Source organism: Ranitomeya variabilis, chromosome 7 (assembly GCF_051348905.1).
Source record: "Ranitomeya variabilis isolate aRanVar5 chromosome 7, aRanVar5.hap1, whole genome shotgun sequence".
Lineage (NCBI taxonomy): Eukaryota > Metazoa > Chordata > Amphibia > Anura > Dendrobatidae > Ranitomeya > Ranitomeya variabilis.
Window position 1 is genome coordinate 223,175,429 of NC_135238.1, and position 576,716 is coordinate 223,752,144.

The following is a 576,716-nucleotide window of genomic DNA, read 5'->3' on the forward strand; positions in this document are numbered from 1 at the left end:
CAGCTGTCAATTCGCCTCCAACACTTTTCCTTTCACTTTTTCCCCATTATGTAGATAGGGGCAAATTTGCTTGGTGAATTGGAAAGCGCGGGGTTAAAATTTCACCTCACAACATAGCCTATGACACTCTCGGGGTCCAGACGTGTGACTGTGCAAAATGTTGTGGCTGTAGCTGCGACGGTGCAGATGCCAATCCCGGACATACACACACACATTCAGCTTTATATATTAGATCTCACTGATATGATACACCAGTATATAGTAAACTCTTAAGCTCCCCCTAGTGGTGGCCGTGAACAGATACAATTTATCACATAATGTTAAATATCTGTCTGGGATTTAAAGCTTATTTAAAGATCATATCAGGAAATAGAGATCTGACTGCTAAAATCATAGCATAGTTTTAAGGGTTTTTTTTCTTAAATTTATTACATTACCCGCCCTCCCCTAATATTTCTTACATTTAGGCAAGTAGCAGATACATTATTGCTATTTAATTTTTCTTTTGTTGGAGTTTTTCAATCCAGACGAGGGATTTGTTTCATCCACAGGGGGAGAGATGTAAAGTAGGCTAATTTAATGAGATCCAGTCTAAACTTTCTATTCAAGTAATGTATGTCGGAACAACACATTTACCTTTTAACTCCTGACTTGTGAAGAAAGAAGGTATTTTAAACACAAACACATCTCAGTCCCTTCTCACTGAACTATGGCACATGCTGTGTCATTTGGGGATTTGGGCTTTTTTTTTATGTCTAAGCTCCACAGGTTCTAGTAAAATGAACCGAAAAAAATGCTAAGTTCCGATTTGCATTATAAATATTATACAAATATATATTTTTAAACCTTTTTGGTTGATCTTTTATATCAAAGCTTCTTTTTTTTTTGAAAGCTGGTTTCAGTAATGAAAATGCAAAGGAATGAAAGAATTGACTTGAAAGTCATAGGGAAGGAGAGAAATCTTATCTTTTATGACTGCTTTGCCCTTATTTTAGAGATTTTTAATGTAAATTATGCTGGACTGGAAATAATGGTAAAGCGGTAGACTTGGCTATGGCTGGATGTACTTTGTCATATATTATTATTTAAAGGCCTTCAGCTCGTTCTTGAGCCATTTTGACTTGTTGGGTGAGAAGATCGGCCTTGTGTCAGTCTAGATAGGTCCACCAGGGTCTTCTCCGCCATGATCTTGATAGTATCAAGCCAACCGGTTGCTGATGTTCCTCTTCGTTTTGTTACTTCTGTTCGTCCGACCATGGTGTCCTCCATTGATTGCTCTTTTTATATGATGGGTCCAAAGCAGGCAAGTCATACCTTGGTGATCTGTGCTTCAAGTGACATGTCTTGCTTAATTTGTTCCAGAATTGCTTTGTTTGTTCTTCTTGCCATCTATCAAGGAATGGACACCAGAGGGGTCACTCAGAAACCCACTACTGCCACCAATTTGTCAAGATATCGCAGCCCGGGAAGTTCACGCAGAACCACCCGCTGTGATCTTTCTGTCAAATACCTACAGTATCTGCTGCCCCCATTGTTCAGACAATTACTCGATTGACCGGCGATCAACGGAGGAGGCCGCAGGCTACTTCCACTAATAGGTGCGTTATTGGGGAACTAACAGTGAGCGTATGGTATATACACCTCCGATTCAACGCATGAAATATATGTATACACCTCCAATACAGTCACTGCAAACTCCACAATAACCCAAGAAAGATTATTAGCTGCCACCACCAGTCGTTTTTTTAAATATGTTGGCCGACTGGACACCTGATAGGTAGCAAATGGATTTGAGCCATGATTTACTTAACAAAAGGAGCAGAACTATTAAATTTTATATAGACAGTATTTATAAAGAAAAACGTACAAAAGAGTTTACAAAGGGGACAAAACAATATGGCATATACAATTACAAAAAATAAAAAGGGATTAACAAAAGACTTACTGCACTGATCACAGAGATGATTCAGCCAGCGGGCGGAAGCCATCCCATTGAAAACATCTGGTTAACAAGAACAAGCCTACTCTGACATGTATCTTCCTTAGCATTGAACACAGATTATAATTTGTCTTGAGTTGACCTTTTATCAATGCCTTAGCAGCACCCACACACCCCCTGAGATGACCTGGCATAAGCTGGGTTGTGAGTTGTTCTAAGCCCCTCAGGATTTTACAAAGTTCTCAACTTATGCGATAACTTCACTCCTGATGATCGCAGAAGTTCGAGATCGCCACCATATTTTTTATTGAGATTTTACCTTTACTCAGAGATTAAACAGGACACGGCTGTTGTCAGTTATCTGGCCACTATGGATTTGGGGCTTATAGGCAGGGGTTACAGTTATCAAAAAACATGCATCTTCTTCCCCAATTAGCCCTGATGCTAAAAATGTATGTCCCATCAGCATCGGATTTAACCAGCCCCACCCCCATTCATAATTTTCTAATGGTGTCCCAGCCATCTGGAAAAGATTTTTTGGATGAAAGGAATGTTCACCTGTGAAGAATAATATTTATCTCCAAAGGGTCTGAGATATTTCTGTCTCTGTGAGGCTTTTTCTGTCTTAACTAATTGTCCAATCAGTAGCTCTTTCTCCACGCGCAATGGACAACTCCTTATCATAAATTTGGCATTGTTTGGACTATCTTATAGTTGGAAAATTAGATCTGCATCTGATATAGGTCTCAATTTTGCAAGTATGAGTTCTATCTATGTTTTTCATGGCTAGAACTCATAGTTTTTATTTAGCTTATGGGTGTTTAGGCTGAACTGGTAAGGCAGATTCTCTACGCCTCAAGTTTGGGTGCGCACATGAACCCCGGGCACTGGTCCAGTAAAAAGGAAATCACATAGAAAGTGAGGACTTGGCACACTCAGGAATCTTGGAGGCAGAACGATGGCTCAGTGGAACCCAGCAGGGTTGGAAGCAAGTAAAGCACAGTATGTAAAGAAGGTGAAGCACACCAAACAAAAGTCTTGAGACTCATTCCTAAGAAACAGGCCTGTGTCCTAATGGGCATTACATAGGTTTAGAGAGACGATGTCACCGAGACAAGCTTGGAAACCTGAGAAACCTGACGTGGAGCACAACAGAGGTCCAAAGACCTAGGTGACGGATGCTGACTCCGAGATACAGTGGGGCTGTTTACATGTCCGAGCATTTTGCGGACCGAGTGATCTACACAACATTACACTGACACTGACCAAACTCTGGTCAAAATCTAATCCAAAACACTGAAGAAACTCAGACTATTTTTTGCAATTGAGAAAGACAATGAGGTCTGAATGAGTCACATAGGCTGCTAAAAAATAATGCCTATCAACATTTTTAACTTTTATTTTTGTTTCAGTTTAAGTAAAACCTGGCATAAACTCATTAATAACATTGTTTATGGAACCTTAATGGAAGACCTAGTTAAAGTAGTCTCCAGCAATGAATCAGCACCTCATCCTGGACATATTATAAGACCTTGCTAACTGGAATAATATGATTATGCTTGGCATAGATACAAAGAAAGAAGAAGAAGGATGAACATCAGAAACATGGACAGAAGTGACATACTGAGAAGACAATAGAAACCAAGAAGACACCAGGTGTTCACCTGTAAGCCAGAAGCCAATCACATAATACATGATAGGTCCCTACTGGTTACATAGGTAATCTGTCCTATTTGCACCCTGCTTAAATAAACTTTAAGAGATCACTTGTGCCTTTTTAGTCACTTAGATCAAACCAGTGGCAGAGCCCCTTGGGCCACATGCAGTTTATCATTCACATCCGTCCCTTAATTTTTACCATACACTCTGTCTGGCATATTCTATATTAGGAATGTCTGCGCTGCCTTTGAGCAAACATCTGTGGGTTACAGATATATTGACCAGGTGCAAACCAGTCTTACTACCTGAATTACTACATTTTGATTTTGAGATATAATGTCCACAAAAAGCCAGATATAGGATTGCCAGGTCAGCAAGTCCAAGAAAGCAAATTCAGCCATGACTAAGAGATTGTTTTATTGTACATCCCCTGAAATTTATAACCAACGTTTAACTAGGCAATCTTTACCTCTCCTTCTCAACATCTGTTCAAGGACGACGGTGGTAAGATTAATACCACCAGTCAGAGAGCTGCGGTTCCCAATCTGTCAGATGACAGTTTGCGCCCACAGCTGTGACCGAAGGTAAAAAGTTTACCTCTGGTCACTGGCGTCGGCTGATGGGACTACAACTCCAATCAGCCTATGCCTGGGAGTATTCATCAGTCAGTGCCTGTGCTCTAAAAAAAAAAATGTAAAAAAAAACAGCGTGGGTTCCCCTGTATTTTTCATAACCAGCCAGGCAAAACTGACAGCTGCAGGCTGCAACTCCCAGCTGCCAGCGTTAGCAAGGTTGATTATCAAGAATAAAGGGGCCCACACACTGTTTTTTTTAATTAATTAAATCATTTAAAAAACTGCGTGTGGTCCCACACATTTTTGACAACCAGTCAAGCTAAAGCTAAAGCAGACAGCTGGGTCTGGTATTCACAGGCTGAAAATTGGTCATGGATATTGTTCCCTCTCAGCCAAAAAATAGCAGCCCCCAGCCACCCAGAAAAGGCATATCTATTTGATGCACCAATTCTGGCACTTTGCCTGGCTCTTCTCACTTGCCCTGTAGCAGTGGTAAGTGGGGTTCATATTTGTGGGGTTCATGTCACCTTTATATTGTCAGGTGACATCAAGCCATGGCTTAGTAATGGAGAGGTACCTATAACACACCCATCATTTACTAATTCTATAGTTGTGTTGTAAACAAATACACAGCCAGAATAATGACTTTTATTTGAAATAAAAAAACACACTTTTACTTTTTTAGTTAAAAATAACAAACACTTATACTCACATAACACCCATGCTATTGAAGCCATGGTCTCTTGTAAAAAAAATAAATAAATAAAAAGCAACCTTATCCCTCACCTGTTCATCATTCTGTCCCATGCCTTACTCTATGTCTGGAGATAAATAATTTTCAACCTGGATGGTGCCAAGGTGCGACCGTCCAGACTGAGAACCAATGAAGAATGAGCTGCTGCGAGCACAGCCTCATCGAGGTTACTGCAGGTCAGTGAGGCTGTGTTCCCAGTTTGGCCCCTGAACTACAGTGACCTTGGTGAGATCACCGCTAGCACAGTGAGAAAAAGTGTTACGGTGAAGCGGTGAGTTCACTGCAGTTCACTGGGAGAAATTTCCATCATGGCCCAAAATTAAGTTATCTTTGTCCAAAAGTCAGCCAAAAGTTTTTCGTTCACAAATGATTTTTGGTTTAAACAATATTTTCAGAAAGATTTTTCATCCATCTCCTGATTTTATTGAACATGACTGGCCAAGATAAATGACTGGAATGGCCAATATGGATTTAAAAAGTGTCTGACTGTGTTGGCGTAGCAATCGTTCACAAGATGGTTATTCAACCATCAATCTACTTTTATCCAGTTGTATATGGCCTCCGCTCTGTAACTCATCTGAAAAAGCTCTAAATAAATGCTAAAAAGAGTGAACATATGCATTGAACTGTAAAAACAACTGTGCAGATTTTCTGTCTTTTGAGCTTCTATTAACTGTTTCAGAAAGACTGGACACAAACAGAAGGTCCCTTACCTTAGAGGTCCCTGTGTGACTGCACGAGTGGCATTGATGCTATGTCCGCCCCCTGCATTTCAGGTTTACAAAGATGCAAAGAAACTAAAAAGAAGTGACTTGATTACTCTTCACACTAGGTTATACTATGCAAGTGAAAAAAAAAAAAAAAACGCTAGTTGCAAAGATGTAACAATAAAAGACCAAAAAGATGTAAGGTTCTAGCAGGAACGCGGGATGCAGTAAGGTGCGGGAGGCAGAGCAAGGGTTAACAGGTTTATTTACAGGGGTAACATTCCACGCAGGGAGGTAAAGGGTTAAAGAGTGTAAGTGGCAAAACTGAAGTACCACGGTACAAATAACGACTATACGGTAGCAAGGGTTACAGGAAGTCCAAACACTGCAGCTCCTGCTGCATACTCTATAGTGCCGGCAACGACGGGTGCGAGGTCCTTACTAATGGGGTTCAGCACGCAACAATACCCCATCTTCTGGTGACAATGGTCGGTCTCCGGTACCTTCCACTGCCCCTAGTCCATATTCTGTGGTGGCTAACTAACGGTGAAAGCCACAGCCCTGTACGAGCCCAGTGCGGCTCTGCTAACATACGCTGGCAAGGTTAGGTCACAAGTGTCTGGGCCGATAGTCACTAGCACAGTCGGGATGTAAATAACGGTCATGCTCCCGGTCTCTTTCAGGTTAGCACGAGCACGATACTCACAATCCTGAAACGACTGGCACCTGGCTTTATGCCGGTCACCGGGTACACACTGCCCGTCTGTCTCTCTTTGGTCCCCGCTGTCGATGGCGGGAGACAGCGGTCGCTGGTCTGTGTGGCGCTTGTGCTGCCTGGATGGAGCACTCCTCCCTTTGGCTGCTGCAGCACCAGGCTTGGCTCTGCTCTGCTAGCACGGCTCCGCACAACTCTGCTCTGCATGACTCTGCTCCACAGGTGACGGGGGCTCTTTCTATATGGCCCATCGCCACACTGGTACCCTCTGGTGGGGGAAGCAGAGCGCGCCGCTCACTGTTCTGCGCACTGCACTCTGCCAGCGCCAAACTGCCCTGCTTCGCGCGCTTTTTCCTCTTATCCTTCCGATACTGCGCAGGCTTTTCAGGTTCTCCCTGCCCTCCTGAGACAGCAGGAAACTCCGTCTCACTAGAGCTTCCCCCAGGCTGCAGGGGAAGGTCCGCCTCCGCAAAGCTTTTCCCCGGGATCACAGGATGCAGCCCTTTTAGTTCCAGACCCAGAATGCAGGTACCCATGGTCCGGTGAACCTCCTTACAAAGACACAAGAAAAGATGCTTCGGGAATCGCCAGTGTTTTCTTGAAGCACTTTCTACTTGAAAAACTGGATGAGAACTTCAGCGGCTAATAAATGTCTTGTGGACATACCCTTTTGGCTCATTCAGACATCCGTTTTTTGTATGAGTGCTATCCGTGTGAATGGGGTCATTCACATGTTCGAAGAAACTTTTCTCGGATCGAGAGGCCCCTGCAAAATCGCGGAGATATGTCCAATTTTGATCCAAGCTTCGAATCAAAATCAGCAATGCAAGTCTATGGGTCCATGGGCAAATCTTACAGCATTCGGACGTCATCACATGCAACAAAATCTGATGAAACTCTGAAGAAACTGACCGAAATCAGTGAAGAAGCTTGGTCAGATTTCTCAGATGTGAATGAGACTCTATTTATGTTCCTGCCACCACCAGAGCTCTCTGACCCCAGACCTACCCCGAGGACATCAATTACCAACATGTGTAACCCAATTAATAGATTAGGCACATATCCTTGCTAACACAGCTCGTCTACTTAATTTCCAGCGTGATTCAGTGTAACCTTGGGTTGTAACAGTGTAACACTCCATGTTCTCAAAGTCTCCACTCACTGAACTGTATTTTTAAGCTTTTGCTTTCCCCCTTCTTCAGCTCCTTTAGAGAAATGAATCCTTCAAGCAAACCACAATAGTATGGACAGCAGCCAGACCACCTGGGAATCGAACTAGGTTAAGTGTCTATCCCATAATTTAAAGGGAAGAAATGTTAAATTGCTATCACATGCATTTTTCTCTCCTTTGGCCCATTTGTGTAATATGTGGCAATTCAAAAGTGAATGTTCCCTGCCAGTGCCTATAAAATGTAAGACAAAGTTCTCTCCCTCGTGTTGTTCTCCGACACAAACTGAAGTGTAAAAGCGGCCGGGGTCCCTTTGATCTGTTATATTTTCATGATGTCGGCTTATACGCTGTGAATAACACCTCGTAACCTTCCTCCGATGTATCTGCGCTGCTAACCTTTACCATAGCGTCAGGCCAAGCAGCGATGAAAAGTTACAAAAGTCTCTCCTTTGATGCCCGATGTACACCAAGTGCCAAATAGCCTCCGAGGGGCGCCGATATTACTATAAACCCTAGCACTTCCACTGAGGTGTGAAATTACATGTCCTAAAGACTGCAGGCAAATTAGAAATTACTTAAAAAATATCTCATTTGGCCTCGCAATGTCATTGCTAACATTCATCTGTGCCATAGGTCAGCGCAGCAGTCCAGATCATTCCACTGATTTCTGCAGAGATTTCCACACTGCTACAAAAATACAGACAGTCGTGAAATCACATGCTCCCTGTGCGCACACAAAAGACTGTGTCTTATTTCCCATAAGTGTTGAAACAAACACATGCACTTGGGACCTTTAGAGATCTTGTAAAGGATTGGAAAGACACCTCTGTTTTCTTCCAGAAATAGCGCCACTTCTGTGCTCAGGTTGGATCTGGAATTGCAGTTCAGATCTATTGAAGTCAGTGGGGCTGAGATGTAATACCATACCCCACCTGTTGTCAGATGTGGTGCTGTTTCTGGAGGAAAGAAGCTATTTTTCTTATCCTTTATAGCAACTTTGAAGAATACTTCCAATAGGGGTTGTGATTAAGCCCCATAATCAAGGGGCCTACTGTCCCCATTATTAGCTGGAATGAGTGTGTCACATCCATTGGTGATCATCAAGGTCAACATCCACCCTGTTGCTCCCCCACCACAGTACATTGGTATATCATACCCATGTTCCTGTGAGTGCTGCCCATGGATGACTCCAAAAAAAGTAGACATGACCAATGTTGGAGGAGCAGCAAGGAGGCTCTAGGTATGGCATATGCTTACCCCAATATTGAACATGGCGCCTTTGTCTACATGCTACTTTGGCAACCTCATACCATAGCATCCAACAGACTATGGTGGGTCAAAGAAAGCCCCAGATCCTGCTGGTTGCCATAAAGAAAGGTACTTAATGCACTGGAGAGCAGCGGGCCTGGTAAGAGCAGAGAAAAGGAGTAAAATCAGCAGTCTGTGGGGCTGGAGGAGGGTAAAAGTTTGCTCTCAATGTTGTTTCATTAGGGGCTGTGGTAAATTCTGGGGGTCTCCAACAGACTATGGTGGGTCCAAGATAGCCCCACATCCTGTTGGTTGCCATAAAGAAAAGTGCTTAATGCACTGGAGAGCAGCAGGCCTGGTAAGAGAAGAGCAAAGGACTAAAATCAACAGTTTGTGGGGCTGGAGTAGGGTAAAAATTTGCTTCCAATGTTGTTTCATTAGGGGCTGTGGTAAATTCTGGGGGTCTCTGTACTTTCTATTGTGGTCTGTATGGGGGGTATTAACAAGAATAGGGTGTGCAGAGGAAGCAGCCACACTCGGGTATTTGAGTATGAAGTTGCCTACAGGTCCTTCTGCTACATTGTAACAGCAGCATCATACAGTAAATGGCACATGTTGGGTCACTGGGCCATTGCAGGATTTCCTTTGAGGCCCAGAAGCATCAAGGTGGTGCTTAGTAATTGAAAATCTCAGGAATATTGTCAGATTTTAGCTCTAATGCCTATAAACTTGAGAAGCAATTCTGAACTATAAGGCATTGTGCACAAGTTGAGTATTTGCAGCAGTATATGAATGAATGAGCTCTCACAATGCACTGGATTCTTATTAGTAAAGAAAAAAGATTCAGACTTTATCATTGGATGTGAATAAGGTGGAATCATCCAGTTTGAGCTCTGTGCAAGATAAGCAATTCCCTTGTGGTGTAGTGGCCCTTTAACTATCCATGCATAGGCCTAACATTCCAACAATCAGCCCTGTCCTGCATAGGAAATATCATCCATGTTGTTGGTATATAGCGCTGATGACTTGCAATGTATTCTGACCAGTTACAGTATTTTGTATATCTTACAATCTTCAATTGAAGCATAAATTGCCCTTGCTTGAAAAGGATGCAGTGGCCAAGTATCGGTGGGAGATAGAACAGCCTGAGAGACAGCCCAACAGATGTCAACAGCACAGCCCGGGGAAATAGGAACAGATGGTGTAGAAGGCACTGAAGAGAAAAGATGAATGAGAGGTTGCATGTTAAGATGAAATGTTGATTTATATCTACAAAAATTAAGAATTAACCTGCATCACATCAACGTCCTCAAACATGTAAATCACAGCCTCCATAGAAAGCTGCCTCTGCTGGCTCGTCAGGTTACCAGTCTTAGTTACGAATAGCAAGCTGTTTTCCTTATGACTGAAGTATAAGTTATATCTATAATACAGCAGGGAGCAGGAAAACTAACTTGGAGTCTTCTCCTTTATAGGTTAGAGTCCTTACTGGGGACTGTCCTTAAGAAGTTCATCAATAATTGACAGGAACCATCTTGATGCCACCTGGACGCTCCCAAGTCCAAGAAAAATCTCTTTTTTTGTGTTCCAAAGGAACTTCCAGTTCCCTGGTTATAATTAGGAGCGTTGAATAATAAAAAGAACATGAGAAATTAGAACCTTTCTCTTTCTATAGGGGGCAGTATGATGAGGTGGCTGGATCGTCATTGTTCTAGGAGGATCTTGACTGTGTCTTCCCTTTCAAGCAACTTTATTGTCTACAAGAAGAATATTCAGTCTTTATGAAAAAAAACAAGAGTCCAAGAAATGAGGTCCTTAAAATAGTCAAATGTTGGACTCCCTGAATAGCATATACCAGAGTATGAATCGGATACAACAGGAGTGGGTTAGGGATAAGTTAGTTATGGGTAGCTCCAAACAAAAGTCAATATTGGAATGTTTCGGTTAGTGTAGAATGACAAGCATGTGGCATGTTTCAGCCATTGGTTGTAATGAAGGACAAGCACAACTGGTTATGTGGTTCTATATAACAGACAGGAGAGAATATGAACAAGCCAATTGTCCACTTGTGAGATCAGCCAGAACCAGGAAGCAGTTCTGTGGAGTCGATGTAGATGTGGTCAAGGCAAGCCGAGGGCCAGGTCGAGCTAAGATGCAACACTATACAGAAGATGTAAATGTTCTCAAAACGAGCCAAGGATCAGGTAACAAGTCCAAGTAGAACCAGGATGCACTGCCATGGGGAAGTGAATGTTGTCAAAACAAGTCAAGTGTCAGGTAACAAAATCAGGTACAACTAGGATGCTGTCCCATGAAGAAGATGTAAATGTGGTGAAGGGGAGCAAATGTATTAAATTAACCAGAATATGGTACCATGGAGCAGATTTAAAAGTGGTCAATACAAGACAAGCGTCAAGTAGTTGAGATCAGTTAGAACCATAAGGCAGTACCATGGAGAAGACATAAATGTGGTCCAGAAAAGCCAAGGGTCAGATAACAAAGTCAGGTGTAACCTGGATGCTGTACCATGAATAAAACCTAAATGTGGCCAAAACAAGCCAAGGATCAAGTAATAAAGTCAGGTGGAACCAGGAGGAATTACCATGGTGTAAATGGAAATGTGGTAAAAACAATGCAAGGGTCAGATAATGAGGTCAGGTAGAACTAGGATGAAGTTACATGAAGTAGATGTAAATGTGGCAAAGACAAGGTTTGGGTAATGGGGATGAAGTAGAACTAGGAGTATGATAATTACCAGAAACTGAGATTCATTGTTTGGTCAGAAAGGGTAAAAATACATTTACATCTGTATTAAACATTTCATGTCTTTGCCATCTGAGCAGAAAACTAAAAATGATTGGATCCGTTTAGGTGAAGAGCAATAGCCATAACAACCACCATGACAGCTGCTATGGGCCTGTAATTGCAGAGGTGCCCGGAATAATGGGTAGGCAAGAAAAACAAATGCATACACAGCCAGAAACATATGCAAAGCGACCTTTTCAGTGCACAAATTTGCCATCTTACTTCTAACCCCCAATTCTCTGGCTTGATTAATAATGTTATTTTTTTTCAATAATAAAGCTCTCACAGTGCCCCCTCCACTTAATAATGACCCTAGAGTGTCCCCTCCAGTAATATTTGATCCATTAGTCCCACCTTCAGCAATAATGCTACAGGAGTGCCTCATCAGAGGAGTATGCATGCCCCTCTTTAAATATTTGGTCCATTAGTAATAATTAGTGATGAGCGAATATACTCGTTACTCGAGATTTCTCGAGCACGCTCGGGGGTCCTCTGAGTATTTTTTAGTGCTCGGAGATTTCGTTTTTCTTGCCGCAGCTGAATGATTTATGTTAGCCAGCATAAGTACATGTGCGGATTCCCTAGCAACCAGGCAACCCCCCATGTACTTATGCTGGCTAACAGATGTAAATCATTCAGCTGCGGCAATAAAAACTAAATTTCAGAGCACTAAAAAATACTCGGAGGACCCCCGAGCGTGCTCGGGAAATCTCGAGTAACGAGTATATTCGCTCATCACTAGTAATAATAATCTCAGAGTTCTTCAACCCCACAAAAAATAATGTTTATACTTCTTCCCCTCGATGTCTACAGCACCGAGTCCTCTTCTACAATTGAAAGAAAGATCAGACGTCGCAATGCAGTGACATCCTTGCACCACCTGTGCACCGAGATGCACAGGTGGTGCACAGGCCGTAGGTGTACAAAACAGTGAGTGCTGTGATGGAATCTCACTGTATGAGGATCCAGCTGCTGTCCCAAGGATGTGTCCACCCCAGACTGCAGCTGGATCCTCATTGTCACTGTTCCTCACAGGTAATTAACCCTTTCCCCTCACGGTACTTTAGTAGATGATGAGCATTTTTCTCATCTTATTAATGATATTCAATGATATTGGTACTGTATTATAGGTCAATTGTTTACACCCAATTTAGGGTATAATATTTGCACATGCATTTCATTACCTATTCTATCCGATGATCACTTTTCATCCCCATTCCCTTCAATTCACTTTTTATGTTTTTTACGTTGAGCATCCACATTGCCCATTTAACACAATGATATGGTGGTATTAAAACCAGTGGATTCATATTAATATCAAACTTTAACTTCTTTTGTGCTGCTATGATTTTCATCATAACATAACCTCATTCAGTTCCCATTGTATTGCGTCCTCTTCTTAGTCCCTGTGTATTTTTTTCCACCCTCACCCAATAATACATTTTTAATTTTTTATACTTTGTATCAATAAAGTATATATCTTTTAACAAATAGGCTGCAAATTCGGTTATTTTCCTTCGTTTTTTATTTATGGATAGAGTAGATTCTTTTATTCCTTCGAAGGCATCATGACGATCAGTTGATGCTACATTTGCTTTCTTAGAAAACACAGATGCAAAATAGGAATTTAAAAGTTCGGCCTTTTCAACATCATTTTTGACCACTTCACCCTTTTCATCCTGTAAAAATCCAATAGCCTCTTTGACTTTTCTTTTGCTTTTGACATACCCCCAAAGTCCTTTTTTGGCGATTTTGGTCTCCCTTGCAAGCCTCATTTCATTACTGGCTTTAGCTCTTCTAACGCTTGCCCTGCCCTCCCTGCAGACAGCATTATATTCTTCTTTGGATATGCCCCCCTCTTTCCATTTGATATACGGTACATTCCTTTTTTCCTTTTTAACAAGTAATTAAGTTCTGTGTTCATCCACCCTGGTCTCTTTAAATCCTTCCAATTCTTCCTTCTTTTCGGCATTGTTACCGATTGTGCGGTGAGAATTTAATTTAGCAAAATCTCTCAATCTTCTTGGACATTTCTGTCCTTTAGAACATTCGGCCATTGGACCTTTCCTACTCTCTTTTTGAGTCCATTAAAATCTGCCTTTTTGAAGACCAACCTCAAAGTCTGAGTCCTCGCTGGTCTTTCTCTTCTTGTCATCCAAAATTCGAGGATAGCATGATCGCTGCCTCCTAAATTCCCAACCACCTTTACTTCCTCAACCATTTCCTCCCTGTTGGTAAGAATTAGGTCCAAGCTTGCAGATTCTTTTGTTCCCTCTTCAACTTTTTGAAAGATAAAGTTGTCAGAAAGAGAAGATAAGAATTTTCTGGACCAAGTACTTTTGCCTGATAGAGACTCCCAACAAATATCTGAATAGTTAATATCTCCGATGATCACTATGTCATACCTTTTTGACAACAGAGACATCTGATGTAAAAATATCCAGGGCGCCAAGACAGAAGTGAGCAATTATTAAAATCGCCATAGGCTCATGGGTAGAGTGCTCGGTCAAAAAGCCTGTGTATACAGTACAAATATCAAAGACTGACCATCACTTGCAAGCATACTATGGTGGTTTTTATCACAGCTCAATCCTATCTACCCATATAATTGTAGGCTATCAGCCCAGGAGAGGTTTCATATTAGGTTAGGCTCCCGTCATAGAATGTCCCTTGTCAATTGCCCTAAATATCTTCATTTTACCTTTTTTCCTATAGCGTTACAGAGTGCAGCTTTAATCTATATATATAATTGTTTAAGGTCAACTTCCGTCTGTTTGTCTGTCTGTAATGGAAATCCCACGTCGCTGATTGGTCGCAGCCGGCTGGGCGTGACCAATCAGCAACAGGCATAGTCCGGCTGCAAATTGGGCCCTCCCTACTCCCCTCCAGTCACTGCCCCCTCCATACTCCTTTCCAGTCACTGCCCCCTCCATACTCTCCTCCACTCAGCGCCCACAGAGCTTTTTAGCAGTCTGTTAAGCGGCATAACGCGGTGAAACGCAGTCCGTTAACACTGCCATTAACCCTGTAAGTGTGACCAACTTTTTACTATTGATGCTGCCTATGCAGCATCAACAGTAAAAACATATAATGTTAAAAATAATTTCAAAAATCATTATATTCTCACCTTCTGGTGTCCGCGGCAGCCTTTCCCGCTCCTGGCGACGCTCCGGTCCCAAGAATACATTGCAGCAATGACCCCAGATGACGTAGCGGTTTCGCGAGACCTGTTATGGTTCTCAATGGCAAGAGAACATAGCCCAGCAAACATAAGTACTAGCTCTTGGAAGGATGGAAACTAAACTGACCATGAACTAAACCTGCCGCACAACTAACAGTAGCCGGGTAGCGTTGCCTACGTTTTTATCCCTAGACGCCCAGCGCCGGCCGGAGGACTAACTAATCCTGGCAGAGGAAAATATAGTCCTGGCTCACCTCTAGAGAAATTTCCCCGATAGGCAGACAGAGGCCCCCACATATATTGGCGGTGATTTTAGATGAAATGACAAACGTAGTATGAAAATAGGTTTAGCAAAATTGAGGTCCGCTTACTAGATAGCAGGAAGACAGAAAGGGCACTTTCATGGTCAGCTGAAAACCCTATCAAAATACCATCCTGAAATTACTTTAAGACTCTAGTATTAACTCATAACATCAGAGTGGCAATTTCAGATCACAAGAGCTTTCCAGACACAGAAACGAAACTACAGCTGTGAACTGGAACAAAATGCAAAAACAAACGAGGACTAAAGTCCAACTTAGCTGGGAGTTGTCTAGCAGCAGGAACATGCACAGTAAGGCTTCTGATTACAATGTTGACCGGCATGGAAGTGACAGAGGAGCAAGGTTAAATAGCGACTCCCACATCCTGATGGAAACAGGTGAACAGAGGGGATGATGCACACCAGTTCAATTCCACCAGTGGCCACCGGGGGAGCCCAAAATCCAATTTCACAACAGTACCCCCCCCTCAAGGAGGGGGCACCGAACCCTCACCAGAACCACCAGGGCGATCAGGATGAGCCCTATGAAAGGCACGGACCAGATCGGAGGCATGAACATCAGAGGCAGTCACCCAAGAATTATCCTCCTGACCGTATCCCTTCCATTTGACCAGATACTGGAGTTTCCGTCTGGAAACACGGGAGTCCAAGATTTTTTCCACAACGTACTCCAACTCGCCCTCAACCAACACCGGAGCAGGAGGCTCAACGGAAGGCACAACCGGTACCTCATACCTGCGCAACAATGACCGATGAAAAACATTATGAATAGAAAAAGATGCAGGGAGGTCCAAACGGGAGGACACAGGGTTAAGAATCTCCAATATCTTGTACGGGCCGATGAACCGAGGCTTAAACTTAGGAGAAGAAACTCTCATAGGGACAAAACGAGAAGACAACCACACCAAGTCCCCAACACAAAGCCGAGGACCAACCCGACGCCGGCGGTTGGCAAAAAGCTGAGTCTTCTCCTGGGACAACTTCAAATTGTCCACTACCTGCCCCCAAATCTGATGCAACCTCTCCACCACAGCATCCACTCCAGGACAATCCGAAGATTCCACCTGACCAGAAGAAAATCGAGGATGAAACCCCGAATTACAGAAAAAAGGAGACACCAAGGTGGCAGAGCTGGCCCGATTATTGAGGGCAAACTCCGCTAAAGGCAAAAAAGCAACCCAATCATCCTGATCTGCAGACACAAAACACCTCAAATATGTCTCCAAGGTCTGATTCGTCCGCTCGGTCAGGCCATTTGTCTGAGGATGGAAAGCAGACGAGAAAGACAAATCTATGCCCATCCTAGCACAGAATGCTCGCCAAAATCTAGACACGAATTGGGTTCCTCTGTCAGAAACGATATTCTCCGGAATACCATGCAAACGGACCACATTTTGAAAAAACAGAGGAACCAACTCGGAAGAAGAAGGCAACTTAGGCAGGGGAACCAAATGGACCATCTTAGAGAAACGGTCACACACCACCCAGATGACAGACATCTTCTGAGAAACAGGAAGATCCGAAATAAAATCCATCGAGATGTGCGTCCAGGGCCTCTTCGGGATAGGCAAGGGCAACAACAATCCACTAGCCCGAGAACAACAAGGCTTGGCCCGAGCACAAACGTCACAAGACTGCACAAAGCCTCGCACATCTCGAGACAGGGAAGGCCACCAGAAGGACCTTGCCACCAAATCCCTGGTACCAAAGATTCCAGGATGACCTGTCAACGCAGAAGAATGAACCTCAGAAATGACTTTACTGGTCCAATCATCAGGAACAAACAGTCTACCAGGTGGGCAACGATCAGGTCTATCCGCCTGAAACTCCTGCAAGGCCCGCCGCAGGTCTGGAGAAACGGCAGACAATATCACTCCATCCTTAAGGATACCTGTAGGTTCAGAGTTACCAGGGGAGTCAGGCTCAAAACTCCTAAAAAGGGCATCCGCCTTAACATTCTTAGAACCCGGCAGGTAGGACACCACAAAATTAAACCGAGAGAAAAACAACGACCAGCGCGCCTGTCTAGGATTCAGGCGTCTGGCGGACTCAAGATAAATTAGATTTTTGTGGTCAGTCAATACCACCACCTGATGTCTAGCCCCCTCAAGCCAATGACGCCACTCCTCAAAAGCCCACTTCATGGCCAAAAGCTCCCGATTCCCAACATCATAATTCCGCTCGGTGGGCGAAAATTTACGCGAGAAAAAGGCACAAGGTCTCATCACGGAACAATCGGAACTTCTCTGCGACAAAACTGCCCCAGCTCCGATTTCAGAAGCGTCGACCTCAACCTGAAAAGGAAGAGCAACATCAGGCTGACGCAACACAGGGGCGGAAGAAAAGCGGCGCTTAAGCTCCCGAAAGGCCTCCACAGCAGCAGGGGACCAATCAGCAACATCAGCACCCTTCTTAGTCAAATCAGTCAATGGCTTAACAACATCAGAAAAACCAGCAATAAATCGACGATAAAAGTTAGCAAAGCCCAAAAATTTCTGAAGACTTTTAAGAGAAGAGGGTTGCGTCCAATCACAAATAGCCTGAACCTTGACAGGATCCATCTCGATGGAAGAGGGGGAAAAAATATATCCCAGAAAGGAAATCTTTTGAACCCCAAAAACGCACTTAGAACCCTTCACACACAAGGAATTAGACCGCAAAACCTGAAAAACCCTCCGGACCTGCTGGACATGAGAGTCCCAGTCATCAGAAAAAATCAAAATATCATCCAGATACACAATCATAAATTTATCCAAATAATCACGAAAAATGTCATGCATAAAGGACTGAAAGACTGAAGGGGCATTTGAAAGACCAAAAGGCATCACCAAATACTCAAAGTGGCCCTCGGGCGTATTAAATGCGGTCTTCCACTCATCCCCCTGCTTAATTCGCACCAAATTATACGCCCCACGGAGATCTATCTTAGAGAACCACTTGGCCCCCTTTATGCGAGCAAACAAATCAGTCAGCAGTGGCAACGGATATTGATATTTAACCGTGATTTTATTCAAAAGCCGATAATCAATACACGGTCTCAAAGAGCCATCTTTCTTAGCCACAAAGAAAAAACCGGCTCCTAAGGGAGATGACGAAGGACGAATATGTCCCTTTTCCAAGGACTCCTTTATATATTCTCGCATAGCAGCATGTTCAGGCACAGACAGATTAAATAAACGACCCTTAGGGTATTTACTACCCGGAATCAAATCTATGGCACAATCGCACTCCCGGTGCGGAGGTAATGAACCAAGCTTAGGTTCTTCAAAAACGTCACGATATTCAGTCAAGAATTCAGGAATCTCAGAGGGAATAGATGATGAAATGGAAACCACAGGTACGTCCCCATGCGTCCCCTTACATCCCCAGCTTAACACAGACATAGCTTTCCAGTCAAGGACTGGGTTATGAGATTGCAGCCATGGCAATCCAAGCACCAACACATCATGTAGGTTATACAGCACAAGAAAGCGAATAATCTCCTGATGATCCGGATTAATCCGCATAGTTACTTGTGTCCAGTATTGTGGTTTATTACTAGCCAATGGGGTGGAGTCAATCCCCTTCAGGGGTATAGGAGTTTCAAGAGGCTCCAAATCATACCCACAGCGTTTGGCAAAGGACCAATCCATAAGACTCAAAGCGGCGCCAGAGTCGACATAGGCATCCGCGGTAATAGATGATAAAGAACAAATCAGGGTCACAGATAGAATAAACTTAGACTGTAAAGTGCCAATTGAAACAGACTTATCAAGCTTCTTAGTACGCTTAGAGCATGCTGATATAACATGAGTTGAATCACCGCAATAGAAGCACAACCTTTCATCTTAAATTCTGCCGTTCACTTCTGGACAGAATTCTATCACATTGCATATTCTCTGGCGTCTTCCCAGTAGACACCGCCAAATGGTGCACAGGTTTGCGCTCCCGCAGACGCCTATCGATCTGGATAGCCATTGTCATGGACTCATTCAGACCCGCAGGCACAGGGAACCCCACCATAACATCCTTAATGGCATCAGAGAGACCCTCTCTGAAATTCGCCGCCAGGGCGCACTCATTCCACTGAGTAAGCACAGCCCATTTACGGAATTTCTGGCAGTATATTTCAGCTTCGTCTTGCCCCTGAGATAGGGACATCAAGGCCTTTTCCGCCTGAAGCTCTAACTGAGGTTCCTCATAAAGCAACCCCAAGGCCAGAAAAAACACATCCACATTGAGCAACGCAGGATCCCCTGGAGCCAATGCAAAAGCCCAATCCTGAGGGTCGCCCCGGAGCAAGGAAATCACAATCCTGACCTGCTGAGCAGGATCTCCAGCAGAGCGAGATTTCAGGGACAAAAACAACTTGCAATTATTTTTGAAATTTTGAAAGCAAGATCTATTCCCCGAGAAAAATTCAGGCAAAGGAATTCTAGGTTCAGATATAGGAACATGAACAACAAAATCTTGTAAATTTTGAACTTTCGTGGTGAGATTATTCAAACCTGCAGCTAAACTCTGAATATCCATTTTAAACAGGTGAACACAGAGCCATTCCAGGATTAGAAGGAGAGAGAGAGAGAGAAAGGCTGCAATATAGGCAGACTTGCAAGAGATTCAATTACAAGCACACTCAAAACTGAAGGGAAGGGAAAAAAAAAAAAATCTTCAGCAGACTTCTCTTTTCTCTCCTTTCTCTGTCAATTAATTTAACCCTTTATGGCCGGTCAAACTGTTATGGTTCTCAATGGCAAGAGAACATAGCCCAGCAAACATAAGTACTAGCTCTTGGAAGGATGGAAACTAAACTGACCATGAACTAAACCTGCCGCACAACTAACAGTAGCCGGGTAGCGTTGCCTACGTTTTTATCCCTAGACGCCCAGCGCCGGCCGGAGGACTAACTAATCCTGGCAGAGGAAAATATAGTCCTGGCTCACCTCTAGAGAAATTTCCCCGATAGGCAGACAGAGGCCCCCACATATATTGGCGGTGATTTTAGATGAAATGACAAACGTAGTATGAAAATAGGTTTAGCAAAATTGAGGTCCGCTTACTAGATAGCAGGAAGACAGAAAGGGCACTTTCATGGTCAGCTGAAAACCCTATCAAAATACCATCCTGAAATTACTTTAAGACTCTAGTATTAACTCATAACATCAGAGTGGCAATTTCAGATCACAAGAGCTTTCCAGACACAGAAACGAAACTACAGCTGTGAACTGGAACAAAATGCAAAAACAAACGAGGACTAAAGTCCAACTTAGCTGGGAGTTGTCTAGCAGCAGGAACATGCACAGAAAGGCTTCTGATTACAATGTTGACCGGCATGGAAGTGACAGAGGAGCAAGGTTAAATAGCGACTCCCACATCCTGATGGAAACAGGTGAACAGAGGGGATGATGCACACCAGTTCAATTCCACCAGTGGCCACCGGGGGAGCCCAAAATCCAATTTCACAACAGAGACCGCTACATCATCACGGGTTATTGCTGCAAGGCATTACTGGGAACGGAGCATCTCGAGGAGCATCGCTAAAGGCCTGGGCTGGATCCGGGGGGGAAGGTGAGAATATAACTATTTTTTATTTTAATTCTTTTTTTAACTGGGATTTAGAGCCCACATTGCTATATACTACGAGGGTTGTGTTATATAGTACGTGGGCTGTGTTATATACTGCGTGGGCTGTGTTATATACTGTGTGGGCAGTGTTATATACTACGTCGCTGTGCTATATACTACGTGGGCTGTGCTATATACTATGTGGCTGTGCAATATACTACGTGGGCTGTGCTATATACTACGTGGCTTGTTGTGAATTTGGATTCTGGGCTCCCCCGGTGGCCGCTTGTGGAATTGGACTTGTCATCCTCTTTCCTGTTTCACCTGATTCCATCAGTAGTGGGTGTCGCTATTTAAGCTCATTTCTCTGGTGGTTTCTTGCCGGTCAACAATGTTATCTGATGCCTCTCAGTGCTTGTTCCTGCTTCTAGACAACTACTGATAAGTTGGACTTTTGTCCATGTTTTGTTTTGCCTATTTGTTCCAGTTCGCAGCTGAAGTTTTGTTACTGTGTCTGGAAAGCTCTCGTCGATCAGGGATTGCTACTCTGGCGTTATGAGTTAATGCCAGAGTTTAAGGTAATCTCTGGATGGTGTTTTGTTAGTATTTTTCTGCTGACCATGAAAGTATACTATCTGTCTTCTGCTATCTAGTAAGCGGACCTCAAATTTGCTAAGACTATTTTCCTGCTGCGTTTGTTGTTTCATCTGAACTCACCGTCATTATATGTGGGGGGCTACTGTCTTCTTTGGAATATTTCTCTAGAGGTGAGCCAGGTCTTATATTTCCCTCTGCTAGCTATTTAGGTCTTAGGCCAGAGCTGGGCATCTAGCGATAAATAGGAAATGCTACCTGGCTATTTCTAGTTGCGCGGCAGGCTTAGTTCATGGTCAGTATAGTTCCATCTTCCGAGAGCTTGTCCCTCTATAGGCTTGCTATGATCTCTGCCTGCAGAGATCATGACAGTTTGACCGGCCCATAAAGTGTTAAAGACCCAGGTTGAGAAAGGAGAGTTATAAGAAGTCTGCTGGAATTTTTTTTTTTTCCTCCAGTCTGCCTTGCTGCAGTCTTTTTTCTCTCTCTCCTCCTAATCTCTGTATGCTCTGTGTGCACCTGACAATAATGGATCTCCAGAGTGTAACTGCGGGTTTGAATAATCTCATCACGAAAGTACAAAATTTACAAGATTTTGTGGTACATGCTCCGGTATCTGAGCCGAGAATTCCTTTGCCGGAGTTCTTCACAGGGAATAGAGCTAGCTTCCAGAATTTCCGAAATAATTGTAAGCTTTATTTGTCCCTGAAGTCTCGTTCAGCTGGAGACCCTGCTCAGCAGGTTAGGATTGTGATTTCCTTGCTCAGGGGTGACCCTCAAGATTGGGCCTTCTCATTGCCAGCAGGGGATCCTGCGTTACGCGATGTGGATGCGTTTTTTCTGGCCTTGGGCTTGCTTTATGAGGAACCTCATTTGGAACTTCAGGCAGAAAAAACTTTGATGGCACTATCTCAGGGGCAAGACGAAGCTGAAGTTTTCTGCCAAAAATTCCGTAAATGGTCTGTGCTTACTCAGTGGAATGAGTGCGCCTTGGCGGCAACTTTCAGAGAAGGTCTCTCTGATGCCGTTAAGGATGTTATGGTGGGGTTCCCTTTGCCTGCAGGTCTGAATGAGTCCATGACAATGGCTATTCAGATTGATAGGCGTCTGCGGGAGCGCAAACCGATGCACCATCTGGCGGTGTCTATGGAAAAGACGCCAGAAAGTATGCAGTGTGATAGAATTCTGTCCAGGAGCGAGCGACAGAATTTTAGACGGAAGAATGGATTGTGTTTCTATTGTGGGGATTCTACTCATGTTATATCGGCATGCTCTAGGCGTACAAAGAAGCTTGATAAGTCTGTTTCCATTGGCACCATTCAGTCTAAGTTTATTTTGTCTGTAACCCTGATTTGCTCTTTGTCATCCATTGCCACGGACGCCTATGTTGACTCTGGCGCCGCTCTGAGTCTTATGGATTGGTCCTTTGCCAATCGTTGTGGTTTTGATTTAGAGCCTTTGGAGACTCTTATTCCTCTGAAGGGGATTGACTCCACCCCATTGGCTAATAATAAACCACAATACTGGACACAAGTAACCATGCGTATCAATCCGGATCACCAGGAGATTATTCGTTTCCTGGTGCTGTATAATTTACATGACGATTTGGTACTGGGATTGCCATGGTTGCAGTCTCACAACCCAGTCTTGGACTGGAGAGCTATGTCTGTGTTGAGCTGGGGATGTAAGGGTATTCATGGGGACGTACCTTTGGTTTCTATTTCGTCGTCCATTCCCTCTGAAGTCCCTGAGTTCCTCTCTGATTATCAAGACGTCTTTGACGAACCCAAGCTTGGGTCGTTACCTCCGCACCGTGAGTGCGATTGTGCCATAGATTTGATACCGGGTTGTAAATATCCAAAGGGTCGTTTGTTTAATTTGTCTGTGCCGGAACATGCTGCTATGCGGGAATATATAAAGGAGTCTTTGGAAAAGGGACATATTCGTCCATCTTCTTCTCCCTTGGGAGCTGGGTTTTTCTTTGTCTCAAAAAAAGACGGCTCTTTGAGACCATGTATTGATTATCGGCTTCTGAATAAGATCACTGTTAAGTATCAATACCCATTGCCATTGCTTACTGATTTGTTTGCTCGTATAGAGGGTGCTAAGTGGTTCTCTAAAATTGATCTTCGTGGGGCGTATAATTTGGTGCGGATCAGGCAGGGGGATGAGTGGAAGACCGCATTTAATACGCCCGAGGGCCACTTTGAGTATTTGGTCATGCCTTTTGGTCTTTCTAATGCCCCTTCAGTTTTCCAGTCTTTTATGCACGGTATTCCTGAGAATATTGTTTCTGACAGAGGTACCCAATTTGTGTCTAGATTTTGGCGGGCATTCTGTGCTAGGATGGGCATAGATTTGTCTTTTTCATCTGCTTTTCACCCTCAGACTAATGGCCAGACCGAGCGGACTAATCAGACCCTTGAGACATATCTGAGGTGTTTTGTCTCTGCTGACCAGGATGATTGGGTTGCTTTTTTGCCATTGGCAGAGTTCGCCCTCAATAATCGGGCCAGTTCTTCCACCTTGGTGTCCCCGTTTTTCTGTAATTCGGGGTTTCACCCTCGATTTTCCTCCGGTCAGGTGGAATCCTCGGATTGTCCTGGAGTGGATGCGGTGGTGGAGAGATTGCATCACATCTGGGGGCAGGTTATGGACAATTTGAAGTTGTCCCAGGAGAAGACTCAGCGTTTTGCCAACCGTCATCGTCGTGTTGGTTCTCGGCTTTGTGTTGGAGATTTAGTGTGGTTGTCTTCTCGTTTTGTCCCTATGAGGGTCTCTTCTCCTAAGTTTAAACCTCGGTTCATCGGCCCTTATAGAATATTGGAGATTCTTAATCCTGTTTCTTTCCGTTTGGACCTCCCTGCGTCCTTTTCCATTCATAACGTTTTTCATCGGTCGTTATTGCGCAGGTATGAGGTACCTGTTGTACCTTCTGTTGAGCCTCCTGCTCCGGTGTTGGTTGAGGGTGAGTTGGAGTACGTTGTGGAGAAAATTTTGGACTCTCGTGTTTCCAGACGGAAACTCCAGTATCTGGTCAACTGGAAGGGTTACGGCCAGGAGGATAATTCTTGGGTCAATGCATCTGATGTTCATGCTTCTGATCTTGTTCGTGCCTTCCATAGGGCTCATCCTGGTCGCCCTGGTGGATCTGGTGAGGGTTCGGTGCCCCCTCCTTGAGGGGGGGGTACTGTTGTGAATTTGGATTCTGGGCTCCCCCGGTGGCCGCTTGTGGAATTGGACTTGTCATCCTCTTTCCTGTTTCACCTGATTCCATCAGTAGTGGGTGTCGCTATTTAAGCTCATTTCTCTGGTGGTTTCTTGCCGGTCAACAATGTTATCTGATGCCTCTCAGTGCTTGTTCCTGCTTCTAGACAACTACTGATAAGTTGGACTTTTGTCCATGTTTTGTTTTGCCTATTTGTTCCAGTTCGCAGCTGAAGTTTTGTTACTGTGTCTGGAAAGCTCTCGTCGATCAGGGATTGCTACTCTGGCGTTATGAGTTAATGCCAGAGTTTAAGGTAATCTCTGGATGGTGTTTTGTTAGTATTTTTCTGCTGACCATGAAAGTATACTATCTGTCTTCTGCTATCTAGTAAGCGGACCTCAAATTTGCTAAGACTATTTTCCTGCTGCGTTTGTTGTTTCATCTGAACTCACCGTCATTATATGTGGGGGGCTACTGTCTTCTTTGGAATATTTCTCTAGAGGTGAGCCAGGTCTTATATTTCCCTCTGCTAGCTATTTAGGTCTTAGGCCAGAGCTGGGCATCTAGCGATAAATAGGAAATGCTACCTGGCTATTTCTAGTTGCGCGGCAGGCTTAGTTCATGGTCAGTATAGTTCCATCTTCCGAGAGCTTGTCCCTCTATAGGCTTGCTATGATCTCTGCCTGCAGAGATCATGACAGTGGCTGTGCAATATACTACGTGGCTGTGCTATATACTACATGGCTGTGTTATATACTACGTAGCTGTGCTATATACTACGTAGCTGTGCTATATACTATGTGGGCTGTGTTATATGCTACATGGGCTGTGAGACTCTTTCGCCCGGGACCCTCAAAAACCTGGAGATTGCCCTGGCTTCACTGATTGGTCGTGCCCGGCCGGCCACGAACAATCAGCGACAGACGCAGTCCGGCCGCGAATTGGCGCGTGATTTGAACCACGTTTCGCTAATTGGTCGTGCCCGGCCGGCCGAATCCTGTGTATTCATTGCATTATTCTGAAATCTTCATAAATAAACTACATACATATTCTATAATACCCGATGTGTTAGAATCGGGCCACCATCTAATTTGTTATAAATAGTATGTGATATGTCTTTATGCTCACATCATTCATAAAATCTGAACGCTTGGGTCCTGACCCACGGAAGCACGATCTACCATGCCACTGTTAAACTATGGTGCCGGTTAAACCTTGAGTTGTATGAAAAGGCTTAAATGACACAGTAAAAAGGCCTTTTGGTTATCAGTGAAGAGTTACATCATTGCTAATGTTGCAGTTATACAGAGACACTGATTATACCATTAATATCGATTTAAGTTAATGTCCTTTTTCATGTTTTTTTTTTTCTGTCCGCTTGTCCTTCCCTTGCATATCTGCCTTGAAAAAAAGTAATGTCAAATGTTTGCATCGTTTGAAGTGTGGTGAAAATGATGTTTTCGGTAACAGATTGCAGTTTACACGTCGTCAGCTGTGTTCCTTTCTGAGCGGCTGTGTGCAAGCTACTCCTTTCTTAACTAATTAGCCATCTAATGTCAGGTATCTTTATGAAACCCGACTGAAATATACATTAAATCCTGAAAGCTGAATGGGATCCCCCATACAAAACCTGTCATCTACACAGAGCACTGGAATTATGCACATGAGTAAGTGATCTTTGCATTTGATATTTTAATGGCCCTACATCAAAGTACTTTCTCCACAGTTTCCATGTCCATAAACGTATTCATCTTTTCCCTAAAGTTCATAATCTGAAGTTCTGTTCAGGTTACTCGCTGCAATAAACTCCAACAGCTTTTAGCAGGAATATTGAAAATTTTGAGTTTTTATAGTTAAGCATTAATAACTGTGAATGTCAAGGAGTCGATGTTTTAGATGGTTACATAATTAAAATGAAGCCTAATAAACTTAGGGATGGGAAAAAGCACTGGTGGTGAGTATAATGAGGCCATGAAAAATGGGCAGAAGTAAAAGAAATAGTGCACCGAGCTATCAGGCAAAGGAAACTATGGGTCTTAGGCCTCGAAAACGTGCTTTACTAAAAATAAAACTAACATTCATAACTTTCAACAATCCCAGAATGTCCTGGAGTCTCCTGGAAAAGGGAAGTTGTTCCAAATTGCCAAAAGAGTTAACAAATCTCTTGAGACCACCAAAACCTTCCTAAAATCTTCAGCTCTTCCAGAAGCTTTATGGCAAGTGATGCCTTTGGTGCTCTGATGAGTGAGGAGTAGGGTTCCTAACCGTCCAGAAATCCCGGGACAGTCCGTAAAAGTAGAGCACTTTTTTACCCAGTCTATAAGAAGAGTTTAAGGCATCAGTGATTTTTTCAAGCTTATACAGATTATTTTAAATGCAGCTGATGTTTTCATATCAGAATTATGGGATGTAAACATGTATCACTTATAATCGTAATGATTTGTTATGGTTTTCCAATGTGTCCATAAAAAATATTGTCTGTCTGTGATTTTTTGATGAGCTGTCCAGAAAAAAATAAAAAGTCAAGTTGGAAACCCTAGCCCAGTTTCCAAAAATGTATTTTCACATAAGCATTTTGGCTAAAGGCAAACACTTTCGGCATCCTAAAAAAACCCCTACTCATTAGTAGTGTTGAGCGATACCTTCCGATATTTGAAAGTATCGGTATCGGATTGTATCGGCCGATATCTGAAAAATATCGGATATCGCCGATACCGATACCCGATACCAATACAAGTCAATGGGACACAAATATCGGAAGTGATCCTGGATGGTTCCCAGGGTCTGAAGGAGAGGAAACTCTCCTTCAGGCCCTGGGATCCATATTCATGTGTAAAATAAAGAATACCGAGTTCCGATTAATTTTGCGATATCGGGAATCGGGATCGGGATGCATATTCATGTGTAAAATAAAGAATAAAAATAAAAAATAGGGATATACTCACCCCTCTGACGCGCCCTGGTTGTAACCGCTGCAACCGGCAGCCTCCGTTCCTAAGAATGAGCGAGTGCAGGACCTTTGATGACGTCGCGGCTTGTGATTGGTTGCGTGAGCGGTCACGTGAGCGGTTACGCGACCAATCACAAGACCGCGACGTCATCACAGGTCCTTCACTCGCTCATTCTTAGGAACGGAGGCTGCCAGTGGCAGCGGTTACAACCAGGGCGCGTCAGAGGGTGAGTATATCCCTATTTTTTATTTTTATTCTTTATTTTACACATGAATATGCATACCGATCCCGATTCCCGATATCGCAAAAATATCGGAACTCGGTATCGGAATTCCGATACCGCAAATATCGGCCGATACCCGATACTTGCGGTATCGGAATGCTCAACACTACTCATTAGATGAAAAGTGTCCGAACCAAAGGATTTTTGCTTCATTGGCCATTGGCCAAGCAACCAATCAACCATGATTAAGATCGGGCAGTTGGAATTGAATAACTTGTGATCAGAAGATTTTGGTGGCGACTTGATTCAATCTTCCTATAGAGAACACAGGAATGCTTGGCTTTACACAGGGAAGTTGTCAGAGATAGATGTCATCCAAGCAATCATTCTGCCAAAATATCCTGCATGACCAGCTTTTGAATTCACAACATTTACCTATGACTAAAGTTTTTAACATATACCCATAAAATAGGGGAAAAATAACACAATGTTAAAAAAGGTATACCTGCAGTATGCTTTACAGTGCATTACCTATACATTAGAAGAATAAAGCATAAGGAGAAATATGAGGACGACATAAGCCAAAAAGGCTCTCTGGTCTGAAAAATGGAACCATATGCCTGACCTACTTCCTAAAGAGTAGATCTATCAAGAGTGAATCAGTAGATGCCCATACACATTAGATGCCCAGTATAAATTTGTGAGCTCATCCAAACTTTCCCTAAATAGTATAGGGAATTACTTTTTTCTGTCTACATCCTAATATGTTGTATTCAGGATGTTGTATTTAGCTACAAGATATTACTTATCCCCCTGAGGAAGTGGCACTGGTGGCCACGAAACGTGCGTTGGGGACCATCGCCCGACCGCCCCCTCCTACCTCTGTGTAGTGGTAAGTGCTAGCACCCTCTTTCCACCACCATACTTAATGGCATTGCTATAGAATCCCACTGTTTTGGGGTGACCTTGGTTGGATAGTGTAGGTGCTTTTCCTTATGCATACCATTACAAGGGTATTTACATCTGGGGGAGTGGGGGGATGGGCGCTTTTCCAGCATTCCTGGGACATTCATCCGGTGCTCTAGTCATTAAATAATGTAATGTTTTGATATATATTTTTGTACTATTTATGGCAATTAAAGTTTGTTTTATAAATCATTGCTCTGAATTTTTCTCCTTTTGGCATGGTTTGTTTTGAGCTGATTTGGTGAGGTCGGGGTCTTTTGGCGTATCTACTGCCAGACCTCGTGTGCTCACAAAATGTATTTGGGAGTTTTGTATTCAAGATATTACATGGTGCCCGTTCAAATGAATGAAGGTGCAACCATGTAAAACAAGACAAGACCGAGTCCTCCAAAGCTAGGTATACTTTCTCTTAGGGGTTACTAACAAGTATGCCCCAACCCCATCTATGATTTACATAAAAAATAACTTTATAGGGCATATATACAGGGATCACCTTCGCAATGCAACCATTTTGAGCAGTGTAGTAGTTTACTCCATAAGTGTTAACCGGGATGGGATCTTTTGAGAAATATTGACTATTGTACCAAACGACACCAGGTTATTTCTGCCTTGGTCTCCACCACTCTTCTTTTCTGAAAAGTAAAGAAAAACTATAATCAGTGACATCTTTATGTCACAATGCAATGCATTCACAACCTTAAATAGTCATTGTACATACACAAAACTTGGTGACATGCAATAAGAAAGTCTTGTCTAACCTCCGAAAAATCACTCTAAGTATCGACACTAGGTGTGTCGATTCTATCTAACTTCCTATCAATGCAGACTGGGCAGTGTAATCCAATCTAGCAGCAGAGACAGATTACAGATGTTTTGGGGAGGGTTCTTCTCTATAGGAAGTGGTGGGTGGGTATTTGTTTTTCTAAAGGAAGTGGGGGCAGGTTATTTTCTTTCTACATGAAGTGGGCGTTGGTCTTTGTCTTTCTACAGGTAGTGAGGGCGGATCTTTATTTCTAAAGGAAGTGGGGACAGGTCTTTGTCTTTCTATTGGAAGTGAAGATACATTTTGTCTCTCCATAGGAAGTGGGGGTGAAAATTTGTCTTTCTACAGGAAGTGGGGGCGGGTCTTTTTTCCACAGAGGGGGTGTAGATCTTTTTCTTTCTACAGGAAGTGGGCATGGGTCTTTGTCTCTCCACAGGAAGTGATGTTGCGTCTTTGTCTTTCGACAGGTAGTGAAGGTGGATCTTTGTCTCTACAGGAAGTGGGGACAGGTCTTTGTCTTTCTATTGGAAGTGGCTATGGATTTTTGTCTCTCCATTGAAAGTGGGGGTGAGAATTTGTCTTTCTACAGGAAGCGGGGGCAGGTCTTCTTTTGTCCAGAAGGAGTAGGGGTGGGTCTTTGTCTCTCCACAGGAAGTTCAGGCAGGTCTTTGTCTTTCTACAGGGAGTGGGGTGGGTATTTACATTTTTACAGAGAGTGGGATGGGTCTTTGCCTCTCTACAGGGGATGGGAGCCGGTCTTTGACTCTACAGGAAGTTGATGCGGGTTTCTCTACTCCTGCACTCCTGCCTGTTAACTCGCAACACATCCATAACAAAGATGCAGACTTTAAGTTCAGCGAAGTCAAGCAACTGGACAATGCAGGTTTAATGCATGATGCGATGCGCAGGAAAATAAATTCCAACACTGATACTGCTGGGCAGAATGCTCATAAAAGGGAGCAGGATGGCAAGTTGTATCACATGAAAACCAGGACAGTTCTTGGATGTTTTAGACTGGTATGTGAACCAAAAGCAGTTTTAACTTTAGTGTAGGGTAATGAAAACAAGACTTTGCTTTTCTACAGGTTTGGTTTGAAAGGAGAGTTACACTTTAAAAATAGGTTCTAAGTATTACTGATTAGGTCTGTAAAATAAAGAACCTATATCAGTACATCTAATGTCTCTAGGAGGTCCTGCATGAAATATCTACATATAATTTGCATTCTTCCCATTTCAAGACACCAAGTCTTCATCCTTTGCCTCCTTTTGTTCTCCAACATCTCTTGCTCAAGAATTTCCATACCTGTGTTACTTTTCTCTCACCATCCAGGAATCTCAATGCCGTGTATTGGGCCATGTATAAAAACAATTATATTGTTTTCCTAAGTTAAGACTAGACATTAAATATTAATATATTAATTAAGACATTTATGCTTGAAATTAATTAATGCATTAAATCAAATTAGAAGCTAGTGCAAACAAGAATTGTAGCCCAAGAAATAACAACTCCTAAATATTATAAGCACATTAGTCATAGACTGACAGGAGGAGAGAGAGAAAGAGTCGTATAGCCGGAGATCCAAGTAATAATATAGATGTTAGAAACATATAAGGAAACAAATTGATTGATCTCTTCTTGGATATTGGCGGCTTGTCATATTCACAGTCAGAGATGGATAATTTATCATGTACATCACCTTACAGAACTATTTATAAGACAACTATGGCTAATGTTGGGAAAACATTTGGTAAGAAAAGTAAGGAACACATTGGGGCTATGGGTGACAGGGAATTTTAAGACATAGATGGAAATGATGGTCACCGACATTGGGACAACTGGCCCAGCGGACAAGAGAACCAAAGAATGAAATCGGTTTAATGAAAACCTCATTAGGCCTGAACTTAAATTGCAATGAGCTGTGTTCTATATAATATTGGGCACAACAGCCCCCATCATGCGGTAACCCAACCCCCCAAGGCTGTGTGCAGGCAAAACGTACATATGGCTTATTAAAAGTTTCACTGGACTTTTGATAGATTCCCAAGCCGCCTACTTTTTTCCAATTTTTTATTATTATTTTTTTAGGGCTATAATCAGTGGGGTTGCACCTATCCCTAACTCTGAAGCTGATGTTGTGTCAAGATATACAGTATATATCCCAGTTATGATACTTCCCATGCAATCGCTTCCCTGTGAGGGTCTACAAAGAGTGGATCTTACAGTTGGGTTACATGTATAATAGGGTAGACATTGTACAGACCAACCAATCAGAAAAGGGGTTTATTGATTAAAATTTCCGGCTGAGGATATAAAGCCTGGATTTTGCACAAAGCCCAAAATTGTCTATTTTTCTTTTTAACTGATTTTGTGATTTTGAGAATTTTTAAATAAGTCACATTTCATTAATCTCTCTAAAACATCTGGAAAAGCCACATTGATCTAAAAATCAGAAAACTAAACTTGTTGCAAGTCAAAAAGTCAGTAATTGAAGGGTACTCATGCCAAAAAATGGTGAAAATGCAGAGACGGGCAGCACGGTGGCTTAGTGGTTAGCACTGCAGCCTTGCAGCGCTGGAGTACTGGGTTCAAATCCCACCAAGGACAACATCTGCAAAGAATTTGTATGTTCTCTCTGTGTTTGCGTGGGTTTCCTCCGGGCACTCCAGTTTCCTCCCATATTCCAAAGACATACTGATAGGAAATTTAGATTGTGAGCCCCATCGGGGACAGCGATGATAATGTGTGCAAAACTGTAAAGCGCTGCGGAATATGTTAGCGCTATGTAAAAAAAAAAATAAAAGATGTTTCAAGGCCTATGGGAGGTGGAGCCACATATTCATCACTGTAATGAGCGGCACCACGTGACTGCTCACACAGGACAGGCTGCCGGAGCTGGGTGAGTATTTTAATGCAAGCGGGCGGGTGCACAGGGGGTGGGAGGCGGGAGGTGACCACAAACTTTATTTTAAACACACAAAAAAAACCCTTTGATTTTTCATCATAACTTCTTTCCAGCGAACGCTGCTGGGGAGAAGGAATGAATGCCGGCTTCAGCACCACACGCAGGGGAGACAGCGCTTACTGTAGCGCTGTTTCTCCTGCGGCGGTACGTGCACACGGAGGAGAGTGCACACTGTTCTCCGTGTGCACGTGTGCGGGACGCTTTGCAGACCATGCTGCCAGAGAAAAACGGACATGTCTCCGTGTTTTGCACACGGACACACGGTCCGTAAAAACAGGCTGACATGTGCAGAGACACATTGATTTTAATGTGTCTATGTGTGTCAGTGTCTCCGGTACATGAGGAAACTGACACCTCACGTACCGGAGCCACTGACATGTGAAACAGGCCTTACTCGTATACTCCACAAATCTGGACTTTACAGAATAGTACCAAGAAGAAAGCCTGATGTGGTTAAAAGACAAAATACAAAAGTGACAAAAGACAGAAAATCTATGCAAAACGAAGATTCGACATATTTATTCTTTTTGGTGTTTTCATGGCGCTTTTTTAGTGTTTTGTGCAGGAAATCAGAGGCAGATAGAGGAAGATCTAGAGCTCCATGTCTCATCTGTTACAGCTCCATGCGCTGTGAAGGATGTTTGGAGAGTAATATGGTTATGTGATTGAAACTTTCTAAAGGCCCAATCACAGTGATATCAAGAAGTTGTAGATCAGATCTTCTACACCAAAAAGCTCACAGATGATGACACGTAATGTGCCTTTAAAAGTACGAACAATTAATGAAGAATAAACTGGAAAGTCGCCCGACACTCAAAGTGATGACAGAAGAGTATTAGAATTAGATTCAGAAAATATTCTACATTCCTTACACATACGCATTATTTTTCCAAGACAATAGTTTCTTTCCTATTCATCAACTTGACTTTCTCTAGACTGCAAATAGAGCAATTATATAAAAGTTCTGCTTTGACGCTGTTAACACAGGCAAATAGCTACAGTGGATCAGCAGTCACAATCTCTGAGATAAAGAGCCGTAGAGGAGGAAAAGTATTATTAGCATGAATAATAGCAACATTAATAATAGTATCAATACTAATCACAACAATACTACTATTAATAATATGACACTAATATTATTAAAATAATAATATAAATATTTTAATAGCAATACTTCTACTAACATTACAATTATTATTATTCATTAATAATAACAATAATAATAATAATAATAGCAATGATAACACAATATTTAAAGCAGTTGCAATACTTTTTAATATATAAACATATATATATATAGTATTGTGTAAAACATTTTTGCTACATTTTAGCAATTAATAATATTCTAGCTATTATTGATTTCCTCACTATTCATTCTATTATTAGTAGTAATTTTACTTTTTTACCCACTTATATAGCGCCATTAATTCCTCAGTTCTTTACAAACATCATCATCACTGTCCCCATTGGGGCTCACAATCTAGATTCCTTATCAGTATGTTTGTGGAGTGTGGGAGGAAACCGGAGAACCCGGAGGAAACCCACGTAAACACAGGGAGAACATACAAACTCCTTGCAGATGTTGTCCTTGGTGGGATTTGAATCCAGGACCCCAGTGCTGCAAGTCTGCAGTTCTAACCATTGAGCCACCATACAGTGCTAACCACTATGCCACCATACAGTGCTAACTGGTGAGCCACCATACAGTGCTTACCACTTAGCCACCATACAATGCAAATCACTGAGCCACCATACATTGCTAACCACTGAGCCACCATATAGTGCTAACCACTGAGCCACCATACATTGCTAACCACTGAGCCACCATACAGTGCAAACCACTGAGCCACCATACAGTGCTAACCACTGAGCCAACATACAGTGCTAACCACTGAGCCAACATACAGTGCTAACCACTGAGCCACTATCCAGTGCTAATAACTGAGCCACCATACAGAGTTAACCACAGAGCCGGCACCATACAGTGCTAACCACTGAGCCACCATACAGTGCTAACCACTGAGCCACCGTTCATTCTACTATTATTATTATTGTACAATATGAAGAAAAATAAAAATACATTGAATGTGAAAAACATAAAATAATATATCCAATCCTAACTCAGCCTTATCCTCCGCCTCTCCGTGGTACTGTGTAAGCACATGAACGCTGCAGTCAATCACTAAGGCCGGAGACACACTGGTGCGAGAGACGGCCGAGTCTCGCTGGTTAAAAGCAAGCTGTGGCACCTGCATTCCGGAGCTGAGCGTGCAGCTCCATGTATTGCTATGGAGCCGCACGCTCCGCTCCAGAGTGCAGGTGCCACAGCTTGCTTTTAACCAGCGAGACTCGGCCGTATCTCGCACCAGTGTGTCTCCGGCCTAACAGTCAATCACGTAGCAGTCACTTACCTAGATATTGGTATCACCTCTGATGTCAGAGATTAACTCTCAAGAAAGAAAAAAAATAGACCAAAGACGCATCACTCGACAGTAACGTGGGCAATTGAAGGATTTTTTTAAATGCCTTTTTTTATTACATTATCGGCTGACAATTTTTTTGTGTTTTTTTTTCAACTTTTGACAGTTTTTCAAAGTTGCTCAATAAGAGATGGTGCTGAGTAATGAGCACTAAATAAATAAATGAATAGGTAATGGATAAAGAATAAAAAACAATGGCTTGTGCACAAATTGTATCACTAGTATAGGATAGGAAACTTTCAAGTTTTATTTATCCTGCTATTTTTAATGTTATTATTAATATCACTAGTATTACTGCTGCTGCTACTATTACTATTATTAATAATAGTAATCAAAAATAATATCAGAATGTGAATTATAGCTTACTGTATAAAAAAATTGCAGCAAAAAAAAAAATATTAAACCAAATGTGATCCCACAAGTTTGTTTTACCCAAATATTTACCACTTAATTTTCTTTTATGTTCCACCAGGACAATATTTAAATAAAAAGAGTTTTGGATAATTTTTTTGGCTTTTTTTTTCTAGTTTTTGAAGAGCCAGACAAGGAAATGGATGATCCCATTGAATTAATTATTTCATAATTTTGAGAGAAGAAAAACAACTCTTAGGGTATGTTTCCACGTTTAGGAAACGCTGCGTGTTTGATGCTGCATAGAGCCGCAGCGTCAAACATGCAGCGTCCAGATGTTACAGCATAGTGGAGGGGATTTCAGGAAATCCCATCTCCACTATGCGGTAAAACACGGAGGCGGCAGACCGGCGTAAACGGACATGCGGCGCGTCTTTTCAGAATGCAGCATGTTTGTTTACAAAGCGGCGACGCTCCGTCGCCGCGCCGTATATTTACCATAGACTATCATTAGATGCAATAAAATCGCATCTAATGATTAGTCACATGCGTAGAAACTGCGTACGTGCAGCTTACTAAGCATGTCCATGCCGGCTCACCTGTCCCGCTGCCGGAAGTCCCTCGTCCACTGCAGTTCTCGCTCTAACTTATGTTATCGCGAGAACTGCCGTGCACGTGACCGGGACTTATCTCCGGACACTAGTCTGGTTCTCGCAAACAGCTGATCAGCTTGCAACAACATGCGACATGCGACAACATGCAACAACATGCGACATGCAACAACATGCGACATGCAACATGTGACAACATGCGGCATGCAACAACATGCAACATGTGACAACATGCAACATGCGACATGCTGCAACATGCGACAACATGCGACATGCAACAATATGCGACATGCAACATGCAACACCATGCGACATGCAACAAAATGTGACATGCTGCAACATGCAACATGCGATGACATGCGACATGCGACGACATGCAACATGCGACATGCGACATGCAACAACTTGTGACATGCAACATGCAACATGTGACAACATGCGACATGCAACAACATGCAACATGCTGCAACATACGACATGCAACATGCGACAACATGCAACACGCAACAACATGCGACATGCTGCAACATGCGACATGTGGTGACTTGCGACAACATGTGACATGCAGCGACATGCAACATGCTGAAACATGCGACATGTGATGACATGCGACATGCGACATGCAACATGCAACAACATGCGACATGTGACATGCACCGTACGACATGCACCATACAACATGCAACATACACCATACAACTCATACATACAGTACATACATACAGACATACAGTACATATAACATAGAGTACATACTCACCATCACTTGTCACTTTGATCCCCGAAGACATTGTCACCTGTAAAAATATTAAAATAATAAACAAACAATATACTCCCTGATCCGCAGAAATCCAATTAAAATGAGTATCCCACGACGATCTCCCGTGGAGAGCAGGAGCATCAGCTGATGTGACCGCTCTCCAGGGGCTCCAGGAATACAATGATGGAAGGTATCCTTCCACAATATATTCCTCAGAATGTATTCCTACGCCCCTGTGAGAAAATAGTCCCTAGTCTCATGGACTGGTCACCGGAGCGTTGCGATGAGCCTTGAAAGGCCTCAGCTGGATCCAGGGGCTGACGGAGGGTGAGTATATAATGTTTTTTTTTTTTTAATTATTATTTTTAGCATTAGATCTTTTTACTATTGAAGCTGCATAGGCAGCATGAGTAGTAAAAAAGTTGGTCACACAGGGTTAATAGCAGCGTTAACGGAGTGCGTTACATCGCGGCATAGCGCGGTCCGTTAACGCTGCCATTAACCCTGTGTGAGCACTGACTGGAGGGGGCACTGACTGCAGGGGAGTAGGGAGCGGCCATTTCACCGCCGGACTGTGCCCATCGCTGATTCGTCGTGGCCGTTTTGCAGCGACCAATCAGCGACTTGGGATTTCCGTGACAGACAGACAGACAAACAGAATAAAGATACATAGATATACTAAACATCGGGCTTGGTATTATCTATCTATTATCTATCTATCATCTATCTATCTATTATCTACCTATAGATATATCTATCGAAAGATATATTTAAACATAGATAATAGATTCGATAGATAAATACGATAGATCTATCTGTTATCTATCATCTGTCTGTGTGTGCAAACATTATTCTTCAATGGAGTATGTAAATTAAGAGTTTATACAAGAAATGACATCACCCTTTTTTTTTGGTATATCTTTATTGAGCTGACAAAAACACACACAAATCCGCATGAAAAAACGCGTCGAAAAACGCATGAAAAACGCATCCAAAAACGCATGAAAAATGCAGGTGACCTGCCAGTGACCTCAGGTGCAGATTTGGTCAGGATTTTACCTGCATAAAATCCTGACCAAATCCTGATGCAATCCTGAACGTGGACACATACCCTTTAAGCTCATAGACAAAAGACGTTGAAATTCGTTAAGTGGATTTCTACAAAAACAAATTCAGAGCGAATTATTATATTTTTGTCTCTTACTAGATATATCAGATTTAATTAGGTGAGCCGTGTTCATGGGGTGCAACAAAAATAAACAAAAACAAGAAAAAATCACCATAAAAAAAGATTTAGGTCCCATATAGACGGCATTTATTCTCCCTGCGGCACGGACGGTAATTGAGCATTTTAAGGGCATGAAAATGGAAAAATAGAGACTGCAGCGCCTCAGACGAAAGCTTTCAACTAAAATTTATTTTGCTTTCCCACCAGGTGATTTTTTTTCTCCTAAAATCATGACAGATATAAAGAAACAATGAAAAGAAATCAGAGCGATAAAGAAAACAAAGCAGGCCGGCATTATTGCAGGCGATAATCAAATCTACTTAGTCAGGCTCCTTTTTTTTTTTTCAAGATAATCAATAGTTATACAACAAACAATATCTCTTCTGCAAGGAAAACCTTTTTTTGCCCAGCGTGAATCCTTAATTGCGCGGCTTAAAACCCAGATGACACTTTAGTGCTAAAGAAGAATTTATTTATTTTTTAAAAATGTTTCTACATTTTATTTTAATTAAAATAAAAAGATGATGAACATTCACGCAAAATAAGAGAAAATGGTGATGTGTTTTTGTGATTGAAAAATATTTTTAAAAAGTTTAATTTTTAATTTTGGAAATTTTTTGGATTTTTTTAAAATAATCCCATCTACAAGTAAAAGTTACAAATCTAAAAGCTACAATCAAGACCCCTACGTGCACGCATCCTTTTCAGTATAATTCCACGGGTTAGGATGGGTTAATCTCACCTGTCTTAAACTTTGTAGAGTTGAACAAGACTTAACAAAAAAATAAAATAATACAGATTACTAAATTTGACACTGAAAATATATTGTGGGAGTTAAGTCTGGAAAAAAATACAACTGCATGTTTCCAGATCTCTGGTTCTTAATGGTGCAAAGTGGTTAATGTCTCCTAGATAAAGCTTTCCTAAGCATATTCTACCCTGTTACCTGACTACTTTTCTGCTAGAATATCAATAGATGCCAAAGTAACCTTCACACGAAGCGACGCTGCAGCGATAGCGACAACGATGTCGATCGCTGCAGCGTCGCTGTTTGGTCGCTGGAGAGCTGTCACACAGACCGCTCTCCAGCGATCAACTATGCCGAGGTCCCCTGGTAACCAGGGTAAACATCGGGTAACTAAGCGCAGGGCCGCGCTTAGTAACCCGATGTTTACCCTGGTTACCAGCGTAAAATCTAAAAAAAACAAACAGCACATACTTACATTCACGTCCCCCGGCGTCCACTTCCTGACTGACTGAGCGCCGTACAGTGAGAGCAGAGCGGTGACGTCACCGCTGTGCTGCTTTCACTTTCACTTTGCGGCGCTGAGTCAGAGGAGGAAGCAGACTGCAGGGGACGCAATGTGAGTATGTGCTGTTTGTTTTTTTTACATTTTACGCTAGTAACCAGGGTAAACATCGGGTAACTAAGCGCGGCCCTGCGCTTAGTAACCCGATGTTTACCCTGGTTACCAGTGTAAAATATCGCTGGTATCGTTGCTTTTGCTTTCAAACACAACGATACACAGCGATCGGACGACCAAATAAAGTTCTGGACTTTATTCAGCGACCAGCGACATCACAGCAGGATCCTGATCGCTGCTGCGTGTCAAACGAAACGATATCGCTAGCGAGGACGCTGCAACGTCACGGATTGCTAGCGATATCGTTATAATGTCGTTTCGTGTGAAGGTACCTTAAGATGTGTGCAATTACATGTTAATTTATTCACACCTTCTAATTTTGGTTAAAGGGGTTATCCACTTTAGGCAATCCCCTTTAGTTAGAAACACCCACCTAACTGTAGGTTGTTTGCAGAGAGTTCCGCATCTGAAATCACTAATAATCAGTTTTGGAATCCTACAAGTGTTTGATTTGCCTACAGCTCCCCCACAGGTGGAATGAGGCATCACACAGTTTCCATTAAAATAAATGGGTTGCCTTATAAAAGTGTTTCTCAACTGCAGGCCTCAAGACCCACCAACAGGTCATGTTTTCAGGATTTCCTTAGTATTGAACAGGTGATTGAATGCTTGCCTGTCCAGGTGATACAATTATCACCTGGACAATACTAAGGAAATCCTGAAGTTGAGAAACACTGCCTTATAACATAAGGATGTTCTAGGTCCTCCAGGGAGGGTGACGATCTTTGCATCCAAAAGAAGAGAGGGAAGAATGGAGAAAACCTTTTTATTTTAACTACTAAATTCTATTATTGGTAAACTAGACAACACCATTAGCAGTTGTCCAATGACAGATATCTCATAGGTGTCTAAGGGGTAATGTTTCTCCTTATGGAGAGTGACATTCCTGACAGGTCAGGGTAAGGAGGCTTATAGACCATGCAATGCTCCTCTGAAGACATAATTTGCAGACATAACTCTTAGGACACACCAATGGTTTCTCAGTTAAAGACTACCCCCCTGTGCCTTTTCTAAGAAAACAGGAACATCAGTAGTTTGGGCTATTAGAAGTCTTTCTTCCTAAGCTTAAGGCCCACATGCACATTAGATTAAAGTTGACCCAGCATGGGTGGGATCAATCAACTAACTGATGTGTATGGGGACTTCCTATAACACTGATGAGTGTGGATTCACTGCACCTTGGGCCGGGCTTAACTTGGAGCCGCGTAACTAAGTGTCCACCAGGTATTCATGAGCGCTTCTGATGGTGAGGATAGGTTGGGCCGCCGGTAGACACCAGGTACCACTCCAGGCCAATCGACTGGACAGCAGCAAGTATACTAAGAACAGAAGGGTAACTATTGTAAAACAATGGGGAGACAAAGAGCGCAATAGGGTCTTATCCACGTTACACAGAGGAGAATATACACCAAATTTGCTCACCTGGTTAGGATGAGATTAGAGCATGTAGATAGCGGCTGCTGCAGATCCACAGGTCTTCACCGACCAGAGAAAATAATGTCTTCAAAGGGAGATTTGTAGTTAAAATTCTGCGCTGCCGCTAAGATGAATTTCAGGAGAGTATAGTTGATTCACAGTGGTTTTATTCAACGCGTTTCAGGGGTCTCATGCCCCCTTCATCAGGAAATACCACACAGAATACACAGGCATCACAGGTATAAATAGTTTTGCTAGTTTACAAAAAAAAGGGCGCAAACAGGTCAGATGACTCAGTGTCAAAGTTCAATGATAACACACAATTAACAATTCAAACGATTAGAGAGGTATATACAATGAAAAAAATACACTGACATCTTTTATATTTCTAGACAATAGTTCAAAATTTGCAGCATTTAGGAGGAGGAACAAAAAAAAAAGCAAAAAAACAAAAAAAGCAAAAAAAAAGGTCTCTACTTACTTACTGTAAGGCATTCGCTTCCGAACTGGAGAAATTCCTTTTCTTACAGGTTCTTGTCCATTTAAGTAGAGATCTTTTTTTTTTTTTTTTTCTTTGTTCCTCCTCCTAAATGCTGCAAATTTGTCAGTGTATTTTTTTCATTGTATATACCTCTCTAATCGTTTGAATTGTTAATTGTGTGTTATCGTTGAACTTTGACACTGAGTCATCTGACCTGTTTGCGCCCTTTTTTTTGTAACCTAGCAAAACTATTTATACCTGTGATGCCTGTATATTCTGTGTGGTATTTCCTGATGAAGGGGGCATGAGACCCCTGAAACGCGTTGAATAAAACCACTGTGAATCAACTATACTCTTCTGAAATTCATCTTAGCGGCAGCGCAGAATTTTAACTACAAATCTCCCTTTGAAGACGAGAACAGAAGGGGTGAGACAGAAGCGCAGTCAGACGGTCCGCGAGGCAGCATGAGTTCAGAATACTAAGCCGTGGTCAGGAGCAGAAACGTCAGATAGAACGAGTAAAGGAGCTGGGTCGGTAACAGGTAAGACGAGATGAAATAACACAAAACTGATTGCTGAAACTGACAAGAACCAGGTACCTAAGCTAAGGGAAAGGTGTGGAGGGTGGCGCTGCCTAATATAGCACCTGCTGGACGGTGATTGGCTGGGGAATCCAAACCCTGCAGGACACAGCATGGTTAAATTCCTGCAGAATGGTGCTGTGCTTCCCTATAGCCATGTGGAGACATCAGGGATATGCAGTAGAGTTGGAAGTGCTGCCTGGCCTAAGCACAGTGACCAAGCAAAGTGAATGCAAGGAGTAGCACGGCAGCGGGAAAGTATGCGAGTCACCACTGTCACACTTCCCAATAGATGATATCAATGTCAAGGTATGCCACCGCCAGAGGAGACTCTTTCTTTTTTGCCCATAGAAAGCAAGTCAACATTTATGCAGTCGGGGGAGATAGTTTTCGACTAAACAAGTGTTTGGCCAACAGGTAATACAAGTCCATGGCCAGGTATAGTATGGATCAAGATTGTACTATGGGGAATGCCTGAATGAAGACCCAAACTGTCCAATGTTCAGTATGTTTGCATATTGACATTACAGGTAAGCACGGTGGCTCAGTGGTTAGCACTACAGCCTTGCAGAGCTAGAGTCCTGGGTTGAAATCCCACCAAGGGCAACATCTGCAAGGAGTTTGTATGCATGGGTTTCCTCCGGGTTCTCCGGTTTCCTCCCCCATTCCAAAGACATACTGATAGGGAATTTAGATTATGAGCCCCATCGGGGACAGCAATGATAATGTGTGCAAACTGTAAAGCGCTGCGGAATATGTTAGTGCTATATAAAAATAAAGATTATTATTATTATTACTGTACATAGTGACATTTGTAACTGATGTACTAATATTCAATAGCAAAGCCTGTGAAATCGCTCATCTCTGACTATTAGGGCTCATGCGGTCAACCATACTTTCTATCCGACAAAACATTGGATCACACTCAGAGCAATGTTATTCTATGCAGTCTGATTTTTTCCACGGACAGGGTCTGTCCAAACAAAGAATCGCCGTATGCCCGAGTTTGATCTGATATTTGGAGCAAGTTAAAGAGTCTGTTGAAAAAATCTGGCTGAACTCAGATGACACCTGAGCGCGGTCCGATTTCCATGGACTCACAGAATGAAGACGATGGAGATTTTTTTTTCCATCTTCTCATGCAAGAAAATCGGATCACACTATGATGATCAAACTCTGATCATAGATTAATATTAATATTATCAGCCTGATTCTCTCTGATGAGAGAGAATACGCTGGTGTGACCCTAGCCTTAGTCATATTCTGTGATGTAATCCCTTACGAGTGAACGCTACTCTTTATAAACTGTTACATAGACATCCATGTCCCTTCGTTAGTATACTATCATTACTATATTATAATAATATACAATAATGAACATTTAAAATAACCTTGGGCAACTGTCCCCGGCTGCCTTTCCCATAGCCTGGCTGCTCTAAGCCCTATTTCAGGACGTGGTTAGAAAGTTGGTAACGCAAGGCACGGTCCGACAACGGTATTTACTGAGCAAACCTGTTATTCCCAGCATACGTATAATGAAATGATCAGGTTTCTGTGTGTTCAGTCAGAGTACAGCTATGTAAACCACACTTACACATCAACCGTATTTAGACCTTTTTCACATTTGCTTTCACTGTCAGTGGAGAAACCTGCATTTTTCATGAAGCCAAATCATTCTTCCTGCATTATGTATCCAAACTTAAAGGAAAACTTCAGTCCAAACTTTGTTTCATCCTTTCTCGCTCATGGTAAAGACTGTATGCATTCTATATTCCCTGCTGCAACATTGTAGCAATTCAACTCGACTCGTAATCATGTGTTAATTAAGAATCATCCAGACTGGGAAGGTTTTAGAAAGTTACTTGTAAAAAAAAGCATCAAGGATACAAGGTCAAGTGTAGAAAAACAATGTTTATGCATTTATATTCTTCTATATCAAAGCCCAAGACTCACAGCAGGGAAAGTGTCTAATGTATTATATGGTCAGTGGAAAGCTAGGACTGGCCAGAAGGAGAACAGGAGAATCCTCCGGTGGGCCACCACCCTCTTATATGAGAATTTGGCACAATATATACATGAATCACTGTACACAGACAATGGCGGCATCTTATTCATTTAACAATCTACCCAGTTCATTGCTATATAAATGTGTGATTGAGGGTAATGTCACATTTGCATGTGGCTGTAAAGTGAGGCCCTGGAGTTGGTCACTGGTGGGCACTTGGCACCCCAGTCCATTACCGCCACTTACATACCATAGAAGCAGAGATGGAAGGCGCATTCAGATCATGCAGACACACTCAGGACTGCCATCAGGGGCTAATGAGAACTAGATGGCAGGCCAAGATGTTTTTGACAGATGTGTCCCCAATGGGGACCCTTCATTTTTGTGAAATAGCCCCATCCCATGGGGCTGTGCTAGCTGATGGGGGTCTGGATCCATTTCATTTCTCAAGGATTTGGCTTGGGGTAAATGCAGACAAAGGGACTGAGTGTTCTTCACAGTTTACCCCCATAATGAGGTGAAGATGTTCCCACAGGGATTGGGTTGGACCAGGCAGAGTATTGTTGAAAGCTGGGGAGATACAGAGGTCAGGAAGGGCAGCTGGTGGGTAGATTCGGTCAAATATACACACTAGGTTCGTAACAATATCGTGGAAAAAAACATTTTAGCAGATGGCAGGCACTTTATTGCTCGGCACCAGATCCACAGGGAAGGGTCCCAAATAAAACTCAGAAAACTGGGCATTGGCTGAAGTCATTATTAACTTCTTATTGGCCCTTAAAGAGGTCAGGAAGACTGCCCAGGCTTTCTGATCAGGACTAAGCTGCCCATGCATGTGGACAGCACCGGACAGGGGCATGACCTATGGTTCTTAAGGGGGTAAGTTGGTTGAACTTGCTATAACCATTTGTTTACTCTGCACGGGGGGGGGCTCAGTCACGGTTGGTGTTATCCCCATTGAGTCTGGGTGGTGACAGCTGTAAGACTGGGTTTCATTTGGGCCATGAAAGATACAAATTCTGAGGACCCATCCTCTATTTGTACACAACGTGTCCACTTTTGATGACATTTTAATCTCTATTATCTTTGTGCACTGAGGATATCACAAATAAGGTCCAATAGGAGATGATCTCATAAGAAGTAGACCCGAGTAATTGCCTCCAAAGTCAACTTCAAATGATCTTCTGCTGGAGCATTGTTGTGTAAAGGTCCGTGTCAAGCCCTGGACCCTTCATTGGATTTTTTTCTGCTCTCTTGGGTCAATCTGGCAAGAAAATGTCCAGAACCTCTCGCATTGTTGGGAAATTATCCCTGGATTCATGAAAAGAGTGTAGAAGAAGGAACCAACATCATGCCCTTCTTTCTACATTTTTGGGTTACGTAACCCAATATGCAAGTGACCGGTCCCTGAAGTTCTTCTTTAGGTCATGCTTTTGGATAAACGTTGAAATATGTTTAGAACTGACAAATAATAAGGTCTTATGAAAACGATGTCAGGAAAGACTTGATGTGCCCGTATTTTCTATGTGTTGTTATTGCCTTGGCTGCGATATCCACATGGTCCCTGGTGCAGCGCTGTCTTGTACGGCACAATCCAGGACCTCTCAGCAACAGTAATTTAAACCTTTCCCTTTTTGTAACACACTAAACCGTCATAACCTGTCTTTTCCCATTTAGTTTAACCTACAACCACCACATACTGATTTGGCTGTGTGTGTGGCTCTCTCTGTAGCCATTTATTACTCTCCTCGACTCCTGAAATTCTGTTTGCAATTTAAGGCCACAAATTAGAAGCGCAAGTCATCTGTTTCATATAATCCCCTGTCAGGAATGAAAACACATTTTAGAGCTGTTCACCAAGCAGTCCCGTTCAGCCTCTCAAGTACGTTAACCAGTTCTCTGCTATTACAAGTGGAAGCGGCGCGTTCCTTCAAAACCTGCAAGAAAAATATTAAAATACATATAATTTCAAGTTTTGGTAACTGACACAGGACCTGCATTGGGGACCAGCAGCCAATGGAGGTGACCGGATCTGGGGGGTTCTGAGCTCACCTACCTCTGAACCTGCTCGTGTTGCATGGGGCCCTGTGGCATATTTTGTCATAATTCACCATTACCCTAATAGTCAATTAGCTATAACCAACCCCTAAAAAATGGTGACACTAACAATAAACCATAGAGTGTACATGAAGTCTCCTACCGAAGCCTGAAATAAAGCTCACCAGATATTCTACTAGCAGATATGTTACCTAGATTTATTTTTTAAATACATTTTTTTTATGTTATATTTTGTATTTCTTTTTTTCTTTATATATGGGATATGCCTTTCAACAGCCACATGGACCATAGGAAACAATAATCAAGAAATGTTCATTGACCTCTATGGAGAAGCATTGTGGATATACTCTGGGATCTGTGTACTGGTCACTGTGCAAGCAGAAGGAGGAAGAAGTGAGCTGTGACATCACCTATTGTGAATGGTGGATCCTGTGCTATCTACTGTATATAGACGTGTTATCAGTCATTGTACAGGAGGAGGAGGTGAGCTGTGACATCACCTATTGTGAATGGTGGATCCTGTGTTATTTACTGTATATAGAGGTGTTATCAGTCATTGTACAGGAGGAGGAGGTGAGCTGTGATATCACCTATAGTGAATGGTGGATCCTGTGTTATCTACTGTATATAGAGGTGTTATCAGTCATTGTACAGGAGGAGGAGGTGAGCTGTGATATCACCTATAGTGAATGGTGGATCCTGTGTTATCTACTGTATATAGAGGTGTTATCAGTCATTGTACAGGAGGAGGAGGTGAGCTGTGATATCACCTATAGTGAATGGTGGATCCTGTGTTATCTACTGTATATAGAGGTGTTATCAGTCATTGTACAGGAGGAGGAGGTGAGCTGTGATATCACCTATAGTGAATGGTGGATCCTGTGTTATCTGCTGTATATAGATGTGTTATCAGTCATTGTACAGGAGGAGGAGGTGAGCTGTGATATCACCTATAGTGAATGGTGGATCCTGTGTTATCTACTGTATATAGAGGTGTTATCAGTCATTGTACAGGAGGAGGAGGTGAGCTGTGATATCACCTATAGTGAATGGTGGATCCTGTGTTATCTACTGTATATAGAGGTGTTATCAGTCATTGTACAGGAGGAGGAGGTGAGCTGTGATATCACCTATAGTGAATGGTGGATCCTGTGTTATCTACTGTATATAGAGGTGTTATCAGTCATTGTACAGGAGGAGGTGAGCTGTGACATCACCTATTGTGAATGGTGGATCCTGTGTTATCTCCTGTATATAGAGGTGTTATCAGTCATTGTACAGGAGGAAGAGGAGGTGAGCTGTGACATCACCTATTGTGAATGGTGGATCCTGTGTTATCTACTGTATATAGAGGTGTTATCAGTCATTGTACAGGAGGAGGTGAGCTGTGACATCACCTATTGTGAATGGTGGATCCTGTGTTATCTCCTGTATATAGAGGTGTTATCAGTCATTGTACAGGAGGAAGAGGAGGTGAGCTGTGACATCACCTATTGTGAATGGTGGATCCTGTGTTATCTACTGTATATAGAGGTGTTATCAGTCATTGTACAGGAGGAGGAGGAGGTGAGCTGTGACATCACCTATTGTGAATGGTGGATCCTGTGTTATATACTGTATATAGAAGTGTTATCAGTCATTGTACAGGAGGAGGAGGTGAGCTGTGATATCACCTATAGTGAATGGTGGATCCTGTGTTATCTCCTGTATATAGAGGTGTTATCAGTGATTGTACAGGAGAAGGAGGTGAGCTGTGACGTCACCTATTGTGAATGGTGGATCCTGTGTAATCTACTGTATGTAGAGTGTTATCAGTCATTTTACAGGAGGAGGAGGTGAGCTGTGATATCACCTATTGTGAATGGTGAATTCTGTATTACCTATGCATAGGTGTTGTATTTCATAATCTTGTATGATTGCTGAGAATTGATCTCTGTAGAACACGCCAAACTCTGGCCTGCGGGCCAAATCTGGCCTGAATGGTGAGAATATTTGTCCCGAGACGCTGGGCAGGTCCCCTGAGTATATTTGGCCCACAATGGAGAGCGGGACCCCCACCTGGCATCGCACTTTCAACTGGAACACAGATACAATTGAAAGCAATGGTGACGCTGATGCTCCCTCTCCCATCATTCCCCCTCCCTATCCAACATCTCAGTGCAACAGGCACAATTACGTCTTTACAACGCACCCGCTGCACTGAGATGTGCACAGGTCTGAAGATACCATAAATAGACCGGAATAGTGGGGAAACAGTCAGAGGTGAGTATATATATATACATAATATATACATATATTTATATATATATATATATATATATATATATATATATATATATATATATATATATATTTTTTTTTTTTTAAATGTGGGGCCCATTATACTGTATGGAGGACTATGTAGAACCCACCATACTGTATGGAGGACTATGTGAGACCCATTATACTGTATGGAGGCCTATGTGGGACCAATTATACTGAATGGAGCACTATGTGGGGCCCATTATACTGTATGGATCAATATAAGGGGACATTATACTGTATGGAGTACTGTGTGAGACCATTATACTATATGGAGCACTATGTGGAGCCATTATACTGTATAGGGCCTGTACAGGGCCTATTATACTGTATGACCAATTAGGATGATAATAATTGCAATTGGCAATTTTTTTTTTTAACTTAAAATAGACCCTAGTCCAGCATTAAAACTCGGTGTGAAAATAAAAACTGTTCAACTCATCTTGGTCCTAAGGATTCTTTCTGAATGAGTTGTTCTGTGTTGGGTCCTTCATACTGTACGGAGCACTTTTTAAGGCCATGATACTATATAAAGCACTATGTGGGGCTATTATACTGTATGGAGTACTATGTGGGGCTATTATACTGTATGGAGTACTATGTGGGGCCATTATACTGTATGAAGCACTATGTAGGGCCCATTATACTGCACAAAGCACTTTTTCTTGGCTTTATACTGTATGGAGGACTATGTGAGACCATTATACTGTATGGAGGATTACAGTTGGAAAATCATGCTGTGATGAGGTCACCATTCTTTGTTGGGTGATTAAGGGAGGGTGGGTACGGAAGGATCACCACACCGAGCATGCGGAGGAATTCACTGTGGCGGTATCATGCTGTGTTTGGGGTCACTCTTGTTTGCATCATACCTTATTTTCTGTATTTTTCAAGGTTTTTTTATCCTTTGTTATTACATATTGGGCCATATGCTTTTTCTGCTCTTATATAACATATAATATTATTTCAATATTTTATTCTAAGATCTATTGATTAAAATGTACTTTGCTCGTGGGACAACGCCTTTAAGTTTCTTTCCATATGAAAAAGTTCATTGTTAGATTTTATCATAAGGAAAAACGTCCTCAATTGTAGACTTTTTTTTAGTAAATATCAAGGTTGGCCCACGTCTTTGACGCAGATTTTAATTTTGGCCCTCTGTGTATTTGAGTTTGACATCCCTGCAATAGAACAGGAACAGATCAGCCAGTGTTCGGAGTAAAAACTGCAAGATTTCATGAAAAATATCATTAAAAATTCTTAAAAAACATAAAAAAAAACCTTGAATAAACATTAGGTCATTATCTGATGACAACGTTATTTAACCAAACATGAGAAGTACCATGACCGGAGAGCAGAGCAAATTATTTCTGCTTTCTGTTCACTGCTCTTCCATTTAGACGAGTTGTCTTCACTTCTTTAATGAATAATATTGCTAAGTGTTTATGAAAACAAGCAACATTATTATTTCTTTTTTATTTAAACTCCTCTCCATACTCAAGAACAAAAGAATTTTTAATGTTATAATTTCTTTCTCGCTGCCACCACAAATGTCCATCAGAGGTGACCGGTTTCCTAAGAAAGGCACCCACGCTTGCAAGCGGCTTGCTATGCAATATATAAGTGCTGCTCTGAAGCTGGCCGGATCGCTGGTGCTATACGGTTCAGACCAGCATGGTGACCATGTGCTGTACGGTTCAGACCAGCAGGGTGACCATGTGTTGTATAGTTCAGACCAGCATGGTGACCATGTGCTGTATAGTTCAGACCAGCATGGTGACCATGTGCTGTACGGTTCAGACCAGCATGGTGACCATGTGCTGTACGGTTCAGACCAGCAGGGTGACCATGTGTTGTATAGTTCAGACCAGCATGGTGACCATGTGCTGTATAGTTCAGACCAGCATGGTGACCATGTGCTGTACGGTTCAGACCAGCATGGTGACCATGTGCTGTACGGTTCAGACCAGCAGGGTGACCATGTGCTGTACGGTTCAGACCAGCAGGGTGACCATGTGCTGTACGGTTCAGACCAGCAGGGTGACCATGTGCTGTACGGTTCAGACCAGCAGGGTGACCATGTGCTGTACGGTTCAGACCAGCATGGTGACCATGTGCTGTACGGTTCAGACCAGCAGGGTGACCATGTCCTGTACAGTTCAGACCAGCATGGTGACCATGTGCTGTATGGTTCAGACCAGCATGGTGACCATGTGCTGTATGGTTCAGACCAGCAGGGTGACCATGTGCTGTACGGTTCAGACCAGCAGGGTGACCATGTGCTATATGGTTCTGACCAGCATGGTGACCATGGTCTTGGTCCAAACTGTCAGTCTCCAGGAGAGCACCACATCTTTGCTAGCAGGAAGCTGGGGGGAAGAGGAGTGATAGAAGTGAAGCTATGGTTCCCTAGTATGAAAAACTGAGGGGGAGCTGTCGGCTGGTGCAATACAGTAAGGTGCCCAAAAATTACATAAAAATAACATTGCTATAAAGTATCAAAATAACAGTGGCCACTTAAGTGGGTTGTCCAGTAAAAACAAGTTATTACCTATCCACACCAAAGGTGATAACTTGCTGATCAGTGGGTGTCCGACTTTTGTGACCCACTGGAACCCGCGAACCCTATCAGATGTCCAGGCCATCAGTGCCGGTAGCCCTCCATTTCAAAGTGACAGCAATGCCAAGAAATGAGCTTCAATATATTGGATTTATCAGATGAACTTGGCAAAAAAAAGTGCATTCGAAAGCATCTCCTTCCACTGTGTGTAGAAGATGGCTGCAGTTTCCAGCCCGTTCCTCTCGTGCTATTCATAAAATGAATATAAAATGTGATTAAATCATTTCGCGAATCTCTTTGACTTCCGTTGAACCATTTTAACTTTGTCACTTTAAATCAATTAACCCGGTACTTGACTTTATATTGGAAAGGGCGATCTGCCTAGTAGAGCAAATGAGTTCCTGCAACGTGGAGGCCTCTGCCAAAAATAACATCTTAGCTTCATGGCTTGAATAGCGTTTTATGACTGTTACCTGTTCAGAGTCATATCTGCCAAGTGAAGTGAATCCTTTCTTGCGCGCAGTAACCCGCAGAGGATTATTGACTATGGAAAAGATAATATGAGCCAGAAGAAATATTACAATGCCGAATTGACCCCAGGTTTATAACGTGAGCTTTATATTGGATGATCAATACCTTTTGGCATTCAAGTCAATTTTACGTGTTAGCCAACGACTTGGGTCATATGACCGGCATGCTAAGCAGCCTAAATTGTATTACCCTTTTTATTAGGACTCACTTGTATTTTTTTAATGCCAAGCAATTAAAGTAGATCTGTCGCCGGATTTCACAATCCAAACTGTACATTAGTAAGAAGATCTCTGACACCTGATGGGACTGGTGTACTTTAGAGATAAGGGGAAAAAAATTGTATCAACTTTTTAGAAAGTCGCTAAAATCGAAAAATTTGAATTTACAATTTGATTTGTGCTAATTGCCAAAAAAAAGACATTTTACGCATTGCAGAAGATTGAGTCAGCCAGACATTTATTACATGATCTCATGCATGGCCGGCACACTTCCCCATAATGTCCTGCAGCTATTGCATCACATGGTATCACATTGCCAATCAAGAGGGACAATTATAGCCTGTATAAAGCAGAAGTAGGGAATGCAGCAGCCATTTTTAGGGTGAATCTGGATAAGGAGAAGACGTCACAACTTAGCAGTAGAGATACAGAGAGAAAGCAATAAAACACTGAATAAAGTGTAGAGGTAGTGTGTGGGAAAGCACCGAATCAAATTTTCTCGAAAAATTAGTCGAAACTGGTGAATCTGAGTTTCAAATGATACGCTCATCTCTCGTGTACTTACTTAGAAAATTCTTGTCCAAATGTATATGACTGTGTAAGAGGACCTTTCCTCAAAGTGTTCATGCTAAATTGGACACACAATGTAATAGTGGCTGCAGAGCGGAATAAAATGTTTTGTTCTGTTTTTTTTTACATTCTTTTTTCTGCGTTGAGGAGATGAAAGTATTTAGCATCTAATGAGTTAACTTTTGTTAAGTCAAAGTGGGTGTTATCAGATAAAGTGAACACCCCCCCTCCCCCTGGAAACTATCTTGGACTTAATTAAAGTTAACTAATTAAGTGCCAAATACTTTGCTAATATCTCTGCATTAACACAGAAAAAAAGGGGAAGCAGTATTCACATGCCCAGTTGTCAGAACTAATGCACTCTAGGGATGCAGCAATCCCCTGTAGTAAAGATGGCGGCAACAATACAGGTGCAAAATACTGATGAGACAGCCAATCACAGCCTACCAAATCATGGAGGGGGTGATTGCTTAGTATTAAATTGCAGAAAAGCGGCTTGTATAGGGTGCTGATCACACACAGTGTCTGGCTTACAGCCTATTAGTGGCGCCCATACTATTACATTAGGCGTCTAAGTGTACCCCATGAGAACAGACACCCTAATTTACAAGGCCAAAAGTGCTGGGCCTGGCTGCACCCTAAAAAATAAAGTGCATAAAAAAATATATAATATGTGAGTTATTGGTCAATATGTTGGCCAAGGGATGCAAGATCGAAACCTGCATCAAGGGTCCTCGCACTTACAAGTCCTGAAGCTAAAACACGACCAATTCTGAAAATGAGTGGCCAGAGGCGCCTTACCTACACAATAGCTCCACTCGCGAATACCCCGCTGCCCGTAATCCACCATCGGTGATCGGATACACTATTTACCGCCGCTACATAATGGAGATGTGAGATGAGCTGGTTCCAATGCGCTGAGGACCCTTCAATCAGCTGATCATTGGGGGTGCCAGGAGTCAGACCCTCACCATCTGATATTGACGATTGATGCTAATGCTAAGTCAACCAATTAAAGTTTAGAAAATAACCTTTATTTCGTTAAAAAGTTTTGTAACTTTGTAAATAAATTGCATGGGGAGCAGTTACTAGGTTAATCAATCCGAGGAGGAATTATAGGAGTTCAGAGAAGTCTTATAAAAATACAAAAGTAACATGACACAAATACTGATAAATCCCTGGAAGGATCCCATGACCCCTGATCTACAGAGCTGCATAGCCAATCGGTTTGCCCTTTACATTTTGGGAGTCATGTGTCAAAATATAATACATTAGTAGAATTTGTCCTACAACCTTGGATGTAGATTGATGAACTCAAGCCCAAGGACATGGCCATCAGTATCTCTCTGTAAGGTTGATCTAACCTCGTTTTCTGGTTCAGCCTTTTCATGGCTTTTCTATTAGCCCTTCATGTGAACGTTCACCTTTTAACATCATGTTATGTATCTATATATATAGATAAAGAAACCTGCATTGATAAAATTAATATAACTAAATAAATTAACTAATTAGTTAATAACGAAATTCAATTTATAACTTATATAATCTGTTTTCTGATGTACTGCTCCAAATATTATAAATGAAACAATTGATGTCTTCTGCCACCACTAGGGGGAGCTTATGAGCTTTCTGCATACAGTTTAAACGCTACTCAGCTCCCCCTAGTGGTGGATGGTAGCATTGAGAAGTTTATTACTTATTTGTAGGACTTTTTGAGGTTTGTATCAGTTCTAGCTGCATAAAGATATAGCAAAGGGTTATTCCCAACACTAAAAGTTTATAGGATAAGTGATAACTTGCTGGTCTGTGGGAATTCAACCAGTAAGACCCCACACTAATCCTGAAAATGGAGCTCTGAAATGTCTTCTGTAATGAATGGAGCATTGACACATATATATAGCCACCCCACTGTGTATTTCAGAGCTTCAATGTTTGGATTCGTAGTGGTCCCAGCAGTCATACTTTCTCTGATCAGCAACTTATCACCTATCTTATATTTCTAAATAACATTTATAATAAATTATGATAAAAATTTGAACTATACTAAATACAGCAATAATCAATGTGAATATTTACCCTTGAACACCATCTTTTTAATATTTACTGATATAGCGCTCCAAAACGTTCGCATATCAATAGAATAAAGTAACAATTTTGCCACCACCAGAGGGAGCTGTAGCGCTCACTACATAATGCATACACTGTATTCAGTAAGCTCCTGAGTGCCCTCTAGTGGTGGCATTAAACGCTGCATAATATACAAGAGATTTGCTGCTCTATAATAGAAAAACAGAACTGTAAAAAGCGAAAAAGAAAATGTAATAGGGAATCATTTAACGCAGTAATTAAAAATGACATAGTTGGCATTTTCTTGGGGTTCAAACACTAAGTGGGTCAAACTTGGATTTATATTGCAAATAGGAGGCTGTTTTATTTCACTATCTAAGCTTAAATCTTAAAATCTAAAATATCTGTTGACACTTCAGAAAGCGAGGCGGCTGCTTGTATGTAAAATAGAGCAAACTACCTTCTTGTGTTCGAGCTCTTGCAATATTGAAAGACTACCTGGAATCCCTTTCACTTCTCCCTTGTGGGTATCCTAATGTGTCAGGATTCCCTGCTGCATGAAGCTTTTAACCTTACTCCTACAACAGATCTTCTTTTCATCTTCCTTATTCTTTCAGGTTTTTTCTCATCTCCCCTCTAGGGATGATAATGAACTGCAAGCATCTACTGGAGAAAGCGGCGTCCTCAGACAGAGGTTGTGGCGCTTGTTAGATACCTGCACTAAATGGCAGCTTTTCATCTGTTCCTCGGATGTTGATTGTGCGCTTTACAACTGCCGCTCAGAACCGCCACCGCCGAGCTCTGTTCATTCATTTCATCAGCAAAAACTCAGTTTTTTATCTGTGGCTTATTATTGCCTAATCCGCGCATTGCAGAATGGCTTATTATTGAAAACTAATATTTAGATTTTTAGCAAAAGAATAAATTGCAGTTTTACTGTTTCTCCTAAGTTACTATACACCAAGGTTCTACTTAGTACTATTGTCTATAGCAGCAGCCCCAAATCTCTGTTTATTAGGGGTCTCCAGGTTTGTTATGTAGTGGAGGGGTAAAGTACGGGACCCCCAGTCTGATGTCAGCTATTGGGAGAAGGAGATGACTTTTATAAATAATTATATGTATCATAATAGTGTAGTGTTATAAGAATGTTATATAAGATAGAAAACTAACATTCTACATTTAAATAATATTTACAAATCTAAATATCTGCAAGACGAATTAGATATATAAATATATATATAGCTATAGACATTATCTAAGAGAGAGACAGAGAGAGAGAAAGAGACAGAGAGAGTGAGATAAAGAGAGAGACAGAGAGACACAGAGAAAGAGACAGAGAGAGATGAAGAGAGACACAGATATAGAGAGACACACAGAGAGACAGAGAGAGTGAGATGAAGTGAGAGACAGAGAGATAGAGAGACACACAGAGAAAGATAGCTGAAGAGAGAGACAGAGAGAAACACAGATATAGAAGACACACACAGAGAAAGAGACAGAGAGAGATGAAGAGAGAGACAGAGACATAGAGAAGGAGACAGAGAGAGAGAGATGAAGAGAGAGACAGAGAGAGACATAGAGAAGGAGACAGAGAGAGAGATGAAGAGAGAGACAAAGACATAGAGAAGGAGACAGAGAGAGAGAGATGAAGAGAGAGACAGAGAGAGAGACATAGAGAAGGAGACAGAGAGAGATGAAGAGAGAGACACAGAGATAGAGAGACACACAGAGAGACAGAGAGAGTGAGATAAAGAGAGAGACAGAAAAGCAATGAGAGAGACATAGAGAGAAAAAGAGTGATATAGAAAATGAGAGGGAGACAAAGAGAGACAGAGAGAGCGTAACAGAGAAAAAGAGGGAAACATAGAGAGAAAGAGAAAGGTAGAGAGAGATGCAAAGAGAAACAGAGGCAGAGGGAGGAAGAGAGAGACACACAGAGAAAGAGGCAGAAAAACATGTGGCGCCCCTGAGGGTTCAGTCGCCACAGAGGTACTACACCTCAGCAAGAGGTGTGGTAGCCCACTTTCAGGTAAGGACGGGGCACTACCCAGGACTCTAACACCAGCATCCAACACCTCACCACTCCAGTCAGGGCGGCATAGAGTGTGAATATTTACAGTAGTAACATTATAATATAATCTAACACAACTACAATGTGTTTGAGCGTGAGGACAGGAAGGGAAAAGTTCTCCTAAAAAGACGATCTCCGAGCTCCTCGGCCCAATGCATTTCTATACTTGTATGGTATTACTATTTTAATTATAGGAAAGATATATATCTTGGTACCGTGTTAGCCAATGGATAGAAATATATTTAGAATTGAGAGACCTCAGTGGTTGATACCTTTTAATGGCTAACTGAAAAGATGGTAACAAATTGCAGCTTTCGAGACTACACAGGTCTCTTCATCAGGTATAGACTAATACAATATCTGAAGAGTCACATATTTATACACAACACAGCACAGAAATAATGCCATAGATAAGACAGGTGACGTGAAGCAGAACTATCATTATGGGAGAGGGATAAACAGTTGTGGCCATAAATATTGCTTCATGGATAAGGAGTGTGAAAGTTTTATTGTTTTCTGATTGGGGTCTGGTTCTGTGTTGTTCTGTTCGAAGAGCCGTGGCGTATGTGCACTGCAGTACTCTACTCTGTCTTAGGGCAGAAAAGTACACCTGCACAGGAGCGCGATGCCGGGGAGACTGCGTGGATGATGCAGGGATGTGTCACCCACATGATGCACAGAAGGAGGACGGCATCGCAAGAAGATGGGAGGCACCGGATCAAGAAGAGCGACACCCATCGGACCGGACCGCCCCGCAGGTGAGTGTAATAGAAGCCCTTTTTCTTCTCTTACAGGTCGGGTTGGGGGCAGATGTACACATTATAGATTGCTGAATATCAGCCCTGAAAGATGATGACCGTATCTCATATCGGCCAAGCTTGGTGACAGGTTCCCTTTGAAGGTCTCCTCCACAAAGCAAACTCTGCACCTTCGCTCCTGTCCGCTATTTGGTCTATAATCCTGCGTCTTCTTCCACTGAGCAGAATTATTAGACAATGACTTAGACACCATCGAGGTGGAGGTGGGCACTGCTTTGGGCTAGAATTATTAAAGAGGAGCTCGTTGGACCTTTTCGGGTTGAAGATGTTCTCAAACTCATCTCCAACCTCCTGCCGGTGTTTAGAAGACAGCAGTGTTTCTTCCAGCAGTGAAACAGGAAAGAGTCTTTCAAGAAAACCCTGATTTTTCTGCAGAACAAAGGTTTATTAACCTTTTGGAATGACCGACAGCACTGGAGTTTTTTTAATCACAAAAAATTAATCATCAAAAATACGAATTGCCTAAAAATTGCACACACAATGTATATGAGAGGGGGATCTAGGGACCCCGTGACTTACCAGGTGTGACTGCAACATCTGCACCGGCTGCAGCAACACACATGACTGCAAAGGGCGATGGTAGCGGGAAATAATACAAGGCGCTGATTTGAGGGATATTTTGAACCTGGTGTCATATCTATAAAATCAATCTTCAGTGTAAGGCCGGTTAGTGGAACACGACTAGTTAATTGCATATGTAAATAAACCGAAATGTCATTCTAATTCATCATATGTCACTTTCTATACACAGACTTCGGCACATGCAAGAAGTGACAGCATTATCATTGTCAGCCTTCCTTCATACACATTTTGTAATTTTTCACATAATTAAAGAACTCTTTAAAAAAAAAGTTTTCCATAAAAACTATGCAATAAATCAATCATTCAGTGGCTACTTTGAGATTCTCAAGCATCACAGAAAAGAAAAAATGTTATCTAAAGCAAAAGTTGTCACTTGCCATAAATATCGTATATACTCGAGTATAAGTCGACCCGAGTATAAGCTGAGGCACCTAATTATTTTCACAAAAAACTGGGTAAACTTACTGATTCGAGTATAAGTCGGGTATGCATTGTCCCCTCATCCCTATCCTGGTATGCATGGTTCCCCATCCCATCCTTGCATGCATGGCTCCCCCGTGCCTGTCCTTGTATGCATAGCTCCCCATCCCTTTTCTTTAATGCATGGTTCCCCCGTCCCTGTTCTTGTATGCATGGTTCCTTATCCCCTATCCTTGTATGCATGACTTCCCGTCCCCGTCCTTGTACGCATGGTTCCTTATCCCCTATCCTTGTATGCATGGTTCCTATAAAAAAAAACGTCCTACTTACCTTCCCTGCACGTCCATGCTGCATCTATTTCTGGCACCAGCAGCTCCTTCGGCCGAACGATCACATGTCGCCACTCATTAAGGTAATGAATATTCACTCCACGACTATGGGAGTGGAGAGGTGTAAATATTCATTACCTTAATCTGCAGGGCCATGTGATAGCTTGGCAGGAAGAGCTGCTAGTGCCAGAACCAATGAGATGCAGCGAGGACGCGCAGGGAAGGTAAGTAGGATGTGTGCTGGAAGCCGGCAGCTGCAGCTGTAACTGTGAGCTATAAGAGAAATGAATATTCACTGCCAGTGCAGTGAATATTAATTTCTCTTTAACAGCGGGCACAGTTACAGCCGCAGCCGCCGGCTTCTGCCTCCTTGACCGCCGCTCCCCTCCCCCGCCGTCTTTCTGGGACAATGACTCTTGTATAAGCCGAGGGGGGCGTTTTCAGCACAAACCCAAAAAATGTGCTGAAAAACTCAGCTTATACACAAGTATATACGGTAGGTATTTTTTTAATCTTGTGTAAATGCCACCGCTCCCCAAAATCCAGCAAACTTTTTATTTTGTTCCTGTGTCTCTCTGTTCCTGAAATATGGCCAAATCTTCACTTCATATAAATCTGGGGGGCAGGGGGATTAGCTAAATGGGTTTGACACTCAACTCTTTTCTTGCAGCATTAACCAAAAAACCACGCCCAGTTGGCTAAAAGATTTACAGTAGGCCATATCTCTAGAATGAAGAAGCACAGGAAGAACAGAGAAACATCACCGGAATCAGAAGAACAGCGCCATTAACATCAGATTTTAAAAATACATATTTATGTCAAATGACAGGTGAACTTTAATGGAGGGAACAGTATGGTCGCTTCCGTCACCAAACAGCTCCACACCTAATCATAAGTTGTGCCTGGTATTGCTGCCTAGCGCCACTGAAGAAAAATTGCAGTGCCGCACACAACCTGTGGACATGTGTGGTGCTGTTTGTAGGGAAAAAGTCATTCGTTTCTATTCCTCAATATCCTTTTTAAACAAGTACTTGGCTACTGCAAAGCATTGGATGTCATAGGAGATCATTTGATTCTGCAAATTTGACTAAAGGGTGTAGAATTTGTTCAGATGTTCCTTTAATGCAGCCATTTTTTCGGGGGCCCCTTTTAAAAAAATGAAATGTGTACATACATGGGGGGACACAAGCAACAACTCTGGCCAGGGGCAGAACTGAAAAGTAGCAGCTCTGGGGCCATTGGAAAAAAATCCTTGGTTGTTCTTATACCTTTGGTTCTTGGGTGATAGGACTCTCCACTCTACAAGTATTTGAAAAAGATAAGCCAAGCCAAATCTGCAAGGATCGGGACAGCCGGGTTTGCAGGACAGCAGACAGACAAGCCAAGAGGCAGAGCCTGGAGAGTAGACATATACAGGAATAGTAGATGTATAGCCAGTCTAGGACTTACAGCAACCAATAGGTAACAGTCAGAGCTGTATGCTATAAACAAACAGATGGTCTTTGGCAGAAACTTAGGAGAGCAGTGATGACCAGGCAAACGGAATACTTGCTTATAGTGAAGATAAACCATGTTGCAGATGTGCTGTAGTGTGAACAGCACCAGAGAAGAGTTTGTTACGCTTACAGATGATGAAGGGTTAACTGCAGGTCTGAGCCAGGAAGTAAATGCAGAAAGCTGAGAAACAAACAGATGTTTATAGAGATTAATAGCCAGCTGGGAGAAATGGTTTGTGAGGAAAACTTCAGAACGTGGACAGCACGGTGGCTCAGTGGATAGCATTGCAGCGCTGGAGTCCTGGGTTCTATGCCCACCTTGGACAACATCTACAAGGAGTTTGCATGTTCTCCCCATGTTTGCGTGGGTTTCCTCCGGGTTCTCTGGTTTCCTCCCACATTCCAAAGACATACTGATAGGGAATTTAGATTGTGAGCCCCATCGGGGACAGCGATAATAATGTGTGCAAACTGTAAAGCGCTGCGGAATATGTTAGCGGTATATAAAAATAAAGATTATTATTATTATTATTAGAACGTGATATCTGAATACAAAGCTTCCTGAATACTCAGTCTGCACATGGCTATCTGAGTCAGCCTTAAAAGGCTTGATGATGATGTCACAGGAGTTTGCCCGGCTTCTTGAGAAATCCAGCTAAGAGAGGCTGCAGTAGGAGAAAGGAAGCAAGGTCCAGGTAATACCCAGTAGAAGGCAATTAGCCCAGGGGTCAATCACAAATTCCTTGAGTCCTCGTGATGGGGGCACATTTTGCTTTTTTTGCTATATAAACGGATATAACATAATTTCCCCTTAAAGTTTTAGACCACAGAATAAAGCTATTTGCTCTCAGGTTTTGCAGGGTGCATCTTCCCAGAGCTCCATTTATCAGAATGAAATATTTTAGTGTTTAATGGCCCATAAATACATTTTCAATAAGGATATCAAGAGCAAGGTTGTTTGTAATAAGTCACGGCCAAATCTCCGAGTCTTACACGTCGCTTTCCGAAACACATTTGCAAACCTAAATGAAAATGTTTTAATGCTCTTACGATTTTTCTTGCGGAGAAGACATAAAATATCCGGAAATGATTCTAGATTTCGTAGTAATTCTTCTTCTTTGGTGCAGAATATGAATTATGACCGACACAGACGCGTTCTGACTTTTTTTTTTTTTTTTTTTTTTTTTTTAACTTAAATGAACACAACGCTGAAGCCATTGTAAGCGTAAATTGACCTACAAGAAATCTGACAGCTTTATAGACTCATGCCTCTGATTGAAATGTGGAGAAATCTTTTGGCAATTTTCCCAGACATCCAGGTAGAACAGTGAGTTCACTGATTATGCTAACGAAAACAATCTGGCTTTACACAAACGCACCTCAGGCCTACCCAAGTGTGAAGACCCCATCAATGTGCCAGATGAAGAGAGAGACCTACTTACCGCCGAACAGCTAAGTGACAAGACTTCATGAGATACCGCAGCCATATTAATAAAGTGCGCCAACAAATCACTCTGCAAAGAGAACTGCATCGGGGGTATATATACTGTATATACTGTATATATATTTATTTAAGTTTATAATTAGGCAAAAGTCATTGTTATATCAGGAGGTGTAAAATATCAAGAGCAGGAGCTACTCAAATGTATCAAACCTTTCTATTACATTCCAATACATATCTATCTATCTATCTATCTATCTATCTATCTATCTATCTATCTATCTATCTATCTATCTATCTATTATTATCTATCAGATGTTATCTGCCCTTTATATTTGTAGCTTTTAGCCCAGGAGACGAGGCATGTTTGATAAATATTAGGTTTAGGGTCCCATCTGAGAAAGGTCGCCTTGTCATGGCTGGTGGGCTCTTATAAATTAGCTAATTTGTGAGATAAGTGCCTTCATTTTTATAAGTTCAATCTATAGAGCAGTAATGCACCCTAATGTCATATAATTAATGTTTGCACATCTCAGCGCTTACAGAAGCTGCTCTATTATTTTGTTAGTGTATTATGCAGTCATAGCAATTTACACCTGTTCACATTTGCTTTATTCCGTTCAGAGAGGTGCTGTGTAAGCAGGTCACCTTATGCAACACACAGACAAGGACAAGGCGGAAATATCAAGAATATGGGAGATACAATTTCATGAAAATCATTTGTATCCTGTCTGATATGGGATTATAAACCCACCTTCAGTGTGCAGCTGTATGAGAACACATAGCTCAGCATGGGAGTCAAGCCTCAAAAGGCTGTGAGTAATAGATCTCACACCTTGAGCCAGCCTGCTCAGAGCAGGACAAATGCTTGCTTGCAATATAGAGTCATGCAAAAGCTGCCAAAGAGCATTCTAGAAACATAATTCCTTCAGGCATTATGGAGATACTATATGTCTTAGCCATACCGTGTGTACATTTTTGAGATCTATCAAACAGACTGAACACTTCCCTGGGTCTCAATCTGTTCTAACAGGTCTTTGGAGCTTGACCAGTGGCAGATTCCCCTCATGCCCAGTGAGGTGAGGGATGGGCCCTGGCTTTTGATTGGTATCAATTGAGCTCCGGGTCTTGACTGGCACAGGTCTGGTATTCAGGCCTTGGCCAGAGTCGTCTGGGCTCTCGTCTGGGGCTGCCTAGGTTCTGCTTCCAGGCGGGCCACAACCAACTGTCTCACACTTATAGCCAGTCACCCTGGCCTCAGTGTCTTCTCCCACACATGTCCAGACTGCCCTTCATCTTGGCACCATGGTCCAAGGAAAAAAATCAAACACATGAACGGCCTCACTAAATAACATGGGCACGAGTGCTATCTGTTTTTTTCCCTAAATGCAGATCAAAAATTTCCAGAATCCAGAAATGTAAAACCAGCTTATGCTCCAGCTCATTTCTTTGTTTTGCTTTAGTTTCTTGTACTCTGTACAAACAGGGGTGTGGTCCTCTTTCTGAGCTAGTCATTTCATCTATATAGCTTCGCATGGATGGTATTCTCAACATGCGGGCCCCTGTCCTGCTCTGCCCCATCTACATTGAGGTCAGCTGACACATGGTAAGGTTTTAATACTAGAAGAAAGTACCGTCCCGATTGGGTCACCTTGTCGTGGTGGGATGGCTTTTGCCCATTTTATTAAATCAAAATAGTGTTAACTAAGTACCCTATGTTATTTACAAGTGTTATTACTGTTTACTTTCTTACTACAGGGTATATGCTCATTTTGTTTTTATCTTAGGTTTTATTTGTTAAATGTCCAAAGTGTGAACGTGTTCTTACACATTGCACGCATACCAACATATGCTCCGGCTCATTTATTTGGTTTTGATGTAGTTTCTTGTGCTATTACTACTTACTTTCTTACTACAGGATATATGCTCATTTTTTTATCGTAGGTTTTGAGTATTAAAATCTGTGACAAATTTATTTGCAGTAGAACAAAGTAAGGGCATCTGTTGTTCTTCTTTTAATAAGTCGGCCTGGAGCAATATCATATATATCTCGCTGCAACAATGAAATCCAAGGAAAAGCCACGGAATCAGCCTCCTGCACTCACTCTCCCATCCAGCGACCACAGACCCCTATTGTGGCCAATGGGTTTGGACGTGTGAATCGATTCGGACTAACTCTGATCTCAAGTGATAAGTTTAGATGTCGGGAGAAAAGTTTTAGCTTTATACAAGCATTAAAAACTACCAGCCATATTGAGAGTGTACAGGCAGGGACTTTCTTCCCTAAGCATCATGGACATGTAACGTTATATAACCAGTAGATAGGATGGATGTCCCTTTAAAACTGAAGGCGGGTTGGCGGTCCTACCAGCATCCATGAGAATATGTTCTGGAAACGCGCAGTCCTGACGACCGCACTGTAATTAGTTGCACATGTGGAATTGATTATTAACAAGTACATAAAACGGCGTCCAAGTGTGGAGCTTTAAATAAGATTTAATGGAATTTTCAGGACAAACGCTTTTCCTAAATATGACTCCTCTGTTATTGAATCCAGTCCATCACCATGTGGTACCTTACTGGGACTTATAGTTCCCCAGCAGCTGGCAAAGCTTAAAGGAGTACTGCATACACCATAATGTTGGGGATTCAACCTCGTGACCCCTACTAGCTGCAAAGAGACAGATTTTCACTCCACAACTCGTCAGGTAGCGTCAGCACAGTCACATTTGTTACTTTATATGGGGAAAAAACTGTTAAAGGCTACGTCTGAGATAAGAAATAGCATCTGTTTTGGCTTCTTAGTAGATGAGGACGATATCACGTAGAACAGGTTGCGCTGCGGTGAAAGAGAAGCGTTTTTCATTACAAAATGGTTCTATCTTTATTGTCCCAACGCGTTTCGGCACCGATAGGCGCCCTTTTCAAGGTAGAAAAACAAATATGCAAATGTTTGATTCTTGAAATAGCGCCACTCTTGTGTGTGGGCAAAGTCTGGTATTGCAACTCATTCACTTGAATGGGCCAATGAGTTGTACACTAATATGTGGAAGTGGTGGCTCCTGGAAAATAATAATCAGATCTGTTTTTTGCGCTCTTCAGACAACGCCTTTAAAGGGGCTTTCAGCTTTGCACAAACTCCACATTTATAAGGGTGCTGTGACAAAGACTTAATGTTCCCCATTTTTATCCCTAGTGATAATTTTTGGGGATATCTTGTAGTATTGGGTTTCCCTGCAGAGCCACCATAGGGAAAAATTAGGTATTACACAATGTCCTTTCACATTATGGGTTGTCTATGTAATGCTGGACAGGACACGTTCTCCAGAGCGAGAGACGCTCTTCGTCATTGCTCTACTCTTCAGCGGAAAGATGAGGAACCACAATTGGGAATGACAAAGTGAACTCGGAATTCAATAAAAGGCTATATGAAAATGGGTTTTCTCTTAACAAAAGCTAATGGAATATCTATCCCTAAGATATCAAGATTGTGGCAAAAATGGCAAAAATGACGGACAATAATTTAAGGAATGTCTAAATCCTAAAAGTCCATGAGTATTTAACATCAAAATTACCATTTAGGAATATGAAAAAGATTGGTGGCAATTTCTATAAAAAGTATAAAAAGTAGCTGTAGCCATCAACTCTCCCAAAAATATATCCAGCCAAATGCATTTTTTGTCTTGTGAGGGGTAGATGCCCTTTGGGGCTTCCTATCCTAATTATTCAACAATGTATAGTATATCAAATGTTTAATATAATCCCCATTGCATGAAATTTCCATTTGCAGGTAACCTGTCATTGTCGGACTCGAGGGGTTCCCTCCTTTGGTGGTCACTGGTGTAATGTGATATTGTGGGGGTTACACCAAACGCTAAATCGTCACTCACTCCGCATGTTGGAGAATTCTTTAAATTACCATGACATCAATTTCAGCGAATGCTTTAATTATTTCTCTTTGGAATGTTTTCAGATGTGACTCACTCCACCGTAGGGGTTTCATTGGAAAAATTGTAACACGGATGTTTTAAAAAGAGGCTGGGGTGGGGTGACGATCGGTTCTGAAGCGCTGCTATTAAACCAATTAAATGCAATGTTAGGGGGACGCTTTGCTTAGCAACTAACGCTGAAATCATCTCCAGCCAAGCATGGGTTAATGAGTCAGCATCCAGCTTTATAGGGGCAGGAAGTGATTTCATTTAGGACCAATACTACTGGGCTTCAGGATACATCCGCATGGAGGGTTGGGCTCCACCGCTTGCAAGTTTTTTGCATTATTATTTTGGCATGGTTACCAAACTAGTCATCAGTCGAAGGATTATGTCATGGACCCGAAATATCGTAATGTTATCGACACGTCCTCTTCGTAAACTGACCGCATGACATGGGTAATATTGTAGTGAGTCAAACTCGAGGCCATTCATGGCAGCAAACGCTTTTCATTAAGAAATGTCTGCTGATGGACTACAAAATGAAGAAATTGTGGGTCCGGTGGCCAAGTTTGCACATTTAGAAGGGGGATTCCAAAATGAAAGCTGGAATTCTTGTCCTCCTTCCCTTGGCAGCATTGCCCTATGGCTCCAGGTTTACACCAGCCCATGGGGGACTGACGACCAGTGGCCCCCGTTTCGCTCTTTGATCTCTCTTTACCTTGCAACAGCTGTAACTTTTTTTTATTTTTCTATCGATAGAGTTGGATAAAGGCTTGTTTTCTTGGTACTTAGTAAACCACTTTTTGGGAGGCAAAATTACCTAAAAAAAAGTGATTGTGACTTTTTGCTTTCCATAAAGCAGTGTTGGCCCCACATGTGCCACAGACCCCGAAACATGCCCAGGTTAACCAGGTGCTGATACTGGCTCTCCTTGATACACTTTATCGGCTTGATCTTTGTCTTGCTCCTCATATAATTCCTGACCGACCATTATCGTGCTGAAAGAGGTCACTGTCATTAATGATACAAGTGCCATGAAGGTGGGTATGTAAAGTGATGGCAGGCCATAGCCATGGCCGAGCTGCAGCTTCATATCACCCCGGCACTTTACAGGGAAATTGTGTACTAGTCCCAATGTGTTGTCAGGTGTGGGATGGATCACACTCAATTGTAGGCCGCAGGCCTTCACCTCCTCCAGGCCTCCATCTTCAGGAGCCACCGCACATACAGTAGATCAAAGGACACCTGGTTCGATTCAACACGTAAAAGTTTACTGGACGGTTCATATTCATCAGATTTATAACTCGCAGTATTGGGCACCACGCTTCCCATTCCTTGTTTCCTTAACACAGCACGTCCTCAGCATTGATATCTGTTCCTTCTGGACTATCCCCATGTTCACTGGCTCTCTCAGCCCCTGGGATTTCACGTCCAGTCCCGCAGTCAATCCGGGATCCTTCATCTTCCCTTTTCACAGTTCCACGTCCATCATCATCTTTACGCCAGAGGATAAGGCACTTTCCATAGTATCTTCACTGAGTATTGAGCTCCTGACGTTGCAGGAATGTCCGCCAGGGATTCTAATAAGGCCTCCTACTGCCATGCATGAAAGATACTTGCTGGTATTAGCAGCTCAATGCTCTTGAACTTGACTTTGGTTACTTCACTTCCCTTTCGGAGTCACTACCAGGAAACAATCCCTTTTTACTAAGACATGTCCCTCCAACTATGGGCTGGTCCCAACCTTTAACTATGTCTGTCTCGACAGTACGTAGCTGGCAGAACTTCCCCAACCATTATACACTAAATATGCTACACCTATAATGCTCACCCTATAGTTACTCTCTTATAACAGTATGTACTAACCCTATTGCCCTTATGTCCTAGATCCTAATCTATATCTCTACCCTATGCTGTACACTACCATATCACAGTCTATTCACAATATACACTAAGACCACATTACCTAGTTCACATTTCACACAACACAATATATGTATAAAACGCATGACATTATATACATGACGCGATTGGGGTCTCCAGGAGAAGGAACGTGCCAGTATAGTCCACCACTCTTACAGGTACTTGGCCTGCACAATGTTTTGGTAGGTGGTGCGTGTCACATCCACAAAATTCCAGGACCTGAGGTTTCCCAGAAGAACATTACCCAAAGTATCACATTGTCTCTTTGCATAATACATCCTGGTGTCATCGCTTTGCTTCTCCTGTAAATGACATAAGTACAAGATGGAACATAATTCATCAGACCAGGCCGCCTTCCTCCATTGCTCAAGGATCTAGTTCTGATGCTCACGTACCCATTGTGGGCACTTGGTGGTGGACAGTGGTCAATAAGGATACACTAAACACTGCATACCAGGACAAACGCATGAAAAAATGGGTGGGTCAGGGTCAGCCCTGGAGGAGTGGGCGAGGTAGGGAGTGGGACTTAAACATCCATGGAAATGTTGTCAACTATGCTCTTATCTAGTGGTTAATCATGTCTTACAAGAAATACTTAATTTCCCTACAGCACTCTATTAAGGATGGAATAATATATTTTTTTAGCGCCTCGAAATGTTTCACTCCTCTCTAGTCCATAGGTGGCTGATTGATTTCTTCAACATTTAAAGTCAAACTTACAATAAGGTATTGCTAGTCGAGCACTTCCCTAATCAAATATTTAAAGGGATATACACAGGTGATGGTAGGAGAGGTAGTTGGGTGTAGTTATATATATTTTTTTCTTGCCAGTGACTTTCCCAGTGATCGGCTCCTCTCTGAAGACTGACATTTCGCCTGCGCGGTGAAAGCTGCTTGCTCAACGTTGCATCTGCTCGCTGTTACGAGTGACAAGTAACAGAGGATGAGGCAGGGCTTTCATTGTGTTTTCAGATCCCTCTCCCCTATTTACTGGCTCACAGGCGGCTGTCAGCGAGCGCCGAGCCAAATAGGAGTTGTACGCTTCAAAAACTACTGGCAGCTGACAAAATCCTTGCTCAATTTCTGCACAGGAATGATCTGGCAGATTTGCTCAATGGGTAAGGAATGGAAAAACCAAGGCTACGGGCCAAACATTTGAAAAGGTTATATCGTTGCTTAATTGCTTTCTATCGCGTTCTACTTGGAAATCCGAGTTGTTCTCCTGTTCTATTTGCTACATACTTTGGTACATTGATATAATCACGTTTTACGTTTGCTTGGTCTCTAATAATTCACATGGTGCAGCACAGCATCAAACTCCTTCCCGTTCATCCTGTGCGCTCTGCTTCATGAATAGAATTCCAGAACTGCGGTGAAGACCGACACTTGAGCTTCATTACCACCAATTGAATGGCAAAGGTTTATGAAAATAGTTCCAAACTAGGTATCATTAAAGGATTTTGTTGTCATTCTTGGGTGTTGATTGAAATTATTGGGTAGACGGGGCGGAGGGTGAAGAATCTGTCAGTTCTGCCCTCAGTTAGATCAAAACTTCCCAGGCATTTTATACAGTATGACTATTTCACCGTATGATTGTGGTACATCATAGACCGACCACATGAAATCACATCTGTACCTGCTGTTTCAGGTGTATGATTAGGCGCAAGACACTTGCCAATCCTAAAAATAAGCTGTAGACAGATATGAGTCGCCCGCCAGGTCTGTGGGGTACTCGGTATGGGGTCCAGTACTGACAGGGGGATGTCATGGTGGCGGCGACCTGGTCCCTGGCCCTGGGCGCCCATGTTAAAGGGAAAGTTCTTAAAGGGATTTTGAATAAAGTTTGTGTTCGTGACGCCACCTATGGTATTCAGTCAGAGCGGTCCGACGCTGCTTAAAGGGGTCCACTGGGGTGATGTTATGGCAGCTAGATGGTATAACTTCCCACAGGTGAAGTATATCCCCAGGGCTCCCAGTGTGTAGGTGAAGATGGTGAATAGTGCAGTAAGGAACGAGGATGCAGGTTTGCAGTCTCTTTACCTGGTTTATTGGAGACTTCAGGTATCCACAGTCCAGGGCACCAGATCACAGGTACAGGCAGGGTCCGCCCGGCTTGGAGGCAAGTTAGGAGTCCCCTTTACCAGGTGGAGATGAAAGCCTTCCTCATAACGCGGTGGTAATGTAGTTCCTTACTGGCTATGGCTTCTGGCAAGGTCCTCACAGTTCTCTCTGTCCTCCATAAAGGTGGGACACAAACCCGTATGACAGGTGGCTCGAGCCTTTTAACAGGGTCTCTATCACGACCCGGGCTCTATGCGCCACTGTGTCTCCTGGGTATTAGGGCGGACAGGTTACGTGTAGTTCAGTTGTCCTGCCGATTTCTGCTGTAAGTCTGGGAGTCCCTTACAACCTCGGTCTTCCGGCTACCTGTATCTGCGCTTCACAGGGAGATAGCTCAATCGCAGCTGTCCTCCCCTGGTGTCACTTGCCTGTGCTTCGTTCTCCTTCACGCTCACTAAACGCTGTTCTTCCTTCCGTACTCTCTCAATCCTGGAGCTTCAGCACCTCAGGCTGCAAGGCCCCTCACACGTCTCTCTGCCTCAGAATGCTCCAGTCTGCTGTCTGCCACGAACTAACTCACTTTCCCTCCAGACCAGAATTTATATATAGGGGAGCCACCCATAGCAGGATCAGAGCTCCCCCTTCTGGCCTGGTGTGTGAACATGTTGTGTGCTTTGTGATTACCTGATAAAAAGAATCCTTCATCGCTTCCAGGCGTGACATCACTCTCCCCGTGAGGAAAGCAATGCCACTGTGACAACCAGGAACCTGGGGCGTCACAGACAGATAGATACATAGATAATAGATAGATAGAGAGATAGATAGATAGATAGATAATAGATAGAGAGATAGATAAATAATAGATAGATAGATAGATTGATTGATAGATAGATAGATAGATAGATAGATAGATATGGGATAGCTAGATAATTAGATATTATATATATTATATATATATTTATATATATTATTATTTAGATATAGATACATAGATTGCTAGAAGACACAGATACACATTACTGATAGATACAGCAGACTAGAAGATTGATATAGGCAACGATAAAATAAAAATAGCTTGATAGATAATAGATTATATTTTTTTGAACTAAAAATAATGACATTGTATCTATATTATACAGGACATGTATTTACTATATTAACGTGCTATTTATTAAATTTTAATTAAAAAAATAGTTTTCATTTTCGTGATAATGGAACAACACAATAAATAAAAATCCAATTGTTGCAATTTATGAGAAAACAGAGGCAGCACTCCAAAAATGCAAAGAAAAAGTGAACCTTAATTTGCTCATGTAGAAATGTTTCAGTTTACAGAACCGTTCTAAAGATACATAGACAGATTTTATTTTTATAATTAAAAATAATGACATTATATCTATATTATACAGGACATGAGTTTATTACATTAATATATTAATTATTAAATTTTAATAAAAATTGTTTGTTTTTTTCTTTTTGCAGTGGTGACATTATTATTAAAAATGTAGGTTATTCAATATATCGCCATCGATATGCCTGCAGGACATTGTACGCCTGGATGAAGACAACACCTTGTGTCAGTACACACTGCCGGAGCTGCGAGCTGCATTCTGTTGCCCTGAGCCTGAATTACCTGGCAGTGTGATCACAGAGGTGATCCCTGGCCTCGGGATCCGCCATTCTTGAATATTATGGTGGTAAATCGGAGCCCTGCGCGATATGTTAATGTAAATATGTGTAAATATCTCTCACCTGCCGGATAATAACCGCTCTCACATCCTCTCCATAATGGTGGAGGAATATTAATCACCGCTAATGACTGAAGTCTATATGCACTGAGGGAGTCATGTATAGGGAGGAATTAAAATAAATTATCGACTTCAATGTCATTTCTGTTCACAGTACGTTGAAACATTTTCCGGGACTCGCGTTAAACGTATTCACAATTGAAGTCTATTGTGAAAACTAGTGTAAAAGTTAAAAAAAAATGGTATTTATCAGGAAAAACCTGGATTGAAAGCGTGGATTTGTGGATCTATCACTGCATACTAGTGATAATAGAAGTAAAAAATTATTACAATTTTTGTGTTCTCCCTCAGTTATCTATACAGAATAATAATAAATAATAAATAATAATAATAGTAATCACTGGGGTGGATTTAGGAAAACTGTTTTACAGAAGAATTGCCCTTTTCTTATATATAACATCCAATCACAATGCAGCTTTTATATTTCTAGAGCAGGATAAGAAATGAAAGCTGCGCTGTGATTGGTTGCCATCGGCTGATATCCTCAGGCTTCTCATAATCCTCTCCTGGATGTCTGTATCAATAATATGGTTATCTATTTTTCGGGCATTTTTACTAAAATGGAAGGTCTGAAAATTGCCCAGCAGAACAGTGGTGTGTTTCTGTGAATGATCCCGTATGTATATTGGTGTTCAATATCACAATATGCCATGTTGGACTCACACACACAACACTGCCGCCCCCCGCAGAGGACCGCCTGACTGGCAGGGAAAGATATGATGGACCTAATTTATATCTTAAACTGTTCTGGTGAAATTAAAGCAGCACTCTGATTGGTTGCTATGGTAAAATAAAAACTGAGCTTTGATTGTTATGGTAAAATGAAAGCTGAGTTTTGGTTACTATGGTAAAATCAAAGCTGAGCCATGGTTGCTATGGTAAAATCAAAGCTGTGCTTTCGTTGCTATGGTAAAATGAAAGCTGAAACTTGGTTGCTAAGGTAAAATGAAAACTGTGCTTTGGTCTATGGTAAAATAAAAGCTGAGCTTTGGTTACTATGGTAAAATGAAAGCTGAGCTTTGGTTGCTATGGTAAAATGAAAACTGAGCTTTGGTTATATGGTAAAATGAAAGCTGTGCTTTGTTTGCTATTGTAAAATGAAAACTGAGCTTTGGTTGCTATGGTAAAATGAAAGCTGAGCTTTGGTTGCTATAGTAAAATGAAAGCTGAGTTTTGGTTGCTATGGTAAAATGAAAGCTGAGCTTTGGTTGCTATGGTAAAATGAAAGCTGAGCTGTAGTTGTTATGGTAAAATGAAAGCTGAGCTGTGGTTCCTATGGTAAAATGAAAGCTGAGCTTTGGTTGTTATGGTAAAATGAAAGCTTTGCTTTGGTCATTATGGTAAAATAAAGCTGCGCTTTGGTTGCTACGGTAAAAAGAATGAGCTTTGGTTGCTATGGTAAAATGAAAGCTGAGCTTTGGTTGCTATGGTAAAATGAAAGCTGAACTTTGGTTGTTATGGTAAAATGAAAGCTGAACTTTGGTTGTTATGGTAAAATGAAAGCTGAACTATGGTTGCTATGGTAAAATAAAAGCTGAGCTTTGGTTGTTATGGTAAAATGAAAGCTGAGCTATGGTTCCTATGGTAAAATAAAAGCTGAACTTTGGTTGTTATGGTAAAATGAAAGCTGAACTTCGGTTGTTATGGTAAAATGAAAGCTGAGCTTTGGTTGCTATGGTAAAATGAAAGCTGAGCTTTGGTTGCTATGGTAAAATGAAAGCTGAACTTTGGTTGTTATGGTAAAATGAAAGCTGAGCTTTGGTTGCTATGGTAAAATGAAAGCTGAGCTTTGGTTGCTATGGTAAAATGAAAGCTGAACTTTGGTTGTTATGGTAAAATGAAAGCTGAGCTTTGGGTGCTATGGTAAAATGAAAGCTGAGCTTTGGTTGCTATGGTAAAATGAAAGCTGAGCTTTGGTTGCTATGGTAAAATGAAAGCTGAACTTTGGTTGTTATGGTAAAATGAAAGCTGAGCTATGGTTCCTATGGTAAAATAAAAGCTGAACTTTGGTTGTTATGGTAAAATAAAATCTGAACTTTGGTTGTTATGATAAAATGAAAGCTTTGTTTTGGTTGCTATGGTAAAATGAAAGCTTTGTTTTGGTTGCTATGGTAAAATGAAGGCTTTGTTTTGGTTGCTATGGTAAAATGAAAGCTGAGCTTTGGTTGTTATGGTAAAATGAAAGCTGAGCTTTGGTTGCTATGGTAAACTAAAAGCCACTAAAGAAGTGTAAATCTTCCACAATTTGCTGAAATCAAACTGCAGATTCATCTTGTCGGAAATAAAATTTGTCCAGAAATCAAAAGTGCCCAGAAAAGACATTTATTGTCCTCTGATGTCTTAACAGGTGTCAGCAGACCCCAAAGCAATCAATGGAGGGAACACGTGACTACAAAAGGCCTAGTCAGTGGCGGAGGGAGCAGAAGACCGGACGAAGAGCCGGGGTGGCGCAACAGGTGAGGGGGAGACAAGAACACGTAAGAAGAGTCCATTATTATTTTAACCCCTTCCCTGCTCTTCAAAGAATTTAGACAAATGGCGGCCGTTTTTTGATGGAATTGTGAGAAATGAACCCCTCAAAATTTTAGAAAATGTTGGGAAATTTTGTAAAGCATTTGATCAGTTCAGTATTATGTTGCAGGTCTCTCTCGGCCACCCCTGCTCTCAGCACCATCGTCCTCTCGTGTGGCTGCTATAGGAGAGAAGAGCAGAATGGAAACTCAACAAGAAGGTCCTCATGAGAAGAGATCGTCGTCCAGATGGGACCTGACGGAGGGAAATGTTCTTTACATCGTAATTTATGGGATGTAATGTCGTAATCTGACGGCTCGATTTCCTAAATGTCTCCGATGTAAAAGTTTTGCAGCTAAATCTCTCCGGCGTGTATCAGCTATGAAAACATGATCTCCAGGTGCCTGACATATCTCAATACTCCGGTGAGGGAACCGGAATCTGCCGGCCGTCTCTTCTGCTCACCTTCTTGTTCCAGCATTCATGGAGCTCGGAGAACAGCTGGTTGTAATACAAATTACACACATTTATAAAGGTTAAACGTCAAGGTTATTCCCCCAAGAGTTTTCCCTGTGGTTACAGTATAGCCCCTAATACAGCCGGGCCGGGCTGAAACCTTGTAAATAGTAAGTCATTTCCTGATAGATTAATGGATATGAAGCTGACTATGGAGGCAAAGGGATTTATACCTATATTAAAGGGGGTGACCACTTTTGGGCATATATTTTTTAACGTAAATGCGTGTATTTGGTGCTAGATCATAATAAATGCTAAAACCATTTTTACAATTGAATTTTCCTAACATTTTGGCAGCATTTGCCTTCTATAGTCTGTGTCGCGCTGACTGCAGAATGAGTTAACGGAGGATCCATCAGTGAGCTCTTGCTGATAGTCTTACACCCTTTATCTGCCTTTTTTTCTGGGAAACTGCTGGTTTATGACCACAGACCACATCAAAGTTCAATGTGCAGGGAAACAAAGAGGCTGTAAAGGCCAAACAGTGCAACATTTTTAATCCAATTATGAATTTATTTATTTTTTAACCCTGTTTTTTCGCATTTTTTTCGCGTCTTTTCAAGATAAAAACACTATAAAAACTCATTAAAAACGCATGCATTATGCATTCTATCATTTAGAATGCATTCTGCATGTTTTGTGCACGTGGTGCGTTTTTTTCCGCAAAAAAAAACGCATCGCGATAAAAAAAGCAGCATGTTCATTAATTTTGCGGATTTTCCGTGTTTTTCACGACAATTCTATGCATTTGGAAAAAACGCATGAAAAAACGCACAAAAAACGAGTCAAAAACGTGTCAAAAAACGCGGAAAAAAACGCATGCGGATTTCTGGCAGAAATGTCCTTTTTTTGTCAGGAAAATTTCTGCTAGAATCCTGACGTGTGCACATAGCCTCAAATACATGTATTTAACTAAAACTAAGGGAACCAGAGGTGAACAACCCCTTTAAGTGCTCATCATTTTAATATAGGTGTACAGAGGTGGATCTTTTGTATAAGTCTCATGCAGTCAGCTGTATGCCCTCTACATTAAATCCAGCCAGTGTCGAACTGGGGTGCCAAGGGCCCACCAGTAGCCAACTCCAGGACCCCACTTTTCAGCTACATGCAAATGTGACATTTTCCTCAATCACAAATTTAGATAACAATGAACTGGGAAGATTGATAAATGAATAAGATGCTGCTTTTGTCTGTACATAGTGATTCATGTATATTGTGCCAAGTACTGCTCATATAAGAGGGTGCTGGCCCAACCCTGCACAGGGGCCCACCGGAGGGTTCTCCTGCTCTCCCGAGGGCCAGTCCAAGCCTGGATCCAGCTTTAACTCCAATATTGACTGTCAGCCTTGTCTCTTGTGCACATGGATTTCTCCAAGATCTCTGAATCTTTTGATAATATTATGTAATGTAAATGGTGGAATATTCAAAGTCTTTGTAATTTTACATTTTTGGGGAAATTGTTCCAAATTTTTAGACTCACAAATTGGTGTCCTCTAACCATCTTTGCTTTTGAGAGACTCTGCCTCTCTAACATGCTCTTTCTAGACACAGTCATGTGACTTAGTTGAAAATTGACCTTTCGGCTGATTTCCATTAGCACCACTTACTTTTTCAGCCTTTTGTCAACCCTGCCCCAACTTTTTTCAGTCTGTTGCTGTCATCAATTTCTAAATTAGTTTTTTTTTTTTTTTAAATCAAATGGGAAAATGTCTGTTGTGAATAAAATTGAGCTCTAAGAGATTTCCATATAATTCTTGTTTTATTTACATTTTACACACCCGCACTCCCTCCTCATTCTCCTGCTGCTGCTGCCCAGAGGCTTCACGTGGCTCACAGATCCCCGGGCACTATGCTTAGGGCACACGAGAGAATGGTCCTGCCCTCTTAAAGGGACAGCACACAGTCATAAAGTGACCCAGTCAATGTCTGGGAGACACTTATTATTTAAGGCACCTTCACCTGATGGGAGGTGCATGTGCAACGTTGTTAGTCTGTTTCTTAAAAACGCTTGCTAGTTCTCAGGTTCCAATGCTCGTATCTCAGCATACCTGTCTTATACATCAGCTGTGCCCGCCTGTCAGCCTGTTTATCAGCTGTGCCCACCTGCCTGTCTATAAACTATGCCACCTTGCCTATATATCAGTCTTGCCCACCACTACCTGCATGCCTGTGTACCTGTTCTGCCAGTCACTACACCAGTCGTGCCAGCCAATACTTGCTAAATCTACCATTCCTGGCCATCCCTGCCTCCTGACCCTTGGTTGTCAGCTGCCATCCACCAGAGGTCGCACCTGGTCTCTTCCCCCTCGTCCATTCTCGGATCACGGTACCGTCAGCCACCGGGCATCCGATGTCGGACTTGGTAAGGCACCTAGGCTCTCCTCGGATCACAGCACAGTGGTTCCACCACCCAGTCCCTTACAGCTCAACATCTTCTCATACAGTCTTTCCTTTGTTGGGTGGGAAATATCTAGAACAAGTCTGTGCGTCATTGAGAGGCAGTGTTTTGTGCAGCAGATAATGTTATACTTCCTGTGACTACATCTACTAAATTAGTCTCAGGTTAGCCTGATCTAAAGAATAAGACTAAATAGCATCATGTAAAGTCTTCTTTCTGTGAAGTGGGCAGAACCTAAAGAAGTCTGTGTATCATGGAGAGGTTGCCCAAAGCTTCAGGTGTCGAATACGTCCACGTCACCACTTTCAATTTTATCTAGATAATTGGTGTCGGGGTAACCTGGGAATTTTGCAGCTGCTTCGAGTCACAGGATGGTGACCACTGCCTTAGAAAGTGATTATGATGATATAAGACATAAGATTTTTAGCATACCGTATTAAAACAATTGCACTATCGGCGCTGCACAGTGTATCCGTGTGACGGATATCCTATAAAGCCGCCCTCCACATGAATATGCTTAGTTTATTACAATCAACAATCAATGATAAACTTCGGCAGACAAGAATATATTGTTGGTTAGCGAAACTCACCAAATGGAGATTTCACCTTTCTCCTCTATAATAAAAATGACACTTCTCGGAGAAGGAATTATTTTTACATTGCTGGGGATTTCAGCAGCTTCTGCCAGTAACAGTGATTTACTCCTTGGGTATTTTCCGCTTTTAACAAGCTTGAGATGCAAATATCTTCATTTTTGTCACTCATGAGACGCCTAAGCCTGAAAGTAAAGTGTTAGACTTATTAACCTGCGGGGGCTCCTGCACCTATAACACAATTACATTATTATAAAAAGAGTGGGCTGCAATGCCTGGATGGATGCACATCTGACATAAAAGTAAAATCGGCATGTAAAATATACACAAGCACTATGTAGCCCTATGGAATAGGAAAGCTGGTTGTATAGGCTGAGCAGCAATAGCATATAAATCAGGAAATATACTAAGAAAATAAGTAATTATGGACATATGTAAGGAGATGGACATATTGCTCACGTTCCCCTTTGAAGACACATGTATCGTTGCAGTGTGTTTTAATGTGTAGTGTGTATTTGTGACATGCATTATTAGTGATAGTGTTGTGTTCTGACAGACAGTAGGGAAAGTTACCATTAATATTTGAGACTTGCCCATAGTGGGGTGGGGGGCGAAGGTGAAGGGACAGGAACAGTTACTTGTCAGGAAGTCAGATAGGGCTCAGTGTGCAGTAGAAACTGACCTATTGTCTTGCTAGTGAGCAGAGCCACATGATGCCGGTGTCCCTCATGTGAGTGGAGACCAAGGCTGTGGATAGCGTGATCCTGAGTAGAAAAAGAGAAATGTGACGGAGGACAGGAGAGGAGTCCTGGGACACCTAGCTGGGTTTATAACTCAGAGAGATAGCTGCCCAAGATGACACAGAGAACGTGAGACGAGGAGAGCGCCCCAGGCGGGAGTTCCAAGGCATCAGAAGCAGAGGAGCTAAGTACTGGCCATGTTGGCAAATTAGTTCCCTCGAGAGGAAAGAGGATGAGGAACCGCAGGTTGGGAAAAGGACTCTCACTTACTGGACTGTAGTAATGTGTTGGGTAGTGGTGGAGAAATAGGACTTAGCGAGGCAGAACCGAGTCATTTTGAGACAGACACGGATAATGCATGTGAAGATGTTGAAGATGCTCCATGTGTTACAGGAAACGTTCCTGAAGTATTGAACCCGCTATCTACTGTACATAGTTCTCACCAAGTTGAACTTGAAAACACCTGAACACCTGGTCCTGGCCATCCAAAGTCATCGGCATCATACGGCCTGCAATGGCGTATCGCCCACATAGCACAAGTCCACACACCCAGCTAAGATGTCCACCTTCATGTAAAGTGCCAGGGCGTAAGAGACAAGTACTTCACCCATGGCTACTACACCATACCACATTACACATACATTCCAATCTTTACCTTCCACAGAGTTTTAATTTGCATTTTACTCCAGAGCTGCATTCACAATTCTGCTGTTTTTGGCTGGATACAGTTGACAAGCTTCTTAAGAAACCCGACCCTAAGTATCTGTGCTGCAGATTATATCGTTATGACAAAAAATATAGTTCTTCAATAGCACAGTAGACCCTGTGAAAGCCCAACAGATCCCATTATAAGGCAGTGGGATCCTAAGCACACCAATTTGTCCATTGTGTACCAGATCCATGATGTACAGTGTTCAGAAGTTAATAGTTAAAAGCGATATTTCCACCTTAAATATTTATGACATACTGTATATACGGGATATATCATAAATGTCTGATAGATGTACTGTAGGTCCCACCACTTGTTCCCTCAGTAATATCAAAAACTGGTATCCCAAACCCTCATATTGCCTGGTGGGATGATTGCTGTCCACCACATCCAGGCAGGAGAATAAATGGAGAGGTGGCCAGAATCACTCAGCTGTTTTTGTAAACTCCATAGAAGTTAATGTAGAGAGTTGCCAACACGCGCACCCACTTCTCATCTACATTCACTTACCCACCTACATGGATGCCTTGGCATGCAGTCATCCCACCAGATGGATCAGGGGACCCCTGTTGTGGAAATAGGTGCAGATCCCAAAAGGTGGAAGCAGCATTTATCAGCCATTTATGGCATATCCTATTCATTTGCCCTAAGTGCCCGAGGCTGAAAAAACCTCTGTAACTGAGCCCCCATAATGCAATGCAACCATATATCCTACATTAGATTGCTATACATTTCCAGGTATAAAGATGACAATGCAAATCACCACAGCCGGCTCAATCCCATCCATTTCTACGGAAAGTGACAGCCACTCCACCAGCGTGAGAGAAAGCCAAAGTGGTCGTCAAATGTCAACTCCTTCTTTATCCTGAGGAACAGCTAATAAGACATTACGTGGGGGTATGATCTCTGTATTCCAAAGCATTGCCAATATTATTATTGTTATTATTTATTTATATAGCACCATTGATTCTATGGTGATGTACATGAGAAGGGGTTACATACAAGTTACAGATATCACTTACAGTAAACAAACTAACAATGACAGACTGGTACAGAGGGGCGAGGACCCTGCCCTTGGGGGCTTACATTCTACAGGATAATGGGGAAGGAGACAGTAGGTTGCGGGTTGCAGGAGCTCCGGTGTTGGTGAGGCGGTAGCTCCAGTAGTGGGGAGGAGGCAGCAGGGTCAGTGCAGGCTGTAGGCTTTCCTGAAGAGATGGGTTCTCAGGTTCCATCTGAAGGATCCAAATGTGGTTGATAGTCCACGTGTTGGGGCAAAGGATGGGGGATATTCGTGAGAAGTCTTGGAGGCGGTTGGATGACGAGCGAATAAGTGTGGAGGAGAGAAGGAGGTCTTGGGAGGACCGGAGATTACGTGAGGGAAGATATCGGGAGATTAGTTCAGAGATATATGGAGGAGACAGGTTATGGATGGCTTTGTAGGTCAGTGTTAGTAGTTTGAACTGGATACGCTGAGGGAATGGGAGCCAGTGAAGAGATTTACAGAGGAGGGAAGCGGAGGAGTAGCAATAAGATAGATGAATTAGTCGGGCAGCAGAGTTAAGGATGGACTGGAGAGGTGCAAGGGTGTTAGCAGGGAGGCCGCAGAAAAGGATGTTGCAGTAGTCAAGGCGGGAGATGATGAGGGCATGCACAAGCATTTTAGTAGATTGAAGGTTGAGGAAAGGACGGATTCTGGAGATATTTTTGAGCTGGAGGCGACAGGAGGTGGAGAGAGCTCCAATAAGGGGGTCGCCAAACTCTAATCTTGACTACAGAGAAGGATGAACTGCATTTTAGCCTCCTTAGAAGTGAATGGAAACATCTCAAAAAGTCGAGTGAGCAGAGCACCCTTCGCTTTTGGAAAACTTTGGGTTTCTCAAAGGTCAGACCACTGCCTAACCCCTTTTATAACCCATCCAATTGATGGTTCAAAAACACTTGAGGATCCTTTTAACCAAGGTTCTCTAATAAGGGACAAAAATATATTGCAAGTTCATGAGCTTTTTACAAGAAAGACTTAGTGAGCTTCAGACTTTGGTAGGACATTGAAGGAGTCATCCTATAAACTACATACCTACTCACAGGATCTTCCCTCGCTCATGAATAAGGGGGTCCAAAAGTAGCATGGATATACAGTAATTTTACCGTAATGTGTATGTGCAATCTCACCTTAGTGAATGGAGCAATGGTCGCACATGCTCACTATTGCCCCAATTACACAAGGGGACTTTGAAGACCTTATTCTCTTGAACAGTGTGGCTTCCAGAAGTCAAACCCCCAATAATCATACATTTGTTGTTCATGGGGCAATCCTCTAAGGGTCCTACGGGGGTGCTGTGGAACTTGGGCCATTTTGTCTCAGGGGCACCAATTCTGCTATGGACGTAGACACTGGTATTCTCAATGGAATATAGTAGGTGAGGATTTTTGCATTGAGGCTCAGGAGCTTTTGGTTAACCCTCTGAGGACACTTAGATTGTCAGTGCCACCGGAGCAAAGACTGATGTGAGTGCAGCACCATCGTCAGTGCAGGGCTACAGGAAGGATTGATGCACCCTGCGGCAAGTACATTTACGTTTCCAAACAGTGACAAATCCAGACAATTAAGTGCCCATTCTAAACATTTTTATTGGAACCATGCACTCTTTAAATATTAGGATGTCCGCCATACTATGTGAGGACATAAGTGGGAACTGTTCTTTTAATACCTGATTACAATTCCAGTCCCAACAGATTTGGTTTTAATTTGTAAAATAGAAACCTCATGTTCGGCTTCACTTCCATCGCTTGGTTTCCCGCAGTGGATGAACAGGAATCATGAGATGTGCTTATGAGTCGGAGCTTTAACCCTTTCAGGACAGAGGTGACTACATCGTTTCGTGCCTTTTTTCCTAAAGCCGGGTTAGGACGGAGCCGACGAGGCCTGCCAAGTTCAATATGAAAAATGAAGTTTGCTGAAATAATAAACTAAAATCTGAAATTAAATGAAAGAAATAGAAATTGTGCTATTAAATTTTTTAAAGGGACTTTGTGATTTCCAAATTTCACATCTACGCAATTAAAGGGAAAGGCAGTTTAAATTGAAAATATATATTGGCACCATGTCAAAACTAACGAGCTCTTAAAGTACATGGTCAGTTGGTAAAGTATATTATCATAATTAGGTACCATAGGAGCATTGTATCTCATTCCCCAGCATATGGATTAAAGCCAAACTGCACCAATCAAGGTCCGGGTCTTAGTATCTTCTTCCTCTTGAATTATTTTTAAAATGGAAGTGTGGAGCGCCCCCGCACCGACGCAGGGCCGAGGGATACCCGGAGCCGGGCCTCTGAGTCTCAGTCCTGGGGTTGTCACGGTGGCTAGGCCCGGTCCGTGGCCCTGTCTGTCAGTGGGGGACGTCCGATGCAATAGGTGGGGTTAATGGTGGTGTAGCGGTGCAGGTCGCGGCGAATAACGAGGACACCAGGTTGCAGTCTCTTTACCTCTTTACTGGAGATCTCTGAGTCCTCAGTCCAGAATACGGTTCACCAGGCTGCGCAAGTCCGACCGGTCCAATGGCACCTCCAGAGTTCTCCTCACAGGTGGAAATCAGTGCCCTCCTTCTAGCGCTGTGTGTTGTAGTCCTTCCCTGCTGTGCTCACGGAAAGTACCCCACAACGGTTGTGTCTGTTTCTTAAGTTCCCTCACAACTCGATTACTTGATGTTCTTCTCGTATTCCATCCCACCCTGTTATTCAGGTTGGAACGGCACCCGTTTGTCAGGTAGGCCTGGAGTTCTTCCGGGACCCTAGAGACGCCCCTCTCCCGCAATTGCCCCCCAAGACTTCATAGGTGATATGTGTTAGACAGCCCGCCTTAAACTGACTGCCCTGCCGCTGTTTGGAGTATGGCTTGAAGCTGTATGCTATTCCACTCCCTCGGCGTTCCGGCTACCGGTAGTGCGCCTCAGTAGGATGTTGCTCCGGTCTTACAGCATGACCCCTACTGGTATTCTCCTTTCGCTTGATCTCGTTTCTCACTCAGCACAATCTATCTCGCTTCTAGTCCTTTCTTAGGGCACCGCCGCTATGCTGAGCAGGCACGGTCCCGTTACGTTCTTTCCAATGCCAAGCCTCTGTCAGGATCCCACCCCTGACAGAGGCCCTACTGTCTCTTCCTCCACAACACCCTCTGCCACAAGGTGTTGCTTCGCTCAATCCAGTCAGCTTTCTCCTCTAACTTCCTGCCTGACCCCCAGTTTACCCACTATGGTGGGGAGTGGCCTAATGAATAGAACCCTTAGCTCCCCCCGGAGGCCCAGCTGTGAAACATATTGGTGTCTGTGATACCTGCTCAGAGGAACTCCTTCAGTGCCATCGAACGCACCATGGCTCCCCATAGTGGCGGATCCACAGTACTGCAACGACCAGGACTCTGGGGCGCTGCACTCCCCCCTGGTTAAACACAGTACTCCGGGACTGGGAAGAAAACAACAATACAGGTTAGCAAAAAGACATACAATTTTGTTGAGTGCAAAACAATAAGTATACTTGAACAGGCTTCCCTTTATGGGAGGTGAGGACACTTTTAACGTTACAAACATAATTAAATATCATAGCAACAGGCTCCAATTAACTCTCATTACCCAACCGGGTATTCTACTAAGTGCAAATTTTGTGAACAATAATTTAACATTGCCTTTAAGGATTCACACTCTAAATCCACTAAAGACCTTCCTATAATCACATTATAAGGTATTCTAACTTTTCATTCGCCTTCTTTGGAATCTGCAGGACCGCCTGTCCTATCGGCGCCAGACCTACTGCCTCTCCTTTCTGTTACAGGACCGCCCCGTTCAGCCAGGGCCTACTGCCTTTTCAACTACTATACATAGTATAGAACATAACTTTACTTTCAATTTGAGAACACTGAGCCGGCTCTACTTGGCTCCTATAAGGACTCGCTCCCTAACCCCTACGGGTTCACTCTCTGTCCTTAGTAACGAACTAACTTTCTATGGGGACTCAGGGTTTACCTTCTATCCTCACCTTCGTCATTACTTCCTTTCTTTCAACTATGCAGGACTCTAATTCTTCCCCTACGGGTTCTCTGCATCTTTCCTTTTAAAGAACATTATCTAGGTTTCACATTTCAAACAGATTAAACACACATAACTTTTCTTTATGCATAACAGTTACATTTCTTCCAGAGCATCATCATATTACGGTTCTAAAACAGTATCACTTTCAAGTTTAGGTCACACATCCCCCTTAAGAGGGGATCAAGTCTTTCTGAGGTAGCTCGTCTTCTCAGCCTACCAGTCTTTGCTCAGCAAAGGTTCCAGAACGGTATCTTCGCAAAGAGTCTTTAAGTAAAACCAGTAGAAAGTGCCTTTAAGAAGGTGCAAACTATTTACACGAAGGTTTGGATCATGCACTGTTCATGATTTCTCAGTTTGTAAAACTTATGCAAAAACTGGTAGGAAAAACAAACAATAGGGATCCCGGGTCAACTAAGGGATCCATAAAGAGTTAACCCTGAACGGGTTTAGCAGCAAAACAGCAAGGAAATAAACAGTTAACTATTTACAGTTTCAGGTTTCCGAGGCTTAGTTGGATGGCTTCCAGGGCTGCACCTGGCACTTAACCCTTCTCGGCCTGGGAAAAGTGAGGTCCAGGGTTACACCCAGTGCTGGACAAACGCCGTTAATCCGTCTCTCATGTACGGTTAGGTCATGCACAGCGATGGAGGTCTGCGCAGCTTGAGTAGGGGCATTTGCGGCAGCAGAGGCAGCGGCTGCTGCAAGATCAGTCACTGGAACAGAGTCAGCAGCTGTGGCACCAGCAGTCACGGGAGTGGTGTCAGTCATCAGGGCAGGGTCGTTCTTCCTACCTGCTTCAGATGCGGTTCCTCCGGTGCCGGTCTGCTCCGTCTCCGCTGGGGTCTGGAACGCTGGCTGCGGGGCCTTGTGCTGCGACGCTGTCATCTCTGCTTGCAGCACCTCGCTTTCCGGCAGGGCCTTGCTTTCTGGCTTCGGAGCGCTGGAACTTCTTTCTTGCTCCGGACCAGATGAGGCTGCCGACAGATGTCCGGTGAGGCTCCTGATGATGGCCTTCTTCCACCCGGCCTCAGTGCTCAGCTGCGTCCGCCGGGGTCGGTCGCTGAGCTCGTCCACTCCGGCCTGCAGGAATTCAGCATCAGCGGTGGAGGCCTGGTTGCGGTGCCCCTCTGGGTGGCTGGGGAAGTCCTCTGCTCCGACCCCACGCTCCGGCTCCGGGCGGCTCGCCATGGCGTCCTCCATGTCGCTGAATTCTTCTTCCTGATCCTTTTCCCGCTCTCTCCTTCGTGGGCGGTTTCGTTTTCTCTGTCTCTGCCCACCATTAAGGATCAGGAGGCGGATCTCGGCTGCTGACGGACACGTCCTCAAGGGGCCGAGATATTTAGACTGGGCGGCCATTGTCTTTCGCGCTCTTCAGCTTGTTCACGCCCACTTCCACGCCCTTCTTCTTCTCCTGCGCTCTCCTTAGCGCTGTAATGGCGGCGGTTTTGGCGTGAACTTTTGGCGGCAAGTGACAATCCACAGTCTTTGCAATAAAGTACAGTCCAAGCACAATAAATCACAGTTCCAAGGCACACATGACCTGATTCTTCAGGCTTAAGTAGATCCTGTTCGTGACGCCAAGTTGTGGAGCGCCCCCGCACCGACGCAGGGCCGAGGGATACCCGGAGCCGGGCCTCTGAGTCTCAGTCCTGGGGTTGTCACGGTGGCTAGGCCCGGTCCGTGGCCCTGTCTGTCAGTGGGGGACGTCCGATGCAATAGGTGGGGTTAATGGTGGTGTAGCGGTGCAGGTCGCGGCGAATAACGAGGACACCAGGTTGCAGTCTCTTTACCTCTTTACTGGAGATCTCTGAGTCCTCAGTCCAGAATACGGTTCACCAGGCTGCGCAAGTCCGACCGGTCCAATGGCACCTCCAGAGTTCTCCTCACAGGTGGAAATCAGTGCCCTCCTTCTAGCGCTGTGTGTTGTAGTCCTTCCCTGCTGTGCTCACGGAAAGTACCCCACAACGGTTGTGTCTGTTTCTTAAGTTCCCTCACAACTCAATTACTTGATGTTCTTCTCGTATTCCATCCCACCCTGTTATTCAGGTTGGAACGGCACCCGTTTGTCAGGTAGGCCTGGAGTTCTTCCGGGACCCTAGAGACGCCCCTCTCCCGCAATTGCCCCCCAAGACTTCATAGGTGATATGTGTTAGACAGCCCGCCTTAAACTGACTGCCCTGCCGCTGTTTGGAGTATGGCTTGAAGCTGTATGCTATTCCACTCCCTCGGCGTTCCGGCCACCGGTAGTGCGCCTCAGTAGGATGTTGCTCCGGTCTTACAGCATGACCCCTACTGGTATTCTCCTTTCGCTTGATCTCGTTTCTCACTCAGCACAATCTATCTCGCTTCTAGTCCTTTCTTAGGGCACCGCCGCTATGCTGAGCAGGCACGGTCCCGTTACGTTCTTTCCAATGCCAAGCCTCTGTCAGGATCCCACCCCTGACAGAGGCCCTACTGTCTCTTCCTCCACAACACCCTCTGCCACAAGGTGTTGCTTCGCTCAATCCAGTCAGCTTTCTCCTCTAACTTCCTGCCTGACCCCCAGTTTACCCACTATGGTGGGGAGTGGCCTAATGAATAGAACCCTTAGCTCCCCCCGGAGGCCCAGCTGTGAAACATATTGGTGTCTGTGATACCTGCTCAGAGGAACTCCTTCAGTGCCATCGAACGCACCATGGCTCCCCATAGTGGCGGATCCACAGTACTGCAACGACCAGGACTCTGGGGCGCTGCAGAAGCAATTCTTTAAAATGTACCTATCGGTAAGACTTTCTGAATAAATCAGTAGCATATGATTATAATTACTTTTGCAATATATTCTTCATAGCCTATAAGCTGAAATCACCTTTTCTTGTTAATATTTTGAAATCTATTCACTCCCTAAACACAATATCTAGAGTAAAGGTGCAAATAATACATAGGATGCAAAGGGGAGAGGAGGGAGATGCAGCTTCATCTACTCTCTTGATGCCTAAGTCTCTAAGTGAGACTATATGCTGTGAGAGGGGAAAGGTGGAGACATAATAATCGACCCATATGTGTAAAGGAAAGGGGAGGACATGGGGGACATATGATTGATTCTGGTGAGTAGCCTTAATTCCCCCTTCCATGTTCCTAAACCTCCATAAGCAAGGTTTGAAGAAAGGTAAATGAAGCCCATGGGTGACTTCATTAGCTCTGGTCTGTAGCCCAAAATTAGCTTTTGTGAATACATGTTCTCTTTAAATATTCAGAAACCTACTCATGCCCCAAAAACATTATCCAAAGTAAAACATAAAGTTCCAGCCCAAGCAGAAATGGGAGAGCAGGGGAATATAGCTGTATATTCTCCCTTTAATATTTTACCTTGGAAAACGGTATTTACCTGCAGATATAGGGTTACTCTTTGGTAAAAATGGTGCCTGGCCATCATACTGAAAGTGCAGTTACAGGGAGAAAATGAACCTATTTCCTCCTTGGAGCTGCTGGCTTTCAGTCATGGGGTCGTGGACGGAGGGAATACAGTCACTGCTGACAGCACGACGGCTGTACTCGTACCCTGGCACTTTGATTGAAAGCTCACTCTGGAGAGCCAGTTGTCAATCAAAGTTCCAGGGATTGGTACAGCCACCGATTACAGTATAGTGAGTGGAGCTGTGAGCAGTGACTGTAGCCATTCTGTGCAGGACTCCATGACTGAAAGCCAGAGGATCCCAGGACGAAATAAGTTTATTTTCTCACATTCAGTGAGATTGTTGGGCAGCAATATAATGCGATTTACCTGCAGATTAACCATATCTCTGCAGCAAAATACCATTTCCCAAGGTGACGGGTTCTCTTTAAGTCCATCAGTGAGAGTTGATGCTGTGAGAGGGGAGAGGGAAGAGGTGTGATCATGTTGCAACCTCTCTGCGTTTGGAAAGGGAATGAGTGCACGTGGGTGACATTGGCTCTTGTCAGTAGCTAAATTTCCCCTTTTTGTGCCTGCAGGATCTTTGTAATTCTTCAGAAACCATTCCCTAAAAATATCTATATACAACAGCAGATATTAGACAGGACAGAGGGGGGAGGGATGTGATGAATCTGTATCCTCCTCCTTTAATATCTAAGTAATATTATATGTTTTGAGGGGGGTCGGTAGGAGCCATGAGTATGTTGAAGCCTCTCGGCATGTCTGTGGGAAGAGAGGGGTAGCACATGTATTTCGTCACATTGGGCTCAGACCACATAAAACTTTGACATCATACCAGTAAAAAAAGCAATTCAGAGGAAAAATAAAAAATGACATACTTCTACAGAAACTTGGCCTATTCAGTCATTAAGATATAATAATGCCTGTGTATATATAAAAAAAATCTAAAGATGCAACTGTATCAAAAAATGTAACCTAAGAGTTAAAGACTTTAGCAAGACAGAGGGAAGCGAACCGAAAACTTTCTGTGAATAGAACAACATATTACACATATCACAGAAAATGAGCATCTCGGCCAAATTATCTCACACACATGAAGACACGTTGTTATTTTCTAGAGACTCCGGGAGACATCTGTCTTTCTAAATCTAGAAAAAATTTACATTAAATTCTTTGCATAGTGGATTTTGTTTCAACGTCCCCACCACCCCTATCCCATCAACCCCTTGTAATCCAAATTCAAGACTTTGGTTTTCAGCCAAAGATTTGGTAAAAGTGCATTACACCACAAATGAGTTCTCTCTCTGTCCCCGCAACCTTTCTCCCACGTCTCAAAAGTTAAAACTGCTGCCCCATAATAACCTACATTCTCAGCGCAGCCCAATAATTGATGTCCCGTCCAAGGAAAATACATTTTGTCATACTTAGGGAATGCTACCTTTAACACAAGTGCGGTGTTTCAACTCAGCGGAGAACCTAAGTCAACATTATCTATTATTACACAATGTTAAGACCAGAGAGGAAGGTGGGTGGTGGATTTTAATAACAACTTTAGCTATTTTTGAAAAAAAAAAATAATAATAATAAAGAGGCGATCGAGAAGTATAAAACCAGAAGTTTTAATGTTTTTTTGTTTCGTTCTGCTGCATCAGCAACGTGAAAAACCGACACAAACACAAGACCATTTTACTTGTGACCCAGATATAGTTCTCCTTTCTGTTCTGGTAAATACTGTGTTGTGGTGGAGACACGTACAAATTGCTGTCCCAGCAAAGAGATGCTTCTCTGGCACATCATGTACTGCACCTGTGTGGAATAAGAGTGAGTTTCTGGGATCTGTAAAGTAAAGTGACAATTTTGTGGCTAAATTAATAATGTTCGGAATTTGGACTGCAGTTTTGGTAGGGACAGCTGACGTCCTGGAGAAATGGAAAGTGGTGCGGTCACAAAAAGTGGTACTGGTGGAAAATGGTATTGAAAACTGAGCATATACTTCTGCACTGTACCCAAGAATGGGCTTGGAGGAAATCTGTATCTAAGACCGGACTTGGAGGAGACTTATTTCCAAAATGTTCCCCCACCAACACGGCTGCTTGTGCTCCTTTGATCCCCTTCCCTACCCAACCATCATGAGAATCAATGATCACAAAAATGAGGTTTGCAAATTTCTTTGGTGGTGATGACATCACAAGGGTGTGAAGAGTGATATCATAATAGGGCACGAATTTCATAGGGTCATTTATGAGAAAAGTCATATCTGCACTCATAAAAGAGTAGCAAATATTAAAATGCCCTCACTACCGCCAGATCTTGGCATTTTTATCTTTCTTTTTTTGGTTCTTATGTCAGACCTTACTTTTGCTTGATAATGAGGTGTCTCTGTGGGGTCATTTGCTTTCTGAACAGCTTGGCATACACATGATCCCCCGCCTATCATGTGCCATTTATAATACTGGTGTCAACCTATGTCCCAGGAAGGTCTTTTGACCTATTTGGTGTTGGGACCCGGCTGTGATTGCTGCTTTTGCACCCATTTTAGTTTTCCCCTGCTACTTCTCCTTTTAGATGACTTATGTGGCCACCTCAATCTAATCGACAGGAAAGGGCTATATATAAGAGTTTTCTACTGATGGGACAGCCCATTTTTGTTGAATACCCAAATAGGTCCAAATGATTTTGGGAAGAGCCAGAAATTCAGGAAACTGTATGGCTTAAAGTAACCCATCACCCTGAAGAGAAAAGTGACTACACATTGCTCATTTTCAGTTGCCCAACCTGGTGGTCTTTATTTGTCTCCTGCTGCCACTTCTCTTAGATTTGTGTCCTGTTCAACCTGTTTCCAAGATGGCCAACACATCAGCACGGGGAGCGCATCGTTAAGTGTAGCCATTTGTAGGGATTTCACTCACTCAGGTACGATGGCTGACACTTCAGGAGGCACGTTCCTTTAAAAGTTCATAGGTTTATTACATCATAAACCACGTGGCAAAATAACAGCAAACAAACAGCCTTTAGTTCAGGAAAAGGAAAAACAAAGTGTCCAGTTTTTCAGTCTCAGACCTGGAACTTTAACACACTCTGGAGGCTAGCAGCTCCACACATATCTCCTGTGTTAAGCATTAGCCTGTCTTATATAGAGCTAACCACACCCAGTAACCCATCACATGATTAGCCATGTGGTCTGACATCACCACAGGTCCTGACAGACATATAGGTAGCTATGGTTACATCACAGCGGCAAGCCATCTATGTGACACATATCTCCCGTCGATTAGACACCCTTTAGCCACGCTACACATTAGAGATGAGCAAATACATTTTCAGGGCCCTAGATCAGCAGCCAGGTCAATGTTCTGTGGAAGCCGTGCAAACCATCTCTAACATGTCGGCAACCTGACTCCTTCATTAAGTAGCCATCTCGGTAATACGTCACTTATAGATCAAACCACAATAATGACTTTGTGCCAGATTGGCAAATCAAAATAGGCTACCGGCCACAAATATTAGGACAGTTATCTTGGAAGCAGAGGGAATGGAAAGTTGATCTTAGCAGAGGAGTCAAATGGAAGGCACCAAGGTAGGGTGACCATACATGAGAAATGTATAGTCACTTTTCAGCCATCTTTGCAGGAAGTAGTGACCTCACTGAGGCAAGAAAAAAAATCACGATTCATCTCACACTTCTCTAATTTTACCACTTTATTCGTAACCTGTAACACCTGTGAGTATACAGTATATACCAGCTTTGTATGAGCTCCTTGTGACAATATGTCAATGGCCATTGAGTGGGATGTATGCTGCTAGAGCTCCTTGTATGTCTGAATATGGTAATAAATGAAAAATAGGATTAAAAAAAGATCAAATCGCATAAGCATGAGTGCAAGGTCGAGTGTGTGCCAAGAACAAGAATAATGAAGCTATATAGTAGACCAAACCCTGGCACGTGCAATATAATGAAGTAATACTTCTAATTTTTTGAGGTTTTTCAAGACTTTTATATCCTTAGGAAAGGCCATCAATATTAGATCGATGAGGGACCAACTCCAGCATCGGATTGAAAGAGCTGCCAGAGTGGCACAGAGCTGTACATTGTGTACTGGTCGTGAATGGCCATCGTGTTTCAGAGAAAACTTGCAGTACCACTCACGGCCACTATACCACACATGGAGCTGTGGTATTTCAGGAGAGCTGCGTCTCCTCAATCGGCTGATCAATGAGAATTCCTAGGAGTTCTCGGATTCTAAGAATCAATTATCAGCAGAAAAAAAAAACCTTTGACGTAAGTTCCCATAACTTCGATAATATCTAACTATATATTGTAACAACATTAATACGATATGAAATATTGAAAAATGTAAGATTTAATGTAAATTAACGTAAATCAGGAAAGTTAACCACGCCACTCAGATCTGTGTTTTAATGTAAACAGCATGATGGTTGTCGGATGTGCTGGCAGATGGAGCCACGCTAGAAATGTCGGTCCATATGACTTTTCCATGTGTGTGTGTTTTTTTTTTTTCAACAATGCTCATTTCCAGGCCAAGTCTTGAAAGTCTAAATTATGGAGCGTGTTTCTCACCTGAACCAGCTGCCCATATAACCACACAGCAGGTCTCACCATCCATGCACACTGGCAGTATCGAGAAGAAATAATGAGGCTCAGATAGATGCCTACTGGAAAAGGCCAACAAATCCACATTTCCAATGAGAAGAGGCCACAATAGTCATTACAGTTAGTCCATAGATTTTGATTTTTTTTTAAATCTAAGGGTCGATTCTTTATTGCATTTGCCCCAATGTTTGTCTACTTTTTCCTGTTTTAAGGCTGTTTTTTTCTTTGTGACAAAATCTTTTTTTCGTAGTTGCACCTCTTTTTGAAGCTTGTTTTCTACCTGTTTGTCTTCTTTTTTCTCTGTTCAGGGCTATGAGCGTATTTTTGGCAATCCAGATATTTGCAGCCGATTCATTATAATTATTATTATTATTATTTATTGTTATAGCGCCATTTATTCCATGGTGCTTTACATGTGAGGAGGGGTATACATAATAAAAACAAGTACAATAAGCTTGAACAATACAAGTCATAACTGGTACAGTAGGAGAGAGGACCCTGCCCGCGAAGGCTCACAATCTACAAGGGATGGGTGAGGATACAGTAGGTGAGGATAGATACAGTAGGTGAGGATAGAACCATTATCTGCAAGTAATCTGCAAATAATTACGGTATCTACTAGTTCACAAAACGTCGCAAAATTTACTGACGTAAAATACTGAACAAATACTGAACGTGGCCTAAAAGTGACAAAAATAAAAATGCAAATGATGAATCAGACCCTAAGTGCAGTGGACGATTGCTACCAATTTTCTGAGATTATCAGGAAGGTTTTTTTTATCCCTAATCAATGATCAATGATCACAGCAGTAATAATACCGTGCAAATATTTTATATTTCTGGGGAAAAAAGGATGAGTCTCCTAATGGGTTTTTTTTTTGGGGGGATGGGGGTGAAGGTAGGAAATAAAAAAAAACTAACTATTTTACTTCTGCTCAAATACAGAAAAATGTAAGGTTTATATAATATGCCTAATTAATGGAAACAGTAATAGTCTATTCCCAAATAATATTGCCATGTAAATCTTACATGGAAACTTGTAGTGACCACATGAGAATGCCATGCAGGACCAAAGGGTGCAAATATCAGAATAACAGGATAGAGTGGGAAAAAACTGGTTTTTTAGTGCCTCTTATTGGAAGTAGCTACTCTATAAGACAACGTGTAACCCTTTAATGAGCCTTATCGCATGATTAAAGAGGTTGGCGGGACTTTAACATTGATGGGCTCTCCGTAGGATAGGTCATCAATTTCTGATCGGTGGTGGTACAACACCCGGCACCCCAACAATCAGCTGTTCTCGGTGTCGGTGGCGGCCAGAGCTGCTCAGGTACGGAGCTACACAGCACAGCTCCATCCACGGCATAGTGGCCGCGGCTGAGTACTCCACATCTGACCACTATTGATTTGAATAGGGGTGGATGTTTGGTACCTGGCCGTGGCCACTACACAGTTGACAATGCTGGGCACTTACCGTAACTGAGAAGTTCCCACCAACAATGACATTGGAAAAAGCTTTTCAGCAGGATGTTGTGTGTCATACCACCACCGATAAGACATTAATGACCTATCAAGGATAGACCATCAATGTAAAACTAGTGGACAACTTCTTTAAGGATATTTAGTCAAACTAGTGTCTTGAAAAGGAAACATCAGCCACAGACAACTGATTGGTGTTCTTGCCTCTAGTCTAAGCCAAATAGGGTGAGTGGCCTTTGATTGATGTTTAGAGGAGTACTCATGGACACCAATGGGTGGTATAGGGAGTATCATAGACTGGTCAATGCTCCCTGGGAAAAGGGTATGCAAATTAGCTCTCTAATAGGAGGAAGTTTCTAGTGCCACTTAATGGAAGTAGTCATCTATAAGTTAAAGGGAATCTATCACCACATATGACCTATCTAAACTATTAATATGGGCATACAGGTTCTAAAATGCTGAGGAGAGTGATGCCTGTCTGCCTCTTATCAGATGCATTGTTGCATACAAATCATCTTTTATCACTTTATATAAATGATTTCTTCCAGGCTCTGGGGAGGATGTTGCCCGGAAGATAACTCTGCCTCCAGAGCTTGTTTTATGTGAAGGGGGAGTTACCAGTGTGATGTGTAATGGCCGCTCTCTGCTCTCTTGATCTCACTGCAGAGCTGTGTGTGGTTATAACTGACACATCTGCAGGTTCCTCTCAGCTTCAGCTTCCAGCTCTCAGGCAGTCAGTGTTACAATATCGATGCAATACAGCAGAGCTCAAAGAGCTGCAAAAATGTGTTTGCAAGAAGACAAACTTCAATGTTCCTGTTTTGTGTTAGTTACTTGGCTCACACTGGTAACTCCCCCTTCACATAAAATAATCTCTGGAGGCAGAGTTATCTTCCAGGCAGTGCCCTCCCCAGAGCCTGAAAGAGGTCATTTACATAAATGGATAAAAGATGATTTCTCAACAACAAGGCGTGTGATATGAGGCATACAGGTAGGACGGTTTTCAGCAGTGTATAGCATGTGTACCTATATTAATAGTTTAGATAGCTCAAATGTGGTGACAGATTCCCTTTAATGTCCAATCCTTTAATGATCCTTGCAACACGACTAAGGTTGTAAGCAAAACTACTGTGTTCTCCAGAAGGAAATGTCCTCCATCTGTGAAGCTGAAAATATGCAAATTAGCTCTCACCCAGGAGGTAGAACATTGTCTCTTTAGTGCCACCTATTGAAGATAGTTTCCCAAAGTTAATATCTGACCCTTCCAACACGATGGGAGTTATTAATTACTAGGTCTTTGGTCTTTTTGACTAAGCTTTGATACAGCTGGGAGATGTCTCCTGTTAGAGTTCATCTCAGCGTGTATGGACGGCGTCACATAAATGGTTTGTAAGCATTTCGTAAGTCAACTGAGAACAAAAAAACAGATAAGTTTGAGGGTTAAGGTAAAAAAATAGAGTTCTCAGCACACGGTATCTTTGAACTTATTGGAATACAGAGCCTTGGACATTTTGTTTAGTCATAACTATGTCATATCAAATAGCATGTTTTGCTTGTAGATAGCAGAGGTGAACCACACAAAAGGAAACATTACTGAACCAGAAGTCAAGTTAATATAAATAATCCTCGCAGAAAATCTGCAGGAAGTGTCATTTAACTCGGTGGCGAAAGACACCACGTAGAAAAAATAGAGCCTTAACCCTCTGCACACCCCTGAATGTTGCTCTATGTACAGTATGGATGTCCTGCTGAGATGCAATACAGGAAGCAGAATGCTAGTCTGCCGAATTATTATTGGTTATAAGGCAGCAAAATGCCCAAAAGTACAGCCCAAATCTGAACCCCTATACAAAAATTCAAACCACAGCTCTGGTCTTAATTTAGCTGTAATGAGATGGACATATTACCCTCACTTCCTTCTTGAAGAACCTGTGTAATGTTGTAAAAGTATTTTGATGTGTAACGTGAACCGTGAAATGTGTTGTGTTAATGATGTGTGTTGTTTAACAATAGGAAAAGTAAAAGTAAGAGTTAATGGTTAGGACTAGCCCAGAGTGGGAGGGGTTAAGCTGAAGGGACATAGGTAGTTTCCTGTCAGGATGTTTGAAAGGGCCCAGAGTGCATAGAAAAAAGACCTAAGGTCTGAGGTGAGTGCAGCGCCCCAGAGTCCTGGTCGTTGCAGTACTGTGGCTCCGCCGCTAAGGGGGGCTATGGTACGTCTGATGGCACTGAAGGAGTTCATCTGACCAGGTACCACATACACCAATACATTTCACAGTCGGGCCTCCAGGGGGAGCTAAGGGTGCTATTTATTAGGCCACTCCTCACCACAGTGGGTAAACTGGGGGTCAGGCAGGAAGTTAGTCAGAAAGCTGACTGGGTTGGAACCAGGCAACACCTTGTGGCAGAGGGTGTTGTGGGGGGAAGATTCGGTAGGGTCCCTGTCAGGTTTGGGACCCTGACAGAGGCCTGGCAACAAGGAAGAGCGTCACGGGACCGTGCCTGCTCAGTATAGCGGCGGTGCCCTAAGAAAGGATCAGAAGCGAGATATATTGTGCTGAGTGAGAAACGAGATCAAAGCAAAAGGAGAAATACCAGTAGGAGTCGTGCTGTAAGACCGAGGCAACATCCTACTGAGGCGCACAACCGGCGGCCGGAACGCCGAGGAAGTATTTATATATCTAGCTTCAAGCAATACTTCAAACCACGGCAGGACAGTCAGTCTCAGGCGGACTGTCTAACATACATCACCTATGGAGACATGGGGGGCGCACTAGGAGAGGGGCGACTCTAGGGTCCCGGAAGAGCTCCGAGCCTACTCGTCATACGGGTGCCGTCCTAACCAGATCAGGGAGGGACGGAGGAGAAGAACATCATCCGAACGAGTTGTGAGGGAACATCAGAAACAGACACAACAGTTGTGGGGTACTATCCCGTAAGCACAGCAGGGGAGGACCACAACACATAGCGCTAGCGGGAAGGCACAGATTTCCACCTGCAAAGAGAACTCTGGAGGTGCCATTGGACCGGCCGGACTTGCGCGGCCTGGTGAACCGTATTCCGGACTGAGGACCCAGAGATCTTCAGTAAAGAGGTAAAGAGACTGCAACCTGGTGTCCTCGTTATTTACTGCGACCGGCACTGCACCGCACCACGACCACCATCCATATCTATCATTCACTGTACGCCCCTCAGCAGGGTCACGGACCGGGTCTAGCCACCGTGACAACCCCAGAGCAGAGACTCAGAGGCCCGGTACCGGGTACCCCTCGGCCCTGCGGCAGTGGGGGCGCTACATGAGCAGTGCCGCATGACGTGGGTGTCCGCAAGAGAGGAGACAGAGATAGAGGATAGCGAAATCCTAGCGGAAAGCAAGAGAAAGAAGTCACCGAAAGAGCAGAGTGATTGATCAGAGATGAGTCCTGGGTTAGGACGGCTAGTGGTGTGGCCCACAGTTTATAACTCACAGAGATAATGGGCCTATATGGGGCAGAGTACGTAAGACAAAGAAAGCGTCCCAGGAGGGAGTTCCAAAGTGTCAGAGACAGAGAAGATAAGTACCGACCATGCTGGCAATATATTTCCATAGAGGGGAAAGAAGATGCAGAGGGTTAAGTAATGGAATCTTGCGAGCTGCACTATCGTACTGAGCTGGGCTATGGTGAGCTAAAAAGGAAAGGTAAAGGTATAGAACAAGCGAGTAAAGAGGAAGGAATTTAAACTGTGTGGGAAAAGCTCCGTATTGTAAAGGAAACGTTCATCAAGATGTGTACCCGCTACCTACTGTGTATAATCCCATTCAAGTTATCCTTCAGTAAAAAGTTTATTTTTGACCGGTGGTCTCCCTCATTGAACTGTCAAACAACAGGTCCTGGCCAACCCAAATCATCGGTTGCATGTGACCTGCAAGAGTGTTGAACCTCTACAGCACAATTCCACACATCCAGCCAAGACCCCTGGATTCATGTAACATGCCGGCATAAGAGATGAATACCTAGCCCACAGCTACTGTTCCACATCGCGATACACTTGGCACAGTTGATAGGATTGAATCTTGCAGTTAGAAGAGTGATGCGGTGAAGACTCGAGTTATGTGGTGGATCTGGCTATTATTACACTGTCTAAGATGGTGTTGAGCATGAACTTCGTAATGGTGGTTAATGGCACAGAACAATGAAAAGGTCCTGCCCATCATGGGCGTGGAAGGAGCAAAAAGGTGTAAAGAGTTGTCCAGCCCTCCAGAGGTTACAGCTTCCAGAGGGAATAGCAGGACTGAAAGTGCCAGCCTACAGCGAGAAGTGGCCACTGCAGTAAAGTTAAATGAAAGGAAAAGGCCATCCCAGTAAGGTGTAACTCGAGAAAACAGGCAATGGAGATAAAGAAACAGGATGGTAAACAGAAGAGAACCCCACCCAGCAGGAGCCAGAGTAGTGACGTAAGATGCCGAGCAGCGAGAGAGATGACGCCATTAGTCTGTTGAAAGTGGAGGACAGTGAGGTACAGAACGGTGACTAAGACAAAGCTGATAATGGCGGAGCATAAGCTCATGTTGACATAAAGAGGCCTGGCACAGAGCAAGCCATTTGAGGATAGGATAGGCTGAGGACAGTTGCGCCAATTGATGGAGTGAATGGAGGAAAAGGTGAGGACAGGTGGTCTGATGGAGGAAACTGAAGCCGGACATGAGCAGGAGTCTGGGCCTCTGACTGCAGCCTGGTTCACGGCCAGCAGAAGGGTCAAGCATCTGAAAGCCTTATGGGACCAGACACCGGTGGGTTCCCCACCAACCCCAAAACAGCCCCAACCCCTGAACAAGTACCCCTACTACCAAAGCGCAGTGGATCGTGGATGTGTTTTGGGACAAGAAGAGAATGCAGGTATGGGTGCTGGCTCAGTTGGATGGCCCGGAAGGCAAGGATCTGGCCTAATGGTTGACATAGGGGATGGTGTTTTTTTTACTAAGAGTGAGGGTATGACTTATTGGAGGAAGACCAGTAAAGGGAAAGTGAGTGGAGTCGAAAGCAAGTCATGTTGTGCTCTTTGCACTCAGTAAATAGAACAGTTATAAATTCATGAAGTCCACAGTTCAGAGGGTCTAGGACGCAGATGTATCCGGGACTCTCCCATGTTAATGGCCACGAATGGTCGAAGTATGTTTTCCCCAGTTTGTTGCCCTCATTGCTGCTGGATTAAGAGACATTGCAGCCTCTAGAGGGTCCTACACCCTCAGCCAAGGACTGAATCTGATTTAGGATGGAGTTTGTCCCTAAGTGACTGTGTGTGTGTCTGTGAGGTGGACAGGAGTGGAGCTGAAGGACTGTGCCCCAGTCCTATGGACTGATGGTAGAAAATGGACTGTGCCCGTGATGAAAAGGGCTACCCTTAAAGGGAAGAACTGTGTTGTTGGCTTGAGGGCCCTTGTTCAAAGTGGCCATGATAACCCGAAGAACTTGTGTCAGGTTAGGCGGAAAATGAAAAGAACTCAGATGGTCATGGTTCCAGGGTCCTAACTGAGTAGGACCAACTTTCTGTCTCTCAATTAAAAAAAAGCACTCCAACTGGTCTGGTCTAAGTTATGTGCAGGAGGTTAACTTGTTTTATCTAAGTTATGTGCAGGAGTGTGCCGGTATTTAGCAGGTCCTGGATGGCCGAGGACAGCTGTCATTAAAGAAAGGGGGATGTACGGAGATGGACATATTGCCCACATTTTCCCCTTGAAGAGCCTGTGTATTATTGCAAAAGTATTTTAATGTGCAATGTCAATTGTGATTTGCGTTAAATGTGTTAATGATGTGTGTTGTTTGACAGCAGGAAAAGTAAGAGTTCATGTTTGGGACTAGCCCAGCGTGGGAGGGGCTAAGCTGAAGGGACATAAGTAGTTTCCTGTCAGGAAGTTAGAAAGAGTCCAGAAAGCATGGAAAGAAGACCTGAGTTCTGATGTGAGCAGTGCAGCATTATGTTGGTGTCCTTAACAAGAGAGAGAGAGATAGAGGATAGTGAAATCCTAGTGGAGAGCAAGAGAGAAGTCACCAAAAGGACAAAGTTATCGATCACAGACGAGTCCTGTGTCAGGACACTTAGCGGTACAGCCCAGAGTTTAAAACTCACAGAGGTAACGGGCCTAGATGAGACAAAGTGTGTAAGACGAAGAGAGTGCCCCCCGGGCGAGAGTTCCAGAGCATCAGAGACAGAGGAAACAAGTCCCGGCCATACTGGCAATATAGTTCCCTAGAGGGGAAAGAAGATGCAGAACTGCAGGTTAAGTAATGGACTCTTGCTAGCTTGACTGTAGTACTGAGCTGGGCTGTACTGAAGTAGAAAGGAATGGTAAAGGTATAAAACAAGCAAGTAAAGAGGAAGGAATTGAAACTGTGTGGAAAATGCTTCATATTGTAAAGGAAACGTTCATCAAGATGTGTTCCCGCTATCTACTGTATATAATCCTTTCAAGTTATCGTTGAGAAAAAAGTTTATTTTGCTTGGTTGTCTCCCTAACTGAACTGTCAAACACCTGGTCCTGGTCTACCCAAGTCATTCGTTACATGCGACCTGCAGGTGTGTAGAGCCTAGTGATGAGTGAGTAATATATGCTTGTTACTCGAGTTTCTCCAAGCATGCTCGCGTGTCCTCCAAGTATTTTGGCGTGCTCGGAAATTTAGCTTATGTCGACACCGCTGCATGATTGTGGCTGCTAGACAGCCTGAATACATGTGGGGGTTGCCTGTTTGCTAGGCAATCCCAACAGGTATTCAAGTTGTCTAGCAGCTGCAAATCATGCAGCTGCATCGACATAAACTAAATCTCTGAGCACACCGAAATACTCAGAGACCACCTGAGCATGCTCGGAAAAACTCGAGTAACGAGTATACTCGCTCATCACTAGTAGCGCCCCAACACCACAAGTCCAGACACACAGACAGAACCCCCACCTTCATGTAGCATACCAGGGCATAAGAGATGAGAACCTCTCCTATGGCTACCGCCCTGCACCACATTATAAAGTATTTATAGTATTAGTTTTGGACCGGTTATTCAAAAGGAGGTGCAGGCAACTACAATTTGTAGACCCCATAGCATCGAATCTTTCCCAGGAGAAGTAGAGCAAGGATAAAAATGAGTAGTCCTTCAGATGCAGCATGACACCAGCACACTACATACCAACTATCAAAGGAGGTTCTGTTGCCCTCATTCCATTTCCAAATTCCTTGTATGCGTTCATTGCAAACCCCATGGAGACTAATTTTGGTAATCCTTGTCTGGGAGAATTTTTTGCATAAGTCATAGCTTTTTTCGAGGGGCCATACCCCCCCCACCATACCCTCTTTCCTGTCTGATAAATGTGCATTCTGTCTAATAAATGGTGTATCCTGCCATTTCTTACAAGAAAACATCCAGAACTGATTTTTTCCTATCGATTTTGGGAGGGTTTGGCATGTCTTGGTAAATTTACTAATTCTTCAAATGATCCAGAGAGTCTCCGATTTTCCCCGAAGCCTCTCAGACTTTTGGGGAGCATTTGCAAGTATGCACTACATTTGCCAGGATTACAAGACCAGCCGGCAATTTTCTACATATGTCCAAAGTCCCTAAAGCAGGGGTGTCAAACTGCATTCCTCGAGGGCCTCAAACCATGCGTGTTTTCAAGATTTCCTTCTCATTGCACAAGGTGCTGGAATCATTCTGTGCAGGTGATTAAATGATCACCTGTGCAATACAAGGAAATCCTGAAAACATGACCTGTTTGCAGCCCTTGAGGAATGCAGTTTGACACCCCTGCCCTAAAGCGACTTTATGGACTTTAGATGCCCTAGTTTCAATGAGGCTTACTTAATCGGGGCAAAGACCAAGCTTATCCTTTTGGATCTATGCAAACATCTGCTGAAGGTCACTCAATTGCTCATACAGGGTAGTTTCCATAGGCTGCCAAAGAACCTTCACATATTATTCTGTGTAGGTTTCTGAGAAACCTATAGTAACTGCCCATCAGAAAGAAAGTGACATAAATGACTCCTGGAAAGTCCTTCAAGAAGACAACATGGGATCTTGCGTTGGACACAGACAGGGTGAGCATAATTGAGAGAGACGGGTCGTAGGGCTGGTAAACCCTTGTTATAAAAAGCTTAATTTACCTTTTTTCCCCTTGATTATTTTGGTTTAAAATTGTTTAATACATTGTTGGGACACATTAGAAGACAATGGCCACTTTTTGACCAAATTGTGTAGGAGATTATGCGGTGATGAGCGTATCTTGTTCCGCTGACATTTTTTAATGTGCCATTGACCTCTTCATCATACTATTTCCATGACCTTTCGAGCTCTGGTCCAGACCATGAGGGTCTCTGGTTGACAAGGTCCAGTGTCACAGCAAAGAAAACCTTGGGGCAGTGCTGGGAGGTTCCAAGAGGCTTCGGCTAAGATTTGCTAGCTCTTCCAAGAGTCCGTGAGATCTCTCCTTCTTCGGGGAGCCTTCCAGATGTTCCAGGAGAATTAGTAAGTATGTAGTAGTATTAGTAAGTAAGTATTATTTAGCTCTATTTCCTGAAAGAAGGGAACATGGATCTCGGTAATGCATCTATGGAATCCTAGTTAACTCATTCTGAAAATTTCAGTGTACAGTGTATATAGAATGTGCACAGCAAAATATTTTTAATGAATTCCAAAAATCATATTTTGTCCAAAAAACATGCATTCAAGTAACAAGACTAATTGCCCACACAGAACTCCATATCTTAACCTTTTGCATATCATGAAACACCCTTTAAATGTACAGATAAACCTGAATTTCCAAATTTTATCGCAAAAGTTTCTTTAATTTTTACCATGGAAAAATCCATAGTAATAATATAATAAACCATTAAATGAAGCATGTAAACAATTAAGGTGATTTGCACGGTCCTAGCAGCCTCAGGACATTAATAACACACCAGAACTTCCTAACTATAAGAAATAAGTCTAGTTTTGTCTTTAATGCAGCAGATAAACTTCTCCCACGTCATATGTCACAAGTGGTTTCCTCAAGAATTTCTCCCAGATAACATATCACGTCTGTCCAGGCGAAGCATCAAGCGGTGGGAGGTTGTGCAGGTAAACAGAGCGGTCACCCATTTGTACAATGTGGCGTGTAATAGATTACAGGAGGACGTGTGGGTTATTACAGGGGGATGGCGGTGGATATTTTACAGTAAAACCCACAGACATAAAATAAAATGCAACAGCTGGTAATAAAGTAAGAAAAAAATAAACTGATCGACAAGTCCAAAAATTCACCCCTTTCCTCACCCGTTATAATGCTATAATGTGTGATACTGCGCTGCGCCTCCAACTGTGATGTATTGTGTGACTTACAACTGTGTGGCGTGTCCTCCAAACTTGGAAAGACACAAAAAAAGAGACATGTAGTGTGGGACATGTCGTGCATTACAGCAAATCTTTTTTGGTAAGCCAAATCCCAATCTTCACGGAGCACTTTCTGTGCATCCACATATCCTTTTCATGGTTTCTATACAGTATGATGCCCCTATGAAGCCCCTCCACACAGACAAGCACGGTATTTTGCTACATAGTGCCGCCATAGGTGAACAGTGTGATGCCCAACTGTGCCCCACACACAAAGCATGGTTCCCCCGCATAAAGTTTGATGTCCTCCCAGTGCCCTTCAGACATATTATGATGCCCTCAAAATGTCCATCACGCATAGTATGCTACCCTCACAGTGCCCACCACACATAGTATGATGCCCTCACAGCACCCTCCACACATAGTATGATACCCTCACAGTGCTCACCACACATAGCATGACACCCTCACAGTGCCCACCACACATAGTATGATACCCTTACAGTGCCCACCACACATAGCATGACACCCTCACAGTGCCCACCACACATAGTATGATACCCTCACAGTGCCCACCACACATGGTATGATACCATCACAGTGCCCACCACACATAGTATGATACCCTCGCAGTGCCCACCACACATAGTATGATACCCTCACAGTGCCCTTCACACATAGTATGATGCCCTCTGAGTGCCCACCACACAGTATGATGTCCTCACACTGCCCACCACACATAGTATGATGCCCTCACAGTGTCCACCACACATAGTATGATGCCCTCACAGTGTCCACCACACATAGTATGATGCCCTCACAGTGTCCACCACATATAGTATCACACTTCACAGTGCCCACCACACATAGTATGAAGTCCTCACAATGTCCTTCACAGAGTATGATGCCCTCACCATGTCCACCACATATAGTATGATGCCCTCACCATGTCCACCACATATAGTATGATGCCCTCACATTGTCCACCACACATAGTATGATACCATCAAAGTGCCCACCACACATAGTATGATGTCCTCACAGTATCCACCACACATAGTATGATGCCCTCACAGTTCCCACCACACATAGTATGATGTCCTCACAGTGCCCTCCACATGTAATATAGTGCCCTCACAGTGCCCACCACCACCACACATAGTATGATGCCCTCACAGTACCCACCACACATAGTATGATGTCCTCACAGTGCCCTCCACATATAATATAGTGCCCTCACAGTGCCCACCACCACCACACATAGTATGATGCCCTCACAGTACCCACCACACATAGTATGATGCCCTCACAGTACCCACCACACATAGTATGATGTCCTCACAGTGCCCTCCACATATAATATAGTGCCCTCACAGTGCCCACCACCACCACACATAGTATGATGCCCTCACAGTACCCACCACACATACTATGATGTCCCCACAGATAGGCAGACACAGACATCTTTCAGCACGTTCTTCTGAAATGACAGTTACAATTTAAGTCTAAGGTATAATAAAAAGTGTAAGTGTTGTTTCAGTAGAACTTGCTGCAGGATGTCTGCGTCTGCCTCCAGCTCCTCACTCCTCCTCCTCCATAGAATTCTGTAAGCACCAACTGTCATCTCCTATCTCAGTAATGTGACCGCCAGGCTTTAGTGAAAGCAGATTTTACCACTGAATTTAGAGTTAAACATTAATCCAGAAGGATAAAAGCCGATTTCTCCTACAACAAATATTACAAGGTTGCTTATTTTCATGTGTACTGTTGAGCTATGAAATACAAGTTACATTTTAATGACTTACACCATACTTATGATGTGCTTTAGACGATTTTTATCTGACTGGGGAACATAGAAGCGCTAAAAATGGGTTTTCCATATTGGAAACAGAGACGTGCAACAAAGTGCGCCAAATAATGCACAAACATTGTGCCGCATATGTCTGAGTCAAAGCAAGTAAACTAATAGGAGTAAAGTAAGACATCCACAATAAGTGTTAGGCACAGTGACACATCTATTTAGAATGTTACAGCATTGTTACTTTTTATTCTGGTAGCACCTGGACCAGACCCAGATAATTGGGCATTGGCTTTAACAACAAACCTTTATGGCAGCTGACAATACGTGACGGCGTCTTCCTTCTTACACATAGGTCTTAGAGTTTGTGTTTTTGCCACGTAGATAAAATTACTGTAAAAATGACTTATTCAGTCTGATTGAATAGGAAACTTTGGTTCCTCAAATCAGAGGTCATTTGTGCAATGCACCTCCTGACCAGTCATCACCCACCTTCACTGTAGATTGCACAATAATGGAAACAACACAGCTGCCTATCTGCGGTGAGCACGGCTGACGAAACCGTAGGATTTAAGGGGAAATGCATGCTTCAGTGCAAAGACGTGCACAACCTCGGTGCACAGCATCCACACTTTCATTATTTTTACCTGTCTTTGCATTTTTTAGCCGATTAGTCATCTACAAGTTTGGAAAGGAAATGTTTTAGTCACCCTGTGAATGGAGTCTATTTTTCTTGGGTTCCCTTGGACCACCATTGCATTGCACCATGATGGTATTCATCAATAAGTCTCCCCCCATAAAACATGGGAAGATTGTTTTCTCCACTGGTCACTCGGACCCCGGGCCACCACTAAGATGGCAGTTTGCTCTTCAGCCATGTCATCGCAATCTCGGAAGGGAAGTAGACTTGCCATCTTTTACCCTGCTTGGCCTAGACATGGTAGCCATGTTAAAGAAGTTGTCCGCTACTTGGACAACTTCTTCTCATAGCCCTCGCTTGGCCCCCCTAAAATAAAAAAACTTATACTCGCCTCCGGTGTTGGTGCCATTCCCACGGTGTCGGCACTCTGTCTCCCCGGGCTCTCGTTCGGTTGTTATGACATGTGACGCCGGCGCCCAATCAGAGATGGCGTCACTGTCTCCGCCTTCGGACAAATCAAACATGAGGAGGAAGTCCCGGCTGCAACTGATCTCTCACTTCCTCTTCCTGCTCAATTCGACAGGAGGCGGGGACAGTGACACCAACACTGATTGGGCGCCGGTGTCACATGTCACAACGACCGCATGAAAGCCCCAGGAGACGGAGTGCTGACACCGCTGGAACGGCGCTGGCACAGGAGGGGAGTTTAGGCTTCATTATTTAATTGGCCCAAACCATTTTTATCAAGAAGGGGTCATCCTAGAAGTGGACAACCCTCTAAAAAGAACCTGTCACTTGCCATAAATAAGTATTATTTTTACTGCTGTTTTCCTGAATCTCGCGTTGTATGACCTTTCTTCCTGCGCCTCCCCATTCATAAGATATGGCCTCCTCTTCCTAGCATATAAATCTATTTTTATCCAAAAGGGCGTGGCACCCACCTCTTCTCTGTGTGTTTTTTTTCTTCAGGACCACGCCCAGTTGCTTAAAAGACTAGATTTATGTATAGTTCTTAATTCTGGCCTTCGGGTACAGTTTGTTTTTAAAAAAGTGATTCCCTCACTGTCCCCAGGTCCATTGCTAAATCTCCATTGCTGCTATAGACAGGTTGGCTCACTCAGAGCCTCGGAGTTCACTGATTGGCTGCTGTGTGACATCACTGCTGCAGCCAGTGTCAGATATTGGGAGCAGATCGGTGATTTAGGTGATGTGGCCGGTGAAAGAATCGAGGCTTTTTATAACCAGCTCCATCTGAGGATTGGGATTTTGTGGCACTGGACAAGGCCTTTAAGTTTCTTATAGGGTTAGCCCACGAATAACATGTATTACTTATCTAACGGATAGGTGATATACAAGTGCTTCCCACAAAATTAGAATATCATCAAAAAGTGAATTTATTTCAGTTCTTCAATACAAATAGTGAAACTCATATATTATATAGAGTCATTACAAACAATCTACTCCAAGTGTTTATTTCTGTTAATGTTGATGATTATGGCTTACAGCCAATGAAAACCCCAAAGTCATTATCTCAGTAAATTAGAATACTTTATAACACCAGCTTGAAAAATGATTTTAAAATCCGAAATGTTGGCCTGCTGAAATGTATGTTCAGTAAATGCACTCAATACTTGGTCGGGGCTCCTTTTGCATCAATTACTGCATCGATGCGGTGTGTGGAGGCGATCAGCCTGTGGCACTGCTGAGGGGTTATGGAAGCCCAGGTTGCTTTGATATCAGCCTTCAGCTCGTCTGCATTGCTGGGTCTGGTGTCTCTCTTCTTCCTCTTGACAATACTCTATAGATTCTCTATGGGATTAAGGTCAGGCGAGTTTGCTGCCAATCAAGCCCAGTGATACTGTTGTTTGTAAACCAGGTATTGGTACTTTTGGCAGTGTGGACAGGGGCCAAGTCCTGCTGGAGAATGACATTTCCATCTCCAAAAGGTTTGTCGGCAGAGGGAAGCATGAAGTGCTCTAAAATGTCCTGGTAGACGGCTGCGCTGACTTTGGTCTTAATAAAACACAGTGGACCTACACCAGCAGATGACATGGCTCCTAAACCATCACTGATTGTGGAATATTCACAGTAGACCTCAAGCAGCTTGGATTGTGGCCTCTCCACTCTTCCTCCAGACTCTGGGACCTTGATTTCCAAATAAAATGCAAAAATTACTTTCATCTGAAAACAACACCGTGGACCACTGACAACAGTCCTGTTCTTTTTCTCCTTGGCCCAGGTAAGAGGCTTCTGGCGTTGTCTATTGGTCATGAGTGGCTGACACAAGGAATGTGACACTTGTAGCCCATGTCCTGGATACGTCTGTGTGTGGTGGCTCTTGAAGCAATGACTCCAGCAGCAGTCCACTCCTTGTGAATCTCCCCCAAATGTTTGAGTGGCCTTTTCTTAATAATAATAATAATAATAATTTTATTTATATAGCGCCAACATATTCCGCAGCGCTTTACAACTTATAGAGGGGACTTATACAGACAACAGACATTACAGCATAACAGAAATCACAGTTCAAAACAGATACCAGGAGGAATGAGGGCCCTGCTGCTCGCAAGCTTACAATCTATGAGGAAAAGGGGAGACACAAGAGGTGGATGGTAACAATTGCTTTAGTTATTTGGACCAGCCATAGTGTAAGGCTCGGGTGTTCATGTAAAGCTGCATGAACCAGTTAACTGCCTAAGTATGTAACAGTACAGACACAGAGGCTATTAACTGCATAAAGTGTATGAGAACATGATGGAGGAACGTGATTATGTTGTTGTTTTTTATTAATAGGCCACACAGGGATAATTAGGTTAATGCGTTGAGGCGGTAGGCCAATCTGAACAAATGAGTTTTTAGTGCACGCTTAAAACTGTGGGGATTGGGGATTAATTGTATTAACCTAGGTAGTGCATTCCAAAGAATCGGCGCCGCACGTGTAAAGTCTTGGAGACGGGAGTGGGAGGTTCTGATTATTGAGGATGCTAACCTGATTTGATTGTTTTCTTAACAATCCTTTCCAGGCTGCAGTTATCCCGGTTGCTTGTGCACTTTCTTCTATCACACTTTTTCCTTCCACTCAACTTTCCATTAATATACTTGGATACAGCACTCTGTGAACAGCCTTTTGTGGCTTACCCTCCTTGTGGAGTGTGTCAGTGACTGCATTCTGGACATCTGTCAAGTCAGCAGTCCTCCCCATGATTGTGGAGCCTACTGAAACAGACCTTTTCTGGGTGGCTGCAGGCTGCTATTTTTAGGTTGGGGGGACAATATCCATGGCCCCTTACCAGCCTGAGAATATCTGCCCCAGCTGCCTGCTTTAGCAAAGCTGGTTTTCAAAAATGGGGAGGACCCCACAAAGTTTTTTTTTTAATTATTTATTTAAATAATTAAAAAATATGGTGTGGGGACCCCTCTATTCTTGATAACCAGCCTTGTTGAAGCTGACAGCTGAGGGTTGCATCCTCCAGCTGTGAGTTTTGCCTGGCTGGTTATCAAAAATACAGGGGAACCCACGCTGGGATTTTTTAAATTATTTAGTTGCAGCGCAGGAGGCGGCTAATGAATACTTCTATCAGCCGCTCCTGCTCTCCCTGTTATTAGCATCAGCAGGTGTCGGATGATGGGAGCAGTAGTCCCATCAGCTGACAACAGTGACCGGACTACTGTATACCTCCGATCACAGCTGAGCGCTCACGCTGTTTTTTGACAGTGTGGGAATTGCGGCTCTCTGACCGGCAGTGATGATTTCATCGCCGATCAGAAGCGGTGTTCGCCACGCTGTCATGCACATGACAGCGTGGCAAACACTGGATGTTCAGACCCCCCCATTCAAGTGAATGGTGTCTGTGTTCGGGTACTGTTCTGGTACCCGAACCCAAACTTTTTGTAGCTGTTCAGCCGAACCCGCCGGACCCAAACTTCCAGATGTCTGCCCATCTCTGCAAGCCATCAACGTTTAAGTAGTGGACAACCTCTTTAACAAGTTTTGATCCTGCATGCACACTAATGTAACCAAGTTTCAACAGAAGTGAATGGAGCGGGGATCACGCATGCACATTATCACTCCCATAGACCCATGGATCTGCGGTAACATGAGCACACAACTTCACCAGTCAAACGGGCGCATGAATCATGAATCGTGGAGGTCCAGCAGTCAGACCGGCAGCCATCATACATTTGTTACATGTCCTGTGGGATAATCCCTTTAAATATTCCAAGGTGTAATTACGTTTAATTAAAACAAAAACTCCATAAATCGGCATCAGGACCCAAAGTTTATCCCGAACCTCCCCATCTCCACAGGGCCAGCATGTTCATTTTGAAGATAAAAATAGATTTTTTTTTTCTTTTTCTTCTACCACTGTTTGTATTGTTACTTTTTTTTTTTTACTGAAAACCCGGTGACAAAAGGGGATTTTTGGTGAAGTTTCAACATTTTTCTTCCTGGTGTTCAGCAGCTGTTTTCTTTTCCCTCTAAGGAGACACCCTGGTCATATTTATCACTGCGACTGTGACTGAGAAAAAAACAGGAAGTTCTCATCAGCAGAGTCCTGCGCTGCCCAGGACAGATACAAAGGTAGGGGCAGAGAGGAAACAGAGACACTTCTGTAACCTATGATATCAGACAGATTAACACAGCCATGAAGGATAGCACACAAGGTCCTGGCGTTATGTGCTTTGTGGATTTAAAGGGCCACGAATTGCAGAATTTACTTCCTTGTTTTGCTTTTTATTTATTACTGTTAATTACATATTTAGTGGATTTAGAAGATGTTCGTCAGGATTGTTAGTGAGACAAAAAGGGCAAATGCTGAAAGACTTCCACCATCCTGGGGTCCCCACTACTTTCCTATGGAAGATTATTGCTCTATGACAATATTTGGAAAATTTTAACTGGGACCGTTTTTTGCTTAGCTTGTATTACCTCCCTATGAAAAAACGATGACATTTTAAGGACAACCACATACAATGCTGCAAAATTGCCAAGAGATGCCCATGAGATTCCGATATCTGCAAAAAGTTCAGCAATGCTGAAATAAAGGGATTGCTTTCTTAGCAGTTGCATGCATAGATAAGAGACTGCCCTACTCAAAATAGCTCCCCTTAGCCTGTCACACTGTGATGCCCTTTGGTTAGGAAGGTGGATCTCAAACTTTCTCTGGAACCGGGGGTACTCTTGAAGGTGGAGAGGCCTGAGTCTCCGATCTTAAACCGATGTTAAACCCTGATCTGTCCCCTCCCCGATCCCATTAGGCATGGGACAGAAATGTATGGTAAAGCAGACACAAAGACAGAACAGGGATAACAGAAAACTTCTATCATACAAAAGCACCAATCAACAATAGGGAGGAGGATAGGGACTGGGAGGAATAAACTAAATGGGAACAGGGACCAGCAAATAAACACACACGTACTACAGCAAACCACAGAACACTTCTACAACAACTCTACTCCAACCACTTAACTTTAGCACACAGCACAGGAAGACAAATCTTTCACCGGCAGGGACAAGAAGGTCTGGCCCGTTTTTATAGGAAAAGGCAATGACCAGACCAGAAGCAGCTGAAATGGAGCTGCATGTTTCTGACCATCATAGAAAGGGTCGTTAACCTCTTCAGCACCATAGGAAACCAAATCCATTTAATAATGGGACACAAATCACACCATTTCTAAAGAAAACCTGTGATTCATTACATGATCTGACTGTCTTCAAGTGGAAACTGACATCCTTGTGACATATTCCCACTGTGGTACTAGGTCTTGTCATCTAGAACAGAAGAGTCTAAAGTTTGCATCCTTCTCACCTTTCTTTCCATATCTTTGGGCCAATTCTTGAGGTGGTCCTGTACAGGGCGATTTTTTTTCTCGCACCCATAGGCTTTCACTGGCGAGTCACGGTGACAATCGCAGCAGTCTGCAATTTTACATACACGTGGAATACGCGGGAGGAAAAAATACAGTGATGTGAGCTGCCCCACAGATTAACAGTGGTCCGAGTGCTATGCGATGTTTACTCGCATAGCACTCGTCTGTATTCTATGGTAGTGTGACCCTGGCCTTAGAGGTGGAATTTTGCTGTAAGAAAACGAAGTTGAAGGTACAAGAAGTATACAGCAAAGGAGCTGCGTGCAACTTGTGAGCAGCGACAGAGAATCACCTAGTTAGAAACATCTGCGACTCTGTATCCCCGTCGCGGGATGTCGCAGGTCGCCCTGGCATTGGGCGAGGCGGAAGTGCCGCCCTATGTGGTGACATTCTCCTACCTACATATATTCTATAATCCATACTATACAGTATTTGGTAGGATTTTATTTGACCTATGTGCAGATAAACTGTCTGGCATAAAGCTAAGAAATATTTCACAAGGACACAAATAGCTTATAAATATTTCTAAATTAGAAACTGTAACAAATAAACAGAACGTCTCCAGATCCACCCTGAATTGCTCCAGTTTCCCCCATCACACCACACCCACGATCTAACAGACTACACCCTGGTCACTCTCACAGCGAGGAATCACATGAATGTCCTTGTAAAGTGATAGACAGCGTGGCATGCTCGCTCGTAAAGAAGTCGTCACCCTGAAGCGCTGCAATGTGTTGTTTAAATGGAACCTTTATGGCAACATTCGCACATCCACATCTATGTCTGCGTCCATGTGCGGAACGTTTTTTCGTCATGTGTCATCGGTTTGATTCAGTGTTGCACCCGTTTTTTTTTTCCTTACATTTTTAAAAGCTGAAGCCGGCAGACTGGACTGTTATTTATCCCTTGACTCTTGATGATCAGTTACAAACATAAGAAACAAAGATGGAGCACAGCAGTACCAAGTACGTCACAATGCTTCATCCGCTGTATGCGGATCCCCATAGACTTTACTGTCCGAGTCTGATCCGCAAACAGATGAGAACAGGAGACGCAGTAAGGTCACACCGACGTATTCTCTCTCATCCGGGTCGATGATGCTGATCACGCTCTGACCAGATTGTGATCATACTGTGATCCAATGCTCTCGGATGGGAGAAGATGGAGAAAAAAATGTGTCCGTCTTCTCCATTGTGTCAGTCCATGGATATTGAACCACGCTCAGATGTCATCCGAGTGCAGTCCGATGATTCACACACACACATTGACAACGCTCAGATCTCATCCGAGTGCAGTCCGATGATTCCCACGCACACATTGACAACGCTCAGACGTCATCCGAGTGCAGTCCGATGATTCACACGCACACATTGACAACGCTCAGATGTCATCCGAGTGCAGTCCGATGATTCACACGCACACATTGACAACACTCAGATGTCATCCGAGTGCAGTCCGATGATTCACACGCACACATTGACAACGCTCAGATGTCATCCGAGTGCAGTCCGATGATTCACACGCACACATTGACAACGCTCAGATGTCATCCGAGTGCAGTCCGATGATTCCCACGCACAGATTGACAACGCTCAGATGTCATCCGAGTGCAGTCCGATGATTCACACGCACACATTGACAGTGCCAAGTGCGATCCAAATATCGAATCAAACTGGGACAAGCTGCAATTTTTTCTTCGCACCAACTCAGTCCGACAAAAAATATCTGTCACGTGTCCATAGAATAACATGGGTCTGAGTATGATCCAATGTTTTGCTGGATCCTACTATTGGATTAATAATGGATAGGTGACATAATTGACGCCTCTCCATTATTAATCTGGCTTAATGTCACCTTACAATAGCAAGGTGGCATTAACCCTTCATTACCCCATATCCCACCGCTACAGGGAGTGGGAAGAGAGTGGCCAAGTGCCAGAATAGGCGCATCTTCCAGATGTGCCTCTTCTGGGGTGGCTGGGGGCAGATGTTTTTAGCCACGGGGGGGGGCCAATAACCATGGACCCTCTCCTGGCTATTAATATCTGCCCTCAGTCACTGGCTTTACCACTCTGGCGGAGAAAATTGCGCGGGAGCCCACGCCAATTTTTTCCGCGATTTAACCCTTTAATTTCATAGCTAGAGCCCTCAAATTTGACACACAGACACTTCTTACATTAGTGAAGAGGAATATGTAATAAAAGAAGGGATATGAGATGGTTTACTGTATGTAATCATGTCTCATATCCTGTCGGGTTTGTGAAGGAGAAATGAAAAGCCGGCAATTGAATTACCGTACCGGCTTTTATGCTATCTAGCGCTGCATTAAATATAAATATACATATATACCGTATTTTTCGGACTATAAGACGCACCGGACGATAAGACGCACCCCAAATTTTCATAATAAAAATAAGGAAAAAAAAAATGTTTCAAATGGGGGTACGTCTTACAGTCCGAATTCAGCTTACCAGTGAAGGGCTCGCCACAGGTGGAGAAGTGGTCACAGGGGCCTTTCGGTGGTCCAGGCTGGTGCGTTGGCATCCAGGAAATCCCATCCTAGGCTGGTGCTCTGTGCTTGGGCAAGGGTGGAGGCTCTGTGTCCGGGGCAGGGGCTGGGCTCTGGGGCACAAGCTGTGCTGCGGGCAGTGGCTGGGCTCTGGGGCACAGGCTGGGCTCTGGGGCACAGGCTGGGCTCTGGGGCACAGGCTGTGCTGCGGGGCTGTGGCAGCGGCTCTCTGGGCTCAGTGGGGGCTCCGACGGCATTTCTTCAAAGCCCGGAGGCCCCCTGCTCATCCGGCATGTTGCGGTGGCCTCCGAAAACATGGGCACCAGGAAAATGGCCGCCGGGCCGGCGCACGCTCAGATTCAGATCTAGTTGCCAAGATCTCGCCCCGAGATCTCGGGAGATGAGATCTCGTTGACGAGATTTGAATCTGAGCATGCGCCGGCCCGGCGGCCATTTTCCTGGTGCCCATGTTTTTGGAGGCCACCGCAACATGCCGGATGAGCAGGGGGCCTCCGGGCTTTGAAGAAATGCCGTCGGAGCCCCCACTGAGCCCAGAGAGCCGCTGCCACAGCCCCACAGCACAGCCCCTGCCTGCAGCACAGTCCCTGCCCGCAGCACAGCCACAGCTGCACCAGCATGGGAAGGGAGGCTGCATCGGGACCGCCGCCGCTGCCGCTGCCACATAATTTGTAAGTATATTCCGACTACGAGACGCACCCCCATTTTCCCCTTACATTTTTGGGGAAAAAAGTGCGTCTTGTAGTCCGAAAAATACGGTAGGTGTCTCACTGACATATACACTCACCGGCCACTTTATTAGGTACACCATGCTAGTAACGGGTTGGACCCCCTTTTGCCTTCAGAACTGCCTCAATTCTTCGTGGCATAGATTCAACAAGGTGCTGGAAGCATTCCTCAGAGATTTTGGTCCATATTGACATGATGGCATCACACAGTTGCCGCAGATTTGTCGGCTGCACATCCCAACGTTGCTCCATACAAGGCAGGATGGATCCATGCTTTCATGTTGTTTACGCCAAATTCTGACCCTACCATCCGAATGTTGCAGCAGAAATCGAGACTCATCAGACCAAGCAACGTTTTTCCAATCTTCTACTGTCCAATTTCGATGAGCTTGTACAAATTGTAGCCTCAGTTTCCTGTTCTTAGCTGAAAGGAGTGGTACCCGGTGTGGTCTTCTGCTGCTGTAGCCCATCTGCCTCAAAGTTCGACGCACTGTGCGTTCAGAGATGCTCTTAGGCCTACCTTGGTTGTAACGGGTGGCGATTTGAGTCACTGTTGCCTTTCTATCAGCTCGAACCAGTCTGCCCATTCTCCTCTGACCTCTGGCATCAACAAGGCATTTCCGCCCACAGAACTGCCGCTCACTGGATTTTTTTTCTTTTTCGGACCATTCTCTGTAAACCCTAGAGATGGTTGTGCGTGAAAATCCCAGTAGATCAGCAGTTTCTGAAATACTCAGACCAGCCCTTCTGGCACCAACAACCATGCCACGTTCAAAGGCACTCAAATCACCTTTCTTCCCCATACTGATGCTCGGTTTGAACTGCAGGAGATTGTCTTGACCATGTCTACATGCCTAAATGCACTGAGTTGCCGCCATGTGATTGGCTGATTAGAAATTAAGTGTTAACAAGAAGTTGGACAGGTGTACCTAATAAAGTGGCCAGTGAGTGTATATATATGTATATATACACATTCTATGTGTATATATCTATTCTATTCTAATCTGTCAGTGTGATTTTACTGTACACAGCACTGTTTTGCCGGCTTTTCAAAGGACAGCGGTGCGTAAAAATCAGACAGCAATACGGATGTCATACGGATGTTGCGATAAAAAATTGCATGACACTCGCATGATTTTCCTCCGTTTTTTCGGTCCGTAAATCGGACCGTTTTGTCTCTCACAAGTGGAAATGAGCCCTAAGGCTTCTTTCACACTAGCGTCGGGCTCGGCCTGTCGCAGTGCGTCGGGCCGAGGTTACGGATGCTAGCAGTGAATGCGCCGCACAACGGGGGCAGCGGATGCATTTTTCCAGCGCATCCGCTGCCCCATTGTGAGGTGCGGGGAGGTGGGGGCGGAGTTCCGGCCGCGCTTGCGCGGTCGGAAAAAGCGGACCGTCGGCAGCTCCCGGCGGACCGCCACAACACGGCGCAACCGTCTAACGATGGTTGCAACGTGTGTCAATGCGTTGCAAAGCGTCGCTAATGTTAGTCTATGGGGCAAAAACGCATCCTGCAGACAACTTTGCAGGATGCGTTTTTTCCCCTAAACGACGCATTGCGACGTATTGAAAAAAACGCTAGTGTGAAAGTAGCCTAAGTCTCATGGACTGAACACAGATACATTTTTCAAAAGAGTGTGTGTATAGATCAATTAAACGCTACAGGCCAGTGTACTGTCCGAGAAAAAACAGACGCCACATGGACATGAACAACTTACGTGTCACTGTAGGCTTAGAAAAACTTTTGAGCATGGTGGTTCAGTGGTTAGCACTGTATGGTGGCTCAGTGATTAGTGCTGTATGGTGTCTCAGTGGTTAGCACTGTATGATTACTCAGTGGCTAGCACAGTATGGTGGCTTAGTGGTTAGCACTGTATGAATGCTCAGTGGTTAGCATTGTATAGTGGCTCAGTGGTTAGCACTGCATGGTGGCTCAGTGATTAGCATGGTATGGTGGCTCAGTGATTAGCATTGTATGGTGGCTCAGTGGTTAGCACTGTATGGTGGCTCAGTGATTAGCACTTTTTGGTGGCTCAGTGGTTAGCACTGTATGATGACTGTGTTTAGTACAGTATGGTGGTTCAGTGGTTAGCACTGTATGAATGCTCAGTGGTTAGCACTGTATGGTGGCTCAGTGGTTAGCACAGTATGATGGCTCAGTGATTAGCGCAGTATGGTGGCTCAGTGGTTAGCACATTATGGTGGCTCAGTGGTTACTAATGTATGAATGCTCAGTGGTTAGCACTGTGTGGTGGCTCAGTGGTTAGCACTGTATGATGGCTTAGTGGTTAGCACTCTATGCATGCTCAGCGGATAGAATTCTATGATGGCTCAGTGGTTAGCATAGTATGGTGGTTTGATGGTTAGCATTGTATGAATGCTCAATGTTTAGCACTGAATGGTCAGTGGTTAGCACTGTATGAATGCTCAATTGTTAGCACTGTATGGTGGCTCAGTGGTTAGCACAGAATGATGGGTCAGTGGTTAGCACTGTATGAATGCTCGCTGGTTAGCACTGTATGGTGGCTTAGTGGTTAGCACTGTATGGTGGCTTAGTGGTTAGCACTGTATGAATGCTCAGTGCTTAGCACTGTATGAATTCTCAGTGATTAGCACTGTATGGTGGCTCAGTGGTTAGCTCTGTATGAATGATCAGTGGTTAGCACTGTATGGTGGCTCAGTGGTTAGCACTGTATGATGGCTTAGTGGTTATCACTTTATGAATGCTCAGCGGGTTGGCAATATATGGTGGCTCAGTGGTTAGCACTGTATGGTGGCTCAGTGGTTAGCACTGTTGCTTTGCAGCGCTGGGTTCCTGGATTCAAATCCAACCAAGGATAATATCTGCACAGAGTTTGTATGTTCTCCCTGTGTTTTTGAGGGTTTCCTCCGGTTTCCTCACACACTCCAAACACATACTGATAGGGAATGTAGATTGTGAGCCCCAATGGGGACAGCGATGATGTCTGTAAAGTGATGTGGAATTAATGGAACTATATAAGTGAGTAAAATAAATATGTCAGAGTGTCTGAGTGCTGAGGCCGCTACTGATCGCTAAAGTTAGGAGCACAGCTCTCCTCTGAGCATTTCTGCCTCTTTGTACTAGCGATTAGGGGGGAATTCAGCACCTTGACCCCAGTGATCAAAACTGGTAATATGTTTTTTAATAAGTTCCCTATGTATATGTCACACCCATGATACATAGCATATACATTTTGGAAAAGTTATGAAAGTAAATGTAATTAAGCAGAAAAACTCAAACTCCGATTCTTCAGTTTGATCAGAATTAAAATGCCGTAGTTCCAAAAAAGTTTGCGACTTTTGGTGTTTTTACTTTAGTTGCTTTTTGGTGTTTAGTAGTTGAGTACGGTCCAATGAATTAGCCATGATCTATCCTAGAGTACATTTCTTATGTTGGTGCATTAAGAGGCGTATGCCTCTTTATGAATCTGGCCCGTCTTAGGCTACTTTCACACTAGCGTTAACTGCAATACGTCGCAAATGCGTCGTTTTTGCGAAACGCCGCATCCAGCAAAAGTTTTTGCTGGATACGTTGTTTCGTCATAGAGTAACATTAGCGACGCATTTGCGACGCATTTGCGACGCATTTCCAAACGGTGAATCCGTTTTGCGACGCTTGGGCGTATGGTAGCGGACCGTCGGGAGAAAAAAACGCTACATGTAACGTTTTTTGCTCCCGACGGTCCGCTTTTTCCGACCGCGCATGCGCAGTCGGAACTCCGCCCCCACCTCCCCGCACTTCCCCGCACATCACAATGGGGCAGCGGATGCGTGGGAAATATGCATCCGCTGCCCCCGTTGTGCGGCGGAGACCACACTAGCGTCGGGAACGTCGGCCCGACGCGCAGCGACGGGTTGTTCCCGACGCTAGTGTGAAAGTAGCCTTACTCCATCGGACCTTTCATCAAGACCCGCATCCAGTTTTAAGCTTCCCCACCATTTTTAGGAAGATGCACAGCCTGAATTTAGATCGATACATTTTGACTACACTGATACATTGTAGCAAACTATCATAGCAGACAAGACTTTGTGTTTTTTTTTCAATGCATCAGTGTTGGTTAGAGCTCTCACCTTATAGTCTAAGATCAAAAGGAGATTTTTGATTTGCTCACAGAGGGTTGTCTGGACTGAAACACTGTAACAAACCCTCAGTTCCGATGTTGTAATCAAACCTCTGTCTATGGTATATAACATATTCTAGACATTTATCAGGTCAAAAGGAAATAAAATATGTTATTCCAGCCAGGAGAAGCTGTGGCACCTCTGTAGGTTGCAAATGACCTTTGAGAGCCAATTAATACATAAAAGAAAAAATCCTGACCCAACAACTGTCTGTGCAGGAAATTGTATGTTTTGTCTTCCCAGACTTCCTTCAGGTACTACTCACAACTCAAAGGGTCTAAGCATCTGCTTGTAATTACGGTACCAAATTTCTGGCCTTGAGAAACTATTATGAGACAAGGATGCGATAACGCATGGGAAGTTAAATGAAGTGGTTAATTGGGACAAGGCTAGGGATACCATCCTTCTTCTTCAGCTTTAATTTTATGTTGGAGAAGCAGTATATGAAAATTGTGACATGGAAATTGATAGAATGTTATGTAATACAAGCGGAAGGACATACTGACACTTGGGGTTCCCAAAAACTATATATTGGCACTTAAAGATCCAGAATAGTCAAGTAAAATCCCAGAACAATGGTTAGTTGGCACTTAGGTGTCCTGCAGCATTGTCCTGTTGGTTCTTGAGGTCACATAATAATGGTGTCTTTGCACTTGGTGTCCCATAACACTGGTCTGTTGACATTTGGGGTCCAACACCATTGGCTTGTTTTTACCTAGTGTCTCACCACATTCACCTTTTGACCAGTCAGGTCCTACACCATTGACCTCTTGACACTTGTGATCCAACAACAATGACCTCTTACCACTTTGGGTCCCACATCATTGGCCTCTTGACACTTGGGGCTCCACACCAATGGCCTCTTGACACCTAGGGTTCCACACCAATGGCCTCTTGACACCTAGGGTTCCACACCAATGGCCTCTTGACACCTAGGGTTCCACACCAATGGGCAAACGCTTCGGTTGTCACAACATTGGTTTGTTAATACTTGGGGACCCACAGCATTGTACTGTTGGCAACTGGGGTCCCGTAACATTCCCCACATGACACTTGGATTCCTACTCTTTTGATCTGTTGGCACTTCGGATCCTGCAACATTGGCCGGTTGACACTTGGGGTGCCACAAAATTAGAATATTGACACATCGAGTCTCCCTACATTGAGACTTGGGTTCCACAACATTGGCCAGTAAACGCTTTGGGTCCCACAACATTGACCTTTTGATACTTTGTGTCCCACAGCATTGCCTTTTTGACACTTTTGATCATTTAACATTGGCCAGTTGACATTTAGGATCCCATAACATTGTCCTGTTTACACTTGAGAATCGACAAAATTGGTCTGTGAACCCTTGGGATCACACAACATTGACCTATTGACACTTTGGGTCCCAAAACATTGACTTTTTGGCACTTGCGGTTTCACAACATTGACTTGTTCATACTTGAGATCAGCCTTTTGATACTTGGGACCCTACAATTTTTACCTATTGACATTTGGGATCCCGGAAAAATCACAAATGAACATTGAGTCCCAAAAGTTATATTGACAAATGGAGAACCAGGACAATGAAATTGTGACATTTGGCTGTCCAGAATAGCTTGGCACTTATGGTTCAGAAATCAGAACCTGTTGACACTTAGCTATCAAGAACAATGGTTTGTTGACTTCTGGGATCCAAAAATAATGGCACATTGATACCCTTGTTACCAGAGACAATAATACACACTTACATTCCAAGTCCTGAACAATAATATAACAACACTTTTCGTTCCAATTGAGCACTACACTAACTTTTTTGTATCCTACAATATATATTGACATATGTAACATATTGACCCTTGGAATCACAACATAAAGACAACATACACTTCAAGTGCAATGAACTGAATCAAGAGATACCAAAATAATTACATAATGACACTTGAGGTAATGAAGAAATCACATGATGATACTTAGGGCACCAGCAAAATGACATAATGATACTTTGGTTTCTACAACTAAAGCCACTTTGCGAATGAGTACAATGGTAGCTGATGGGATACAATGGAGAACAACGATGAACTGACCCTTGGTGTCCAGAGTATACAGTTCCTTGAGGCTTAGACACTCTTGAGAAACAAAACAAGGAAATATTGACACTTGGGAAGGCTCACTAATACTTAGGGTTTTTGAAAAATAGCACAACACCTATTAGGGTCCTACAAAAATGATACAATATCCATGTGGAAGAAGGTGGATAGGCACTCACCTTCCCATACAAAATAATCCTTTATTGTGGAAACATGAAAACCACAGCAGGCGGATAAAACAGCGGAACAAGTGTTAGACGAAAATCGTTTCGCGCTACATTGCGCTTCTACAGGTCAGATGACAGCTCCAAAACTCACCTGAAAGAGAGCTAACTAAAAGCTGAAAAGAATTATCATATCATTTATATATAAAAATGATGCAAGAGCTTCTTTTAACCTCTTGCGCCTACATTATGGTAATGTTTTAATACTGGAGGTTAGTAGGACCATCCCAAATAGCGTCACCGTGATGTGGTGGGATGGCTTTTACGTTTTTTTATCAAAATTTTGTTAACCAAGTAACTATATTATTTTCATGTACTATTGCTATTTATTCATTTACTGCAGGGTATTTGCCAATTTTGATTTTATCTTAGGTTTTTACTGTTTAGTGTCCAGTGTGAACATTCACCTACAGGCTGCATGCCAACCAACTTATACTCAAGTTCATTGCTGTTGTTTTTTATTTCAGGTTTTTGCACTCTGAGCAAATAAGGACATGGCCTTCCTTTTCTTTGAGCTGGAAATTACGTTTATATAACTCCCCATAGCTGGGTGTCCAGTAGACTTCAGTCCTTCTTGTCCTTTATTCACATTTATATCATTAGACACATGGTAAGGTTTTAATACTGGAGGTTAGGACCATCCCGAATAAGGTCACCGTGATGTGGTGGAATGGCTTTTATGTTTTAATCAAAATTATGTTAACCAAGTACCCTATGTTATTTTCATGCTCTATCGCTGTTTATTTACTACTAGATGGTGGCCTGATTCTAATGCATCGGTTATTCTAGAATATGTATGTAGTATATAGCACAACCCACGTACTATATTGCACAGCCACGTAGTATATAGCACAGCCCACGCAGTATATAACACAGCCCACGTAGTACATTGCACAGCCACATAGTATATAGCACAGCAACGTACTATATAACACAGCCCACACAGTATATAACACAGCCCACGTAGTATATAACACAGCCCACGTAGTATATAACACAGCCCACATAGTATATAGCAATGTGGGCACCATTTTCCTGTTAAAAAAAGAATTAAAATAAAAAATAGTTATATACTCACCTTCCGGCAGCCCCGGATCCAGGCCACGCCTTTACCGATGCTCGTTGCGACGCTTCATTCCCAGTAATGCCTTGCGGCAAGAACACGTGATGATGTAGCGGTCTCGCGAGACCCCTACGTCATGTCCGGTCATTGCCGCAATGCATTCTTGGGAACGGAGCATTGCGAGGACCCGGAAAGGCTGGCGCGGATGGTGGAAGGTGAGAATATAATGGTTTTTTTTATTATTATTATTTTTAACATTATGTTATGTTTTTACTATTGATGCTGCATAGGCAGCATCAATAGTAAAAAGTTGGGCACACTTACACGGTTAATGGCAGCGTTAACGGACTGCGTTACACAGCGTTATGCCGTGGTGTAACGCAGTCATAAAATGCTATTTGGGCGCTGACTGGAGGGGAGTATGGAGGGGGCACTGACTGGACGGAAGTAGGGAGGGGCCAATTCGCGGCCGGACTATGCTGGCCGCGACCAATCAGCGACCCGGGATTTCCATTACAGACAGACAGATGGAAGTACCCCTTAGACAATTATTTATGTAGATAGGGTATTTGCTCATTTTGTATTTATCTTAGGTTTTGTCTATTGAGGACGTTATTCTTAGGTCATTAGTGGAATGGAGGGCACGGATACGGTGATAGACTGAAATAGGAAGGTGATGTAGGGTGTTGCTGAACTGTGCAGAGATTATGGGTGAGAGTGATAAATTAATATTATATTTTATAGTGGATAGGCAACCAGTACAGTGACTGGCACAGGGTAGAGGCATCGGTGTAGCAGCTGGACAGGAATATGATCCTGGACGCCGCATTCAAGACAGATTAGAAAAGGGAAAGTTTTGGAAGAGGGAGACTGATCAGTAGAAAGTTGCAATATTCCAGACGAGAATGAATAAGAGCAACCATAACAATTTAGGTAAGAAAACTGCTAGTATTAGAAACAGAAATACAGGAAAGATTGAATCTTCCCTGCAGGTTTTGATCAAGTAAGAAAGAGTTTGTGCATTTTTTTGTAGCAAAGAATTATTGGCAAACTATTAACAACCTTAAAAAGGGAATCATTAATGGAAGATATTTTTTGAAAACCACAAATTAAAAAAAAAGCTATTAATTCTCAAATGTATGAATTCCTCCAAAATGATCAAAGCAAAAAACAAATTGACTAAATTGCTTCAAGAGTTTTCCTAACTAAATGGTAACTTTCTCAGAAAGCAAGAACAATGGGACGTCTTGAAGAAAAGCACTGGAAGTTTTGTGAAGTTCCAAGGTAGTTAGAGAATATCCTTTTTATTTTTCCTTTCAAAAGCAAGTATCACCTTATCGCTTCCTCAGGACTGCTAAATCGTGTTTCCTGAGTGGTATTTCGAGGTAAAAAAAAACCTGAGGTGGTGAAAAACTAGAGGCAGCTGAGACGTCCAATCTGTCAAGCTCCATTTTTCGAAGAAAGGAAAGACTCAGGAGTCAACGTATTTAACAGGAGCCGTTTCCTGCATTATTAGGAGGAGGGGAAGAAAAAAAAAAGAATGTTACTAAGTGTGTACATGAGGAGATCTGTGCTACTGTTATCGCTGACCTGCAGCTTAGCCCTTGTGTCTCAGCTGCCAAAAAGCTCCCATTCAACCTTAATGCTGAGTTCATCAGTGTTGCACATGTCAGGATTCTAACCGGCGAATACAGGACAGACAGTCATTCTATTCAACCGCCTGGGGACACCGTGACAACTGAAATCCCCTCGCAGACTGTCCCTATCAACCTATGACAGGTCACAACACATAACCCTTCTCGAACCACAAGGCTCCTTCCCCTGTTGTCAGGCCTGTCACTTAAACAGAACAGGGAGTCTTATCACAAAACCTGACGTGAGCCTGACAATTAAGATGAATTGCAAAATACTTCTGGTGCCATACATCGAACAATAACTTGGCAGAGGATCCCACCCGCAACCATTGGGTGGTATAGAAGAAAACTTCATCCCTGCTTAGACTATGAATTTGCATTTTTAGTCCAAATTCCTGAAAGATGCTCTTCTTATGAAATAGTTGGAGTTTTTTTTTCAAACTTTTTTTCTATTGTATACTGGTTATCAGCAAATTTTCTCTCCAATTACGTAATTCATATCTATATATAGTATGTGTATATATTTTTTATCAAAGTGAACAATTTTGGTCATTAGATGTCTAAGGTAGAAAGATGATTTAATACAATCGCATAAAACTTTAGGATTTAACCCATTTCCGACGTTGGGCGTAATAGTACTCCCACGTTGGACTCCCCCTGTATGATGCGGGCTACGGCGCTGAACCTGCACCTTTCCGGGCACATGTCAGCTGATCAAAAGGAATTTGTCATATTGTTTTTCCAATATAAACTATAACCCCCACATTTCAAATGTCTTTGGCAGCATTCCTGCAACCCCTCCATAAGTTCTCAGCACCCCAAATACTTAAGAAAATACCTTTTAGAATTATCCACTGCCGTATGCTAATCAGCACTGCCCAGTTGGTGAGCGTTTCCGGACTATGCTCGGCACCTCCTATGGCCCTGCAATTGCCATCATCATGCATTGAGTGAATGTAGCTGATGTCACCCATACAGCCTATTGCGCCTGCGCAGCACCTGTTTCCTACTGTGCAGGCACGAGAGTTGGACGCACTTTGTGTATGACATAGGGGACATTAGCCACGTCAATCAAGGCAGGGAGACAGCGATTGCAAGGACAGAGGAAACAACGAGCACAGATCAACAAAACCTACTCGCACCGGAAGTGCTGATTAGCATAAGGAGCGAGAATTATGAAAAATATTTTCTTAGGTTTGCAGCTGTGAACTTATGTACATGCAGGAGTGCTATTAAAGACATGGTGGTGGTTATTGCTTATGTAGGGAAATCTGGTGAAAGGTTCCCTTTAATTTATTATTATTATTACTTATTATTATAGCGCCATTTATTCCATGGCACTTTACATGTGAGGAGGGGTATACATAATAAAAACAAGTACAATAATCTTAAACAATACAAGTCACGACTGGTACAGGAAGGGAGAGGACCCTGCCAGCGAGGGCTCACAATCTACAAGGGATGGGTGAGGATACAGTAGGTGAGGATAGAGCTGGTTGTGCAGTGGTTTGGTCGATCGGTGGTTACTGCAGGTTGTAGGCTTGTCGGAAGATTAAGGTCTTCAGGTTCTTTTTGAAGGTTTTGATGGTAGGCGAGAGTCTGATATGTTGTGGTAGAGAGTTCCAGAGTGGGGGGGATGTGCGATTGTGGGAAGAGGAGATAAGAGGGGAGTAGAGAAGGAGATCTTGTGAGGACCGGAGGTTGCGTGCAGGTAAGTACCGGGAGACGAGGTCACAGATGTATGGAGGAGACAGGTTGTGGATGGCTTTGTATGTCATGGTTAGGGTTTTGTACTGGAGTCTCTGGGCAATGTGGAGCCAGTGAAGGGATTAACAGAGGGGAGAGGCTGGGAAATAGCGGGGGGACAGGTGGATTAGTTGGACAGCAGTTTAGAATAGATTGGAGGGGTGCGAGAGTGTTCGAGGGGAGGCCACAGAGCAGGAGGTTGCAGTAGTCAAGGCAGGAGATGATGAGGGCATGGACTAGGGTTTTTGCAGATTCTTGGTTTAAGAATGTACGGATCCGTGAAATATTTTTGAAGTCGGCAGGAAGTGGAAAGGGCTTGGATATGTGGTTTGAAGGAGAGATCAGTGTCAAGGATAACCCCGAGGCAGCAAGCCCTTCCAGTCATACATGATAAACCACAGTCAGGGTCTGCTTTATATATTGGATGGTTTCCAGTATAATACATTTTACTTGCATTAGAAATCTTCTGGAGATGAGAGAATCACTTCTAGGTGCTAGCAACTGAAATTTGTGCAATTCGATTCTCGCGAATCCAGCAAAATGATAGCTGAAGATGGAAAATGATGACAATGGTTCAGTGACTGTACCGAAGAACACAGCTGTGCTGCGGGACACATGAGGGCTTATTGAGCATAAGTTTTATATATTTTTTACCTATCTTTATTATGTTCTGGGGTCTGGAGAGATCTCAGAACATAATAATGTACATTCTCTTCACATCAGATAAAATTTATGCAAGTTGAAGTTTCTGGACAAATTTCTGGTCGAATTTCAGTCTTCGGATGTACAAATATTCACGGCTTACTGTGAACATCTGTACAAAAAGTATGGTGCCCTATTATATCCCTTTCATACCTGTACACAGAACCAGTACCAGTGCCATGCATTGTTTAAAGGGGTTGTCCACTACGTTCATATTGATGACCAATTCATAAGATAGGTCATCAGTATAATTAGCCACCTTAGACAATAAGGTGTCATGTAACCAATGTATCTGGTCCAAATGGCTGAGAGCATGCATTGTTTAAAGGGGTTGTCCACTACATTGATATTGATGACCAATTCATAAGATAGGTCATCAGTATAATTAGCCACCTTAGACAATAAGGTGTCATGTAACCCATGTATCTGGTCCAAATGGCTGAGAGAGTTAAAAACCATCTGACTATTTCTTAATGGAACAGTAATAGGGACTGTAGTACCCCCTAGTCTGATTAACACACCTGAATCACTACAATGAGAACCAGTATCATAAAATAATATTGTATCTAGGCAAGAAGGTGTCATGGGAGCTCTGTAACTGGTCTAAATGGATTAGAGAGTTAAAAAACAACTGACTATTTTTTATGGGACAGTAATGGGGACAGTGGTACCCCCTAGTCTGATTAACACACCTGAATCACTAAAAAGAGAATTAATGCCATAAAATAATATTGTAACTAGGCAAAAAGGTGTCATGTGAGCTCTGTAGCTGGTCTAAATTGGTTAGAGTGTTAAAAAACAACTATTTCTTTAAGGGACAGCAATGGGGACAGTACTACCCCCTAGTCTGATTAACACATCTGAATCACTACAATGAGAACCAGTACCATAAAATAATATTTTGTTTCTAATCAAGAAGGTGTCATGTAACCTCTGTAGCTGGTCTAAATGGGTTAAAGAGTTAAAAAAACAACTGACTATTTCTTTATGGGACAGTAATGGGGACTATGGTACCCCCTAGTCTGATTAACACCTCCTGAATCACTACTATGAGCATGAGTACCATGAAATACAATTCTATCTAGGCAATAAGGTGTCATGTGACCTCTGTAGCTGGTCTAAATGGGTGAGGGAGTTAAACAAAAAACTGACTATTTCTTTATGGAACAGTAATGGGGAAAATGGTGCCCCCCTAGTCTGATTGACACCTCCTGAATCACTACAATGAAAACCAGTACCATAAAATAATATTGTGTCTAGGCAAGAAGGTGTCATGTGACCCCTGCTGCTGGTCTGAATGGTTGAGAGAGTTTAAAAAAGCCTGACAATTTCTTAATAGAACAGTAATGGGGACAATGGTGCCCCCTAGTCTGATTAATACATGTATTTTTCTAAAATAATTTATACTCATACAATAATGTTTAATCTAAAAATATTTATATACAAAACTAAATTTCTAATAAAATGTGTAATGTTCTGAGATCTGTATATTATTTATAAATGTATACATTTATCTAAATGGTTAAACGTGGTTGATCCCTGCAGCCAACATCAGGTCAGAAGGTATGAAAAATAAAGTGACTTATCCTGAGCTGTTCTGCAGCTCTATCTCAGGGTTTTAGTTCTGGTTATGCTACAAATGTGTGTTTATAATCCCCTGTGAAAATAAAATATTCTCTGTGACAGCTAAGGCATTGTCCTCCGTGACATCTGTGTTTTTCTGTTGAGGATTTCCTGCCAAATGCAATAAGACAACTGCGTGACCCACCTTGAGAGATGGACAGGGCTAACTGATTATAGCACAGCAGGCCTAGGTACTTTTCTTAATAACGTCTCAAGATCCGCCAAACCTAGCCTTTCCTTTAAGTACATAAAAATTGTAATTTAGGTGAGAACTTTGAGAGCTCCTAGGAGATAGAGAATAAAAATAAAAATAAAGTCCTTCTTTATGGTACCAGCTGGATTAAGCCACCTGTCAACCTTGGCAACCGACTCGAAATGTTAAGTGTGACAAAAGAAAACAGGTGGACAGGTACTGGAAATGCAACCCCCTATCCCAGTTGAAATTTTTTTTCATTTTTTTTTTTAATTTTTTTTTTCCTTGTCCTTTATGGAGGAATGCATCGACAGGTGCAGAAGTTCATGTTACCGCGTGAAAACAGCAAATAAATACACGGCATTAGTGTCTGACGTGCTCTCCGAGCATGCAGGGATGTTAATAACTGGCAAGGTACACTAATCTCTGATTGCAACATTTGGTTTACCTTAATCTAGAGGGACAGATGTATTAAAGAGGGAATTACACTAATCAGTTCAAGGCCCTTGCATATAAAACTTCCCATTAGGCTTAAAGTACAACAGCTTACGCTTAGTCTCTACGAGCCTACATCTGGTTTCGAACAAGGCCAGCTCTCATTTGCAAGGTACAAAACTAAAAAACAAGGGAGGAGGAGGAGGAGGATTGGAGGAATGACAGTTGCTGGGCGAGGGCGATAAAACTAGCAACCTACTAATACGGTACAACCAGAGTGTAACTGTACAATAGTGTCTTGAAGGCATCTCAGAACTTGAAAGGAGCCTATTTCGTTATCAACCCCTGAGACATTTTTTTCCTGTTCCCGGAGGTGGATGACATGAAATAGAATTGATGATGTCAATCAAAAGGGCCCAGCTAAGTAGATGGATCTGCTCTGTTATCTCAAGGTATGATAGGACCAGAGCATATGTCTATACTCCTGTGATATCTCCAACCACCTACAGAAAATCTTCATCCTGTGATGACCTGACTATGATGACCTTATTCACCCCCCTTCCCGTACTCAGGTTGGGGCCGGCCTCGGGCATTCATTGCATGGTCTCTGCTGCACTATCCAAAAGGTTTATGTTGATTTTTTTTTTGGGGGGGGGGAGCTTTGCAAAGTATAAATCCAACTGATTACTCTGCACTCTTTTGCTTCACTGAGCCTTTACAATCAGACATCCCCGTTAACAATAAGCTCTTAATGAATCAAACATCTACAGAATTAGTTTCACCTAGCTGCCTCGTTCCCAGGCAGAACAAGTCTTTGTCAGACCTGGTTTGATGGGAAAAGCTAGTGACACATGGTGCACCTATTGATAAACAATTTCGTAATGAGGGACAGGACAAAAAATTACCTAAAACAACCTGATTAAAAATGACAGGCCCAACGCTAGGATGGCGCTCCGTGATTACCAGAATTGTTTCACTTAAAATTAAAAAAAATAATGAGGCAAAGTACCATTTGAATTTTACATTTTAGGTTTCGGAATCTAGTTTCTTTATTATTTCACATTTTTTAAATGTGATATTCATGGTAAACGTAATCCAACCTGATTCAAAAAAATATCTAAAAAAAAAAATTGAGGCCAGAGAACTTTTCTGACATTTTTCGTTGAAAGAGAATAAATACGACTTACACATGTGGATGACTTGTCAGGAGGCTCCTTTAAATCTATGAACAGATGTATTGTATCACCCGTCCTATGAAAGCATGGGAACCTGTAACTTGGAGTGACTGACCGCGTGTTTGTTTCTCGCTCTGAGGCTCCATAATTTGCGTGAAAACAGTAGACACTATTTAATGACATGAAGTGTAAAAAGAAAGAAATACGTAGAGTCATTATCTAATCCACTTACAAAAAAAAGAAATACAAAAGAATTTGATTAAATTACATTTATTTTTTTCAATTAAAATAAAATAATTGAAATTTTTGAAAAAAAAGTTGTAGAATCGTTGACTGTATGTGGTCACAAATTGTCCAGTATTGGGCACATGTGGTTTCATAGACTGGAGATGCTGATACATCTCTAATTTATCAATATTGAGGCAACCAAATATTTTCTTGTGGATTTTCAATCGTTACCTACATAAAAGTGACCAAAAATTCGCTACTTATCTCTACAAACAAAGAAACAAATGGTCCCTTCAATCAGCAACATAGGTATTATGAAAGAGTTTGATATATTTTGAACCAGCATTTTTGCACGACTGAGAATCACACAAATTTGTCCTGTAAAGTTTTGGACAGCTATTGACACAACACCTTACTCATCAATCTGCCAGTAGTTCACCAGTTTCTTGTTTTAAAATTCACCTGGTGAGATGGATTCACCACGACACAGGTCACATAGAATGAGAATCGAGAACCTGGATAATAGGCTATGCTAGATGGCAAGCAAACAAATGGAGCAAGACACATTGGAAGCTACAAAGCCAGGAATTTAGATAAACATGGTACAGCAGATTAAGGGTTAAATTTCAGATCTGAACCAGTATGTACATGCAGGTTGTAGAAAACACAGTTTTGCAGAGATGATTGCAGTGTAATGTGAACATTTTGTATTGCTTACACTAGACAATGGGTTAACCAACAGGTCTGAGTAGAATTAGATGCTGATTGTGCAGCGCCCCAGAGTCCTGGTCGTTGCAGTAGCATGGTTCAGCCACTAAGGGGGGCCATGCTGCGTTCGATGGCACGGAAGGAGTTCTCTGAGCAGGTATCACAGTCACCAATACATTTCACAGCTGGGCCTCCGGGGGGAGCTAAGGGTGCTATTCATTAGGCCACTCCCCACCATAGTGGGAAAACTGGGGGTCAGGCAGGAAGTTAGAGAGAACGCTGACGGGATTGAACGGAGCAACACCTGGTGGCAGAGGGTGTTGTGAAGGGAGAGACTGTAGGGTCTCTGCCAGGGGTGGGATCCTGGCAGAGGCTTGGCATGGAAAGAACGTAAAGGGACCGTGCCTGCTCAGCATAGCGGCGGTGCCCAAGGAAGGACTAAGAAGCGAGATAGATTGTGCTGAGTGAGAAACGAAATCAAGCGAAAGGAGATACCAGTGAGGGTTGTGCTGAAAGAGGCAGCACCTTACTGAGGCGCACTACCGGTGGCCGGAACGCCGAGGAGGTAAAGAGTTTCAAGCCATACCTCAGACCTACGGCAGGGCAGTTAGCTTGAGGCGGACTGTCTCACGCATCACCCAGGAAGGCAAAGGGGGGTACCAACAGGAGAGGGGCGCAGATAGAGTCCCGGAAGATCTCCGAGCCTCCCCGTCATACGGGTGCGTTCCTACCATAGTATCTGGAGGGATGAGGAAGATCATTGCGAATTAAGTTGTTGTGAGGGAACACGAGAAACAGACACAACAGTTGTGGGGTACTTTCCGTAAGCACAGCAGGGAAGGACTGCAACACATAGCGCTAGAAGGAAGGCACCGATTTCCACCTGCAAGGAGAGCTCTGGAAGTGCCATTGGACCGGCCGGACTTGCGCAGCCTGGTGAGCCGTATTCCGGACTGAGGACCCAGAGAGCTTCAGTAAAGAGGTAAAGAGACTGCAACCTGGTGTCCTCGTTATTTACCGCGACCTGCACCCCACAACTGCACCGCTACAACATCGCTTATTGCACCGGACGTCCCCCACTGACAGACAGGGCCACGGACCGGGTCTAGCCACCGTGACAACCCCAGGACTGAGACCTAGAGGCCCGGCTCCGGGTACCCCTCGGCCCTGCGGCGGTGTGGGGGCGCTCCAATTGCAGAAACTACAGGAGTTTGCAGAGATGATATCAGCATAATATGAATTCTCTAAATAGAAGTTCGTAATGCTTACAGGATATGATGCGTTAATAACTAGGTCTGTGGGAAAGTAGCATAATGTGAACCTTTTGTATTGCTTACACTAGACAATGGGTTAACCAACAGGTCTGAGTAAAATTAGATGCAGATTGCAGAAACTACAGGAGTTTGCAGAGATGATATCAGCATAATATGAATTCTCTAAATAGAAGTTTGTAATGCTTATAGCAGATGATGCATTAATAACTAGGTCTGTGGGATAGTAGCATAATGTGAACATTTTGTATTGCTTACACCAGAGAATGGGTTAATCAACAGATCTGAGTAGAATTGCATGCAGATTGCAGAAACAACAGGAGTTTGCAGAGATGATATCAGCATAATATGAATTCTCTAAATAGCAGTTTGCAATGCTTACAGAAGATTATGCGTTAATAACTAGGTCTGTGGGAAAGTAGCACAATGTGAACATTTTGTATTGCTTACACCAGACAATGGGTTAACCAACAGGTCTGAGTAAAATTAGATGCAGATTGCAGAAACTACAGGAGTTTGCAGAGATGATATCAGCATAATATGAATTCTCTAAATAGAAGTTTGTAATGCTTATAGCAGATGATGCGTTAATAAGCAGGTCTGTGAAAAGTAGGTGTAGTTGTAGAAACCACAAGAGTTTGCAAAGACGATTATGGCTGAAGAAACTGGATGGTGGTAAACTCCAAATAAATGGCAACTGAACACAACACTGACTGAATACTCACACACCATATTTGTGTCTACCTCGACCTAAAAGGCCTTTGTCGATGATGTCAGTGAGGTATGCATGGCAAATTGGGAAACCTAAAGTGGAACACAGCAAAAGGTGGTGACCATTGGGTAAAGGAGCAGGGCCCTCCCCTGGAGTCAAGATAGGTGTGTAACACTTGCTTTTATAATATCTTGTAATCCTCAACACGCTGGATAATTTGGATCTTGGTAAAGTGAGTTCTCAGTTTTTGCTACTATATAACTTCTGCTGTTTTGAAATGAAGATGCTTGTCCAAGCATTACTATTTTATCTGTAGGAGAATGATTGTCAGACTCCTCTGGCAACCATTTGCCTCCTCAAGAAATTGACTGGTGGCCATCAAAAATCGAACAATCCAGATTCTTCTCTCCCCAACATCATCTGTCCGAAGAGTCAGGAGGTCCTCATACACTTTAGACTGTTTCATTCTCTCCAATTTCCGCAATCAAATATTTTTACAAATTTTATGTAATGATCGACCAGCAATCTTAACTTTAATGCTTCATTTTCAGAGCAAAGGAAGAACTGGAGCCCACATTACAAATATAGTGAATATAATAGTCCATAAGCTCTGCCTCCCTCTCCACAGATCGTTCACTAATTTTCTGAAAGTTTACGGTCATTTGTTACATGAGTTTTACAAGAAGACAACAAAAACAAATGTCCATTGTTCTGGGCAGTTATAGATCTTGTGGTCTGAGCACTGACGGTGGATACATGACACTCCAGAGATTGGGCAGAAGGGGGGGAGTGTAAGAGAATAATGTGCCAAAAGTAAAACAAATTCTGCTTATTTCCGGAACCCGAAGAAGACTGCCAGTGCTTCCAATTCTTTTTTTGCAAATAAAATGTAACTTTTGAAACTTTTAAGGTAAGTTTACACAGCGAGTAAATTTGTCAAAAAAGGATACCTTCTCCTGACTCTGAGGGAAAAGAAACTTAGGTTTATGCTGTGGATTTGCATCTTAGATATCAACAGGTCCGCACACGGATTTGCTTCATTCAATCAGCCCATAAGTCACTTCATAAAATGTCCCTTTTTGGAGTTTTTGGTAAACTGGGTCATAAAAATAAAGTAGCTATATGAACAGCAACATAATAGAAAACATTTTGTCTGTGTTTCCTTTTCAGGTTTTGGCATGGAAAGGAAAAAAAAATCTGCATGAGAAAAACACTGTGTGGAACATACCCTTACTGAATTAAAGAACTTTAAAGGGGTTGTCCGGAACGTTAACACTGAAGACCTATCCTTAGGAAAGAGTTAGACGGCCGTATAACTTGTATGGGAATCGCAACACAATGCTCTCCAGATCCAAGCATGACAGCTCATACTTGGGTAGGAAAAGCAGACGGCCAGTTCGAGCATTGCGTTGTGAACCTCTTCCAAGTTATATGGCCATCTAACTCTTCCTTAGAAGCAGTCATCAATGTCTAATCAGAGAGGATGTGACACCCGTCACCCCTGCCTATCATCTGTTCCTGGGGTCTCAGTTACGGAGCTGCACAGCTCCGTCAACAGTATAATGGCCGCTGCCAGGTAGTGCATATCAACCCCTTATTCAAATCAAAAGGGGGTAGATATGCAGCACCCGACTGCAGCCACTATCCTGCAGACGAAGCTGTGCTGTGCAGCCCCACAACTGCCTCTGCCAACACTGCAAAAAGCTGATTGATTGGGATGCCGGGCGTCACAACCCCACCGATCAGACATTGATGACCTATCCTAAGGACAGGCCATCAATGTTAAAGTCCCGGACAACCCCTTTAACCAATTTAAAAAAAACACATCATCAAGGCCCCATGGCCCATCATCAAATTTGCACACACTCATAAAACAGATGAAAATCATGGAGTGACTAAATGGGTTCATTTAGTGGTTGCAGAGGTAGCAGAGTCCTGGTGTCTGAGGGGACCCAAAGACCTCCATGCCACATAAGAATACCTACGTATACAAATGGCCCATCGATCTGTAGATAACGAGCCCTGTTAAAAAATGTTCCCAGTGGCCCAGGATTATGAAATCACTCTTTAAGGGTCATTTCTTTCTGAAAATAATGGGATAGTGGTGACCGGACAAACCTGAACCCCATCAAGTGTGGTGGATGGAGCCGGGTCTACATGCCGTTCTTTGTATTCACTATATCCCCATTTTCAATATTAATTTTATATAAAATAATAAAATAAAAACTGCAAAAACGTTTTTTGAAAAATCCGTTCTATGAGGAACTGGTGAGAGTGGGTGAAGGGACATGATGACAACTACTCCGTGCACATTCCTGCGTTAAGAGAAGTTGTCGTACGTTTTCAAGTCCATTGTACATCAGGATGTGCAGAGGCTCTGACACCATTGGTAAAGTTGACGGCATCGAAACATGTGGAATAAAAACTGCTTCTTTATATCATTGGATCAATGATCTTTATTAAGGTAGAACAACCCAAAACCGTGAATTGTCTCTTCTTTTAAATCTTAAGAACAGGACATCCTGATAAACAATACTATTCGCTTCGAACCTAGTCAAGGTCATGGCTAAGAACCATAGATGTTTCTAGGTTCGAAACGCGTGGGAATTTTTTAAGCAGGATGTCCTGTTTTTAAACTTGTGTGTTGTTCGTATCTTTTTAATGGATAACTAAACCTTTTTTTTTTTTACTTGGAGATTAAATGTGAGTTTATACAGTTTTAGAAAAGTTTTGAAAAAATATTAATACAGTTTACACAAGTTATAAAAATGCACATTCATTTAAAAAACCTGATCTTTTGGCTATTTTTCTTTTCCTTTTTTCTCCCTTGGATTACGCAATACGGGTCACATGCGTGGAATGTTGCATTGCATATCTTATAGCACCGGGCGACAGAAAGGGGCAGCTTCACATGAATTCTAAATGCTTACCCTGCTCGGTCCGTGGCTGCATAATCTTTCCATTGTAGAGACATGAAAGGCAGGTCAACACCTGGTACACATCTGACCCTGTCTACAATCAGAGATTTGACACACATTTATAGTGTGAATAGACTATACACTGCATCCAAAATATTGGTCATTCATTTGATACGAAGTGTAACTATCCCATAGAAACCCACGGCTAAGGTGCCACTTTTTAGACTTCTTTTTAAAACGGAGCTATGTCTTTAAGACAGCTAAAATACAATTATTTTTTTACCCTTTAGATCATTTTTTTTTTTTTTTTTTTTTTTATCTTTGTTTAACTTATTTAACTCTATGGTATGTGCCAAATCTATTTCCATACAGAAAGTGTCAACAAGTAGGCTAACTGCTGTTGACAGATCTCAACTCATCTAAATAGTCTAAATAACATATTATTCCCCAGTTCATGCATTGACAATTCACTAATGAGCATGAAAAATTATTTCTCGCAGCAGTGAGAATCACAGCCTCAAACTTCTCACAATAGACAATGTTTTCGTAGTCAAAGTACTAAACGTCCAACCAACAGAAGCTTCTTGACAGTTTCCAAGTGTCAACATGAATTTTATGTATATTGTTATATATTATAACCCATTCACCTTGCTACAGTGCTTACTTTTCATTTCTACACATGACACTGAAACAAACCTCTCTAAGTACAGTCATCGCTGCTTTCCTTCCTTAAACCACGAGAGCAACAAAGTACTGCATGCCTGACTCTTCAAAGATAGTACTGCCTTCTCTTCTCGTCCTGTAAATCCTGTGAGTACAGATAGTACTGCCCTAGAAATGGTGCAAGCACAGTTAGTATGTTCTCCCTGTAAATGCTATTGGCACAGATAGTGTTGGCACCTCTTCTCAGCCTGCATTATGTTATAGGCACAGACAGTGCTGCCTTTCAGTACATTTTATAGGTATAGATAGAACTGCCTTCCTGAAAGTGCTATGGGCACAGAGAGCAGTGCTTTCTTGTAAATGTTATAGGTCCAGATAGTACTGGCTTCCTGCAAATGTTATAGGCACAGATAGAGCTGCCTTTCTGTAAATAGTATAGTCATAATGAGCACTGCTTTCCTGTAAGTGTTATAGGCACAGTTAGTACTGTCTTCCTGTAATTTTTATAGGCACAGATACTACTGCCTTCCTGTAAATGTTATATGGACAGAAAGAACTGCTTTCCTGTAAAGGTTATATGTCCAGATAGTACTGCCCTCCTGTAATTTTTATTGGCACAGATAGTACTGCCTTTCTGAAAATTTTAGAGGTATAGATAATGCTGCCTTCTTGTAATTCTTATAGGCACAGATAGAACTGCTTCCTTTAAATGTTATAGGCACAGATAGTACTGGCTTGCTGTAATTGTTATAAGCACAGATAGTACTGCCTTCCTGTAAATGTTATAGGTATAAATTGTATTAACTTCCTGTAGTTGTTATTGGCACAGATAGTACAGTCTTCCTGTAAATGTAATAGGTTTAGATAGTACTGCCTTCCGATAGTTTCCATAGGTGCAGATAGTACTGCTGTCCTGTAAATGTTATAGGCACAGATAGTACATTCTTCCTGCAAATGTAATAGATTTTGATAGTACTACCTTCCTGTAATTTCCATAGGCGCAGACAGTGCTACCTTTGTGTAAATGTTATAGGCACAGATAGTACTGCCTTTCTGTAAATGTTATAGGCACAGATAGTACAGTCTTCCTGCAAATGTAATAGATTTTGATAGTACTACCTTCCTGTAATTTCCATAGGCGCAGACAGTACTGCCTTTCTGTAAATGTTATAGGCACAGATAGTACTTCATTCCTATAAATGTTATAGGCATGGATAGTGCTGCCTTTCTATTTCCTCACACAGACAGCACAGTATCAATTCTTTCCCAGTAACTGTTGTAGGCCCAGATAGTACTGCCTCCTTCTCTCTTCCTACCCAGTTGTCATGTTGTGGTGTAGTCTTTCTCATACATTCACACACAAGAAAAGCAATTAATCAACAAACTAAAATCCTGATTTCAAAAAAGCGAATATTCCAGAAGATTTTCAACTTATTGCATGACATACAACTAAAACGAAGTATTGATGGATCTAGCTACACGGATACAAATTTCTGAAGTTTTATTAATTCATATTAAAAATTCCAGAAAGCATTCATAACAGTTCAGAAGCAAAACACCATCAGATCTTCATAAGTTGCTACTTTTGCTATCCTTTATATTAACAATTTTTTATATATTAAATTAAATAAAATATTTTTTTAAATATGACAATGACAAAATAAATTCCAAAAAACATAAAACAACCTTTTATTTTTATATCTTTATATTTCCAGATCTATCTTTAACTCTGATTTTGCATATACACGATGTGCACCAGCTTATTTGGGGGGTTTACTTCATGCTGCTGATTATCACTGACTGGTTACCATCTCAACAATAACCGAACATGAGATAACAGTTGTAAGGGGGTGATAAGGCTCCACGTTACCAACCGTCACTGCTATGTATAGCTCAGTTGTTAAAACTGATAACTTTTTGTAGAAAAATTCACGTATTTTAGAAGATTTTACAGATACTGAGCTTATCTCCAGATGCCTGAAGCGACACAAACAATTCTGACATCTTAGATATATAAAGTTAGGGCCAAAATCAGCACCAGGGCCCCAATCCTTAGTAGTCTACATTATCCCCTTTAAATTTTGCAGAGGCACCATAGTCACTGCTTTAGGTTTTTCTTTGATGGTATTTTTAAAATGTTAACATAACCTGTAAACATGACTCTACAGGTAAGGGCTCATATTCCTGGAAACTGGACGAGTGCAATCCAATAAAAAATCGGATTGCACTCTGACCATTGTTAATGTAGGGGGATGGTGCTGTTATGGACAGTAAGGAACACGTTGCCACTGTAAGAGACAGCACCTCCTTGTCTGTTGTGTTGGAATGTTCTGCTCCCCTCTGCAATAGACTGTGTGAATGATCTGCTCTGTGCTGAGGGGAGGGGTTGAGCCTTTAGAGCGTGTAAGCAAAAGCTGCTGCAGAGAACGTCTGTGCTTGTAGCTGTGAAAGAGGACCCACAGCCTGAGATGGAGTGGACTCGTGAAACTGGACAGACTCATCGAGTGCAGCAAGGGTGGCTGTCCTGTGCTAGTTTGAGAAGCCACGAAGATACCAAGAAAGGGATTTACAGTTTCCAGGAGCACCTCCAGGACCCAGAAGCAAGGAGAACCCAGAAGCAAGGAGAAGACCACATTTCACAGAGCTGACAGAGAGCCGTGCACACCACTGTACTAGACTGTTGTGGGCCCCTGGGACTGGATCTGAGTCCCCAACATCACAATGAGTTTGTTCCTGTTTTGTGCCCATGTCAGGGTCTAGTGTAAGCTTCAACAGACAGAACACGGCAGCCGTGTGTCCTGCTTAGAGAGGCCAGGGAGGCTATATGTAGAGTAGCATCACTTTTGTTTATTGTTTGCATTTGCTTGTGTACGTATATTGATTCTGTAATAGTTGGAGCACTGTGCTATTTGACGGCCCAGCTAAAGAATATTGACAAAGAAAGTGTGCACTTCTGGATGTTTTGAATTCACATATGATATAAGGGGTGCAGAGCCTAGTCCATATATATAGATATACATAACCAAGAGGAGAGGAAAGACTGGACTAGAAAGGGCCTGCACTGTGCAGGCCCATTCTAGTCCGGCCCAGCTAAAGAATACAACTCTTGTAAATTATCTTTTGCTATTGCATACCCCTGTTTGCACCTTCCACCTTCCACTTCATTTCTTGCCTTCTAATAAATTTACCCTTTGTTGTTTGCACCTCATCTTGTGTACGGTAGTCTCCCTGCACCGTGATGGTTCCCCGGCCATCACTTCAAGTGGCGCTGCGAGCAGGGTACTGTCACCAAGATGGAGGCAGCAGACAGCAATGGCGGGAATGCTAATGTTAATGGGGATTCTGTGGGCATTGGTTGAACCCCTGCAAAGATACTCTCTATGGGCACCATATTTAGTGTGCTACCAAAGTTTGACTGCAATAATATGCCACTGTCCGACTGGGTGTCCTGGCTGCAAAGCACCCTGAAGATTTATAACATCAGCCCAGACCTTGAAGTGGACATCCCTTTAACTGCCCTAGAGGGAGAAGCCCATACAAACATCTGCCTACAACTAGAACTCACACGTAGTACCCTGAAGGAGCTAGTGAAGTTCCTGGAAGAGATCTACGGTGAGACAGCTAGCACGGGACACCTTTGCGCCAAATGTTTCTCTATGCTGCAGCAGGAAGAAGAAGGAATTTCTCAGTATGCAACAGCACTGCAATAAGTGTTATCGGAGGTGCAGAGAAAGGAGTCGGATAGACTTGTCGCCATGGGCTCTAAAGACCGGATACTCTGGGAGCAATTCATTCTGGGACTGCACAGCACATCCTTGAGGCGAGCACTGCCAGAACGAGTCTAGGCAGATCCGGCTGTCACATTTCATCAAATCCTGGTGGAAACAGTGGCCCGAATTAAGGAAGAAAGCTATGCGTCTGGGGTGATGCGTGTCCAGGGCGCCAATACTAGAGGGGACCCAAACCATCAGGAGGTGCTGGTCCAGGTGGTGCAAGACTTGCAGCGGTCCCTTGTCAACGTGCAAGAGAAACTGACCCAGATGGAGCAAAGAGTGGGGGAACTATAACAGTCTGACCAATCGTACTTATGCAACTATTCTTTGGCCCGACTGATAAGGGATCAGTGGGAGCAAGCCTCCTCCCATCAGGCATCAGAGGCACGAGGACAGGCTCGAGGTGCCCCCGGCAAGGAGGGGGCATCCAATGCTGGGAATGTGGAGGATGGGGGCACCTTGCCAGAGACTGTCGGAATTACGCTCAAGGTCAGCAGAAGCCACCGTTAAACTACCAACCCCCGCAGTAGTGCGGCTTTCTGCAGGGGAGGCGCAGAGAGAGGCCGCTCCGTATCATAACAAACATGTGATTGCTGAGTGTCCCATCTTGCGTGCTGAATTCGAGGGTGTGCTAGTGGATTGCTTGATAGATACCGGGTCACAAGTGACGACGATGCCAGAAACGGATTTCAAGCAGTATTTCCAGGCCCTGGCCAAGCCAGAAAAAGAGACATTGATCCAGTTGTTTGCAGCCAACCAAACGGGGACCCGGATATTGGAAGAAGGCTGCTACACATAAGCCTACTCAAGAAGCCCTTCAATGACTGATCCGCGTCTGTGGGACGCAGAAGAGTGTGCCATCTTATCAGACAGTAGGGGTCATCAGGGCTCCTGGTAAAGAGCCTGTAATCCTGCCTCCCAAGCGAGAAACTATATTACACCTTCCAGTGGGGAATTATTGCAACCTTGACGGGTTGGAAGTGATTGTTCAGCCTGTGGTAGGTGGAGGAGTTGACCAAGAAGTCATGATAGCTCATACGATAGCTGTGGTCCAGTGAGGACATGTCCCCATAATAGCTTTGAATGTGGGCCACGGGGAGGTCACCTTACCATGAGGGACAGATCTGGCTCTGGTGTACCTACTTAAGGGTGAAGTGGTGAGTTAGAAGGAGATGTCTTTATCGCCGATAGAAGGTGCAGGGTGGACCCGAGCAGTTGCTGTGGGGGCTGAAGAGATGCCATCCCCGGAGTGGAGTGGATGGGTCATCCTTGATCTGGATTCAGAAGTATTGCAGAGTAGTCAGAGCCTTTGGGAAGCCCCGGTGGTGCTCGTCAAGAAAAAGGATGGGACCATCCGGTTCTGTGTAGATTACAGAAAACTCAATGCCTGCACTGTTGTGAATTTGGATTCTGGGCTCCCCCGGTGGCTACTGGTGGAATTGAACTGGTGTCTTCATCTTCTCTGTTCACCTGTTCCCATCAAGATGTGGGAGTCGCTATATAACCTTGCTGCTCTGTTAGTTGCTTGCCGGTCAACAATGTTATCAGAAGCCTCTCTGTGCTTGTTCCTGCTCCTAGACAACTACTAGATAAGTTGGACTCTTGTCCATGTTTGTTTTTGCATTTTGTTCCAGTTCACAGCTGTAGTTTCGTTACTGTGTCTGGAAAGCTCTTGTGAACGGGAATTGCCACTCTGGTGTTATGAGTTAATGCCAGAGTTTTAAAGTAATTTCTGGATGGTGTTTTTTGATAGGGTTTTCAGCTGACCATGAAAGTGTCCTTTCTGTCTTCTGCTATGTAGTAAGTGGACCTCAAATTTGCTAAACCTATTTTCATACTACGTTTGTTATTTCATCTCAACTCACCGCCAATACATGTGGGGGGCCTCTGTCTCCTTTCGGGGTATTTCTCTAGAGGTGAGCTAGGACTAATGTTTTCCTCTGCTAGCTTTATTTAGTCCTCCGGCTGGGCTGGGCATCTAGAATCAACGTAGGCATGCTACCTGGCCACTGCTAGTTGTGCGTTAGGTTTAGTTCATGGTCAGCTCAGTTCCCATCTTCCAAGAGCTAGTTCCTATATATGCTTATGCTATGTTCTCTTGCCATTGAGATCATGACAGTTTGACCGGCCCGCAAAGTGTTAATTGTTTGGGCTGAAGCAGGAGAAAAAGAAGTGTTGAAGGGAAATTTTTTTTTTTTTTTTTTTTTCCCCTCAGAGTTTTGCTGCCTAGCCCTTAATTGCTGTCTAGCTGCTTCTTACCTCCTCTTAACCCTTGAATGGCTCTGTGTCCACCTGTTTGTAATGGATCTTCAGAGTGTAACTGCAGGTTTGAATAATCTCGCCACGAAGGTACAAAATTTGCAAGATTTTGTTTGTCATGCACCTGTATCTGAGCCGAGAATTCCTTTGCCGGAATTTTTCTCGGGGAATAGATCCGGGTTTCAGAATTTTCGAAATAATTGCAAATTATTTTTGTCTCTGAAATCTCGCTCTGCCGGAGACCCTGCACAGCAGGTCAGGATTGTGATTTCCTTGCTCCGGGGCGACCCTCAAGACTGGGCTTTTTCATTGACACCAGGAGATCCTGCGTTGCTCAATGTGGATGCGTTTTTTCTGGCCTTGGGGTTGCTTTATGACGAACCTCATTTGGAGCTTCAGGCAGAAAAAACTTTGATGTCCCTATCTCAGGGGCAAGATGAAGCGGAAATTTACTGCCAAAGATTCCGTAAATGGTCTGTGCTTACTCAGTGGAATGAGTGCGCCCTGGCGGCGACTTTCAGAGAGGGTCTCTCTGATGCCATTAAGGATGTTATGGTGGGGTTCCCTGTGCCTGCGGGTCTGAATGAGTCCATGACAATGGCTATTCAGATCGATAGGCGTTTGCGGGAGCGCAAACCAGTGCACCATCTGGCGGTGTCCACTGAGAAGTCGCCAGAGAGTATGCAGTGTGATAGAATTCTGTCCCGAAGCGAGCGGCAGAATTTTAGACGGAAAAATGGGTTGTGTTTCTATTGTGGTGATTCTACTCATGTTATATCAGCATGCTCTAAGCGCACTAAAAAGCTTGGTAAATCTGTTTCCATTTGCACCTTACCGTCTAAATTTATTCTATCTGTGACCCTGATTTGCTCTTTGTCATCTATTACCACGGACGCCTATGTCGACTCTGGCGCCGCTTTGAGTCTTATGGATTGGTCCTTTGCCAAACGCTGTGGGTATGATTTAGAGCCTTTGGAGACTCCTATTCCTCTGAAGGGGATTGACTCCACCCCATTGGCTAATAATAAACCACAATACTGGACACAAGTAACTATGCGTATTAATCCGGATCACCAGGAGATTATTCGCTTTCTGGTGCTGTATAATCTACATGATGATTTGGTGCTAGGATTGCCTTGGCTGCAATCTCACAACCCAGTCCTCGACTGGAGAGCTATGTCTGTGTTGAGCTGGGGATGTAAGGGGGCTCATGGGGATGTACCTGTGGTTTCCATTTCATCATCCATTCCCTCTGAAATTCCTGAGTTCCTGTCTGACTATCGTGACGTCTTTGAAGAATCCAAGCTTGGTTCGTTACCTCCGCACCGAGAGTGCGATTGTGCCATAGATTTAATCCCGGGTAGTAAATACCCAAAGGGTCGTTTATTTAATCTGTCTGTGCCTGAACATGCTGCTATGCGAGAATATATAAAGGAGTCCTTGGAAAAGGGACATATTCGTCCATCGTCATCTCCCTTAGGAGCCGGTTTTTTCTTTGTGTCAAAAAAAGACGGCTCTTTGAGACCATGTATTGATTATCGGCTTTTGAATAAAATCACTGTTAAATATCAATACCCATTGCCGTTGCTGACTGATTTGTTTGCTCGCATAAAGGGGGCCAAGTGGTTCTCTAAGATTGACCTTCGTGGGGCGTATAATTTGGTGCGAATCAGGCAGGGGGATGAGTGGAAAACCGCATTTAATACGCCCGAGGGCCACTTTGAGTATTTAGTGATGCCTTTTGGTCTTTCTAATGCTCCGTCAGTTTTCCAGTCCTTTATGCATGATATTTTTCGCGATTATTTGGATAAATTTATGATTGTGTATCTGGATGATATTCTGATTTTTTCGGATGACTGGGACTCTCATGTCCAGCAAGTCAGGAGGGTTTTTCAGGTTTTGCGGTCTAATTCTTTGTGTGTGAAGGGTTCTAAGTGTGTTTTTGGGGTACAGAGGATTTCCTTTTTGGGATATATTTTTTCCCCCTCTTCCATTGAAATGGATCCTGTCAAGGTTCAAGCTATTTGTGATTGGACGCAGCCCTCTTCTCTTAAGAGTCTTCAGAAATTTTTGGGCTTTGCTAACTTTTATCGTCGATTTATTGCTGGTTTTTCGGATATTGCTAAGCCATTGACCGATTTGACTAAGAAGGGTGCTGATGTTGCTGATTGGTCCCCTGATGCTGTGGAGGCCTTTCGGGAGCTTAAGCGCCGTTTTTCCTCTGCCCCTGTGTTGCGTCAGCCTGATGTTGCTCTACCTTTTCAGGTTGAGGTCGACGCTTCTGAGATCGGAGCTGGGGCAGTGTTGTCGCAGAAAAGTTCTGACTGCTCCGTGATGAGGCCTTGTGCCTTCTTTTCCCGTAAATTTTCGCCCGCTGAGCGGAATTATGATGTTGGGAATCGGGAGCTTTTGGCCATGAAGTGGGCTTTTGAGGAGTGGCGCCATTGGCTTGAGGGGGCCAGACATCAGGTGGTGGTATTGACTGACCACAAAAATTTGATTTATCTTGAGACCGCCAGGCGCCTGAATCCTAGACAGGCGCGCTGGTCATTATTTTTCTCTCGGTTTAATTTTGTGGTGTCATACCTACCGGGTTCTAAGAATGTTAAGGCGGATGCCCTTTCTAGGAGTTTTGAGCCTGACTCACCTGGTAACTCTGAGCCCACAGGTATCCTTAAGGATGGAGTGGTATTGTCAGCCGTTTCTCCAGACCTGCGGCGGGCCTTGCAGGAGTTTCAGGCGGAGAGACCTGATCGTTGCCCACCTGATAAACTGTTTGTTCCTGATGATTGGACCAGTAGAGTCATCTCTGAGGTTCATTCTTCTGCGTTGGCAGGTCATCCTGGCATTTTTGGTACCAGGGATTTGGTGGCAAGGTCCTTCTGGTGGCCTTCCCTGTCACGAGATGTGCGAGGCTTTGTGCAGTCTTGTGACGTTTGTGCTCGGGCCAAGCCTTGTTGTTCTCGGGCTAGTGGATTATTGTTGCCCTTGCCTATTCCTAAGAGGCCTTGGACGCACATCTCGATGGATTTTATTTCAGATCTGCCTGTTTCTCAGAGGATGTCTGTCATCTGGGTGGTGTGTGACCGTTTTTCTAAGATGGTCCATTTGGTTCCTCTGCCCAAGTTACCTTCTTCTTCCGAGTTGGTTCCTCTGTTTTTTCAAAATGTTGTTCGTTTGCATGGTATTCCTGAGAATATCGTTTCTGACAGAGGGACCCAATTCGTGTCTAGATTTTGGCGGGCATTCTGTGCTAGGATGGGCATAGATTTATCTTTTTCGTCCGCTTTCCATCCTCAGACGAATGGCCAGACCGAGCGGATTAATCAGACCCTGGAGACATATCTGAGGTGTTTTGTGTCTGCTGACCAGGATGATTGGGTTGCTTTTTTGCCATTGGCGGAGTTCGCTCTCAATAATCGGGCCAGCTCTGCCACTTTGGTGTCCCCGTTTTTCTGTAATTCGGGGTTTCATCCTCGATTTTCCTCTGGTCAGGTGGAATCTTCGGATTGTCCTGGAGTGGATGCTGTGGTGGAGAGATTGCATCAGATCTGGGGGCAGGTGGTGGACAATTTGAGGTTGTCCCAGGAGAAGACTCAGCTTTTTGCCAACCGCCACCGTCGTGTTGGTCCTCGGCTTTCTGTTGGGGATTTGGTGTGGTTGTCTTCTCGTTTTGTCCCTATGAGGGTCTCTTCTCCTAAGTTTAAGCCTCGGTTTATCGGCCCGTATAAGATATTGGAGATTCTTAACCCTGTTTCCTTCCGTTTGGACCTCCCTGCATCCTTTTCTATTCATAACGTTTTTCATCGGTCATTATTGCGCAGGTATGAGGTACCGGTTGTGCCTTCCGTTGAGCCTCCTGCTCCGGTGTTGGTTGAGGGTGAGTTGGAGTACGTTGTGGAGAAAATCTTGGACTCTCGTGTTTCCAGACGGAGACTCCAGTATCTGGTCAAGTGGAAGGGATACGGCCAGGAGGATAATTCTTGGGTGAATGCATCTGATGTTCATGCCTCCGATCTGGTTCGTGCCTTTCATAGGGCCCATCCTGATCGCCCTGGTGGTTCTGGTGAGGGTTCGGTGCCCCCTCCTTGAGGGGGGGGTACTGTTGTGAATTTGGATTCTGGGCTCCCCCGGTGGCTACTGGTGGAATTGAACTGGTGTCTTCATCTTCTCTGTTCACCTGTTCCCATCAAGATGTGGGAGTCGCTATATAACCTTGCTGCTCTGTTAGTTGCTTGCCGGTCAACAATGTTATCAGAAGCCTCTCTGTGCTTGTTCCTGCTCCTAGACAACTACTAGATAAGTTGGACTCTTGTCCATGTTTGTTTTTGCATTTTGTTCCAGTTCACAGCTGTAGTTTCGTTACTGTGTCTGGAAAGCTCTTGTGAACGGGAATTGCCACTCTGGTGTTATGAGTTAATGCCAGAGTTTTAAAGTAATTTCTGGATGGTGTTTTTTGATAGGGTTTTCAGCTGACCATGAAAGTGTCCTTTCTGTCTTCTGCTATGTAGTAAGTGGACCTCAAATTTGCTAAACCTATTTTCATACTACGTTTGTTATTTCATCTCAACTCACCGCCAATACATGTGGGGGGCCTCTGTCTCCTTTCGGGGTATTTCTCTAGAGGTGAGCTAGGACTAATGTTTTCCTCTGCTAGCTTTATTTAGTCCTCCGGCTGGGCTGGGCATCTAGAATCAACGTAGGCATGCTACCCGGCCACTGCTAGTTGTGCGTTAGGTTTAGTTCATGGTCAGCTCAGTTCCCATCTTCCAAGAGCTAGTTCCTATATATGCTTATGCTATGTTCTCTTGCCATTGAGATCATGACACTGCACTGTTCGAGACTCGAATCCATTACCCCGCATCGAGGAATCCTTGACTGCATTGGGGAAAGCCAAGTACTTCTCCACCTTGGACCTAGCAAGTGGATACTGGCAAGTAGCCGTGGCAGAGAAAGACAAAGAAAAAAACGCCTTCTTCCTCCCTATGGAACAGCTTGAGTTTAACCGGATGCCCTTCGGACTCTCCAATGCTCCGGGCACGTTTCAACGACTGATGGAAAAGTGTTTGGGAGACTTAAATTTTGAGGCTACCCTGATCTATCTGGATGACATCATTGTGATTTCGGCCTTATTCGAAGACACCTCGCCCAGCTTGGACAGGTACTTGGAAGACTGCGGGCTCATAACCTGAAGGTGAAGCCAAAGAAGTGCCACCTTTTCAAGAGAGAGATCGAGTACCTGAGCCACATAGTGTCACAAGATGGAGTTCTACCCTCACCACAGAAAGTGTCTGCTATCCAGAAGTGGCCAGTCCCTCGAACAGTGAGAGAACTCCAGGCCTTTCTGGGGCTCGCCGGGTACTACCGCTGGTTTATCCAAGACTTCGTGAAAGTGGCTGGTCCTCTGAATAAGCTACTGAGAAGGACCGCCAGAGTGCCAAAGACCCAGTGCATCCCTTGAGCCCAGAGACAAGACGAGGCCTTCCAGGCTATAAAGAGTGCCCTTACTTCAGCCCCGATTTTGGCCTATGCAGATTTTGATCAACCATTCCTATTGCCCACAGACGGTAGCCTTCATGGACTCAGTGCAGTACTTTCTCAGATACAGGATGGACATGAGAGAGTCAGTGGGTATGCCACCAGGTCCCTGGGAGACAGCGAAAGAAACCCCCACAATTACAGCTCCTTCCGGTTAGCGCTCCTGGCCCTGGTGTGGGCCATGACAGAGAAGTTTGCAGGCTTCCTGACAGGTACAAAAATTCAAGTTCGAACAGACAATAATCCCCTGGCCCACCTTGAGAATGCTAAATTGGGGGCCTTAGAACAACGGTGGATGGCTCGCCTAGCCAAGTTCGACTTTACCATCCGTTATCGCTCTGCTACCGAAAACGCAAATGCGGATGGGCTGTCAAGAGTGCCTGTGGAGACTCCAGTGGGGGATCTTGATGAGCAACTCGAAGAGGAGGAAACCCCAGACTTTAATAAGTTTAAGCCCCCAATGGTTGTGGCCCAGTCAAGAAGGGATGAAGACTAAGGTCTGAGACAGATGAAATGGTGGGTAACTCAAAACTGGAAGCCTGGCAAACAAGAGAGAGATGATCTGGACGCTATAATGAAGAGTGTCTTACACCAGTGGGATAGATTGAAAGTGCGAGAATCAGTGTTATATCGTAAGAGACAACAGCCAAAAGATATGGAAGTAAGGTGGCAGGTGGTCATCCCAGGAAGAATGGCTCAAGAAGTAGCTAAAGAAGCCCACAAATTTGGAGCTCACTTCGGACCCACAAAGACCTACCAATGGTTACAGCAGTATGTGTATTGCCCCCGGTTGGAGTCTGTGGTGGAAGAGGTTTGCCAGCAATGTCGAGTATGCGACCTCTTTAAGAGTACCGAACAGAGGGCACCCATCCAGACCATACAAACTAAGGAACCGCTAGAAGTCTTGATGATCGACTATCTCCTCGTGAAACACTCGGGTCGGGGGCTACAGTACTGTTTAGTGATGACCGATCATTTCTCCAAGTTCGCAGTAGTCACCCCGGCTAGAGATCAGACTTCGGAGTTGGCGACGCAAGCCATCTGTCAAGACTTCATCCCGGTGTATGGGTGCCCAAAGCGCATCCTGTCATGATCTCTGCAGGCAGAGATCATAGCAAGCCTATAGAGGGACAAGCTCTCGGAAGATGGAACTATACTGACCATGAACTAAGCCTGCCGCGCAACTAGAAATAGCCAGGTAGCATTTCCTATTTATCGCTAGATGCCCAGCTCTGGCCTAAGACCTAAATAGCTAGCAGAGGGAAATATAAGACCTGGCTCACCTCTAGAGAAATATTCCAAAGAAGACAGTAGCCCCCCACATATAATGACGGTGAGTTCAGATGAAATAACAAACGCAGCAGGAAAATAGTCTTAGCAAATTTGAGGTCCGCTTACTAGATAGCAGAAGACAGATAGTATACTTTCATGGTCAGCAGAAAAATACTAACAAAACACCATCCAGAGATTACCTTAAACTCTGGCATTAACTCATAACGCCAGAGTAGCAATCCCTGATCGACGAGAGCTTTCCAGACACAGTAACAAAACTTCAGCTGCGAACTGGAACAAATAGGCAAACAAAACATGGACAAAAGTCCAACTTATCAGTAGTTGTCTAGAAGCAGGAACAAGCACTGAGAGGCATCAGATAACATTGTTGACCGGCAAGAAACCACCAGAGAAATGAGCTTAAATAGCGACACCCACTACTGATGGAATCAGGTGAAACAGGAAAGAGGATGACAAGTCCAATTCCACAAGCGGCCACCGGGGGAGCCCAGAATCCAAATTCACAACAGTACCCCCCCCTCAAGGAGGGGGCACCGAACCCTCACCAGATCCACCAGGGCGACCAGGATGAGCCCTATGGAAGGCACGAACAAGATCAGAAGCATGAACATCAGATGCATTGACCCAAGAATTATCCTCCTGGCCGTAACCCTTCCAGTTGACCAGATACTGGAGTTTCCGTCTGGAAACACGAGAGTCCAAAATTTTCTCCACAACGTACTCCAACTCACCCTCAACCAACACCGGAGCAGGAGGCTCAACAGAAGGTACAACAGGTACCTCATACCTGCGCAATAACGACCGATGAAAAACGTTATGAATGGAAAAGGACGCAGGGAGGTCCAAACGGAAAGAAACAGGATTAAGAATCTCCAATATTCTATAAGGGCCGATGAACCGAGGTTTAAACTTAGGAGAAGAGACCCTCATAGGGACAAAACGAGAAGACAACCACACTAAATCTCCAACACAAAGCCGAGAACCAACACGACGATGACGGTTGGCAAAACGCTGAGTCTTCTCCTGGGACAACTTCAAATTGTCCATAACCTGCCCCCAGATGTGATGCAATCTCTCCACCACCGCATCCACTCCAGGACAATCCGAGGATTCCACCTGACCGGAGGAAAATCGAGGGTGAAACCCCGAATTACAGAAAAACGGGGACACCAAGGTGGAAGAACTGGCCCGATTATTGAGGGCGAACTCTGCCAATGGCAAAAAAGCAACCCAATCATCCTGGTCAGCAGAGACAAAACACCTCAGATATGTCTCAAGGGTCTGATTAGTCCGCTCGGTCTGGCCATTAGTCTGAGGGTGAAAAGCAGATGAAAAAGACAAATCTATGCCCATCCTAGCACAGAATGCCCGCCAAAATCTAGACACAAATTGGGTACCTCTGTCAGAAACAATATTCTCAGGAATACCGTGCAATCGGACAACATTCTGAAAAAACAGAGGAACCAACTCAAAAGAAGAAGGAAACTTGGGCAGAGGAACCAAATGGACCATTTTAGAGAAACGGTCACAGACCACCCAGATGACAGACATCTTCTGGGAAACAGGCAGATCTGAAATAAAATCCATCGAGATGTGTGTCCAAGGCCTCTTAGGAATAGGCAAGGGCAACAGCAGTCCGCTAGCCCGAGAACTACAAGACTTGGCCCGAGCACAAACGTCACATGACTGCACAAAGACTCGCACATCTCGTGACAGAGAAGGCCACCAGAAGGATCTTGCCACCAAATCCCTGGTACCAAAAATTCCGGGATGACCTGCCAATGCAGAAGAATGTACCTCAGAGATGACTCTGCTGGTCCAATCATCCGGAACAAACAGTCTATCAGGCGGACAACGATCCGGTCTATCCGCCTGAAACTCTTGCAAGGACCGCCGCAGATCAGGAGAAACGGCCGACAAAATTACTCCCTCCCTAAGGATACCTGTGGGTTCAGAATTACCAGGAGAGTCCGGGTCAAAACTCCTAGAAAGGGCATCTGCCTTAACATTCTTAGAACCCGGTAGGTATGACACCACAAAATTAAAGCGAGAAAAAAATAAAGACCAGCGCGCCTGTCTAGGATTCAGGCGTCTGGCAGTCTCAAGATAAATCAAATTTTTGTGGTCAGTCAATACCACCACCTGATGCCTAGCCCCCTCGAGCCAATGGCGCCACTCCTCAAACGCCCACTTCATGGCCAAAAGCTCCCGATTCCCAACATCATAATTCCGCTCTGCGGGCGAAAATTTGCGAGAAAAGAAGGCACAAGGCCTAATGACGGAGCAGTCGGAACCTTTCTGCGACAACACTGCCCCAGCTCCGATCTCCGAAGCGTCAACCTCAACCTGAAAAGGCAGATTCACATCAGGCTGACGCAACACAGGGGCAGAGGCAAAACGGCGCTTAAGCTCCTGAAAGGCCTCTACAGCATGAGGGGACCAATTAGCAACATCAGCGCCTTGTCTGGTCAAATCAGTCAGTGGTTTAACGACATCCGAAAAACCAGCAATAAATCGGCGGTAAAAGTTGGCAAAGCCCAAAAATCTCTGAAGACCCTTAAGAGAGGAGGGCTGAGTCCAGTCACAAATAGCTTGCACCTTGACGGGATCCATCTCAATGGAAGAGGGAGAAAAAATATACCCCAAAAAGGAAATTTTCTGGACCCCAAAAACGCACTTAGACCCCTTCACACATAAAGAATTAGACCGCAGAACCTGAAAAACTCTCCTGACCTGCTGGACATGAGAGTCCCAGTCATCAGAAAAAATCAGAATATCATCCAGATATATTATCATAAATTTATCCAGAAAATCGCGGAAAATATCATGCATAAAAGACTGGAAAACTGAAGGGGCATTAGAAAGACCAAAAGGCATGACCAAATACTCAAAGTGGCCCTCGGGCGTATTAAATGCGGTCTTCCACTCATCCCCCTGCCTGATCCGCACCAAATTATACGCCCCACGAAGATCAATTTTAGAGAACCACTTAGCACCCTCTATACGAGCAAACAAATCAGTAAGCAATGGCAATGGGTATTGATACTTAACAGTGATCTTATTCAGAAGCCGATAATCAATACATGGTCTCAAAGAGCCGTCTTTTTTTGAGACAAAGAAAAACCCAGCTCCCAAGGGAGAAGAAGATGGACGAATAAGTCCCTTTTCCAAAGACTCCTTTATATATTCCCGCATAGCAGCATGTTCCGGCACAGACAAATTAAACAAACGACCCTTTGGATATTTACAACCCGGTATCAAATCTATGGCACAATCGCACTCACGGTGCGGAGGTAACGACCCAAGCTTGGGTTCGTCAAAGACGTCTTGATAATCAGAGAGGAACTCAGGGACTTCAGAGGGAATGGACGACGAAATAGAAACCAAAGGTACGTCCCCATGAATACCCTTACATCCCCAGCTCAACACAGACATAGCTCTCCAGTCCAAGACTGGGTTGTGAGACTGCAACCATGGCAATCCCAGTACCAAATCGTCATGTAAATTATACAGCACCAGGAAACGAATAATCTCCTGGTGATCCGGATTGATACGCATGGTTACTTGTGTCCAGTATTGTGGTTTATTATTAGCCAATGGGGTGGAGTCAATCCCCTTCAGAGGAATAAGAGTCTCCAAAGGCTCTAAATCAAAACCACAACGATTGGCAAAGGACCAATCCATAAGACTCAGAGCGGCGCCAGAGTCAACATAGGCGTCCGTGGCAATGGATGACAAAGAGCAAATCAGGGTTACAGACAAAATAAACTTAGACTGAATAGTGCCAATGGAAACAGACTTATCAAGCTTCTTTGTACGCCTAGAGCATGCCGATATAACATGAGTAGAATCCCCACAATAGAAACACAATCCATTCTTCCGTCTAAAATTCTGTCGCTCGCTCCTGGACAGAATTCTATCACACTGCATACTTTCTGGCGTCTTTTCCATAGACACCGCCAGATGGTGCATCGGTTTGCGCTCCCGCAGACGCCTATCAATCTGAATAGCCATTGTCATGGACTCATTCAGACCTGCAGGCAAAGGGAACCCCACCATAACATCCTTAACGGCATCAGAGAGACCTTCTCTGAAAGTTGCCGCCAAGGCGCACTCATTCCACTGAGTAAGCACAGACCATTTACGGAATTTTTGGCAGAAAACTTCAGCTTCGTCTTGCCCCTGAGATAGTGCCATCAAAGTTTTTTCTGCCTGAAGTTCCAAATGAGGTTCCTCATAAAGCAAGCCCAAGGCCAGAAAAAACGCATCCACATCGCGTAACGCAGGATCCCCTGCTGGCAATGAGAAGGCCCAATCTTGAGGGTCACCCCTGAGCAAGGAAATCACAATCCTAACCTGCTGAGCAGGGTCTCCAGCTGAACGAGACTTCAGGGACAAATAAAGCTTACAATTATTTCGGAAATTCTGGAAGCTATCTCTATTCCCTGTGAAGAACTCCGGCAAAGGAATTCTCGGCTCAGATACCGGAGCATGTACCACAAAATCTTGTAAATTTTGTACTTTCGTGATGAGATTATTCAAACCCGCAGTTACACTCTGGAGATCCATTATTGTCAGGTGCACACAGAGCATACAGAGATTAGGAGGAGAGAGAGAAAAAAGACTGCAGCAAGGCAGACTGGAGGAAAAAAAAAAAAAAAAAAAAAAATTCCAGCAGACTTCTTATAACTCTCCTTTCTCAACCTGGGTCTTTAACACTTTATTGGCCGGTCAAACTGTCATGATCTCTGCAGGCAGAGATCATAGCAAGCCTATAGAGGGACAAGCTCTCGGAAGATGGAACTATACTGACCATGAACTAAGCCTGCCGCGCAACTAGAAATAGCCAGGTAGCATTTCCTATTTATCGCTAGATGCCCAGCTCTGGCCTAAGACCTAAATAGCTAGCAGAGGGAAATATAAGACCTGGCTCACCTCTAGAGAAATATTCCAAAGAAGACAGTAGCCCCCCACATATAATGACGGTGAGTTCAGATGAAATAACAAACGCAGCAGGAAAATAGTCTTAGCAAATTTGAGGTCCGCTTACTAGATAGCAGAAGACAGATAGTATACTTTCATGGTCAGCAGAAAAATACTAACAAAACACCATCCAGAGATTACCTTAAACTCTGGCATTAACTCATAACGCCAGAGTAGCAATCCCTGATCGACGAGAGCTTTCCAGACACAGTAACAAAACTTCAGCTGCGAACTGGAACAAATAGGCAAACAAAACATGGACAAAAGTCCAACTTATCAGTAGTTGTCTAGAAGCAGGAACAAGCACTGAGAGGCATCAGATAACATTGTTGACCGGCAAGAAACCACCAGAGAAATGAGCTTAAATAGCGACACCCACTACTGATGGAATCAGGTGAAACAGGAAAGAGGATGACAAGTCCAATTCCACAAGCGGCCACCGGGGGAGCCCAGAATCCAAATTCACAACAGCATCCACTCCGACCAAGGTGCATGTTTCCAAGGCAAGGTGATGGAAGAATTGTATCGTATGTATGGCATCGAGCGGTCCCGGACCACCCCTTACCATCTTCAAGGCAACGGAGCATGTTATGGACAGTAAGGAACACGCTACTACTTAAAGAGACAGCACACCCTTGTCTGGTGTGATTGAATGTTCTGCTCCCCCCTGCAATAGACTGTGTAAATGAACTGCCCTGTGCAGAGGGGAGGGGTTGAGCCTTTAGAGCGTGTGAGCAAAAGCTGCTGCAGAGAACGTCTGTGCTTGTAGCTGTGAAAGAGGACCCACAGCCTGGGACGGAGTGGACTCGTGAAATTGGACTGACTCGTCGGGTGCAGCAAGGGTGGCTGTCCTGTGCTAGTTTAAGAAGCCACGAAGATACCGAGAAAGGGATTTACAGTTTCCAGAAGCACCTGCCAGACCCAAAAGCAAGGAGAACCCAGAAGCAAGGAGAAGACCACGTTTCACGGAGCTGGCAGAGAGCCATGCGCACCACCGTACTAGACTGTTGGGGGCCCCCTGGGACTGGATCTGAGTCCCCAACATCACAGTGAGTTTGTTCCTGTTTTATGCACATGTCAGGGCCTAGTGTAGGCTTCAACAGACAGAACATGGCAGCCATGTGTCCTGCTTAGAGAGGCCAGGGAGGCTATACGTAGAGTAGAATCATTTTTGTTTATTGTTTGCATTTGCTTGTGTACGTATATTGATTCTGTAATAGTTGGACCACCGTGCTATTTGACAGCCTAGCTAAAGAATACAACCCTTGTAAATTATCTTTTGCCATTGCATACCCCTGTTTGCACCTTCCTCTTCCACTTCATTCCTTGCCTTCCAATAAATTTACCCTTTGTTGTTTTCACCTCATCTTGTGTACGGTAGTCTCCCTGCACTGTTGTGGTTCCCCGACAGACGCTTTTTTAATCTATGAGACCCTGCTCATCTGCGATTACTAACCCCATAGTGATATTGCATAAAAAAACACACACCCAGAATAAAGTCCTGCATTTGAAATAATGGCACAAACACCTTTAATTAATCTAAATTAAACCAAACTAGCTATGCTCACGACAAAGCCCAATCCACTGAAGCCAATGTCTCCTGTTGACGTGGGAAAAGTTTGAACTGCACTCGCGCTGATGTCAGTGGCTTTAACTAAGTTAATTGGCTGTGAACTCTCAGGACCTTTCTGACAGCACAGCAAGCATGAGAACTTTCTTACTCTTGCAGTGATGTCAGTGAGGGTGAAAGGAGCTGTAGCAGAGCTAGACGTGTTACGGAACTAATGGATTATTATCTTCTTGGAGGACAGGTGAGGATTATTGTTGTTTATTATTTTAATTCTGTTACAGGAGACATTGGCTTCAGTGGATTAGGTGTTTTTTGTGAATGTAGATTTATTAAAGGAGTCTGTGTCATAATTTAAAATAAAGGACTATGGGGTTAGTAATGGGGGTGTCTTATAGATGCCCCTCCATTGCTAAACCCAGGGCTTGATGTCACCTAACAATACAAATGTGATATCAACCCCAATACTATCACCCCACTTGCCACCGCACCAGGACAAGTGGGAATAGTGAAGCTAAGTGCCAGAATTGGTGCATCTTATGGATGCGCCATTTCTAGGGCAGCTGAGAGCTGATTTTTTTTAGTCTAGGAGGGGGCAAAATATCCATGTCCTCTTCCTAGGCTATTAATATCAGTCCACAGCTGTCTGCCTAGCCTTTGCTGGTTATTAATTAAAGTGGGATCTTACATAATTTTTTGGGTTGGTTGTCACCCATTTTAATTACCAGGAAAGGCTAAGTATACAGCTGTGAGCTGATATTAATACCCTGGGAACCTCCATGGGTATTACCCCCTTCCTAGGCTATAAAGACCTGCCCACAGCTATCCACTTTCCCTCTGTTGGTTAATAAAATTTGGGGGGATCCCGAACCTTTTTTTCTGAAAGGAATTTATTTACTAAAAAAAACATGTACAGTAAACTACACACACACATAGCACTGATTACATATCTCACACACATATTTATATATATATATATATATATATATATATATATATATATATATATATATATATATCTTTTTGTACCTATCTATCTATCTATTGGTATATCTATCTAATCTCTCTCTATTTATATGTTGTGGTAGATTGGCTCACTCAGCTGTAAATGTAGGTAGACACAGGAATTCTGTGTCTTTAAGAATGTCCTTGGTTTATTAGATGTAGCATAAACCAAGCTGAAGCAAAAAAATAACACAGACCTCTGGGCAAAAACAGCAAAACAAAGCAGAATCCTTGTGGTAGCAGGGATCAGCCCGCTCAGGGTTAGCAAGTTCCATGGTTCAGGTTTTTAGCACAAACACAAACACTTCTCTGGAGTGTTCCTCTCCAGACACTGAACTCTGGCTGCCTCTGGAGGCCATCTATTTAAGCCCCACCCTGGGGTGGAGATAAGGTGGACAACCTCCCACCTACTCTATGGTTGTCCACAAAACTCAGCTCTTCAAAAAAATGGCCACTTAACCCCTTCCAACACTTAATATGCTGGAGGAAAATTTCTGGGTCTTTAAATCACTGATGTGACTTTGTCACAAAATATATATCTTGAAGAATATTTCCTTGGAAATCTATGTGTAAATTACATTGAGAATTGTTCTATGTAAAAGCTCATGTTAAAATCACATTGCAATGGTATCGTATTCGCATGTAAATCAGATGTGAATACTGTACCAGAGCCAACATCAGTACATAAATAATGCAACAGAAACACTATCAGTGCATGAATACACCACCAGAACCACCATCATTACATGAATACAGCACCTGAACTACCATCAGTACATAATGTACCAGAACCGTCAACAGTATATGAATACATCACCAGAACAATTATTAGATAAACACAACAACGTTAGTATTGTGATCAATTACAATGTTAGGTTAGGCTCCACCATATACATCTGTTTCGCCTGAAACTACAACTCCCAGTGCTAAGGAGACACAAGGAGTTGTTATTAGTCATCATCAGATTTTGCACCATAAAGTACTTATTAGATGCTGTAAGTACAAAAAAAAATAAACATTTACACCCAGGTGCCTTATAGTTGGCATCTTCTTTGATTGGAGATGTTCTGTTTCTTTTCTTCTCCATCTTGTCCAGACGCCATGATGGCTTTTAACAGCCATAGTTCAGCAAGCATCCCTCTTCTTCAGCCATTTGCAGCACATCCAACATGGTGCTCTTAGAAATTATAACGACCATTGTATGAAAATATCTGCCCATACTGAGCCCCTGAATAATTAGGTGCACCTTACTGTACACCTTGCACAAAATATGTCCCCCACACTGCTCCTCTAATGATACATTGCCTCTGCACTGTCCTCCTACAAAATATTGCCCTTACACTTTGCGCCTGTATGAGCTGTAACTGTCACACTGTCTTACCTTTTTGGCCCATTGCCTCCATACTGTATGATAGTATGAACTATATCTATCACAGTGACCGTCCTTATGAATTACGGCCTCCATACTGTAAGCTCTTATGAAGTATAACTATCACACTGTCTGTCCTTATGAACTATGAAATCCATACTGTCCTCCCTTATCAACTAAAGCCTCCACACTGTTCTCCCTTTTGGTCTATGTCCTCCATACTGTACGCTCTTATGAACTATAACTATCACACTGTCTGTCCTTATGAACTATGGCCTCCATACTGTCCTCCCTTATCAACTAAAGCCTCCACACTGTGCTCCCTTTTGGTCTATGTCCTCCATACTGTACGCTCTTATGAACTATAACTATCACACTGTCTGTCCTTATGAACTATGGCCTCCATACTTACAAACCTTATGTACTTTAGCTTTCACACTCTCTGCCCTTATAAACTATGGCCTCCACATTGTCCTCACTTCATGCTGTCACCTCTCCACTATTTTTTCTAATACAGTTTCCTATCCACAGTTTGCCTTCACATTGTCCCTACTTCCACACTCTCTCCCACACTGCCCCTCTTCACACTGCCCCTCTTCACACTGCCCCCTCTTCACGCTGTACCCCAAAATGCTACCACCTTTCCATATAATCTCCCCACATTCCAGTTCACCCACAGTACCCCCTAACCATACTGTTCCCCCTTTTCACACTGTCCCCTCCTGCCTTCCTTACTTTTACACTATCCCCCCTTATGCTGCCCCTCTCTATTTTGTCCTTTTCATACAGCCCCACACGCTGCTCCTCTTCCTACTGTGCCCCATTCTCCATGCTATCCCACCTTTCCCCTACCATAGTAGTTGCTTGTTCCTTAGGCTCCATGGAGCGCTTACCTTCCCACCATTTGCCCAGCAGTGAAGATTCTCAGTTGTCATTCCGCAGCTAGCAATGAGCAAGGAAATAAATAGCCTGTAAAAGCAAAATGGGGCAAAATTTTTACTCTAAGCCAATTGCAAAAAATATTTTTAACCCAAAATGCATTAATTTAAGCAATAATAATTGTCCCTATCCTTTAATCCCATCATTTAGGAAGTCCAATAATCCTACACTTGTTTCCAAGAGTGCCAGAAGAGGACTTCCGTAACATTTTTACAACTTTTTAAACTTTTTCTTAAGCCATTTTTCTGCTTTATTGCTGTCCTTCCAACAAGCAGGATGCCGGTTGTGCTGTATAGTAGTAAAATGCATTAATTGCTGACCCTGACCCTGAGGAGCGTGGTTTACAGGCCACGGTAAATAAAGTCAGCCATTGACTCCCAGATCCGTCAGTCACACTTCAGGCCTCTGTAGGCCCAAATTTAAACACCAGTAAGTGCTCACCGCTATCACATTACAGCATCACTGGAGAGTGAGCGGACGGGGAGCGCCATCTAATAGAAATGTACAATGCCTCAATTTGTCATTACCTGCTGATTAGGGAAAGTCCAGGTCTATGAGAACTCCAGGCGGCAGGGTGGGGTCACAGGGCCGGGAATGGAGAACGACATGGGTGCATCCTACATGTGTGGGAAAGGGGAAACAAATGATGAGTGTCCCCCAAACAATGCAAAAGAGGTGCGTTTTCAATGCGACGGGGCTAACCCGATGCCCTTCATAAAAGAATTTAGGCAAAAAGAAAAAGATAAAGGCTGATGAAGATTTCAGGGTAATAACTATGTGACATATTGCTAAACTTCACAAAAATCTTACAGAAAAGATTAACCTTGGTGCCGTCATTCCCCAAACTAAAGTAAAACTGCTCTTGGTCTACATACCAGTCTAATCCAAGAACAGTCTTCTTTGTCAACATTCTGCCAGCTCTATAGATACCGTACTATAGAACTATAAATTGTCAGCACTATATGTACTGGCTTTTTGTGTCACTTCCCAGCACTTTCTTGATAGAATAGTCTTGATGCCCTCATCCCCCATAATAAAGTAAAACTGCTCTTGGTCTACATACCAGTCTAATCCAAGAACAGTCTTCTTTGTCAACATTCTGCCAGTACTATAGGTACCGGACTACAGCACTATAAACTGCCAGCACTATATGTACTGGCTTTTTGTGTCACTTCTCAGCACTTTCTTGATAGAATAGTTTTGATGCCCTCATCCCCCAAAATAAAGTAAAACTGCTCTTGGTCTACATACCAGTCTAATATATCCAGTAACGGTCCTAATTCCCAACTTGTCGTTCAGTAGGCAGTTTCTCTATATCAACATTCTGCCAGCACTCTAGGTACAGGAACTAGCTTTTTTTTTGTTTCGTTTCCAATGACATACCTATGACGAACTGAAACCTTGTGGCTTATTGGATCCTTCTGGTCCACGTGCCTTCCCACCCATACAATTATTATTTCACCTACTGAGCAATATACTTGATGCCGACCTGTAGATGAGTCATTATCACAGCGCAGCAGTCGTCATATGTCTCATGTCCCAGGTGCCATCCAAAATGATCTTTCGCGAGCTAAATACCCATGAACCCTTGGGGTGCTGCTTATACGATAAGAGCATTATGTCATTTGCATTATAGTATAGATGCCAAAACTGCTTAACAAGGCTTAGCACGCAGATCACCGGCCATTCACACGGGTGGGGTGAAGACAAAAAAAAGTCAAAAACTAAATTCTAGTCACTTTTATTTTTGCTTCTTGTTTTGTTTTTTTACAATTTTTTTTTTTTTAACCATGAAATATTTCCCTAATAATTGTGACAGCGGCGAGGAGCGGCTCGTAGATCTCCTGCAACCACATTATTCCAGAATTTCTTTGCTAAACATTTTATGCTAATCCACGGAAAGGGATTGACTGATCTGATAAAGAAGACATTCCTTGGGCTAATCTGCGCATATTGGTCGTCTCCTCTGATTAATAGCAGACATTTTGCCTTTAAATGGCTCTTAGTATGTGTCGCGGATCCACACCTTCGCAGCCATCATGCTTTTATTGGGTGAAATATGCGCTTCATTTCGGTTTTTCGCCGTTTCTTATGGCGGCTGAAGACAAGACATTTACGCATAATTCTAGATTGAAAGAGCTTTGTATCCTATATTTAGAGCCTCCGATATTAAAAGTATAATTTTCTTTCAGATTCATAAACACTCCATCAGATCTCTCCATCAAAGCGAATGTTTGTTTCCGGGGAAGGCAAATATTCTGCAGCGTCTGCTACCTGCAAAAGAGACGAGAGAAGAATCGAATATTAGCCCCCCGGGAAGTGTCAACCTGGGAGAAATACATATACAGTATGTATTTGGGGAACTACAACACCCAGCATGCCCCGATCAGATGCTAGCGATATTGTCTTTTAGCCTCTTTAAAAAAGTTGTCCAAGAAATCGATGACTTGTGCTTTGACCCCAGAAATGCATCGTTTTTGTTTGCCATGCCTCCTTAAAAAGAAAAAAAACAAATGTTTTTGCACCCGAAAAATAATACTAATCGCATTAACTGTCTGTGCAAAAAAAAATCTCTCATCCAAGGCAAAAAGTTTTAATTGCAAAATGAATACCAAAAACACAAAAAACAGAGGCGGAATTGTGGGGGGTTTTCACCCTTTTACTGCACTTGGATTTTCCATTTCATTAAACATGTAGAATAAAATGAATGGTGGCCGTCGTATTGCAAAACGCAAACCCCCAAACAACTGTGACGTCAGGAAAAATAAAAAATATACAGTTACGTCTCTTGGAAGAAGGAAAGGAAAAATACAACAGAGGAAAAACAAACATTGGCTAAAGGTGGAGGAGGATAGTCCCTTAGGATCACGTGCTTTGGAGGGTCCGAGGAGCCCCCTGCTCCACTTGGGAAACTGTACCAGTAGGATTGCGGTGGAGAAGCGTTATAATGATCATTTATAGCCCGACCCTGGGATGCATGGGAGCGTACACTCCACCAATGGCCGGACGTAATGCCGCATAGCCGTCAACATGTGTGGCCAAATTGTGCAAATATCCCATTATTCAATTCTCCATCACGTCCCAGTCTCAGCCAGTGTGTTCCCAACTGCAGGAATGTAAGAAATCTCCATCACAATGTGCGGAAGGTCTGGAGAAAGGAGAACGCCGCTATGTAATGTGTGCGGGACCCCCCAAATATGAGGCTGGAGCTAACTGCAGTCACTTCTATCATCTATCTATTATCTATCTATCTATATATCTATCTGTCTTCTATCTATCTATCTATCTATATATCTATCTATCTATCTATCTATCTATCTATCTATTATCTATCTATCTATCTATCTATCTATCTATCTATCTATTTATCTATCTATCTATTATCTATTATCTATCTATTATATATCTATTATCTATCTATTATCTATTATTTATCTATCTATATATTATCTATCTATTGTCTATTATCTATCTATTAGATGGTGGCCCGATTCTAACACATCGGGTATTCTATAATATGCATGTCCACGTAGTATATAGCCCAGCCACATAGTACTGTATATAGCCCAGCCACATAGTATATAGCCCAGCCACATAGTATATAGCCCAGCCATGTAGTATATTGCCCAGTGACGTAGTATATTGCCCAGCCATGTAGTATACAGCACAGAGCCATGTAGTATATTGCCCAGCCACGTATGTCACAGGTTAAAAAATAAAAAATAAACATACTCACCTTCCGATCTGAAGGCCCCTTGTAGTTCTAACATACTCACCATACTTGTAGTTCTGTCGCCTGTGCGCGGTACAGGCGGCAGCTTCCGGTCCCAGGGTGTGATGACGTCGCGGTCACATGACCGTGACGTCATGGCAGGTCCTTCTGCCATACGATCCTTGCTACCGGAACCTGCTGCTTGCACAGAGCGGTTACCGGAGGGTGGTGAGGAGCGGGAAAGGCGGCGGAACATGAGTATATAATGATTTTTTATTTATTTTTTATTATTTTTAACATTAAATCCTTTTACTATTGACACTGCATAGGCAGCATGAATAGTAAAAACTTGGTCACACAGGGATAATAGCGGCGGTAACGGAGTGAGTTACCTGCGGCATTACGCGGTCCGTTACCGCTGGCATTAACCCTGTGTGAGGGGTGTATGGAGCAGGCGCCGGGCAGTGACTGCAGGGGAGTAGGGAGGGACTTATCGGACTGTGCCCGTCGCTGATTGGTCGCGGCAGCCATGACAGGCAGCTGGAGAGACCAATCAGCGAATGAATAATCGTGACGGAAGTTGCCGACAGAAGGACAGACAGAAAGACGGAAGTACCCCTTAGACAATTATATATATAGATTATCTATCTATTATCTATCTATCTATCTATCTATTATCTATCTATCTATCTATCTATCTATCTATCTATCTATCTATCTATTATCTATTATCTATCTATTATCTATATATTGTCTATTATCTATCTATCTATCTATCTATCTATCCATCTATCTATCTATTATCTATCTATTGTCTATTATCTATCTATCTATCTATCTATCTATCTCTCTCTATCTATTATCTATCTATCTATCTATCTATCTATTATCTATCTATCTATCTATCTATTATCTATTATCTATCTATTATCTATCTATCTATCTATCTATCATCTATCTATCATCTATCTATCATCAATCTATCATCTATCTATTATCTATGATAATGTGTGCAACCTGTAAAGCGCTGCGGAATATGTTAGCGCTATATAAAAAATAAAGATTATTATTATTATTATTATTATTATTATCTATCTATTAGCTATCGATTTGTATGAGTAGTAATGTATCCCAATCATAATTGTCCTCATTTCTTTCTGCTTTATTCTTAGTGCGTCAGTCTTCACTGCAGTAATGGCATTGTGTTTATGAACCAGAGAGCTCAGGATGAACGATGCTAGAGCTGTGAATTATGGGGGGGTCACATGATTGAATTGATTTTTATGCTTCACATTTCATTTCTTGTGCCCTCCAGGACTATTGAGCCCCCTTGATACGTGGGGTACGCGCTGCTTGTGGTACATGCTCCTTGTGGAAAGCTCAGCGCTGTAACAGTAGACTGCAGCGTATAATCCCCGCACCCCACTGAGCACATTCCGCCCTCTTCGAGGAGAGTTAACATATATCACGAGCCCAGGGGCCACCCATAACTACTGGCGTCTCACACTCTGGACGGGAACTGTCAGTCTGTTTTCATAGCATATTTAGTGACTGTTATATTATGGTGAGAGCTGGGGAAGGTGCTAGAGTAAAATTACCAACCCCACAATGCCTATAAAGTTATAAAGCAATTAAAAATCCCATTAGCAGCCATTACAAATCTCCAGAGAGCAGAAAGAGACAGAAAAACACGTCCTACCGATGCCGTACACCTCCTACTGGCACTCAAGGGGTTAAGAGATTCTGTAAAACCTAATCTCTGGCAAAAGCAAATTTACTGTCATGACATCAAGATCTATTATTCTCTTTGCGATTAAGGGATAGAACATACGATGCGCTACATTATAACTTTACAAAGTTCCACACCGTCGAATCTTCTTTCCGGAAGCATTGGACCCACCTATGGGGTATTAGGACCCTAATAAGTAGAGAAGTGGTACAATAAGTTAAAAAAAAACAGTCGGATCCTACAAATTACTCTACAAAATAATCCAGAATAAATACAGACCCCCATAACACCCCCCAAAAAACAAAATCAACTCTGACTCACACATAAATTCAGACCCCAAAAACTAATACAGATCCCATAACAGACTACAAAATTAACACGACCCCAGTCCAGGCCCCACCATAAACTCCCCTTAAGGGAAGACTCTAAAATAAATTCAGACCCCAAAATGAAATTTAAACCCCATACCAGACCCCAAATTATGCACAGTTTCCTCAGACTAGGCTCCAAAATAAATTTAGAAATCAAAATAAAAAATAGACCACCATATCATACCCAAAAATTAAAAAAGATCCCAAGTCCAGGCCCCATCCTAAATTGAGACCCCTCAGAGTAGACGCTAAAATAATTCAGACCCCAAGACAAATACAGACCCCATAACACACCACCAAAATCAAATCTGACACAGAAATAAATTCAGACCCTAACATTAATACTGTCCCCATGCCAGATTACAAAATGATCGAGACCCCAACTCAAACCATGTCGTATATTCAGATTACCTAAGAGGAGACTCCAAAAAATTACAGACCCCCCCATACCAAACCTCAAAATCTACAAAGACCTAAAAGTGATCTGAATGTATGATGGGGCCTGTGCGAAATTGGGGGTATGGTATGGTGGTCTGTTTTTATTCTGAGGTCTTAATTTATTTTGGACTGTAGTTTTGGGAAGTCTGAATCTTATTTTGAGGTATGGATTTGGGGTCAGTATATAATTTAGGGTCTTGTATGGGGTTTGTATTTATTTGGGGGTTTGAATTTATTATCCCTTTTTCATAAAATTGTTGTCTTACACTGAAACCTTAGGTCGGATGCACACGATCCGGAACTGGCAAATCGCTGCCGTCTATTAAACGGAGGTGAATCCGCATGTGTTCACTGAACCGTGCAGATTCACCATGTTCAATACATTCTATGGGCGAAATTGACATGCTGCAGTCTGGAGAGGCGCGCCGTATGTCTGTCTCTGCGGGGAAGCTGAAGGAGAATGTTTATGCATAGTGGGCAAGGGATTTCTCTAAACATCTGTAACATCTGGACGCTGCAGATTTGACGCTGCATAAGTACACAGTGTCAAACACGCAGTGATTACTGATCATGTACGCATACCCATACAGAGAATGTATATAGGTGGGAATTTGGGATATTAGCCCAAGGGCTTCTGGGTACCAGGGCCAGACATCAAGCAAGCCTACTGCAGAGGAGGCTGCAGATGCCCTGACAACCAGATTTATGATTTCCCTAAGTCCTAATATCAATAATATTGTAGCATTATTTGACAATATGTTGCACTATATATATATATTATATATATATATATATATATATATATATATATATATATATATATATATATATATATATATATATATATTATGTAATATTTGGCTACTATATGTTGGTATTATTTCAGCACTATATAGTGGTATTATGACAAGGCTAGCTAAATACAATATTTACAAAATATTACAATGTATTGTTACACTTTATAACCTTGTTGTTTAGTGAACTGTATGAAAGCATTGGTTGGGTAGCATACTGAATGTCGTCTGTGTATCGGCAGTAGAAAGCAAAGTTACACCAAGTGTGGAAAATTGGCAAAATAAGTTACCGCACGGGGTGCATTGAATATAATGCTGCATCCTATGGGGTACAGTGATTTTTGTGACTCTCTCTGCCATGTTTGGGAACACCATCCTGGGGTGTAGAAATCCACCGAGCAGATTAATAAGATATAATATTAATTAGATATTTTATGAACATTTTTCTCTCTCTCTTGGTTCAATATATTCATCATTTTTACAAGGCAAAGGGTTTCCTCAGATAGGAGCAATATCATAATGATGGTATAATAAATGGAAGGAGTAAGGTATGTAACAATGGAACAAGGGAGTTACCTCTGACAAGGTTCCATTTACAGACAGTCCCACTCATTCACTCTCTGACTGTAAAGCACCGTTTCTAGTGGACAATAGGCCCAGCAGTGGTCCTTTTATGATTCTGCTTTTCAGATGTTAATGGCAATTGGAACTCTTCTGCCAGGTTTTTTTTTCTTACCAAAACACAAAATTGTGGTTCACGAGATTCGAAGGAGAAAAAAAAATGTTTTTTTTCTATTGAGAGAACTGACATGTAAATTACGTTCTAAGTGCTGCATCATCTCCTAATTGTCACAGTCAATTGTAGCCAACAGACTCTTCAATCCTGAGCGCTTTGACAACAAGAGGGGGGATCAAAGCCAGATCAACTCTCTTCAATATCCTTGTGTTTAGGATGCTGCAAAATAATAATAAAAAATGAACACAGAAAGGTGTAAGGGCAGCGGAGACGAAATAGGACACAGCCTAGTTATATCATTAGGTTAGGGATTAAGTCATGGAAGGAAAACTAAATTAAATGTATCCAGGTCCCCAATGTACAACGTTATACCGTTTAGTGCAGATTACATCATCAAAGTTAGAAAACTTTTTGAAGTCATTAAAGAGCATGTCCTCTTTAAATCTTACAAATTCCAATTTCATCAAAACAAATTTGTCACTAAGATCAACTCTATTAAACTGTCTATATGGTCATAGAAAGTTGAATAAAATGGCACATTGATATCTGCGATCCAATGTCTTATTCCAGAAAAAATTCACATTTTTCTAAAGATCTATGGGCGGGGCACAGATCTCTGTGAGAATCTGCCTCCGGAGATTAACTTAAATGAAAGAGGGTGATACCAGTGTGAGACATATAGATCAGGAGAGCAGACTGTCAGTAATTACATCTTGTAGATAACTTGGCACTTAGGAAATGAAGAAGCTGTTTCTGTCATATAATGACCTTCATCAGTCAGACAGATTGCAGTGTGGAGCACATGCTTCTTATCCAGAGTGTTTGTCATTCCCTGTATCCTTGTGCACGCTGCCATCTGTCTGACTGACCGAAACGTCTTCTCTATTTTTGGATTGCCTACACACAATTAAATTACTTTCTTACAACACTTACCTGAGTGCCAAGTTTTCTACAAGATTTAAACGGGATAGAATCCTACTTGGGCACCATCCACAAGAGTACCATAATCACTATTCTCTTAGTCATTACATGTCTCACACTGGTAACGCCTCTTTTCATTTAATATTAGCTCTGGAGGCAGATTCTCCAGGACATCTATGTCCGGCCCATAGATCTTAGCAGCTCATTTACATAATAAGAAAAATGGGAATTTCTCTGGAATTAAATATCAGATCGCAGATATCAATGTATCATTTTATTCAGCTTCCCATGATCTACATGTTGATATATACGGCTTAGGAGGGTTGATATTTCTGACAGATTCTCTTTAAGGAGTGGTATACTTTATGGCCATGAGGAAGGAGCTTTTTTTGTCTTCTTTGACCCATTAAAGACGTTTTCTCATGTTCATAAATGGGTAAAATTGCAAAGTGCTTGTAAAAAACTGCAACTTTGCAACTTACCTCTTATCGAAAGTCCTCTCTATTCTAAAGAATGGGGGGATAATTCTATAGTTTACAGTTACCAGAGGGGAAGTATCTAGTGATGAGCGAGTGTACTCGAGTGTACTCGTTGCTCGGGTGACCTCCGAGTATTTATGACTGCTCGGAGATTTAGTTTTCATTGTGGCAGCTGAATGATTTACAGCTATTAGCCAGGCTGAGTACATGTGGGGGTTGCCTGGTTGCTAGTGAATCCCCACATGTACTCAGCCTGGCTAGTAGCTGTAAATCATTCAGCTGCCATGATGAAAACTAAATCTCTGAGCAGTCATAAATACTCGGAGGTCACCCTAGTGTGCTCTGGAAAACCCGAGCAATGAGTATACTCGCTCATCACTAGAAGTAACTCTAATAGGTGTAAAGGTTGTAATCGCACCTGCACTCTGGAACCTAGGGTTCAAACGGAGCCTTTGCCCCATATGAAAAGATCACTATCATTAAAGACTTGCAATAGTTAGAGGCTCTGTTGGAGCTTTTGAACGGTGGCCTATGATCTTCAAGTTACACGACTGGTTACTGACCACCTCTCCAGTCTCAGAGTAGCCAGTTGTGTAGTCATTGAGCCCAGCGATTGCAAGTTCGTTGCTTTAGAGCGGCAAGCACTGCTCTGAAGCTGAATAGATCTCTGTATAAGGCAGCTTCATTGTCTCTGCTCTTTTCCCACCATGCAGAGGTAATTACAACTGCCATACCACTGAGGCAAAAAGGGAGCAACGCTCAGTACAGACCAGTGGTACAACCATTCCGCTGGCCTGAGCTGTCAATCTTTAAGAGTGCACCATCAACTAGCAAGCAGGAAGCCAGTAGGCTGGGGACCGCTGCGCTCCTGAAGATAGAAAGTGTGGATTTCAGAGAGGTTTTGAAAGCACCTTGAAGATTTATAAACTCTTCCAAGAGTCCAGGTCTTCCATTGTTTAGTGAGAGTTCACAAGTATGATCATGGGTCATCAATATATGTTCCTGGAAAAACCCTTTTTGAGTCATTTCCACTGCAGTCTCTGAGTTGTTTATAACCTGTCCTCCAAATCGACACCGGATGTTCTCACGTTCCCTAAAAGTGGAATTCTGTAAACTTCTGTTAGTTATTTCTAAGAATTTAAATGCAAAAAAAATCAGTGCTGTGTTTTATAAACGTGTAATATTAATGTTCAGATTCTTGTCAACTTGGCAAAAACAAAAAAGTCAGTAAATTCTCATCGTAATTTTCGTTTTCCTTTTATAAGATTTCAAACAAGTGCTGTTTTCAGCAGAAGTGAACTGATCTAGCGCGAGGCAGGGACCCAATAGCATAATATTTCACTTTGGGAAAAGGTCAAATTCTGCCGCACAACTGGATGAGACACACCTAGGCTGCACAATAAAATCGTAAAAAGTCAGCGAGGATCCCATAAATAAGACGGTTTTGTTTCTTGCTCTGAAACTTCCCTTTCAGTCTCAACTTTGGTGGTAATGTTTTCAAAATCTTCCTGAACGAGAAAGAACAGAATATGAGAAACTCCAAAGACGATGGAATCTGGATCTTTTAGCATTATATCGTCATTAGGTCTAAAATTTAATTAATGGGTATTACACAGTTAAAAATTGTTAGATCTCTGTTGGATCCACCGGTGGTGGCGCATATTTCAGAATCTATGGCACTGATGAAGATAACCATGTATAGCGCTCATTAATCTTTTTATCCTCACTGTGATAGACTGGTTCTCCCCTGGTTTCATGACCAGCCATGGCCAGAGAAGAGTCATAATGGAGAACTTGTGACCCTAGTTCTCCTCTTACCATGGTAGATCTTGCAGCCAAGAAGTGCCAAAGTTTAGCTAAAGGTGGGTGACCCTAAATGTGATCATTTAGGTAGATGGAAAATACCCTTTTTATATATTTAAAGAGGTCAGAGATGATTCACAGCTCCAAATATCTTACTAAACTTATCACGTTGAATGTGTGCCTGAAGAAACAACCAAGAGACTGCAAGAGGCAAAACTTTGACCGCTACAGTCGGTTAGTGGACAATGATTGGCTGCAGCAGTCAACCATTGGTTTCCAATCCCAGGTAGCCAAGAAATGACGAGGGACATTGACAGCAGGATGGAGAAGTGATGGGGTTCGGTAGGTGATTATGTCTTGGGGGGAGATTAGCATTGATTGGCCCACATTTTTAAAAGTGGACAACCTCTTTAACTGCTTCCCACTGTGGCCAATTTTTCATTCTTACTCTTTTGTTTTTTCCTCCTCTTCTCCCAAAAGTGATAACTTTTTTAGTTTTCCATCAATGTAGCCGTATAAGGACATCATTTTTGCAGGACGAGTTGCAGTTTTCAATTGCGCCGTTCATTTTATCATACACTGTACTGATATAAAGGAAAACATAATAAAAAATGCAGTGAAAAAAACTTTTCCATAAATTTTAGGGTTTTATTTTATGGTATTCATTGTGCGGTAAAAATCACCCTGGCAACATGATTCTCCAGGTCAGTAGAATGATGGTGATACTAAACTCATAGAGATTTTTTTTATTTTAGTGGAGAAAATAAATTTACAAATGTAAAATAATAATTAGTTTGTGTAACCATTTTTTCAAACCTATTTTTTTTTTTTTTATGTCGATTGAGCTTTGTGATAGATTTTATTTTTCATCGTGAGCTGTAGTTTTATTGATACCATTTTGGGTACAGACAATGCTTTCGTTGCTTGGATGTGGAGATGTCGAAAAGATAAAAAACACAATTCTTGAATTTTTTTTTTCTTTTTTATTTATGGTATTCACCGTGAAAGTTAAAGAAGTTGTCCATTACTTGGGCAACATCTTCTCATACCTCTCGCTTGGACCCCATAAAATAATAAGCTTATACCACCTCCTGTACTGGCGCTATTCCCACGGTATCAGCACTCCGTCTCCCATGATGCTGTTGTTGTGATGCGTGATGCCGGCGCCTAATTAGGGCTGGCGTCATTGGCCCCACCTCCTGTCGAATTGAGCAGGAAGAAGTCCGAGATCAGCTGTAGCCCTGATTTCCTATTCATGTTCGATTTGTCCGATGGTGAAGACAATGACACCAGCCCTGATTGGGCGCTGGCATCATGTATCACAACAACAGCATCACGGGAGCCCCAGGACAGCGACTGCCGACACCACGGGAACAGTGCCGACACGGGAGGTGTGTACGGGCTTTATTTTGTTATCGGTGCAAAACATTTTGATCAAGAAGGGATTATTCTACTAGTGGACAACCCCTTTAAATGATTTTACAGATGTTAAAGGAGTACCAAAATGGCAGAGGGGGCTCAGGTGCATTCTGCAGGGCCCTGGAACATATAAACACCCAGGTTTCCACTTGTACATTTCCAGCATTAGTTTATATGTACCAAAGCCTATACATACATATATATTTATTTATATATATACAATATATATATATATATATATATATATATAGTATATATATACATAAATATATATGTATGTATATATATATATATATATATATATATATATATATATATATATATATATATATATATATGTCAATCCCTTCACTGGCTCCCCATTGCCCAGAGACTCCAGTACAAAACCCTAACCATGATGTACAAAGCCATCCACAACCTGTCTCCTCCATACATCTGTGACCTCGTCTCCTGGTACTTACCTACACGCAACCTCCGATCCTCACAAGACCTCCTTCTCTACTCCCCTCTTATCTCCTCTTCTCACAATCGCATACAAGATTTCTCTCGCGCATCCCCCCTACTCTGGAACCCTCTACCACAACATATCAGACTCTCACCTACCATCGAAACCTTCAAAAAGAACCTGAAGACCCACCTCTTCCGACAAGCCTACAACCTGCAGTAACCACCGATCCACCAAACCGCTGCACGACCAGCTCTATCCTCACCTACTGTATCCTCACCCATCCCTTGTAGATTGTGAGCCTTCGCGGGCAGGGTCCTCTCTCCTCCTGTACCAGTTATTGTTGTATTGTTTAAGATTATTGTACTTGTTTATTATGTATACCCCTCCTCACATGTAAAGCGCCATGGAATAAATGGCGCTATAACAATAAATAATAATAATAATAATAATAATATATATATATATATATATATATATATATATATATATCGGAGGAGAATTTTCTTTTGCAACCTTTATGGGGTCTAAAGCTGTGATAAAATGCCAAATGATCAACATTACCTACAGTATGAATAATGATAAACTCGGCTGTTTGCATTAAAGTGTTGCTAATGATTATGCTGTTTGGCTCCATTTTGGAGTAAGTAAGTTCATTATTTATGCATCTGACTGCAGCAAATTAATCTTTATGGGATGGGATAAGGCATGCCAATGTATAAAGAGAAATAAAGAATCAAATACAAAAGATCACATCACTCAAGTTGAAGCCCTTAAACTGTTAAGAATTAATAATGGCAGGCTTTTGTGGCAATTATACCGAACCATTAATTCCTGTCCCTCTATAATTAATGAAGACAAGCTTTTACTTGGGTCCTGATAAACATGTAGACAATTAAATGTCTAATACATGTGTATATTTGCTTTATGGCCTAAATGATCTATCCTGCATGAAGTTATGTGATGTTTGCAGTCGGTTAATTTACTAACAAGCCTTCCTCCTCGATCCGAGATGGGCCGGGTGCCAGGATGTACTTATATCATCAAAAAGCGCCGTGTGTGACTACTCAATGTCATCGTCGCTGTCTTCTCTATATCTCGCTAGCTTGTCACAATGGCTACAACTGAAGATACAATTTAGAAGAACTCTACAATGTGTCCTTCAAAAGTCGAAATGAGGGTAACTCTTGCCTATGCTACACCTAGAAGAGAATGGGGTCTCTAGTAGCACCTAGAGGAGGTAGTGGCCTATAAGTCATCCTATAAGTCTAGCCTTACCACATGAATTAGGGTGTGAAGCCAAATCAGAATCACTATTTACATTCAGCCGTTTCAGGTTCCTTGCCCTTCATCAGTGCAAAGCAAGAGACTAGTTGGCTGCTGATTCTAAAGAGTAAAGTTTCTTAAAGGATTATTGCTATCTTTATTAACAATAGCCTGGATGAATGGATAGAGCTTGGAAACACAACTAATTTAGCAATTTTCTGTTTATTAAATTTGTCAGCCGTTCTCAAGATATTAACACTTTTCTTTTATTTACAGCACGGTGCCTGAGAGGCCGACCACTGCTTCTAGTCAGCTGAACATTTGCAGTGCTTACAAGTAATGCCAAGATGTATATCCAGACCAGAATGATAATTTACATTTAGCTGTTTCAGGTTTCTTGCTCTTCATCAGGGCAAAGCAAGAGACTCATTGGCTGCTGATTCCACAAGGTAAAACTTGGATAAATGGGTTTTGTTGGATAGACCTGTCATGCATCTCGATTCAAACCCTTGAGCCTGTGCTTTGTGATTGACTTCTCCATCCGCTGAGCCACAGCAGATACACCTTTTCTTGAGGTGTTTAGTTCCTGATATCCTTCATTCTTTTCACGGTATCAGGTGTTTTCATTTACTCATTTGTTTGCCCTATCACCTTTCGGGTGCAGCTTTATACACTTTCCCCATGCTGGTATTTCCTGCTGGTGATAGTCTCATTTGGATGTTCAGCTCTACTGTTGTACAATAAGCCAGTTAGTGAAAGGCCAGCTAGGGTTTATCTCTCTGCTGTTTATGTTCTTTACCCTGCACCTATTTTCTGTTTCTTTTTAGGAAGTCGGCAGCATATTCTCTAACAGTACATACTTAATCCTTTATTTTGTATTTTGTGGTTTGTATTACTCACTCTGGGATCTCTTTCTATTTCAGCACACTTTCCCTTCTGTAGGTAATTCACACTCTGAACTGCCCACCGGTTCTTTAGGAGGAACAGGAAGCACTCGGCGGCCTTTCAGGCAGCATAGGTCCGAATTGCCATTGTCTAGTCTGTGGTTAGGACTATCTCAGCTCACATAGGAACCAATAGGGACTGTTGGGTCAGGATCTCTAGTCGGTACAGGAACCGGCAGAGTAAGTTGCCGTTTTTAGTGTGTTACCTATTTTCCTGAGTGAGTTGCTACAATATCATAACCAGAGCATAACAAGCAATTTACTGCTTATTAAATTTGTAAGCTATTCTCAAGATATTAAAACTTTCCTTTTGTTTACAACTCGTGGCCTGGGAGACCGACCACCCCTGCTAGGCATGAGAACATGTGCAGTGCTTACAAGCTCTTCTCTACTGAGTAAAGCCAGGATGTATGACCAGACTAGAATCACCATTTACATTCAGCTATTTCAGCTTATTTTTGCCCTTCATCAGTGCAAAGCAAGAGACTAGTTGGCTGCTGATTCTAAAGAGTAAAGTTTCTTAAAGGATTATTGCTATCTTTATTAACAATAGCTTGGATGAATGGATAGAGCTTGGAAATACAACTAATTTAGCAATTTACTGTTTATTAAATTTGTCAGCCGTTCTCAAGATATTAACACTTTTCTTTTATTTACAGCACGGTGCCTGAGAGGCCGACCACTGCTTCTAGTCAGCTGAACATTTGCAGTGCTTACAAGTAATGCCAAGATGTATATCCAGACCAGAATGATAATTTACATTTAGCTGTTTCAGGTTTCTTGCTCTTCATCAGGGCTAAGCAAGAGACTCATTGGCTGCTGATTCCACAAGGTAAAACTTGGATAAATGGGTTTTGTTGGATAGACCTGTCATGCATCTCGATTCAAACCCTTGAGCCTGTGCTTTGTGATTGACTTCTCCATCCGCTGAGCCACAGCAGATAAACCTTTTCTTGAGGTGTATAGTTCCTGATATCCTTCATTCTTTTCACGGTATCAGGTGTTTTCATTTACTCATTTGTTTGCCCTATCACCTTTCGGGTGCAGCTTTATCCACTTTCCCCATGCTGGTATTTCCTGCTGGTGATAGTCTCATTTGGATGTTCAGCTCTACTGTTATACAATAAGCCAGTTAGTGAAAGACCAGCTAGGGTTTATCTCTCTGCTGTTTATGTTCTTTACCCTGCACCTATTTTCTGTTTCTTTTTAGGAAGTCGGCAGCATATTCTCTAACAGTACATACTTAATCCTTTATTTTGTATTTTGTAGTTTGTTTTACTCACTCTGGAATCTCTTTCTATTTCAGTCCACTTTCCCTTCAATTCACACTCTGAACTGCCCACCGGTTCTTTAGGAGGAACAGGAAGCACTCAGCGGCCTTTCAGGCAGCATAGGTCCGAATTGCCATTGTCTAGTCTGTGGTTAGGACTATCTCAGCTCACACAGGAACCAATAGGGACTGTTGGGTCAGGATCTCTAGTCGGTACAGGAACCGGCAGAGTAACTTGCCGTTTTTAATGTGTTACTTATTTTCCTTAGTGAGTTGCTACAATATCATAACAAGAGCATAACAAGCAATTTACTGCTTATTAAATTTGTAAGCTATTCTCAAGGTATTAAAACTTTCCATTTGTTTACAACTCGTGGCCTGGGAGACCGACCACCCCTGCTAGGCATGAGAACATGTGCAGTGCTTACAAGCTCTTCTCTACTGAGTAAAGCCAGGATGTATGACCAGACTAGAATCACCATTTACATTCAGCTATTTCAGCTTATTTTTGCCCTTCATCAGTGCAAAGCAAAAGACTAGTTGTCTGGTGATTCCTAGACATAAAGTTTCTCCATAAAGGATTATTGCTATCTTGATAAATTGGTTTCGTTGTATAGAGCTTGGACATGCAAGCAATTTTGTAATTTACTGGTTATTACATTTTTCAGCCCTTCTCAAGATATTAACACTTGTCTATTGTTTACAGCTCGTGGCCTGGGAGACCGACCACCCCTGCTAGACAGCAGAAGATGTGCAGTGCTTACAAGCTCTTTTCTACTGAGCTCTTAAGCACTGTTTTAAAGCTTGCTAAGATCATTGAAGTACAGTTACCTCCTTCCAACTTCAGAAAAGCACTTACAGGCTACGCAGCCGCCATGGTCAGTAAATGAGGGGGAAGTAATGTGTTAATTTGATAAAACAGCTGCAAGTTTAACCACTCACTTATCTAGTGAAAAGGATTTTTTTTTAGAAAATATTCCGATTAAGTATAATGCATATGTGTCTCTTTATTTTAGCAAATCAGAAGTAGATCATTGGATCTGACTGATCCTCAGGGGCGGAGTTAGAGTAGCCGATAGAGCATTTGACTAAGCGTGCGGCTAATAGGAGAGATGCTAACAACTCACTCTGCCTTTGCCTGAATATTTAGCCATAGGGATAGGACAGTGGACTGACTTTGTTTTTTCTTGGTGAAGGCAAGATTAGCCATGAATCCATCTTTAGAGCATGAGGGTCATAATGTTCCCTACTACAAGGGGTGTGATGGTATGTACCAGTGTAAACAAAAGTCGGTCTGCTGTTAGTAACATGTCGTGAGGACAAAATAATAGTTGATGTAATTTTTATCAGAATGCGTCATCAGAAAATATTATTGTTTAAATCAGATTTTTGGGTTAAATATACTTTTTTTAATTATTTTAACAATTTGTACTAAAATAACAATAAAAATCTAGCAATTCTCACAGCGGCCACAAGGGCTTTTTTTAGACTCGAATTTCCTGTTGTTTCAGGAAATCAATACGTACAGTGCCTACAAGTAGTATTCAACCCCCTGCAGATTTAGCAGGTTTACACATTTGGAATTAACTTGGCATTGTGACATTTGGACTGTAGATCAGCCTGGAAGTGTGAAATGCACTGCAGCAAAAAAGAATGTTATTTCTTTGTTTATTTTTTTTTTAAATTGGGAAAAGTTTTTTCAGAGGGTTATTTATTATTCAACCCCTCAACCCACCAGAATTCTGTTTGGTTCCCCTAAAGTATTAAGAAGTAGTTCAGGCACAAAGAACAATGAGCTTCACATGTTTGGATTAATTATCTCTTTTTCCAGCCTTTTCTGACTATTTAAGACCCTCCCCAAACTTGTGAACAGCACTCATACATGGTCAACATGGGAAAGACAAAGGAGCATTCCAAGGCCATCAGAGACAAGATCGTGGAGGGTCACAAGGCTGGCAAGGGGTACAAAACCCTTTCCAAGGAGTTGGGCCTACCTGTCTCCACTGTTGGGAGCATCATCCGGAAGTGGAAGGCTTATGGAACTACTGTTAGCCTTCCACGGCCTGGACAGCCTTTGAAAGTTTCCTCCCGTGCCGAGGCCAGGCTTGTCCGAAGAGTCAAGGCTAACCCAAGGACAACAAGGAAGGAGCTCCGGGAAGATCTCATGGCAGTGGGGACATTGGTTTCAGTCAATACCATAAGTAACGTACTCCACCGCAATGGTCTCCGTTCCAGACGAGCCCGTAAGGTACCTTTACTTTCAAAGCGTCATGTCAAGGCTCGTCTACAGTTTGCTCATGATCACTTGGAGTGTTGTGAATTAGACTTTTTTGGCTCCCTCTAGTGGTTACTAGTGATATGACTCTGGGATTTCCTTCCCTCTGTCTGCACCCAGCTGGGTCGTTACTTCAGGGGTGTTGCTATATAAACCTCCTGGAACCTTAGTCCAGTGCCTGGCATCGGTGTTATCAGACACATTCTGTTTGCTCCTGTTTGCTGGTCCTGGTTCGCGTTAAATTAAGCTAAGTCTTGCTTCTTTGTTTTTTGGGTTATTTGTTTGCTATCATTTTTGTCCAGCTTGTACTAAATGTGATTCCTGTCCTTGCTGGAAGCTCTAGGGGCTGGTGTTCTCCCCCCGGGCCGTTAGACGGTTCGGGGGTTCTTGAATTTCCAGTGTGGATATTTTTGATAGGATTTTTTTGCTGACCATATAAGTTATCTTTCTATATTCTGCTATTAGCTAGTGGGCCTCTCTTTGCTAAATTCCTAGCTCATTCTTATGTTTGTCTTTTCCTCTTACCTCACCGTTATTATTTGTGGGGGGCTTCTATCCAACTTTTTGGGGTATTTCCTCTGGAGGCAAGAAAGGTCTTTCTTTTCCCTTCTAGGGGTAGTTAGCTCTCCGGCTGGCGCGAGACGTCTAGGATCAACGTAGGAACGTTCCCTGGCTGCTGGTCTTTGTGGTGCTAGGATTAGTTATATGGTCAGCCTAGTTACCACTGCCCTATGAGCTGGTTTTCTGTATTTACTGACTTAGCATTATTCCTGAGACCCTCTGCCATTGGGGTCATAACAGTATGCCAGGCCAATATTGAATGTTTAAAGCATTGCAGAAGTGGGATAATAAGAAAGGAAATTCTGAGGTTTTTTTTTTTCCTTCCTTCTCTTCCTCCCCTTTACCTTTGAGTGGCGTGTGCTTGCTGCAGACATGAATGTGCAGACCTTGATTACAAGTGTTGACCAGCTGGCAGCTCGTGTGCAGGGTATACAAGATTTTGTTACCAGTAGTCCTATGTCTGAACCTAAAATACCTATTCCGGAATTGTTTTCTGGAGATCGATTTAGGTTTAGGAATTTCAAGAATAATTGTAAATTGTTTCTTTCTCTGAGACCCCGTTCATCTGGAGATTCTGCTCAGCAAGTTAAAATTGTTATTTCTTTTTTACGGGGCGACCCTCAGGATTGGGCTTTCTCGCTAGCGCCAGGAGATCCGGCATTGGCGAATATTGATGCATTTTTTCTGGCGCTCGGATTGCTTTACGAGGAACCCAATCTTGAAATTCAGGCAGAAAAAGCCTTGCTGGCTATTTCTCAGGGTCAGGATGAAGCTGAAGTGTATTGCCAAAAATTTCGGAAATGGTCCGTGCTTACTCAGTGGAATGAGTGTGCTCTGGCCGCAAATTTCAGAAATGGCCTTTCTGAAGCCATTAAGAATGTGATGGTGGGTTTCCCCATTCCTACAAGTCTGAATGATTCTATGGCGCTTGCTATTCAAATTGACCGGCGTTTGCGAGAGCGCAAAACCGCTAATCCTCTGGTGGTGTTGTCTGAACAAACACCTGATTTAATGCAATGTGATAGAATTCAGACTAGAAATGAACGGAAAAATCATAGACGTCAGAATGGGTTGTGTTTTTACTGTGGTGATTCTACACATGTTATATCAGCATGCTCTAAACGCCTAACAAGGGTTGTTAGTCCTGTCGCCATTGGTAATTTGCAACCTAAATTTATTTTGTCTGTGACTTTAATTTGCTCTTTGTCTTCTTACCCTGTTATGGCGTTTGTGGATTCAGGTGCCGCCCTGAGTCTTATGGATCTGTCATTTGCCAAGCGCTGTGGTTTTGTTCTTGAACCGTTGGTAAATCCTATTCCTCTTAGAGGTATTGATGCTACGCCATTGGCGGAAAATAAACCGCAGTTTTGGACGCAGGTGACCATGTGCATGACTCCTGAACATCGGGAGGTGATTCGTTTTCTTGTTCTGCATAAAATGCATGATTTGGTCGTTTTGGGTCTGCCATGGTTACAGACCCACAATCCAGTCCTGGATTGGAAGGCAATGTCTGTGTCAAGTTGGGGCTGTCAGGGAATTCATGCTGATTCCCCGCCGGTGTCTATTGCTTCCTCTACTCCTTCGGAAGTTCCTGAGTATTTGTCTGATTATCAGGATGTATTCAGTGAGTCCAGATCCAGTGCTCTGCCTCCTCATAGGGACTGTGACTGCGCCATAGATTTGATTCCAGGTAGTAAATTTCCTAAGGGAAGATTATTTAATCTGTCAGTACCTGAGCATGCCGCAATGCGTTCATATATCAAGGAGTCTCTGGAGAAGGGGCATATCCGTCCATCCTCTTCCCCTCTTGGTGCGGGATTCTTTTTTGTGGCTAAGAAGGACGGATCTTTGAGACCTTGTATTGACTATCGGCTACTGAATAAAATCACTGTAAAATTTCAGTATCCTTTGCCTCTCTTGTCGGACTTGTTTGCCCGGATTAAGGGTGCCAAGTGGTTCACCAAGATAGATCTTCGTGGTGCATACAACCTTGTGCGCATTAAGCAAGGTGATGAATGGAAGACTGCATTTAATACGCCCGAAGGTCATTTTGAGTACTTGGTGATGCCTTTCGGGCTTTCTAATGCTCCCTCAGTATTTCAGTCCATTATGCATGATATTTTCCGGAAGTATCTGGATAAATTTATGATTGTTTATCTGGACGATATTCTGGTTTTCTCTGAAGATTGGGACTCACATGTGGAGCAGGTCAGGATGGTGTTTCAGGTTTTGCGTGAGAATGCCTTGTTTGTTAAAGGCTCAAAGTGTCTCTTTGGAGTACAGAAAGTTCCCTTTTTGGGGTTTATTTTTTCCCCTTCTGCTGTGGAGATGGACTCAGTCAAGGTCCGAGCTATTCATGAGTGGACTCAACCCACGTCAGTTAAGAGTCTTCAGAAGTTCTTGGGTTTTGCTAACTTCTACCGTCGTTTTATCGCTAATTTTTCTAGCGTTGTTAAACCTTTGACGGATATGACCAAGAAAGATTCTGATGTTGCTAACTGGGCTCCTGCAGCCGTGGAGGCGTTCCAGGAGTTGAAGCGCCGGTTTACTTCGGCGCCTGTTTTGTGCCAGCCTGATGTCTCACTTCCCTTTCAGGTCGAGGTGGATGCTTCTGAGATTGGGGCAGGGGCCGTTTTGTCACAGAGAGGCCCTGGTTGCTCGGTAATGAGACCATGTGCTTTCTTCTCTAGGAAGTTTTCGCCTGCTGAGCGGAATTATGATGTGGGCAATCGGGAATTACTGGCCATGAAGTGGGCATTTGAGGAGTGGCGTCATTGGCTCGAGGGTGCTAAGCATCGTGTGGTGGTCTTGACTGATCACAAAAATTTGATGTATCTCGAGTCTGCTAAACGCTTGAATCCTAGACAGGCCCGCTGGTCATTGTTTTTCTCCCGTTTTGACTTTGTGGTCTCGTATTTACCAGGTTCAAAGAATGTGAAAGCTGATGCTCTTTCAAGGAGCTTTGTGCCTGACTCTCCTGGAGTCACAGAACCTGTTGGTATTCTTAAAGAAGGAGTTATTTTGTCAGCCATTTCTCCTGATTTGCGACGTGTGTTGCAGAGATTTCAAGCTGGTAGACCTGACTCTTGTCCACCTGACAGACTGTTTGTTCCTGATAAGTGGACCAGCAGAGTCATTTCCGAGGTTCATTCCTCGGTGTTGGCAGGTCATCCGGGAATTTTTGGCACCAGAGATCTGGTGGCTAGGTCATTTTGGTGGCCTTCCTTGTCACGGGATGTACGGTCATTTGTGCAGTCCTGTGGGACTTGTGCTCGAGCTAAGCCTTGCTGTTCCCGTGCCAGTGGGTTGCTCTTGCCCTTGCCTGTCCCGAAGAGGCCTTGGACACATATTTCCATGGATTTCATTTCTGATCTCCCAGTGTCTCGGGGTATGTCTGTCATCTGGGTGGTATGTGATCGCTTTTCAAAAATGGTCCATTTGGTGCCTTTGCCTAAGCTGCCTTCCTCTTCCGATCTGGTTCCTGTGTTCCTTCAGAATGTGGTTCGTTTACACGGCATTCCTGAGAATATTGTGTCTGACAGAGGATCCCAGTTTGTTTCCAGGTTCTGGCGATCCTTTTGTGCTAGGATGGGCATTGATTTATCGTTCTCGTCTGCCTTTCATCCTCAGACTAATGGACAAACTGAGCGAACTAATCAGACTCTGGAAGCTTACTTGAGGTGTTTTGTTTCGGCAGATCAGGATGATTGGGTGACCTTCTTGCCGTTGGCTGAGTTTGCCCTAAATAATCGGGCTAGTTCCGCTACTTTGGTTTCGCCATTTTTCTGCAACTCTGGTTTCCATCCTCGTTTTTCCTCGGGACATGTGGAGCCTTCTGACTGTCCTGGAGTAGATTCTGTGGTGGATAGGTTGCAGCAGATCTGGAATCATGTGATGGACAACTTGAAGTTGTCACAGGAGAAGGCTCAGCGTTTTGCCAACCGCCGCCGCGGTGTGGGTCCCCGACTTCGTGTTGGGGATTTGGTGTGGCTGTCTTCTCGATTTGTTCCTATGAAGGTCTCCTCTCCTAAATTTAAGCCTCACTTCATCGGTCCTTACAAGATATTGGAAATCCTTAATCCTGTGTCCTTTCGCTTGGATCTTCCGGTTTCGTTTGCCATTCACAACGTGTTCCATAGGTCTTTGTTACGACGCTACGTTGTGCCTGTGGTTCCTTCTGCTGAGCCTCTTGCTCCGGTGTTGGTTGAGGGCGAGTTGGAGTACGTGGTGGAGAAGATCTTGGATTCTCGTCTCTCCAGGCGGAGGCTTCAGTATTTGGTCAAGTGGAAGGGTTATGGTCAGGAGGATAATTCCTGGGTGGTTGCCTCTGATGTGCATGCGGCCGATTTGGTTCGTGCCTTTCACGCTGCTCATCCTGATCGCCCTGGTGGTCTTGGTGAGGGTTCGGTGACCCCTCCTTAAGGGGGGGGTACTGTTGTGAATTAGACTTTTTTGGCTCCCTCTAGTGGTTACTAGTGATATGACTCTGGGATTTCCTTCCCTCTGTCTGCACCCAGCTGGGTCGTTACTTCAGGGGTGTTGCTATATAAACCTCCTGGAACCTTAGTCCAGTGCCTGGCATCGGTGTTATCAGACACATTCTGTTTGCTCCTGTTTGCTGGTCCTGGTTCATGTTAAATTAAGCTAAGTCTTGCTTCTTTGTTTTTTGGGTTATTTGTTTGCTATCATTTTTGTCCAGCTTGTACTAAATGTGATTCCTGTCCTTGCTGGAAGCTCTAGGGGGCTGGTGTTCTCCCCCCGGGCCGTTAGACGGTTCGGGGGTTCTTGAATTTCCAGTGTGGATATTTTTGATAGGATTTTTTTGCTGACCATATAAGTTATCTTTCTATATTCTGCTATTAGCTAGTGGGCCTCTCTTTGCTAAATTCCTAGCTCATTCTTATGTTTGTCTTTTCCTCTTACCTCACCGTTATTATTTGTGGGGGGCTTCTATCCAACTTTTTGGGGTATTTCCTCTGGAGGCAAGAAAGCTCTTTCTTTTCCCTTCTAGGGGTAGTTAGCTCTCCGGCTGGCGCGAGACGTCTAGGATCAACGTAGGAACGTTCCCTGGCTGCTGGTATTTGTGGTGCTAGGATTAGTTATATGGTCAGCCTAGTTACCACTGCCCTATGAGCTGGTTTTCTGTATTTACTGACTTAGCATTATTCCTGAGACCCTCTGCCATTGGGGTCATAACATTGGAGGACTCTGAGACTGACTGGTTCAAGGTTCTCTGGTCTGATGAGACCAAGATCGAGATCTTTGGTGCCAACCACACACGTGACATTTGGAGACTGGATGGCACTGCATACGACCCCAATAATACCATCCCCACAGTCAAGCATGGTGGTGGCAGCATCATGCTGTGGGGCTGTTTCTCAGCCAAGGGGCCTGGCCATCTGGTCCGCATCCATGGGAAGATGGATAGCACGGCCTACCTGGAGATTTTGGCCAAGAACCTCCGCTCCTCCATCAAGGATCTTAAGATGGGTCATCATTTCATCTTCCAACAAGACAACGACCCAAAGCACACAGCCAAGAAAACCAAGGCCTGGTTCAAGAGGCAAAAAATCAAGGTGTTGCAGTGGCCTAGTCAGTCTCCTGACCTTAACCCAATTGAAAACTTGTGGAAAGAGCTCAAGATTAAAGTCCACATGAGACACCCAAAGAACCTAGATAACTTGGAGAAGATCTGCATGGAGGAGTGGGCCAAGATAACTCCAGAGACCTGTGCCGGCCTGATCAGGTCTTATAAAAGACGATTATTAGCTGTAATTGCAAACAAAGGTTATTCCACAAAATATTAAACCTAGGGGTTGAATAATAATTGACCAACACTTTTATGTTTAAAATTTATAAAAATTTAACTGAGCAACAAAACTTTTTGGTTTGTAAGATTTATGCATCTGTTAATAAATCCTGCTCTTGTTTGAAGTTTGAAGGCTCTAACTTATTTGCATCTTATTAAACCTGCTAAATCTGCAGGGAGTTGAATACTACTTTTAGGCACTGTACATTAGCAGCAATGAACAGACTCTAAACGTATCCTTTTATATTAAATGAGCAGCCAATGAGCATGTGAAAGGGTCATTGTGCAGGAAGGGGAGGAGGTGAGCTGTGACATCATCTGTTGTGATTTCTTGTGTTATCAGCTGTCAGCTGTGTATAGAGGTTTTATTAGTCATTACAATCTTGTCTCTGACATAAGGAGCCTGCTGAAAACTGTTCCTGAAATGACAAGAAGCATGAGTCTAAAAAAGCCATTGTGGCCAGTGTCAAAAATGGCAAAATTACTAAATTTTTTTTTTTGCCAAATTTTTTTACAAAATACATGTAACACGAAAAGCTGATTTTAACAATTTAACTCATTTTCTGATATCACATCCCCTTTAAAAGCACAATAAAGTCAATGTTGAATACCCAACGTAAATGGGATGTAGAATTTTCTATGCATTCATGTAGTTGTCCCGGCAAAGTCCCGTTGAACAACTTGTTAACATTCCTCTATATTTATAGAATACAAATATTTCATGTGTGGGGCCAAACAAATACTATATTGTAAAAGATGAAAGAGAAAAATTTACTAATGATTGTTTTCGCAAAACTTTCTTTTTTTTTGCTCGTTGTAATTTTTGCTGTATTTTATGCAAGGCAGAGAATTTGGTATTTGGCACCAAAAGTGCACATGAAACTAACGGCTTTACAAAACCACACACTTGGAAACACAATTATTTCCCTGAAACATAGTTTTGGTTTTCAAACTTACAAAGAGCTTGGAAATGGCTGTTTGATTTGTACGTTGCCAGCACTTCAATCATATTAAGCACATTTTTGGACGCCGAGCACAGGCCAAATAGTAAAAAGTAAGGTTACAAATCTAAACGCATAAGAATATTAGAAATGTGGCCGTTGTTCTTTGCAGGATAATTGCGCTTTCTGAAAAGTTTTCGCACAGGTTTAAGTTCATATTAAAGTTTTCATGGATATTATCAAATACAGTAAATTCATTTTTCATGTTTAAACCCAAGAAGACCAGGAATAAAGGACCTAGAAAATAAACCTCAACTTAAAATGTTTTGTTTCTCTGCATTCTGGAGGTCATAACTTCTATTGAGTTGAGCAAAAAGATTTTCAAGACCCTGGACCAGTGGCCACATCAGGGGTCCGTGGCTGTCTAACCAAAGTCCTTCCCCCACCTGCCAGTATTTTGTGTACCTTCATCTCGCAACAATATGTCACGATGAGTCTGATAATCAGGGGGTGCCAACAGGTAGTATGAGGTTCACGTACAGTGGGAAAATAAGTATTTCGTACTCTGCCGATTTTGCAAGGTTTCCTACCTACAAGAATGGAGAGGTCTGTAATTTTTATCGTAGGTGCACTTCAACTGTGAGAGACAGAATCTTAAAAAAAATCCAGCAAATCACATTGTTTTACATCATTAATTTACATTTTATTGCATGAACTAAGTATTTGATACAATAGAAAAACAGAACGTAATATTTGGTCCAGAAACTGGTCAGATGTTTTCTGTATTTCTTCACCAAGCTTGCACACACTGCAGCAGGGATTGTGGCCCTCTCCTACATACAGATCTTCTTCAGATCTTTAAGGACTCTGGGCTGTCACTGGACAACATAGAGTTTCAGCTCCTTCAAAAGATTTTCTATTGGGTTCAGGTCTGGAGACTGGCAAGGCCACTCCATGACCTTGAAATGCTTCTTACGGTGCACTCCTTAGCTGCCCTGGCTGTGTTTTTTGGGTTATTGTTATGCTGGAAGACCCAGCCACAACCCATCTTCAATGCTCTTAATGAGGGAAGGAGGTTGCTGGCCAAAATCTTGCGATACAAGACCCCATCTATCCTCCTTTCAATACGGTGCTGTCAACCTCTCCCCTTTGCAGAAAAGTACGAAGTTTCCCCCACCATGCTTCACTGTTGGGACGGTGTTCTTGGGGTTGTTCTCATCCTTCTTCTTCCTCCAAACACGGCGAGTGGAGTTGGTACCAAAGAGTTCTATTTTGGTCTCATCTGACCACATGACTTTCTCCCATGCCTCCTCTGGATCATCCAGATGGCCACTGGCAAACTTCAAATGGGCCTAGACATGTGCTGGCATGAGCAGAGGATCCTTGCATGCCCTGCAGGATTTTACTGCATGATAGCATAGTGTGTTACTAGCAGTAATTTCTGAGACTGTGGTCCCAGTGCTCTTCAGGTCATTGACCAGGTCCTCCCATGTTGTATTGCGCTGATTCCTGACCTTTCTCAGAATCATTCTTACCCCACGAGGTGAGATTTTGCATGGAGCCCCCAACCGAGGAAGATTGACAGTCATCTCGTGTTTCTTCCATTTTCTAATAATTGTGCCAACAGTTGTTGCCTTCTCACCAAGCTGCTTGCCTATTGTCCTGTAGCCCATCCCAGGCTTGTGCAGGTCTACAATCTTTGTCCCCATTGTCCTTAGACAGCTCTTTGGTCTTGGCCATGGTGGAGAGGTTGGAGTGTGATTGATTGTGTGGACAGGTGTCTTTTATACAGGTAATGAGTTCAAACAGATGCAATTAATACAGGTAATGAGTGCAGAGTCTGAGGGTTTCTTAAAGAAAAACTAACAGGTCTGTGAAAGCCAGAATTTTTCCTGGTTAGTAGTTGATCAAATGCTTATTTCAGGCAATAAAATGCAAATTAATTACAAATAAAAAATAATAAAAATTACAGACCTCTCCATTCTTTGTAGATGGGAAAACTTGCAGAATCTGCAGTGTATCAAATACTTATTTTCTCCACTGTAGCTCTGGTCCAGCTGCCTTGGACTTCCAACCTGACTATAGGACCAGGAAAGTGTGATTCTTTTTGCACATCTCTAAAAAAAGAGTGATTTTTGTATACTTTTTTAATTTACCTTGAAAAACCTGTTGCAGTGTCTTTCAGTGTTCTGGACATGCCTGATCCTTTATTCCCCCAGCATCATCTGTCGGGAGTGATTTGGGGGCTCGCTATATATATTAGACTGGCTGTCAAACCTGTCGATATCGGCGGGTTCGGCCAACATTAGTCTAATGTGTATGGCGCCCTTTTCTCGGGGGAAAGGCTCGGTCTCGGAGCTAGAGCGGTGTATACTTTGGCATAGAATAAATCAATATTTTTTCACTGTTTAAGAAACATGGTTAAAAAAAAAGTCTCACCGCATGGATATCCACCTGTGGCAGATGAACGGATCTCCGTCCTGATTAGACGTAAGAAACGATGGAAATCTGAGCCTTGGATTAAGAGCACAGGAACACGATCGAAACGCGTCTGGTTTTTTCTTCGATGTTGGCTTTTTTCATATGAATGTACATAAAATTTTAATGCGGACTTCTTTTTACAATTTTTTTCAATGTGACCATTCGGAAGCGCTGCCTGATTTTTTTTTATATAGATAGATATGAGATACTGTATCTAGATATAGATGGATGGATTTATTTAGCTGAACATTAAATTTATCAACATAATAATAACAAAGAAGTCTGATCTGTCGCTATATAAATATATACGTATATATAATCTTGTAGGCGAGGTAAGCTCTATTTAAGAACAGTGTTAATTAGGCTTCATGAAACCTGCAGCTCTCGCTTTTCTCGGCAGGTTATGTCAAACTTTAGTCAACACATTGTTATTAGAGAAAAGCCTGAAATGCACAAAAACACGATAATTGGAGGCGATATTTGAAAGGCCACAGAAATCATTTGAGCTCAATAAACAGGTGTCAGGGCTCTCGGTGTTCACAAAAGCAGCCTGGACTCCCGGACGTTGCAGACCGAGTACAAGCATTCATCAAGTCATTCAATTGTTTAATTGGATTTACTTTTAAATGTAATCAAATTTTAGGGTCGATGTAAAATAAATATTTTAATTCGTATAAAAAGATGGCGGTGAAAATGCTCTTTCACGTTCAGAAAGTGCACGGTGAATAGCAGAGCCGAGTAGCATTGAAACACGATCACAACTGTGAGCGGTATTATGGAAAAGTAGAAGCGGTGACCATGTAACATTGCTGAACGGGGTCACCGAGTGCTGAGGAGCAGAGGGCAGAGAAGTCGCATCACGGTCTCCGATGGGGCTCATAATCTAGGTTCCCTATCAGTATGTCTTTGGAGTGTGGGAGGAAACCGGAGAACCCGGAGGAAACCGACGCAAACACAAGGAGAACATGCAAACTCCTTGCAGATGTTGTCCTCGATGAGATTTGAACCCAGAACCCCAAAGCAACAGTGCTAACCACTGAACCACCGTGCTGCCCAGCCAGAATTGGGGACAGTTGGGTAACAACCCCCGATGGAGTTGTACTGGATTTCCTGTGGATCCTTAGGTGACTCTGTTTTCTCACAGCTCTGGACGCTCTCATTGTCTGACAACACCCTAAAGACCTTGTTTATCAGAATAAGAAGAAAAGAAGTCACAAGGCGATGTGTCATGATACAGGCTATTCTGACTCTTTCCGAATGAGAATCTGCATCCACATGACCGTCTTACATAACTCTGCAGATAACAGGTCTCTTTCATTCCACTCAGTGTTGGATTTGTAGCCGCTGACTTTCACAGATCTGATTTACAGGTTTACGATGTACGTCCACTGACCGATAACTGACACCGGAGACTAAGGCTACAGGACAAAGGCGAGTGGCCACTGCACAATTCACTACAGTGGCCACATTAATCTAGTGCTAAGTGGACGAGTAAGAGGAAACCTCTCATATCACATGTATGACTTATAGACATTCAGCATGCTCGGAAATTATTATCAGGATTGGCATGTGTTTCATATTGGAAAAAGGCCAAGCTGGGCACCATCAGGATGAAGCATAAATGTTCTCCTGGTTTATACTGAAAGTGTACCTGTCCTTCCAGGTGATGTTTCAGAATAAGCTATACATGAGGAATAACATTATTACTGGTCACTATACGACTTCTATCCTGCATTTTTAATCACTTTTACCCTTTGTGTGCTATATTTCTAATTTTCAGTTCTCCTTGTGCTAGTGGGTGGAAACTAGCGGCAATTAAGTCTCCCATTCACTGCAAACAAAGACATGAAGATGCCATGATTTTCTATATAACAAGGTTTAGAAGCACCAACAGCATGAAAGATGTTATACAAAAGGTACTGAGCAGTGTAGCTGTTATAACAGCTCTGGATTAAAATAAACATTTATGCTTGTTTGACTAAGTGGAAGCATTTTTCCCTGTGGCGAGTTCCAAGTCAGCCTAAGCAGGCTTATAGGCTATGTAGTGCTCCTCTGATCATTTAAATATGCAAATAGCCTCTTTACAGAGGAAGAGGACTTAATGTCTAATGCCTAACTGAACCTGTCAAAAACAGAACTCTTTGTGTTTCCTCCCTCTACTAACCTACTTTTGCCCGACATTGCCATTTCCGTGTGCGGTTCCACCATTACTCCCAAGCAACATGCCCGCTGCCTTGGGGTCATCCTTGATTCCGAGCTTTCATTCACCCCCCACATCCGATCACTGGCTCGCTCTTCTAATCTGCACCTCAAAAACATTTCTAGAATTCGCCCCTTTCTTACTTTCGACTCTGCAAAAACTCTTACTGTCTCACTTATTCATTCTCATCTGGACTATTGTAACTCTCTACTAATCGGCCTCCCTCTTACCAAACTCTCCCCGCTCCAATCTGTCCTGAATGCTGCAGCCAGGATCATACCATCGCCAACCGTTACACCGATGCCTCTACCTTGTGCCAGTCATTACACTGGCTACCCATCCACTCCAGAATCCAGCACAAAACTACTACCCTCATCCACAAAGCACTCCATGGCTCAGCACCACCCTACATCTCCTCTCTGGTCTCAGTCTACCACCCTACCCGTGCTCTCCGTTCTGCTAATGACCTCCGGTTAGCATCCTCAATACTCAGAACCTCCCACTCCCATCTCTAAGACTTCTCACATGCTGCACAAATTCCTTGGAATGCACTACCTAGGTTAATACGATTAATCCCCAAGCCCCACAGTTTTAAGCGTGGCCTAAAAGTCATTTGTTCAGACTGGCCTACCACCTCAACGCATTAACCTAACTATCCCTGTATGACCATTAAAAAAACTTAAACCATAATCAGGTTCCTCCATCATGTTCTCATACACTTAATGCAGTTAATAGCACTCTGTGTCTGTACTACTACATACTTAGGCTGATAACTGGTTCATGCAGCTTTACATGAACACCCGAGCCTTACACTATGGCTGGTCCAAATAACTAAAGCAATTGTTACCATCCACCTCTCGTGTCTCCCCTTTTCCTCATAGTTTGTAAGCTTGCGAGCAGGGCCCTCATTCCTCCTGGTATCTGTTTTGAACTGTGATTTCTGTTATGCTGTAATGTCTATTGTCTGTACAAGTCCCCTCTATAATTGTAAAGTGCTGCGGAATATGTTGGCGCTATATAAATAAAAATTTATGATTATTATTTATTATTAATAATAACTATTGGAAATTGCAAAACTAAAAGTCATTATTGAGCCTTGACACACAACTTAGGATAAAAGCCAAACCAGATACTCAATTATAAAATACATTATCTACATAAATACAACACTGTCCAAATGTTTTAGGCAGGTGTGGAAGAAATGCTGTAAAGTGCCCTGTAGGTTTGGATTTCTTTTTCCCTTAATAATAACGAACTTCATTTATAAACTGCATTTTGTCATTGCTTGTGTTCTCTTTGTCTGATATTTAAATTTGTTTGCTGATCTGAAACATTTAAGTGTGACGAACATGCAAAAGAACAGGAAATCAGGAAGGGGGCAAACAGTTTTTTACACCACTGTAAGTATAGCTGGGTCAAACTGTTTTCTGCCAGTTCTGAGCTGATGGCACTGCTAAACTTCTACCAATTATGTGTCTTTCATCTGTTGCAATAAGTTTCCTTGGCTGATCACTTTGTCTATAGTCTATACTCATTTCAACATGAAAAAAGCTTGAAACGCACATCTTAAAACCCAGTCTGCAGTGAAATCCTTGCTTGGGAGAGACCTTGCTGATGCTGTATAACTACCTTCTGTCTTGCTGCTCCTTTCAGTCTTACCAACATATATGAGTGTTGACATGAAACTGTCTTCCACAACCTCACCTCTGTAGCACATTTTGGCTGTTCCTCACCCAGTTTTAAGCCTCTTACGTGGCTGTTCCTGTTTCAATCAATGACTATGTTTCAACCTACATATGGAAAATGATGACCATTATTATCACCTGTCTGGTATAACTAGCTACTCATACACTTGACTTTAATCTTGTGCAAGTGTGCCTAGAAGAAACTTTCACAATGGAGAAGAGAGACATTCTTACATGGATTTTCAAAGTAAGTACATCGGCCTCATCAGGTCTAAGAGATGCATACGCTGTAATACTTTCTCCATTTTGTATTGGGAAATCTGGTAACAGATCCGCTTTAACATTGTTGGAAGATTTCTAGGGAAAAAAAATATTTAAAAAATCCACAATTGTCATTTTCCAGCACTGTCACAACATTGCCCGCACGCCTACCTCGCCTGCTGCGCAGATCAGCTATTCAGCATGCAGGAAATAAGTGGCTCACATCACATATGCTCCGTGTGAGATGCACTTCACAATATATCAATATCTACTTGTCTATGGATACTTGTAACAGAGCCGGATTCTTCACACCAATTCTACGGTCAGAGAAAGGAGAAGCTACTGATCATCCACTTAAAGGGACACTAACCCAAAAGTCTTTCCATTTACTTTGCAGTTCAATGCAATCAATTGTTCCCTGATTTCAGGCATTTTCGTGTGGGGAGAGGCTGACCGTCTCTGTCCATGGAGCTTCATGAAATTAACTTTTTAAATAGCTCTCAGGATCTTCGGACATTTATAGCTGTTTTGCTGGGAAACGCGTTTTAGAAGAAAAAAGCAAAGCAACTCAATACAAAGTCCAGCCATTGTACTACAGATGTCCCAATAATCACAATCAGATCGTGGAAAAAAGTATCATTTCTTCATTCTGTAATGTTTATTCATTCATTCTGCAACGTTCTCTCATTTATTTATTTGTGTTGCTACATTAAATTAAACATAATGTTGCTATAAAAAAAGGTTAGTGTTACAATATTTGCTGAAAATGTATTATTATTATTATTATTATATAGTCATTCTGAACTATTTACAGTGCCTTGCGAAAGTATTCAGCTCCCTGGAACTTTTCAACCTTTTCCCACATATCATGCTTCAAACATAAAGATACCAAATGTAAATTTTTGGTGAAGAATCAACAACAAGAGGAACACAATTGTGAAGTTGAACGAAATTTATTGGTTATTTTAAATTTTTGTGGAAATTCAAAAACTGAAAAGTGGGGCGTGCAATATTATTCGGCCCCTTTACTTTCAGTGCAGCAAACTCCCTCCAGAAGTTCATTGTGGATCTCTGAATGATCCAGTGTTGTCCTAAATGCCTAATGATGATAAATATAATCCACCTGTGTGTAATCAAGTCTCCGTATAAATGCACCTGCTCTGTGATAGTCTCAGGGTTCTGTTTGAAGCACCGAGAGCATCATGAAGACCAAAGAACACAACAGGCAGGACCGTGATACTGTGGTGGAGAAGTTTAAAGCCGGATTTGGATACAAAATGATTTCCAAAACTTTAAACATCCCAAGGAGCACTGTGCAAGCAATCATATAGAAAGGGAAGGAGTATCATACCACTGCAAATCTACCAAGACCCAACCGTCCCTCTAAACTTCCATCTCAAACAAGGAGAAGACTGATCAGAGATGCAGCCAAGAGGCCCATGATCACTGTGGATGAACTGCAGAGATCTATAGCTGAGGTGGGACAGTCTGTCCATAGGACAACAATCAGTCGTACACTGCACAAATCTGGCCTTTATGGAAGAGTGGCAAGAAGAAAGCCATTTCTCAAAGATATCCATAAAAAGTGTTGTTTGAAGTTTGCAACAAGCCACCTGGGAGACACCAAACATGTGGAAGAAGGTGCTCTGGTCAGATGAAACCAAAATCGGAATTTTTGGCAACAATGCCAAACGATATGTTTGGTGTAAAGGCAACACAGCTCATCTCGCTGAACACACCATCCCCACTGTCAAACATGGTGGTGGCAGCATCATGGTTTGGTCCTGCTTTTCTTCAGCAGGGACAGAGAAGATGGTTAAAATTGATGGGAAGATGGATGGAGCCAAATACAGGACCATTCTTGAAGAAAACCTGTTGGAGTCTGCAAAAGACCTGAGACTGGGACGGAGATTTGTCTTCCAACAAGACAATGATCCCAAACATAAAGCAAAATCTACTATGGAATGGTTCACAAATAAACGTATCCAGATGTTAGAATGGCCAAGTCAGAGTCCAGACCTCAATCCAACCGAGAATCTGTGGAAAGAGCTGAAAACTGCTGTTCACAAACGATCTCCATCAAACCTCACTGAGCTCGAGCTGTTTGCCAAGGAAGAACGGGCAAGAATTTCAGTCTCTCGATGTACAAAAAAAATAGAGACATACCCCAAGTGACTTACAGCTGTAATCGCAGCAAAAGGGGGCGCAACAAAGTATTAAGTTACAGGGGCCGAATAATATTGCACGCCCCACTCTTCAGTTTTTGAATTTCCACAAAAATTTAAAATAACCAATAAATTTCGTTCAACTTCACAATTGTGTTCCACTTGTTGTTGATTTTTCATCAAAAATTTACATTTGGTATATTCATGTTTGAAGAATGATATGTGGGAAAAGGTTGAAAAGTTCCAGGGGGCCGAATACTTTCGCAAGGCAATGTACTTCCTCTTATTCTACAGAAAAATAGAAATGCATTTCTATGAATTAAAAAAAGGAAAAAAGGGAAAAAAATATTCATATTGTAGAATGAATAACGGAATAAATTGTGCTGAATGAACGAGTAGACAAAAGGAATTAACCAATTCATGTTTTAAAATGTAAGAGGGAAGGACCCGTGCACATGTTGCAGATTTGTCACGTTTTTGTTGTGTTTTTTTACTGCAGGGTTTCCTGATCCCATGAGAATCTTCAAGTCTCGTGCACTTGTTGCTTATTTTTCACTTGCAGATTTAATTCTGCAGCATGTCAATTCTTTCAGCGTTTTTGCTGCAGATTTCACCAATACTAATGAATGGGGAAAATTCTGCAACAAAAACACATGTAAAAAAAAAAGCATCAAAACGCTGTGTTTTTACCATCAAGAGAGGCAGAAATTTCTGCAACAAATACATAACTTGTGCACGTGCCCTTAAGGGTTAAAAGGTTCCGAATAAATGAGTAAATGAATGAATTTTGCAGAATGAATGAGGCCCCTGCACATGTATCCAGCACTGGGTTGTAGACTCCATCCCGTGTCAGATAGAAACTGATCCTATTGTTTGCAATGGGATCGCTCCTAGTTGTCCGGGATGTTAGTTCTTCCTTTGGGCAGGGGCGGGTGCCGGTTTGGGGCGTTGGATGAACTGCTGCAACACCTGGGAGAATAGGGAAAGCCTGATGACACCTGATGCATTTTTCTATCAGTCAATTGCATCATGATTTAAAATAAATAAAAAAAAAAAAAAAAAACCTGATCCTGAGGCCATGTTCACACCTTCAGTATTTGGTCAGTATTTTACATCAGTATTTGTAATCCAGAATCGGGAGTGGAACAATCAGAGGAAAAGTCTAATAGAAACATCTGCACCACTTCTGTATTTACCACCCACTCCTGATGTAAAATACTGACCAAATACTGAACGTGTGGACGTGGCCTGATGGAGAGGATAAACCCAGCTTTCAAGAATGAATTTTGTAAAAAATATATGTTAAAAAAAAACATGAAAGTTGCATATTGAATAAAGAAATAAATGACAAATATATAAGAGAAAAGAAAAAGATTAAAAAAGATAAAAGAATAAAGGAAACATAAAAAAATAAAAAGAAAGAAAGAAATGACTGGATGACCAAATAAATTAACGAAAATGTTTTTATGTAAATTGAATAAATACGTAAGTTAACATGTAGACGTTTTTAATAAATCTGCCCAGTCTGTTTTTTTTATGTTTTGTTTCATGGTGTTGCTGCATTTCTTGGGGAAGAGGGGTCAAAATCCTGCCACGTGGTGAAACAGAGCGGTGAAGTGCCGGGGCAGTGATTGCACGCTGATCTCTGCTTTCCGCTCTCAGGTGAGGAAGAGGAAGGTGAAGGCTCGGTGTGGTTGTAGGGGTGGTTTGGTGTTTACTATGTATTCTGCCTCATTCCGTGCACAGGAGATCAGTGGTTACATTACGGCCTTTGAAGTGGGTAGACGTGGTGCAGACATTGCTCCAATCTCAGTGTCAGTCGTCTCGCAGCTCACAGCAGGTAAACCAAATACACCATGGTATCTTCACTACAGCTTGTCTTCTTCATTGTTTTATTTACATAAGCAGTAATAATATAAAATAAAAATACTGACTTTAAAACTTTTTAAAAAAATCCAAAACTTTTTGTACTGTTGACATTTTTTAAAAATCTTTATAGCATCGTTTAATTCTTTTTCTCTCACTGTTTTCTGTCATTTTGGACTACAAATTGGACATCGCTTTGATGAATAGAAGGTGAAGGAGGGAGGGGAATAATGTTTGTCGCTCCCTTTAAGGACCTCGCTGTGTAATTCCTTCAATCCCGTCCATTAAGTTTGGAATGTGTATTAAAAATAATTACAAGCGGAACTTAGGAAAAGTTTGGGGAATATTATTGACTTTATGTTTTTTTCCTAGGAGAATGGAACTAAAGTAATCATATATTAGATATGCAAATAGATCTTAAGATCACAGATAGAGAAATTATTCCAAAAGATTAATTATTCATCATAAAAAAAAATAACTCATTAATAATTCCGGGAGATAATGGCCCTTTTCTGCGTGCGTTCGTATGCAAAATTAGCTTTAATACTTACGATCAATTAACATATAGCATATTTCAAAACAGATGGCAAACAAATAGAAGTGTATATGCGTTTACAGCTTTTATGTACTTTGTATTATTGTGTGGTTTATTGTGTAATAACACCTTCATATTCTCATTCGTACAAGGCTGGCCAAACAGGCTGCATGTTACACACCTGTCCTTGGTTTCCAGGGCTTCGCTCCCTTCTCCTGGGTCTCCTGCCCTCCGTTGTGCTACACGTCTGTCTTTTCAGGTTGACTCGTATCAATCAATAACATCATCTCCCTAGACCTATTTAAGGCCCATTGACACACATACACCTGAATCTTGGGATTTAGGTTGTAGACCTCTTTGGTTGGTTCCTCCACCGTTTCCATCCCTGCTGGGTTACACCTCATCCATTATGCTGTCTTGAGATTCCTGAGTGTGTCAAGCCCTCGCTGCCCACGTGCCTTCCTGCTCTCTGCATCAACACCTGGGATCTGTTTTCCCACCCGGACTGGGGGCTTAGAGAATCCTCCTCACCGGATCAGTCTTGACAGTGCAAACCCATCAGGGTCCTATTGCGTTAGCCAGAGAAATTGTCCATCCCCTACTGGGCCATGAATGGACCACCAAGCATGATGAATTTTTGGGTCAGGTATCATCCAATATGGTGGAACCCAATCAAAGCTTTGCTTCTTATCCATTGACCTCCTTTGGTAAGCTGTTCTTGCTCGAATCACGGAAAAGTTTCATCTAGTTTCTGTTTTTTAAACCCTAGAGTTACCTTTTCCAGCGTTTACTATGAAAAATGGAATTTGGTGTGACAGAGTCGAGCCAACAATGGATTTATCGACTATGTCAATTCCCCACTAATGGACAAGGGTGAAGGGGCAAAGCTTTCTCCTGTCCTACCCCATCCTTTGCAGTTGGATTGGTATGGTCCAATACTGGTGGAGATAGCAGAGTATAGGGCTTGATTATCTCTTGCATTCCATAAAGAATGAATGGAGCAGCCGCCACTCTGTTAAAATGGGGGACAAAAGTTCCCCATTCTGGTGATTGGTGGGGGTCTCAGCGGTCAGACTTCCCTTGATCTGGAAGTGGTCACCTTCATTGTGGATAGGTGATAACTTCTTACTCCAACAAGTGGCATTATTTTCCAGACACACAATGCATGAATCAGTCCATGGATGAGTCCCATGCACATGAAAAGGACTGAACTGTAGAGATCAGTTGTACCACATGGTGGCCACGACCAAATGTACAAAACAGTGCCTGGTAGACAATAAAGGGGAGGCATAGCTTCCCAGAGCGCAATGGCCTCTTCAGTCAGTTGATCGATGGTGATGGTAGAAGTTGGCCTCTAGCAATTTTAATATTGATTGCTTACCCTAACGCTAGGAAAAACTTTAAAGATCTGACCCCAGTGGGGTTGCACCAGACACATTACTGAATATACCCCTGACCTTGACACTACCAGCCCTTTTTGCCCAACTTGGTGTCTGAACCTATGGAAATGCAATAGAAAAGGTGTGCCCTCAATATATATGGGGGTGCTGGCGGGACTGGAGAACTCCAAATCTTTAAATGCAAGGTAATCACCTGCACTCACAGAAGATTGCAAATGATGTGTGTTTATTTCAATACAGCATAGTAGTTCACCACAGTGCTTGATAAAATCTGTAGGAAAAGCGATAGGTTATGTTTTGACCCAACCTGAGTCTTTTTCAAATATTGCTATTGAATCGCCCCCACGTGTAGGGCAATGGGGTACTCGGTACCGGGTCTATATCTCTCTCGGTTCTGGGGATGTCACGGTGGCCCGACCCGGTCCCTGGCCCTTCTGAGGGGCGTCCAATTACAAGTGGATAGTTTGTACGGTGTTCGTGACGCCACCTGTGGTATTCGGTCAGGGTGACCGACGCTGCTAGGGGTCCGCTGGGGTGATGGAATGGCAGCTAGATGGTATACCTTCCCACAGGTGAAGTATGTCCCCAGGGCTTCCCAGATGTGTAGGTGGTGATGGTGGATGTCGTTAGATGCAATGAATAACGAGGACACAAAGGTTGCAGTCTCTTTACCTTTTTACTGAAGACTTCAGGGTCCACAGTCCAGAGTACCGTTCACAGGGCACGCAGAGTCCGGCCGGTCCGAAGGCACATCCAGAGTTCCCTCATCCAGGTGGAAATCAGTAGCCTTCCTACTAGCACCTGTGTGTTGTAGTACCTCCCTGCTGAGCACCACGGGATAATCCTCACAACTTTCGTGGATGTTTCTGATGTTCTCTCTCTCTCTGTCCCCCAGATGATATGGCTAGGACGACCCGTATGACGGGGTAGGCCTGGATCTATTTTATAGGGACCCTAGTGACGCCCCTCTCCCACAATTTGCCTCTGTGTCTTCATAGGTATTAAGGTCGGGCAGCCAACTTGGAATCAACTGTCCTGCCAGTCTCTGAAGTAATGCGTAGAGCCTATTACTCCCTCGGTGTTCCGGCCACCGGCTACGTGCCTCAGAAGGAGGCTGCCGATCTTGGGGCAGAACTCTTCCCGGTATTATCTCCTTGTGCTGTAACTTCGTTTCTCACTCTCCACAATATACTTCGCTTTGTGTGCTTTCTTGGGATGCTGCCGCAATGGATGCAGGCACAGCTCCGTAACGTTCTATCTCGTGCTTGGTCTCTGTCAGGATCCCACCCCTGACAGGGACCCTCTGTCTGCAGCTCAGATGTTCCTCATTCTCCCCCTGTCTGCCTGACATGTCCTCTCTGGGGCAAACCCAGGGAGCTTCTCACTGACTTCCTATCCAACTCACCAGTTTTACCTGTGTGTGAGGAGTGCCCTAATAGATAGAAGCAAGGCTCCCCCTGGTGGACTGGAGTGTGAAGTGTAGTGTGTGACTTGTGATACCCGGTCAGGTGAACTCCTTTAGTACCATCAGATGTAATATCACTCCCCCTGGAGGAAGAGCGACATTACTGCAATGACCAGGACTCTGGGGCGCTTCACTATATCCAGGATTGCCCATGTAAAGATGGCTGCAAAGAATGTAATTCAAACTATGGCTGTACCTACTAGCAAGAGCTTTGCTGGACACCTCTATTTTGAGCCATAATTACTTGGTAATACTTAAGCTGAGTTTACAGCAGCAGAATTAGTCCTTCTACATGGGTCTAGTGCAATTTATAAGGGAAAAAGTTTGTCTAAATTTCAGGACGTATAAAAGGGCATTTAAAGTGTCTATCCTGGACTGAGATATTGATGATCTATCCAACTCATATCAGAGGCGACATATGGCACCTCCACCATTACCGGATTACCGCAGCTCCATAGTCTAGGAAGTGGTTCCCATCACACAATGCATGAAGCTTCTTCTGTGGCTCCAGGACATGATCCATGAAGGTGTTGGTTTTCAGACCCCTAAACATCTGATATGGATGAGCTGTTCTATGCTCAAATCATCAATATCTGAAGGCCTCTATATATACATTAAATGACTCTTGTTTGGCCAACAGCCAACTTAGCTTTCTGTCCCATACACAAGAGTGATCCTTTGGTCGAGCACTCCTGTGTTCCCTATGAGAATGCCATCAACCGAGATCTTTGCCAGTAGCTTATCTTCTGGAGTACAAAGTTGGACATACCTGATCGACATCTTCCTTGACAACCAGTTGGCCGCCCCCCACGTTAAACATTATAGAGTCAGCTGAACATTTTTCTAATGTGTATGGGGGGCTTTAGTCTTGGACAACCCCTTGAACCCAATAGATGCCCACACCTTATGTACTACTTGTGCATGGTAATGTCTTAAATATCCATTGGAAACGATCGCCTCATCAGTCTATAGATGATACAATGTATAGTCAGGTGTAAGCGGTATGAGCTTTTTCTCTTCACGCTTTTCCTAAATGTAACGTTGTTCTTAATTCTAGAGATGTGAAAACAAACAAGTAAACCTCCGGCTTCCAGAAGTGAGCATTATCAAGGGGAACAAAAACCTCTTGTGTAATAGACTTTTCTTTGAAGACTGCTGAGTCAGAAGTGTGAATCGAGGAAACACACCTTATCTTGTTTCTCAATGATGCTAAGAAAACGTTATTGTCAGCTCTCCGAGGTCACTCGCATTGTGCCTCCGTTCTTCCATTCATTCCGCGGTAATAACGGCTCGGGGCTGTCAAAATATATTCCAACAAGAAGATATGATATATAACATGGACAAAAGACATTTACAGTGAAATGTACAAAGGGATGAAAACAATCTGCAGGGAAGAAAGAGCGAAGAAATGAAAATTAGAGGGTTTCTAATGTCCCATTAGGAGGAGGAATCTTTATGTAGAATGGAGTTCACATCTGCGTTTAAAGTCATAATTACACCGCATTAAAGGATATTACGAGCAGATAACTAGATAAGAAAATAGCAGCGAAAAACGTCCCAGATATACAGTATATACAAAATGACAAAAAGGAGGCAGCTTTCCAAAAATTACCATGCAAGCAAACTGGACTTGTATTGGCCCATGTGGCAATTTTTTGCTTTCAGGACTGAACGTTTTTCAATCAAATAGGTTTATAAATGTTTAGTTCTGGAACCAAAATGTCTCCATGTGGGAGGAAGGGAGGGAGGGGAGAAGGGAAGAGAGGAGGGGAAGGGCAGGAAGAGAAGGAAGGAAGGGAGGAAGGGAGAGGGAGGGAAGGAAAGGAAGGGAAGGAAGGAAAGGAAGGAGGGTGGGGGAGAATAGAAGGAAGGAAGGGAGAGAAGGGGTGAGGGAGGGGAAGGAAGGTAAGGAAGGAAAGGAGGTAAAGAAGGAAATGAAGGAGGGAGAAGAAGAAAAGAAGGAAGGAAGGTAGGGAGGAAAGGAGAGAAGGAAGGAAGGGACAGGAAGGTAAGGGAGGGAGGGAATGGAAGGGAAGAAAGGAAAGGAAAGGAAGGGAGGGAAGCAAAGAGAAGGAAGTAAGGGAGGGAAGGAAGGAAGGAAGGAAGGGAGAGAAGGAAGGGTCAAGAAGGTGTGGAAGGGAGGGGAAGGAAGGGAGGGAAGGAAGGAAGGAAGGAAGGAAGAAAGGAAGGAAGGGGAAGAAGGGAGGGAAAGAAGGGAAGAAAGGAAGGAAGGGAAGGAAATGGAAAGAAGGGCAAGGAAAGAAAGGAAAGGGAGGGAGGAAGGAATAAAGGAAGGAAGGAAGGGAAATAAAGGGAAACTATATATAAAATAGATGCTTTAAAGGTAAATTGTCACCATATTTCACAGTGCAAACTGCAGACATTATTAAACAGTGAATTTAGATTGTGAGCTCCAGTGCTTGCTATATAACATGGTGGATATCTGACTCCGACATCTTCTCACACCCTCATAAGAAACAGGGGAGCTTTGAAGTATTGTTATACACACTAGTGATATATGGAATATTAGATAGATAAAATGTGAGCTCATGCCATAGACTTTGAGAAAGAGAACTATGATGTGCCATGGACTTCCATAGCCCCCACCCTGGATGTGCCCCATCCATCATTTCCACAGTCCTTATCCCTACTCCCTATTGTACACGTGCTTTGGCAAAACTAATGTGTGTTTAGAATATATGCAAAGAAAAAGAAAAAAGAGATCACCTCCGCACAGCTGCAGCCAAGCTAACCACCTAGCATAACAAACAAAAATAATGCTGAGAGTCCCACACGGCAGCTCCAGTGGTGCAGTATCCAAGGAAAAAAAGACGATAAATATCCAAATGTATAAGAAGAGAGGAACGCACTCACCGGGCAGGTAAAATCCAATCCTTTATTGAAGCATGGATAAACTTAGCAGGGAGGGGAGTGGAGGGTGACGGACGACGGCCGTTTCACGCTGACGAGCGCTTCTACGGGTCCTGTGTGTTTAGTCCTGAAAAGAAAACTTATAAGGTCTCAGTCATTAGAGAATCATATGGGGACCTTGTATATTAACAATAAACTTTATTTAGATCACCTTTAAAAATGTCATGCACTGACAAACAGCACAGAATTGTGCACAAAGTGCAAAAAGTCATTTAAAATGTGATGTTGTATATGTTGTATATGTGTACCCTGATACACCCTCTACAGGCCCTGTGCTGAACCTCTGCCTAATGGCAGAGGTTGGCACCTTAGGGGGTAACAATGTGGTGCCCTCGCTCCTCAGTGGATATCCCTAAAGAGATAGTTTATTTTTTATATACTAAGTCCCCATATGTTTCCCATGTATTTGGTCCTGACTAGGGTTGAGCGAAACGGGTCGTTCATTTTCATAAGTCGCCGACTTTTGGCAAAGTCGGCGTCTCATGAAACCCGACCCGATCCCTGTGTGGGGTCGGCCATGCGGTACGCGATCTTGGCGCCAAAGTCGCGTTTCGTATGACGCGTTTAGCGCCATTTTTTCAGCCAATGAATGAGCGTGGGCAGAGTGATGACATAGGTCTTAGGGGAGTGAACGCCTATCGTCATGTTATCGCTTGTGCGCAGTAGGGATTTGGAATGTGCAGTACGAAATTTTCTGTGCTGGGACGGAGAGAGAGAGAGAAAGAGAGAGAGAGAGAGAAAAAAAATATGTTTCCTTCATTGGGTTTCGTGTTTCGGCCGAAACCCGATTTTTCACGGTGGTCGGCCGATTTCACTTGACTCGACTTTTAAGACAGTCGGGTTTCACAAAACCCAACTCGACCCTAAAAAACTAAAGGTCGCTCAACCCTAGTCCTGACATTAAAGCGTGTTTGAATTAGATAGATGATAGATACATAAATAGATAGATAATAGATAGATAGATAGATAGATAGATAGATAGATAGATAGATAGATAATAGATGGCTAATAGATAATAAATTGATAAATATATAGATAATAGATAGATAGATAGATAGATAGATAGATAGATAGATAGATAGATAGATAGATAGATAATAGATAGATAAATAGATAGATAGATAGATGATAGATAGATAATAGATCGATAGATGATAAATAGATAGATAGATAGATAGATAGATAGATAGATAGATAATAGATACATAAATAGATAGATAGATAGATAGATAGATAGATAGATAATAGATAGATGATAGATAGATAGATAGATAGATAGATAGATAGATAGATAGATAGATAAATAGATAGATGATAGATACATAAATAGATAGATAGATAATAGATAGATGATAGATAGATAGATAGATAGATAGATAGATAGATCGATAATAGATAGATAGATAGATGATAGATAAATAGATAGATGATAGATACATAAATAGATAGATAGATAATAGATAGAGGATAGATAGATAGATAGATAGATAGATGATAGATACATAGATAGATAGATAATAAATAGGTAGATATTTCTTCCATAGGCCCATGCATATTTATAATAGTAAGCACACAATGGCTGACATAACTTTATTAAAAGGGTTAAATATAATTGAGTAATTAGGGTGAGATGTTCATAGTTTTATAAAGACCCCAGAGATTGTTCCCCTATGGGGGTATTTTATCTGCACTCCCATGCTTGTTCCCCGGCCCCCAGACCCTATAGACGCTGCATTACCACCTATGTATGGACATGTTATCAGGGTTGCAGCACGGACCCCTGACATGTAACCAGATATTAGCCTTTATCTCTCTGTGACATGGGGGCTGGCAGGTAATTGCCTGGTTGGGGGCAGCACTGAGGGTGAGGAGGTGTCTGTGCCCAGGAGTGAGAATCCTGCATGGAGGGAACATAGGCAGAGCCCAGAGATGGGGGCACTATGGGGAGCAGCAGCTCAGGCTGAATGCTGGAGATCAGGGAGTCCCATCATATGTACTAAGGTTTGGGGTGCACACAATGAGCGCAGATAGTAATAGATTCATGGAGGCTGAGCAGAGAGAGGGGAAGACTACAATGATCCTGGATTCATAGGTGATTCACAGGCAGGAAAACAACAGCTGCTTTCAGTCTCCTTCTGCCAGGTCAAGGTGCAGTAATAAATTTACCAAGGGCCAGACATGAGGACACAGACTTCATTAGGGAGCAATTCCACCCAAATGTGTTTTTTTTTACAATCAGCATCTAATACACCCATAGGGGGATCAGGAAAAATAAAGAAAAAATGTCCTAAAAACTCATCTTGGACCCATAGTAATCTGAAAACTTACAGGTCTTTGACAATTCTTCTTCATGGATAAAAGATTCCCTTTTCCTTTGACCTCAAGTTAATGTTTTGGCTTGTTGTGTGTTTTCATGGATGGTTTGAAGCTGTGTTATAGCTCACCAGGTGGAGAGGGTTCTCAAAGGTCTGAATGTGCAACACAGACTGAAGGCGTTGGTGTCAAGAGGAACAGCAGAGCTGGGTATGCAGGATGACACTTTGAATACGGACTGAAGCACCTTGGAACAGCAGAGCAGGGTATGTAGGATAGCACCTTTGATGTGGACTGAAGCACCTTGAAACAGCAGAGCTGGGTACGCAGGTTGGCACTTTGGATGTGGACTGAAGCACCTTGGAACAGCAGAGCTGGGTACGCAGGTTGGCACTTTGGATGTGGACTGAAGCACCTTGGAACAGCAGAGCTGGGTACGCAGGTTGGCACTTTGGATGTGGACTGAAGCACCTTGGAACAGCAGAGCTGGGTATGCAGGATGACACTTTGAATATGGACTGAAGCACCTTGGAACAGCAGAGCTGGGTACGCAGGTTGGCACTTTGGATGTGGACTGAAGCACCTTGGAACAGCAGAGCTGGGTACACAGGATGGCACCTTGGATGTGGACTTAAGCACCTTGGAACAGTAGAGCTGTGTATGTAGGATAGCACTTTGGTTGTGGACTGAAGCACCTTGGAACAGCAGAGCAGGGTATGTAGGATAGCACCTCGGATGTGGACTGAAGCACCTTGGAACAACAGAGCTGGGTATGAAGGATGGCACCTTGGATGTGGACTGAAGCACCTTGGAACAGCAGAGCTGGGTACACCAGATGGCACTTTGGATGTGGACTGAAGCAACTTGGAACAGTAGAGCTGGTATGTAGGATAGCACTTTGGATGTGGACTGAAGCACCTTGGAACAGAAGAGATGGGTATGTAGGATAGCACCTTGGATGTGGACTGAAGCACCTTGGAACACCATAGATGAGTATATAAACAGGTATTTAGAACAACAAAAGTGAGTATTCAAGTAGGCATATTGGAACAGCATGGCCTAGTGTTATAGCAGAGCCAGTTTAATCAGGAGAAACACTTGAAGCTTTATGTAGCTGAGCCCAACAGAGAGGTATAACTGTGTTAGTCAGGAGACATACCTAGGTTTGCTACTTTTATGCAAGTGATCGTCTTTAGAATTTCATTTAGATATGTGTTGCTGGCATTATATTGGCATAAACCAAGTCCGGAGAGTGAGGTGTAGCAGGGCCCAGAACTAAGGTATCAGTAATCTAAACTACCTGAATACTCAGGCGACTTGCCACCATCTGAGCCAGACTAATAAGGCCTAGGGATGTGACATCAGATGTGTATGCCGGAATTATTATAATAACCTAATGTGCACAGGAGCCATCAGGGAAGCAAGACGCAAAGCCCAGCACTGGAGCCAGGACATGTCTAAGTTACATGGTACTACAATATAAATACCTAAACCCCAATGTACAATCTGTGGGAGGACCACACACCTACCATGTATATGTCTGAAGGCAGGACTTGGATAGAACCAGCTTTTATGTGTATAGAGATCTTTAACATTTTTAAAAGGGGGGTTATCAGGTACGTTATATTTCAGTAGTCCTAATTTTAGAGATGGGTGACACTTTTCGCTGGCTAGAGGTGCTGTAGTGCTAGGGAGGATATCACAAAGTGTCATTCCTCCAGAAAAGATGTCTGCCAGCTGCTGACTCCACTGTCCCCATTAAAGGCACATGCATGCTTATCTGAACCCCGTGGCTTTCGGACATCAGCTTTCTAAGGTGTATGGGCACCTTTACATACATATATACTCTTATGTGGCAGAGGTGCCTGTGTGCCCACCTCTGGATTTGACCTTTATGTTGAGCTACTCCCACATTCACCATTATCTTCCCATCATTATGTCGGCGGTCTTACTTGAAGTTCGTGGTCCCCAATGCACAAGGTCAAGTCTTTAATAGTAATGGTGGTCTTTTCACATGGGCCAAAGTGACCTTTTGGGCCTCCCTAAGTTCTAGGGTCCCAGCACTTATTATAGTTACGCCCCTGACTCTAATCTCTGCTGATAGTACAACTCTGCCTTCAATGAAGTCACATCTGATTTGAGGTATGAAAAATTGAGAAAGTTTAGCCCATAAATTGGCCAATTCATGTGTACCTGGTAGCCACGATAAGGCATTTCTCGTATACCAGGGCCTAGCAATGTCTTTCCTCACTTAGAATAAAGTCTTCATCTGTATGGGAACATGAATCCTCTGTTAGACTAAAATCTATATCTCTGTGGAGGGGTAGTGGTCCTAAAGATATAGATTTTAGTCTAACAGAGGATTTATGTTCCCATACAGATGAAGACTTTATTCTAAGTGAGGAAAGGCATTGCTAGGCTCTGGTATACGAGAAATGCCTTATCGTGGCTACCAGGTACACATGAATTGGCCAATTTATGCCATAAACTTTCTCAATTTTTCATATTTCTAGTGCAGTAATGTTTGAGTGTACATGAGTTGGTGTCTCTAGGTTCAGCACCTGTTCACACTTAAGGTACCGTCACATTAAGTGACGCTGCAGCGATATAGACAACGATGCCGATCGCTGCAGCGTCGCTGTTTCATCGTTGTGTGGTCGCTGGAGAGCTGTCACAATGACAGCTCTCCAGCGACCAACGATGCCGAAGTCCCCGGGTAACCAGGGTAAACATCGGGTTACTAAGCGCAGGGCCGCGCTTAGTAACCCGATGTTTACCCTGGTTACCAGTGTAAATGCAAAAAAAACCAAACAGTACATACTTACATTTTGGTGCCTGTCGCGTCCCCCGGCGTCCGCTTCCCTACACTGTGTAAGCGCCGGCCCTAAAGCAGAGCGGTGACGTCACCGCTGTGCTCTGCTTTACGGCCGGCACTGACACAGTCAGTGCAGGAAGCTCTGAGCAGCAGCGCGGACGCCAGGGGACGTGACAGACATCAGAAGGTGAGTATGTAGTGTTTTTTTTTTTACTTTTACAATGGTAACCAGGGTAAATATCGGGTTACTAAGCGCGGCCCTGCACTTAGTAACCCGATATTTACCCTGGTTACCATTGTAAAACATCGCTGACATCGTTGCTTTTGCTGTCAAACACAACGATACACGCCGGTCTGACGACCAAATAAAGTTCTGAACTTTAATCAACGACCAACGATATCACAGCGGGATCCAGATCGCTGCTGCGTGTCAAACACAACGATATCGCTATCCAGGACGCTGCAACGTCACAGATCGCTATCGTTATCGTTGGAAAGTTGGTCAGTGTGAAGGTACCTTAAGTCTATGTTTGGATGTGACGGTCAGTTTTTTTAAATTTACAAATCTGATTTGAGACCCCAAATTATTTTCCCAATTTTCAGAATGCCAATGATTTCTCTTGCTCCCTGACACTAATAAAGTAGCATTAAGCCTCTTTCTCACTATTGTTATGGTGATCGCAGAAAATTCTATCGAAATCTGGATCTAAACGTTATAGAAAAACGAACTGTTTTTCGTTCAATAAAACAGCGCCACCCTTATCTACAGGCCATGCGTGGTATTGCAGCTTAGCCGTTTTGTCTTGACATGGACAGATGCTGTTCCTGAGAGTTTTCTTTCTTTCCTGGCACCCTCCCCTGAGCATAGGGAGCAGCGCAGGCGGGTCTATAGAGGCTGAATATACCAAGTGTAGATATTAATCAGATAATTGTGGCCAGGGAGGGGGCTGGCTGCTGCAGCAGGGAGTGTGTGGTGGGAGAGTATTAGGCTTGCAATGATGACTGGGCACAGGGGGGCACACAGGACTATATAGGAGGGGACGGCTGCAGGACTGAGAACACAGAGTTGGGGGCTTGTGTGGAATGACCTGGGATTCCCAAGTGAGTCACAAGCAGAGGAAGCAACAGCTGCTCCCAGGCACCTTCTGTCAGGTCTGACATGTACTCAGCAGACACCACACTCAGTCCCTGTATAGTAACCAGTGCATCCATACTGCCCACCCTGTCTCATAATAGGGCAGGGGGGGCTGTCTGCAAACCAAGGAGGAGAATGGATGAGTCCAGACCCGGCTATTGATCCCAGCATATGCTCAGGGTTTCTTATTCCTGGTGCTCTCAGACATTTCTGAGCACGGGTTTTATATTAGAACATTTCCTCTGTCTTAATTCACATGTCATTGTGCCTGGTGCATTTGGAGAAGTGGAAAAGCTGACAATTGTCTTTTTTTTAACCATCACACAAGAGAATAACTTCCTTTTCACCATGATACAGCTAACATGTTTATATATATATATATATATATATATATATATATATATATATATATATATATAGGGTGGGTGGTGGGGGGGTCACCCAGGTCCATCAGGACCAAATTAGGCTCCATAGACCCAGCCTAGTCCTGTGCTAGCACTAATGTGAGCTCACTTCATTACAGGAGAGGTGCCTGCACTCCATGCCACAGCACCCCCCACCACCCCCAGCTCTGGATCCTGCGCATGGAGGGGACGCCAAACACAACACTGACCCCCCTTCATCTGGAATTAGTCATTATTCCAGTGTTTGCCCAGAAGATATGATTGTATTTCACAGAAGATCATATTTCTCCTATCTTTCAACTTTGGAGTCATCCATGAGGATTAGCAAAACCAAACTAGTCCCAGAATTTGGGATAATTAGCCCTAAGAAGCTGGAAACAGGCATTAGTTCAACAGGAGGGGAAAAAAAGAGCAGCCCTGAGAATAATTGACCCTTCCTGTGTCACTAATCTGCTATATATAGAGGAAAGGAAGGAAGCAGAGAGAGGGAGAGAGGAAGGAAGGATAGAGAGGAAGAGATGAAGGAAGGATAGAGAGGGAGAGAGGAAGGAAGGATAGAGAGGGAGAGATGAAGGAAGGATAGAGAGGGAGAGAGGAAGGAAGGATAGAGAGGGAGAGAGGAAGGAAGGATAGAGAGGGAGAAAGGAAGGATAGAGAGGGAGAAAGGAAGGAAGGGTAGAGAGTGAGAGAGGAAGGAAGGATAGAGAGGGAGAGATGAAGGAAGGGTAGAGAGGGAGAGATGAAGGAAGGATAGAGAGGGGGAAGGAAGGATAGAAAGGGAGAAAGGAAGGATAGAAAGGGAGAAAGGAAGGATAGAAAGGGAGAAAGGAAGGAAGGGTAGAGAGGGAGAAAGGAAGGAAGGATAGAGAGGGAGAAAGGAAGGATAGAGAGGGAGAAAGGAAGGAAGGATAGAGAGGGAGAAAGGAAGGAAGAACAGAGAGGAAGAAAGGAAGGAAGGATAGAGAGGGAGAAAGGAAGGAAGAATAGAGAGGAAGAAAGGAAGGAAGTGTAGAGAGAGAGAGGAAGGATAGAGAGGGAGAAAGGAAGGAAGGATAGAGAGGGAGAAAGGAAGGAAGAATAGAGAGGAAGAAAGGAAGGAAGTGTAGAGAGAGAGAGAGGAAGGAAGTGTAGAGAGAGAAAGGAAAGAAGGATAGAGAGGGAGAAAGGAAGGAAGGATAGCGAGGGAGAAAGGAAGAAAGGAGAGGGAGAAAGGAAGGACAGGGAGAAAGGAAGGAGAGGGAGAAAGGAAGGAAGGATAGAAAGGGAGAAAGGAAGGAAGGAGAGGGAGAAAGGAAGGAAGGAGAGGGAGAAAGGAAGGAAGGATAGAGAGGGAGAAAGGAAGGAAGGGTAGAGAGGGAGAGAAGAAGGAAGAATAGAGAGGGAGAAAGAAAGAAAGAAAGAAAGAAAGAAAGAAAGAAAGAAAGAAAGAAAGAAAGAAAGAAAGAAAGAAAGAAAGAAAAAGAAAGAAAGAAAGAAAGAAGATCTAAAGGGTATTTGTCACTAGATTTCACATTGCAATACAAAACAATACAAACTGCATACATTATTAAATAGAGATATGTTAGATGATGATCTGATCAGGCTGGTGTACTTACTTTGAAAGTCTTACCTGATAGTAAAATGGTAAAATGGCCATTTTATCCAGCAAGGGTTGAATTCACAGTATGTACACCAATCTCATCATGTGTAAGATATCTATTGATAAATGCAGTCTGTATTGAGAAATCTGATGAAAGATGATGAATGGTGGATGGATAGATAAAAAGATAGATAATAGATAGATAGATAGATAGATAGATAGATAGATAGATAGATAGATAGATGATAGATAGATAGATAGATAGATAGATAGATAGATAGATAGATAGTACAGAAGGTGTATTTAGATGACATGTTCTCTGCACTGTCAGGCTCAGGACAGAGATCTCTGCTCTCTGCTCTGTATCCCGGCTCCTCCGGGTCACATTTATGCCGGGTGATGACTGCGCTGTACATTGGTGCTGTTCACACACCTGCGGCTTCCTTTGCCTCCTGTCCTCGGTGCTGACATATATTATGCACACATCACTTCTCGCATTGTGTCATCATCACAAGGTAAAAATCAGCAACTCGACACAACCGTAAAAAGGAAGAAACAGAAAACACACAGCTGATCTGCTCACTTCTCCGTTTCCTTTATTTTAGCGATTACAAGACCCGCTGGGTGAGACCCCCATCATCCAGCAATAGTGGGAACCTGCAACCTGTGACTCCCAGCTGCTCTAGCACTACAGCTCCCAGCATTACACTGTGATAGGACGGGTGCTGGTACATGGTGGGAGCTGCTTTGTCACAACTGGAGGTCCACAAGTGGCAACCACTGACACCGAGAAGCCCCCTGCTCCACAAGTGCACGGCCGACAGTCAGTTGTCGGGGGAGTTTTACTTGGAGAAAAGTGAAGCGTGAACGTGGATGAAATATTCTGTACATTCAGGGTGCAGTGATCAACTCTAGAAAAGTAATCTTTGTAAACAGCGAATGGTGAAAAAGACAGAGAATTAATATATCAGAGTAAGAGGACAATGACAATCACTCAGGTCAGCTCAGATTACTACTAGAAACTTTTACATGGAATTAAAAATGATAGAAACAGGCAACAAGGGAGATTAGATAGATATATAGATAGATAGATAGATAGATAGATAGATAGATAGATAGATAGATAGATAGATAATAAATAGATAGATAGATAGATGATGGATAGATAGATAGATAGATAGATAGATAGATAGATAGATAGATAATGGATAGATAGATAGATAGATAGACAGATAATGGATAGATAGATAGATAGATAGATAGATAGATAGATAATAAATAGATAGATAGATAGATAGATAATGGATAGATAGATGATAGATAGATAGATAGATAGATAGATAGATAGATAGATAGATAGATAGATAGATAGATAGATAGATAGATTGACAGATGGATAGATGATAGATAGATGATAGATGATGGATAGATAGATAGATAGATAGATAGATAGATAGATAGATAGATAGATAGATAGATAGATAGATAGATAGATAGATAATAGATAGATCTGTAGAAGGTCTTACATAAATGATTCACGAGGAGATATATATATAGTAAAAAAATAACATTACATTCCCCTACATCTATATGTGTGTACCTGCTAATGACATGTGTACTATACATTTAATGGTAGAGTAATATAAGCACATGTCCAAAGGACTAAAAACACATAACACAATAAAATATATCTATATAAGTAAATAGATTTTTTGTATCTATCTATCTATCTATCTATCTATCTATCTATCTATCTATCTATCTATCTATCTATCTATCTATCTATCGAAAGTGGATAGTTGTAAGAATAACACTGAAAATTCTCTAGAGTACATTCCTTTTCTCTTTAATATATAACTTCCCTCAGTTACAAATAAACAATCTTAATCATTTAAAATATAAAGAGGAAAAAAAATCGATTTCCTTGCAATTCTAAGGAGCCACATTATTTTTCCCCTCCTGTTGAGAAGAGTAACAGAAGCAGAGGAGTTTACAGCTGAGCTGCTGGGTGGACTGTGTGTGAAGGGGCAGCAGCAGATCACTGGTTAAAACACTTAGTCTCAGTGTCCTCCCCTGGGATGCAGACTTGCATTAGTTAATATTGCTCCTCTGTCCTGACTACTCCAGATGTGGGGAATATCTGTGTCTGCACCTGATTGGCTGGAGAAACCCAACGTCACATCACAATCTTTTTTTGACTGATGATTCAATTAAGGATACAGTTTAAAAAAAAAACAAAACAAAAAACAACAATATCTACATAGAAAATGTCTTCACTTGTAACTACTGACCCCATTCATAAATCACATGTATCAAACTCTACATAAAACTTCTAAAAACCCATCCTACCTTATACCTGTTACTTACAAAACCTTGGGGGGAAAAGAGACTGCTAAATCAGTGCAACAATGTATCAATCTTCATTCCAAAACAATATACAATGTAGCGACTCACAACATAAACACAAAGCGGTCACCAGATACAAAGCAAAAGGTACAAAACAAAAATGGATCAAACAATGGACATAATCAGCAAATGGATCCAGGGTGAAGCGTCAGCCCAGAGACGAGCAGTGGTCTTCAGTGTCTGGGGGTCTTCGTTTTACTGCAGCCTTGGGAAGTTGGAGTTCCTTTTGGGTTCTAAGATGCATGATTGGTGCAAAATGTTTCCAGTCTTGTATCCACTAGGATTTAGTGACGAAGATAATGATGGCAAGGACTTGATGATGGTTGGGGAGGGGAGGAGAGAAAGAGTTGAGGTTGGGGGGGGGAGTTAAGGGAGAAGAGAGAAGTGTTTGGTGGTATTGGGGATGGGGGGGGGGGATAAGGGAGGTGGAATTTCAATTTTTCTCCTAAGCTTTTGCTGAGGCTTCAAGGTATAATCTATCCCAGATCCTTTCCCAGAGAGGGAGAAACTTAGTGATCACGTTTGCAAATGATGCTCACGTTTGGTGCTCAATTATCCCTCCCCATAAAGATAGGTGGCGTGAGTAGCAGGGTCTCCTCCACCAACAAGAAAAAAATGTCATTAGGAAAAGCGTAACACGTCAGTCCGTCCCCAGGTCTGTGCTTCCTGAAGTGGCAGTAAGAGATCAGTCCTAACCTGCCCAGCAGGAATAACGGTTCCTCCTCACCTCCCTGCCTGCCTGCTGCCTGCCTGCCTGGCCTGCCTGCCACTGTCTTCTCTGAGGAGCTACTGTCATCATTGTCATCCTCCTACACCCCTGGTCCACCTTCATGTCCCCGCACAGCACCTCTGCCCAGCTGCCCACAGGACCCTAAAGGTAGGTGACTCCTTTATGTACTTTCTCCAGATGCCCCCCAACCCCCAGGCACAATGCCACACACTGGGCGACCCTTCTCCTACCTGGGAGGGCAGGTAACACATATTAATCACAAACAACATTTCACTGCGACATATGTATCTCCTTAAAGTTTTCTAATCTCTTCACCCTGAGAAATATTTACATAAATTCTGTTTTTAGTTCATCTTGTGACTTTAGTCTTTCCCCACAAACACTTTACTTTTCTCAGGGTTTTTTTTAATTGTTTTTTCTTTCTTTCTGTTAATTGAAGCGAGTTTCATTTCTGTATTTTATATTTTAGATTTATTTTTTTGGCCCAGCAAAAGTCACATTCTTTTGATACATTGTTGCATTTCTCACACATATAGATCTATATATCTCTCTCTAGATATACATTTTAATACATTGTTGCAGCATTTTCAATTCTCACACATATAGATCTATATATACATTGTTGATAAATTGTTGCATTTCCCACACCTATAGATCTATATATACATTGTTGATACATTTTTGCATTTCTCGTACATATAGATCTATATAGCTCTCTATTTACACTTCTGATACATTGTTGCATTTCTCACACATATAGATCTAGCTATACATTGTTGACACATTGTTGCATTTCTCACACATATAGATCTATATATAGATTTTTGATACATTGTTGCATTTCTCACACATATAGATCTATACATACATTTTTGATACATTATTGCATTTCTCACACATATAGATCTATATATACATTTTTGATACTTTGCTGCATTTCTCCCACATATAGATCGATATCTCTCCATATATGTATTGTTACATTACTTTTAAGACACAAATGGATCCTCAGGCAGATAATCCTGCGGTGTGTGTGACTTGGTGTTAAATTCCCAGGTCACCGATCATTTTTTGCAGGCATTCTCATTAAGGCAAAAAAAGTTGAATCGTGTCTGATAATGATTTCTAATATTTGCTGGTGTTTATGTAAAGTTTTTTTTTTTTTTTTTTTTTTTGTTACATTGTTTGTTTGCTTTGACACACACACACACACACACGCACACACGCACACACACACACACACACACACACACACACACACACACACACACACACACACACATCTTTTTTCCTGATAGGAGTGAGTGTGAGTGTGAGTGAAGGGTGCTTAATTTGGTTGGAGCTCTATGTTTACAGGCATCCACATTATTATTAGTAAACGTTCATTCACACTGAAAAAGTAATTAAAAAAAAACCTGTCTTAGGTGATAGATAAGAATTGCACTAAGGGTTATCTGGGCTAACATTCTGCACAGGAAGGGGTTAATTGTCCTTGTCTTAAGGGTTACATCTGTTCCATAAGCCCCCCCCCCCTTTTAAAGCTGTCCTTATCCCCCCTCCCCAACATTTTGACAGAAACAATCTCAAATGTAACTTTTTTTTTACTACACATAAAAGTTTCCACCCCCCCTAAACAAGACCCTCGGTGCAATCATCCCCTTGACTTACATTCTATGTGGACCCTGCAGCCAGGGCTGCTCCACACAAGGGGGGACAACAGTCTGTGATGACTTCTGCCAGTACTGGTGGTCGCAGCCTTCATTACACTCACTACTATCCGAGGAGCTGTAGATCCCATTACACTCAACACCCAAAAGTTGTGCAAAGCCCTGGCTGAGGATGCACGGGGGGGGAGGCATTGACTCATGGTTGCAAGATGTCATTCTTGTCTCTATCTGGTGCAACCCTTGAGACAACGGAGAAGGAGTGAGAGGGACCCTGGAAGGAGCCGGAGAGGGGTCTTTATTTGGCGCCCTGTGTTTAAATGGGATCTCCCAATGCCCACCCTGTGCTGTGTTTGGTTGATAGAGTCTGCGTGCTGCTGATCTACAGCCGAGTCCATGAGAACCAGCTTCTGATCCACTGTTATCAATGAAGCAGATGATGGCGGATGGCCCCAGGTGTAAGAGGCGAAAACAAGCCAATCCGAGGAGGAAGAACGGTAAGGACCGCTGGAGACCCCCTCACCCCCGCAGAGGGTCCCGGGCTGGGCGTCTTTGTGCTGCTGAAGAGTTGAGTAGTTGAGTGCGAGGTCTTGAGCTTCTCCTCTTCTCGCCCCTCTAAGTGTGAGAGAAGGGGTCTCAGCTCGGGGTGTGTGTGGTCTGAGGGTCCCCCCCTGGTCCAGGCTGGGTGGGGAGCAGGGCAGGGAGTTCGGGGGGCTTGCTTTGGCTTCCCAGGCTTGAAAACAACTTTCTGCTCGCAGAAGTCTCACCTAACGGTTCAGCAATGACACCCTGTGCCAGATTCCCTTTCTTCTCCGGCTCTGCAGCTGCTCTCCATGCACGGGGCCCCCTCCCCTGGCTGCTGCTGCTGCAGCTCCCCCGGTCCAAGCAAACATTACTAGTTCTCCCCAGTCCTGGCAGATAGCACCTTTGTCACTTATTTTTTTTTCTTTTCTGCTTCTTGTTTGTCACAATCACCCAGGAGGAGGGGGGGATGTTCTGCTTCACAGAGCAGCCATGGTGCCCAGCGCAGACCCCCAGCCTCCATTGCAGGGCTAATCTTCATTTCTAGCACAATAATGGTTGCAGGGTGTGTGTTTGCCTCTGCTGTGCCATCTACATCATCCCCATTAACCCCAGGCATTGCTATAGCTATAGTGGTATTCCTGAGAAGAAGTGATATTTGTATTTGGATGTAACCCCCCATGGTGCTATATAAATAAATAATAATATTATTAATAAAGAAGAAGAAGACCACTTCTCAGCCAGCTTTCCTTGATCACTAGCTACTCCTTGCATAGTTTCCTTCTTCTTCCTCACTTCAAGTAAACTTTTTTTTTTCTTAACTCGTGTCCATGTCATTGCTATTAACCAGTGCTGTGCCAGGCTGCTTGCAATAAACACTAGTTGAGTTTTAGTGGGTGATTTTATTAGGGAGAGGGAGGGGGGTGGGGGGTCAATCTACATTTTGGGACCCTGCTGTGGTCAACATGGGGTGTGAGATAGGGATTCTAGCATAACCAGAGACTCCTACAGCTCACCCTTCATTCCTTTCATCTATGTGTTTATCTTTAGTAATTAAATAATATAGGCACCCTGTCCAGTCACAGACCACTGGCTTGGGCTTGTCTGCCAGTTTATAAGGTGGTCCTCCATAGCCAAGACCTCCCATCTCACTCCAGAATGGCTACAATTACGTGTAATGTTTCCCACTTCTGTTCCCTTTTTATTAAATGTTGGTTATTGATTTTGTATCCACTGTGTGTATGTGGGGACATTAGCAAAGCCTGGTGCTGCTGATAATAACTGCAGAACAAAGTCAAGGATTGTATCATAAAAGAAGAGTTGTCAAATGCTGCTTTGTTTAATTCAAGTTGTCAGCTCTTCTGTGCTGGCTGCAGGTCATAGGTGTATTGTGTGTCATCTCTTTCTACATCACATGCTTTGTGGTTTATTTTTTTCTGATCATTTGGTCATATTTCCTTTTTTTTCTTTTAAAAAGAAAGATGTTGTGTAAGTACAGAAGTTGACTCACAAGGTGTAAGCAGCTATTAAAAGAATGTTGCACTCGCATAAGACTTCAGTGCACACCTGCATGTGGGGTGGGAGGAAGAAAGGTGGGACATGAAGTTTAGAGCTTGTTGTGGTTATTGTAAAGGTTGGAGATTTTGACACCAGAGAATTAAATAGTCAAAATATAATGAGTTTACCTGTGCATTGAATAGAGTATGGTTCTTGTGATGCATAATAGTTAGATATTGTGTCCTGTGTTGACAAATTGAATGGAGTATGTTTTATTTTGATCCCTAGTAGTTATATGATATTCTATCCATTGTGGGGAGTGTATTTGGGAAGTTGGAGTCAATGTCAAAATGAGTTGTGTATTTAGCTTCTTGATTGTTTAGTAATGTCTGCGTTTATATCATATGAGGAGGCAAGAAAAAGTTATAGAGATGGGTATAAAACTGATAGGATAGATGTATACATACAAAATAGAGAGAATGTTCATAGATTGTAAAGAAATAAAAGTAAATAAAAAGTATAGGATAGATAGAATGTTCATAGATTATAAAGAATGCTCATAGATTATATAAAACTACAGATGTAAAGTGGATAAATAACAGTCTATGATACATTGTAGATATGAGATAGATAGAAGATAGATACTTGATAGATAGATAGATAGAATGTTCATAGATGATATGGAACTATAGATGTAAAGTAGATAAATAAGAGTATAAAATAGATGGTAGAAATTAGATAGATATATAGATAGATAGATAATAGATAGATAATAGATAGATAGATAATATATAATAGATAGATAGATAATAGATAGGTAGATTGATAATAGATAATAGATAGATAATAGATAGATAGTTTGATAATAGATAGATAATAGATAGATAATAGATAGATAATATATAATAGATGGATAATAGATAGATAGTTTGATAATAGATAGATAGATAGATAGATAGATAGATAGATAGATAGATAGATAGATAATTAAACTATAAGTTCGGACTCAGTGTAGGGATCAATGAAGCACACACTAAAGTAAGAACCCCCTTCAGAAGGGTTTTGTACCAATGAATGACTTGTACTAGTATTATGGATCTGATACTAATACATGGTAAACTGCAAAAAAAACATTTAAGGTGGAGTCTAGGAAAGTTTAATTAAACCACATCATGTCCACCTTAATTAATGAGGACTTAGGCTGCAGCCATCTCCAGATAATGCAGAACTCTGGAGAAGTCAGGAGGACAATCAGACTTCAGGCTTCTTGTAAGTTTCACACTTTTGTCAGATGACCCTAAGTCTCCTGACTGCTGCTGCTACTTTGTAACTTTTCCTTTAAAAAAAAAAAAAAATCTGCAAAGATTACAGAGTCCCATGTACAGATAATTAGCCCAGTGTGTTGTCAGGGAGGGGAAGCTGTGGGTAAGAGGAAACTTTTTTTTTTTTGCCTGTCTTGTGTCACCCAGTGTTATCATCATCATCATCATCATCATCATCACTGTGCTGTGGATTTCTGTGTAATTCCCTTTTACATTTTTGCACCATCCGATCTTCTCCATGTAAAACTCCTGATATTCCTCGTTGTGTTTAGAATCCTTCTATGTATCAAATGGGAAATTATTCTTCTGCCTGGGAAGGAAAGGATAAGCTCGCATTGAATTAATGCTTCCTCTGTGTCTTGCACCCAATGCTGAATATCAAGCTCATCCTAATTTATTTTATTTGCATTTATTTATTCATTTATTTATTTATTTATTTTTTATTTCGTTTTATTTATTATTTGGATTTAATCAAATGATGCAAAATAAGTAGCAAAAAAAAAGCAGAAAAAAATTCTAAAAAGCTGCTATTATAATGGCTGCAGGGGGGAAGAGGGAGACAGATATTCGATCCTATGTTGTATCGATCTCTTTGGAGAAGCTTTGATCTCTCTTCAGTCCTGGGATGTTTTGACTTCGAGGCCACATTTTGGTTTTTTTTAAGAGATAATTTTTTAGCGAATAATATATATATATATATAAAAAAAATAAGTGAAATGAAATGAAGCTGACACAATGTTTTTGCTGAATCTGGAAATTTATTTTTTTTAATTCAAGCTGTAAAACTAATAAAGCTTTTAATGAGGGCTAGTTAGCATTATTTATTAATTCATTCTAATTGGAATTTCTAATGGAAAGGAGGAAAAAAAAAGAAATATAAAAATAATGTATTTTTTTGTATTTAAAAGGGATGATGAGTTTAACTATTTGGCATTTATTGTAATCAAGGAATTGGGGTAAAAAAATCTTTATTTTTATATGGATTTATTTGTTTTCTTATTTATAAGTAAGATGTATTATTAGTAGATCAGCTAATATACAGCATAATATTGCACATATGTAAATTAAATATATGTATATATATGCATATTGTGTGTGCAAAGCAAAGCTTACAGGTCATTAAGAAATAATACCATTATGACACAGGGGCATTTAGGAAGGAATTGTGCACTGACCCTTAAGGTGGGAAGCTTAAGAACATTGGTGCATTCACATACATGGCAGGGAATACAGCCCCTATAACTGTTTTCTTTGACATTTGTGCCATTCAAAGCTTTTTAAGGTGCATTTTTTCCCAAGTCTTTGTCCCTTTTTCTATGCTCTCTGGGCTTCCCAAGGTAGCCGGTATTTTGTGCCTGTCACACAGAAAGGGATTGCAGGTTCACAGTGACTATAGACAATTGATTGTCTTTTCCTAATGTCGCTCATTTACATGTTTATAAGGACAATGGCGCAGGATGCCCACTGTACTATTCAGCTCCATATTCCCACAAGGGTGCAATAGGCTGAATAGCCCAGGCAGACACCTTGCCTCATTGCTGGGATTTTTACTAAATGAAGAAAAAGGGGGCTTTCTCGTTTTTTTTTTTTGTTTTTTTTTTATTAAAGCAGAGCAAACAGTAAAGAAAAAAAAAAAAGAGAAAGGAAAAAAAAAATACCCTAGCTAATTAATTAATTGATTACTCGTTGTAGGATGATTTGATGAGGATCCTATAGGGCTGCAACACTTTTATTATTATCTTCTATTTAGTGAATAAAAGAAGGACATTCATGGGGAGCAAGGTGAATTATTTGCTTTTAAGTGGTCAAACTGTCACACTTTGTACATATATACATATAAATACTTTATATATAAATATTTTATATATAAATATATTTATATATTTATTTATGTTTATACATATACATATATATATGTATATATATATATATATATATATATATATATATATATATATATATATATATATATATATTGGGTACAGTTATACAGTGTTAGGAAGTTTAAAAGAAAACTAGACACCTAGAGACCTGGAATAAGGAAGCCTTTTATTATTTTTAAGGATTGAGATACACAGTGAATCACAATGATTTAAGAGTATAGCAAGGATATAGATATTCCTATATATGTGACCATATGGATATATACAGAAGAAAATAAATTTGTATCTAAATAAATAAATGTGTATATATATATATATATATATATATATATATATATATATATATATATGTCTGTGTGTACAGATGTACGTTACGCAGAATAGATATAGATTGCATGTTCATTGCAGCATATATATATATATACATATATGAATATATGTGCATATATATCTTGATTGTAAAATATTACTGCACTATATAACTAATATTACTACTATCATATATGTACATGTGTATATGTTTGTCTGTGATGTGTGTGTATATATATATATACATATATATGTGTCTCTAAAGTCCCGTAATGCATCCTATAGTCAGCACGTGTGTGTATATGTATGTATGTATATATGTATATATATATATATATATATATATATATATATATATATATACATACATTTATTGTATCGTAAATATACACAAATGTGTATAATAATGTGTACAATATATATATATATATATATATATAGATATATGGTATATAGATATATAGATACAGTATATATATATAATATATATATATATATACAATATACACACAGACACACATAGAGGCTTGAAATGTGCAGTGTGTGCTACAGGCCAGCAAGGGGCATTCCTATATAAAACTCTGCCCCTGCTGCAGTGATGGAATAGATGGAGATGACACCATTACATGGAGCACAGATGGATTTCTATATATTATACATATGATGTGAACGCTCTGGGGACCAGTGAGGATGTTTTCTGTGGCTGGGAAGTTGCTGCACACTAGTGCGCGCAGTGTCGCACACACACACGCAGACACACACACGCTGCACTCAGTGCACATGTACCGTTAAGTGAACCCCTGACACTACAGTCCTGCGGATGCCTTAGGTATGATTTCACTTTCGTTCACATCAATGCTGACCTGAATGCCTTTCATATCTGATCCGCTGTGTCTCTCCCAGTAAACATCCCCTGAGGGATGAACAAAGAAAGGAACTCTTCTTCTTCTTAATCACAATTCAGCCCTTTCACCGCCGGCAGAGAACATTTGCATTCTGCAACAGAAAGCCAAGATGAAAAGAAGAGGGAAAAAAAAAAAAGAGAGAGAGATGAGGGGGGGGAAGCCAAGGGTGTAGTCTGAAAGAAATAACTTAGGTGTTTGTGGTTGTTTGTTGGGCTTTCCCTAGTTACAGGCCTTATATAGCCCCAGCTCGGGCCTTACTGACAGCCAGATAGTGTTACCGCAGGGTACTATTCATGGCCTTTACTTTGGCACTTGAGGTAAAAAGTGTCGCAGACGGATCATATTCCCTTAGAACAAGTCAGGTGTATACACACACTCCCGCCAGACTGGAATCCATCTGTCTGGTAGTAGTAGTCGTCATAGTAGTAGTAGTAGTAACTGTTATTATTACTATTAATATTAATACTGATGATGAGCAATCCTTAAAAAAAAAAAAAAGTCATCACCCACTAAAACTTTAGTCAAATTCCGAACCTGGAGAATTGGTTTTACCGCGTCTGATTTGATACAAGTGAATCTGAAAATATTTAAAAAAAAAAAAAAAATCTAAAAATGACTTTGGTAAACATAATGAAAAAATAATATACAAATATGTAAAAAAAACCCCATAAAAAGTCGGTCCGTGAAGATGGCTTATTCTTGACGTGAAAGGGTGTGAGCATTTTCTGAAGATAATGAGCATGGAATGTAATGTCCATTCTTGATTTATTCAATAAAGTAAAAAAAAAAAAAAAAAAAAAAGATCTACTTCGATTATTAAAAGAAAAAAGGCTGTATTTTTTTTAACTTTTATTTTTAGAATTCTTTTTACACTTTTTGATACATGATGTAATATTTTTTACATAGTTTTTATCATAATATTTACGTGATACTAGGAAGTTTATGGTCGTCTCTTATGGTCGTGTCTTAGAATTGGATGCACTTGTATATTTTTTTTAGATTTTTTTTTTACGGTTTGTTAATTGATATAATTGTATCTACATCATCATCATCATCACAAGTGCAGTAAAAAGGTATTTTCTATCCCATCCTACATCTAGGGTGTAATTCTGAGTTAAAAAGCGAGATGTTACAAGTTTTAAAGAAACATGTGACACAGATTTGTGATTTTGTTCCCAGACGGTTCAGGAACATTGGTACAAAAAGGGATTATCCCTACACCTTCAGCCCCCCTCTCTGCTTTCCCCATGACCCCAGCGATGAAGGATTTAGACAGATTTACTTCAGTAAACACCTTTGGACACTTGGGGAGGGGGTACAGGATTCTGTTTGCAAAGGGAGCCTTTTGTTAAATGAGGTTTACTGGGCAGCTGTGATATTAACCTACAGAGCGATGCTGAAAAACTGCTTAACTCCTTCTGAATTAAGTACTTTCGCTCAGCAGATAAGATCTGTTTTATTGAGTTTTCTTTCAAGATCTCTAGACGTGATTGTTTCCAAAGAATTTACATGTCAGAGAAAGAGAGAGAAAGGAGAAAAAAAAAAGAATCCTCCTAACACCAGTTGTGTACCCCCTGTGTGCCGGAGAGGCCTGCAAAGCAGTGTGGATGTAGGGCGCCCCACAGGGTGAAGCTGAGGGACCCCACATGCCCCCCGCCTTTTCCCTTTCCTCTCTTTTCAGGGCTTACAAATTTCACTCACTGCTGTCTGTCATCAGATATGTCAAAATAACACATTTGCCTGTCCGTTGACTGTACGGAGACGTAACACATGTAGGCTGCGGTGCGTAGAGCGCACTGAGCTAGCAGAGCTGGGTTTGTCACACGTTGCGGATGCGCGTTTGTCACTTATCACTTCTGAGTTCATACATAATTAGTGGAGAAAAGTTGAACTTGATGGACCTAGATCTTTTTTTTGGGGGGGGAAAAAGTGATGCCGGCACTGGATCGGATCTGCTGCCAAAAATGTTGCATGCAAGTTTTTTTTAAATTTTATTTGTAGAGTCCAATTTTGTCCTAAAAGGATTGATAGATGTGAACGCAGCCTTAAAGGGTTCAGCTCTCTGCTACGTCTATATTCTTATTATTCTAAATGTCATCCTCTTAACCGAACAGCTACTATCTGACATCCGGTTAAATATAACCCGGCGCTCAAGTACGGGCTGGAATATGTGTACAGGTGTTGATTTGGAGTTTAGAGACAATTTCCTTATTTAGTTTGGAGAACTGCAAGTGTCACTGTCGGAGCAGCCAGTAAGGTGTGAAAGTGTATGAGACGTGACAGGATGAAAGGTGTCTGTTGTGTTGCTACACCTTGTACACAGACAGTTCCCTTTGTCACAGCCTCCTGGTGATTTGACAGTGCAGTGTAGATCAACTTCCCTGGTAGGTGATACAGCAAATTTTAAGAAGTTATAATCAACTCCCCCCACCACCACCACCACGACCACCACGACCATGACATTACCTTCTGGAGGTCTCATGCATTGACGGAGAAGACTGTAGATTGTCAGCTCCCATGAGCCAGACGTTCATTACTTATGGGTGTCACACCGGATATTCTACCCGACTCGTTGGGTAACGTTGTAGTTTGTAAAGAGTAAATAAAGAAATCTGAAAAATAATTCAATTAATATGAAACCACCGTCAACCGCAGCCATTGGTGGCACTGGGGGGTACAGTGGTTAACCATTTGCATTAGCCGTGCCAGGTAGCGTGCACATATATGCATTTGGGTGCCTTCGTTTTACGTCCCATGGTGGCAGAAGTACCGAGCAAGCTGGCACGGTCTGTCTGGTTGGCAGAAATGCCATCTGTCAAAGCATCCAATAATGAAGTGTTATGTTATTCCTATGAAGAATCAGGCATAATGTATTCTTTCGGAAATAAAAAAAAAAAGCTGAGATGAAACTATATTTATTCGAGAATTCGGCAAATCATGTTATCGGAGTGCCGATACGTAGATGATTTCATTTTATGAAGCCTATAGGAAAATGGTCCAGGTGACCAAAGATTGAAAGCTAAATGCTCTACTAAAGGCCCAATTATTCTAGTTATCAACAACCCGATGACCGAAGATGCTGCATGACCTCTTAGCTAAATTATTATCAAATTGCCAAAAAAAGAGCCTCTCTCATCTTAGTGGCCAATATTTTTTTTTTCTTCCCAAGATGCTTTGCAGCAGATTGACCAATGTGAATGAGTAATCCTCTTCTTTGGAGGTCTATAGTGTTGCGGCTACTCCAAGGGTGGGCCACGGTAGCCAGGAGCTCAATGCCCTCAGATTACACTGACCCTGAAAAGAAATGTAAGAATAAGATTTTTCTTCTTCTTTTTTTCGACTTTAAGGTTCTTTCATAGATTGGGTCATGCTATGATATTATACCTATTGCACACAAGGGTCAGGAGGAGGACACTTCTACATAGAGTCTCATAGGACCACAGAGCTTCCAGAGAAAAGGGAAATGCTCAGGTTTCATGATTTGGTAAAAAGGTGCATTTTTGAGGAAGACAGAAGAACCTAGAGGTCAGGATGATTGAGGAACGAAACTCTGTCAAACAAGTTTTTGTTCTCAAGACGACATCTAGGTCATTAAACGAGTCATATCCCATTCACAATCTATAGGATATATATATGGCCATATATACGGCTCACCTACATATCACGCTCTCCTAACTGTATGGAGTGTTACATCCGACCTGGTACTTTTATATATTCATCTGTTGATCATTTTGTGACAATTAGTGTTTGTTCTTTACAAGTCTGAATTTCAGCCTTGGGCGAGTTTATGGTCGTAAAAAATGGACGCTATAAAGTGGCTATAAATACAGCAGTGATGACTTCATCATTTGGCATTAAGTTTCCTATGCAGTCCTATGTAAAAAAGAGAAAAAAATCTCTTTTGCAATTGTCATACTAGGTAGCAAGCATAGCTATGCTACATCCGTAGGAGACCTATAAGACGCGAGATGACTACTTTTTCTATAATATACAGCATCGCCATTTAGTCTCTACATCTTTGGAAAATGTATAAGCTGCTTATTGCTTCTACATTGCCATTGCCTTATCTAAATTATTCCATGTCTTTGGTAACTGGCTTCTGATGATTTGTTAATAAAGTTTTAATATTTCCTATTTGGGTTTCTATGGAGTAATAGGTATTAAAAAAAATGGCTACAAATTTTTAGAATTCAAAAAGTCACACCTATATGAAGCGAAGCATTATTACCCCCTCTACACCTGCCCCAAATTTGGGTGATCAGTAGCCATAGTTTTCTTGTACAGCCACTCTTTCCATCTAACATACCGGCATTCTATGCCTAAAAAATATTATTTTTTTTTTTTTATTATTATTTTTTTTACAAAACATAATATTGTTACCTATAGTGATGCATTTTTAAAACTTTACTTCTATTAACAAGAGAAGAAGATCCGAAGCTCTCAACTTGTATTAGAACTCGTTTCTTTACTTAAATACTTCTAATTATTGACATTTATATGTTTTTTTTAGTACGATCCGCAGGCTCGAAACGCATGGGCCATTGTACATTTTTTCCCAGGTTGTCTCCATTTTATTAGTTTCCATTTTATATAGAATGTTTCAATAAATATTTAATGTTTTTATCTACATTTGGAAATTAAGGGCTGGATTCCGTTAGATTCCGTTGGATTCCGTCGGATTCCGGATTTTTTTATACAAATATCATTTCCATGCAACAGAGAAGTGTTAATACTTTAATGTCCCCTCCCCCCAAAAAAAAAAATCTTAAGCTAGATTTAAAAAGAAAAAAAAAAGAAAAATTGCAACTATATAAATTTGATTTTTTTTTAAATTTATTTTAATTTTACATGCAGATATTTTAACATTGTTCATTAGTCCATAGGCAAACTGTCAAGGTCTTTTTACATCTGCCAAAGTATATTTCCATTACATATGAGATTTGTTCCGGTGGCTGGATGTCAAAAATCACATAACAGAAAAAAAAAAAAAAGATGACGCAAAATGTAAAAAAAAAAAAAAATACATTGTGAAAAAAAAATAGTATTCGTTTGTGATTAAAGTAATTAGGTTGATACTTTTAATGTCTGCTCTGCTTCTGTTTTCTTTTTTTTTCTAATGGCAGTTTTGCATCTGCAATTAGGAGTAATTCTGACAGTTCCAATTTCCGAGGGATGGGAGACAGTGAACAAGATGTAGAGCAGTGATATTACACGTGAAAACCCCTGTCTCTTTAACCTTGTTGGTTTTTGTCTCGCAGAGGTTACCTTTTCCCGATGGTGCAAAATCGACTTGACATAACTGTTCATGAGTTTCTGGGTTTTCCCTCGAGGTATTTGCATCCGATCAGCCCAGTCAAGCTTCAAGTTGAAATTGGCAGCCCAGAAACTGACAGGATAGGGACTAGGAGTGAGACAGCTGAAATATAAGCAATAAACTGACAGCATTCGGAGTGAAATTGGGACTCTGTAACTCTCAGAGTGCAGGCAAAGTATCAGCCGAAGTCTCACCAGCTCTCATTGGCCTTTGATACATTGTCGGATTCGGTTACGAGATCAGCGACTGATATAGAATTTCTAGTCTAGAACTAAAAATGTTTTTGTGAAGTTCTTTGGCCAACTCTATCTTTTATTTCAAATTCGATTGGTCTAAAATAGAGTTTGAGCAAATTTCAGGACCCTCCCACGAGGTTCACGATTCACGACAACTTGTCAGATCTCAATCAAATTTACCCCCCAAAATTGTAAAAATTGTAACCTAAAAGATTTTAGTTTTATTCGACCGCTGCCTTTTAAAGTTACTTTTACTTTCTGGAGAATTCTAACAAACCCTTGTAAAGGATTGTTAATGTTTCTTGTGGATGGTGGTGGTGGTTGGAGGGGGAGAAATGTCCTTTCTTTGTCAGAAAAGAAAACAAAAAGCTCCGTAAAGTTAATTAAACCAGAATAAAATAAACACTTCCTTGAATAGTTGCAGGGTTTACATTATTGTTTGTTCAATGATATCCTGAAACTCACGGCCTGAGAAGGAAAAAAAAAAATGTTGTACAATTTTTTTTCTGTCTTTTGAAGTGCACAGATGTGATTTACTTTAAAAAGGTCATTATAAAAAAAAGTTTAAAAAATGTAAAAAAAAAATATTAAAAAATATTCAGTTTACAATTGTAATTGTGTATCATTTTTATTTTTTAGTTAAAAAAAAAAGATTTTTTTTTTTTAGGCATTAGCCTGATTAGTAAGTGTCTGTTACTTTTTCTCCAAGAAGAGACGTAGCAGACGTAAGCTTTGCTTTCAGACCGTGTGTGTGACAGGCATTGGCTGATCTGTTGATACCCATTCGACAGGCCCTGTTGAGTTTAAATGGTGTGACGGCACATTTTTGTTAAGCTTTGAACAAAGGGATGAAGATGGCGTGCTGGCACCATCCTCGTGCACATTGGACTTGTCACAGTCTTCCCTGATTTAATGCTCTGTTTATGCCTTAATATTAAAACTTAAGGTCAGAACAATGAGTTTCCATACTCCACGTACAAAAACTTTTATTCTGGAGACTTAAGATATAGAAGCAAATGTCGGATTCACATTCTCATTTCCATAGAACAAAACAATAAAACAATAAGTTTCGAAACATAGATTGCAACTTGCCTCCGAGCTGTTATCCATTTTAAAATGGGGGGATTTTTTTTTTTTTTTCAAGAAAAAAAGTCTTATTAGGAGAGAGGAAAGATTATTTTTCTTTGATCATTTGTTAGAAGTGATTATTTCTACAGTGGATTTGCTTATAAGCTCCTACAAAAAAAAAAAAAAAAAGGTTAGGTCTATTTGCAGGCGTTGAGAATTGCTTAGACTTTTTGAAAATGACAAGAATAATTCGAAATTGCATTCTATCTCGAAAAGATGATTTACAAATAAATGCAAACACATGGATAAGAAGATACATGTATATGATGTGTCGGGATTGTTAGGAAAGTTGGCACCGAGAACTAGGGCGTAATTATTTATTTTCAATTTTATTCTTGAAAAACCATAAAGTAATGGCATAGTCTTTAGAGAAACTGGGGTTATGGGTCAATGTTTGGTATAATTAATGCAGAACTGTTCACATTTGACTTAAAGGGGTTGTTTCTTTTTGGATAAATTTAATGTCTGAAGGCAGTTGGGTATAAAAAAAACAAACTGTCACGATCCATTTTTGGATTTGTGGCAGCTCTGGTTCCACTCAGTTTAAAGCTTTTTTCCTTTTGGGCCATCGGGGTTTAATGTCAGTTTCTTCTCCCCCCGCTGGCAATCTGATGTTACTGCAGTGCTGCTGGGTCAGCTGATGCAGGTGGTGACCACTCCCACCATCCTTTTAAAGGTCACCTCATGCATCAGCTGACTGTTGGTGATGCAGTTTCTTTCTGGAGACCAGCCTAGCAGGAGCAGCTCTCTGGTGTCAGCCACGTCTGGTTATTGGAGTCCAGTTGCTGTTGTTATCTGCGGTGTGGAGCTTAGCAGCTGTGCTCATAAGCTAAGTGTGGTGTTTTTGTTACCTTGTCCCTTTGGTATTTGTCACTTCCCCCTGTGTGTATTATCTGCAGAGGTTAGGCTAGTGCTCCTTGCCGGCCAGTGCACTAGCCAGGGCAGTGATAGTTGACTACTAGAGATGAGGTATCCTGATGGTGGCGGGGGGAAGGACCTGCATAGGGCGTTAAGGGAGTGCAGGGACAGGCTCAGGCTTGAGCTCAGGTGGTGACCATTCCCCATTCCCTACAGGTAGGGCCTTCCTCTCACCTTTTCCATCCCATTGTTTGTGAGTTGTGCTGTTCATTGACTGACTACCTGTTTGGTTGAGTCACACTGTGACACAAACAAACTGTGCTATAGTCACTTTCCCTGGCCGGGTCTCCACTCCAGGACATTGGGTGTGGCACTGACTTCACTTAGCACGGCAGCCAATCAATGAGCTCAAATGGGGCATTCCATCTAAACTGACAGAGCAGCTGAGCTTAGTGATTGGCTGCTGTACTGTCGATGTGACGTTAGTGCCGGAGCCAATGTCAGACATAGCAATACTCACCGATGGGCTCAGGGAAGGTGAGTACAAAGTGGATTGTTTGTTCTTTTTTCAAAATTGTGGTCAGGGATGAAATTTAACTGAAACTGGACAATCCCTTTAATGACTGCGCAGGGCTGTTGGTTTTTCAAAATGGGTTTGGGAACAACAAGTTATCTCAACACATCTATCTGCCGGTAGTTTATGTGGTTGGATGGACATGGGTAGATATGAGCAGCTCTGATCCCTTTCTGTAAAAAAAGGTTGTAAAATTTACAATATATGGCCACCATTTTTGAAAAATTTGCATATTGACAGTAGTGATTATGGCTCAATTTTAAAGTCACCATAAACATTAGAATAATGTTGGCCGAGACGGCCGATATTGGAAGAAGCGGCTGACCATCTTATATGTACGGAGGCCTCATGATTCACTCCTGACCAATATCTCCAAGACTTCTTTTTTCAGGGGAGATAAGCCTCCACTAAAGGTATCTTTTAGAGCCTTTCTCCACTGATAACATATAGAACACATACACATTTACCCAAATGGAGTGTGCAAGTATTTTAGGCGTCGGGACTCGGTAAGATTAGCATTTGGCCAAACAATTATGCATTTAGTTCTAAGACATTCAGAAAAGATCGTCATGATCATGACTAGAGCCACATGGTACTTGAATACTTGACTACAATGTTCTCCATCCAAGCTTCGTTCTTAACTTTTCTATCCTATCTCTTCTTTTTGACACTGTCATAATTATCTGTAGCTTGTTCTTTTTCTTCTCAAAGCAGTACAAATGTTCCACCTCTTTAACCTACAGACCTCATTAGCAGAGAAGGTCTACAAAGACAGATGTGGAGCATCAGTCTACACATCTTGTAGAATTTACATCAAACGGTGCAGGCCTGTCCTCCCTTCTCCTTGGCATGAAATCTGTCCAATAAGTTAGTCCGGTTAACAAAAAAAAGTAAGATGTCCATCATATTCAACCAAGGAAGGGTTGATATGCCCCTCAAATCGTTAGAATGAGTCAATGAAAGTATGCGATGTTTACCGGGTAACGGCACCAAAAACGATGTTCTACTGATTCACCTTGTATTTTCTCTTCTCTTAAGACCTTGATGACCTGATTGGATATGGTTTTTGTTGTTATGCTTTTATTATGTATGACTATATTATTCAATACCATCCGTATGAGTGAATGAATACCCGTTATGGGATAGGTTGGTCACCCTAAATCACGATACCCTATAGGACTTCCCTCTCGCCCTAGAGCCCATTTTGTCTATATTACTACTGTAGTTGTAGCATGTAGATGGGTGTGTGTTTGACTAATGTTCGGCTGTTTGAATCATTCCTTGTTTTTTTCCCTTGCTTAAAAAAGGAGGACTTATATTACACATTGACAGAGATGAGCAGGACCTATCCCTTCTACCAGAGCGACACCCAAATATTTGTAGGAGGAAAGACTCCCGCAATAGTAGGTCTTTTTCCTGGTGTACTGTTGTCTCGATTTCTTATGCACAATCGCCTTCTGTTATGACATGTCTTTTTAAATGTTTGCCTTGGTTATCATAACTGTTTTAAATCTTTTTGTAATTAGAACTAAGAGATTGACATCCCCAAGGAAGCATTAATTGTTGGATCATGTCAGTATCTGTCTCCCAATCTATAAATACATGCACTGCAATTTTTTTAACCATCTCTGAAGCAAGGAGGGAATTATTATTTTTTTTATTTCCTTTCCAGAGAAAGATCAGCTAGTACTGATGATAAAAAAAAAACAAAAACCCCTCGATGGAAGTTTCACGCAAGCTGTGAGATCATTACATACCATAACTCATGAATGGGGCTGGCCCGTAGAACAGCAAACAAGTGTATTAGTCCCATATGTTTGTAATAATTTCTGCTGTTCGGAGCCTTCTCTACAGCATTTTAAGCCATACTTCAAACGTCATTTTTCAATTTTTGCAAAAATCAAAGACATGCAACATAATAAAATAGGGATAGAATTTTCGGAACGGGCAAATAAAAATAAAAAAGTCTAAATCATGGCTTTCGGGATGGACATGTAGTAATTGTTGGTATTCGTAAAAAGATGATGTCACTTATTCTCCCCCAAAAAATATATATTCAAAAACAATTATAAAATTACAATAATAGAAAAAAAAAAAAAGCGCAGTTTCCGTATTTGTGTTCCGTTCAAGAATCAACATGCAAGTAACAAAACAATTCTATGCAAAAGGAAAAAAAAAATCATCATTCATCTACATTATAATTGCTTCTTTTCCACATCTACGGGGTGGTTAATTAAAATTGTGATTAAATGTGGTCTCGCTGCCTAAGATGTCTTGCCCAAAACAGGTGGTACGGAATTTAAAAGTAAAAAAAATGTAATTAGCATTGGAAATTGAGAAATTGCCTGTAAGAATCAGTGTTAATTTCAGGCAGTGATGAGGTAATTTATAAATGAATTCAGCAGAGGATGGGGAGTAAAAAAAAATGCACAACCGACACTCTGCCCCTCCTTGGCATTCCCAGCATGCAGGTGAAGATGTTTGCAAAATATTGAGGTAATTTGAAAATAATTCCACACATTCTGTAGCTTTTTATTGAGTCTAAACTGAGACTACTTGCGTTATCCTCCCTTATAGAAAGTGGCCCCGTGGCATGTTTACCCTGAAGCTGAACAAAATACATTAGATTACAGCTGAAAAACTAATGCCAACGACTTAATGTGACTATCTACCTAGAATTATTCCTTTTATGGAGCTAACAGTGCTGTGCAAGACCACTATTTATACATGCATGATAAGTCCCGCCCCTGAGGAGCTTGCAATGCAATTTATCTACGTATGTATAGTTATTCAAGGCTTAATAAGTTACTTATATACATTTTTTGTTAAGGAATTTTATTAGAGTACACCAAATTTAGAGTGAGAGTAGCTTTGACGCCTTGGTGATAATGTTCTTGGGTCCTTTACCAGATGGCATAGTTATGAAACACTTGAACGGGGTTAATACAATGTCTTTTGTGCTTTGATGTTTTAAGGCATCTGACTGGAGGGCTATGATCTACATCTGACCTAATGCCCAAATAGTGAGTCGTACCCTGCAGGAAACTCATATGGATTAGGGTAGATTCGAAGGTCATAGAAAAAAACATTTAATGGTAGTAGACTAGTTATACCGCACACAAATATTCATTCTATGGTATGAAATGGTTTCAAAGCTACATTTTTGTTTTAATTCTCTCCATCGATAATATATATATTATATATATATAATTATAAAAAGTTCATTTTCACAAGTTCTCTAATCTGGGGATATATTCTCTTTAATTGCTTTCTGTGACCTCTTTCTGACCGTGAATATCGTCCATGCATTGATTTCCTGTCTCTGTGAGTTTATGTATTAGTGAAGAAATGTTCTGTTTTACATCCATTCGTTCGGTACTAATTATAAGTGATATATTCGTACTGTATTTTGTTTTAACCATCTTCATCATCACAGTGGAAAATCTTTGTGTGACATCACTGCATGGCATCATTGTATGACATAATTGATTTGCTTGTTTGTGGCATTTATTTGTGCATAAGCGTTTGCTCATGATATTTATAAAAAAAGACAAGATTGATGGCATAGCCTAGGCAATGAATGAGGCAAAGCATTTATAATGTGTTTGTGGCCTGGCACTAGAAACGTGCTTACGTCAGCAGGTTGGTCATGTAATGCCACTAGATGTTGCGTCATATTATAAACAGTGTCATATCAATCTAATCTTATCCACCTTGTCAGAAGCTAGACTTATAGATATTCTTATTTATTGCTTCATGGCTTGGCGACATTATAAGTATCAAGACCATTCATTTGAATTTTAGTTTCAAGACTTTCAGTCCATAAAAATGATCTAGTATAATCATTTGTGTCCAAAAAGTTATAGTATTTTCATTGGTTTCCAAAGAAGAACTAATGGCTTTCTAGAAAGCTCCAGTACCATAACAGCCTTCAAAAAAAGATTTAGTATCATCACATGTTTATAAAAAGTTCTAGCGCTTTCCTTAATTTCCAGAATGGTCCAGTACCATAATTGGCTTCCAAACAAGGTCCAGTACCATGATTGGCTTCCAAAGAAGGTCCAGTACCATGATTGGCTTCCAAAGAAGGTCCAGTACCATAATTGGCTTCCAAAGAAGGTCCAGTAGCATCATTAACACTCTAAAAGTTTGGGTGTTGTCATTTCCAAAACATTCCTAGTACATTCATTGATTTCTAAAAAGGTCCAACATCATCAGTAGCTTCCATAAAGGTCCAGTATAGTGATGAGCGAGTGTGTTTGTTACTCAAGATTTCCTACCATGCTTGGGTGTTCTCTGACTATTTTGAGCATGCTTGGAGATTATGTTTGAGTCGCCGCAGCTGCATGATTTGTGGCTGCTAGACAGCCTGAATACATGTGGGGGTTCCTTAACAAACAGGCAACCCCCACATGTATTCAGGCTGTCTAGCCGCTACAAATCATGCAGCCGCGGCGACTCAAACATAATCTCCGAGCACGCATTCTTAGAAATCTCAAGTATCGAACACACTCGCTCATCACTAGTCCAGTACAATAACTATCATCCATGATTGGCTTCCAAAAAAGGACGATTACCATAACTGTTTTTCCACCACCTTCTTTACTTCCAACTTCTTCCTTCCAGTATCATCATTTGCTTTAAAAAATTTCTAGTATTTTCCTTTGTCTCCAAAAAGTTCTAATACCATCATTGGTTTCCAAAAATGTTCCAGTACCATAACTTCCATTTGAACAGTTCCAGCAATTATCATCAAGTACTTTCGTCATTGCCGTGCAAAAAGGTCCTTCCAAAGCCAAAGTTTGAACATCATCATTGGCTTCCAAAAAGTTTTAATATTGTCGTTGGTTTCCAAAAAGTACCATCACCATGTGTGGCTTTGAAAACAATGTCCAGTACCATAACTGTCTTCCAAACAATTTTATTATCACTGTTTGTTTCCAAACAGTTCTAGTATTGTCTTTGGCTTCCAAAAAGTTATAGCACCATCATTGTCTTCCAAAAAAAAGTCCCACTGCCTTCCCAATAGGTCCATTATTATGATAGGCAGGTATCATAATTGGCTTCCGAAGAATGTCCAATACAATCAGTGACTTCCGAAACTTTCCGGTACAATCACTGTCATTCTTCATAATTGACTCCCAAAAAAGGGCCAGTACCATAACTGTCTTCCTTTCACCTCTTAGTATCATCATTTGTTTCCAAAAAGTTCTAGCATTTTCCTTGGTTTCCAAAAATTCTAGTACCATCATGGGCTTCCAAAAACATTTTAGTACCATAACTGCCGTTCATCAAGTTCCAGCATTTTCATAGCACAGTGTCATCAATGCCTTCCTTAAAGTACTAGTACCATTATTGCAATGCAAAAAAAGGGTCCTTCCAAAGCTTAAACATCATCACTGGCTTTCAAAAAGTTTTAATATAGTTATATGTTTCCAAAAAGTTTCCATGGTTTCCAAAAAAGTTATAGCACAATCTTTATCTTTCAAAAAAGTCCCATTGCCATCAATATCTTCTAAATAGGTCCATTGTTATATTTGAATTCTAAAAAAAAAGTCAGGTATCGTAAAAATGGCCAAGACTATCAGTGCCTTCCAAAAAGTTTCAGTATTATCATTAGTCTTCAAAAAGTTTTAGTATTTTCATTGGTTTGCACAATGTTCTAATAAAATTATTGGTTTTCAAAATAGGTCCATCGATGATTTCCAAGGAGACCAAATCATAGAGTTAAAATTCTTTGACGTTGTGGAAAGTATTCCCCATCAGTCCAAGCCAATAAACTACAGTCAGCCACCATTTTTTTTCTAGAAATTGGATATTGTACATTTGATAAAAGAGTATTTTCCAGTGTTTGTGGTGTATTAATGACTGAGGCCTCGTCTAGCTGATAATCTATAAGGCTGTGGTTGAGGACTAATGCACAGGTACTTATAGCGAAAAGTCTAATCATTCTTTGTATGGCGGGGGGTTGGGATGGGGGGGATTAAGGAGGCTGGTCCTTGAAGATAAATAGACAACCTTTCTGAGAAGCCATAACACCCTAGTTATTTATTTATCTTAAGACACCGAGGTTACTCGAAGGAAGAGTCGGAGTCAATCCTATCTACGACTGGGGAAAAATGACCCAAGAGATAGATTTCCAGTTTGAAAACAATTCCTAATATCTGGGAAACGCTCTGTTTGTTTATGCGTACATAATGCTCAGTTTGTCCGCCTGGGAACTGAGGCAAATGGGAGAAGTATGCATGGATTTCACAGGTAACAGGATTACTTGGGCACATAATTGATCCATTTGGAGGAGACAGAAAAAAATTGACACCGCTCTCGAAGATGTCTCGGCTTTAGAGATAGAAGTTTATGAAACCGGCATCTGTAAATTCAAAAGAATCAATATGTCAATTTTATTAAAGCGTTGGACCAGCTGGACATTAAAGGAACATTTAAGAAAAAAAATTTCAGCTGTACTTACAGCTGTCCTGCATCGCTCATTACAAAGGCTTAGATTTGTGTTCGAATGTGGCGTCTTTGTTCCCTGCGAGTACATCTGTGGAATCAAAAGCGAAGGGCGCAATCTACAAGATGAGAAAAATTTACTGCACATCAGCAACATTAACGCGCCATTGTGACACGGAGACGGAACTCCATCCTCCATCCCGTTCATGAAGCCAAACCTCATCGGACGGCCCACATCTCTCCACCTTTCCCATAACCACCCATTCTTCTATTTCTATTTTCTTATTTTTCAAAAACATTCGTCGATATCCTTAAATGAAAAATCAGTCGCTTCCAATGCGAGTTTCTCACTTCAAGGCGGTGATTGAGATGGACTTACATCTCAATGCTTTTTTTTTTAGCATGTGCATTGAAGAAAGAAAAAAAAAAGAAGCCCTTTGATATAGGACCTTTAATGTTCGGCATGGCGCGTGGTTGATCTTGGGGGAGTGCAGATATGATGTGTATCGAGCTTGTTAAAAGCTGATGTAACGCCACTCCAATGAAAGCGCAAGTTATCATCGGTTTGTCTACAGACGCCTATATGCAACTATCGGATGTAGTAGTTTTATGTCGCTTTTAGGAAAGTAGCAATGCAATAACGTGTCATTGTATCCGGAGTAGCTACAGTAGGTGCTGAGGTAATATTTGGAGAAGCTTTATGGGGTGCCGAGGTAACAGTAAATTTGGAGTAGCTGTATGGGGTGCAGAGGTAACAGTATATTTGGAGTAATGTTATGAGGTGCAAAGTTAGCAATAAATTTAGAGTACTCTAATGAGCTGCAGAGGTGACAGTATATTTTGAGTATTTTTTTGGCGGTGCAGAGGTAACAGTATATTTGGAGTAGTTTTATGGGGTGCACAAGTAGAAGGATATTTAGAGAAGCTGTATAAGCTGCAGATGGAGCAGTATATTTCCAGTAGCTTTATGGGGTGCAGAGGTAACAGCTAGTGATGAGCGAATCTACTCGTTGCTCGGGTTTTCCCCAGCACGCTCGGGTGACCTCCGAGTATTTGTTAGTGTTTGGAGATTTAGTTTTCATCGCAGCAGCTGAATGATTTACAGCTACTAGCCAGCCTGAGTACATGTGGGTGTTGCCTGGTTGCTAGGGAATCCCCACATGTACTCAGCCTGGCTAATAGCTGTAAATCATTCAGCTGCCGCGATGAAAACTAAATTTCCGAACACTAACAAATACACGGAGGACACCCGAGCATGCTGTGGAAAACCCGAGCAACGAGTACACTCGCTCATCACTGGTAACAGCATATTCGCAGTGCCTATCTGGGGTGCAGAGGTGACAGTATATTCAGAGTAGTTTTATGGGGTGCAGAGGTAACAGTATATTTGGAGTAGCTGTATGGGGTGCAGATGGAGCAGTATATTTGGAGTAGCTGTATGGGGGGCAGATGGAGCAGTATATTTGGAGTGTCTATTTGGGGTGCAGAGATGACAGTATATTCAGAGTAGCTGTATTGGGTGCAGAGGTAACAGCTATATTCCACCCTTGGTATCACATGGCGTGCTACAGAGTTTGCGTCTTCTTGTGACCCGGGCACGGTGTCTGTGAGCTCTGCTGAGCTGCTCTTAGGAAATCTGGATAGTTGCACAGAGCACATATCCCCCTCCTGATTAGCCGCCTATAGACAGTCTCCAGTGGTTAGCAGGAGAAGATACAAAATTCAGATTGCATATACCACAGGAATGAGAAATGCCACTTTGGGCACATCCGCCAGTGCTGGGTTTCCCAGTAAAAACACGAAGAGCATTCACATGTTCAGCGTTCTCCTCTGACAATGTGGTTGGCCACATATTCATCCCCTTGTATTCAGTAACGCATGTCCCATTATATTTACTGGGAAAATCAGGAGGAGAAAAGTTAAAGAAATCTAACACTTTGTTTCCCATTTTTCCCAAATTACCAGAATCTAATCTTATAGGTTGGAAATTTCTATATAAATAATAATTAAAAAAAATTTTTGCAACTTTCGAACACTTTGGATGCTTTCAGCTCACAGAGGGTTTTCTGCCAGGAAAGCTTATACTGATAGACAGCAAGCGCAGATCTTGAAAATGGTGAAGTATTGAGCCGTGTTAGAAAGTTTTATAACTTTTTGCTTTATGCAATGCAATTCCATAATGCATCACTGATGCTTGTTAAAGAGACAGGCAACTATTAAATTGCCCCCCAAAAAAGGGTTCAATGCAAAACGTGTGACATTGAACGCCGTAGTGACACCAGCTGTCAGTAAGCAGGTGTCCATGTGTCAACAAACGTGCTCCGTATACGTGCCGCCACCGCCGCCGCCACCGCGCTCCCTCCCACACACCCAAAAGAGTGGGGTAATTAAGAATCCTGCACATTTTTTTGAATGGAAACGGATGGGCGCCTGAGCAGAACATAATTACACCATTTTCACATCCGCAGCCCGAAGTTGAAGAACAGCAGAAATTAATAATATATAATAGCATCGTTCTCGTAATTTATAAATGAAATAAAGCAGAAAGCGGATTCTGCTGATAAGGCCGTTTCTTCCTAATTTCTGGAAAAGATAAAGTGGAGATTATAATTTTGTCGCGGTGGCGGGGGATTTTTTTTTTTTTTTTTTAATAGAGAGGTTTATTACGAGACGGCTCGAAGTTTTCCTTTTCCTTTGCTAAGAGTAACGAGAGGAGACCGACCCCAGAAGGAATCTGCAATCCACATTATAGATGATTGTAAAGAGCACGCGTCGTAATAAAACTACACAGCGGAATGATCGATTTCCAGTCTGCAGTTCACTCTCGTCGTCTACCTGCGCTCCATACAGAGAATGCCAGCTTCAATACATGTGCCGGGTTACAGGAATATTGTGCGTTCTCCGCTCCGATACATATGCCAGGTTACAGGAATATTGTGCGTTCTCCGCTCCGATACATATGCCAGGTTACAGGAATATTGTGCGTTCTCCGCTCCGATACATATGCCAGGTTACAGGAATATTGTGCGTTCTCCGCTCCGATACATGTGCCGGGTTACAGGAATATTGTGCATTCTCTACTCCGGTACATGTGCCAGGTTACAGGAATATTGTGCATTCTCCGCTCCAATACATGTGCCGGGTTACAGGAATATTGTGCATTCTCTACTCCGGTACATGTGCCAGGTTACAGGAATATTGTGCGTTCTCCGCTCCGATACATGTGCCGGGTTACAGGAATATTGTGCATTCTCTACTCCGATACATGTGCCAGGTTACAGGAATATTGTGCATTCTCCGCTCCAATACATGTGCCGGGTTACAGGAATATTGTGCATTCTCTACTCCGATACATGTACCGGGTTACAGGAATATTGTGCATTTCAGCTCCGATACATATACCAGGTTACAGGAATATTGTGCATTCTCTACTCCGATACATGTACCGGGTTACAGGAATATTGTGCATTTCAGCTCCGATACATGTGCCGGGTTACAGGAATATTGTGCGTTCTCCGCTCCGATACATATGCCAGGTTACAGGAATATTGTGCGTTCTCCGCTCCGATACATGTGCCGGGTTACAGGAATATTGTGCATTCTCTATTCCGATACATGTGTCAGGTTACAGGAATATTGTGCGTTCTCCGCTCCGATACATGTGCCAGGTTACAGGAATATTGTGCATTCTCCGCTCCAATACATGTGCCGGGTTACAGGAATATTGTGCATTCTCTACTCCGATACATGTACCGGGTTACAGGAATATTGTGCATTTCAGCTCCGATACATATGCCAGGTTACAGGAATATTGTGCATTCTCTACTCCGATACATGTACCGGGTTACAGGAATATTGTGCATTTCAGCTCCGATACATGTGCCGGGTTACAGGAATATTGTGCATTCTCCGCTCCGATACATATACCAGGTTACAGGAATATTGTGCGTTCTCCGCTCCGATACATATGCCAGGTTACAGGAATATTGTGCGTTCTCCGCTCCGATACATGTGCCGGGTTACAGGAATATTGTGCATTCTCTATTCCGATACATGTACCGGGTTACAGGAATATTGTGCGTTCTCCGCTCCGATACATATGCCAGGTTACAGGAATATTGTGCATTCACAGCTCCGATACATGTGCCGGGTTACAGGAATATTGTGCGTTCTCAACTCCGATACATGTGCTGGGTTACAGGAATATTGTGCGTTCTCCGCTCCGATACATATACCAGGTTACAGGAATATTGTGCGTTCTCCGCTCCGATACATATGCCAGGTTACAGGAATATTGTGCATTCACAGCTCCGATACATGTGCCGGGTTACAGGAATATTGTGCGTTCTCCGCTCCGATACATATGCCAGGTTACAGGAATATTGTGCGTTCTCCGCTCCGATACATGTGCCGGGTTACAGGAATATTGTGCATTCTCTATTCCGATACATGTGTCAGGTTACAGGAATATTGTGCGTTCTCCGCTCCGATACATGTGCCAGGTTACAGGAATATTGTGCATTCTCCGCTCCAATACATGTGCCGGGTTACAGGAATATTGTGCATTCTCTACTCCGATACATGTACCGGGTTACAGGAATATTGTGCATTTCAGCTCCGATACATATGCCAGGTTACAGGAATATTGTGCATTCTCTACTCCGATACATGTACCGGGTTACAGGAATATTGTGCATTTCAGCTCCGATACATGTGCCGGGTTACAGGAATATTGTGCATTCTCCGCTCCGATACATATACCAGGTTACAGGAATATTGTGCGTTCTCCGCTCCGATACATATGCCAGGTTACAGGAATATTGTGCGTTCTCCGCTCCGATACATGTGCCGGGTTACAGGAATATTGTGCATTCTCTATTCCGATACATGTACCGGGTTACAGGAATATTGTGCGTTCTCCGCTCCGATACATATGCCAGGTTACAGGAATATTGTGCATTCACAGCTCCGATACATGTGCCGGGTTACAGGAATATTGTGCGTTCTCAACTCCGATACATGTGCTGGGTTACAGGAATATTGTGCGTTCTCCGCTCCGATACATATACCAGGTTACAGGAATATTGTGCGTTCTCCGCTCCGATACATATGCCAGGTTACAGGAATATTGTGCATTCACAGCTCCGATACATGTGCCGGGTTACAGGAATATTGTGCGTTCTCAACTCCGATACATGTGCTGGGTTACAGGAATATTGTGCGTTCTCCGCTCCGATACATATACCAGGTTACAGGAATATTGTGCGTTCTCCGCTCCGATACATATGCCAGGTTACAGGAATATTGTGCATTCACAGCTCCGATACATATGCCAGGTTACAGGAATATTGTGCATTCACAGCTCCGATACATGTGCCGGGTTACAGGAATATTGTGCATTCTCTATTCCGATACATGTACCGGGTTACAGGAATATTGCGCGTTCTCCACTCCGATACATGTGCTGGGTTACACAAATATTGTGCGTTCTCAGCTTCAATACATGTGCCGGGTTACAGGAATATTGTGCGTTCTCCACTCCGATACATGTGCCGGGTTACAGGAATATTGTGCGTTCTCCACTCCGATACATGTGCCGGGTTACAGGAATATTGTGTGTTCTCCGCTCCGATACATGTGCAGGGTTACAGGAATATTGTGCGTTCTCAGCTCCGATACATATGTCGGGTTACAGGAATATTGTGCGTTCTCAGCTCCGATACATGTGCCGGATTACAGGAATATTGTGCGTTCTCCGCTCCGATACATGTGCCGGGTTACAGGAATATTGTACATTCTCAGCTCCGATACATGTGCCGGGTTACAGGAATATTGTGCATTCTCTATTCCGATACATGTGCCAGGTTACGGGAATATTGTGCGTTCTCCGCTCCGATACATGTGCCAGATTACAGGAATATTGTGCGTTCTCAACTCCGATACACGTGCTGGGTTACACAAATATTGTGCGTTCTCAGCTTCAATACATGTGCCGGGTTACAGGAATATTGTGCGTTCTCCACTCCGATACATGTGCTGGGTTACAGGAATATTGTGCGTTCTCCGCTCCGATACATGTGCAGGGTTTCAGGAATATTGTGCGTTCTCAGCTCCGATACATGTGCCGGATTATAGGAATATTGTGCGTTCTCCGCTCCGATACATATGCCAGGTTACAGGAATATTGTGCGTTCTCAGCTCCGATACATGTGCCGGGTTACAGGAATATTGTGCATTCTCCGTTCCGATACATGTGCCGGGTTACAGGAATATTGAGCGTTCTCCGCACCGATACATATGCCAGGTTACAGGAATTTTGTGCGTTCTCAGCTCCGCTACATGTGCTGGGTTACAGGAATATTGTGCGTTCTCAACTCCGATACATGTGCTGGGATACACAAATATTGGGCGTTCTCAGCTGTGATACATGTGCCAGGTTACAGGAATATTGTGCGTTCTCAGCTCCGATACATGTGCCGGGTTACAGGAATATTGTGCGTTCTCAGCTCCGATACATGTGCCTGGTTACAGGAATATTGTGCGTTCTCAGCTCCGATACATGTGCCAGGTTACAGGAATATTGTGCATTTCAGCTCCGATACATATGCCAGGTTACAGGAATATTGTGCATTCTCTACTCCGATACATGTACCGGGTTACAGGAATATTGTGCATTTCAGCTCCGATACATGTGCCGGGTTACAGGAATATTGTGCATTCTCCGCTCCGATACATATACCAGGTTACAGGAATATTGTGCGTTCTCCGCTCCGATACATATGCCAGGTTACAGGAATATTGTGCGTTCTCCGCTCCGATACATGTGCCGGGTTACAGGAATATTGTGCATTCTCTATTCCGATACATGTACCGGGTTACAGGAATATTGTGCGTTCTCCGCTCCGATACATATGCCAGGTTACAGGAATATTGTGCATTCACAGCTCCGATACATGTGCCGGGTTACAGGAATATTGTGCGTTCTCAACTCCGATACATGTGCTGGGTTACAGGAATATTGTGCGTTCTCCGCTCCGATACATATACCAGGTTACAGGAATATTGTGCGTTCTCCGCTCCGATACATATGCCAGGTTACAGGAATATTGTGCATTCACAGCTCCGATACATATGCCAGGTTACAGGAATATTGTGCATTCACAGCTCCGATACATGTGCCGGGTTACAGGAATATTGTGCATTCTCTATTCCGATACATGTACCGGGTTACAGGAATATTGCGCGTTCTCCACTCCGATACATGTGCTGGGTTACACAAATATTGTGCGTTCTCAGCTTCAATACATGTGCCGGGTTACAGGAATATTGTGCGTTCTCCACTCCGATACATGTGCCGGGTTACAGGAATATTGTGCGTTCTCCACTCCGATACATGTGCCGGGTTACAGGAATATTGTGTGTTCTCCGCTCCGATACATGTGCAGGGTTACAGGAATATTGTGCGTTCTCAGCTCCGATACATATGTCGGGTTACAGGAATATTGTGCGTTCTCAGCTCCGATACATGTGCCGGATTACAGGAATATTGTGCGTTCTCCGCTCCGATACATGTGCCGGGTTACAGGAATATTGTACATTCTCAGCTCCGATACATGTGCCGGGTTACAGGAATATTGTGCATTCTCTATTCCGATACATGTGCCAGGTTACGGGAATATTGTGCGTTCTCCGCTCCGATACATGTGCCAGATTACAGGAATATTGTGCGTTCTCAACTCCGATACACGTGCTGGGTTACACAAATATTGTGCGTTCTCAGCTTCAATACATGTGCCGGGTTACAGGAATATTGTGCGTTCTCCACTCCGATACATGTGCTGGGTTACAGGAATATTGTGCGTTCTCCGCTCCGATACATGTGCAGGGTTTCAGGAATATTGTGCGTTCTCAGCTCCGATACATGTGCCGGATTATAGGAATATTGTGCGTTCTCCGCTCCGATACATATGCCAGGTTACAGGAATATTGTGCGTTCTCAGCTCCGATACATGTGCCGGGTTACAGGAATATTGTGCATTCTCCGTTCCGATACATGTGCCGGGTTACAGGAATATTGAGCGTTCTCCGCACCGATACATATGCCAGGTTACAGGAATTTTGTGCGTTCTCAGCTCCGCTACATGTGCTGGGTTACAGGAATATTGTGCGTTCTCAACTCCGATACATGTGCTGGGATACACAAATATTGGGCGTTCTCAGCTGTGATACATGTGCCAGGTTACAGGAATATTGTGCGTTCTCAGCTCCGATACATGTGCCGGGTTACAGGAATATTGTGCGTTCTCAGCTCCGATACATGTGCCTGGTTACAGGAATATTGTGCGTTCTCAGCTCCGATACATGTGCCAGGTTACAGGAATATTGTGCGTTCTCAGCTCCGATACATGTGCCGGGTTACAGGAATATTGTGCGTTCTCCGCTCCGATACATGTGTCGGGTTACAGGAATATTGAGCGTTCTCCGCTCCGTTTCATATGCCGGGTTACAGGAATATTGTGCATTCTCAGCTCCGATACATGTGCCGGGTTACAGAAATATTGAGCGTTCTCCGCTCCGATACATGTGCCGGGTTACAGGAATATTGTGCGTTCTCCGCTCCGATACATGTGCCGGGTTACCAGAATATTGTGCGTTCTCCGCTCCGATACATATGCTGGGTTACACAAATATTGTGCTTTCTCAACTCTGATACATGTGCCGGGTTACAGGAATATTGTGCGTTCTCAGCTCCGATACATGTGCCAGGTTACAGGAATATTGAGCGTTCTCCATTCCGATACATGTGCCGGGTTACAGGAATATTGAGTGTTCTCCACTCCGATACATATGCCAGGTTACAGGAATATTGTGCGTTCTCAGCTCCGATACATGTGCCGGGTTACAGGAATATTATGCGTTCTCCGCTCCAATACATGTGCTGGGTTACACAAATATTGTGCGTTCTCAGCTCCGCTACATGTGCCGGGTTACAGGAATATTGTGCGTTCTCAGCTCCGATACATGTGCTGGGATACACAAATATTGTGCGTTCTCAGCTGTGATACATGTGCCGGGTTACAGGAATATTTTGCGTTCTCAGCTCCGATACATGTGCCGGGTTACAGGAATATTGTGCGTTCTCAGCTCCGATACATGTACCGGGTTACAGGAATATTGTGCGTTCTCCGCTCCGATACATGTGTCGGGTTACAGGAATATTGAGCGTTCTCCGCTCCGATACATATGCCAGGTTACAGGAATATTGTGCGTTTTCAGCTCCGATACTTGTGCCGGGTTACAGGAATATTGAGCGTTCCCTGCTCCGATACATGTGCCGGGTTACAGGGATATTGTGCGTTCTCCGCTCCGATACATGTGCCGGGTTACCGGAATATTTTGCGTTCTCAGCTCCGATACATATGCTGGGTTACACAAATATTGTGCGTTCTCAACTCTCATACATGTGCCGGGTTACAGGAATATTGAGTGTTCTCCAGTCCGATACATATGCCAGGTTACAGGAATATTGTGCGTTCTCAGCTCCGATACATATGCCGGGTTACAGGAATATTGTGCGTTCTCAGCTCCAATACATGTGCCAGGTTACAGGAATATTGTGCGTTCTCAGTTCCGATACATGTGCTGGGTTACACAAATATTGTGCATTCTCAGCTTTGATACATGTGCCGGGTTACAGGAGTATAGTGCGTTCGCAGCTCCGATACATGTGCCGGGTTACAGGAATATTGTGCGTTCTCAGCTCCGATACATATGCCAGGTTACAGGAATATTGTGTGTTCTCAGCTCCGATATATGTGCCGGGTTACAGGAATATTGTGCGTTCTCAGCTCCGATACATATGCCAGGTTACAGGAATATTTTGCGTTCTCAGCTCCGATACATGTGCTGGGTTACACAAATATTGTGCATTCTCAGCTCCAATACATGTGTCGGGTTACAGGAATATTGAGCGTTCTTCACTCCGATACATGTGTCGGGTTACAGGAATATTGAGCGTTCTCCGCTCCGATACATGTGCCGGGTTACACAAATATTGTGCATTCTCAGCTCCGATACATGTGCCGGGTTACAGGAATATTGAGCGTTCTTCACTCCGATACATATGCCAGGTTACAGGAATATTGTGCGTTCTCAGCTCCGATACATGTGCCGGGTTACAGGAATATTGTGCGTTCTCAGCTCCGATACATGTGCCAGGTTACAGGAATATTGTGCGTTCTCAGTTCCGATACATGTGCTGGGTTACACAAATATTGTGCGTTCTCAGCTCCGATACATATGCCAGGTTACAGGAATATTGTGCGTTCTCCGCTCCGATACATGTGCCGGGTTACACAAATATTGTGCATTCTCAGCTCTGATACATGTGCCGGGTTACAGGAATATTGTGCGTTCTCTGCTTCGATACATGTGCCAGGTTACAGCAATATTGTGCGTTCTCCGCTCCGATACATATGCCAGGTTACAGGAATATTGTGCGTTCTCAGCTCCGCTACATGTCCCAGGTTACAGGAATATTGTGCGTTCTCAGCTCCGATACATGTGCTGGGATACACAAATATTGTGCGTTCTCAGCTCTGATACATGTGCCGGATTACAGGAATATTGTGCGTTCTCAGCTCCGATACATGTGCCGGGTTACAGGAATATTGTGCGTTCTCAGCTCCGATACATGTGCTGGGATACACAAATATTGTGCGTTCTCAGCTCTGATACATGTGCCGGGTTACAGGAATATTGTGCGTTCTCAGCTCCGATACATGTGTCAGGTTACAGGAATATTGTGCGTTCTCAGCTCCGATACATGTGCCGGGTGACAGGAATATTGTGCGTTCTCAGCTCCGATACATGTGCCGGGTTACAGGAATATTGTGCGTTCTCCACCCCAATACATGTGCCGGGTTACAGGAATATTGTGTGTTCTCCGATCCGATACATGTGCCGGGTTACAGGAATATTGTGCGTTCTCAGCTCCGATACTTGTGCCGGGTTACAGGAATATTGTGCGTTCTCCGCTCCGATACATGTGCCGGGTTACAGGAATATTGTGCGTTCTCCGCTCCGATACATGTGCCAGGTTACAGGAATATTGTGCGTTCTCAGCTCTGACATATGTGCCGAGTTACAGGAATATTGTGCGCTCTCAGCTCTGATACATGTGCCGGGTTACAGGAATATTGTGCGCTCTCAGCTCTGATACATGTTCCAGGTTATAGGAATATTGTGCGTTCTCCGCTCCGATACATGTGCTGGGTTATATAAATATTGTGCGTTCTCAACTCCGATACATGTGCCGGGTTACAGGAATATGGTGCGTTCTCAGCTCCGATACATGTGCCGGGTTATAGGAATATTGTGCGTTCTCATCTCCGATACATGTGCGGGGTTACAGGAATATTGTGCGTTCTTTATTACCGACTGACTGCTATCGTTAGTTTGAGTCGAATGGCAGAACATTGATATAGGTGTAGCTGAGCCGAATGTGTCGCTTTAACTCTGTGCCCTCATCATCATTCAGCTCTGCTACATTTAATGTTGGGGTTATACGCCAACTTTGGTATCGCAGCATAATGCAAGTGCGACCAGAAAGATGCCGTGACTGTGACAAAAAAAATATCCAAATGGTTCCAACATTTTGCAACTTGCTTGAGCAACACAATATGATCCCATTCACATGTATTACGTAGCCGCGGCATACAGCAGTCTGTGGCCGTGTGACCTGTATCACGGCCAAAGCTGCCGCATAGCTCCAGCCTAAATATAACTTAACTGTTTGGAATGGGCTGTAAGTAGCGGTAAAGTCATGGACGTCCATGTGAAGCATCTTACTGGCTCCAGGCGTGAAGTGTGGACTTGGTTGATTGACAGCCTACACAACACTGCATTACTCAGATCTACCCACAGGACTGGATTGGCAAAGGGCCACCATTACATTGATTCTTGAGGCCACACTGTTCAGCTACATGTTGAAATAACCTGACCCTGGTACACAATTTTACTTTGCTTCTATATACTAATAATATGGCTAGCTTGTTTAATGAATGATTAGATTACACCTTTTTCTTCAAATTGTGACTCAAGCGTTACAGCACTACTCATTAGTACTCCTTCATAGGGGCCCACCGAAGGATTCTCCTCTTCTCCGGTGTGCCAGTCCGAGCCTGCACACAGGTGTCCTTGATTGACCATTCCGGTCGAAACATTGGGCCATATCTACTGATTACTTGCCAGCTCAAAATAAACATTTTGCAGCACCTCAAACTTCTTCTTCGTCTACCTTCTTCAGTTTTCCCCTTTTATAAGTCAGGACCCGGCATCCATTTCTCAAACATGCACAACTTTACAGCAGCGTTGCTCGTCATCTTCCCTCTACTTCGCTAGGGTTCATTTACGTACTTGATTTCTCCCCATAAATGTCTACTGTATATACGTGTTAATCTGACCTCTTTTATGGCCCCATTTACAGAGCCCAAGAAACTGTATGTTAATGCGCTCAATCTATCCTTCTATGTTTTTGGCAATAGATCCCATTAGTCAAATGTAAAAAAAAGGGACTTAAGTTCAATTTACCATTTCTAATAAATAATAACGCCATATTATACCCATGTAGTGAAAGCGTTAATACTAAAGTCACTTATGATGCAGGAATTAATAGAAAAGTTCATGGAGGTCTCGTAAAAATGAAAGTTTACATCATCTACTCTCCGGTTGCTCCTTCGAGTCCAGTCTTTAGGGGTCTCCCTTGCAGATTGGATAAATGATAAATGTCTAGACCTTGAATATTATTCCGATGAGATTGACTAGGACTGGCCTGTTCAACCAGATTGTGCCAATTGTTAAATTAGAACCAGGGCTGTGTTACCCCAACCCGAGGGTCTTCCAGTCGCTCCTCCGACAGGCGTCTTCTCCACTCCTTAAGGCTCGGGACGGCTCTCATTACCTTTTCAGTTCGCCAGCCTCAAATTTACTGATTTTATTATGCTTAAAACGGCTCGAGTCCTTCTGAGTGTTCATTAAAACCAACAGGGTTTGCGGTGAAATACTACGATATAAAACGGGATGTACATTAATAAAGTTGTGATATATGTAGAGTGCGCCGCGCATTGATCGTCTCCGTTGTGTAGAAGTATTCCGGCTCCAGTCTAATGGGAGACAGAAAAAAACCAAAAACCTCATAGCGTGGGGGGGGGGGGGGGGGGGGCGTAGAGGAAGGAGAGGTGGGCCATTGTATTTAACCCTTCCAGCAGATTTCTGTACAGCGTGACGTACGTGTCATCAGAAAAAAATAAAAGGGGCGACGAAAACTCTCCCCACAGAAGTGCAATAATTTCTAATTATTCCAGTCGAGCTGCCGGAGGGTCCGCTGTAGACGGCAACTTGTTGAAGACCCATCTGTTGAACAGGAGTAAGAGCCGCGCGGAGAATTCCTTGGGGCGACTTCTTTTTTTTTTTTTATCCCCCAGAAATGCATCACTTGATAAATGACACATTTTTGTCACTTTTGCTTTGCAGCGTTTCTCTCTCAGAACATGTGAATTTGTTTCTAAGAATGAGACGTCTGCTTATCTTACCAGCAGTGATTTGCCTCTCACTTGGGTTTGATGTACGTCCATGCCGATCTGTCCCGTGCCACGCACGAAAGTGACATAGAAAGTATCTCTGAAGATATCGGGGGTCTTCTGGTGTCCCACTCCAAGGGATATGCTGATGGTGGTAACAGTGTCCATTTCCAAGAGCCAATATCCATGGGGCCTTCAGTGGGAAAAGGAGGTAGAGCAAACACTGGAGGTAGATCACACCAACACAAATGTCCTCCCGGGATGAAGGGCAGGGCAGCTGACCACCATCTTTCTCCAATTACCGTTTGTAGGACAGGTTCATCCCACCCATGGCCATCTGACAACTCTATATGTGGTGTAGAGAAAGGGTTAATAAGTCCCACGAGTCTGGGCCGGCGGCTGACTTAAACCGTCAACAACTGTGGACTCATTTTTTATTTTTCTAGGGGCCACTTGATTTAGCTTATTCATAAGACCCCAGAATCAGGAAGAACAAGCCTGCATGGGTGTAAGTTCCATAGAAGCAGACATAGCAGCCGCTACAGGGTCCCACCTAATAAAGGGGCCCATTTCCACTCCCACATAAGCTCAGTGATGACTATGGAACGGGATGTGCAAAATTGTAAACGCATTGTTCAATTCATTTTTTATTCTGAAGACCTCCGATTACCTCTTCTGTCTGCATTATCCCTGTACTGTGACATCTCTATGTGCATTATTTCAGTACTCTGACATCTTAATTGTGTGTATGATCCCTGTACTGTGACATCACTGTGTTTATTATACCTGTACTGTGACATCACTGTTTGCATTACCTCTGTACTGTGACATCTCTATGTGCATTATTTCAATACTCTGACATCTTTATTGTGTGCATTATTACCTGTTCTGTGACATCACTTTGAGCATTATCCCTGTACTGTGACATCATTGTGTGAATTATCCCTGTACTGTGACATCATTGTATGCATTCCCTGTATTTTAATATCACTTTGTGCATTATCCCTGTACTGTGACATCTCTTTGTGAATTTTTCCTGTAAAGTGACATCTCTTCGTGCATTATCCCTGTACTGTGACATCTCTTTGTGCATTATCCCTGTACTGTGACATCTCTTTGTGCATTATCCGTGTACTGTGGCATCACTGTGTGCATTATCCCTATACTGAGACAGCTCTTTGTGCACTATCCCTGTACTGTGGCATCACTGTGTGTATTAATCCTGTACTGTGACATCACTTTGTGCATTATTACTGTACTGCGACATCTCTTTGTGCATTATTCCTGTACTGTGACATCACTGTGTGCACTATCCCTGTACTGTGACATTAATTTGTGCTTAAGTCCTGTACTGTGACATCTCTTTGTGCATTATCTCTGCACTGTGGCATCACTGTGTGCATTATTCCTGTACTGTGACATCACTTCGGGCATTATCCCTGTACTGTGGCATCTCTTTGTCCATTATTCTTGTACTGTAACATCACTTCATGCATTATCCCTGTACTGTGACATTACTATGTGCATAATCCCTGTAATGCCACATCATTGTATGCATTCCCTGTATTGTAATATCACTTTGTGCATTATCCCTGTACTGTGACATCTCTATGTGCATTATTTCAGTACTGACATCTTTATTGTGTGCATTATCCCTGTACTGTGACATCACTTTGTGCCTTATTTGTGGTTCTATGACATGACTTTGTGCATTTTCCTTGTACTATGACATCACTGGGCGCCTTCTTTGTCTATTGTGACATCACTGTGTGCATTATTGTGTGCTTGAGGAAGACATGAATAATGATAAGCTTCTTGCACACATAACTTGCAGATGAAGGCCGCCTTGGTCAGGAGGAGCCCGGTCCCTACATGCCCCTGTGACGCTCCTGCACGCCTGGTTGCGTACAGACGGCCCCGTCTTCCTCTGCTTCCTCTCGTTGCCACGTTGTGATACATTTGTATACATTGGATGATATTATTCCGATCTCACTGACCTGAATGATTGTTCTCTTCACACCCGGAGTGTGGTTCACGTCTTCCGTTTATTGCACTTGACACCGCTCCGCGCTCCTGATAAAACTAATTCATTAATTGAATGGTTATTGATTTCACATGAAAAAAAAAAAAGTCCGTATTATTTAATAAGACAAATCTGAAGTCTGGCAGCCGAGCGCTCTTACTATCAGATGATTTTATTTTATTACCTAGTAGTTTGGCAGGATTATAGCAGCAGCGGCTCCTCGTTCCTCCACGCGCAGTCACATCAGACGGTGAATCTCATCGCGCTCCGATCACCGTCATCCAGACCTGATTATATCACTGTTACTAAAGGACTTTGCATCAAGGCTGAACTATGGCAGCGCCTCCTAATTATTGCAGAATGTAACGCTGCCACGTCATACCGGCTCATTCATATTTAGCAGGAAACCTGATGACGACTCTGTAATATCAGTACTGTTTATCGAAACCGGATTATAACGCCATTTCATACATCACTGCAGATGTAGCAGAGCTCAGCTTGCCCGACACATGTGGCAAACCTTTAGCTAGACTCCTGTGCTGTACCGCTTTCCATAAATCCAAGGAAAATATGGTTTGGTGGTCCTACCGTAAGCACGGAGGTCACATGCCTCACCAGCTCCAATAGCTACACCCCTACATTTGGCATTGTGGTGTGTATCGTTTTACATAGGACTGCTGGAGAATATACTAAAGGAGAAGTTTAAAAATCTAAATGACACACTCGGCTCTGCTAAAACTCTCCTTTTTCTTACCATTACACATTATTTAGATAGTTTGGTATATTAAATGTGATCGTTTTTGTATACAGATACTCTAATCACCTAATCTAAGGTGTAGACTAGGGTCAATTTACTGCTCCCCAAGTTACCAAAGTGTGTGGAGGCAATTAGAGAAGAGCAAAAACATTCATAGAACCCAGGTCAGAAGTCCAACCAGAGTCTCGAGAACCTTCTGCTACTTGTCAACACATCCGGTGCTTCAGTTGGCTTCAAGGCATTCATCACATTACAATCATGACGTTGTGCGGAACGACTAATGAGAAAAAGTGTCGAGGATGCTGGCAGGTAAGAGGCGGTTCAGGGCTCTGGTACCATCATGGCCACCAGACCAGAGTCCCAAGAACCTTCTCCTACCTGTCGACATCTCCAGCGCTTCAGTTGGCTTCTAGACATTCATCATATACCAATCATTATGTTGTGCCAGGTCAACTAATCAGAAAAAGTGTCAGGGATGCCGGCAGGTAGGAGGCGGTTTTCAAGGCTCTGGTACCATCATGGCCACTGGACCAGAGTCCAGAGAACCTTCTCCTACCTGTCAACATCTCCGGCGCTTCAGTTGTCTTCTAGACATTCATCACATACCAATCATTATGTTGTGCCGGGTCGACTAATTAAAAAAGTGTCAGGGATGCCGGCATGTAGGAGGTGGTTTTCAAGGCTCTGGTACCATCATGGCTACCGGACCAGAGTCCCGAGAACCTTCTCCTACCTATCGACATCTCGGGCACTTCAGTTGGCTTCTAGGTGTTCATCACCTTTCAATCATGATGTTGCGCCAGGACAACTAATCAGAAACAGTGACGGGTATGCCGACATGTAGGAGGCGATTCAGGGCTCTGGTAACATCATGGCCACCAGACTAGGGTCCTCCAACTTCTTTTGCTCAACTCTAGCGAGAGCCTCATTCACATGTTGCACTGGGGGTCATCAGCCATCTATTGATGTAGTTTGACCAAGATCATTATTGAGTTGATGCAATAAGTCAACATGTCCTACGCCAAACCAATTCCTCCTAATCCTTTGCACAAACGTAAATTTGCTATATGTAACACTAAGGTGGCCGAGTGCTCTCCTCTGAAGATTTAATAACCCCTTTTTCTTTTAAAACGTAATTACTTATTTCTAAAGGCAAAGTACTTTCATTTACGCAACTAAAGCGGCTCAGGGATCTATCTCCTTCCAGATTAGTCCACTGTCTTTACGGGATAATATTTCCTAATACCTGGTTCATTTCCATTTTACAAAGAGAAGAGCTGTTTCTCCGCAGACTGCCACTCGTCTCCTCCTTATAAGATTAATTTCAAGGAAAATAATTGTTTACACCTGAGAACCATCAAAGACGACTGGAGACAATAGTAAGAATATTAGCTGCTGGCAGAAGTGAGAACGAGAGTGATAAAGAGAAGTTACTATATGGCTGTGTGTAGACTACAAGAGGGTTTCACTGTATAGAAGAGCATATAATGGCCCTTGCCTATGGCGGCAGAATTTCCGTGGCAGTAGCAATGAGGATGCTAGTGATAAAAGAGAAATGACTGCATGGTTGTATTTAAACTAGAAGAGGCTATTATGTGGATTCACTGTCTGGAAAGGCAAATAATGGCCCTTGTCTAGGGAACAGACCTGCAGTGACAGTGGCAATAAGAATAAGAATGATAAAGAGGAATGACTCTATGGTTGTGTGTACATTGCTAGAGGCCGTCACTGTGCTTCACTGTCTTTAAGTGGCCTATGATGGCCCTTGCTTAGGGTGGCAAATTTTCAGTGGCAGCAGCAATGAGAACAATTGTAACTTGGGGAGAAGGGGGGATTTTTGAAGCTCACCACGTCATGTCATCTGATATTGGAGGCTGAGAACTATTGTAATAGAGAGAAATTACTGTATGATTGTGGGTACATAGCTAGAGAGGCCGTCACTGTGCTTCAGTGTCTGGAAGTGGCATATGATGGCCCTTGCCTAGGGCTGTAGACCTGCAGTGGCGGTTTCAATGAGAACAAGAATAATAAAGAGAAATGACTGTATGGTTGTGTGTACATTCCTAGAGGTTGTCACCTGGCTTCACTGTCTGGAAGTGACATATGATGACCCTTGCCTAGGGCGGGAAACCTTCAATGGCAGCAACAATGAGAACGAAAGTGATAAGGGAAAATAACTGTATGGTTGTGTGTACATTGCTAGAAGCTGTCACTGGTCTGTAATGTCTGGAAGAGGCATATAATGGCCCTTACCTAGGGTGGCAAACCTTCAGTGCAAACAGCAATGATAACGTGAGTGATAGACTGAAATTACCATAGAGTTGTATGGAAACTGCAGGATGCTGTTTACCTGGCAAATGAAGGCCCTTGCCTAGGGCGGCAGATTTGCATTGGCAAAGGCATGGACTGTCTTTTCTTTCAATTTTTTTAATGTTCGCATTGACGGTGTACTCAGTGATTAAGAAATAAACCATGCCTCATTATTATATGGTTACATTGTGCCCACTGCATGCAACAGGGTTGGGAAAACTAAATGTTACCTAGGGGCTGGAATAGAAATATAGGGCAATGTATCTGATTTACAAACGACTTCCAGTAAACATTAAAGGGCTTGTCCAGGATTAGAAAAACATGGCTGCTTTCTTTCAAAAACAGCGCCACCTTTGAGCATGGGTTGGACTTGGTATTGCGGCTCAGCTCCGTTCACTTCAAAGGGGGCAATACCAGGCACAACCGATGATCAGGGGTGGCACTAACAGACTCCGTCTCCAACTGAAACGAGGATCGTCGTCCTTCTTAATACATATTCGAAAACGCCGCCGTCGCAGGCCTGAAAGGGTTAAATGGAAATGGAATCTGTATCCAGATGTAGCAGAGCTGTATTTGAATGTAACTCTTAGCTTTTACATGGGACTGCATCTCGTCATAAGGAGATGGGCCAGATAACAAATTTCAGCCCTGTTACATCTATAGATAGAAAATATGTATTTTTTTTTTTTTTTTTTAACTTCTGTTGATTGTTTTTCTGTCCTTCGCTGTCTTTGTGCTCCCTAATATTGGAGCGCGTCCTGTCTGCCGCTCAGGACAGACTTCTGTGCAGGGTAAGGTCACCACTAGCGACTGGCAGAACAATCTGCTGAATCGAGAGGGCGATTATGAATGGTGCCAGTCAGTCGCAATTAGAGCCAGGACCAAGGAAATCCCTAACTAGTGCATCGTCTCGAGCCGGCTTCATACAAATCATCTCACCTGAAACTAATTGTCACAACAGAGATCTTATGCAAATGAGCCCCGGGGTTAGCGTGGGAAAAGAAACATACTGTCGCAAATATAGGTGACCTGCTGAGCAGGGGGTCCGTTGCTGGGGAAATCTTTGTTCGTTGAGTTTAAGGGGGGGAAAAAAAAGTCCCCATTGTTAAAATTAAAATGGAAAAGAAAAAACTTTGGATATCATTTTACTTCGAGCGTGGGCAGCCCCCCCAACCCCCTCCGGCCTCAAAACGCGTGCGAGTGTGGGTCCGTGCTGCCAGCAATAGATTGTGCCATAAGCGAGTCCTCCTGTTGTCCTCGTTCGGCCAGACCCCTGCTTAGCCTCCGTGACCCGTCCCCCCACCTGTACTGCACGGCCGTTACACTCGGCTCATGTGACCCTTGTTAAATCCTTAGCGTTCAGGATCTGACCCACTTTTGGCTACAGATCGGTTTTATTTACTGCACTAAATAGAAAACATGTCAGATTTTACCTCCAGTAGTGAATCAGGGGTCAACGATGTCTTTCCCATACAGTTGGGTGTATGATTTACGGTACAGAGGGTCCGGTTATGTTACTCTATGACGGCGGTGATACAATGTAACACAGCGGAATTCTATTTATTTACGTTCTATGGAGATGATGCGGTGGTAGGGGGCTAAAACTTATGTAGTGTCAGATTTTAGGGTTCATATTACAGCCGCAATGTCCAGATCTGCTAAACCTAACTTAGATGATGACTATGCAAACAGCCAGAATGATAACTAACTCCTAAATTGGTTATCTATTTGAAATAAATAAATAAATATAATAAAATCCCAATTAAAGAAATATTAACATTTTAGATTTTTTTTTTTTTTTTAAAGGAATTCTGAATTGAGTCTATTATCTATTATCAAAGAGACCCTCTAATGCCAAAGGATCCAACAAATCCATACATTACATTAAGAAACCAATGATCTCAATTGGCTTAGTGTAATGCTTCACTTCCCCAGTGGTGGCGCTGCAGGGAAATTACACACTGGATGTTTGAAAGTTTACAGCCAATCACTGAAGATCATAGAAGTAATAGACTCTGTGATCTTAGAAAAATATCTTAAAAAATTATCTAGAAAAATATAAACCTTTAATCACTTACCTAAAATTCTAAGTTTTCATGTATGTTTTTAACTTTCTACTGATTAAGATGTGTTATTCTTTATACGGTGGCAGCATGGCACTATACATATGGCACAGAACATAACTAGAGTCTGATGGGCCCTGGTGCAAAATTTGGACCTTGGCCCCCACCTGCATGTTGGTCAGATATATGGGTCCTTGTTGCATTGTAGATCCTACAAAGACATATGTGTTTTACTCGCATATAATAAGGTCCCCCACCCTGGCTCCTTCTTGTAATAATCACCCCCCTCCTGGCACCTTCCATTATTAATGCCACCCATCCTGGGCCTCATGCTAGAACATTTTCTGACATCCCGAGCCCCTTCCTGGTATAACGTTCTTCATCCTGGTATAATGTCCCCCATTCTGATATAATGTCCCCCATTCTGGTATAATGCCCCCATTCTGGTATAATGTCCCTTATCCTGATATATGTCCCCCATCCTGGGCCCCTCCCTGATATAATGTCCCCATTATGGTATTGTGTCCCCCATTCTGGTATAATGCCCCCATTCTGGTATAATGTCCCCCATTCTGGTATAATGCCCCCATTCTGGAATAATGCCCCCATTCTGGTATAATGTCCCTTATCCTGATATATATATATGTCCCCCATCCTGGGTCCCTCCCTGATATAATGTCCCCATTCTGGTATAATGCCCCCCATTATGGTATAATGCCCCCATTCTGGTATAATGTCCCCCATTCTGGTATAATGCCCCCATTCTGGAATAATGCCCCCATTCTTGTATAATGTCCCTTATCCTGGTATATATGTCCCCCATCCTGGGCCCCTCCCTGATATAATGTCCCCATTCTGGTATAATGCCCCCCATTATGGTATAATGCCCCCATTCTGGAATAATGCCCCCATTCTGGTATAATGTCCCTTATCCTGATATATGTCCCCCATCCTGGGCCCCTCCCTGATATAATGTCCCTATTCTGGTATTGTGTCCCCCATTCTGGTATAATGCCCCCCATTATGGTATAATGCCCCCATTCTGGTATAATGTCCCCCATTCTGGTATAATGCCCCCATTCTGGAATAATGCCCCCATTCTGGTATAATGTCCCTTATCCTGATATATATGTCCCCCATCCTGGGCCCCTCCCTGATATAATGTCCCCATTCTGGTATAATGCCCCCCATTATGGTATAATGCCCCCATTCTGGTATAATGTCCCCCATTCTGGTATAATGCCCCCATTCTGGAATAATGCCCCCATTCTTGTATAATGTCCCTTATCCTGATATATATGTCCCCCATCCTGGGCCCCTCCCTGATATAATGTCCCCATTCTGGTATAATGTCCCCCATTCTGGAATAATGCCCCCATTCTGATATAATGTCCCTTATCCTGATATATATGTCCCCCATCCCGGTCCTCTCCCTGATATAATGGCCCCATTCTGGTATAAATGTCTCCATACTGGCATAATGTCCCCCCCCCTATCCTTGGCCCGACTTCCTGCCAATGATGTGAGGGAAGAATAATGATCAAGTTTGTTGGGTTTCATCACCTAATCCTTTAGTTTTGCAGAAGATAAACCTCTCCTAGAAATGCCTTAGTGCCTTCCACTCATTGAGAACACATGCATGCTTATGTGAACTGAGCGTGCAATGTGTGGGGATCCCTGAGAGATAGCTGATGTGTATGGGCATCTTACGACACCTTAGATGAACCTCTTCAATTTGATTAAGACTTAAAAATTCAAATAAGTCATAAGGGTGGCACCGTGGAACATGATAGTGGAGAAGGCAGAACCGTTACTGGAATCTCTTGGTTTCCTGAGCAAACTCTGAAATGGGGACTCCAACTATTATGAATGATCTATAGGGTGGTCCCAACAACTAGGGAACGGGCACCAGGTTCTAGGTAGGACCACTCCATAGAGTTACTCCTGCTCAAATAAATAGTCTCTTTCTTTGACGTCTTCTCGAAAAAGAAGAAGACGAAGAAGAAGAAAAATGAAGAAGAAACCTCAGAAAATAAGTCTGTCTGGAAGAAGCGGATTCTGATCTTCAACTTTTTTTTCTTCTCTTTTGTCCCTTTCCACTGTCTGAAATAATTTTCACAAAGAGGAGATGTTTCACAGTGGGTATGAAGTGCTCAGCTTTCACTCATCAAACTTTAATCGAAACTGCATTTTAGTTTTTGAATAAAGAACACTTAAAAAATTTAGATGCAAATGATTTTGCATTATTCATATTCTAAGTGTCCTTGTAGATTTAAACACTTCTGAGGCCACCTTGATTCGAGTAATTACCTAGGCCCTCACTGCTCCATCATGAATAAGGTATTTTGTACAAGTAAAGTATGCGCCCAATGAGCTTTTAAAAGTGGCTTTACACTGAACTTGTGTATTGCTTCATGTGCATGAATGATTCCAACATGCGTCGCGATCTGTCTCAGGTGGGAGATCCTGGCGGTGCCTCGGTGAGTGATAGAACGCAGCCCTGCGACGACCACGACGAGTCTTCCTTCCCTCTAACTTCTCTACCATCTCAGTCATTCACCATCTTTGATCCTTCCTGGTTCTAAGGCAAAAAAAAAAGTATCTTGGAAATTATTGTGTCTGGTTGCAGATTAGCTCTTCGGAGACCACACCGCCGCGTCTTCTCCTCTTACCTGCTGCCTGGATCCATCAGCTCGTGCCATCTTCCGCGTAGGTTAATAAAACCCGATGTGCGTTCACTTAACCATGTGCATCTGTCTCCCCATCTGTTTCGAAAAGCTTTTCTTAGATGCAAGGTCTGCACAACACCTGAATGCTATTTTTTATTTTTTTTTACTCTTTGAAACTATAAATAATATAATGTGACTATATTTGGCTACTGTTGCGAAAAAAAAAAAATGAAAAAAATTCCAGACGGGGCGCAAATGGGTTAAAAGTCAATTGCAAGTCATAGCCAGGCTTTACGTCACCCAGGGCAAAGATTCATTTCACTGCCCTATCCCTGTATCTATATACGTCAGTTGGGTCGGTGATGCCCCCCCTCTTTACAGATCCACCATTCTTATAGGCATCTGATTTTTCACTTCTAGCTACGCCCCTGCATGTATCTTCCTTTCAGATGAGGATTTTATAACACATACTGTAGTAACAGAGTAGAAGTGCTAAAATTGGTTTATAGAGTAATAATAAATGAGTTTAAATACAGCAAAAATTAACTTGGTCTCATCCTAAAAAAATAAAAAAAATCACAGAAGTTCATATTATCGCAAGCGGAGAAAAAAAAATAAATAAAAAGCAAATTCTACCTGACACCATAGTTGATCATCTTTACTACACAGTGCTGCAATTAATATTTAAACATTGTAATAATGCAGTTTGCTATGCACGCACTTTTCTGCATCCCTTCCATATTTTAGCTGGAGCGTAAGAGGGGGACAATTGAAATTCGCTAATATAAAACTAAAAATTACATCCACAAAATTGAAACAGTCGGCAAGGTCAGAGCCGCGGTGTCATCAGTGTTCTATATACATATATATATGTGTGTTTGTGCTTATATATATTTATATATGTACATGCCTCGAGTGGAAAGAATAATAATACCTTATTATAAATGCTAATTATAATAATGAATAAACAACTAGAATAAAAATATTAAGACATAAATGATAAAAAAATAATATATAAAAAACATAAAATACAAAAATATCTATAGCAATAATATAATAAAACAAATATTTTGCTTTTTTATAAATATTATTTGTATTATGAGTAGCTTACATTTTTTATGTTTTTTATCTTTAATTTTTTTATATTTTATGCAAAGTATTATTATTATTATTTATGATAGTGTATTTATATTTTTCCACTCGGGGTGATATGGTGAGCATGTGACGGTTGTTGAGATGTCCTCTCGGTACCTGCTGAATGATTATCCTGCAGCTATATACAATGTTATATATATATATATATATATATATATATATATATATATATATATATATATATATATATATATGTATGTATATATATATATATATATATATATATATATATATATATATATATATATATATATATATATATACCAGGATGGAGGGCAAAACTAACAGCAAACATAAGGATCTCTGAAATACTGCATGAACTCATTTATGAAAAAAATGGAAGAAAATAATATATAGCGAATGGACTCATAAAGAATGCATGTATGTGGCCTCTTCTTCCCTTTGCAGTTCACAAGGGCGATGGGACTGGTAAAACCGAGCTATAAAGTCTGCTAATTTGGGACCCGGTTTTCCATTCATCATAGTAACCAGCGAGGAAATGTACTTGGATCTTGAATGAGAAGACATTGGTCACAAAAAGTGAAAAGTATTATTCCAATATTTCTATTACATTTTAGGAAGTTTTAACTATTTAAGTTTAACTTATCCTTATTCTAAATGAGCAGTCTGCCTTGGAGGACTCACCTTTTTATCCTGCAGGTGGTGCTGTAGATTCCGTTTTCTGTTTGGATTTAAAGGGCAGAATTGTATCACTGTGGCTGCACCCATGCGGCTTGTACACAAATATATAAAAAGGCAGCTGTTAAGATTTTCATTCCTAAAATTGGGGGATAGGTTTTTAGTGTGTTGATGCTACAATATAAGTGGTCTACAAGTAAGTAATAAATTCTCCTTTAAATTGAATATGGTGCACAAGGAAGACAGATGCTTGGAGGGAGGGTTGCATGGAGCTGTAAAAGTAGATATCGGTGTCCCTGGTTCCACACGGTGGTCGATTGGTGGTGGTCAGTAACATATGACTTTTGGAGAATATTATAGGGAGGGACCAAAAGGTTTTCCAATGGGTTCAGGATCATGTTACCGTACAGACTCAGACTATCACACTCATCAGTGCAGAATTTATTAGAAACTTCTTGGCACATAATAAAGGCTCCTATGATGGACTGGAAAAATACAATACGTACACATAAAGTAAAACATTTGGAAAGTAGATACATATATTTTGAGTGAGACAAATTGTGATCTTCAGGGTCCGCCTTTGGTCTTCAGAGGGTTTCTTAAATAGAAAACCTGTCTATGAACCTAATTGGAGATTAGCGAACCCAAACTTGAAAGTCCAGGGTTCACACAGGGATGGTTAGTGTTCATACCGGACAGTTAGTGTTCATACCTCACAGTTAGTGTTCGTACCGGACAGTTAGTGTTCGTACTGGACAGTTAGTGTTCGTACTGGACAGTTAGTGTTCATACCGGACAGTTAGTGTTCATACCGGACAGTTAGTGTTCGTACCGGACAGTTAGTGTTCGTACCGGACAGTTAGTGTTCGTACCGGACAGTTAGTGTTCGTACCGGACAGTTAGTGTTCGTACCGGACAGTTAGTGTTTGTACCGGACAGTTAGTGTTCGTACCGGACAGTTAGTGCTCGTACCGGACAGTTAGTGTTCGTACCGGACAGTTAGTGTTCTTACCGGATAGTTAGTGTTCATACCGGACGTTAGTGTTCGGTGCTAAACATCGAACACTGCTACTCCAGGAAGTCTGTTCCGTTGCAAAGTTCGGATTTCTGGGGGAAGTCCATTCTATTGCAAAGTTCGGAGTTCCATGAGAAGTCTGTTCCATTGCAAAGTTCGGATTTCTGGGGGAAGTCCATTCCATTGCAAAGTTCGGAGTTCCGTGAGAAGTCCGTTCCGTTGCAAAGTTTGGATTTCTGGGGGAAATCCATTCCATTGCAAAGTTTGGAGTTCCGAGAGAAGTCCGTTCCATTGCAAAGTTCGGAGTTCCAGGACAAATCCATTCCTTTGCAAAGTTCGGAGTTTCGGAGGAAGTGCATTCCGTTGCAAAGTTCAGAGTTCCGGGGGAAGTCCATTCTGTTGCAAAGTTTGGAGTTTCAGAGGAAGTGCATTCCGTTGCAAAGTTCAGAGTTTCAGAGGAAGTGCATTCCGTTGCAAAGTTCAGAATTTCAGAGGAAGTGCATTCCGTTGCAAAGTTCAGAGTTTCAGAGGAAGTGCATTCCGTTGCAAAGTTCAGAGTTCCAGGGGAAGTCCATTCCGTTGCAAAGTTCAGAGTTTCGGAGGAAGTGCATTCCGTTGCACAGTTCAGAGTTCCGGGGGAAGTCCGTTCTGTTGCAAAGTTTGGAGTTCCAGGGGAAGTCTGTTTGCAATAGATATCGTGCATGATTAAAGAACCAGGGTAAATTTCGGGGGTCCACAATGCCTTTGCCCACTTAGCCCAGGTTTCCATGGACAACATATACGGCAAAAAGAAACTGCAGATGTAGCAGGGCTGAATTTGTCATTGAGCTGATATCAACTTTAGACATCACTATCTGTTTTGACAAATCCCAAACTGTGTTTCGCCACATCCAGCTATTATCTTGGCACTGCTACACTTGCAATAGATATCGGTGCACGACCAGAGAATCAGGGTAAATTTCGGGGGTCCACATTGCCTGTGCCCACTTAGCCCAGATTTCCATGGACAATATATATGCCAGATGTGCACATGACACGGGTGCCAGCTGTGTTGTACAAATGGCATCTGATTCCAACTCGTAGTTCAGGTCCGCTGTAGTGAATTTTAAAACAAATGAAAAATATATTTTTTTAATTGAATATTTATTTTTAAATATTTTCTATAGAGAAGAGTTTACGTTATATCATTTTCTAGCAGAACGTAAAAATAAATAAATAAAAAATACTTGGGGATAAATATCATAATCTTATCTTATATGATGGAAAAATAGAAAAAAGTTAGATCTCTTGGAAGGTGAGGAGGGGTCCACTGGGACTAATCCTGTTTAGTTACAAGTTTACACTGTCCAAGCTGAACACAGGGACAATAATGGGGTGTTATGGGGGGTTGCGGGAGGTATTTTGCCCCCTGTCCAGGTATGGGGGCCATTGAGGTCACATTACCGTCTGTAGTGTAACTTGAGAAGATTTATAACAAGTAGGTAACAGTTTCAGGCCTATGTCATGGCGCATTAGTGAATACATCATGCTGGGATATGTAAGGCTGGACACAGAAGGAGACTGGGGGGCTGGGCAGGGTCCGCATCCTATTCCTGGACAGACCTTTGCCCTCCTGCAAATAAAACATTCATGAGGGTAGAATAGAGAAGCCTGCAGGTAATGGCGTTACAGAGAGGCGTCCATCTGCTGCATTACTCCATACAGAGGGGAATAAAGGGCCGATCCCCGGTGATTAATAACTACTTGTCATTGCAATAAAACATCTGCACGGCACTGAATAGGTTAAGTGACCGATGCAAAAGAACGGGAACTTTTCACGTCCGATCATCAAGAATGGCACTGGTGATATACGAGCGCAGTCTGTCAGACGATTAATCTGAAATGTTTGATGTCATCCGTTGTCTGTGCATAAAGAGATGACCTCATCCTATCAGGGTGTGACATCATCGCAGCCCTGATGACATCACACTGAGGCGCGGTGGAGATAGAACAGACGGAAAGTTTTCCTGTTAATAATTATATAATAATAATTCATATATATTTTTTAGATGAGAAATACTGATAGTGAAAATGGAAGCCCGGACCAAAAATAACTGATATTTGATTCCAGGTCACCCATAAATCAAAGTACATTTTCTCAACTGAGGCTTAATTATGAATTTTCAGGGATTAATGTTGGAAAATATTGTGAAATTCTGGTATCCTTTCCTGTTACATCTCTCAAAAAGAGCAATTTTTTTTCTTGGGTTTTGTTGGTAAAATGGCGCAGTGTAAACGTGCTCTTGCGAATTGTACGTATACCAACTTGTGATCCGGCTCATTTCTTTGGTTTTTCATGTCTCATATTTGTCTCTAAGGCTAAATAAGATGTAAACATGGATGTAGCAGAGCTGAGTTTGTATTTACTGAGATGCCTCAGTCCCATAAAAACCGGGTACTGTCACACAGTGGCACTTTGGTTGCTACGACGGCACGATCCGTGACGTTCCAGCGATATCCATACGATATCGCTGTGTCTGACACGCTACTGCGATCAGGGACCCCGCTGAGAATCGTACGTCGTAGCAGATCGTGTGGAACTTTCTTTCGTCGTCAAGTGTCCCGCTGTGGCGGCATGATTGCATCGTGTGACACAGGTTGTATACGATGTGCGCACAGTAACCAACGGCTTCTACATCGCAAATACGTCAAGAAATTATCGCTCCAGCGCCGTGTATTGCAACGTGTGACCGCAGTCTACGACGCTGGAGCGATAATCATACGACGCTGCAACGTCACAGATCATGCCGTCGTAACGACCAAAGTGCCACTGTGTGACAGTACTTAGTGTTGTCCCCTTTGACAAAGTCAGCTCTGCTACATCTGTAGTTTTAGCATTCAGTGACACATTAAATACATATGACTGTATGTGTGTAAGTAACAGCTATAGCTAGAGTGACATTGCATTATAAACTTTTACCCCAAAAATAGACATTTAAGATAGTAGTTGAGTGACCGAGTGACTTGGAGACGTCTGGAGAGGTTCTAAATTCAAGCCACGTTCAAGGCTTCACCCAAGGGCAGCTGCTATTCTAAAGGCCCCGTCTCACATAGCGAGATCGCTGCTGAGTCACAAGTTTTGTGACGCAACAGCGACCTCCATAGCGATCTCGCTATGTGTGACACGTACCAGCGATCAGGCCCCTGCTGCGAGATCGCTGGTCGTGTCGGAATGGCCTGGACCTTTTTTTGGTCGTTGAGGCCCCGCTGACATTGCTGAATCGGTGTGTGTGACACCGATCCAGCGATGTCTTCACTGGTAACCAGGATAAACATCGGGTTACTAAGCGCAGGGCCGCGCTTAGTAACCCGATGTTTACCCTGGTTACCAGCGTAAATGTAAAAAAAAACAAACAGTACATACTCGCCTTCTGATGTCCGTCAGGTCCCTTGCCGTCCGCTTCCTGCTCTCACTGACTGCCGGCCGTACAGTGAGAAGTGAGAGCACAGCAGTGACGTCACCGCTGCGCTTTGCTCTCAGTGTACGGCGGCTCAGTCAGAGCAGGAAGCTGACGGCAAGGGACCTGACGGACATCAGATGGTGAGTATGTACTGTTTGTTTTTTTTGGTAACCAGGGTAAACATCGGGTTACTAAGCGCGGCCCTGCGCTTAGTAACCCGATGTTTACCCTGGTTACCCGGGTGCTGCAGGGGGACTTCGGCATCGTTGAAGACAGTTTCAACGATGCCGAAGTCGTTCCCCTGATCGTTGGTCGCTGGGGAGAGCGGTCTGTGTGACAGCTCCCCAGCGACCACACAGCGACTTACCAACGATCACGGCCAGGTCATATCGCTGGTCGTGATCGTTGGTAAATCGCTTAGTGAGACGGGGCCTTAAATCATCAAGGTAAAAGTGTAGGTTTTGTTTTGCGAGGTTGTCCTGGGTGATTCATTGTGAGCCCCCAATGTCACAAAAAAACAAGGAGTGGAAGAGTTACTGTGCCATTAACATTCTCTCATTCTCCATCTCATCAGGAAGCATCTAAGGTCCGTCCATTTTGGACCATCCACCTCCCCGGCTATAGGAGGACAATGCCTGGAATGCCGGCAATGTGTTTCTATTTTTGTCACACCTATGTGTGGCCATCCATCTGGTCTTAATCAATCAGTCTCATCCAAAAAGCTTTGCTGTACTTGCAGCTGAAATAATACACCTCTTCATCAGTTCTTCTACTTAACACGTCTTCTGCCAGGAGACTTACTGGGTTATTTGTCAACTCCAGAGATGTCTGGCACCAGAGCTCCAGGGATAAGGAGGAAAAAATATCTTTGTACCATTGGTAATGTTATTGGCAAAACCTTTGACTTTGCCTAAAATTGGTGGTCTACCGTTCCTAGGAAATGTCTATCCATATGGAAGGTTTACCCATTGACCCAAAGTGGTACATTAAGATGCAACTTACTGAGGACCTAAGTGTTATCAGGGAGGCATGAGGCTTCATGAGGCGCCTGTTGATGTAGGCGCCTCTTGCCGTTCTGGTTTCATCTTAAAAATGGTTAAAGTTATTGGTGCCAACTGAAGACAAAGCTCATCAGGCGATCAAAGATTTGGTCAAAGAAGATATAAATGTGTCCTTTCTTACCTTTCTCGTAGGCTTGATAAACCCTGAGATGAAAAGATTTGAAAAAAAAACCAAAACATTATTTTGTGATACTCTGTTGGGAGATGTTTCTACTACATGTGTCTATAAGTAGCCACTTAGTGATTGTGATGTGAATTGCTGCCTACAGGGGGTTATCTTAACATGTTGTGATGTTTATTTTAATTTATATCGTGAGAACTTCCCTGAAGGGTGAGGGTGAACAAATGTTGACCTACTTTTGAAGGTCTACGTCTTCATGTTGGTTGACCCAAACCTGGCCACCATGTTGGGCACCACTTATGTTATCTATATATCAAACACTCTACCACAAGATTTCTTGAAATGAAATATTTTTCAGCATTACATTCAAGGTCTTGTTTAGTTTTGGAACATCTGTTGTGGCTGATCGAGGTTCCGGTTGAACAGTGGGAAGAGGGTTGTGATGACTGGCAGAGTCCACGTGTGTTTCTTAATGGTGATCATTGCAGTAGATAGAAACTTCATAGCTTTTCTTGGTTTCAAATTACTAATTGTAGATACTTTGTGTCATGTTAGAAGAAGACGAGCCATAATCCATTATTCGAGACGACTGCCGTTAATACATCTTGCAAAGTGGTGCATGTTTTAGGTCCCTCTGAAGCTTTGGCAGGAGGGGGGTCTGGCGCTGATTGAATTGCATGCTCATCTGGTGAGGGTTGGGTTAACTTATTTACATTGGATTGCCATTCATCAGGTGAACTTTGCAAAGTATCAGCTGGTCATACACAGGAGGTCGGAAGCACACATGGTCACTTCGCTCTTTATTTTTTTCTTTTTTTGCTAAGTGTTCTATTACTTTCCCCACCAGCTTTTGCACAAACTTGTGCGGGGGATGGAAATATTACTGCCGAGGAGGCGTGCGCATAACAATACCTACCTCTGTCCTTTCTCTCTTTTGTGCTTTTCATGTCAGGGATGTTTTGCCATGCTGCCTGGGTAACTGTTCTGAAAGGTTGAAATATCCCTTGTTGAAGGAGTTTTTTGACCGAGTGCCCCCCTGACATTACCTTTTGTTCTATAGAGGTGTTTGATCCTATCCCTTTCTCCTGAAGGAGAGTAAAACCCTTTCTCCAACCTTTAACCTTTTCTGAGCTGCTGAGGTTAAACACAGACAAGCTTAAAAAAAAGCTAAAAAAAAACACCAAAAAGTTTGAGCTCTTCTCCTCAGAGTGGTTCAGATTCCAAAAGCAAATCCTTATTTAATCAAGAATTTGAAGTTTCGTTCAGTTGTAGTTAGTTTATTATAAGATGTAGTTTATCTCTTGGCTCTTGTGATGCCAAATTATAATTTTTGTTGGTGTTATGTTGGAGTAAATTAGTTTTCGATAAAATATTTACCAAATTCCTTTTGCATATGTCACACAATTACCTTGAGAATTGAGGAGTTGCTGTATTGGTTTGACCTTCAAAATGGTCAGCGATGTTGGTGTCAACAGAAGACTAAGGGTACCGTCTCACAAAACGATTTACCAACGATCATGACCAGCGATACGACCTGGCCGTGATCGTTGGTAAGTCGTTGTGTGGTCGCTGGAGAGCTGTCACACAGACCGCTCTCCAGCGACCAACGATGCCGAGGTCCCCGGGTAACCAGGGTAAACATCGGGTTACTAAGCGCAGGGCCGCGCTTAGTAACCCGATGTTTACCCTGGTTACCGTCGTAAATGTAAAAAAAAAAAAAACAGTACATACTCACATTCCGGTGTCCGTCAGGTCCCTTGCCGTCTGCTTCCCGCACTGACTGATTGCCGGCCGTAAAGTGAAAGCAGAGCACAGCGGTGATGTCACCGCTGTGCTGTGCCTTACGGCCGGGAGTCAGTCAGAGCGGGAAGCAGACGGCAAGGGACCTGACGGACACCGGAATGTGAGTATGTACTGTTTTTTTTTTTTACATTTACGACGGTAACCAGGGTAAACATCGGGTTACTAAGTGCGGCCCTGTGCTTAGTAACCCGATGTTTACCCTGGTTACAAGCGAACGCATCGTTGGATCGGTGTCACACACACCGATCCAACGATGACAGCGGGAGATCCAGCGACGAAAGAAAGTTCCAAACGATCTGCTACGACGTACGATTCTCAGCGGGGTCCCTGATCGCTGATGCGTGTCAGACACAGCGATATCGTATGGATATCGCTGGAATGTCACGGATCGTACCGTCGTAGCGACAAAAGTGCCACTGTGAGACGGTACCCTAAGCTCCACAGGCGTTTGGTCGGAGAAGTCAACAGAGTTGTTTAAAGTAGCAATATTTGTTGCCAGGCTAATAGGCAAAAATGTCCTAAAATCAGGGGCGTAACTATAATAGGGGCAGGGGTTGCAACCGCACCTGGGCCCTGGAGCGTAGGGGGCCCCAAAGGTCCCTTCGGTCCATATGAAAAGACTATTACTATTAAGGACTTGCAATAGTTGGGGGCCCTGTTGGAGCTTTTGCATTGAGGCCCAAGAGCATCAAGTTACACCACTGTCTAAAATCTCCTGGAAAGCCACAAATTGGAGATTATGTGGCCATAGTTGGACACAACTGTCCAAGACTCATGATCAGAACATCCATTCTGTCAAGTAGTGTTTCTATCATTGACTAAAGTCGAAAATACAAGGTGAATAATAGACAAAATATAACAATTAAAGATGAACAAATAGAATTCACTTCCAATTTCACCCCCAAAAAATTCAGGTTTACCAGAACTCCAATTTTTTCAAATTTGATTCTCTCAAATACAGAAAAATGGTGGCATGTTGGCTGCCATTTTGCTTTATTTTTGTAGGACCAAGAATGGTTTAAAAAATGATAAAAACAACCCATTATGCTCCAGTCTCTCCCGACCTGACCCAACAGCTCCGTGCCGGTACTCCGTTGACTTGCTTTTTCCCTCCCGCTCCGGTCTTCTTTCTTCACTGCCTCTTTTGCTGACTAGGTCTCAAGCGTCATTATGACATCACGAGAGGCCTAGTGAGCGCGCGAAAAAGAGGACTGAAGAAAAGACCGGTGAGTGAAGAGAGCCGGCGGAGGTCCAGATGGGGAGCTGTGGCTCCAAGACAAGTGAGGAATGAAGTGAATACAATATTTATTTCATTTTTTTTAATCCTTACGATTCCTGGAATGTTGTCAAATGAATCCGCCTTTGATATCTTCTCCGGAATAGTAAATTTGCCGTCACAAATTGGGTCCTATTTCGGTTCCCATCCATGTCCTCCGCAGCCTTCGTAGGGTTAATCCTGCCTGTGGAGTTTCTTTTTTTTTTTCCTTCTGGTTTTTTTTTCGTCTCTCTTTTTGAAAATTGAATTTTACTGCAACAAAGTAAAGTATAACGGCCCCCACGAGACGATGTTACAGCTACTATATTGTTTTCTAAGCTGATGTCATCTTTCGCAGGACCAACTTTCAAACAAAAGACAGAACATTTCTAACAAATATATCACTGTGCGAAAGGAAATCTACAAAAATGTTTAGCACAAGGTGAACTGATAACGAAGGAAGGGAAAAAAAATTTCCCCATTCTCAGTCAACAAAAATGACGATCTGTTTATTTTTTCTAGCCGGTTGGGAATGTTTTATCTCGAGAGTGAAGGTGTTTTTCTTGTACTCACGGATTCATTTTTAACATACAGTTGTCTCAATGAACTTTCTTTTTTTTTTGTATCCTATTGTTTTTGTGACACTTTTTTCCCACCATATGCGGAACCACCAATGCCAGCAATCCCAGGCGGGACATACCTTATACCTTAGGGGGGATTTCTCTAATGATGGACTTTTATGACTTATCCATCAGACATGTTGTTAAAGTCAGGTCGGTGGGGGGCTGGCAGCCAGGACCCCTACTGATTTTAAGAACAAGTGGGGCCTTGTTCCCTTTTTTTCAAGAGAGCAATATCATTGAGAACATTCATAGGTAACTCTATAGTGGGGTAATTTACAGCCCCCAAGCACCAAAGCAGAATCCGTGCTGAGGACCCTCGACAATGTCCCCTGATAATATATTTTTTAATCCTCCCTGGCTCTAACAACAATCCTTACATCCCTATAGTTAATTCCCCGTTAGGCTATGTTCACACATTGCGTTTTTGCAGCATTTTTTTTATGCATTATTTTTTTTTCTGCAAATTAAAATCTGCTTTTCACAGTACCACCAACACCTATGAGATTGCTTTTTTTTCCTGAGAAAAATTGAAAACCTGCTGCTTTTTTAAAAAACTGCAGCGTGTCAATTCTTTCAGCATTATTGCAGACTTTTTTTTTACCATAGAAAGTGCAAAAAAACCACAACTGTGCATTTTTGCTGCTTTTTTGGTGTATGAAACTAACTTTATTAACATGTACTGTAGACAAATGACACGTGTTCTGCACCAAAAAAGAGCAGCAAAAACACTTATTTTTGTAAGCAGCTTTTTTTTTTTACTGCAGAAAAAATGCAGCAATAAAAACAACGCGTGTCTTAAGGGTGTGTGCACACATTGTGGATTTGATGCTGCGGATCTGCAGCAGTTTTCCATGCCTTGTACAGTAGCGTGTAAAGCTACGGAAAACCAAATCCGCTGTGCACATGCTGCAGAAAATTCCGCACAGAATTGCTGCAGTTTATTTTCCGCAGCATGTCAATTCTTGTTGTGGATTCAGCAGCGTTTTACGCCTATTCCTTAATAGGAATCCGCAGGTATAAAAACGCAGGTGAAATCCGCACAAAACCGCGGTAAATCTCCGGGTAAGGCCGGCGTCACACTCAGCGTATGTAAATACGGTCCGTTTTTTACGGCCGTAATACGCAGAAAAGTCCCCAAAATAGTGATCCGTATGTCATCCGTAGTCAGGGTGTGGCAGCGTATTTTGCGCATGGCATCCTCCGTATGTATTCCGTATGGCATCCGTACTGCGATATTTTCTCGCAGGCTTGCAAAACCGACTTCTAATGGATTTATGGGCCCAAATGTTCGTTAAAACATATATACAGTATATATATATATATATATATATATATATATATATATATATATATATATATATATATATGTCATTGAGACACATATATATATATATTCTGTACTTATATTTACTTCAGCGCGAGATATGTGAAAAGCCAGTAATTCAATTGCCGGCTTTTCATTTCTCCTTCCCAAACCCGACAGTACAGTAAACCATCTCATATCCCTTTTTTTTTGCATATTCCACACTACTAATGTTAGTAGTGTGTATGTGCAAAATTTGGGCACTGTAGCTTGTAAAATAAAGGGTTAAATGGCGGAAAAAATTGGCATGGGCTCCCGCGCAATTTTCTCCACCAGAGTGGTAAAGCCAGTGACTGAGGGCAGATATTAATAGCCAGGAGAGGGTCCATGGTTATTGCCCCCCCCCCCCCGGCTACAAACATCTGCCCCCAGCCACCCCAGAAAAGGCACATCTGGAAGATGCGCCTATTCTGGCACTTGGCCACTCTCTTCCCACTCCCGTGTAGCGGTGGGATATGGGGTAATAAAGGGTTAATGTCACCTTGCTATTGTAAGGTGACATTAAGCCAGATTAATAATGGAGAGGCGTCAATTATGACACCTATGCATTATTAATCCAATAGTACGAAATGGTTAATAAAACACACACACACATTATTTAAAAGTATTTTAATGAAATAAAGACACAGGGTGTTGTAATATTTTATTATACTGGTAATCCACCTGAAGACCCTCGTTCTGTAACAAAGGAAAAATAAAAAAACAACAATATCTCATACCTTCCGTCGCTCAGGTCAATCCCACGAAGTAAATCCATCTGAAGGGGTTAAATCATTTTACAGCCAGGAGCTCTGCTAAAGCAGTGCTCGTGCCTGTAAAACCCCCGGGGAATGAATGGAAAGCGGGGTGACCTGTAGTTACCTTGAGTTGCGGTGAGGCGCCCTCTGCTGGATGCTGGATGTTTTATTAAAGGGAACCTGTCACCACGTTTTTGGAAGATGGGATAAAAATAGCGTTAAATAGGGGCAGAGGTGGGCGTTACATTAGTGTGTGTGTTATGCGTTTATTACCCACCTAAGTTGCCAAAATAACTTTGCAAAGTCTCCGTTTTCGCCTGTCAATCAGGCTGGTCAGGTCACATGGGCGTGGTGTCTTCACCCAGATTTGGCGTAGTTTTCCGTTGGTGGCGTAGTGGTGTGCGCATGCCCAAAGTCCGGAATCCTCTTCCAGGGGATTTAAAATAGCGCGGTGTTCGTTATTGCATTGGTGATCGGTGGGCGCGGCCATCTTCCTTTGGCCGCGCGTGCGCAGAAGCGGCGCTCTGCTGGCCGCGGCTTCAGGAAAATGGCCGCGGGATGCCGCGCGTGCGCAGATGGATATCGCGGCGGCCATTTTCCTGAAGCCGCGGCCAGCAGAGCGCCGCTTCTGCGCACGCGCGGCCAAAGGAAGATGGCCGCGCCCACCGATCACCAATGCAATAACGAACACCGCGCTATTTTAAATCCCCTGGAAGAGGATTCCGGACTTTGGGCATGCGCACACCACTACGCCACCAACGGAAAACTACGCCAAATCTGGGGGAAGACAACGCCCATGCGACCTGACCAGCCTGATTGACAGGCGAAAACGGAGACTTTGCAAAGTTATTTCGGCAACTTAGGTGGGTAATAAACGCATAACACACACACTAATGTAATGCCCACCTCTGCCCCTATTTAACGCTATTTTTATCCCATCTTCCAAAAACGTGGTGACAGGTTCCCTTTAACCATTTCGTACTATTGGATTAATAATGGATAGGTGTCATAATTGACGCCTCTCCATTATTAATCTGGCTTAATGTCACCTTACAATAGCAAGGTGACATTAACCCTTCATTACCCCATATCCCACCGCTACACGGGAATGGGAAGAGAGTGGCCAAGTGCCAGAATAGGCGCATCTTCCAGATGTGCCTTTTCTGGGGTGGCTGGGGACAGATGTTTTTAGCCAGGGGGGGCCAATAACCATGGACCCTCTCTAGGCTATTAATATCTGCCCTCAGTCACTGGCTTTACCACTCTGGTGGAGAAAATTGCGCGGGAGCCCACGCCAATTTTTTCCGCCATTTAACCCTTTATTTTACAAGCTACAGCGCCCAAATTTTGCACATACACACTACTAACATTAGTAGTGTGGAATATGCAAAAAAAAAGGGGATATGAGATGGTTTACTGTATGAAAACCATGTCTCATATCCTGTCGGGTTTGTGAAGGAGAAATGCAAAGCCGGCAATTGAATTACCGGCTTTTCTATAGAACACCGCTGCGTATTTCTCGCAAGTCACACTGCTGGTCCGTGTGGAATCCGTATTTTTCTCGCCCCCATAGACTTTCATTGGCGATTTTTTTGCGCAATACGGTGACAAACGCAGCATGCTACGATTTTGTACGGCCGTACAAGACCGTATAATACGGATCAGTAAAATACGGCTGATAGGAGCTGGGACATAGAGAATCATTGGGCCGTGTGTTATGCGTATTTTTCGGATGTATTTTCTGCACTCATACGTCCGTAAAACTCGCCAGTGTGACGCCGGCCTAATCCGCAGGTAAAACGCAGGGAGTTTTACCTGCGGATTTTTCTGAATCTGCGCTGAAAAATCCGCCCACAAATCTGCAACGTGGGCACATACCCTTAAACGTTTTCTCTGTTACAACTTTTTCTTTAAAAAAAATGTAAATATCGTGATTTTTTGTAGATGTAAGTTCTTTTATGTTCTTTTCTTTGTAATTTTGAAAACTATAAATAAAGAATTAAAAAAAAAAAAGTAAATAAAATAAAATCTAAATGATTAAGGAAATCTCATTTACATACCTGGGCTTAAACCCCCACGTAAACCCTATTACATCATAGGACTTTCTGTAAAGTCATGGTAACGTTATAACTACTAGTGATGAGCGAACATGCTCGGATAAGGTGTTATATGAGCATGCTCGGGTGCTAACCGAGTGTCTTCGACGTGCTCGAAAAATATGTTCAAGTCCCCGCGACTGCATGTCTCGCAGCTGTTCGACATCTGTAACACATGCAGCCGCGGGGACTCGAGCATATTTTTCGAGCACGTCGAAGACACTCGGCTAGCACTCGAGCATGCTCAGATAACACCTTATCTCAGCACGTTCGCTCATCACTAATAACTAGTTATGTTATTATAATATTGGATCATTTTATGCTTTAGCTTGTTTTGTCCATTTATTTCCTTCTACTGGATGTGTCGGAAATGGAAATGTGGCCTTTTTATGGTTTCGCATTACAAATCTGCCTTGAACCTAATTGTAGGGTGTGTTGCCGATGACTCACTAACATTTGTGTCATGTGCAGATCTCCATTATAAGCAGATGTTGGAATTACCACCACTTTTCTGTTTTCTTGTTTTTCTTTTGCTTTTTGCTTTTTTTTTCTTACTTTAAAAACCTCGACATTTCTCTACTTCATCGTGTCGTATTTATTTACAAAGTTTGCAAACAGTTGTGACTTCCGGCGAAAGTTACCAACCCGCAGTCAAGAGTGTCATGACAGTATCACGTTCACGAGGCGGCAGGACTACACGAGAACGTTAGCTGCATCTCAAGAGCATAAAAATGGTTCCCATATTAGAAAGGGGGCGATATTCTGCACCTGTCCCCCGTACCGTCCCCCAGTCATAACATTGGAGTCATTCGATTCTGTTCATTAAAGAAAATAATAAATAAAGGAATAGTTCTATCTGTGCCCAGGAGCTGAATGGCACATGCCGGCCACAGACTATTGGAATGGGGTTAACGTTTAATATTAGTATAGGTTCATGTATTTTTTTTTTAAATAAAAAAAGTTTTGAGATTTTTTAAAAACTTTTTTTTTGTAAAATAAAAGTTGCTTAATGAACTCAACCCTATATCAATCATTTGTTTATAGGTACATATAGCAGGGATTAATAACTCTACACTCGGTGAATTAGTCCATGCATCATTTTTAAAAGTTTTATTTATTAAATAAAAGTTTATACAAATTATATTTGTTCAAATATTTATAATTATTATTTTTATTGTTTTTCTATATATTTTTTACAGATTCATGTCCAACATTTAGTTACATTTTTTTTGTAAAGGAAAATGATTAAATTAAAAATGAAATGTATATATACTTCTTATAGATGTATTATATATGATATGTGTATATACAGTATATATATTGTATATATATATGTATACGGTGTATCAGTGGCATAGGTAAGGCAGAAGCATACGCGCTGAGGCGTAAGTGGACTTGCACTGAAAAGGCCGATAACAGGGAACAATAGTCCATAGGTCTGGTGCCTTTGAATATTTTGCTGATTTTAGGGTCCTCGTTGCTTGTGCCATTTTGATTTGCTACCTAGGAGCATCTGATGCACATCTGTGTCCTCACGTGCCCCCTCTTGGCTATAGAGGGGGATAGAGGTAAATTAGTTTCCAGGGACAGAAGGTGAAACAGGAGATTGCTTTATGTTGATGCTCCGGGCTCAGTTACTGACCATTTTGCTGACCAAATGGCTTTCTTTGTGTCCCCCATGACTGATATCACATCTTGAACCTGGAGAAATTTGTCACCTTTCTATGTAATTAGTTAAACCAGCCATAGATAGTAAGACTCACCCCCCTCCTCCTTCCTAAACTGACCAGTGGTCCAACATTCTCTGAAGGAGTCCTGAGCAATGTTGGACCACTGGTCAGATTAGGAAGGAGGGGGGTGAGTCTTCAGGACAGGAGCGTTCTCTGAAGGACACCTGGATTGCTGAAGGTGGTTTTTTTATGGAGTGTAACTTTACCAACATTTTTTTCCTCCCACATACATGCACATTCAGTTCAGATGAGTGTGCATAGCAGTAAGGGTAGTAAACCAGTGGCGGACACCTTACACCTTTTACAGCGGCTTATGTCACCTGCATTAAAAGGATTGGGAGATGAAGTTCAACATGTCCGATCTTCTTTTATCCCAATATTGTGTCGGGAGATTCCATGAAATTCATGAGTCCGGTTGTTTTTCTCAAATATGTATGGAATTGACGGTTTTAGCTACTACAGTTGAGTGGTGACCCCACAGCAGACATCAAATTGGCCCTTCATTAAGGTGCCTGGTTTTGAAACCCAGAAAGGCCTCGTCTCTACCGCCTCATCCTCTCCTTTCCAGGACCCTTTGGCCAATTCCCTAACCCCTCGTTCCTTTAAACATATGATGGTAAAGAGGATTGAACCAAACAGGACCGTCTCCCTCTCACCAAGTGCCCCATAGTGCCTCTATAGACCCTTGATAGACCCTTGATTCTGGCTCGGCCTCAGGAGTGGGCATATCATTGGCGCACCCTGCATAGCCACACAGGGGCACAAGAGGACAGGGGGGCCCATTTCCATCTCAAAAGCAGGTGGAATTGTGCATTATGAGGAGCTATTGGGCTGTAAAGGGCTAAAGCGCCCTAATCTTGAACAGGGGCCCCCTTCTGTCTCTGTCCACCAGTGCTCTGCCTGAGTATTCAGGTACAAGGCTTGGACAGTAAGAAGGAATCCTAACTCCGCGTGCACTAAGTTGCCGATATTTCGTTGCCACCGGTGGTGTATCCCGAAGGACCATGCAGCCCGTGCAGCTACTAAAGACCCGATGCCAAGCAATCCTGCCTCTTGCATGGCTTCCGCCTACTTGACATCTGTGCTAGATATACAGCAGAAGTCAGGAGGATTCGTGTGGAGCGGGCTTACATCCATACTCATCGGTAACTACGGTCATTGGCGCCAGCTCGGATCGCAGCAGTTTAATCCTTTAACGACAACCATGGCATTTAAGTGGTTAGATGGGGGAAGAAGCTCTCTGTTACCCCCGTTGACTTCTCTCGATACAACCCGATGGGTTGTTAAATGGCAGCCAAGGACCCATGATGGGGCCAACATTTCAGACCTTTACTACGGAGCCCCTGGATTTCTACATCGTCAAGCAGTCTCCTATAAGAATTTCACAAATCTTCATTTCCGTCACATCACTACTTCCTCGCCCTTATAAATATTCAATCCCCCCCCCCCCCCCAATGATGTATCATTATCCGGTCATAAACTAAAATCCAAACAAACCCCTTAAAAAAAATAAAATAAAATAATAAAAACCCATAAAGTCGAACCCATAATTCTTCCCCCTCCGAGCGCCACATTACGGCACATTGTTTTATTCAGCGTGATAAAAAGATGAAATATTCACAAACACTTTTTCCCAAAATTCACCAGAGAAGAATAAACCCATCCTTATGTCAGTCTTGTTAGAGAGGGATTAAGAAACTGGCAATTATTTCGGCGACCTTAATTGTAGCTCTGCGGGAAAAAAAGAAAAAACGGCGTAATTGGAGCACGTTTCCACGCGGGCCGCACACCTGCAGCACATCGTACGGTATAATGTCAGCTTTCAGCGAGCGGCTCTGCCAGGTTCTGTCACCACCAGTCACTGCGATTCTCCGAGAATACTTTGGGCTCGTGTATAATGTGGCTTCTGTGCCGAAAAGAAGGGAGCATTTTCCGTGCCGCACAATGGAATGTACAACATCAACACTGGCTTCATTATATTTTAACGCCTACCTTCAGAGCCGCTCCGGTCGACACAGTTTGAGGTTTCATTGTTAGGCCATAATGGGCCTGTGCACATCTGAAATTCCCCCTATTATTCAGCTTATTAAAGCAATACTGACTTGATTATCAGGCTGCGGTATAGCGAAGATCTTGTGTATGAGCCAAATCTGCGGTCGGCCACATTCCGCTATGTGTGCGAGAGCATGAAAAAGAAAAAAAAAAAACACAAAAGCAGAGTTGTGTATCTCCCATCGCAAAGTACGGAGGAGAATGGACATTTGTGACCCTGTGTTGTGGGCTCAGTAAAAACTGAATATTTAATGTCAATGTGAAGATAGCTCTGTCCGTTCCTCTGAATGTAGCAGATATGAGTTTGTCTTTGGCGCGGATTGGCTTTAGAAACTCAGCTCTGCTATGTCGGTAGCTGCGCTTCATCTCGACTTTGGAGCATCTAGGTGTTTAGTGATATGTTCCCAGATTTTGTATGATTGTACTATGTACCCCAATTAGTAGGAAAGTATATTGATATTGCACTGTTTGAGTACTAACCCATGGCTGAAGACATAACAGCCCTAGTTCCACTGCCAGTTATTATTTCCTAATTACATCCATATATCTTTAGACAGCAATATGTCTCCTATTGCAAACATAGCTCTGCTATATAAACACATATATAGATGTAGCACAGCTATGTTTTCAATGCGAAACATAACACTGTATAACATTGCATTACTGGGGGTCTTATATAGGGGGTATAAGTACCATTGGCACCTCAGGAATATATGCTAGGTACTGATTGAGTCCTAACCCATGACTTAAGACATAACAGCCCTAATTCCACTCCCAGGTATTATTTCCTAATTACATCTATATATGTTAAAGAGCAATATGTCTCCTATTGCAAACATAGCTCTGCCACATAAATACATATATAGACATAGCAGAGCTACATTTGTAACACAAAATATAACCTATATATATGTTAAAAAGCAATATGTCTCCTATTGCAAATATAGCTCTGCCACATAAACACATATATAGACGTAGCAGAGCTACATTTGCAACACAAAATATAACCTATATATGCTAAACAGAAATATGTCTCCTATTGGAAGCATAGCTCTGCCCCATAAACACATATATAGACGTAGCAGAGCTACATTTGCAACACGAAATATAACCTATAAATGTTAAAAAGCAATATGTCTCCTATTGCAATCATAGCTCTGCCACATAAACACATATATAGATGTAGCAGAGCTACATTTGCAACACAAGATATAACCTATGTATGTTAAACATCAATATGTCTCCTATGCAAACATAGCTCTGCCACATAAACACATATATAGACGTAGCAGAGCTACATTTGCAACATGAAATATAACCTACATATGTTAAAAAGCAATATGTCTCCTATTGCAAACATAGCTCTGCCACATAAACACATATATAGACGTAGCAGAGGTACATTTGCAACACGAAATATAACCTATATATGTTAAAAAGCAATATGTCTCCTATTGCAAACATAGCTCTGCTACATAAACACATATATAGACGTAGCAGAGCTACATTTGCAACACAAAATATATCCTATATATGTTAAACAGAAATATGTCTCCTATACAAACATAGCTCTGCCACATAAACACATATATAGACGTAGCAGAGCTACATTTGCAACACGAAATATAACCCATATATGTTAAACAGCAATATGTCTCCTATTGCAAACATAGCTCTGCCACATAAACACATATATAGACTTAGCAGAGGTACATTTGCAACACGAAATATAACCTATATATGTTAAAAATCAATATGTCTCCTATGCAAACATAGCTCTGCTACATAAACACATATATAGACATAGCAGAGCTACATTTGCAACACAAAATATAACCTATATATGTTAAACAGCAATATGTCTCCTATGCAAACATAGCTCTGCCACATAAACACATATATAGACGTAGCAGAGCTACATTTGCAACACAAAATATAACCTATATATATGTTAAAAAGCAATATGTCTCCTATTGCAAACATAGCTCTGCTACATAAACACATATATAGACATAGCAGAGCTACATTTGCAACACAAAATATAACCTATATATGTTAAACAGCAATATGTCTCCTATGCAAACATAGCTCTGCTACATAAACACATATATAGACATAGCAGAGCTACATTTGCAACACAAAATATAACCTATATATGTTAAACAGCAATATGTCTCCTATGCAAACATAGCTCTGCCACATAAACACATATATAGACGTAGCAGAGCTACATTTGCAACACAAAATATAACCTATATATATGTTAAAAAGCAATATGTCTCCTATTGCAAACATAGCTCTGCCACATAAACACATATATAGACATAGCAGAGCTACATTTGCAACACGAAATATAACCTATATATATGTTAAAAAGCAATATGTCTCCTATGCAAACATAGCTCTGCCACATAAACACATACATAGAGGTAGCAGAGCTACATTTGCAACACGAAATATAACCTATATGTTAAAAAGCAATATGTCTCCTATTGCAAACATAGCTCTGCCACATAAACACATATATAGACGTAGCAGAGCTACATTTGCAACACAAAATATAACCTATATATGCTAAACAGAAATATGTCTCCTATTGCAAACATAGCTCTGCCCCATAAACACATATATAGACGTAGCAGAGCTACATTTGCAACACGAAATATAACCTATAAATGTTAAAAAGCAATATGTCTCCTATTGCAATCATAGCTCTGCCACATAAACACATATATAGATGTAGCAGAGCTACATTTGCAACACAAGATATAACCTATATATGTTAAACATCAATATGTCTCCTATACAAACATAGCTCTGCCACATAAACACATATATAGACGTAGCAGAGCTACATTTGCAACATGAAATATAACCTACATATGTTAAAAAGCAATATGTCTCCTATTGCAAACATAGCTCTGCCACATAAACACATATATAGACGTAGCAGAGGTACATTTGCAACACGAAATATAACCTATATATGTTAAAAAGCAATATGTCTCCTATTGCAAACATAGCTCTGCTACATAAACACATATATAGACATAGCAGAGCTACATTTGCAACACAAAATATAACCCATATATGTTAAACAGCAATATGTCTCCTATTGCAAACATAGCTCTGCCACATAAACACATATATAGACGTAGCAGAGCTACATTTGCAACACAAAATATAACCTATATATGTTAGAAAGCAATATGTCTCCTATTGCAAACATAGCTCTGCTACATAAACACATATATAGACATAGCAGAGCTACATTTGCAACACGAAATATATCCTATATATGTTAAACAGCAATATGTCTCCTATTGGAAACATAGCTCTGCCACATAAACACATATATAGACATAGCAGAGCTACATTTGCAACACGAAATATAACCAATATATGTTAAACAGAAATATGTCTCCTATGCAAACATAGCTCTGCCACATAAACACATACATAGACGTAGCAGAGCTACATTTTCAACATGAAATATAACCTATATATGTTAAACAGCAATATGTCTCCTATGCAAACATAGCTCTGCTACATAAACACATATATAGATGTAGCAGAGCTACATTTGCAACACGAAATATAACCTATATATGTATATATGTTAAATAGAAATATGTCTCCTATGCAAACATAGCTCTGCCACATAAACACATACAGTATATAGACGTAGCAGAGCTACATTTTCAACATGAAATATAACCTACATATGTTAAAAAGCAATATGTCTCCTATTGCAAACATAGCTCTGCTACATAAACACATATATAGATGTAGCACAGCTACGTTTGCAATATGAAACATAATATTGTTTAGCATTGCAGTACTCAGGGTTTTCGAGAACTGTAGATAAACCATAGCAGGGATGACAGGGATACATTGTCTCTCCTACCATCCCTCACTTTAAACCCTTTCCAATACCACAATGAAAAGAAAAACTTATCTAATATTTTGTGATCATGTGCTGGAAACTGGCTGACATCTTATTGGGGGGCATAAGTACCATTAGCACCTCAGGAATATACGCTATGTATTGTTTGAGCCATAGCCCATGGCTGACAACATAAATGCCCTATTTTCTCTCCTGATTGTTATTTCCTAATTACATCTATATATTTTGAACAACAATATGTCTCCTGTTGCAAACATAGCTCTGCTACATAAACACATATATAGATGTAACAGAGCTAAGTTTGCAATATGAAACATAATACTGCTTAACTTTGCACTACTGGAGGTTTTACATAGGACTTCAGATAAACCTCGGCAGGGATGACAGGGATACATGGTCTGTCCTGCCATCGCTTGCTTTATACCATTTCTTATAAAACAATGAGAAGAGAAATGTATCTAATATTTCATGATCCTATGTTGGAGAGGGGCTGACATCTTATTGGGGGGCATAACTACCATTGACACCTCAGGAATACATGCTATGTACTGTTTGAGCCCTAACCCATGGCTGACCACATAACAGCCCTAATTCCACTCCTGATTGTTATTTGCTAATTACATCTATATATGTTGAATAGCAATATGTCTCCTATTGCAAACATAGCTCTGCTACATATATAGACATAACAGAGCTATGTTTGCAATATGAAACATAATACTGTACTGGGGATTTTACATAAAGCTTCGGATAAACCACAGCAGGGATGATGGGGGTACATTGTTTCTCTTGCCACCCCTTTGTTTATACTCTTTCCTATACCACAATGGAGGTATGTATCTGATCATGGTGATCTGGTGGCACGATGGTAGCTGACTCTGTTGCAAATCAAGCATGACCATTGCAAAGACTATCCATTAGGAAGTTTAAAGAAAAATCTAGTTCTAATGAGAAAGTGTTTTTCAATGGAGTCCCCCTTTAAAGAGGACCTATAATTTGTCCTAAATATATAATGTCTAACCCGGTGTTTATGTCGCTGTTCTCCTGAATCCGGCGTTGTTTTTCTTTTGTTCCTGCGCCTCTCCATTTCAGAGATATGGCCTCTTCGTCCTTGTATATGAATCTAGTCTTTTTTAGCGAAGTGGGCATGGTCTTTGACTACTCTTCTGTGTGGTGCCTTCTTGAGGGCCACGCCCACCTGGCTAACAAGACTCAATTTATGTACAGGGAAGAAGAGGTCACATCTCAGGAACGGAGCGGCGTAGAAATAAAAGAAGAACATCGCCGGATTCAGGAGAACAGTGACATTAATAAAATAACATAATCGTGGCAAGTGGTAGATCCCTTTTAAATGACACCTTCAACTCTACTGCACTGCATTCCAAAGTCATGGTCGTGAAAAGAACAGGAGAGAAGGTGCTCCAAGGGAGGAGGCGGTGTACAACAATACTATACCTTATGATGGAGTCAACCTGACTGCGAAACGCATCTACACTCTTTTTCCTGTTGGGTTTGAAAAAAAGTTATGGTCATAACCATCGTAACCATAATTGGCTTAGAAATAGAACAGAAACTTTACATACGAGTGGAATAAACCCGACGCGTTTCGCTACCTGTCCAGACATTGAAACCTTAACACATGGACACCATGAAAACAAGTCCCAGGACTATAGACTTCGAGCACAGACACAGAGCAGCACAGTTTTCCATTCTCCAGTCAGACGGACTGATTCGGCACGCGGAGAGTTAACAGACTTTTCGCCCCTAAGGGAGATACTCTGTATTTTGCTATCTGACATGTTGTCATATAGAAAGAAATCAATTGGTAATTAAATGATGCACCTTGTGAAGATGACAAAAGGCATTTGGTTGCAAAAAGAGAACTGGGTTGTGAGGGGTTTGTAATGAAGGCCTAATGACTATTCATAAGAGATTTTCCGTCCGTTGATCCACTTGACTGGAATGTTCTGCCCCCGAGAGTATGAGCTGTCAGATTCTCTCACCTCAGAAAGCCGCCGCTATCGACGGTGTGGAGTTTGAGCGAGGTTTTATCTCGTCGTTGCTTTAGGCCTGTCTTAGGTCACATGCAGAAGGCACACATCTGGCTTCCTGTAGGTGCAACCTCGGGACATCAATTTTGACTCATTTTTTTTTTAAACTATAAATATGTAGGACCGACGCCGAATACGTTACCTTCGCCTTCGTATCGCCGGCGCCATTTCATAGCAGCGACCCGGGAAGATGTCACTGTAATTCGTAATTAGCCGACTCATTTGTTAGCTGCGGTGGAATGACCTTTTTACATACATTCTCTAAAAATAAAAAATAGAACATTTGTCAATGTTCTATATTCCAATCGGTGTTATAATGGAGTCACCTTCGTGGGGTCTGACCGAGTGCAGAGCCGCCCCTGCCGGACAAAACTCACCACGGGCTCTGACCACCACTGGGATATCGGTCGGCTCAATTGCCAAATTTCCACATTTTTGTTATATTTCCAAATAAATCTACATCATTGGATCCTATTATTTATATCCTATTTGATACACTGTAGAGCAGTGCTCCCCAACTCCAGTCCTCAAGGCCCACCAACAGATCATGTTTTCAGGATTTCCTTTGTATTGCACAGGTGATGAAATTATCACCTGGGCAAGACTAAGGAGATCCTGAAAACATGACCTGTTGGTGGGCCTTGAGGACTGGAGTTGGGGACCCCTGCTGTAGAGTAATGAGATTATTTCGTCTATATAACCCAGCATTTGGTTCTGTTCAACCTTTTGTGTTTTTTTTTTTTTTGCTTTATTCCACCAAGTAGAAAAATAAGTTATTGCTACGTTCACCATTTACCACATTGTTCTGATAAAAAATATATTATTGGGATTATATAATCTGGATAATCCAACATTCAGCTCTATCCATCATTTCCGCCATGTTTTCTCTATTTCTTCTGATAAATAATATATTATTGGGATTATATAATCTGGATAATCCAACATTCGGTTCTATCCATCATTTCCGCCATGTTTTCTCTATTTCTTCTGATAAATAATGTATTATTGGGATTATATAATCTGGATTATCCAACATTTGGTTCTATCCATCATTTCCGCCATGTTTTCTCTATTTCTTCTGATAAATAATGTATTATTTGGATTATATAATCTGGATTATCCAACATTTGGTTCTATCCATCATTTCCGCCATGTTTTCTCTATTTCTTATGATAAATAATATATTATTGGGATTATATAATCTGGATAATCCAACATTCGGTTCTATCCATCATTTACGCCATGTTTTCTCTATTTCTTCTGATAAATAATATATTATTGGGATTATAAAATCTGGATAATCCAACATTCGGTTCTACCCATCATTTACACAATTTTTGATCCATTTGTTCCAATGAATAATATATTATTGGGATTATATAATCTGCCTAATCCAGCATTCGGTTCTATCCAAAATTTACCCCAATTTTGCGATATTTCTTCCAATAAATATATTATTGGGATTATATAATCTGGATAATCCAGCATTTGGTTCTATCCAAAATTTACCCCAATTTTGCTATATTTCTTCCAATAAATAATATTATTGGGATTATATAATCTGCCTAATCCAGCATTCGGTTCTATCCACAATTTACCCCAATTTTGCGATATTTCGTCCAATAACTATATTATTGGGATTATATAATTTAGATAATCCAACATTCGATTCTACCCATCATTTACCCCACGTTTGATCCATTTGTTTAAAAAAATAATATATTATTGGGATTATATAATCTGCATAATTCAGCATTTGGTTCTGTTCACAATTTACCCCAATTTTGAACTATTTCTTCCAATAAATTATTGGGATTATATAATCTATATACTTGAGCAATCAGTTCTATCTACCAGTCACCCCCATTTTTGTGCTAATTATTCCAATAAATAATATATTATTGGGATTATATAATCTGCATAATCCAGGATTCGATTCTATCTACCATTTACCCCATTATGCGCTATTTTTGGTATAAACAATACATTGGGATTATTTTATCTACATAATACAGCATTCAGTACTGTTCTCGATTTTCCCACCATATTTTTTTAACTATTTTTTTCTTCCTCTGCACTTTTGCCTCTTCCCTTTAAGTAAAAAACCCCACATTATTTGGATTATATAATCTACATAACCCAGCGTTTGGTTCTGTTCACCATTCAAAATTTGTTTCTGATAAAAAAAAATTATTGGGATTATATAATGTACATAATCCTACCTTTGTTTCCTTGCTGCATTTTTACACTATTTCTTCCGGTAACATAAATATATTATTGGGATTATATAATCTACGTAATCCCAATCTGTCAAAATTTGCATCAGTAATACAATGCCGTTGGCACACGTGTGCACACAGCCTTACATGTGATATGATATGACCTGTATGGGAGCGATGTCATCCTTGTTGTGATTTACAGACCCCATAAAAGATTATCGGGATTATATAATCTCCGTAATCCATGTAATCCTAATCCCCACCAATATGCACCAGTAATGCAATACCATTGCTGCCACACACGTGTGAACACAGCCTTGCATGCATGGGATACTATGCAGTCCATAAAGAAGGGAGTTTTTTCAGAAGTCCCAGTATACACTGTCAATACATGCTGGGAGTTGTAGTCTCTCCATATTGTAGAAACCTCTGCTTCTCCGTCCATTTTCCGCCTTAGTCATAGACGTCCCACTTGTGGCTGAGGGAATGTTAGAAAACACTGCTTTTATCAGATTACAGCTGATTCTCGTACCCGGGAGGATAGAGAGAAAACGTTAAATGCATCAATTCCCTTTAACTACAGCGATGGGCAACGCTCCGGTCAGAGAGGTAGCGAGAATTGAATTATGTCCCGTGAATCCCTATCCATTATTGAAACTTTTATTCTGTTTGCGACGATTCCTGCGCTGAGATCCGAGATTCTGTCTTCGATTTTTCATGCATCTTGGCAGAGCTATTATAGAGATAGAAAGAAAGAGAAGTGGCGGTGTGACACTGTATTAGAGCAGGGTGGATGTGCGCCCGTAACGCCATGGCTGCATGCAGTTCCCAGACAATGTTGCATTGGTCCAGTTAGAACATTGGTCTGGCTGGATTAGACACCATACCTCTAATTAGGCCCTATGGTGCCTATTTGCCATAGACAAGGCCAGATCAGTGGTGCAGGATCCGTGCCAAAACAGAGTTGTAAGTCTTTCTTCTGTTATTGAAAAAAAAGGCATTAAAATGACTATACAAACCCATACAATGATACATAATATAATTATCATATACATTTTACATAATAAATAACACTTCCATTCTGTACTCAAATGATAAATGATACTTCCATACTGTACTTATATGATAAATAATGCTTTCATACTGTACTCACATGATAAATAATACTTCCATACTGTACTCACATGATAAATAATACTTCCATACTGCACTCACATGGTAAATAAAACTTCTATACTGTACTTATATGATAAATAATACTTCCATACTGTACTCACATGATAAATAATACTTCCATACTATAGTTACATGATAAATAATACTTCCATACTGTACTCGCATGATAAATAATACTTCCATACTGTACTCACATGATAAATAATACATCCATACTGCACTCACATGATAAATAAAACTTCTATACTATAGTTACATGATAAGTAATAATTCCATACTGTACTCACATGATAAATAATACTTCCATACTGTACTCACATGATAAATAATACTTCCATACTGTACTCACATGATAAATAATACATCCATACTGCACTCACATGATAAATAATACTTCCATACTGTACTCACATGATAAATAATACTTCCATACTATAGTTACATGAAAAATAATACTTCCATACTGTACTCACATGATAAATAATACTGCCATACTCACTCACATGACAAATAAAACTTCTATACTGTACTCACATGATAAATAATACTTCCATACTATAGTTACATGAACAATAATACTTCCATACTGCACTCACATGATTAGTAAAACTTCTATACTGTACTTATATGATAAATAATACTTCTGGAGCGCCCCCAGACATAGGGCAGCGGGGTACTCGGTATCGGGTCTCTCTGTCTTGGTTCTGGGGATGTCACGGTGGCCCGACCCGGTCCGTGGCCCTGCTAAGGGGCATCCAATGAAAGGTGTAGGTAGAAGTCTGTCAAGTGTTCGTGACACCCCCTGTGGTGTTCGGTCAGGGTGACCAACGCTGCTAGGGGACCGCTGGGGTGATGGAATGGCAGCTAGATGGTATACCTTCCCACAGGTGAAGTAGGTCCCCAGGGCTTCCCTTGAGGTGTAGATGGTGATGGTGTAGGTCGCAGTAAATGACGAGGACACAGGGTTGCAGTCTCTTTACCTTTTACTGTAGACTTCGGCATCCACAATCCAGAGCACTGCTAACAGGGCTGGCTGAGACCAGCCGGTCCGAAGGCACATCCAGAGTTCCCTTTACAGGTGGAAATCAGTAGCCTTCCTACTTGCGCCTGGGTGTTGTAGTACCTCCTTGCTGAGCACCACCGGATAGTCCTCACAACTCTTGTATCTGTTTCTGATGTTCTCTGTCTCTGTCCCCCAGTTTGGATAGGACGCACCCGTTTGACGGGCTAGGCCTGGAGCTATTTTAACGGGACCCTAGAGACGCCCCTCTCCCACAATTGCCTCCGTTGTCTGCTTAGGTGAAAAGTTGAGACAGCCAACCTAAAGTTAACTGCCCTGCCACGATCGGAGTAGTGCGTAGAGCCAATACTCCCTCGGTCTTCTGGCCACCGGCTACGCGCCTCAGAAGGATGTTGCCACGATTTTAGGGCACGACTCCTCCCGGTATTATCTCCTAGTGCTGTGATCTCGTTTTCTCACTTCTCCACAATATACTTCGCTTCTTGTCCTTTCTTAGGATGCTGCCGCAATGAAGTGCAGGCGCGGCTCCGTAACGATCTGTCCTTTTTGCTAGGTCACTGCCAGGATCCCACCCCTGACAGAGACCCCCCCTGAATCTTCCCAGTAACTCCCTCTCTCACAGGATGTTTCCTGGGCAAAACCCAGTCAACTTCTCCCTAACTTCCTATCCAACCCCCAGTTTTACCAGAGTGTGAGGAGTGGCCTAATGAATAGAACCTTTTGCTCCCCCTGGTGGCCGGAGTGTGAAGTGTAGTGTGTGACTGTGATACCTGGTCAGGTGAACTCTTTTAGTGCAATCAGACGTACCATCACTCCCCTTAGTGGCAGAGCGACAATACTGCACGACCAGGACTCTGGGGCGCTGCACTTCCATACTGTACTCACATGATAAATAATACTTTCATACTGTACTCACATGATAAATAAAACTTCTATACTGTACTTATATGATAAATAATACATCCATACTGTAGTCACATGATAAATAAAACTTCTATACTGTACTTATATGATAAATAATACTTCCATACTGTACTCACATGATAAATAATACTTCCATACTATAGTTACATGATAAATAATACTTCCATACTGTACTCACATGATAAATAAAACTTCTATACTGTACTTATATGGTAAATAATACTTCCATACTGTACTCACATGATAAATAATACTTCTATATTGTACTTATATGGTAAATAATACTTATTTACTGCACTTGATAAATAATATTGCCATATAGCTCTTACATTATAATAAATACTGTCATACTATACTTACATAATAAATAACATTGTCATATTCTATGTGTGCTAAATAATACTGCTGGATAGTACACACATGATAAATAATATTGTCATACACTTCAAAGACAGTAAAAAATACTGACATACAGCACTTACATATTAAATAATATCGCCATACAGTACTTACATGATAAATAATATTACCATAAAATTCTTGCATGTTGAAAAATACAGACATACAGCACTTATATTATAAATAATATTGCCATACAGTACTTAAGCGATAACTAATCCTGCCTTACTGTGATTATATTATAAATAATATCGCTGTATAATACTTAGACAATAAATGCAAATTTTTATACATGTAGTCACATGGCCGCCGACTAGCACGGGAAATACTGTCACATAGACAGACTTCAGAATTTTGTCCCAAGCCTGGACAACCCTTCTGTTACTGCAATACATTACATACATGATAAATAATACTGATATACTATACATACATGATAAATAATGCTGCTATACAATACTTACATGATAAATAATATTGACATACAATACTTACCTGACAAATAATACAGCCACACAATATTTTAATGATAAATAATAGTACATACCGTAGTTACATGATAAATAATACTGACATACCTTACTGTACTTACCTGATAAATAATACTGACACACAATACTTGCATGATGAAAAATACTGACATACCTTACTTATATGATAAATAATACTGACATACCTTACTTACCTGATAAATAATAATAACATACACTACTTACATGATAAAAAAAAACTGTAATACCTTACTTACATGATAAATAATACTGTAATACCTTACTTACCTGATAAATAATACTGAAATACAATACTTACATGATAAAAAAATACTGACATACCTTACTTACCTGATAAATAATAGTGACATACAATACTTACATGATAAATAATACCGCCACACACTATTTTAATGATAAATAATAGTACATTCCATAGTTACATGATAAATAATACTGACATACCTTACTTACCTGATAAATAATACTGACATACAATACTTGCATGATGAATAATAGTGATATACCTTACTTACATGATAAATAATACTGACATACCTTACTTACCTGATAAATAATAATAACATACAGTACTTACATGATAAAAAACACTGACATACAATACTTACATGATAAAAAATACTGTAATACCTCACTTACATGATAAATAGTACTGTAATACCTTACTTACCTGATAAATAATACTAAAATACAATACTTACATGATAAAAAATACTGACATCCCTTACTTACCTGATAAATAATAGTGACATACAATACTTACATGATAAATAGTACTGTAATACCTTAATTACCTGATAAATAATACTGACATACAATACTTGATAAAAAATTCTGTCATATGGTGTTCAAGTGAAATGACGCAATCTTACATCCAGGTACTGTAGTGACTAAAGGTGCCGTATGCCTGAGATAACAGCATATGGTTTACAAGAAGCCATCAGATAGGCTGTGAATGACGTGGGCTGGTTTAAGAAGTCCCCAGATGGCGGCAACACAAGGGAAATTGCCATTTTCCCCTAGAATCTGGCTATATATGATGGTGATATTGCTCCAATAGAACCCAAGATTTTTTCAGAGGGGCGCAGGGGGTTACTGCCATCTCCTGCCTCTCTGAGGTGCTCATACCGATAACTAAGCCCATTTCCAGAGCGGACCCATTAATGTGCTCGGTCAGTTTTTATGGGGGAATTAACAATGGAATTATTTTGGATTAATAATGCATCCAATTTGCGCCAGGGTCCTGGACTGTTATTTTGGCAAATCAGGTCACCTATATCAGAGGTTAATTTGCTCATCACCTCATTAGGGTTATTACATGAACCACTTAAAAAAGAGACATTTGTGAAAACAATAAGCCTTTGTGAGGTGCGGGGCGAGGGGCTGACAGCAGCCATCAGCGTCGTGTCCATAATGGAGCCGCTCTGTAATCCAATACATTATGTATTTGTGAGGGACATTGTGGTTAGTGCGCCTCGCTGACGTCTTTCTTTCAAGCTGACAAAGTGGCCGAATAAATGGGCAATTGTCACAGAAACTGTGATATTCATTATTAATGCGCACTGATTGCCGCTTTACTGAATGCACTGAAAAATATATAAGTATGTAAACAAGTCGGAAAATGAGCGAAGAAGGGCGCACACCGCGGGAATAAATGGGTCTATATGTCACACTTCCCTATACTGGAAAAAGATAATGACAGGGCCATATAGCGGGCCATACGGAGTGCCATACAGAGGGCCATATAGAGGGCCAAATAGATAACCATACAGTGGGCCATACAGAGGACCATATAGAGGGCCAAATAGATAACCATACAGTGGGCCATACAGAGGACCATATAGAGGGCCATACACAGGGCCTTATAGAGGACCATATAGAGGGCTATATAGAGGACCATATAAAGGACCATATAAAGGGCTATAAAGAGGGCCATACAGAGGGCCATATAGAGGGCCATACACAGGGCCTTATAGAGGACCATATAGAGGGCTATATAGAGGACCATATAAAGGGCCATATAGAGGGCTATAAAGAGGGCCATACAAAGGACCATATAAAGGGCTATATAGAGGGCCATATAGAGGGCCAAATAGATAACCATACAGTGGGCCATACAGAGGACCATATAGAGGGCCAAATAGATAACCATACAGTGGGCCATACAGAGGACCATATAGAGGGCCATACACAGGGCCTTATAGAGGACCATATAGAGGGCTATATAGAGGACCATATAAAGGGCCATATAGAGGGCTATAAAGAGGGCCATACAAAGGACCATATAAAGGGCTATATAGAGGGCCATATAGAGGGCCAAATAGATAACCATACAGTGGGCCATACAGAGGACCATATAGAGGGCCAAATAGATAACCATACAGTGGGCCATACAGAGGACCATATAGAGGGCCATACACGGGGCCTTATAGAGGACCATATAGAGGGCTATATAGAGGACCATATAAAGGGCCATATAGAGGGCTATAAAGAGGGCCATACAAAGGACCATATAAAGGGCTATATAGAGGGCCATACAGAGGGCCATATAGAGGGCCAAATAGATAACCATACAGTGGGCCATACAGAGGACCATATAGAGGGCCATACACAGGGCCATACAGAGGGCCATATAGAGGGCCAAATAGATAACCATATAGAGGGCCATACAGAGGACCATATAGAGGGCTATATAGCGGGCCATACCGAGGGCTGCACTGAAAAATATATAAGTATGTAAACAAGTCGGAAAATGAGCAGAGAGGAGAAGGGCGCACGCCGCGGGAATACATGGATCTATATGTCACGTTTCCCTAGACTGGAAAAAGATAATGACAGGGCCATACAGAGGGCAAAATAGAGAGCCATACAGAGGGCCGTATAGGGGACCATATAGAGGGCCACAGAGAAGGCCATACAGAGGGCCATACAAAAGACCATATATAGGGCCATATAGAGGACTATACAGAGGGCCACATAGAAGGCCATACAGAGGGTCATATAGAGGGCCATACAGAGGGCATATAGAGGGCCATACAGAGGGCATATAGAGGGCCATACAGAGGGCCATACAGAGGGCTATACAGAGGGCATATAGAGGGCCACACAGAGACTCACCATGGAGAATGGTCCTGTACCACACTTACATAATTAATCATATTGCCAGGCAATACTTACATGATAAATACCACTGCCATACAATATTACATGACAAATGCTGCTGCCATACAATACTTACATAATGAATAATTCTGTCATTCAATAATTACTCGATAAATAATACCATCATAACATGATTACAAGATAAATACTACAACCACACCATACTTACATGATAAATACATATTCAATATTTACATGATAAATACTACTGATATAATACTTATATGATAAATCATATTGTCCTACTGTACTTACAGTGCATCATAAATTCCACTGCCATACAATACTTACATGATAAATAATACTGTCATTCAAAACTTACTTGGTAAATAATACTGTCAGAAGTCACCTAGAAGATAAATACTACAACCACACATTACTTACATAACAAATAATACTTCCATACAATGCTTACTTGATAAGTAATACTGTCATAAAGTGCTTACAAGATAAATGCTACATCCATTCAATTCTTCCATTATAAATAATACTGCCTTACAATGCTTACTTGATAAGTAATACTGTCATAAAGTACTTACAAGCTAAATACCACAGCCATACAATACCAACATGATAAAAAGTACTGCCTTACTATACTTACATAATAAATAGTACTGCCATAATATACTTGCATAATAAATAGTATTGCCATATTTTACTTACATGATAAATACCACTATCATACAGTATTTACATACACTACTTACATGGTTAATACCACTGCCACACAATACTTTCATGATAGTACTTACCTTATATGGTAAATCATATTGCCTTCCTGTACTTACATGATAAATAATACTGTCATACACTACTTACATGGTTAATACCACTGCCATACAATGCTTTCATGATAAATAATACTGTCATAATAAAGTAATAAAGTACTTACTTGGTAAGTACTGCAATCATACAATACTTGCGTAATAAATAATCCTGCCCTACAGAACGTATATGATAAATAATACTGTCACATTGTACTTACATGATAAATAATACTGCTATATAGCATTCATATCATATTACCCAAATATGCATCTACTGTTTGTAGTAACAAAAGGCACCTATGCGGTATACAGTTTCCGACAAGTGAACCAATAGAATGTGCAGAGTCGGAGGTGAATGACTAGGACTGGGTTGATAGTTCCCCTACATGTCAGCAACTGAAAGAAAATTGCCAGTTTAGCCCTATAATATGGCTATAAAGGAAGGTAATATTATTTTTATAGAGTCCAATATTTTTTTTTTGGGGGGGGAGGGCTAAGAAAAGGCAAAAAAGAATAATAATAAACATTCATAATCTAACTTTTTTAGTTCAAAGGAAAAAAAAATTGTCAAGTTGAATGCCCAGGAGACGTTCGTTCTGTATAACATACATAATGTTCTGTCACATCGTATCATGTTCTCTTTTACGTTTACCAGGAACTGTCTTGATAAGATTAAAACCAAATTGCTGCATTTTTTTTTATTCTCTCGCTTTCACGGTGCTCCCATAGTGTCAAAAAGAAAAGGAAACAAAAATCATAATAAAAATAAATAGAATTTTTTTTTATATATTTCTATTTTGTTATCATTATTGTTATTTTTTTTACAGCTAAGATTTAACAAGTGTTATCATTGACAGCAAAGGGAATTGTGTTACCTGGTTGTGTTGTAGTCGGATCTGATGCCAGTAATAGGCCGTAGCGCGGTGTTATCTGTTTATTTATCATACAATTATACCAGCATGCACTTGGCAACTCGGAGTAAGGCTGGCGGAATGAATAATATCTGCTCTTCTGCTGAAGCAGAGGATATGTTCGTGAAATTTATGCCAAGCCAATACAACAATAGTCTGTTTTTCGTCTTTTTTTTTTTTTTAAATAACAAGAATTAAAATTAAATAAAAAAATTAAAAAAATTTTTTTGAACAGAGATAAATTCCCAAGACGAGTGGTGCAAGATAACTAGCTTAAAAAAATAAAATAAAACCTTATAAATAATGCAAGTTTTGTTTCATCTCTCACCACTCATAGATGGATATCTTGTACCAAAATTATTGCTAAGGAAGGGCGCATATGTATTTAATGGCTGAGGACACCTTTGACATGGAAAACATTTTTTAATTTCGATATAAAGTTTCACTAAGATCCCATCTATAATCTTAATTCCTTCTTTCATTTTCAACCCCCGATACCAGTTTGCAGCCCGATTCAAGTGTTCGATTACTCTTGTGGGGGAGTGTTTCTCCCAGTAATATAGGCTGGGTGTGAGTTCTATTTGTATCATTAGCTCATATTTCCTTCTTTATCTATGACCTGTTTTCCTTGCCCTCCCCGAGACTGTTGCTGCTTTCTTCCCTCTCCACTTTTGAGATCGGTGTGCAACCTCCCGCCTTCTGCGATATCTAACACTGAGAGAAGGAAGAGGGAGAGCAAGAAAGAGCAGTCAGAACCACGACTGTTTTTTATTTTTTTTTTCAGTTATCTGAGATAAATAGCTTACACATACTCTGCCGAAGCAAAATGGTCCAAAAGTGTTAATGAAGACTATTTAGAAAGTCATCAAACTTTATATTCAGGAATCAAGTAAACTATAAAAATACCCTTTAAATACACACACACATATATATATATATATATATATATATATATATATATATATACACAGGGTGGGCCATTTATATGGATACACCTAAATAAAATGGGAATGGTTGGTGATATCAACCTCCTGTTTGTGGCACCTTAGTATATGGGAGGGGGAAAACTTTTCTAGACGGGTGGTGACCATGGTGGCCATTTTGAAGTCGGCCATTTTTTAATGCAACTTTATAAATGGCCCACCATGGTGTCTCCATATAAATTGCCCACCCTGTGTATATATATATATATATATATATATATATATATATATATATATATATATATACAAAAATACAGTAGATATGGTCCTAGAGGAAAGTGATGTATGGAGCTCACCACCTGCAAGACTTGACGGATGAGGTTGGAAGCTCAGTGATGGGTGCCGACCTCGCTGTTGAAGTATGGCCAATATATGGAAAAAAGAGGATTGTATATGGCACGTCCCTGCAACCATAATATTCAAGTATTTTTATGGTTAAAACCAAGACCTGAAGCGTTTTTTCCCTAAATACAGTACTGTCCTATCGGAGTTTTCAGGGAAAAAAAGATGTATCAGCTCCATTATGGGTCAGTGAATCGGCATCGTAATCATGGTGAGCGGCCACTCTAGGGTTACATTTTTAATAGCGCCCGTATGGGTCCAGTGGGCCGAACGTTATCCCGGCTATTAGTAGGCGAATGATTGCGCCGATTACACCTTGGACTGAAATTGTTTTGAATACATTTTCTGCAGCACAATAAAGGTAACAGCGCGAGCGGCTTTAGGTTTACAATACCCCATCAGCAGATCTGTATTTTGCCAGATTCTGTTACAACTAATGGCCCCTGACAGTTTTCCAGTTAAAAATTATACATAAGGGTCACTTTCCCTTAAATTATCTATTACATGCCAGCTGTTCACCACTGTACCCGTTTCAGTGTCTATCCGATGCCTGATAATGCTCTTTGCCGGCAATGTCAATGACAAGACTACAGAAGATAAAGTTTAATGCGTGCACGCGGTACCTTGGTGGATTTGCACACCGCTATCCTCTATCTGGATACATCTAGGCCGTTGCACATTCGCTTCGCCCTCGCTGTGTAATATTCCAGCTCTACAGCCATTATTCCTCCCTTGTCGTAAACATTCTCTTTTCTGTTTTTGTGGGGCTGACTGATGGTCCTGGAGAGGCCATAAGTACCACTTAGATATTATCTACACAATGACAACAACTCCAGGCTGGACAAAGAAACTTTTTTTTTTTCGGGTTTAGAGAAAGTCAAGGGTCTCGTCCCGGTCTGCTGACTGTATTTAGGTGGTGCTAATAATTATACGAGTCTCATCTGAAAAAGAGAAGAAAAACACTTGTGTAGGACACTTATGAGACCTTTTAAGGCTCCGTACCACTTTTAGTTTACCGTTAATTAACGTGGATAGGAATACCTTTTTGTAGCACTGGGCCTACAGGTGGTGGAATGAGTTTGTATACTTGACCCAAGCTTGATTGTAGTTTTGTCTGGACAGCTAGTTTATCTGCTCTTACATACATTATTGGAGTTTATAAGGGCACCCATATTGGAGAGGATAAGAGATGACACTTGATTGTACATACTCCATCTACAGAGAACGATGCAAAAAAAAACCCACCGGGTTGTGCATAGTTCTTCGATGAAGATTGGCACTGAAAAACACTCCGTTGTATGTAGTCCTTCTATAAGGAATGATGCCGAAAAATACCCAGTTGTACATGGTCCTTCTATTTAGAATGATACCAAAAGAACATTTTGATGTATATGGTCCTTCAAAGTGAAATGACACTGAGAAAAGCACTCAGTTTTATGTGGTCCTACTATGAAGAATGGTGCTGAAAAATATTTGGTTGTGCATAGACCTGGTACGAAGAAATCATTCCGTTCTACAAGGTACTTCTATGGTAAATGATACCAGTTAGCTCATGGATGAACGTGAATTTCCTATGCAATTTTGAAAAATTATACCATTAAACACTTGGTTGTACATGGTTCGTTTATGAAAAATTATACCAAAAGATATTTGGTTGCACATGGTCCTTCTATCTAGAATGGCACCAAAAGATACTTGGCTGTACATGGTCTTCTATGAAGAATACCAAAGAACACTTGGTTGTACATGATCTTTCCATGAAAAATTATGCTAAAAACGTTTAGCTGTGCATGGTCCTTTTATGAAGAATGATACCAAAAAACTCAGTTGTACATGGTCCTCCTATGAAGTATGATGTAAAAAAGACACTTAGTTGGACATAGTCCTGTGAAAAATTATACCAAAAAACATTTGGTTGTACATGGTCTTTCTATGAAGAATCATATAAAAAATACTTTCTTCTACATGGTCCTTCTATGAAAAATAATACCAAAAAACAATTGGTTGTACATGGTCCTTCAATGAAGAAAGATACTGCAAAACACTTGGTTGCTCATGGTCCTTCTATGAAGAATGATGCAAAAAATCACTTGGTTGTACATGATCCTTCTATGAAGAATGATGGCAGAAATCACTTGGTTGTACATGGTCCTTCTATGAAAAATGATGCCCAAAACACTTGGTTGCTCATGGTCCTTCTATGAAGAATGATGCCAAAAATCACTTGGTTGTACATGATCCTTCCATGAAGAATGATGGCAGAAAACACTTGGTTGTACATGATCCTTCTATGAAGAATGATGCCAAAAAACACATGGCTGTACATGGTCCTTCTATGAAGAATGATATCCCAAAACACTTGGTTGTACATGATCCTTCTATGAAGAATGATGCCAAAAAACACTTGGTTGTACATGATCCTTCTATGAAAAATGATGCCCAAAACACTTGGTTGTACATGGTCCTTCTATGAAGAATGATATCCCAAAACACTTGGTTGTACATGATCCTTCTATGAAGAATGATGCCAAAAAACACTTGGCTGTACATGATTCTTCTATGAAAAATGATGCCCAAAAACACTTGGTTCTTCATGGTCCTTCTATGAAGAATGATGCAAAAAAACACTTGGCTGTACATGATCCTTCTATGAAGAATGATGCCCAAAAACACTTGGTTGTACATGGTCCTTCTATGAAGAATGATGCCCAAAAACACTTGGATGTCCATGGTCCTTCAATGAAGAATGATGCCAAAAACACTTGGTTGTACATTGTCGTTCTGTGAACTATGATATAAAAAAATACATTTTTGTACATGGTCCTTCTATGAAAATAATATTGAAAAACACTTGGTTGTATGTGGATCTCCTATGAAGAGTGATGTAAAAAAAACCATCTCGGTTGTACATGATCCTGCTCTAAAGAATGATACCAAAAACACTTGTTTGTGCATGGTTATTCTATGAAGAATGATAATGTAAAACAGTTGGTTGCATGTGGCGCTTATATTAAGAGTGATATTGAAAAACACGTAGTTGTATGTAGTCCTTCTATGAAAACATTTGGTGGTTCTTAACCCGTCTATGGAGAATAATACCAAGAATTATTCAGTGGTATGTAGTCCTTCGATGAAGAGTAATATTGAGAAACAGTTATTGTATATAGTGTTTTCCAAAACAACTTCCACCTTTCTCACCTGCCCATTCATACTCTTACATTTGATAATTAAGGAACTTAGGCATTTGTATTGGTAAAAGGTAGAGCTGGCCATGTCTATGGCTCAATTGCTGGTGTCATGGCTAGGGATGAGCAGACCCATGGAAGTTCAAGTACTGGTACCCGACCCCAACTTTAATCCAAAGTTCAGAACGGTACCTGAACTTGAACCAGAACCCAAACGCCATTGAAAACAATGGAGACCCAAACTTTGGATCTGGAAAAAAATCTCTCTCTGCAACAGATTCCCCCTGGAACTTGAACATTGCAATGAACTTCCGGGAGACGTCCATGTTCAGCATTTAGCGCTGGATACTTTCTGTCCCGATGTTTTAAGTTCTGGTTCGCGCATCTCTAGTTATGGCATAAATAACCTCCTCTACAGTAGTGACGATTGTATATGTCCCCCCAATATAGCACTGAAAATGATGATAAACATGACCACACTGATGTCTTTATGGTATTAAGAAGCTGAAAATAAGGTCCTTTTTTGAGGTCCTTGGGTACCGTTGTCATCATTTCGTACATTTTCACAGTGGTGGGTTATTTAGGAGGCACGCTAGAAGGTAGACTAGATCCTGAAAAGCTTCTGGAGGGAGCAAAACTGACAATGATGCAGTAAAGCTGGCATCTGCGCGCCCCACCAGGATAAACATGTCTGACACAGCAGTCTCCCTGTTGGTTGGAGGGCATGTACGGTGGGCGGTGGAAATTGATATGCATTATTATGGAATGTAAAACTTAGCACAGGGGTCGTAGCCCAGGTGGGGGGTTCCTGCTTATTGATTTTGGTAATTGTCTTTGAACATACGGCTAATGCCTTCTGGCCCCGGGGGGCCCTGGGAGAGCTTACCTTGAGTAATAACCCCCTTAGCTCACATGGCGCTGCAGCCCAGACTGCACACTCAAGGGTTTGTCGCCTTGCAATAAAACTTCAAGAGGAGAGAGAGGAGAAAAATGTGCGGCATTTATAGCAAACTTAATAATCCATCCATGGAAATGGTCCACTCACTCTAATTACTCATATTTCCGAGTAAATTAATCACAAAAACGTATGTTACATGTTGTTTCTCCAGCTGAAAGCAAATTAGGCTTCCAATGAGACAGTATATCAAACAAAATAGCACGCTGAACGGCGAGATGGATGATTATTATTATTTTTTAGTTTTTTTTTTAAGAATTATAGTTAGACATTTTTTGGCAGACGGATTGTTTTTGCTCGATCAAATTGACAGTTTCTTTTGTATCTGCGAGTGTTCTAATTAGACAAAGGCTCGCAATCTGCTCCGTAGAGTAGGAAATGTTTGTTACGCGGCTCGAGGAATTCTACTATTGGAGGAGACTGGTACACGGAGGGAAGGCGGCGAGCGGCTCACGTTTCATGGTGTGTTGTTGGCACACGTCTTGAGACGAGAACCCCTTCTGGCTCCGGTTACAGTTCGTGGCACCATTGGGCTGTATACTTCTAAATCACATAACGGGGTAAATAGAATATCGAGATGGCACCAAATATTCATGCAAAATGTCGCATTAAGATTTAGACCCATTCATTGTGTTTTTGTGCCTTTACTCAGCTAATTTTCTGCAAAAAAACTGGTGTAAAGTTTGACAAAATTGCCCAAACATGCGCCAAAGTCTATGCTATTGGCCTCCGTTGGGCAGGTATATTTCAGTATACCATTTTTTTTAACTTTTTTTTACTTTTGTAGTTCCATCCTGCAAAAAAAGATTATGCACAAAGTATGCATTTTTTTCAACATGGGAGCCACATATGTCACTGTGCATCTATCCAATCACTTACATATATACATGAGCAAACCCTCCCAACATATACATTGGACAGAAGCCTACACTGGTGGTGACCTTATATTTAGTGGGCCCCTCCGGTATCTACTCCACGCTTATCAGCTATAATTGATCCATGAGCTATGACCTAAAAATAAAGGGACTTCATTTGTCCATAGGGTGCATGTGGTATTGCAGCTAACCCCTATTTAAAGGGATATTCACAGCCACTTGACATTTAAGGCATATCCATTGTCCAACAGAAGTAGGACCCATGCCTGTATTTCCAGACCTCAATCTCACTTGGTCAGGTGGCACTTGTTGCTCTCCTCGTTCACACCAATGGGACTATGAGTAAAGAATGACGCACCACCCCTCCATTTATTCTCCATTGACTTTAGAGGACAGGTCCCGTTGACATGTCAAATATGGCAAAGGTTGGAGAACCCTTTTAGGTGGATGACATTGAGTTGCAATACCAAATATATCCATAAACAAGAGGGGCGCTGTTTCTGTCATCGTTTCCTGATGTCATACAACCCTATGGAAGGGAAGCATTGACTTTTCGCTTTTTGACCCATAACTTTCTCACGTTACACAGCTTATGTCATGGCACCGAGACCACACGGTCCTCCTACAGTCCGCCGCTCATTTCTGTACTCCATGTCCACCCTCTCTCTAAGTAACCTGTATTTTCCACAGACATCAGGCCTCCAGATTTAAAGTACAAGTGATCTTAAGAAGAAATAAACTTAGAACCTACTTTCAAGAAGTCACCGCGCCACTGACACTGACTCCACGGTGGTTGTAAGGCAAATTCCCCCCTTATTTATACCGAAACACACCTTTGGGTTAGGAGGACATTGAGTCAAAGGGCCGCTCGCATTACAGGCTCTCGGGGGAATCCCATAATACGTGTAATCTCTCATTAGATTATTATTTATTGTGTGTGGGTGCATCTAGAGAGGAAAGAATGAGTCGCGTTATCCTTATGAGTGTACGGTGACTACTTGGCTTCTCGCTATGTGCCAGATGTAGAGTAGTTATTACACCCGGACAGTACGGCCACATGTACAATTCACGGATTACAACTCCTATCTGATACCTGATGCATTGTAGTACATCGGGGCTGGGGGAGCCATAGATGAAAGGTAAGACGGGGCTTGTATGTATCAGCTCCTATATACAATATTGTGTCTTCTATCTTCTCTGGATTATGACTATTCATAGGGTAAAGAATGGTCCTTATCACAGATTAACTAATGGTCAGATTATGGGTATTACAGATTAGTCGTCATTTTACAGATTATTAGATATAACGTCCCAGTAATGGTCATAATTTCTAATAAATAGTCCTTATTATAAATCAGGAGTCCTTATAGTAGATTATTGATCGTTATTGCTCATTAATTGGTCTTTATTACAGATTATTAGATAGGACTTCAGATAAATGACCATTAGAGCCATTATTACAGAATATTATAGTCATTGGCTTCCAATGAATCGTAAATATTTCCCAGATTGGAGCAGATTAGGAGTCATTATTAAGTCCTAATGGCAGATTACAGGCCATTGTTACAGATTAAAGGTCAGTTTTACTATCCGTAAAAGATGTTTCTTTTGTTTTCTCTTTTGTTGTTAATGTACTTTATTCTGTCTCAAAAAGAATCATAAAGGCCAGTCTTACAGCATTAATATTAAGAAAATGAACAGTAATTATTACAGATGAAAGGCCATTGTTCCTATAACTTGCCATTGCGAGGAAGATCACAGCAGATCATTTGTCATTATTACACAATAAAGGACGTTCTGACAGATTACGTGCCATTAGCATGAAGACATAGTCCTATTTAAGGTCGATGTTACAGATTAAAGGCCATTGTTAGTCTTACTACCTGCCATTGAAATGCTTATTATAACAGATTATTAGATATAATTACAGATTGAAGGACATTCTTACAGATTAAATGCCAGTATTACAAATAAATAGTCAATATTACAGATTAAAAGCAATTATTGCAGATTATTACTTATTAGTACAGATTAAAGGTTCTTATTACAGATTAAAGACCACTGTAATGAGTATTATTACAAACTAATAGTGTTTATTACAGATTAAATGTGATAATTACAGATTATGGCAGGGCAGGGTCCTCTCTCCTCCTGTACCAGTTGTGACTTGTATTGTTTAAGATTATTGTACTCGCTTTTATTATGTATACCCCTCCTCACATGTAAAGCGCCATGGAATAAATGGCGCTATAATAATAAATAATAATAATAATAATTAAAAGACTTTGCCAGTATTAACTGCGAATGGAATAAACATTATCACCAATTATTAGTTTTTACAGATTAAACATCCTTATTACAAATTAATATTCGACAGTGCGGATTAAAGGCTATTGTCACTATTAGTCGCCATTGCAATGCCCGTCATAACAGATTATTAGCTATTATTACACACTAAAGGCCATTTTTACATACTATACAGCATTATTACAAATTAATAATCAGTATTACAGATTAAAAGTCATTCCTACAGATTAAAGGCGATCCTTACAATGATCATTATTGCACATAATAAAATATTATTACAGATGATAGGTCCTTATTACAGATTAAAGGCCATCGTTACTATTAGTCGCTATTGCAATGAGCATTATTGCAGATTATTACAGCTTATAGGTCCTTATTAGAGACCATTATTACAGATTAACAGTTCTTATTCAATATTGACAGTAGTTATTATGGATTATTACAATGTAGTCATTATTACCGGTCTGTAGTTATTAATTCAGATTAATGAGAATTCATTAATGATAATTACTTATCATTACTTCTTCTTTCAGTATAGTAACAGCCGATATTACTTATCATTGTATTCTTTTTTTATACTTGTTTATCCCTTCATTATAAAAAAATAAATAAATAAGGAAATTTAAGGTAACTTTTCAAAAAAAAACTATTTCACACATTGAGCGGAGGAGACGCCGGACTCGAGGAAGTCTTGTGATTTCTAGTATAAAGATTTTATAGAAGAAGAATGAAAGTTCCAGTTCCATTTACCTGTAAGGTGGGAGTTAGGGGGGGACAGTCATTTATTTCCTGTAACGATACAATGTAACAAGTTATGTTGTGAAGTTTCCTGTTCAGTGTGAGGATCTGGGATTACAAGGAGTTTGGAGAGATAAGTGGCTATCTGCTCTGTTCCGGTAAAGGGAAGAAAAAACCTAATTTCCAGGATTTCCTCGGCCACAAGGTTGATACTTTGTATCAGTGCGCCCTGCACATCTCGCCCCCTTTGTCTTGGAGGGGAAGGCTGCTGCCAGCACTTCCACCTGGATGTTTAAATTATTTAAGTCGCAGGAACTCGGCTTTTTCCCTCCTGAGTAGTTGTGGGTTTTAAAGGCTAAAATTGCTTCATCATGCCAAAGTGAATGTAGGCATAAATTATTTAGTTAAACCTGAGAAATTGCAGACTTTCCCACTGATGTCTTTGGTTTTCTTCTCGTCTTATCTTTTTTTTTTTTTTTCTTCAAGAGTCCCCTGATTAAATTTCAGAGAAGTCTCTTTTCCTCTGAACGTTTTTTTTATATACCCGGCGATGCCATGCTGGTGGGTGACGATATCGCCGCGCACGTACAGATGTAGCGGCGGTGACCAGATGGCACAGGCACGGTTTGGGTTTCTTTTATTTTCTTTAATATTAAGTGGTATGATTTTGGGCAAGGTTACTGTCTGCAGCGCGCGACGTAAAGCTCAGGGGCCACAATGCAAAATTAGCATCAGGGCCCCAAACTATCAGGTCGCTAATAGTGATAGTCTTTTCATATGGGCCAGAAAACTCTTTGGATCCTTCCAAGGCTCCAGGGTCCGGGTGCGATTCCAACCCCTGCACCTATTAGTTATGCCCCTGCCAGCTAGGTTTACCAACACAGCTCGACTGCAACAGGAAGAGGCAAGGTGAGCAAAATGACAGACTCAACACTGCTGCATCATTGGAGGTTGAGAACCAGATGACAAGCTCAGCTCTGCTAAATGACTAGTTTAGCTCTGCTACAATACAGCTATGGGAGCAAAATCGCAAGCTGGGTTCTGCTGCAACGTGGGAGGTGTGAACCTACTGACTAGTCTGGCTTTGCTGTATAAAGGGGCAAGGCGAGTAAAATGACAAGTTCAGCTCTGCTGCATCATGACACATGAGCTAGATGACTAGTTGTGTTCTGCCATAGCCTGATTCAGGCACGGACTGGGGATGAAATTCAGCCCTGGCATTTGAAATCACACAGACCCATGGTGTCCCCGTCCCCAAGAACCAGATGGGATATATTACTAATATTACCCTGGATGGAGGAAAGGGAGATTTACTACAAGACCAATATTTCTAATTATACCCACGGCATGCTGAGGTAAGTGACGGAGTGACCGGCTTTCTGCTCCGTCACAACTCTTAACAGCATGGGTGTCTTGAGAACATTGATTCTTTTAACAACGTAGCACATAAGGCAGCCCACAACCAGACCGCCCTTCTGGCATTTGCCAGAATTGCCAAATGGCCAGTCCGGCCCTGGCCTGATTGGTGACAATATCCATCCGAGAGATGAACCAAATAATAAGGTCAGCACTGTTACAGCATGAAAAGGTGAGCCGTATAACAAATACAGCTGCGCTATACCAGGAGGAGTTGTGCTAAATGACAAACTCTGCTCTGCTGTATTTTGCAGCACAAATATCCAAACAGCCTGTAAATGTATGGGAAAGTTGTAACTCTATTGTAGCTCCATCACCCTCCATTGTATATTTATATATCACCATCATATTCCGCAGCGCTGTACAGTCATCATCATCGCTGTCCCCATTGGGACTCACAGGCTACATTCCCTATCACTATGTCTTTCGAATGTGGGAAGAAAGTGAAGAAACCTCACACAGACACGGGGAGAACATACAAACTCCTTTCAGATGTTGTCCTTGATGAGATTTAAGCCTAGGACCTAAAAGTAACAGTGCTAACCACTGAGCCACCATGCCGCCCTATATATAGTACAGTGCTAACCACTGAGACGCCGTGCTTCCCTATATATAGTACAGTGCTAACCACTGAGCCACCATGCTGCCCTATATATAGTACAGCGCTAACCATTAAGCCACGCAGCTGCCTTATATATAGTACAGTGTCCACCACTGAGCCACCTTACTGCCATCTATATAGTACAGTGCTAACTCTTGAGCCACTGTGCTACCCTATATATAGTACAGTGATAACCACTGAGCCACCGTGCTGCCATATATATAGTACAGTGTTAACCACTGAGCCACCGTGCTGCCCTATATATAGCACAGTGCTAACTACTGAGCCACCGTGCTGCATAATATACAGTACAGTGCCAACCACTGATCCAGTGTGCTGCCCTATATTTAGTACAGTGCTAACCACTGAGACACCGTGCTGCCCTATATATAGTACAGTGCTAACCACTGAGCCACCATGCTGCCCTATATATAGTACAGCGCTAACCATTAAGCCACGCAGCTGCCTTATATATAGTACAGTGTCCACCACTGAGCCACCTTACTGCCATCTATATAGTACAGTGCTAACTCTTGAGCCACCATGCTACCCTATATATAGTACAGTGATAACCACTGAGCCACCGTGCTGCCATATATATAGTACAGTGTTAACCACTGAGCCACCGTGCTGCCCTATATATAGCACATTGCTAACTACTGAGCCACCGTGCTGCATAATATACAGTACAGTGCCAACCACTGATCCAGTGTGCTGCCCTATATTTAGTACAGTGCTAACCACTGAGTCACCATACTGCCCTATATATAGTACAGTGCTAACCACTGAGACACCGTGCTGCCCTATTTATAGTACAGTGATAACCACTGAGCCACCTTGCTGCACTATATATAGTACAGTGCTAACCACTGAATCACCATGCTGCCCTATATATAGTACAGTGCTAACCACTGAGTCACCATGCTGCCCTATATATAGTACCGCGCTAACCACTGAGCCATCGTGCTGCCCTATATATAGTACAGGGTTAACCACTGAGCCACCATGCTGCACTATATATATATCACAGTGCTAACCACTGAGCCACCATGTTGCCCAATATATAGTACAGTGCTAACCACTGAGTCACCGCGCTGCCTTATATACAGTACAGTGCTAACCACTGAGTCACCGTGCTGTCATATATATAGTACAATGCTAACCATTGAGTCACCGCGCTGCCCCATACATAGTACAGATATATAATATATACACGCTTCACCTGATCACACTGCACCACGCCGTGTCTGCTGCCAGGGGGCACTTACTTATCACTTATCTTCTTCCTGGTGACCCTCCCAAGTTGATCTCTCGGAGATTATAATCTCATATCTTTTCTTTTTACACAATAGTTACATGAATTAACAAATGGGACAAACACAAATGGCAGCAGAAATGTTCCAGGCCGAGGAGAAATTGTGCTTTCTGACTATACATGTGACTGTGTATTTACTTTATTTACTTTATTTACTATGGATGTAGCAGAGCTGACTATGTTGTTTATCTTAATCAATGTGTTTGACTAAAGTACTTATCCTTAAAGGGATATTCCCATCTTGTATACTGACTGTATACTGTTGGCATATGCCATCACTTGATTAAGTCAGAGGAGTCCCTCCCTAACAATCGATCACTAGAGCTGGAAACTGCTGCACAGCTATATTTAAGGCCTGTCCCACACGTCCAGATAATTCCGGTACCGGAAAAAATCGGTACCGGAGTTATCCGTGTCCGTGTGTCCGTGAGCTCACGTAGGCCATCCGTGTGGCACACGTGCGGCAGCCGTGTGCCGCCTGGGTACAATACGGACCGTGCAGGAGAGACAGCGCTACAGTAAGCGCTGTCCCCCCAGCATGGTGCTGAAGCCGCCATTCATCCGTTCTCTCCAGCGCTCGCTGGGGAGAAGGGATGAAAAATCCTTTTTTTTTTGTTTTTATGTGTTTAAAATAAACTTTAGGGCATCCTCCCCCCTCCCACCCCCTGTGAGCCCGGCCGCCGGCATTAAAATACTCACCCGCCTCCCTCGACGCTTGCTCTCCGCCCAGCAGCTTCTCCTGCACTAAGCGGTCACGTGGTGCCGCCCATTACAGTTGATGAATATGCGGCTCCATCTCCCATAGGGGTGGAGCCGCATATTCATCACTGTAATTGTAGGCACCACGTGACCGCTCAGTGCAGGAGAAGCTGCTGGGCGGAGAGCAAGCGTCTAGGGAGGCGGGTGAGTATTTTAATGCCGGCGGCCGGGTGCACAGGGGGTGGGAGGGGGAGGATGCCCTAAAGTTTATTTTAAACACATAAAAACAAAAAAAAAAAGGATTTTTCATCCCTTCTCCCCAGCGAGCGCTGGAGAGAACGGATGAATGGCGGCTTCAGCACCATGCTGGGGGGACAGCGCTTACTGTAAGCGCTGTCTCCAGCACGGCACACAGACTGCAAACGGAAAACATCCGTGTGCGTTACGTGTTTTACACGGACCCATTGACTTTAATGGGTCCGTGTAATACGTGCGCTCCCACGAACACTGACATGTCTCCGTGTTTGGCACACGGAGACACGGTCCGCAAAAAATCAATGACATCTGCACAGATGCATTGATTTTAATGTGTCTACGTGTGTCAGTGGCTCCGGTACGTGAGGAAACTGTCACCTCACGTACCGGAGCCACTGACGTGTGAAACCGGCCTAAAGGGAAGCTATAACCAGAAAACAATCTATTGTTTATATCAGATGTTTGCGTGACTTGTATTTTTTATGCAAATTGCCTCTTCTGAGAAAAAGAGGACTTAACTCTATAGCGCCACCTGTTGGAAGTAGCGATCCTACAAGTCACAATCAACCCTCAAACGAGTCGTGCAATATGACTTAGGATAAAAACCAAATCAGTATCTCAATTCGCAGACACATTTTTGCCAGTGTTTGCTTTTTTTCATATAATTTCAGTTATTTATTTCTTTAATAAATACGTAATAAATAATAAATTCATGCCATGAGCTTTTAATAAAAACAAAATTAGTAGTCTTGCAATATCAACACTGGCCACTGGAGGTGCTTTTTCAAATTCCTACTTCCTGTGGTTTTAGGAAGAGTGTTCAGCAGGCTCATTATCATCAGAGGCAGGATTGCAATGATAGGTAACCTCCATCAATCATATTAGGCAATGTCACAGCTCCCTTGCTCCCCCTTCCGTTCTCAATCCCCTTTGCACACACTCATTAGATGCTTCAATACAAAAGATAGGGGCGGAGTCTGTTCATTGCTGCTAATGTACAAGCGCATTTCCTGAAACAACAGGAATTTAGAGTCGAAAAAAACCTTCTAGTGGCCGGTGTGAAAATTGCACTTTTTTATTTAATTGTGGATGTGGAAAAATAAACCATTGCTGCAATTTAAAAAATATACAAAAAAACAGATTTAAACAATAGGTAATTTTCTGACATCTTCCCTTTAAAGGGTTTTTTTTTATATTGAAAGTGATCACCTATGAAAAAGATAAGGAGGAGGAAGCAGGATTCTGCTTCCTCCTCTTTTTCGTTCTGGCACTGACCTGGGAGTTCCAGGTCCAGCCACATTGGGTGAGCGGACTCTCCGTTCCCCTTTTTCCCTCGCTTTATATATCAAAAATATAGGTAATAATAACTTGTGGATCATAGAATCATAGAATGTAAGAGTCGGAAGGGTCCTCCTAGGTCATAGTGTCCAACCCCCTGCTCAATGTAGGAGTCACTAAACCATCTCAGACAGATATCTGTCCGGCCTCTGTTTGAAGACTTCCATTGAAGGAGAACTCACCACCTCTCGTGGCCGCCTGTTCCACTCATTGATCCTCCTCACTGTCAAAAAGTTTTTTCTAATCTCTAATCTGTATCTTCTCCCTTTCAGCTTCATTCCATTGCTTCATTCCATTGGATTAGAGGGGGTCCGACCGCTGGGACCCCTACCGATCAGGTTCTGAAATGCTGCATCGGAGTAGTGCACTGGCTGCAGAGACTCGTTAAAACAAAAAGGGATTAAATGGAGTGGCGTCACATATTCCAACAAAGCATTTCCGAACCCCCTTTTTCGGAAACGATCCCTACCGATCAGAAAAGTCCTGCGGATACATAATACATTTTGATTTTGGAAGTAACCCTTTGAATGACACAGGCTAGCTGCAATTTCGTGCTAAGCCTGATGGCCGGGGGGTGCCACTGTGCAAAGAGAAACAATGGAGGCAGGGGCGGACATGCCATGGGTGCAACTTGGACCAAGCTAAGCTAAGGGGGCCATAACCACAACACAGCTTCTGTCACAGACACAGTATTGTGTTGCAAAGAGCCTGTACTGTTGTTGCACAGGGGTCCGCGTCTGTGTATGTCCGCCATTGAGTGGAAGGGTCATTTTTAGGACCTTTGTGACCCGCACCCATTGTAAAGTGATGGTATATCGAACTTCATGAAATGAGAATTCACCTTTAAAAGCGAAAGGTAACAAGTAAGAGGAATTGTGCCAAATGACAAACTCAGCTCTGCTACATCGTTACAGGAAACAAACACTGAGAAGCTGCTGCGGCTCCGGGATCTCATGATTTGATAGACTGGGGCTCCTTGTTGTTAACAATGGAAGTGCAGAGGTTACAGTCGTAGCGGAATGTAATTCCCCGCAATCTGACAGACCCGCGGATGGAAGCGGCGGGGTCTCCCTATGATTCCCGGGAATTGCTTCTCACGGTGACAAATGATTAGCTGTTATCTCTGACTGAATTTGATTTCTACAAGCCGCTGAGTCAGGTAACGTGCGGGGATTGATATCGTCAGGCTCCTTAAGAGAACAATCTCTCCCGGTAAAATCGTTCTAGGTTTTTAGGCTAATTGTGTAATGATTCCTCCCCGTGCGAGCCGCCGCAGCTCAGGAGGATCCTTTCTGGAGACTCATAAGTGGCCGGGATTGGATCTCTTTATAAGTCGATACATTAAGTCGTTAAACGTGTCTTGACATGATGATTATCCAGCGCTTGCTATTGCTTGATGGTTTCATACTGGAATTCATATATAAAGATCGTAGGTATATAGGTGTGTGTCAGGGGCTTGGAATAGGCCATGACCCCTAAGGTGCACTTACACTGTGGATCACGGGCAGGTGTGCGGATCACGTGATGGTCCAATCAATAAATCGCCAAGTATGATCTGATATTCAGATCGCATTCGGCCATGCAAGTCAATGAGAAAACATTGGGCTGCACTCGGATGACATCTGAGTGCAGCCCGATCTCTGCGCACTGACACAATGGAGAAGATGGAGAACTTTTTTCTCCATCTTATTTGAGAGAATCAGATCACACTGTGATCAAACTCTGATCTAATCAGCCTGATTATCTCGGATTATAGAAAATATGCTGATACTCCCACCAAAGAACATTCTGGTTCTCCGTTCAGTGGCATCCACGGACTTAAATCTAATTGGCTTAATGATCGATATATGACTAGATGATTAATTAGTCCTGTGGGTGGGATAATATCGCAGGAGGGGGGTGAGGAGCTAGTCATGACCAGGGCAGGGACCTTGTAGACTTGTGTTGTTTTAGCTTTTCTAACCTTGGACGGGGCCACTTTTTATTTGGACATGAATCACTTAAAGGGATTTTCCACTTTTTAAAAACTCAGTTGTACTCACCCTGTTAGTGAATTTTGAGTTATTACAGAGGCATCCCTTATTGGGGTTCCTTAACTCTTTTGCAAAGTGAACAAAGAAACTCTCTCACTCTGGAGGACTTGTCCTTTCCGGCATTACACAGACTACCCATTAATTTCAATAGACACAGTGTGATACTTCATTTCCCCAGAGGTGACGTTACAGCGAAACTGGACACTTACTGTCGGGATCCCCTACAGCTGATCACTGGGAATTATAATATGAGATCAACTCTTCTAAAGAGTAGAGATTGCCAAAATTGGTCATCCCTTTTATCCGGGATGGATGCATTCTTCGCAAAACAGCGCCACACCTGTGCATAGGTGGAATGCGGTATTGCAGCTCAGCCCCAGTCACTTCCATTCAGCTGCCCATGAACCAATGTTTTTCTCACCCTTGACACCTCTTTATGATAAATGAACAATCATGAAAAATTGAAGAATTGGACTTTTTATGATATTATCTGCATGATAATCTATAGGGGGATGGGCATTTATGGCCGGTTCCCCAGAAACTACAGTATCCACACCGAATAGGGGACGAGCAGTGTCAGAGCATCAGACTGAAGAACATTGGGCCCACCAGAAGACTTTATTCTGAGGGCCCAACTTTCATCTATACAAAATCAATGCATTATTATTATTATTATTATTATTAAAGGGTTTTTTTCAGACCAGGGCTAATTTTCATCAGACGCTGTATTATTATTATTATTATTATTATTATTTATTGTTATAGCGCCATTTATTCCATGGCGCTTTACATGTGAGGAGGGGTATACATAATAAAAACAAGTACAATAATCTTCAACAATACAAGTAATAACTGGTACAGGAGGAGAGAGGACCCTGCCCGCGAAGGCTCACAATCTACAAGGGATGGGTGAGAATACAGTAGGTGAGGATAGAGCTGGTCGTGCAGCGGTTTGGTCGATCGGTGGTTACTGCAGGTTGTAGGCTTGTCGGTAGAGGTGGGTCTTCAGGCTCTTTTTGAAGGTTTCGATGGTAGGCGAGAGTCTGATGTGTTGTGGTAGAGGGTTCCAGAGTAGGGGGGATACGCGAGAGAAATCTTGTATACGATTGTGGGAAGAGGAGATAAGAGGAGAGTAGAGAAGGAGATCTTGTGAGGATCGGAGGTTGCGTGCAGGAAAGTACCGGGAGACGAGGTCACAGATGTATGGAGGAGACAGGTTGTGGATGGCTTTGTACGTCATGGTTAGGGTTTTGTACTGGAGTCTTTGGGCAATGGGGAGCCAGTGAAGGGATTGACAGAGGGGAGAGGCAGGGGAATAGCGGGGGGACAGGTGGATTAGTCAGGCAGCAGAGTTTAGAATAGATTGGAGGGGTGCGAGAGTGTTCGCGGGGAGGCCACAGAGCAGGAGGTTGCAGTAGTCAAGTGTATCAAGTTTTATAGTCGTCAGATACACAATGTTAGGATTCGATCGGTTATCATGTGATTGTTCAGATACCGTGGAACTCCAGATGGTGACGCTGGGTTCTCCCCTACTTAAGAACCCCATAGGTCTGCACTATAAACTCCCCTGAATGAGAAGCTAGGGCCCACCAGAGGATTCCCCGGTTCTCTGATGGCCAGTCCAACCTTGAGTATGGGTAATATTAGGTTTTGATTGAGCCAACAACATAACTTAAAGCTGGTGGAAAAATGTTCAATAGGACCCCCAATATCACTGGACTTTAATGGCATTGGTCTTCTCGTATGGGCCAAAGGGACCTTTCGCACCCCCAAGCTATGCCCCTGGCTGGACTGTGTCATTATCTTGCGATCACCATCTTCCAGAAGTCCCCAGTGAAGACTATTTGCAGATTCTAACCACTTTCTCCCAGTTTTTGACTGGGCACCCTTTTCCTCCATGCTTACCCACCCTGACCATAACTCCTAGAGATTTCTCATTAAGCCCTCACTTGAGGATCCAATAACTGGGAGCCTCATACTTCATCTTGGGCCGTCAGCGCAGGAATGTTTACCCAGCGGAGGAGGCCTAAACATTCCCACTTATTCCTGACGACCTTACGTGTCTGTCACCGTTTACCTTGCCAGCCTGCTGTAATATGTTTTGTTTTTCTTGCACAGAAAGTAATGTAAGCATTGGTTACAAGAAAATAATAAAAAAAAGCGCCTTGGGTGGGCAGAACGCCCGGTCTCGGAGCTCTGATAATGTCGCCCATACACGTCCTTAGAGTAATGTATGAAATAAGTGGAAATCTTATAGAACACTTATAGAATTCTAAGAGTGTTGGTATGAGATGAATTTACAGTGCAGCTGAGGATCGTCTACGAGCCAGAAATGTGACCCAAGGAGCGTCTGTGTGGCATACCAGTGTGCGCGGATCAGCACCCTTTCACTACTGTCTTCGGGTGGACCAAAAATAATCATAATGTTACAATGTAACCGGCCGCTACTGGACAAAGTGTAAACATAAGTCGTCGCTTTGTTTCATTCTAACCTGGAAGACGTATATGTCCCAAATACTCTGGGAAGATAGATAAACCAAAATAATATATTGTTATTATAATATAATATTATTTTTTTACTATTTTATAACTAGTGTTACTTGCTATTTAACTGCAAACATGTTTTGCATTTAAGGGCGGCTCACCCACCAATTTTATCCTTGTCTGTATCGCCCGGTTTACTTACACATTGCTGTTTTTATTAATTGAATTTAATAAAGTTTATATTTTTTTTAACTTATCATTTGATTCCTTCTGTCCTGACACCTACGACGCTTCTTTTTTTCAATTTAGAAGGTAAACTTAAAGAATGAAGCAAAGCAACGATAAAGCGATATAAAACAAAAGCAACATTAGCGTCAAATTCCAATCTAACCCTAAAAAGACACTAAACCCAAAGAATAAAATAAAGCAATATTGCACCAAATCTACACCTGAACCTAAAAAGACACTAAACCCAAAGAATAAAAACTAGCAACATTACACTATTGTACAATACAAAACTAAACCTACAAAAACGCTAAACCTCAAGAACAAAATGGAGCATCATTACTCCAAATTCTAATCCTAACCCTGAAGGAAGGAAGTTAATCTAAAAAACACACTAAATAAAAAACTAAGCTCTAAAGGTAAAGTCATAGTAAATTAGCGTATTTTACAAATGTTACTTTACTCCAGACAGGGACTGGGGCACATTTTTGGCGTAATTCATCAATGATGATGAATTTGTCGGGTGGATTTCCCCACGGCTCCCCATTCCAACTCATCATACTTTTGTAAAAGTTGTTGAAGCTGGCCAAGGACTGCTGTAAAACCAACAAAAGTCACAATAGTTTTGCACAAATCCGAGCTGCGCAAAAAACTTTGCAACATTTCAGGGAGTTTTGTTCTAGAATTTTGGCGAACGCTCCTTGATGAATTGGGGTCCAAATGATCTAAAGACTAAAAAGTGGCAAAAACTACACTTAAAGGTCTCATTTAGATGTTTGTTTATCACATACGTGTTTTTCACAGAGAGAACGCGTGATCATTGCGATCTATGGTGCTGTTCACATGTTTATTTGTTTGTTTGTTTGTTTTTATGGACTGTACGTCACATATTAAAATGAAACAAAGAAGTCTATGGGAATCATGAACACGGAACTCTGATGGCATCGGCGTGCAATCTATACATCATCCTCGATTAACATTTACTATTATTATTTATTTTTATTTTTTTATGCGAAAAAAGGTAAAAAGTGACAAACGCTAGTAACATCTGATCCAATGCGCTGGTGAAAATCAGATTCAAAAACACTGATGGAACTCGGACGAAAAAAATCCAGACTAACCATAAAGATACAAAACTGCTGGTGAATGTAAATCTAAGGCCACGTTCACACGGTCAGTATTTGGTCAGTATTCTACACCAGTATTTGTCAGCCAAAATCAGGAGTGGAACAAATAGAGGAAAAGTATCATAGAAACATATGCACCACTTCTGGACTTATCACCCTCTCCGGGTTCCAAATACTGAACATCACTGAATGTGATCTTACTGATATCCAAAAAGTATCGTTTCTCCTTGCAGGGATTGACATGCTAAGCATGCCAAGATGAGGAGACTTAGAAGAGACAATTTGCACATGGTCTTACTGTACTGCACTCTATTATTCTCTGTTATCAGCCATTCCGTACTATTCTTCAATGGGGTTATTGGCAGGAAGTCCTAAATATGGCTGCGATCACTCATTTTACACCGATTATTCGGCGGTCACCACTGTCGCCTGGTGTTATGGAGGTCATATTGGTTGTCACCCAGCTTTCCCAGAAATGGATACAATGTGTAACATAGAGGAATAAAAAAAAAGTCTAATCAGAGTTTACATACAAGCGGTGTACATAGTGGAGAATAAGGGGAAGATTAAAGGCTTGTGTCGGGGCTTGGCCTCGGCGCAGACTTCCTGTGCAGCCAGCCTCCTTCTTTCCTCCATCTCTCTTTCTCTTTAATGGGAAGAGTTGAGCCCTTCTCGCTGCCTGGCGGTGTCAGATTAAATACCGAGATGGCGACAGGAAAGAGGCTTGGAGTAAAAACAAAAGACAGGGGGGTGAGATTTATCAGGTTGGCGACGGAACTGCAGGATTGTCGGACTCCAATTTATAGGAATCCAAACAGATTCTACTGGACGCGATCCGCAATCATTAGTGCCGGCGCGGAGCTAATTAAGAAATGAGCTTCCTTGATTGTTTGCCTGCTCCCGTAGTGATGAGAGTACAAGGAAACATTCTAGAACTATTTAATAAGTGCCGTTACAAATGTAGCAGTGATGAGTTTGTTTTATTTTATTTTTTTTGCAGTTGGGTTTCATTAAAAATGTTGCACAGATTGGAAATTACAGGCTTTTGTTTCAAATTTGATGTGATCTTAATTAACTGAGAAGAGCTCAGGAAAAGACAGATAAAAGCGTGAGAAACTCCCTGACGGAGCTCGCTGATAGACTCTCAGTTAACTCCTTCCGCAGCCTGCGATAGACGACGTGACACAGGATAGAGGACAAACCGTGCATACATAGTTAGTGAAAACCAATGGCAAAAATGGTAATTGAGTCCTCAAAGGACGACGACCCCTTCAGTTTTCTACTAAGTCCAGGAGAAGCCTCAACCCCACTGGGATCAGCCCTGATGGGTATATTGCACGGCGTGCAGGCCTGATGCCCGGACCCCACCGGTGCCCCCTCCTTTATCTCACTGCACTTTCTATTAATACTCGGCCATGAAGACATTTGTAAGGAATGTGGAGGCAGCTTTATTTGTCACAAATCGACTGGTAACAATACCTGGGCCACAAGGAACACATTCCTAATAACTTACAAAGTGACGGAAATCTGACCCCGCCAGGGACGTAAATCCAATCTCTGGGCCCGGCTATTTCAGTATGTATCACATTTCATCCTCACTTATATTTTGGGATTCAGGTTTAAGACATTGATTCTTTATATCTCAGATGTGAAGGGCAGAAACTGTAAGGTTGGGCCCAAAGGGTCATCAGCGGGGTCAGTAGGAGGTAACGGGGGGCTCCAATTATATCTATCTATAGGACACACCAATACCTCATGGTCAACTGGCCTCCATCCCCGAGTGCAAAGTGGGGGGACGGGGGGCTGCTGCTAGGAAAGTCAGGGATGGGACACATCGCTTCTGCCACTAGACCTATTACTGTCTGTACTGATAACTGGACATAGAACATCTATCTATTATCAATCTATCTATCTATTATTTATCTATCTATCTATTATCTATCTATCTATTTATTATTTATATATCTATCTATTATCTATCTATCTATCTATCATCTATATATCTATTATCTATCTATTATCAATCTATCTATCTATTATCTATTTATTATCTATCTATCTATCTATCTATCATCTATCTATTTTCTATTATCTATCTATTATTAGTGATGAGTGATTATCTATTATCTATTTATTATCTGTCTATCATCTATTATCAATCTATCTATTTATTATCTATTTATTACACAGGTCAACAAAAAAAAAAAATTTTTCTGGTGTCCAAAATATTTTAATGAATTTAGGGTATTTTTGGGGTGCTGATTCTGAATATGTCATCAGTTTTGCCAGATTGGCTCAAGTTTTTGAGATTTTTGGTATCTTATTTATAGCACTTGTTGGTAAATGCGACGCATCATCTCATTAATTTCTTTGGATTAGTACTTGAACTGAGCAGTTCTCAATATAGTTTTGTGTTAATTAGTGTTCTAAAAGTTTGTTCATAGCTTGATTTTTGCACTAACTTTATGTTGTTGTCTGTTTTCCAGTGAAAAGCATGAACTCATCAAGAAGAAGTTGTCTTAACGATCCAGACTCATTCTGTTACATTTATGGTGAATACACACTGCCAAAACATAGAAGAAACATAACAGACTTCGTAAAAAAAGTGTATTTTGCCTATTTTGGGGTTATGCTTGGGGACCAAGACAAGTTTTGGGCACCACACATAGTGTGCAAAGCATGTATCGAATTATTACGAAAATGGAGCAAAGGACAAAGAAAAAGCTTCAAATTTGGTGTTCCAATGGTGTGGAGAGAGCCAAAAAATCATCATGATGACTGTTATTTATGGTAAACACAGGTACAGGCACATCTTCACAATGAGGGACAGGCCTTCTTGCAGATTCCATGTTACTCCCATTTTCGTTTCTTATGCTTATTGAATCCTTGCACTTGCACTGCACAGAAATAACAGTCATCATGATGATTTTTTGGCTCTCTCCACACCATTGGAACACCAAATTTGAAGCTTTTTCTTTGTCCTTTGCTCCATTTTCGTAATAATTCGATACATGCTTTGCACACTATGTGTGGTGCCCAAAACTTGTCTTGGTCCCCAAGCATAACCCCAAAATAGGCAAAATACACTTTTTTTTACGAAGTCTGTTATGTTTCTTCTATGTTTTGGCAGTGTGTATTCACCACAAATGTAACAGAATGAGTCTGGATCGTTAAGACAACTTCTTCTTGATGAGTTCATGCTTTTCACTGGAAAACAGACAACAACATAAAGTTAGTGCAAAAATCAAGCTATGAACAAACTTTTAGAACACTAATTAACACAAAACTATATTGAGAACTGCTCAGTTCAAGTACTAATCCAAAGAAATTAATGAGATGACGCGTCGCATTTACCAACAAGTGCTATAAATAAGATACCAAAAATGTCAAAAACTTGAGCCAATCTGGCAAAACTGATGACATATTCAGAATCAGCACCCCAAAAATACCCTAAATTCGATGAAATATCTTTGGCACCAAAAATGCTGTTGACCAGTGTTATCTATGTATTATCTATCTCTCTCTCTCTGTCTATTATCTGTCTAGCTAGTTGTCATGAATGCGACCCCTCTAGTTTATGGGGTCAAATTTAGAGAAACAAAAAAAAAGTAGTAAATGTTTAACAACCCCCCTCCCCTCTCTGTATCTAATAGAACCCTGGGGGTCCCATATCCAAGCCCCCTGTGGTGTACAGTGATACCCACCCCCTCCACACCTGGGATGGATTACTCCTGAGGAATGGCAGCCTTATTCCCTGCACACTGCGCTGTGCCAAGCTGTGTATAAGCGGGCGATCTGCGGGCACAGCTACTCGACAACCACGTTTGCATTTGGAATTCATCACGTTGTCGAGACAGAACGTTGATCCTTTGCTCCTGGTAACTATAATGTGCAGTGTCGACCACTTTATAATGACCCTGAGCCACTTTTGCTAACGTGGACCCAATGAGTGAAACCCCACCACGTAGGTTTGCATGGACATACTTGTGCATGGAGACTGAGGTCCGTAGACTCCTGCTATTAGCGCCTATGGTCTTCATGCTAATGGAGTTCTCCAGTCCACTGCAGGCCAGCCATAGGGGTCGCGGCTTCCTAGGTGGGATTTTATCCAGTGCTTATTTCACTTTCTGGAGGGATTTAAAGTTGCAATACAAATATCAAAGCTTTTATAGGAGAAAGCCCCAGAAAAAGAGAAAAGCTCCCATGCCGGCTTTCTCCCCCCATTGTGGTCGGAGGGGTGCCATTGTGAGAAATGCAGATCCTTAGCAGCTTATCTAAGCAGGTGAGACGTTCATTAGCAAAAGCGAGTAACAAAGAAGGATGCTAAAGAGAGAGTGAAGAAAGAAACAAGTTCAGCCTGCAATCTACACATCAATTACCCTGCTGGGCTAATCACCACCTTCCCTGCGCGGGCACCAAAGCTTTCACAGGTTTGTGCATCTGATCAGATCAATCCAGGATGGGTAACGTGCGGATGCGACAAAGCTCATAGGTGCAAAATAAATGCTCCCTATGTAAGGAAGAAAAGTCCTTCTATTAATGCTTCCAGGCTCAATTCCTGACAATCTCATACGTTTTCTAAAAATTGCAAATAATAGGACATGGGCACACAGCTTTCCAACGACCCTGGACGCCAACGGTGCCAAGTCCTGCATTGGTGCATTACTGTATAGCTAGGAAGCTTCTGATCATTCTAGGGCAGGAATGTGAAACTCAGCAATACAGAGGGCCAAAATGAAAAGCTTGGACAAAGTCGCCAGCCAACCTTGACATTTATTAAAAAAAATGTCTACAATTGAGGATGTTTTTCCTCATCATCAAATATAACGATGAACCTTTTCACATGGAAACAAACTTAAAGAGGTTGTTACACGAACAACTCTCCATATGCACGATATGATGACCCTGGTGTACCTCCTCTCAACCCCGCGGCAAATGTATGGTGACCTCCAACACAATATGTTTCCCCAGGCCAGCTTTAATCCTCCTACAGCTCTCGTGACAGTATAATGGCCCGAGATAGTGTTCCATACAGTATAATGGCTCCCAGACAGTGTTCTATACAGTATAATGGCCCCCATATAGTGCTCTATACAGTATTATGGCTCCCATATAGTGCTCTATACAGTATTATGGCTCCCATATAGCCCTCCAAACAGGATAATGGCCCCCATATAGTCCTCCATATAGTATAATGGCCCCATATAATGCTCCATGCAGTATAATGGCCACCACATAGTCCTACATACAGGGTAATGGCCCCCCATATAGTGCTCCATACATTGTAATGGCCCACATATAGTGCCCCATACAGTATAATGGCCCGCACATAGTCCTCCAAACAGTATAATGGCCCCCACATAGTCCTCCAAACAGTATAATGCTCCCCACATAGTCCTCCATACAGTGTAATGCCTCCCACACAGTGCTCCATGCAGTATAATGACCCCCACATAGTCCTCCATACAGTATAATGGCTCCCACATAGTGCTCCGCACAGTATAATGGCCCCCACACAGTGCTCCATATAGTATAATGGTCCCCACATAGTCCTCCATGCAGTATAATGGCCCCCACATAGTGCTCCATACAGTATAATGGCTCCCACATAGTGCTCCATATAGTATAATGGCCCCACATAATGCTCCATGCAGTATAATGGCCTCACATAGTCCTCCATGCAGTATAATGGCTCCCACATAGTGATCCATACAGTATAATGGCCCCCCACATAGTGCACTATACAGTATAATGGCCCCCACATAGGGCTCCATGCAGTATAATGGCTCCCACATAGTGATCCATATAGTATAATGGCCCCCACATAGTGCTCCATACAGTATAATGGCCCCCACATAGGGCTCCATGCAGTATAATGGCCCCCACATAGGGCTCCATGCAGTATAATGGCCCCATATAGTGCTTCATACAGTATAATGGCCCCATATAGTGCTTCATGCAGTATAATGGCCCATCATAATGCTCAATACAGTATAATGTACAGCACATAAAAAAAAAAAAACCTCTCCTCATTCCCCTGCTGTCTCTGCAGCGCATCTTTTGATCCTCTGCACTGCTCGCCACAGCGTGGGTGTTGTAATAATGTCATTGCTCCTGTTATAGAGTCTGGGAAAGCTGGGTGACAGTCCTTATGGTGTTATATAGGCCCCCAAATGAATACGTTGCAAATAAAAATTAAAAAAATATATCTAGTACTTAGGATATGTTTGAAAAGGAATAGTATGTGGCAAATTTGATTTTGATTATACAAGTGGCATCTTAGCTAAGACTTCGCAGAATTCCCCAAGTCTGCATTCTCCGGCATTCACTGTCCTCAAGCTTAAAGGTGGCCACACAACTCTCTCCATTCATTTCTATGTCACCTCCAAAGGCAATGGCACAACCCCTTTAAGCTTCTAAATAAGTCACCCAGATTTGCCACATGTCAGAATTGCAAACTTACAGCATATTAGTCCGTGGATCCAAAATGTTAAATTGCCTGATACTAACACGATCTTGAGATCCTAAAAATCAACCAACGTTCACAATTTTGCAATTATTGCAAGCTCTATGTAATCTATTTTTATCCAATGTAGTCGCAGTTTCATGTGATGTTACATTGTGATTGATTGTGATCTTTTTACTTTCCTTATTATATAACAATGCAAAAAAAGGGGGCAAACTATACCAAATATGTATGTATATATATATATAAAGTAAGTCAAATTTGCCATTCAGGAGCCTCGGAGAGCCTTGCATCACTGGGGTCCTGGGTTCAACTCCCACCACAGACGACATCTACAAGGAGTTTGTATGTTCTCCCCGTGTTTGCGTGGGTTTCCTCCGGGTTCTCCAGTTTCCTCCCACACTCCAAAGACATACTGATAGGGAATGTAGATTGTGAGCCCCAATGGGGACAGCGATGATGATGTCTGTAAAGCTGCAGAATATTATGGATATATAAGAAAGTAAAATAAATAATTCTTAGATATATTTTTTCTTGGGGCAAATGCCCTTTGGGTCACTTTGTAGTAATTAATCAGGGAATTTCATGGCTGACATCGCAGTGGATCCTCTCGTTAGGTGATCATTCTCTCATTCCAGCTTGAGAATAGATGAAAATTCCTATTTCCTGTGGGGTTTTTTGGATACCTGGTGGGGATGCTATTCAGGTGACAGAGATACAGACTCAGGAGGGGGGAACAGATGTTCGGCCATTATCATGTTAATAAAAACACAGATAGTCCTGATCCGCAGCCGCGGCCATCACCTGGTCAGCCGAGCCTCTGATCTTTATCCCATCTGAGAGACCTGGTCCCCCGACCTCTCCAAATCCCTGACCCCCAGCTGGTGATGTAGGAGTTTATGGCAGGGGGCACCGTGTGGTATCTCTGTGCACAGATGTCATTCAAGAAAATCTGACTTTGCATTGATTTTCGAGCTCAGAATTAAATCCAAAAACAACACCCCCCCTCCAGAAAAAAAAATCTATTGAAAATACAAAAAAAAGAAAAAGAAAAAAATAAATTGTACATATTGCAAAATACCCTTCTCTCATCAAGACTGCACCATGCGAGAGATGTGCGGTGCCTTTATATAGTGTCGCTTACTGTTTTATATACATAGCGGTATTAATTTTGCAGGGAGTGACGGTAACAATCATAATTAGTGTGAACTTCGATGTGGAGCGGCGCGGACTGCTTCTGTGAATAGGACACATTATACAATGGGAGTAAAAAGAAGTCCAAACATAAAGATCCTTCACATCTACGTCACCCAACTTAACCAGGACCCTGGACAACCCCGACGCTCAGGGGCGCGACTATAGGTGCAGGGGTTGTCATCGCACTTGAGCCCTGGAACCTATGGGGGCCAAAAGGTCTCTTCGGCCCATATGAAAAGACCCTGACTATTTTGGATTTATAATTGGGAGCTTTTGCATCAGGTTCCACAAGCTTAAAGTTCCTCCACTGCTGACACTGTATGTCTGCATGACTTAGATCATTCAGGTACCTGGGAAAGGAAGTTTAGTATCTGCCATATTGGTGCTGTCCCCCGGACCCGCCTATAACGGACAAATCGCAGAACAGCTGAGCGAAGGACGCACAGTTACTGGGGATTACAGGCAGAAATGTTCTATAATCTGAACTTTAGAAAGATAACATGATGTTGACAAGAGTTAGTGATCTCCGTGTGGTTCACGAGACGCAGTGTCCGCTGACCTGTTCCCCGCCACACAGAATGAGATGATAAAAAAGACTCGTGATGTGAAAATGAAATACTGAAGATTTCTATTTTGATACAGGAAAGATATATATCTTCGTACCGCGTTAGCCAGTGGATAGGAAAATATTTAGAATTGAGAGTCCTCGGTGGTTGATACCTTTTAATGGCTAACTGAGAAGATGGTAACAAACTGCAAGCTTTAGAGACTACTCAGCTTTGACACACTCAGTGCAGGAATGAATGTGTCGCATGGATTTATGTCTTTTTATATCAATTAAGGAATTTGCTCTTCAGACCTTGTGGGGACATCACAACACAGAACCAGACCCCAATCAGAGGACAATAAAACTTTCACACTCCTTATCTATGAACTGTTCCGATATTTATGGACACAACTGTTTATCCCTCTCCCATACTGCTAGCTCTGCTTCACGTCACTTGTCTTATCTATGGCATTATTTCAGTGATGTGTTGTGTTTAAATATGTGATTATTCAGATTTTGCATTATTCTATGCCTGAAGAAGAGACATGAGTACTCTCAAAAGCTTGCAGTTTGTCACCATCTTTTCAGTTAGCCATTAAAAGGTATCAACCACTGAGGTCTCTCAATTCTAAATATTTGTTAATATTTCTATAAATCCTGAGTATATGTGAGCAGTGCAAATACACAGTCCCATTCTATCTATCTATCTATCTATCTATCTATCTATCTATCTATCTATCTATCTCTTCTTTATCCATATACTGTTGCAGTTTAGGAGCTGTACTTTGTTGCATTCTCTTAAAAGAAACAGACGAACACAATTGGTTTCCCCCGGGGGTTTTGGACAACACCTGATCCTTTAGAAGCAGTTGATATAGAATATCCTCCTGTGCATGCAGACTGTTATTGATCATTATATGTGATCCTCCAGCTTCTTCAGCCGTGTATTGTGTGGAGATATAGCGATAAATGAAGCCTCCTCTGTACATTTCGGCAGTACACGTGGTTGATTCTAACGTTTTTGTGTAGCGCCCAGTGGCTACCAGTGGTTCTTACATTTTCTGACATGGAGTTTTTAGGCCTTAAAAGTTTTTGATCTTTCTTAATATGTGTGTCCAAAATACAATAAGGGAATTTATTTGGAATTCAGTGATGACTCCATAGACTGACTGTAGAAATAACATATTTTTTGACACTGTCCAAGGTCTCGGGGGTCTTGCAGCCAAAGCCTAACACCTACCAATCTGCATGAATGATTAAGTTGACGGTTTGCTCGAATGTTTTTACCCAACCATGTTTACTAACTATAAAGGTCCATTCACAACAACATGCAGGTCATCAGTTCTAGATATTTCATGGATACCTTCAATCCATCTATGAAAGCCTATATGCCTGTAGAGTAAGCCACCATCTGCTGTAGAACTGTCTGGTCTGGTCTTATGTCATCAACAACATCTGGAGATCCATAAGTTGCCAACCTATGGCTAAAATAGCTTAAGCTGGCCATAAGGTGCCCTTATACTTTTAATAGCTATCTGCTCCATCACCATATGGAGGAGCATGCTCAGCTTGACCAATCATGCATGTGTTCTTCCTGGGGAGAGAGGAGAAAGCTATTGAAATATAAAGAGGGATCTGGCAGTTCAAAGGCCGATCTTTTTATTTCGAAGGCTTATAAGTGTCTCAACATTTAGAAGTGACTTATAAGCCATGGGAATGGAAAGTTCAGATTTTGAACTTCAACATGCCCCATCCCTTCTCACCCCATGAGATGATGACCCTCATCCATCAATTTGGTTTGTCAAAAGGCTTCCAAGCTCAGGAGGCTCTTAAAGGCGCCTTCTAATTCAAGAGTCCTTCAAGCTGTCGAGTCCCGCTAAGATGACCGACTTTGCCCGTATGTGCATGGGCACCTATAGATGAACCACAAATCTTGACAGTGGAAGAAAAAAACAGTAAGCACTGGTCCAAAAGGAGATGATGACTCTTATACATAAAATTGGTTGGTCAAAAGGTTTCCAAGCTTAAGAGGCCCTTAAAGTCAGGCAGTCAAGATGCCTTCTAACTCAAGAGGCCTTCAAGCTGGCGAGTCCAGCTAAATTCACAGACTTTGCTTGTATAGGCACGAACCAAAAATCTTGACAGAGAGAGAAAAATTGTGTCTGTAACCAGTAAGCTCTGGTCCAAAAAGTGTCTTGAAAAAAATATTCTAAGGAGTCTAGTTCAGTGGAGTAAGCGGACAATCTGTTGGATTCATCTTGAAAGGTTTTTTTCAGTGGAGTAAGTGGACAATCTTTTGGGTTCCTCATGAAAGATTTTTTTCAGTGGAGTAAGAGGACAATCTGTTGGATTCCTCATGAAAGGTTTTTTCAGTGGAGTAAGTGAACAATTTGTTGGGTTCATCATGAAAGATTTTTTTAGTGGAGTAAGTGGACAATCTGTTGGGTTCCTCATGAAATATTTTTTTAGTGGAGTAAGTGCACAATCTGTTGGGTTCCTCATGAAATATTTTTTTTAGTGGAGTAAGTGGAGAATCTGTTGGGTTCCTCATGAAAGATTTTTTTTCCGTGGAGTAATTGGACAATCTGTTGGGTTCATCACGAAAGATTTTTTTCAGTGGAGTAAGTGGGCAATCTGTTGGGTTCATCATGAAAGATTTTTTTAGTGGAGTAAGTGGACAATCTGTTGGGTTCCTCACGAAAGATTTTTTTCCGTGGAGTAAGAAGACAATCTGTTGGGTTCCTTATGACAGATCTCGCCAAGCCTATATACAAAAATGACTGTAATAGAATAATTAGGTATAATACTGTAAATTCTACATCCTGGTGATTGGCCGAAGTAGCAATTAATCTCTACGTCTATGGCTGAGACAAGGAATGAGAAACCTCCTAAACAGGAAAGTGGTGATATTAACCTTCTCTTTTTATCTAAATGAGCTCGACAGTTTTGGTGGTTTGTAGAATGTTACGAAGACTCTGTGGGAACGAAATGAAGCTAGGTTTGATGATTTTAATTAAAACTGCATTAAATAAAATATACAATGAAAGTCCCTGCACACACAGACATTTAGCTCAACGCTTAACATCAACAGTTAAAGAAAACAACCGCGATCAAATGACTTTCTCGGCGTAATTACTGCTCGGTTTTTTTGGACTTAGCCATTATTAACAGAACGTACAGTTATACTCTTCTGGCACTGTAATATGTTATTGTAGAATTATAATTAATCTTACAGGAAGTGGTGGGATTCTTACAGTATCAGATTGAAGCAATACGGCATATAGATTTATTAATGCTTTTAATCAGTTCAGGCAAAATTAATTTCGCAATGATTGCTTACATTGAAATTTGCATAGATTTCGAGGAAGCCATTTATTTCACTGGATATTAAAACAGGACACGGGCCTGAAGCTACGAAACTTTTTGCTGCTGTTCCCACATGTTGGTGACATTTTTTTTATTTTAGGATTATTGGCTGTTAATTCCAACTCGGCTTTTTCTGGATCAACCAGAAGTTTTTGCTTTATTATTCTTAGACTTCGGGTTATATCTTTAACCATTACTTGTGATTCTTTATACCCATGGATGTAGACTTTGGGGTCCTCATTTGGACTTTTTCAGAATATGGGCTTGAAGATACAAAGTTTTTCCATAAGCTGGAAAGAACGGACAATTATGGGTCGTCAATCCCAGCTCATCATTTTGTGGATCGCTCTTAGCTAGATGACGGGGTCATGTCTTCTGCAACTGTAATTTGTGACTCTTGATAACCGTGTAACGAGGGTTATCTTTTGGGGGTCTTATTAGATGGGTTCATTATTGATATTTATGGTTAAGATGGTAACTTGGGGAAACTTGCTAAGTGTCCTATACTTTCCCATAGCACATAGCGGTCAACCATCATAGGATACAACTTTAGGCATGAATCCACAATACAACATCATGGAAGGACCCATGTGCCATCACAACAGTTATGGTGTAGTACAACTTCTCAGCCATGATAGGGAGACCATAGACTTCTATGGGCGCCTACTGTATATCCATCTATAAGTCTCTAATTTTAGGAAGGGGGTTGTCTGTTGGATTTAATATGAACCTTAGAGTAAAAATAAAATCATAGCATACTCCATTGGACCCTTATTTTGGAAAAAGCCTCCCCTACATCACCCACATAATGCTGGGCCACACAAATCATTGCATGGAAAGAAGTAAACTGATGGCCTCCATGTACAAAACTCTGCCATATCCCTTAGGCCAAAAGGTGACAACATAATAATCTCCGTTGATCACGGTATCTGGATACTCTCCAAATTGAAGAAAGAAGGATGAGGCTGAGTGATTTCAGCATGCCTGATCCTTTTGTTTTAATTAGGGTGTAAATCACTTACAGAGGTGACTATCAATGACGTATTCCTACAAGTATTGTTTTTGGGGAAGATTGCACACATTGTATGGAGGTATTTAAAGGGGTTGTACTCCACTTGTCCTCCACTTTGATTGAACGAGGCAGTGCCCGGTAGACAGGCTCTGCCTAGGGTAAAGCATAACACATACATCACCGCCGTTCCAGTTCAGAAACCTGTGAATCCTCGCAGCGCGCAGGGGGATTCATAAGTCTGCAGTCACACAGAGTGTCTGCAGACATCAGTTTAGACCGGACAACCCCTTTAAGCTAAGGACATCCATGTACAAAGCTCCTCCATATTCCTGAAGGTGTTCAACACAATATTGTCAGCCGACTTCATCCAGACTTTGTACAATAGGCAGAATTTGGTGTAAAGAAAGATCGGGCTGAGTGATTTCAACATGCCTGATCCTTTTGTTTTTAGGAAAGATACCGCAAGTAACTTCTAGAAGTGAATTGTCTCCCGCGGCTGACTCCACTCCCTATTGAGAGCACACGAACGCTGACTTGGCCTCCAAATATACATTTATACAATATACAGCTTTTTAGAATATATTGCTGGATTTATATAATGGAATTGTACCGTAATAATGAGTATTGTGGATGGCGTGAGGGATCCGTGCAGCTCAGCATCCCCATTAGGGGAACCATTCTCATACTTTTTGGGCATTCTTCCTGCGCCTCATTGCCTTCCATGGTGCAGTTGGTCGTTACATCAGATTTTGCCGTAAATTGTGGCTGTTTTAGGTGTAATAAATACCTGCGGACTGTAGATAACGCCTGAAGTCCCAATGTTTTCCCTACATTTTTCTTGCCTCATTTCTACCTGATAAGGATCAAACATCCAGGTCTGCACCTCTTCATCCATCTATCTTATCAGGACCATTAACCTGTTCTGTGCCGGAGACCAATTTAAGTGCCATCCATGAGTGGCATGGGGGGGGGGGGGGTGCTATCGGCCAGGCCTAGGAGTATTATCAGGATCACACTTTCAAACACCCCTGTGTATCTTCATTTCGGTGGAGGTCCTGTACTTTTCAGCTTAGGGATTTAGATAAGTATTTGAGGTCTACACAAACACATGGCATTGATAAGTGCACAAGTGTGAAACCTTCTGCAGCCGGGGCGTTATCATGGCGCACAGTAAAAATTCTGCTGCAGGAGATAAAAGTCTTATCAGCCTCCTGTACTGAGAGCTTTCCAGTTCGGACAGTTTGGGACTCAACTTTTGCTTCCCCCGGTTCCCTCCTGTCTTTGTCACGTTGCATCGGCATTACTTTATAATAGCGAAGGTACGGGGCTACGGGCGATTCATGAGCACTTATCTCGCGCGACATTGAAATTCATTGACTTTTTGCAAAATCTCATACATTTTTATACGGCGAGAAGAAAATAAAAAGCATTATTTGATTGGGCGCGATATAGCGGTATGGGAGCGATGGGGTCGATGCATTCTTAGACTTGGTATAGTATAGCGCGGCCTGGGAAAAGTGTAAAAGAAGACGTAGCGCAGAAAAGTACAACGTAGAATAGTCAGCATAGTATAAAACAGCGTAATAATAATAGTATATCGTAACGTAACATAAACTAGCAAAGTGTATAAAAGTACAATATAACGTAGCATGGAATAATGTGGCCTAAAAAGATGCAATGTATAGTGGAATATTATAATATAAATGAACAAATTAGCCTAGAATATAAAAGTATAATATAACATAATGTAGGAGAATATTATAATATAGCATAATATAAATTAGAAAAGTATATAAAAGTATAATATAACATAATATAGCATAATGTTGTGTAAAAAAATGCAATATATAATAGAATATTATAAGATCATATACATTAGAAAAGTATCTAAAAGTATAATATAAAATAATGTAGTAGAATATTATAATATAAGTTACAATTAATTAGAAAAGTATCTAAAAGTATAATATAACATAATATAGCATAATGTAGTGTAAAAAGATGCAATATATAGTACAATATTATAAAATAAGATAAAATTAGTTAGAAAAGTATCTAAAGGTATAACATAGCATAATGTAGTGTAAAAAGGTGCCATATGTGATAGAATAGTATAATATAAGATAATATAAATTAGAAAAAGTAGATAAAAGTATAATATAGCATAATGTAATATAATATCATGTAAAAAGATGCAATACCTAGTATAATATAACGTAACAAATTAGCAAAGTATATAAAAGTATAATAAAGCATAGTAAAGTATAATATAGTGTAAATAAATGCAAAAAAATGGCATATTTTAATATGATGTCATATAAATTAAGATATCACTGTTTAGTGAGATTTCCCGTGCTATGGCGCCAAATAATAAAACAAGGTATATAATATAGTATAATATAGTATAGAACCTAAAAAGATGTAATATATAGTAGTATATTATAATGTAACTAATAGTATAGCATATAAAAGTATAATAGAGAGTAATAAAGTATAATATGGTGTAAATAAATGCAAGTATAATATAACACAGTATATGATAACGTGGTCTAAAACGATGCAATATATAGTAGAATATTACAGTACGATTGTAGAAGATGAAATGCAACAGTATAATAAAAGCATAGTATGTAATCTACAATGGAGCAGAGTGCGGTATAGTAGTGTTATAGTTAGTCATACGTTATATTGTCATATACAAGATAGAAATAAAATGTTCATGTTCCCTGCTGTAAGTAAATAAATAGTATTAGTGCGTATAAATAACATAGGGGACTTTGTAAACGCTGTTTTTTATGTAAAAAAAAAGCATAAAAGTCATCCCACCACGACAAGGTGAACCCCAATCGAAACGGTCCTATCCTCTAGTATTAAAACTTTACCATTAGTGATATGTGACCGTGCTGGGATAAGGTGTTATCTGAGCATGCTCCGATGCTAACCGAGTGATCGAAAAATGTGTTCCAGTCCCCACGGCTGCATGTCTCATGGCTGTTCGACTGCAGCAACACATGCAGGGATTGGGATTATCTGTTTGTTAGACAATCCCTGCACAACGCATGCAGCATATTATTCGAGCACGCTGAAGACACTCAGTTACCACCAGATGCCTGCGTACAGTATAATATATATGTATAATAAAGCATGAGTTGCTACAAGCAGAGATTGCAGCGAGCGGCCTCTTGGCGTGATTTTTGCATTGATGTCCCAGCACAATGTGCCCTAATACCCAGTATGGTGAGAGTTGTAGTTTGTAGTTGTAGCAGGAGAGCGACAGGTTGGAGAATGCGGAATAGAATTGTATTTTTCTCGCCTTCCTTTAATAAACTGATGTTGTTCTTTGGGTAAACAGCCCCTTGGGTGCAGTGCATGGGTTAATAAATCCAGCTGACTGCGGCGGTCCTTGGCGGCCACCTTTCCTAAGAGCAGCCCGGTTCTGTGCTGGAGCTATCTGTCTGGTTTTTGCCACACCCAGGATTCGAGCTGACAAGCCACCATACATTGCCAGTGTCAGCAAATTCCACTACCTGAAAGAGACTGAGGGGGAGAGAGGAGCCGTGCGGCAGGGAGGAGGAGGGCAGCGCCATGGTGTACTGGTGGCACCGGGCCATGACAACTCTTTCAGCGATCTGGAGCCAAGTCAGAGGGTTTGGGAGAGGGGGAATCAGCATCAGGGCAGATAACGGAATTGGTGTTTAAACAGAGACGCCTAAGTGACAGCTGATAGTGACAAGCTGCCGGGATGGAGGGGAATGTACATGGAATTAGCTGGCAAAGCGGGAAAGGCAGAAATCTGTGCCGTAAACCGTGCAAAGGGTGCAGTGGGTCTGCGGAGGCTCAGAAGGTGCCGCTCCCCTATGGGGAGGCCGGGCCGGGGAACTGCACTTGATAGTCGTGGGCCCAATTTTGCAATGGGACTTAGAAATCTTAAAGGGTTATTATTATTATGCTTTGCTTATATAGCGCCATTAATTCCACCGCTATACAGACATCATCATCACTGTCCCCATTGGGGCTCACAATCTACATTCCCTATCAGGATGTCTTTGGAGTGCGGGAGGAAACCGGAGAACCCGGAGGAAACCCAGGCAAACACGGGGAGAACATACAAACTCCTGCAAATATTGTCCTTGGTGGGATCTGAACCCAGGACCCCAGCACTGCAAAACAAAAGTGCTAACCACTGAGCCAACATGCTGCCTGAGTTAATTTTGGGGGCTATTCCCCATAACCTAAGTTATCCACTATACATAGAACGCGGAATAACGTGCTGATCACTGAGAGTCTGATCTCTAAGAACAACCGCGAGAACAAGGTTCTGTGGCCCCATAGTGGATGGAGTGGAGCAGCGCATGCTTTCCTTGCTCCATTCATTGTCTACAGGACTGCCAAGCACTGCGCTCTGCTTTTCCAGCAGTCCTATAGACAATGAGTGGAGTGAACCCCGTTTTCTGAATTGATTGGGGTCTCTGCGGTTGGACTCCCAGCTATCAGCAAGTTATCTCTTATCTATTGAGGCGTGGAGGACACAGTACCATCTTATCTGGGCAGTGGCGAGAAGGAAGCGCCTATTACCCCACGTTCAGGAGGCAGCCTAAAAAACTTTTGTTCCTCTTTTTTATTCTTGGCTATCGTGTGAATAGAGGATTATTTGATTATTTGGAAATAAGCCTTTAAAATATCCGGAAACATTAAGGTACTAAGGTTTATCCAACTGCAACGGCAGGAAAACATTTATTTATAAAAGAGATATAAAAACTATAAAAACTAATCAAAAAATTGCCTTTTCATAGGATCATACTCTGAGCAGCCAGGAACCCTTCCCTGATCACCTTTACCTGCACACTCGCTTCTTCCAATGTGCGGCTGGACCCGTCCTGGGAGTCGCGGCTTGGGTTTCCGCTCTCTGTCCACATCTTGCACTGCCGGCGCTTCTCCTGCTGTTGTGCTTCCTCTTGAAGATTATATTTGTTTCAATATTTGCTCATTATTCAGCGCGAGTGCTTCATAGGAATGGAACCGAGATGTAGAGGAGCCGAGCGTCACATCATTACATGGCATGAAGCTGTATCCTACATTATGTAACCCTGGATATTATCTGTCTATTATCTATCTATCTATCTATCTATCTATCTATCTATCTATCTATCTATCTATCTATCTATCTATTATCTATTTATTATCTATCTATCATCTAATTATCTATCTATTATCTATTCTTTATCTATTATCTATCTATTATCTATCATCTATCTATATATCATCTATCTATTTATCTATCTATCATCTCTCTATTATCTATTTATCTATTATCTATCTATTATCTATCTATCTATCTATTTATCTATCTATTATCTATCTTCTATCTATTATCTATCTATTTATCTATCTATCTATCTATCTATCTATCTATCTATCATCTATCTATCTATTACCCATCTATTATCTATCTATCTATTATCTATCTATCTATTTATCTATCTATCATCTATCTATTATCTATCCATCTATCTATCTATCTATTTATCTATCTATCTATCTATTATCTATCTATCTATCTATCTATCTATCAATCCATCTATCTATCTATCTATCTATCTATCTATCTATCTATCTATTTATTATCTATCTATCTATCTATCTATCTATCTATCTATCTATCATCTCTCTATTATCTATCTATCTATTATCTATCTATCTATCTATCATCTATCTATTATCTATCTATATATTATCTATCTATTTATCTATTATCTATCTATCTATCTATCTATCTTCTATCTATCATCTATCTATCTATTACCCATCTATTATCTATCTATTATCTATCTATCTATCTATCTATCTATCTATCTATCTATCTATCTATCTATCTATCTATTATCTATCTATCTATCTTCTATCTATTATCTATCTATCTATCTGTCTATCTATCTATCTATCTATCTATCTATCATCTATCTATCTATTTATCTATCTATTATCTATTTATCTATCTATTATCTATCTATCTATCTATCTATCTATCTATCTATCTATTATCTATATTTTGATCTATCTATCATCTATCTATCTATCTATCTATCTATCTATCTATCTATCTATCTATCTATCTATCTATATTTTGATCTACCTATCTATCTATCTATCTATCTATCTATCTATCTATCTATCTATCTATCTATCTATCTATCTCTTAGTAAGGTTACCTGACATCCTCTGGGAATACACAACTGCCTCACATCACGTCACAGCCCCGGCTCTGCTACATCCCCCCAGTAGCAGTCGTATATTGACATCACACATACAGATTATATACTTTCATATCCACATGTGAGCGGATCCCTTTTTTTAGAAAAGTAGATAAACCCAGGCCTCTGAATGTTGGGCTCTTTGTCAGCCATCATCTCTCTGTTACTTATGACGTCTTCTAATTCTATGTAACTTTTCGAGCAGTTTCTTCATTACTGAGGATCCATCTTTCCCGGCATTGAGGCAGAGCGACAGAATCTTGGCACGGAGCGCCCTCATTGGTCAGCACAAAGACTGGCGAACAATGAAGTTTGATTTTGCAGGTGGTGACGTTCCTGTCGGCGACGATTGGAATGCACTTATAATACTGACCTAATTATGGGGGGAAAAAAAGATGAAGAATCTATTCAGCCCGATTCATTTCTTCTCTTCTGAATAAAAAAAAAAATACAAAAAGAAACAAAACAAAAAAAAAAAACAAAACAAAAAAAATAAGGGTCTTGTGAAAGAAATTGTTAGCTTTTATTGCAGCAAAGTGGTAGCTTCAGCCGCCCCGAAACTGTAACGATTTGATATTCCAAAGGTTTTGTGTGTATTCGGTTAGTTACAGTAATTATACCCAATAACTGACAGCCAAAATCACGTAGGAGAAAAGCAAAGGCTGTTTTCTCACACAGGCCCTGCTGCAGAACATCTGCTGAGAGATTTGCATATTAATTAACCCATATTAACTCTAATTATTCTGGGAAATTATCAAATAAATTGAATTTTCTAATTTTAACCTTTCTTTTTCTTGACGCGTGTCGAGGCTCAGAGGACACACCAGACCACCTCACCTGGGCAGTGGCTAGAAAGAAAGTGCCCCCTTCACCCCGCAGCTATTACCCCATTCTCCTGGGGGTAGGGGCGGCCTAAAAAAGCTTTTGTGCGTCTTTTTTTTTTTTTTTGTCTTTTTTTGGCTTCAGTGTTCACTGTGGGTCTGGATACATTTGCTGCGAGGTGGAACATGTGTGTGTGTGCGAGCACAGATGGTGGAGTGTACGGGGTGAGGAAAGGTGGTACCTCCAAACAGTTGAACAAACCTTACTTTTTTCAGCCTGTTGTTTAGGCCTGAGCAAATAAATGGAGTTTAATTCAATTAGAGCCTGGCTTTAGTCACTGCCTCATGACAGAAATAATTCAATATTTCGCCGCCGCCCCCACCTCCCTACTTTTAGTTTTTTTCCCCTTCGCATTGTTTAATTTACACATCGCTGCCTCCCTCGCCTTTTGTGCCCTGTTTGGAGTGACCATAATGCATTGAGCTTTTTGTCTGTGCTATGTCACTGTCCCTGTCTGGCTTTGTAAGGTTCCAGGACTATGCCAGTTACAGAAAACAAAGAGGTTTAATGTGTCAGAAACAAGCAATGCTCTGATTAAAATAAAACAAATAAATATTTTCAAAAAAAGGAACAATAAAAAAATGAACAAACAAATACATTTGACCAATAACAATGGGACCAAAGGGTTGCGCTCGGTATCCAAAGGATTGCTCCTCCTAAAAAAAGTTTCTATTTTTGTAATAATTTTCCCCAAAGAAAGATAAAAAGTTTCAATCTTTCATAAAGACCATTCTAAGACTATTTCACGACCCGCAGTAGAAAAAACTGGAAGATTTCCATAAAAATATCCTAACCCCAATATTATTAAGATCTAGAAATCCGTTTTTCTTTTTCTTTGAGGTCAAGCAAGACCCTCATTTCCACTTTAATGGTTTCACCTCCCCCTGTTTTTTAACCATTCAGGTGATCAGCTAACCCCAGCTGACTTAGCAAGAGGCAGAAAAAAAAAATCCCGGAGACATCCTATCCTTTTACTCATGGACAGCAGGACAACAAATCCGTTACCTGAAGGAAACATTTGTCCCTCACAACTGCTGCCTTGGCTAGTCTGGGGGGAGAGGCGACATGCACAGGAGGGAAAGTAACTTTCCTCTGTATGGAGGGAGAAAAAGGAGAAAAGGGTTATTATCCATGGAATATAAACGGGTAATACGTAAGAGACACGGGATTAAAGTAGAAGCCGAGGCATCGACATCCAAAGGGACCAAAGGTAGGACGAATAATGGGACTTCATGCAAATCGGTGTAGATGTAGATTACCCCTGTAATACACTGACCCTAATGTAGATTACCCCCGCTATACGCTGACCCTAATGTAGATTACCCTTGCTATATACTGACCCTAATGTAGATTATCCCTGCTATACACTGACCCTAATGTAGATTACCCCTGCTATACACTGACCCTAATGTAGATTATCTCTGCTATACACTGACCCTAATGTAGATTACCCCTGTTATACACTGACCCTAATGTAGATTACCCTTGCTATACACTGACCCTAATGTAGATTATCTCTGCTATACACTGACCCTAATGTAGATTATCTCTGCTATACACTGACCCTAATGTAGATTATCTCTGCTATACACTGACCCTAATGTAGATTATCTCTGCTATACACTGACCCTAATGTAGATTACCCCTGCTATACACTGACCCTAATGTAGATTACCCCCGCTATACACTGACCCTAATGTAGATTACCCCTGTAATACACTGACTCTAATGTAGAATAGCCCTGTTATACACTGACCCTAATGTAGATTACCCCCGCTATACACTGACCCTAATGTAGATTACCCCTGTAATACACTGACTCTAATGTAGAATACCCCTGTTATACACTGACCCTAATGTAGATTATCCCTGTTATACACTGACCCAAATGTAGATTACCCCTGCTATACACTGACCCTAATGTAGATTACCCCTGTTATACACTGACCCTAATGTAGATTATCTCTGTTATACACTGACCCTAATGTAGATTACCCCTGCTATATACTGACCCTAATGTAGATTACCCCTGCTATACACTGACCCTAATGTAGATTACCCCCGCTATACACTGACCCTAATGTAGAATACCCCTGTTATACACTGACCCTAATGTAGAATACCCCTGTTATACACTGACCCTAATGTAGATTACCCCCGCTATACACTGACCCTAATGTAGATTACCCCCGCTATACACTGACCCAAATGTAGATTACCCCTGTTATACACTGACCCTAATGTAGAATACCCCTGTTATACACTGACTCTAATGTAGATTACCCCCGCTATACACTGACCCTAATGTAGATTATCTCTGTTATACACTGACCCTAATGTAGATTACCCCTGCTATATACTGACCCTAATGTAGATTACCCCTGCTATACACTGACCCTAATGTAGATTACCCCCGCTATACACTGACCCTAATGTAGATTACCCCCGCTATACACTGACCCAAATGTAGATTACCCCTGCTATACACTGACCCTAATGTAGATTACCCCCGCTATACACTGACCCTAATATAGATTATCTATGCTATACACTGACCCTAATGTAGATTATCTCTGTTATACACTGACCCTAATGTAGATTATCTCTGTTATACACTGACCCTAATGTAGTATATCTCTGCTATACGCTGACCCTAATGTAGATTACCCCCGCTATACACTGACCCTAATGTAGATTACCCCCGCTATACACTGACCCAAATGTAGATTACCCCTGTTATACACTGACCCTAATGTAGATTATCTCTGTTATACACTGACCCTAATGTAGATTATCTCTGTTATACACTGACCCTAATGTAGTATATCTCTGCTATACGCTGACCCTAATGTAGATTATCCCTGCTATACACTGACCCTAATGTAGATTATCCCTGCTATACACTGACCCTAATGTAGATTATCTATGCTATACACTGACCCTAATGTAGATTATCCCTGCTATACACTGACCCTAATGTAGATTATCTATGCTATACACTGACCCTAATGTAGATTATCCCCGCTATACACTGACCGTAATGTAGATTACCCCTGTTATACACTGACCCTAATGTAGATTATCCCTGTTATACACTGACCCTAATGTAGATTATCCCTGTTATACACTGACCCTAATGTAGATTATCTATGCTATACACTGACCCTAATGTAGATTATCCCTGCTATACACTGACCCTAATGTAGATTATCTATGCTATACACTGACCCTAATGTAGATTATCCCCGCTATACACTGACCGTAATGTAGATTATCCCTGTTATACACTGACCCTAATGTAGATTATCCCTGTTATACACTGACCCTAATGTACATTATCCGTGTTATACACTGACCCTAATGTAGATTATCTATGCTATACACTGACCCTAATGTAGATTACCCCTGTTATACACTGACCCTAATGTAGATTATCCCTGTTATACACTGACCCTAATGTAGATTACCCCTGCTATACACTGACCCTAATGTAGATTACCCCTGCTATACACTGACCCTAATGTAGATTACCCCTGCTATACGCTGACCCTAATGTAGATTATCTCTGCTATATACTGACCCTAATGTACATTATCCGTGTTATACACTGACTTTAAGGTGCATTTACATTGGAAGATAATCATTATTATTATTATTATTATTTATATAACACCATTGATTCCATGGTGCTGTACATGAGAAGGGGTTACATACAAATTACAGATATCACTTACAGTAAGCAAACTAACAATGACAGACTGATACAGAGGGGCGAGGACCCTGCCCTTGCGGGCTTACATTCTACAGGATGGTGGGGAAGGAGACAATAGGTTGAGGGTTGCAGGAGCTCCGGTGTTGGTGAGGCAGTAGCTCCGATAGTGGTGAGGAGGCAGCGGGGTCAGTGCAGGCTGTAGGCTTTCCTGAAGACATGGGTTTTCAGGTTCCGTCTGAAGGATCTGAATGTGGTTTATAGTCGGACGTGTTGGGGCAAAGAATTCCAGAGGATGGGGGATATTCTGGAGAAGTATTGGAGGCGGTTGGGTGAGGAGCGGATAAGTGTGGAGGAGAGAAGGAGGTCTTGGGAGGACCGGAGATTACGTGAGGGAAGATATCGGGAGATTAGTTCAGAGATATATGGAGGAGACAGGTTATGGATGGCTTTGTAGGTCAGTATTAGTAATTTGAACTGGATACACTGAGGGAATGGGAGCCAGTGAAGAGATTTGCAGAGGGGGGAAGCGGAGGAGTAGCGAGGAGAGAGATGGATTAGTCGGGCAGCAGAGTTAAGGATGGACTGGAGAGGTGCAAGGGTGTTAGCAGGGAGGCCACAGAGGGGGGTGTTGCAGTAGTCAAGGCGGGAGATGATGAGGGCATGCACAAGCATTTTAGTAGATTGATGGTTGAGGAAAGGACATATTCTGGAGATATTTTTGAGCTGGAGGCGACAGGAGGTGGAACTCGTGAACGAGTTTTGTTAAAAGTCGCTATAGATCAGGGTTACAGACATCGAACTAGTTTTACATGACAGATGTCCTAAATCCGTATGTGATATATGGAGAGCAATGCAGTCGACACCGCTGTCTGGTCAAGATGTAATACCTCTATGAACTGATGAAAGATTTCAGCAGAAGATACACTGCTCAAAAAAAAGGAAACACTAAAATACCACATCCTAGATATCACTGAATGAAATATTCAGTTGCAAATCTATACTCATTGCACAGTGGAATATGTTGAGAACAATAAAACATAAAAGTGATCAACGTAAATCAAAATGAATATCCCATGGAGGTCTGGAGTTGGAATGATGCTCAAAATCAAAGCGGAAAATTAAATTACAGGCTGATCTAACTTCAGTGGAAATGCCTCAAAACAAGGAAATGATGCTCAGTAGTGTGCATGACCTCCACGTGCCTGTATGATCTCCCTATAATGCATGGGCATGCTTCTGATGATGCAGCAAATTTTCTCCTGAGGAATCTCCTCCCAGACCTGGATTAAAGCAATCAGTCAACCCCTGGACAGTCTGTGGTGCAACGTGGTGTTGGTGGATGGAACGAGACATGATGTTCCAGTTGTGCTCGATTGGATTCAGATCTTGGGATCAGGCAGGCCAGTCCATAGATTCAATGCCTTCATCTTGCAGGAACTGCTGAAACACTCCAGCCACATGGAGTCTGGCATTATCCTGCATTAGGAGGAACCTAGGGCCAACCGCACCAGCATATGGTCTCACAAGGGGTCTGAGGATCTCATCTCGGTACCTAATGGCGGTCAGGCTACCTCTGGCGAGCACATGGAGGGCTGTGCGGCCCTCCAAAGAAATGCCACCCCACACCATTACTGACTCACTGCCAAACTGGTCATGTTGGAGGATGTTGCAGGCAGTAGAATGTTCTCCATGGCGTCTCCAGACTTTGTCACATCTGTCCATGTGCTCAGTGTGAACCTGGTCTTATCCGTGAAGAGCACAGGGCGCCAATTTAAAATCTGCTAATCTTGGTGTTCTCTGGCAAATGCCAATCGCTCTGCACGGTGTTTTGCTGTAAGCACAACATCAACTTGTGGATGTCGGGCCCTTATACCAACCTCGTGAATTCTGTTTCTGACAGTTTGAGCAGACACATGGATGTTAGTGACCTTCTGGAGGTTATTTTGCAGGGCTCTGGCAGTGCTCTTCCTGTTCCTCCTTGCAAAAAGGAAGAGGTAGCAGTCCTGCTCCTGGGTTGTTTCCCTCCTACGGCCCCCTCCAGGTCTCCCCTGGTGTACTGGCCAGTCTCCTGGTATCTGCACCATGCTCTGGACATTGTGCTGACAGACACAGCTACCCATCTTGTCACAGCCCACATTGATGTGCCATCCCGGATGAGCTACACTTCCTGAGCAACGTCTATGGGTTGTAGACACCGCCCCATGCTACTGTACCTCTAGGGGTGAAAGCAATGACAAGATGCAAAAGTGACCAAAACAACAGCCAAAAATGATGAGAACAGAGAAAAGGTCTGTGGTCACCTACTGCAGAACTACTCCTTTATAAGGGTTGTCTTGCTAATTGCCGATCATTTATACCTGTTGTCTGTTCCATTTGCACAACAGCAGGAGAAATTGATTCACAATCGGTGTTGCTTCATAACTGGACAGGTTGATTTCACAGAATTGTCATTGACTTGGAGTTACATTGTGTTTTGTAAGTGTTCCCTTTATTTTCTTGAGCAGTGTGTATATAAGGATGAGCACAGGTCTGAGGTCTGGAGGTGCCTCTTGTCTCCGTCATGCACATTTTTACATTTTGTAATCTCTCCAAGAGGAAGGTATTAGACACAATAACTTTCACAAGGACGCCGTTTCCTCATATTTCTCTGCTCATTTAGTTGTCAAGGTTTTAAGTCCAAGGTTTTAAAAAACGTAACTCTATACAAGGTCCCCATGCCGAATAACAAAGTACAAAACTCGAAAAAAAAAGAACAAATGAATACTACACCCGTGCTTCTACCGATAAGATATCTACAGCCATCTATGTAATCTATGTACTGCAGAAGTAGGAGGAGGTCAGGTCTGAGACCGGAGAATGACGAGGATTTGGACATACACTGCACATGTATTAAAGATTTGGTGTGTGCCGCCTACCGGAATGTGACTGCTGCCATCATCTTTTTGCAGATTGTACAACTTTTTGTCATTGGAAGGAGTGATTCCTTATGTAGGAAATGTGGGACGTGTACAACATTCATAATTCTATCTATCTATCTATCTATCTATCTATCTATCTATCTATCTATCTATCTATTATCTATTATCTATCCATCTATTACATATCTATCTATCTATCTATCTATTTATCTATCTATCTATCCATCTATTATCTATCTATCTATCTATCTATCTATCTATCTATCTATCTATTAATTATCTATCTATTATCTATCTATCTATTATCTATCTATCTATAATCTATCCATCTATTTTCTATCTATCTATCTATCTATCTATCTATCTATCCATCTATTATCTATCTATCTATCTATCTATCTATCTATCTATCTATCTATCTATCTGTTATCTATCTATCTCTCAGAAAGGTTCTGTAAACCGAAACATTGTGGCATGAGCAAATTAAAGTCCACCCTTTGTTTGCATTTTTGGAGTGCTGACTCTGTTTATTTTGCCATACCTTGCAACAACTAGATTCTTGTTTGGGAGGTTTTGCACCCTGAACTTATCTTATTTGTTTTGCTTTTCCATTATCTATCTATCTATCTATCTATCTATCTATCTATCTATCTATCTATTATCTATCTATCTATTGTTTATCTAATGTGTTGTATGAAAGGAGAGAAGGTTAGCACTCCCCTAGACAAGGATGGAAGAGGCCGCGTGGCTATGTAGGGTTATGGCATCGCCACCTCTGTGGCATCTCTAACCCATGTTTTTTATCTAATGTTTGAATGTATCAATCTAGTAATCTACTCTATTAGTATTATCTGTCTTCTATCTATCTATCTATCTATCTATCTATCTATCTATCTATCTATCTATCTATCTATCTATCTATCTATTATCTATCTATCTATTATCTATCTACCTCCTATTTATCTATTTATTGTTTATCTAATGTTTGAATGTATCACTCTAGTAATCTACTCTATTAGTATTATTTATTTGTCTTCTATCTATCTATTATCTATCTATCTATCTATCTATCTATCTATCTATCTATCTGTCTGTCTTTCTATCTATTATCAATCTATCTTTCTATCTATCTGTCTGTCTCTCTGTCTGATGCTGTTTCTTCCCTTGTAAGTTTGCGCTTTCTTCAGCCATGGTAACTTCCAGCGGTGTGGCCCTGACGAAGTTCTCGTGATCCTTTAGGATGGGAAGTCCTGAGCTTTACACTTTGCATTTCTGCCATTGTTGTGTTCCGCGTTCTGTGTGCACTTGAGCAGAGTAATGAGCAGCACCGGGCAATGTGTTGTGTTAATTACTCTGTTTATTCACAATGCCCAATTTCTCCACATGGCAGATATCTGTGGTGGTGACTGGTGAGCACTGGTAGCCGAGACTGGAATTAATAGATGAAGTGATGGCCTCTCCAGAAGTGCTGTGTAAAGAATCTTCGCCATACCCCATTACACCACCTCCTCAGCATGTTTGCTCAGTTCTCCTGCTGCCCATCCATTCTCACCGCAGTGTAAAAGTGTTACCTTTTCCTGGCTCTTTACACCTAGGTACTCACTGTATGCTGAGAAAAAAGCACTTTACCTTCAGTAAATAGTAAAGCTCCACCAGCTCCGGTCTTAATGGTATACCGCAGCAACGTATAGAAAGAACATCAGCCAATAGCATCAAATTCTACGTTATATAATGTATCTGTCGCTAGAGGTTCCGAATGATCCATGAAAGCGTTTGTGATCGGTCACATTCGCCAGCTTTGTCCATCAAAGACATGCAGATCCGCGTGCTATCTGTCCGACATCACATCCTCCACTTGGTTCACAAGAGACTTCATGTCATCAGATCACGTGAGAAAGTTGTTGCTGAGTAATAGGAAGATGGTTTAGGGCTATTTTTACACTGAGGGGTTTTTAGAAGTTTTTTTGAGCAGATCTTCTCCAAAATTTCTGTTTTCTGAAGTGGTTTCTTCAAGAATAAGTCATCATTTTTGTCCATCTCGAAAATTCTGTGCAAACAAAGCCCAGAGTGTATATGCACATGGTGTCCTTAAGGCGCCGGCGGACCTGCCGAAGTTCTAATAATCAAAAGTCACTACAGGAAATAGCAGTCTTTTTTCTGAAGCAGTTTTTCCAACTTTATTGCCGCTGTCTTCGTCGCGTCTTTTTTCTATCATTTAAACTAAACTAGCGAGTGACTACCTAGCGGAAGCCACGTAAAGCACGAGCATGTCACTTCTTCTAACCCAATTTACAGTTTCCGAACCCTGAAGCAGTTAAAAGAAGTAACAAATGACCGAACAGGTGCACAGCAGTATCGCTTTTACATTGCTGTGCATTATGTCCAGTTTTTAGGCAGTTTTACGACTCTATTTCAAGCGGATTCCAGGTTTTTACCACAAGGAAGACCCTCAATACTTACTATACAAGTCAATTTGAAGGCTAAAAAGATGCTAGGAAGACCCCTAGACATTTTTTATTTTTTTTTTTTTTAGAGTTTCACCCACAAAAAACGACTGTTTTCTTAAATGCTTAATGGAGTTCAAAAAACATACAGAAAACGCTCAAAAATGCTACAAAAAAAAATGTTCAGGAGGCAATCAAAAGAAGCAGGAAAAAGACGTTTGAGGCTCACAAAACTCCAGAGAACAGTATATGTTCCTTCAAATATTACAGTTTTTAAAAGTCTGAAAAAAATTCCCCAATAGTTTCTGCTCCAGAAATTTTGAAAACAAACTGTGTGTCAAGTGAAAAGCATCCCAGTAAACGCTCTTTTTGGGAAAAGTTTTTGTTTGTCTGATGTAGTTTTGAAATGTTGTGGAAGAGTTTTTTCCTGCAGTGTTTTTTTTTTTGCAGTGTTTCGATTGGACAGTGTCTTCAGGTTGTGCTTTTTATGTATGTGGCATTCCCCCTTTTTTCACCACAAGTATTTCAAAACTTCTACAGGAAAGATCAAAAGCTCAAAAATCTCAACTGAAAAGCAAAATGGATTTCCCATCAAAATGAGGGGCAAAAGTTTTTCAGGAATAAGGGTTGCTAACCCTAAACGTGCAAATTTATGGATCCTTAATCTTTTTTAATCTTTTTGCTTTTTTTCACCATGTTTTTAAGTGCACAGTAAAAGTTATGTTTTGACATTTTGTCATTGGTGCTGGAGCCCAGTCGTTATGGACCTTTCTGCCATTTCTGACCTAGATACCAGCCTTAATCATCAATAAGGGTTGCCAAATCGAAACGCATCAGCTTATGGATCCTTAATCTTTTTTTAATCTTTTTGCTTTTTTTCACTATGTTTTTAAGTGCATGGTAAAAGTTATGTTTTTACATTTTCTCATTGGTGCTGGAGCCCAGTCCTTATTGGACCTTTCTTCCATTTCTGACCTGGACACCAGCCTCAATCATCAATAAGGGTTGCCAAATCGAAACGCGTAATCTTATGGATCTTTCATCATCTTTACCTTTTTGCTTTTGCTCACCATGTTTTTAAGTGCACAGTAAAATTTATGTTTTTACATTTTGTCATTGGTGTTGGAGCCCAGTCCTCATGGACCTTTCTTCCATTTCTGACCTGGATACCAGCCTTAATCATCAATAAGAGTTGCCAAATCGAAACGGGTCAGCTTATGGATCCTTCTTTATCTTTTTGCTTTTGCTCACCATGTTTTTAATTGCACAGTAAAAGTTATGTTTTTACATTTTCTCACTGGTGCTGTAGCCAAGTTCTCATGGACCATTCTTCCATTTCTGACCTAGATACCAGCCTGGTGTGTTTCTACACTCCTTGCACCACACCCTGACCAAACAAGGTCTACTAGGGTTCCTATGTGAATTCAAGTGGTTTTCACACTGACTTGTCCTCCCTGGAAGGTGATTACCAATTTTTCTCAGTCCATAGGTGGTGCAAAATTTCCAGTCACACCTGGGTTCTGGTCTCTGATGGGGCCAAAAGGCCCTTCTGTTGGAATCAGTAGTGAACAATGATATTTGTGGGGTCTAGTTATCAGTTTTGCAGCGTGGCCCTGAAAATAACACATCTGGTGGGTGTCGTAAGTCTTATTGCCGCTGCATCACCTCTTTGTAAGAAAGAGCCACTTGGTTGCAGTGTGATCAGAACCATTTGTTGTAAGACCCTGGAGATTTCCTGTTTAGAATAAACTGTGAAGGTGCCAAATAGTTTTTTTTGTTTTACTTTGAACACCCTGATGAGCCTCTTCTGCCCTGCCGGGCTATCAGTACAGATGTATCAGTATATGGCAGCACAGACACAGTGTGACCAATCACTAATTATATTTCGGCTTCTTCTCCTTTTCTTGCAAACAAAGCTTTGTTGGGATGACACACGTTGACACAAGGATCCCTCTTCCCTCCTCCCCCCCAAGTTTCTCAAGGCGAAAAGTCACCATGATCAATACCCCATGTATTAGGAACAGATGCTTCTGTGTTCTGCAACTGACAAAAGTAACGTCCATCTGTGTGAAGGGGGCTCACTAGGTAACATTGTTTACAGCGGTCACAGATAATGGTTGAGCTACTTCAAATGTCAGACTAATTATCAGCCATACTTACTAAGTACCTTGGCCTGGAATGTCTTCGTAATTCCTTCCAGCAGGTAAAGGTGATCTGAAATGTCAAGCTCTGATGAGATTAGAAGCAAAGAAAATCATTATATAACAAATGTTACAAAAAACGTTGAGTTTGTTTGTTTTTTTAAAATGCGTTTTTGACATTTCCAAAAATTAATCTGGAGCCCCTTTAAAAAAAAAAAATCCAAAATAAAAAATGACTTCATTGTTATTAGAAACTCCTATCTGTTTATAAGAGAAGTCACCGCAAAGCTAAATAACACGTATCAGGAATCCATAGAATATCTCTACAGAATTTTGGGGGATGAAATTTTGATTCATTTTTTTTTTAATAGTAAATGGTGTAACAGTTTTACTATAGTAAACCATTTAAGTAATGTCAGGCTAGAATTCCAGGGATTGCCTGTGATTACCGCGCACAGCCTAAGCCCGCCGCCTAACTACGTCTTATCCTGTAATCGTTGGATCACATGGCAGTCGTCCATCTCTACCTGTACGGAACATAATTACAGCCGCTTTCTGGCAAAGCATCTAATGCCTTGGATTGTAATTAATTTCTAAAGATTACTGTGAGGAATTGGTTATCAATGCTGATGTTTTTGGCCATTTATCACCTCTGTTTAGTAGATGTTTCTGCGTTTGTTTTTGCTTTCTTCCATCCTCCTCGGAGAGGCACGTAGAAAGAGTGTCTATTTTTGAGCCAGAAAAGAGTAGTACATCTTCCCGCTTGTTTATAGAACTAAGGCAAAGGAATTCTTGGGGCTTCCAACTTCTTTGTGGTTACCAGCATGTCCTTCGGGCTATGCCAGCCCTGAGTATTTATTTGTCTACTATTTTTTTTTAACCCAAACTACTATTACTAAGAACGCCATACTCATTAGCTCGCTGTCGGCTGAATGATGCTTCGGACGATCCTTCAGCTGACAGCCATCTCAGTCGATCGTTCTGCTGACAGCCATCTCAGTCGATCGTTCTGCTGACAGCCATCTCAGTCGATCGTTCGACTGACAGCCATCTCAGTCGATCGTTCGGCTGACAGCTATCTCAGTCGATCGTTCGTCTGACAGCCATCTCAGCCGTTTCACCCATACACAGGAGCACTCATTTGGCCGAGCTCTCCCGTGTTCTCTATGAGAAAGCCGCCGACTGACACATCGGCTGGCCACTTATCTCATGGAGAACAATGCAATTGGCAATCCGAAATCAGAGAAGCTTGATCGGCATCTCTACCAACCATTGGTTGGACGGCACCCCCATACACATGTCCGAACTCGATATCGGCGGGTCACCCAACTTAAGTCCAATGTGTATTGGGGTCTTTATTGTGCATTATAACTACGTACTGGTATCTTACAAGTTTTTCAGAAACTTTTAACAGACTTTGGAATTTGCCACTTTTTGACAATGACCCTAAATTTTTGATTACAGCGAATATATATATATATCTATATATATATATATATACATACTAGACTGTGGCCCGATTCTAATGCATCGGGTATTCTAGAATATGCATGTCCCCGTAGTATATGGACAATGATGATTCCAGAATTCGCGGCAGACTGTGCCCGTCGCTGATAATAATAATAATAATAATAATAATCTTTATTTTTATATAGCGCTAACATATTCCGCAGCGCTTTACAGCTTTGCACACATTATCATCGCTGTCCCCAATGGGGCTCACAATCTAAATTCCCTATCAGTATGTCTTTGGAATGTGGGAGGAAACCGGAGTGCCCGGAGGAAACCCACGCAAACACGGAGAGAACATACAAACTCTTTGCAGATGTTGTCCTTGGTGGGCTGATTGGTCGAGGCAACCTTTATGACATCATCGTCGCCATGGCAACCATTATGACATCTACGTCGATACTGTGCCCGTCGCTGATTGGTCGAGGCAACCTTTATGACATCATCGTCGCCATGCTGTGCCTGTCGCTGATTGGTCGAGGCCTGGCGGCCTCGACCAATCAGAGACGTGGGATTTCCAGGACAGACAGATGGACAGAAAAACCCTTAGACAATTATATATATAGATATAGATATATATATAAATCAGAGACCAATGAAAACCAGAAAAAGGTCAAAGTAGACAGTAATTTGTGACTAAATAAAATAGCTTTTTTAACAATTCAAGTATGTTCAGGGTTTTATGGCTTTCCCTTCCTAACGTTATGGCTAAGCTGTGACGTTGTTTTACTTTCCAGATTCACCCTAAGTGGAAGCTGCATTTCCAGCTTCTGGTTTTATGCAGTCTATGATAGTCGCTATTGGCCGGCTGTGTTATACCATGTGATGTAATAGCTGCAAGGCGTTATAGGGAAGTCTGGCCGACCGTGCCTGAGGTCATTTGAGCCTTCTGTAGCTGATGAAATCTTCTGCTTTGTGAGAAATTACTCTGACCATTTTTTGGCGATTTGTGCAAAGCAAATTGCCCATTTCTTGAACTTCCTGGGTCCAGCAAATTCCTATAAATTGGACACAAATTTAATTTTCATCAAATCAATTCACTCCATGGACCACATTTCCAATTTTGGATGGGGCAAATTTTTTCGGCTTTTATTGACTCTATTTGGGTCTGAATTTGCATGTATAGAAATTGTTTTACTTTTGATAAGTTTAGATTATGCCTTTTAGCAGACTGGTCAACGACAAAGACCGATACGGAAATTTACGTGTGCATGTATCAATAGGTGCAAGAGATGACCGTTAATTGAGTAACGTAACTCTTGTTCGTTCTTTCGTCTTAAGTTATTTATCTGTCTGAAAGTATTTACTACTGTTTGGGAAAACAGAGCAGCGGGCGTAAAGCATTGTTGTCCTGTGATGGTGATGGATGTTGCGTTCCTGACCTTGTATCCTGAGACATGACTTCACTACTTGTTGAAATTGTTCTGATTTTTTTTTTTTTTTGGCTCCTCAGGGGTTTGCTAATAAATCATCTATCTTTGTTTTTTATAAATTTTGAAAAAAAATATCTTTTGAGTTCTAATTGCACTAGGAGAAGCTCACGTGTCATTCTGGATAGTCAACGATGGGCAAAAAAGAGACCTCAAAGGATATATTTTCTCCCAGGATAAAGGCCTTTTAATGCTTGTCCAGCCTTAGATAATTTTATTCACTCCTCCTGGACCTTCCTTTATTTCTCCTGTGCCCAGAGATCACTTTTTAAGAGGTGGGTTGAAAGATTCCCAGGCCTAAGGATCTTTTGTTTGCCCCCCTCCCCGACTCAGAGCTCAGAACATTTATAAAGGGCCGTCTGTGGGTTGCTAAGAATTGGTTAAACCTTTGTCACCAACGGGAAGAAAGATTCACAATATTGATTGTACTAAGGTATATCTGGACCACACAGCTCGAGCGGGGACGGTAGAATATCTCTTGGTTTTTTTTTTTGTACATCTTAGGGCATTACCCAGCCTGAACTTGTTTAAACCCTTGTGGTCACACCTCTTGAAAAGGTTTTGTTTCTCCCGTCAATTGGTATTCAAACCAGGTCAGCGGATTCTGTTTGCTGCTCCTGCAGCCGTTTTCATTTTAATTTGCACCTGTTGTGCAGTTGTTCAGAAGGCAAGTGTGGACCCGCGGATTATACAAAGATCATATTATGAGCAGATATGCACGGTGTAATCTTTTTGTCCCCAGACTCACATGACAAAAAAAAAAATTAAAAATCTGTTTTTGTTCCTTTTTTTTCTCCCTGGGAACCTGTCAAAGCAAACAGATATGAACGACAAAAATTTGTAACTAGACGTGTTACAAAAATTCTCCTTAAGCATTATGATCCCTGAAACACAATCCTTCTTTTTTTTCTTCTGCTTCTTTCAGTCTTTTCTGATACTTTTCTATAATCCGATAGCTGGCAAGAGCCACTTGAGATAGCTCAGTTGATAATTTAAGAGCGGTCGGCTTTATTAGACTCACAGAAATCAAAATGAAGCTGAAAATTGTTTTTTTTTCCCCTTTCCTCAGTCTTCTCTTCTCGACACCCCCCATCCCCCTCCTCTCTTCTCTTTCTCTTTCTCGTTCCCATGATGTCATGGTTCTGACTGTTTTTTTGTGCATGTTTGTACAGAGTTAGGTTAACGTATTTTGGCAATCCCATGTGTGCGTAACGGATGGTGTGTTGCTGTAGCTGAGCTAATGCCCAGTGTTTATTACTCTAATCTTTCTTGTCTGCTGGCAAAGTGGTCAATTTATGTAGTATCATGTAGGCTAGGAGTCTTGCGAGGGCTGGCTAATTCAGAAAAAGCCACCTTTCAATAGAAGCTCATGGACCTTTTTTATAGGGTGCGATTCAAAAAAAGAATAAGAAAATTCGGGTGGTTGGGTCACAATTGGGCATGTTCATCAATTAATTTTAGGCTTCGCATCTTTTGACTAAAATTGATAAAATACTAAAATTTAAAAAATTAAGAAGAAGTTTTGTAGTTGAGTTACCTTAAATTAGTTCGAAGGAAGGTTTAGATATCTACAATTTGGGGGGGACAATTTTGGTTTTCGTAGAGTTTTACAATGTTTTTTGTCTCGTTTATCTTGCAGTTTTGAATTATGATAATGTAGTGGAAACAGGTTCGGAGACAGATGAAGACGACAAGCTTCATATTGCTGAAGATGACAGTATTCTTACCACTTTGGACCAGGAAACCAGTCCAGTTAGTATGCTCAACCATGATTCTTCTCCGCATGTCAACCAAGCTCTACTGGCTAGAGAAGAAGAAGAAGATGACTTGAGAGATGGAGGAATGGAACACAGTTGGCACAATGATGATCTTCTGAAGGCATCTGTAGATGGCACAGGTAAGTTTTACTAACTTCCGTAGAGATAGACTTACTGTTGGATGGTCTAGTGGACTGACTTGAAACCAACTCTACACTATAACCATGATATTTGCTGGGCTCTGCAATCGGCTGCCATGTTTGTATCTTATTGGTTACTTTGCATTATAGGACTTTGGAATTGTTTCATAAGGTAATTTTCCCCATTTTGAGAGTGTCATTTCTGGAGGTAAAATACTTGAAGGTGTTTAAGGTCACAATGGATGACCTTAGTGGAAGCATTGGGAGAGAAATGTGGTTATAAGTGAAATTGGGCGTTCATTAGAGTTGCGCAAAACAAATAACAAGACTTTAGTCCAGTGGACACTTCAGTACTCCGTGGTAGAGTACAGTGCAAACTTTCTACTATGAACTGGCATCCTCAGTGCCTCTTTTGATCAGTAGACCCTGTGACATCATAGCATGATGCATGTGATGATCTAGTTATGACTTCTGTTCAGCTATAGTGCTTTTGTTCAAGATGGCCATCTGATGTTTATGTAAAGTGTTGGGGGTAGGAACAATCATACTGTTGGATTTCCATATGCCCAATCCTTGTGTACTTATGCAATAAACTGTTGCCAGTTGTGTCTGGAAGCTTCCTTACTCTTCCAATTCAAAACACATGTACACTGAGCCGAGCGTGCAAGTGCTCTAAATGCATGCCATCAGAGACGTGGAGTATGCTCCATTCAACATTTGTAGGGGTGTTGAAGGCTGTACAAGGTCTGTAGGCAATGAATGAATGGTGTGGCAGCGCACAAGCCTGACATCTGCTCCATTCGGACGGGGGACTTATGTCCTCATGATCAATGGAGCGTATCGGTGGTATTGGCATATGTATCCCTTTTCCTCTACGCTTTAGATAGCTGTCAGCTGAGCGATTATTTGGCCAACAGCTATTTTCCCCAACTTCACCATACATAATAACACTTGGCCAAAGGCTTCTATGTTCTCTCTGATGATTCTTCTGGTGGTGACTAATCTTCTGGGTAAAAAAGTATCGGCCATTGGAAACCCAACAGGCTGGATCCTTTTGCCCCCCCTGACCTTATCTGTTGGGGGAGAGTAAGGAAGCCCCCGTAAATATTAGCTTGTCAACAGATCTCATCAATATTGTCAGTTTCCAGGCTGGATCCTTGTGCCCCCCAAGACCTTATCTGTTGGGGGAGAGTCAGGAGGCCCCCATAAACATTAGATTGTCAACGGATCTCATCAATATTGGTGGGTTCCAGGCTGGATCCTTGTGCCCCGAGACCTTATCTATTGGGGGAGATTCAGGAGGCCCCCATAAGCATTAGATTGTCAACAGATGTCATCAATATTGGTGGTTCCAGGCTGGATCCTTTTACCCCACCGAGACCTTATCTATTGGGGGAGAGTCAGGAGGCCCCAATAAACATTAGATTGTCAACAGATGTCATCAATATTGGCAGGTTACAGGCTGGATCCTCGTGCCTCCCCAAGACCTTATCTATTGGGGGGAGATTCAGGAGGCCCCCATAAACAATAGATTGTCAACAGATGTCATCAATATTGGCAGGTTACAGGCTGGATCCTCGGGCCTCCCCAAGACCTTATCTATTGGGGGGAGATTCAGGAGGCCCCCATAAACATTAGATTGTCAACAGATCTCATCAAAATTGGTGGTTCCAGGTTGGGTCCTTTTACTCCATAAGAGACCTTATCTATTGGAGGAGAGTCAGGAGGCCCCCATAAACATTAGATTGCCAACAGATCTCTTCAATATTGGTGGGTTCAACCCACTTTTGTCAAGCTTTAAGGAAAGTCATGGCACCCCCATGCTTATTAGATGTTTGTCCGAAATCGATCATCTAAGACAAAGACAGTCTAGCGATGGCAACAGCAACGTCTGAACAAACGTAAGTTCACATCTACATTTCACCAGCAGTGTTTGTAACCGAGCTGTCCTCAAGTCATCGAACAAATTGTAAACTGCACATTAAATTTGATATTTTTTCCTCGAGGCGGGGGCAAAGTATTTCTCGAATCTCACATAAACATTTATCGTGAAAGACCTTAAGGTTTCAGATTCTCTACTATGGTGGGGGCAAAGGGGGGAGGACGACAACGACGACCAGGCAAAGATGGAGAAAAGATAAATACGTTTAATTAGGGGGCAGAAGATGATCATTAAAGGAAGTCTGACTGCTGTAGGAGTCATTAACAATCTTAAATGAAATTTTTATTTTTATGATAGCCATTTACATGTATAATAAGAGCCAATGATTCTTAGGAGCAGTGTGACAGAAACTGAGTGTAGCGAGAAGTCTTGTAAGACATACTATTTAAATGAGCTGGCGTTAGCTATTCATACTTGTTAATGAACAAGATATGCAGAGCCATAAGAATGAATGTACTGATGGTTTAAATTTTAATATCTAGAAATCAAGGGTAAGGGCCAATTACTGGGATTTTTTACCCTTAAAGGAATAATTAATAGGGATTTAACAAATGCTAGACTTCAAACTTCTAGAAGGGAAAAAAAAGTTTCTTTTTCTTTTTTTTTTTTCCTCCAGGATTAGGATGAACTTATTTGAACTATTGCAAAATAAATCTGATTTACGCTCCTTTGTATACTTCATATTAAAAACAATATATAGTTATTATTATTCCTGGTGGTCCTTATTTATTGCGTCATTGACTCTTAGATATATATTTTTTAAAGGGTTAATCATTGAAGGCTTATTTAGTTACTAGATGGTGGCCCGATTCTAACGTATCGGGTATTCTAGAATATGCATGTCCACGTAGTATATTGCCCAGCCACGTAGTATATTGCCCAGCCACGTAGTATATTGCCCAGCCACGTAGTATATTGCCCAGTGACGTAGTATACAGCACAGAGCCACATAGTATATTGCCCAGCCACGTAGTATATTGCCCAGCCACGTAGTATATTGCCCAGCGATATAGTTTATAGCCCAGCCACGTAGTATATTGCCCAGATACGTAGTATATTGCCCAGCCATGTAGTATACAGCACAGAGCCACGTAGTATATTGCCCAGCCACGTAGTATATTGTCCAGCGATATAGTATATTGCCCAGCCATGTAGTATATTGCCCAGCCACGTAGTATATTGCCCAGATACGTAGTATATTGCCCAGTGACATAGTATATTGCCCAGCCACGTAGTATATTGCCCAGTGACGTAGTATATTGCCCAGTGACGTAGTATACAGCACAGAGCCATGTAGTATATTGCCCAGCCAAGTAGTATATTGCCCAGCGACGTAGTATATTGGCCAGCCACGTAGTTTATAGCCCAGCCACGTAGTATATAGCCCAGCCACGTAGTATATTGCCCAGATACGTAGTATATTGCCCAGTGACGTAGTATATTGCCCAGCCACGTAGTATATTGCCCAGTGACGTAGTATATTGCCCAGTGACGTAGTATACAGCACAGAGCCACGTAGTATATTTCCCAGCCACGTATGTCACAGGTTAAAAAATAAAAAATAAACATATACTCACCTTCCGATCCGAGGGCCCCTTGTAGTTCTAACATACTCACCATACTTGTAGTTCTGTCGCCTGTGCGCAGTATAGGCGGCAGCATCCGGTCCCAGGGTGTGATGACGTCATGGCAGGTCCTTCTCCCATACGATCCTCGCCACCGGAGCCTGCCGCTTGCACGGAGCGGTTACCGTTGGGTCGCGAGGAGCGGGAAAGGCGGCGGAAGGTGAGTATACAATGATTTTTTATTTTTTATTATTATTTTTAACATTAGATCATTTTACTATTGACACTGCATAGGCAGCATCAATAGTAAAAACTTGGTCACACAGGGTTAATAGCGACGGTAACGGAGTGAGTTACCCACGGCATAACACGGTCCGTTACCGCTGGCATTAACCCTGTGAGAGCGGTGACCGGAGGGGAGTATGGAGCGGGCGCCGGGCACTGACTGCAGGGGAGTAGGGAGGGACTAATCGGACTGTGCCCGTCGCTGATTGGTCGCGGCAGCCATGACAGGCTGGCGAGACCAATCAGCGAATGAATAAACGGGACAGACAGACAGACAGAAGGACGGACGTGACCCTTAGACAATTATATAGTAGATAGGAGAAGTATCCCTTTAATAATTTAGCAGTAGGATGCTGTAGCTATTTTCCCTTTAAGGAAAGCAAAAGTGAGGCCATGCTTATGTGCGTATACTCCGGCATGGATCTTTATGGGGATCTACGTACAGACCCAATCTTTATGAGTACCCATCTGCGATTTTAGTGCAATAAGAGCGCCACTTATGTAGCTAACCCTACTACATCTCTTCTAACCACAATGCAGCTCTGAAGCGTTAAATAGCAAATTCAGCTCTGCTACATCTGCTGACAAACTCCTTCAAATTACTCATTCCCAAAAGTGTGAGTGTGTATATTTTGCTGTTTTTTAAAGAGATGTAGCAGAGCTGAGTTGTTTTTTTGGAGCAAGACTTATTGGTTTACATCAGAGGTGTCATCATCCGGGCCTTCGGTTGTAATACCGCTGTTCCTCCCTCATGTACAAGCCCTCGACTGACACTACAACCTATACCCCATCCTGTATATCGTTGCTACCGATAAAGCTAAACGCACTACATCAGTCCTCACTGCAAAGCAGCCCGTAGTGTTAAATAAACTCAGCTCTGCTACATCTGCATGCACTCATTGAAGAAAGCATGAGCATATAGGCTTGTATTACCAGTGATGTAGCAGAGCTGAGTCTGTCATTTGGAACAAAATTGAAAATCACCGCCTCCCTCCCTTCAACCTTTTCCCCCCATTAAATCTTTGTCAAAATGTAGCCACAAAGAGTTAAATAACTAGCTCAGCACTGCTACATCTCATGGATATTCTTCCTAAACCAATCATTCTCGTTTCCAATAAAAAAAAAAAAAAAATAAGATTTTGTTTTTTTTTGTTTTTGTTTTTTTTCTTATTAATGTTTTTTTTTTTCTGAGGTTTCACCAACCCTTGGCTTTTAACGGTTAACTTTACTGGGATGTTTTCTTGTCCTGCCTGGTTGTCAGCTGCTCGGCAATATCTGCATCCATAATTTTATTTTACTATTCTAGGAGGGCAGGGGAGATACTTTTGCTTTTTACCTGTCTGCTCCTAATGACTGGTAATGATTTATAGGGTTTTTTTTATTGTTCTGCAGTGCTGGGATGTGGTGCCTTGATGTCTAAATGAAAAAAGATTGTTGTTCCTCCCCTTCTCCCTTGTGCTGAAATCAGGCCAGTGTTTATCCTGACCGGCAGATAACACAATTTTTTTTTTTCCTCTTCTGATAGTTTTTTTTTCTTTTTCTTTCTTTCTTTTTTTTACATATTTATTGTTTTAAAAAAAAACAAAACAAAAAAAACCGAATCTAGACAACGGTTGTAGGCTGTTTTATCCCTGGTGCCTGTCTGTCTAGCGTGGCACCTCTGCGCATAGTTTTTCTGTGAGATAAGCCCTTCTCCTTTGCTTACACTGCCATACTTTCTCCTTTTTGTCTGCAGGATGTAGGGTTTGAACTGAAGAGGCCTGTAGACTTCTTACTGTGCTTTTTCCGGTTCAGGCACAATCAAAGTTTTGTGCTAGCAATTGTCCTTGACATTCCACGGTCCCACAATAGGGTGGACGCCGTGTGCTGAAATGCAGCATGACATCATTATCATCATCCGCTTAAATAAATCACCTGCATTGGGACCGCATTCTGCTTAGACAAGGATTCCTCCGCCGAGGGGGGGGAAGTATGCTTTATTTTCACAAACCTTTATCCCCAAGGGCGACAGGAAAATGCTTCACTTTTACTCTTGTTTTCAAAATAAATACACCGTGACCTTAAAAAAAAAAAAACATAAAGAACAATTTCACTTTTCCCAGCTTGTTCCTCGCACACCTGTCGAGACCAAGAAGTTGGGTAAAACTTTTTTTTACATCTGCAATAGAATCAATCTATAGCTCATAAGATCAGGAGTGGATCACAATCACTTTTCCCTTTAAATATATGAAAGTAGTGGTAGGGCTGTATAGAAGTTTGCCCACTAATAAAAAATAATATTTATTTTAGAGATCTGATGTGACAGTCATTAGATATCTAGTGTAAAAGTTAGGCTGGAAGTGCGCTGGATAGGTCATCATTGTGTGATTGGCACCCTCGCCGATCAGCTGTTCCTGGTGTCGGTAACAGCCGGAAATGCTCAGTTGCCGAGATGCACAGCTCTGTCGACATAGAGGCCATGGTCGGTAGCGTCCAGAACTGTTCAGTTGCGCAGATGCACAGCTCTGTCGACGTAGTGGCCGTGGTTGGTAGCAAACGGAACTGCTCAGTTGTGGAGATGCACAGCTCTGTCAACGTATTGGCGTTAGTTGGTAATGGCCAAAACTGCTCAGTTACAGAGATGCACTACATAGCTCTGTCGATGTAGTCGTTGCAGTCAGTAGCGGATGGAACTGGTCAGTTGTGGAGATGCACAGCTCTGACGACGTAGTGGCGTTAGTTGGTAATGGCCAAAACTGCTCAGTTACGGAGATGCACTACATAGCTCTGTCGATGTAGTCGTTGCAGTCAGTAGCGGATGGAACTGGTCAGTTGTGGAGATGCACAGCTCTGACGACGTAGTGGCGTCAGTCGGTAGTGTCCGAAGCTGCTCAGTTACGGAGATGCACTGCACAGCTATTGATGTAGCGGTTGCAGTCGGTAGCTGATGGAATTGGTCAGTTGTGGAGATGCATAGCTCTGACGACGTAGTGGCGTCAGTCGGTAGTGTCCGAAGCTGCTCAGTTACAGAGATGCACTACAGAGCTCTGTCGATGTAGCGATTGCAGTCGGTAGCGGATGGAACTGCTTAGTTGTGGAGATGCACAGCTCTGTCAACGTAGTGGCGTCAGTCGGTGGTGTCCGAAGCTGCTCAGTTACGGAGATGCACTGCACAGCTCTGTCGATGTAGCAGTTGCAGTCGGTAGCGGATGGAACTGCTTAGTTGTGGAGATGCACATCTCTGTCGACGTAGTGGCATTAGTCGGTAGTGTCCGAAGCTGCTCAGTTACGGAGATGCACTGCACAGCTTTGTCGATGTAGCGGTTGCAGTCGGTAGCGGATGGAACTACTCAGTTGTGGAGATGCACAGCTCTGTCGACGTAGTGGCGTCAGTCGGTAGCGTCTGAAACTGCTCAGTTACGGAGATGCACTGCACAGCTCTGTCGACGTAGTGGCTGCGGTCGGTAGCAACCAGAACTTCTCAGTTGCAGATATGCTCAGCACAGCTGTGTTTGTAGTGGCTGTGGTCGGTAGTGTCCAGAACTGCTCAGTTGCGGAGATACACAGCACAGCTGTTGATGTAGTGGCTGCGGTTGGTAGTGGCCGGAACTGCTCAGTTGCAGAGATGCACAGCCCAGCTGTCTTTGTAGTGGCCGTGGTCGGTAGCGTCCAGAACTGACCAGTTGCGGAGATGCACAGCACAGCTGTTGATGTAGTGGCTGTGGTTGGTAGTGGCCAGAACTGCTCAGTTGCGGAGATGAACTGCTCTGTCGACGTAGTGGTCACGGCCAGGTACTGCACATCCTCCCCCTATTGATTGGAATGGGTGGCAGATGTCCAGTACCCAGCCACAATCACTATACAGAGCTATTCAGCTCCGCAACTGAGCAGTTCTAGATGACACCAGAAACAGCATATCGACGGTGGTTCCAATGTATCGCCCCCACTGATCAGATATTGATGCCGTATCCTAAGGGTAAGCCATCAGTATTAAAGTCCAGGACAACCCCTTTAATGCCCTTCGACTTCTTGTTTCAAATTAAATGACCCGCCCTCAGTGAACTTTCAGATTGATTTGAAGATGGCTTCTATACTAGATGTCTCACGACTGGCACATGGCATGTCTACAAAAAAAGTGTAATTTTTATTTGCGGACGGCAAGTACCTATACAGCCATACTACAACCTACATATGCAAAAATAGGTTCGCTTTAAATATGCCCATGTAGTCCCCTTAGCTTCCACAATTATACCATCGTTGGTCCACGACCATCACTGGCAACCACATCCACTGCAAATTGAACAGTCTGGTAAAGAAAGTGTTAAGGCCCATGCACGTATACCATATGTGTGGGTAAAGTCTGCCAAATTAATTAAGAGGCACAAGCGTTTTAAGACATTGGGCTCATCTTTTGGATCAATGTCGCAGAATCGGAAATTAAAGCCAATTATGAGCCGGAATAGATTTCTGCTACAATTTATGACACATTCTGGCGTAAATTATAGTGAAGCTGATGGACCGCCGCACCTTCGAAGACCCAGAAACGTATCGGAGTTGACGTAAAAGAGACAAAAAAATACAAAAATCACAAAATATTTGTAACCAAAAAATTGTACTTTTTATATTCCGTAAAACTGGGGTAAAGGTCATAAGAAATTCCCCTATAGGGTTGTAAATTAGACTTGTATATTTATAGGCTAAAGTACTCTGTGATTTCCAGCACACATTAGGGGGTAAACGGCCGGAGCCCACGTGAATTCTCTGTAATTCCCGCATGCCACAAGCTCATCACCTGTGAAATGAAGTAATGCAGTGAAGACTAATCCTATGAGTGTCCGGCAGAATTCACACTGCATGGGGACGGGCGATGAAGCAGATCCATTTACCTCCCTTTTGGACATGGAATGTATCAACTTAAGTCCTATAGAAAGTTTATTTTTCCTTAGACCATTTTTATCCTCATTTTAATAGACTAGGCTAAGATTCACCTTAGAGTCATGACGTACCACCAGCCTCGGTTCTTGATTTTGCACATACGACTGTCTTCTCTACTTAGAGTCTAAAGAAGACCTGTCACTTGCTCCAAAATATTGAGTTAAATACTTTGCAGAAATCCCTGAGCTCCCCTGATTACGCTGTTTTTTTTTTTCATTTTGGGCTGCGCTGCTCCAATACAAAGATATTCATATTTGTTGCTTTTGGATTGCAGTATGTGAAATCTCTGCTTGTAGCGCAACTGGGCATTTCTTGAGGGTCTTCTCTGGGGTTGTGCACCGTTACACCTCCCTCTCAGATGCTGCCAATCACAGTTCAGTAGATAATCTAGTAGTCTAGCAGTCGGAGACACTCCCAAACTGTGATTGGCAGTGATTCGGATGGAGTGGTGAAAGTGGAGAAAATTCTAAAAAAACCTCCCAGTTACACTGCAAGAAGAAATTTCACATATCGCGCTCCAAAAGCAACAAATATGAATATCTCTACAATGGAGCGACGCAGAGCAAAACACAAAAGAGCAGCAGAAGCAGTGGAGCCCAGGGATTTTTACAAGGTATTTAACTTGATTTTTTTGGACAGAAAGAGATCTGCTTTCTTTAAGAGATAGAAAGATGATCCCAAATATGTGGTTTAAAATTCAGACTCCTGGGGACAATCTTAGGGGTTGCAGCACTAGGGGGCAGTATTTAGACAAATAATTGAGCTGTGATGCTAATGCTTGACCCCTTTCATGCATAAGGGGCACTGTAGAACTCAGATTAGGATTGCGGCGGTCCCTGCTGCAGAACCCCCAGGGACCAAGAATTTATTGCTTATCCTGGGGCAATAGCTTGTTCTTAACAGAATACCCTTTTAAAGGGGATGCCCCATAAACAAAATCTGTTACTGAACCTTAGATCATAAATGTGGGGACTTTGGTACTGAGCATGTGTGACCTTTCCTTCTACGGACAGTGAATGAAGCAGGGGTCGCACATGCTCACTACCGCTGCATTCACATTGGGGATGTTGGGACCCCCTTTCTTGTGATTGGTGGGAATGCTGGGTATAGTTGATATATCTTTATAGGACAATTCCTTTAAGAGCAGGGAACACATTGCGGTATTTGTATGGACATGTTCTCTGTATACAGTGGTCTTTTGGGCGAGACATAAGTGGATTACAGACCCCTGATATTAGAGTCTATGGTGAGAGAACCCCTCTAATTCTTAATCACCACGAATGATGTCACAAACTAAGAAATCATTCAGACGTCCGTGGTTTTTTTTCCGATCAGTTTTGCTGGATCGGATTTTCATCCATTTTTGTGCTCCCTCTGCCCATTTTTACCACCATTTTTCTCATATGCAAAAAAAAATACAATAAATTTCCGATCTTCTCGTACGCATTAAACAGCAAAAACAGTACCTCCGCGTGGTTTACGTTTTTTATTTTTCATGGACGCATTGATTTAAATTAAAGAGATTGATCTAAACATGGAAATCTCCGACAGCGCTCGGTTAATAAAAAAGAAAAACGGACGCGTGAAAGACGGACGTGTGAATGAGGCCTTGGGCGAAGCTCACATATGGTTTGAAGACGTTCATAAGTTGGAAATTTTCCAAACCCATGAACTTCTCTTTACTTATTCGCATGTAAAACAAGGAAGGAAATAATAAAAAAAAAAATCCTGAAAAATTAAATTACCAGTATTCTGCAAAAAAGAGAGAAAAAAAATAAAAATTCTACAACTGGTTTTCTTGGCGGCCGAGGCCGTGCGCCCTCAGATGGGAATCTTGTGAGAATCACATGAGAAGAGTAGGGGCGCTGGATACACAATAGCTATATTTATTCTCAGCGACAACCTTCTCGGAAATACCTTGATCTAATTACTTGCATAGATTGATATAAATATCAGAAGCGGGCCGGTTAACTCCGCCGTGTGCCCTGAAATACAGATCTCAGGAGCAGGGCTGGAGGCAGCTGAAGACGTCGTATCTTGCGCTGTCCGTCTTGGGTGTGCGCTGACAGGTATATGCGGAGACAGGACTTTCCTGGAACTACAGAGACATGTCTTCCATTAGATATATATATATATATGATGTAGCAGAGCTGATTGGGTTAGCAGTTTGTATGTTGTGGCAGTGCTCTGCTGTAAATGCACAGTGAGCGCATTGTACTGTGCCAAAGCTCTGCAACATCTGATGGGGACAGTGATGATGGCTGTAGAGCGCTGCATAAATTATTGGTGAGTAAAATGAATAAATAAAATAGAATTTAGCGGCACAGGACATAAGTAAGAGACCTAATTTGAAGTTCGAGCGCCCCAATAAAAAATCTCTACCAAGCCCCCCAATTAACAGGGGTTTAATAGTAGTGGTCTTCTTATACGCCCCTTGAGGGGGGCAAAGCGCTATCGTTGCACCTCTGCTAAGGGGATCACAGTGTAGGAAAACCGATATGCCGTCGTGTGGATGGAAAAAAGGAAATGAAACAGGGGACTGTGTATTGTCTGTATCATCAAAGGAAAAAAAAAAAAGTGACATATTGTCCCAAAGTATTGTTACCCCGCAAATATCAGAGGAGGAAATATTTGCAGCAGCGAAACTGATGCAGTAAAAATATTGTTACAGTCGCGTCAACAATCCCGCATTTTATTAATCATGCATAATGGTCACGAGGGGAAGGATTCAGACTTTTTTATATATATATTTTTTGGGTTTCCATGTTGTAATTGGAGCCTGTTATTGTGCTGAGACATGACAGCAGCAGAAGGAGGTGGGTGAGATGTTTTCAATTTATCTGTAGAGAAATGTTCCGCCGCCATCACCACGTTGGTTTCTCACAATGGGACCCAATCCGAGCCTTCTAACCTGAAGGTACTCTAGTAGGCAGGTGGTAACATGACAAATATATACAAATAAACAATATGTACAATATATGTTTATATGTTGGAAAAAAAATCATTACAAGCCATAGATCGATAGATAGATTGATAGATGTAGCAGAGCTGAATTTGTAATTGAACTTTTAACTCATGTAGAAACCAAACTCTGCAACATCTGAGATGTCACAGAAATGCATGGTTTGAGCCTTGTGATAACACAGATAAGGCAGTCCCATGTAAAGCCACAGATAACACATGCTGATATCTTAACAAGGGACAAGCTCATCACTGTCGCACTTGACAACCTTGCACAATATTTACCATCCTACATAGAGATACTAGCCAAATGCTAATTGAAATATGAATAATAATCTTTATTAGATAAATATAAAAACATATTGAAAAAGGGAAAGGGGAAGTTTCATCAACAGATAAGTTAAAAGCAGTAAGTATATCAGATGGTGAGAGGTATAATATCTAACAGTTAGTTCTCAGTACAATATATACAGTCGTGCTCAAAAGTTTACATACCCCGACAGAATTTTTGCATTCTTGGCTTTTTTTAGAGAATATGAATGATAACACCAAAACTTTTTCTCCGCTCATGGTTAGTGGTTGTGTGAAGCCATTTATTGTCAAACTACTGTGTTTTCTCTCTTTAAATCATAATGACAACCCAAAACATCCAAATGACCCTGATCAAAAGTTCACATCCCCTGGTGATTTTGGCCTGATAACATGCACACAAGTTGACACAAATGGCTCCTAAAGGTAACATCCTCACCTGTGACCTGTTTGCTTGTAATCAGTGTATGTGCATCAAAGCTGAGTGAATTGCTGAGTGAATTTCTGGGATCCAGACAGACTCTTGCATCTTTCATCCAGCCACTGATGTTTCTGGATTGTGAGCCATGGGGAAAGCAAAAGAATTGTCAATGGATCTATGGGAAAAGGTAGTTGAATTGTATAAAACAGGAAAGGGATACAAAAAGATATCCAAGGAATTGATAATGCCAGTCAGCAGTGTTCAAACTGTGATTAGCAAATGGAAAATCAGAGGTTCTGCAAAAACAAAACCATGGTCAGGTAGACCAACAAAAATGTTGACTACAACTGCCAGGAAAATTGTTCGGGATGCAAAAGAAAAGCCCACAAATAACATCAGCTGAAATACAGGACTCTCTGAAAACTAGCTGTGTGGCTGTTTCAAGATGCACAATAAGTAAGCACTTGAAAAAAATGGTCGCACCGCCAGAAGAAAGCCATTACTGCACAAATGCCACAAAGTATCTCACCTACAATAAGCAAAACAGCACAGAGACAAGCCTCAAAACTTCTGGAACAAGGTAATTTGGAGTGATGAGACCAAAATTTAACTTTTTTTTGGCCACAACTATAAACGTTACATTTGGAGGTGTCAACAAGGCCTATGATGAAAGGAACGCCATTCCTACTGTAAAGCATAGAGGTGGATCACTGATGTTTTGGGGATGTGTGAGCTACAAAGGCACAGGAAACTTGGTTTAAGTTGAAGGAAAGATGAATGCAGCACGTTATCAGCAAATACTGGAGGTGACTTTGCAATCATCAGCCCGGAAGCTGTGCATGGGACGAACTTAGACGTTCGAACATGACAACGATCCATAACACAAGGCCAAGTCGACCTGTCATTGGCTACAGCAGAGCAAAGTGAAGGTTCTGGAGTGGCCATCTCGGTCTCCTGACCTCAATATCAGTGAGCCACTCTGGGGAGATTTCAAGCACGCAGTTCATGCTAGACAGCCCAGGAATTTACAGGAACTGGAGCCTTTTTGCCAAGAAGAGTGGGCAGCTTTACCATCTGAGAAAATAAAGAACCTCATCCACAGCTACCACAAAAGACTTCAAGCTGTCATTGATGTTAGAGGGGGCAACACCCGGTATTAAGAAATGGGGCATGTGCACTTTCGATCAGGATCATTTGGATGTTTTGTGTTGTTATTATGATTTAAAAAGAGAAAACACAGTAGTCTGACAATAAATGACTTCACCCAACCACTAACCATGAGTGGAGAAAAAGTTTTGGTGTTATCATTCATATTCTCTGAAAAAAGGCCAAGAAAGCAAAAATTCTGCCGGGGTATGTAAACTTTTGAGCACAACTGTATGTATACATAACTCATGGTGTTACATGTATAGATATGTGCAAATGCTGCCATAGAGCTAAATGAAGGAACAGTATATATAAAGTGCACAGTGCTTGAAATAGTTAGAAAGTAAATCCTGGTAGCTCTGTATGCTTCAATAACAATAAGTAATAGATGTGTAAGTTAAGGACAATATACTAGGAAAAATGAATACATCAGATAGGCAGATATGTACAGAGGTGAAACATACACCAAGAGCATATTCCCGACATACTTTTCACTGGTGGCTTTCATGAGGGAACCTTGTACAATATCTATATCCATCTATCTATATATGGGATAGATAGATATGAGATAGATAATAGATAGATAGATAATTATTATTATTTACTTATATAGCACCATTGATTCCATGGTGCTGTACATGAGAAGGGGTTACATACAAGTTACAGATATCACTTACAGTAAACAAACTAAGGCTACTTTCACACTAGCGTTGCGCATTGCACGTCGCAATGTGTCGCTTTGCAGAAAAAACGCATCCTGCAAAATTGCTTGCAGGATGCATTTTTTCTCCATAGACTTGCATTAGCGACGCATCGCGACGGATTGCCACACGTCGTGCAACGGTTGCGTCGTGTTGAGTCGGACCGTCGCCACAAAAAAAGTTACATCTAACGTTTTTTGGTGCGTTGTGTCCGCCATTTCCAACCGCGCATGTGCGGCCGGAACTCTGCCCCCTCCTCCCCGCATATCACAATGGGGCAGCGGAAGCGTTGTAAAACTGCATCCGCTGACACCGTTGTGTTTTCTACTCACAGTTTGCGTCGGGACGTCGCCACGTCGCATTGCGACGTGCGTCGTACGACGCAAGTGTGAAAGTAGCCTTACAATGACAGACTGAAACAGAGGGGTGAGGACCCTGCCCTTGCGGGCTTACATTCTACAGGATGGAGGGGAAGGAGACAGTAGGTTGAGGTTTGCAGGAGCTCCGGTGTTGGTGAGGAGGCAGCGGGGTCAGTGCAGGCTGTAAGCTTTCCTGAAGAGGTGGGTTTTCAGGTTCCGTCTGAAGGATCCACCTCTTGTGTCTCCCCTTTTCCTCATAGATTGTAAGCTTGCGAGCAGCAGGGCCCTCATTCCTCCTGGTATCTGTTTTGAACTGTGATTTCTGTTATGCTGTAATGTCTGTTGTCTGTATAAGTCCCCTCTATAAGTTGTAAAGCGCTGCGGAATATGTTGGCGCTATATAAATAAAATTATTATTATTATTATCTATAGATAATAGATAGATAGATAATAGATAGATATGAGGTACAGTAGATAGAGAGAGCTAGAGAGAGAGAAATAGATAGAGATAGATAGGCGATAGATAGATAGATAGATAGATAGATAGATAGATAGATAGATAGATAGATAGATAGATAGATAATGGATATATAATAGATAGATAGATAGTAGATAGATAATAAATAGATGATAGATAATAGATAGATAGATAGATAGATAGATAGATAGATAGATAGATAGATAGAGGATAGATAGATAGATAGATAATGGATAGATGATAGATAGGTAGAAGATAGATAATAGATAGATAGATAGATAGATAGATAATAAATAGATAGATAGATGATAGATAGGTAGATAGATAGATAATAGATAGATAGATAGATAGATAGATAGATAGATAGATAATAGATAGATAGATAGATAGATAGATAGATAGATAATAGATAGACAGATAGATAGATAAATAATAGATAGATAATGGAAAGATAGATAGATGATAATCAGAAAAAAAGAATTTAACCACAGCACAGTAAAAATTGGGTGCAAAGTCTCACAGGCATATATCAAACCTTGTAAGTAGAGTAAAAAAAGGTTTTAAGAGCACTCCATGTAGCAGTTATAAGGTGCTCTTTATTGGCCCATGTGGCGACGTTTCGGTCCTGGATGCCGACCTTTCTCAAGCCTTGTTGTAATAATGCAGTCCGATATAAGGTGACAGATAACACGTTGTGTTCCATTAATGAGGGCCTAGCGACTGTCTCACCTCAGTATATCTGCAGATGGAGCTGAGCTGAATTTATCATTACAGTTGGATTAAGGTCATGCTTTAGGTTCGCCTGTAAAGCCATAAATGATACCGCCTTGCACTCAATGACAAACTCATCCCTGCTACACCTGTAATGGTATGAGGAATAACAGCGGCTAAATCTAAAGGATGAAGAGCCGGTCGCTCGTTAAATGTGGATATTTCCGCGCTCTCAATAGACGGAAGCGAAATAAAAGGGCCACAATAGGCGACCGAGTGTCTTTATCCAGCAGTAAGTGGCACTTGTGTCTTCGAGAGTTCTCCTCGCATGTTCCCGGATCCCACGTATGAAGATTGTTCTTCCCAATCGCAGTTCCCTGGCACATTAGTGCCCCGGCTGCGGGATTATTACAAGGTGTCGGCGGCGTCAGACTCGGCGCGCTGGAAATACAAGTTGTGACAAGCCGGAAGCGTCGGTGTGACTGAGGGTCGGATTAACCCCACACCTTCCTCTAAACACTTCATAAACCTCATTTCGGAATAAAGACCGCTCCTCGCAAATATGCAAAAACGCAGACCCCAAATCTGTATTAAATTCCCATATTATTAACGGTTCACATTATTGTAGCCCAGTGTTTAATAATGCAGCAATTTCGCCGTTGACAGAGATTTATTTTAATGATCAATTTTTTTTTCATTTTTTTTTATTTTGCAGATGAAATGAAGGGAGACTATGACTGTATGGGGCCAGAAGTCACTCATGCCACCACTATGAACAACGGTACAGGTAAATAATACAGGATTTTGCTAAATATTCATGAGCATGTTGTAACCAATCAGATTCCAGCTCTTATTCTGTAAAGGAAGGGTACAGGATATAAGAAAGAATCTGATTGGTTTCTTTATGTCATTGAATTGTTGAGCTTAGGCCTCACATTGAGTTGCTAAGCTGCTCTTAGCAACCAATCAAGTGGCCTTTGAAAAATGAGAACTGGAATGTGATTGGTTGCCAAACACAACCTTAACAGGCCTCATATACAAGATAAGATGGAGGCCTCACCTGCACCAACCAATCAGATTCCAGCTTACATTCCGCAAAGGAATGATTCTGGATGGAATAAAAAATCTGATTGGCTTATTTGTGTCACTGATTTGTATAGATTAACCCATTATTGTCTATGGGACTGTTCACATGTCTGTGTTTTTTATGACCGTGAGTCTTAAATGAAAAAAAAAATTTGGGAACATGTCCGTCTTTGATCCGAGGAGTCACGGAGCCATCCGTGTGTCACCCAAGACAAAAAACAGATACCATATTGATGGTAAAAATTGACATATGGACCAAAAAAATGTATGAAAATCAAATCCAGTGCACTGATCAGAAAAAAAATGGATGTCCGAATGGCGCCTCAGGCTGTTTTCACCCATTTTATGGTCTAAATATGAACTGCGATGTATGGACTGCATGAACTCGAGAGACTCCTATATGCCTATAAGGATGGTGGGTCCAGATCAACAAACCCTTGTTCGGGCCATATATCATAGCATGCACTAGGACTGTGAAACATGGATGTGTGGATCCAGCCTTGAAGGGACTCTGTAAGCACCGAATGATTGTTCATACCAAGCACAGGCGCACCAAACATATAAGCGCACCTTCCTATCTGCTTGTTTTCCTTTTATCTCCGCCCCACTCTTTCATTGACAGCTCTGGCTTCATAGCCAGACAAGAGCACAGCTAGATGGAACCAATTAGGTGGGAATGCACTCTTACATTTTTGGCCACACCATGGTGCACCGAGCACCTGTACTTGGTTTTGAACAGTCATTCTGTGCCGACAGGGTCCCTTTAAAAGATTTGTCTAGTGACAACAAGTTATCACCTGTCCTACCGATGGTGTCTGACCAGAGGGACCCACACCAATAGAATTTTTATCCCAGATGGGGAACTTTTAACCCATTACAAAATGGAGCTGCTCACCGGAAGACTGACCATTGCACCATTCATTCTGTATGGGGCTGCTGGAAAAAGCCAAATGCAGCGCTCAGCAGCCCAAAGGGAGTGAATGGAGCACAGGTTGAGCATGTGCACCGCCACTCCATTCTCCCAGGTATAAATGTTTTTGCTGATCGGGTCCCCGTTTTTTGGACCACCACCGATCAACGAGTTATCACTAGTGATGAGCGAGTATACTCGTTGCTCGGGTCTCCCCAAGCACGCTCGGGTGGTCTCCAAGTATTTTTTAGTGTTTGGAGATTTAGTTTTCATCTCCGCAGCTGAATGATTTACAGCTACTAGCCAGGCTGACAACATGTGGGGATTGCCTGGTTGCTAGGGAATCCCTACATGTATTCAAGCTGGCTAGTGGCTGTAAATCATTCAGCTGAGGGATGAAAACTAAATCTCCGAATACTTACAAATACTCGGTGACCACCCGAGCAAGGAGTATATTCGCTCATCACTAGTTATCACCACCTATCCCATGGCTAGGTGATGATGACTTGTTCTCACGGGACAACCCCTTTAATGAAAGTGAGGTAAACCATCACATACCAAAAAATGCCAAAAATATACTCTATTGGACTCATTAAGGTGAATAGAACCCTATACATATATATATATATATATACCTAGAACTACCTAGAACTGATGTCCACTTTGGTACTTTGGTACTCTGAGGCAGCTGGACCGGGATGGTGCAAATGTTTTTGGCTGGCGTTTGAGTGCTGACCAAGGAGGTTCACTATGCCCTGTTTGGCTGCCATGGAGTACCTAAGTGGATGCCGGACCAGGGTAGAGCTAAACTTTTTGCTCATCTCATGCAGGGGTTTCTCCTGGAGTATACACCAAATGTAGGACTCATATGCAGTATGAAACGAGCCAAAATCTCCACTCTTATGTTGTGGAACGCAACGTGCCTCAGTGGTTAGCACTGTTGCTTTGCTGCAATGGGGTCTTGAGCTCAAATCCCACCAAAAACATTGCAAAAAATTAATATGTTCCCCTTGTGTTTTTGTGAGTTTCTGCCGGATTCCTCCCATAGTGCAAACACATACTGAAAGGGAATTTAAATTGTGAACCCCCATAAGTGATGGTGATGTCTGTAAAGTGTTGCAGGATATCATGGCACATAAGCAAGCATGATAAATAAATAATACATTTAATTCCTATTGCAAGGATGGTTCTCTATTTCTTTCAACACTATTACATATGTCTCATAAAAAGATAGAAACATAAACACACAGAAACGCTGCGTACTCTATGTTTCCGTGCATTCTATCATTTTTTAATTGTGCGCTCTGCGAGGTTTTCGTTACCAATAAGACTGTTTGTTCAGCCAGCAATTACTCAATATTGTTACGTTAAGAGTCCACTTGTAAGCTGTTAAGAATCGGAATGGGGTCAGAGGTTTCAGGCAAAGTTAACAGCTCTGGCACTTCACCATGGGTCAGCGAATGCCAGTTATAGAAGACATCATTGTTAAGCATTAGTTGTGTTTATTTACGTAAGTGTATCCTACTTGACTGTTAGCGAGTAACATTCATCCCCGGGGCATGTTTTTTCACCACCGAGAGTAATAATGGATGACATTTCTTTAATCCTACAAAATAAAGTGGATTCCGATCACCGTTCAGACTGGAAATGCACAATTTGTCCATTACTGTCATTTATTTTCTACCTTTTGATAGACGGAAAATTATATTTTTTGACACCTCCTAATACTGATTCCTTTCAACAGTGAAGAACACGAATTGCACTTCGGAATTTGAAGAATATTTTACCAAAAGAAAAATGGATGATGGCGATGGGCATGGTGTTAGCATAGCGGAATACTTGCATCGTAGTGATACGGCGATTATTTACCCAGAAGCTCCTGAGGAGCTTTGTCGTTTGGGTACACCGGAGGCCAATGGTCAGGAAGAGAATGGTAAGACCATGATTCATTTTTAGATACTTTGAGGAGAACCCTTTGCAGCTGTTGCAATTGTACATGCATTATGGGCCGCGTGGTGTTTACCTTAAAATTTCGGCAACAGCTGCACGGGCCTGGAATTTCATGAGCTGAACATTCAATAAGCTCATGCTGTCCTGTTTGCAAGTTCCTAACATTTTTCTTCAACATTTGAAGGACAGGAATTGCTGAGCTTTAGGAACTTGGGATGAATTGAACCTAACTAGTGTTGAAATTTAATAACGAGCAAGTGTTCTAGGTAATTCCCAATGTAAATAATAACAGAACGAGATGCCTGTATGCCAGGAAATGTGACAATTTATCTGGCTAATTGTAATTTGTGAAAAGACAAGAAAAAGATCTATGTAGCCAAAGGCCAAGGATGAAATTGTACACGAGTACTCCATTTGTAGCTCCCAAAAGAGGCCAAGGTCCATTGTACCTTCTTCAGACTGTAAAAGGTTAGGAGCCAAGTCCTTAATTAATTTTCTATAGCAGTTAGAAATGAATCATACAAGTATTTCCTGGGTGTGTAGAGGGGATTGAAGTGCGTTGAGGACGGTGTGAGATGATACGCTGCTGCTGCCGTAAGACCATCCTGGGCAAAGAGCCCATTAGCTGCCATTGATTAACTGACCTTTTGGCCTGTCTCTCCTTCTCATTTATCTCCACTGTAGACCTACCACCTGGAACACCAGATGCCTTTGCCCAGCTGCTGACCTGTCCCTATTGCGACCGAGGGTACAAGCGGTTGACGTCACTGAAGGAGCACATCAAATACCGCCATGAGAAGAACGAGGAGAACTTTTCCTGCCCTCTCTGTAGCTATACGTTTGCCTACCGCACCCAACTCGAGCGGCATATGGTGACGCACAAGCCGGGGAGAGATCAGGTGGGGGTTTGGCTTTAAGTGATTCTTTTTATAATTACCCCTTAGAGAAACTATATTGCTTTGATTGGCAATCATTATTAATTTTTCATGGCATTTTGAAGATGCAGATCTTTTAATGGTAATAGCCTTAATTGAGGGCTAAATGATTTTTTGATGGTGTCTCCTAATATAATTTAATAGTCTTATGTTCACGATCGAATGAGTGTGTTAATTTCTAATTTAGAAATTTTACTTGCACATAACTTCACTCTAGTTTAACGTTTTTTTAATGCCGCTCAAAAGGTGAATGAAACATTGGTATTTTTAATTAACGGGATGTAAGAGAAGTTACTGTCGCTCAGGTTTTCTTTAGTCATTCGGCAAAATGTTACAAAACAAGCGTTAACTTCCAAATGCGCTTCGTCCTCCTGGATGAAAAAATGATGAAAAATAATAATGTGCGTGGAATTTTCTTGTTCCGTAATGAGTCATGGGGCTAAGACATCTGTGTTATTATGTGACTGCATGTCAATGACAGTGTCGTAAGTGGAATATGTGCTGTCATTGCTGGAAGAGCTGGAGCCGAAGCTTTAATCTCTAATATTAACATGTGCCTGGGTGTGTTTTCAAAAAAAAAAAAATGAAGCAACCAATCATAAGTTTTCATTCTAAATCTGTATAGGGTAAGCTTTCATTGGTCAATATTGAAAAAGTAGCTCCTAGAAGGTTGACTTTCGAATATAAATATTTAATCTCAAAAAGTTCCCAAGTAAACAACCTAGATGCCAAAACTAGAATTTCTTCCCACTCTATACAAAAAATCTAGCATCAGTGATTTAACATCTATCACTGTAGTAATAATGGTAGCTGCTTAGTATGGATGAGTGAATCAATGTCATTGCAACAAAATTAAAAAAAACAAAAAAAAACGGTTTTACAAGAATCCACATTTTTTGCAATTCAGCTCTCCCGTAGACGTCTTTTTGCTGGACTTCCTATCGGCTTCTCTATCTTCTAAGATCTATCCTCTTTCTTTCTTGCGGCCACATCTACCATTCACTAGGCCCATCGCCATCAAAGGTAGCATGACGCATGTGAATGACGTTCATCACATCCCAAGTGACGGTGTGGGACCTAGTGAATGGAAGACCCCGGCAGAAAGAAAGTTAGAAAAAATAAGATAGAAGAGCTCATTTGAGGACAGATATAAGATTATTTTTAAACTGGATTCAATTAGTTTCAAATTTATTCAATGGAAATCAAATTTCACCCCTGAATCAAGCTTCGAGAGATTCACTCAGCTCTAGGGAAAATATTGAAACTTGCAAAATTTTGTAATCACAAGCAGTTTTGACACCGTAAACATTTTAGTTTTGAGTATTACCAGTTCAAGGTGGTATGACTTATCGGTATTGCCAATAATTTGTTTTGAGAAGATCAGAGAAATGTTCATAAGATGATTGCTAAATATTTGTAAAGTTTCATCATTAAAAGCCGAACAAAAAGAAAAAGAAAATATCTGTATGATTTTTAATAAATCTTGAAATTTTGTTTTCCAATTATTCTGATATTTTTGCATAATTTTCAAAGCCAAATTGAGAGTATTTAAGCGTAAAATGCAAACTCTGTAGACGTCAAACAATTGAAACATGTCAATATTATTTACATATTTTACCAGTGTGTACCATAGCTGAACCTTAAATGCGAACATGACGATTGTGCTGGCGCGGTATGAATAGAAAGCTTTGGTGTTGAAAAGTCCCCTCATTTGCTCGTGGCATTTACAATTAGTAAATTAAAATGATTGTATCATATTAACAGTGGCACAACTAAAGTTTATAGTGGTCCTCTGAGGGCCATGGGGGGAGGACAAGCAGCTGTTGCTGTTTGTTTATGCAACTCGGCAACATATGAACCGTGGTCCCTCAATGGCGCTCGACGGGTTGGGCTAGGCTTGATCTTTGAAGGTTGCTGGTGTTTGAACAAACCTCCCTGTGTCCTGTGTACACCATCTGTCTCACTAGGAATGTGGGAAGACTCAGTACACCCCAGCAGTTGTCATACTGCTTCTGAGCTTTTTTTGTGTGAAGCTTTTGTGTCCTTACTGCTTGAAGCTAACTGACATACCTTGAGCATCGACACTGCGTTATTTCAACATTCTCTGTCACAACTCATATATTTCTGTAATGCTTTCAACGTACACCTGATTTCCTCTTTTGGCACAATCTGTTCTTTGCAGGGGCTGCATTATGCGTCTCCTGTTACTCTGAGCAATTTATGAAAGTAAAAAGCACATATGCTATGTAAAAAGAAAAAAAAAATCAGGGAATGTAGACATTTATTAGACATCTTGCAAATTGGAGTTGTTAATTGTCGAAAAATTTTATTTGATTTTTGGAATTTTGTCCTACTGTGTTAAGAAAAGACTCATTAGTGAAAAAATTGTATTTTACAGATTTTTTTCTACTTTTAAACTAAATTTACAATTTAATTTTTGTTTGTCCACAGCACCAATTGTTGACCCAGGGAGCTAGTAATCGGAAGTTCAAGTGCACAGAGTGTGGCAAGGCGTTCAAGTACAAACACCATTTAAAAGAACACCTGCGAATACATAGCGGTAAGTGTGTAAGTTTTATTGATAGAAACGTCTAATTTCTACAAATTATTTGGGTGGATTTCTATTAATGAAATGTGACTAATTTTTACTAACTTTTTGGGTAGATTTCAGTTATTCCTAGTGGGGTTGTCTTACTAACTTTTAGCTTACCTCTAAATAATTGCCACACAGTAAAAATTAACTAGCCAATGTTAATATTTTCTATCAAGTTAAAACATGCAATGAAAAAACACAGAAAAATGGATACATCAAACTTTATTTTTCTAATGCTTATAAGCTTATGGCACATTTTTTAATTTTAATTTTTCTCTGCAGGGGAGAAACCTTATGAATGCCCAAATTGCAAGAAACGCTTCTCCCATTCAGGTTCCTACAGTTCACACATTAGCAGTAAAAAGTGCATTGGCCTAATCTCTGTGAACGGGAGGATGAGAAACAACATGAAGGCGGGTTCATCTCCTAACTCTGTGTCTTCATCTCCCACCAACTCAGCCATAACACAGCTCCGGCACAAACTGGAGAATGGTAAACCACTCGGTATGACTGAATCTTCCGGCTTGTTGAAGATCAAGACTGAAACACTAGATTATAATGATTATAAACTTCTCATGGCAGCCACTCACGGGTTTAATGGTCCTCTTCCATTCATGAATGGTGGTCTTGGAGCAACGAGTCCCTTGGGAATTCACTCCTCAGCCCAAAGTCCAATGCAGCACTTAAACATAGGGATGGAAGCAGCGCTACTTGGGTATCCAACCATAAGCAGTAATTTAAGCGAAGTGCAGAAGGTCTTAGAAATTGTGGACAACACGGTTTCGAGACAGAAGATGGAATACAAAGCTGATGAGATGACAAAGATGAAGGGATATCACATTAAGGAACCAGGACCTCAAGGAGATGAAGGTATGACGTCTCCTAGTATTCCACAAGTCGGTCTTCCTGTAGTGAGTCATAATGGTGCCACTAAAAGTATTATAGACTATACGTTGGAGAAGGTGAATGAAGCCAAAGCTTGTTTACAGAGCTTGACCACTGATTCAAGAAGGCCATTTAACAGTTTTAAGAAGGAAAAGTTACGTACGTTGATAGACCTTGTAAGTGAAGAAAAGATGTTAGAGAGCCATATTATATCCACTCCATTTTCTTGCCAGTTTTGTAAAGAAAGTTTTAACGGCCCCATTCCTTTACATCAACATGAACGATATTTGTGTAAAATGAATGAAGAAATAAAAGCAGTCCTCCAACCTAGTGAAAACCTGATTCTCAATAAACAGGGAATGTTTGCTGAGAAACAAGCACTCCTGCTGTCGTCGGTACTTTCCGAGAAAGGAATGACTAGCCCGATCAACCCATACAAGGACCACATGTCTGTACTTAAAGCTTATTATGCTATGAATATGGAACCTAACTCTGATGAACTACTGAAAATTTCCATAGCAGTTGGCCTTCCTCAGGAATTTGTGAAGGACTGGTTTGAACAAAGAAAAGTCTACCAATATGCAACTTCCAGGTCGCCGTCTTTGGAAAGGACCAGTGTGGAAGTGGCTCCAGTAACCACCACTCCCACTAAAGACTCTATGTCAGCCAGATCACCAGTAAAACCTGTGGATTCTATCACTTCACCGTCTATAGCAGAACTTCATAATCGGGTATCTAATTGTGATACGCCTCTCAGGCTAACAAAACCTAGTCATTTTGCTGGTCTGAAGCCAGTCATTGATAAATTGGACCACTCTAGGAGCAATACTCCATCTCCTTTAAATCTTTCTTCCACATCTTCTAAAAACTCCCATAGTAGTTCTTACACTCCAAACAGTTTTTCCTCAGAGGAGCTTCAAGCTGAGCCTTTGGACTTATCTGTTCCAAGACAAATGAAGGAAATGAAAAATGTTATAGCCACAAGGAACAAAACCAAACCTAATAACATCACAATCGAACATAACAATGTTCCTATATCTTCTGACATGGTAGATGAGCCCTTGAACTTAACGTACATTAAGAAAGAATTTTGCCATTCTAATAATCTGGACAAAAGCACTAACCCGCTATTTGGTCTGAATCCATTTAGTGGTAAACCTTTGTACACGGCGCTTCCACCACAGAGCGCCTTTCCACCAGCCACTTTCATGCCTCCAGTACAGGCGAGTATTCCTGGGTTACGACACTATCCAGGGCTTGATCACATGAGCTTCCTTCCACATATGGCCTACACATACCCAACTGGAGCAGCTACATTTGCCGATATGCAACAGAGGAGGAAATATCAGCGGAAACAGGGATTTCAGGTAGTTTTTATGTGTATGTTATACTTGTACATTTTTTAGATCTTGTTTTTCCCCAAGCTTTTTGAAGCTTTTCCTATCATTTTAATAAAATACAGCTCTTTATTGGCAACAGTATACCATGTTGATATATCTGATGAACCAGAATATATTGATTTTGGAAAGTTTGATAGTGAAGCTGCCCAAAGACATGAGAAAATTATCAGCCCACATAGATGACTCCCAACAATTTGTATTAATTTTTAGTCTTCTGCTGCTCTCTCTCTATCTCATGTCTATGGACAGATTTACAATTTAACAAAAATTGAGTTATGTACTTAAACAATTTTTGGATACTATGCAGCCTGTAGACTTCAGTATAGAGATGTCCCCAGGTTTAAATAAGGAGATCTAGTTGAAGAAGCCGAAAGTTAGATTCCAATTTCTCAATGCTTAAGCTGGTAGATACGGGGAGTATAAGATGTCTGCAGGCAAGAAAGGATCAGAAAGAAATCCATACCATGCAACCTTTGTTGGATAAATGTAATTGTCATCTATACTTGGTGAAGGTGGAGAATTTAGAAAGTTTAATACATATATTCAGCTACTTTCTCAATCACCTTCTTTTTACTTTGATGGTCTCAATCCCAAACTTTAAGGGGTTTTCCTATTTCATAAAGTGATGGAATATTACAAGCATATTCCATTACTTTGTGATTAAAGGGGTCTAATCTTTAAGAATGGAGGGAGTGCAGTGTTGTGGCCCCCAGCTGGGTAGAGAACTGCCTCTATTTAGGTGAATAAGGCAAAATTTTGCTCCCTGCAGATCTTTGTGGCCACAAGCACCATTGTGTAGGAATTTTTTTTAGAAAGGGACGCAGTGCTACGTTTTGTTGGTGTCCCAGAGGTCATATCTCTACTGATCTTAATGTCATGACATATTCAGGCGATAATGCATCACTTTATGTAATCTAAAAAACCCGTTAAGACGTTCACACCAATCTGACTAAATGAAAAAGGTTTTTTCTTTCATTGGAAGTAATGACATATTACGAGTATATGCTATAATTTCCTCAATGGTTAAAGTCCAAGTTTGAAAACCCAAATAATCCTTACAATGATAGAATAGTTAAGTAAAGGGGTTCTCCACCTATGGGGAAATTAATTTTTTTCTTACCTAAAATCATTTTGGTAATTGGGTTTCATGAAAACATTTTTGCAACATTTGCCTCTATGTTGTACCATTTATTCCTGGCTGCGGAATTAATTAGCGGAGAATTTGTCACTTAGCTTATTCTGAAGGTCTTAATAGGAGAGGTTATGCTTTATTTATTATGCTCTTGCTTATATAGCGCCATCATATTCCACAGACTGTATTATCGCTGTCCCCATTGGGCTCACAACCAAAATTCCTTAGATTCCCTATCAGTATGTCTTTCAAGTAGAGGATGAAACTCACATAATTACGAAGAGAACGTACAAAACTCCTTGCATATATTGTCCTTGATGAGATTTGAACCCAGGATCCCAGTATTCACCATTGATCCCCTCCTTGCTGCCCTAAATTTTTTCTTTCTATTTTTGACTTTCTCTCCTAATTTATGACCACAGACCACTTCAAAGTTAAATTTCCAGAGAAACAAAAAGCCTGTCAAAGTCACAGTGCAACATTTTTAATGAAAAAATAAATACATAATATATATAAATGTTAAAGCTTCAAATATATGTATTTAAGTAAATAAAAATATGGCCAAAGTGTTGGTCAACCTACTCTAATCCTGTATCTGAAATGACTAAAGGCCCCCATGCACATCACATAGCTGTCGGACAAAAACTATGTTTCACCACACAAAAAGCACTTCTGGGTTCTCTATAAGAAAATCGTTGACCAGACCGTCGGCCTATCCAATCGGTATCAGCAGGGACCGTCGGCCTATCCCATCGGTATCAGCAGGATTTGCCAACTTTAGTCTAATGTGTACAGGGAGTTTAGGGGAGGAAGCCTTAAAGGTAATCTGTCAGCAGATTTTTGCTACCTCATCTGAGAGCAGCCTGATGTAGGCAAAGAGAAGCTGAATCCAACAATGAATCAATTAGGTTTCGCGTTGCAGCTGTTCTGACACATTCAGAGCTTTTAGATTTACAGTAAAATGAAGCAGAGCTGTGAAGCAGAGCTGAGAAAGATAACTCCACCCACACCAGGCTCTCTGTGTACAAAGTCCATAGACAGTGAGTTGCTTATCACAGGAGGGGCGTTGCCGGATTAGGGTAGTTCGTCAATGTTAATCTTCTAGTGATAAATCCTTCACCGTTAATAAACAACAGCAGGCACTTTGACAAGGGATACATCCCTAAATTCTGTGTTTCAGCCTCTATCTCCTGCTGTCTGGAGATTAAATAGCAAAAATCCACTGACAGATTCCCTTTAAGATGCAACAAGTAAAAAGTACCAAATATAGGTTGATAAAAATTAAAAACCTAAAATATTTTCAAACAATTTTCAAACAATTTCTAATTTAGCCAAATGTGACAATAGGATGAATTTTAAGAAAAAAAAATGAAAAGGTGAATCAGACAACTACTTTGAGCCAAACTTTAATTTACATTTTTGCCAGTTACATTTTTGAGGCTCGGGTCTTTTTAACATTATTGCCGACTGTGAATGGATAAGATTGTATCCTCCAAAATCAAAGGAAAAAAAGCTGGAAATGAAGACGATATTCTGAAGAGTTTTTGAACATATTCGAAGGTTTAGTTTGATATTGTCTATAATTGAGGTGAAGTTTTAATTCAGAGTTAAAATTAAAAAAAAAAAACCTGGAAAGTTTTTCACCGTTGTCCAAAATTTTTTTTACATGGTATCAAACTGAAGGTAAATTGCACAGCGAGACCTACTGCTTCATTTCAATGAGATTTGGTTCCGTACACAAGACAAAGAATATGCCTTCAAGTTTTATAGCCTTATCTAGAACTTAAATTAAAGTGCATCCACCCCACAAAGCCAAAGTAATCTGCTTTCTATTAATTAATTAGAAGTCAAATAGACGAAGCCATATGTACGATGTAAACGTACGCGAGTGCTCTCTGTAGTCATGTCGAAAATAAATCTAAATACACCGAATGATTTACCAACGCACTTTCATCATCCTCTAATGCTGAAGGCATGTGGACGTCGAACATTGATAAAAAAAAAAATATTCTCCATTTTAAATTACAAAATTAAATATTACGCTTAGGGCATCTTGTCAGCAGACATAAACTTAAATGGATTGTGTAATAACATTTTGCATCTGATCATAAAATTCAATTATACAATTTTTTTTTTAACTTTTTTTTTTTGAAAGGAGAAAAATGAAAACAAATTCACTTCTTCTCGCAGTGTTTATTGTCTGATAAAAATTAATATGCTCAAGTTTGAATAAAACAATATTTTTAATGACGGCGCAGAGATTTTCATTAGTTTTAGAACCGCATCAACGTTTAATAAACACACTAACGATAATTTGTTGGATTGTAGGGTGAAATGCTTGATGGAACCCCGGATTACATGTCAGGTCTAGATGATTTGACGGATTCTGACTCCTGCCTGAGTCGAAAGAAGATTAAAAAGACAGAGAGTGGCATGTACGCTTGTGATTTATGTGATAAGACATTCCAGAAAAGTAGCTCCCTCTTGAGACACAAATACGAACATACAGGTAAATACATTGCTCGCCCGTTCCTTCATCTGCAAATCCTACTATGCATATAAATATAGATTTACACATATTCTTAAAAGGACAGTCTTTTAAACACCGTTAGTAGTTCTCTTCTCAAGCTACTGAGGAAGTAGATATCTTGCATTTTGCTTTTAGGCAAACAGTTGGAAGAAATGGCTAATTGTTACTCATCCGTTTGTTTTTTCGTCTGAAATGGTTACTCACCATATGGGATTTTTTTGGCTGCTCATTAGCTGTATGATGTATAATGGGAGGAACTGAAATCAGCCAATAATTTGCAGTTATTTTTTTTTCAGCTTATTCATCTGATTTGCCACTTTAGCCTGGTCAGACCAATCCAAATCTGACGTGCCATTAATGGCTGCATTGCTGCTAATCTTAAAGGTGTGAATCAAGTTATCACATACTCATTAGTTGGGGGTCCAACCAGTGGCACCTGCACTGATCAACAAAATGGGGGAACTTTTATCCCCGACAGGACACTTTTAGCTCCAATATGGAGCAGCAGGTTTGATGTCCGACTGCAGCTCCATTCATTCTCTATGGGGCTGCTAGAAAAAGCCAACAGTAACCCTCGGCAGCCCAATAGGGAATGCATGGAGCAGTGATTGAGCATTGAGCAGTGATCAGACCTCTACCAATCAACAAGTTATCCCATATCCCATCTACAGAGCTGCGTGTTTTCTTCCATTCTGCTCTGTTGACAGGACGTCTTTGCCAATGTCATGTTGATTAACAGTTGGATCCCCGCTGCCGAACTTCAGGGAGCCAGTTGTCAAATCATGACTTCTGTAGTGATGCCTCATCGACAGAGCAGACCAGAAGAGGGAGAGCTACTCTGATGACGAGTGGTGAATTGAAGCAGCAATATTGCCAATGTGAGCCATCAGAGATCATCCCATGTAGAACAGGAAGCTAGTTAGCAACTACCTGCCTGAAATAATAAAAGTCTTGGATAAGCCCTGTAAGTCTCTATCAACATCTTGTATTGTGAAATTTCCCAACAACATATGCTCCACAAATCCATAGGTCCCATGTACCCAGAATATGTCTAACGAGTGAACTTTTGGCATATGATGGCCCAGTATATGCTGACACAAAGTGTAAAAGTATACAACTCTATATCCTTTTTGCAATGGAAGTCAATGGACAAGGTATATCACTCTATGCAATGGGAGAAGACAAGGACCCAACCAGGTGATCTGGTAGCTACATATACCCACCCACCTTATATTGAAATAATTTGAATATTTAGCCAAATTTATCATGCACATTAACTGGGAAGTCTGAGGTCTCATATCTATATTGCAAGAATAAGTGCCAGTCACAATGTTATAGTAAACCATTTGCCACTTAGGCTATTTTTGCTTCCAGATGCCTCAGAATCACTTGTGCAATAAAGAAACTTTGCAAAAAGTGTAGATGTTTGAAGCTCTGTGTGCTTTAAGAGGTTCTGAAGCAGCTGCACATTTTTTAAAATCTGGCTCTTTCTGCTGGCCTGGTATGTGATCCTCCCAGATAATTAATATGACAAGAGCCCCCCACCACCGCCAACACCGCCACCCTCCCGCCATTCCCTGCCAGCCTACCCCTAATGTTTGCATTCTTCTCTTCTGTCATTCTCGTTCTGGTGCTGACACAGCAGGTGTACATAGCCTCTAGTTACACACCAGCCCGGGCTGCCGTCGTACATTCTTTTTGCTCACTTTGAGGTCGATTCATAAAAATTCAAGCAATTTAAAGTCGCGATTTGCTCGTCTCATTACAATTGTTCAATAGAAAACCAGTTATGGCTTCAGCACTTTAATGCTCACTATTAAAAAGTAATGAAATATCCTTTCACACCAGTGCACTTTCTTTTATTTGAGGAACGCTTTAAAAACCTTCATTAAGAGATGCAAACAGAGATCACTTGCAGTGATATTCAGTCTCGAGAAAAGAATCTTTCTCCTTTCTTGTAGAGTTCAGTAATGTTAACTCAGCTACTGACGGCAAACCAAAATTACCGTACTTTATTTCCTAGAGAACAGTGGCTTTCTTCTATCGTTTAGCAACGTTTTCTCCGTACTATTATCAATCCATAATTATAATAGGTACTAGGAGATGAGGAACAGCAAATTTTTACCCAACCTAAATGTCCAATTTTCCAGTGGAGTTTTTCCAAATTTTCTAAAATTGTTTTCTACATTCCTTCCAATTCTTTGTTTTCATTTATATTACGAAAATTTTCTTTAGATCTAAAATCAAATATGTTTCCTACTCCCAGTGTATGATGAAAAGTGTCAGGTAGAATTGAATGTAAGAGCTCTTTCAGATGTCTGTGATAATCGGTTTGTTGGCGGATCGCAGTGCACGGATTGGCAGTACCTCTCCTGACCAGAGTGTGACAACTTCACATATTTCTATGAAGCTGTCATACTTGGGTCAGGAGATGTGCAGCCAGTCTGTGTGTTGTGATTCGACATCTGACTGATTATCACAGACATCTAAAGAAGCCCTTAGAGAGAGATATTTGTAACCGGAGCCATGGATTAATGTTCTCAATGCAAACTTTTGTATATGTAAAACATGGTCATGATTCACAGCCTAAATCGTCCTGTTCAAATATCAAATTAGACCATAGAATTGGCCAAAGCCTTTTTGAAAGGGTTGTGTTATCATGTGTCCATTTCCTAAGAGCTTCACTTAGTTTTCTCCAAGTGGCTGCATTGACGACTATTACAGTCAATGACAGTCCATGTCGCTACCGAGAAAAAGCTAAAAGGAGTCAGTGGTACTTTCCTAGTACCACCGCAAATTTGTTCTATAAGATGATCAATAATTCCATGGGTTGGAACCTTAACAAAATATGCTCACTCCACTACTATCTCCTGTTGCTCCCGTTTTGGCATTTGCCAGATCTGGGTTGGTTTCTACCCCCTGATAATTTTTGACACATAGGAAATTACTGCTTGGCCAATCATTGTCCACGGAGTTGACAGCTCTAAAATTGTCTACTGCTAGACCAAATCAAGGACAATTGTCTATGTGTTGGGAACAGATTTTCAGCACAGATACTATTTCTGGACACGTGTTCTAGATTGACAATGTCAAATAGCAGACATAATACTAGTAAGCTTCTCATTCCTGGATGAAGTAGTAGGGCAAACATACAGGAGCGCTTCTTCATTCAGCACTACTATCCTACATCCCACGGAGCAATGCAGCTGTAGTGTCTATTAACGCCTGTATGTCTCTACGTTGCATCATGTGTCCCAGTCTTATGCCCTGGCATCACGCTGTCAAGCATTTAGTGTCAGGTCTATTTTTGAATGCAACGTCAAGCATGGCCGTTATGGTAGGTGTGAAAGGCATTCTTAATCTATTTGTAGCCTGGAATCAGCCAGATGTGTTTGGGCTCGGCGTTACTCTCAAGTTCCAATCTTGGGCTGAAGAATGTGCATACTGCTCTTGAAAACATTGATCTCTTAGATAGTCTACTGCCGATTATGGAGCAATTTTAAAGTACATTTTAGCATGGGATGTTGGAAAATTGACCAAAAAAAGTTTTGGGATATTTTTTTTAAATCTCTTTAAATGGATGCAATTTAACATGGGTTTGGAGGACTGACCATCAATGACGGTTTCTGAATTTTGTTTTAGATTTTCTTATTTGGATGAAATTTAACATAATTCCGTTTCTTCTTGTTTTTCAGGAAAAAGGCCACACCAATGTCAGATTTGTAAAAAAGCATTTAAACATAAACACCATCTAATAGAACATTCACGTCTGCACTCCGGCGAGAAGCCATACCAATGTGACAAGTGCGGGAAGCGTTTCTCACATTCTGGGTCCTACTCACAGCACATGAACCACAGGTATTCCTACTGTAAAAGAGAGGCCGAAGAAAGGGAGGCCGCGGAGAGGGAAGCCAGAGAGAAGGGTCATTTAGAACCCACAGAGCTGCTGATGAATCGAGCTTACTTACAGAGTATTACACCTCAGGGCTACTCTGACTCAGAGGAAAGAGAAAGTATGCTGAGAGACGGAGAGATTGAAAGAGAGCACGATAAAGAGGTGGAGGATGTTTACGATAAACTTGGAAGACCGGATGGAGATGAAGAGTTTGAGGAGGAAGAGGAAGAAAGCGAAAATAAGAGCATGGACACGGATCCGGACACGATCCGGGACGAGGAAGAGAATGGTGAACATTCAATGGACGATAGTTCCGAGGATGGTAAAATGGAAATAAAGTCAGATCATGAAGAAGAAAACATGGAGGATGGCATGTAATAAACTACTGCATTTTAAGCTTCCGATTTTTTTCAGTAGTCTTGTTACCTGCTTGAAAACTCTGCTGTGTTTAAGCTGTTCATGCACGTGCCTGAAGCTTCCACGAAGCCTGTATAGATGAACTGATGGGGGGGGTGGGCAGTTCTGCCAAAAACGAAACAAAACAAAACAAAAAAAAAAGTTAAATGAAGTTTGAGGTGGTCTTTGTTGAGAACTGCATTATGCAAACTTTTTGTACAGTATTAAAGGCCTAGAAACTGTGTGGTTTCAGAGACTAAACCCTGTGTTTAATAGCATTTATTCTTTAAGCACAAAATAGTTAATTGTACGAATTGCACTCTACTTATATATCACTACAGACTTAAAAAAAAGATATTTCTAATTTATATTAATACATTTAAAAATTAAAAAAAAAAAAAAAAGTGCCCGCACTGCTGTACATCAGTATTATCACTTCACTTTAATTTAAGGTGCTCGCACTGCAATACAACTTTTATTAAAACTCCTTCATAACTTTACTTTGCTACTCTCAGTTTCATAATAGATAACCACACAATTTTAGGCCTATTTTAATTTTATTTTTTTATTTTTATTTTTTATTTTTTTTTAATGTGAAGGAACATGAAGTGATGCATGTGTAAAAAAAAATGGAGATTTCGAAGTCTTAAGAGTGACCAGGATATGGTGGTAAAAAAGAAAGGTGATTTATTAAGAAAGCCTTTGTAAGGTGTTTTTAAAGAAAAAAAAGCCTTATATGCAAACCTTTTAATCTGTGTGTTTCTGCAAGTGCCATCCTTGTACAGTGTTAAGGAGGTAACATGTGTTACCCAATGCACCAGCTTCAGTGTTAAGCTTACCCTGTTCTTTGAAGCACCCATGTCAGTATTAGAATAGGCGGCAGTTCCTTAGTTTACATATGTTTGTGCAATTTTTTTCTGTAATTTTTATTTTGTTTATTAATTTTGTCAGTATTACACCAAACTTTTAAATTGTTTTATTTGCAATTTTTTTTTTCTTTTTTTTGCATTCATTTAATTTTAGGTCAAATAACATTTTATTTATGTGGCTCATTTTATATTTCCTAATTTTATTTATTTCATACTGTAGTGTACAGTATAATAGTTCTTCAATATAGATATATTTTAGTAAAAAAGGAACATGATGTTGATCACTTGGGCAAATTTTACGTAAAGAGAAGAGCATTTATGTGTTTTGAAACATTAATTGTGAAATGCGATTTTTTTTTCAATTTTATTATTTTATTTTTGTTTTATTATTATTATTATTATTTTTTTTTTTCTTCTTTCCAATTACTGGAAATTCCAAATTTGGGAACTTTTGATACGATCTTGTGAAAACACTGTATTTTCAACTGAAAAAATTCCACTTTCTTCATCTTGTTTTTTAGCTAAAAAAAAAAAAAAAGAGGGACTGTTAAATACAATGTATAATACCATGACAAAAAAATCTTTCCTGACTTGTCTTTGTAAAAGTATTATTGAATTTTCAATTTGTAATTTCTCTTGAAAATGACCATGCTCAAATAAAAATGTAGCCAAACTATGCAAAGTGTGACTGACTACTTAAAAAAAAAGACTTAGGTGGGTTTTGTAGTGTTTATTGATAAAGTAATTTTATATGTTTATATTATATTTGCAAACACAGTTATATTGATGAATTATCCGTAGAATATTTGCACATGTTAACCCTAGTTCATAAGTGTGGTTTTTCCAAGAACGGTATTTATGCTCCTGTGGATTTGTGATTTACGTCATTTGTGTTTACCAATGTTGAAAAAGTTGAAGTTTCAATATATATATAAAAAAAAACGGGAAATAGTAAATAGACAATGCTCAGAAATATCAGTAAATTAGTATAAAAAATAGTAGCCCATTCCTTTTTTTTATAGCTCAGAATATTTGATATGTTATTTGCAAACATTGATTTATAAAGCAATTTTAAAAAAAGTTACAAAATGTAAAAACATTCCCAGGACATACAATTATGACCTATCTATTGGACATACAATACCAGTCAACTGTTGAAACCTCAATGATTCCAAGAATAGGGGTGTACTCTGTTCTTTCATTTCCATCTCCCTCATAGATGATAGTGAAAAGCCATTGCGCTAATAAGTAGTTTCCTGCAGAAAGCAGACATCTCCATTTTGGGGTCAGATTAGTCTGGTCTCTCTAATAGTCCCTAAAGGGAACTCGTCATTTGGACAAAAAGTAGCCAGTTTTAGCCCTTATTTTATTTATGCTGCCTCCTAAGTATTCATCCTTTTTTCTTTCTTTTCCTAATAAATTGACACAGAAATATAGTCACTTTTTAAATTGTTCCAGAAACTGAAGTATTTCTTCCAGAAAATTATTGCAATTGCACATGTTTTGTTGTACACATTTCTTTCCTTTGAGTAAAAAAAGAAAAATTGGACATAATTTCCCACTAACCCCCAAAAATGGGCCCGACAAAATTGTTGGCACCTTTCCAAAAATGTGGGTAAACAACTTTGTTTCAAGCATGTGATGCTCATTCAAACTCACCTGTGGCAAGCAACGGCTGTGGTTAATATGAAAATCACACCTGAAACCAGATAAAAAGGGGAGAAGCTGACTCAACCATTGCATTGTGTGTCTATGTGTACCAGACTAAGCATGGAAAACAGAAATAAGACAAGAGAACTGTCTAAGGACTCGAGAACCAAAACTGTTATCAACAATCTCAAGGTTAGAAGTCCATTTCCAGAGATCCTGATGTTGATTGGCCACTGTGCGCAATATGATGAACAAGTTTACAACCCATGGCACTGTAGCTAATCTACCTGGAAGTTAACGGTAGAGAAAATTTGATGACAGTTTGAATCCAAATGGTGGATAATCAGCCCCAATCAAGTTCCAAAGAAATTCAAGCTGTTCTGCAGGCTCAGGGTGCATCAGTGTCAGCGAAAACTATCTGTCAATATTTGAATGAAATTAAACACTATGGCAGGAAACCCACTGCTGACAGAGACATAAAAAAGCTAGACTGCATTTTGCCAAAATGTATGTGAGTAAGCCAAAATCCTTTTGGGAAAGCATCTTGTGGACACATGAGACCAAGATAGAGCTTTTTGGTAAAGGACATCATTCTACTGTTTACCTAAAAAGAAATGAGGCCTACAAATAAAAGAACACAGTACCTACAGTGAAATACGGTGGAGGTTCAAAGATGTTCTGAGGCTGTTTTGCTTTCTCTGGAACTGGGTGCCTTGACTGTGCAAAAGACATCATGAAATCTGAAGATTACCAAATTGTTTTGGTTTGTAGTGTAGTGCCCAGTGTCAGAAAGCTGGGTTTACATCCAAGGTCATGGGCCTTCCAACAGGACAGTGACCCCAAACATAATTCAAAAAGCACCAAGAGATAGATAGAAACAAAGAGCTGGGGAGTTCTGTAGTGGATCTAAATCCCATTGAACACTTGTGGAGAGATCTTAAAACTGTTGTTGGAAGAAGGCGTCCTTCAGAAATGAGAGACCAAAAGAAGAGTGGTCAAAAATTCCAGTTGAGAGTTGTAAGAAGCTTGTTGATGGTTATAGGAAGTGATTGGTTGCCGTTATATGTTCCAAAGGGCATACAACCAAATATTTAGTTGTGCCAACAATTTTGTCCAATTCATTTTTGTCCAATTTGGCTTTTTTTCTTTGTTTTTGTGTTCTTCCAAGGAAATAAACATGTGTATAACAAAACATGTGTAACTGCAATAATTTTCTGGGAGAAATGCTTCATTTTTTTTAAACAATTTCAAGGGTGCCAGCACTTTAGGCCATATGACTGTATATGCAGTCATTTAATGCACCCAATAATATTATTATTGTTAATAATAATAATAAGTTTTATTTCTAGAGCGCCTGCATATTCCGCAGCACTTTACATTTCAGAGGGGACTTGCAGACTATAAACGCATAACAGAGCAGACACATATTTCAACAGATACCAAGAGGATTGAGGGCTTACAAGCCCAATATACTAAATGTTATGGTCTTTACCAAAGGGTGTTGCTCATAGACTATTAATATAGGGCAGCCTTAAGACACGCCCCAGAGAATCCTGTGAGCACTTCCCCCAAGGAACATAAAAATTACCGTTATGGGCATTTCAAATAAAAAGACCCATATATCTGGAACTGAAAATGGCACATAAAATAAATAAATAAATGGAATACTTGGGAGCAGCAGGAATAAAAAAAATGGGCTCTTTGACCTGTAGACAGGTTTTTTAAATATTTGCGATGGCAAAACCCTCTTTAATTTTAACTTTAAAAAAATGTCATTTAAATGTAATAAAAAAGAATATTTAACTACTCAAAAACTCATGATGTTATTTTTCTACATATTTTTTTCTATTTAATTTATAAAAGAACAAAAAACAACATAAATTCCTAATAACATCACTGGTCTTAGATACCCGAGCGGACACAAATCAAATCAATCAGGTATATACTTTATATGTATATATCCACTATCTATCTATCTATCTATCTATCTATCTATCTATCTATCTATCTATCTATCTATCTATTATCTATCTGTCTATTATCTATCATCTATCTATTATCTAGCTATTTTTATCTATCTTTTTCTATCTTTATCATCTATCTATTTATCTATTATCTATCTATCTTTAACTATCATCTATCTATCTATCTATCTATCTATCTATCTATCTATTATCTATCTATCTATATTTATCTATCATTATCTATATATGTGAGTTTTAAACTCCTATAATAGGTTTTCTTGTTTACTTTTAAGATTAGATAAAGAAGGCAACAACAATTTATTTCTCCATGGCTTTATAAAGTAAAACAAATAACATTTCAAATAAGTTAAATGTCTGACTTGTGGCTTTGTATATAGCATGTGATTTTTTTAGTAGGTTGTTTCTTTTATTCCACTTTAACCAGATTCATTGTCTGGTTGTATCCCAGCTAGACCATTGTAAATGTATGATGGGCAGACAAGCCAAAAAATATACGATGTGAGTAATTTACAAAAATCATTTCAGTAAAAGAAAACAAGAATAAAATAAATACGCTGAGTTTGTCTCTGTAAATTGAATTGTAATTTATTTTTCTAATGTACATTTTTTTATTCTTTTGTTTTTGTACTTTTTCTGGTTTGATGTCCCATATTTTTTGTACACTGACCAAGAGAACAATAAAAATAATAATAAAAAAAAAAAACTCAAGCAAGCATCACTCAACACTATGCTATTCTGTGGGGCCAAGGTAACTTTTTGTTCAGCAGTATGAGTCTAAGCCCCCATGACCCAGATGTGAGATTATGAGTAGTGATGAGCGAATGTGCTAGGATAAGGTGCACTCTCGGATGCTAACCAAGTGTCTTCGCGTGCTTGAAAAATATGTTTGAGGGACCGCGGATGCATGTCGCATGGCTGTTCGACAGCTGCAACACATGCAGGGAGTCTCTGTTTGTTAGGAAATTCCCACATGTGTGATGTGATGACTGTCGAACAGCCGTGAGACATGCAGGCCCGGGGACTTGAATACATTATTCGAGTATGCTCGCTCAGCACTAATTAAGAGTCTGGGCCTCTAGGACAAAAGAAAGCTCCAGAGAGTCTTCATGCATTTTTGAAGTTAAAGGTCTAAATAATCTTGGGAATAAAGTACTGAATTATAAACCAAAAACACAATGTATCCATGGAACAGGAATTTGGGGTCACTATTTACGTTCTTCCACTGGTCCAATGATCTCCAGTGACCCAATGTTGTACTGACCACCAATGTACAGGGGATGAAAATCCAATTTATAAACTGGGATGTGATCTCTAAGCTGCAAGGTTATTATAGGAATAACACAATCCGACATAAGCCCCCTCACTGATGCTTCTCCAGTGTGACAAATGGTACCGGGCAACTTTTTTTTTCAAATTTCAAAATGCTGAAATTTGCGTGGAATTGCAAATGTCATGTAATTCGACTCAAATGCACTCCTCAGCGGATCAATCCGCTCAGTTCTAGTTGGCATACCTTTTTACCTCTGTTTAGGAAAGTGTATTAGACTTACCTATGTAGTAAAAAACATATACCACAAGTATACAATTTATGTTTTTGGCACAATGATTGTCCGTACAGTGGCATATGTCACAGCCTTCCCTGCAGTGTAGGCTCAAAATCAAGTGTGAACAGAACTTAAAGAGTTGTGAGACGTTTCATTATCACATAATAATATTCACTTTTAATGTACATACAACCTTTTGCTGTGGAAGACATTCCAAAATTATTATAACTTGCATTCTGGAAAACATGTTATTTTCCAGTAATGTGTGACATTATATATAAGTGCAGAATGGATCTATTTCAGTTATCATTGCTAGTGTTTTACCACTTTATGTATTCCTCTTTCTTGCCAAGTCTCTGAAGACCAAATGTGTAAAATCTAGTGGCTGTGTCAAATTTATTTATACACCAAAAATATCAAAAGGATATATCATTGGTCCTTACAAAAGTGAAGTGTAGAAGTGTATAACAGGCGGTACTTTGTTTCGTTACAGGAAATAGGGTGGATTTTTGGCTCTCTACATGAATGTGGGGGCAGATCTTTTGTCTTTGAAGAAAGTGGGAACGAGTTGTTTACTTTCTACAGGAAATGGGAACGTGTCTTTGTTTCTCTACAGGAAGTGGGGGGTGTCTTTGTTTTTCTACAGGAAGTGGGGTGTGTCTTTGTTTCTCTACAGGAAGGGGACATGTTTTGTTTCTCTACAGGAAGTGGGGTGTGTCTTTGTTTCTCTACAGGAAGTGGGGGGGTGTTTTTGTTTCTCTACAGGAAGTGGGGTGTGTCTTTGTTTACCTACAGGAAGTGGGGGTGTGTCTTTGTTTCTTTAAAGGAAGTAGGTACGTGTCTTTGTCTCTCTACAGGAAGTGGGGGTGTCTTTGTTTCTCTACAGGAAATGGGGACATGTCTTTGCCTCTCTACAGGAAGTGCGAGTGGGCCTTGGGGCTACAGGAAATTGGGGCTTATTTTTGGCTCTCTACATGAATTGGGGTGGATCTTTTGTATATGTAGGAAGTGGGGTGAGTTGTTGTCTCTCTACAGGAAGTGGGGTGTTTTTTTTCTTTCTGCAGGAGGTGGGAGCAAGTCTTTCTCTTCTTACAAGAAGTGTCTCTGCAGGAAGTGGTGATAACTCTTTGACTCTCTACAGGAAATGAGGGTGGGTCTTTGTCTCTACAGAAATTTGGGGTGGGTCTGTTCTCTCTATAGGAAGTGAGGGTGTGTCTTTGTCTCTGTATAGGCAGTGGGGACAGGACTTTGTGTTTGTCAGGAAGTGAGGCAGGTTTTTGTCTCTCTATAGGAAGTCGGTGCGGTTCTTTGTGTCTCTACAGGAAATGAGGTTGGCCTTTATTTCTCTACAGGAAGTATTGCGGGTCTTGGTCTCTATAGGAAGCTGGTGGTATGTCTATATTAGACTGGTGTGTGCACTTGTGAAGGATAATGGCAGCAAGATCAAGGTTTTTTTTACTGGTTTTGGGTGAAAAGACAGGTTGTCTGTAAGCTATTGATGATTGGCAGAAGTCATTCATACATTATTATTAATACAGTAACTATAGTAAGAATAGTCAGTCCCAGGACTTACAACATCCTCTTAGATCCACGATAAGAAGTCTGCCCATATGACAAGATAGTCCTGGGGCTTCATGCACACAACTTACGGATTCCGAGTGTTTCAATATGGTGATGAATACAAATCTACCTTTACAAATATGACAGACAATATTTTTTTATAAATTTAAATTGAACCAACTTTCTGAAATTTTCAGATCCATTTTGGGGCAAAACTTAATCTGTAGAAAGACCTTTTTACATATGTAAAATTCACAATCATATGTTTGTCTCAAGATAGTCTTATGGGCTTTAATTAGACAATACATAAACCCCTTGGCAAGGCAGCGTTTTTTTTTTTTTACTGCGGTCATTTTTCCATTGATATAGCCATATGAGGATCGATTTTTTTTTGCGGGTTGATTTATTGGGGTGCATACAATGTGGGAAAAAAACACGATTTTGAAACTTTTCCATTTCATTTTCCATTACAATGCACACCATGGCTCTAATTTGAGGGTGTCGATGTGTAGACAGAGGAAGCTTGCTCTGTCTAGCCATTCAGAGGCCACAGTGGTTAATTACCGCAGCATTTAAGAGGTTAAATGAGTACTTTAATCTCTCCATGAGCCCAGCTTTGTGTATCTCCAGATTCCTGCAGCTGATCCCATGGGTATAATGCAGCACCTGCAGGTTCAGCAAAATTTCTTGAAAAAGTATCCATACCTCATGAACTTTTCCACATTTTTCACATTACACCCACAATACTTAAATATATTGTTATTGGGATGAAGTATTATGTAATTGTGCAGTGTAAAGGAAATGATACACAGTTTTCTAAATATTTAAAAAATATAAATCTGAAAATTATGATGTGCATTTGTATTCAGCCCCCTTGAGTCAATTTTGACCCTTCTTTTTTTGCACACTCACTTTAGCTCAGTGAGATTGGATGGAGATGTCTATGAACAGCAATTTTCAAGTCTTGCCAGATTCTCAATGGGATTTAGATCTCGACAGTGACTGGGCCGTTCACACACATGAATATGCTCTGATCTAAACTATTCATCGTAGCTCTGGCAGGATATTTAAGGTCATTGTCCTGCTGGTGGGTGAACCTACACCCAAGTTTCACATTTTTTGCAGTTTTTCTCTAGGATTGCCCTGCATTTAACTCCACCCATCTTCCCATCAAGCTCTGACCAGCTTCCCCATCTCTGCTAAAGAAAAGCATCCCAACACCATGATGCTGCTGCTAACATGTTTGACAGTGGGGATTGTGTTTTCAGGGTTATGTGCAGTGTTACGGTAGCTTTCCGCCACCCTTTTTTCTTCTTCTTTTGCACTTAGCCCAAAGAGTTCTCCTTTGACCTCATCTGACTAGAGCTTCTTCTTTCACATGCTAGCTGTGTCACCTACATGTCTTTTTGCAAACTGCAAATGACACTTCTTATGGCTTGCTTTCAAAAATAGCTTTCTTCTTGCCATTCATCCATAAAGGCCAGATTTGTGGAGAATATGATGAATAGTTTTCCTGTGGACATATTCTCCCACATGAGCTGTGGATCTCTGCAGCTCCTCCAGAGTGACCTTGGGCCTTTTTGCTGCTTCTCTAATTAGTGTGCTCCTTGCTTGGGAAGTCTGCTTAGGTGGACCGCCACATCTTGGTAGGTTTGCAGTTGTTCCATACTCCTTATGTTTTTGGATGATGGATTGAACAGTGCTCTGTGAGATGTTCAGAGCTTGGGCTATTTTTTATAACCTAACTCTTCTTTACTCTTCTCCGCAACTTTATCCCTGACATGTTTGGTGTGTTCTTTGACTTTCATGATGCTCTATGATCTGTAGTAATGTATTAAAACAAACCTCTGAGGCCTTCACAGAACAGCTGTGGTTGTACTGAGAATAAATTACATACAGGTGGACTCAATTTACTAATTATGTGACTTCTGGAGGCAATTGGTCACTCTTTTTTTATTTAGGGGTATCAGACAACAGGAGGCTGAATACAAATGCACATCACAATTTTCAGATTTATGTTTTTAGAATAACAAGAAAACCATGTATCATTTCCTTTATCAAATTCAAAAAATCACTGCACTCGTATCGTTTTCAAATGCATAATTCCAAAAGTTTATTAGATTTGTATCAGAGGAAAAAGGTACTTGGCGAAATAACGTTTCGGCCAACCCGTAGCCTTGTTCACAAAATCGCCTGTTAGAACTGTGTTGCATACAAAAAAGGACCCTTTATGTTTGGTGAGTCAAATAAAACGATGAAGAAGCATAACCTAGCAAGAGTGCTAGCGAATATAAGCCCATGCACAAAAACCGTATCAGCGGCTGGACCGAGACCTGTGGCTGTCCTGAGGATGCAGTCAATATTAGGTGTCAGCCTGTATCCGTTCTGTATATTTTGCAGTGTCCCAGAGGTAATACGAGGGTATGGTGCTGTGTCACTAATTAATGCTGGGGACCACAAAAGATCTGGCCACTGGTTGTAAAGGTGTCTCCTCTGTATACTGGGAAATGCTGCCTTTAAATACAGGATTAATGCAAGTCCTGGTCCTGTGTGCAGGTAAGGGGCAAGCGTTGGTGGCGTAGTGGAGGAGGCCGACACAGTCCTGTGTCACGGCGGTAAGGCAGCTCACCTAATATTGACTGCATCCTCAGGACAGCCACAGGTCTCGGTCCAGCCGCTGATATGGTTTTTGTGCATGGGCTTATATTCGCTAGCACTCTTGCTAGGTTATGCTTCTTCATCGTTTTATTTGACTCACCAAGCATAAAGGGTCCTTTTTTTGTATGCAACACAGTTCTAACAGGCGATTTTGTGAACAAGGCTACGGGTTGGCCGAAACGTCAATTCGCCAAGTACCTTTTTCCTCTGATACAAATCTAATAAACTTTTGGAATTATGCATTTGAAAACCATACGAGTGCAGTGATTTTTTGAATTTGATGACGTGTGGGATTCAATATCCCGTTCACTGGCACCGTGAACTTCATTGATTGAGTGCTAGCTTTTCACTACTTTCTACTATCATTTCCTTTACACTTCACAAATACTTGCTACTTTGTGTTGGTATATCACATTAACTCCCAATAAAATTATCATGGCAATGTAAATATATTCAGTTGTAAGAGTCTACAAGTCAAATATTTAAGTTTCTTTAATGGCCTCATGCATTTGGTTGTAATACAGAGCCCAGAATTATAGGTTTATATTACACGTCCATTAAACTACCATGCAGGTTCTTCATGAGGCCTATGCGCGATGCACACACTCATGATACAGAGCCCTAGTCATAGGCTAACTATACAGGCTCTCCATGAGTTCTATACCCCATGCACACAATAGTAACACCAAATCCACAGATTAGGGCCCATGGTACAACTCCAACAAACCACTGAATGGGCTCCTCATGAGTCCTAAGCCTTGTATGCCAAGTCATAATACAGAACCCACAGATATGCGCCTATACTACCCCTCTAACGGACTACCACACATGATCTTCAAGAGGCCTATGCCCCATTTACATAGTCATAACACAATCCACAGCAATGGTCCTGTTCTACACATCCAATGGACAACCGGACATGTTCTTCTTGAGTCCTATGCCTCTTGAACACAGTTGTAATATAGAACCGACAGTTATGGGCTTATATTGAGCCTTTATTGGAGTATTATGTAGGCTATTCATGAGTCTTATGCCTCATGCACAAAATGGTAATATAGAACCTTCAGCTGTGAGTCTCTACTACACATCTCATGCTCTTCTTGAGACTTATGCCTTTTGATTACAGTTGAAATACAGAATCCACAGCAATGGACCTATATTAGACCACATGGACCAGCGCACAGACTCTTTATAAGGCAGGGGTCACACTTGCGAGTGTGATGCGAGAAACTCACATGAGTCTATTGCATCAATATCCGGCACTGCCGCCGGCACTCGGACCGGAGCGTCCGGCTGCATAGAAATACATGCAACCACACGCTCCAGTCCGAGTGCTGGCAGCAGTGCTGGGTATTGATGCGAGAGACTCGTGAGAGTTTCTCGCATCACACTCACAAGTGTGACCCCGGCCTGTGCGCACACAGTCATAATACAGAACCTACAGCTATGGGCTTGTAGCACAACTCTAATGGACCGCTGGGCATGCTCTTCTTGAGACTTTTTGCCTCTTGATTACAGTCGTAATACAGAACCTACCGCTATGGGCTCAAACTACACTTCCAATGGACTGCCGGATGTGCTCTTTTTGAGACCTATTCCTCGTGAATGATCATAACACAAACCTCACAGATTGGAGCCTTTATTACACCACCAATAGTAACGTAGAGGCTCTTCACGGAGCCTATATATGAGAGCCATTGACTATCACGTAGAAGGCATAATGTCAAATAAAACATAGTCGAATTAATTAGGAGATTGCCGGTAATGATAACCGTTATTTTTAAATAAATTGCGATGCGGCGACTTTTCCCTCTCATCTGCGTTGATTGAGGATAAATGGTGGAACGCAGTTTAGTAAATGAATTCATTCCTTTTAAAACATGACAATTGTTTTACAATGATAGACAATTAATATGTTGGGGTGAGAAGTGAACATCCTGATGGATTCGCTCTTCCAGGCATTGCCGTTACAGTTTTTTTTTTTTACACAGAGACTTATCATATTACGGCTAACTAGTTGGTTTAAACAGCAGCTTTCTAATTCTGTGATGTGGGGATTAATTAACTTTATTTCCTTTTTAAATTAAGTTTTATGCTGATGAACAATGCAATTTCTTTAAAATGACTTAACAATCCTATTTTTTTTTTGTAATTTCACAATTAATAGTTTACCGTTATGTAATTTACGACGGCATTATCTGTGTCAACATTAAAATCACTGAAGCTTAGATCGGAATATATTTACAGTTGATTACAAAGAAAGCTTCAACTCCAACAAATAATTCAATGCCACAAATACAGAACAAAAGAAAAACATTCCTGTTTGGAGCATAGAGCGAATATAGAGACAAAAGGAGTCCACAACGGAGCCAAGGGGCAAAAAGCAAGTAGGTGAAGCCAGTGATTAGCTGCAGCAAGAACTGATTGTTACCGTTCACTTACTGCCTTATACACTCACTGGCCACTTTATTAGGTACACCTGTCCAACTTCTTGTTAACACTTAATTTCTAATCAGCCAATCACATGGCGGCAACTCAGTGCATTTAGGCATGTAGACATGGTCAAGACAATCTCCTGCAGTTCAAACCGAGCATCAGTATGGGGAAGAAAGGTGATTTGAGTGCCTTTGAACGTGGCATGGTTGTTGGTGCCAGAAGGGCTGGTCTGAGTATTTCAGAAACTGCTGATCTACTGGGATTTTCACGCACAACCATCTCTAGGGGTTTACAGAGAATGGTCCGAAAAAGAAAAAAAAACCAGTGAGCGGCAGTTCTGTGGGCGGAAATGCCTTGTTGATGCCAGAGGTCAGAGGAGAATGGGCAGACTGGTTCGAGCTGATAGAAAGGCAACAGTGACTCAAATCGCCACCCGTTACAACCAAGGTAGGCCTAAGAGCATCTCTGAACGCACAGTGCGTCGAACTTTGAGGCAGATGGGCTACAGCAGCAGAAGACCACACCGGGTACCACTCCTTTCAGCTAAGAACAGGAAACTGAGGCTACAATTTGTACAAGCTCATCGAAATTGGACAGTAGAAGATTGGAAAAACGTTGCTTGGTCTGATGAGTCTCGATTTCTGCTGCAACATTCGGATGGTAGGGTCAGAATTTGGTGTAAACAACATGAAAGCATGGATCCATCCTGCCTTGTATGGAGCATCTTTGGGATGTGCAGCCGACAAATCTGCGGCAACTGTGTGATGCCATCATGTCAATATGGACCAAAATCTCTGAGGAATGCTTCCAGCACCTTGTTGAATCTATGCCACGAAGAATTGAGGCAGTTCTGAAGGCAAAAGGGGGTCCAACCCGTTACTAGCATGGTGTACCTAATAAAGTGGCCGGTGAGTGTATATCTTACCCCATCACTACTAACATTGAGATAACCTAATATTATTCACATCGCCTTTTCAACTTGTTTTAATGTTATGGCGTATTGGTGTAAGGTATATAGATCAATTTATGACAAAAGAGCACAAACAGTCAGGAGTGGGTGGTGTATTAGCGGATTTGAACATCGTATGGGTGGATATAATATCTTGCCCTTATTTCATAACATAAAAAGGGCAAAAAGTATTTTCACAGAACTTGTGCAATACAATGAAAGCACAGAAAACAGCACAAACAAAACACAAAAGTTACCTATTCATTTACAAAATCTTTGTTTTGCATTTTTTTTATGTAAAACCCCCACGGACTGCACCCCAAGCACAAAGGACACACATGGAGACAACATTAATTCCGTAACCTGGAAAATATGTTTTGTAAATGAAAACACAATGTTGCGGTTGCAGCAAAATACTCAAAAAGGAACATTAATCAAAATTCAATAACTTCGTGCTGAAGATGACAAATGTGACATTATTAATAAACTTGAATTATTTTTTTTCATATATATATATAATGTAATGGACATATTTGTGGCTTCCCCCTCTCAAACTTTACTTAGAAAACACGTTAACATCCAAAGTCCTAATCCTATGTACTGTACCTTCATAATTTTTTTTATCTGACCTTTTTTGTTTTTCTTCGTGCTCTCATGCGACTTCTTGTCTAAATCATGGGTATTTTTTTTTCTTAGCATAGATATTGATGACCACCACTATTTTATCCAGTTATATGAATGGTTACCAGTAATGTTAGACTTTGGTATATTTGGTATTGCCTCCAGCAATGTAGGACACATATATAATTATTATTATTTATTTATATAGCACCATTAATTCCATGGTGCTGTACATGAGAAAGGGGTTGCATACAGGGTTATAGATATCGTTTACAGTAAACAAGTTTACAGTGACAGACTGGTACAGAGGGGAGAGAGGACCCTGTCCTTGCGGACTTATATTCTATGGGATAATGGGGAAGAGACAGAAGGTCGGGGGTGCGGCAGCTCGGGTGGTGGTGAGGCGGCAGAATGGTTATTGCAGGCTGTTAGCTTTCCTGAAGAGATGGGTTTTCAGGTTCCGTCTCAAGGATCTGAGAGTGGTGGAAAATCGGACGTGTTGAGGCGTGGAGTTACAGAGAATGGGGGATATTGGGGAGAAATCTTGGAGGCGGTTGTGTGAGGAACGAATAAGTGTGGAGGTGAGTAGGAGGTCTTGGGAGGATCGAAGATTACGTGAGGGAAGATAGTGGGAGATTAGTTCAGAGATATAGGGAGTGGACAGGTTGTGGATGGCTTTCTAGACCAGTGTTAGTAGTTTGAACTGGATTCGTTGGGGAATTGGGAGCCAGTGGAGGGATTTGCAGAGGGGAGAAACAGGGGAGTAGCAAAGAGGGAGGTGGATTAGCCGAGCAGCAGAGTTGAGCACAGACTTGAGTGGTGCAAGAGAGTTAGCAGGGAGGTCACAAAGGAGGGTGTTGCAGTAATCGAGGCGGGAGATGATGAGGGCATGCACAAGAGTTTTAGCAGAGTGAGGGCTGAGGGCTATGTTCCTTTAATGCTTTATAAACACATAGGGTTAAATAGTAAATAAAAACAACCAATAAATTATTTCCGAATTATTGTAAATTTCCCTTAAAAAAAATCACATTTAAGTTATCGTCCAGTTAATAAAATATTATTTTGAAAACAGCTTAGTAGGGTCTAAAATATAGGTGACCATACGTGTAAGATACCTACTGGCTGAATATTTGTTTGGCAGACATTAGTCTCTACTAACTCCCCCAAACATATGAGTGCTTGGCCTCACTGAGCGTTCATGTGTTTTGAGCAGGAGAGAAGAAAGCAATTGTCAAAAATTTCAATTGTCCAATTCTTCTCTTCACCGACATCATCTGTTGGGGCAGATTCATGAGCTCTCTATGCACATCAGGTGGTCAAATAGTTCCGCTCAAATCAGCAGGTTAGGACAACTTTCATTTAATGTATGTGACGGCCTCAAGTGTTGTGAATTTACTTTTTGCTCCCTCTAGTGGTTACTAGTTTTTTGACTCTGGTTTTTCTGTCATTCCTTTTATCCGCACCTGGGTCGTTAGTTAAGGGTGTTGCTATTTTAGCTCCCTGGACCTTCAGTTCAAAGCCTGGCAACGTAGTTATCAGAGCTAGTCTGCTGTGCTCTTGTCTACTGATCCTGGTTCCAGTTATATCAGCTAAGTCCGCTTTTTGCTTTTTGCTATTTTGTTTTGGTTTTGTATTTTTGTCCAGCTTGTTCCAAATATATATCCTGACCTTTGCTGGAAGCTCTAGGGGGCTGGTGTTCTCCCCCCGGACCGTTAGACGGTTCGGGGGTTCTTGAATTTCCAGTGTGGATTTTGATAGGGTTTTTGTTGACCATATAAGTTACCTTTCTTTATTCTGCTATCAGTAAGTGGGCCTCTCTGTGCTAAACCTGGTTCATTTCTGTGTTTGTCATTTCCTCTTACCTCACCGTTATTATTTGTGGGGGGCTTCTATCCAGCTTTGGGGTCCCCTTCTCTGGAGGCAAGAAAGGTCTTTTGTTTTCCTCTACTAGGGGTAGCTAGATTCTCCGGCTGGAGCGTGTCATCTAGAATCAACGTAGGAATGATCCCCGGCTACTTCTAGTGTTGGCGTTAGGAGTAGATATATGGTCAACCCAGCTACCACTGCCCTATGAGCTGGATTTTTGTATTCTGCAGACTTCCACGTTCCTCTGAGACCCTCGCCATTGGGGTCATAACAGTTTGCCAGGCCAGTATTAAATGTTTAATGCATTGCAGAAGAGGGATTATAAGAAAGAAGATTCTGAGTTTTTTTTTTTTTTTCTTCTTCCCCTTTACCTCAGAGTGGCTATGCTTGCTGCAGACATGAATGTCCAGACCTTGATTACAAGTGTGGACCAGCTGGCTACTCGTGTGCAGGGCATACAAGACTATGTTATCAGTAATCCTAGGTCAGAACCTAAAATACCGATTCCTGAACTGTTTTCCGGAGACAGGTTTAAGTTTAGGAATTTTGTGAATAATTGTAAATTGTTTTTGTCCCTGAGACCCTGTTCATCTGGAGACTCTGCTCAGCAAGTAAAAATTGTTATTTCGTTCTTACGGGGCGACCCTCAGGATTGGGCTTTTTCGCTGGCGCCAGGAGATCCGGCATTGGCTGATATTAATGCGTTTTTTCTGGCGCTCGGTTTACTTTATGAGGAACCCAATCTTGAGATTCAGGCAGAAAAGGCCTTGCTGGCTATGTCTCAGGGGCAGGACGAGGCTGAAGTGTATTGCCAAAAATTTCGGAAATGGTCCGTGCTGACACATTGGAACGAGTGTGCACTGGCCGCTAATTTTAGAAATGGCCTTTCTGAAGCCATTAAGAATGTTATGGTGGGTTTTCCCATTCCCACAGGTCTGAATGATACTATGGCACTGGCTATTCAAATTGACCGGCGGTTGCGGGAGCGCAAAACCGCAAATTCCCTCATGGTGTTGTCTGAACAGACACCTAATTCGGTGCAATGTGATAGAAAAATCGCAAATTCCCTCATGGTGTTGTCTGAACAGACACCTGATTTAATGCAATGTGATAGAATCCTGACTAGAAATGAGCGGAAAATTCATAGACGCCGGAATGGCTTGTGCTACTACTGTGGTGATTCTACACATATTATCTCAGCATGCTCTAAACGTATAGCTAAGGTTGTTAGTCCTGTCACCGTTGGTAATTTGCAACCTAAATTTATTCTGTCTGTAACTTTGATTTGCTCACTGTCGTCTTTTCCTGTCATGGCGTTTGTAGATTCAGGTGCTGCCCTGAGTCTTATGGATCTGTCATTTGCTAAGCACTGTGGTTTTACTCTTGAACCATTAGAAAATCCTATTCCTCTTAGGGGTATTGATGCTACGCCATTGGCAGCAAATAAACCGCAGTATTGGACACAGGTTACCATGTGCATGACTCCTGAACACCGCGAGGTGATACGTTTCCTGATTTTACATAAAATGCATGATTTGGTTGTTTTAGGGCTGCCATGGTTACAGACCCATAATCCAGTCCTGGACTGGAAGGCTATGTCAGTCTCAAGTTGGGGCTGTCGTGGTATTCATGGGGATTCCCTGCCTGTGTCTATTGCTTCTTCTACGCCTTCGGAAGTTCCGGAGTATTTGTCTGATTATCAGGATGTCTTCAGTGAGTCTGAGTCCAGTGCACTGCCTCCTCATAGGGACTGTGACTGTGCTATAGATTTGATCCCAGGCAGTAAATTTCCTAAGGGAAGACTGTTTAATCTGTCGGTACCTGAACATACCGCTATGCGTTCATATATCAAGGAGTCTCTGGAGAAAGGACATATTCGTCCGTATTCTTCCCCTCTTGGTGCGGGATTCTTTTTTGTGGCAAAAAAGGACGGATCTTTGAGACCTTGTATTGATTATCGGCTTTTAAATAAGATCACTGTCAAATTTCAGTATCCTTTACCGCTGTTGTCTGACTTGTTTGCCCGGATTAAAGGTGCCAAGTGGTTCACCAAGATAGATCTTCGTGGTGCGTACAACCTTGTGCGCATTAAGCAAGGTGATGAATGGAAAACCGCATTCAATACGCCCGAAGGTCATTTTGAGTACTTGGTGATGCCTTTTGGGCTCTCCAATGCGCCTTCAGTTTTTCAGTCCTTTATGCATGACATTTTCCGGAAGTATCTGGATAAATTTTTGATTGTTTATCTGGATGATATTTTGGTTTTTTCTGATAATTGGGATTCGCATGTGGAGCAGGTCAGGTTGGTCTTTAAAATTTTGCGTGAAAATTCTTTGTTTGTCAAGGGCTCAAAGTGTCTCTTTGGTGTACAGAAGGTTCCCTTTTTGGGGTTCATTTTTTCCCCTTCTGCTGTGGAGATGGACCCAGTCAAGGTCCGAGCTATTCTTGATTGGACTCAGCCCTCGTCAGTTAAGAGTCTACAGAAGTTCTTGGGTTTCGCTAACTTCTACCGTCGTTTTATCGCTAATTTTTCTAGCATTGTGAAACCTTTGACGGATATGACCAAGAAGGGCTCCGATGTAGCTAACTGGGCTCCTGCTGCCGTGGAGGCTTTCCAGGAGTTGAAACGCCGGTTTTCTTCGGCGCCTGTTTTGTGCCAGCCCGATGTCTCACTTCCCTTTCAGGTTGAGGTGGATGCTTCAGAGATTGGAGCAGGGGCCGTTTTGTCGCAGAGAGGCCCTGGTTGCTCTGTTATGAAACCTTGTGCCTTTTTCTCTAGGAAGTTTTCGCCTGCCGAGCGAAATTATGATGTGGGCAATCGGGAGTTGTTGGCCATGAAATGGGCATTTGAGGAGTGGCGTCATTGGCTCGAGGGTGCTAAGCATCGTGTGGTGGTCTTGACTGATCACAAAAATCTGATGTATCTCGAGTCTGCTAAACGCCTTAATCCGAGACAGGCCCGCTGGTCATTGTTTTTCTCCCGCTTTGATTTTGTTGTCTCGTATTTACCAGGTTCAAAGAATGTGAAGGCCGATGCTCTTTCTAGGAGCTTTGTGCCTGATGCTCCTGGAGTCGCTGATCCTGTTGGTATTCTTAAAGATGGAGTTATCTTGTCAGCTATTTCTCCGGATCTGCGACGTGTGTTGCAGAGATTTCAGGCTGATAGGCCTGAGTCTTGTCCACCTGACAGACTGTTTGTCCCGGATAAGTGGACCAGCAGAGTCATTTCCGAGGTTCATTCCTCGGTGTTGGCAGGTCACCCGGGAATTTTTGGCACCAGAGATCTGGTGGCCAGGTCCTTTTGGTGGCCTTCCTTGTCAAGGGATGTGCGGTCATTTGTGCAGTCCTGTGGGACTTGTGCTCGAGCTAAGCCTTGCTGTTCTCGTGCCAGCGGTTTGCTCTTGCCCTTGCCTGTCCCGAAGAGACCTTGGACACATATCTCCATGGATTTCATTTCTGATCTTCCGCTATCCCAGGGCATGTCCGTTATCTGGGTGATATGTGATCGCTTCTCAAAGATGGTCCATTTGGTTCCTTTGCCTAAGCTGCCTTCCTCTTCCGATCTGGTTCCTGTGTTTTTCCAGAACGTGGTTCGTTTGCACGGCATCCCTGAGAATATTGTGTCAGACAGAGGATCCCAGTTCGTTTCCAGATTCTGGCGATCCTTTTGTAGTAGGATGGGCATTGATTTGTCGTTTTCGTCTGCTTTCCATCCTCAGACTAATGGACAGACGGAGCGAACCAATCAGACTTTGGAGGCTTATTTGAGGTGTTTTGTCTCTGCTGATCAGGACGATTGGGTGACATTCTTGCCGTTGGCTGAGTTTGCCCTTAATAATCGGGCTAGTTCCGCCACCTTGGTTTCGCCTTTTTTCTGCAACTCTGGTTTCCATCCTCGCTTTTCTTCGGGTCATGTGGAGCCTTCTGACTGTCCTGGGGTGGATTCTGTGGTGGATAGGTTGCAGCGGATCTGGAATCATGTGGTGGACAACTTGAAGTTGTCACAGGAGAGGGCTCAGCGCTTTGCCAACCGCCGCCGCGGTGTGGTTCCCCGACTACGCGTTGGGGATTTGGTATGGCTTTCTTCCCGCTTTGTTCCTATGAAGGTCTCCTCTCCCAAATTTAAACCTCGTTTTATTGGGCCTTACAAGATATTGGAAATCCTTAATCCTGTATCTTTTCGTCTGGATCTTCCTGTGTCGTTTGCTATTCACAATGTATTTCATAGGTCCTTGTTGCGGCGGTACATTGTGCCTATAGTTCCTTCTGCTGAGCCTCCTGCTCCGGTGTTGGTTGAGGGCGAGTTGGAGTACGTGGTGGAGAAGATCTTGGATTCTCACCTCTCCAGGCGGAGGCTTCAGTACCTGGTCAAGTGGAAGGGCTATGGTCAGGAGGATAATTCCTGGGTGGTCGCCTCTGATGTTCATGCGGCCGATTTAGTTCGTGCCTTTCATGCCGCTCATCCTGATCGCCCTGGTGGTCGTGGTGAGGGTTCGGTGACCCCTCACTAAGGGGGGGGTACTGTTGTGAATTTACTTTTTGCTCCCTCTAGTGGTTACTAGTTTTTTGACTCTGGTTTTTCTGTCATTCCTTTTATCCGCACCTGGGTCGTTAGTTAAGGGTGTTGCTATTTTAGCTCCCTGGACCTTCAGTTCAATGCCTGGCAACGTAGTTATCAGAGCTAGTCTGCTGTGCTCTTGTCTACTGATCCTGGTTCCAGTTATATCAGCTAAGTCCGCTTTTTGCTTTTTGCTATTTTGTTTTGGTTTTGTATTTTTGTCCAGCTTGTTCCAAATATATATCCTGACCTTTGCTGGAAGCTCTAGGGGGCTGGTGTTCTCCCCCCGGACCGTTAGACGGTTCGGGGGTTCTTGAATTTCCAGTGTGGATTTTGATAGGGTTTTTGTTGACCATATAAGTTACCTTTCTTTATTCTGCTATCAGTAAGCGGGCCTCTCTGTGCTAAACCTGGTTCATTTCTGTGTTTGTCATTTCCTCTTACCTCACCGTTATTATTTGTGGGGGGCTTCTATCCAGCTTTGGGGTCCCCTTCTCTGGAGGCAAGAAAGGTCTTTTGTTTTCCTCTACTAGGGGTAGCTAGATTCTCCGGCTGGAGCGTGTCATCTAGAATCAACGTAGGAATGATCCCCGGCTACTTCTAGTGTTGGCGTTAGGAGTAGATATATGGTCAACCCAGCTACCACTGCCCTATGAGCTGGATTTTTGTATTCTGCAGACTTCCACGTTCCTCTGAGACCCTCGCCATTGGGGTCATAACACTCAAGTCACCCTACCCAGGGCCCTGTTCTCCATTTCTCTCATTTGATGGTCCCTGACGATCTCTATAACTTCTGCTCCAGCAATGATGTCCTGACCGTTTTGTGGCTTCACATTTTAGGCTTCTAATGTGAAACAAACATCTCAGCAAAGAAATAAGACAAGAGCTTCAAGATAACATGTCATATACAGCAGGTTGATCTAGCAACCTAATGTAAACTTATCTGAGCCTAAGGTCCCCATACACAGGTTCAGTTGGATCGGCAGACAATCTAGCGTGTATTATGGCTTCTCGACTCTCCTCTAACAGATGATGTCAAGGGTGGGAGAGAACTGGCAGGTTGAATTCATATGCCTAATCTATTGATCTTCCTCTATATAAGGCACCTCCATAAATATCTGGTAGCATCCCTGCCTCCACCTCATACATAATAGTTTATAGTAAACAGGTTGGATGAGACCAGCAGATCATTTACTGTGTATGGAAGCTTCCCCATTCTCTCCCAACAGATGATTTCGGGAATGAAAAGGGTCAGACTAGATACACTGGATCATTTGGACTTTGTCTTGAGATAAGCCACCAGTAGAGGTGTTTGGCAGTAACTTTCTTCCCCTCACCCTATTGGAAACATATGAGAGCTTAATCGAGCCAAATGCTTATGTGTATAGGGCAATTGGCAGAACTAATGAATACGCTGCCTGTGCAGTCAAGGGGATACCAACCAGGGGTAAACCTTTACACCAGTAATGCCCAAACTCCAGTTCTCACGGCCATCCACAGGTCATGTTTTCAGGATTTCCATAGTATTGCACAGGTGAGAGAATTCCTGATGTGTTGATGATACTTCCACCACCTGTGCAATACTAAGGAAATCCTGAGAACATGACCTGTTGGGGGCCATGAGGACTGGAGATTGGAAAACACTGCTTTACACAAATTTTAAAATTTTATAAAGATATTCTAAAAAAAAATTACTATTGGATAGAACAATCAAGCCAAACAGTTTTGTATGGGGCAGTTAGCAGAACGCACGAATAAGCGGCCAGTGGAGTCAAGGAGATACAAGTTCTTGCTATTGCAACCATTACCAAGAATAAACCTTTATATAAGAACTTGAAAATGTCATATGAAACGTTCTCCAAAAAAGTCACAAATCTACGGTAAAATCTAAGTGGAACATCCGGAGAGACCTGTTAGTTTTAGTTATGATGATGATGATGATGATGGGAGCTTTGTATTTCATGAAAGTTAACTACCGGTGTTTCTAATCTCATTGACACCACTCATTTTAGAAAAAAAGACTAAGCAAATCTATTTTTCCTTTTCGTAACAGTAACAGACGCTACGACTGTTCAGCCACATTAAATCAACGTCTCTGCGATGTGAGTATCCAGATAAGGGAGCTGATCCATATTTCACATTTATTAATAAGTCCTGGGTGTTTAGACAGTGAATTTAATTTTGCAGAGTTAATATCAGCCGGTATGACTGAAGAAATTAGCAGTCCCAGAGCGGGCTATCAGCAAGAACAATTATTATGTGAGTACCTTAGCTGCACCTATAAATATACCGGTGCGCTCGGCTCGCTCCGCCGGTCACGTTTCATTGCTACCTATTAGTGACTGTAATTGTTAGCTAAATGTAACTGTTGCGCTATCTCTATTATGTGATCAGAGAAGCCATGTTTAAAAAAAATAAAAAACACAATGCATTTGTTTACTAAAGCATTGAAAATGAATAATGTACGATAAGGATGGGTGAGCGAACACTGCTTTCAGCAGAAATAGATTACAGTGCCAGAAAGTGATTTCAGATCTGTCAGCTCTCAGCTGATGAGAATGTACACAAATCATCACCCCCGTGACATAATCTCCGCCATAATTATATATTTATCTAGAGAAAACAAAAATGTAGCAAGTTCTACCAATATCTATTCCAATATGTTCATCCAGATCTGTGGTTCGCAAACGTATTGGACCCAAAGAACTCCGAATCACCTAGAGACCTCATGGAGGGACCCTAACTTATCCAAAGTCATAAGAATTAACGCATCAGTCTTAGAAGTCACATGGAGCAAATTTCACCAATATAAACAAATTTGGTGCAACTTTAGGCCACGTACAGTATTTGCATGCGCTATATGTGTGTGTTTTTATAGATATTATACAGTAGATATATATATATATATATATATATATATATATATATATACAGTACAGACCAAGAGTTTGGACACACCTGCTCATTTAAAGATTTTTCTGTATTTTCCTATGAAAATTGTACATTCACACTGAAGGCATCAAAACTATGAATTAACACCTGTGGAATTATATACTTAACAAAAAAGTGTGAAACAACTGAAAATATGTCTTATATTCTAGGTTCTTCAAAGTAGCCACCTTTCGTTTTGATGACTGCTTTGCACATTCTTGGCATTCTCTTGATGAGCTTCAAGAGGTAGTCACCGGGAATGGTCTTCCAACAATCTTGAAGGAGTTCCCAGAGATGCTTAGCACTTGTTGGCCCTTTTGCCTTTACTCTGCGGTCCAGCTCACCCCAAACCATCTCAATTGGGTTCAGGTCTGGTGACTGTGGAGGCCATGTCACCTGGCGTAGCACCCCATCACTCTCCTTCTTGGTCAAATAGCCCTTACACAGCTGTGGCAAGAAGCTTTGCTGTGTCTGTCAGCATAGTGTCCAGAGGCTGGAGGCGCTACCAGGAGACAGGCCAGTACATCAGGAGACGTGGAAGGGACCATAAGAGGGCAACAACCCAGCAGCAGGACCGCTACCTCAGCCTTTGCTCAAGGAGGAACAGGAGGAGCACTGCAAGAGCCCTGCAAAATTACCTTCAGCAGGCCACAAATGTGCATGTGTCTGCACAAACGGTTAGAAACTGACTCCATGAGGATGGTCTGAGTGCCCAACGTCCACAGATGTGGGTTGTGCATACAGCCCAACACCGTGCAGGACGCTTGGCATTTGTCACAGAACACCAGGATTGGCAAATTCGCCACTGGTGCCCTGTGCTCTTCACAGATGAAAGCAGGTTCACACTGAGCACATGTGACAGACGTGACAGAGTCTGGAGATGCCGTGGAGAGCAATCTGCTGCCTGCAACATCCTTCAGCATGACCGGTTTGGCAGTGGGTCAGTAATGGTGTGGGGTGGCATTTCTTTGGAGGGCCGCACAGTCCTCCATGTGCTCGCCAGAGGTAGCCTGACTGCCATTAGGTACCAAGATGAGATCCTCAGACCCCTTGTGAGACAATATGCTGGTGCGGTTGGCCCTGGGTTCCTCCTAATGCAGGACAATGCCAGACCTCATGTGGCTGGAGCGTGTCAGCAGTTCCTGCAAGATGAAGGCATTGAAGCTATGGACTGGCCCGCCCGTTCCCCAAACCTGAATCCGATTGAACACATCTGGGACATCATGTCTCTCACCATCCACCAACGTCATGTTACACCACAGACTGTCCAGGAGTTGGCGGATGCTTTTGTCCAGGTCTGGGAGGAGATCCCTCTGGAGACCACCTCATCAGGAGCATGCCCGGGGGTTGTAGGGAGATCATACAGACACGTGGAGGGCACACACACGTGCCTTGTCTTGAGGCATTTCCACTGAAGTTGGATCAGCCTATAACTTAATTTTCCACTTTGATTTTGAGCATCATTCCAACTCCACATCTCCGTTGGATATTAGTTGTGATTTACATTGGTCATTTTTAGGTTTTATTGTTCTCAACACATTACACTATGTAATGAATAAAGATTTACAACTGTAATATTTCATTCAGTGATATCTAGGATGTGGGATTTTAGTGTTCCCTTTATTTTTTTGAGCAGTATATATATATATAAATATATATTTAAGAAAAAGTATTAAAAAGGTGAAAAACACCCTAACCCCCTGCTGAAGCTCCTACAGTGCTATAAAAAATAAATACTCTAAAAAAATGTCTGGAAAAAATGTCTATTAATACATTAAATAAAAATTTATCATTTTTATTTATTTTTTACCCTTTTCATAGTTTCTGTAGCCTAGACCTCACATGGTGAGCTTTGACCTGCAGGAAGTTAAACATATTGCCCATTGTCTTCAACACATTAATGGTAACCAAATCGCTTAACATTCCGCACTGAGCCAGGACTACAAATCGGATGCCAAAAACTACTTAAATTAATATCCGAAAGCTAAAAAAATAAATAAATCGCCAGTTACAAGCAATATCCTCTGATATGATCAGGTCACGTAGTAATAGGCTCATTTCAGGATACATTTGGCTATAAAAATTCTAGACGTAGAATTTTTCTTCCTTATTGCCCCAAGCAACAATGTCTTCATCTTGAGATTTATTCAAGGAAATTTGCTTTATGTAACTTTTTACGGCAAGGTTTTTGAAATTTTACTTCCAGAAGCACCTAGCGAGTATTGCTTTAGTAGCACATAAAATGATGAAGAATGGCCCCACCAAAAGGAGACAACCGGGGATTTCAATACTTTTCTCCGACTGACTAGCAGCTCCCCAATCCCGTGCAATGAGGCTGCTTTCATTGTACAACAACGTCCTATCATGAATCTTCCCTTTATCTATAAGTGCCGGAGAGACGCGAATATGAAACATTTTATTTTCCAGTTCTGCAGCTGATAATTGTCTATGATAACGCTGCCAGCACATGTAGCCTTGTGGGTTCCTTCTCTCAGGAAGTGCGGAATTTAATGGCTGATTTTCAAGCCTGGCTATTTCATGTGGCTTGAGAATATGGTAACGCAGCTTTCTTCATTTACAGTTACGGAAGCCCAAGGTTGTGTTGTGACTCGCGGGTGTAACCATAGAAATGAACAAATAGAAAGTTCCGTCCAGTTTCATGGAACATTAATGCAGCAAAGCTTTCACATTTCATACGTAGGACCGGTATCAAGCTGCAAAGGCAAAACATTTCACTCCCTGAGGTCTCCGTAGAGGGTTGTTACATTGCAAAAATAAAGGTCCCAATTTTGAAGGGAAATAAAATTTAGATACAAGAAGGTGAAGGTTAATTCAATTCATCTATGGTTTTGTTAGATTTTAAAGATATACTCATAAGGGATATAAAATAAAAGGGTCCGGGAACATATACTGTCATTGTTGCTTGTGCGCAAAAATATTGTTAGTTCTGCACTGGTTCTTCGATTCTCCAAAATGCTCAAGGTAGGAATACGTCTGGGTTTAAGGCCCATTGGTAAAATGTGTGGGTGGCATCCCAGGCTCATTTTCTGTATATAGGGGGAATAAGAGAGTAGTACTGCCCAGATAATTGCATAGTGCCTAAATAATACCAGAATATTGTGCCTGCCGGCATACAACGAACACATACAGTGCCCAAATTAATAGCACAGTAGGGCAGAGGAGTCTGAAGGAGGACAGAAGAGTCTGGAGGTGGGAGGAAAAGTCTGGAATAGGGAATAGGAGACTGAAGGAGGGCAGAAGACTCTGACGTAGAGCGGAGAAGTCTGGAGCAGGGCAGAGGAATCTTGTGGACAGATGAGTCTGGAGAAGAATGAGTCAGGAGGTGGGCAGAAGAATCTCGATGAGGACAGAGGAGTCTGGAGATGGACAGGGGAACCAGGAGCACAGAAGAGTCTGGAGGAAAGCAGAGGAGTCTGAAGGAGGACAGAAGAGTCTGGAGGTGGGAAGAAAAGTCTGGAATAGGGAATAGGAGACTGAAGGAGGGCAGAAGACTTTGAAGAAGAGCAGAGAAGTCTGGAACAGGGCAGAGGAATCTTGTGGACAGATGAGTCTGGAGAACAACGAGTCAGGAGGTGGGCAGAAGAATCTCGAGGAGGTCAGAGTCTGGAGATGGACAGGGGAACCTGGAGCACAGAAGAGTCTGGAGGAAAGCAGAGGAGTCTGGCAGCAGCTCTCTCATAAAGAATACAGGAGCACTTGACCAAGCTTGGCATACATGTGTATGGGAGAGTTGGGAGAGGTAACTGTTGGCGAAACAGTCATTAGGCCAATACCTGTCTAATGTGTATGGGGGCCTCAAGACTCTATTCACATAACGTTTAGGCCCTTAATTTGGCACACATGCAGGGAGAAGCTCCCATGTTTATGCCAAATGTATCTAGGATGCTTGATTTACTCAATCTCTGGTTGGTTTATGTTGTTTTACCTTTTTTGCTATATATAAAAGTGTATTCAATTATGATTTTCTATGCAAAAAAAAACATATAGTATAATTTTTTTTTTAACATAAAAGCCAATGGGCGACATATGCCTTTGTATTACTATACAGTCAGAGCCTGTCTTCAATATGACACATAGGGCAATACTCATAATGTATACATCCGATGGGAGGCTCAAATGTGATGTGACCAGAGTCTAATATATACAGGGATTGATTACTGACCTTTGTACAGATATTGATAATTTTATTAATCTAGGAAACCCAGCGCTTGCACTACAGCTCCATTGAATTGTCAGGAAAAATAGCAATCAGTAAAGTCTTGTTTTGCTTCCTGGTTAATCGGTACTCTATCCCTTAAGTACACTAAAAAGGGTTATTCCCAACAAAATAGGTGATAACGTTTGGATCTGTAGTGGTTCAACCAATGGGACCCCAATTGTTTATGAGAACAAAGCTCTAAAATGCCCATGAGTGTGGAGCAGGTCGTGCATGCACATCACCGCTCCATTCGTTCTCTATGGACTTTATTCCATTGAACATCTACTGATTCTTTGGGATGAGGCACTCTAGAGCCCTGTTGTCAGGATCCTGTGGATAAATGATAACTTTAAGTGTCTGGAACAACCCTTTCAGTTGATTCTTGCTACCCAAACTACGTCAAAGTATGTTTTGCTCTCACACGCACCGTCATTTCAGAGAAAATATAATTTGAAACAGAGCCTGCGTCACCACCTGGTGCACCCGGGAAAGTGCTGAGGTCCTGGACAAATGGGGGAGCAACTCGCCGTTGGGGACACAGGCACGCTATGGGGCCCATGAGTCAGGTGAGCCCATTACCAGCACTGGTTCCCCTCCTCAAAGTACATCACCGACCCTGGTTGGATTTTTCACGTTCCGCTCCAGGTGATTGACAGGTCCCATATGTGTCAATCAACCAACGCAAAATGTTGAGAAGCTGGCAGGGGGGAGTGTCATCTCCTCAAGGTTCCAACTGTTTTCTTTGAAGCGCTTTGGCATACCTAGCGTCAATCGGGCAGCCAGATATCAAGCAGCCAGACTCTGATTCATGCTGCCCACGGTTTGGGCCTCTGTTGTTGTAGATATTAGCTGATCGAGCTGCTAGGTGTAGGAACCCCACCGATCTCATGTTGATGATGTATTCCTTGGATAGGTGATCAATATTTTAGTACTGGGCAGTTCTTTTCATATTTTTTCCACTTTTCAAAAGAAAAGTAGACAGTAGGCAAATTCCTATGAAAGTTCTGTGTAAACCATAATAAGGGTCCCTTTAAATGCTTTCAGTCTTAGTCTCCTACGTACGAGAGTTTATCCATTTCAACAAGCAAGTGAAATCATGTTGGAAACTTAATGTATGTGTCGAGCCCGGTCTGTCTTCGAGAGTCTGGTCAAGTGTGTAGAAAGATCAATCATATGATTTGGGTGCAGTGAATAGAAGAACAGGTTCCACAATGTTGTAAATCGAAGAAGGAAATAATCAATCTCACATTTTTTATATATTTTCAGTTAATCCCTCTGAATTCTGTCTCTACAAAATGAAATGTCATCAGCTGAAAGACTTCTTTCATATCTACCGCTGATAGAAAACGGTGTCTCACTGATCGAATTGTTAGGTTGGAATAAGTGACATGAAGGTTCTATATTAGCAATGTGTTTACAAGGCGATCAGGAGAGATTTCTTCTGTGGCAGAGCCAAGGGGAACAATCTTGGGTCAGATACTTATTTTGATAGTCTATGTAATTTACGTTTCGTACCTATAAGGATTATCTACCGTGCACTCCTCCAGCGCGCTGCATGCTCCTGTAATCAGCGGGTGAGTAATATGGAAATGTTCCTATCAGCGGTTCTTTAGATAAGTGCATCTTAAAAATGCCTGTGTCAGGCTCACCTAGTGAGGTGGATCCTCTAAGCCCCAGGTCAGGTGGGTACATAGACCCCGGGCATTGATACAGCAGCGGGAAGGCGAGAGTTTCAATCCCAAGACACAGGAGTGTGTCTAAATGGGCCTTAAATAGGTCTAGGGAGATGATGTCATTAATCTATGCTGAGCATCTTCTAAGACCCAACATGGAGCAGGGGTGAGCACTCAGCGCTGGACCCAGGGATAGTGAGTATTGATGGGCAAGTATACTCATTGCTCAGGTTTTCCCAAGCATTCTCGGGTGGTCTCCGTGTATTTGTGACTGCTCGGAGAGTTATTTTTTGTTGTCTCAGCTGCATGATTTGCGGCTGCTAGATGGGCTGAATACATGTGGGACTTCCCTAACAAACAGGCAACCCTCATATGTATTCAGGCTGTCTAGTGGTTGTAAATCATGCAGCTGCGGAGATGAAAACTAAATCTCCGAGCACGCCAAAATACTTGGAGGACACCCAAGCATCCTCGGGAAAACCCGAGTAACGAGTATACTTGCTCATCACTAGTAGTGAGTAATACACATCTAGATTGTTTTTTTTTATAACAAACTTTAATCGAGGACCGAAATTTTCTGATAGGTGACAACCCCCTTTAACAACCCTAAATCTTGGTCTCCTTTAAAACAACATTTATCGTCACTACCTACCCATTGCCAATCCAGCCCCACCTGTAAGTGTCTTCTCACCGGTCTCTGGTGTCCTATTGACAGCCAGTGGGCTCAGCAGTGAATAAGCCAAAAAGAAGCTAAGGACACAAAGCTAGGACCACCATAGATCTGGTATAATGGAGCCTGGCAGGAAATGTTCATTTTCGCTGCAGTAGAAATGAAGCATTACACAGTGTTCACTGAATCAATGGGCCATCGGCGTTATGAGTTGATGTGCCGTTTGTAGCCACTCGTCTCGGTGTGGTAATCACCATCACTAGAGATCGAAGATTTGGCTTTGGAGAAATGGCAATGGAACCAACAGAAAAGATTAATCCCAACAGCTGATAAAGAGATGTTTCATATTTTTGACATTTTTAGTTCAATTTGCTCATTTACAAGGAAACCAGCTAGTGTTCAAGACTAAAATGATCTGAGGCTCTACACATGTCTAAAAGTTATGTCATTGCAACATTTGTACTGGAGTCCTGATGGGTTCTGCTCACACTCCTGTCATGGCTTCCACACTGGCGGTACCCAATCGACTCCATTCACTTAAAGGATAGATGGATATTGTTGGGTAGCTCTTGTAAAAACAAACACTTCAGAAATGTACTACTTTTTAAAATGTGTAGCAGTTCTTGAAATATTAACACTTTACTTTAGTTTACAAATCGTTAGCTAGGAGACCGACCACCAATTCTGTCTTTCTTGCAAGTTCTGTGCTGAAGCTGGCCTAGATTAGGATTATTAACACTTTACTTTAGCTCACAGCTTGTTGGCTAGGAGACCGACCACCGCCGCTGTCTCTCTTGTAAGCTCTGCGCTGAATCTTGAGCAGCACTCAGTAGAAAAGAAGTTGTAACCAATGCGCATGTGCGACAGTGGTCGGTCTCCAAGGCAAAGAGTTGTAAACAAAAGAAAAGTGTTAATATCTCAAGACTGGTTGAGAGTTTTAATACGCAGTAAATTACAAAATTGCTTGTATTTACCAGCACTTTCCAAAAATACTATTTATGAACATGGGAATAACCCTTTAAAATGTAGTCTATATTCTGTAGTGTCCACTTTTTAAAGGGAAAATACAACTCAGTTTGCAGCGCTATTCTATTTGACCAAACTGCCAATAAAGGATTCTATCGGCGCCACTAGTGTTGAGACACCATCTCTCGAATTAATGGGTCACAGGTGGTCTTTAGCTGCCATTCAGGGAAACATAACACAACCCCATCCAGATGGAGCGATGCCGTGCAGGAGAAGTGCCAGCAGACCTCTGTCCCTTTTTTCTCAGTGGATCACTAAGGCTGCATTCCCCACAATTAGTTTTTTGGCGAGTTTTTCACTCTGAGCATTTTCGAAAAAAAAAAAAAAAGCAAGTATCCTATTTTACTTAATAGGTGCAGAAATGGTGCATCGCAACATAAAAAACTCACCAAAAACTGATGGTGGGAATGTAGCCTTAGAGTCGATGAGGTTGGTTTGGAATGAATGTCTCCGATGATTTCAATCTATCACTGAAACTGATTAGCGAACGTCACAAGATAAAAGGTCATATTTCTTTTCACCTACTGTGATATAAACGTAAAATGTTTTATACTTTGACAAAACCTGACACATTACCCATGAAATCAGGTTTGCGGGCAGACACATTTCCTTAGCAGTCTTCGGCACAAATCTGTTGCTGGTCCTATTGCTGACTACAGGGAATTTTTATGACATTCCAAACCTATTCTGTTGGCAACTTTTTTACAAGACATAGCAATGTACAGTGGACTGAAAATACACTCTATAATTAATGTATTAGGCAACAAAATATTATTTACAACCTGAGATCAAAAATGATAGTTTATTGGAATCCTAGCCCATAATCACACCAACATTTCGAGCCAAGCCGCGACCATAAGGGAATCCGTATCACAGGTGCGAAAATACTGAAGACCTCCCAGGTCTTTTTAATCCTACGAAGTGAAGACTCCTCGTAAGATGGCAGCATTTTTTACATACATATAAAGCAAAACTCGAGCTCAAATTAGACATTTTTCTCTGACATTGGCATCTCCTGGAGGCTAGAACTATACAGATATGAATATCCTTGATCAATTCTTACTTGTTAGAAAGGAACCTCGAGAATAATCAGATGACAAAGTCAACCCCGCTGATAAGCTGTATGAGAAATTTAGCAGTATGTGTTCAGTATTCCCGCAACGCCATCACTGGGGAAATAAAGTATTACACAGTGTCCATTTAAATCATTGAGTTACCTGTGTAATGCAGAACAGGTCCTCCAAAAAGTGAGACTCTCTGAACAGAGAAACTCCTCAAAATTTGCAGGATTCTGGTCCAGTAGTCATGTCAGTAGCCAATGGCCATTGGACGGGAGCCTTGCAAACTATTTCCTATCTGCTGGAATCCCCAGGGCCTCTTCTGATTTGGATGGCCCACGTGTCATCATCTTTGTATCACAGCTACTAATCAGAAAAGACACTGGCTATGACAACAGGAAGGTAGAGATTTGCAGGTATCCTGGACCAAGGTCCTGAGAATTGATTTTCTCATCTCAATCTTCTACTAAAGGGGTATTCTGGTAGGAAGAAGTTATCACCTATCCGGTACATAGATTGTCAGAGAGGCCGGCGACTGCGCACTGCAGTACTTTGCTCTGAAAACAGGACAGACAAAGCACGCCTGCGCCGGAGCCGCAGCGTGAAGACAAGAGGACGTCATCGTAAGAAGATGAGAGGCCCCGGACTGGACCGCGACGCCCATCGGATCGGACCGCCCCCCAGGTGAGTATAATCTAACCTCTTTTTCTTATCTTTCAGGATACATCGGGGGCTTATCTACAGCATTCCAGAATGCTGTAGATAAGCCCCTGATGCCGGTGGGCTTAGCTCACCTTCGATTTTGGGGGGTGACAGGTTCCCTTTAACAAGCCTAGTCACATGACTTAGGATAAAAGCCCAACCAGAATCTCAATTTGCAGACACTGTGTTTCAGGGTACTGCCCCTCGTGCACTAGAGCTCTAGTCCTCTTCCTCTCTGAAGAGACAATTTGCATACTATACTAATGAATGAAATCAAAACAGGTCATTCATTTTTTAATAGCACTGGAACAAAGTTCTATTTTTTACCTGGATTTTCAACTGGAGTTTTTTTCTACTGGAATAAAAGTGCCCCATTCTGTTGTGGGTCCTAAGCAGCACACCAATCTAAATGTTCTCACCCATTCTCTGTATAGATGATAAATTTTTCTTAGGAGAACACCTCTTTAACTCTGAATTTCTGAATTGGCTATAGGAAATGGGTTTTCTAAACTTGACAATCCCTTTAGGTTCAGCCAAATATTCCAGAACCACCATTAAGTAATTCTAACCATTTCTATCATAAATCATGGGTAGATGTTGGTAAAGTCCTTGCCAACCTCTCTTTTCAACGAAGCACCTGACTCTAACACCTTGGGGCATGACTGCGGTGGAAACTTTGCGATATAAGTTATGAGTCCCACTCACTGTCACACAAGATGCATTCCTAAGGAATGGGGCAAAGTTGCATTCTGCATATCCAATGTAGGAGAGTCAGAAACAATGACATATTGTAAACATCATTGCAGCACAATTTACTTGAAAATCAATGGGCCGTTTCCTAGAAGTAGTATAAATAATGAGCTAGTCATCTGTGTAGGCCTCTACCATCTAGTTGAACATGATAATATAGTCTCATATCCCTTCCTCCTGATCTGATATTGCAATAGCTATTTTGACTTTGTCCTCAAAACCTCATGTACTGCATGTGCTAAACTGGGGTATGGTCCCGAATATTGTTTTGCCTGCCTTTAGTGCAACCGGATGAGTAGCTTGATTTGAATATAACCAGGTGATCGATGCCACTTAATACTACTACTATGCCTATATTTCTTAAAGTGAGGTGTCATGACCCCCACAGTTTTCCTTTAGCCTTGGTGTAATTGACAACTTCTTCAGTGTCCCCGTCATAGCTTCATAGGAAGGGATCTCATGCAAGCGTGCAACATCCTGCACTGACGCTATGACGGGAACTGCTAAAAAGATGTCAATCACATCCAAGGAGTGTGATTACAGCACCTGAGTCCAGACTAGTCCAGAAGAATAGATAAAACACTGGACCAGTCCAGGTTAGTTCAGACTGGACTAGTCTAGACTGGACAAGACTAGTACATTGCAATGCATGAAAAGGGTTCTGAAGGATAATGGCTGTTCGGAGGCCTTTGAGGACCTAAAATGTTCTCTTTAAGATGGCCACACATCTTAGATAACTATTGGCCCAATGAATGTTTGGCCACCTCGATCCTCCATGTTTCTAAATGGAGAGAGAGAATAAAGGATTTTTCACACCCAAAATAATCTCAGAATGAGCATTCCCGATCATTGGAGACCATTAGGAGCCAATCGAGCAAAACATCGGTTTGTAGGTTGATTGGATTTTTTATTTCTACCATTATATCATCTTTGTTGGCAACACATCTCCTCATGCTACCAACCAAGATGCATGAGATATGGAAACAGAACTATTGTATTAGCGATTCACCAACATACAGTTTGTAAATGGGCATGTAAAAGAATGACAGATGACTTATAAATAGCAAGTTGTGGGCAAAAATCTGTTCATATAAACTTTATTGTTGCTTCCTTCTTGTGGGGAGGTGATATGGGCAAAAAACTGTCCATGTAAATGTTAATGTTGCTTCCTTCTTGTGGGGAGGCGGCATGGGCAAAAATCTGTCCATGTAAACTATAATGTTGCTTCCTTCCTGTGGGGAGGCGGTGTGCTTCTGATTGATAGATTGGACCAGTGCTGTCTCTGATGCTGCAAGCAGAGACGGCTTTTCCTCTGCAACATCGGGGAAGCGCAGGATCCAGCCAGCTTCAAAGCTTGGAAGCGCACATTCCTTGCCTAGGAAACAAGCCACCTATGGAGGCCTGCTAGTAGTTAGTATCTGACATTCTTCTGAATGGAGAGGATTTTTAATAAGAGGTAAAAGTTGCATGGTTTTTTAGAAGCACTTTGCAATTGTGCCCATTTATGATCATGAGAAAACCTTTTTAACGATTATTATTCCAGAATTCCTAACGCGGTGTTTTGTGTCCCTTTAAGCCCATTGCAGTAAGATCATATTCGGTCATCTGGACATAAATGTAAGCAAAATAAATATGAAATACATTTCCTAATGACCTAGTTATTTTAAGGTAAAGCAAATGCCAGCGTCGAGGGTGAGTTAATGTAATTTGTACATTATTCTGTAGGAAAGCGGACTGAATAGATGTCAACTCATCGAAACATCTCAACGGCAAGTGATCCGAGCGTTCTCTGATAATCGCAATAATTCCCTGCATACAAATGATTGTAGCGAAGTTGCTTTTTCTTTTGTATATTTTAATGTTTTGCATTTCTTAAACAGATTATTCTGTCAACTGTTTCATGGAATATAAAAGGTGATATTAGCATTTGTCGAAGTCAGCAGGAATGCTTAATAAAATCATCAAAATAAAATGGTGTTTGATACATCTCAAAAACGTGTTCTCTAATGTCTGAACAGTCGTGAATTAATATTTGCTTGAGAAACAAAAATATTAGCAAGGGTTTTTTTTAGCTTTTTTTTTCTTAAATTTGATTTGAAGTTTCACACATTGGGAAGTTGTCTTCAATCTGTGGCTCTGTAGTTGTAGTTTCTCAGCAGCTGAAGAGCCATATGTTGTAGACCACGGCTGTAGAGTATCTTTGTAGCATTATATCAAGTTATAATAGTTATTAATTCTGCCCTAAAGCATGGATTTTGAATCAAACGTGGAGGGATTCTGCCACCTTGATGTAAGCAGCATCAATCCAAATAGGCTGTAGAGTGTATTCTCACCCCTTGAGAAAGGCATCAGCGCCGAAACGCGCGTTGAGGTGGGCAGGAACTGGGTGCACATCTACCCACACGTCTAACTTATGGGTATGTACCCTATATGTATATGTGAGTACCTTTGACACTCCTCTGTCTGCAATATATGTTAACTATTTGGTTGCACTACTTATATACATGATAAATCAATACTGTGAACATCATGAATAATGGATATTAGGATGTGTACCCACTTTTGCCCTGTTTTTTCGTGCTGAGGATATCATGGGGGATCCTCTCTCTGCCGTTGCTCACCTGCTATTTTCAATAAAGTTCTGTTTGTGACTTGCATACAATTGGATGTATGACTGCTTTTCTATTGGCTTTTGTTGGTTATAATTATTTTGCAGTTTGTTTGTTACAGTCCGGTCCAATAGTATTACTCTCTATCACAGTGTTAACTATTGTGACTATTTGTATACATTTGACTGGTATGTTTTCTATAAATACTTTTTGTATAGTGTATTGGCAAACTGATGTTATGGTCGGCTCCTGGGTGGATGGTTAGACAACTGAGCTTGTTTCATACTGTAGCATAATGGCAGCCCCCCAAAAAAGTCAGTAAGGACTACTCCTTGAAACTGAACCCATCCAAATACCAACTACATTAAAAGTTATGGACATATCTCACAGTGTTACATATTATGTTTCAATCCTCAGTCTTCATCCCATCATTAATTTTCAGACCCCCTGATAGGCAATTTGCATCCTGATCCAAGTTTCAGATTTCTTTCTGTAAGAGTTTCTCTTCGAGTAATATAGGCTGGATGTGAGCTCTGTATGTATCCAAGGTTCTGCTGTCTGAATTAGCTCATATATCAGCACAGCTTCTATCCTGCACCTACATCCTTTTCATTTGCTTTTCTCCTTTTTCTGCAGTCTGATTTTTCTACCCTCCCTGAAACTGTAGACACTTTCTGACGGAAGACTTTAGAACTCTTTAATCTGTTTTTCTGAACTCCTCTGTGCCGATTTATGACCACAGACCTCATCAAAGTTAGCAGAATCTTAGAAAGGTTGCCCTGGACTTTTTATTTTTTTTTTACTGCAGGCCTAAGAACTAACAGACATGTAGTTGCTAACCACCTGCCTGTTCTATCTGGCGCATATCTCTGCTGTCAAAGACCGCACCTGCCGGCGATTCAGTGGCATCTGCTGACATCACGTTGCCAGAACAGCGGCTTCTCTTCCACTCTACACTGTGTTCCAAATTATTATGCACAAAGAGTTTCGGAGTGATAAGGTTAGAATTTTTTTGTTTGTCACTTAAACTCATTGATGGTGATGTGTGTCAGGGCTCTTTATATCACTGAAAGCCATTGCAGATACCTGTGCACATTAGTTTGGCAGGTGTGTCCAAATAAAGGCAAGACTACTTAAGAAGGCTGTTCCACATTATTAAGCAGCCTACATTTTTTGCCAAAATGGGAAAGAAAAAGGATGTGTCGGCTGCTGAGAAGCAACAAATTGTGGAGTATTTAGGTCAAGGCATGACTACAATCAACATTGCCAAGACACTTCATCGTGATCATCGCACAATCAAGAAGTATGTAGCTGATTCCCAGCACACACGTGTGCGTGCTGATAAGGAAAAATTGAGGACTCTTTCCAACAGGCAATTGCGTAAGATTAAAAGAGCAGCTGCAAAAATGCCTTGTCATAGCAGCAGACAAGTTTTTGAAGCTGCTGGTGCCTCCAACGACCCCAGAACAACAAGATGCAGGGTCCTTCAGAGGTTTGCAGCTGTGTGTAAGCCATCCTGTCGACCACCTCTATCCACTGCACACAAGCAGAAATGGCTCCAGTGGGCCAAACGATACATGAAGACTGACTTACAAACTGTTTTGTTCACCGATGAGTGCCGTGCAACGCTCGATGGTCCAGATGGATGGAGTGGAGGATGGCTGGTTGATGGACACCCCATGAAAACACGGCTAAGGCGCCAACAAGGAGGAGGTGGAGTAATGTTTTGGGCTGGAATCATGGGGAGAGAGATTGTCGGCCCCTTTATAATCCCTGAAGGGGTAAAGATGAACTCCATAATCTATGTGGAGTTTCTAAAACAACACTTCCTGCCATGGTTCAAGAGGAAGAACCATGCTTTCCGCAGCAAGATCATTTTCATGCATGATAGTGCACCGTCTCATGCTGCAAAAAACACATCTGCATTTCTGGCTGCTATGGGCATAAAAGAGGACAAACTTATGGTGTGGCCACCATCTTCCCCTGACCGCAACCCCAGTGAGAACCTCTGGAGCATCATCAAAAGGAGTGTCTATGATGGCGGGAGGCAGGTCACATCTAAGCAACAGCTCTGGGAGGGTATTCTGTCCACATGCAAAACAATTGAAGCAAAAACCATCCAAAAACTGACAAATTCAATGGACCAGAGAGTTCAGAAGCTTCTTTCGAACAAGGGGTCCTATGTGCAAATGTAACATCACCTAGAATAAAGTTTTCACTTGAAAACTGTTTGATTTTATTTTGTAATAAGCTGATAATGCTTATAACTTCACAATTGACCATTTTTTTGTTCAAAATAAAAAAAAAAGGTTGAAAACTCTGCTGTGCATAATAATTTGGAACATGCATTTTGAGTGTTTATTTTTTTTAAAAAGATACTGTTTTCATAGGCAGTTTGTTCCAAAACATTGCAATTATACTAGAATAGTAGATGACTGGAAAATAACAATGACTGCAATTCAGATCGGTAATTTAGAGAAAATATGAGGAAATATTATTTGCATAATAATTTGGAACACAGTGTATTAATGGGGCAAAACTGCTGACATCATGCTGACTGACAGCCGGCTTCATGCTGCCTAACATTGGGGAGCCACCAGCAGTCATGCCCCATCGACAGAGCAGCCCAGAAGAAGAGGAGCTGCTCTACTCTCATGAACAGCAGAATCGCTGGCAAGAGCGGTCAGTGACTGCTATGAGCCGGGCACAACAGGCTGGTAGTTAGCAACTCCCTGCCTGTTAGTTCTTAGGAGCATAGTAACAAAATAATACAGTCTGGAAAAATCCTTAAATTTGCTCGTAAGTCAACTATGAAGCTCAGAAGAAGACAGATAAAAGAGTTCTCTGCTAACTCGTGGAGCCAACAATGGAACACAGTGACTATAGAGGGTAAGCGGTGCAAATTTTTTAATGAAACCTAATTGCAAAAATGTTTTTTAGCCCCTAATACATGAATTTAGGTGAACAAAAAATGAAGACCAATGCAGTCAGGTTAATAACTGTCTTTCATCTAATCTTGGAATGTTACAAGCTAAGATGTATCCGGTGTATTCACCCTCCGTCTATTCTTATCTTACAGAAAAGAATACATATACGGGTGTACGCTTATTAACATCTCGGCACCATCTGTGTCACCTTTCATTTCTGCTTCAGTTATAAAACACTCGAGCGGGGATTGATCACAAGTTCTAGTTGTGAAATGAATCTATAGCGCGAAGCAAAATATTGAAAGTGAAATTTCTCATATTAGTCTGATATTTTTTCACCTGCTGGAAAAACGTACAATGGATAAAAAGCACAGATAAGAAATCCTATACTGTAATCCTGCTCCAGTGTTCATCCTGCAGTTTGGTAGACTGATCAGGCACAGAGGGGTCCAGTCCGGACGTGTGCAAGTTTATAAAACATTCCAGATTATCAAATGGAGATGGCGACATAAATGGAGATAATATATTAAATTAAGACAGGCTTCATTCAACTCCACTGGACGTAATGTACCGTATGAGATCTGACGTCATTTCCATTGTCCATTGAGCTTGGTTATGGGCAACCATTAACCCCTTAGTGACGGAGCCAAATTTTTTAAATCTGACCAGTGTCGCTTTAGGCCGGTTTCACACGTCAGTGGCTCCGGTACGTGAGGTGACAGTTTCCTCACGTACCGGAGACACTGACACACGTAGACCCATAAGAATCAATGCATCTGTTTAGATGTCATTGATTTTTTGCGGACCGTGTCTCCGTGTTCCAAACACGGAGACATGTCAGTGTTCGTGGGAGCGCACGTATTACACGGACCCAATAGAGTCAATGGGTCCGTGTAAAACACGGACCTCACACGGACATTCTCCGTCTGGGGTCCGTGTGCGTGCAGGAGACAGCGCTACAGTAAGCGCTGTCCCCCCCACATGGTGCTGAAGCCGCGATTCATATGTTCCCTGCAGCAGCGTTTGCTGCAGAGAAAATATGAATAATAGTGTTTAAAATAAAGATCTATGTGTCCGCCGCCCTCCCACCCCCTGTGCGCCCCCCCGCTGGTCAGAAAATACTTACCCGGGTCCCCCGTCGGCTGTCGCTCCTTCCTGGTCTGGCCGCGGCTTACTGTATGCGGTCACGTGGGGCCGCTCATTTACAATCATGAATAGTCGGCTCCGCCCCTATTGGAGGTGGAGCCACATATTCATGAGTGTAATCGACCGCATACAGTAGAGAAGCCGCGGCCAGACCAGGAAGGAGCGACAGCCGACGGGGACCCGGGTAAGTATTTTCTGACCAGCGGGGGGGCGCACAGGGGGTGGGAGGGCGGCGGACACATAGATCTTTATTTTAAACACTATTATTCATATTTTCTCTGCAGCAAACTCTGCTGCAGGGAACATATGAATCGCGGCTTCAGCACGATGCAGAGTGGGTACCACACGCTCCGTGTGGTACCCACTCGCCATACAGGCAGCACATGTGTGCCGCACGTATGGCCTACATGAGTTTCCAAATTAAATTAATAAAAAACTTGGCACTCAAGAGTTCTTTTTGAAAAATGAAGAAATAATTGTTCGTTTATTGGTGCAACCAGTTCAGTAATTGATGATGTATAAACGTTTTCGGTCACAAGACCTTCATCAGAAACATCATATATGAAACTGAAATACATAATTTACAGAGAACGCCATATGTTACACAATATGGATCACATACAGAGGACCAGTATATGCACACAAGTAAAACGAGATAGAAAATCAAATGGATGCTGGTTCTAGAGAAGTATATAAATGACAAAATTAATAATGATAATAGAGGGTGACAACCGTGGCGGTTGGAACGAATCCAGACGTGCTGCGTGAGTCGTGGAATTTCTCAAGCTAAAGAAAAAGCTGTGAGCGTGGATAAGGAGAGAATACAAGGCATGGTATAACTACTGTATAAAATCACAAAATTGCACCTAAATGACCAACAAAGGATACTAAGTAGCAGGTGATGATGGGTGCTGGGCCGTGGTATTGGGGACGGAAGTGCACAGTGAGCACCTAAAAGAAGAAAGTAAGATCGTGAGTCTGTCAGACTATCCCAATTAAAACCATATAGCACAGTAACAGTATATACAAGTGAAAGTGTATGTAGATATATCCGCAATAGAATGAATGTTGTCCAGACCTGCTGATACCACAGTGTAGAGAAAGGTGGACCTAGGCATGCCCCTGAGTTGACCCCTGACTGTATACCAGTATATGCATATCAATATAGTACCTGGAAGCAGGGCTGCAATAATGTATAGGCACAAAAGGCCTGCGTACAGGTGTTACCGGGCAGATGAACCTGAGGAATATGATGAGGGCAGATGATTATTGCCCACAAGAAAAACGCAGGATGTGGGTAATGGTAACCTGTATGGAGGGGTATAACTAGTTACCTGGAGGCTCCTGGGGAGACTGTGAGGTGGGGCGCACTGGGGAAGCAAGGTCCCGCTGTAAAGGACTAGCGCTGGAAGAGAAATGCACAGTGGGAGATACCCCTTAGAAATGTGCATATAACAAAGAGGGAATGGAGAGAAAGGCCCCATGTATTTACCTTATGTATCCAGGTCCAGGGAACGCTGTGTAGCTGGAAGAACCAGAAGACGCTGTTTGCCAGCGTTACTTCCGGGTTTAAAAGCTCCTAGCAAGCAGGTCATGTGACCCGCCGCATCATAGATGCATCTCGTTTTACTTGTGTGCATATACTGGTCCTCTGTATGTGATCCATATTGTGTAACATATGGCGTTCTCTGTAAATTATGTATTTCAGTTTCATATATGATGTTTCTGATGAAGGTCTTGTGACCGAAAACGTTTATACATCATCAATTACTGAACTGGTTGCACCAATAAACGAACAATTATTTCTTCATTTTTCAAAAAGAACTCTTGAGTGCCAAGTTTTTTATTAATTTATTGACGGGTTGGAAACCTTACTTGAGCACCACCCAGGAGCCTCGAGTGCCGTGTATAATTCCTGTATCTGACTCCTCCTTTACACGTGCACCCTGGACAATGTCTAGCGAGACGTTCTCCTTCAACGCAACAGAAGTGGCGGAAATTCTTTCAAAAGTGACCGCACCAAGCGACTTTCTTCAAATTCCCACCCAGGAATTAAAGAACCGAGACCTAGAACGTGAGTCTAGAAGAGCTATTAATTTGGAGCTCCACATTATTACATTGGCTGAATACCTTCGGGTTCAAAGAATTCCGAGGGGATTGCGGGTTTCTCTACAACCCACATTCTTCCGGGACGACAAGGACTATTGTAATAAATTTGAACATATTTTGAATAAGTGCTCTGCAGATTTGATGACATTAACCCTCTCTTATTTACAAAAGAATTTGGACACCGTGAACGCTCAAATATGTGCCATCGAAAACCAACTTACCAGCACAATGCCCCAGGAGGAATATCAAGAACTCAAAAAGAAAAACCAAGAGCTACTACGCACTCACAGGGTGGAATTAGAAAAGAAGAAAAGATCAAAGTTCCTGAGGGATGCGGAGGATTACCTTCAAAACCGCGTCTACCAGTGGCGAGATTCTCGGCGTTCCACCAGACGACACAGCTCCCTCAGCTCTTCTGGCTCCACCGACAGCAGGCCTGGCACTTCCAACACTTCTACCTCCCTTTCTTTTTTAGGGAACAGCCACGGTCGCCAAAGAGGAAGACGAGGCGGGGGGGGCAATGCCGCAGGGGATTCCAGAAACCAGATGTCGACCCGATCCCAGGTAAGGATCTCCCACTGGTAATCAACATATCTTCTAAGAATCTGGACACACATCAGTTGTCACTACTTCAAAAGGGCCTATCCTTCAGCCCCATGTACAAGTTTAATTCTTTTGAACTAAACATGGACCTACAGAGGTTTTTTCGGAACCTTCGGCTACGGGTCCACTTCTCGGACAAACCACCCACATTGACTTTACCAGCTGAGGGGGATGTCCCCCTTCTTGAACTTCGGAAGCTGGGACTACGAACCTCCAGTTCTTTCATGCCTCCACGGGGAAATCCACCAGTGGAGACCTTTGTGTCTCTAGTGGAAAAAGACATCCATACATTCACTCGAGATGTGGAGCGGGGGAGATTTCATTTCCAACACAATCTCTCACAGTCAGAAAAGCTATCCTTGGAGCGACTTACATCGGATAACTCACTCATAATAAAACCAGCAGACAAGGGCGGGGCGACAGTGATTATGGACAAATCTGATTATTTAGAGGAGGTCTTTAGGCAACTTCATGATACATCAGTTTACAAAAAAGTAACCCACAATCCACTTAATCAGTTAGTCCAAAAAATCAAACCAGTGGTGGAATATCACTTCCAGGCGGGCACTATTGATAATAAAATAAGGGATTTTCTCATCAAAACAGACCCGATCACACCAATTTTTTACATTTTGCCCAAAATACACAAGCGACTGGTGAAACCACCGGGACGTCCAATTGTTTCACTAACAGATTCCATCCTGTCACCTTTAGCTATTGTGCTGGAAAAAATTCTCACTCCACTGGTTAAAACTACCCGTTCTTTCCTGCTGGATACTAATGACTTTATTCAAACAATCAGAGCTCTGGGCCCACTACCCCCCACATGCTTCCTTACAACTTGGGATGTTAATAGCCTGTATACGGCCATAGTCCATGAAAAAGGCTTAGCAGCCACTGATAGGCTTTTGAGTGAAGCCAGGGTGGACATGAAAATCAGGCACCTCTGTGCCGATCTCCTGAATCTAGTTCTCACAGAGAACTATTTCATGTTCCAAGATACTTTTTATGTTCAACAGCAGGGCACAGCAATGGGCTCACACGTGGCGCCTCCATACGCTATCGCGTACATGGCAGCTTTCGAAAATGATTTAGTCTACAGCCACCCCTTATTTATATCTCACTGTAAAATCTGGCGGAGATATATAGATGACATCTTTTGCATATGGGATGGACCCCTTGAGTCACTCTTACTATTTGATGACCACATCAATCACATCTGGCCTGAGCTCAAATTCACCATCCAGCACGATACTAATAAGATCAGCTTCTTGGATACTTTGATTTTTCGAGACAGAGGGGGCTCCCTCGGTATTGATTTATTTACCAAACCCAGTGACAGGAATGGGCTACTACACTTTAGCAGCTGTCATCCTCCATCCATAAAAAACTCCATCCCCAAGTCACAATTTCTTAGGGTCAATAGGATTGTTTCCAATGAGGATACCAAGAGAGTGAGACTGATTGAAATGGAGCATAAGTTTACAGCTAGGGGTTATCCAAAGGGGATCCTTACAGAGGCCAAACAAGATTTGACATCTAGAAAATCTACCGATGGATGTAAAAGAATCCCTTTTGTCACGACCTTTCATCCATTCTCTCGCCTGGTACAATCCACTATTAGGAGACATTGGAATTTACTTTCAAAAAGTTATCCACAAATTCCAGAATTTAAAGTACCCTTCCTGTCTTGTTTCAGACGTGCTAAAAATCTTAAGGACAGATTGGTCAGAGCAGATGTGGGCTCAGACATTATCATTCCCAGGCAGTCCTTCCTACAAACCCAAAAGTGCGGTACTTTCCCCTGCCTCAATTGTCTTCAGTGTAGTCATGTGCAGAAAGGCCCCTCAGTGTTTCATCCCCACACAGGTAGGGCCATACCCATCCGTGGCTTCTATACGTGTGAATCTTCATTTGTAGTATACGTCATCAAATGCCCGTGTGGTCTGGCCTATGTGGGAGAGACCACACAAACAGTTCGGGACAGGGTGTCCCAACACAAATCAACCATTCGTTGTAAGAAGACCCATCTCCCACTCCCTCACCATTTTGTCGAAAAAAATCATAATATTGCCCAACTCAGATTTCAGGTTCTGGAGCAAATTGATCCCCCCAGGCGGGGCCAGAACCGTGTTAAGATACTCAAAAGAAGGGAGGCTTTTTGGATTTTCACGCTGCAGACCTTGGAACCCAAGGGACTCAATAGGGACTATGATGTCTCAGCTTTTTTATGATACCAATTGTCTAATGTATTAGAGCTCTTTTGTATTCTTGTAATTTGCATTCCTGTAATATGTACCTTTTAGTTTATTATGTATTCATGTCTAATACTGTTTTCTTTTATTTCTCTTAGAATCGCTAACACCTCACTGGGCACCGGTGTCACCACTTGTGGTAGATATGCACTGCTATTCCTCTAGTTTATCTACACATACCATGCTATTGCTATTGGCACCTTATTATGAGTCCTGTGTAAACCTCTATGCCTGCTGCCATTCACCATAGTGTCCATGTTTTCACCACACTATTGCATGCCATCGCTGCCTATATGGCATCCACGCATGCGCAGTCTTGCCCTCTCTCCTGCCTTCTATCATCCATTTAGCTCTGCAGTATCCACGCAGGCGCAATAGCAATAAAGCCCTTACTCCTGTCTCATAGCATTCATCAGCTCTGCGCAACTGCAGCTTGCTGCTGCGGTCACATGATCTATGATGCGGCGGGTCACATGACCTGCTTGCTAGGAGCTTTTAAACCCGGAAGTAACGCTGGCAAACAGCGTCTTCTGGTTCTTCCAGCTACACAGCGTTCCCTGGACCTGGATACATAAGGTAAATACATGGGGCCTTTCTCTCCATTCCCTCTTTGTTATATGCACATTTCTAAGGGGTATCTCCCACTGTGCATTTCTCTTCCAGCGCTAGTCCTTTACAGCGGGACCTTGCTTCCCCAGTGCGCCCCACCTCACAGTCTCCCCAGGAGCCTCCAGGTAACTAGTTATACCCCTCCATACAGGTTACCATTACCCACATCCTGCGTTTTTCTTGTGGGCAATAATCATCTGCCCTCATCATATTCCTCAGGTTCATCTGCCCGGTAACACCTGTACGCAGGCCTTTTGTGCCTATACATTATTGCAGCCCTGCTTCCAGGTACTATATTGATATGCATATACTGGTATACAGTCAGGGGTCAACTCAGGGGCATGCCTAGGTCCACCTTTCTCTACACTGTGGTATCAGCAGGTCTGGACAACATTCATTCTATTGCGGATATATCTACATACACTTTCACTTGTATATACTGTTACTGTGCTATATGGTTTTAATTGGGATAGTCTGACAGACTCACGATCTTACTTTCTTCTTTTAGGTGCTCACTGTGCACTTCCGTCCCCAATACCACGGCCCAGCACCCATCATCACCTGCTACTTAGTATCCTTTGTTGGTCATTTAGGTGCAATTTTGTGATTTTATACAGTAGTTATACCATGCCTTGTATTCTCTCCTTATCCACGCTCACAGCTTTTTCTTTAGCTTGAGAAATTCCACGACTCACGCAGCACGTCTGGATTCGTTCCAACCGCCACGGTTGTCACCCTCTATTATCATTATTAATTTTGTCATTTATATACTTCTCTAGAACCAGCATCCATTTGATTTTCTATCTCGTTTTACTTGTGTGCATATACTGGTCCTCTGTATGTGATCCATATTGTGTAACATATGGCGTTCTCTGTAAATTATGTATTTCAGTTTCATATATGATGTTTCTGATGAAGGTCTTGTGACCGAAAACGTTTATACATCATCAATTACTGAACTGGTTGCACCAATAAACGAACAATTATTTCTTCATTTTTCAAAAAGAACTCTTGAGTGCCAAGTTTTTTATTAATTTATTGACGGGTTGGAAACCTTACTTGAGCACCACCCAGGAGCCTCGAGTGCCGTGTATAATTCCTGTATCTACATGAGTTTCCAGGCACACGGACACGGATAACTCCGGTACCGATTTATTCCGGTACCGGAATTATCTGGACGTGTGGGACAGCCCTTATGTGGTAATAACTCTGAAATACTTCAACAAATCCCAGTGATTTTGAGATTGTTTTTTTCGTGACACATTATACTTTATGATAATGGTAAATTTAGGTAGATATGTTTTGTGTTTATTTATAAAAAATATCAGAAATTTGAGAAAAATGTTAAAAAATTAGCAACCTTCAAACTTTGAATGATTATCCCTTTAATACACATAGTCATACCACAGCAAAACATTAATAAATAACATTTCCCACATGTCGGCTTTACATCAGCATCATTTGTAAAATGTTATTTTATTTTGTTAGCATTTTAGGAGGTTTAAAAATGCAGCAGTAATTTTTCATTTTTTCAAGGAAATTTACAAAATTGATGCTTTTAGGGACTTATCCATGTTTAAAGTGCCTTTAGTGGACCCATATATTGGGAAACCCCCAAAAGTGATACCATTTTAAAAACAGCACCCCCTGACATATTGAAAACTGCTTTCAAGTAGTTTATTAATCCTTCAGGTGCTTTACAGGAATTAATGCAAAGTAGCATGACAGAAATGAAAATGTGTATTTTTACCACCTAAATGCCTCTAACTTCTGAACAGGTTACAACAGCCGTCAGACTCTAAGGCCATGTTCACACTTTGCGGGTTTTACCGCGGACCCGCAGTGTTTCTGCAGCTGCGGGTCCGCAGCAGTTTCCATTGTGTCTACATTTACATGTAAACCCTATGGAAACCGCAATCCGCTGTGCACATGCTGCGGGAAAAACCGCGCAGAAACGCAGCGGTTTACATTCCGCAGCATGTCACTTCTTTGTGCAGAATCGCTGCGATTCTGCACCCGTAGGAATTCATTGATCCGCTAACTTCCCGCATGGGGCTGTGCCCACGATGCGGGAAGTAAGCGGATAATGTGCAGATGGTACCCGGGGTGGAGGAGAGGAGACTCTCCTCCAGGCCCTGGGAACCATATTTGTGTGTAAAATATAAAGAATTAAAATAAAAAATAATGATATACTCACCTCTCAGCGCTGCACGCGGCCGTCCGGTCGCTAGGTTGCTGTGCGAGCAGGACCTGCGGTGACGTCGCGGTCACATGACCGTCACGTCGCGGTCACATGACCGTGACGTCACGAAGGTCCTTCTCGCACAGCATCTTTGGAACTGGACCGCCGCGTGCAGCGCCGAGGAGATCGCGACGTCAGAGGGTGAGTATAAGCAATTTTTTTAATTTTTAACATTACTATTGATGCTGCATATTGCTGCATATGCAGCATCAATAGTATAGGAGTAAACCCGCAGCGGAAACCGCAAAACAAACCGCGATAAATCTGCAGGGATAACCGCAGCGGTTTTGCCCTGCAGATTTATCAAATCCGCTGCGGGAGAACCCGCAGAGCAGGCCGCAAAGTGTGCACATAGCCTAAGGCCGCTATTTGGTCATGAATTGCCATGGCAAACATCAGGATCACAAAATCATAATCTGAGGGCACCGATTGGGATAAAGAGGAAGCCCCCACACTCTGTTAACCATTTATAATGATGTAGTCACTATTGACAGCAGCATCTAAGGGGTTAAACAGATTTGGACGGTGCAAACACTAATGGTGGCTAATGCAGCAAGTTGTCAGCTATAGTGTACAGCCGACAGCTGCTGGATTGTCTCCTGTATGGGGATGCCATTTTCTTATATCTCAGGTCAGTTAAAAGACGTATTGGTGGTCATTAAGGGGTTAATAATAGGTCTGTGTTTTCATCCCGTCAGAGCCGTGTGTTTGCCACGTGCGCTAGGAAACTCTCATGTATAAACATATCCATTTCGTTCCGTTCCCCTGATGAATGCCAAAGGGTCTTGTTGGGTTGTCATACGTTGGTAGCTTTTTTCTGCTGTACAAAACAGCACTTGAGACTATTTTTCTTGCTTACATAGCACCAACATATTCTGTGGCACCTTACACACAGTCATTACTTACTGTCCCCATTGGGACTCACATAATCTAAATTCTTCAGATGATCAAATCAATTTAATCAAAATTCTAATTCTATACAATTTTGATTTTATTTTTGCAATTGGCTTTATAGGGTAGTGATAAGAACAAATCCCACCACCACAACCCACCGTCCGTTGCTCCACGTCTCCTCTCGTGCCTTCTGCTGCAATCTGCACATCGTACCCGACTTCTGGTGCCGAATATACCTGAGATTTAATAAGGTACATTATGACATTGTGATGTGCATTGTCCAAGGTCCAGGTAGCGAAAAGCCCCTCAAGAAATGCCTGTTGTGATGACGTGAAGTACTTGATGTCACGATGTGTCACCCAAGATTTTGACTAGCACATTGCTTATCATGATGTCATGCAGGCTTGGACTGGCCCACAGGAGACCAGGAGAATCCTCCGGTGGGCCTCCATACAGGAGTGGGCCACCACCCTCTTACATGAGCAGTACTTGGCACAATACACTTGGTTCACCATATACAGACAAAGTCAGCATCTTATTAATTTAACAATAAAGCAAACGTATTGCTACAGAATATTATGAAGGAAGATAAAGTCATATTTGCATGTAAATGAGAGGGGGACCCTAAAGCTGATGTCACCCCAGTCCGACACTGATGTCATGCCAACATGACATCTGAAGTCTAGTCCACGCTTGAAGCCCCAGTGCCACGTGAAGATCTCGGAAGATGTGAGAGGACATGGGGAGCACCAGATTGCGAACCACAAGGGTGGGACTGGTAAGCAATGAAGCCAATATTCCACCAATCTGTGTCCATTTTGCTCAGTAAGACCCCAAATCATAATAAAGAACATTGCGTTCTCATTAAGTAACTTCGATGTTACTCAAACTTTCCCTCCAAATTTGTACAATTTGCCAAATCTCGACAGATTCGCCCATCTTGCTAAACTCCACCAGAGTATGTCTTTTGGAGCTTGAGAGGAAAACTCTAGATGTTGACCCTTGCCAACTTTGAATTTAGGACCCCAGAGCTGCAACTCAACAGTACAAACTACTATACTACCAAGAATTCTATGAAACATGGGCGATGTACGCCACTGTAACCCTACACAATGACAAAACCCCTCTGTTGGAGGAGTATGCAAGGAAGTCGTCTCAATACATACCACTGCCGAGAGGCTGAAACGCAATGTAAAACGAAGCCTGTATGTGGCTGTTATGGGGAATGGAGCAATGAGTAACACATCATGACTAGTGATGAGTGAACATTTTTTGTATTTAGTTGTATCGAGCTTGTAAGCACGAAGCTATTCGGGATCGCTGGAGCGCACTGTTGTTGCCCAAGATTAATTACTGCTTTGTCTGTCCCCAAGAATCGAACAACTTCTCATCCTCGACTTAAAGAAGCACTCCTCCTCCTATCAAAGTGTTCATCCTCTTAATATATCGCAGTCTTCATATTATATAGCACTGTGTACTTACAATTGCTCATTTTGCCTTTCTACCCTGATAACTCTTCTCTTTTCTCTGCTCTGTGCAGAAACAGGAAGTCTCTGTTCCATGCATTTATCATCCTTTATTCACCTCCTGTCCTGACCCATCTGCTCCGCTTCTCCCCTGCCAGGGACTTTTGCAGTGAATCATGACTCATACAGAGAAAATTGACCTCCTGTTTCTACATAGAGCTTAGAAGGATTCAGATAGTCTGCTTTTAATCACATGATGCCATAGATCTAATGGAAAAGAGAAGAATTATCTTGGTAGAAAGGCAAAATGAGCAATTGTAAGTACACAGTGCTATATAATATGATGACTGCGATATATTAAGAGGATAAAAACTTTGATGGCAGGAGAACGAGGAGGAGGAGGAGAATGAGGAGGAGGAGAAGGGCTTCTCTAAAGCCGCCACATATTCACATATATAGTTCTGCATGTGCAGCCGCAGAACATTGCTGTCAAATGACTCCATGAACATGACATCACAAGCCAGGAATGATGAAGTCACTAGACTATGTCTTGTGATCACACAGACAGCATTTCACAAAGTGTAATAGCATCAGAGTGTAATGGATATTTAATGACTCGGATTTTACTTTTCAGAAAAAAAAAACCTTTTTAAAACTCTTCTAATCTCTCCAGAAAGCTTTGATCAGGTCATGTATAGGTGCAGCAGGACGTCAGGCTTTATCTGGTCAAGAATCCGCTTGTTCTCCTTGTTAGCCATGCTGATTAACCTTAGTTTACTTACTGTATCGCTTTAAAAATCGGTCAAAAAGTTACAAACAACAATTATTATTTTAAATGGTAACCTAAAATACAGCAAATGGAAGTAACTAAAATAATCTGCAAACTTTATACTGCAAAATGCAGCTTATCACAAGAATACAGGACGATTTCCTTATTGTATAGTATTGGTAAATGTTGTAAGGAAGAAACTTGTGTTTCAGCTTTATTTCCTCTTTTTTATATGTTGATGTTGAAACCTTTTCTAGGTGATAAGAAGCTTCCTCTTTATGTTATATATTCTTGTGCTCAGAGCACAGTGGCTTAATAACAACATGCTAAATATAGGGTGGAGGGATCGGTGTCCGCGGACATGTACCCCGCGCTGGAGCTACTGGCAGCACAATTTATTTTATTGCATAGTAACTATACATATCAGCAATCTGCTAAGTGTTATCTGTAAGTCTGCAAAAGCATAACATTCAGAGAATGTAGACATAGAAGATAGATAGATATTAGATATACAGATAATAGATAGATAGATAATAGATAGATAATAGATTGATAAATAATAGATAGAAAGATAATAGATGATAGATAGATAATATATAGATAGATAATAGATAGAAAGATAGATAGATAGATAGATAGATAAATAGATGATAGATAGATAATAGATAATATATAGATAGATAATAGACAAATGATAGATAGATATATAGATAGATAATAGACAGATGATAGATAGATAGATAGATAGATAGATAGATAGATAGATAGATAGATAGATAGATAGATACATAGATAGATAGAGAATAGATAGATAGATACATAGATAGATAGAGAATAGATAGATAGATAATAGATAGATAATATAACACATTATTGGACAGGGGCACCATCCCCCAAAATAGTTAATCCTGACTAGGAAATTACGTGATTAGTTCCCGATCATTCCTCCACTATTGTTTTCAGTTTCTTTAATGGAGATGATGGTGGTACACCTTTCACAGGCAGGGATGAGAAGGTCTGGCCAGGTTTTATAGAGAGAGGAAATGAGCAGGTCAGGAGCAGCTGTGAGATGGAGCTGCATGCCTCTAACCAGCATACAAAGAATTGTTAACCTCATCAGCGCCAAAGGTAACAAAGTCCATTTAATATGAGGACCAAAACACGCAGGCTACATGGAAGACCGGCAGATTCATAGTATGCAAGGATCTCCTAACCCCAGATCTCCCAGGAGGACGTGACACACTCATGACAGGGAGTTAGAGGTGAAGAGTGGATGGGTTTTCTTAGACTCCATACTTTATTTAGTCAGTGCAAAAATGGTTGATTCATAAACGTTCCACTATGTCGGTGGGTTCATTACTAAGTCTTCACTTTACTTACTATGGACACTGGCACACATATGACCTCACAGGCAAGAAGACTCTTGGTGAACTTTGTATCTTACAAAAACAAAACCCTTGAATTGGACATCTTAAAACATCATTGTGTAAATCTTCACAACAGAACGATATAAGAAATATGACTTAATGAATGTCTGCATCACGTTCTCAAGCTTTTCTCTACTTGGGCATTTACTGTCATCGCTGAATAAGATCTTGTGAAACTTCTCAAAAAGGGGAACGATATTAACAATAACAGAGAGAAAGCGCTTTCACATTTCATAGAATTACAGTCCATGGTGCACGTATCACAAAGGGAAGGGAAGAGATAAGCGGGAGGAGACAGGTCCCATTCCTTGAGATGTGCTGCTCTCAGGTATAATAATGATGTCATTTCTATAGCGCCAACATATTCTGCAGCACTTTACAATTCAGAGGGGACTTGTACAGACAATAAAGACATTGCAGAGCAACACATTGACACATACCAGGAGGCGTGAGGGTCCTCTTCACAAGCTACAAACCATGTGGAAATTGGGGGGACACAAAAGGTAAAATACTGCTTGTCATTACAACCTATAATATATCATCGCCTAGTATCCGTATGTTATTCACCTGTCTCGGATTCGTGCTTTCCTTCCTTCACCTCGGTCCGCTAAACCATGTGGTGCTCCATGTCAGACTTTCCAGATGGCCTGGCGTGCTCCCATGTGCTTGGGCATAGATAAGGCTCACCAAGACACACACCTGTGCCTTGCTATTAAGACTTCAGTGTTCTTAGACTCTGGCTTGCGCTATACACCTCTATCTACTCAGCTGCTGTTTGTAGTCTCCTGGACAACTTCTGCCTGCGGTTTCCGGCACCCCGACTGCTTGCCTGTCTGCAGCCTCCTGGACGTCTCCCGCCTTCCATTTGTTTCCAACATCATGCCTGATTGTCTGGGTTCTCCTGGAAATCGCCAGCCTGCCAGCAATTTCAAGCATTCTACTTCCCTGCTGTCTCCTGGACGTCTCCCGCCTGCCATTGGTTTCCAACATCACGCTTGATTGTCTGGGTTCTCCTGGAAATCGCCAGCCTGCCAGCGATTTCCAGCATTCCACGTCCCTGCTGTCTCCAGAATGTCTCCTTCCTGCCATGGGTTTCCAACATCATACCTCATTGCCTGGGTTCTCCTGGAAATCGGCACCCTGCTAGCGATTTCCAGCATTCCACGTCCCTGCTGTCTCCTGGATGTCTCCTGCCTGCCACTGGTTTCCAACATCATACCTGATTGTCTGGGTTCTCCTGGAAATCGCCAGCCTGCCAGCGATTTCCAGCATTCCACGTCCCTGCTGTCTCCTGGATGTCTCCCACCTGCCAATGGTTTCCAACATCATGCCTGGTTGTCTGGGTTTTCCTGGACATCGCCAGCCCGCCAGCAATTTCCAGCATTCCACTTCCCTGCTGTCTCCTGCCTGCCATTGGTTTCCAACATCATACCTGATTGCCTGGGTTCTCCTGGAAATCGGCACCCTGCTAGCGATTTCCAGCATTCTACTTCCCTGCTGTCTCCTGGATGTCTCCCACCTGCCAATGGTTTCCAGCAGCCTGCCTGCAGTCTCCTGAGTGTTTGCTGACTGTTTGCCTGCAGTTTCCAGCATTCTACCTGTGGTTTTCTGTTCCTCAGATGTCCGTGTTCCATGTGCCAAACCTAGCTGATGTGCCGACGCCAGTGGCCCATGTGCCCACCAGGACCTTGGCCTTGGAGGATCCACCTCACCTGGTGTGCCTAAGGCTATGTTCACACATTGAGCTTTTACAGCTTTTGTTTGCAGCGTTTTTTTATGCAAACTTTTAGCTGCGTTTTACAGAACCAGCAAAGTTTATGAGATTTTAGAAATCTCAAGCGCACACATTGGTTTTATTTTCCTGACGGATATGGAAAACTGCTGTGTTTTTGAAAACTTCAGCATGTCATTTTTGTTAACGTGTTTTTCTGCATATTTGCAGGGTTTTTTCACCCATAGGAAACCGTGAGTAAGTGCAAAAACGCAGCAAAAATGCAGTAAAAAAACACAGGTATCAGGTTTTGCTGCGTTATTGTGCAAATACCTTAAGGAAGTTGCATCATGATTTTTTGGGGGGCACTTCTGATATAAATACAGATAGTGAGTGCATGGAGGGTGCGGGAACAGATGATAAACTGTCAGATTTGTAATGTTTTGACGATTCCTGAGCTAGAAAAAGCACACTCTGCAGCAGCAGCAACATGGTAGACATTTTTTTTATAGAAAACTTTTGGGAAAGTTGCTTAACTTTGCATTTAGGAATAAAATTAGTTAAATAAATATATATATACATATATATATATATATATATATATATATATATATATATATATATATATGTGTGTGTGAATAGCCTTTAAATAGGCGACCCATTCTGTACACATGGCTTACTTTTCAGTTTTGAGCTCACACTGATAATACACGAAAGTCCTACAATGAATTAAAGACTTGGCAGATTGATATCAATAATATCCTTGCAACAATATATTTGGCGTTCTATAAATAAATTTCCAGTGGTAAAATTGAGGGCTCTGTGTGTTTTTCTAGAGCTTTGTGTTTGAGCGACTCTTCGCCGTTTGGTTAAACAGTGATGTGTTTGCTCTCTGCTCGGGTTACAATTTGCTGCATCAAAAATAAATGGGAGCTTAGTGGATGTGTTGTGATGTGGTAATAATGGGGAGTCTGTTATATACATTAGATGCGGCAGGAATGCGGCCGCTTTGATCGCCGCTTTTACCTACAGCATTATTACGGAAAAAAAAAGAAAAGACATCCAAGGCCTCGCCTGCTGTATCTCGGAGAGTCTTGTTACAGCGTTATATACATCTATTAATAATTTTTGATATTGTAAAAGGAATACTGATATTATTATTATTACTCATTGGGCCATATTTTACCTAGATGTGGAAGAGCTCATTTACAGTGATGGGCGGGCGTGCTCGGATAAGGTGTTATCTAAGCATGCTCGAGTCTTAATCGAGCATTTCGGCGTGATTGAAAAATATGCTCGAGTCCCCACGGCTGTTTGTTAGGCAATCCCGGCATATGTTGTGGCTGTTGAGTAGTCGCAAAACATGCGTTCGCGGGGACTCGAACATATTTTTCAAGCACGCCAAAATGCTCGAACTGCTGGGACCTAGGAAAGAGAAATGCCACTTTGTTCTGATGGCTCCTCTTAGCTTTCCATAGAGACCCCATGGTTCACCCATTATAGTTACATACCAAAATGGGGCAAGTAGGCACAGCATTTTGTCAGCAGAGCTGCAATATTTGTTTTGTTGGATCCCCACTGATTGGACATTGGTTCCAAATTAATGGCAACGATGTTTATCCTTTGCATTGTTATCAACTGACATTGGCACATACTTGGCCTACAAGAGCGATCAGGAAGGCAGAGATGGTAATAAACCATCTCTACCTTAACTATAGGGGTCAGGCCGTCTTTGACAGCTGGATCTCCGCTGCACAATCTCATGAAAACAAATTACCATACTCTGCACTGACATTTTGGAATGTCACTACAGAGTAAAGTGTGGACCGTCCGAACAATTAAAGTCTACGGGAGGTTTGGAACTGGCTAATATGCATCCGTTTGCATCAGTTTTAAAGTCAATCACATTTTTTTCTGTTTACAATATATAAAACGTACGGTTGTTAAAATTCCAAAAAGATGGTGTGAAATAGAACTTAGAGGAGAGCAAATGCGGTGTGATGAGCCCCTGTCTCCTCAGGGGGCACAATGGTAAATATAATCTGACACATCAACTGAAACAGGCATGTACTTGGCTTACTCAAGGCCATCTATAATATTCTTTGATAATAGCCTACAATGCATTATATGGGCAGAATAATTGCCTGAAGTGCCACTTATGTTTTTTTCTTCTATATAGAATAATTAGGGGCCACTTATTTTGATCCCGGTTTAGAGCACTAATAGACCGCTATAGCTAAACAGAAACTAGGACACAGCCCGCCACGATATGTAAGGGTTAACCGAGTTGAATTTTGTGGTGACGCATCGAGGTCTAATCAGGGAAGGGATTGCTTCTATAAATCAATAGCGCCTCTTGTTTCATTTAACATTTATGAATAATATTTACATTTAGTTTTCTATTGATCATTATTACTGAAAGCTTTCAGCTTTTCCTGCCGTCAGACGTAGACGGCATGCAACTAAGGATTTAATGGAAAAGTTTCCGAAAATGAACGCGATAACTGATTTAATCAACTTTAGTGGACGACTCATTAAGATGAAAGTATGACTATAGTAAAGTACGAGGAATCGGTGTGAGCTGTGCCACGTGCGGCTCGTAACTTCTCCTGAATCTAGATACAATTGTGAGGAATTCTGATGGAATGTTACCTTATTTATAGCGGTTTTATCATCACTTCTTCTAGGATCACGCCAACTGGTTGCCACTAGGAATCCGTCAGCACCGTGCCGACAGACTGTCAGCTGCTGATGATGGTGGATCCTGCCAAGTTTGACTGGTTCAGCCAACAATGTAATGGTTGTGGCTGGAGGCAAATAGGCTCTAGTAAAATGGTGATATACCCACGCCAGAGCTGAAATGTGCCAAAATGTGTCCATCCTTAAAGTGCCAAGTCAGCGTAAGGAGACTTATAGGCCACGCAATGCTCCTCTGGGAATTATTTGTATATTTAAATTCCCAGAACAGCATTGCATGGCCTATAAATCTCCTTACATCAGCTTGGCACTCTCCACAAGGAAGAAACGTTCTCCTTCAGACACAAAATTATCTATACTCCCCAATCATTGCTCCTACATTACTTCTCTGCCACTGCCTCCAGTTTTTGTTGGCAAGCAGCATGGTGCCGTCATGACTACAACAAATGTGACCACTGCAGCTAATCACAAGTTGTTTACATAGGCATAACCACCATGCCCAGTGGTTGTCTGTCGTTGTCATGTCTCCCCAGCATTCTGTCAACATAAATGGGGCACATCGGCCTCCCCAAGCATATAGAATAGTCCAATTTAATCATGGAAAACCAGTTTAAGGTCAAGTTTCCAGACAATAAAGCAAGGGTGGGGAAGCTTTTTTCTGGCAAGGGCCACTGAGATATTTATGCCATCCTTCGTCGGATGAATAAATTGCATGATATCTCTACCCTCAAAGTACATCCTGATGCTGGCACTGATGTCAGGACATAATCTTTCATTGTGTGTGCCTCAGTATTCAGTAGTGAATGCTATGTGTGCGTGCTCATAGAGCAAGAAGAAATTAATGGGCCGGCGGCCGGCAAAATACAGTTGCCAGCCCAAACATGGTCATCTGCCTGTTGTCCAGATTAAAGTTCATCTCCAGCCCAAGCAGTCCTGTCCCTGGGAATCTACCTGTGGGCCAGATTAAAAGTCATCTCCAGCCCAAGCAGTCCTGTCCCTTGGAATCTACTCGTAGGCTGGATTAACGGTCATTGCCGACTCAAGCAGTCCTGTCCCTGGGAATCTGCCTGTGGGCTGGATTAAAGGTCATCTCCCTGGGAATCTGCCTGTGGGCCGGATTAAAGGTTATCTCCAGCTCAAGCAGTCCTGTCCATGGGAATCTACCCGTGGGCTGAATTAAAAGTCATCTCCAGCCCAAGCAGTCCTGTCCCTGGGAATCTGCCCGTGGGCCGGATTAAAAGTCATCTCCAGCCCAAGCAGTCCTGTCCCTGGGAATCTACCCGTAGGCTGGATTAAAGGTCATCACCAGCTCAAGCACTCCTGTCCCTGGGAATCTGCCCGTGGACAGGATTAAAGGTCATCTCCAGACCAAGCAGTCCTGTCCCTGGGAATCTGCCTGTGGGCCGGATTAAAAGTCATCTCCAACCCAAGCAGTCCTGTCCCTGGGAATCTGCCCGTGGCCAGATTACAGGTCATTTCCAGTCCAAGCAGTCCTGTCCCTGGGAATCTGCCTGGGGGCTGGATTAAAGGTCGTTGCCGGCCCAAGCACTCCTGTCCCTGGGAATCTGCCCGTGGGCCGGATTAAAGGTCATTTCCTGCCCAAGCAGTCCTGTCCCTGGGAATCTACCCGTGGGCCGTATTAAAGGTCATCTCCGGCCCAAGCAGTCCTGTCCCTGGGAATCTGCCCGGGGGGCCGGATTAAAAGTCATGTCCAGCCCAAGCAGTCCTGTCCCTGGGAATCTACCCGCGGGCCGGATTAAAAGTCATCTCCAGCCCAAGCAGTCCTGTTCCTGGGATTCTGCCCGGGGGGCCGGATTAAAGGTCATGTCCAGCCCAAGCAGTCCTGTCCCTGGGAATCTACCCGTGGGCCGGATTAAAAGTCATCTCCAGCCCAAGCAGTCCTGTCCCTGGGAATATACCCATGGGCCAGATTAAAAGTCATCTCCAGCCCAAGCAGTCCTGTTCCTGGGAATCTGCCCGGGGGGGCCGGATTAAAGGTCATTGCGGGTCGTAAACGGCCCTTGGTTACCCACCCCTGCTTTAAGGTAATGTAATATCTTTAGGATATGCAATCACTTGGGGGTCCGACAGCTGGGAGCACGATTGATGCAGATAATTTCAGCCCTATTTCTTTCTATATGTTCCAATGTGAATGGTGCTGAGCTGAAGTTCTTGCAGAGTGATCGGGTGCTGTTCTGGGGACAACTGATGCTGCATGCCTTTAAATCTTAGGTTCGTCAGGGTTTTCGATGTTGGATCCCCCCGATCATAAAGTGATGGCATAACCTAACGATATACAATATAACATAGGAAAATCCCTTTAATTGAGAAATTGGATCTGATAACTGCTGAAAAGGCTACAAATTGTTAATTAATTATTAGTGATGAGCGAAAGTGCTCTGATAAGGTGTTATCCCACCATGCTCGGGTGCTAACCGAGTGACTTCGGCGTGCTCGGAAAATATGTTTGAGTCCCTGCATCTTCATGTCCCACAGCTATAAAACAACTGCAACAAATGCAGGGATTGCCTTACAAACAGGGAATCCCCCCAAGTGTTTTGCCTGTCGAATAGCCGCAAGACATGCAGCGGCGGGGACTCGAACATATTACCCGAACATGCCGAAAACACTCGGTTAGCGCACGAGCATGCTCATATAACATCTTATCTTAGCACGTTTGCTCATCACTATTAGTTATCTTAAGTCTAGGTCCATCTGTATTATGTAGCCGAAATCCTACAATGCGCTGTATAGCATATTGAAATATTTTGTGCTTTTTTTTCCCTAAATGAGACTAGTATACAGCTCCAGGGATAAAGTCCTAATCTCCCTCAGTCCATAACCCTAGAGAGTGCTCTTTTCAAAGAGAACTCATACAACCTGAAAAAAAAAAAATAGAAAATCAGCTGAATTTTGAATGCAGCTCTGAAGGCGAAGTTTGTATAACACCTGAAATAATTCACATCAAGACCTTAAAAGTAACAGTATTTTAAAGATTTGGGGCTACAGCTAATAGGTAGCTACAACTGGTTGGCCATACACAGGATTATAACCTTTTGTAAAATATTCGAGCCCCAGTAAAAACCTTAACACACCCGTTCCAGCACTTATTAATGATGCTTAAAGAAAACAGCTTTTCCTCCAAATGCCCAACCACTGAAATGTATTCAGCTCTCCAGATGTAGACAATCTGTATGAAAAATATGTGCTAATGTTCCACAGTTTTAAACTTGCTCCTGTAACATATTTTTTCTTTCCTTTTACTTTCGAAGCATTCCTGTTTTGTTTCCATGCAGTCGCCAGATTGGGGGAGCGCTCCGATTCATCAATATTCGGCGACTGTCGTCTACGTTAGGACGAACATTGTGTCGGCTAAATGATGAAATCATTCCTTGTTTGCTATGGAAGTCGGCAAGAATTGTCCGAATGGTCAGATTACTCTGCATAAACTGGAGTGCAGAAATCTTACAAACACAGGGCTGTGATTGGCTGCAGCGGTCAGGCGACTGGAGCAAATAATACATTGTTTCCGTCACTTGACCACTGCAGCTAATAAAGGACCTCATGGGTATTGTGACACCTAAACAGCACAGTCATTGCATCCAAAGCCCATGCCGACCACAAAAATGCCCCCCCTGATCCATGGCCATACACCTTGGATATGGTTTGGCCATGAGTTATTCCTTCCAAACCCACATACATGGAAATTAGTGGGTAAATAGCCTCTCTTTTGGCATTTACCGTACTTTAAAAACAATGACACCAGTCATGTTGAAATCCAATCCTTCTTTACCTCATCATTTGCAAGTTGGGACACCACCATGCACATTAAATGGTCAGCCCGTTCCACCATAATTTGTTCATCTAATGTGTATGGCATCGTTACATCTTGAAGATCGAAAAGCAAAAAAGATCAACTGTTGATAATGGGCTAAGATAGTTCTTGGCTTGGATAATTAATATACAGCTTGAAAAAGCCACCTGGCAAAACGTACGTCGGAGTCCTGGGGTGTCTTATCCTGTGTTATTCTCTATTCATACGGTATGTCTGCTTGTTTGATATTTGCTGAGATATAATTTATCTATCCACTTGAATTTTTTTGTATATTTAATGATCCCGCTGCTATACCTATACATAAGGCTTAGAATTTTGTTTTAGGAAGATAAAAATAACAATGTTATTACACCCACTCTCTACAGTATAGGTTTCCCTGTGAAACTTCCCTTGTGTATGGCCCCTTCCCACATATATAGCATATTATTAAGTATTTTGTAACTTGATGTACTAATACAATTATATCTTTTATTAAGAAAACCTTTTTTGGATTGTGGTAATTCATGTTTACAGGTATGGATACAAATTTCAAGCAGAAACCTCAGGAAATTTTTTAGGGAGTTCTTGAAGGATTTTTTCCTTTTCCTGAAGCGTCTCCTAAATCAGTTTTAAAAGAGTTTTTTCCTTCCGAAATTTATTTTGCAGCCTTTGGATTGGACTGTTCTATGTCCGAAACGCGTCGGTTTTTGCCTTTCATTTTTAAAGTATCTTGCAACTTTTAAACAACTGTACTGACAAATTGGTGAAGTTTTATATCCAAACATCAGGATACTTTTGTTTTTTATTGGACTGTGCGGAGATTGTGGCAGAATCCATCAGAAGTGATTTTTCTTTCCATCCTGCGTGTTTTCAAAAACCTCTTCAGAAAAAAAAGGCTCAGAAAATTCCCCATGTGAAAAGTAAAGTGGATTTCTGATAGAAATAAGAAGAGTGTTACCAGTGTTTTTATAGCCATTGAGTGTGGAGCCGATCTGCTCAAAAAAAAAAACTGCTCAATAAATGTCATGGGAACATAGCTTAAAAAGTACGGAATGGAGTTGTTATCAGGAAACAATCTCTTTAGGCTATGTTCACACTAGGCGTTTTTTCAGAGTTTTTTAATGCAAATTTTCAGCTGCATTTTACATTACCAACAAAGTCTATGAAATCTCATGCACACACTTTGTTTTTTTTTTGTCATCAGTATTTTGTGCTTCGTTTATTTTTTTGCACAATAGAGCATGTCACTTCTTTCAGCATTTTTCACCCATTGAAAGTAACGAGTGGTGAAAAAAAACTGCTGCAAGAATGCAGGTATCAGGTTTTGCTGCGTTTTTTTGTGCTAAAACCTGTTGAAGTAGAATTTTTTGGACTAAACTTTATCAGCATGCACAACAGATGAATGTACCGTGACAAAAACGCAACAAAAAAGGCACAAAAAAAAAGCAAAAAACGTAAGAATAACCTAGCAAAATATGCATTTTTTCTGAAGCTTATTTACTGCCGAGAGAGCAGGTTGAAAAAATGCTGAACAAATGCTCCATATGAACATAGACTTAGGGCAGAGACAGACTGCCGTATTTCTCGTGCGTGCGAGAATCGCATGGTAAACCTCATACTGGCTGGCGGCTCTCCTGACCTGAGCTTGACAGCTGCAAAGAAATACAAATACATCATACTGTCTTGCTCAGGTCAGGAGAGGCGCCGGACAGTCCGTGCAGAGTGATGAGATTCTCGCACGAGTTATACGGCAGTCGGTCTCTGCCCTTAAAGTGATTCTCATAATTGGCCCCAACTAGTCTTGAGCAAAATCATCCATGCAGACTGGGTTCGGTGTCCAGTATTTTTGCCAGTGCAGTCTTCACTTCTGCAGTCGTCATTTTTGGCCGGGCATCCTTGCCGCCTCTTGCGGTTACTAGGCTTTACGATGTCAAAACATCATGAGAGGCCTAAAGACTAGAGAGAGCAAGAGGCGGCTAAGATGTTGGCCAGCACGTCTTGCACTTATGCCGGGACATGGATGTTGGAAGCAGAAGTGAATACTTCTCTGGTCCGGCTGCCACAAACTATCGAACTGGACGCCGGACAAAGGCAGTGTGAATGGTGCCAACACAACTAGTGACAACCATTTCTCACAAGATCTATTGTTACGTCTTTTCAAGAACTGCAGCTCCCAGAAGGACCTTCCAATTTTGCCCACAGCGGCAAATGAATCAATTCAGAAAACTGTAGAATAAAACCTCCGCATTGACCTGCCGTAATCCAACAATTGCAAAATCTCTTTAAATCTCATTATGCAAAAGGGCCTTGATTTGTACCCGTCCCAGCGCTGATCAGAACAGTTTAATCTCCACATTTCTGACAACATCCTGCGCTCCGCGAATAGATGAAGAAAAGCCGCACGGGGTTGAAGAATAGTTCATCTCGACTTATATGTAGAATAAACCTACGTGCGAGGTACCTGTTGAGATCGCAATACGCGCCCTCCAGCAAAAACAATAATTAGTAGTTCTCAGTCCCAGGCGTCCTGCGCCAGTGCGTAGATGTATATGAAGCACAAAGATGACTGCAGCGCCCGGCCACGCAGGGCACAGCGGGACTTGTTTATGCTCATTCAATTTTAATGCACCAATCAGATGTTTTGATAAGGGCACCGAGCCCCAGAGAGGTTTGGAGAAGCGATCAAGGTTCGGATTAATAAGGGAAAATATCAAGTTCTGGAATCTAGCTTCCCCGCAGATCTCAATAGAAGTCTTTGAGGAAATGATTAGAGAGACGCAGCACATCTGGGAGGCTCACAAGGTGCAGACGTTCTCACCTAGCTCCCGCATTACTCACACTAATTTAGGCTCATTTATCCACTTGTTTATCTTATCTCACAATTTGCGGAGATATCGTATTTCTGTATCTACTTTCCGCTTTGCACTGCAGTTGTGGAGAATACAGGGCATTAAAGAGAACGCAGTGGTTAGCAGTGGTAAGCTTTGTAACGCGGGGTCCTGGGTTCGAATCCCACCGAGGACATCTGCAAGGAGTTTGTATATTCTCCCCGGGTTTGCGTGGATTTCCTCCGGGTTCTCAGGTTTCGTCCCACATTCCAAAGGCTGATAGGGAGTGTTCCATCAGAATCGTTCTTTCAACTTCCTCCCGATGTCATTCATAAGGTTTGATAAGAGGCATGCATCAGGAGGACTTCATGATGACGGGAAGACTGAGATGTACCGCACCATAGAGGCACATCGCCAAATGGCTACAATGAGTAAAAAAGTTGTATCCATATTAGTGATGCGCGAATGTGCTGGGATAAGGTCTTCTCTGAGCATGATCGGGTGCTAACCGAGTGTCTTGGTCGTACTCAAAAAATATGTTCGAATCCCTGCAGCTGCATGTCTCGTGGCTGTTCGACAGCCACAACACATGCAGGGATTGTCTGTTTTTTTGACAGCAGCAACACGTCCAGAGATTGCCTAACAAACAGTTAATCCCTGAATGTGTTGTGTCTGTCGAACAGCCATGAGACATGCAACTGCGGGGACTCCGACATATTATTCGAGCATGCTGAAGACACTCGGTTAGCACCCGAGCATGCGCCGATAACACCTTATCCCAGAACGTTTATGGAGCGCCCCCAGACGCAGGGCCGCGGGGTACTCGGTACCGGGCCTCTCTGTCTCGGTCCTGGGGTTGTCACGGTGGCTAGACCCGGTCCGTGACCCTGCTAAGGGGCATCCAATGAAAGATGTGATGGTGGTGCGTGGTGCAAGTCACGATGAATAACGAGGACACAGGGTTGCAGTCTCTTTACCTCTTTACTGAAGGCTTCAGGATCCGCAATCCAGAGCACTGCTAACAGGGCTGGCTGAGACAGGCCGGTCCGAAGGCACATCCAGAGTTCCCTTTGCAGGTGGAAATCAGTGCCTACCTACTAGCGCCTGGGTGTTGTAGTACTTCCCTGCTGAGCACCACGGGATAGTCCTCACAACTGTTGTGTCTGTTCTGATGTTATTTCTCACAACTTGTATCTGTTCTGATGTTCTTCTCCGTCCCCCAGATGATATGGCTAGGACGCACCCATATGACTGGTAGGCCTGGAGTTCTTCCGGGACCCTAGTGTCGCCCCTCTCCCACAGTTGCCCCCTATGTCTGCTTAGGTGATTTAGGTGAGACAGCCAACCTATAATTAACTGTCCTGCCGTTGGTTTGAAGTAATGCTTGGAGCCCAATACTTCCTCGGCGTTCCGGCCACCGGCTACGCGCCTCAGTAGGATGTTGCCTCGATCTTACGGCATGACTCCTACTGGCTTAATCTCCTTTGTGCTGCGATCTCGTTTCTCACTTCTCCACAATAAACCTCGCTTCTTGTCCTTTCTTAAGATACCGCCGCAATGAAGTGCAGGCGCGGTTCTGTAACGTTCTGTTCTGTTCGCTAGGCCTCTGTCAGGATCCCACCCCTGACAGGGACCCCCCTGAATCTTCCCCTGCAACACCCTCTGCCACAGAATGTTGCCTGGTTCCAACCCAGTCAGCTTCTCTCTAACTTTCTGTCTGACCCCCAGTTTTACCAGATTGTGAGGAGTGGCCTAATCATAGAACCCTTTGCTCCCCCTGGTCGCCAGAGTGTGACAGGTAATGTGTGACTGTGATACCTGGTCAGGTGAACTCCTTAAGTGCCATCAGACGTACCATCACTCCCCTTAGCGGCGGAGCGTCAGTACTGCAATGACCAGGACTCTGGGGCGCTGCATTTACTCATCACTAATCCCTGTCAGTATAGCCTCTGCTGTAATGTCAAGGTAGACAGCATGACACCAAGGAGGCTAGTGATTGGCTGCAGCGGTCAGGTGTTGTAGACAGGGCATCATTGCATCAGCTTTGTATACCGACAGCTCTGGAGCAGCAGGAGCTTCAACATGTAAGCACTGGTTGTTATTTCAAAATAATGCCTGCCCTTTCCCTAATTTTTCAAGATGATGGACAACCTCCATTTTTTTTCTTGTGTGTGAAAAAAACTGGACAGATGTCCCTGTGTGCCGGATCACGTTTTCGATTTTCATCAGTATTTGCTGTGTGTCATTTTCAGTGTTTCATCCATTTTTTAGTATGGAAAAGAAAAAAACACTGATGACGAGTCATTCAAATGCTGACAACGTTTTCGACGCACCCACAGCCCATAAACTACGAATGGGTGCATGTTCTATTCATGAAAAACACGGACAAAGGACCTGATACACGGATGTGTGAATATGGACAGAGGCTGGGAACACACATGCAGGTTCTGATGAGGATTTTTGGAGCCCAAGTCAGAAGATCCAGGAGGAGGAAGAAGTATATATTCTTCCTTAGGCCGGTGTCACACTTGCAACTGCAATGCGAGTCTCTCTCCTCAATACCTGGCACTGCTGCCGGCACTCGGGACCAGAGGGTGTGGCTGCATATATTCCTATGCAGCTGAACGCTCCGATCCAAACAGTCAATGGCAGTGCCGGGTATTGAGGCGAGAGACTCGCATTGCAGTTGCAAGTGTGACACCGGCCTTAGATGCTTCCTTTGTCTGTTCATGGAGAAATAAGTGTATTGTGCGGCCCACCAGTGGATTCACCTGTTCTCCTGTGGGCCAGTCCGAGCCTGGCTTTTATTGTAGAAAAACAAACATATACCATGCGGTATGCATTTTTGCATTTTTAATGTATAACTTTGTATGGGATAGTGTAGTCTATAGTCTATAGCGCCAAATTACGGGGTATATGAATACATTTGCTATATATGATCGAACACATAATCAGAAATGAAATGTGAGCAGGATTAAATGGGTTTTTTATTTTCAACAAAGTGGACCCCAAAGGCTTGCAACAATTTAAAACAACAAAGCCAGATGGTGCTCGCTCCCCGCAGCTGATTCGGTCTCGGTGTATTGGCTGCAGCGGTGACATCATGAGTACAGCATTTCTGCTGCTGTCAATCACTGAGCTCAGCAGCTCCACCAATGTAGATGCTCGAGCCCCTAAGCTCAGTGATTGCCTACAGCGGTGATGTGCGCTCTAGTTGTGACGTCACCGCTGCAACCACAACTCAGAGTCTGGGACAGCGGCGAAGAGCTGGAATTGGACCAGAAGAACGTGAGCACCATCTGGCTTTAGTATTTTACATGACGGCAAGTGTTGGGGGTTCACTTTTATGAAAGCTGAAAGCCCCTTAAACTGCATCACCCGGCTTACAACCTCAATCTGTAAAACTTCCGACTCGTATGGTGTTGGTGGGGCCGTGCTGCATGCTTTTCATTTCATATGGAGGTTTGGGTTAGGGGGTGCTGGCTTAACTTATGGAGAACATAGGCCAAGAAAGAAAAACTATCTCGCGAATGTCACTTTTTGCTCATGCAAAAATGCTGATGTCAATACAAGGTGCCAAGATTTATACAACAGTTTTATATTGATTTTCAACGTAAGTATGCCTGCCTCGTCAGGTCTAAGAGATCTATTTAATAATGGATGCAGTTTGTAGCTTGAAAGCTAATGGCTAGTTATCTTTAAAGGGAACCTGTTACTTTGGAAAGCGCTAATTACCTGCAGGTAAAGGATAAATGTACAGGTAAATAGCATTACAATGCTTTGCCGAAATTGTGGCTACTGGGAGAAAATGAACTTATTTCATCCCAGGAGCTGTCGGCTTAAAGTCATGGGTGCACAGAGTGGCTATGATCACCGCCCGGTCTACTATGAGCGCCAGCTATGAGCGAATACCAGCAGAGCGAGCTGTCAATCAAAGCGCCAGGACGAGCTTAGAGGCTTCCAGGAGGAAACATTCATTTTCTCCCTGTAGCTGCACTTTTGTAAGTTTGCCAGGCAGCATTTACTTGCAAATTAACCATACAAATGCGGGTTTGTAGAGTTTTCCGAGGTGACAGGTTCCCATCAATGCATGGCGGCACACGGAGTATGGAGCCGTAAGGACCGTTTTGCTATAGGCACCATGTACACTAATTAGGAGAATAACAGTAGTGCCCCTAGAAGCTTTCACTGCAAATTCCACTTGAATTCCATGCATAGAAGTTGATGAATAATTACGCCAAACAAAAGCACCTCTAAATGATACAGTAAAAATAAAGCCGCGTTGTGCTGCGGAGGTGGGGGAGGAGAGGTGTATAGCAATTACCGGAAATTAAGGTAAGTTATCCGCTGTCTATAATTACCTTTATTGATGTTATGATTGAAAGCACAAATATAGTAAATTATGCGCTGGCTCGCGATTACGGAATATAACAGAAATGCTCATTTATCTCTTTTAACCTTTATCTAGAACAGACTATAAATTTGTATGCAAATGATGGCGATGATCAGACGCTATCTCCCAGGCTCGCTTGATGCAGACGACTAAATCTTTTTTTTTTTTTTCCCTGCTGAGTCCTATTAAACTGTCCAGTACATCTGAAAAGGTGTTTTATTTACCGCAGTGAAAAAGAAGGAGGGGGGAAAAAAAAAAAAGATGAAACGCGGAATTTAATAGTATATTAAATTTGTCATCATTTTTTTTTTTTTTCTTCGATAAATCCAAAAAATCAGTTGGCCATTTTTTATTGAAGTTTTTAATTAATATTATTATTTAAAAGGTGAGCTTGTTCCTTTCGTATGTAAATTTTAGGTACACAAAGATCGAGAGCTTCTATTTAAGAATTGTGCCCCAGGGCGATTGTACTAGGCGTTCGGGAGATTTCTGGTCGGGTATTAAATAAATAGTTGTTAAGAGATCACATGAAGATGCGTCTCAGAAGATGAAAAGCCGGTTGGGACTGAATAATTTATTGTGATGCAATATTTTTCTAGAAGTCGAATTAAGAAGACAAAAAAAAAAAAAATGTAGCAGTGTGCAAAGGTCTAAGAAAGGCATTCATAATGCGGGATCTTGGACTACGAAGGAGACGAGTTCTTGAGCTAAAGCCATTAACTTGGAGAACGTTGGTGTTGGAAGTAGAGCCGATTCTCGCGGTGAAGTCGACACTCACATTTGCTCAACCACAAGAACACGGAAGCCAGAAATTATACCGTGTATACAGGGATCACATTTTTTTTCCATTTTGCTTATTTTAAGGAAAACCATATAGAGGCTTATGTATCCAAACTATCTACTGGAAAAACCAACATGTAATATCCTCAAGGCGTATTCACAGGGAATGTGTCAGAGGGAAATTACCTATTCTAGAAATCAAGGCAGTTTTAAAACATGTGACTTTTTTTGCACTTTTCCACATCATTATCTATAATATATATAAAAAAATCAGTAATCATGTAATTTTCAGACTGGCCAGCTTACATATTGTCACATACAGTTATATGAAAAAGTTTGGGCACCCCTATTAATCTTAAGCTTAATGTTTTATAAAAATTGTTTTTTTTGCAACAGCTATTTCAGTTTCATATATCTAATAACTGTTGGACACAGTAATGTTTCTGCCTTGAAATGAGGTTTATTGTACTAACAGAAAATGTGCAATCTGCATTCAAACAAAATTTGACAGGTGCATAAGTATGAGCACCCTTATCCTTTTCTTGTTTTAAATACTCCTACCTACTTTTTACTGACTTACTAAAGCACTTTTTTTGGTTTTGTAACCTCATTGAGCTTTGAACTTCACAGCCAGGTGTATGCAATCATGAGAAAAGCTACTTAAAGTGGCCACTTGCAAGTTGTTCTCCTGTTTGAATCTGGAAGAGTGGCATCATGGGCTCCTCAAAACAACTGTCAAATGATCTGAAAACAAAGATTATTCAACATAGTTGTTCAGGGGAAGGATACAAAAAGCTGTCTCAGAGAGTTAACCTGTCAATTTCCACTGTGAGGAACATAGTAAGGAAATGGAAGAACACAGGTACAGTTCTTGTTAAGGCCAGAAGTGGCAGGCCAAGAAAAACATCAGAAAGGCAGAGAAGAAGAATGGTGAGATCAGTCAAGGACAATCCTCAGACCACCTCCAGAGATCTGCAGCATCAACTTGCTGCAGATGGTGTCACTGTGCATCGGTCAACTATACAACGCACTTTGCACAAGGAGAAGCTGTATGGGAGAGTGATGCGAAAGAAGCCGTTTCTGCAAGCACGCCACAAACAGTCGGCTGAGGTATGCAAAAGCACATTTGGAGAATCCAATTTCTTTTTGGAAGAAGGTCCTGTGGACTGATGAAACCAAGATTGAGTTGTTTGGTCATACAAAAAGGCGTTATGAATGGCGGCAAAAAAACACAGCATTCCAAGAAAAACACTTGCTACCCACAGTAAAATTTGGTAGAGGTTCCATCATGCTTTGGGGCTGTGTGGCCAATGTCGGCACCAGGAATCATGTTAAAGTTGAGGGACACATGGATTCCTCTCAGTATGAGCAGATTCTTGACAATAATGTTCATGATTCAGTGACAAAGATGAAGTTACGCAGGGGATGGATCTTTCAGCAAGACAATAATCCAAAACACCGCTCCAAATCTACTCAGGCATTCATGCAGAGGAACAATTACACTGTTCTGGAATGGCCATCCCAGTCCCCAGACCTGAATATCATTGAACATCTGTGGGATCATTTGAAGAGGGCTGTCCATGCTCGGCGACCATCAAACTTAACTGAACTGGAATTGTTTTGCAAAGAGGAATGGTCAAAAATACCTTCATCCAGGAACTCATTAAAAGCTACAGGAAGCAACTAGAGGCTGTTATTTTTGCAAAAGGAGGATCTACTAAATATTAATGTCACTTTTCTGGTGAGGTGCCCATACTTACGCACCTGTCAAATTTTGTTTGAATGCAGATTGCACATTTTCTGTTAGTACAAAAAACCTCATTTCAAGGCAGAAACATTACTGTGTCCAACAGTTATTAGATATATGAAACTGAAATAGCTGTTGCAAAAAAAACAAATTTTTATAAAACATTAAGCTTAAGATTAATAGGGGTGCCCAAACTTTTTCATATAACTGTACAAATATAAAATGACAGGTAACACTGTCTGTATGCAGTAGATAACACAGGATTCACCATTCACAATAGATGATGTCTCAGCTCACCTCCTCCTGTACAATGACTGATAACACCTCTATATACAGTAGATAACACAGGATCCACAATTCACAATAGGTAATGTCACAGCTCACCTCCTCCTCCTCCTGTACAATGACTGATAACACCTCTATATACAGTAGATAACACAGGATCCACAATTCACAATAGGTGATATCACAGCTCACCTCCTCCTCCTGTAAAATGACTGGTAACACCTCTATATACAGTAGATAACACAGGATCCACCATTCACAATAGGTGATATCACAGCTCACCTCCTCCTCCTGTACAATGACTGATAACACCTGTATATAAAGTAGATAACACAGGATCCACCATTCACAATAGGTGGTGTCACAGCTCACCTCCTCCTCCTGTACAATGACTGATAACACCTCTATATACAGTAAATAACACAGGATCCACCATTCACAATAGGTGATATCACAGCTCACCTCCTCCTCCTGCACAATGACTGATAACACCTCTATATACAGTAGCTAACACAGGACCCACTATTCACATTAGGTGATGTCACAGCTCACCTCCTCCTCCTCCTGTACAATGACTGATAACTCCTCTATATACAGTAGATAGCACAGGATTCACCATTCACAATAGGTGATGCCACAGCTCACCTCCTCCTCCTCCTGCACAATGACTGATAACACCTCTATATACAGTAGATAACACAGGATCCACCATTCACAATAGGTGATGTCACAGCTCACCTCCTCCTCCTGCACAATGACTGATAACATCTCTATATACAGTAGATAACACAGGACCCACCATTCACAATAGGTGATGTCACAGCTCACCTCCTCCTCCTGTATAATGACTGATAACCCCTCTATATACAGTAGATAACACAGGATCCACCATTCACAATAGATGATGTCACAGCTCACCTCCTCCTCCTGTACAATGACTGACAACACCTCTATATACAGTGGATAACACAGGATCCACCATTCACAATAGGTGATGTCACAGCTCACCTCCTCCTCCTGTACAATGACTGATAACACCTCTATATACAGTAGATATCACCTATTGTGAATGGTGGATCCTGTGTTATCTACTGTATATAGAGGTGTTATCAGTCATTGTACAGGAGGAGGAGGTGAGCTGTGACATCACCTATTGTGAATGGTGGATCCTGTGTTGTCACAGCTCACCTCCTCCTCCTGTACAATGACTGATACCACCTCTATATACAGTAGATAACACAGGATCCACCATTCACAATAGATGATGTCACAGCTCACCTCCTCCTCCTGTACAATGACTAATAACACCTCTATATACAGGAGATAACACAGGATCCACCATTCACAATAGGTGATGTCACAGCTCACCTCCTCCTCCTGTACAATGACTGATAACACCTCTATATACAGTAGATAACACAGGATCCACCATTCATAATAGGTGATGTCACAGCTCACCTCCTCCTCCTGTACAATGACTGATAACACATCTATATACAGCAGATAACACAGGATCCACCATTCACAATAGGTGATGTCACAGCTCACCTCCTCCTCCTGTACAATGACCTTTGCTTACACTCATTCAATGCTTCAATACAAAAGACAGAGACTAAGTCAGTTTATTGCTGCTAATGCACATTTAGATTTTCTCAAGTATGAAGTGTGAGTCTAGTACAGCTCCTGTTGTCAGTGTGAAAACTGCGTATTCTTTAAAGTCACTTTTATTTGTTTGTCTTGTGTTATTCACTGACATTTTTGTGCAAAATTTTTAAAAATGTTGAGAAATCAAAAATGCTTTTTAGGGTGCGGTCAGATGGCCATATAGCTCGGACGAAGATCGCATTGAAGTGCTCGGACTGGCTGGCGGTTCTCCTGACCCAAGCACGACGGCATGTATTTCTAAAATTGAAGAAAACAACCGCACTCAATTTGTATATTTGCATTATGAATGTGAAGAGTCTTTTAATAGGAACACCACAGTGATACAGATAGTAGCTGAGGTAACGTTTCGACCATATAGGCCTTTGTCAAACCTCACTGGTGGGTCCTGTGTCAGGAGGAGCATGTATTTCTATGCAGCTGTCACACTTCGGTCAGGAAAGCTGCTGGCCAGTCCGTGCATGTAAATGCCATCTTTGTCCAAGTTATATGGCCATCTGACCTCACCCATGTTGTTGTATTTCACCATTTTTGCAACAATTTAGCGCAAAAAAATTGCAATATATTAAAATGTTGCAAAATTTATTTCCAAAATTGAGGTCGGATGTAAAATCACTTGGAGGGGGACTGGAGTCCATTTGTGCCAAAATTGATGTTGTATGTAAAATTACATAGAGGGAGGCTGGAGTCCATTTGTGCCAAAATTTAGGTCATAAGTAAAATTACATGGAGGGAAGCTGGAGTCCATTTGTGCCAAAATTGAGGTCGTAAGTAAAATCACTTGGAGGGAGACTTGAGTCCATTTGTGCCAAAATTTTGTGACGTTTTAAAAAAAGTTACAATTGATGAATCAGCCGAAAAGATCTGGGAATCTGAAATCTCACTCACAATCATGAACATAAAAAAGTAAAACAGGCAAACTCAAGTAGACATTAAAGAAGGTGCAAATTAAGAAAAAAAATAAGATGAGAAAAAAAGTTGAAAAACACCAAAAACTAGACAAAATAAAGGTGCAAATGCAATGATTTCCGTGGTCTTACTCTTTCCCCTAAAACTGGAAATCCTCTGATTGGGTGGAAAACAATCCACTGTCAGGACAACAGTCACCGGCAGTGCTAACCTGCTCCTCCACAGACCTAGACAGATCTGATGTGCCAAGAAGTCCCCGGCGATGATGTGATCGCTAGGTCCTCATTGAGTGGAATTCATGCTGGAGAAGAGAAGACAGAACTTAAATGTTTGATGTTTCCGGCTGTTTGTGTCTGTTGAGGACCCGGCCTGCCCCATGCCTGACTACAGGAGCTTTAATCCCGTAATTCACATTTTCTATAGCCTGGAATTAGAGCCTCCATCATCACTGTGCGTTTACCACCAACCCAAGACGAGCAACTATTACCAGATCGGTCAGAACAGGGAATACTTTGTGTCCTCCCTCTGCCGGTCGGTGAAGGCAGATGATACATTTCAGGTTGAGCATCACAGAGGAAATCATCTAACACCTGCAAAAGTCAGGTTGTTTCATCATTCTGCACATCTTTCCACGGAACGAGCTAGCGATCAGTCATCGTGTCTGTCCTGGGGAGAACAGGTTCTGATGTTAACAGTGTGTGAACTCGGCAAGATGCATGTGTTCTGCATGCGGTCTCGTCCGCTAATGTGGAGGTGGTAAACATCTGAGATATCCAGCCGATCACACAACTCTGATTTGCTATTAGTAGAGCTAGAAATTTCATATCTCTCTGTTGGCTTTTTATTTGTTTGCCTTTTTTGCTAACCATAATAAAATGACATAAGCTCCAGGGCCTAAAAAAAGAAACAAATAGAAGAAATATATATAAAACATTTATAAAAATATTTCTAGGTGCAACATTTATGTCTAAATAATAAAAAATAATATATATATAGTAGCAAACGCCTAAAGAAGTTAAATTATGCTTTTTTTGGGAACTAAACTTTATCAACATACACAACATACACATGCTGTCCATGGATTATAGGAAGCGAGGGCGGCTTTTTGTTTTTCTACAGGAAATGGGGGCTGATGTTTGTTTCTCTACAGGGAGTGGGGCGGGTTTTTTATTTTCTACAGGAAGTGGGGCGGGGTTTTTATTTTTTATTTTCTACAGGAAGTAGGGGCGGGATTTGCTTTTCTACAGGAAGTGGGATTGGGTTTGTTTTTCTACTGGAAGTGGGGGAGGGTTTTGTTTTTCTAGAGGAAGTGGGGGTGGGTTTTTGGTTTTCTACAGGAAGTGGGGGCGGGCTTTTGTTTTCTATAGGGGGTGAGTTTTTGTTTTCTACAGGAAGTGGGCAGGTTTTGTTTTTCTACAGGAAGTGGGTCAGGTTTCTGTCCATTTGCTCCTGCTCACATGTCTGTCAAACTACATGCAGACATAATAGAGAGACAAACTTTCAGGCAAGCCCTTAGATGATGGCGGGAGCAACACATGGTAGGAAGATAGGTAATGGAGGCCTCAGCACCTATAGTGCTGGCATTATGCTGATGAAGATGAATTGCCCACTCAAAGAGTGGATGAACAAGTTGCAGAGCATGAAAATTTGGCCATATTATGGACATAATACATAATGGGTATGTGCAAAAATAGCAGATTTAATGTGCAGCACAACGACAGCAAGATTATGATTGTCTACAGATTTTGCATGAAAGGGTAGGTCTGCTGTAACTCAAATATTCCCGTACATCAAGAATACAAATGACTTCTCCTCGCTGGCTGTGCACTGCTTGCCATTAATTCTGCCCTCAGTTAGGGTATCATAATGGAAATGACATGTTCCCTTTAACTGTGGAAGAACACAATTTTAATCAATCACATCGATACACAGGTTCTTTCCTAGGTGTCTAAAAATTGAAGAAATATAAGTAGAGATGAGTGAATAAATTTGGGTGGAACTTAAGACTACTCAAAATCCACAGGCGTCTCACGATAGGACAGGACATCCGGCGTGATGCTAGTCACTTCTCAAAGTCAAGCTGTGATTCAGGATAGTCATGGAGTCCAAGGTCAGAAGCCAGGAGGGTACGTCATAAACAGAAGGAAGAGACAAAAGCTTGGTCAGGTAACGTTCCGAGGTCAGAATACCAGGAGGATAGTGGATCAGAGCAGAAGGAGTTAAACAGACGAATTGATGGTCAGAACGATGTCCAAGGTCACGCAACAGAAGATCAACATACAGAACTCAAGGCACAGAGGAAACAAACCATACTTAGCTGAATGTATGTCAGACAGAGGTCTGGGAGAAACAGCTCAGTTAAGGAGCATGGTAATCATCTGGGATAATGAACACCTGGAGACAGCCAGCACCTCCCAGTCTCTGATTGGATAGTCGAGCTGTCAATCAACACACTGACAGCTCAGCATGCCCCTGTACCAGATTAGATGACTGAGCTGTCAATAACTGTATCCCAGACACACTGAGGGATGGAACCGTTACATCCAAGTTTAACACACCCGGCAAGGTTTAGAGCATGCGCCAGCAAAGGTCATGGCCCAAAAACGGAACCAGCAACGCCAAAAGTTAGGCAGAGGTACTCAATACTGGTGGCACCGAGCTACGGATTCAGTTTCCTGGACCAGAGACCTGCGAATCTCTTTGCTAAACTCTATAAGACACAAATTAAACATTTTTCATTATAGAATGGCAACTTAAAAAAATAAAAAATCACTCAGAATCAGTGCAGCAGAACACAATGCTGCCGCAGAACAGAAGCGGAAAGCTTTCTAGCTACACATTTTCCATAGAGCCGCATTAGCTCCATTAATTAAGCATATTAAACTATTTACACAACATTACATCGTAACATGGTGCATAAGTGAAAATAATTACTGTATTAATGCACACTTGCTTTTACTGTATTTGCAATCATGCGGAGGCGGCTCTATATTTCGCCATGTTTGGTGCAGAACTAACAGATAAACACTGTTACATACTGGATTTAAAGGGAATTGTCTGTAATATATATATATATATATATATATATATATATATATATAAATATAAATATAAATATAATTGTCTAAGGGTCACTTCCGTCTTTCTGTCGGCAACTTCCGTCACGGATATTCATTCGCTGATTGGTCTCGCCAGCTGCTTGCCATGGCTGCCGCGACCAATCAGGGACGGGCACAGTCCGATTAGTCCCTCCCTACTCCCCTACAGTCAGTGCCCAGCACCTGCTCCATACTCCCCGCGGTCACCGCTCACACAGGGTTAATGCCAGCGGTAACGGACCACGTAGTGCCACGGGTAACTCACTCCGTTACCGCCGCTATTAACTATATATATATATATAATGGAGCAAGCTAAGGAGGAATGATTAAAGGGACTATTCTATGAACACATTTTATCTAAAAAGCCAAAAGAAATTCTATTTTAGGTCAGGTTTTAACATTTTTTAAAATTTGAAGTAAATGATAGTGCTCCTAGTAATGCCTAATGCTGCATCCCATCCTCAACCTCCTGTGTAATGATTGATAACATTTATTTTAAGGCAGATAGCACAGAATTCATTATTCACAATAGGTGATGTCACAGCTCACCTCCTCCTCCTGTACAATGACTGATAACACCTCTATATACAGTAGATAACACAGCATCCACCATTCACAATAGGTGATGTTACAGCTCACCTCCTCCTGTACAATGACTGATAACACCTCTATATACAGTAGATAACACAGGATCCACCATTCACAATAGGTGATATCACAGCTCACCTCCTCCTTCTTTGTACAATGACTGATAACACCTCTATATACAGTAGATAACACAGGATCCACCATGCACAATATTTGATGTCACAGCTCACCTCCTCCTCCTGTACAATGACTGATAACACCTCTATATACAGTAGATAACACAGCATCCACCATTCACAATAGGTGATATCACAGCTCACCTCCTCCTTCTTTGTACAATGACTGATAACACCTCTATATACAGTAGATAACACAGGATCCACCATGCACAATAGGTAATATCACAGTTCACCTTCTCCCACTCTCTGCACAATGGCCTTTGCCCAGATCACAGCTTGCTCGGAAAGCTCTGCTGTAAAGATCAATGACTCAGGGCACATCTATTGCAGCCTACGTCCATGTGGCTAATGAAGATGAACAAAATGTGTCCCAATGAAAAATAATAACATACAAAATGATTTCTAGAATAATTCTATTTATTGACATGATTGGCTACAAAACACAAAATGGATGATAAAAAATTACAAAAAAGATGATTACAAACATGGTCTGGGCAACAGGAAAAATCTATGAATAGATGCCGATACACATGAGATGTTTGTACAATAAATGGAGAAAGGTTTGAGCAACATACAATGTGGAAAATGATGAGCAATTAGACATTATAGCATGTGATCAAGTAATATTAAAATATATATATATATCTCAAACTGACTGGCCGGAGTCGGTGTAGACATGTGATCCGTGATATGAGTAGTAATATTATCCTGGAGGAAGAGTAGAGGAACATCACAATCCAGAGTTCTACGAAAAGATACTATGGATGGATTGGAGAAAAATACTTTTCCGTTTAGTTGTTTACCGATGTTGGTCTGAATCAGAGAAGAAAAATGAAGGAGTGCGTACCTAATCTGAAGCTCATGAATAATAGAAGCGTTCAGACCTCATAATCAATCTGAGCCCGCTATTTCCTCACCGGTGTCGTTACATGGATTTGATTAGTTGTAGAAACTTATTAAAAAACTACAAAGACGAGTCCTTCTTACAATACGGCCGACCATGACTTCCATCACTCGTACTGATAGAGGCCAGCAAGACAGAAGCGGCCGTAGGTGAGATGAAGAATAAATGGCTCTTTGCATGCAGGATGTATCTGTGAGAAATAAACCACTTTTTATGGGATTTATAATAGCAGTGAAAAATTAAAACATTTTGAGAACCAGATACGGCCCTAAAAAGGAAAACCCTTATTTTACTATGTCAGACACCCCCTTAAAGTAAAGTATACTGTTTCTTAGCTTATTTTTCTCCATACCTTATGAGGATGTATATATACTGTATTACAGTTGGAGCAGCTATAAATCCTGGTGACCCTTTGTGACCTGAATCTGTTCCTCATTTATTTCCCTGTTTGACCAGTTGATGTTCTTCAGAACTGACTCTGTTTACTCTCATATCTGCCCGAACCCCAGGACTTGAATCCCACTAGCCTCTGACTACACTTTTGGAATATAATTTTGTCGGGGTTCATGACTTTTTTTTCCCCTGATCCAATTTACTGCTACCCTCTTTAGTCAACTCGCTCCACCGGGTCAGCAGCTACTCTATGGTGGCAACTCGAAGACTTCTGCCGCAAAGGCCAGGTTCTTACATAGGTGCGTTCAACAAGACTATCTATCGTAGTCTTTTTGAGTTGGTAGATACAAAACACTCATCTTGCCTCAAATATAAGGCAGCAGAAAAACTTTTTCTACGGAAGTTTACATATACTAAATGAACTTAAATGGAAAAGGGATAAAGTCTGGAGAACAAACTGATGTACCCACGCTAGCTAACAAGACAATTGTGAGGCCAAGGCTTAGACATGTAGGCTGAGAAGAAGACTGGGAGAGCATGATGCTGTAACTACTACCTTGTAGACAACAAGAAAGACTAGGAGACCAAGGCTGTGAGAACACAGTGGACATCCTGATTTAATCACATACGCTGGTAGGTTGAGAAGACCACAGGGAGACTAAAGGTACCGTCACACTAAACGATATCGCTAGCGATCCGTGACGTTGCAGCGTCCTCGCTAGCGATGTCGTTTAGTTTGACACGCAGCAGCGATCAGGATCCTGCTGTGATGTCGCTGGTCGCTGAATAAAGTCCAGAACTTTATTTGGTCGTCCGATCGCCGTGTATCGTTGTGTTTGACACCAAAAGCAACGATACCAGCGATGTTTTACACTGGTAACCAGGGTAAACATCGGGTTACTAAGCGCAGGGCCGCGCTTAGTAACCCGATGTTTACCCTGGTTACCAGCGTAAGGCCATGTGCACACGTTCAGGATTTTTAGCGTTTTTTTTGCGTTTTTTCGCTATAAAAACGTGATAAAAACGCGAAAAAAACGCTAACATATGCCTCCTATTATTTACAAGGTATTCCGCATTTTTTGTGCAAATGTTGCGATTTTTTCCGTGAAAAAATCGCATAGCGGAAAAAAAAGCAACAAGTTCATTAAAAATGCGGAATTGCAGGGATTCCGCACACCTAGGGGTCCATTGATCTGCTTACTTCCCGCACGGGGCTGTGCACACCATGTGGGAAGTAAGCAGATTATGTGCGGTTGGTACCCAGGGTGGAGGAGAGGAGACTCTCCTCCACGCACTGGGCACCATATAAGTGGTCAAAAAATAAGAAATAAAATAAAAAATAGTCATATACTCACCCTCGATGTCCCGCGCAGTGTTCCCGCCTCCACTGCACGCTGCCGTTCGGTTCCTGTAGCTGATGTGCGGCGAAGGACCTCGCCGATGACGTCACTGTCCTGTGATTGGTCGTGAGCGGTCATGTGACCGCTCACGTGACCGTGACGTCACGGAAGGTCCTGCGCGCACACACCAGCTATAGGAAGACGAACGGATGCCGCTGATGAGATGTCTGGGTGAGTATAAGCATTTTTTTATTTTTTTTATTATTTTTAAACATTCTATCTTTTACTATAGATGCTGCATAAGCTGCATCTATAGTAAAAAGTTGGTCACACTTGTCAAACGCTATGTTTGACAAGTGTGACCAACTTGTCAGTCAGTTTTCCAAGCGATGCTACAGATCGCTTGGAAAACTTTAGCATTCTGCAAGCTAATTACGCTTGCAGAATGCTAAAAAAACGCGAAAAAAACGGAAAAAAAACGCAAAAAAAAAAATGCGGATTTCTTGCAGAAAATTTCCGGTTTTCTTCAGGAAATTTCTGCAAGAAATCCTGAACGTGTGCACATACCCTAAAAGTAAAAAAAACAAACAGTACATACTCACCTGCGCGTCTGCTTCCTGCTCTGACTGAGATCCGGCCCTAAAGTGAAAGTGAAAGCACAGCGGTGACGTCACCGCTGTGCAGTTAGGGCCGGAGCTCAGTCAGTGTCAGGAAGCAGACGCTGGGGGACGCGCAGGTGAGCATGTACTGTTTGTTTTTTTTTACTTTTACGCTGGTAACCAGGGTAAACATCGGGTTACTAAGCGCGGCCCTGCACTTAGCAACCCGATGTTTACCCTGGTTACCCGGGGACCTCGGCATCGTTGGTCGCTGGAGAGCGGTCTGTGTGACAGCTCTCCAGCGATCAAACAGCGACGCTGCAGCGATCGGCATCGTTGTCGCTATCGCTGCAGCGTCGCTTAATGTGACGTACCTTAAGGCTGTGAGAACACAGAGAACATCATGATGTAATCACATAGCCTTGTAGATTGAGAAAACTGGGAGACCATGATGATGTCATCAAGTTACTTTGTAGGCAAAGAAGACTAATAAGCCTGCTTTCAGACATCAGTTTTTTGCCATCAGTCACAACCCATCGAATTTTGAAAAAAAAAACGATCTGTCGCAGATTGTGAAAAACTGATGCGACGGATCCGTTTTTTTTCACCGGATCTGACTAACTGATCCAGCTAATTGGATCCTAAAAAAATCTGAGCATGCTCAGTTAAAAAAACGGATTCCGTCGCCCGATTCTGTCATTTTACGGATCCGGCGCCATAGGCTTCCATTCTAGCAAACGACAGATGACGACGGATCCGTTGCTGTCCATTTTTTCGACAGACACAAAAAACGTTACTATGTCCGTTGTTTCCGGCCGCCGGATAAACAATTTTCGACCGGCGAAAAATGGATGAGACGTGAGGCCATCTGTTGCAATCAGTCGCTAATACAAGTCTATGAGAAAAAAACAGATGCAGCGGCAACTTTTTCCGGATCCGTTTTTTCAAAATTTGCCAGATTGTGACTGACGGCAAAAAAACTGATGTGTGAAAGCAGCCTAAGAGACTAAAGCTGTAAGAACACAGATAAAAACCTGATGTAATCACATAGACATGTATGCTGAGAAGACTCGGAGACCAAGACTGTAAGAACACAGAGAACATCCTGATGAAATCATATAGACTTTTGGTCTGAGAAGAAGACTTGGAGGCTAAGGCTGTAAGAACAGAGAAACCATCGTGATGTAATCATATAGACTTGTAGGCTGAGAAGAAGACTTGGAGACCATGAAGATGTAATCACACTACACTGTAGTCGAAAAAGAAGACCAAAAGACTAAAGGCCCCGTCTCACTTAGCGACGCTAAAGCGATCCCGACAACGATACGACCTGTCAGGGATCGTTGCTGCGTCGCTATGTGGTCGCTGGTGAGATGTCAAACAGTGAGATCTTCCCAACGATCGCTGCTGTGATCTCACTGTTTGACATCTCACCAGCGACCTGTAGCGACCTGTACAACGATGTCACATGGGAGCTATTATGACGATTCAGTGTCTGAGTCGTCAACGAGGTCGTTGTTAAGGTGTCAAACACAGCGATGTGTGCTACCCAGCGGGACCTCAACGATCAAAAAACGGTCCAGGCCATTCCGACACGACCAGCGATCTCACAGCAGGGGCCTGGTCGCTGCTACGTGTCACACATAGCGAGATCGCTACTGAGGTCGCTGTTGCGTCACAAAACTTGTGACTCAGCAGCGATCTCGCTAGCGATCTCGCTTAGTGAGACGGGGGCTTAAGGCTGTAAGAACACAGAAGTTACCTGAACATGAAGCTACTACATAGACTTGTAGGCTAAGAAGAAGACTAGGAGACCATGATAATATATGCACATTATCTTATAGGTGAAGATGAAATTTGATGGACCATGGCTGTAAGAACACAGAATTCCCTTAGGTCATTACACAGACTTTCAGGCTGAGAAGAAGACTAGGAGACTAGGGCTTTGAGAACAGAGCGACCATGAAGATGTAATCACATTACCTTGTATTGGAAGAAGACTGGGGGACCAAGGTTGTAAGAAGATAGATGTAATCATAAAGACGTGTAAGCAGAGAAAAAAACATAAATATAAGACCTTTAAAAGCAGAGAGACCATGACGATATAATCATGTTGGTTTGTAGGTAAAGAAGACTGGGAAACCATGTAAGAATCCAAAGAACGTACTGATGTTCTGAAGGAATCGCATAGACTTCTGTGCCGAGAAGAAGATTGTGATACTGGGGCTTTGAGAGCAGAGAGACCATAATGATGTGGTCACATTACCTTGTACTCAAAGAAGAAGACTGGGAGAAAATGGCTATGAGGACACAGAGAACGTCAGATGTACTGATGGAATCACACAGACTTTTTGACTGAGAAGAAGACTGGGGGGTCCAAGACTGTGGAATTACACTGGATTATACAGAAAACGAGATTGGGAGACCAAGACCGAGAGAGCACAGAGAACATACCCATGTTTTTATTCAGAGGAGAACTCTGAGAAGACGACTGGGAGACCACAACCGTGAAAGCACAGAGAACATACTCATGTAATCACACAGAAAGGAACTCAGCGATGACTGCGAGACCAAGTCTGAGAGAGTACAGAAAAAAACCTTCATTATGCAGAGTAATAGGGTGAGAAAATGACTGGAAGACGGAATATACAAGAACACAAAGACCATGCGGATGAACTCAAAGACTTGTATGCTGAGAAGATGCCTGGGAGACTTTGACCAGCTTTCTAGAAATGTCCATTTTTAGCTGTAGTCATGCCTTAAAGGGAATCTGTCACCAGGTTTTTGCATCCCCGTCTGAGGGCAGCATAATGCAGCAGCAGAGACCCCGATTACACCGATGCGTCTGTGACTTTTCTGCTTGCTGCAGTTTTCTCTGCTGCAGATCTATCAGTTTTTTGAATGCTGAGCTCTGTATAACCCTGCCCACACCATGGATTAGCTGTGAACACTGTGCATAGGCAGAAAGCTGCTGTGGTAGGCTCACTCACTCGGGTGCTCACAGAGGTAGACACAGGAAAGTTTCTCGTTTGATCCTTCTGATGGTTTATTAAAGTACAGCATAAACAAGTGCAAAGTTCACCAAAATAAACCTGGCCATTCTGGTAACACAGGAAAACAAAAGATAACATATAGCACAGCCCATGTGGTTGCGGCTTTCGGCCCGCTCAGGAACAACCATAGAGTTCAGCTCAGTCTTAGCATAAATAACTCTCTGGAGCTCTCACCTCCAGTCACACCGAGCATTGAATAACTCGGAAGGCTGACTATTTACTTCCTAAGCCACACCCTGGGGTGGAGAAATGGCGAACAGCTTCCCACCCACTCATAAGATGTTCACAAAAAACCTAGCCCTTAAAATGGCCGATTAACCCCTCTCAGCACTCAGTATGCTGGAGCATTTTCCCTACATTCATATCACTGAAGCCAACAACCTCAGTGACACATGTCTTCCATCCAGTACTTTACCAGTGACTTTGTCACATTGCCAATCAGTGGTGGTGGTGGTGGTTTTATATAGAACTGATGAATATGGAGGCCTATATAGCAGCAGGTTTAATAGTCCTCTAGTGATAATAATCTCCTGTTGATAAAACTGTGATTTTATTCAAACTACAGCAAGCAGCCCAGTAAGTGACATCATCTCTAACCCAATAACATGATGCTCTCAGATTAAAGAGCAAAAACCTGGTGAAAGATTATCTTTAAAAAAAATCTAGCTAGATATATAGATTAGGTTATATTCTTATATTTTTATAAAATGTAAAAATCTTTAATAACTATTTTACTATAAGCATCTACGTGTCACGCTACGAGTCTTCGGTAAGGAAGGGGGCTTAAACTGTCCCAGGAACTGGGATGCTGACTATCCATGTCCCGGGAGTACTCTTGTAGGTAGAGAGGCCCAAATCTCCGACCTCACTATGCTCCTGTTAAACCCTGATCTGTCCCCTCCCCCATCCCATGAGACATGGGACCGAAATGTAAGGTAAAAAAGACACAAAGACAAAACAGGGATAACAGAAAACCTTTATCATACAAAAGCACCAATCAACAATAGGGAGGAGGATAGGGACAGAGAGGAATCAACTAAAAGGGAACAGGGACCAGCAGATAAACACACAGGTACTACAGCAAACCACAGAACACTACTACAACAATTCTACTCCAACCACATAGCTTTAGAACACAGCACAGAAAGACAAATCTTTCACCGGCAGGTACAAGAAGGTCTGATCAGTTTTTATAGGAAGAGGTAATGACCAGATCAGAAGCAGCTGAAATGGAGATGCATGTTTCTAACCAGTATAGAAAGGGTTGCTAACCTCTTCAGCACCAGTGGAAAATAAATCCATTTAATATGGGACACAAATGTTTCCCCGGCATTACTCTGCATGTCTGTACTTTTACCCTTTGCTCCTTTTCCCCTAATAAGCTGGTATACTGTTGACTGTTACCTGTATGGATGCTTCTCAGTTCCCTACTCTGCTGTGTAGCTGTACATGTGTTGTAAGGTCTTTGCTCCGCTGCATGACCATCCGCATGTGCGGTCCCTGGCTGCCGCTGTGGAAGCTATTCATGGGTTGCGAGGTCCTCTGCAGCTGGTGTATGACTTTCCACGTGTCCAGGCTTGCAGCTGCTGCCAGGTGCCTTAAGGCTCAGTTCCTGTGCTGGCTATGCTGTACAGGTTTCTGTCTGTGCTTAGGGTGCGTGCAGCCACACCTTCCCCACTTTTATTGGGGGCAGTGTGTGTGCTTGAATTGCCATCCCCAGCCTATTGCTGAGGGGCAGCTTCTATTTAAAGTTCTGTTTCCCTGTTGGGCATTGCCAGAGCTTCTTATTAGGTTTCTGAACCTAGCCATCTGTGTTTGGTCCTCCATGTTGCTCTTGGTCTGCTTGTTCTTCAGCTCCTGTTCTGCCTGCGATCAGTTCTAGGAAAGCTGATGTCTTTGTCCCTGGACCTATCCTGTCTATGTGTTGGTACCAAAGTCCTTGCCCTTGAAGGTGTATTCCTACTGTGTGATATTCCCAAAGTCCTTCTGTGTCTTGAACAATGTACCCAGTGACTGAGTTTCCTGTAACCTGTGTCTTGAGAATAAACCTGTGTTCATCTTCTGAAGATGGAGTCTGGAGTTCCTGCTGAGCATCTACTACGCTGTGCTCAGCTTATTATGCGGTGCTAGGTCCGTCTTGCTCCGGTCCGATGCTGCGGTGCTTGCACCATACTGCTTGAGTTCCTTTCTAGGTCGTGTCTGATGTCTGGAGTCTGGGGACTGCTGTGTAATGTTCCGGAGTCTGACGACCGCTGTCTGGTGCCTGGAGCTTGATGTCCTGTCGGTGTCCCTGATGTTCTGCCGGAGTCCCTGATTTTCTCTGCCTGGAGCCATGTCTGTTGTCCAGAGTCCAGATGTCCTGCCTTTGTCCTAGATGTCCAGCCTGTGTCCAGATATCCAGTCCGTGGTCCTGGTGGTCCAGCCCGTGTTTCAGAGTTGGTCCCGCTCGTGTTCTTGGATGGGATCCTCCTCCGTGTTCCTGGAGAGTCTCCAGTCTTGCTTCCTGGTGACGGCTCTGCCTGTGAGTCCTGGATCTGATCAGCCGAAGTCTTGAGCTTCCATGTCAGTGTTCCTGGATCCGTGCTGTCCGTGTTTTGCCTGTGTCCTGATGTCCTGCCTGTGCCCTGGGGTCCATCCTGTGATGTTCACCCTTCTTGATATGCGGAATCGGGAACCTAGCATTGTTATGTCTTGCGTTCTGTATGATGACTTTCTCTAAGTAAACTTTATGTTTCTTCATACCTGAAGTTGTGCGGTGTCATCTAGTCCTGCATGTCACCACCTTGCCCACATGCTCAGCTGCCACAGACCCCGGTCACTGCCCTTCCCGGGTCTCCCTCTGTGGTCCAGTGGGTTCACATTCCACTGCCACCTGGGACGCACACCCCACGTAGTCGAGGTCTGGAGGCTTGGGAGTGTAAGCTAGCTAAGCTAAGCCTCGTCCCAACCGTGGCAACAAATCATGCCATCTCTAAAGAAGACATGCGATTCATTACCTGACGTGACCGTCTAACTCCAGGTCTTCCAGGGGGATGTGACACCCTTGTGACACTACGACTATGATTGCCTATGATGTAAAGAATCATCCAACGGATCAAGACAACATACTTGGAGTCAACAGGCCAGCATCACAGAAATTCGATTTAGCAGGAAGCACAATCCACAAAGACATGGCTGTTATACAGGAGCTTGCTGCACGTCGGCCTATTAGCTGCACATTACAGAAGTGAAAGGAAACTCTTAGCAAGTTGAACTTTTAAGAAAGCAGAGAAAATCACCATGGAGTATGTGCCATGGACATATTAAGCTGATTTTAGAAATGGTGCAATTTATGTCACTTTCAAGGATTTTGCATTAATTCAGCGATGCCTTTTACAATTTATAATCTGTGCATGGTTCCCAAATATAATTGAAATATCAACACTAAGCAATATGCCTGCAGGTTCCAATGCTATCAAACACTTCCCATTACATTCTGGCCCAGATTTCTCTGTCCACTAATCTCCTTGCGAATAAACTAAAATTAATGAATTAATCAAAGCTGGGGAGAAAAAAAAAGCTATTTTTGGTTGTGAACGTCAGGATTTTTTAGGCACATCAAGATTCCAGTGCGCGGGGATAATGTACGGCTCATTGTGGAAGTATGTGAGACGTTTGCTAAAAATCAAAAAGAAAAAAAACCAAAAAACATTTGGAGGGTTGGATGAGCCGAGCTGTAAATCTCTTATTTCTGGTCTTTTTCTTGAATTTTGCTTCCTAGAAATGCATTCTATTACAATCTCTGAGTGATTCTGAAGTTTTAGGTCCTAATTTCCTATTTCTCTTTTTTTGCTATATCTGATAGGGTTCTTCCACACAGACAATCACAAGTACGAGTGCTGGTCATGAAAACTGCGCATAGCAAAAGGTTAAAAAAGTAAGAATGAATCCATACTGAGAGATCACCTATCCATTATAATCAGAGGGCCTCTTCATACGTCCTTTTGTTTTTGCAGACTGATCGTCCACAAGAAACGAAAAGAGCAAACTGACACATAATGAGTGTAAAAGAGACATGTTATATCTAAGAAACAAATAAAAACAGGATCATAAATAAAAACAATAACATAAAAATGTATATTAGGTATCCAGGTGACTGTAATTACCTGATAAAAAATCATTTAACTGTGTGAAAAGTCTATATATTTTCTTATTAGTATAACCCCAATAAGCCGAATCTTTAGAGGGAATAAAAAAATCATCTATTATCTAAGTTAGGTATTTACGCTTGGTATGTTATGTTTTTATTTTTTCAATTTTCCATATCATAATCATCTATAAAAAAAAAAAAAAGGATTAGAAATCTTGCGATTTTGACTAGGCTTAATAATAGACTCATACTTCTTGTTCTGTACAGAAGACTTTGCAGCAGTCTCATTATCATCACATACATTATTACAATGAAAGGTATCACCTTTATACACTGTGTACAGAATTATTAGGCAAGTTGTATTTTAGATGATTATTTTTATTACTAGATGGTGGCCCGATTCTAACACATCGGGTATTCTAGAATATGTATGTAGTTTATTTTTGAAGTTTTCAGAATAATGCAATTTATACACAGGATTCGGCCGGCCGGGCGGGACCAATTAGGAAAGCGTGGTTCAAATTCTGCGCCAACTCGCAGCCGGACTGCTGCGTAATATATTGCACATGTAGTATATTGCCCAGCCACGTAATATATTGCACAGTCACGTAATATATTGCAGTCACGTAGTATATAACACAAAGACGTAGTATATAACACAGCCCATGCAGTATACTGTATAACACTGCCAGCGTAGTATATAGCAATGTGGGCACCATATTCCTGTTAAAAAAAAGAATTAAAATAAAAAATAGTTATATACTCACCTTCCGGCGTCCCCTGGATCCAGCCCAGGCGTTTACCGATGCTCCTCGCGATGCTCCGGTCCCAAGAATGCATTGCGGTCTTGCGAGATGATGACGTAGCGGTCTCGCGAGACCGCTACGTCATCATCTCGTGAGACCGCAATGCATGGACCGGAGCATCGCGAGGAGCAGCGGGAAAGGCAACGGAAGGTGAGCATATAATGATTTTTTATTTTGTTTATTATTTTTAACATTAGATCTTTTTACTATTGATGCCGCATAGGCAGCATCAATAGTAAAAAGTTGGTCACACAGGGTTAATAGCAGCGTTAACGGAGTGCGTTACACTGCGGCATAACCCAGCCATAAACCCTGTGTGAGCGCTGACTGGAGGGGGCACTGACAGAGTAGGAAGGGGCGTATTCGTGGCCGGCCACGACCAATAAGCGACGCGGGATTTCCGTGACAGACAAACAGACGGAAGGGACGCTTAGACGATTATATATATATAGATTGATCAACAACTATGTTCTCAATCAACCCAAAAGACTCATAAATATCAAAGCTTAATATTTTTGGAAGTTGCAGTGGTTTTTTTTTAGATGTGGCTATCTTAGGAGGATATCTGGTTGTGCAGGTAACTATTACTGTGCAGAATTATTAGGCAACTTAAAAAAAAAACAAATATATTCCCATCTCACTTGTTTATTTTCACCAGGTAAACCAATATAACTGCACAAAATTTACAAATAAACATTTCTGATATGCAAAAACAAAACCCCAAAAAATTAGTGACCAATATAGCCCCCTTTCTTTATGATGACACTCGGCAGCCTCCATCCATAGATTCTGTCAGTTGTTTGATCTGTTTATGATGAACATTGCGTGCAGCAGCCACCACAGCCTCCAGACACTGCTCCGAGAGGTGGACTGTTTTCCCTCCCTGTAGATCTCACAGTTTATGAGGGACCACAGGTTCTCTATGTGGTTCACATCAGGTGAACAAGGGGCCATGTCATTATTTTTTCTTCTTTGAGACCTTTACTGGCCAGCCACGCTGTGGAGTAGTTGGAGGCATGTGATGGAGCATTGTCCTGCATGAAAATCATGTTTTTCTTGAACGATACCGACTTCTTCCTGTACCACTGCTTGAAGAAGTTGTCTTCCAGAAACTGGCAGTAGGTCTGGGAGTTGAGCTTCGCTCCATCCTCAGCCCCAAAAGGTCCCACAAGTCCATCTTTGATGATACCAGCCCATACCAGTACCCCACCTCCACCTCGCTGGCGTCTGAGTCGGAGTGGAGCTCTCTCCCCTTTACTGATCCAGCCTCTGGCCCATCCATCTGGCCCATCAAGAGTCACTCTCATTTCATCAGTCCATAAAACCTTTGAAAAGTCAGTCTTAAGATATTTCTTGGCCCAGTCTTGACGTTTTATCTTATGTTTCTAATTCAAAGGTGGTCGTTTTTCAGCCTTCCTTACCTTGGCCGTGTCCCTGAGTATCGCACACCTTGTGCTATTTGTTACTCCAGTAACGTTGCAGCTCTGAAATATGGCAAAACTGGTGGCAAATGGCATCTTGGCAGCTTCTCGCTTGATTTTCCTCAATTCATGGGCAGTTATTTTGTGCCTTTTTTGCCCGACACGCTTCTTCCGACCCTGTTGGCTATTTGCCATGAAACGCTTGATTGTTCGGTGATCACGGTTCAAAAGTTTGGCAATTTCAACACTGCTGCATCCCTCTGCAAGACATCTCACAATTTTGGACTTTTCAGAGCCCGTCAAATCTCTCTTCTGACCCATTTTGCCAAAGGAAAGGAAGTTGCTTAATAATTAAGCACACCTTATATAGGGCTTTGATGCCATTAGACAACACCCCTTCCTCATTACAGAGATGCACATCACCTGATTTACTTAATTGGTAGTTGGCTCTCACGCCTGAACAGCTTGGAGTAGGACAGCATGTATAAAAAGTATCATGTGATCAAAATACAACTTGCCTAATAATTCTGCACACGGTGTATAGTAGCTACCACGGGACCCACCATTCACAATAGGTGATGTCACAGCTCACCTCCTCCTCCTGTACAATGACTGATAACCCCTCTATATACAGTAGATATCACAGGTTCCATCATTCACAATAGGGGACGTCACAGCTCATGTCCTCCTCCTCCTGTACAATGACTGATAACACCTCTATATACAGTAGATAACACAGAACCCACCATTCACAATAGGTGATGTCACAGCTCACCTCCTCCTCCTACTGTGCAATGACTGATAACACCTCTATATACAGTAGATAACACAGGATCCACCATTCACAATAGGTGATGTCACAGCTCACCTCCTCCTCCTGTGCAATGACTGATAACACCTCTATATACAGTAGATAACACAGGATCCACCATTCACAATAGGTGATGTCACAGCTCACCTCCTCCTCCTGTACAATGACTGATAACCCCTCTATATACAGTAGATAACACAGGATCCACCATTCACAATAGGTGATGTCACAGCTCACCTCCTCCTCCTCCTGTACAATGACTGACAACACCTCTATATACAGCTGATAACATAGGATCCACCAATCACAATAGGCGATATCACAGCTCACCTCCTCCCTCTTCCTGCACAATGACTGATAACACCTCTATATACAGTAGATAACACAGGATCCACCATTCACAATAGATGATGTCACAGCTCACCTCCTCCTCCTCCTGTACAATGACTGATAACACCTCTATATACAGTAGATAACACAGGATCCACCATTCACAATAGGTGATATCACAGCTCACCTCCTCCTCCTGTACAATGACTGATAACACCTCTATATACAGTACATAACACAGGATCCACCATTCACAATAGGTGATGTTACAGCTCACCTCCTCCTCCTGTACAATGACTGATAACACCTCTATATACTGTAGATAACACAGGATCCACCATTCACAATAGGTGATGTCACAGCTCACCTCCTCCTCCTGTACAATGACTGATAACACCTCTATATACAGCAGATAACACAGGATCCACCATTCACAATAGGTGATGTCACAGCTCACCTCCTCCTCCTGTACAATGACTGATAACACCTCTGTATACAGGAGATAACACAGGATCCACCATTCACAATAGGTGATGTCACAGCTCACCTCCTCCTCCTGTACAATGACTGATAACACCTCTATATACTGTAGATAACACAGGATCCACCATTCACAATAGGTGATGTCACAGCTCACCTCCTGCTCCTGTACAATGACTGATAACACCTCTATATACAGTAGATAACACAGGATCCACCATTCACAATAGGTGAAGTCACAGCTCACCTCCTCCTCCTGTACAATGACTGATAACACCTCTATATACTGTAGATAACACAGGATCCACCATTCACAATAGGTGATGTCACAGCTCACCTCCTCCTCCTGTACAATGACTGATAACACCTCTATATACAGCAGATAACACAGGATTCACCATTCACAATAGGTGATGTCACAGCTCACCTCCTCCCTCTTCCTGCACAATGACCATTGCCCAGAGTAGACTCAGTCTATTATTGCTAATATCCATGTGAAGAAGAGGAAGAAGTGGGAGTCTAACAGTAAAGGGGTTGTCCAGTGAAAACAAATCATCACCTTTCCACAAGAACAGTGAGGGCCCAACTGCTGGGACTCGCCCCAACTGGCATCAGTGTGGTTCCCAGTGTCAGACCCCCACCGATCAGTAAGTTACTACCTGTACCATAGATTGATAATAACTTGTTTTTTATCTAGCATCCTCTTTACATTTAGTGGCCATTATAAAAATTGCAATATTTAACATTACTTGGACAGTGAAAACAAACTGAAAAATCAACAAACAAATAAATAAATAAAACAAATAAAATACAACTGAAATACAAATAAAATAAAAAATAAATTTCACCTGATTTAAACAAAACAAATATATGAAATGGAGATAAATGGAGAGAAGCAAGATTACACTCTTATAATTGTAACATTACTTATTTTTATCCTAATTTTTTTGGCTCTTTTTCTTTATTTTTGGCCTTTTTAACACACACAAAAAAAATGTGTTGACAATATGATCGGATCTTCTTCTTCATCGACTTCCAGTAACACAGAACTTTCTGCCGCTTGGCTTACTATGCTGCGAGTTCAAGAAAGAAAAACATTTTGAAGCAATCACGATTACATGATCCAATATTAATGTGGAACGGTGAGAACGCACGGCCCACCGGCGGCCAAAGCACACAGCAACAAAACACCCCACCTCGATATTCTCAGAAAATAACGCAGGTTATAAATACACTTCTCAGTCTGAGACATTTCCATCATTTACATCTATTCATTGTGAAAGTGCTGAGACAACAACGCCGAGTTCCTTTTTCTGTATAAAAATGCAGATGATACATCACAAAAAATGAGTCACGGGACGGAGACTCTGGAGCCAGAGCGACGGTCCGCACCGAGCTATTAGCTGCACAAGTAGCACATAAATCACAACGCTTCACTCAAATAAAAGGGATGATGTTTCATGAACGGGAGACATTTTTCCCCCCTCTAACTTTTTATTTTTCTTGGTCTCACGTATTTCCAAAATGTGCATGAGAGAATGCTATTTTGGAAAGGGTACAGTCAAGTCTTTGCTCGCTTATGGGGGGCTGCTCTTTCCTTTGAAAAGGTTCCAAAATGCTACATGTGCAAACTAGCTGTGAACTAATGAGCGTACAAAAGTGCTAGAAGCCCTAAACTGTGGATGAACTGTGCACAAAAGGCAACCCCGACACTCGGGGTACAAAAGGCAACCCCGACACTCGGGGTACAAAAGGCAACCCCGACACTCGGGGTACAAAAGGCAACCCCGACACTCGGGGTACAAAAGGCAACCCCGACACTCGGGGTACAAAAGGCAACCCCGACACTCGGGGTACAAAAGGCAACCCCGACACTCGGGGTACAAAAGGCAACCCCAACACATAGGCATAGAGCGTGTAAAGAAGGGAGGGGTATGACCTTCAAATAGTTTTACATGCTATATATTAAAGTATTTTGGCAGATAAATGACATTACTGATCCTGTACTGATCCTGAGTTACATCCTGTATTATACCCCAGAGCTGCACTTACTATTCTGCTGGTGCAGTCACTGTGTACATACATTACATTACTGATCCTGAGTTACATCCTTTATTATACTCCAGAGCTGCACTCACTATTCTGCTGGTGCAGTCACTGTGTACATACATTACATTACTGATCCTGAGTTACATCCTTTATTATACTCCAGAGCTGCACTCACTATTCTGCTGGTGCAGTCACTGTGTACATACATTACATTACTGATCCTGAGTTACATCCTTTATTATACTCCAGAGCTGCACTCACTATTCTGCTGGTGCAGTCACTGTGTACATACATTACATTACTGATCCTGAGTTACATCCTTTATTATACTCCAGAGCTGCACTCACTATTCTGCTGGTGCAGTCACTGTGTACATACATTACATTACTGATCCTCAGTTACATCCTGTATTATACTTCAGAGCTGCACTCACTATTCTGCTGGTGCAGTCACTGTGTACATACATTACATTACTGATCCTGAATTACATTCTGTATTATACTCCAGAGCTGCACTCACTATTCTGCTGGTGCAGTCACTGTGTACATACATTACATTACTGATCCTGAGTTACATCCTTTATTATACTCCAGAGCTGCACTCACTATTCTGCTGGTGCAGTCACTGTGTACATACATTACATTACTGATCCTGAGTTACATCCTTTATTATACTCCAGAGCTGCACTCACTATTCTGCTGGTGCAGTCACTGTGTACATACATTACATTACTGATCCTCAGTTACATCCTGTATTATACTTCAGAGCTGCACTCGCTATTCTGCTGGTGCAGTCACTGTGTACATACATTACATTACTGATCCTGAATTACATTCTGTATTATACTCCAGAGCTGCACTCACTATTCTGATGGTGCAGTCACTGTGTACATACATTACTGATCCTGAGTTACATCCTGTATTATACTCCAGAGCTGCACTCACTATTCTGCTGGTGCAGTCACTGTGTACATACATTACATTACTGATCCTCAGTTACATCCTGTATTATACTCCAGAGCTGCACTCGCTATTCTGCTGGTGCAGTCACTGTGTACATACATTACATTACTGATCCTGAGTTACATCCTGTATTATACTCCAGAGCTGCACTCACTATTCTGCTGGTGCAGTCACTGTGTACATACATTACATTACTGATCCTGAGTTATATCCTGTATAATACTCCAGAGCTGCACTCACTATTCTGCTGGTGCAGTCACTGTGTACATACATTACATTACTGATCCTGAGTTACATCCTGTATTATACCCCAGAGCTGCACTCACTATTCTGCTGGTGCAGTCACTGTGTACATACATTACATTACTGATCCTGAGTTACCGTATATACTCGAGTATAAGCCAAGATTTTCAGCCCAAATTTTTGGGCAGAAAGTGCCCCTCTCGGCTTATACTCGAGTCACGGTCGGCGGTGGGGTCGGCGGGTGAGGGGGAGAGAGCGTGTCGCATAGTCACCTAGTCCCGGCGCTCGTGGCGCTCCCCCTGCCCGTCCCACGGTCTTCGGTGCCGCAGCTCATCCCCTGTTCAGCGGTCACATGGTACCGCTCATTAGAGAAATGAATATGGACTCCACTCCCATAGGGGTGGAGCCGCATATTCATTCATCTAATCAGCGGTAACGGTGACCGCTGACAGAGGAAGAGGCTGCGGCACCCGGAGACCAGCTGTCCGCGAGAAGGAGCCAGGGATGCCGGGAGCAGGTGAGTATCTCATAGTTACCTGTCCCTGTTCCACATGCCGGGCGCCGCTCAGTCTTCACGTCCTCTTGTTCTGACTGTTCAGGTCAGAGGGCGCGATGACGTAATAATCTGCGCGCCGCCCTCTGCCTGATCAGTCAGTGCAGAGAGACGCCGAGACGGGACGCTGAGGAGCTGCAAGCAAGAGGTATGTCATTTTTTTTTATTGCAGCAGCATTGTATATTGCACAGCTTTATGTGGAGCATCTATGGGGCCATAATGAACAGTATGGAGTATCTATTTTTAATTTTGAAATTCACCAGTACCTGCTGCATTTTCCACCCTAGGCTTATACTCGAGTCAATAAGTTTTCCCAGTTTTTTGTGGCAAAATTAGGGGGGTCGGCTTATACTCGAGTATATACGGTATATCCTGTATTATACTCCAGAGCTGCACTCACTATTCTGCTGGTGCAGTCACTGTGTACATACATTACATTACTGATCCTGAGTTACATCCTGTATTATACCCCAGAGCTGCACTCACTATTCTGCTGGTGCAGTCACTGTGTACATACATTACATTACTGATCCTGAGTTATATCCTGTATTATACTCCAGAGCTGCACTCACTATTCTGCTGGTGCAGTCACTGTGTACATACATTACATTACTGATCCTGAGTTACATCCTGTATTATACCCCAGAGCTGCACTCACTATTCTGCTGGTGCAGTCGCTGTGTACATACATTACATTACTGATCCTGAGTTACACCCTGTATTATACTCCAGAGCTGCACTCACTATTCTGCTGGTGCAATCACTGTGTACTTACATTACATTACTGATTCTGAGTTACATCCTGTATTATACTCCAGAGCTGCACTCACTATTCTGCTGGTGCAGTCACTGTGTACATACATTACATTACTGATTCTGAGTTTCATCCTGTATTATACTCCAGAGCTGCACTCACTATTCTGCTGGTGCAGTCACTGTGTACATACATTACATTACTGATCCTGAATTACACCCTGTATTATACCCCAGAGCTGCACTCACTATTCTGCTGGTGCAGTCGCTGTGTACATACATTACATTACTGATTCTGAGTTACATCCTGTATTATACTCCAGAGCTGCACTCACTATTCTGCTGGTGCAGTCACTGTGTACATACATTACATTACTGATCATGAATTACACCCTGTATTATACCCCAGAGCTGCACTCACTATTCTGCTGGTGCAGTCACTGTGTACATATATAACATTACTGATCCTGAGTTACATCCAGTATTATACCCCAGAGCTGCACTCACTATTCTGCTGGTGCAGTCACAGTGTACATACATTACATTACTGATCCTGAATTACATCCTGTATTATACTCCAGAGCTGCACTCACTATTCTGCTGGTGCAGTCACTGTGTACATACATTACATTACTGGTCCTGAGTTACATCCTGTATTATACTCCAGAGCTGCACTCACTATTCTGCTGGTGCAGTCACTGTGTACATACATTACATTACTGATCCTGAGTTACATCCTGTATTATACCCCAGAGCTGCACTCACTATTCTGCTGGTGCAGTCACTGTGTACATACATTACATTACTGATCATGAATTACACCCTGTATTATACCCCAGAGCTGCACTCACTATTCTGCTGGTGCAGTCACTGTGTACATACATTACATTACTGATCCTGAGTTACATCCTGTATTATACTCCAGAGCTGCACTCACTATTCTGCTGGTGCAGTCACTGTGTACATACATTACATTACTGATCCTGAGTTACACCCTGTATTATACCCCAGAGCTGCACTCACTATTCTGCTGGTGCAGTCACTGTGTACATACATTACATAACTGATCCTGAGTTACATCCTGTATTATACTCCAGAGCTGCACTCACTATTCTGCTGGTGCAGTCACTGTGTACATACATTACATTACTGATCCTGAATTACACCCTGTATTATACCCCAGAGCTGCACTCACTATTCTGCTGGTGCAGTCGCTGTATACATACATTACATTACTGATCCTGAGTTACATCCTGTATTATACTCCAGAGCTGCACTCACTATTCTGCTGGTGCAGTCACTGTGTACATACATTACATTACTGATCCCGAGTTACATCCTGTATTATACCCCAGAGCTGCACTCACTATTCTGCTGGTGCAGTCACTGTGTACATACATTACATTACTGATCCTGAGTTACATCCTGTATTATACCCCAGAGCTGCACTCACTATTCTGCTGGTGCAGTCACTGTGTACATACATTACATTACTGATCCTGAGTTACATCCTGTATTATACCCCAGAGCTACACTCACTATTCTGCTGGTGCAGTCGCTGTGTACATACATTACATTACTGATCCTGAGTTACATCCTGTATTATACCCCAGAGCTGCACTCACTATTCTGCTGGTGCAGTCGCTGTGTACATACATTACATTACTGATCCTGAATTACACCCTGTATTATACCCCAGAGCTGCACTCACTATTCTGCTGGTGCAGTCACTGTGTACATACATTACATTACTGATCCTGAGTTACATCCAGTATTATACTCCAGAGCTGCACTCACTATTCTGCTGGTGCAGTCGCTGTGTACATACATTACATTACTGATCCTGAGTTACATCCTGTATTATACTCCAGAGCTGCACTCACTATTCTGCTGGTGCAGTCACTGTGTACATACATTACATTACTGATCCTGAATTACACCCTGTATTATACCCCAGAGCTGCACTCACTATTCTGCTGGTGCAGTCACTGTGTACATACATTACATTACTGATCCTGAGTTACATCCAGTATTATACTCCAGAGCTGCACTCACTATTCTGCTGGTGCAGTCGCTGTGTACATACATTACATTACTGATCCTGAGTTACATCCTGTATTATACTCCAGAGCTGCACTCACTATTCTGCTGGTGCAGTCACTGTGTACATACATTACATTACTGATCCTGAGTTACATCCTGTATTATACCCCAGAGCTGCACTCACTATTCTGCTGGTGCAGTCACTGTGTACATACATTACATTACTGATCCTGAGTTACATCCTGTATTATACCCCAGAGCTGCACTCACTATTCTGCTGGTGCAGTCGCTGTGTACATACATTACATTACTGATCCTGAGTTACATCCTGTATTATACCCCAGAGCTGCACTCACTATTCTGCTGGTGCAGTCGCTGTGTACATACATTACATTACTGATCCTGAATTACACCCTGTATTATACCCCAGAGCTGCACTCACTATTCTGCTGGTGCAGTCACTGTGTACATACATTACATTACTGATCCTGAGTTACATCCAGTATTATACTCCAGAGCTGCACTCACTATTCTGCTGGTGCAGTCGCTGTGTACATACATTAGATGTACCTTCCATGTATAGTGAGTTGTTGTGGATTTTCGCCCTTTGACATGTAACCTTCCACCCTATGGCTGAGTTACAAGGTGACAGCCTACATGTACACATATTCCTGGCGGTTAATCTCACCACCTTATCGCAGAGTTTCTGCACCCGGGGATTCGCACTTTGCATATTACTTGTGCATTTTCTGTGAGAGTAGATGGGAAACCCCACAACGCTCTGGTTTCCGACAGCATAAAAATGATATAAATATAATAATACTACTCATCTGAATTTGCTTTCCAAGTGTTGGAGACAGTAAAGGTCAGAGAGGAACATGTGGGTCAGAGCTCATGTCATCCACGCTGCTGATGGCGCTGCTGCAGGCAGTAGGCTGATGCTCCACATTATGTGCGGCCTGTGGAATGGATGCCTCATACGTGTGGGCTCCGAGACATCATCGTCATCATCTTCATCATCATCATCGGCTTGGTTTTTATTTTCCTATTGCTATAAGGGAAGAATTACGGAGTGTCCTGTTGCCGGATCCTCTGCGGGGTCCTGACTGTGAGCCTAGCGATTGTCAGCTCACCTGCACAGACCCAAATAGCCAGAGCAAAATCGTGTCACTAGTGGTTTTACTTTCAAAATGGTCCAAAAGTTGCCGGATTATCAGATATTCTGGATCGTCAGATAGAAATGTAAAATCCCGGGCCACGGGTCCATAATGCAGACCATTAGGCCATTCATGGGACCCGGTAAATGCCTCCATATGCCACAGTTTTCTTTCACAGGAAGATTACCTCCGAGATAGAGCAAGTGATGGAGCCCTGCTGTCTGTGTGTCAGTCCTCACTGCAGGTCTGGCATTCTATTCATGCACTGGATAGATCTGGATGAGCGGTGTTAGAGGACGAGTCTACATCAGAGCACGGTGTGAGAAGAGCGAGAACAGCATCGTTACCAAAAAGTATCTTTTTTAATACGTCACATAATATAGGGAGATCGCAGTGTTTCCACCTTACGAGACGGATAGGACTTTATTAAGATATGGATCCAGTGTAAAAGCCGACATTGACTGGAATTAGAGCCTACCCCTACTGGAAATGTACAGGCTGGCATTAGAGCAAACCCCTACTGGCAATGTATAGGCTGGCATTAGAGCCTACCCCTACTGGCAATGTATAGGCTGGCATTAGAGCCTATCCCTACCGGCAATGTATAGGCTGGCATTAGAGCCTATCCCTACTGGCAATGTATAGGCTGGCATTAGAGCCTATCCCTACTGGCAATGTATAGGCTGGCATTAGAGCCTATCCCTACCGGCAATGTATAGGCTGGCATTGGAGCCTATCCCTACCGGCAATGTATAGGCTGGCATTAGAGCCTACCCCTACAGGCAATGTATAGGCCAGCATTAGAGCCTATCCTTACTGGAAATGTACAGGCTGGCATTAGAGCAAACCCCTACTGGCAATGTATAGGCTGACATTAGAGCCTACTCCTACTGGCAATGTATAGGCTGGCATCTGGCATTAGAGCCTACCCCTACAGGCAATGTATAGGCTGGCATTAGAGCCTACCCCTACAGGCAATGTATAGGCTGGTATTGGAGCCTAAGCCTACTGGCAATGTATAGGCTGGCATTAGAGCCTACCCCTACAGGAAATGTATAGGCTGGCAATAGAGCCTACCCCTACTGGCAATGTATAGGCTGGCATTAGAGCCTACCCCTACTGGCAATGTATAGGCTGGCATTAGAGCCTACCCCTACAGGCAATGTATAGGCTGGCATTACAGCCTACGCCTACTGGCAATGTATAGGCTGGCATTAGAGCCTACCCCTACTGGCAATGTATAGGCTGGTATTGGAGCCTAAGCCTACTGGCAATGTATAGGCTGGCATTAGAGCCTACCCCTACAGGAAATGTATAGGCTGGCATTAGAGCCTACCCCTACTGGCAATGTATAGGCTGGCATTAGAGCCTACCCCTACAGGCAATGTATAGGCCTGTCATTAGAGCCTACCCCTACAGGCAATGTAAAGGCTGGCATTACTGCCTACCCCTACTGGCAATGTATAGGCTGGCATTAGTGCCTACCCCTACTGGCAATGTATAGGCTGGCATTAGAGCCTACCCCTACAGGCAATGTATAGGCTGGCATTAGAGCCTACCCCTACACGCAATGTATAGGTTGGCATTAGAGCCTATCCCTACTGGCAATGTATAGGCTGGCATTACTGCCTACCCCTACTGGCAATATATAGGCTGGCATTAGAGCCTATCCCTACTGGCAATGTATAGGCTGGCATTAGAGCCTATCCCTACTGGCAATATATAGGCTGGCATTAGAGCCTACCCCTACTGGCAATGTATAGGCTGGCATTAGAGCCTACCCCTACAGGCAATGTATAGGCTGGCATTAGAGCCTACCACTACACGCAATGTATAGGTTGGCATTAGAGCCTATCCCTACTGGCAATATATAGGCTGGCATTAGTGCCTACCCCTACTGGCAATGTATAGGCTGGCATTAGAGCCTACCCCTACAGGCAATGTATAGGCTGGCATTAGAGCCTACCCCTACACGCAATGTATAGGTTGGCATTAGAGCCTATCCCTACTGGCAATGTATAGGCTGGCATTACTGCCTACCCCTACTGGCAATATATAGGCTGGCATTAGAGCCTATCCCTACTGGCAATGTATAGGCTGGCATTAGAGCCTACCCCTACAGGAAATGTATAGGCTGGCATTAGAGCCTACCCCTACTGGCAATGTATAGGCTGGCATTAGAGCCTACCCCTACAGGCAATGTATAGGCTGGCATTAGAGCCTACTCTTACTGGCAATGTATAGGCTGGCATTAGTGCCTACCCCTACAGGCAATGTATAGGCTGGCATTAGAGCCTACCCCTACTGGCAATGTATAGGCTGGCATTAGAGCCTACCCTTACAGGCAATGTATAGGCTGGCATTAGAGCCTACTCTTACTGGCAATGTATAGGCTGGCATTAGTGCCTACCCCTACAGGCAATGTAAAGGCTGGCATTAGTGCCTACCCCTACTGGCAATGTATAGGCTGGCATTAGAGCCTACCCTTACAGGCAATGTATAGGCTGGCATTAGAGCCTACTCTTACTGGCAATGTATAGGCTGGCATTAGAGACATTAAAAGAAAAAACATAAAAAAAATAACATGGTGTTTTAAAATGTAAGAACAATCCGATGTGGTGTTTTCCCATGGGATGCTTCTTGCAGATATCAAGTGCTTATTTTAATGTGGATTTTGGTGCGAAATCAGCAGTAAAAACCAGGTTAAGTAACGGTAACTTCATTTGAAGATACTGTAAGGCTATGTTCACACGGTGCGGTTTTTGCTGCGGATCCGCAGCGGAATTGCACTGCGGATCCGCAGCAGTTTTCCATGTAGGTTACAGTACAATGTAACCCAATGGAAAAAAGGACCCGCTGTGCCGACGATCCTTTTTTCCACAGGCAAATCCGCAGCGGTTTTGCCTGCAGAAAAAAGAAGTACCATGTCAATTCTTTCTGCAGATTCCGCTGCGGGTTTCCAGCAGCACCAATAGGAAACTGCATTTGGAAACCCGCAGTGGAATCCGCAGAAGAAAAAGGATCAAAAACCGCAGCTAAAATCAGCGCTGAATTTAGCTGCGGTTTTTCAAAACAGGACCTGAAAAAAAAAGGATGAAAAAAAGGATCGTGTGAACGTAGCCTTAAAGAAAGTCCTGTTTTTGAAGTCTTAGGGTGTTATTTACTATTCCTATAAAATGTTTATTTTGCCTTCTCCTCTATTAATGTCAGTGGCGCACAGTCTGACCTATTCCACGGATCTGCGCGGTCAGTGCCAGGGGGATGACTCTCATCATTTGCCAGCTGGGGTTTGCACCACTTGGACACGGCACATCAACTTTTGCGACACGTTTAAGGTCACTCGTGTTGTGTAAGTTCTCACCGCGCATTAAGCCATCGAGCCTCTTCTCACCTCTAGTTAAGCCTAAAATGCCCAGAACATGTTTTCATAGCTCTGAGAGCCGTGCGGCTTGATGCGGCTGACACAGGTGATACTAATGCTGAGCGACACCCGGCCGCCAACGCTAAAAGCCTCAGCCGGTGTCAGGGCATTACAGACTGAAACAGTCCACTGAGCAGCCGATCGAAAAGACGGAGTGATAGAAGACTCCTCCATGACGGAGGCCGAGCATAGGACTTATTGTACGGGGGTGGGGGGGGGGGCGATCACACAAATTGGGGACTCCACGTCCTCATCATCACTTTCTCACTATTAATTGTAAAGTGCTCAGCTCCAAAACCCCCATTAGGCTACTTTCAGACATAGCGCATTTTTGAGCGCTATTTTGCGGGCGCTTTTCAAAAATGCGCAATGTCATTTTCGTCTGCCGGCAAAGTGAATGAGAAATTCACTTTGCCGTTCAGACACACCGCAAAAAAACGCGGCGCTTTTGTCTGCAAACACGCCGGCGTAAAAAGAATTGACATGTCAATTCTTTACGCAGCGGCGTGTCTGCGTGTCCCCATAGGGCCCCATCTTACCGTCCACACACAGCGCCTTTGTCCTGGGTGTCGGCGTCTTTGTACGGAGGGGTTGACACCCAGGACCGGACGTGACGTCGGACAGGAAGAGGGAAGCCCCCGCCCCCCAGTGAAGCAGCATGGAGTCCTTCAACAGAATGACCATAAACGTGGGGCTGCTGATCGAGACGGTATGTGTGTATGTGTGTGTGTGTGTGTGTGTGTGCGTGCGTGTGTGTGTATGCGTGTGTGTCCCCATGCGACGCTAGTGCCACCATTGTGCTAAGTCGCCGTATGGGACTACTACTCCCATCCGGTATTAGGATGGGAGAGTTGTCCCTGTGTCCGGCGACTTAGCACAATTGTAAAGTTACACAAAACACCTACACACAATACACATACATGACACACAGTACATACAACACATAACATAGAGTATATACTCACCAACAGCACACTTGTAGGCGAAGCCCTCGATCCTCCAGGAAAAAATCCAAAAATAATAAACCAAATCCATACTCCCTGTCCGCAGAATCCATAAAACGAGTGTCCCACGCCGATCGGCTGCTCTCCGGCGATACACTGCCAGGAGCGAAGCTCCTAGCAGTGTATCGCGTACTGTTCCGGAGTTCAATGGCTCCGGCGTCTCGGTTAACAGCAGTACAGCTGCGTTGAACTTTCCCACGCAGCACTGCCGTTAAGCGAGAGTGCCGGGGTCAATGACCGCCGGTAAACTCGCTCGCGCATGCGCAGTGACACACCGACAGGAACTATGGCTCCTGTCAGTGTGTTGCTGCAGCCGTGGAGAGCAGACATATCTCTGGATGTGTCTGTTCTCCATGGAAAATCTTGATACGTGGCACTTAAATACGTGGCAATTAAATACGTGACACGTGGCACTTATACGTGATACGTGTCACTTAAATACGTGGCACTGAAATACGTGATACGTGGCACTTTGATACGTGGCACGTGTCACTTAAATACGTGGCACTGAAATATGTGGCACGTGGCACTTTGATACGTGGCACGTGGCCCTGAAATACGTGGCACTGAAATATGTGGCACGTGGCACTTTGATACGTGGCACGTGGCACTGAAATACGTGGCACTTTGATACGTGGCACTTTGATACGTGGCACTGAAATACGTGGCACGTGGCACTTTGATACGTGGCACGTGGCACTGAAATACGTGGCACGTGGCCCTGAAATACGTGGCACTGAAATATGTGATACGTGGCACTGAAATGTGTGATACGTGGCACTTAAATACGTGGCATGATGTCCAAGTCCACTCCTCAGTTTCCGCCAAGAGGGCATGTTTCCAGCTCTGATTAGTGTTGCGCAAGTGCCGAATGACTCACCGTCAGTGGTGACGAGGAAAGGGCCTTGCGCAATACTAATGAAAGCTGGAAGCATGCCCTCCTGGCGGCAATTAATGAGTGGACTTGGACATCCACAGGTTTATAATCCCATTTTGGGGATGTTTACAGTGTTTACGTGTGGAATTTTGTTAATAACAAAAAAAACAACAAATCATTCTATTCTCAATTTTATTAGAAAAGTTTTTCAATTTTGACAGTTACTACAAATAAATATTTGAACTTTTAACTATGATGTAGTCTGCTTCTTTGATTTGTCGACCATGGCAAAAAATACACATTACATAACACCCACTTGCCATGAATAGAGGACACCCCCTAGAAATCAGATATACTACGAGGGGAACTGCTGAATAGAAGGCAGTCTATATCTATGGAAGAAGAACTCACAGGAGTGTCAGGAATAACATACAGCAAACAATGTGGAGTACCGGAAAACTCCAGTGTTAACTCCAGTGTGTATTGTATTCTGAGTCATAAAGACAGGAAATGACCTCAATGACTCTTTTTTTTTTCCCCTTTTTTTTTTTTCAAACAAACTTTAATTTCAGTACACAATGCTGAAAAAAACGCAGCTGCAAAAAACGCAGCTGCAAAAAACGCAGCAAAAAACGCAGTGTGTGAAAGCAGCTGCGTTTTTTGCCTGCGTAAAAAAACGCAGGTAAAGCAGCAGCAAAATACGCAGCAAATATCCTGTGTGTGAAAGTAGCCTTACAGTGGAGTCAGATACCTCACCAACCTCGGTGCAAAAATACCCCAAACTGTGCCTTAACCCCCCTCCCCCAGTCCAATGCTGAGTGTCCGGTGACTTATTATCTGCAGTGCTGATATCCATCAGTCAATCAGTGCGCGGAGTATCTTGACGGCACGCGCTGCTGAGCTCACTGATTGGCTGCAGCGCTGCTGACGAGACATCAGCGCTGCAGACAATAATGGACACCAGGAGTGCGCATTTGTTTTTTTCTGAATCCGGAAAACCCCTTTAACCATTTAGACGCTGCTGACAATCACTTACTGCAGCATTCAAATGTTTTGGCTGTGGGGTCTTGCGTGTCCTGGTGCCCACTGTGTCCCACCCGCATTTGTATGACTTTATCATGGGTCAGAATCACCCTCGGCACAACACAATCACGGGGTGACAATGGACTGTCATGGCAGCTGTGAGAATGCGGAAGCCCCCTGTAACTGCAATCTTGGTTCTCTATGAAGCTCTTCCTGCGGAGATCAGTAATATCACTGGATCCCTAGATCCTGCAGCAGGTCAAGTGATCTAGAAGGACTAAAAGATAAAGCAAAAATTAATTAAAAAAAAGTAAAAAAAAATATATATATATATATATATATATATATATATATATATATTATATATACAGGTCCTTCTCAAAAAATTAGCATATAGTGTTAAATTTCATTATTTACCATAATGTAATGATTACAATTAAACTTTCATATATTATAGATTCATTATCCACCAACTGAAATTTGTCAGGTCTTTTATTGTTTTAATACTGATGATTTTGGCCTACAACTCCTGATAACCCAAAAAACCTGTCTCAATAAATTAGCATATCAAGAAAAGGTTCTCTAAACGACCTATTACCCTAATCTTCTGAATCAACTAATTAACTCTAAACACATGCAAAAGATACCTGAGGCTTTTAAAAACTCCCTGCCTGGTTCATTACTCAAAACCCCCATCATGGGTAAGACTAGCGACCTGACAGATGTCAAGAAGGCCATCATTGACACCCTCAAGCAAGAGGGTAAGACCCAGAAAGAAATTTCTCAACAAATAGGCTGTTCCCAGAGTGCTGTATCAAGGCACCTCAATGGTAAGTCTGTTGGAAGGAAACAATGTGGCAGAAAACGCTGTACAACGAGAAGAGGTGACCGGACCCTGAGGAAGATTGTGGAGAAGGACCGATTCCAGACCTTGGGGAACCTGAGGAAGCAGTGGACTGAGTCTGGTGTGGAAACATCCAGAGCCACCGTGCACAGGCATGTGCAGGAAATGGGCTACAGGTGCCGCATTCCCCAGGTAAAGCCACTTTTGAACCATAAACAGCGGCAGAAGCGCCTGACCTGGGCTACAGAGAAGCAGCACTGGACTGTTGCTAAGTGGTCCCAAGTACTTTTTTCTGATGAAAGCAAATTTTGCATGTCATTCGGAAATCAAGGTGCCAGAGTCTGGAGGAAGACTGGGGAGAAGGAAATGCCAAAATGCCTGAAGTCCAGTGTCAAGTACCCACAGTCAGTGATGGTGTGGGGTGCCATGTCGGCTGCTGGTGTTGGTCCACTGTGTTTCATCAAGGGCAGGGTCAATGCAGCTAGCTATCAGGAGATTTTGGAGCACTTCATGCTTCCATCGGCTGAAATGCTTTATGGAGATGAAGATTTCATTTTTCAGCACGACCTGGCACCTGCTCACAGTGCCAAAACCACTGGTAAATGGTTTACTGACCATGGTATTACTGTGCTCAATTGGCCTGCCAACTCTCCTGACCTGAACCCCATAGAGAATCTGTGGGATATTGTGAAGAGAAAGTTGAGAGACGCAAGACCCAACACTCTGGATGAGCTTAAGGCCGCTATTGAAGCATCCTGGGCCTCCATAACATCTCAGCAGTGTCACAGGCTGATTGCCTCCATGCCACGCCGCATTGAAGCAGTCATTTCTGCCAAAGGATTCCCGACCAAGTATTGAGTGCATAACTGAACATTATTATTTGATGGGTTTTTTGTTTGTTATTAAAAAACACTTTTATTTGATTGGACGGTTGAAATATGCTAATTTATTGAGACAGGTTTTTTGGGTTATCAGGAGTTGTAGGCCAAAATCATCAGTATTAAAACAATAAAAGACCTGACAAATTTCAGTTGGTGGATAATGAATCTATAATATATGAAAGTTTAATTGTAATCATTACATTATGGTAAATAATGAAATTTAACACTATATGCTAATTTTTGAGAAGGACCTGTATATGTATAAAAACAATTAAAACTTTTAATTACCACTTTTTCTTCAATTTAAAAATACGGTAAATAAAAATAACTCAAAACACGCACAAAAAAAGTATTTGATATTGACTCTTCCTTAACAATCTGTACTAAGAAAGTATAAAATTAACCAAATTGACAAACCCCTTAAAAAAAACAAAAACACACAATGCCACATTTGCCATTCTGCAGTTGTTGCACTCTTCCCCCCATCCTCCAATGGAAAAAAAAAACCACACAATGACAGAAGATGAAATCAGAGTATATACCCTAAAATAGTGCCAATAATGAAAGGCCCTCGTGCAAAAAAAAAAAAACACAAGCCCTCAAACAGAAAAAAAAAAGTTATGCCTTTTATAAGATTAAAAAAATGAAAGTGCAAAAATGTAAAAATTGCCCTATCAGGAAGGGGTTAAAAGTCAAAGGAGCGAAGTTAGGAAACTTCTACAAAGTAAAAATCCTGGATGCCCACAACAAACCAATCACAGAGCAGCTTTTATGTTGAAAAAGCGCTGTAGGAAATGAAAGCCGTGCTGTGATTGGCTGCTGTTAGAGAAACAAGGACGGTTTTGATTTGAAGTGTTCATTTTAGGATATTTTCAGTTTTTGTATAAAACGCAGAAATCAGGAGCAGCGTCCGCATGATGACGTCAGGTGTGCTGGCGCTTACTCCGTCCTGACCAGCAACGTCAGAAAATGTGTGACATCACACCAACCGCACTACATAGTGCAAGAGACCCGCCTCTTCCTACGTCATAGCAACGTCACTGCAAGGGCGTGGCTATGAGAAGGGAGAAAGGAAAGGAGCGCGTCTGTTGACGTGCACGCATGCGCAGGAAGCGGTCAGTAACATTTCCTTGTTCCTATGGTCACGGGCGGGTTCTCGTGTGGTGTCGTGCATGTCATGGGGGGTGACGGCAGCAGGCGCGGGGGTCCTCACCAACCTACTGCCCTCTGGGTCGTGCTGGAACTTGTGGTTCCACCATAGTCTCGTCCTCAGTAGCCATAGAGCGAGCAGAGCATGCTGGGGATTGTAGTTCCTCTTGCTTCCTGTAACCCCTTCATGGCCGTCACATTCTCATTTCCTTCAGCTGTTGTTTTTTCCCTCAGTTTCTTCCCAGAACCATTCGCTTTATCATATAATGCCCTAATATTAAAAATGGGGGGGAAATGGTAAAAAAAAATTGCATTTCTGACTTTTTGGGGTTTATGGCGTTTCTCATGCGGGAGAAATGATGCGAAACGCATCAGGGTTTATTATTATTATTATTATTATTATTATTATTATTATTATTATTATTATTATTATTATATTTTACTGATGAAAGAAAATTCAGAACTTTGCAAAAAAAATAATCATTTTGTGTCTGTTGCCATTTTTTGACACAACTTTTTTTTTTTTTCAATTTATTATTATTTTTTTTTTGCCTGATACCATTTTGGGGTAAATACGACATTCGGTCCCCTTTTATCTCGTTTTTTTTAAAGAAGTGAAACAAATAAAAAAAAAACGACTTTTTTTTTTTTTTTTGCTTTAATGCCCTTTACAATTTTTTTTTTAAATTTTCTATTTTTGATCGTCTTTTTACCTACGTGACCATATATTATTTTAATTGTTTATTTATTTTTTAAACAAAACAAATGTAAACATTTCCTTCTGTGATAACTATGGTGCTATTGAGGCAAGTGACTGATCTGTGAAGCGGCTCTAGGCTTCGGCTTCAGATAAGGCCAAGATGGCGGCGTCGGGAGAGAACTGAAAACTTTTCTGATATTGTTATCAGTTCAGGGGATAATTGATAACTTTTTTCTGCCATGAAAACCCATCGCTACCCCGTGAACAACCATAATGGGAGCACAGGCAGAAGAGAGCCCCTGTGCAAGAACAATATATGGGCCCCTTTGCAGCCCAAGATCTCCTAAAAATGGAAAATTGCATCTGTTTTGGAGGTGTAAATGGTCCCCCTTACCTCTTGGGCCCCTGTGCAGCAATAATATGTCCGCCCCTGAAGAGACTGGCAGTGGGTTGTTCACCTTTAGGGATATTATTTTACTTTTATTACTTAAATGCATGTAATTTGAGCTAAAAATAACGTTTGCATTTGGGTTTTAATAGAAAGTATGCACCGCTCTCCTCCTGTAGCCTCTGTGTTACTGGCTGTAGAATGAGTTAACTGAGAATCTGTCAGTCAGCGCGCCATGATGGTGTAACGGAGAGTTTGTAACGCTTTTATCTGTCTTGTTCTCAGCTGATTGAGGAGCACAGACCACATCAATGGGAACCAAAGAGACTGTCAAAGCAAAGAGGTGCAAAATTTTTAATGAAACCCAATTGCAAAAATTAAGTTTAGCTCCAATACATGTATTTAAGTTAAATAAAAGTAATGTATTCAAAGGTGGACAACCTCTTTACATGGTGAAAAAGCAGCGATCGGAGCTTGCTGGAAAAGGCTGTGTACCACAGCCGGCCTCTCCGGGGTATCCTCAGCTCCTGAGCCCGCTCTGTACACCTGCATGTTTGATATCCCCTCTCACTATAGTTGTGGGGACTCTACACCCCTGTTCTAGTGATGGAGGGGGTCCTGGAGATCAGATGTTTATCCCAGGATAGGTGATAAATGTATAACCGGTGGGGGTTCGCCTGCCGGACCCTCAAATGATTACAAGAATGGGGTCTTGGTGTCGATCATGTGAATGGAATGGATGTTCATGTGTGTGTTACCACCGCTGCATAAAAGGAGAGCTGTAGTTTTTCCCCCCATTCTTGGGGGTCCCGGCCGACAGACCTCCACCAATCATACGGTTAATCATATTCACTCTTACAGGAGGAGACTGGACAGGGGCTGCGATGAGCGTCCTTCTGATCGAGGCATTTTATGGAGGGTCACACAAGCAGCTGATGGACCTGCTGAATGGAGAAATGGAAGGCTGCGTCCTCTATAGTCTCCCGGCTAAGAAGTGGCACTGGAGGGCCCGCACTGCCGCCCTTCACTTCATGCAGGCCGTTCCGCCCAGTGACTCTTACAGGTAATTGTATGTACTCAGTATTAATGACTGGCAGAGGCGGTCCGTCTGCACCGATCCCCATCACAGCCGATACCATGTGTTAAAGGCATTAACTTGTTTTCACCGGATATCCGCTATCCACAGAATAGATCATAACTTATCGACTGGTGGGGGTCCGACCAATGGGGCCTGCAAGGAACAGCAGAACAGGGGGCTTTATCCCCGTTACAGAACGGAGTGGCATTGTGCATTCTGGAACGCTGCTCCGTTCATTCCACATGGGGCTGCTGAGCGCTACGATCACCATTTTTAGGGAGCTCCATAAAGAATGAATGGAGCGGCGGGGGGGAAAAAGTGCCCCTTTATGCCTATCTGTTGTGAATTAGACTTTTTGGCTCCCTCTTGTGGTTACTAGTGATATGACTGGGATTTCCTTCCCTCTGTTTGCACCCAGCTGGGTCGTTACTTCAGGGGTGTTGCTATATAAACCTCCTGGATCCTTAGTCCAGTGCCTGGCATCGTTGTAATCAGACACATTCTGTTTGCTCCTATCTGCTGGTCCTGGTTCGTGCAAAATTAAGCTAAGTCCTGCTTCTTTGTTTTTTGGGTTATTTGTTTGCTATCATTTTTGTCCAGCTTGTACTAAATGTGATTCCTGACCTTGCTGGAAGCTCTAGGGGGCTGGTGTTCTCCCCCCCGGGCCGTTAGACGGTTCGAGGGTTCTTGAATTTCCAGTGTGGATATTTTTGATAGGGTTTTTGCTGACTATATAAGTTATCTTTCTATATTCTGCTATTAGCTAGTGGGCCTCTCTTTGCTAAATACCTAGCTCATTCTTATGTTTGTCTTTTCCTCTTACCTCACCGTTATTATTTGTTGGGGGCTTGTATCCAACTTTTGGGGTCTTTTCTCTGGAGGCAAGAAAGGTCTTTCTTTTCCCTTCTAGGGTTAGTTAGTTCTCCGGCTGGCGCGAGACGTCTAGAATCAACGTAGGCACGTTCCCCGGCTGCTGGTATTTGTGGTGCTAGGATTAGATATATGGTCAGCCCAGTTACCACTGCCCTATGAGCTGGTTTTCTGTGTTTGCAGACTTAGCAATTATTCCTGAGACCCTCTGCCATTGGGGTCATAACACCTATCCATTCGAGTCTTGGTAGTCAGACCTCAACAATCATTAAGTTATCACTTAGGCAATGGGTAGGGGATAACTTGTTTTCAGCAGTCAACCCTTTTAATGGTTATGATTTGCCAATCTGTGAGCGTCTGACAACCATAACCCACACCATTTCCGAGACTCTGAAATACCCCTTTGGAATGGAGCCGTGGCCCCATTATAGACAATGAATTCATAGACAATGAATCGTGTGTACTCGCCAAATGCACGGCCACCGCATCGTATTGATGGGCCATTACAGAGCCCCGTTCCTGTAGTCAGAGGGGATTATAGTGGTTAAAACTTCACTAGTCACCAAGTTATCGCCTGTCCTGGGAATAGGTAATAACTTTCAGGGGATAAACCTTTAAGACCAAATTCACACATCTGAAACATGGATCGTGCCCGGATCGGAATACCTGGCCCGACCAGCAGGGGGCCTCCTGACCTGAGCTCATATATGCCAGGGGTGGCTCAGATCAGGACACACACCACTCGGCCCAGGTATTGCGATCTGCGTAAATTACGTATTTTGTGGATGTATGAATGCTGCCAAACTTGTAGCTCTCCAAGTTGTCAAGCTGCAACTATCTAGCTAGCTTCTGTCCTGACATGCTGGGAGTTGTAGTTTCACAATAGATGGAGAACCACAGGTTTAAGACTACTGATCTAAAGGGTTGGCTCGGCCCCGTTACATCTGAATACAGTGATAGAATAATGTATGCAGTATGGTGCACATTGTGCAGGAGCGTGGCCAGAGGTGCAACTTCTTTGTCTCACGCTCCGCCTCGTCAGGCTCTGCATTAGGCAAACGCCATGTATTTAGTCTCCGATAAGCCAGAAATTTCCAGGGTACGAATTGCAGCAAATCTGGTCTACGCTTTTAGAAAAAAAATCCAGACAGAAATTGGTACAAGTGCAGATACGAAATCCACAGAGTGTCAATTTATGATGCAGATTCTTGAGTCTGATTTCATTTTTTTATCATGTTCATAGTGAAATCCGCCGAAAAAAATTCCAGTTTGAACTTGCGTGCGAAGCGAGCAGGATTCTTGGTGAGCTTCGCCCCGTGCACAGATATCCTAATGCCCCAACACTTGTGTCCTGCAAATAAACTGTATTCTGCGCTGTATTATGGGCTATATATTTTGCTTGATGAGCAGTATAGTGGAATTGTTCCTTTTGGGAACATATAATTTTTTTCTGTTTTTAATGTTTGGCCGCTTGGCGTAACATGTGCAAAAGGACTACACCAAGGAAAGTGGAGCCTAAGGGAAAGGATGTACAGTAGTTTTACAAAAAAAACAACCATAGAGTGATTTGACTTTAAAGTGGTTGTTAGGATCAGTCGTTAGAGTCGGGGTGCAAATCGATTCGTAGGACTCAGTCTAGGGACCTCGTAACTAAACTGTGGAGGCTGGACAGGAGCCTTGACCACGTCCTACCTGCTGACATCAAGGCTCCTCTTGTGAGTAGCCAGCCTGGCTCGATGGTATGGTGATGCCGTACCAGGCCAGCTAATCAAAAGAAGAGCCGCATGTGACGTCGGCTAATACGTAGTGATGAGCGAGCGTGGTGGGATAACGTGTTATATGAGCATGCTCGGGTGCTAAATAAGCTCGGGTGCATGTCTCTCGGCTGTTCGACTGCAGCAACACATGCAGGGATTGTGTGTTTGTTAGGCAATCCTTGTATGTTGTAACAACTCTGCTGGCATGACTACATGGCCTCCCATCCCTCACACACCTTCTTACTCACTGCTCCATGTCATGTTGTGTTCTGTCTGTTGCCAGCTCCATATTCTGTGCCTCTGCTCTCTGCATGCTTCCTGGCTGTGTGCATAGGGGGGTGGCGCCAGAACTCTCTGGTTCTTATAGGAATCAGGTACACCTGTCTAATCTGTTCCTGACCAATTACTAAGAGGCCTCCAGTATTTAGTCCAGTTCCACCCTGTGGACTGGGCCTGTGCAATGTGTTAATTCAGTTGGTGTTTTGCTTCTGAGCTGCCAGGCCTTGCTCTGTGTCTTGCCTTTTCTTAAGGCTGTTCTCTTTGCTTTGCCTTGTACCTGTGTGTCTGCCCTCCAGGAGGCTGAATATCCTGGTCCCTGTGTCTTTGTTCCAGTACCTTGTCTCTTTCCATTACCTTGTCTGAACTCTGTCCTACCACTGTCTCCTTGTCTGTACTTCTTTCCCTACTGTGTCCTTACTTGTGTTCACTCTGAACCATTTTTCTACCTCTGCTCTGCGCTCCTGCGATTCTGCTCCGTTCCACTCTGCTGCTGCAGAATCTCTTGCTGCAGCTCCTCTCCGTATACCTTGTTGTTTCGCTCTGCTCTTGCTGCTGCAGAATCTCTTGCTGCAGCTTCTCTCCGCATACCTTGTGGTTTCACTCTGCTTTGCTCTTGCTGCTGCAGAATCTCTTGCTGCAACTCCTCTCCGCATACCTTGTGGTTTCGCTCTGCTCTTGCTGCTGCAGAATCTCTTGCTGCAGCTCGTCTCCGCATACCTTGCGGTTCACCTCCTGTGTGAACAGGTCCCAAGCTGTTCCTTCATATTCCATTCCTACCTGCTAGTTTCCTTACCTGCATCTCCTGTGTGAACAGGTCCCTACCTGTTCCTTCATACACCACACCAACCTGCCCTGTGTCTCTGCCGTACCTGCCAGCCCTGTGTCTCTGCCGTACCTGCCAGCCCTGTGTCTCTGCCGTACCTGCCAGCCCACTCGTCTGAGTTTCAGCCATGCTCTTCTGCTAGTCCTGCCTGATGCCTGTTCTCCAAGTGGGATCAGCAGCCACAGCCAGACACCACACTGGATTAGCACCTGGCAGCTGCTTGCCGCACAAGTCTGACCTCACCATCAGCGGCTCCAGTGAAAACCAAGGCAGCTGTCATAGTTACGCCCCCTCCAGGGTAGTCTGGTTCGTGGCACAGTGGGGCCACAAACCCCCCGAGCTCACGCCCATTAGTCAGGGCGTGAGCGTGACACATGTGTTGTGTCTGTCTAACAGCCGCGAGACATGCAGGCGCGGTGACTCAAACATATTATTCGAGCACGTCGAAGACACTTGGTTAGCACCCGAGCATGCTCAGATAACACCTTATCCAAGCATGTTTGCTCATCACTAGAAAGTGGTTCACACATCTTATGTCTATCTCATTAGGCTAATCATGATTTATTGACGCGATCATGCCTAGTCACTAAAGGCCCCGTCACACACAGCGACGCTGCAGCGATACAGAACGATGCTGATCGCTGCAGCGTCGCTGTTTTGTCGCTGTGTGGTCGCTGGGGAGCTGTCACACAGACAGCTCTCTCCAGCGACCAACGATCAGGGGAACGACTTCGGCATCGTTGAAACTGTCTTCAACGATGCCGAAGTCCCCCTGCAGCACCCGGGTAACCAGGGTAAACATCGGGTTACTAAGCGCAGGGCCGCGCTTAGTAACCCGATGTTTACCCTGGTTACAAGAAAAAACAAACAGTACATACTCACCATCTGATGTCCGTCAGGTCCCTTGCCGTCTGCTTCCTGCTCTGACTGAGCCGCCGTACAGTGAGAGCAGAGCGCAGCGGTGACGTCACTGCTGCGCTCTGCTCTCACTGTACGGCCGGATCTCAGTCAGAGCAGGAAGCAGACGGCAAGGGACCTGACGGACATCAGATGGTGAGTATGTACTGTTTGGTTTTTTTTACATTTACGCTGGTAACCAGGGTAAACATCGGGTTACTAAGCGCGGCCCTGCGCTTAGTAACCCGATGTTTACCCTGGTTACCAGTGAAGACATCGCTGGATCGGTGTCACACACACCGATTCAGCGATGTCAGCGGGACCTCAACGATCAAAAAATGGCCCAGGCCATTCCGACACGACCAGCGATCTCGCAGCAGGGGCCTGATCGCTGGTACGTGTCACACATAGCGAGATCGCTACTGAGGTCGCTGTTGCGTCACAAAACTTGTGACTCAGCAGCGATCTCGCTAGCGATCTCGCTATGTGTGACGGGGCCTTAACTCCGACGCCTGATGTGAATAGACCCCTACAGGAGACGGCTTTGACACACTGTTATACAAGCCCCGCACCTCTGTTGGCCGGACACAATCTGGAAGGGTTCACATTCACCAACAGCAAGCAGGGATCTTGAACACGGTGAGTAATAGCCACACTAAGTACATTGGAAAGTTGTAGAAGTCGCTGTAATGTAGGAGATGTGTTCGATATGTTTCCGAAGCTTCCGGACCCCCCACACCATCCCTGATGCCAAGACAGCATGAAATCAATTTGTGCAGATATGTATACAATGCGTACATGGCGTGCGGAGCTCGGTGTCCGCTCCCTGTGCTTTTCTTTGTGGAAGTTAACAGGCATTTTTTGACATTTTTCGTGTGCTTTAATCTCTGTCCCGGCCGTGTCCTCCAGAACATCACAAGGTTATCTCCATCCCCAAGGTCGGCATCACAAGACATCCTGTGCTGCGTGTAACGAGCTAATCAGACATTACTCACAGACACACACCCCATTAGTTAAACTTCAATTACGTTGACCTAACATAATTTAATTGCCGTTCATTGGATTACCTACATTTTAAGAGATCCCACGAAATGCCGGCACTCTATCCACAACTTTTTCAAAGCACTATGCAACTTTTTTTTTTCTCTTCTGCTTTATCTAGTCAGTGACCTTCTGATAAAAGCTTATCGGCCACAGTATCAGGAAAATGATCACTGGGGTTCTGTACTTTAAAGGGAATGTGTCCCTTTAAATGGACCTAACAGCCATCTTGGCGTGTCTATTTTACCAAATAATGATATTCCCCCTGAGAAGGCAATTCTAACCCTGCACGCTGGTGTTCCTCTGTTCTTCTCCTTGGAAAATATATGGATTAATGGAAAAGTGATTTTTTTTTTTTTTTTCTCGTTTTCGTCATCTTTGGGTTGTTTCTAGAGATTTAATTTGCACTTTTCTAGTCTGGCGTCCATCATGGCAGCCGGTCCTCTCCTGTGCCTCTTTCGTCTGACGACCCATGAAGCCTAGTGACTTCTCCTCTTCGTAGGACATAATAAGTGCCAGAGGCACCCAGGATGCCAAGCGCAGAAGTGATCACCAGCTCTGACGGAGGATCGGTTTTCACATCAACAAGTCCAAAATACCTAATAGTTACCCATATGGCAAGTACAAGTAGCTGTAAAATCACCAGCCGCTCCCCTCCCAATGGATATGCTCGGGTAACTAGCGGCTATGATGTCTCTCGTACACCGCCCACACAGACATGAGGGATTTCCGTTCTCCCGTTACTATGTAGTACATGATCAGAAGCAGCAGCACCATGGAGGACATAATTGAGCAGTACTGAGCAGAGTAGCTGTGAATCCAGGACTGGGTTGAGTTAAAACATCTACTAATAAGCATAGTATAGTAGGGTGACGGTTTGTACCTGTTTCTCATTCTGCTCCCCCACTTCCTCTTAATAGGCAGCAGTAATCTGATCCCTCAGTGAGCTGGAAATCTGTTTTGTTTTGACCGAGATTGAGTTTAGCAATTTTTTTTTAGAGTAAATGTCAAGTTCTGGAGAAATGAAGGGGGACGGGAAGCAGATTTCTCAGATGAGATATGTCTCAAAATTTCTCGTGTTATTGATTTATGCACAGTTTGTTCACATGACCGTAAATGATGTTCAAGATAACTTTGATTACACAGCAACCGCAGCATTTAGGCAGTTAGGCGGCGAAGGAGGCTAAATATGTCACCATATCGGCGCCCCACAACACGATCTTGCTTTGTCAGCGGTTAGCATGGCAGCTTAGGGACTAACAAAGGACCCCCAAAGTCTCGAACTTTTCAGGAGACCCAAAAGGGGCTATTCCAGCCTGTGGGTGAAAAATCCATTAAATGCATACCGAAGAGGTCCATACATCACCCAAAAAAAAGCTTCTGTTTAAAGGATACTTCATGATTAAGGTCACAACATATCTGCTGAATGGATCCCATACTAGTCTACAGGCGACGGCTCACTCTAAGCATCGGCCGCGGCCTCCGAATACGTCAGGGACCACTGGACGGAGTGTGCCGTGGAGCTGCCACTGGGCCAGACGCCCTCACCATGGGCATAGCTGCGTAGTCTTCATAATATACCTTAGACCTAAACCAAGAAAAAAGAAAGAAAGCAAAGCTGGAAATCCGTAGAAGATGAGTAGAATGGCATTTTCCACATTTTTATGGCGATTTTAGCTGTGGAAATTCGTCAACTAAAGTTCTGTTTTTTTTTTTATGACTTATAGTAAAAACGTCATGACCCCCCCCCCCCCATCTAATCTGAGCACCATGGTATTCAGCAGCGGCACGTAGCACATTATGGGGGAATCATGGTAAAACAAAGGCACCAGTGATGTTTGGCCAGTTGGCTGAATGCGGACATTTCTGTGTATTTTCCGCTTTCTTGGTGATGATGTAGAAGAAGTCCTCTAGTTCAGGAGCGTGAAGAATGAGTAACCGCATTAGTGTCATCCACAATCGCCCCTCTGATGGCCGATCTGATACTTAATCCAGTATCCATGTCCCTTGCACCATTGATGAACTCTGTGCTTGCTCGGTAGTGATACCACTAGGCCCCAAAACAGAATATCCAAGAATCCCGAGGCACCGGAGGACAATCCTTGAATGTTAGATCTTTATTCCATAGTATAAAAAAATGACAATAATACAAAGACAAGGCAAAGTTTCGGCCATATCTGGATTTTCTCAAGCAGCAAAATACAGCTATACCTTTTGCTCAAATGTCCCAGTAACGAGAATGAGATTTCTGAACTCTCATGCACATGTGGCCTTTTTTTTACCTTGCAGATTTGAAGCAGTTTCATACCAGCAGCACACCAATATTTTCAGCGTGTTTGCACTATTTTTTTTTACCAATTCTAATGAATAGAAAATAAAACACATAAAAATGTGCATATTGTAAGCAGCGGTTTTCCTGCCAAGAAACATTTTTTTTATGCAGAAATGTCTACAGCAAATACTCAACATGTGCACATACCCTTAGACTCCATCAAGTATATTGGGGCCTATGGATACAAATCACTTTTGCTCTAAGAACTGTCCAGGCTCATATGGTAAGGGGACCCTGAAATGCGAATCCTCCTGTCAGGGAGAAAAATTAAAATCCATAGACCTCTCCGGAGAGGGGACATATCACCCTCACATTCAACATATGGGATTAATTATAACTGTGGAAGTGAGAGAGAGCTAACACTTCCACCTACATTGAAGTAGGGATCTCCTGCAGTGGCCAGGTAATTACAGCAGAGATCTGCTCTGAGAACCAGTCACCAACACTAGGATTAGTTTATTCTGAGGCAGAAAAGTACACTGCCAAGGCACTGCCAAGCTAAGGCTCTTTTCAAATGGCTTGTCTGAAACACTTTGAACCACTGGTCATTAATATTGTGGTTTGCACTGATCTGACATTTATCGGAGATATATTTTCGGAGTCGCAACTAAGGAACGTACAAAATACAGTCACTCGCGTCACCGTAAGGCCATTCTAACCCCTTTAACATTATATTGCCCCGATGGATGATGCTATCCATACCATGTTTCATCTCTATAGAAAGGTGAAATCGCGATAGGAAACATGACAACAATATCTACCATAGAGCAAAGCAAAGTCCAGCTCACCATGGTTGACATCTCTGGATACTCGGAGCACGGAACCGCTGTGTCAGGGCGTAGAAGGATCAAGGAAGAAGGAAACATCCAGCTCAACGAGATAGTGAAAAAACGTGTCGTTCCTTTATTCACTTCAATAATATATGTGGAGGATAAAAACATCAGCCACAACAGGAATAAAAACAGTATCAACGCGTTTCTGGTGACAGAGCACCCTTAGTCATGACTAAGGGTGCTCTGTCACCAGAAACGCGTTGATACTGTTTTTATTCCTGTTGTTGCTGATGTTTTTATCCTCCACATACACTCACCGGCCACTTTATTAGGTACACCTGTCCAACTTCTTGTTAACACTTAATTTCTAATCAGCCAATCACATGGCGGCAACTCAGTGCATTTAGGCATGTAGACATGGTCAAGACAATCTCCTGCAGTTCAAACCGAGCATCAGTATGGGGAAGAAAGGTGATTTCAGTGCCTTTGAACGTGGCATGGTTGTTGGTGCCAGAAGGGCTGGTCTGAGTATTTCAGAAACTGCTGATCTACTGGGATTTTCACGCACAACCATCTCTAGGGTTTACAGAGAATGGTCCGAAAAAGAAAAAAAATCCAGTGAGCGGCAGTTCTGTGGGCGGAAATGCCTTGTTGATGCCAGAGGTCAGAGGAGAATGGGCAGACTGGTTCGAGCTGATAGAAAGGCAACAGTGACTCAAATCGCCACCCGTTACAACCAAGGTAGGCCTAAGAGCATCTCTGAACGCACAGTGCGTCGAACTTTGAGGCAGATGGGCTACAGCAGCAGAAGACCACACCGGGTACCACTCCTTTCAGCTAAGAACAGGAAACTGAGGCTACAATTTGTACAAGCTCATCGAAATTGGACAGTAGAAGATTGGAAAAACGTTGCTTGGTCTGATGAGTCTCGATTTCTGCTGCGACATTCGGATGGTAGGGTCAGAATTTGGCGTAAACAACATGAAAGCATGGATCCATCCTGCCTTGTATGGAGCATCTTTGGGATGTGCAGCCGACAAATCTGCGGCAACTGTGTGATGCCATCATGTCAATATGGACCAAAATCTCTGAGGAATGCTTCCAGCACCTTGTTGAATCTATGCCACGAAGAATTGAGGCAGTTCTGAAGGCAAAAGGGGGTCCAACCCGTTACTAGCATGGTGTACCTAATAAAGTGGCCGGTGAGTGTATATTATTGAAGTGAATAAAGGAACGACACGTTTTTTCACTATCTCGTTGAGCTGGATGTTTCCTTGTTCCTTGAACAATATCTACCGCCTGGGATCACCAGCGGCGAAGATATCCTTAAAGATAGACATCTCATAACCTAGCACATCCCACAACCAGCCCCCGTATGAGCTCAACAAGGGGGATATTTGGGTGTAACCTTCGTCTAATAAAAACAGAGTTTGAGTTTCTGTGATTGTTAAATATATTCCATGAGTTGGAATTGTAGGTATATATAGCATACGCTCACTGTGAGTTCCCCAATAAGCAGCCTAGTTGTAGAAACAGTCGCGTCCTTGTCCATTGCTCGTCAGTCAATAGCGTAATTGTCCTGACGATTGGAGGCAGCGGTTTATTGTTTCCCTGACAAACTGGTAGCACCGGTGCGACCTGTGTAACCTCTCCAGCGTCAACTTTGACACCTCCCATATCCTATCTGGTGTTCAGTCTACAACTTGTGACTGCTGCAGCCAATCATTAGCCTCAGCAGCCTCATACTGTCAACCTCAGAATGACTGTTAGTGCTAGTGATTGGTGGCAGCGATCACGTTGTGGACGGGATGCCACCAGTGCAACGCAGTAGACAAAGGCTGTTGCGAAATAGCCGAATTGTGGCCCTGGAATTCTGGAAGCAGCAGGGACTATAACAGGTAAATAATGCTTAGATTATTTTAAGGCCACATGTAGCTGTCCATGGATAACCCCTCTAAAGAGGACCCATCTGGTCTTTTTATGCATGAGGCTCTAGAATGTTATGGAGAACACAATTTTTATTTTTTTTGAGTCACGCATGTCTGGAGAGGTCTGGTTTTTGCTAACTCCTTCTCGAAGTGTTTGCAGGTTTATGGAGCAGGCTCAGGAGCTGAGCCCGTTCTCTACAGGGTAGGTGCTGGCTGCGTAATACAGCTGGCTCCTGCCCCTGACAGCACATAAAGATTTGTTTTCTATTATCTTATTTGCACAGTGGGTTTTTTTTTCTTTGCTCTCTTTGACCTGTGGTGCTCTTAAAAAAACAAACAAAAAAAAAACAAAAAAAAAAACAGCATGTAATTCCCACGTGATTCAATGCCCATAGTCTGCATTTTAATGCAGGAAAAATGCATAAAAAAAGCTACCTGTGAACATATCCGTTTTTCAGTCTCAGGAAATGGCGACACAAACCATTTCTTTTTTTTGAGGGGGGAGGGGGGTGGGGTATTGGAAAAAAAAATCACTTATAGCACAATGAATGCTGTAGAAACAAAATCGAAAAAAAAAACAATGTCAGAAGTCAGACTTTTTTTCACGATCTCTCCCACTTGGAATTTATTTGTCCATCTTTCTATACAATATATGGTAAAATAGCGGTAAATGGTGTCAGTCAAAATGGTGTCCTGCATAAAACAAGCGATGGAAACGTAAACAAATTATGATTCCAGGGAGAAAAAAGATCAACCGTTCATAAGGAATTGAATGTCTTCTTTTGCATCTTGTATTGTACCATCTTACTGTACTTCTCCACCATCGGCATTTATTGAATTCCCAACTGTTATGGAACTGTAGGAATTGCAGAGATGATAGTGGTTGTAGTTGTGTTCCCCATATGTAGATCTCAGATTTCCATCCCTGTTTCTCGGAGACTCCGACCATCTGTCCTTGGTGACCTCGCTCCAGACAGGACCCTCAGATTGATGCGTCAGGCCTTTCTGAACAGGTGTGTGCGGCCCCCGCATGCGTATCCATTACAGAGGGCCAGGTACACGGCTCCGGCACATGAGCCGCTAATGTGTCCCGTCATCACCACACACTGAATGTGTCCTGCACAACTATAATCTCCCTGTGTTATTTGACCTGGTGAATAAGCCCCGATGGTGTCTGCGTCCCAATGCAGATAATTCTCTCATTTCCCCATCGCTTACCCTTCACCATCAGATCTGACCTCTTATTCTATTATTTACCAGTGGTCGACAGATTGGTGTTATAATCGTCTGTTTATCATATGTCTGAGATTTTGCCCTCAGGCCTCTACCTCCAGCTTAAAAGGGACCTGGTGGCCCTGATATAAAATCTAGTATCCAAAGCCCTTTCTGCTTCTCCATCAGCCGTGACCAAGGATCATCTACTGTATATAGAGGTGTTATAGGAGGAGGAGGTGAGCTGTGACACCACTTATTGTGAATGGTGGATCCTATGTTATCTACTGGATATAGAGGTGTTATCAGTCATTGTACAGGAGAAGGAGGTGAGCTGTGACATCACCTATTGTGAATAATAATAATTTTTATTTATATAGCACCAACATATTCCGCAGCGCTTTACAAATTATAGAGGGGACTTGTACAGACAATAGACATTACAGCATAACAGAAATCACAGTTCAAAATAGATACCAGGAGGAATGAGGGCCCTGCTCGCAAGCTTACAACCTATGAGGAAAAGGAGAGACACGAGAGGTGGATGGTAACAATTGCTTTAGTTATTTGGACCAGCCATAGTGTAAGGCTCGGGTGTTCATGTATAGCTGCATTGAACCAGTTAACTGCCTAAGTATGTAGCAGTACAGACACAGAGTGCTATTAACTGCATAAAGTGTATGAGAACATGATGCGAGGAACCTGATTATGTTTTTTTTTTTTTTTAATAGGCCACACAGGGATAGTTAGGTTAATGCGTTGAGGCGGTAGACCAGTCTGAACAAACGAGTTTTAGGGCACGCTTAAAACTGTGGGGATTGGGGATTAATCGTAATAACCTAGGTAGTGCATTCCAAAGAATCAGCGCAGCCCGTGTAAAGTCTTGGAGACGGAGTGGGAGGTTCTGATTATTGAGGATGCTAACCTGAGGTCATTAGCGGAGCGGAGAGCACGGGTAGGGTGGTAGACTGAGACCAGAGAGGAGATGTAGGGTGGTGCTGAGCCATGGAGAGCTTTGTGGATGAGGGTAGTAGTTTTGTACTGGATTCTGGAGTGGATGGGTAGCCAGTGTAATGACTGGCACAAGGTAGAGGCATCGGTGTAACGGTTGGTGAGGAATATGATTCTGGCAGCAGCATTCAGAACAGATTGGAGCGGGGAGAGTTTGGTAAGAGGGAGGCCGATTAGTAGAGAGTTACAATAGTCCAGACGAGAATGAATAAGTGAGACAGTAAGAGTTTTTGCAGAGTCGAAAGTAAGAAAAGGGCGAATTCTAGAAATATTTTTGAGATGCAGATAAGAAGAGCGAGCCAATGATCGGATGTGGGGGGTGAATGAAAGCTCGGAATCAAGGATGACCCCAAGGCAGCGGGCATGTTGCTTTGGAGTAATGATGGAACCGCACACGGAGATGGCAATGTCAGGCAAAGGTAGGTTAGTAGAGGGAGAGAACACGAGGAGTTCAGTTTTTGACAGGTTCAGTTTCAGATAGAGGGAGGACATGATGTTAGAGACAGCGGTAAGACAATCACTGGTGTTTTCTAAGAAAGTCGGCGTGATAACAGGAGAAGAGGTGTATAATTGGGTGTCGTCAGCATAGAGATGGTACTGGAACCCAAATCTACTGATTGTTTGTCCAATAGGGGCGGTATACAAAGAGAAGAGGAGGGGACCTAGGACTGATCCTTGAGGAACCCCAACAGTAAGGGGAAGGTGAGAGGAGGAGGAACCAGCAAAACAAACAGTGAAGGAGTGGTCAGAGAGATAGGAGGAGAACCAGGAGAGAACGGTGTCCTTGAGGCCGATGGAGCGGAGCATAGTGAGGAGGAGCTGATGATCCACAGTGTCGAATGCTGCGGAGAGATCCAATAGAATTAGCATGGAGTAGTGACCATTAGATTTAGCTGTTAATAGGTCATTAGAGACTTTACTGAGGGCAGTTTCAGTAGAGTGTAAAGAGCGGAAACCAGATTGAAGAGGGTCGAGAAGAGAGTTATCTGAGAGATAGCGGGTAAGACAGGAGTGGACCAGGCGTTCCAGGAGTTTAGAGATGAAGGGAAGATTAGAGACAGGTCTATAATTAGCGGTACAATTTTGGTCGAGGGAGGTTTTTTTTAAGTAATGGATGTATGATGGCATGCTTAAATGAGGAGGGAAAAATACCGGAAGTGAGGGAAAGGTTGAATATTTTTGTTAGGTGAGAGGTGACAGCCTGGGAAAGGAACTGGAGGAGATGTGACGGAATGGGGTCACTGGTGCAAGTGGTCGGGCGAGAAGATGCAAGGAGCCTGCTTACTTCTTCTTCTGTAACTGGTTCAAAGTCAGAGAGTGAACTAGATGCAGTGGGGGAGGGAGGACAGTGCATGGTATGAAGAGATTGGGAGATGATTTCCTGTCGAATGTGGTCAATTTTTTCTTTGAAGTAATTGGCCAGATCGTCAGCGCGGAAATCTGTGGTTGGGGCCTGCTCTCTTGGGTTGAGTAGGGACTGGAAAGTGTCGAAGAGACGTTTAGGGTTATTGGACAGCGAGGTGATGAGGGTGTTGAAATAGGTTTGTTTGGAGAGGTGAAGGGCAGAGTTGTATGTTTTTAGCATGAACTTATAATGGATGAAATCTTCGGGTAGATTAGATTTTCTCCACAGACGTTCGGCGCACCTGGAGCACCGCTGCAGGAAACGTGTTTGCAGCGTGTGCCACGGTTGTCGCCGTCTGTGCTGAGTTTTTCTATGTATAGGAGGTGCAGCTTCATCCAGGGCACTTTGCAGGGTTTCATTGTAATGCTTCAGAGCAGAATCAGGACATGAGATGGAGGAGATTGGGGCCAATGAGGACTGCAAGTTCTTCATAAGTTTCTGGGTGTTAATGGCCTGTATGTGTCTATAAGTGTGAAAAGTGGGGGGTGACCTGAGCGGGATGGCAGTTCTTGATAGAGAATGAAAGAAGGCTGTGGTCAGAGAGCGGGAGAGGGGAGTTTGTGAAATTGTCCACTGAGCAAAGCCGGGAGAAGACCGTGAATGATGGATTCTGTTTTATCTACTGTATATAGAGGTGTTATCAGTCATTATACAGGAGGAGGAGGTGAGCTGTGACATCACCTATTGTGAATGGTGGATCCTGTGTTATCTACTGTATATAGAGGAGTTATCAGTCATTGTACAGGAGGAGGAGGTGAGCTGTGATATCACCGATTGTGATTGGTGGATCCCGTGTTATAGAGATGTTACCTGACATTGCAGTCTTGTCTGTGATGATAATACAAATGCTGAAAAGCCTTGTGTACAGAAGAGGAAGTACAAAGTCTAGTTGCCAGTGTGAAAATCGCAAGATTTTTTTTTTTAAATTAATAGTGATATGGACAATTAGCTATGTTCTGGTGACACACTCCCTTTAAGAATAACTCTCAAGGTAGAAAATGGTAGAATCTGGTAAAGTAATTTTATGATCAGTGGGACCAGCACCAGTTGTTAGATTGATGAGGACGCTGCTCTTGTTATACTGGGTCCATTTCATGGCCGGGGAGCCATTGTGCAGTGAACTGAATAAGGCAGGCTGCAGTACCCTAAGCAGCCAGGTGTCCGGGGGCGCTGCTGTGCAGGGGAACAATTAGTGAATGGGAAACAGCACTATAGCAGCCTTGGTTCCCCTTTTTTCATAGGATCCACGAAGGACCCCGAGATCAGACCCCTACTGATTGTATAGTGATGGCATACCCTAGTGATTCCAGGGAGATACCATTAACATTGTAGAAAAAGGTAATAAATCCTATGCACAGATACCTGTAGAGATTATACATCTGCTACGATCTTTCTGCTGTTCTGACCTGAGAATTGTTTCTGTTGTAAACCAAGGCATCCTTTTGCTTTCTGCTTTGGGTTTGTTTTTTCCCCTTAAACCTTGTATTTTTAGCCAAAGTGCCCCCACCGTCCTCCTAAGAGCAGCGTCTGTGCATCCAGCGGCACTGGCAGGCTATACATGGCAGCATAGCTTCAAGTTTATGCTCCTAATAGCTCTGATAGCTTATCTCATCCACATAAAAATAGTGTGTAACGTTGTATACTGCCCCCCAGGTGACTTCATATGGAGAAAAGATATTATTTGTAACAAACCCCGGCCCTTACAAGAACCCCCAGGGGAAGTGTTCTTCCGCATTTACTCCCTGAAGTCTGAAAAGTTTATTTTAAAGACAAACTGCAAGCGTGTTACAAAAGCAGAAACGAGGGAGGGGATCCGAGGTAAAATGCAGGGAAAAGTGCTGGTGAAACGGGCTGAACAAGCCATAAAGTACCGTGTGAATTCAACACCATGTTAGATTACATGGATGATACAAAACATCACAAAATGCAACAGTAACAGATAAAACAACCAGTCTGATTCAGAATTTGCAGTAAAAAAATTCAAATTCACATTTTACCACTTTAACTTTTTTTTTAAATTCTGCTGCAAAACTTCAGAATAGCAAATTTGCCTACATATATGAATTATACAGTGCACAGATTTGGCTAAGAAAGCCAGGAAATAAACACTTGAGGACTTTAGAAGAGTTTTCTAAGGCCTAAAAGGGGTTTCCCAACTTTTAAAAATGATGTGTAAGTAAATCCAGAGATCCAAGATCATCGCTTAAAGAGTTGGCCAGTCTTCTGCTAAAAGTCTGCAGTCACTATGAGACTGCAGATTTCTGAACCCGCGTGCATATTGCTGCCGAGATCGGGAGGTCATATGACTGAAAGTTTGGAACTTGCATACTTTCCGGCTATTTTCCGACCAGACGTGCTCGGCATTGCTCAGTACAAGTAAATGTGGCCAAAAGTATGCAAATTGCATTCTTGTGGTCACGTGACTGCCCACTCCCAGCAGCTATACCGGAGAATCCTAACGGCACGTGGTGCTCTCATTGTAAGGATTCAAGAGTCTGCAGACACAGAGTGACTGCAGACTTTTATTATAAGACCAGACCGCCCCTTTAAGCTGCATTTACGCTGCAAGACAATCATGATCAAACGTACTTGAAAACGCTCATTTAATGACAGCAGGCTACCGATTACCTAATGAGCGAGCGAAGCGCTCTTTCATCGGGCGAAGTGATCTTTTGTGCAGAGCATCGTCATCGGCAGCACACCGTCCTATTTAAACATGACTCGTGCTGCCGAGAACAATGGCAGCTATGTGTACAGAGCGATTTATTACAGATCGCTCAGTGCACAACATTTACTTTGGTCTGCATGTAAACGAGCCCCGATGTGTAAATGTTTACTGATAGAAAGTCGTATCGTGCCGCAGGTCGGTCCACGTAAACTGCACTGCCTGTAGCTAAAATGCTTAATACTGTCTCAGAGTCACAAGATTAAGATCCTGGTGTTGTCTCCTGATTTTGGGATGTTCTGTAAACCGACCGTGAACCTCCTGTCTCTTCCTCCCTGGAGTTTGGGACCTTACACATCATGTGTTTCGTATCAACCTTCCTGTCTCTATTTCCTCAGGAGCCACCAACAGGTCATGTTTTCAGGATTTCCTTAGTATTGCCCAGGAGATAATTGTATCACCTCGACAGGCAAGAATTCCATCACCTGTGTAATACTAAGGAAATCCTGAAAACATGACCTGCCGGTGGCTCTTGAGGACCGTAGTTAGGGAACACTGCTCTAGAGGAATTGTGTTTCCAATGCTGGGCAGCAGGTAATGCAGAGTCAGTAAGTAAATTATCTATACCTTGCCAACTCTATTACAGGGGCATATAGACAGATGAAAGTAGAGACAATGTCTCTGAGAGTGGAGAGGAACCATTGGAGCTGTAGGCTTTCCCATCAATAATCGCTCCCACAGCAAAACATGTGCAGCACAGGACTGGACAACCTATTCACTAAATAGGCGATCATTGTCAGATCTGTGCAAGACCACGGCCAGGGAGCGGTTAATGGAGCGTCAGATTGCACATGCATCGTGCTGTTGCCCCTTCGAAGGGAAGAACAATGGGCCACAAATCTACTTGGACGGTTGTGCATCGTACAGAAGGTCCTATGTTTTGTGATGATCAGGGGTTTTGACTCGGCGCCTGCTGATTACATTCCTATTTATATTGAAGCTTGGAGAACCCCTTTAAAGGTGAGGTGTCATCAGCAAACAGCCTATTTTGCAGAGGGAAGCTGCAGCCGCTTCATCGGGAATGTACAGGGTGGGGCCATTTATAAAGTTGGATCCAAAATGGCCGACTTCAAAATGGCCGCCATGGTCACCACCCTTCTTGAAAAGTTTTCCCCCTCCCATATACTAATGTGCCACAAACAGGAAGTTGATATCACCAACAATTCCCATTTTATTTAGGTGTATCCATATACATGGCCCACGCTGTAGTATTACGCGGCAGCCATTGGATCAGTGGTACTACCGGTAGAAGGGGGCAATGGCAGCATCATTCCATATATAGCCCGTCCAGGCAGCTGAATGTAAACAGTATATAGATTATTTCCAACCTTCCTTTGCAACGAAGCAAGCAGACGCGTGACTGTAAAGTCCAGAAATGATGGCTCCCTAATCGCCGTCCCTGGGTTACTCCGCGTGAACTCTTGCTGCGCTCTACTTTTAGAAAATAGTTTACAGAACAGCTGAATTCTGGGCTCGTCCCGTTACAGTAAATGAAGGCTATTTAAAGCGTGGCATATCTGGGCGTGTAACGGGCTAATGCTGGCATGTTCTGTGTATTTGTATATGCTCATAAAATGAGTCGTTACAGGTCCGTTCCTCTCGCGGGCAAGCACCCAGGAAACAAAGAAATAAAACACTGAGTCATTGCTGGAAAGCAGAAGACGATGCACGCTGAGTGCAGACGGCGTCCTGGATGCGCCCAACAACCACATGTGCTCAGATGACTTCACTCTTCAGGTACTTGCCTGATTCTTTCAGTGAAGTCATAATCCCCAGGTTCTTAAAGGGATAAAATGGTGAAAACAGGTCAAGTGTCATTACCCTGTGCTTGCAGAGATGGATCTCCAGCATCATGAGTGATCTGACTACCTCCAGCTCCCTTACAGACCCACGTTCCTAATACATAGCATCACTTTCATAGAGGGACACCCTATCCGTTACTTGCTCGGCATCCGGTCCTCCAGATACTGATGTTATGTTCTCTGAGATGTTGCATCATGCACCCAAGATGATTGGCTGCTAGCCCGAAAGCAAGCACCTGGCTGCAAAAAATATTGAAAAGATTAAAAGTGTTTTCTAAAATCTGCACAGATCTTTGCCGTACACAAAGTATTCATTTTAGCGATGGTCATCACAAGGGCAAGCACTTTTCAAAGGCAATCTTTTGGCAGGTTTTTGCTATGTACTGTGAGAGCAGCGTAATGTAGGGGCAGAGACCCTGATTCCAAGAATGTGTCACTTTCTCAACAGCTTACTGTAGATTCAATGCAAGCAGGGTTTTATCAGCAGGAGATTATCACTGCAGGTTTAGGTGTCATGTTCCAAGCAGTGTAACCCCGCCCCCACCACTGATTGGCAGCTTACTGACAATTTACAGTGTACGCAGGAAGATGTGTATGTCAGCGGAGGTCTGGACTCTGCAGTTATGGAGTAGGCAGAGCGTTGGTGACTTTTCTGCCCTCTGCTCCTCCGCACTTAGCTTTGTAACATTACCGGTTCTCCACTTCGTTCAGGTGACGGGGGGAAAATTTAAGAGGAGACAAATTCATGGATCGACTTGTTACACCAGTGGCTTCTATTTCAGGACCGCTATGGTATCAGTGAGCTCCGCACCACCAGCTGCTTTGTCACATATTAGTTATGGACGCAGCCCCTAAACGCCGTTTAAATGGCGTTTAGGGGCTGCGTCCCCACATGATGTTTTTTTCTTGACATGAGAATAAAGTACTGAAGATTTTATGAACAGACGCCTGGTGCTGGAACTATTTCCTTTCCTTTTTGCTGTTGCTATTGAGTGGTATCCAGCCGCTTGTTCCTGGCACCTGTGTTCATTTGGATTCCAGTGAGGCACCATTAATCCCTTCACCTGCTCCCTGTATGATGCTGGACATATTAGTTATACATCAGGGAACAAAGTGCCGGATGTTATTCGCTGAGGGGCCAGATGTCATACATTGGGGGCGTGGGGACGGATGTTATACACCGGGGAGCGAGGGGCTGGCTGTCATACACTGAGGGGCCAGATGTCATACATTGGCGGCGTGGGGACGGTGTTATACATCGGGGAGCGAGGGGCCGGATGTCATACATTGGGGGCGTGGGGACAGATGTTATACAGCGGGGAGCGTTGGGCCAGATGTCATACACTGAGGGGCCAGATGTCATACATTGGGGGCGTGGGGACAGATGTTATACAGCGGGGAGCGTTGGGCCAGATGTCATACACTTAGGGGCCAGATGTCATACATTGGGGGAGTGGGGACGGCTGTTATTCTCCGGGGAGCGAGGGGCCGGATGTCATACACTGAGGGGCCAGATATCATACATTGGGGGCGTGGGGACGGATGTTATACCCTGGGGAGCGAGGGGCCGGATGTTTTACACTGAGGGGCCAGATGTAATACAATGGGGGGCAAATTTCTGGATGTCATACATCAATGGACGAGTGGCTGGATGTCATACACCGAGGGATGAGAGGTCAGATGTTATACACCATGGGGTAAGGGGCTGGATGTCATACATCGGGGGGAGGGGCTGACTGTTATTCACTGGGGGTGATTGGCTTGATGTCATACATTGAGAGGTGAGGGGCCGGATGTCATACACCGAGAGGTGAGGGGCCGGATGTCATACACCGAGAGGTGAGGGGCCCAATGTCATACACCGAGAGGTGAGGGGCCAGATGTCATACACCGAGAGGTGAGGGGCCGGATGTCATACACTGAGAGGTGAGGGACCAGCTGTAATACAATGGGGAACAAATGGCTGGATGTCATATACCAATGGACGAGTGGCCGGATGTCATACATTGGAGTGAGGGGCTGAATGTTATACTCTGGGGCAGTGTTCCCCAACTCCGGTCCTCAAGATCCACCAACAGGTCAAGTTTTCAGGATTTCCTTCGTATTGCACAGGTGATAATTGCATCACCTGCACAGGCAAGCTTTCCATCACCTATGCACTACTAAGGAAATCCTGAAAACATGACCTGTTGGCGGCTCTTGAGGACCGGAGTTGGGGAACACTGCTCTGGGGGATGATGGACCGGATGTCAGACACCGAGGGATGAGGAGTCAGAAGTTATTGACCTACATCGGGGGCAGGGGCTGAATGTTATACACGGGGGTGGGGGTGAGGGGCCGGATGTCCTACACCGATAGGTGAGGAGCCGGATGTTATACACTTGTGTAAATGTCACTGAATAAAAACCTTAATTCCATAATTAAAGAAGACATTTCACCAATTATGTGCTAAATACTTTGCTTGCTGATATCTCCACAACTGAGATTCGAAATTAAAGAAAAAAAAATGTTTATTCCCCTCCGCAGCCACTCTTACATTATGAATCTAGCTCAAAATGAAAAGTTTGGCGACAGGTCCTCTTCAAAACTCATTTCCCACCACCTTTTGTCCATTTAGCATATGAGGCAATTGGCTCAGGTTAGGGACCCCCTGGTCAGACCGTGAATTGTGATCCCAGCTTGGTCTATATTTCACGGACATGTGAATTCAGCCTTAGGCCAAGCGCCCCATGTGTTAGATCTCTTGGCCAAAAGTCTACTCTTGGGGAGTATTTCCCAACTTAGTTCACTCTCAAATGTGAACAGTCTCTAACTTCCTCTAGTCTGTAATATTTTTCTCCTTATTAAAGTTTTCGGGGTCAGTTTAGAAGAGCATAATTTTGGTCTTTGTGCAAATTGCCTTGTCCAAGCTGAGAATTGATAGGTGGCGGCTCACGTTCGCAGATTTCTTCTTCTTCATGCAAATGCCCATAGATGTCAACATATAAAATGATTTAGTGAAGAAACATTTTGCATAACAGATCACCCACAATTTGCTCGACAATCGTAAAACTTTGGGTTAATGTGGCGCTCTTTTCAGTTTCATAAGTCTCTAATATGTACAAATACTTGTGATTCTGTCTCTGTTCTTGTCTAAGATTGCAGCACTTTGATCGGTTTGCTTGAGATATGAATACTTTTTTTTCTGTGACATGGTGGAAGCAGAGATGTGACTGATACGGGTGCCATCTGTCTGGCTGAAATTAGCATGAAATTAATCAAATTACTTGTAGGTTAGTTTAAAGGGCAGAGGTGGGATTGGCCGGGAAAAGTATCCTGTCCACAGATCATAAAGAATTATCTTTACAAAACCTAGACTTATCCTCACTTTTAATTTCTAACTAAACTATGGACTTCTCACTCCCCAAAAAACAAAAATAAATACATTTAAAAAAAATCCAAACTAACCGACAATGGAAAATCATCATTGAATTCGAGGTCCTAATGTTTTAGTTACCGTACATATCGGGATTTATGACAGAAGCTTGGATAATGTTAGTTGCAGCTAAACGGTGGTGTCAATAGCGCATCAATGTGAAAATTAAAGGTAAGATGGCATATGGGCTTGAAGTCCCAGAGAGCACAGGGTCCAAACATTGAGGGTTAGAATTCTGTTAATGAATCACATAGTTCACCCAAGGTGTGATGCTGTTAGCATGTATAGTAGAAGGAGAGGTATTGAACTCTGACGGAAAAAGGTGCAAAGATCAAAGTGTCAGGAAGAGGTGACAAGGTGAAAATGACACACTACTAGTGAGTTGTTACAACACAGAATGATGTGCATATCACTTTGTGTGTTCCTTTCTCGCTAATGGAGGTCTAATTCCAGGGAATGAATGAAACAAAATCCTACACATTAGCCCAACTGATGTTTAAGATCACAGACAACGGTGCTGATCCAGATACACGGAAGACGATGGTGAGGACCATCAAAACTACGGCAACGTAGGAGTCTACCATAGTAATAAAAATGTTGAAGTCCAACTAGTATATACTGAAGTTGGTTTCCACATCCCACTGATCCTTAACTGTCTTCCTTAATCAAATGCTAAAACTGGTAGACAACGTGCCATAAAATGTATGTTGGAGTCCAAATGTGCCCATATTACAACCAGGAAGGAAGATTGATAAGAGTTCCAATGAGAAGATAGGAAGCCACCACTTTGAGTCCAACTCCTTAATGAGAACCTGCCACATAATTTATGGTGCCCAGCCCACAGACTGCACGATTGCATGAGTCAACAGACAAGTTCCCTGTAAAGAGTTTGTCTGACCTAATGATATTGATGATCTACCTTTTGGATAGACCATCGATGTCAGATTGGTAGGGGTCTGAATCCATGCAAACCCAACAGATTAACCGTAGCTCCTACATTGACCAGATTTACAGAGTGAAGAGCCGGGAAACGGCCACTAAACAGTTTTTAGCTTTGCTATTCCTTCTTCGATCACTGTGTTCTTCCATTCGGTGAGGTGGGGTTGCCGAATGTCAGATCTCCACCGATCTGATATAACCTATCCTAAGGAGTTAACCCATTTAAACATCTGGTGATGTATATGCAGAGGTTGTGATCTGACACTAGCATCACTGGCAGTGCAGGGAAAATGTTTTACGTGGGTTGAATGGGCGATCATGTTCCACATAACCATAGAGCAACCACCAAAGCAAGAGCTGTCCTTTCTCTACCTGAAAGAGTAGGTTTCACAAGCCAAGATAATAGAGAGAAACAAAGTTCTCAAATGCATTTTTCCAGTTACAGACGAGGATCAAACGGTAGAGGCAGAATGGATTGGAATACCTGATTCACAAACACTCACATTCAATATTTTTGCACAATTGTGGCACCAGCGGTACCGTGGGTTCTCCACTGGTCTGCATTTACATTGCCAGAGAGATTATGTGTCACGGCATCACTTGACAACTACCCTATCCCATTTGTAGGTTCTTCTATGATGTTGACAAGTATAGACAAAGTGGTGAATGCCAAATGCCGTAGAGATGCATATTCTCACCTACATGTTGCCTTTCCATGGTGTAAGCTAACTATTTTTTTTTATCTGGGATGTTACTTTGCAGGCTGCTGTCAATCAGTGGGTAAGGTTGTATTGATTTTAAGAGGGAACGGTTCCTCGAAGAAGTTGCCTAGTTTAAAAAGCCTGTTTTCAAAGTATCTATTAAACATTTATGAGTTAATAAATTAGGTCTTCTATTCGGGACCCTCATCTCTTGGCCAAAGAGGAGAGTGGTTAAATTAAAAAGTGTCTCTCACTCTTGGCCTGCATTACACAAGCCCTTAGATTTGATTGGTGACTGTGTAATACTTCATGTTAAAAAAAAAAAAGAAAATTGTTCTCGATGTGTTATTCGGATGAGACCCTCAATGATCAGGTGTAAGGTACTTTTCTAAAAAGAAGGTATTTTATTAATTTGGACAATCCCTTTAAAGGTAATTTCAGTTTTGGAATATCCCTTTTTTATTTACAAAGTTTCCCAATCAAAAATAGCTAGGACCTCCAGTGATCAGCTATAATGTACTGTATAGGAGGATACAGGCGGCAAATTGTCCTACAGCGCCCCCACAGGAGAAATAAAACAATGCGCTGCCCATGTAATGTATGAACCTCTTGGGTCCTCCTGATGGAGAAACACTCTTTATAGGCTCTTGTCCCTAAAATGGTGATTTAAAAAGGGTTTTCTACTAGACAACCAATTAAACAAGATGAAAGAAGAAAAAGCAACAAATTGGGTCATAATCATGTTTCTCCTGATCTGATTGAGAAAATAAAAGCAAACATCTTACTGGTTGCTATTAGAAAACCATTTTTGTTTTGTTTTCCTAGCAAAGTTTTCAGAAATGTCATCAGATGTGGTCTGGAATTGATTGCTTTGGGATTAATCACAATCAGTAGTGGCTTAGATCTGTCACGGGAGGACTGGGAGGGACCACAAAAAATAGGATTAATTGATGGGGCACAAAGCGGGACTGGGAGGTGGGTGGTAATCACTCGAAAGATGTAACCACAGGCCACTTTGGTACTCCTTAATTACAAGAAAGGAATGCACATAATTGACCTTGAAATTGAGAAAATATTTTAGAATCTGATGAAGGAGACACAATTATAGCTAGGTAGAGATGCCGGGTGATGTTGGAGATAGTGATGAGTAATTGGCGTGTCTGATTCTCTCATGAAAGAAGGGGAAGACAAAGCTGATTCTGCGTCTGAAAACACTTTACAGTCAACTGTTATGTCTTGTGTACGGGAGGAAATATTTAGTATTCTCCTTATTCCTTATGTCCATGGATCAGATGGTATCACAAGACTATGATAAGGAGCGTTAAGTCAGAAGGGTTGTTCCATTAGCATATACACATGGCCACCAGTCCAACACAATGGCCTCCACCACTCTTCCGACAAGGCATTTCAGAGCCTTACTCTCAGAATTGGTTGAGGTTGCATTGATCCACAAGTTATCCCCTTTCTTTTGGATAAGTAATACGTTTTAATGATTGGAATAACCCTTTATGGTCAAAGATAGTCATAGCTCTTGAGATTTTTGCTGAAGAGCCCAACATTTTTGATGGACCGACCTTCTCGTATGACGACCGTTTATTTTCCAGTGCAATTCAACCTGCATAGTCTTATCATTTTGGCAACTCATGCTGCATTGACATATCATCCATTCTGCTAAGACTCATAGACAGTTGATGGAGTGGTGGTTGCTTGTTCACTTCCCTTCTAGGAGATATAAAAGCAGGGAGCTTTGGGATCTCTGTTCTTGAAATTGGTGGTGGTCCCAACAGACACCCAGAATCATACATTCATTAGCTATTCTGTGGATAGATGTTAACTGTAAGGGACCCCTTTAACCAAGGATTTAGATGAAGATTACTGCGGGCTGAATCCTTGTTTCAAGGTCAAGTATATTGTGTCCATGGCCAGCTTAGAGAAGTTGTCTACTTTTAAAAGAACCTCCTGAAACTTATTAAGGATGGTAACAAAGGCTTTTGAGTACACCTAAAATATCGCGCTCTGTCTTTCTTGGGCATCCCACAGCCCTATTATACCTAGGATATAGTGACATTTCTTTCTACTTAGATGTAAAGACTTGCACTTTCAAAGTAAGTACAATAATCTCAATGGGTTTAAAAAATCTATGTAATGTATGGAGTTTACATTGTGAAATCTGGTGACCAATCCGGTTTGATTTCCTGTTTTTGTGACATGTTATTTGTACAGTGCTCCTCTTTTATAATAGCTTAGAAGGAGATCCTGGACAACCTATTCCTGTTGAAATGTTTGTTGGCCACTAGTGATGAGCAAACATGCTCAGATATGGTGTTCTCTGAGCATGCTCGGGTGCTAACCGATTGTCCTCGGCATGCTCGAAAAATATGTTCGAGTCCCCACAGCTGCATGCGTCTCGGCTGTTCGACATGCAGGGATTGACCGTTAGACAGCCAGAAGATACAGTACAGACCAAAAGTTTCGACACACCTTCTCATTTAAAGATTTTTCTGTATTTTTATGACTATGAAAATTGTACATTCACACTGAAGGCATCAAAACTATGAATTAACACATGTGGAATTATATACTTAACAACAAAGTGTGAAACAACTGAAATTATGTCTTATATTCCAGGTTCTTCAAAGTAGCCAATAGGGTTGAGCGACTTTCATTTTTTTAAGGTCGAGTCGGGTTTTGTGAAACCCGACTTTGTCCAGAGTCGAGTCGAGTGCAGTCGGCCGATTATCGCTAAAAGTCGGGGATCGACCGAAACACGAAACCCAATGCAAGTCAATGGGGAAGCATAGTCGGCAGTGAGTGGAGGCCAGGAAAACACCTACAGTGCCCATTTTAATGCCAAAAACATCCATTCTTGTTTCTGAAGCTTGTCAATCTTAATTAACTTTATAATAATAGTTGTTCAATGGAACTTGGGGGTCATTTGACAAATTTGTGGGGGGTAGGGCTGGTTCAAGGTTTTAGTGGGCCCAGGAATCGTGGACTACGTCACGGCGGTGGAGCAGGGAGAGGAAAGTATTTCAACGTTGCAAGTGCTGTGATCCTGAGCAAGCAGGGGGGCACACTTGTTCGCATTGGCACTGGCACAGGGCCCCTCAAAGTACAGCGGTGTGTTTGCACGGCGGGGGCGCCTCCCACCAGCAGCGACACTTTTGCGTACTCTGAGGGGCCCTGTGCCAGTGACATCGCCAACGAGTATGCCCCCCCCACCTGATGAAGGAACCTGCACTTTCATCTGCACCTTCCTCTTTGTCCCTGTGTAAGGTGGTATAACATGCGGGAAGGGGAACCTGACTTTCAGCAGGGTCAGATTCTGGCTGTGTAGAGTGCAAGGGGAATGTAGTGGTCTAGGTCAATGTACCAGCAGACTCATCTAGCAGTGGCTGGGCAATGGGCAGGATGAGGAGGAAACAGATATAGGGCCAAAGAATAAAGTAGGCTAAATGCAGTTCAAAATTGGTAACGGGACAGGACTAAACAGGCGGCATTGCTTTGTTCAGTGGAGTAGCAAACCCAGGAGCAGCAGACACTGTTTTAAGGGCCCAACTACACTAGAAGGCCAAATGCAGTTTAATGTCTGATACTATAGGCCCAAAGCCAGAAGGTTGAAGCTCAGCTTTATTCAGTTGAGAGCAAACACCAGGGAGGGGCAGACACCGTTAGTAGGCCCTAACCACCAATTTTTAAAATAACAGCACTTAATGAGAGCCAGAAGGTTGAAGCTCAGCTTTATTCAGTTGAGGGCAAACACCAGGGAGGGGCAGACACCGTTAGTAGGCCCTAACCACCAATTTTTTAAAAAAACAGCACTTAATGAGAGCCAGAAGGTTGAAGCTCAGCTTTATTCAGTTGAGGACAAACACCAGGGAGCAGCAAACAGAGGTATTAGGCCCCATCCAGCAATTAACAAAAAAAGAAAAGCTTAATCAGAGCCAGAAGGTTGAAGCTCAGCTTTATTCAGTTGAGGGCAAACACCAGGCAGGGGCAGACACCGTTAGTAGGCCGTAACCAATGTTGAAGGCCAAATGCAGTTTAATATCTGATACTATAGGCCCAAAGCCAGAAGGTTGAAGCTCAGCTTTATTCAGTTGAGAGCAAACACCAGGGAGGGGCAGACATCGTTAGTAGGCCCTAACCACCAATTTTTAAAATAACAGCACTTAATGAGAGCCAGAAGTTTGAAGCTCAGCTTTATTCAGTTGAGGACAAACACCAGGGAGCAGCAAACAGAGGTATTAGGCCCCATCCAGCAATTAAAAAAAAAAAAAAAGCTTAATCAGAGCCAGAAGGTAGAAGCTCAGCTTTATTCAGTTGAGGACAACACCAGGCAGGGGCAGACACCGTTAGTAGGCCCATAACCACCTATTTTTAAAAGCACAGCACTTAAAGAGAGCAAGAAGGTGGAAGCTCAGCTTTATTCAGTTGAGGGCAAACACCAGGCAGGGGAAGACACCGTTAGTAGGCCGTAACCAAAGTTGAAGGCCAAATGCAGTTTAATATCTGATACTATAGGCCCAAAGCCAGAAGGTTGAAGCTCAGCTTTATTCAGTTGAGAGCAAACACCAGGCAGGGGCAGACACCGTTAGTAGGCCGTAACCAAAGTTGAAGGCCAAATGCAGTTTAATATCTGATACTATAGGCCCAAAGCCAGAAGGTTGAAGCTCAGCTTTATTCAGTTGAGAGCAAACACCAGGGAGGGGCAGACAGCGTTAGTAGGCCCATAACCACCTATTTTTAAAAGCACAGCACTTAAAGAGAGCAAGAAGGTTGAAGCTCAGCTTTATTCAGTTGAGGGCAAACACCAGGCAGGGGCAGACACCGTTAGTAGGCCCTAACCACCAATTTTTAAAATAACAGCACTTAATGAGAGCCAGAAGGTTGAAGCTCAGCTTTATTCAGTTGAGGACAACACCAGGCAGGGGCAGACACTGTTAGTAGGCCCATAACCACCAATTTTTAAAATAACAGCACTTAAAGAGAGCAAGAAGGTGGAAGCTCAGCTTTGTTCAGTGGAGGACAACACCAGGCAGGGGCAGACACCGTTAGTAGGCCGGAACCAACAATCTTTTAAAAAACAGCACTTAATGAGAGCCAGAAGGTGGAAGCTCAGATTTATTCATTTGAGGACAACTTGAATTAGGGACTGCAGACAGACTTACCAGGCTGTCCCCTGTGTGGACCATGCATCCAATACATTAACCCATTGCGCCACAAAGGACACGTAACCTTCCGTGGCCATGCCTACAGGTCCATGTGTCTGTTGTCAGGTGTACCTTTGGACTCACAGATTGACAGAATGCAAGGACAATGTGGTCTTTAACATGCTGGTGGAGGGGTGGGATGGCTTTTCTCGCAAAAGAATTGTCAACTGGGTAGCTCATAGCGTGGTACAGCGTAGTCCATCATGGCTTTATTAATATTAAATAAAATAAAAAAATAGTCTCTATGCACTGTAAAATAGGTTCCAGGGGTACACGGGCAGCAGTGGTCTGGTCAGTGGAGGCCTAGTGGAAGGAGGGACCGCAGACAGGCTTCGAAGGCCTAACATAATAAAATGGCCAGGCTCTATGCACTGTAAAATAGGTTCCAGGGGTACACGGGCAGCAGTGGTCTGGTCAGTGGAGGCCTAGTGGAAGGAGGGACTGCAGACAGGCTTCGAAGGCCTAACATAATAAAATGGGCAGGCTCTATGCACTGTAAAATAGGTTCCAGGGGTACACGGGCAGCAGTGGTCTGGTCAGTGGAGGCCTAGTGGAAGGAGGGACCGCAGACAGGCTTCGAAGGCCTAACATAATAAAATGGGCTGGCTGTAGGCACTTTATAATTGGTTCCAGGGGTACTCGGGCAGCAGTGATCTGGTCAGTAGAGGCCTAGTGGAAGGAGGGACCGCAGACAGGCTTCGAAGGCCTAACATAATAAAATGGGCTGGCTGTAGGCACTTTATAATTGGTTCCAGGGGCACACGGGCAGCAGTGGTCTGGTCAGTGGAGGCCTAGTGGAAGGAGGGACCGCAGACATGCTTCGAAGGCCTAACATAATAAAATGGGCTGGCTGTAGGCACTTTATAATTGGTTCCAGGGGTACACGGGCAGCAGTGGTCTGGTCAACGGAGGCCGATTGTAATGAGTGTCTGCCAGTTAGTAGTCCAAAACAACAAATAAATGTGAATGTCTCGCATTAAAATAAACAAAAACACTAAAGGGTGCAATCATTAGGTTCAGGGGTGGGATCCTCTGCGTTGTTTCAGACCTACTAAATTAGCGCAAAGTATTTACTGTGGTAAATAGAGGACACTGCCCCTGACTATGTTAAGTACCATCATACATGTCAACACAATGGTATTGTCAGTGGCAGGTATGGAAGGATGTCAGCGCATAGACTAAACATTGGTGGAAGTGTGAGAGATAACTGTGGAAGTGGTAGAGCAATGTTTGACCTGGGGGTGGGTGAACTCTCTTGTGGCCGGCGGTGCAGGCCCAGGGCCCCTCATGTTACAACAGTGTGTCTGATGTTGGGTGCGCACCACCACCGCCAGAGACACTTTATTGTACTATGAGGGACCCAGTAGCAATGCCGTCGACCAAAAGCGAGCACACCCACCTCTTCAGACAAACAGCAGTCTCACGGGTGCTTGCGCCAAGTCGCGATACCACGGCCCCGTGTGGGGAGTTTGGCCATTTAGGGAGGTGTAAACATGTCGTATGCTGGACAATCAGCTGCAGCAAATTAGACATTAGAAAAGTAATTCACAGTAGTCCACAGGCAAGAGCTTTTCATAAGAAAGCTAGGTGTCGGCCGGGCAAGGTGGGGCAAAAGATTTTGAAATCCAGTTGTGGTTCATTTTAATGAATGTTAGATCATCAACATTTTGGGTAGCCAGACGAGTCCTTTTTTCGGTTAATATTGAACCTGCAGCACTGAATACTCTTTCTGATAGGACACTAACTGCCGGGCAAGCAAGCTCCTGCAATGCATATTCTGCCAATTCTGGCCAGGTGTCTAATTTTGATGCCCAGTAATCAAATGGGAATGACGGTTGAGGGAGAACATCGATAAGGGATGAAAAATAGTTAGTAACCATACTGGACAAATGTTGTCTCCTGTCACTTTCAATTGATGCAGCAGTACCTGTCCTGTCTGCGGTCATAGCAAAATCACTCCACAACCTGGTCAGAAAACCTCTCTGTCCAACGCCACTTCTGATGTGTGCACCCCTAACACTCCTAGTCTGCTGCCCCCTGGAGCTCGTGTGAGAACGATCACGTGCGCTGTGTGCTGGGAATGCCTGAAGCAAACGGTCAACAAGAGTTGATTGTTTGGTTGCTAATATTAGTTCCAAGTTCTCATGTGGCATAATATTTTGCAATTTGCCTTTATAGCGTGGATCAAGGAGGCAGGCCAACCAGTAATCGTCATCGTTCATCATTTTCGTAATGCGTGTGTCCCTTTTTAGGATACGTAAGGCATAATCCGCCATGTGGGCCAAAGTTCCAGTTGTCAAATCTCCAGTTGTGATTGGTTGAGGGGCAGTTTTAGGCAAATCTACGTCCCTTGTGTCCCTCAAAAAACCAGAACCCAGCCTTGCCACGCAACCAATTTCCAATGCCCCCGGGAAAGCTTCCTCATTAAAAATATACTCATCCCCATCATCCTCCTTGTCCTCCACCTCCTCTTCGCCCGCTACCTCGTCCTGTACACTGCCCTGACCAGACAATGGCTGACTGTCATCAAGGCTTTCCTCTTCCTCTGTTGCAGACGCCTGATCCTTTATGTGCGTCAAACTTTGCATCAGCAGACACATTAGGGGGATGCTCATGCTTATTATGGCGTTGTCTGCACTAACCAGGCGTGTGCATTCCTCAAAACACTGAAGGACTTGACACATGTCTTGTATCTTCGACCACTGCACACCTGACAACTCCATGTCTGCCATCCTACTGCCTGCCCGTGTATGTGTATCCTCCCACAAAAACATAACAGCCCGCCTCTGTTGGCACAGTCTCTGAAGCATGTGCAGTGTTGAGTTCCACCTTGTTGCAACGTCTATGATTAGGCGATGCTTGTGAAGGTTCAAAGACCGCTGATAGGTCTGCATACGGCTGGAGTGTACAGGCGAACGTCGGATATGTGAGCAAAGTCCACGCACTTTGAGGAGCAGGTCGGAGAACCCAGGATAAGTTTTCAATAAGCACTGCACCACCAGGTTTAAGGTGTGAGCCAGGCAAGGAATGTGTTTCAGTTGGGAAAGGGAGATGGCAGCCATGAAATTCCTTCCGTTATCACTAACTACCTTGCCTGCCTCAAGATCTACTGTGCCCAGCCACGACTGCGTTTCTTGTTGCAAGAACTCGGACAGAACTTCCGCGGTGTGTCTGTTGTCGCCCAAACACTTCATAGCCAATACAGCCTGCTGACGCTTGCCAGTAGCTGGCCCATAATGGGACCACTGGTGTGCAACAGTGTCATCTGCCGATGGAGTGGTTGGCCGACTGCGGTCTGTGGAAGAGCTGTCTCTTCTGCAGGAGGACGAGGAGGAGGGGGTGCGAACGCCTACAGCCAACTGTTTCCTAGACCGTGGGCTAGGCACAACTGTGCCGAAATTGATGTCCCCTGTGGACCCTGCATCCACCACATTCACCCAGTGTGCCGTGATGGACACATAACGTCCCTGGCCATGCCTACAGGTCCATGCATCTGTAGTCAGGTGCACCTTTGTACTCACAGATTGCCTGAGTGCATGGACGATGCGCTGTTTAACATGCTGGTGCAGGGCTGGGATGGCTTTTCTGGCAAAAAAGTGTCGACTGGGTAGCTCGTATCAGGGTTCAGCGTACTCCATCAGGGCTTTGAAAGCTTCGCTTTCAACTAACCGGTAGGGCATCATCTCTAACGAGATTAGTCTAGCTATGTGGGCATTAAAACCCTGTGTACGCGGATGCGAGGATAAGTACTTCCTTTTTCTAACCAGAGTCTCATGTAGGGTGAGCTGGACTGGAGAGCTGGAGATAGTGGAACTTTCGGGTGTGCCGGGGGACATGGCAGACTGAGAGACGGTTGGAGACGGTATTGTTTCCGCCGGTGCCCTAGATGCAATATTTCCTCCTACAAAACTGGTGATTCCCTGACCCTGACTGCTTTTGGCTGGCAAAGAAACCTGCACAGATACTGCCGGTGGTGCGGAAAATGGTGGCCTTACAGTGACGGAAGGGATGTTGCGTTGCTGACTAGCTTCATTGGCCGAGGGTGCTACAACCTTAAGGGACGTTTGGTAGTTAGTCCAGGCTTGAAAATGCATGGTGGTTAAGTGTCTATGCATGCAACTAGTATTGAGACTTTTCAGATTCTGACCTCTGCTTAAGCTAGTTGAACATTTTTGACAGATGACTTTGCGCTGATCAATTGGTTGTTGTTTAAAAAAATGCCAGACTGCACTCTTCCTAGCATCGGATCCCTTTTCAGGGATTGCAGACAGAGCTTTAACCGGATGGCCACGCTGTCCTCCAACAGGTTTTGGCTTTGACACGCGTTTTGGCCCAGATACGGGACCGGCAGATGGAACCTGTTGCGATGTTGATGCCTGCTGCGGCCCCTCCTCCACCTCCACTTCTGAACTACTGCCGCCTGCACCCTGTTCCCCCAATGGCTGCCAATCGGGGTCAACAACTGGGTCATCTATTACCTCCTCTTCGAGCTCGTGTGGTCGGTGGTATAGCGTTCGTGGCGGGGCAACATAGTCTCATCAGGGTCTGATTGTGGATCAGTACCCTGAGAGGGCAATGTTGTGGTCTGAGTCAAAGGAGCAGCATAGTACTCTGGCTGTGGCTGTGCATCAGTGCACTCCATGTCAAAATCTACTTGTAATGGGCATGGCCTGTTAAGTGTTTCACTTTCTAAGCCAGGGACGGTATGTGTAAAGAGCTCCATCGAGTAACTCGTTGTGTCGCCTGCTGCATCCTTCTCTCTTGTTGTTGTTTTTGCTGAAGAGGACAAGGAAGCGACTTGTCCCTGACCGTGAACATCCACATGCGACGCGCTGTTTTTACATTTACCAGTTTTAGAAGAGGAGGCAAAAGAGCTAGAGGCTGAGTCTGCAAGGTAAGCCAAAACTTGCTGTTGCTGCTCCGGCTTTAAAAGCGGTTTTCCTACTCCCAGAAAAGAGAGCGTTCAAGGCCTTGTGTAGCCAGATGACGAACCTGGCTCCACAGCTCCAGACTTAGGTGTAATATTTTTATCCCCACGACCACCTGATGCTCCACTACCACTACCATCATTACCAGCTGACAATGAACGCCCACGGCCATGACCTCTTGCACCAGACTTCCTCATTGTTTTAAAAACTTAACCAAAGTAACTTTATTTGTTGCTGTCAAACAACTTACACGGTAAGCTATAACTTCAGTATGATTTCAATATCCCTTTACAGGTTGGTGAGACCACAAGGAAAATCAGGCCCAATGTTACACACTCTGTTTTCTGTGGCACCAAATCACAGAGATGCCACATACGCAGGACTCTCACTCAAGCACAAATGTCAATATTAATCTCCCACTGTTTTATTTATTTATTTTTTTTCAGGGAGACTTTAGAAACCAAATAAGATAAAATGATTTTTTCAGGGACAATTTAGAAACCAAATAATAATAAAAAAAAGGCTTTCTATGGCCCACTGAGTGAGAGATGGCACACACAGGAGTCAGGAGTGGCACACAAGCCCTGAGGCCAATATTTTTCTCCCACTGATTGATGTAGTGATTTTTTTTTCAGGTAGATTTTAGAACCCAAATCAAGCAAAAAAATAAATAGGCTTTCTATGGCCCACTGAGTGAGAGATGGCACACACAGGAGTCAGGAGTGGCACACAAGCCCTGAGGCCAATATTTTTCTCCCACTGATTGATGTAGTGATTTTTTTTCAGGTAGATTTTAGAACCCAAATCAAGCAAAAAAATAAATAGGCTTTCTATGGCCCACTGAGTGAGAGATGGCACACACAGGGATGGCACTCTAGCAGAAATGCCAATCTTAATCTCCCACAAAAAAAAACAAAAAAAAAAACAGGGACTGTCCTACAATTACTATCTCCCTGCAGTAATCTCAGCCAGGTATGGCAGGCAGCAATAAGGAGTGGACTGATGCACAAATTAAATAAAAAGTGTGGACAAACAAAAAAGATAGCTGTGCAGAAAGGAACAAGAGGATATGTGCTTTGAAAAAAGCAGTTGGTTTGCACAGTGGCGTACACACAGCAATACAGCTATCACGGAGCCTTCTAGGGCAGCCCAATGAGCTACAGCACTGAGGAAAAAAAAAAAAAATGTAGCTTCCACTGTCCCTGCACACCGAAGGTGGTGTTGGACAGTGGAAATCGCTACAGCACAAGCGGTTTGGTGGTTAATGGACCCTGCCTAACGCTCTCCCTGCTTCTGACGAAGCGGCAGCAACCTCTCCCTAAGCTCAGAGCAGCAGCAGTGAGATGGTGGTCGGCGGGAACGCCCCTTTATAGCCCCTGTGACGCCGCAGACAGCAAGCCAATCACTGCAATGCCCTTCTCTAAGATGGTGGGGACCAGGACCTATGTCATCACGCTGCCCACACTCTGCGTTCACCTTCATTGGCTGAGAAATGGCGCTTTTCGCGTCATTGAAACGCGACTTTGGCGCGAAAGTCACGTACCGCATGGCCGACCCCGCACAGGGGTCGGATCGGGTTTCATGAAACCCGACTTTGCCAAAAGTCGGCGACTTTTGAAAATGAACGACCCGTTTCGCTCAACCCTAGTAGCCAACTTTTGCTTTGATGACTGCTTTGCACACTCTTGGCATTCTCTTGATGAGCTTCAAGAGGTAGTCACCGGAAATGGTCTTCCAACAATCTTGAAGCTGTTCCCAGAGATGCTTAGCACTTGTTGGCCCTTTTGCCTTCACTCTGCGGTCCAGCTCACCCCAAACCATCTCGATTGGGTTCAGGTCTGGTGACTGTGGAGGCCAGGCCATCTGGCGTAGCACCCCATCACTCTCCTTCTTGGTCAAATAGCCCTTACACAGCCTGGAGGTGTGTTTGGGGTCATTGTCCTGTTGAAAAATAAATGATGGTCCAACTAAACGCAAACCGGATGGAATAGCATGCCGCTGCAAGATGCTGTGGTAGCCATGCTGGTTCAGTATGCCTTCAATTTTGAATAAATCCCCAACAGTGTCACCAGCAAAGCACCCCCACACCATCACACCTCCTCCTCCATGCTTCACGGTGGGAACCAGGCATGTAGAGTCCATCCGTTCACCTTTTCTGCGTCGTACAAAGACGCGGTGGTTGGAACCAAAGATCTCAAATTTGGACTCATCAGACAAAAGCACAGATTTCCACTGGTCTAATGTCCATTCCTTGTGTTCTTTAGCCCAAACAAGTCTCTTCTGCTTCTTGCCTGTCCTTAACAGTGGTTTCCTAGCAGCTATTTTACCATGAAGGCCTGCTGCACAAAGTCTCCTCTTAACAGTTGTTGTAGAGATGTATCTGCTGCTAGGACTTTGTGTGGCATTGACCTGATCTCTAATCTGAGCTGCTGTTAACCTGCGATTTCTGAGGCTGGTGACTCGGATAAACTTATCCTCCAGAAGCAGAGGTGACTCTTGGTCTTCCTTTCCTGGGGCGGTCCTCATGTGAGCCAGTTTCTTTGCAGCGCTTGATGGTTTTTGCAACTGCACTTGGGGACACTTTCAAAATTTGCCCAATTTTTCGGACTGACTGATTTCTTAAAGTAATGATGTCCACTCGTTTTTCTTTACTTAGAATTTGTATTATGGCAAGAAAAAAGCAGCTAACAGTCTATTCAGTAGGACTATCAGCTGTGTATCCACCAGACTTCTGCACAACCCAACTGATGGTCCCAACCCCATTTATAAGGCAAGAATTCCCACTTATTAAACCTGATAGGGCACACCTGTGAAGTGAAAACCATTGCCGGTGACTACCTCTTGAAGCTCATCAAGAGAGTGCCAAGAGTGTGCAAAGTAGTCATCAAAGCAAAAGGTGGCTACTTTGAAGAACCTAGAATATAAGACACTAGATGGTGGCCCAATTCTAACGCATCAGGTATTCTAAAATATGCATGCCCACGTAGTATATTGCCCAGCCACGTAGTATATAGCCCAGCCACGTAGTATATAGCCCAGCCACGTAGTATATAGCCCAGCCACGTAGTATGTAGCCCAGCCACGTAGTATATAGCCCAGCCACGTAGTATATAGCCCAGCCACGTAGTATATTGCCCTGCCACGTAGTATATTGCCCTGCCACGTAGTATATTGCCCTGCCACGTAGTATATTGCCCTGCCATGTAGTATACAGCACAGAACCACGTAGTATATTGCCCAGTGACGTAGTATACTGCACAGAGCCACGTACTATATTGCTCAGCCACGTAGTATATTGCCTAGCTACGTAGTAGATTGCCCAGCCACATATGTCACAGGTTAAAAAATAAACATACTCCCTTTCCGATCCGAGGGCCCTTTGTAGTTCTAACATACTCGCCATACTTGTAGTTCTGTCGCCTGTGCGCGGTACAGGCGGCAGCTTCCGGTCCCAGGGTGTGATGATGTCGCGGTCACATGACCGTGACGTCATGGCAGGTCCTTCTGCCATACGATCCTTGCTACCGGAACCTGCCGCTTGCGCAGAGCGGTTACCGGAGGGTGGCGAGGACCGGGAAAGGCGGCTGAAGGTGAGTATATAATGATTTTTTATTTTTTTAAAATTATTTTTAACATTAGACTCTTTTACTATTGAGGCCTCATAGGCAGCGTCAATAGTAAAAACTTGGTCACACAGGGTTAATAGCGGCAGTAATGGAGTGAGTTACCGCGGCATTACGCGGTCCGTTACCGCTGGCATTAACCCTTTGTGAGCCGTAACTGCGGGGAGTATGGAGCGGGCGCTGGGCACTGACTGCAGGGGAGTAGGGAGGGACTAATCGGACTGTGCCCGTCGCTGATTGGTCGCGGCAGCCATGACAGGCAGCTGGCGCGACCAATCAGCGAATGAATAACTGTGACGGAAGTTGCCGACAGAAGGACAGATAGAAAGACGGAAGTACCCCTTAGACAATTATATATATATATATATATATATATATATATATATATATATATATATATATATATATATATATATATATATATATATATATATATATATATATATATACATATACACTAGATGGCAGCCCGATTCTAAAGAATCGGGAGTCTAGAATCCATATATACTTTATTTATTCAAATGTAAGAATAATTTGGTGGGCGGGGACCCTCGGCCTCCGATTTGGTTGGCGGGGCCCCACGGCCTCCGCTTTGGTGGGCGGGGCCGCTCGGCCTTCGATTTGGTGGGCGGGGCTCCTCGGCCTCCGATTTGGTTGGTGGGGCCCCTCGGCCTCCGATTTGGTAGGCGGGGCCCCTTATCCTCCGATTTGGTGGGCGGGGCCCCTCGGCCTCCGATTTGGTGGGCGGGGACCCTCGGCCTCCGATTTGGTGGGCGGGGCCCCTCGGCCTCCGATTTGGTTGGCGGGGTCCCTCGGCCTCCGATTTGGTGGGCGGGGACCCTCGGCCTCCGATTTGGTGGGCGGGCTCCTCGGCCTCCGATTTGGTTGGTGGGGCCCCTCGGCCTCCGATTTGGTAGGCGGGGCCCCTTATCCTCCGATTTGGTGGGCGGGGACCCTCGGCCTCCGATTTGGTGGGCGGGGCCCCTCGGCCTCCGATTTGGTTGGCGGGGTCCCTCGGCCTCCGATTTGGTGGGCGGGGACCCTCGGCCTCCGATTTGGTGGGCGGGGCCCCTCGGCCTCCGTCACTTATCTCCGGACATTAGCTCCGGACATTAGCTCCGGACATTAGCTCCGGACATTAGCTCCGGACATTAGCTCCGGACATTAGCTTCGGACATTAGCTCCGGACATTGCCACGGAAGTTGGCACAAATTGCAGGAAGTAGTATTCTAGGCAATTATATATTAGATATATAATTTCAGTTGTTTCACACTTTTTTGTTAAGTATATAATTCCACATGTGTTAATTCATAGTTTTGATGCCTTCAGTGTGAATGTACAATTTTCATAGTCATGAAAATACAGAAAAATCTTTAAATGAGAAGGTGTGTCCAAACTTGTTGTCTGTACTATATGCAGGGATTGCCTGTTGGTTAGACAGCCAGAAGACATTCAGGGATTGCTGTTTGTTAGACAATCCCTGCATGTGTTGCGGCTTTCTAACAGCCATCTAATATATAATTGCCTAGAATACTACTTCCTGCAATTTGTGCCAACTTCCGTGGCTTTGTCCGGAGCTAATGTCCGGAGCTAATGTCCGGAGCTAATGTCCGGAGCTAATGTCCGGAGATAAGTGACGTCACCAGTGTCCTACACCCAGGCAGAGCACAGGGGCCCCAGGCAGCATATGGGGCCCCAGGCAGAGCACAGGGGCCCCAGGCAGCATATGGGGCCCCAGGCAGAGCACAGTGGTCCCAGGCAGAGCACAGGGGCCCCAGGCAGAGCACAGTGGCCCCAGGCAGAACATGGGGCCTCAGGCAGAGCACAGGGGCCCCAGGCAGAGCACAGGGGCCCCAGGCAGAGCACAGGGGCCCCAGGCAGAGCACAGGGGCCCCAGGCAGAGCACAGGGGCCCCAGGCAGCTTATGGGGCCCCAGGCAGAGCACAGTTGCCCCAGGCAGAACACAGGGGCCCCAGGCAGAGCACAGGGGCCCCAGGCAGCATATGGGGCCCCAGGCAGAGCACAGGGGCCCCAGGCAGCATATGGGGCCCCAGGCAGAGCACAGGGTCCCCAGGCAGCATATGGGGCCCCAGGCAGAGCACAGTGGCCCCAGGCAGAGCACACACCAAATCGGAGGCCGAGGGGCCCCGCCAACCAAATCGGAGGCCGAGGGGCCCCGCCCACCACATCGGAGGCCGAGGGGCCCGGCCCCGCCCACCACATCGGAGGCCGAGGGGCCCGGCCCCGCCCACCACATCGGAGGCCGAGGGGCCCCGCCCACCACATCGGAGGCCGAGGGGCCCCGCCCACCACATCGGAGGCCGAGGGGCCCCGCCCACCACATCGGAGGCCGAGGGGCCCCGCCCACCACATCGGAGGCCGAGGGGCCCCGCCCACCACATCGGAGGCCGAGGGGCCCCGCCCACCACATCGGAGGCCGAGGGGCCCCGCCCACCACATCGGAGGCCGAGGGGCCCCGCCCACCACATCGGAGGCCGAGGGGCCCCGCCCACCACATCGGAGGCCGAGGGGCCCCGCCCACCACATCGGAGGCCGAGGGGCCCCGCCCACCACATCGGAGGCCGAGGGGCCCCGCCCACCACATCGGAGGCCGAGGGGCCCCGCCCACCACATCGGAGGCCGAGGGGCCCCGCCCACCACATCGGAGGCCGAGGGGCCCCGCCCACCACATCGGAGGCCGAGGGGCCCCGCCCACCACATCGGAGGCCGAGGGGCCCCGCCCACCACATCGGAGGCCGAGGGGCCCCGCCCACCACATCGGAGGCCGAGGGGCCCCGCCCACCACATCGGAGGCCGAGGGGCCCCGCCCACCACATCGGAGGCCGAGGGGCCCCGCCCACCACATCGGAGGCCGAGGGGCCCCGCCCACCACATCAGAGGCCGAGGGGCCCCGCCCACCAAATCGGAGGCCGATATATGGATTCTAGACTCCCGATTCTTTAGAATCGGGCTGCCATCTAGTTCATACATATTTTTCCAGCATGCCGAAGACACTCGGTTAGTACCTGAGCATGCTCGGATAATACGTTATCCGAGCATGTTCGCTCATCACTATTGGCCAATCAGCAGTGTTGAGTGCTCATGTTTAGGTACTTTCTAGCCCTAACGCCTTTACCTAAAACTTTTATGGATATTTTTTTTTTTTTAAGTTCAACTTAAACCCATCGGGTCTTGTAGATATCGGTCAATACAAAAAGACTGTTCAAACCAAACACAGTCGCTCGTCGCAACGTTGGCGTGACCAAATAGTTAGTGCACTTTCCTACTTTCTTGCTTTGAGCCTACCTACCCCCTCCTGTTTCTCGATTTAACAGCTCTTTCTTTACAGGAACCAGAGAAGGACAGAGGTAGACTGTAAAACAAGGTGGAAGTTGCGCTGTACTGTTTGGCCACACCAGGGGCGCACCATTCTCCTTTGCTTGGTTTGAACAGTAAGGCTTTCTCTAAAATCTGCGCTATTCGGAGATTTTCTCTACCAAGATATTAGCAATGAGAGGACTTTCAGCGCTTCTTAATAAAAAGTGCACAGCCTCTTTAACTTTTCCTCAGCAAGATAATGAAGCTGAGAAGCTTACTAAGTACATTTCAGATAAATGAGCCTGTAGACGGTAACGCGGGGCCATGTTCCTACAGAGGGTGCCATGGGCTACGTTGGCCGGTGGCTCTCCCCAGCCGAGGCCGCGTCTTGTTCTTGTGACAGAATAGCTGTAAGTAGCTTCTCTGTGCGAGCTCTCATCCACTCTGACATCTCTACATTATCACCCCAAGGAGGAGAATTATTTTAAACTCCGCATATGCAGAAATGTCTTAGTAATCAATTTTTACCAGAATATGAAAAATCTCCTCGCTCCATGCGGGGAGTTTAGGTTAGAGGGAAAAATGATATAGATTTAAGTGATTGCTTATAAAAAATAAAAAATCTTTTGTTTCGGTGAATAATGCAGTCGTTGTTGACCTTTGTGGACCATAGGTTTATTTTATACTTTTTTGCGTGTGACCATTTACCATCAGTGTGCTAATTGGATTTTCATCCTTTTTTGAGGGAGGTTGTATAGCGTTCTCTTTTTTTCTTTTTTGCAAAATAAAAAACTATTTCCAAACTTTTCTACCAATTAAACAGTAAAAATCTCCCGGCACTAGAATGTTGGCTTGTATTGGTCCGTTTAATCCGACTCCGACAAACTAAAAAACCCCATAAAGCAAACATGTCTCCTATAAGATGACACGGACACGTGAACATTACTACAGGTGCTAAATAAATGTTAAAAACGATGAACCTATGCACTGAGAACTACGCCAGTCACAAAGAAACAACCATAAAAGCAATTCGGGAAAACCGGCACCAGGAAAAACTGTCCGGCTACGCCGTCGTAAATGAGGCTTTGCGCGCACATACCCTTAGAGTCCTAGGATCTCCCTTTTTGGGATGCATTTGAGTGAGCTTATGCTGTATATGATTTTCGCATCCTCTTTTTACTTTTAGTTTGTAATCATTCGAGTCTTTCTTTTCTATGCTAGTCTTCTTCTCTTCCTACATTGGCTTATGGGTGAGCCAAATTGAGAAAGTAGAGCTGCAGCATAAAGCCGACGCTTTGGCCTCTTAATGTGTAGATGATGTAGGCTGAACGTAAGGGTCCTCGACCCAATGAAGGGTTAATAGGAGTAAGTTCCAATACTAGGCACAGCCCCTATAGTATGAATGGCTCCAAGTCTCAGAAAAGTGGCGTAACAAAATATCTGTGCAGCTTGACGCTATTGCACGGCTCCTTCAGAGCTCTGATTTTGAGCATGCTGGAGCTCCACAGTCCCTTTATTTATCTGAACGGTGGGTTCAGGAGTTCTTCATCCTTTAAAAACAAATAAAAATCTGGACCAACATGGTCTAAAAAAAATTATGTTCACCTACCAGTCCCTTATTGCTCCTCCTTTGCAATGCTTTGGTCCCCCGATGGTCTCCTTACTTCCTTTTCTTACTTGGCTGCTGCAGTCAGTCATTGATCACAGAAGGGAGGACCCAGATAGGACTCAGCAGGGGATTGGTAGAGGAGTACAGGCTTTTATTTATTCTTTATTACTAGACCACGCTATGCCCAGATAAAGCGGTAGTCCCTTGCCCCTTTCTTTATGTTCCGGAAAACATTTTTTATCAATTGCATAAGTGAATTTCATTGCGAGAAATTCCTTAAAGTGGCTTCAAACTGGATCAAAAAAAGGCGAACTCCACCAGAAACATCTTTACTTTCTGCGACGAGGCCGTGAGTGATATTTGGTTATTCTACTCATCCAGCTCCACAGTGTAACATTCATCCTGAATATGAATGGCGCCGTCCTCGCGTAAAGCAGATATATTTGTAACATCGATTCGCACTTTGAATCATCAGAATTTCCTTTTATGTAAACAGACAACAAAAGAAAACGTTTCTGTCCTGACTGCCGTGATAAAGAGCCTGAAATGCGTCTTGTTCTCCTCCGCGCCTGCACTTGTAATACAGAAGAGCCCATTTGTTCACAAGTGACAAAAAGCAGGTGGTGCATTCAGGAAATATTAGAGCTATCAATTCTGGAGCGCTTTCTGTCTGTTCTTTTGAGAAATGTCTGTTTTTCTAGAAAGTTGCATGGGATTATACTATTTAAATTGAATGGAAATGCAGGTGTTTTGAATTACGCTGCAGCGATGCGCTTCTCCCAAGCTGCGCGCACAGTGTCTGCTGCGCTCGTCTATGTGATGAAGCGGATATTCCTTTGTAAAAACCAGAACCGAAATAAATAGTGGCTCATATACAATGTAATAGAATATAAGGTAAATGCATATATGAAGAAGTTCCTTTAATCTGGCTTCCAATAAATAGCTTCTGGCGCGGAACAGCAATATAACGAGAGATGTTAGAAGACCGAGCCGATGAAGCAAATTTTAGGATAGAGGGTTTTCCCACTCATTTGTACCTTATAAAGAAATTAAGTGTTAGAGAGGAGGTCTGTTATTTTCTGTTTTTTTAATTAAAATAAAAAAAAGAAATCACTGGTCACTGATTAGCTGCAGCGGTGAGATTGAAGAGAATTACTCCTGGCTTTATCATCCAGCATGGACAGAATGTCACCAATGCTGCCAATGAGTGGCCTCTGATTGGCAGCATCAGTCCCATGGCATCCCTCGCTAAAAAAAGAGGGAAAATGTGCAAAGTATATAGGCATTGGTACAGAGGGTTTCTTTTTTTTTCCTTTTTGTTTATTTTCAGATGTCCATGTGTTAATTTGTAAAATAAAAACAGAATCCCCTTTAACAGAGGATGGTCCTTATTGGAAGATCATCATATCTTGGATATAGTGGAGAGTGGCTACAAATGGCGTCTCTCCTTTGATTCGAATGGTCACTGTAATTATTAATTTCACCTGTGATGGCGCTGTATGGAAACAGAACACTTACTGCCAGTTTCCACACTGATTACAGCTGATCACTTGGGATCCCAGCAGAAGAACTTTTCGGCCCCCTTTCATTAAAGAGGTTGTCCATTACTTTTACTTTGATGGCCTATCCTTAGGACAGGTCATCAATGTCTGATCGGCCGGGGTCCGATACCTGGCACCCCCACCGATCAGCTGTTACCGGTATCAGCGGCAGGAAGTACCCACTTGCCAAGCTGCTCCGTCTACTTGTAGTGGCCACCTCTGGGTGCTACACATCCGCCTCCTATTGATTTGAATAGGAGGCGGATGTGCAGTACTAAGTCCCAGCCACTACAAGTAGACAGAGCAGCTCGGCAAGTGGGTACTTCCTGCCGCCGCCGCTAACACCGGTAACAGCTGATGGGCGGGGGTGCCAGGTATTGGACCCCGGCCGATCAGACACTGATGACCTGTCCTAAGGATAGGCCATTAGTGTAACAGTAGTGGACAACCTCTTTAAGACTGGCGGAGCATGCCGGAACAAGAGGCACCTAATTTATTATAAGGTGCACACCAGTTCATGAATTAGGTGCATCTCCACTGTGGCATGCACCTTCGTGCGCTCTCCAGAATTCTCACTAAAGTCAGGGACTGGAGTAACATTTTTTGGCTTAAGAAACCCTGCTACTCTTAATTATGTTTCGAGCAGATAGCGCCATGCCTCATCCCTCCCTGGCTCTTCCCATTTTGGCATAGTTGCCCAAAACTGGTGAGGAAATGTCAAAAGTCACAACATTTTTGTGCAAAAATTCTGCAACATTTCAAGGTGCTTTGCACTAGAATTCGTAGAATTAACCCTTGATAAATCTGCATTTTTGTGATGAGTTTGTCAGCGGATCCTTCTAAGATTGTTCTGGACTGAACCTTTTATTTTGTGTGTTTTCATCTCTATCCTTTCAGCTGGGCGTTACATCATTTTCTGTGGCCACCCATAATATCTGGATTTCTTATACACATCATGTGCCATTGATTACGAGTTAAGGTGAACATCTGGGTAAGAATTTCTCTAGGATAGTGCAAGATGAATGTTTTTCCATTTGAGTGCTCTCCGGTGCTCCACTGCACCAAAATTTGTCTTCAATTCATATGCAAAGGAGACTCCCAAATTGGGGGCATATCGGCGCACTTGCAGTGCAGTGCTCGATGCTGCACTCCACTTCTTGATTGACACTTGTGAGCAAAAGTGATGTCATACAGCAGAGCATCATCTACCGCCACTGTCAATCAAGTAGCAAAGGGCGGCGCCAAGGACTGCAAGTGCACCAATACGCCGACCAATCGGCTCTGCATCCCCATCAGCTTTTTTTGACCATTGGTGCTCACCCGACCACCCACTATGAGGAATTACTATCTAAGCATTACCCTTTGACCAGGAGTGAACTGAACGTCATTGTGTGCCAAGTTTTTGAGTTACTGGTGTTGCTAAAAGCTAGAAGAAGGGGCGTCTTTATACAAACATTTGCAAGTATTGTGGGAGTTTCTGGTTGAACAGGGGAAAGCTTAGAATATCCTACGATCTTGGGTACATGCTAATGGCATAAACCTTTATGTTCTGCGTTAACTTTTCCAGACAGTAAAGAAACATTCACTGTTATATCAGGACTCACCGCACCGCTTTGGGTAACCCTGTATGATAGCTCTGTCAATTCTGGAGGCAGGATGCATTTTTAATACCGCATGTAAAGCAAATTTGCCTCTTATTTGCTTTAGACAGTCTATCAATTCCCCCTCGAGACAGCACTTCATGAGCATTAATCAGGCAGTGCCTTGGTGATTTCACCGATCGTTTATTGAATTGATAGGCGGTGTACAGGGGGGGGGGGGGGGAGACTAGTGCTCTAATGCAACTTATTGTTAGTAGCAATCATAGAAGTCAATATTGACCCTTTAATGAGACTTGGCACATGACGGGGTATAAAGCCAAACCACAATGTTCTCCAGAATGACCTATATTTGCAGACAGTTCTTTCTGGGTTCTTACCCCCATTGTCCATGCAACGTAGAAGACTGGTTATCATGTTTTCTTTCCCAGCGAGTATTGCATAGCCAATAAGTGTCCCAACACCAGCTTGACAGTCTTCTTAAGGAGAAACTTTACCCCTTAGAACCAACTCCTCATCCTGCCAACCAGTCTTCTAATTTTCACTCATGACTAATAAAAACCACCAAAACAACCGTTGTAATTGAAGGTGTTTTCCTTTTTAAAGAACTTTCTGCTTTGACTTTATAGCCAAACTAATACCAGGGCTGACTCTGACTCCTAAAATATATAATAAATTGGGTTTAGTAGTTCAGTGCAGTCTGTGATGTAAATATTTTCATAATAATTTGGTAAAGTTATAAAATGTCCTATAAATGTCTGTTCTATTCCTTATCTAAGTGCGACGCCCACCAGGGCCGTGGAGTACTTGGAACCGAGTTGGACAGTTCTTTGGGGAAGTCACGGGGCGTGACTTGGTTCCATGGCCCTGGGCGTGCAATAACAACGATGCAAGGGGGAAAAGTTTGTAGGGGATTGATTAGTGACGCCACCCATGGTGTTCGGCGATAGATGGCCGACGCTGCGGTTCAGGTCCACTGGGGCCGATGGTGACGCAGCAAAGATGTTTCAGCTCTCCACGGGTAGAGCGGGGCCCAAGGGCAGATATAGGGTAAATGATGGATCTGTTGTAGTACTGGGCAGGTAACGCAGTAAATAATTCTGAAGACAGAGCGGGGTGCAGTCTTCACACTTTACTCACAGTTTTTAGGTTACAGTCTCCAGCTGGGTGCTGTGTCCTCAGGGTCGGTGGTCCAGCCAGCTCTCAGGTAATTTTGGGTGCACTTTTTCGGGACCCCCTTCTTGTGTACTCTTCCAGGTTGTCTCTGTGCTGGCCCTTGTCTTCCTGCCCTGCGCTTTACACACACTGTCCCAAGCCAGCAGCCTCAGATTCTGTCTGGCGACGTCCTCCTGGTCCCCTTGACCCTATGTGGCTAACTTTTCAGGAATTGTGTGTAGATTTGGATGTGGCACATACACACACCACAGCCTCCGGTTTGCTAGATGAGTCCTGCAGTCTCTCCACTAGTCTGGTGCCGGTCCCCACTGCGACCTGATCCCTCCACCTGACTACGGTTGGCGTGGATTCGGGCGTCCAGGGTGGATTCTTCACTTCCCTGGCCCCTAGGACCTCTTCTCTTCTCCTGGAACTCCTGTCTCTGCTCCTTCCTCTTCTCTATCGCCTCTCATTAACTAACTGCCCTCCAGAATCTTCCTGACTCCTCCTACTAACTAACTCCGCCTCACTCCTGTCTCCATGGCAGCACTTCACTATCAACTGTCACTCTACCCACAGGTCTCCTCTTATCTGCTTCCTCCACCCACACCCTCTACCTAGTTCCCCCTTCGGCCTGAGATGGGGCCCTCCCTAAATAGGGTACGCCAAGATCCCCTGACCTGGCTTGGTGTGGTGTTGGATGCTAGTGTGTGGGTACCGGATAGTGCCCCCTCCTTACCTGAGAGTGTGATACCACACCTCTGGCTGAGGTGCAGTACCTCTGTGGCGACTGAACCCTCAGGGGCGCCACATAAGGATCTCGGCTTTTAGTTGAGATGAATCTGTGTTGCACTTTATGTACATGCTCAGTAGTGACCAGTGATGTGGAGTTGGAGTCGGAAGTCAGGGAAATTGAGGAGTCAGAGTCGATGGTTTGGCTTACTGACTTCACAGCCCTGCCCTATACAGTTTACATAGCTTTCAGCTACACAATGTTTCGGAGGATTATGGCTGCCATCCTACTTGACTCTCCCATACACAGTATAGTTGGCTCTGCCGAGTGCTCCTGTGTTCTCTATGAGGGCCACTGTTTGACATCTCTGGTGGCAGCTTATCTCTAGAGAACAAAAGGATTGGCAGTCCAAAACTGGACGTGCTGGATCCTTCTTTCCCTACAATCATCTGATGGGGGTGCACATACACATTAGAATGCCGTCCAAACCCGTCAATATTGGCAGATTCGGCCATCGTTCCTCTAATATGTATGGAGGCCTTAAGTCTTATGCTCAGGCTCTTTAAAGGGTCAATATTTACTTCTTAGGCTGCATTCTACCAATACGTGGTACTACAGGCAATTTGCATATTTTATTTTCAAGGGAGCCTTACATAATCTGTTAGTTTCCCAGCTTGATGGTCTCCTTAAGTAGAAACTTTATCCTCCAGTCCCTAAATGCAAGGAGGCACAGACTTTTTTTTAGCACCCCCTGCTTTGGTGCATGAGTGGTGACTGATGCAAAGCTTGGATGTCCTAAACTTTGGTGCAGATACTATACCTGGACCCTCTATCTAACAAAGCTTGGCTTAAAAATATACATGTCCTATCCAGTAAAATTCTGATAAGCCCCTAAGTATCCAAGTTGCCATACTAGCAAAATTTGATGGATTTTTTCAAAAAGCAGTTTGCGTAATCCTTCCCGGACTTTAATATTCAGTATTCAATGTACATTTTTCTATGTTGACACCACGCAGGGGACAATATCACAACTATGCATTTCTTATGAGAGTGCCAAAATGTTGTAGTCAGGACTTAAGGGTATGTGCACACGTTGCGGATTCTCTGTGGATCCGCAGCTGTATTTGCGGTTTTTACAGTACAATGTAAATCAATGAAAAAAAAAAAAAACGCTGTGCAGATGGTGCAGAAAATTCCGTGCAGAAACGCAGACTCTTCAACACTCGCGGGCATCAACATCTGATGGGGAGCGTCACAAGACTGCTGCATCTAATCAGTGGACGCTAAAAACACCGATTACATGATTAATGTCTGGATGTTGATGCTCCAAAAATCGGCCAGGGGCAATGTAATAAGTGCAGAGGAGCGGCATCGATCCGTGGGATGAGTTTAGGGTTCTAAATTTTTTTTTTTTTTTTATATCCCTCTGACCTGTGAACAATACCATTTACAGTGGGTGAAAAAATCTTTTTTTTTCTTACTTTGCAATTTTTTTTTTTTTTTTAAATGAGTGGCATTTCCTAATTTCTTCTCTTTGCTTCTTGTCTTGCAAAATTTCAACAAGTGTTTCCAGTATTGTCAGTCTGGATCATCAGACACCAGATTTACGGAATTTCACTGTGCTATATTGTGATTATAATGTGATGAAGACTGACAAATCCCATATAGCATAGTAATTTTTTTTTTGTAATTTTTGCTATCATATTTATAACTTTTTTGCGATCATATTTATGAGTTCTGTCTTAACACTTTTTTTTTTTTTTCATTTTTAATTATTATTGAATTTTTGTTTTTCTTTGCCTTTTTTTTTAACATATAAACAGGTGGGCTCGGGCATATTCTTTCATTTTTCTTCCACAAACTGCCACATGAAGCGTTACTTCCCGCTGACAGTCACGTTCCTGAGAGAAATTAATCTACGTGCAGATTCCAGTTTCTCTTATTTATCATTTTAGTTGTTTTTTTTTTCAATAAAACTCTTTTTCGTGCTGAAACTGTCAGATGTGGATGTAATCCCAGCGTTAGCATAATTATACAATAATTTACTCAGCACGTACCTGTGGCCTTGAATGTCCTTAGTAAAGTATCTTTAAGACTGCTGTAGGGCAGAAGTGATGGACGCTGATTAGCTGGTAGGGTGTAATCAGCTGAGCTGGCATGAAGTGCTAAACTAAATCGCTAATAACTGGCACTGACTAGATAATACCATGGAAAGATTTTTGATGCTACACTCAAGTGCGAAAGAAACGGTGGAAAAAAAAATAATGCCGACATGATCAGTATACAGAGGATAAGATGCACACTCTTTCTTACGCCTGCGATTAAAAAAAAAAAAGATTAAAGTCTAAAAAAGTAGTTAACGGACCATAAAAAAATCTGTTTCTTTCAAAAACTTTATTACAGGCAAATGCAAAGCTATTGCCCACCAAAAAAATGCATATGATAGAGCCCCATCAGCGTTCTATTCTTCTCAAAGAGGATCTGTTGGCTCTCCTGTGTGTAGTATATAGAGGATCTGTCAGCTCTCCAGTGTGATGTAGTATATAGAGGATCTGTCAGCTCTCCTGTGTGGTGTAGTATATAGAGGATCTGTCAGCTCTCCTGTGTGGTGTAGTATATAGAGGATCTGTCAGCTCTCCTGTGTGGTGTAGTATATAGAGGATCTGTCAGCTCTCCTGTGTGGTATAGAATATAGAGGATCTGTCAGCTCTCCTCTATATACTACGCCACACAGAAGAGCTGACAGATCCTCTATATACTACACCACACAGGAGAGCTGACAGATCCTCTATATACTACACCACACACGAGAGCTGACAGATCCACTATATACTACACCTCACAGGAGAGCTGACAGATCCTCTATATACTATACCACACAGGAGAGCTGACAGATCCTCTATATACTGCACCACACAGGAGAGCTGACAGATGCTCTATATACTACACCTCACAGGAGAGCTGACAGATCCTCTATATACTGCACCACACAGGAGAGCTGACAGATCCTCTATATACTGCACCACACAGGAGAGCTGACAGATCCTCTATATACTATACCACACAGGAGAGCTGACAGATCCTCTATATACTACACCACACAGGAGAGTTGACAGATCCTCTATATACTACACCTCACAGGAGAGCTGACAGATCCTCTATATACTATACCACACAGGAGAGCTGACAGATCCTCTATATACTGCACCACACAGGAGAGCTGACAGATGCTCTATATACTACACCTCACAGGAGAGCTGACAGATGCTCTATATACTATACCACACAGGAGAGCTGACAGATCCTCTATATACTGCACCTCACAGGAGAGCTGACAGATCCTCTATATACTATACCACACAGGAGAGCTGACAGATCCTCTATATACTACACCACACAGGAGAGTTGACAGATCCTCTATATACTACACCTCACAGGAGAGCTGACAGATCCTCTATATACTATACCACACAGGAGAGCTGACAGATCCTCTATATACTGCACCACACAGGAGAGCTTACAGATGCTCTATATACTGCACCACACAGGAGAGCTGACAGATCCTCTATATTCTATACCACACAGGGGAATTGTGTCCTTCACAAGGTATCACAAGTTTATAGGTCCATGGCACAGATCTATAGACCTTTGTATGGTTTAGGATTGTGCAGGAATCATGCATTTTCCAGCGCAGTTGTAGACCTTTTGCGCAGCACTACTTGGCGCATGAACAGATGTATTGAGATTCTTCCCTGAAATAGCCTAAACACAGATTACGTTTCAGGATTCTTCTCTGACGAGAAGGTCGCACCAGAGTAAGTTCTTGGTACGAGACCATCAGATCTGTTCTGCAAGCCCCCTATCATCTTCCACCATGGAGGTCAGCCTATATTGAGTCTGATGTGTATCAATAATGGTTTATATATAGAAAATTTATCGCTTGGAACATTTGCACCATCCTTGACCCGTCATCCATGCATTTATTGATGTCAGCACTTTAGCCCCAAACGCATTACTTGTAATTTAACACTGAAGCTGAAGACAAAACACCCAAACACTTGTGACAACGCCTGTCAGTCCGGAGGATGGTGGTGCGGTGTAATTACCGCTATCCATTTCCGAGATTGTGCAGATAAATCTGCTCCGTCGCAGGATATCCTGGGGTCTCTTTGTATTAACATTGTCATTATTTTCAGTCTAACCTATAATAGAGCCTCATCTGGTTTGAGTCAGATTGCTGCCTTGGCTTTTTTTTTTTTTTCTTCTTTGGTTGGTTCTTTTCAAACGTGCTGCTCAGAAGTCATTGAAGCTGAAAAGTCTGAAGGAAATGCGAAGCATCCTCGCGCTGATGATCTACAGTGGTGTGATTGTGCAGCAGTACGTATGGCTCGTGGGCTGACCACATGAAAGCGCACATTTACAGACCAGATGAGCTTAACTTACAAAGTATGCCAGAGCTTCAAAAGCTCGTAGACAACCAGTCCCGTGCAAAATAGAAACCTTGTCTTTCTTCTCTTTATTAACAACACTCTGTCTCCGCTGATAATACGGCAGGATCTCATTTGAACCTGGAACCGTTTCCTCTTCGCCGTTCTAGTAATCGTAGACACGGAGGATGTCTGCTAAGGTAAAATGGGCCGACTGGCGGATCTTCAAAGGTGAAGCAATGGATTGTAATGATGAAGGCTTTAGGGTTATTTACTGTCAATGTATACAGAGGTAGTAAGAAAAAGAGAAAGCAGAAGAACCTTCATGTACCCCATCCAACAAACAAACTAAATATACATGGACAGATAAACTGCACCCAACCAGCACCAATCGGCGATCTAACAAGTCCATCAACCCTTGTTTAATAATGTGCCATGAATATTACGACCAATCTGGAAAGAGTATTCCCATCTCTTATATGTACAGCATATCCACGAGTCCCATCAATCGGACCATCATTTATGCTGAGGATGGGGCGCTTACGCACACCACTGTCGGATAAGATGTGGTCGGAATTTTTATTCTTTTCTATGGGAATTCCGACCTCCTCTCCACTGACATGCAGCACTGAGGTCGTATTAATGGGATGGATGTGGGAGTCTCATCTATTATACAATAATGGCATATCCTGTGTAACAGAAAGGAACGACCTTAACGTTATTATCGGCAGCACTTCCCCGGTTTATATTAATGGATGTGCTGCCGACAAATGATACTTTTGATACATAAATAAAAATGCAATCAGAGGCAAATGATCGCCCGGCCTTTGATCGCCGGGCCTGTGTACACTGGGTGAGGATGGAGAATGACCAAGTGGATCCGATCAATATCATCGCCCCCGTTTAAAAAAAGTCCTTATGTTCCTTTAGTTCAGAGGTGGGAAAGCTAATTGACTGGTTAGGTTACACATCATTGTCAATATTGGGTTTTCATTAATCTGGGAAAGTTGGATGACGCAGAACAGTTGTTATTGCGTCCATGATGGGTGTATTGGGTGAATGAGCTGAAATTCGGCAGATTTAGATTTTTCATACAATAGTGTAGAGGACTGTTTTTAGTATCTTCACAGTTTTGCAGTATCGGAGGTATCCTATGCACCTGTTGCTGTAAATCACTAGGCTCCTATGTGAAAAAAAAAATGGTTGCTCTGTGATATAGTTTTCTTTTTTTTTTTCTTTTTTACTGCAAGGAATATTTCAGCAGACTGCCATTTCATGTAGCTGAAAAAAGTTGTGTAATCTTTATGAATTGAGAAAAAAGAATGAATAGTCCCCTTGCCACCTCCAGGAGCATGGATCCCTAAAGCTATCTTAATCTTTGTAGGGGAAGTGGGGGCGGAACTTTGTCTCTCTACAAGATGTGGAGGGGCGAGTCTTTGTCTCTACAGTAAGTGGGGGGGCGAGTCTTTGTCTCTACAGGAAGTGGAGGGGCAAGTCTTTGTCTCTACAGGAAGTGGGTGGTGGGTCTTTGTCTCTACAGGAAGTGGAAGGGCAAGTCTTTGTCTCTACAGGAAGTGGGTGATGGGTCTTTGTCTCTACAGGAAGTGGAAAGGTGAGTCTTGTCTCTACAGTAAGTGGAGGGGCGAGTCTTTGTCTCTACAGGAAGTGGAGGGGCAAGTCTTTGTCTCTACAGGAAGTGGGTGGTGGGTCTTTGTCTCTACAGGAAGTGGGTGGTGGGTCTTTTGTCTCTACAGGCAGTTGAGGGGCGAGTCTTTGTCTACAGTAAGTGGAGGGGTGAGTATTTGTCTCTACAGGAAGTGGGTGGTGGGTCTTTTGTCTCTACAGGAAGTGGAGGGGCGAGTCTTTGTCTCTACAGGAAGTGGAGGGGCGAGTCTTTGTACAGGAAGTGGGTGGTGGGTCTTTGTCTCTACTGAAAGTGGGTGGTGGGTCTTTGTCTCTACAGGAAGTGAAGCGGCGAGTCTTTGTCTCTACAGGAAGTGGGAGGCGGGTCTTTGTCTCTCTACAGGAAGTGAAGGGGTGAGTCTTTGTCTCTACAGGAAGTGGGAGGCGGGTCTTTGTCTCTCTACAGGAAGTATTAGTTTCTTTGTCTCTTTATAGGAAGTGGGAGTTTCTTTGTCTCTCTACAGAAAATGTGGACCAAACTGTGTACAGACATAATAGAGAGTTGTGTTTTCAGTTCAGGGCAGCCAAACCATTGGACAAAAGCTGGAGCAATGCAGATTGGAATATGAAGGGTAAAAAAGTCCCTGCATCTATAGTACTGTCAGAATGCTGATAAAGGAACTGCCCACTAAATAAGATGGATGGCAAGTTACAGTTCCTGGACATATAAGACTGACATTTACATCAAATGATGTTTTAGCGATTTTTGAGGACAGGGCGCAGCAAGACCATGCTTTTCTATAGGTTTAGTGTGAAAGGAAAGGGCAGCAGCACTACATAAGTGTGGTCGAGCAGTACTATATATAAAGTTCTGGCAAGTCCTGACAATATACCATAACATTTTATGATAGCAAAAGGCATTTTATGACGAATGCTAAAATTACTATTTATATACAGTACATAATATAATTTATAAATTGTTTCATGTCAATTGAGGTCACAGAAATATATATATTTTTTTTCCTTCCTAAATATGACTTCTATATTTGCGCATTAAACTAACTGTATTTTAAGATGACCTTAAGGTTTTTCTGCATTTTGCACAATTGTGAACATAAAGATGTTGGTCTCCTGGAAGGAAATGCTGATACAGAAGCTGTCAGGAGCTATCATTCTCTCCCGTATTTTTCCTCACATTACTTCAGGTCCTTTCTTTGCAGATAAGCCCTGTGGCTTCATAAACCTCACCTTGTTCCAATTGCTTAAATAGTGGCCGGAGGGGAAAAATTAATGTTGATGTCAAACACAATAACAAGTGACATACAGTTCTGCCTTGCATTGCATTAGGGTAAACTTAACTTTCCTCGTCCTTAGCACTAGGTGTTAGATGGAAGTGTTTAATAGTCTCCGAGCCCCACAGATCATCTATTAACAATGGAAACGTTCCATTTGTGGCCTCTGTAAGACGACGGAGCCCCTATTAAATGATGCAGAATGGTCATGGAGGATCTTGTAGCTGTTATGATCCATTATTCATATACAGCGAGTATGATCTACAGCGCTCTACACCTAGTATATTGATTCACATCGGTCCCTAACCCATGGAGCTTACTGTCTAATTGTTCACAATAGCCAATTTCATAGGAAAAACTTTGCTGGGCTTTTAGGACTGGGAACTTTTTGGTTTTAATCCTAGAGTTTTTGCATCCGCCTTCTGCTTACTAGAAGAGCCCCGGATCCTAGGGTTCTTCTTGTGGCAGAACGAAGTCACCGCTGCAGTTTTTTCCTTGTTCAATAAGTATTCACTTGATTTTCAAGACCACACTCGCCACAGCAAAACAAACCTACTTCTCATCTCTTATTTCCTCCCTGTCCCACAACCCCAAACAGTTATTCAACACCTTCAATTCTCTCCTCCGCCCCCCAGCGCCTCCTCCCTCCCCACTCATCTCTCCTGAAGACTTTGCCTCATTTTTCAAGCAGAAGATTGATAGCATCAGAGACAGTTTCAGTCGACAACCCCCAGAACCCTTCCTCCCAACTACCCAGCCCTCCACCTCCAAAACCAACTTCTCCACCATTACAGAAGACAGACTCTCCACTCTACTCTCAAGATCGCATCTCACCACCTGTGCACTTGATCCGATCCCATCCCACTTCATCCCAAACCTCGCCACAGTCTTCATCCCAACCCTAACCCATCTCTTCAACCTATCACTAACAACTGGTGTTTTCCCCTCAAGCTTTAAACATGCCTCAATCACACCTATCCTCAAAAAGTCCTCTCTTGACCCATCCTCTGTATCTAGCTATCGCCCTATATCACTTCTCCCCTATGCCTCAAAACTACTGGAACAACAAGTCCATCTTGAACTGTCCTCCCATCTATCTTCCTGCTCCCTCTTCGACCGCTTTCAATCTGGCTTCCGGTCACACCACTCCACTGAAACTGCCCTAACTAAGGTCACCAATGACCTATTAACCACCAAGAGCAAGCGGTACTACTCTGTCCTCCTCCTCCTGGACCTGTCCTCTGCCTTTGACACAGTGGACCATTTCCTGTTGCTGCAGACCCTCTCATCCCTTGGCATCACAGACTTGGCCCTATCCTGGATCTCATCATACCTAACAGACCGGACATTCAGCGTCTCCCACTCACACACCACCTCCTCACCTCGCCCCCTATCTGTCGGAGTCCCGCAAGGTTCAGTTCTAGGGCCCCTGCTCTTCTCCATTTACACCTTTGGCCTGGGACAGCTCATAGAACCTCACGGCTTTCAGTATCACCTCTATGCTGATGACACACAGATCTACATCTCTGGACCAGATATCACCACCCTTCTAGCCAGAATCCCTCAATGTCTATCCGCTATTTCATCCTTCTTCTCCGCTAGATTTCTAAAACTTAACATGGACAAAACAGAATTCATCGTCTTTCCCCCATCTCACGCGACTTCCCCAACGAACCTATCCATTACAGTAAACGGCTGCCCACTCTCCCCAGTCCCACAAGCCCGCCGTCTTGGGGTAATCCTTGACACTGATCTCTCCTTCAAACCACATATCCAAACCCTTTCCACTTCCTGCCGCCTCCAACTCAAAAATATTTCACTGATCCGTACATTCCTAAACCAAGAATCTGCAAAAACCCTAGTCCATGCCCTCATCATCTCCCGCCTCGACTACTGTAACCTCCTGCTCTGTGGCCTCCCCTCTAACACTCTCGCACCCCTCCAATCTATTCTAAACTCTGCTGCCCGACTAATCCACCTGTCCCCCCGCTATTCCCCGGCCTCTCCCCTCTGTCAATCCCTTCACTGGCTCCCCATTACCCAGAGACTCCTGTACAAAAGCCTAACCATGACATACAAAGCCATCCACACCCTGTCTCCTCCATACATCTGTGACCTCGTCTCCCGGTACTTTCCTGCACGCAACCTCCGATCCTCACAAGACCTCCTTCTCTACTCCCCTCTTATCTCCTCTTCACACAATCGCATACAAGATTTCTCTCGTGCATACCCCCTAACTCTGGAACTCTCTACCACAACATATCAGACTCTCGCCTACCATCGAAACCTTCAAAAAGAACCTGAAGACCCACCTCTTCCGACAAGCCTACAACCTGCAGTAACCACCAATCGACCAAACCGCTGCACGACCAGCTCTATCCTCACCTACTGTATCCTCACCCATCCCTTGTAGATTGTGAGCCCTCCCGGGCAGGGTCCTCTCTCCTCCTGTTCCAGTTGTGACTTGTATTGTTCAAGATTATTGTACTTGTTTTTATTATGCATACCCCTCCTCACATGTAAAGCGCCATGGAATAAATGGCGCTATAATAATAAATAATAATAATAATAATTTTGCAGGGAAAACCACTGTATCACCTGAAAAATCACACGGTTTCACAGTTGAAACCACAATTTTTTTTGGTGAGCAATTATAAAGATTTGAGTGGCTTGTAACTCCATTTGGCCTTCATATACAAGGGAGACCACATGGAGCGGCCGGCTGTACAACCGCGGTGGACAATGGCACCACGATTTTGTTTCAGCCACGTTATTTTGTCTCTTTAACATTTGTATCACATCCATGTTAACAATTGCAATCAATATCATACGGAGGGTGTCAATATTGCATCTGTTCTGTTTTTTTAACACCCATTGAGTTTAATGGCTGATTCTGATCCAAAAATGGGATCAGGGTATTGCATCCTGTTTATTTTTTGCACGCGGAAAATCACTTGATCGATAGCGATCATTGGAAAACTTTTAAAGCTTTGACCAGTGGCGATTGGTAGACTAGAGTGGCTGAAACGTCAGCCAAGAAAGTAATGATGGTCTCATAGACCTTCTCTTGAGCTTGTTTTCGGCCTTAGTAGAGAGTAGTGCTCAGATGAGGGGTCTCAGCACCTCCAGGAATCCCACCGATCAAAAGTTCTGAAAAGTTTTGTGAGATGACAGCTTCTCCTTGGCTGCAGTGAACCCACGAGACACTGCAAACTACCGTGATCGTGTTTTATAAAATAGATGTGACTACAGATTACTTTTGGTCCACTTGGCGCCCCGGCTTTTCTATTTGTTTTTATTATTTCTTTATGATTTGCACTGGTTATTGCACTTTTTTTGATAATCAATTGTCTCAATTTCAGGGTCCTTTTCACGAGCTCGGTACTCAACCTGTCTGAACTCGTTGCTCTCCGACCCGACCTTGGGAAGCTGAGAAAAGTCTTGTATTTTCACGAAAACCAGTTGGTTTACCCAGTTCGAAAAAATCAAGATAGAGATTTCCAGTATGGCTACAACCAAATCCTTTCATGGTAAGTGTGTGATGTGCATTACCTATGTCCAGAGATGAGCAAATTGGCAAGACCGTGGTCTAGCGGCATGTCTGTATTCCAGTACCGCGGGATGTGATCCCTGCGAACCTCCTCCTTCCTGTAAGGCAGGGGTGGGGAACCTCAGGCCCCAGAGCCATTTATGGCCCTCGTTGACCTTTACAGAGTCCCCGCATCTTATCTGAATTATAGGTCTTGTTTGATGTTATCCTTTCGGCTTGACATACACATGATATCACAGGGCCTGACAATCGGGTGAGACAGGAGCAGGTTCACAGGGCTCCCGTCTTGCAGTCACAGACTACCAAGGTGGCCTCCGGGCCAGGATCCTGAAAATCATTCCATCATCTATGTCTTATGGTGAGACTGAAACTTCTCAACATGTCTAATTTCAAGATGACCGTTCACTTGGAGCTAAAGTTACTGTCGCACTTCTATCACTTTTACGGTCGTTTTTATGTAAAACTATAATTTTTTTTTTAAAAATGGCGGCATAAAAAAAAAATCAGAAACCAGCACCACTGTTTATCCCTAGGTAAATCAACATGATGATGAGCACAATCCCAGGCACCTTTTTGTTTGAGACCGGACTTGTAAACCTGTGCATGCAATTATAGGAAAAGATAAAAAATGCAAATTGTATACAGGAGGAAAACATTAATGGATTGACTTTTATGTAAATGTCATGTCTGCTGCAGAGAAAACTTGCAACCCTCTGCTAACCTTTCATATTTAAAGGCATTATAACCTCGCGTTCGCTCTCTGCTTAATTATTCCTGCAGGGAAATGCATATGCTACACTTAGGTTAGATCTTTTTTTTTTTTTCTATCGTTCTTCTGTAGAATCTGTAAAAATTTGCAGCCCTGCATCTGATTTCCCATTTGTCACTTTTGCCATTTACCGGTTGTTCTAGTTGAAAGCGGCGTTGACCCCCAATACCATTATATTATACTGTGATTAAAACTGTACTAACAGACATGCAGATTGACGTCTATAGGAAAAAGCCGGTAGAGATGGTGCATGCATTAGATAAACTTAAAGGGATGGTACATCATCCATCAAAAACCCTTGGCTGCTCCGTTTCAAAATGGCACCACACAGCTGTCCACAGATTGTACCTGGTATTGCAGATTGGATTCATGGAAGTGAAAAGATCAGAGCTTCGGCACGGTCCATGGAACCTCAAAGCCATATTTTGCAAAGATGAGTAGAAAGGACTGGACCAATGGCAGATTTTTAGTTATTGACAGATATAAACCTCCTGGGCTTGGCTGGAGAACTTCTGCCTTGGAAGTGAGCGGTGCCCGATGATTGACCGTTCTAACCAGAGTCATGGCCAGACTGTCTTGTCAGAGTCATGGCCTGTGTATGCTCCGATGCTGCGAGCAGAGGCAGCTTTCCTTCTGCACAGGGACAGCTTCAGAGATGGCAAACGTTATAGCACAGAGATGGTCAGCGCTGCGCTCCTTGCTTAGGAGACCACCCATCATCGAAGGGGCCGGTAGCCTACTCAACGAGAACTGCACAGTAAAAAAAGTGGAGAATTGTCCATTGTGGCAATACCTCTAGGATATAGCATGCTATCATGTGGGGCTTCATTTTTGCCACATTTTTTTGAAAATCGCTGGAAAAAAATGGCACTTTTACACCACTAATAGTAATAGGTTAGGCCATCAAGATCTGATTAAAGGGATATGACCCTGTCGATGAGCTGCAGTAAGGGGCCGCTACAAACCATTTATTGTACGATGAATGCATTTTTTTTTTTTTCAATAAAAACTCCCTTGATCACAAAGATCACACTAACTTCTAGGCCCCCCCCATTGATCCTGGGAATAAAGGGGAGGGAGAACTGTCGCAATTTTTTTGGTTGTGGAGGTAAAATTAAAAGAGGACTCGGCAGTGCACCACTTTATTCCCAGGATCGGTGGGGGTCCTAGAACTTGAGCCATCACCTATTATAAGGTGACTGGGGTATCATTGTGATTTATTATCAGATTATGCGAACGGAATGCTACTTTAAATGGTTTTACTTAAAAAAATCAAGTTATTCCCTATCCGTAGAACAGGGGATAACTTACTGATCGTGATCGGTGCAGGTTTTACTGCTGGAACTTCCAGTGATCCCGAGAATGGGGCTCGGCAGCCCTGTTCTGAATGGAGGGGATGTGTGCATGCTCATTGTCTATGGGACCGCTGTAAATAGCCAATCGCAGAGCTCAGCAGCCCTACAAACAACACATGGAGAGGAGGCCGAGCATGCGCAACTAGCGGGCAGACCCACAGCAATTCACTAGTTGTCCCCTATGAAATGTATTGGGGGATAACTAAATTTTTTGGAGAATAACCCTATAAAGAAAGATTCACATTGATTTCCGGGCTGATGTAGGGTTAGTATGTAATGTCCACTCTGCGGGCCCCTTTAATGCTTACGTGAAATCTTCTAGTCCGGTTGCGCACTGTACACTTCATCCTCCAAGTTCTCCCCCACGTTTTCCTTTTATTAATGCATGGTCCTTGTATTATGTCTATCAGCGGATGTACAGTACAGAGAATCCAGTCGCTTCAGTGGGTGGAAAAGTGAAAATTAGAGGTCGGCTTGCTTTGTCTTGTATAATGGAGTGTGAGGAGCCTCGTTGATAAATTTCGGAGCATAAGACGTCTCTCTTTCTCCATTATGGCCAATGAAGCATATCCACATCAGTTCACCCGTTCTAGCTTCACACGGAGTTAAATAATGTCTCAGACCTTTAACAGGAGCGCTGCGCCATGTTCACGAGCCGCTAAGCCATCACTCAGCGATGTATCTTAATGCAAGATGCGGCTGAAGTAAAAATGATGGCGTCATCGTGTCACAAACCCGTTATGTCTGAGCGTTGGCCAATATGAAGATCGTAACCTTCAGTGACTAACATAATATTGTCATGGGTTTAAGTAGAAGTAGGGCAGCAAGCAAAATAGCTACAGGTGGATTTTTCGCCAGCTTTCCTAGGGTCCTAACTCTGCCTAATGATGTAATTCCCCCCACTCATCTTCTCGCGATATAATAGCAGTATGTTAAGGAGTGCTGGCTCAGTGGTCAGCAAGCTGCGAGCTCTGCTCTAAAGCTGGACAGATCCCTGTATCTGGTCAGCTTCATTGTCCCTGTGCTTCTCCCATGCTGAGGAAGTCTCTCCAGCGATCAACCGTGATCGCCAGGAGAAATGCTTCTGACAGTTTGCTTTCCCTATAGCGGCCACCGCAGGTGACATGTGGAATTACATGGTGGCAATTGCAATGAATAAAAACAACCACATAATAGTTGATTGTGTCTTATCCAGTAGACTGTGTTCTCTGTTCCATGTCTTGGAGCATGTATCGGCAGCTGACTAGTGACTTGGACATGGTAGGTCTAAACAAGGGAGGAAGGGATTGTACTTTCTTCACAGGTTTTCCCCTTCTGATTCCACCGGATTGCTCACCCTCTAAAGATCTTTCTAATTGTGTCTTTTTATCACCCCATGCAGCCGGATGTATTTTACCTAATAAACATTATTTTATACAAATCACCATCTAGCAGTCTTATGGGTGGGCCCGGACCATCCTCAATACCTCCTGCGATCTTGGTAATGTGGACAATGTGAATGGTTTCCTCTCCGGTATCTCCATTGAGCACGGAGTTGTGTCTCGCTGTCCACGTTGAGCTGTAGCTTCTCCCATACGCCTAGAATATTTGCTTAACCTGTGTGTGGAGGTGTGGACAATACCACACTGAAGTCTTCAATGGAAATAGCAGAGCACGTAACGCCAAGTCAGAAGACCAAAGAAGCAGGTTATGAAATGTCGTCTGATGAAGCAAAAGTTTGAGAGCCAAACGGAGAAGGAAGGCTGAGGTCAGGGCGGGCAGCAGACAAAAAGACAAGGTCAGAAACACAAGTCGAGTCAAATCCAGGAAGCCACAGAAGCCTGGAAGCAAAAAGACCTTGTTGCTCAGACCTCAATACAGTTGTATTATTGTACTGATGAAAGGCTGAAGCTGCTGTGGTGTACGTCACCGGATGTAAAAGTGCTAATTATCCCTTATTTCCGAAGTACAGTCCTACGTGTACACATTGTGGGGGCTTTTGAGGCATCACCGGAGTATGGGTGAAACATTGCTGAATAACATTTTTTTTCTATGGTCTACTAAAGGTCACCATTGGGATAAGCTCCCCTCAGGTTATATTGATGCCTTGAGGACCTCTTTTTATAGGGTTACTCCTAAAATGTTCAGGTCCTCAAGTCATATCTTGCAGACCTGACTGCAGGGACACCCACCTTTCCCATGAACGGGACTCTGAAATACCCACTCGGAAGTGAGCAGTGGCTGTGCTGGCCCGTCAAAGCTGCATTCATTTTCTACGAGACTTCCAGAGAGTGTGAAGCACTGTAATTGGCTGTTGGTGAAGTCCACTTTTAAAGGGGTTGGTCAGGCTTAAGATATTGATGACCTGTCCCTAAGAAATCAGATCATGGGAGGTCCAACATCCGGCACCCCTATCGATCAGCTATTTGTAGGTCCTGCGGTGGCCAGATGTAATCAGTGACTTGAGCCAGAAAAGCACAGCGCCATTCACTGTGTAGTGGCCATTCTATGGTACTGCAGTTCAGCTCCTACTAACTGGAATAGGAGCTGAGCTGCAGTGCCCATGAACAGACTCTACCCAGTGAATGGAGATGTGCTGTTTCGGCTGCTTTCACTGTTACATCTGGCTGCTGCCGGAGCTTAGAGCAGCTAATTCATGGGGGTGCCATGTGTTGTACTGATCTGATGTTATTAACCTATTCTAATCATAGGTCATCAATCTTAAGGCTGTTATTACCTGTTTCTGTTATTTTGGGGTCTATTGGTATGAGTTTGGTTTTTACACACAGCTCTGTTAGTTTTAAGAATATAATTTTATCTGTCAGCAGTCACCACTAGAGGGAGCTCACTGCAGACAGGTTTATTAATGAGTTCAGTATACAAAATGTATTCAGTGAGCACCTAAGCTCCCCCTAGTGGTTGCTGCCGGTAAGCCAGAGTTTTAGCTTCTAATAATACTTTAATACTCTATAGTTTAGGGTCCTGTCATGACAGAGTTTTGGACTTTATTTAGATTTTAAAAATATATTGGTGTTCTCGAAGGGTGGGCATTTACTGTAATAATAAAAAGCTTTCCTGCCAATCACTTGGAAGGGTACAGTTTACCTAATTTATTTTTTTAATGTCACTCGTAAAACCTTAAAGGATATTGTTGAATAGTGCTTGAACATAAAAACAATTTAGCGCTTATTAAAAATTTTCAGCCGTTCTTGAGATATCAACAGTTTTCTTTTGTTTACAGCTTGTTGCCGTAGAGATCGACCACCTCTAGACAGCAGAAGAAGCTGAGTGCTAGCCACCTCTTTTCAGTTGAGCTTGTAGGCACTGTTTTGTAGCTTGTGGGGCTCTCTGGAGCGTGTAGTTACCTCCTATTACCTGCCATCTTACGAGGTAGACGGCAGTGGTGGTCGGGCTAGACAACGGGCTGTAAACACATAAAAAGTGCTAAGATCTCATGAACGGCTACAAATTTTAGCAAACAGTGAATTACAACAATGTTTGTTTTTACCAGCACTATCCAATAATAACCATCTATGACGATGGGAATAACCCTTCCAAATAATTGAAAATCTCATAAACTAAGTAAAATATAATTACTCGGCCTATATCTGATTTTTTTTTTCCTTTGCATCCAGCTTAGTCGCTGACATTGTGGTGTTTAACTCTGCCTTCAACATGGAGTCTTTCTTAACGTCTATCAGCAAGTTTCTGAAGCTGATTCCGGATCACCGGCCTAAGAATCTAGAGCAGATCATCAGACCTAAATGCCGGGTTGTTCATTTTCCTATCCGATTTCCTGACGTCAGCCGGTAGGTAACATCTCATCTCAGATCTATATAAAGTCACTGGCAAAAATGAGACTTGTCGGCCATTATTTTATTTACCAGTGGTTTTCCGACCTCTAAATAATGTCTTGTATACAAAATAGTCTAAAATATTTAAATTATTCTTCTTAGAAATTTTGTGTGGTTTTTATGTCAAATTTCCAGTCCTGGTTTTATCCTGTTGTTCTTGTCGTGTGATGACTTTGGCCGGCCGTGACATCTTAACACTTCAGATAGATCTTTGTCGTATACCCAATTATCAATCCATAGTGACTATCGCTATTACACGGGATGTAATAGCGCTTATACCTCTACCCAATCATCAGAAATGTCAAGCCATCGGGTTGCTGGTCTTCCTCTTCGCCTTGTCCCTACTATCTTTCTGACCATGATGTCCTTCTCCAGTGATAGCTCTCTTTGTATGATGGGTCCAAAGTTGTCAAGTCGTAGCTTGGTGAGCCTTGCTTCCAATGACTTGTCTCTCTTGTTCCAAGATTGATTTGTTTATTCTTCTTGCCATTAATTGTATTGATAACATCCTTCTCCAGCACCATATTTTGAATATGACCATTCTTCTCATGTGTTGTTTCTTTATCGTCCAGATTTCACGTCCGTATAAACAGATCTCTTATACCTGATGGGCAGGGCCGGCTCCAGGTTTTTGAGGGCCCCGGGCGAAAGAGTCTCAGTGCCCCCCCCCCCTGTAACACATACCACGATTCATGATGCCCAGATACAGCAGAGAAATATAGGTATAGTACAATGCCAGATTTCACTTCTTACATGAGTGATAGCTATTGTAAACTCTGCAGTGTATATATACAGGACAGGAGGAGGGGTACTGTGCAGTGTATATATACAGGGGAGAGGTACTGTGCAGTGTGTATATATACAGGGGAGAGTGTTGTGAACTCTGTTTTTGGGCTCCCTCTTGTGGTCACAAGTGGTACTGTGTGAGTGCTATCTTTGGGCTCCCTCTGGTGGCTCTTTTTGTCATTCTGCAGGTCTGTGGCTGGGATTAGCTGTCTCATTATCTGCTAGTTGGTTTCCTATTTAGCTCACCTGGACCTTTAGTTTTTGCCTGCTGTCGATGTATTCAGTGCTATTTTGATCTCTCCTGTCTACATTCGTTATCAGTCTCTCCACGAGAAGCTAAGTCTCTGTTTGTTCATTTTTTGCTCATCAGTGTTCAATATGTTTCTTGGTTTATTATGAGTTTTTGTCCAGCTTGCTAGTATGTGATTTCATCGCTTGCTGGTAGCTCTAGGGGGCTGAGTTTCTCCCCTCACACCGTTAGTTGGTGTGGGGGTTCTTGAATTCTCAGCGTGGATATTTTCTGTAGGGTTTTCTACTGACCGCACAGCTTCCTATCTATCTTCTGCTATCTAGTGATTAGCGGGCCTCATTTGCTGAATCTGTTGAATTTCTACGTTTGTATTTTCCCCTTACCTCACCGTTATTATTTGTTGGGGGCTTTCTATATCTTTGGGGTTATTTCTCTGAGGCAAGTGAGGTCTTGCTTTCTCTCTAGGGATAGCTAGTTTCTTAGGCTGCGTCGAGACGTCTAGGAATTTAGGCACGTTCACCGGCTACCTTTAGTGTGTGCGGTTAGGATCAGTATTGCGGTCAGTCCAGTTACTACCTCCCTAGAGCTCGTCCTATGTTCAGTTACTTAGCTGGTCAGTTCTGTGATCCTCAGCCACTAAGGATCATAACAGTACAGCATGCCAAAAAGTGTTTAATGCATCGCAGAAGTGGGATAAGAGAAGTCCTGAGTGCAATTTTTTTTTTTTTTCCCTTTGCTGCAGTCTGTCCAGCTTCTCTCCTCCGCTTAGGGTACTGTCACACAGTACAATTTTGATCGCTACGACGGCACGATTCGTGACGTTCTAGCGATATCGTTACGATATCGTTGTGTCTGACACGCTACTGCGATCCGGATCCCCGCTGAGAATCGTACGTCGTAGCAGATCGTTTGAAACTTTCTTTCGTCGTCTAGTGTCCCGCTGTGGCGGCATGATTGCATCGTGTGACACAGGTTGTATACGATGTGCGCACAGTAACCAACGGCTTCTACATCGCAAATACGTCATGAAATTATCGCTCCAGCGCAGTGTATTGCAACGTGTGACCGCAGTATACGACGCTGGAGCGATAATTATACGACGCTGCAACGTCACGAATCGTGCCGTCGTAGCGATCAAAATTGCACTGTGTGACAGTACCCTTAATCTCTGGGTGGCTTTGAGTTCAGCTGCAGACATGGATATTCAGAGTCTGACTTCTAGTATGGATCATCTTGCTGCAAGGGTACAAAGCATTCAGGATTTTGTTGTTCACAGTAATATGTCAGAGCCAAAAATACCTATTACTGAGTTGTTTTCTGGAGATATATCTAGGTTTCTGAATTTTAGGAATAATTGTAAATTGTTTCTTTCTTTGAGACCTCGTTCCTCTGGTGATTCCGCTCAGCAAGTTAAAATTGTTATCTCCTTGTTACGTGGCGACCCTCAAGATTGGGCTTTCTCCCTGGCGCCAGGAGATCCTGCATTGCTGAATGTGGATGCGTTTTTTCTGGCGCTTGGACTGCTTTATGAGGAACCTAATCTTGAGAACCAGGCAGAAAAGGCTTTGGTGGCCCTCTCTCAGGGTCAGGATGAAGCAGAGGTGTATTGTCAAAAATTTAGGAAATGGTCGGTGCTTACTCAATGGAATGAGTGTGCCCTGGCTGCAAATTTCAGAGAAGGTCTTTCTGAAGCCATTAAGAATGTTATGGTGGGGTTCCCCACGCCTGCAAGTCTGAATGACTCAATGGCTTTGGCCATTCAGATTGATCGGCGTTTGCGGGAGCGCAAACCTGCGCACCATCTGGCGGTGTTTTCTGAACAGAAACCTGAGTCTATGCAATATGACAGAATTCTGACCAGAATTGAGCGGCAAAGTCATAGAAGTCAAAATGGGTTGTGTTTTTACTGTGGTGATTCTGCTCATGTTATCTCAGCATGCTCTAAGCGCTTAAAAAAAATCGCTAAATCTGTCACCGTTGGTACTATTCAGCCTAAATTCATTTTGTCTGTTACTTTAATTTGTTCTGTCATCCTACTCGGTTATGGCTTTTGTGGATTCAGGTGCTGCCCTGAATCTGATGGATTTGTCGTTTGCCAGGCGCTGTGGTTTTATCTTGGAGCCTTTAAAATTCCCTATTCCACTGAGGGGAATTGATGCTACACCATTGGCTGAGAATAAGCCTCAGTATTGGACTCAAGTGACCATGTGCATGACTCCTGTACATCAGGAGGTGATTCGATTTCTTGTGCTGCATAATTTGCATGATGTTGTCGTGTTGGGTCTGCCATGGCTGCAGGCCCATAATCCAGTCCTGGATTGGAAAGCTATGTCTGTGTCAAGTTGGGGTTGCCAGGGGATTCATGGCGATGCTCTTTTGGTGTCAATTCCTTCTTCCACTCCTTCTGAAGTCCCTGAGTTTTTGTCGGACTACCAGGATGTATTTGATGAGCCCAGATCCAGTGCCCTACCTCCTCATAGGGATTGTGATTGTGCTATAAAGTTGATTCCTGGTAGTAAGTTCCCTAAGGGACGAGTTTTTAATTTGTCTGTACCAGAACATGCCGCTACGCGGAGTTATATAAAGGAGTCTTTGGAGCAGGGACATATTCGCCCGTCCTCCTCCCCTCTTGGTGCAGGTTTCTTTTTTGTGGCCAAGAAGGATGGTTCTCTGAGACCTTGTATAGATTATCGTCTTCTAAAAAAAATCACGGTCAAATTTCAGTATCCTTTGCCATTATTGTCTGATCTGTTTGCTCGGATTAAGGGGTCCAGTTGGTTCACCAAGATAGATCTTCGTTGTGCGTATAACCTTGTGCGTATTAAGCAGGGTGATGAATGGAAAACAGCATTTAATACGCCCGAAGGCCATTTTGAGTACTTGGTGATGCCTTTTGGACTTTCTAATGCTCCTTCTGTGTTTCAGTCCTTCATGCATGACATCTTCCGAGAATATCTGGATAAATTTATGATTGTGTATCTGGATGACATTTTGGTCTTTTCTGATGATTGGGAGTCCCATGTGAAGCAGGTCAGGATGGTATTTCAGGTCCTGCGTGCCAATGCCTTATTTGTGAAGGACTCAAAATGTCTCTTCGGAGTACAGAAGGTTTCCTTTTTGGGTTTTATTTTTTCTCCTTCTACTATTGAGATGGACCCACTCAAGGTACAGGCTATTCATGACTGGACTCAGCCTACATCTGTTAAGAGTCTTCAGAAGTTCTTGGGTTTTGCTAATTTTTACCGTCGTTTCATCGCTAATTTTTCTGGCGTGGTTAAGCCCTTGACGGATTTGACCAAGAAGGGTTCTGATGTGACTAATTGGTCTCCTGCGGCCGTGGAAGCCTTTCGGGAGCTGAAGCGCCGGTTTTCTTCAGCTCCAGTCTTATGTCAGCCTGATATCTCTCTTCCTTTTCAGGTCGAGGTTGATGCTTCTGAGATTGGAGCTGGGGCTGTTTTGTCGCAGAGAAACTCTGATAGCTCTGTGATGAAGCCTTGTGCTTTCTTTTCAAGAGAGTTTTCGCCTGCCGAGCGGAATTATGATGTTGGTAATCGGGAGTTGTTGGCTATGAAGTGGGCATTTGAGGAGTGGCGACATTGGCTCGAGGGAGCTAAGCATCGTGTGGTGGTCTTGACTGATCACAAAAATCTGATTTATCTTGAGTTTGCCAAGCGGCTGAATCCTAGACAGGCTCGTTGGTCGTTGTTTTTCTCCCGTTTCGATTTCGTGGTCTCGTACCTGCCTGGTTCGAAGAACGTGAAGGCTGATGCTCTTTCTAGGAGTTTTGTGCCTGACTCTCCGGGAGTTTCAGAGCCGGGTGGTATCCTCAGAGAGGGAGTGATTTTGTCTGCCATTTCCCCAGATTTGCGACGAGTGCTGCAGGAATTTCAGGCGGATAGACCTGACCGTTGTCCACCAGAGAGACGGTTTGTCCCAGATAGATGGACCAGCAGAGTTATTTCCGAGGTTCATTCTTCGGTGTTAGCAGGTCATCCTGGGATTTTTGGTACCAGAGATTTGGTGGCTAGGTCCTTCTGGTGGCCTTCCTTGTCGCGGGATGTGCGTTCTTTTGTGCAGTCCTGTGGGATTTGTGCTCGGGCTAAGCCTTGCTGTTCTCGTGCCAGCGGATTGCTTTTGCCTTTGCCTGTCCCGAAGAGGCCTTGGACGCACATTTCCATGGATTTTATTTCGAATCTTCCAGTCTCTCAGAGAATGTCTGTCATCTGGGTGGTGTGTGATCGTTTTTCTAAAATGGTCCATTTGGTGCCCTTGCCTAAGATGCCTTCCTCCTCCGATTTGGTTCCTCTATTTTTTCAGAATGTGGTTCGTTTGCACGGCATCCCTGAAAACATTGTGTCTGACAGAGGATCCCAGTTTGTGTCCAGATTTTGGCGGATCTTTTGTGCTAAGATGGGCATTGATTTGTCTTTTTCGTCGGCCTTCCATCCTCAGACGAATGGCCAAACCGAGCGAACTAATCAGACCTTGGAAACTTATTTAAGATGTTTTGTTTCTGCTGATCAGGATGATTGGGTTACTTTTTTACCATTGGCCGAGTTTGCCCTTAATAATCGGGCTAGTTCTGCTACTTTGGTTTCACCTTTTTTTTGTAATTCTGGTTTTCATCCTCGTTTTTCCTCGGGGCAGGTGGAGCCTTCTGACTGTCCTGGGGTGGATTCTGTGGTGGATAGGTTGCAGCAGATTTGGAACCATGTGGTGGACAATTTGAAGTTGTCACAGGAGAAGGCTCAGCGCTTTGCCAACCGCCGTCGCGGTGTGGGTCCCCGACTTCGTGTTGGGGATTTGGTATGGCTGTCTTCTCGTTATGTTCCTATGAAGGTCTCCCCTCCTAAGTTCAAGCCTCGCTTCATCGGTCCTTATAAGATTTTGGAAATCCTTAACCCTGTGTCATTTCGTTTGGACCTCCCAGCGTCGTTTGCCATTCATAAGGTGTTCCATAGGTCTTTGTTGCGGAGGTATGTGGTGCCTGTGGTTCCTTTTGTTGAGCCTCCTGCTCCGGTGCTGGTTGAGGGCGAATTAGAGTACGTGGTGGAGAAGATCTTGGATTCTCGTATTTCTAGACGGAGGCTTCAGTATTTGGTTAAGTGGAAGGGCTATGGTCAGGAGGATAATTCCTGGGTTGTCGCCTCTGATGTTCATGCGGCCGATTTGGTTCATGCCTTCCATGTGGCTCATCCTGATCCCCCTGGGGGTTTTGATGAGGGTTCGGTGACCCCTCCTCAAGGGGGGGGTACTGTTGTGAACTCTGTTTTTGGGCTCCCTCTTGTGGTCACAAGTGGTACTGTGTGAGTGCTATCTTTTGGGCTCCCTCTGGTGGCTCTTTTTGTCATTCTGCAGGTCTGTGGCTGGGATCAGCTGTCTCGTTATCTGCTAGTTGGTTTCCTATTTAGCTCACCTGGACTTTCAGTTGTTGCCTGCTGTCGATGTATTCAGTGCTATTTTGATCTCTCCTGTCTACATTCGTTATCAGTCTCTCCAAGAGAAGCTAAGTTTCTGTTTGTTCACTTTTTGCTCATCAGTGTTCAATGTGTTTCTTGGTTTATTATGAGTTTTTGTCCAGCTTGCTAGTATGTGATTTCCTCGCTTGCTGGTAGCTCTAGGGGGCTGAGTTTCTCCCCTCACACCGTTAGTTGGTGTGGGGGTTCTTGAACTCTCAGCGTGGATATTTTGTATACTGTATAATGGCCACACATGATGTTCAATACTGTATAATGACCACACATGATGCTCCATAGTATATAATGGCCACACATGATGCTCAATACTGTATAATGACCACACATGATACTTCATACTGTATAATGACCACACATGATGCTCCATCTATATATATAATTGTCTAAGGGTTTTTCCGTCTGTTTGTCTGTCCTGGAATTCCCGCGTCTCTATTTTGTATACTGTATAATGGCCACACATGATGTTCAATACTGTATAATGACCACACATGATGCTCCATACTGTATAATGACCACACATGATGCTCCATACTGTATAATTGCCACACATGATGCTCCGTAGTATATAATATATAATGTCTCTGACAGACGGAAAAACCCTTAGACAATTATATATATATAGATAGGAAGCTGTGCGGTCAGTAGAAAACCCTATCTATCTTCTGCTATCTAGTATTAGCGGGCCTCATTTGCTGAATCTGTTTCATTTCTACGTTTGTATTTTCCCCTTACCTCACCGTTATTATTTGTTGGGGGCTTTCTATATCTTTGGGGTTATTTCTCTGAGGCAAGTGAGGTCTTGCTTTCTCTCTAGGGGTAGCTAGTTTCTCAGGCTGCGTCGAGACGTCTAGAAATTTAGGCACGTTCACCGGCTACCTTTAGTGTGTGCGGTTAGGATCAGGATTGCGGTCAGTCCAGTTACCACCTCCCTAGAGCTCGTCCTATGTTCAGTTACTTAGCTGGTCAGTTCTGTGATCCTCAGCCACTAAGGATCATAACAGGAGAGGTACTGTGCAGTGTATATATACAGGGGAGAGGTACTGTGCTGTGTATATATACAGGAGGAGAGGTACTGTGCAGTGTATATATACAGGGGAGAGGTACTGTGCAGTGTATATATACAGGGGAGAGGTACTGTGCAGTGTATATATACAGGGGAGAGGTACTGTGCAGTGTGTATATATACAGGGGAGAGGTACTGTGCAGTGTGTATATATACAGGGGAGAGGTACTGTGCGGTGTGTATATATACAGGGGAGAGGTACTGTGCGGTGTATATATACAGGGGAGAGGTACTGTGCGGTGTATATATACAGGGGAGATGTACTGTGCGGTGTATATATACAGGGAGAGGTGCTGTGCGGTGTATATATACAGGGGAGAGGTACTGTGCGGTGTTTATATACAGGAGGAGAGGTACTGTGTGGTGTGTATATATACAGGGGAGAGGTACTGTGCAGTGTATATATACAGGGGAGAGGTGCTGTGCAGTGTATATATACAGGGGAGAGGTGCTGTGCGGTGTGTGTGTGTATATATATATATATATATATATATATATATATATATATATATATATATATATATATATATATATATATAGGGAGTGGTACTGTGCGGTGTGTATATATACAGGGGAGTGGTACTGTGCGGTGTATATATACAGGGGAGAGGTACTGTGCGGTGTATATATACAGGGAGAGGTGCTGTGCGGTGTATATATACAGGGGAGAGGTACTGTGCGGTGTATATATACAGGAGGAGAGGTACCGTGTGGTGTGTATATATACAGGGGAGAGGTACTGTGCAGTGTATATATACAGGGGAGAGGTGCTGTGCAGTGTATATATACAGGGGAGAGGTGCTGTGCGGTGTGTGTGTGTGTATATATATATATATATATATATATATATATATATATATATATATATATATATATATATATATATATATATATATATATATATATATATATATATATATAGGGAGTGGTACTGTGCGGTGTGTATATATACAGGGGAGTGGTACTGTGCGGTGTATATATACAGGGGAGAGGTACTGTGCGGTGTATATACTTCAACAGTCGCCCAGCCCAGGCCCCCAGCACCTGTCCTGTATATATATTATATACACTGTATCTATACAGGCTGTGCTGGGGGCCTGGGCTGGGCAGCTGCAGCCGCCCAGCCCATGGCCGCCCCAGGTCACCCAGACTGTCAGAACATACAACGATAGCATGGCACTCACTCAGGCGCCGGTAGGAGCTCCTCCAGTCCGGAATCTGCCCGTGCCTGATAAGTTCAGCACTGCAGGCAGCCAGAAGAGCAGAGCAGGGGAACTCTCCGCCCACAATGTCACGCTGGCTGTTTCCTTAACCCTATGTGCCTGGCCCTGCACTGACTGAGAAGATGCTTGTGCCAGGCAGCGCAAATTGAAAGGGTAGAAAGGGTTAAAGCGGCCAGATGGATCTATGACTGCGTGAGTGGGCCCCCCTGTCTTGTCAGGGCCCCGGCACTTGCCCGGGTGCGCCGGGTGCTGACGCCGGCCTCTGCTGATGGGGTTGTTATACTTACTGAAGTGCCTGTTTGTTAAATTTGCTGCATATTTTTTACGGATGTTAGTCTTCTGTGTTAATATAACCTTACGGTATCGCTGTTCTAGGAATACTGGGTGTCGTATAAAATTTTTTTGTAAAATCCGTAAAATAATTTCTGGAAAGAAGACATGGAGAAGTGAGAAACTAATTATAACTGGGGAAGTGACAGAGTTGACACTTCAACCTCCATTGAAGTAGAACCTCTTGCCGTGAACAGGTCATTACAACAGAGATCTGCTTTGAGAGCTAGTTACTAAGTGTAGGATTCGTGTACTCAGAGGAAGAGAAATACAGAGGCTTCCTCTGTTCAAAGCAGTCAGCTTCCTCTGTTGAAAGGACTTGTCTCAGACACTAGAGCCAGTGGTCAGTGATGAATATTGGGGTTTGAATCAATCCAATATTTATGGGAGATGTACTTTCGGCTGCGAAGCGAAGGGATGAACATAACGCATTCACTCACATCACCGTAAGGCCAGTCAAAGACCTTTAGCTTAATATCTTTCAGATGGATGATGCTATCCATGCAATGTTACATCACTATAGAAAGGTAAAATCGGCACACAGGAAACATGACACTCCAAGGACAAAGATATCATGAAAGTTGGGGAGCTCATAAACTTCTAAAAAACCTAGCCCATCTCACGACCAGCCCCCATATGACCTCACCAAGGGGAGGTATGTGGGCAGAACCCTAATTTAATAAAAATCAGAATTTGGGTTTTGGTCATTTAAGTCTTGAAATGTACAACTTGTTGTAGTTCTGTCCGTTTTCCTAAGTAGTACCTCCCTCCGCTAAACTCTGAGCCATTTCTATGACAGGTTTAGTACTTTTTCCTTTTGTTATCCTATATATATATATATATATATATATATATATATATATATATATATATATATATATATATATATATATATATATATATATATATATATATATATATATATATATATATATATATATATATAAGTTTTTAGCACCACTTGTTGCAAATGAGAGCCCTGCTCAATAGAGGACAGAAATGCATTTTTTTTTAAATTCTCGTCTATCCTGCGTTCTTGTTCTCCCGTATCCTTCCTCTGTGAGATACTCATCAGTTGATTTGGTTTACGGATCGCGCGGCTCCCCTGAAACTAACCGAGTGGAAATGGAGAAGGAAAAGGTTAAGGATTGCTGTGGCCAAACCGAGCTCTGCAAAGCCAGCTCTTAGCCCAGAGTGTTTGTGAGTTATTCTCAAATGGTAATTTGCTTTATCCAAACCAAGCGCACATAGTGTAAGTAAGTGATTATTTGCATGACTGACAATCACTCCCTGCCTGCAGTCTTTTTAAAATGCATAATTTTACAGAGATGCAAAATAAAATACAAAAAAATTCTCAAGGCTAAAAAACGTAGGTGATTTATTTTGTGCGGTGTTCAACCTCTGCTCTGTCCTTAACCCTTGTGTTCTGGTTTGTAATTTCTATCAAGATCTGCAATAAATATAGATATATAATCTTTATATACCGTCTATCTATCTATCTATCTATCTATCTATCTATCTATCTATCTATCTAGTAGTAAAAAACGGAAGGCAGCATTCCAAAAAGTAGTTTCAAAATAAGGTGGACTTTATTAGGTCCACATGGCGTGCCACCTTATTTTGAAACTACTTTTTGGAGTGCTGCCTTCCGTTTTTTACTACTATATGTTGGCAAGTATGGATTGATTGCTTGGAGTCTTTGCACCCATTTAATTTTTAGTGCTGTTCCATTTTATCTATCTATCTATCTATCTATCTATCTATCTATCTATCTATCTATCATCTTTCTTTTTATTATCTATTATCTATCTATCTATTTTAAGATTGCACTTACTGAGTGTATTGGGGAACACTCGCTTGGCACGGGATTCAAGCACTTAGGCACGGTTTTTCTACTTAATCAGTCCACACGGTTTATTATGGCATCATAAACCTGATCATGCACAGTTCATCATATACACTTCATAGATCACAATAGGCACCAACCGGTGACATTAAGTTGCAGCTTTATCTTTAGACACTTCATATTAGGCTTTATCTCACAGACACTAAACATGCTGGACCTCTCACTTCGTCCAGTTACCATGGGTGTCCGTACGCCGAACAGTTCATCAATGTCTCTAAACACGCTGATCCTTATCTGACTTAGTTGACATGGGTGGCTGCATGGTTCCCCATACTCTGGGTTACCTTCTAGGAGCTCCTGCTCCATACGCTGACTCCTGTCAATACTCTCTCTCTCAGGGAAGCTGCCAAACTGGGATCACCGTCCCGGGCAATGCCTTGCTCACCAGGCCACCTGACAGTCCAGTTCCTCAGACGGGCTGTAGCTTCTTCAAACGCAGTGCCATCACGGACTCTGCACACGCGTCCTCTCTGTGTGCTATTCAGGACGTCCATCCCCATCTGGGACCATCCAACACACAGGCCACCAAGTCCAAGGCCTCCCCCATGTGCTCTTCAGGGATCTAGTCCTACTCCCAGGAGCTCCCAACACAGAGGCCCTCCAGGACCTGGCACATAGACCACTCAGGTCCATCCATTTTTTCCCATGTGACCACATTTTCACATTATATACTTGTAACCACTCCCATAGGTGTGTGTGGCTAGTTCAACCATTATAACCACAGATATGCCTCCATGCATATCCTGAGGAGCACATGCAATCCCCTAGCTGTAACAGGGGTCACTGCATCACTCTATCTATCTATCTATCTATCTATCTATCTATCTATCTATCTATCATCTCTCTCTCTATCTATCTAAATTTTACATCCTTCCCCGGAATCTCGGTGTCAGCCAAAATGGCCGTATTTTCTCCAGCAAAAGAAATGTCTGAAAAACACTATTAACCCCTTCCCGTTGGAGCCATTTTGCTCTGTAATTTTTTATCTTCCCATAATAACAAGAGTGCTCTCGATATTTTTTTCCTTCAAAATAGACATCGGCGTTGTTTTGTTTGTTATTTTTTTTTTTGCCGGACGAGTAGTTTTGAATTATGCCATTTTATTTTACCTTGTAATTTGTAAAAAAAAAAAAAAAAAAAAAAAACAGTAAAGAAAAAAAATTCAAAGCAGGGCAAAATGCTTAAAAAAAAGTAGTTTCTAATATTTGTTTCATGGGTATCTATTGGTGTTATTACTGATTAGGCAACATTTTCCGGGTTGGTACCATTATGGCAACATCAAACTTTTACATTTTAAGTGGTTTAAGAAAAACAAAAAATTCTGAACTTTAAAAAAAAAACAACTTTGTCGCCATTTTCTGAGACTAGTAACTTTTTTATGTTTCCGTTTTTGGACTTGTGTGAGGGCTTGTTTTTCGTGTGACATGCCGTCGTTTTATTGACACTATTTTGAGGTACATATGCCATGTTTTATTGCTTTTCATTGCAGTTTTTAGAAAATGTCAATTCTAGCTTTTTTTTCTTTTGCAGTATACCATATGGGGTAAAGGGTTATCACGGCTGCAATGCAGCACCCTGCTTTCCCAGCAGTCAAATAAAGAATGACTAGGGCGGCAGCCATCATAAACGCCGTCGCTTCACCCAGACGGGGGCAAAAGTGCCCTGTTCTGGCGATCAGTAGGGGTCTCGGTGGTTGGACCACCACTGATCTCTGCTAATCATTGCCTATCCTGTGCATAGCCGATACGTCTTGTAAGTAGAATACGCCAAATATGTACTTTATTGTTGTTCTTGCTGTCAGCGTAGCTTTTAACATTAAACCATTTGATAACGAGAAATTGAAAACTGGCAAATTATTAAAGGGGTTTACCCATCTGGAAAATTTTGGGCATATGAATATACGAATATACCCTAAATGTTCAATAAATGCAAATCCCACCATCGAGGAACCATTGGGCGGAATGAAGAGGTAGCCATTCTTTTAAAGGGAGCACCAAAAATGGCCAAAACGCTCTTGCTCCACAATTTTTCGAGCTCCTAACGGAAATTAATAGAGTGGACTCACTTGTGCCACCCATGAACCTTGAGCCAGTATTATGCTGAGGGACAACTAAGTCAACAAGGAAAATGCCTTTGTTGATTTATCAGCAAGTTTCCATTTCTTTCCCGCGCTCGTCCCGGCAGTCCGCTCCTTATAAATATCTGTAAATTGCTCCGCATCCTCCTCCCCATCCGGATCTGCTCTAGAATATGATAACTCTGCAGACGCTCGGCGGCCGGTCGCAGAAAAATGGTGAATATTTAATAGCTGCAGAAAACTGTTCTTGTTACCGATCTGTTATTTTACACTCCACCGTTTGCATTTTTTAGGAGTCTGAGAACAATACAACCACAATACAGCACTTGTCTTGGTTTATTCCGGCCCAGAGTAATGGAAAACCCGTGTTCAAATAAAAAGCGTCAGATTGGGATTTCTGTGTTCTTTTTTTTCACAAATGCTATGATGAAGATAACATACTTAGCACTCAGCACGACAGGTTTCTCTTAGATGCCAAACAAAATTCTTTTCCGGGAAGGAGAACTAGGTTGTGGCATCTAAAATGGCAATCTAAAGTGTCGTAGGCGATGACTTTTGCCAAAAAACATTACAGCCAATAGTCTAGCTCTAGGTTTGTGATGTAGTACATATGGGACAAGGGAAAGTTGTTTTTACAGAAACCTTCTTTAATTTAGTCTGCAGAATGGTTGATGGTGTACTGATCAGTGGGGGTCCGTCTGCTGGGACCTCCATTGAGCGGCAGAAAGGAGAACTTTTATCCCTGTTAAAAAATGGAGCGGCAGGTTGGACGCCCGACTACCGCTTCGCTCATTCTTCATGGGGCTGATGGAAAAAAATGAGTGCAGCGCTTGGCATCCTCATAAGGAACAAAAGGAGAGCAGGTCCAGCTTCCACACTGCCACTCCATTTTAACAGAGATTAAAGGTACCCATTCTCCGAATTGGCACAGATCTCAGCAGTAGGACCCCACCGATCAACGAGTTATGATAATTTTAATGGTGTCCCAGAATGACTGCTCAAACCAAGCACAGATGCTCGGTGCACCCTTGGTGTGGCCATATAGCGCAGTACACCTTCTCACCTTCTTCTTTTCCATCTATTCCCCCCCCCCTCTTCTATTTTGATTTATATCACTGGCTTCATAGAGGCAGAATAGTGGAGATATAGATGGAAATCAAGTAGGTGGGAAGGTGCACTGAACTGCTTGGCCACACCAAGGGTGCACCGAGTACCTGTGCTTGGTTTGAGCAGTCATTCTGAGCTGACAGATTCCCTTTAAGGGGGTGAGATGCTGATTGTGGCGATATATTCTCTTTCCATGAGTTGAATCCATATTTTTATGTAGAAAGCTGTTTAAAATGGAGCCAGGACTCTCAGATAAAGCTTGGGGGTCCTGCTTCCTTCCTCCTCCCCACACGGAGTGACTGAAAGCTCTGGAGAGACACTCAATCACACACTGTGTGTAGGATACCTAGGACCAGTCTATTTTGTTATTTAAAGAGAATCTGTCAGCAGGTTTTTGCTATTTAATTTGAGAACAGTCGGAGAGCCTGATTCCAGTGATGTATCACTTGCTCAGCAGATGCTGCAGTTTCTATACAATCAGAGTTTTATCAGCAGGAGATTATCATTTCAGGACTAGGTGTCACATGCTGACCAGTCCTGCTAATGTTACCCCGCCCCCCACCGCTGATTGGCAGCTTGCTGACAATGCACAGTGTACACAGGAAGCTGACAATTGAGTGTGGGTGGTGGGGTTATGCATAGCTCAGTTTCTCATCCTCACTGTTCCATAATTTTTTTTTTTTTTGTAAATGTTGCTGTGAAAACGATCATTTTTACTTGGACATTTTATTTATGATGCCATTTTTAACTAAATAAGCATAAAGGATTTGCTTATGCCGGTTTCATACAATAGTCGTGAAGTGAGAACCTTCTGGAGTAAAATGCGGCAGTGACAGCCTCCTGTATTGGACAACCGGTGCCTATGGCATCTAAGGGGTTGACCTGTCAGTACGAACAGTTGAGGCCGGGATCGTGTGATACGCGACCACCCCTGCTGCTGATCTCATGGGGGCACTGCCATTTTTGTTGACCCCTAAGATCAGAACCGCCATATACAACCCCTAGACCAGACAGCTCTGTATACAGAACCCAACACAGACCTCCCCAACATACAGACCCCAGAACAGACCGCGCTGTGTACTGACCCCAGACCAGTCCCTTCCTGTACACCACCCCAGACCAGCACCCCAAATATACAACCCAGACTAGACCTCTAACAGGACCATGGAAGAAAACTATGCTTTGTGCACAGGACATATGCTCTTTCGAGGGGCTGAATATTTTTAGTTTACATGAAACCCCTTGGTTCTACGAACATCAGCTGCTTGGTCTATGTCTCCTACATGGAGGTACGGGAACGCCTGCCCATCTCCTGCTAGTAATAATCCTGGAGACCCGCGAGCTGGAATGATGGGATACGTTTCAGTGTCTGTTGTACATATGAGACGTGTATTGTGTGATTGATCTACACTTTCCCTGCCCATATATCCTGTCCCAAAACCCACAACACTTACTGGCTTACACATGCCGGAGTCACACGAGGACGCACAGGAAAAAATGTGCGAACCAGGTGATCGACCCGAGTAATGTCAAGTGTGTGTACCGCCTGTATTGTGGGGCTGATATTAACCCTGGGGAACTCTCACACGGATTATGGATGCATTCAATTCTGCCTATGCAAGTCTCATTTTTTTTTTTTTTACAGCTTTTGTTCTTTTTTTGGGTCCTTTATTGAAGCGATTTTTCATTTCATAAAGGGACCTCTAGGACCCCCACTGATGCTGAATATGGAAAAGATGCATCACTGACACCACACCGGACCCTCTCACTGGTTTTTCCTTATACAGTACTTCTCTGACCAACCGGTTAGGTAGAGGAACTGCTTTACGGTACCGCTAACGCGATTGGGACCACCTGCCGTTTTCTGAACAGCCGGCTGAATGGGAGAGTGACCTCTGCAGGGAAAAGTATCCCCTTCATAATTAGTATCAGTCAAGGGCCAAGAAGTCAGGCCGACCCTATAGTGATATCATATCCTACTGCTATGCAATCACTTTGAGACTGTAAAACATTTAAAGGGTTAATCCCAAAATTATAAGTTGCTGATTTTGGGGGGGTCCCACTGCCTGGACTCCAGATTTACTAAAACAATAGTTCTGAATCCTGGGGATTTGGCTCTGTAGAGTCCCATCTTGAATGAAGCATTGGTGCACATTTTGCCCTCCATTCCTTTTATTGTCTTTTGAACTACTGGAAATAGCTGAGCTCTGTACTCGACTTTCTGACAAATGTATGGAGCAGATGTCAAACATGTGCACCTCTGCCCCATTCAGATAGAGCCATGTAGCACCTAGATTGCGGGGTTCAGTCTCCCCACCTTCTCTATTCTGAGAGGCCGTGAAAATTGGTCCGCACTCCGACATCATCTGAGTGTGGTCCGATATCTCACGGATCCACCGAATATCATTGCCGACTTGGATCCGGCTCTTGCATTAAAATCAGGCATGTCTCCATGATTTTCCACAAACCACATGGTCCAAGGAAAAAATAGGATATGTGAACAGCCCCATAGACTATCACGGGTATGA

At 42.6% G+C, this 576,716-nt stretch overlaps 4 protein-coding genes, 3 long non-coding RNA genes and 1 other non-coding gene across 23 annotated transcripts in view; 4 read left to right on the plus strand and 4 right to left on the minus strand.

The window, feature by feature from the left end:
• Positions 1-74,827: 74,827 nt before the first annotated feature.
• On the minus strand, positions 74,828-158,601 carry LOC143784581 (uncharacterized). Its single transcript, XR_013217824.1, has 3 exons — positions 158,512-158,601; positions 157,939-158,014; positions 74,828-77,014 (listed from the first exon to the last, which is right to left on the minus strand). It is a non-coding gene; the product is annotated as an uncharacterized LOC143784581 (long non-coding RNA).
• An 839-nt stretch (positions 158,602-159,440) lies between these two features.
• On the minus strand, positions 159,441-214,298 carry LOC143784580 (uncharacterized). Of its 5 annotated transcripts, none has more exons than XR_013217821.1 (3): positions 213,937-214,298; positions 165,838-165,983; positions 159,441-160,258 (listed from the first exon to the last, which is right to left on the minus strand). XR_013217821.1 is itself a non-coding variant. In XM_077273011.1 (3 exons), the coding sequence occupies exons 1-2, from the start codon at positions 214,149-214,151 to the stop codon at positions 203,388-203,390; spliced, it is 945 nt and encodes a 314-aa protein (XP_077129126.1). In that variant the 5' UTR covers positions 214,152-214,298; the 3' UTR covers positions 200,833-200,953; positions 203,215-203,387. The 5 variants fall into 5 exon arrangements, 1 of the variants encoding a protein (XP_077129126.1); XR_013217820.1 differs by lacking the exon at positions 165,838-165,983 and adding an exon at positions 200,830-200,953; XR_013217819.1 differs by lacking the exons at positions 159,441-160,258; positions 165,838-165,983 and adding exons at positions 194,728-199,251; positions 200,830-200,953.
• ZEB2 (zinc finger E-box binding homeobox 2) lies at positions 214,297-389,832 on the plus strand. 3 transcript variants are annotated; one of them, XM_077273008.1, is made up of 10 exons: positions 214,297-214,429; positions 229,788-229,883; positions 350,867-351,124; positions 367,632-367,703; positions 370,657-370,845; positions 371,547-371,761; positions 374,249-374,357; positions 374,673-376,642; positions 380,136-380,316; positions 384,033-389,832. In XM_077273008.1, exons 1-10 carry the CDS (start codon positions 214,360-214,362, stop codon positions 384,608-384,610), a joined length of 3,738 nt encoding a protein of 1,245 aa, XP_077129123.1. In that variant the 5' UTR covers positions 214,297-214,359; the 3' UTR covers positions 384,611-389,832. The 3 variants fall into 3 exon arrangements, with proteins under 3 accessions (XP_077129123.1, XP_077129125.1, XP_077129124.1); XM_077273010.1 differs by lacking the exon at positions 229,788-229,883 and having other exon boundaries at positions 214,298-214,429; XM_077273009.1 differs by lacking the exons at positions 214,297-214,429; positions 229,788-229,883 and adding an exon at positions 334,160-336,283.
• LOC143784577 (uncharacterized) lies at positions 259,773-268,679 on the minus strand. The gene is made up of 3 exons (XR_013217818.1): positions 268,634-268,679; positions 265,767-265,789; positions 259,773-260,268 (listed from the first exon to the last, which is right to left on the minus strand). It is a non-coding gene; the product is annotated as an uncharacterized LOC143784577 (long non-coding RNA).
• Positions 342,390-342,505, plus strand: LOC143786418 (U6atac minor spliceosomal RNA). The gene has a single exon (XR_013218303.1). It is a non-coding gene; the product is annotated as a U6atac minor spliceosomal RNA (small nuclear RNA).
• Positions 389,833-425,463: 35,631 nt separating the features above from the next.
• On the minus strand, positions 425,464-426,641 carry LOC143784582 (uncharacterized). 2 transcript variants are annotated; one of them, XR_013217825.1, is made up of 5 exons: positions 426,528-426,641; positions 426,370-426,440; positions 426,207-426,275; positions 425,924-425,986; positions 425,464-425,833 (listed from the first exon to the last, which is right to left on the minus strand). It is a non-coding gene; the product is annotated as an uncharacterized LOC143784582 (long non-coding RNA). The 2 variants fall into 2 exon arrangements; XR_013217826.1 differs by lacking the exon at positions 426,207-426,275.
• Positions 426,642-426,661: 20 nt separating this feature from the next.
• Positions 426,662-431,707, plus strand: LOC143784583 (uncharacterized). 6 transcript variants are annotated; one of them, XR_013217831.1, is made up of 6 exons: positions 426,662-427,109; positions 427,316-427,708; positions 430,101-430,141; positions 431,120-431,182; positions 431,273-431,338; positions 431,504-431,707. XR_013217831.1 is itself a non-coding variant. In XM_077273012.1 (5 exons), exons 1-5 carry the CDS (start codon positions 426,989-426,991, stop codon positions 431,282-431,284), a joined length of 630 nt encoding a protein of 209 aa, XP_077129127.1. In that variant the 5' UTR covers positions 426,662-426,988; the 3' UTR covers positions 431,285-431,398. The 6 variants fall into 6 exon arrangements, 1 of the variants encoding a protein (XP_077129127.1); XR_013217828.1 differs by having other exon boundaries at positions 426,662-427,708; XM_077273012.1 differs by lacking the exon at positions 431,504-431,707 and having other exon boundaries at positions 431,273-431,398.
• Positions 431,708-493,238: 61,531 nt separating this feature from the next.
• The window catches only part of QTMAN (queuosine-tRNA mannosyltransferase), a 310,972-nt gene continuing 227,494 nt past the window's right edge, over positions 493,239-576,716 (plus strand). For all 4 annotated transcript variants that reach the window (XM_077273016.1, XM_077273013.1, XM_077273015.1 and 1 more), the window contains exons 1-4: positions 493,239-493,292; positions 495,276-495,477; positions 553,825-553,992; positions 559,751-559,924. In XM_077273016.1, the coding sequence (XP_077129131.1) occupies positions 495,299-495,477; positions 553,825-553,992; positions 559,751-559,924 (521 nt within the window). In that variant the 5' untranslated portion in view covers positions 493,239-493,292; positions 495,276-495,298. The remainder of the gene's footprint in view (positions 493,293-495,275; positions 495,478-553,824; positions 553,993-559,750; positions 559,925-576,716) is intronic.

What these genes read in the sequence shown, in the direction of transcription:
- LOC143784580 (XM_077273011.1), bottom strand. Translation starts at nt 214,151, where the DNA reads ATGACATCTTGCAACCATGAGTCAATGCCTCCCCCCCCGTGCATCCTC. An exon ending in CTGCAGGGTCCACATAGAAT is followed by an intron (nt 204,118 to 213,936) that starts GTAAGTCAAGGG and finishes TTCTGTTCCAAG; the next exon opens with GTGCTTCAGTCCACATCCAA.
- ZEB2 (XM_077273008.1), top strand. Translation starts at nt 214,360, where the DNA reads ATGAAGCAGATGATGGCGGATGGCCCCAGGTGTAAGAGGCGAAAACAA. An exon ending in CAATCCGAGGAGGAAGAACG is followed by an intron (nt 214,430 to 229,787) that starts GTAAGGACCGCT and finishes TGCTTAAAAAAG; the next exon opens with GAGGACTTATATTACACATT. An exon ending in CAATGGTCAGGAAGAGAATG is followed by an intron (nt 370,846 to 371,546) that starts GTAAGACCATGA and finishes TCTCCACTGTAG; the next exon opens with ACCTACCACCTGGAACACCA.
- LOC143784583 (XM_077273012.1), top strand. Translation starts at nt 426,989, where the DNA reads ATGTCTAGCGAGACGTTCTCCTTCAACGCAACAGAAGTGGCGGAAATT. An exon ending in AAAGAACCGAGACCTAGAAC is followed by an intron (nt 427,110 to 427,315) that starts GTGAGTCTAGAA and finishes TATTTACAAAAG; the next exon opens with AATTTGGACACCGTGAACGC. An exon ending in AGATGTCGACCCGATCCCAG is followed by an intron (nt 427,709 to 430,100) that starts GTAAGGATCTCC and finishes TATTTCTCTTAG; the next exon opens with AATCGCTAACACCTCACTGG.